The sequence below is a fragment of the Odocoileus virginianus genome, chromosome 1, assembly GCF_023699985.2.
Source record: "Odocoileus virginianus isolate 20LAN1187 ecotype Illinois chromosome 1, Ovbor_1.2, whole genome shotgun sequence".
Lineage (NCBI taxonomy): Eukaryota > Metazoa > Chordata > Mammalia > Artiodactyla > Cervidae > Odocoileus > Odocoileus virginianus.
The window spans coordinates 38,935,581-39,429,763 of record NC_069674.1 but is presented as its reverse complement, the minus strand read 5'-3'; the positions used below and the strand labels follow the sequence as shown (position 1 = coordinate 39,429,763).

The window sequence follows — 494,183 nt, the reverse complement described above, 5'->3', positions numbered from 1 at the left end:
CTGATCACTCCTCTCCATTTCCACATGACCACAACTACCATTCTCTCTTGTCTGGATTATTGTGATAGCTCCCTAACTAGGCTATCTGCTACCATCCCTCTTCCTCCTCAATTCCACATCGTTTATTTTTGAGGCAACCAGAGTGATCTTTTAAAAAATCTAAATTGGATCATGTCATTACTCAGAGTTTTGCTTCTGGCAATGATGAGTTAGTCTATGTGTGAGCAATTCTCTCACTGAGAAAGTTGGGAAAAAAATTTAAATCAGGTAGTCCTCTACTTGAAACATCAGAGAGTTTCAAAAGCAGCAAGAACTTGAACCACTGAGATCCTGACAAGAAAGGCAGCCCAGAATGGCACCCCTTTCCCATGAAGCATTTGATAATTCCAAAGCAATGACTGAAAGGGTGAGAAAATAAGCAGGGCTTTAGACATCTCATCAGGCTGGAGAGACAAAAAATTGGAGTTCAGGGATCTGCTAAGAAGAAGGAGCTGGTAGACACTCTAGACGTTCAGTTGGCACCCCAAAGTGCTACATCTTAGGAGTACTGGTAACGGGACAAGCTCACCTGAGGACAGAAGAACAGCCTCAAAACGCAATGGAAAATCCCCTCTGGAGGAAAACACCATCATCCAGGGTCAACATTATCTGTACAATATTTCATACACAATGTTGGGCACTTAATTTAAAAGGGGGACACACAAAAAGAATTCTCTTAGAAACTAACAGAAAAAGACAGAATAGAAAAACTAATACACAGGAAGAAGATGCAGATAATGAATTTTAAAGACATTTTAAATAATTGTGTTTAATATCTTCAAGAAATTAAATGACAAGCTAAAGAGTTTCAGCACAGAAGTGGGAAACTGAAAGAATAAAATGGGCTTTTTAGAATTGGGAGAAAAACCCACAAACTAAAACTATGACTGAATAGATGGGTTTAATAACAGATTCTATGAAGCTTAGCAACTTCACTTTCATTTTTCACTTTCATGCATTGGAGAAGGAAATGGCACCCACTCCAGTATTCTTGCCTGGAGAATCCCAGGGACGGGGGAGCCTGGTGGGCTGCCGTCTATGGGGTTGCAAAGAGTCCGACACGACTAAAGTGACTTAGCAGTAGCAGTAGTATGAAGTTTAAGAAAGAGTTAGTGAACCTGATTAGGGATCTTAATAGATAAAAAAAATATGCAAAATGAAACATGGAAGATAAGAGGAAATAATGTTCAGAAAAGAGACTAAAGCACATAAGGTACTATGTGTTAAAATGTTCTAACATACATTTAACTGAAGTATCAGAAAGAGAGGGGAGAAAGAGACATGTGCACCCCAATGTTCATCACAGCACTGTTTATAATAGCCAGGACATGGAAGCAACCTAGATGCCCAACAGCAGACGAATGGATGAGGAAGCTGTGGTACATATACACCATGGAATATTACTCAGCCATTAAAAAGAATTCATTTGAATCAGTTCTAATGAGACGGATGAAACTGGAACCCATTATACAGAGCGAAGTAAGCCAGAAAGATAAAGACCATTACAGTATACTAACACATATATATGGAATTTAGAAAGATGGTAACCATAACCCTATATGCAAAACAGAAAAAAAGACTCAGATGTATAGAACAGACTTGTGGACTCTGGGAGAAGGCGAGGGTGGGATGTTTCAAGAGAACAGCATTGAAACATGTATATTATCTAGGGTGAAACAGATCACCAGCCCAGGTTGGGTGCATGAGACAAGTGCTTGGGCCTGGTGCACTGGGAAGACCCAGAGGGATCGGGTGGAGAGGGAGGTGGGAGGGGGGGACTGGGATGGGGAATACACGTAAATCCATGGCTAATTCATTTCAATGTATAACAAAAACTACTGTAATGATGTAAAGTAATTAGCCTCAAATTAAAAAAAAAAAAAGAAAGAAAAGAAAAAAAAATTGCTCTAAAAATAAAGTCTACTAAAAAAGGCAAAAAAAAAAAAAAAAAAAAAAAGAAAAGAAAAGAAAATCATACCTAAACAGATCATAGTCAATTACTAAGAACTGAAGACAAAAATCTTGAGAAAAATAGAGAGAGGAGATATATATTATCTGCAAAAGAGCAACAGTAAGATCAAGGGCTTATTCTCAAACAATGGAAGATATCTGAAGCTATCTTCAGATATCTTCAAAATGCTAAAAGAAATTAGCTTCCAATCTAGATTTTATACTATCCAGTAAAGATGTTCTTCAAAACTGAAAGTAAAATACAGTCGTTTTTATAACAAACACTAAGATCATCAGCTGACCTACATTAAAGGAAATTTGAAAAGGAGTTCTTTACATAGCTGGAAAAATGATCCCAGATAAAACTGTCTGAAGGGAACTGTATATAACAATAAAAATGATGTCTTCTGAACTTAAATATTTATAGATACAGAATTAACATATATTCAATAATAGCACAGAAGAAGAGAGTGAGTAAATAGCACAAAAAAGAGATGGAATGAAAATATGCTGAAGTTCTAGCATGGAGTGGGAATTGATAAAAGTACCTGGCTTTAATAAATCAAGAATCCATATTACAATCTCTAGATTAGCAACGAAAATAATAGAAAAAGGATGAATAACAAATTAATGGCTGGGAGGAAATGGGATAATATAAAAACTCAAAAGATGTAAGAACAGAAAGCAAAGGATCATAAAGTAAGAACAGACAAATAGAAAACACATAGTAAGATGATATGTTTAAGTAAACAGAAGTTGTTTGTTTTTTAAAAACAGCAGTTACTGCAAATTTGAATGGAATTTGATATATCCTAGATTAAAAGACAAAGGTTGTAGACAGGATTAAAAAAATAATAGTTGTTTGTGCTTCAATAAGACACCTTAAATAAAAAGACACAGAAAGGTGGAAATTAAAAGGATAGAAAGATTTATGCCATATAAATAGTACTTAATAGAAAATTGGTGTAGTTATGCATATATTAGACAAAGTAGATTTTTAAAGCAAGAGGCATTACTAGAGGTAAAGAGCAACATTTCTTAATGATGAAAGAATCAATCCGTCAATAAGTTATAAAAATTCTAAATTTTTATGGTCTTAATAATATAGCCTTGAAATATACAAAGCAAAATGACAGTACTAAAAGGAGAAATAAATATAATTGGAACCTGAGATTTTTAACACACTCCTCTATATGATAGGACAAGCATATAAAAAATAAAGAAACATTTTTAGCAGTTTGAACAACACAATGAACAAACAACGTAATTGATGTAAGTAAAACACTGCAGGCTATACATCCTTTTGGTGCAAGGAGAACATTTATTATGTACTGGGTCATAAAGCACATTTCAACAATTTCGAAGGACTGAAGTTCTACAGAGTACGATGTTCTATGATCATAGTGGAATTAAGCAAGAGACCAAATGTTACTCATTGGTTTGGCATACAACTAAGACCACAACTGAAAGCTCTATAAAATCACAAATGCTTGGAAACCTCATTTATGGTGATAGAAATCAGAAGAGGGGTTGATTTCAGGGTGGAGGAGATTGAAAAGGAGCAAAACAAGACTTTCTGGGGTGATGAAATAGCCTATTTTTACTCTGGCTTGCATGGACATATGCATTATTTAAATTATACTTCATTTTTTATAAAAACTTCTGTTTTACAGAAATTTTCAAACCGATGGAAAAACATGGGCTCAAAAATATCAAGCAAAATTAATTTAAGCAATGTATAAAAATATACATCATATCAGAGTAGATTTATCCCAGGACAATTCAGGGTGTTTCACTCCATGTTCAGATTAGTGGATGAAAGAAATTTCATCAACTTAATGAATACTGGAAAATATTTTATAATATTCAATACCCATTCATGGTTAATTTTTTTTTTAGTTTAGCAACCTCAAATAAAAAGGAATATCCTAAACTTAATAAGACATGTCTCAAAACTTGCAGGAGCATTATAATTGAAGTCAGCGGTACAATGATGACACCTGCTCTTGTGACGCCTACTTTACGTTGCAGGAAAACCAGACTGGTTCTTGTTGGAAAAGGAAGAGTGAAAATGGTCAAGAAGGAAAAGGTAGCAGATTGTTGAATATAGACAGTTCAAGGACATTTCGAGAATACCCAGAAGAATCAACTGAAAAATAAGAAAATTAAAAATTAGAAAAAGGTGATTAAATATAATAAAAATAAATACCAGTTTTCATACATAAAAACAATATAAGGAATGAGGATAAAGGGGGAATTTTCTACTTGCAATAGAGAGAAAAATAAAGCATGCAGAAACAACTCTAACAAAAAAACATAAAGCATACATTTTACTTTATAGCTGTATAGAACATAATTATTCTAGGACACATAAAAGGAATACATAGCATGTTTTTCGATGAAGAGTTTAGATTCTATAATCAATCAACATATTTAACAAAATTCTAATAAATCACCTAATGATTTATTTTGGAATATATTAAAATTATCCTGAAGTTTATCACAAAGAATTTTCAAATGTGAATAGCTAGGAAAATTTTGGAAAAGAAGATTTGTAAGATGAGAATTGTTCTAATAGACACTAAAATATATTATGAAATAAGACAGCTCAGTATAATAGAATGCATAGTTTTGAGTTATTCTATATACAAAACTGAAACAGGTCCAAAATCTTCTAAATCATTAATTAAATTGATTATAAAATAAATTACTTAAATATAAAGGGACTAAAATCTGTAAATAAATTGTATATAACAATTAACTCATTTCTATAGGAAAAATAATTTCTAAAGCCATGTGAGAAAACCTCAAAGGAAACTATTTGACTACCTAAAAATTCTTAATTCTTGTATATATTTTATTTTATTTTATTTATTTATTTATTTATTTATTTTTTTTTAGCTAAGAGAAATATTTTATTTTATTTTTTTATTTTATTTTTTTTAATTTTAATTTTAATTTTAATTTTTTTATTAGTTGGAGGCTAATTACTTTACAGCATTGCAGTGGTTTTTGTCATACATTGAATTAGCCATGGATTTACATGTATTCCCCATCCCGGTCCCCCCTCCCACCTCCCTCTCCACCCCATCCCTCTGGGTCTTCCCAGTGCACCAGGCCCGAGCACTTGTCTCATGCATCCAACCTGGGCTGGTGATCTGTTTCACCCTAGATATACATGTTTCGATGCTGTTCTCTTGAAACATCCCACCCCCGCGTTCTCCCATAGAGTCCACAAGTCTGTTCTATACATCTGAGTCTCTTTTTCTTTTTTTGCATATAGGGTTATCGTTACCATCTTTCTAAATTCCATATATATGTGTTAGTATACTGTAATGGTCTTTATCTTTCTGGCTTACTTCGCTCTGTATAATGGGCTCCAGTTTCACCCATCTCATTAGAACTGATTCAAATGAATTCTTTTTAATGGCTGAGTAATATTCCATGGTGTATATGTACCACAGCTTCTTCATCCATTCATCTGCTGATGGGCATCTAGGTTGCTTCCATGTCCTGGCAATTATAAACAGTGCTGCGATGAACATTGGGGTGCACGTGTCTCTCTCGGATCTGGTTTCCTCAGTGTGTATGCCTAGAAGTGGTATTGCTGGGTCATATGGCAGTTCTATTTCCAGTTTTTTAAGTCTTGTATATATTTTAAAAATTATACACAAAACAAAAAGGCAGACAAACTGGGAAAAGTTTTACTGGCAAAAATGGAACCCCACTAGTCAATTTATATTTCTTTGATTTCTAGCAAATTTGAACATTTGATATGAGTTTATTAAATTTATCCACTTAGAACAGAAGTTACGCCCTATGTATATAAAGAACACATAAACCAATAAGCAGTATGGCAACACTATGTTAGAAAGAGGTCCAAGAAAATGAAAAGTAATTTTTAAAGGGATAAATACAATAAACTCATATCAGATGTTCAAATTTGCTAGAAATCAAAGACATATAAATTAACCAATGGGGATCAATTTTTGCCAGTAAATTAGCAAAAAATTTTAACATAATTCAATGCTCATCATTAGTGATAATGGACGGAAAGACAGAAGGAAAAAAACATAAATGTTTTTTATTTCTTTCTTTTGTTCTAATCTGTATTTTTCTAACCTTTCCAAGAACTCAGGTAGCACTTTCTACAGACTGTCTAAACTGATTCTGTTAATACTGGTATAAGATAGAGTCTGGCCTACCTGCTTTCTTATCAACCTGAGCTTACCTTTATCAAATTACATTCTAAATGTATAATTTTATATTTTCCTAGAGAGGACAGAGACTGTTTATTTCTGTATCTCAGTGTGTATAAAGTGAAACTCTGTAAATATTGATAAATAAATGTGGTTGAATTGAATATGCAACACTCTAAATATCTCTCTGTAGGAAATAAATAATGAAGTCCCTTGGACTGCAAGGAGATCCAACCAGTCCATCCTAAAGGAAATCAGTCCTGAATATTCATTGGAAGGACTGATGCTGAAGCTGAAACTCCAATACTTTGACCACCTGATGCCAAGAACTGACTCTTTGGGAAAGACCCTGATGCTGGGAAAGATTGAAGGCGGGAGGAGAAGGGGAAGACAGAGGTTGAGATGGTTGGATGGCATTATTGACTCAATGGACCTGAGTTTGAGCAAGCTCCGGGAGTTGGTGATGGACAGGGAAGCCTGATGTGCTGCAGTCCATGGGGTCGAAAAGAGTCGGACATGACTGAGCAACTGAACTGAACTGAATAACACTGCACTGTCTGGCAAGTCAGTTCAGTTCAGTCACTCAGTTGTGTCTGACTCTTTGCAACCCTATGGACTGCTGCATGCCAGGCTTCCCTGTCCATCACCAATGCCCTGAGCTTGCTCAAACTCAGGTCCATGGAGTCAGTGATGCCATCCAGCCATCTCATCCTCGGGCATCCCCTTCTCCTCCTTGCAATGACAATTCATTAATTATTTCCTACAGGGAGACATTTAGAGTGTTGCATATTCAATTCAACCACATTTATTTACCAATATTTATGGAGTTCCACTTCACACATACTGAGATACAGAAATAAATGGTCTCTGTCCTCTCTAGCAAAATAGAAAATTATATACTTAGAATGCAAACTGATAAAGCTGTCATGCAATGACAGCTATAAAAAAAGAATGATTCAAAATTGTTTCTCAGTTCAGTTCAGTTCAGTCACTCAGTCATGTCTGATTCTTTGTGACCCTATGAACCTCAGCAAGCCAGGCTAGGTCTCCCTGTCCATCACCAACTCCTGGAATCCACCCAAATCCATGTCCATTGGGTCAGTGATGCCATCTAACCATTTCATCCTCTGTTGTCCCCTTCTCCTCCTGCCCTCAATCTTTCCCAGCATCAGGGTCTTTACCAATGAGTCAACTCTTCCCATCAGGTGGCCAAAGTACTGGAGTTTCAGCTTCAACATCAGTCCTTCCAATGAACACCCAGGACTGATAGCCTTTAGGATGGACTGGTTGGATCTCCTTGCAGTCCAAGGGACTCTCAAGAGTCTTCTCCAACACCACAGTTCAAAAGCATCAATTCTTCGGCACTCAGCTTTCTTTCTAGTCCAACTCTCACATCCATACATGACCACTGGAAAAACCACAGCCTTGACTAGACAGACCTTTGTTGGCAAAGTAATGTCTCTGCTTTTTAATATGCTGCCTAGGTTGGTCATAACTTTCCTTCCAAGGAGTAAGCGTCTTTTAATTTCATGGCTGCAGTTACCATCTGCAGTGATTTTGGAGCCCAAAAAATAAAGTCAGCCACTGTTTCCACTGTTACCCCATCTATTCGCCATGAAGTGATGGGACCAGATGCCATGATCTTAGTTTTCTGAATGTTGAGTTTTACGCCAACTTTTTCACTTTCCTCTTTCACTTTCATCAAGAGGCTCTTTAGTTCCTCTTCACTTTCTGCTATAAGGGTGGTGTCATCTGCATATCTGAAGTTATTGATATTTCTCCTGGCAATCTTGATTCTAGCTTGTGCTTCATTCAGCCCAGCGTTTCTCATAATGTACTCTGCATATAAGTTAAATAAGTAGGGTGACAGTATACAGCTTTGATGCACTCCTTTTCCTATTTGGAGCCAGTCTGTTGTTCCATGTCCAGCCTAACTGTTGCTTCCTGACCTGCATTCAGATATACTGTATAGTATATTTTTTAAAGTTCATTGAAACAGGTGACGTTATTACACTCAAATAGTGATTCTTTTTGAGTTATCTATTGGTGAGTAATTTCCTTTTATATTTTGTATTTTCCAAATGTCTTTGGTTGGTTATATATTGATTCTACACTTAAGTGAAAAATTTTAAGTTTTGTTTTTAAAATAAATATTCCATAGTTGAGCCATCCAGACATGAAATATGGTTATTTTAAACAGAGTTCATACCTACCCGGATGCTCCCTGTCTTTCCATCTCCTGAGGAGGGATTAAGTCACATTCTCTTTCTTCTACTTCAAATTAAAGCTTGTTGTATGTCTAAACTTTGGTTATTTTTAAAATACCATAGCACTGCCTGGGAAATTACCTGTAGGTTATAGATCTAAGCTCTTTGAGGATGCATATGCCTTTGAGATCAACTTTTCAAATAAGTAAACTTTGACACCTCCTATCAAAGAAAGATTGACTTGTACTTCTCATGTGGGTGCCAAAATTATACAGCATTTGGGTCAAATGTATGACCATTTTTCAGTATTTAGTTTAGGAAGAATCACCTGACAGGATCATCACATCTCTTTTCCTTGGCCATTTAGCCTTTCTAAATAAGGTCGACATTTGAGAGGACAGTTGTTCTGCCAGAGTTATATAAATTATATAAGATAACTTTGGAGAGCAGATAAACTCACACACATTTGAGGATCTGAGAGATTTGAAAGTACATGGATCTGAGAGAACAGAAATGAAGCACAATGTCACAGTATCATTCAACAGCTGTTTGGTCAATGTTGTGGAGTCTAATGAAATCATTAGCTAGAGAAATTCCAGCTGAGCTAGTTCAAGTCCTAAAAGATGATGCTGTTAAAGTGCTGCATGCAATATGCCAGCAATTTGGAAAACTCAGCAGTTTTCTTGTCCACAGGACAGGAAAAGGTCAGTTTTCATTCCAATCTCAAAGAAAGGCAATCCCAAAGAATCTTCAAACTACTGCACAAATTGCACTCACCTCGCACTCTAGCAAAGTAATGCTCAAAATTCTCCAAGTGAGGTTTCAACAAAACGTGAACCGAGAACTTCCAGATGTTCAAGCTGTGTTTAGAAAAGGCAGAGGAACCGGAGATCAACGTTGATGGACGGCCAACATCCATTGTATCATAGAAAAAGCAAGAGTTCCAGAAAAACATCTACTTCTGCTTTATTGACTATTCCAAAGCCTTTAACTGTGTGGATCACAACAAACTTGGAAATTCTTCAAGAGATGGGAATATCAGACCACTTTATTTGCCTCCTGAGAAATCTGTATGCAGGTCAAGAAGCAACAGTGAGAACTGGACACTGAATAACCAAACTGGGAAAGGAGTACGTCAAGGCTGTATATTGTCACTGTTTATTTAACTTACATGCATCATGTGAAATGCCAGGCTGAATGAAGCAGAAGTTGGAATCAAGATTGCAGGGAGAAATATCAATAACCTCAGATATGCAGATAACACCACACTCATGATAGAAAGTCAAGAGGCACTAAACAGTGTCTTGACGAAAGTGAAAGAGGAGAGTGAAAAGCTGACTTAAAACTCAACATTCAAAAAACAAAGATCATGGCATCTGGCCCCATCACTTCATGGCAAATAGGAAGGGAAACAATGGAAACAGTGACGGACTTTATTTTTGGGGGGCTCCAAAATCACTGCAGATGGTGATTGCAGCCATGAAATTAAAAGATGCTTACTCCTTGGAAGGAAAGTTAATACCAACCTAGACAGCATATTAAAGAGCAGAGACATTACTTTACTGACAAAGGTCCATCTAGTTAAAGCTATGGTTTTCCAGTAGTCATGTATGGATGTGAGAGTTGGACTATAAAGAAAGCTGAGCACCGAAGAATTCATGCTTTTGAACTGTGGTGTTGGAGAAGACTCTTGAGAGTCCCTTGGACTGCAAGGAGATCCAACCAGTCCATACTAAAGGAGATTAGTCCTGGGTGCTCATTGGAAGAACTGATGCTGAAGCTGAAACTCCAATACTTTGACCACCTGATGCTAAGAACTGACTCCTTGGAAAAGACCCTGATTGTGGGAAAGATTGAAGGCAGGAGGAGAAGGGGAAGACAGAGGATGAGATGGTTGGATGGCATCATTGACTCGATGGACCTGAGTTTGAGCAAGCTCCTGGAGTTGTTGGCAGACAGGGAAGCCTAATGTGCTGCAGTCCATGGAGTCACAAAGAGGCAGATACGACTGAGCGACTGAATTGAAGTGAATTGAACATGCTTTGAAATATTGGTAAAGGTGCAAGTTAATTCCCAAATGAAAACTTTCTATATGACTTCTGAGGTGTTCGTTGATTAAGAAAATTAAACACCTTAGAATATGAAGAACATATGTATATGTATAACTGAATCACTTTGCTGTATAGCAGAAATAAACACATTATAAATCAACTATATTTCAATAAAGTAAAATAAAATAAACCTCTGAAAAATAAAATAGTTGGCCAATTGAAAAGAAAGAAAATTAAGCACCTTAATACATGTAGATAAGCTAATGAAAAGCAAAAGAAATATATTCATGAGCTGAATGAAATTGTCTGTAATTCTATGTTTTATAGTGTAAACTCTAAAAGGAACATGTCAGCTCAAGATAGAAGATGTGGATCCACTTCAGATTGATTGAAAATGTAATATAACTGGTATTTTACTGACTGCAATGTTTGGAGTTTTGAATTATTATTATTCTGCAAAACACATAATAGATTGATGGAAAGCTTTGAGCAAGAGGCAACAGCATCCTCAAAAGAGCCTCCACATCTCAGAAAGAATCAGAAGCATAGGAACCTAGATCCTGTCTCCTAACTTCTCCTTTAAACACTCATGAAGAAGATGCCTAGAGGTAATAACCGCATGAGCGCTAGAAAATAAAAGGAAAGAAAAAGACAATCATATAATGGACTCTAGGATTAGTTTCTACAATTTACAGTTCTGAGGTCTGAGGACACAGATTAGAAAACAAGATTAATTAGATTAATTAGCATGCTTACAAAATAATTTCTGATGATCTCCTCTTGGGAAATGAAAGTCAAGATCAGCCTTTTATAGTCTGCAAAGACTCTGGAAACACAGAGGTAATTGTTGTGAACTGGCTTGACATAGGAATGCTTTCATTCCTAAATTCTGTTTCCTATGCAGATAAGGTTGTTTAGCCAGAAATAACACTTATTAAATCCCTAAGGTATTCTAGGCAGTGTTTAAAAAAATTTACCTGTACTTTCTTGAGGCCTCAAGATACATCATCTTGCTCTGTAGATAAAAATATAATCCCAATAAAAATCCCAATGAATTATCTTGTGGATATTGACAAACTAACAGATTTAATGTTCATATGGAGAAGCAAAAGACTGTGAATAGCTAACGCAATATTGCAGGAAAGCAACAGTCAGAGGACTGACACTACCCAATTTTAAGACTTAAACTGTTAAAAGTGACAATAATCAAGATAGTGTGGTATTGGCGATATTAGCAATATGGTAGAGTGGAAGGTTCCCAGCCCACGTTTCCCAGGATCTAGGAAGGAGGCTGTGAGACCTCAGTGCAGCCCAGGTCTAAGCAGGACCACCTTGATAAGGCAGGCTGGTGCAGGCTGGCAGGCCTGGTGACTGAGGTCCCAGCTGCGAAGCAGAAGCAGCCCTGTCCCTCTGTGGACCTGGTTGTAACTTTCACTTATTCACCCTTCATTCATTTATTTGTCCTATCTTTATATAGTTCTGAGTTCCTGACCTATATTATTTTCCTTTCATCTAAAGTATCTCATTTAACATTTCTTTCACAGCAGTCTACCGGTGATAAATTCCCTGTTTTTCTGAGAATTTTTTTTCCTGCTTCATTTTTTTCCTTTTCTTTGACCTCACCCTGTGGCACGAGGGATCTTAGTTCCCCAGTGAGGGACTGAATCCGCATCTCCTGTGTTGGAAGGTGGAGTCTTAACCACTGGACCGCCAGAGAAGTCCCCCTCTCACTTTTGAAGGGTAACTTGCAGTGTACAGAATTCTAGGTTAGCGGATTTTTTTCTCTCAACACTTCAGACATTTCACTCCACTCTCTTAATTTTTGAGAAGTTGGACATAATTACTATCTTTGTTCCTCTATAGGTAAGGTGTCCCCCCACTCCTCCTAGGCTACAGGATCTTTTCTATCTTTGATTTTATGTAATTTCAAAATAATATGCCTAAGCATATTTTTTTCCCCTGCTTTGGTTCTCTGAACCTCCTGGATCTGTGGTTTGGACTGATATGAAATTAGGGGAAATTTGCAGTCATAGCTGTTTCACTTATGTCTTCTGTTGCTTTTTCCCTTCTCTTTCTGGTATTCCCATTTCATATACATTACATCTTTTTGAGTTGTCCCAAAGATCTTGGATATTGTTTAGTGTTTTATGGTCTTTGTTCTCTTTGTTTTTCAGTTTTCAGGGTTACTACTGAGAGATCCTCAATTTCAGAGATTCTTTCCTCAGCCATGTCTACTAATAAGCCCATAAACAGGCATTCCTCGTTCCTGTTACATTGTGTTTTATCTCTCTCAGCATTTCTTTCTCATTCTTAGGAATTCTACTCTCTTCTCACCCTGTCCATCTGTTCTTGTGTGTTGTCTACTTTATCCATAGACCCTTAGTATAATAATCATAGTTTTTTAAAATTCCCATTCTGGTAATTTCAACACCCTTGCTATGTCTGGTTCTAATGCTTACTTTGTCTCTTCAAATAGTGTTGCTGTTGTTTTCCTTTTGGTATGCCTAAAAATGTTTTTCTTGATGACAAGAAATGAGGTGCTGTGTAGAAGGAAGTGCTGTAAATGGGCCTTTAGTCACATGATGGTGTGGAGGGAGGGGAAGCATTCTACAGGCCCATGATCAGGTCTCAGTCTTTTATTGAGCCTTTGCCTCTGGACTGTGAACTTCACAAGTGTTGCTCAGTTTTTTTTCTCCCTCCTTAAGTGGGAGAGTATTACCAGAGTGTGCTGGAGTTTGGTGTTTCCCTTTTCTGAAGTCAGTTAGGCTCTGGTAATACCCCAACGTTAGGGTCTGTTTGGCTAGTTTCCCCTGTAGGCTGGACTTGTTAAAAAGAACCAAGTGCTCTGGCATGTTTCAAAATGGTTCCTTTCCACCCCCCACCCTGCCAGAAGCTTGAGGGTATTTTTCTCTGATAATTACTGTGGGAACCTGGTTAAACTCCTGGAAGGAAGTCTCACAAGATGGTGGGGACCTCCCTATGACTAAATCCTCCTGGAGTTTTTAACTCTCAGACTTGTTCACATTGAGTTTCCTTCTCCAGCACCGGCTTCTGTGGCAATTTCTGAGTCTTTGCTCTGATCAGTCACTACTCCCGTTATTTGCCCAATTGTCTTTCCAATCTTGGGGCCACAGTTGACTTCGTGTCTTTTTCTCTCTTATGGATCCAAGAAGCGTTGACTTTTCAGCCTGTCTTTGCCTTTTCTGAGTCATCAGGATGAAATGGTGACGTATAAACTCCTTACATGAGGAACTGGAAACTGAAAGTCTTATTAATTTTTTACAGCCTGTATGAATTCATTCATTTATTCAATAAAATATTCAGTGATTAATTAATTAATGAACTAAATGAATTCATTACATTGATATTTAGCCAGAACTGTTTCAGGCTTTGGTGCTATAAGGGTAAGCAAAAGAAGTTTTCCTGGAGCTTCCATTCTTATGGAGGAGATACAATAAACAGATAGAGATATAAGGTTGAGAGAAGTATGAAAAAAACATGAAACAAGAAAATGAAATTGGGAGAGATTGGGGACTGTGCTTCAGAAATGTTGAGCATAAAAGTCTCTCTGAGAAGATGACAGATGTGGAGAGACCTAATGGAGAGAGAAAGAGAAACTTGCAGACATGAAGGAGAAGAGCATTTCAAGCAGAGCAAATCATGACTGCAAAGGCTCTCAGGTGAAAACGTGTTTGGGTGTGTGGCTGGGAGAGAGAGGTAAGAGGTAAGCAAGGTAGCCAGAGGCATATCATGTAGGGATTTATATACTGATGAGAAACCATTGGAGGGCTTCAACTGGAGAGTGATGTGATCTAACACATGTTTTATAAGGCTTATTCTGGCTACAGTGTGGAGAATAGACTGTAGGGTGCTGAATTGGATCCAGAAAGGCCAGCTAGGAGACTATGACAATAATACAAAAGGGAAATCACTGTGGGCTGGACTAAGGGAGGTGACAATGGAAGTGGTGAAAAGAAATGGAAATTCTTTCCAGGTAGGTCCAGCTGGAATTGCTGGTGGATTAGATGAAGAGCTTGAGAGAAGGAATCCTTCTGCCGTTTCTCTGAGTCTTGGATCAGGTATGTATGTAATTCCATCATGAGAGGGGCTAATACTTTTGCCAAGGAACAGTGTTCTTGATGTGGCTTCCAGTTTGTTGTCACGGGTTTCAGTTCATCCCTGTGAGCTTCCTTTTCCTCCGTTGCTGCAGATCTGGCTTCTCTTCCTGATTCAGACCAACCATTGACTGTAAAAGCTTCCAGAGATTTATTTACCAGCTCTAAGACCTGTGTAAGGTCCATCCCTATAATAAAGTCCTTATTCTGTATCACTCAGAGTGACTGCTTCCCTGATTAAACCTTAACTGATACAGTTTGATCTGTTTATCAGCCCACTGAATAGAAATATTCATGAACCAGCTGGATATAAAATGTAAGAGATATTTTAGTGATATCCATGATTTGTGGCTATCTAGTCTTGTTTTAATTATCCTATAATAAATAACTTTTAAAACTATTGTCTTCTAATTGCATTGCATTGTGTTCGAAGAATGTAGGAGTATGACTTCTTTGGCATTCATTGAGTTGTTTGTAGTCTTTATTTAGGAACAGTCTTTTGTACTTGGGAAGAATGCATATTTTCTGGATAAAAGATTTTATGGGTATCCACACAATAGGTAGGATATGGATTATCCATAAAATCCTGAAGAACTCTTAAAAATGAAGAGAACAAAATTGCAGGTAAGTATTGTTGGGGAGTAAGAAGGTCATTACATATTTGTAAAATAAATAAGCCACCAAGGAGACCCAACTGTCATTAACTTACATATTCATAATACACAGACTCAAAATAAATGAAGCTTACTGAATTACAAATTCAAAGAATTTTGATTTATAAATTATTTCTAAAATGGACCAAAACAAATAATAATAGTTAACAAATCAAATCACATTTATGTGTGTGTGTATGTTTCTATACCAAGGAAACAAACTCTACTTCTTATAACAAAAACAGATTTGAATGACACTGAATAAGCACTTACACATCAACTTTTTGGGGCTCAGCATTCTCAGGGTAGAAGTTCAGAGTTCTTACCTCAACCTAATAGTTTAATCTACAAAATAAAAATCAACTGGGATTTCCCTGGTGGTCCAGTGGCTAAGACTCCTCACTCCCAACACAGGGGGCCCAGGTTCGACCCCTGATCAGAGAACTAGATCCCACGCGCTGCAACTAAGACCCAGCGCAACCAAATAAATAAATATTTTAAAAACATCAACTGAGCAATATTTGCTTTTATCATACAATTATGACAAAACTACATTTTATAAACGTATGAAAAATATAGATTCACTTAGTTTAGAAGCAGTATCTATCAAATATTGTGAGGTGATGCACATTTTCCTACAAGTTAAATGCTTAAAGAATTAAAAAAAAAAAAAACAGAAAAAGGCACAGTATTGTTCTTTTCTTACCTGGCTTCTCAAAGTTTATGATTTTCTGTCCTGATTTATATATTCTATACTTTCTCTGTCTGTCTGAACATTTAGAAGTAATTACTTAACACCTTTTAGATTGCAGTATCATTTTAAGTTCTCCTTGTTTGTTCTATCTGGCTGTGGAGTTCCTCACATTTTTTATATTTTGTTGTTGATGAGCTCATATAAATCTGCTGATTTCTCTTCTCACTTCAGCATCATTATTAATTCGAATTAAACAGTGGCCACATATTAAACAGTCCAGGCATAGTGGACTCACTCGAAAGGTTAAACTAAATTTTCAGTACTTGGTTTCAAAAGTTATCCCAGTAAAGAAAGGATACCTAATGATCTTTGAATTAGTTATCTATCGACATCATAATGATGTACAACAATCATAAAATGCCACTGGCATATAATCATGTCTCAGCTGGAGTTTGGCTGGGTGGCTTTCATGATCTTGGCTGAGTTTGCCCACATACTTGGGGACTGACTGGCTGTTGGTTGTCTCGCCTGGTCTCAGCTGTGCTCCCTGTGTCTCTTACTCTCCTCTTATACCAGGCATACACTCCTCAGGACAGGAGAGCAGCAAGAAAGAAAAAGAGAGGTCAAGCTCAATTCTGCAAGTGCTGTATAAGCCTCTGTTTGCAGTAAGCTGGCCGAAACAGGTGGGTTAGAATTTAGAATGCTTGGCTCCCTGCAGGAGGTGATAGCTGAGTTGTAGGTATAGTAAAGGCTGTGGCTATAAGTGAGGAATTGAGGCCATTTTATGATAATACTATAATCTTAGAAAACAGATACTCCCTATTGTACTGAATAAGCTTGAAAGAAGAGAAGCTTTTTTCATGGACAAATATAAAAGTTTGGGTAAAAGTCATGACCCAACTTTTAATACATTTAAAAAGTAATAAGTAGCACAATATTGTAAATCAACTATACTTCAATACAAAAAAGAAAATAGAAATTAGATAACTATAATGGCAAAATGAAAACTGTAATGTACATTCCTTGGAATAAAATGAAAAGAAATACAAGTTCTTGGGCATCCTGGGAGATGCCTAATGAGACAAGTTTTGACACTAGGAGGTTCTAGACACTTTAAAAAAATGTCTTTGTATCTATGTTCTCCCAGGTCTTCAAAATGAGAAGGTTTTAAGGCTGATTTACTCACTTCTAGGTCCTTCTCTGTTTACTGTTTCAGTAAAAACAACGTGTTTCCTTCTTGGTGATAAACTTAAGTCACTTTTCCCAATTTTATACATGCTCAAATCTTGTCTCAATTATAAACACATTTTTGTCTGTCTTTTCTCTCCAGCAGAAAACAGCCAATGGCTCCTGTTCACTTTCCCCATAGCATTTTGCTTATTTATTATCATTATTTTACAATGACATCACATCTTACACAAGAGTTGGGGTGGTGAGTGGGAGAGGGGCTGTACATATTAAAAACAGGGGCCAAATTTCAAACAAAGGGGAAGAATGCAGTGTCATAGGTTGGGCCATGGACTCCCTGAGGGCAAAGACTCCTGAGAACAGGGCCCAGGGTGTAACAAATATTTAAAAAATACTTAAAGGAATGAAGGCAATGGGTATGGGTGGCTGAGTACTTAGACTCGGAAGTCAGGCTCCTTGTTCAAATCTTGGCTATACATTTACTAGGATAATAATATGAAAAGCTAGGATATTATAGGATCCTATACTATAGCTAGGATAATATATGAAAAGTACCAGTTGGGTTTTTTTTTTAAGTAGTGAAAAATTTATTGTGATCCCAGTTATCTTCATAGTCCATTGATTAAACAAATACTATGATATTAATTTTCTTTAAAAAAAGTGGATATTTGATGTTTATTTAATTATTGGCCACATCTTGCAGCTTGTAGGATCTTAGTTCCCCAACCAGGGACTGAATTCAGGCCCTCAGCAACGAAACTACAGAGTCCTAACCACTGGACCACCAGGGAATTTTCTGTAATATTAATCATTGATTTGCTATATTAAGCTATTTTATTTTATATTATAGATAAGGTACTTCTATTTAAATACTGCAAAATGACCATAAAAATGTTTTAATGTTTACTTCTGTGAAAAGCAAAAACAATAAGTATTTAGCTGCAAGGGACCAATAGAATTTAATCACTCATTTTCATTAAAAAATTTTAAATTGAAATACAGTTGATTATATTAAACTATTTTAAATAGTAGTAATTTATAGGTAACAATTTTGTTTCTTCCATGATTATCATTGCAATTAAAAAGCTTTTAGTAAATTGATGGTGAATCACATGGTTCTAAATATGCTAGCCTTTATTTATTATTACTGTTACTGTTGGGACTGATGACAGCAATTAATGTGGCAGGAAGGAGGATGGTATAGATTGAATTGTGTCCTCCAAAGGAGCTGACTGGGGTCCTAACTTCAGGTACCTCAGAATATGACCTTATTTGGAGTTAGGGTCTTTATAAACGTAATCAAGTTTAAAAAATGAGATCACAGGGTGGGCTGTAAGCCAATATGGCTGGTGTCCTTATATAAAAGGAAAATTAAAACACAGACACACAGACACACACAAACACACAGAAGTGGAGAACATCACCCGAGGATGAAGGCAGAGATCTCCAAGCCAAGGAACACAAAGAGTGCCAGCAAACCACTGGAATCTGGAAGAGAGGGATGGGACAAAATCTCTCTCTCAGCCTCAGAAGCAACCACCCCACCATCACCTTGCTCTTGGACTTCTAACCATGTTTAAGCCGCTCGATTGTAATCCTGTTATAGTAGCCCCAGCAAACTCATATAGCAGGTGAATACTCTGGTTGTGGATTCCTGACATCCACTATGGTAGATTTTGGTTCTGTTTCTTCTATTTTCCTGGCAAATTTCTGAAGAGTTATGCTAGCTTCAGAAGCCCAGGACCCCAAGGGATATTTTGTGACAGGGCATAACTTCTGTTCCCAAGATAAAGCTTAGTGGCTTGAGCAGATCACCTCTCCTGGTCTCTATTCCTTGTTTCCAAGATAAACTAGACAGACGAAAGTATCTAAGTGTCTGTCCCCAGCTATAAACATGATTCCTACCGCACTGATAAAGGTGATCCTAACTTCCTGTAACTCCATTTATTCTGTTAGAGAAGAGTCCTCTATATTTAAACCACATCTTGAGTATAAGCTTTGTGTGTCAAGGTTTTTTTTTTGTTTTGTTTTTACAGTATATAATAATGAATTATCAGCACAGTGTATTGGAAAGGTATGGTCATAGAAATCAGGAGAGCTGAAATTTAATCTTGATTTCAGAATAATGGTAAGATTGAAACACAAAATAATATCATCTACCCCTCTTTGTCAATGATGGTCTAGGCTAATTTTTTTTCTTAAGAGAAAAGTTATTTTCAATTTGAATGAGTCTAACATAAACCCAGCATGGGTATAAAAACAATACGAGATCTCTCAGGTTTTTCCTTTTCTTAATTCTACCCATAATTTTTTCTAAGAATAAAACATATTTTCCTCAAAGAATAAATCAACTTCTGACCACCCAGTGAGAGTCACATGGTTTTCTTTTAGAAATTTGGAAGGAGATAAAAAGAGAACATCACTGTGGTATTGGGAGTCATGGTATATGCCACTGGACACAACATTTTTGTCTACAGCTAAACTTTGTCCTGGGGTCACACCAGGTGTCAGGCTGTGGCCTGAAGCTTTGGTAGAAGCATCTCAACAGGTAGGGAATCAACAAGCCAGTGGATGCCTGGTTCAACAGAAAGGTCACTCCTTAATTTCACTCTGTGTGCCATTCTAAATGGCATACACCAGGAATTTGTTACAAAACCTGCGCTTGTGAGCATATTATTATGCTTGTTTGATAAATAATTTTCCCAGGGGAGTACTTACCATAGCAGCTGGTAGTCTTCTGTGTTGTTTTATTGCCTATACTCAACGAGAGCAGAGGCATGATACAAACTTCTGTGCTTGACCCTAGCCTTCTGTTTGCAATAAGGAGCACACACAATGCCATACCAAAGTGTTTATTGACATTCCTTGAAGGTGGTAGGATGGAAGAGAAAGCTCGGCCTGAGTATTACGTGACATTTCTCTTGTCGATGGAAGCAAAATCAGCCCAAGAACAAGGACTTCTCCTGCTATTGTCTAGAACAAAGACTTGAACAAAATCATTATAGACATTTCTTTAGGTAAATTGGAAGCTGCAGGAAGTAGGCTAATGGAACAATATTTACTCTAAATACTACCTCTAGGCACCTTTTTTTTTTTTTTCTACTAGAACAAAGGGACTACATGTCACTAACAGGAAAATAACACGTTCTCTTTTGGACCTTATGATGGTTGGAACATCCATCCCAGACTTTGATGATATAGTATTGCAGTAGTTTTAAGAATGAACACTGAAGTACATAATAGTAATAATAATAATAAAGCACCACATTTGTTATGTAAAGTTCTAACTACTTTCATTTGAAAGTGTTTTACCTTGACTGGGAAAACATTTGTGGCAACTGAGAAATTTTCTGAACCCAAATTTGGGACACGTGATTTGACACATGGACTGATGGTGCCACAGATCTAACATCAGAACTGTTCTGGAAGGTCCAGCTTGTGGGCTGGTCATACAAATGCACTTACTGTTAAATGACATATGATCATGTGTTAGAAGAGAAAACGATCGAGATTCTGTATATTTAAAGCCTGCCAACAAATTGTATACCCCTTTGTCTTAATTTTCTCTTTGAATGACAATTGTGATGGTAGTAAAAAACTTTCACAACCACGGTCAACTTATAGACACAGGAATTACAAAGAAATCAGTAGCTTTATAGTACTTCTCTTGACTCTGCAGAGTCCATTTCTATTTTTAGATTATCATTTGCATATAATAGAATAAAATGGAATATACACAAAATTATTATAATACTTCATAGTATTTTCGAAGCATTTTTCAAATTGACACATAAGTGTTCTCTTATTTACTTTTTTTTGTCCCCCAATTAAAGGTAATATACTCTTACTAAAACTAGCTCTAAAAGATCTTGTTTTAGGGAAAGCGTGGTTCAAAAGTGATCAATTTTATAATGTGCCTCCATGGAGAAAATAAATACTTTAAAAATAAATTATACATGGTAACAAATGGGTGAGCTCTATCTTGCTCATTATGAATTATATGATTTGAGGTGGTTTGCACCTCCATATGGTAAAATTAAGAGCATAATTGAGTCATATAGCTGTTTTGTTATACATGTAATTACATATGTATATATATATTATGTTATACATATATTAAGTAAAGAAACATAATCTGGAACAAAGAGAAATAAAGATCTTTCCATAACAACTGTCTGTCGTCTTTGTCTTCCTTACTCAAGGAGTCTGTGCAAGGCTGTAAGGGAAACTGGGACCCTACTAAGCACACTTCACAGTCTTTCAGGGACTCTGACACCAGTATTTCTTTCTGAAATTTCATACTCTTATGAAATACTGTTCCAGTAATGCTTCTGGGATATATCTGAACCATGGCATTGCGCAGGGCAGTAGGAATAAGGAGAAATTAGTTGAAAACCATTCATGTCTAAGTTTTCTATCTATATATATCTTCTAGGATACCTTGTTCCTTCTGTACTGGGGAGAATAGACATCAGTTAATCTATTAACAGCTTAATTAGATATTTATGTAAATTGTGAAGATTCCTGGGAACAGGTTCCATTTTGGAACAGCTTTCTCTCTTGCCAAAGCCTAACATATGAGTCCTAAAAAAAAGAACTGAATGCTTGAATTAACAAGTATTTACATATATCTAACACCAAGTCCTAAAAATGAAAGATGCTCCCTTTACTAAAGATACTATTCTATATAGGATGGTGAAATGATTTGCATCATCCTTATGTCCTGATTTCATAAATAATAGCTCCACTGGAATCCATGACTTTTCAGATGCTGAGATGTGTCCTGAATTATACAGATCCCTTAGATTCTGCATTATGGAACTTACACATTCCATCATCCAATGTCAGTAAATATTCTTTGTAGACAACAACAGAAGGCCAGATTTCTGCAACATACATATTCCTTGATGGACCACAGGTACACAGCAGCAAGGGGTGCTGGGCATTCTAATTCCTACTAAAGGAATGTTTCCTTAAAGAGGGCAGGGAACACAACTGATGCATTGTCTGGACACAAACCCACATGAACACAAGACATGGTTTCAAATGAAGTTAACTTGCCCATGTTTCTCACATTTTCCCCTTGTTTAATATATATTGAAGGACAACAAAGTAACATTTCAACATTTCTTTTCCCAGTGAAGAAAAACACTTTCTTTTACAACATATTTCAGACGACATGGATAACAACATTAGAAAAATAGCAAATGACCATCATGTTTGGGTTTCTTCCAAACGTAATCAAGAGGTCAGGCTGTTTCTGGAGCCTGTAACTGTTCCTCTGAAACACCATGTTTACTGAGACATCTCTTTACTGAATGCTAAAGGAAACTGGATCCCTATTTGACACAAATCGGTGTGCCTTTGGGGGGATAGGTCTCTGCTCCAGGAGGATTGCTATGGAGGAAGGAGATGTATTATTTTGCCCTTGATCCCTAACAAGCACCATCGCTCTCTGCAGCTTCTGATTTAGTGTGGTCCCTGTGGACAATCATATGTGAAGGAATTTGAACACCATGGTGAAGAAAAACTGAAAAGTAAACATGAAAAATAAAAACACTATCAAAGTTGAAATAAAAGTCTGTTTGCCAAACAAGCAATTACTTGGCTTGAACAGAAGTCATGAGATTATCAGGACATTTTTTTTTTTCCTTTGGGAAAGAGACCTGTGATCAAACAAAGCAAAATAAAACTGTACAGAACCCAGGTATTCAGAGCAACTGAATATGCCTTCTAAATCGTCCTGATGTCCTTTCCCCCTTTCTCCTGTTTGCTTCAACACTTCTATACAACATCATGGGGGTAGAAGCCTCGTTGTTTATGCTACATAATGCGATCTCCTTCTTGGATGTGTGCACAAGTTTGTGCTTCTTGGGTGGTGGGTGTTCACAGGGGGTGTGTCCCCACCCCCAGACTTCTCTGAACTCAAGTCGAACCATAATCCCCACAACCATTGGGATGCCCTGCATTGCATCAGCAGGAGGTGTTTTTCTTGCTGTTATTATTGGTTGGAAAGTGTGATATTTGCACCATATGTCTAGGCTAGTTCCAGCTGATGGGGCCGATGACACATACAAATCATGAGTTGAATATATCAAAATTTCAGTTTAGCCACTGCTGTTTTTGGATGGATTGGATGCCCAGGGAAAAGTAGAATGGGAAGAAAAGAAAGAGTTGATCAGCTCCTATTCTGAAGTTGGTTGTTAGAAATTATAAAAAAAAAAAATGGTGGTTCTGCTCAGAAGACATGGGTGTAGAAAAGCTTGGAATGCTTAATGCTCAAATTTCCCCTTAAATCATAGAAATGGAAGTAAACATTTATTACCATTTGGTCAAGTGTAGCATAACTTGCATTCATATTTCATTGTTAGTAATGGAGGTATGTGGAGATATACACAGACCTTGAGACAGCTGTTTTTTTAAATATTGCATACAGGCTAGCAGTTCATTGAACGTAGAGGAGATAAGCCTGAAGGTTAGATCTTAGAAGAAGGCAATTCTTCATGCACAGCTCATCAATCCTGATTTGGTTTGAAAAGGAAAATCACAGAATACCAAAATCAAAGGAGACTTGATTCGGGGAAAGGGAAAGGATGATGTCACTGGCCAGGAAAATGTCAGGGAAGTTGCCAGTTTCTCATTCAAGTCCAAAGGTGCTGGTTTCTTCTACTGCCGTTAACAGCTTCTCATACAACATGGAGTACGAGGGATAAGGCGGGAGATCCAGGCGATTGAAGCATGTGTGTGCCCTGAATAGGGAAGAAAAGGCTGGTCAAGGTGTTTGTTTCACTGGTACAACTGGCGTGGCTTGTTCCGCAGTCAATCTGAGTCTGTGAGTCAAAAAGTGAACCAAAAGGGAGTGGACCTGTGTTTTAGCACCACCACGCACGCGCTGCAAAGAACCACAGCCTTCCAGATGCAAACAGAACAGTTACGGGACTAGAATACCTAGACCTGGGGGAGTCTGCATTTGGAAGCAAACCACACTATACTAGCACAGTACTAGCAAACCAGTGATGTTCTACAATTGAGAGATGAAGCCGGATGTGGTCAGTGAAGGAGGCAGAAAACATAATTAGTGTTAGAGTCATATTCCCAAGTCTTCCTGCCCGACTCTGATTTCTGGGCCTCTGTAAACTCTGTGCATTGACTTAGAGGTGCCAATGGACACCCTGGAACTGTGAGATCCAATGCTCCATCAAGGCAGGTGTGTCTTGGAGATAGTCTGACTCCTTTACAGTTCACAGTGGGGCTTGTGTAACCTGGAGCAAAGATGCTGCATTTCCAAGAACAGCTGCATTTGTGGGATACTCCTTCCTGGGGGCCAGCAGCATCCTAGAACCACTTGCCCTGGATTCTGCTTATTTTGTCATGTTCGTCATCCTACAGGCCCATCTCTGTGGGCCAGTGTCTGGCCTAGATGAAGAATGGCTTCCCCTGCCATGTGCCAATGTGTGGACCAGGACTTTACCCTGCTAATCAACTAAATTGGTGGTGGTGGTGGTGCTTTAGCTGCTAAGTCAGGTCTGATTCTTGTGACCCATGGACTGTAGCCCTCTGCCCAGGCTCCTCTGTCCATGGGATTTCCCAGGCAAGCATACTGGAGTGGGTAGCCATTCCCTTCTCCAGGGGATCTTCCCAACCCAGGGCTCGAACCTGGGTCTCCAACATTATAGGCAGATTCTTTACCAACTGAGCCACTAGGGAAGCCCAGCTAAGTTAAGAGGGACAGAAAAATGCCAAGAGTGCTTTTAAAACTGGCTGAATTCCAAAAGCCAGGGACAGGATACGGGCAGACAGCATCTTCTTGGTTTTCTTTATCTGGTCATTTTAACTATCACTCATGAGTGGAAGTAATACAGAAAAAGAATCATCTATTTAAAAAACAGTTGGGATCAGATTGATTCTATAAAAGTTAATTTCTGGGAATAAACTGAAACTTTAGCAAATGGAACCTCTTTAAGACCTAGTCTGAATAAGAGCTGCTCTCACTGCATTCATCCATAGCCTTGATTAGATCTTAGATATTGATACATCTCAGTCAGTAATCTAGAATGAATAAACATCATCCAATCATGATCGGATTCCACATTCCTAAGTCCTCATTACCCTCTATGTGGTCCTGACAGCATCAAGGACCTGAGCACATCATTCCCTGGGCACTGGACCCCGTGCTCTCAGGTGAGATGGGGCATGGAGGGAGCACAGAACCAGACTTTGGAAGACCTCTATTCTGATCGCAGTCCAGTCACTGACTAGTTTTACAGCCTTGGGAAAGTCAATGAATTTTTGTGGGCCTCAGTTTTCTCACTTGTAAAATGGGGTAATAATACATGCGTCGTGTGTACATCAGAGGGTTGGTGTGAGAAAAGAGTACACACAAGTGCCTTTCGTAAACCATGAATCATCATTTAAGCATCAGAGTTTCTTAATAACGCAAACACAGTTGCACTCATGATTTTAGGAACCATGTCCCCCTTGTGAGGACTTCAGACTCTTGGCTTTTTCCACCTGCCTGCTGGCAAATGAAATGTCCTCATCTCATATTTGTGCAGCTGACATTTTGGAACTCCATTGGATCTGATCAGTTGTGCTGGGTCAAACTGCACTCTGTTGGTATTATTTTGGGGTTCCAGCATTTTGAGATCATGCTGGATTTGGATTGTAATCCATCACAGTATTATCTGTGATACTTCTAATCCATGTCATCTACACAATTCATCTCCCTGTCTCCTCAATGTTTTCCAAGTTTTTTATCAAAATGTGAACCAAGATAGGGCTGAAGTCAGTCTTGCTTCTCTGCAGTAGAGACCATTTTAAGGTTGGTTCAGAGTAAATATTATAACAAAAAGGGGCAGCGTCACTACCCATGTAGCTGGCTGTATAGCCAGTTGTGAGGTCAGTTATTTAAGTTGTGTCTTTTTTGCTTTTTTTTCCCTTTTCTGGCTACACCACCTGGCTTTCAGGACCTTACTTTCCTGACCAGGGATCATGTCCCCTGCAGTGGAAGTGTGGAGTCTTAAGCACTAGAATGCTTAGAGAAGTCCCCATGTCTCCTTTTCATGTCATCTTCTTCCACTTCCCAACTACAGCTTCAGTCACCAGGCAGGTTCTTACTCTATCACTGCTAAATCTACTCTTTTCCAAATTTGTCAATAACCTCTTGATTCCCCCATCCAGAGGTGCATTCTCTATGCCCACCTCCCCAAGCTCATTGAAAGCATTTGACAGCTCTTCCTACAAACATCTCTCTCCCTTGACTTCTGGACAATTTCTCAGTGGCTGTCGGTTTCTCACAGGGACTCCCAATGGCTCCCTCATGCCTCCTTTGCAGCCCGTCAGCCTAGAGGGCAGGGCTTCAGGCACCACGGATACTTGGATCTTGATGACTTTTCACTAGGAGGGACTGTCCTGTGTCCTGTAGGTGTTTAGCAGCATCCTTGGCCTCTCCCTGACAGAGGCCAGAAGAACCCCCACTCAAAAACCAAAAATGTCTCCGGACATTGCTAAATGTCCCCTGGGGAGACAAAATCACCTTTCCTGCCTCCACCCTTGCAAACCATCGCTATAGAGTAAGCCAAAACCAGGTCTCCACCGACATCCTGGGCTTGGGCTCAGTTTACCCCTGCAGGGAAACATGTTCCTATTAGAATCTTAGTACAGTTCACCTGCCCCTGACTCACAATTCTGGTTTTCTTGTCCATGCTTGAAATGTAGCCCCCTAAGCTTTTGTCCTCTCCTTTACTCTATTTCCAAACTGCCTGTGCTGTGTCTACCCTGACCAGCTCCCAAGTCTTCTTTCCTTCCAAGCTTATCCTTTCCAAGTTTCACAGTGAGGAAACTCTCCCATCTCTTGGTCTGGCCTACAAGCCCTAGCGTTCTCAGCCCTCATGAGTGGAGACAGCCATTTTCCACCTGGCTGCATATTCTGGATCATTACTTTTCAATTTTTGATCAAAAATTTCTGCTCCCCTGAATCTCATGCTGTTTAGGTAAATTTTTTCTTCAAACTGCAGGTTTTGTTTGGCATTTTATTTTAACAAATAGGACAGGGTAGAAAATAGAGAGTACTGCCTATAGATAATAAGGATGAGGTACAGTGGTTCAGTGGTAAAGAATCTGCCTGCCAATGCAGGAGATGTGGGCTCAATCCCTGGGTCAGGAAGATCCCCTGGAGAAGGAAATGGCAACCCACTCCAGTATTCTTGCCTGAAAACCCCATGGACGGAGGAGCCTGATGGGTTACAGTCCAAGGGTTTGCAAAAGAGTCAGACATGACTTAATGACTAAACATCAACTGTTTTGAAGAACTAGTATTTCAGATACATACTCAGGAGTATGCCTGCTTTTACTAGGTTGGGACATAAAGGGACCCTCTCTCTGTGTGAAGCACGTTTGACCATCAGTGATCTAGATTTACCTTCCACACCTTCTGACCTCCTGAGGAACACATTTGTTAACATTTCTGGTAACTGGCTTAAATGTTTTCCACTTCAGATCTTCCCACCATACTGTGTAGTTTCTGAGTCCACATGGCTGACTGTTCAGAGCCCTGGCCTGCCAGCTCCTTGCCCTTAGCCCCAGTGACCATCTCACCCCGCCTATGCTCCAGTGACGGTGATTTATGAAGTTTCTTCACCAGGCTCTGTAAAACTATAAACCCTGCCGCAGAGTCTTTGTTCTAACTCCCACACACTCTAGAGGGCAAGGACTTGGACTGATGCACGGCTTTGTGTGACGCTATTTGGCTCCCTCATCTAGGAGGCCAGCTGCCTGTCTGGAGGGAAGATCTGAGGAGAAGGCAGCCTAGAATATCTCTCCTCAGAGTGCGGGCAGTGCACATGAGGCTCACAGTCTCTGGAGAGCCCTGGATCACCCCGTGGGTGCTTGGCTCTCCTGCTTGCCTGGGCTTTTGCCACCTGCCACATGGCCTGGCCAGGTCTTTCTGAACTACCATTCTAGGAATTCAGAGGCTATTTCTTTCTCTCCACCCTAGGTGACATTTTCCAGGTTCCTGAATCTTCAGAAGATACAAGAGACTAGTTGGGGGTTCATACTCAGAGGGTCATTTTCACTGTCCTCTTGGAGGCCTCTCAGCACTTCCTAGGGCCCTTTGGCCCAGGATGAAGACCCTGCTTCCCCCAGGAACCCTCTCTGGGGCTCAAGCGCAGCAACTTTTTTAGGGATGCCTTAGCCCAGATGTGCAGAGCCTGTTCAGAAGGTCAGTGTTGTTCTTGTTGCATAATGTCTGACTCTTTTGAGACCCCATAGACTGTAGCCTGTCAGACTCCTCCGTCCCTGGGATTTTCCAGGCAAGAGTACTAGAGTGGGCTGCCATTTCCTTTTCATAGGCTGATGCCCACTCTATTAGTTCTCTGTGTGTGTTGATAGGATTAATACAAATTTCAAAGCTTCCCAGAGCATATGTGTAATTAAACTCAATTTCTGACCTCAGTGACAAAAGCAACGACTTCTGTTTCCTAAATAATAGTACAGACTCCTCAATGGGGTCTTCTCTCTGTGGCCCACCAAACTTGCTCTCTCCACCATGTCCCCTGCAAATGTCATGTTAGACACCTTGTCTTCCATGCCTGCTTGGCGCTCCTTCCTGAACACAGCTGGCCTTCCCACCTCCAGGCCTTGCTCTTGCTGTTGCTCTAGCCTGGAATCCCCTCTGCCCTTCCTTGCCTCTCATGGCACATCTGAATGCCAGCTTCTCTGTGACATCTCCGGTCAATTCAGTCAGGATTAGGTCTCCATCCTACAACCTCTAGCATCCCTGCTTTTACTGTCTCTTTTTTGCTCGCCTCTGATTCCAACTGGGGTTGTAACTGCTCACCATCTGGTTCTGTTCCTCCCTAGACTCAGCCCCTCTGGGCAGGTGCATTGTGTAGCTCCCTTATCCCCGTCCACGTGCACACCAAGGTGCTCACTCTGGGAGTAGATATCACCAGATGTGACTCAAACTCACGTCTTTAAAGTAAAAGCAAAATGCTTCCAAAGAACCTCATACTTCAAACCTATCATTAAACTCAACAAATGGAAATCTTGCCTTCTGAGCCTGCTTTTCTTGCCAGACTTCATTTAGGAGGCTTAGCTGTCAGCAGAACCATGCAAATGAGCACTGAGGGTCTACTGATCTAACTGGGTGAAGACAGGGCTGAAAAGCACCCCAAGGCTTCAGGCTGTTATTAACCAGCTGGGCATGTGCCCTGTTTCCTGGGCCTCCTATGCGCATCATAAATTATCTCCAGGATGCTATAAAGTCTAGGAAAACTAGATAAAAATTATAGTTCAATAAATCCTGCCACAAAAGGGATTAGCAAAGCATCTCAGAAGCCAAGGAGAAACAGAGCTGAATTAAATATGAATCTTCTCTTACAATTAAAAAATATCACAGTAGAAGAGAGTAATGTGGATCGATCTTTTCTTCTATTTGCTGAGCGGGATTTATGACTTTAGTAGCTACACAGAAGCCTCTCTTTAGTGCTCCTTATTTCACTGAGCAGGAAAATATGCCATCCAAAGTGGCACAGAAAGCATGGAGGAAGTGTTGGGATGAAAATTCATAGCGCAGGGAAACGATGTTGTTAAACTGCCTGGAGCTCTAATGCTTCCTTCTCTGCATTATCGCACAATAATTTCTTTGATAGCTTACTGTATAGAAGCCACTGTAGAGACCCAAGATACATGTGGTTTTGTCTGCACATGTTTTAAAACATAGTGGAAAAACACAATATGTACACAACTCCCGGTGTATCAAGTGATATGCCCTAGTGAGACAGGCTGGGACCATTTATGTCAATACTTGCACCTGACGAACATCTCCTCAAGCAACAGAACACAAAGAAACTAAAAATAACTGCAATATGCACAGCTGGGGGGTAAATATGAACAATAAGATACAAAAAGGCCAAAACCCAATTGCCATTTCTGAGGTGCTAAGAGCAAAAGTGGGGGACAGCACACAGTACTACCAGGGGGTGGGCAGACCACCTAAGCCACCGCTCCAGCCTGACCCCACCCATCAGCCCCCACCCCCATGCCATTTAAGGGACCAGCTCACTCCCCCTGGTGGAGTGAGCAAAGGGACCTGTCACTTGTTCTCACTTCATGCTACAGCAGGAGCCTCTGCCTGAATTTCTCATCAGGTCTCTTTCTATAGATTTCTAGTCTCTTTCTATCATTTATATAGATTAAAGAGTCCAAGAACCTTGGTCAGTAACAACAAAAGGGCAGACTCAGTGCTGGAAGGGCCACTTTGGGCTTCAAGCCTCTGGGCATCCCCCTTCCCTCAGGCAAGACATTCCTCTTTAAATTAAATTGGGCCACATATGACTGACCCATGGACCATGAAACCAATAACCCCAATACCATCAGTCATCAAAAAATGACTAAGAGTATGACCTAAATGCATTTCCCTGAGACTTCTCTCCCACACCTTTCACTAATGACTCAGAACAATACACTGGGCAGCAGGAAAGAATTCCATCCCTACGGATGATCGCTCAAGCTCAAATAACACAGCATACTTGGCCTTCTTCAGCAGGTTTCCTGAAGGTGGGTGGGAGCTCCATACCTGGGGAGAGATGTAATTTTCCCCCATTTCTCTATGCAGAAACGCCGAAGCCCATTGCTTCCTCGCAGGGCTGCGAAGCCTTCGTAGGGCACACTTGATGTTCCTGTGACGAACTGCAGTAATCTGAGTCTCTGCTCGTTGTTGAAACGCTCCACTGCAGCCCAGAACCAGCGGATCACGAGATGCCCATCATGATAACCTAAGCGGAAGCAGGAGGGAGACGGAGAGGATGCGGGGGTTGGGGGGGAGATGAAATATACATCAGACGTGCTAAGAACTCAACAGCTGCTCTAGATCTGCTCATTTCTCTAGTGGTGGCCTTCAGGTAGGTCTGAAATAATTTGTGTAACTGAGTCAAGTTAGAAAACAAAAGTCAATTGAGAAAAGAGGCATTTTACAAAAAGGTTTTATGTTCTCAGGGATGTCCGCAGAGATGTCTGCTTTCTATTTAAACAACTGGGCCCCCAGGAGTCACTTTCCTGCCTGAGATAAATGTACACAACAAGTGGTGTGACCTGGCAGAGATGTTTGGGGTTCTGAAGGGACAAAACCCTCTATGATAGGATATTTCCTCATATTGTCTTTGTTCTGATGTCTTAGCTCTTGGTAACCATGTACTGTGGGAGCATCTAGGACTTAAGAAAGGTGAACGTCAATCTTGGTGAACGGAAGATGCTGGGCCCTCCCCGCAGCCCTTGGTGCCCTTAGAGCTTCTGTGCTCTGACCAGCCCTGGGCTGAGAGGAGTTGGGCCCAAGGAAGAAGTATGGGGCCCCACAGGAGACTACGTAAACCAGGCTTGGAGCAATCACTGAAGGAAAATGATAGACTGCAAGTGTACCAAGGACTCAAAGATGAAGAAGGAAGGCTGGGCTGGGGCAGAAAGAAGGACAGCTTCATCAAACGGAAGGTGTAACTCACCTCAGAGGTGTGAGTCAAGCATGTGAAGGCTTGTGTGAGTGGAGGAGGGGCTATAGTGATGAGAATGAACAATAAATATGCAGGGAACAGCAAACTGACTAGACCAGCAGAGAGCGGCTGCTGGTGAGGACTGAGGGACCTTACTGGGGGCTTAGAGGCCTTGATAGCTAGGCAGAGCCACTGTGACCTGATGCCTTAGGTTGGCGGCTTTTCTTCCAAGCTAGGAAGGGCCTAGCGGTTCCACAGAGGTTTCCTCCTACATGGCTGAGTGTATCGGGGAGACAAGAGGGGCTGAGATGGTGGGCTCCTGGCTCACCCTCTATCATTTTGTCTCTGCAATATTTTATGTGAGGAAAGGGTTTTGAGCGTAAAAAATCTTTCAAAGACCTCTTCTCTAAGGGATAAGGAGCCTGCTTGTTTTGTGGGTTGGTAAAGGGCTTGATGAAAAGAATGTTTCAGGAAGACTGGTTTGGCAGCGTGAAGGTGAAGCATTAGGAGGAGTTAGACATTGGATTTGGAGAGATGACAGAACTGTTACAACAAATCAGGATGGAGGCCAGGAGGGCTTCAGTTCTACAGGAGGCAGGACACACTTTCCTGGCAGCACGTGACCCAGCTCCAGAGCTGGCCCATGGTTGGCGGCGTTCCGTGCTACACACCTATGCTGAGTTACACCAGAGATGACCTGGGGCCGCCTGAAGGGAAGTCCAGGTTGGAAACGGAGGGTGGGGAGTTGGGGGGGAAGGCATGGACTAGAACCTACTCTGCACATGTACTGAAATAAGGCCAAGTTTTTTGTAGTCTTCAAAAGTGATATTATTTTATATTTATATTGTCACTACATACTCATCTCACACGCTAGTAAAGTAATGCTCAAAATTCTCCAAGCCAGGCTTCAGCAATACGTGAACCGTGAACTTCCAGATGTTCAAGCTGGATTTAGAAAAGGCAGAGGAACCAGAGATCAAATTGCCAACATCCGCTGGATCATCAAAAAAGCAAGAGAGTTCCAGAAAAACATCTATTTCTGCTTTATTGACTATGCCAAAGCCTTTGACTGTGTGGGTCACAATAAACTGTGGAAAATTCTGAAAGAGATGGGACTACCAGACCACCTGACCCGCCTCTTGAGAAATCTGTATGCAGGTAGGGAAGCAACAGTTAGAACTGGGCATGGAATAACAGACTGGTTCCAAATAGGAAAAGGAGTAGGTCAAAGCTGTATATTGTCACCATGCTTATTTAACTTATATGCAGAGTACATCATGAGAAACTCTGAGCTGAAGGAAGCACAAGCTAGAATCAAGACTGCCAGGAGAAATATCAATAACCTCAGATATGCAGATGACACCACCCTTATGGCAGAAAGCGAAGAAGAACTAAAGAGCCTCTTGATGAAAGTCAAAGAGGAAAGTGAAAAAGTTGGCTTAAAACTCAACATTCAGAAAACTAAGATCATGGCATCTGGTCCCATCACTTCATGGCAAATAGATGGGGAAACAGTAGAAACAGTGGCTGACTTTTATTTTTTGGGGCTCCAAAATCACTGCAGATGGTGACTGCAGCCATGAAATTAAAAGATGCTTACTCCTTGGAAGGAAAGTTAATACCAACCTAGACAGCATATTAAAAAGCAGAGACAGTACTTTGCCAACAAAGGTCCATCTAGTCAAGGCTATGGTTTTTCCAGTGGTCATGTATGGATGTGAGAGTTGGACTATAAAGAAAGCTGAGTGCCGAAGAATTAATGCTTTTGAACTGTGGTGTTGGAGAAGACTCGAGAGAGAGTCCCTTGGACTGCAGGGAGATCCAACCAGTCCATCCTAAAGGAGATCAGTCCTGAGTGTTCATTGGAAGGACTGATGTTAAAGGTGAAATTCTAATACTTTGGCCATGTGATGCGAAGAGCTGACTCATTGGAAAAGACCCTGATGCTAGGAGAGATTGAAGGCAGGAGGAGAAGGGGACGACCGAGGATGAGATGGTTGGATGGCATCACTGACTCAATGCACGTGAGTTTGGGTTAACTCCAGGAGTTGGTGACGGACAGGGAGACCTGGGGTGCTGTGGTCCATGGGTTCACAAAGAGTTGGACGTGATTGAGGGACTGAACTGAACATACAGAATATATATATATATATATATATATATATATATATATATATATACACATATATATATATACATATATATACATATATATATGAAGATTATTCATCCATAAAAAGGAATGAAACACTCAGTCATACTATAACACAAACAAACCTTACTAAGTGAAAGAAGCCAGACCCCAAAGGCCAAACAGTATAATTCTATTTATATGAAATATCCAGCATGGGTACATCCGCATAGACTGATGGCTGCTGGGGATGGGGAGTGGGGAGAGGAATGGCGAGCAACTGCTTCACAGGTCCTGGGTTCCCTTGGGGACAAAGAAAATGTTTTGGAACTAGTGAGAGGGGATGGTTGTACTACATCTACAATGCCCTAAATGCTGCTGCGCTGTTCCCTTTAAAATGGCTATTTTTTTTTTTTTTAAACTTTTTACTTTATATTGGAGGGTAGCCGATTAACAACACTGTGATAGTTTCAGGTGGATAAGTAAGGGACTCAGCCATACATATACATGTATACATTCTCCCTCAGACTCCCTTCCCATCCAGGCTGCCACATAACTGAGCAGAGTTTTCTGTGCTGTATAGTAGGTCCTTGTTGGTTACCCATTTGAAATATAGCAGAGTGTACATATTGATCCCAAACATTCTCACCATCTCTTCTCCCCATTCTTCCCCCCTGACAACCATAAATTCGTCCTCTGTGAGTCTGTTTCTTTTTTGTAAATAAGTTCATTTGTATTTCTTCTTAGGTCCCGCATATAAGGGATGTTATGTGATATTTCTCCTTCTCTGTCTGACTTACTTCACTCAGCATGACAATCTCTAGGTCTATCCATGTTGCTGCAAATGGCATTATTTCATTCTTTTTAATGGCTGAGTAATATTCCATTGTCTTTATGTAACACATCTTCTTTATCCATCTCACTGTTGATGGACGTCTAGGTTGGTTCCATGTCTTGGCTATTGTAAGCAGTGCTACAATGAACACTGAGGTGCTTGTATCTTTTTGGACCATGTTTTTCTCTGGGTATATGCCCAGGAGTAGAATTGCAGGATCATATGGTAACTCTATTTTTAGCTCTTTTAGGGCATCTCCATACTGTTTTTCATAGTGGCTATACCAATCTACATTCTCACCAACAATGTAGGAGGCTTCCCTTTCTCCACACCCTCTCCAGCATTTATTGTTTGTGGATTTAAAATGGTCAATTTTAACCATCTACTCAATATCTTATAATAACCTGTATTGGAGGAGGATGTGAAAATATATAATTTATATACATATGACTGAAAAACTTTGCTGCATACCTGAAACTAACAGAATATTGTAGATCAACTATATTTCAATAAAAATTAAAAAAAAAACAATAAAATGTAAGCTAGAAAAGAAATGGTTAATTTTCTTATGTCAATTTCAAATCATTCATGTTTTTTAAGAAGTGATGGACTGTGTCTGTGGGAGCTGAGCCATCACAAGTCCCGCTCGCTCACCTCCCCGGTACTCGGCGTTGTTCCGCCAGTCGGCCAGGTCAATCTCTGCCGTGCCAGCGATCACCAGCTCCAGCTCCCTGGCATCGAACACGGAGACCAGCCTTGAGTCCACCACCTGAAATCCAAATAAGCTTTAGCCTACAGACCCAGTGTTATCGAGAAGTTACATTCATCATTACCACTTCTGTGGGCTAAGCTGGGACGCTGACCACTGTTCACAACCTTTTCCCCCCTCCCAATGTGTTATCATGTTTAAGTTAAAAATCATGACATTTTGAAGCACAACGCTTTAATGAACTGGGAACTCAAAAAAGGTCCCCTGCTTTTCGTTACCTCTGATATTCCCTCTTGGAATGATGTTATGAACCAGATTGACTTGACTTTCTGCAGTCACATTTAAGTTTCCCAGTAACACTACATTTTAAAGGGAAAAAGTCCAATTTGCTTTGAAGTGATTCAGTAGCTATTAGTGCTATCACTTCACTTAAAAGGAATCCTTTCTTCCACATACAAACTAGGACTTGTTTCCTGGGAATGGACTTTATATATTAAAACAATTGTCTTTTTCTTCCCCTCTCCCCCTCACTTCTTCCCTCCCTCCTTCAAAGACCTGGGAGGACCTGCTTGATTAGAGGGTTCTGAGCTCTGGCTTTACATCTTGTTGCTGACTGTATGCGGTACCCTTGAACACCTGCAGCAGACACCGCCTGTAATCACACCGGTGGGCCAGCCAGTCACCCACTCCAGTCTCCAGCAGAGCAGCAAAGAACACCTTCAAACACCCAAGCCCTCGCTTCTAAACTGGAAAAATTTAACTGTCAAGTTTGGTAAACAGGAAGCCTAGCACCTGTCAGTGTCCTCTTTTCAAAAAAAAATTATTATTGATCTCTGATGCTTTTTTAAAAACTTTTTTATTGAATGACAGATTATTTAAATTCTACAGTGCTTTATAATTTTCAAAACTTTCACATGTGACTTCATGCCCCTTATTTCATAAGTTGCTGTCCTGATTTAGCACCTCTGCATGGATTATGTGGTACAAAGTGACACCACAGGCATATCTCCTTTGATTGTGTTCTGCTTTATCACACTCTGCAGATATCGAATTTTTCACAAATTGGTGGTTTGCAGCAACCCGAGGTCATGAGATGATGGGTTGTTTTTTTTAGTAATAAAGTATTTTAAAAATAAGGTATGTACACTGTTTTTTTAGACATAATACTGTGGCACACTTGGTAGACTACAGTCTAGTATAAGCATAACTTCTTTGCACTAAGAATCTAAACAACTGATGTGACTGCTTTACTGTGATAATGGCTTTATTGCTGAGGTCTGGAACTAAACCTGCAACATCTCAGAGATCTGCCTGTAAGAAAATAAAAAATGTAGCCAGAGTGGATAATTCCCTCCAGTTCCTTCACTTCATTCATTTTTATCTCACTGAATAAAAGAGGATGCAACACACACGCGTCTTGGCAGGACGGGCCACGTGTTTTCATGTATGGCTCAGCAGGGCCACGCTGATGCTGGTTTTGTGAGACCACAAGAGCTGGGTTTCCCAGAGAACTCTGACCCCTCTCCCAATACCCTTGGGGGTCCTCCCTGCATGCTGGTGGGTAGAGCTGAGCCCTCTTCCTGCCTCCTTCTCCCTCTCCCTTCTCCTAACAAGCTGCCTGCTGGGCCGTGTCTCACCTCGCAGAAGCCGCGGACCAGCGCCTCGGTCTGCGGCACCACGCCGCGCTCCACCCGCCACCTCACCATCCTCTCGATGTACTCCTTCTTGTTTTTCTCGGTGACCTGCGTGTTGGCGCCTCCAGATTTCAACTCCCTCTCCGTTACCTTGTGGGGAAACAAAGATCATGATGATTGTTGACTTGCTTTACCTTCCAGTGAAACAGATCAGTTTTAAGAGGATGAACTATTTGTAAAGAGTTCTCTTTACACGAGTTCAGCATCATTACCTTCTTGGTTCTTTCTCCTTTCCTGCAAGTTACTAGAAAGGCTCTGGTTGTTCTAAGTAGATACATCAGTACCTTAGAAAAGCTGCATTTTTGTTACATAAAGAGGAAGCATGTTTCTTAAACTTAAGAGGCATAACAGAAATAAAAGAAAAATGCCCCTGGTTACCCCTAAATGGACTAGAATATCCTTAACTATACCCAAGTCCTAATTACATAACATTCTTAACAAATAAATCTTCCCCACCAACAGCAGATCATTGGCAAAAAAGAAATGGAGGGTGGGAGAGTGGTTTTGCAGTAGGTATAACAGTGGTTGAAGGGTAACACCTCGACCTTGAGAAAGGAGAGAATGATGTTGCCACATAGTATGGAGATGCATGATTGTTAGGACAAGCTAACAAGAAAAGTTATGATCTATGCTTTACTGTTTTGAAAGGCAAGAAGGCAGGTAACATATTAGACACTGTGATCAAAAAGTGTTGGTGTTTGAAGGGGGAAGCATCAGTTATCTTAAATTTGCTTAAGGGGTTCGCCTCAGTGCTCAGAAAAGTGAGGCATAACTATACCTGTTATTGTTTTGTTGCTCAGTCATGTCCAACTCTTTTGCAACCCCGTGGACTGTAGCCCTCCAGGCTCCTCTGTCCATGAGATTCTCCAGGCAAAAATACTGGAGTGGGTTGCTATTTCCTTCTCCAGGGGATATTCCTGACCCAGGTATCGAGCCTGTGTCTCCTTCATTGACAAGCAAATTCTTTGCCACTGAGCCGCTAGGGAAGCCCATAGATGTACTTAGTTATTGATTAAAAATGCGTGTATATATTTGATACTCATGGGCAAAGTACCCAAACAAAATAGTTTATAGAAGTCTACTGATTACTTTCTTTGATCACTTGGGTGACTTAGGTAAATATGAAATATTGGTCAATTATAGCATAATAGTTACCACCCAAGATCCATATTTTTTGGAGCCTCTGGTTTTTACCTGCCCAGTTAGAGACTATTTCTTGACTCTAAGTATGTGATGTAACTAAATTCTGGCCAATAACGTACAAGTGAGGGTGTTGTATGGCACTTTCATGAGGGCTCTTTAAAGAGCAGGGCTGTTTCTCCTTTGTCCTGCTACTGCAGACATGGATGTGCTGGTTAGGGCGCCATATGCATCAAGGTTGTGGGTGCAGGGGGGCCATCGTAGGGATTGCAGCCTTGGGTTGCCTCCCTTCACATTTTTATGTAAGAGAAAAATAAACTGTTAATTTAAGCATGGTCATTGGATTTCTTCATTAACAGTTGAACTTAATCTTAACTAACACACCGAGGAAAAGCCTGTGGTGTCTTTCAGCTACATCCATCTGTCTGCTCTTCACTCTGTACTTGCCAACAGAAGGGCTGTGACTCAGTTTTCTAAAACCAAAATCATCACTCTTGGTGACTTCCTTTGAAAGGAAACAGGATCAGTTTAAGCTTAAACAGAAATACATTATTCTAGAACTATAACACATCCTTATTTTTATCACTGGGAATGTTTACAACTTTCTCTGAGTTGTTCAGTTCCTACCTTATACACACATGAAGGATTGCTCTTTTTATTTTCAATGTTATTTTTTCCTCTAATTTTAATGTATTTAGTCATTTGCAATTTACTTGATTTCTTTTGAGTAGATAGCATGTGTCCATGGGAAAAAAAAAATTCAAGTGCTGTAAAAAGCCATACAGTGAAAAACAAGTTTCTTTCCTGAAACAGTAGCATATTATACACACTGTTCATCATCATGGTCACATATACACCAAAGCTTTTTTTTTTTCATTAAAGATACACATTGGCCATTGTTTTATCCTGGTTTGTTGTTATTCAGTCGCTAAGTTGTGTCTGACTTTTTGCAACTCCGTGGACTGCAGCACACCAGGCTCCTCTGTCCTCCACCATCTCCTGGAGTTGGCTCAGATTCATGTCCATTGAGTCAGTGATGCTATCTAACCATCTCATCCTCTGCTGCCCCCTTCTCTTTACCAGCATCAGAGTTTTTTCCAATGGGTCGGCTCTTCACATCAGGTGGCCAAATTATTGGAGCTTCAGCTTCAGTCTTTCCAATGAATACTCAGGGTTGATTTCCTTCAGGATTATACCAGTTTAGACCTTATTCTTTTTTTGTTATTGTTATACTACCTGTCTTATTGTTTACAGTTTATACGTAAATGGATGGGCTGGGGTATCAGACCACATATCTTACTAGTCTACTATCTCATTGTATGAATGAATTATAATTTATTTCATCAGTGTTCTACTGCTGAACATTTAGATTGTTTCAGATTTTTTGTGGTGATCAACAATGCTGCAGTGAAGATTGCTATCCATGAGTCATTTCAATTAGATGTGAACCTATCTGTAGGTCAAATTTCTAGACGGAGATGCTGAGTCAAAGGCAGGTGCATTTAGAATGAGGATAGGTATCACAGGATGCCTTTCATAGACAGTGAAACAAACTTCTGCTTCCTTCCACCTACACTCTTGTTCAGAGTGCCTGTTTCTCTCCACCATCTCCAAAATAGAATACTGCTAAGCTTTCTGATTCTTGATGTTCTCATGACAGAAAACGGTATTTCATTCTATTTTAATTTATATTTTAAAAAAATTGTGAATGATGTTGAATATTTCCTTTCCAGGGAACTACCCATTTACATTCTTTGCTAATTTTCCACTGTGTTGTTGATCATTTCTTATTGATCTGCAGGATCTCTTCCTATATTGAAAGACAAAGACTTTTGTCTGTGCTATATGTTACAATGTAGCAAATATTACGTAATTTTTACTTTGTTTATGGTGTAGTTTTGACATGAGGTATTAAAAAAGTAATTTTAGTTGACTATGTCTATCTTTTATTTCATGACTTTGTCACATCTACAACAGCATTTCTTACTGTAACTTAAAAAGAAAAATTCTTTCATTTTCATCCTTTTATTGTTCTTTTAAGCCCTCAGCTTTTTCACCCAAGTGGAATTAATTTAAGCATAATGAGTTAGGTTTGGGATCTAACTTAAGTTTTTTAAGATGGGTACCCATTTGTCTTAATCTATTTTGTTAAATAATTGTGTTTTTTTGTTTGTTTGTTTGTTTTACAAATTAACCCTACTCTAGGGCAAATGTAAAGGATGGGCTAAAAGTAGTCATGCAGAAAAAATAGTGTACCTTACACATTCATCTAGTACATGGGGGAGGACAGTTAAGTGAATCAGATCTTCTTGAATATATTTAAATGCCCTCTCTAAAGATGTAAGAAAAAATAGTTTTTTCTCAAATGTGGAAAAGAGTATTCTTCAGAGGCATTTTTATGCAAGACAATGCATCAGAACACTGACATTTTCCAGGACCTGAACAAGATTCTTGATTGAGATGCAGGTGTTGGGTGGTCTGCAAGGTTCAGTGGGTAACTATCACCCACAGGTTCAGCACACTGCCCACAGTCATGAAGGTACTTATAAAGTATCCCAGCTTAATTCTTATAATATTCCATTACAAAAATTACACATGTCATAGGCTTTTGAATCTCTTGTAAATGATGTTCAAAAAACCTTAATTGTTAAATCTGCTCAGGTTATCAGGCTGGTCTGAAAAAACTATAAGCCAGATGATTCAATGTTATATAAACACTGGAAGAAAAAAAATGGGAAGCTTCTTTTATTAAATACTATTGTGATACATACATTTTGGAGGAGTAAATACCTAGATGCTAGTGATAAAAAGTATTGTAGTTGCACAAATAAGAGAAATATCTTACAGATATATTGCACACTTTACAAAAATGCTTTCTGATCCACTGTCACATTTGATTTTCAAAAAACACTCTAAACTAGATCCATGTCAAAACAAGAAAAAGAAGACATGAGTAACTTTATTTCATTAATTTTTTTTTAAGTTTGCAAATTCTTTATATTTCCAGATGTTGAGACAATATTTCTGAGAGCTGAGGTTATCTCTAGCGGTGAAACCAGAGCCAGCTATTAAGCAGCCAGAATGCTACAGTAATTGAATACATGACCATTTCTCTTTTAGCCCGTTCTTTGTTCTCTTCCAGAAGTTGTAGATGTCTATTTAGTTTGATTATTTGTCGTCTTAATGAAGCTGCATCTACAACTGTCATGTCTTCTGAAGTTCCTTCAATCATTGCATCTATATTTGAAATGCCATACCTGACATTGTTACGATGAGGATTAGAAGTGGAGGCAGGAGACCCACCACGCAACACAGGTATGGAGTCAGTTTTGACCACCTGTCCATTTTGGCGAACAGCATTTTCACTCATAGAGCGTTCTCTTTTTAGCCTGCCAACTACACGGATTTCTTCATTTTAAGGGGTTGGAGCAGGTCTTTCTAAATCCAGAAAATCTAGCGGCCTTTCACTCAGTGTAAGCACATGAGGTGGTGTTTTTAGAGCCAGGGGCTTAAAGGGAGTTGACTGTATAAGGTCAAGATCTGCTGGTCTTGAAAATGGAATGTCTTCATTATTTCCTGCTACCACAATTCTCTCTGGAACTTGCATAATCACACTACCATTTGAAACTCCTTGTTGAAATCCTTGTTCCAGGTCAGCATTTGGTGGTGCTACCTTTAATTTTTCCGGGACTCTCATTCGCTGACTAATACCTTCGGTGTACTCCATTTCATACTGAATTCGACTAATTTCCACCATCTCAGCAGAAGTGGGAGAAGGAAAGGCCGCCCCACTCACTAAATGTGTACCAATTACTGCTTGCTCTTTGGCATTATCTGCTTCTGTGCTTCATATTAAATCCATTAACTTGCCTCAGTACGCACGTGCTGGATTTAGAGCCACTTTTGTCCCCCTGGGCCCGCTGAAGGGTCCCCGGCGAGGGCCCATGAGTAACTTTAATAAAGGCTGCTGCTGCTGCTAAGTCACTTCAGCCGTGTCCGACTCTGTGCGACCCCATAGATGGCAGCCCACGAGGCCCCCCCATCCCTGGGATTCTCCAGGCAAGAACACTGGAGTGGGTTGCCATTTCTTTCTCCAATGCATGAAAGTGAAAAGTGAAAGTGAAGACGCTCAGTCATGTCCGACTCTTAGTGACCCCATGGACTGCAGCCTACCAGGCTCCTCCATCCATGAGATTTTCCAGGCAAGAGTACTGGTGTGGGTTTCCATTCTTCTCAAGACAGCAGTCCTCAAAGAATTGTATTTTGAATGAATGACAGTCCTTGCTTTTAAATACAAAATCCCATTACTATATGATCCAACAATCCCACTTCTGAGTTCAGTTCAGTTCAATCACTCAGTTGTGTCCAACTCTTTGTGACCCCATGAACTGCAGCATGCCAGGTCTCCCTGTCCGTCACCAACTCCTGCAGTTCACCCAAACCCATGTCCATTGAGTTGGTGATGCCATCCAACCATCTCATCCTCTGTCATCCCCTTCTCCTCCTGCCCTCAATCTTTCCCAGCATCAGGATCTTTTCAAATGAGTCAGCTCTTTGCATCAGGTGGCCAAAGTATTGGAGTTTCAGCTTCAACATCAGTCCTTCCAATGAACATCCAGGACCGATCTCCTTTAGGATGGACTGGTTGGATCTCCTTGCAATCCAAGGGACTCTCAAGAGTCTTCTCCAACACCACAGTTCAAAAGCATCAATTCTTCAGCACTCAGCTTTCTTTCTAGTCCAACTCTCACATCCATACATGACCACTGGAAAAACCATAGCCTTGACTAGATGGACCTTTGCTGACAAAGTAATGTCTCTGCTTTTTAATATGCTGTCTAGGTTGGTATTAACTTTCCTTCCAAGGAGTAAGCATCTTTTAATTTCACGGTTGCAGTCACCATCTGCAGTGATTTTGGAGCCCCAAAAAGTAAAGTCAGCCACTGTTTCTACTGTTTTCCCATCTATTTGCCATGAAGTGATGGGACCGGATGCTATGATCTTAGTTTTCGGAATGTTGAGTTTTAAGCCAACTTTTCCACTCTCCTCTTTCACTTTCATCAAGAGGCTCTTTAGTTCTTCTTCGCTTTCTGCCATAAGGGTGGTGTCATCTGCATATCTGAGGTTATTGATATTTCTTCCTGGAATCTTGATTCCAGTTTGTGCTTCCTCCAACCCAGCGTTTCTCATGATATACTCTGCATATAAGTTAAATAAGCAGGGTGACAATATAAAGCCTTGACGTACTCCTTTTCCTATTTGGAGCCAGTCTGTTGTTCCATGTTCAGTTCTAACTGTTCCTTCCTGACCTGCACACAGATTTCTCAGGGACTTGAACAGAGATTTGCACACCTATATTCATACCTGCATTATCCACAACACTCAAAAGGTGGAGGCAACCTAGGTGTCCATCAACTGATGAATGGCTAAACAAAATATGGTATTTACATGCTATGGAATATTATTCAGCCCTAGAAAAGAAGGCAATCCTGTCACATGCTAAAACATGGATAACCTTGAAGATACTATGCCAAGTGAAATAAGCCAATCACAAAAAGACAAACACTATGATTCCACTGAATATGAGATACTTAGAGTAGACAAGTTCTTGGAAAGAAAATGTGGGATGGTTCCAGGGACTGGGGAGAGGGGAAAATAGGGAGCTATTGTTTAATGGACGTGGTTTCAGTTTTGCAAAATGAAGACATTCTGGAGATGGGTTGTATAACACACAAATCTACTTAACAACACTGAATGAACTATAAACCTGGTTAGGATGGTAAATTTCATATCATGCAATTTTTCCACAATAAGACTCAAAATGTCTTTTCCAAGCCCCACATCTCACAAACCTGGCCAAAAACCTCTTCATTAACCGTGAACGTGAGGTCGAGGATGTCTGTGATATTGTTGTCCTTCATCCATTGCAAGCTCTGGTGGAATTCCTCATCTAGATATTCCAGGTCACTCAAATCACAGGGCCTGGGTGCATTCAAAGGGAGAAAGGCAAACAGATAGTTTCAGTAAACACCTGCTCAGACCTCATGCCAAAATATGGTTATACCACTCTTGGCTAAAGCAACACAGGTGTATGTTAGTGATTTGATACTTTTGAATACATCGATGAACCTTTAGTTCATTCAGTAATTGGAAAAGAAAGCATTAAAATGTTTAAAATAACAAACACAAAACAATTATTGACTCAGGGACTCTCCATGGCCATTGGAGAAGAGTATCATTTAAAAATAATCAAGTTATACATCAATTTTTTCTTTTATCTTATTCCACCTTCATTGAGATATAATTGACATACAGCACTGCATAAGTTTAGAATGTACAGCATACTGATTTACATACAAGGACAGATCAATTCTACTTAGTAGTTTCAGACAACGCTTGTAATGCTACTATAATTATTTATATAAGCTGATTTATATCTGGTACATGATGTCCTCTTATGCTTATATAAAACCTCCAAATGTCTTTTTATGGGACTAAAAGGTTTATGTGATAGCTAAGCACTCAGAAAAGCAAACCACCATAAACCTAACAGGAATGAGTAGGGAAAACAGGGACAAAAGGGCCAGAGGAGTCAGGGAGGTTGGTGCTTTTGGTCCTGCAGGCAGGGCTGGGGGGGACACTTACAGTCTCAGGAGCGCCTTATAGAAGGGTCTTGTGAAGAAAGCATCCAGAAGGTACTGATGGATTAGAGCCAGGCCTAGGATTCTACCACTGAACCTGAACCTAGAACACAGATAAGGCAGAACCATGTATTGTTAGTTGATGTGTTTCTTTGTAGTGTTCATCTTAAGCCACTTCAAAAACTTGCCAAGTGATGACACAAGAGAGGTATCCATTCTTTTTATTCTTTACCATGAACAATGTCTATGAACTTCGTATGTACTAAAGGAACATACCTCCTCAAGTAACCGAATAGAGTCATTTTACTGGAATCCTCTTTTCAGACCTGACTATATAAGGACCCAAGAGAAGAAAAGGGCTGGTGAAGGGGAATTCTGGGACCCTAGACAAACAGCCAGCATTGAACCTGAAGAGCTAAACCCAAGGATATGAAAAGTTCTTTGGACCATGCATTCTTACCCATTCAAGCATTCCATAGATACCACCCGAAGGTCTCATGTGTGCCTGACCCTATGCTGGAAGGTGGGGGAATTGAACATGACTCACACATGGCAATTATGCCCATGGTCAGAGAGGTGAAGTATGCGGAATCCCAGTGAGGTAAGTGGTCACGGCTTCATGACCTACATGGAGCCTACATGGCCACACACGAAGAACAAGGTCTCTGCTGGGAGGAACTGGTTGTATACACCTGGCCACCTCCAGATGTAAGGGTCTTCACTGATTTAAACCCTTATTTGAGCAAACATTTTTCTGGCAGTTTTTGCTGGCAATCTGCCTAGCTACATGCCGCAGCTCCTAAGAGCTTGGTCCCATTAGGAACAGGTCGCCCTGTTCCTAAATCAGCTTCCCTCTGTCTGGTCAAGCCCACTGGCTCCCTCACCCTGGGCTCTGGCCATCTCTGGTACCTATATCTAGAGACCTAAGGGGGTCTTTCCTGTCTCTTCCTATCTAACTAGATTTTCACCTCAACACAGTCTTAGCTGTGACTTTTCTAAGACCCTCTGTTGGAATTTCCAACTAACCCATCTCCACAATCTTTCATGATGCTCTTCTTAGACTAAAAAGACTTTGTACTCTGTAACTGCTATGAAAATGGTTTAAGTGAACAGATGATCAGATCCTGTAATAAGTGCAATCAAAAATAACACTTCAAATTGCCATCTTTAAAGTAGTCTATTCTTTTTGCATGAAAGTGAAGTTGCTCAGTTGTGTCTACCTCTTTGCAACCTTATGGACTGTAGCCCGCCAGGCTCCTCCATCCTTTTTGCATGAAATAACAAGCAAACATTACTGACTCTGGAGAGTTGAGAGGTGAGCAGAACCTCAGTACAGGTGGATGGGGGCACCGTGGATGGGGAGGCCCGTGGACCAGATGAACAGCTTACAGTCCTTGAGGCCAGGTTGTGCCATCAGTATTGCATCCCCTGGTGGTCTTTCCTGATATCCCAATATCTGACGGGTCCCCAACCTGGCGGCTACAGTTCTGCATCTAAAAGCACTGTTCACTCTTACCCCATGCAGGCTTACCCACTCTAATGGACTCTGAGGCATCACAACTGATGTTCCTAACATGATGTGGGGCTGTGGCCATGTGTGGGAGACGGCAACACCACCCAATGTGGGTAGAGAGCAAATGTCAACACAGAGGTGCCTGCCAAGAACCTGCCTCCCTTAGAGGTGGCTCCGGAAGGCCTAATAAAGAGAAATGGTAATCTCAGCAGGCAGAAAGTGTCCACAGAAGTGGAGCAGATAAATATATTACATGAAAATACTTTCAATTCAATGTTAAAAAATGGAAATCTCGATAACCTATAAATTCTCCAGCAAAATATACATTATTCTAATCTATTCAAGAAAAAGTAAGAACTTAAATAGACAAATAACCATAGTATAAACTAGAAAACTTTGAGGAAAAAGGACTATATCCTTATAGTTGGGGTATTTTCACCCCAAATATTTAAATAGCTCCAGAAACCAGAAAATGGTAGAAAACAATTCATCATTATGAGTTACCATAATCACAAAATACAATCTGGAAAAGAGCAAAGGAAAGAAAACTAAAGACACTGAACTCATACACTAAAAAGTCATAAGTAAAACACAAGAGAAAGTATCAGTCCACTCTCTGAATAATGCCAAATGATTTAGGATGCTTGATTCTAGGAAACTAAGGACAGTTTATTATTAGGCATTCCAGCATTGAAATTAATTTTAATATCAAAAGACAAAAATCATATGGCTTTTCCTTTCTTTTTTTGGGGGGGGGTTAGAAGCTGAAATTTGCTTGAAAAGATCCACCATTAATTTCCTTGAAGAAAAATAAAAATTTCATAGTAAACCAAGAGTAGGAGAACGTTTCCTTACATTATAAAGGATATTGATCTCAGCATCATATTTGACAATAAAGACATAGAAGGATGTTAGTTATCACCATTCTTCACAATATTCTATCAGTTCTAGTCACTGTAGTTTGATACAAGTGAAAAATGGGAAACAGATTAAAAATAACTTTTACGGAATGCCTATCAGACCAACACAGATCATGTTATCTCATTGATTCTTGCAACAACTCTATTTATGACTGTGGCTATCTTCATTCCACCAGAAATCACAGGTCAATAATTAGCACAGCAGAAGTGGTACAGTGAAGACAGATCCACATCTGTCTGATGCCAGACCAAGTCTTTTCCTTTGTGCCCATTTTGAGAAGCCACAGAGCAACACAATTAATTCTCTGGTCCAGGGGCTAGGCTGCCCATTGTGTGACCTTGTGCTAGCAGTTAACCACCTATTCTTCATTTCCTTTTCTGGAAAACAGCACTCTTCAAGTGATAACTATTATTATTTTATGTTGGCTTCCAACACCTCCTTGTGATTATTAGAAGGGGAATTTGTTATAAAGTTCTGGTGGTGTCTCAAGAAATCTAGGGTCAGGAATGTAGTTGAGCTCAGATACTGGGGTGACTCCACCCTCATCCAGAGTCTCCCTTTTGTTTCTCTCTGTGAACATCTGCTTCTTTCTTCTCTCCCACTGCCAACATTGCTAATGTTTTTCAGCTTGGAGTTCAAGCCTCTAGAGAGACCAACTGGACTTTCACTGAGCTAGGTTCAGATTTCCAGCATGATTCCCTGATTGTCCAACTCAGGTTGGATGCCCACCCTGGACCAAACCTGCAAGTAGGATCTGGTGAGGAGAGCTCAGAGCTGGGTGTCTTGCTCAGCACTTTACAGCCAGGATCACCAAGGCTTGCCTCTCCACCAGGAGCTGGGATCAGATGGAGGGAGGCAGATGGGGCTGTTTTTAGCAAAGGGGACTGCAACGCAGACCACCCATTGAGAACTGTTTATCTGCTTTGAATGGGGTTGGGCATAGATGGAATTTCTAAAGACTAAATTATATTGGTTTCACAGGCTGCTGGGGGCAACTAGTAGGTCCTCTATATTTTTTCATAGCTGTGCAAGCAATCTATGATAATGTGGTTTGGCTTTATATAAACACAGACAGGATGGCTTGCAGCCAGTCAAGTACATACAGTAAAATATATTCCAGAGCGATGAACTATGATCTGGGACATGTTTGTATAAGCACACTGCAGGGACTGTACAATTCAAATCCAAACAACAGCTTAGAAGGCAGAGATTGGAATGGCAAACCATTCCAGGTTGATGAATTGCCTTGACAATCTCATGAACAAGAAAACATCTAGGGCTTGCATATATCCTTTGTCTTAACCAGCCTGGACAACTACTTGCTGGGAAATTGATTGTGTCTGGTGTCAACACAGGTTGGTAATGTGTAGGAATTAGGAGATGGAAAGAAAGTCCTTTTCTTTCGACTTTAGATTGATTATTAGAGAAACTATCCAGATAATTTAAGCAAAAAATATCCCCAATGCTTTTGTTTTGATCTAAGTTACTAGGCACAAATGAAGAGTTCTAAGGATCAATGAAAGTGAGTCCCTACAGAAGGAGCAGCCTCCTCCTCCCCAGTGCATGGTGGGCATGTGTTACTTTATTTATCCAGGCCCCGGGGTCTCCAGTTCAAGAGCCCCCTTCCGCCGTCTGTGTGAACCTGCAGGGCCTTGGGCACCCCTTCCTCTCAGGGGACCCATGAGGGGTCTTCGCTGAGGCTGCAGGCCAGTCCTGCTCCTGGTGTGGTACCGCTCTTCCTTTGGCATGGGCTGCCATTCCTGAAGGCACGCTGAGCTCAGCACAGCCCAGGGATGGTTACTGAGCCCCCAGGCTGCTGCCCAAGACGTGCTCTTCCGAGCGGCCTGGGCTCACTTCTGCAGGGCTGGTAGGGAAGCAGCCCTTCTGTGTCTCCCTGCTCGGCTCAGAGGGGCCTCCCCGCGGAGTTGCTGGGTCCCTGAGGGTTTCACTGGGCCACTTCCTGTCCTTTCATCCTGAGGCTGAAAAAGTCACGGAAGGCTCAGGGGCAGCTACCCCCACGCAGTCACATCTGAACCTCAGTGCTGCTGGCCACTTGTGGGGTGGCTCTTCTGCTTCTCTCGGATCATATCACTTCTGAAACCCCAGATGTCCTGCTGGCAGTGTGCCTCCTGTTGCCCCCCCCCCCCCCACTTCCTAAGCATGTGGCATGTGCCCACAGAGTATGATTCCAGTGATGGGCACGATACCACTTCTCTGCACTGGACAGGCCTCAGCTCTCAGGTAAATCAGCAGATACATGCACATACGATGTGGAAGACATGAGGAGACAAGCCATGTCCCCCAACTGCAGGTCCCAGGCACGCCTAAATCCACATGCTAGCTATACCAGGCTGGGTCTCACTGGGACCGTCCCCTGGTACCAGATGGTGGGGCTCAGCCTTTCTTCCATTCTAACTACCTGAAGAATACGACGCCCTGGAGGGTCAGAAAGGAGGCCTCTCTCCATCAGTAATCCTCAAGGCAGGGGATGGAGGAAGAGTGTTCTCCTCCAGCTGCCTCTTGGTGTAACATGGAAACTCCCTAGGACATTCTGATTTGCCATGACCTTAGGGTGTGTTACTGACTTTTTTTCTATTTATTTACTGATCAGAGATGATTTCACAGAAACCCATTTGGACCTAAGACATCACAATTAGACGACTGTATAGCAAAATACCATGAACCTCATATTTAATAGGAAAAAACTCCTCTACCAATAGTCAGTCAAACATGGGTCTTGTGAGAAGGCCTGGTCTGTCTTCCTTCAGGGCAGGAACACAGGCAGCTCACAGCTTGATTTCTGAACCCAACCTCACCCACCCTGTGGTTTGCAGAAACATCTGTTGGACTAAGTTCTTTTCAAATCCTTGGTTTTCAATACACTGCAAGTTTTCATTTTTGGTAGCACCAATCCTTACCCTCTTGTCAAATAAAAATAATACAATTGGGTATTTTTTAGTACAAAGAAAAATATAAGCAACATAGACAATATCAATAAGAATGCATCAACTCCATCTCCTGAAGCAATATCCTTGACCCTGGTGGGCGCTTCTCCCGGAGTATCAGTGGTGACAACACACATGCTTTTGAAAATGGAGTCTCCTTCCCACTCTTGTTCCTCTAAAGCTTCCTCATTTTACACCACAGCCCAGCCTAGAGATCCTCACATATCTGCAAACACAAGTTTTCAACACCCAATTTAAATGAACTCCAAAGTATTTCATTTTTATGAAGGTCCTATGCTTGGTTTAGCCCTTCCCATTCTGATGGACGCCTAAGTGGTTTTCATCTTTACCCATCTGCTCACAGGTATTGAAGCAGGGACAGCACACAGCCAGTCAACTCTGGGACCACGGGAGAAACTTTGAAATGGGCAGATGTCACTCTTTAAGCAGTCTCATCAACACCTCACCAGACGTTTGGGAGATGAACTTGAGTTACCTCTGATGAAAGCAACTGCAGCCACTCTGAGCTTTCCTAACAACGCTGAGGGAGATCATGGCAGGAGATCTGAAAGCAACCAATGTTACTGGCAAGGGTTTATCTCACTTCCATCTGAGTTTTGTACACTGTACTGAGCGTTCAAAGGCAATGGAGTTTCACACATTTCTAGCACATCTTCTCACATGGCTTAAAAGGCCCAGCAAAGACATGACTCTCCACTTGAGTGAATTACTGTTGATTCATTACTCTTTGGGCAGTTTGCCAATAATCCAAGAAAAGCAGTGTGGTGGTGAGGACAAAGTTGAAAGTTCTGATGTCAGGCTGTCTTCGTTTAACACTTCTGACCTGTGTGACTTTGGGGAAGCTGCTTACCATCCCGAGCCTCAGTGTATGCATCTGCATAATGGGATCATAATAGCATCTACTGTATAGGGCAACTGCTGGAAGACTTCCCACTAGTAGAGTCAGCCTACCTGGGTATTCATTCAGAGACTGGCATGTCTGATCCCTTTCCCAGACTCAGGACCCGAGACTACACATCCAAGCCTGACTGAAGGACGAGAATATGGATTGGACCAGAGGACCAGTCTGCACATTCCTGCTGTTGCAGAGCTGCAAACTTTTGCTTTGTGCTTTTCAGTACAAACCTACTGAAAATTTTTGAAGCACCATTTGAAGTCTGCTCAATGAAGCTAATTGTTCACATTTCTAATATCTAGAGTAGGTCTCTATTCAGAAAGATGGACAGAAAGACCAAACTGCAGAGATTTGAGGTCACTGAGTCAATGGATGGATGTGATGAATGTTTTACCCCCAGAAGCTGAACTAGCAGGTCTCTCCCTCCCTTCCTCTCTCCTTCATCTGTCTCTCTAACAAAAATTTGTATGGAGACATGTTTTAGCAGGAGGTAGGATGTAATGATTTCACGGTGTACTTTTCAACTGATTGTTTAAATAACAGCAGTTTGCATAATGGCAAAGAATTCAGGATGTTTGGGAGAGGAATTTCTTGTTCACAGATCAGATTTATGGAAGGGGAAGTAGGATGGTTTGCCAAGTGAAGAAAGTAAAAGGCCTAATTACACAATAGTATAAATCAACTATACTTCAATAAAATTTTATAGAAATACCAAATTACTCTGGAAGGACATTTTGGATAGTGCAGCAAAACCTTTTTAAAAGGCTTCTTGTTAATCCTCTTATATGAAAGCGATGTAAAAATGGAATAACACCCTCAAAGCAGCTCCCAGGCAACGATTCAAATCTGAAACGTTCTGCTGTGGTCTTTCTAGTTTGAACCTCTGGCATTAATCTTGGCCCAATAACAATTATCCCACAGTGTCTCTAGGTTCCAGTGACCCTTTTAGGGTTTTCTTGAGCTGTAAGCTATCAATCTCTCTCTGCATGACTCAGCATCAGAGATACTTCCTGTACCAGCTTCAGCCTTGAAAGGCCCAAAGCTGGCCCCATCTCCTGGCCTTCCTGCCTGGAAAGGGCATCAGATAGTATAGGGTTGGCCAAACGGTTTGTTCGGGTTTTTCCATAAGATCTTCTGGAAAATCTGAATGAACTTTTGGACCAACTCAATGTATCAGGGAACTGTAAAGAGCTGGACACTTGGTGATAGCGTGCTGGGTTCTTGCTTCCCTTGAGGAAGGGCTGGGGGGCTGGGGCAGATACAAGAACAGCTGGCAGGACTCTGAGGTCTGCTCAAAAGCTGGCACACAGTCTGCAGACTTTGGTGGTCTCTTCCAAAGACCACAGCATCTTCTGGAGCGTAAAGAACTGTCAGAACCAGCATTGCACTGGCAAATCCCAGGGGCTCAAAAGTATTTTTTTGTCACTGAATGAAACCCTGAAAGGGCTGCTAAAACTGCCCCGGGCCTGAACGCCCCCTAGACACCATCACAATGGCCTGCCTCCCAAGCTATGACTCTGCAACTACACCCACACTGTGCACGGTCTACCTCCTGCAGACTGACGGCTGAGTTCGAGAAGGTTCTCTCCACAGCAGTCATGTTTTCCATCCCTGCTCCTTTTGGGTTCTTCCCCCATCCCTGGCAACAGACCAAGATTTGCAGGGGTTAAAGTCCTTTAAGAGATCCTGGAGGTTCTCAAAAGAACAGAGCCAGTTCCTCAACTGTAGCACAGTTGACATTGACTGCTCTGTGCCCTGCAGAGTGTTCACACAACCCCTGGCTTCTCCCATTAGATCCCAGTGCCATCCATCTCCTCAAAGCTGTGATCACCAAAACTGCCTCCAGATGTAGCCAGATGTCCGCTGGGGGGTATGGGGCAAAACCACCCTCTTCAGGGCAGGATATCCTAATAGGTGATCACAGTCACCTTTGTGACACATGGGCACCGCTTGCCTCTCCTGGGCTCTCTGAGGCAATGAAGGTCTCAACCCCAGGCTTTGTGCTCCACTCTGAGCAGTTTTAATCACTCCTACTTCACTGAACATCATTTTATTGATATTTTCTTTTTTTGATATTTTTATTTTTTGACATACTGCACAGCTTGAGGGATCTTAGTTCCCCAACCAGGGATGGAAGCAATGCCCGCTGCAGTGGAAGCATGGAGTCCTAACTGCTGCACCTTCAGGGAAGTCCCCCCAAATATCATTTTAGACTCTCATCTAGAACTTGGGTTTTAGGTATATGACTCTCTTGGGAAAAGGACAGGAGGGGAGGATAATTCCTCCCAAATGTACCAGATTGTGTCATCCTTTCTGAGGCAATGATGTCTGATCTGAGTGAGCCTCCAGGAGAAGGAGCACTACAAGCTAGTGGGAAACAATGCCTCGGGTGGGAACATGTATGGTTTGTCTGAATAATATAAAGAGGGCACAAGGGCTGGATGCCAGAGAGAGAAAGAGAGTTTAGGAGAACATGAATCTGGAGAGATCCCCCAGGCCACAGAACATGCAGGTTTGGGCAGGCATGGGAAGGACTGTGGAGTCCATCCAGAGTGTGACGGGAATCCACCAGAGGTTTCCTGTAGGGTCTATAGGATGAACTGACTGATGTTGGGAATGACCCACTGGATGCTGCATGAAGAGAGGTGAGGCTGGCCAAGCGTGGGAGAAGAGAGGCCAGTTTGGAGGCTCCTGAAATCATCCAGGTGGGGGGTGATGGCAATGTACACTAGGGTGGTGGGGGTGGAGGTGATGAGATCACTTTGGGGATATATTTTCACAACAGGGCCAAGAGGATGTGCTGATGGCGTGGATGAGAGATATGAGAAAAAGATGGGCACCAAAGACAGTCCATGGTGATGGGCCAGAGCAATTGTGCAGATGGTGGTGCCATTTACTGAGATGGGAAACACCAGAGAAGAGAAGGTTTAGAAGGGAAACTGGAGAGTTCTCTAATAGGTCTAAACTTAGACCTATTAAGTTTGTGATGCCTATTAAATATCGGGGTGGAGCTGTTGAGTGGGCAGTTTTACCAATTAGTCAAGATTTCTAGGAACAGGGCCAGGCTGTGGATGTTAATGTGGAGTAATTGACAGATAGAGATGGACGGAGCTACATGAATTCATGAAGTTGGAGGAGACCACCTTGGAAGTGCATGCAGATGGAGTGGTGGACCAAGGATTGAACCTTAAGCAATGAAACATCCAGGGATCTGGAAGATGAGGAGTGACGATAAAGTAAACTGAGCAGGAACAGGCGATGAGTGACGAGAAGAACCTAGGAGTGTGGAGACTGTTCAGGAAGGAGGCAGAGACTGACTGTCAAATGCCTCTGAGATCACATAATAGGAGGTCTGAGAGTCGCCCACTGGATTAGGCAACCTCGATGAGAGCAGGACAGGGGAAGAAAAGCTGGACAGAATGGCAGAAGAGAAAGCAGAGCAAGTCAGCACAGATAACTGTTCATAGGAATGCTTCTTTAAAGCGGAGCAGTGAACCAAAGTGATACGTGGAGGGTGTGACAGCAAAGGAGGCTTGGATTGCTTTTAAATGCATTTTTAATTTCAACAAATTTACTGAGTGCCTCCTATGTGCCAGGTGCATGCAAAGATATGAAGGCAAACGTTCATTCCAAAAAATGTACGTGTCAGGAAGGTGGAGAGAGCTTGCAATGCAGCATTTCATTACCATGTAACTAACATGTGCTATAGAAGAGTGCACAGAAAGTGTGCAAATCCAGAGAAGGGAGACTTAGCTGACTTGGGAGGGATTAAATCCAGGCAGGCTTCCCAGAGGAGTGATGACTGAGGCGAACTTTGAAGAATGAGTAGAAGTTAGTCTGCTTCAGACTAAAGCAGGGAAGGGCTTTCCAAGAAAAGATCATATGAAGAAAGAGGCAGGCACAGAACAGAATGTGTTTAGGACAGCAAGAAATTCACGATGACTAGAACAGAAGAGGGAGAAGGGGCAAGATTATGCTGAAGAAAGAGGAAGCAGGAGATCCTGGAAGGTCTTATTTTCCAGGCCAACCAGTTCAGCTTTTAAACTGTTAGAGAATGGGGACCTGCTGAAGGGCTTAAGCAAGGGAGTGATATGCTTGGTTTGGCATTTTAGAGAAATCTACCTGCAGCCATGTGAGGGATAGATTTGAAAATAGGACACATTGGAGGGCATTATAGTACATCCAGGTAATTGTGAGGAACATCTTGAAGGGAAAATTGATAAGACAAGAAGTTTTATTTGAGCAGAAAGAGAAGGATGACAGGAAGTGGCTCCTGGGAGAGATTAGATGTTAACTTGGAGGAGGATCAAGTGACGATGTTAAGTAAGAGTTTGAAACTCAACAGAGAAATCAGGATAAAAACACAGATTTAAAATTCATAGTTTGGACACGGAATAAAGTTTATAAAACAGCAAACTTTGATTCAACTGCTGTTTGTTGTTCAGTTGCTAAGTGATGTTTGATTCTTTGTGACCCCATGGAATGCAGCACACCAGGCTCCCCTGTTCTCGCTGTCTCCCAGAGTTTGCTCAGATTCATGTCCACTGAGTCAGTGAAGCTATCTAACCATCTCATCCTCTGTTGTCCTCTTCTCCTTTTGCCTGTAATATTTCCCAGGATCAGGGTCTTTTCCAATGAGTCAGTTCTTTACATCAGGTGATCAAAATGTTGGAACTTCAGCTTCAGCATCAGCCCTTCCAATTAATATTCAGGGCTGATTTCCTTTAGGATTGACTGGTTTGATCTCTACGTAGTCCAAGGGACTCTCTAGAGTCTTCTCCAACACCACAGTTCAAAAGCATCAATTCTTTGGGCCTCAGCCTTCTTTATGGTCCAACTCTCACATATGTACATGACTACTGGAAAAACTGTAGCTTTGTCTATACAGATCTTTGTTGGCAAAATAATCTCTCTGATTTTTAATATGCTGTCAAGATTTGTCATAGCTTTTCCTTCCAAGAACAAGCATCTTTTAATTTCATGGCTGCAGTCACTGTCCACAGTGATTTTGGAGCCCAAGAAAATAAAATCTGTCACTGTTTCCACTTTTCCCCCTTCTGTTCACCATGAAGTGATGGGACCGGATGCCATGATCTTTGTTTTTTGAATGTTGAGTTTTAAGCCTACTTTTTCACTCTTCTCTTTCACCTTCATCAAGAGACTCTTTAGTTCCTCTTCACTTTATGCCATTAGAGTGATATCATTTGCAAATCTGAGGTTGCAATTTCTCCTGGCAGTCTTGATTCCAGCTTGTGATTCACCCAGCTTGGCATTTTGCATGATGTCCTCTGCAGTATATTATGTAAAATTATGTCTTTCCATCTATATGTCTGTCTGTTCACTTGTCCATCCCTCTATCCATTTGTCCATCCATCCATTCATTCATCCATCCATCCAACTATCCATCCATCTCTCTAATAAAATAGCATGGAAGGACTTAAGTCAAAATATTAATAGCATTTATTTCTATGTGGAATATTTCCTCATGTCCATTAAGTTTTTTACAATGGATGCTGACTACTGATAAAGTTAGAAATATCTATTTACATATAATAGAGATAAAAGGAAAACTAGAAGATCTCGGTGTCTCAGGATCTAAGGGAGCAGACTTCCAGAGGCTTCCAGGTAGGAGTTCATATCTACTGCAGTGATGTTTCCATTAAGGTAGGGAGGGATAATAGTCCCCTAAGGTTGTGACCAGTGGGTGTCTACTGCTCAAAGAAAGAGCAATTTTGGTGCTGAATACTTAAGTCAGATTTTAGGAGGTGAAGTAGAAGGTGAGGGAGAGGAGCTGTAAGCAGGGGGAGAGGGTAAAGTATAAAGATGGAGAAGAAGGACAAAACTCTTGGAGCAGGGTGTGAAGGAGCTGGGGACAAATGAGTCCAGAGGCTCAGTGGTGGGATCTTCCTGGAACTGGAGGAGGGCAATGCAGGGACAGTGCTAGGGTTGGGGGGTATTTGTAACTGTGGTGGGAAATTGAGGTAGTCTTTCTCAATGCTTCCATGTCTGCAAGATCTGAAGTCATCTTCTCAAAGTGAAGGAATCTGGCTAGTTGAGGCTTTCAAGACAGGGAATGAAAGATGCATCAAAGGACTGGTGAGCTTTACTGTAGAACCTGCTGAGGTCACAGAGTATGATTTAGGATTGTACCATCTCTCAGGATCATCTCATTTGACCTGATACTAGAGGCGCAGGAAACAGCTCCGGCCCTGAATATGGAAGAGTGAGTTACATATTGATCCAAGGTGGCGTTTAGCCCATCAGATGGAGCGTAAGCACGGATGCAGGAGGCCTGGGGTGAAGGAAGCCATGCCAGATGGGCAGCGGATGGTGAGTCTGGGGTGCAAATGAACTTGGTGAGCAGCTGCGGTAAGGGGAGGAGGTGGGAACACTGGCTGTGGAATGATTGATGTACGGATTTTAGAGTTTTAGCTTCAGATATGGCACAGTTCTGGGTGATAATGAGCTTGGGAAGGCCATTGTGGGAGCAGGTGGCTGGAGTGGAATGTAGGTCAAGGCCACTGGAGTTAGGAAAGTTAGGTCTATTATTTTTTCTGTTGTTGTTAAATCGAAATTAATATATATTTGTTTTGTCCTTTTTTTTTTTAAACTTTAATTGATGTATAGTTGATTTACAATATTGTGTGTCAGGTGTATAGCACAGTGATTCAGTTACACATATATATGTATGTATGCATATATTCTCTTCCAGATTCTTCTTCCTTATAGGTTATTACATAATATTGACTATCGTTCCCTGTGCTATACAGTAGGAAGTTAGGTCTACTCTTTATACCTTTAATTCAGATGATATTTCAAGGAATGGATAAAGAATTGCCTTCCTCATGCCCTCTCAAACTGTTTAAATATTGCCTGATTTATGTTTGGCTTTCCTAGCTTCCCTGTGTGTGGAAACAGCTTTGCAAATTAGCTGAGAAAATCTGAAGTTTTCTTCATCTGTCATGAGAAAGACGCCAACACAAGATAATGACAGTTGCTAATTAGCAACTGAAATGAATATCTAGCCTTGGTCCCTGCCAAGTGCCCCCGTTAGTATCAGCCTTGTGGGAAGGCAAAGGAGTAAGACCAGAGCTGCTTGTTCCTCAAGGTGGCAATATGGTGGGCCAAACGGGTGACTCCCTCCCAGAGAAAGTTCGTCCAGAAGTAGATTGTGCAGATTATCTGTAGTGGGTTGAATGTGCCCCCAAAGATGTATCCATTTCCTCAACCCTGAACCTGTCAACATGACCTTATTTGGAAAAGGGGTCCTTGCAAATATAATGAAGGATCTCAAGCTGAGATCATCTTAGATTGTCCAGGTGGGCCTTAAATCCACTGACAGAGGTCCTTATAAGAGACAGAAGAGAAAATACAGAAGCAGAGACTGGAGTGGTGCTCCCATAAGCCAAGGAATGCTTGGAGCCAGCAGAAGCTGAATGAAGCCAGGAAGCACTCTCCCCTGGTGTCTTGAGAGGGAATAAGTCCTTGCTGACACTTTTACAAAATTTAAATTTATTAATTTATTTTTGGCTGTGCTGGGTCTTCATTGCTATGAGAGCTATTCTCTAGTTGTGGTGGCTTCTCTTGTTGCGGAGCATGGGCTGGAGGGCATGTGGGCTTCAGCAGCTGTGGCACATGGATTTAGTAGTTGTGGATCCTGGGCTCTAGAGCATAGGCTCAATAGTTGTAGCATGCGGGCCTTGTTGCTCCCCAGCATGTGGGGTCTTCCTGGACGAGGGATCAAACCCGTGTCTCCTGCGTTGGCAGGTGGGTTCTTTGCCATTGAGAAGCTAGGGAAGCCCCTTGCTGACACTTTGATTTTGGACTTCCAGAATGGAGAATATTCAGTTTGTGAAAATTTGCTGTGGCAACTCTGGGAAGGCAATATAGTGCCCAGTGCAGGGTACTATAAAGAGGATACCCCTCTTCCTTAGTCTCCTGGAATGATTATTAAACATATTATTGTGGAGTTTATAAGCTGAATCCCTAAAGTCATATATTTAATTTCATGCAGGAGGAGAATCTGATTTTCAATGAGACAAAGAGTTTGCTTCCATGCCCAGAATTACATTAAAAAATTGAACAAAACATGCTGCTTGCCTGGATAACTAAAACATTCTGAGATCTGCTATATCCTTATCCAACTGGGTAAAATAGGAAGGTAAAGGTTGAAAAGGCCTTGATTATCTGAGCTGCACAGCCCAGAGACTGAAGGAATAGTGGTGTCACTGTGCTCCAGGCAAAACTCACAGTGCCCTACTGACCCCTCAACTGTCATGCCATTCCCTTGTCTATGCTTCATTAAATAATGCACAGTATTACATGAAAACTGAATCAGGTTAAAAAGATAATCAACTGGATATAACCTAAGCAACTTTTAGGTTTTTCATCCATCCATCCATCCACTCAATATTTTAGCAAATCCATGAAGATGGTTTCAGTAAGCCATTTTTGAGGCACTGTCTAGTCGCTGGGGTCCTTAGAGTGCAACAGACAAACGCATACAGCCTAGTGACATCATGGCTCAAGAAACTATTAGGGTTACTGAACAACTACCTAAGTCTCAGCTAAAATGATATTTTGTACTTTCTACATGACTGGCAAAACAGTAATGGCTTGACAAATCACGTTCTCATGCTATACTGGAATAACTGGTGCAACCAGATACCAGGAATACTTGAAGCTATTTATGTAATTGGTTCTGAATTAATTGTATTGGTGAAGGAGAAGGATGGGAAGCATACACAATATAATAAATCAACATGATGTTGGAGCTTGCAACTATGTTCTATTCAGCTTTGTGGTTTTGAAGATTTATCAACTGATTATATTTCTTTATAAAATAGAATTAATTGATATTCTTTGAGATTAGAATATAAGGAGAAAGTCCCTAGAAGACTAGATAGTAGGGAAAGTCAATCTTGGAGTCCACGTTTGCTACTCATCATCTGAAAACTGGAAGCCCTTCTTGTCTTTTTGTGCCCACAGAGGTCCCAAAGCATCTGTCTGATCTGTCCCCAGCCTGTGCCTGAGGGTTTGTCTCCTAGATTATGTCACACATTTTCTTAGAAATCTAGAGTGATTTCCATATATCTTTCACATACATATTACTGATCGTTAGATTTACATGTCTCCATCAATTATGACCCTTCTCAGACCCTATGTCCATTTGGGTACTTTGTTCCAGTTCTCAGCTTGATTATGGTTGAACTTCTGTCTCTGGTCCACCTGTGCAAATGTTCCTTTCAACACTTTTCCCAGACAGCTTTACTATTCTCAATTTAGGAAATCCTTTCCAGGTGGTTGACACTGGCCCTGGCCCTCTAGTCATCCCAATATCTGTTGCAATCAAACTCTTCACCCTTCCCACTGTTCTGAATATATATATCCTTTAATGAAATTGAGGCTAAACAGAAAATAAACCTTTATATAACTTACATTTTAAAAACCTCTTCTGATAGAAAGTCTTTTGAAGATGAGATGTTGCTGATTCTGTTAATTCTATTTAAACAAGTAAGAAAATGAACACATCTCATGGAAAGTGCATCTTTCAGTGACTTATTCAATACTTTCAATATTTTAAATTTTTATACTTAGAGTCAAGCCTAATAATTTTTCAGCCTTGATATATTTTTTTTATTTATTTTTATTAGTTGGAGGCTAATTACTTTACAATATTGCAGTGGTTTTTGTCATACATTGACATGAATCAGCCATGGATTTACATGTATTCCCCATCCCGATCCCCCCTCCCACCTCCCTCTCCACCTGATCCCTCTGGGTCTTCCCAGTGCACCAGGCCCGAGCACTTGTCTCATGCATCCCACCTGGGCTGGTGATCTGTTTCACTATAGATAATATACATGCTTCGATGCTGTTCTCTTGAAACATCCCACCCTCGCTTTCTCCCACAGAGTCCAAAAGTCTGTTCTGTGCATCTGTGTCTCTTTTTCTGTTTTGCATGTAGGGTTATCATTACCATCTTTCTAAATTCCATATATATGTGTTAGTATACTGTAATGGTCTTTATCTTTCTGGCTTACTTCACTCTGTATAATGGGCTCCAGTTTCATCCATCTCATTAGAACTGATTCAAATGAATTCTTTTTAATGGCTGAGTAATATTCCATGGTGTATATGTACCACAGCTTCCTTATCCATTCGTCTGCTGATGGGCATCTAGGTTGCTTCCATGTCCTGTCTATTATAAACAGTGCTGCGATGAACATTGGGGTGCACGTGTCTTTCAGATCTGGTTTCCTCAGTGTGTATGCCTAGAAGTGGGACTGCTGGGTCATATGGCAGTTCTATTTCCAGTTTTTTAAGAAATCTCCACACTATTCTCCATAGCAGCTGTATTAGTTTGCATTCCCACCAACAGTGTAAGAGGGTTCCCTTTTCTCCACACCCTCTCCAGCATTTATTGCTTGTAGACTTTTGGATAGCAGCCATCCTGACTGGCGTGTAATGGTACCTCACTGTGGTTATGATTTGCATTTCTCTGATAATGAGTGATGTTGAGCATCTTTTCATGTGTTTGTTAGCCATCTGTATGTCTTCTTTGGAGAAATGTCTGTTTAGTTCTTTGGCCCATTTTTTGACTGGGTCATTTATTTTTCTGGAATTGAGCTGCAGGAGTTGCTTGTATATTTTTGAGATTAATCCTTTGTCTGTTGCTTCGTTTGCTATTATTTTCTCCCAATCTGAGGGCTGTCTTTTCACCTTGTTTATAGTTTCCTTTGTTGTGCAAAAGCTTTTAAGTTTCATTCGGTCCCATTTGTTTATTTTTGCTTTTATTTCCAATATTCTGGGAGGTGGGTCATAGAGGATCCTGCTGTGATTTATGTCAGAGAGTGTTTTGCCTATGTTCTCCTCTAGGAGTTTTATAGTTTCTGGTCTTACATTTAGATCTTTAATCCATTTTGAGTTTATTTTTGTGTATGGTATTAGAAAGTGTTCTAGTTTCATTCTTTTACAAGTGGTTGACCCGTTTTCCCAGAACCACTTGTTAAAGAGGTAGTCTTTTTTCCATTGTATATCCTTGCCTCCTTTGTCAAAGATAAGGTGTCCATAGGTTCGTGGATTTATCTCTGGGCTTTCTATTCTGTTCCATTGATCTATATTTCTGTCTTTGTGCCAGTAGCATACTGTCTTGATGACTGTGTTCAGCCTTGATGTTGACCACATATTGTATCTGTCCTCAGGCTTGTATTTTTACTAGAGACTACTTTCATTTCCTTTGTCCTCAAAGCAAATTTTTAAGATGGGTATCAAACATTTCCATTTATTTAATCAGGTCATAATGTATTCACAAAACAGGGTCTGAGTCACGTAATCAAAGCATAATTTTTAATTCCCATGCTACATGTTAGGATGCTAAAGTAAAGTAATGTAAACATTCTGGTCAAAGAGTAATTAACTTTGATTTTCTTGAAAGCTTTCCTCAGTTTAAATCCTAATAAACCAGGGACATTAGAAAAATAGGAAATGACATCTCCCATCTCAGTGCAGCACGGAAGCTTCTCCCATGCCTTCACCAGAGGTCACTTATACAAAGTGTGCTGTGACTTCTTTTCCAAAAATATAAGCATACAGGAGAGCTAATGGGGAAATCATAGCCTGAAAACCTAGATCTCCACAGTCTCTGCAGTGGGATCTTTTTTTTTTTTTTCCAATCCTTTCAATGTTAGGTCTACATGGCATGTCCTGGCCTCTCCACTTTTCTCTTCCCATCTTCAAATAAGGGATAATAATGTTCAATTTTGCTTACCTACCTGGAGGGAGAATTTTAGAAAAGAGTAATTTAATGTTAATAGTTTCTTTGAAGATGAAAAAGCCCTTCATAATTGCTAACTTCTATTATATTCTAAAAACCCATCTCAAAGATATTTCTCTTTCCTTATGCTCATAACTTTGATTAATTAAAAATAATTATGCTTTCTCAACCTCATTATTTGAGTGCATTAAATATGAGGTTCCCACACCATGCCTGTTTCCATGCTTTATCCAATATTACTGCCTTCCTTTTTGGATCTTCATGTTTTTTTGCTTCTCACATACTGGTAAATGAAGTGAAAATCTGTCATTTCTGCCTGGGGTGATTTCATGTCTTTGTGTGAAAACTGCACCAATATCTAGCTTTCTTTTTCTGACACTTTCTGGGTGGGGCAGGGGTTTGTGGGGCTCATGAAGCTGCCAGCAACTATGGCAATGTTTTCCCAAGGGTGGTGATCCTTCCTTTGGCATCAGGGTCCCTGAGAGCTTATTCAAATACAAGTGCCCAGAGATTAGACTCTTTGTGGGGTGGGTTCTGGGAATCTGCTTTTAAAACAAGTTCTGTGGTTACTGACTAAAGTTTGAGAACCACAGACTCCAAGTCCCTCATTCCTCCACCTTTTTTTTAAAAGATAGAAAAAAAAGTTCTGGGGAACTCCCTGGTGCTCCAGTGTTTAGGATTCCACACGGTCACTGCTGAGGGCACGGTTCAATCCCTGGTAGGAGAACTAAGATCTCACGAGCAAAAAAAAGGTCTCAGAGTCAGAAGTGAAGTTTTGCCTTAGGCATCAGTCAATGCATTCTATGCACGGGTACCACAGAAGGACGGAGTTCAGAAACCTATCTCTTCCAAAAGCAGTGGATGTGAAGTGCCCTGCTTGTCTTCCTCTCAGCCCAACGACCTGCATCCATGCCTTCTCCCGCTCCATTACATAGAACAGAGGTTCTTCCTTTTTTTCCTAAGCTAATTTCCTTCTTGTGTCACCAGCCTGTAAGCTGTGACACTTGCCAGGGGCTTCCCTCCAGTCCAGAGGAAGAAGGACTACCCAGGTTTCAGGGTTTCTCTTTTCACTTTTGCCATAGACCTCCTTCCCTCTTGGAGAAGGAAATGGCAACCCACTCCAGTATTTCTTGCCTGAAGAATCCCATGGACAGAGGAGCCTGGTGGGCTACAGTCCATGGGGTCACAAAGAGTCGGACTGACTGAGTGACTAAACACAATTCCCTTCCCTCCTGCCTCCCTGGGGCTCCTGTCCCATCAATTTCTGTCCTTTCTTATAATTCAAATCTTTCCCTCTCTTACATTGTTTCCTCAAAACCTTGGACCCCTTGAGCTGCCCCACCTAGCTGAGCTTCCAGAAAGAGCAGTGATCAGGCTATGGATGGCTAATACAAATGAAACCATGCAGAGCTCCCTTCAGAATGTGAGCACAGTACAAACGGGGGTGGGGGGACATGGTGCAGGTGGGAACAATAAGTTCATCCTTGCTCTGGAGCTGCTCTGGAGTTAGCCTTTGGGAAGTGGAGTCTTGATTCTTTGCAGTCCCCTCTACTTGCAGAACGACATTTCCCTGCTCCCATGACACACCCGTCGTGGTCTGCATTCCCTCTGCTGGGTGCACATTCCTGCACGCTGAGTTCAGGGTTTGGCCCTAAGCTAGTCTCCCATCTCCGCAGCTAATAGTGGGTTCGGCTCTGTCCTGGCATTCCTGCCAGTGGTTTGCTCTGTAATTGTTCCCTCCTCATCTGTGGGAAGACTGAGTTGTGGTACCTGTCCTCCCGCACATGCAGGCCTGCAGGGAGAGGCGGGGTGGCCTGCTGCTGGGCAGGTGACAGAACCACCTGCCTGAACACTCCTCGCCTCCAACCACCCAGAAAAGCCATGGGAATCCTGACTCCGGAAGGGCGTGACTTGGCGCCAAGTTTTGCTCCTGATTGAGTCCAGGAGGCAAATGATGAAAGCAAGTAAGCGAATCACTCCTAAAGAGCACTAATAAATAATTTCATTTCTATGAATTTCTAGAACATACAAAGAAAATAGGTGCTGAAAAGATTTATTCAGTGGTTTCATGGAGTTGAGAAGGGTCAAGGATAGACTGGGAAGGACCATGAGAAGATTTCTGAGGTGAGAGAAAAATTCTTTATCTTTACAGAGGTGCAGGATATAAATGTACATGTTGTTTAGTCACTAAGTTGTGTCTGACTCTTTGCAACCCCCATGGATTGTAGCTCACCAGGCTCCTTTGTCCGTAGAATTCTTCAGGCAAGAATACTGGAGTGGGTTGCCATTTCCTTCTCCAGGGGATCTTCCTGACCCAGGGATTGAACCTTGTCTCTTGCATTGCAGGTGGATCCTTTATTGTCCTAGCTACCAGGGAAGATGGAGTAAAGGGAGGGGGCTGGCAAAATGGGATGGAGAATGGAGACACCAGAGGTGGAGTGAGTGAGGTGGCAGTATAGTCATGTGACATTTCTAATACGCCAGAGGCTCACCATCCAGCACTGGGTCCTCAGAAATAGGAGGGAGCATTTAGGAATTCATGTCTAAGACAACTGCTTCTCTCTAAAACTTAGCTAAGTCGTTTGAACCAAATGAAATTTTAATTGCTAGGGATTTAAAAAAAATTACACACACATAATTTTTTTTTTTTTTTTTTTATACTTTGGAGATTAATCTTTTTTTTTTTAATTTTTTTATTTTTTAATTTTTTTATTTTATTTATTTATTTATTTATTTATTTTACTTTTTTATTAGTTGGAGGCTAATTACTTTACATCATTACAGTAGTTTTTGTTATACATTGATATGAATTAGCCATGGATTTACATGTACTCCCCATCCCAGTCCCCCCTCCCACCTCCCTCTCCACCCGATCCCTCTGGGTCTTCCCAGTGCCCAGGCCCGAGCACTTGTCTCATGTACCCAACCTGGGCTGATTATCCGTTTCACCCTAGATAATATACATGTTTCAATGCTGTTCTCCTGAAACATCCCACCCTCGCCTTCTCCCAGAGTCCACAAGTCTGTTCCATACATCTGAGTCTCTTTTTCTGTTTTGCATATAGGGTTATCGTTACCATCTTTCTAAAGTCCATATATATGTGTTAGTATACTGTAATGGTCTTTATCTTTATGGCTTACTTCGCTCTGTATGATGGGCTCCAGTTTCACCCATCTCATTAGAACTGATTCAAATGAATTCTTTTTAATGGCTGAGTAATATTCCATGGTGTATATGTACCACAGCTTCCTCATCCATTCGTCTGCTGATGGGCATCTGGGTTGCTTCCATGACCTGGCTATTATAAACAGTGCTGCGATGAACATTGGGCACACACATAATTTTTATATAAATTCATTAACATGCTCATGGATGCTTTTAAAAATTATAATTGGTTTTGTCTTCTTGAGCAGTCAGCTCCGTTGGCGGCTCTCTCCTCATCTCATCTCCTGGGACCCATGTTGACTAAGATGTATTCTTCCATCTTTTTCATCTAAATCATTTAATCATATTATTTGTTGCTGTTCAGTCACTCAGTCATGTCCAACTCTTTGTGACCCAATGGGCTGTAGCACGCCAGGCTTCCCTGCCCTTTACCATCTCCTAGAACTTGCTCAAACTCAGGTCCATTGAGTTGGTGATGCCATCCAACCATCTCATACTGTTGTCCCCTTCTCCTCCTGCCTTCAATCTTTCCCAGCATCAGGGTCTTTTCTGAGTTAGCTCTTCACATTGGGTGACCAAAGTATTGAAGTTTCAGTATCAGTCTTTCCAATGAATATTCAGGATAGATTTCCTTTAGGATTGACTAGTTTGATCTCCTTGCATTCCAAGGGACACTCAAGAGTCTTCTCCAACACCACAGTTCAGAAGTATCAATTCTTCGATACTTAGCCTTCTTTATGGTCCAACTCTCACATCCATACATGACTACTGGAAAAACCATAGCTTTGACTAGATGGACCTTTGTTGGCAAAGTAATGTCTCTGCGTTTTAAAATGCTGTCTAGGTTTGTCATAGCTTTTCTTCCAAGGAGCAAGTGTCTTTTAATTTCATGGCTGTAGTCACCATCTGCAGTGATTTTGGAGCCCAAGAAAATAAAATTTGTCACTGTTTCCGTTGTTTCCCCATCTATTTGCCATGAAGTGATGGAACTGGATGCCATGATATTCATTTTTTGAATGATGAGTTTTAAGCCAGCTTTTTCACCTTCCTCTTTCACTTTCATCAAGAGGCTCTTTAGTTCCTCTTCACTTTCTGGATAAGGGTGGTGTCATCTGCATATCTGAGGTTATTGATATTTCTCCCAGCAATCTTGATTCCAGCTTGTGCTTCATCCAGCCCAGCATTTTGCATGATGTACTCTGCATATAAGTTAAATAATCAGGTTGACAATATACAGCCTTGACATACTTCTTTCCCAATTTGGAACCAGTCTGTTGTTCCATGCCTGGTTCTAACTGTTGCTTCTTGACCTGCATATAGGTTTCTTAGGAGGCAGGTAAGGTGGTCTGGTAATTCCATCTCTTGAAGAATTTTCCAGTTTGTTGTGATCCACACAGTCAAAGGCTTTAGTGTAGTCAATGAAGCAGAAGTAGATGTTTTGCTGGAATTTTCTTGCTTTTCCTATGATCCAATGGATCATATACTAATTTATTTGTATTTACATATCTATCTATATTTATATACATACAGGTTTTTTGTCATTATTTTACAGTTTTTAAATTGTGTTGTTCATACTTTTTTGCTTTTCTTCCCTCAACAATATCTTAAAGAAATTCCCCTCCATCACCTGGTAAGATCTAACTCAGCCTTTTAACACCTCATGTCACTGTGCAGTGTGGAGCTGCTGTGATGAAGTTAACTGGTCTCTGCTGATAGATACTTGGGATGCTTCTACATTTGTGTCTTCACAAACAAGGCTGAAATAAACATCCTGGTATGTTTTGTTAGGGAAGATAGGATAGCTTTTAGAAGTTTACACTGGAGAACTATGTGCCTAGGTTGGATTCCTGTCTCTTCCATTTACCAGTTGTGTTACCCTGGGCAAGTACTGAACCTGTATGGGTATCAGTTTCCTAATTTATTAAATAGGGGGATCATAATAGCATGTGCAGCTCATGCAAAGCCTTTACAAAGAAACCTGGTCCATAATAAAGGCTCAATAAATATTAACTTTTATTATGAGTCCTTATAGCAGTGCTTTTATTTCTATGAGATAGAATCATGGGCCAAAGGGTATATGGGTTTAAAAGTTTTAGTATATATCATTGATTGTGATTTGAAAAAAAGGCTACCGAAAGTCATGTTTCTACTGGAAATGCAAGAGAATAATCTTTCACCCATATCCCCTTGAAAAGATACAATTCTTTTTAATTTTTGCTAATTTGATTATTATAAAGTGATACATCATTGTCATTTTATTTATCCATGGTAAAATTGAAATTCTTTTCATGGGTTTGTTGATTACTTGGATTTTTCTTCTCTGAACAGTTTTTTAAATTTTCTTTGCTGATTTTTTCTCGCATTGTTTCTCTTCTTTTCACATTAGAAGAGCTCTTTTAAATCTATATTACAGATTTTCAATCTCTGATTTTTCTGATTTACAAAGATTATTTTTCAAAATCAAAACTTACCTTTTGCCTTTGTGGTGTTTTTTTGCCATAAAAACTATTTTCATTTTTATACATTTAAATATATCTTTCTTTTCTTTTACAGATTCTAGGGTTCAAATCTTGACCGAAAAAGTCTCTACTCTTCAAAATTTCTCGTTTGTTTTCTATTTCCAAAAATGTTTATTCTAGAATATATAGAAAGTTCTCTAGAGTTTCTCGAAGAAATTTTACTGTCATATTTTTACATGTGCTTTAAACTAGAGAGGAATTTAACACCCCCTCCCCCCGCCCCGCCTTTTTTGTTTACACAGTCAGTTGTTTTGGCATCATTAACTGAGTAGTCCATTCTTTTCCAACTGAATTAAAGCGTAATCTTTGTCATATAAATCTCACACAACCTTAGGTCTTTTTCTGCATAATGCAAGTGTTGAAAAAGAGTGTTCTCTTTAATAGTTGTGAAAGCTTTACTAGAGGTTTCTTACAAGTTCTGAAGAAAGCTGGGTTAAGAAGCAGATACAGTCACAATCAGACATGCATATTTTATGGTGACTTCACAACTAATGTGTGCACTGAGCTTCTCCAGGGCATTGCTAGGAAGGCTGCTTAGATTCAGCCAGGGCTGGGACCAGGGAAGCTCTTGTAGGCGCCTACAAAGGAACACAGGGGCTGCTGCTGGGATGGCGTGGGGGTGGGGGAGCTTATCTGACCCATGACTCAAACGAACAAGACCCACTGAGCTATTCTTCCAGGAGGGGCCTTTGGGGGTTGAAGGGCCAGGACACATTCAGTGGAATCTCATGATACTGTGGTTTCTACCTACTAATTCAGGCTCTGCAGATGTAGCAAGGGATATTTAAAGTGTGTTATCCAGGACTTCTTAAGTTCCATAAAACTCTACAATTACACTTAATACCCACTTGGCCAAACTCTAAACATGCTCCAAGAGGCCTCCCTCCCGCCTCCACCTCCTCTTGCTAAAGACCTGAAAACAGATTTCTGCCACCCAGGTTGTGTCTGCTTGGAAAGGGAGAGGGCATGGCAGGGGCACAAGGACAGGGAGGAGCCTGCTTCACAGTTAGGAGAGGTTCTCGGAAATTCTGGCTTGAGAGGGCCCAGAATTTCTGGTTATAATATTGATAGGTTAAATTTGTCACCATCACTAACATGAAATGAACACTCGTATCTTCTGGTGGTTGCACAGAAACTGATTAAACAACATCAGATCTCTAACTCTAGCTTCTGGAAGTTCTTCTCACACTGACAATTACGTAAAGAATGACTCATATCACAACAATGTCTTAAAATGATACATTAACAAACAGTGCATGTTGACACTCTGGCACTCTTACTCAAAAGAGTTCACCTTTTTCAGTTGTTTAGTGCATCTTAGATTTGCTCTGGGAAAAGTGGTACTCAGAATCATTGAGACAGATAAAGAATTTTCAGTGGTGATTTCAGAGAGAACAATGAGTAGAAACTTAATTGACACTCAACAATGATCTCCATTTTTCTGAATCCCAAATATTCTGAACTAAAAATTGAAATGAGATTGAAACTCTCACAACCAAGGAGTTTGAATTGAGTATTATTCCTTCTATCCATCCATCGATCCACGTACCCACCCACCCCTCTACCCATTCATTCATCCTCCTACCCATCTATCCACCTACCCATTCATCCATTCATCCATCCATCCACCCACTCATCTACCCATCCATCCATCCACCCACCCATCCACTCATCTACTCATCCATTCATCCTCCCTTCTTCCCTCTCTCCCTCCTGTCCTTTGTTTCTTGTCTTCCTTCCACACATATTTATTGAGTGCAAAGTCTATAACTAGGAAAGCAAGACCTTGTTCTCTCAAATAAATAGTAAGGAGTTAGTAAATAATAAATAGTAAGACAAATAGTAAGGAGTTACAACTGTACAATATAAATCTAAAATACACTTTATTTCAGAGAGTGGTAAGTTCTGTCGATATAATGAGTCAAGAAGTTAAGCTGGAGAATTATAACTGGCTGGGCTGTTTTAAATTGAGTGCTCAGCTTATTATCAGAGAAATGCAAATCAAAACCACAATGAGGTACCATTACATGCCAGTCAGGATGGCTGCTATCCAAAAGTCTACAAGCAATAAATGCTGGAGAGGGTGTGGAGAAAAGGGAACCCTCTTACACTGTTGGTGAGAATGCAAATTAGTATAGCCACTATGAAAAACAGCGTGGACATTTCTTAAAAAGCTGGAAATAGAACTGCCATATGACCCAGCAATCCCACTTCTGGGCATACACACCGAGGAAACCAGATCTGAAAGAGACACGTGCACCCCAATGTTCATCGCAGCACTGTTTATAATAGCCAGGACATGGAAGCAACCCAGATGCCCATCAGCAGACGAATGGATGAGGAAGCTATGGTACATATACACCATGGAATATTACTCAGCCATTAAAAAGAATTCATTTGAATCAGTTCTAATGAGATGGATGAAACTGGAGCCCATTATACAGAGCGAAGTAAGCCAGAAAGATAAAGACCATTACAGTATACTAACACATATATATGGACTTTAGAAAGATGGTAACGATAACCCTATATGCAAAACAGAAAAAGAGACTCAGATGTATAGAATAGACTTGTGGACTCTGGGAGAAGGCGAGGGTGGGATGTTTCAAGAGAACAGCATTGAAACATGTATATTATCTAGGGTGAAACAGATAACCAGCCCAGGTTGGGTACATGAGACAAGTGCTCGGGCCTGGTGCACTGGGAAGACCCAGAGGGATCGGGTGGAGAGGGAGGTGGGAGGGGGGACTGGGATGGGGAATACATGTAAATCCATGGCTAATTCATTTCAATGTATGACAAAAACTACTGTAATGATGTAAAGTAATTAGCCTCCAACTAATTAAAAAAAAATACTAGCAAATGTAATAAAAAATAAATAAATAAATTGAGTGCTCAGGGAAGGCACTTAGAGGAGATGTTTCAGCTGAAACATGAATTTTTCCTATCCAGGCATAAAGATTTGAAAACACATGCATTGTGTACTATTCATAATTTATTAGACATAAAAGTAAGTTTGGAGCTTTCCACATTTACGCTTTTGTTTTTTATACCTCCATTCAAAATAGATGAGAACTTTTTACCTGGTATTTTTGTATGTATCATTTTATGCAAGTGGGACATTTAATACAATGAACACCCCTACTGCCTATGGTGGTGATGGTGGTTTAGTTGCTAAGTTGTGTCAGACTCTTGTGACCCCATGGACTGTAGCCTGCCAGGCTCCCTTGTCCATGGAATTCTCCAGGCAAGAATACTGGAGTGGGCTGCCATTTCCTTCTCCACCCACTGTCTATAGTCCATCACTAAATTTTGCTCATTTTTTCATTCTTCTGAAATAACTTTTCATTCCCACTGCTTTCACCCTAGTTTGATTCTTTATCCTATTTTCAAACAATTATTTCAAAGAACTGCCACTTAAATCCAACACCTCCAGTTTCCTCTCCAATCCATCTACTTATATCCAGAGTTAACTTTCTAGAATACAGACCTACTCAAGACATTCTTTCTCCTAAAAAACACACTGACATGTTCATGATAAAACCCAAACTCCCTAGATGCCATTAAATGCCCTTCCCTCTCTGGTGCAAGAAGCCTTTACAGCTTTTCTTTTCTCTGTTTTGCAGTCAAACACAACTGACATCTGTTTGTTCACCTGCCATCCCTCTGGGAATTTCGGGCCCTCTCCCTGGAAGTTTCGTTTCCCCACCTCTGCCAGCCAACTATTCTCACTCATTTTTAAAGCTCCTTATACCTGATAACTATGTAATGTGCTAAGTGCTATAATAGAAGTACAGATAGCATTTATCACATTGTATTGCAATTTGCCCAGAGGGGAAATAGAGGGGGCTAGAACCTGATACTGAAGTCAGGTTTTCTGGGTTCCAGCCCCAGCTTGGTCTGTGATTATCTCTGTGAGTTTGCTAATGTTTGCACCTTATTTTCTTCTATAGCCTGGGTTTATCCTATAGCCCTGGGTTATAGGGCTATTGGAAGTGTTTAGAATAGTGCTTGGCATGTTTAACAAATTTTCAATGAATGTTTTATTGTTTAGCTTTATATTCACTTCTGTATCTTGAGAGACATAAAATCAGCATATAATGATGATTAAAAGGATAAAAAGATCAGCATGAGTACCTCATTAATATGCAAATGGAAATCATAATCAAAGAATAAAGATAAGGAATTTGGAATATTACTTTAAGATTTCTGGGTCAAAGACACACACAGTGGACACATACAGTTAAGGAAGTGATAATATTTTTAGTGAATGAACTGAAAGTCCTGAATTGTAGAGGCTCTTTCAGATATTTTAATCCCTGTCCTGCACTCCTCATGGGTTTCCCACCATTTTCTGTCCCACTATGTGAACCTGGGGACAGGCCATTATTGCTGCAATAGTTGGCGATTCCTTGCCCTCTGGTCCATGGTTGGCTTGGCCAGTGGGACTGGTGGGTGGAAGAAGGACGCTGTGCTCTTTCCTGGCCTTTCTCTGCCTGACTTAGGGTGGGCAGGGCTGTGTCCACATATGATCACAGTTCCTATGGGAGGCCCAACGGGGTTCCAGCTCCACCTCCTCTCTCTTACTTGGCATGAATGTTAGCCTTGCACATTTTAACAGTGTCCTTATCAACTTGGAAATTCTGTGGTACAAATGTTGCTAGAGTTGCTCCAGGTTTTTGCTCAGAACCCATCAATTCCCACCTTTAGCAGGACTTAACATAAACCTTTAAGTTAGAGGGTCCAGAGATAAGAAAGATAGCTACAAATAAAAACACCAGCTGGGAACAAGATGGCAATGAATCTGACCTCCGACAGACCCTGAGTCTCATCAGACACTGATATTTACTATATTAGCATATTAAATGACACACCTACCCTTGATCATGACTGGACATTAAGTATCAAAAAAGGTTAGGGGTGTGGCATCATACTCCCTTGAAAAAGCCTTGCCCCTTCCCCAGTAGACTAAAGCATAGGTCTCCTCATCATTAGCCTCATTCCTTCTCCCTTTGTCTTTACTCCTAAAAATTAAATCCCTCTCATCTGGTGGGTAAGAAGTTGACCTGTGAATTTAGTCCTTGCTTCTCCATTCTTTGGTTATTGAATAAAGCTTGTGCTGTATCAATCTCAGCTTCAGTTTCCTTATTTGGCTGCTCTAACCAAAGGGAAGGGGAAAAAGAAACTTCCTTCCATGCCACTGCAGACAGCCTCTGGGACTAGGGCCAAAGCAGGGTCCATACAACCTAATTGGGTAATACAAATGCGTAATGAAACAATTATGGAAAGTCCTTTTAGGCTGAAGTTCAAAAAAATAGATTTTTTTTTCAGTTTACTTGTTATGTGTGTATAGAATCTTCACCATATTTATTCATGTTAGTATCTCTCAGCACTTCACTAGAACCAGAGGGAAGGAGGTAGAAACCCCATGGCTGATATGAGGCTTTTGATTTCCAGGCTGCATCCCAGCATATGCAAAGCCCACACACAGCAAGCAGGAAGCAGCGAATTTCCAGTAGCTACAGTCAGGGAGGAGCTAGCAGGGGAAGGACCTGGGGTCAGAGGCCTCTCTGCCCATCTCTGGGGTACTGCCTGGCCTGGAGGTGACTGACGGAGGCCCATAGTGCAGGCGCAGTGTGGGTAGGGTGACCTTGTGTCAGTAATAAGTAGAGTGTGGGCATCGGGCAGAGCTGAGTGCAAAGCTCCCAGGGGACATGTGCGTTTGTTGCTGACATTGTAAGGGAGTTACAACCACAGATGACAAATGAAAGTGTGACCTTTGAGCAATTAACAGCCCCTGGATTATATGAGCCCTCTGTCTTAATGGCCCTGGTACAAGGAAGTGGCTCATGTGGCTTGTGAGACAAGGCTTACTCATGTACCCAAACTTCAATGAAATACTCTTTGGAACACCTTAAGTGCCAGGCCTGTGCTAGAGTAAAATAAGACAGACTCATCTCTGCTTTCATGGCGCTTACTCTCTAGGCAGACGCAGACAAAACAGAGTGTGGGACACAGAAGAAGGCCAGTGAAAAGACAAAGGACTTGAATAATAATTTTAAAAATGACCCGTGCAAAGAGGCCTTTTCCAGCCACACCCAAGCAATGTTCCATCCAGGGTGATGTTTAATCCAGTAAAGCTGATCGATTTTGTCTCTGTTTGTTTCTGGCCTACAGGCCTGTCTGCCGAAGGAAGAGAGGGCAGGGGGCAGGAGTCACTTCTTTTCCAGGCAGACCCCTGTCCTGGCCCATCCTGTGTTAGGGACAATTTCCAGCTTTGTGAGGTCAAGGCTCTGACTGTGACGAGCCCTGTAACCTTTCGGTCTCTGTTTTCTTATGAGTGATGCGTTGGTCATAGTAAGTGTGGGCGAAGTGTCCTGGGGAGTGAGGGAGGGAAGAGGCCCAGGTGCCTATATCTGAGGTCAGCCACAGCGCCGCACACCCGGCCAACGGGTCAGCGCCACCTGGTCGGTCCAACGGATCTGAGAACTCAGGGTTCAGGTTTCCTCAGTGGCACCGTTCCACCCCTGCCCCCACTGTAGGAGTCACAGTGACAAAGCCTCAGGCAGGGGTCTCAGCACCCACTTGCTGCCCACACTTGATGCAAGGCCTGGAGTGACTTCATTCGGGTGTTGAACCTTCCTGGGTGCACTTTTGTTAAAATGGCCCAGCACTTGGGTGCCCTCACTTTTCTTGGTAAAACCCCGGCGTGCAGAATGGCTCACAGGAAAACATCCAGAAGGAATAACTGCAGCGCTACCATCTAGTTCAAATGCCCACAGCCCAGCAGGGCTTCCTTTTCAAAGTTAAAGCAGACTCAGCCCCAGTGGCTCAAGTTCTGTCCACTGGTTATGACCTCCTCCCTCCCCTAGGGCCCCTGAGGCACTAATGAAACACGAGTCCCACCCTGTGTGAGGGTCATGGTACAATCTGGGAGCAGTACTGGCTTTGCATTTAGGCTTTTCTGTCAGTCAGGGGCTTAGGAGACTGAGGCTCAGACTCAGAGCCTCAGAGCAGACAGGAGGTCCCAGATCACTTCATAACAACCCACCACTCAATGTGAACTCTCACCTGCCTGAGCTCTGTTCAGAGTGCTAGGTGCTCAGAAAGTTCCCTGCCATTTTGCTTCTGGGCTACACAGCAATATTTTCAATGTAGGAACAGCAGTGGGTGCAAGTCCTCAAGTCCTTTCCTTTGAAAAGACAGCAGGTGACTAGCCCTCTGGGCCAGACTTTTTCACACCTTTGATTTTTATAAAGGATCCATCCAGAGAACTTTGCTAATTCTTACATCTCTGTGGTTTCCTTCCTCCAGGTTCTCAGGTGTAATTGACACATTGACACCGCCTCATCCAGCTGGAGATGTGCGGGGACAAGAGCCAGCCTGAGAACAGGGTCTAGGCAGCTGGCAAGGCATCTGTTGAGGACACTCTCAAGTTGTAATGAGTTGGCCAGAAGGCCAGCGAGTCTCCTGTGCATTCGATCAGGCCTTTGTCTGTAGCCTTTCCTACGTCACTCCTGTGCTTGACTCCAAGGTTTCCTCCAGAACCCTCGGTCCCCTTCACATCACTTAAGTGAGGGCACTTAACCTCATGTACCTCTGTCACTATCCAAACACAGCTCCCGTGGTCATCTGACTGTTCTTCCTCCCCTGATGTCCTAAGCTCTGTCCTCGAAATCCTGTGCTCTGAATCCCTGGGGACCCCTTTTTATTGTCAGTACACTCCCTCCAGCTTCTGCCTTCTTGGACTGCCTTCTTCCCCACAAGCAGGTCTTCATTGGAGCACCTCCATCCCTGTCCTATTCCTCCCAAGCTGGGGCCCTCTGGCCACTCGTTCTCAGCTTCCCCCAGGGACCTGGGGCTCTGGCCATCCCGGACTCATCAGTATCCTCCACCTCTGTGAGCTCCCATCTCCTCCTCTCCTCCCTCCTCCTGAGCCAGTCTGCCTGTGTTGTTGTTGCTGTTCAGTTACTCAGTCGTGTCCGACTCTTTGTGACACCATGGACTGCAGCACGCCAGGCTTCCCTGTCCTTCACCAATTCCTGGAGCTTTCTCAAACTCATGTCCGCTGAGCCAGTGATGCCATCCAACCATCTCATCCTTTGTCAGCCCCTTCTCCTCCTGCCCTCAATCTTTCCCAGCATCAGGGTCTTTTCCAATGAGTCAGATCTTTGCATCAGGTGGCCAAAGTATTGGAGCTTCAGCTTTAGCATCAGTTCTTCCAATGAATATTCAGGATTGATTTCATTTAGGATGGACTAGTTGGATCTCCTTGCAGTCCAGGGGACTCTCAAGAGTCTTCTCCAACACCACAGCTCAAAAGCATCAATTCTTCAATGCTTAGCCTTCTTTACATCCAACTCTCACATCCATACATGACTACTATAAAAACATAGCTTTGACTATACAGACCTTTGTCAGCAATGTAATGTCTCTGCTTTTTAATATGCTGTCTATGTTTGTCATAGCTTTTCTTCCAAGGAGCAAGCGTCTTTTAATTTCATGACTGTGTTAGTGTTTCCCAATCTCAGTTTCCAGCCCAGATTTCCAGGGCAATAATCCAGGTATGCACTAACATACCCACCTGTATTTATAATGGAACCTGAAATTTCTACCTGTCAAAGAGTGAATTCCTCCTCTTTCCTCTAAATATCATCTATTTCATGTAATTCTCATCACAGTGAATGTCTCAACCCATCCCATGGTGCAACCAGAAACCTTGGGCTTATTCTGTATTTCTCTATCCCTCTCACCTCAATGGTCAAACAATAAAACAACTAGCTGAGTCTCCTCTCCCTCTGAGACATTCTTAAGGTTAGTTCCCTCCTTTCTCAGGCCCCACTTCTGCCTCAGTTTGGATTCTGTTTGTCCCTGTGACGTATCAACCGCTCTGGAGCTGGTCTCAGCTCTTTCCAGCCTTTCGTCCTCAAAATTTTCCCCATGTTACGGCAAGATTTACTTTTTAAAAACACAAACCAGTGACAGTATTCTCTTTATGGGATAAGACCATCTGCCTCTCTGTCTCCAGCCTCATTCCCACAATCCCAAAAGCCATTTTCTGTTCTGATCTGTCTACACTGCTTGCCAAAGGCTTCATTTCCTCTCGTACATTTCAATTCTTGTTTCTAATATTGGCTTCTCAAAACACTTTTCTCCTCTGCTCTGTTGAGTCTCCTACTCAACTATCAGTAAAGATTGGCACATATATCCACTCTTTTTCATAAAAAAAAATAGCAACAACATAAAAAAGATGGCACAATTATTCCCTTTTTATGAGATTCCCTGGTTTTATTCCTCACTGCACCATCCCCTGCCTTGGGTTGAATGAAACATTTTCCTTCATGATTTAATACAATTCCCAGGCTTGTCTATGTATCTCAGACTTACACACACATGTATTATGTATGTATAATTTGGCATTTAAGATACTATAGTGGAATTACAGATTTACTCATGTGCTCTCTCCCTTTGAGGGAAGAAATCTCGTTCACTTCATTTTTGTATTCTCCCAACACATAGCATGTACTTGATTTACAACTGTTCAGTTAACGAATGTATCCCCACAACACCCACCAAAGTCCTATATGCTGTAATATTTGTGAAAGTATTTCCTCAGTGATTGCTAACTCTAATTCATGACCTCTAAGACACCATCTTAAATTTCATGCACATAGACTGAGAGAATTGGGGAATTATATGAAGTATAATCTGCATACATTTGTAGCCTTTAAAAAATTATTTATTTATTTATTTATTTTTGGCTGTGCTGGGTCTGCATTGATGCGGGTGGGCTTTTTCTAGCTGTGAGTGGGGGCTACTCTCTAGTTGTGCTGTGTGCATTTCTCATTGTGGTGGCTTCTCTTGCTGCAAAACAATGAGCTCTGGGTGCGCAGGCTTCAGTAGTTGTAGCACATGAGCCCAGTAGCTGTGGTTTGTCGGCTCTAGAGCTCTTGGGCTTCAGTAGTTTTGTGCACAGGCTTAGTTGCCCTGAGGCATGTGGAATCTTCCCAGACCAAGGATCAAACCTGTGTGCCCTGCTTTAGCAGGAGGATTCTTAAGCACTGGACCCAGGGAAGTCCCACATATATTCTTGTTTCATGGGGGTATGGTACTCTCCACTGTCTGAGTGAACCCTACCTGAATGTGACTAAGTTAGAGCTGGTCTTCAATTCTTAGCCCTAAATCTTCTCTGTAATGACTTCCTGCTCTGCCCACACCATCAGCTGTGTTTCTGCCTCCCAAGCTACATCATCCACTTACTTGATAAGTTACATGAAAAGAAACAACCAAGGCAAAAAGCAACAAAAAGCAACAACATTTGCTTCTTAACTTGTGCCAAACACTTGAAGCACATGCCCTGAGCAGGCACATGTTGCTCAGCTCAAGAGCTGACTCATACAAATCAGTGAAGTTAGATCACTCCTTCACACCATACACAAAAATAAACTCAAAATGGCTTGAAGACTCAACTATAACACTTGACACTATAAAACTCCTAAAAGAGAGCATAGGCAAAACATTCTCTGACATAAATTGACCAATGTTTTCTTACGTCAGTCTCCCAAGGCAAGATAATTAAAAGGAAAAGTAAACAAATGGGACCTAATCAAACTTAACAAGCTTTTGCACAGCAAAGGAAACCATAAACAAAACAAAAGACAATCTACGGGTTAGGAGAAAATATTTGCAAATGATGTGGCTGATAAGGGCTTAATTTCCAAAATGTACAAACAGCTCATACAACTCAATAACAAAAAAGCAAACAATGCAATAAAAAAATGGGCAAAAGATCTAGAGAGACATTTCTCCAAGGAAGACATACAGATGGCCAGTAGGCACGTGAAAGGATGCTCAACACTGATAAATATCATAGAAATGCAAGTCAAAACTACAATGAGGTATCACCTTACACAGATCAGAATGGCTATCATTTAAAAGTCTACAAATAATAAATGCTGGAGGGAGTGTGGTGAAAAGGGAACCCTTCTACACTGTTGGTGGGAATGTAAGTTGATGCAACCACTATGGAGAACAGTATGGAGGTTCCTCAAAAATACTAAAAATAGAGTTACCATATGATTCAGCAACCCCACTCCTGGGCATATATCTGGACAAAAGTATAATTCAAAAAGACATATGTACCCTTATGTCCGAAAAGATACATGAATCCTTACGTTCATAGCCACACTATTTACAATCGGCATTACATGGAAACAACCTATGTCCATCAATAGATGAACGGATAAAGATGTGGTACACATACACAACGGAATACTACTCAACCACAAAAAGAAAGAAATAATGCCATTTGCAGCAACCTGGATGGACCTGGAGATGATCACACTAAATGAAGTAAGTCAGAAAGAGAAAGACAAATACCATATGATATCACTTAAATGGAGAATCTAAAATATGACACAAATGAACTTACCTTTGAAATAGAAACAGACTCAGACATAAAATAACAGACTTAATGGTTGCCAAGTGGGAGAGCAGGGGAGGAGGGATGGGTTGGGAAGTTGGGATTAGCAGATGCAAACTATTATATATAGAATGGATAAACAACAAGGTCTAACTATACTGCACAGGGAACTATATTCAATATCCTAAGATAAACCATAATGGAAAATAATATGAAAATATATATATATTATACATGTATATACATGTATAACTGAATCACTTTATTGTAAAGTAGACATTAACACAACATTTTAAATCAACTATACTTCAATACAATAAACTTGAAAAAATTAAAGAAAAAGAAGAACTCAGAGGTGAGAGTGTTTGGAGAGAGAAGTTATGGGCTGTAGCTGGCAGCCTTAGCAGAGGTGGGTTGTTCTGATACTATGAAATCAAATTATGGGGATTTGGGCTGTAAGCCCAGTGGTCAGGTGTTATCCCAGAAGCTCCCTTCACCAGCAGCCCCATGACACACCATCAGTAGGTTATGTCAGATAAGAACCATGTCAGCAGTTCCCAGGACTCATTTCCCTCCTGATGAAAGGAGCTCCTGCAGTGAAATCAGGGGTACTTTTCAAGTCACATGTGGGGGTGACAAAACAGGAAAGTGCATGCATCCTAGTTTTCCCATGCAGCTTTCTGGAAACTTCCACCCATACCTGAGGTATCTCAGCCACAGAAGTGCACAGAATTGACTGATACTGATCTTCTTACTCATTTCAGTAAGTGGTAATTGCCTCAAGATGAGAGGACCAAAGACATGTTGCACTTTTAAGTCAGAAGGATGATGAGAGATCATCTAACCCAAAAGCCTTATTTTAAAGCAAGATGCAGAAGCTGATGGGCACAGTGCAAAAGCCATCAGTCCAAGATCAGAGACTCTCAAATCCATGAGTACCTTCAGGAAGCCCTCCCTGGGAACGCTTAGGATTTTAGTAGAATTATCAACACTCAGGACCTATATCTACTTACCTCATTGTCTCCTCTGAAGAAAAACTGTAGTATCTTACATCAGTGTGAAGTTGATAGGAAATTTGCAGCATCTTTAGTGATTCATTTTGTATTCTGGGTGAAAACTAGCAGAGAACTTTGTTTCCGGTGCTTTGTCACTTACTCTCATCACCCCTCATGACGTTGGGCCACTGCTCCAAACACAATGGTCCTCAAGGAATACCACTGACTTCTGACTGAGAAAGACCAGAACTTTCCAACATGAGAAAGTGAAAATTCAAGCTCTTACCATTCAAGATGGTTTTCTACAAAGGCAGACATGGGGCTAATCTGCACGGTGTAGGTGTCGTTGGCAGAGTACTCGAAGAGTCCGTAGTAAGGGTTAAAGAGCTCCTGAGACAGAAGGAAGAAGAATTCTCTCGAAGGACCACTGTAATCCAGGCTGCAAAGGAAGCAGAGGCCCGGGAAGTTCATTACATGAGGGTGGTGGGGGACCTGTCTCTATGCGGGACCTGGCTTGCCTTTTCAGAGTCAGTGCCAGGAAAGTAGAGGGCAGCCTCTGCTCTTTACAATGGATCCCAAGGGAAGTATAATTTGCTGAAGAAAATGAGGATGCATGATTGGTTTGAGGATGATGTTCTTAAACATTTATGGTACTGTTCCTTAAACTTCTTCTTCAATCACATCACACCTATTGGATAAAACACACAGCTGGTCCTCAGCTGGACTTTGTCGTGGGAGACAGAAAAGAATTTCCTGGGATGGTGTATTGTGTGCATGCACATGAATTGAAAACACTTTCTGCTAAGTTCATCCTGCTATGCCCCCCTGGGTGGGCATGCTTTCCACAGTTGAGATGGTTTGCTATGAAATCACTGAAATTATATGAAAAATTTGGTAAATAGTCATACATGTGTTTCCCTGGTGGCTCAGTCATTAAAAAAATCCGCCTGCAGTGCCAAAGACCTGGGTTTGACCCCTGGGTTGGGAAGATCCCCTGGAGCAGGAAATGGCAGCCCACTTTAAGATTCTTGCCTGGTAAATCCCCTGTTAGAGGAGCCTGGCAGGCCACAGTCCATGCGGCTGGCAAGACTTAGCAACTCAACCACTACCATCACCAGCCACACGTGTGCACGCCTGGGGAGAGAGCTCTTTGATCAGATACTCAGAGGGCTGGGGACACCAAGGGGATACCTTTCAGGGTATATGCTGGAAAAGTAAAGATCTAGTAGCTTGGTCTATACTTTGGGCTTATACTTTGACCATGTGACCTCAGATTCTAGAACACACCAATCATCTTAAGCTTTTGGAGAACATGAAGTTCAAACATTGGCAACACCTGGAGAGAAAGGCCTCCTGGGAGGATATGATCAGCACCACCTTGGGGCAAAAGCTTAAAGTCACCCTGCTCCTTGAGGAAAATCACCCAAGACCCGGGGGCTCTGGTCTACCCACACTGAGGTGTCTACAAGAAAGTTCTGGTGGCTCACCCCTCCTCTCCAACAAAGGTGATGTAGAGCTTGTTTCGCTGGAGCTCCTTCCGGGAATAGGCCATCACCTGGTTGAAGGTTCCCTCCAACAGGTGGTCTCGACGAATGATGAGCCTAGAAATGAGAAGCCATGTGGGTGGGTAGTTGGGGCTTGGGCTCCAGTGTTCGGGAGTGTCCTAGGTGAGGTGTGGGGGCCCAGGCTGACGGTCTTACTCCCCAGACTCTTCATCAAGGTACAGATTCCAGCAGTTCGACTATGGACTTACTCTGTCACTCTTTTGAAAATGATAAAATATCCAGGATAACATGTACTAGTTTATAATGGGACACATTCCATCCATATTATACTATTGTCAGGATATATATATATATATATATATATATATATATTTTATCAATTCTAAAAAGAATCTCTTAAGCTGAATTCCTGAATTTGGGTTCAGCTTTTCAAGATGAAAATAGTAAACATATAGCGGGGAGAAACAACTTCTCACTTAGATCCCCAAATCAAAGCTTTTTGACTAGTGAGTAGTTAAAATTGTCCCAAAAATATGTAAAGGGAAACACAAGAATTTTTATTTAGTTCGAGATTCCTTGTTTTCTGAGAAGGCCTGCCATTGATTTTATACATGGTTTTGTCTGAAATCTACTGTTCTTCCTCTCTCTCCTTACCTTCTCTTCCTGCCCCCCTTCCAATTTCTTAACCTCTTTTCTTCTTTCCAACTTCCTAACTTTTTCTTTCCTCAATTCTATGACCATGACTGATGTCATACCATGGTATCTGATCTCCAGACGAATATTACCAAGTTATAGAGGAGAAAAGGATAGAAACATCTTCCAACTGAATTCGGTGCCAAGCTCAGTGGAGCTCAATTAAATCACTCACTTAATTTTCCCTGGACCCTGACCGAATCCTTTGGCTTCCAGTTTTCGGTAGAAATTGCGGAGCTTGGCCTCAAAGTCTCTCCTATAGGGTGAAGGGGCTCTTGCACTGGCTCTCTGTAAACCTGCAGAGAGAAGCACAAAGGCTGAAGGTCATTGCTTTTTACTGAAGAACAAATATGCAGAGAGCAATGGTAGTGGGAGGCCCAACCAGGGGCACAGTCCTAAGTCCTCGTATTTTTCTACTTCAAGAAGTTTCCCTATCACTCCCTCAGTCAGTTTGATAATAACCAGAAATAATATGATGCAGAGAAAAATAAATTCTGATGACAATAAATAGTTATATCTTCCACTCCATTTCAAATTGTATCTCTCTTCAAAATATCTAGATGAGCATATTTCTTGGCTTAATTGTACTTAAATATTCAAAAATGACATAAATGAAATTAGGCTCTTATAAGTTGCTATAAGTGAATGTAACTACAATGGAGCAACCAAGATTGTAATATATGTGTATATTATACTTCTCCAACTATATTGACCTTGATACTTATATAAACATACCTGTCCACTAGAGCACAGATTATTTAGGGGTTTATATTAGATTATCATGTACCATAAAAGCAAAATTATTAAGAACATTATTATTAATAATAATTCCTTACTCTTTATAGAAGAAGCTTTTGTATCACTTAGAATGCTTTGTAAATGCTTTATTATCTTTATATACCTTTCAATGAAAAAAGGACTGGAAAAAATAACATTCTTTTCTAAGTTTCCCAGATGGCTAGGATCACAATTTGCTCCTGCAACAACTAATGTTTAGTTTATGTTCCAGATATTGAATTTATAATCTGGAGAAGACTTACACCATCAAACTCACAGAAATGAGAATATAATTACAGGTTGAGATGATTGCTACCCATGAAGGAAGAGAACTCAGTTCTCTGAGATCACAGGACACTCTAGTCAAGTTCAGGAAGGCTTCCCTGGGAAACATGTAAAGAGTAAGTAGGCATGAATTAGACTGAGTGAGTTAGGAAAGGCTTCTGTTTAGCTAAGAGAAGAGATGAGCTGGGAGAAGATTCCAGGTGGAGCACCAGCATGGGCAAAGGTACTGAGGCAGGATGGAAAGCGGTGCTCCAGTTTATGTGGAGACAGGGAGTGAGGACCAGAATGATGAGAAACAAAGCTTGGGAGGTAGGCAGGAGGCAGGTCAAGTAGGATAAGGTATTCTCTTTTAAATGATTAAATGCTTTTGTTTAATGTTAAACACCACAGAAAGTTAGTGTGTAGGGGCCAAGATGATGTATCTGGAGTTATAGAAACCTCAGTCTTTCTGCAGTAGAGAGAGAAAACCAGAGAGGTCCAGAATGGATTCAGCCCACCTAAAGTGGACTAGGGTGGGGTCAGTGGAGATGAGAATAGAATAGATTGGAGATGTGTTTAGGAGGCAATGAACTGGATATAGGTAGTAAGTAAAGCTGAGTTTTAGACATTATAATGGAATGGACTTTGGTGACATTCACTGAGATGGGGACAAATGGAAGAAGCACAAACTTGGTCTTTGATGGTGGTAACTCTGAATATTTGATTGTAAAGAGACATAGTTTGAAAGAGAGGAGAATAAAACCTAGCACTGAGTCTTGAGGATGGTAGGAAGGGAAGGATGAGTCTGCAAAGGTGGCCAAAGACATAGATGAAATACCTACTGTGGTGTCACAGAAGTCAACTGAAGAGGTGACTTATGAGAAGGAACCAAGCCACCACTTGAAGAGGACAGTGTCTTTGCTGAAATGCCAGGTTTCAGAATGTAGGTAAAACTAGAATACAAGTCTGCAGGTGCAAGTATAAGTTTCTTCTAGCAGATTTCAGTGTATTTTATAAGATGACTTTCTCACTGCTGGTACTACCACTATGCCCATGGTCACTACTATGCATTTCTTTAATAATTTATGCTTCATGAGGTGTTTTGGTATGCATGAGTCACTATCTCTGTTGCCTCGGGTAAAAGTCATAAAGGTCGAGAAATGTGGGAATCGTAAAATTTAGCATCAAATATTTGGATTACACACTCTAAGATCCTGTGATCAAAGCTAGGAGAGTAAAGAATTAAGGGCTTTGATACATAAGTTGGATGATTGTTTGAGTTCATGGTATCAGTAAAGTCTGACACCAGACAGCTATTAGGAATGCTGATTCTTTAAAAAGAAAAAACTCACCCAAATAATTCTCATTTAGCAAGTAACTCTTTATACTCTCTTAGTTTTTCTAGTTGCAAGATGGTATCTTCACCATGTAATGATGTCAAAACCATACTCTAGTGCTGGAAGTTTGGACCAAAGTGTAGACACGCTGGGGCTTCCCAGGTGGCTCTGTGGTAAAGAACCCACCTGCCAATGCAGGAAACCTAAGAGACATGGGTTTGATCCCTGGGTCAGGAAGATCCCCTGAAGGAGGGCATGGCAACCCACTTCAGTATTCTTGTCTAGAGAATCTCTTGGACAGAGGAATCTGGCTGGCTACAGTCCATGAGGTTGCAAAGTCAGACACGACTTAGAATGCATGCACATAGACACATTATCAGACTGGGACCAAACATCATGAAGACACACAAGTCCCCTAAATGGGAATGCTCTGCTCTCTAGAAGTAAGTCATCCCATGCACACCAGAAACAACTGATTGTGCTGATGCTAGCTCTGACAAAGCTCCCAGTCCTCCTTTTCCCAAGCATGTCATCTTAGTTATGTTGTATGTCAGAGGGAGCACTCATGGAACATTTCCTCAACAATGCCACTGATACACTTGTGGAGGAAGGGATAACAAAGAGATACTGACTTAAAAACAGGTTTTAAGATTAGCAAAACTACCTCTGGGAGATAGTTCTGACTGACATGATGGGGGTACACCAAACAAAAAGGTATTCCAGTTTTAAGAACTGACTCCTTGGAAAAGATCCTGATGCTGGGAAAGATTGAAGGCAGAAGGAGAAGGGGACGACAGAGGACAAGATGGTTGGATGGCATCACCGACTCGATGGACATGAGTTTGAGTAAACTCTGGGTGTTGGTGATGGACAGGGAAGCCTGGCATGCTGCAGTCCATGAGGTCACAAAGAGTCAGACATGACTGAGAAACTGAACTGAACTGAGATATTCTAGACCTATGGCAGTATTGAGTGGCACCAGCTGAGTGAGACATCCCTTCTGGGGGATAGAGCATGTTGCTAAATTCGGTTTCTCTTCTCCATTTCCCCACTGGCTTCAAAAGCAAAGTTTGAAGTCTGACTCTAGAGGTTATGAGATAGGACATTACTAGAGTTTTCAAAACTAACTTCCTTTATGAAATTTTAAAGTTATAAAAATAAATTGAGTTTACCACAAACATCCATGACAACATGACACTGCAAATCAAGACAGTAGGGGAAAAATTTTCAATATCTGGATCTTGTTTGGGAGTATTAATTTGTCTTAAGTTAATTATCTTAATGAACCCAGGAAATAATAGCTTCTCTTTTCACTAAACAGTTCAATATACACTTCCTCATTTGGAATGGAAAATATCCACAAAGAGTATCATGAGTAAATTAATTCTAAGAAAACATCAGGGTAACGATTTCATATCATTTTTAAAAATTCTTAGACATCTTCATGGGGATATAAAGGTGGCCCCTAGTTAGTATGGAATCTAGCAACTCCTTTACAACTTAACAAAAAAAAACCCCCCTCAAATTGGTAACTAATAACATACTGATTCATAAGGCAGAATGTCCCAGAAAGAGCTCTTCCCTTTTAAATGCTTTGAGAATATGCTTTAGAACAAAACAGCAATTTAGAGCAGAGGCCCACAGACTTTGTTGGTAAAGAGCCAGATAGCAAATATTTTAGATGTGGGGGTCCTATGGTGTCTGTCACTACTATTCAGCTCTGCTGTTTGTAGCATGAAAGTTGATGCAAAAAATATACAAACATTCATGTCAATGTATGGCAAAAGCCACCACAATACTGTAAAGTAATTAGCCTCCAATTAAAATAAATAAATTAATTTAAATGAGAAAAATATATATAAACAGGTGTCTCTGGGTTCCAGTAAATCTTATTGATAGACAATGGAACATGAATTTCATTATAATTTTCACATCATGAAATATTAGTTCCACAATAAATGTTTCCAAGTCATTTAAAAATGCAAAACATGTAATAGCTTGGGGGGCATTACTAAAACAGGTGGCAATGTGTCAATACCCAACTTAGTGTGCGTATCATCAGAAAATTGAGAGGAAATAAGGAAGAGAGGGCAGCTTCTTCCAGTGGAAACACAGGTCACCACTAGCAGGAGACAGAGTGCCAGAACCTCAAGTTACCTGGGGAGTTCTGAGGTGAGGAGCAGGGTGAACAGCGGGGAGAGAAGCTGTACCCAGGGTGGAAGGCAGCCTGCAGGGGGACATAGGACATAATTTCTTCTTCAAAGAGACTGCAAAGTAAAAAAAAAAAAAATTAAGTTAGTTCTCTGTCCATGAGAGAATGTTCACGAATTAGTGTAAGAGCAATTACGATTCTCATGAGACAATAAAAGCACTTAGATTCACTTAGATGGGCACAGCCTCACATGTAAACTCTCCCTATTGTTTTAAACCCTAATTAGTCCTACAGCAAGGTCTCCATCAAGGACCACATGTAGCTTGTGATACCCCAGTCGTACGTGTAAAGAAGGAAATGAACAGCAGGTGTAAGGGCGGGTGCCCTACTTCAGTCGCAGCCACTAGAATCTTCTAGAACAAACAATGGGTGTTTTAGTCCAGGCTGTCATGGAGAACCACCCAGAGCAGTTTCTCCAGTTGCTTTTCCAGAATTGTTTCAGGCTCAGCCCCTTACCTCAGCAAAATGACTAGATCTGCATCACAGGATAACTTTTCAAGCCCATGATTACCCTCAGTCCGAATGTAATGGATTTTCTCCCTAGGATAAATGTGGGAAAGAAAATAAGAATTATGCACTGACATAAAAGCTAAGGAATGCGTCCCTTTCCGAACCCCTTACACCTTCAGTAGGGCTGAACAGTGATATTCTAGTGTCCAGAGTATTTTGAGATAGGTTAGGTTCGTATTATAGGTTCCCAGGATGCTCGTCTAGGAACTGTATTTCTCAGACTCACATGGGGACAGGAGCTGAGGAGCACAACACTGGTAGGTCCCTAGAGAGCCACACAGTTGGGAGTGGAGCTGGGAAGGGCCGCTGTGGGCTCATGGTGTTTTAGAAGCCATGGGAGGAAAGAGTGAGGGGACGTCTCTTGAGAAACCTGATGCCTGATGGAAAATGAATTAAGTCCATACTGAGTCCAGAGAAAGTCCAGCCCCAGAATATAGAAGAATCTCCCACATCAATCCAAGCACAGGCATCAATTTGTCTCTGTTTAATTACAACACATGCATTCTGACTTTTTTACAACCTTCAACTCCAATCTGGCAGTTATTCCAATAAGTCTATAGATAAATAGGATTTTTCCTTTCGATCAAATAAACTTTGTAATATGTTTTTCTAACATTCATATATTCAAAAATTTCAAACACTATGGCTAACAATCATCCCTTGTAATCATGCTTCAAAGAAGTTAGATGTTTTTTCTCTTTCTTGAAGAGATACAGCAGAAATCGGGAAGACTTAAGGATTGATATTTTATTAGTTTCACTTTTTTTGCTTAAATGTTTGAGATGCTTTTAGAGTCACATGTACTTGTAAGAAATTAATAAAGAGTGATCTGGTATACCTTTTAATCAGTTTCCTCTAATGGATGATTAAAAAAAGATTAATAAAAATACTGCAGATAAAACTTTTTCTCTCTCTGATTTTAATAATGTGAATCCAAATCTTCATCATAACTTGCTTGCTTTCAGGTAAAACTGTAATGAAATTGACCTTCTGGTGTGGGTATTTTTTAAGGAGATAAGAGAAACTTTTTGGCTTCGACAAAGATACATAAAATAGAATTACACAGAGAAACGCACTGTGGTCCAACCTGTCAGTGTAAATAGAGTACTGTTGTGGTAAATGTTATTTCCAAAACCCAGGGGTACTCATAGTAGCTTCTTGGACAGGGGATTTGGAAATTGGACCAGGTGAAAGCCCAGTCGGGCTGTGAGAACCACACCTCCTCCAGCAGCTGCTTCTCCTTCTGTGTCTCCGTGTCCTTGATTTCATGTGCCTGAGTGCTGTCCTCAAATCCTGGCGCCGCCTAACAGCCCTCTTGTCTGGAGGACTCTTGTGGACCCTGCTCCCCTGGCTTACTGACGTCAGTCCCATGAAGGACTGTCAAACTGATGTGTTCTCCCAATGGCAATGTCCCTGGGACAAGTCACTCTGCTGCCCCAAGGGACCCATATCTGGGTATGCCCCTGGTCTCTCTGCCTGGGGAAAATGGGAGAGAACATTTTAGGGGTCACTCTTTATTCCCAGGGTTCCTGGGGAAAAGAAGTCTGAAAAGAGTCAAGTCCATAAGGGCAGCAGGGTGCCCTCCTCAGCCAGGGGAAGCGGCACCCCCTGCAGTAGTCCTATCACTGCTCCCCACACTCAAACCACATCCACATGTGAGTTTTCTGAGAGTTTTGGTGGCTCTTCAGGCGTCATGACATCCTCTGTCATGTTTGTGAAAATCTCAGGCAGACCTACTAGTCTAAGGGGCCTCCAAGTGCCCCTGGGTCCAGCCCAAAGGCACTGGGGCCTAGGTGTGGGGAGATCTCTGATGGTGAGAATGCCATCTGCCTCTCCTGCTTGCATCCCATCAAGAAAACTCCAGTGCAAAGCTCCCATCAGAGCTCTGATCAGTAGAGCCACCTGCTTCTTTGACATCCTGACATCGTCATTTGTGGCCTCAAAACTCAATGTCTACAATGAAATCCTTGACACCCCTCCTTCATTATCTCTGAATTCTGATCATGTCCTCCGTGGCCCATAATACAATCTATAGCTATATATTTGGCTTAAAAATATCACAACTGTCTATCATTTGTCTTTCTCAATAGATTATAAAATCCCATGAGATCAATGTCTGTTTTGCTTCACTACTGGGTATGCAGCCCTAGTGCCATCCTGATTCAGAACACCTGCCCGATAAAAGCACTCGTTGAAGAAAGAATGGATGAATGAGGATGGCTATCATTGCATCTTCCCTCTTCCCGTGTGGTTTCCTTATGATTCACTTCTGTCTGCTGAACTCGGTTTTCTGAGAACTCATCCTCTATCATCTAACCCAGCGACTGGCTTTGTGAATCCAGGACAGTGGGTCCATGGCTCCCTGAGAATAGCAATGACCAAACAGGAATCATGGCCCCTCATGAGGACCACAGAGGAAGCAGTAAGTTCTTCCTTTGGTCAGAGTCATGGGGAGAGGAGGTTTTCCTTTTAACTCCTGGACCTTTAAAATCAAGTTAACTCACCCTCACACCACAGCTAGGGGCAGGCAAAGGCCCAGTCACAGTGAGTTGCGACCCGTTTTTTGGATCCTTGAAGCCTGACCCCTTGAAGAGCGGGCGCTTGCTCTCCTTTTGCCTTTTTGACTTCATGGCCAGTTTCTGATGTCACTTTGAGTTTTCAGTTTTTCAGGAGCTATTTGGGTTTCCAATCTGGACTCTACAGGTCCATCAGGGTCCATTAACTGTTTGAAATTATATGCAAAGATTCACATTTCTATGTTGGGAAGAGTCTATAAGAGCTTTCCTCAGATCCTCAGAAGCATCCTTAACCTTAAGAAGGATATTATTGTCTACATTAATTTCCAAGCTTTTTCCAATTCCAACATTGCCTAATTTCATGTCCCCCATATCTGGAAAAGTGTAACTGTGCAATTCCACACTGCAACAGAACCTTCAAGGTTTCTTAGATTTTGTTATAATGTGACAAAATCATATTGTGTTTACTATATAAATGCTGAAACTCTTCACTTCCCTTGGGAAATATACTCCAGGCTTTATTTTCAAAGAGGATTGTTTTTATTGTTTTTAAAATGATTTAAATGGGAGTCTAGTGCCTTTGGGGAGCTCACATTTCTCCCAAAAGCAAGCAGCGAATTCCTTACTTAGTGGTAGAATCAGTAGGGTAAAAAATGTTCAAGAGCAGTGATGTATCAGGAAGTTTTCAGGTTACAATGCCTCTGAAAATCCCTTGGAAATTCTCTTAAATTATTATGTAGTGTGAGTCAGACAGCAGCCCATGAATTGACCATATATGGCCCTGCCTTGCATGGCAGAGTAATAAAACTTGGGCAGAGTTGAAAATAAATGGAAGTCACACTCATTCAAGCTAAAGCTCTTTAGTTCAGTCTGAAAGTGATCATTGTTTCCTATCTTCAAAGTAGAGGGTCAGGCTCTGACAGGAGAGTGGTACAAAGACAAAGAAGATATAGATCCTGCCCTAAGGAGCTTATGGTATTGTAGGCAGACATCAGTAGTGGTAGAATACAAGCGATAAAGGAAAAATATCTTAGAGGTACAAAAACAAATGCTAGTAAAGCAAGGCAAAATAAATGCTAAAGTCTGCCTAGATCACTGAATCTTTGCATTTGATTTGAGCCTTTAAAATGGGCTGAGATGCCCTTAAGAGAAAAGCTATTCTAGGAAGGGTGGGGGTAGGAGAAAATACAGGCCCTTTGAGGGAGGTGGAAGAGACCAGAGGAAGGAAAAACTAGCCCACGATGGAGAGTTAGATTGGAGCCTGACTTAGGGGACTATGGAAATTGTGCTGAGAAATTTTGACTTTACTATATACACAACAGGAACCATGAGAAGTTTTTGTTTTTTGGCATTGTTTTGTTTGTATTGAGTGATGAAAATGGAAGTATTTGTTAATGCATTTTGAAATTCTGGAGAGAAAAGATGTAGGAGTGTCTCAACACAGTTCATCTAGTTCTTTAATTGCAAAGAATTCCACTCTTATGAGAGGGCTTACATCTTGCCTTAGCATGACCTCTGGTATAAGAAAGGTTCTGTCAAACCAGTGCCTTTTTGGAAAAGGAGCTCAGAGTTTCACAAGAAATCGAAGTGCTCCCCACAAAGAATTCCCCCCAAGGGCCCCATGTAAATAAGCCAATTTTATTAGTTGATGCATTTCTCACAAGTTCTCAAACTATGCCCAGATTTCCACCCACTCCCCCATGAAAACTAAGGTCTTATCGTAAAGGGGAGGAAGAAAAAACTGCAGAAGATCTACACGGACAGCCTCTTTTCACTTGTCTCTCAAACCCTCATGAAGTGGGCATGAGTCCCCAAATCACAAATCTGGCCTGAACTTCTCAGTGGCCTGGCTAGGGCAGCCACAGCAGGGTTAGGAAAAAGGCAGGGCCGATCAGGGCCCAGCGAGGGTAAGGGGCAGCAGCCCAGCCTGAAACAAGATCCGTGCTGGCCCCCTCAATGACGGTAAGGATAGAGTCACTTATCCACCACTGCCCCTCCACCTGCTGTCATGCGGCATGTTTCCTTGAGGACTAGATTCCAGAGAGGCTTCCAATGAGACAGGCCTGGGACCTGGGTCCCTTTGTGGCTGTGCTTCAGTGCTTGCCCCTGGACATACCTCTCTTTGAGCAACAGAATAGAATGTAACTGTGTGGGACTAGAAATAACTGTGTGTGGGGGCAGTTGGTACAAGTTCTGGACAAAAGATACAGAGGCCAAAAAACCCAGCTGCCACTTTTGAAGAGCCTGAAGCAAAAGTAGAGGGTTGGAAACAAAAGCTGGGCAACTGAGCATGCCCTCTGCACACAACTCCAAATAAAGGGAGGTGCAAAACACCCAAACCACCCCTCTGGACTGACCCCTGGATACACCCTCCCCTCCCCCACATAAGAAACCAGTTCACCATCCCCGCTCCCTCCACACCCAGTGGAGTGAGCAAGCAAGGTGACCTTTGGTTTCTTTTTGCTCCCCTCTGATGCAGCAGGTATCAAGACGACCTTGCCTGAATTTCTTGTCTGGCCTCTAGTCAATTTCTATTGATTGGGGAAGGCCAAGAACTGGTGGGTAACACTGAGCTGCTCTGAGGTTCTCCAGAAGAATGCCCTTGTGGCAGCTAGCCCTAAGGATACTCCATGGGAAACTTTATTGAAAGGCATGGGTGGTATGGGATCTAAGGAGGTAACGCTGTTTATAGTAGAGTGAAAGTGGGTATTTGCTAAGAGATTCGTGCAAGGTCCAGCAGAGAAATGGTGAAGATCCAAACATAGGCCATGCAGGGAGGAGAGAAAAGAAGGGTTGGGAGAAACTGAGGAGGTAAGTGTTTAGATGTGAAGCTGGAGAAAGAGGGAGGAGTTGAGATGGGCACTTGAGAGGATGGAGGCTCTAACTTATGTAGAGTGAAACCACAGGGAAAGTAGGTGTCAATGGGTGGTGATGGATAGGAAAGAACAATGAATGATCCATCCTGGCAGGATTAATAAAGATTTGAATAGCAAAGAGGTTATTTTGAGGTGTTGGTGACTCATTGAGGAGGTCGAAGTAGAGGATTACAGTTGTCCAGCAGAATCAAAAGACCTCCAGACGGGAGCAGGAGTCAGCGGGAGTCACTAGCTGCCCCCCTGCCCATGTTACCTGGTCCAGAGAAGCATCTCAGTGGAGCCCACATTGTGATCTGGTTTCAGCGAAGAAGAGACTGAGGGTAGAGGATTAAGTGATGCCTGCATCACTGGCACCTATGTGCTAGGGCAGGTTTTCAACTTGCAAGGGGACACAGTTAACCACTGTGCATCTCTAGCTTTTGAAATGCTGGGTAGTAAATGGAAGGAGACATATACTCTAATACCTCGGTGAGAATGTAGGATTTAACTTCAGAGGATAATTTTTTTTTTTTTTTCTAATCACTTTGGGTGGTTTTCCCTTCCAAATGAAGTGATTCAGAGTTTCAGAGACACTCATTCAAAAATGACCCTAATGAACAATAAGATTTAAGTAGTTAAAACACTTATGAAACTTTTTTGTTTGCTCGTTTATGAATATAGTCATCTAATATAAGTACACCTTTAAACAATTATATTCTTTAAATAAAGTAATTCATGCGGTGCTTTATATAAATAATCTTTGATGAAAGTTATTTTGCTCCTTTTCTGTGCTTCCCTCCAAATCAATGGAAACCATTTTAGCATCATGTGAATAATTGGTAAGCTGACATGATAGCTATCTCTGATTGCAATAGAACACCTGGATCCTTCATTGTAAGTATTTAGGTTATAATTTAAATGCACGAATAAAACACATCATAAGCGTCTGCCATCTCTCCACAGAGGTTGTTCCACCTGGAAAACCAGTGGGAGAGACCTGGAATTAGAGAGTGGTAGACAAGCCCCTACCTGAGTGTGTGGTTTCTTGCCAAGCTTGGCTGGCGCTCTTGCAGCATTTCAAAAATGTTTGGCTGGCGAAGAAATGCCACAATCTTGTCGTTATATGCTGAAACAGACAAAAGTGCAAGTTGTGGTTGAATCTCCAGCCCAGAGATGATTTCACTAATGATTGGAAAACGGCAGCTTGATACCAGGATTAATGGAGGAGAGTCTGAAGGGCAGGGAGCATACTCATCAAAATAATGTAAGCTCTTGGGCTTTTTTTTCTGTGACATAATAGCCTGGCTATTTTTAAATGATCAAACCCAAAGCGAACCAGATCTAAGTTAATTATCTTTAATATTGTAGGAATTTACCTTGGTGTTAACTCAACCCCCCCCCCCCACCAGGTGAACAGATTAAAGAGAATAAAATAGGTCTTTCATGAGTGGAGTTATACTCCATTCCTTCTAACTTCTCTTATAAAAAAAAAGAGCTATTATGGCAAATTCAAAGAAATCCTTTACTGAGCACTTGTACTTATGACTTCTGCCATTGGTTGAATTTCCCAATAGGGATAATGAAAACATCCAAATCCATGTAGACTCTCTCACCATCTTGATATAAGTGTTTTGGAATGAGGTAGCTGAAGTTAGAAATGGAGCCTCTTCTAGCTTATCCTCATACACACACACGGGAATAGAGGTCTAAATTAGAAACTGCATCTAAAAGCAACCACATCCATCACTTTATCTAAACTATGCTATCCGGGGACCCAGCTAACAAACCACTGAATAGAATAAAGAGGGAGGGGAATGAGGGTCTGGAAGAGGGGAGAGAAAAAGAAGTGAAGAGAGAAGGACATAGTGGAGGAAGGAAAGGCAAGAGGTGCAAGAGGAAGATGGGAATCAGGGGTAGGGGAGTAGACAATACTAGAAAGGAAACACAGAGTCCTGAATAGTAAAGGAGTCACAATAAGGAAAACAAGGTGTTGGCTATCCAGGGGTTCACAAGTGTGATACATACCCAGCGGCAACGACTCATGTTGGTGCTGGCTTCGAATAGCAGCTACTAGGCTGTGTCCTGGCCTGGCCCAGTAAAGAGGCTCCTCTGTTTCTAGAGACTTCAGAGGCCTAATTTCAAAATAAAATTGTAAGTGTTAAAAACCTCATCCATTTCGGATGATCTTTGGATACTAATTTTTCAAAATGAGTGGCAAAAAGGCCCTGACATAACCTAAATGAAAGGAGGAATGAAGCTATAATCCCAAAAGTGATGGAAAATTAGCATGTTCGAAAAAAATGTCTCAGTAGAATGGTTGGTGTTGTGGTTTTTAAGAAGGTGACTATGCCAAATGCCATGAATGTTCATCTCATTAATACATGCAATAGACTAAGAAATATTTATCATCAGAAATATGTTAAAGGGAATATTATCAGTAAAGTAGGTCTATGATCTTCATCTCTAAGAGGCAGCACTGAACTTCATAGCCAAATGTGGACTGGGCTGACTGTCTTAAACAGTGTTTATTATACTTGAAAGGCTATTCTTCGTTTAGCATCTTTTCTCCCATTCACTATACTGGTTACTCTTTACACAGTCTCATATCTTCACAAAATCTGGCAAGATAAGCATTATTAGCCCCAGTTTACAAATGGGGAATCTGAGGATCAGAGAAAATAAGTTTTTTTTCCAAAATTTTTAACTGTAAGAGATAGAACCAGGATACTAACTAACACTTGACTGTCAAGAATTGTTTTTCACTTCCCCATACTACTAGCCTGCATCCAGTATTTTGGTTTGGGTTGGACATTTTGACAAAACTTCATGGGACACAGAATTTGCTTAGCTTAAAACTGATATTTGTGATGATTAACTTTAATTTAGCTTGATTTTAAATTTTTATAAATTCCCTAGGTTCTAGAGCATGACAATGACTTTCTACCACGACTCCATATATATTTTGCTCCCGAAAGGACCCTTGCAGGGTAAGCTATTTGAATGGAGGCACCACAGATTTCCACACTGGAGTACATTCACCAGATATATGGCGATGAGTGTAGATGACTCACTCTATGTGACAAAGAAGTCAAAATAGGCTTTAAAATATTTAAGAATTTTGAAGATGACATTGGAAGATATTCATAAAGAGCTCAAATATCCTGACAAAAAGAAGTAAGAAAATTCTCCAAGACCAGAATTCACACACACAGAATTCAGGAGAGGTGATGAGCTCCTATGGCATAAACCCCGGAAAGGCCAGGTCCATCTAAAAGTGGTCACTTAAGACGAGGCCCTGTGTGATAATGCAGGTGGCAATCTTCAAGGCAGATTATGTAGGGCTTCCTAATTACAGAAATGGTAATTGCTGGTTTTCCTTTAGGTTCTACTTTCATATTTCACACAGACAAGAATAACATCTCTCAGATGAGATGTGCTACCAGTTCACTCTCTATGTGGCAGTCTTTGAGCTGCTCCTCTGGAATAAGGAAGGATGCAGATTCATCCTTTTCCTCTCCTGATCCTTCTTCTTGCCCTTGTGTCACTTAAGGGACAAGGGGAATAGATTTTGTGCCACTCGGGCTGACTTCTCACTTTGATGCCACCAGTACCCAGCTCTCTTCAGTGGGTGTAGCCAGCTACCGAGATTTAGATGCTGGAACTTCCATAACAGCACTTTCTGGTTAAACGGTTACAATGCAAAGTGATGAAAGAAAGATTTGCTGATGGCTGATATGCAATATTTAGTCTCATATTTCTCTCTTTCCATGAATTAATAAATATGTAAAGGCTTCCTGGGACTGAAATATCTCTTTTCCTTCCAGGGGGTTATGTCAGTCTGCTGTAATGTGTGTTGAAAATATTTGTGATACTATAAAGACAGGAATCTCAGAAACAGCTGAAGGCTATCTAAGAGATGAATTACAGAAAGAAATTGGGAAAACAGGGAGACCTGAGAATGGAACTCAAGAAGGCCTGGCTGTGCACTGAACTTTGCCTGGGGAAAAACAAGGCTTTGAAGCACGAAGAGGCTCACTTCTCTTCACGGGGGTCATAAGGAATTCATGTGTTGTAGAAATGCTTTAGGGAAAGATGGTTCTTGCTTTTAAGGTTACCTGCTTACTGCAAAACCAAGCCAGACTGAAAGACTGCAGAACCAGAGGAAGGTCAGCCACTCTGAAGGCAGATGACTGGCTGAGGGATACGTGGCACCGTGACTATGAGCGAGATGAAGGAAACGATACTGGGGAGCGGTGAGGCTTGTGGAGTCCTGAGCCGTGGCATCATCGGCCGAGGATAAATGAGGTGACTGTAGAGTGGTACTGGATGGACTCCAGATGAGAGAACTGGAGGATGATAGTGTTAAATAGAAATGTGCTTCTTTAACCAGGGGCCAGAAATTTACAGGGATGGAAACAATTTCAGGCAGAGCTAAAAAAGACTCTAATATTCTAAGATTTCATAGAACGTGGTATGTGCTGGAATCCTTGTGGTTCAGTTGTTCAGTTGCTAAGTTGTGTCTGACTCTTTGTGACCCCATGGACTGCAGCATGACCTAGGCTCTCCTGTCCTTTACTATCACTATCGCAAATGTGGCCCCAAAGTGGTAATAAATGGTCCATCGAGGGAAGCCTGCCACCAACTGAGTGACTAATGTGGATCTCACTGCAAACATGATGCTAACGTTTGCTTTCCTAACTACTTAAAATACCTAAAAGAATCTATTTTCCATTTAAAACTAAGATTATATGACTCCCCGAAATTCCCAGAATTTTACACTTTTGGGCACTTTTTGGGTCACTGAGTTTCTCAGGTAGGGGTGCATGTGTGTGCACACAAGAGAGGTACAGAAAGAGAGTGGGGAGGGGAGGAAGGGGGGAGGAAAGGAGGGGGAGGGGGGAAGGTGGGGAGGGAGGGGGAGAAGGAGAAAGAGGAGGGAGGAGACAGACAGGGCCAGGGGAGGGAGGGAGAAGACAGCCCCACGCGATTGCTTTTTAGATTTCTTTTCTTTTGATGTTGAGATAGCTTTAATCATAATTGCAAATACACAAACTTCAAACATTTAGCTCTCCAGACAAAACAGAATAGATATGCTCAGAAAATAGTTTCCAGCAACTGGAAAACAAGCTTCTCTTCTGTGTTACAATTTGGAAATGTAAACTGGTGTTTTTTAAAAATCTGTGATTGAAAACTGCAGGTTTTAGACTGAATTTGGGCTGGTCATCAGCTAATGCTGTCTCAAAAATGCTGGAGACCTGGTGATAAAAATTGCAAGTTCAGAGGAAAAGCCCAAGTGATGAATTTACGTTCATCTCTAGATTCTTTTCCTATTCTAAAAGTAGATCATTAACAAAGTTTGCAGAACTATACAGAAATAAGAGCGATCTATGAGGTTTTTCAACATGTTTCTAAAGGCAAAAAGTGGGCAACAAACAATGTACAAGAGAAAGGTTTGAATTAAATTATGGAAACACATAGAATAAAGTATAGAAATATTTTAATGGCATGGAAAATATCTACAATGTGCTATAATGGTAAAGGAAGATACAGAAGTATAGACAATACAATTCAACTGTTTTACTTCATTGTGTACCAGGAATTTTCTCCAGATGGACAGCTATACCAGCCTTTTGATTTCTTTTCCATCTGTGCCTATATTTTCTATACTCATTAGATACCATTTTTAATTCAAAAATGTACTTTCATAGGTTATCTGAATTTTACAAACTTCCAAACAAACTTGTGATAGGTTACATGGAATCAAGAGGAAAATTCCCAATTTTAAGAAGCAGTGCAAAAGTTACCATCCCCAAAGGCCAGCTTCCTGCATGATGGCCTCTGTCATTAGAGTTGATACAGTGACTTTTGTCATAAAAGCAGCTCACTGCAAAGTATGATTCACAGTGACTTCTGCTTTGAGAGTGAAAAGTCAATTTCTCTTTTCTGTCAGACTCCTGTCCTTTACTTGAGGCAATTACTGTTAAGCATTTTTATATGTACCCTTCCAGAAATGTTCTATGACTAATGACTTCTCTTACTTGACCAAGATAAGATGGTGAAAGAAACAAACATTATGTGGTCTTTACCCTTCCTTATTAATGGTAATTTACATTGCAAACTGCAGTACAAACAAGCAAAGCTGACCTCCAGTGATTTCCTTATTGATAGAAACATGGGATCTTGATCTGCTCTTTTCTACTTATCCATGTCCAATTCTGTCTGGACACTATGGAAGTGATAAAGCCTGTTTTGTTGGCCCTTAAATATATTTCAGATGGATGTGCCACTGTATTAAAATGCATGTGAAAGAGTCAAATCATGAGCTATACTACAGTAAAAATTAATTTAAAAGAAGGCAAAGAATGATCTTTTTATGCATAGAATCCTATATTCCTCATATTAACTGCTTTCAGGAAACTGCCTCAACAATTTTCAGGTAAGGTAAAGGCTAAAAAGACATTGAGCAGTGCCTCTTCTAATAACCTATTGTTTGGGTTTTGACAGGAATTTTTACCATCTAGGATCTTGACTTTGGAAACTGATTTTAATTCCATCCTTAAGTACAGTGGATAAAAAAATCAACCCCTGAACAACACTCAAGAAATGGCTCATGAAGGTGAACAGAAAATATTTATTCCCAAAGCTGAGGTCTAAGAAACATCTAGAGTGAATTCCCTATTGCCCATCAGAGGTGACACAGAAAAATCATGGATTATGGAAATACTTCATTGATATTCTTAAGTCTCATCTTTCCAACTGCTTAGCTGTCATTTCTAATTGGCTCTCCTGCTGTTTCCATCCTCATCATTGACTCATATAAAGTTACACCTGCAAGCCTCCCCACCTGGCTTTCCTGCTCATCTTATCTGGGACTGTGTGTCTAGCCTCACAGATGCTGAAAATCATAGAGCTGAAGAGGACTTTAGTGGCCATCCCAGTTCCCTTGTCTCTGTTTACAGATGGGGAAACTGAGACCATGGAAAGGGAAGGAAGGTACAATGACCCACAGCACCTCTGCAGAGAGGCCAGAGATGGGATTTCAATCTGCTGACCCAAGTCTTAAGTCTCCCTCCTCCACAACCCCCGACTTTCCTGAGGTTGTGCTGTTTCTTTGTTACCCCAACTTAGGGCCTCATCACCTATTTGGTCTGTGGCAGTGGCCTCTCATGGCCTTTCTCACATCCTCCTGTGCCACAATCCCATCTCTTCTTGGCTGTCACTGTCTCCTTTAAAAATATGAGTTTATACTGGACTGGAAGTTGAGAAATCTGAACTGCAGTTCTGAACTCCCTGGGTGACTTGAGTTCTTGATACTTTAGTTTACTTTATTGTGAAATATGATCATTAACCAGAGTGAAATTACCATCTAGGAGTGTTTGGAGATGCTTAAGGGAGATGCTTCTCTGGTAGCTCAGCAGGTAAAGAATACACCTGCAATGTGGGAGACCTGGGTTCAGTCCCTGGGTTGGGAAGATCTTCTGGAGGAGGACACGGCAACCCATTCCACTATTCTTGTCTGGAGAATCCCATGTACAGAGGAGCCTGGTGGGCTATAGTCCATGGGGTCACAAAAAGTCGGACACGACGGAGCGACTAAGCACAAGGGTATTTTGGTTTTTGTTTCTGTTGTCATAGTAACTGACACTCCTGAAATTTAATGAATGGGACCAGGAGAAAAGATCCTGCAATGACAAGGAAGGATCCTACACTTCAGAGAACTGTCCCCCTAAATTGCTAATAATCTTTCCCTTTTGTGAAACAGTGGGTGAACTGATCTCTAAAAGCCCATTTTAATATATAAATCATCATATTATTCTTCTCAAATTCATTCCAAGGACTTTTTATAAAAGTCCTAACTAACTCTTTCATGTGGCATTCAAAGCTTTCCAAATTTCGAAACAAAAACCAAGTGGAAACTTACTATTCTGGTCACACTGAACTATTTATTCCCTGTCTTTCTTAAGACCTTTCTCAACCCTATCTCGGCTCCTATCCTTCAGCTATGCTCTCTGCGGGGGCTGCTCTTTCTCTGCCTTTGTACTTGCTAGGTTTTACCGATTTCTCTAGGTCTAGGTCAAGCACCTTCTTTTAAAAGAAACCTTTTCTTGGCCTCCTTTGAACTTCTGTGGCATTTGTCCTAACATCTCTCTTGGCACTCAACCATACTTTAATTTCTTTTGTTACTTAACTCTGTGTATGTTTCTGGCCTGGCTTCAAAAATAGAATACACATTTCTCCAGGGCAGGGGTCGTATCTCACACATCTTTGCATTTCACAGTGCTCGTAGTAAACCCTGCACTTCATCAATATTTGTGAAACAAAATCATATTAGAGCAAATACAAGGAACATTTCCACCACCCGCCTCTCTCTGTTTTTACAGAGGTCTTCCTGACTCCTCACACCCTAGGCTGGGTTCTCACAGTAGGAAGAACCAGGTATTTGCTTTCATAGAGGCCGAGTTCCTGTTTACCCTGGTGTGCTGCCTCTGGATCAGGTATTCTCTGCCTCCCAGCTTCCCTCCTGGTTTTCCCTTGTGTCACTGCAAAGCTACCAGCAGAGAGAGGTTGGGCAGAGGGATGTCAGTGGCTAAAAAACCTGATGGACGGTCAACTGGAGAGTGAATGAATTAGGAAGTATACAGATGGCTGATGCCCTCTTCTCATCATGTTAGTCTATTTTGGCTGATGCAGATGGCACTTTGTTATTAACACTGATATTCAGTGTGACTGTGTTTGGGCTAGTCAATAACATTAAGGAAATGTTTTGGAACAGGTAAAGTGATGCTCATGATCTTAATCTTGTTCTTTCAACAGGAAGGTTTTAAAATGTATATTTTCAGGTTAAATTCATATACATGTAAAAGATTTATGTTTAGGAGTTTCATTGAGTATTTGACCATGGTGAATCTGAATCTGGCAGTACTGAGCTTCTTTTATCATATGCTATGATGCTCTATGTTAATACTGAAATTTACCTTAATAATATTAAAGAGCTTATACATTTAAAATAGATTAAAATGGCATATTCAAGGTGATACAGAGTTCTGAATTTATCCATTATCATATCAAGACAATACATCTTATGATTTCTGAAGTGTTATAAAAGGGAGAGGGACTATATGTGCTGAGTTGAGAAGTCAGGGCACGGCTTTCTGTAGTCTATGAATGTGTCAACTGCTGAGTGCCTGGAATCTGGAGGGTCCTGACACCCACATAACCCCTGGAGAGTGTATAATGCTCCCTCGTGCATGGTCACATACACATTTTATGTATATGCAGTAAGAGTTAACATGCTTTCAATAGCACCCTGAAATTATACTTAAGATGACTCCATGAAAGAAAAATTCAATTTATCACAGTGGCCTTAAACTGTGAGTGCCCCTGGTTAGAAATGGTTACATTTCTCAGTGTATACAGATGAGTGTCCTGAAGAACTAGTAAAGATTTTTTTTTTTTTTGTATACTAAGCTTTCATTAAAACAAGCTCTTCCCTTGAGACTTATGTTTGTTCTCTAGAGGCTGACAGGTGGATGGTTATTTTCTGCTTCTCCAGAGATGTCCACTGTGGTTCTCCCTCGAATGACTCTCTATGGGACCATATATATGTTTCTTTCTTTCTACAGCACCTTTTCCATTTTTTAAAAATCTCATTATAATCTAACTCTACAAGCTGTTTTATTGGAAACGGTCCTCAGAGCCTGTATCATCTGAGATCCTGGTGGTTTCTATGAAAAGAAGGTATAGATACTTGGGAAATGTCAGGACATAAAAAAGAGATTTGCTCATATTGTCAATAGAAAAAAAAGCTATGTTTTGAGTTTTGGTTCAAGAAGGGAGAACAGGAAAGGATATGGGATATAGAAAAAGGAATTCAGAAAGGCAAGGAACCTGATGCTTAAGAAAGGGGGCAGCCTTTCATGGCCCAGCAGAAGGTAATCAATCATGTTGAGTGAAAGAACATATAAACCAGGGAAGGGCAGATGCTAGGGTGGGAACAGAGTATTCATGTGGCCCAGTTCATTTCCCCCAGTTTTCAGTCCATGAATGCATTACTGAAGTCTTGTCCAAAATCTAGGGAGAGGGAGAAGTTTAAAAGCAGTTTTATGCTGCCTAGTAGTTCTACCACCATTTAAGAATTCACATGTGACCAGTGGGCTGAGGAAACACCATATCAGCCATAAGTATAGGGATGTCTTGATGCTGTATTTTCAGTTTTCTTTAAACTAGATGGATTTTTCAGTAATGTGACTGTGTAGGAAAAAAGGAAAGGCAGAAGGAAAGCAATCTGAGGATGGGTCCAGAACACGAAGTGGGTGCCTCGAGTCATCGTCCTCCCTACTAAAGAGCATATGGATTTGGCCCAGCCCCTGGGGGAAAAGGCAACTCTAGATCCTGGCCCCACCAGGACAGGCTGACCCTGTGGCCCTGTGAAAGGTAGGGCAGGGGCAGAGGAGGTGTTACCTCTCCAGCACTGTAACTTCGGAGCCTCTGGAGATGCTGGCGATGAGTCAGATGGTTGGGAAGACGACCGTTCTGAAGAGGGATTCGGGGGTCAATAAAAGTGGTAGCTCGACTGTTGTGGTCCACGAAGAAAGACTACAGACAGACCAGGAAAGAGCATACACATGAGAACCAGCCAAGTGAAGTGAGTGATACCCAGGAGCACTCCAGGGCTCAGTCATCAAGTTCATGTTTGCCCCCTCCTTTTCATCTATGCCCCTCCTGTTCACCATATTTAATGCTTCGAATGAATAAATTATCCTTTTAGATATATCCTCTGTGATTTTAACATGCAAATAATAATAACTTTGTCTCTCTTAGAGGGCTCTTTTATCTTCTGCCTCCTTTTTTTTGTAATACAAATGAGAACTTACAAAACAATGTTAAATAAGATAGGGAAGCTGCAATATTCTTGTTCTTTATTTTGATAGGTAAACTACTAGGGTCCAATTGTAAAGTGGACTGTGGTTCATTACATCAAAGAGTCTTTATTATGTCATGAAAACATTTCCCTTCCTGCTTTACTATGTTTTATTTTAAAAATCTAAATGTGTATTTATTTTTCATCAAGTACTTTTTGAGCATTTCTTAAAATGATCGCCTGTAATTCCTCCTATAAACTATTGTTTAAAATACTAGAGATACTAGATTTACTAGTAGTAAATGACTCATACATCTTTGGGAGAAAAATCTATTTAATTGTGTTTGGTCATTCTTTTATATTATGTCAAATTCAACTTCGTTTCTAATATAAACTTTTTGGAACTCAAGTGAATTTTGTCTATAGCTTTTTTTTTTTAAGAAAAATTTAGATTTCCCTAATTTTACTTGTAATTATCTGTGTATGTTTAGTTTTATGCAATTTAATAATGTGCAGGTTCATGTATCCATCACCACAGTCAGAATACTAAACAGTTCAGTCACTGTAAAGACCCTTCATGGTCCTTTAAAAGAAAAAAAAATTCAAGAATGCTATATAAATGGAATCATACAGTATATAATCTTTTGAGATTGACTTTTTTCACTCAATATAATTTCCTTGTGATTCATCCAATTTGTTACATGTATCAGCAGTTCATTCTTTTTTTTTACATTGTTGGTTAGTTTTCTATGGTACAGATGTATTAAATTTATGACAATAGTTTTTGCTTTTTGTCCAGTTTCATTGGCAAAGTTAAAATGGCTTCATAAAATGAATGATTTCCATTTATTCCTATGTTCCAGAGTAGAGCACAGAGTTATCTGGGACTGTGTAATGCATTCACTGATACATTTTCCTAATTATTCTGCAAGTCCATTAAATTTTTTGTATTTACCAAGTCAAATTACTCATTTCTTCTAGATTTTCTGTGGTATTATTTATTTAATTATATACATATCTTTTTTCCTTTTAAAAATTTTCCTGCACCTGTTAAACTTCATTTCTTGGTTTTATTTACTATTTTCCTGTAGTTCAGTTCAGTTGCTCAGTCGTGTCCAACTCTTTGCGACCCCATGGACTGCAGCATGCCAGGCTTCCCTGTCCATCACCAACTCCCAGAGCTTGCTCAAACTCATGCCCATTGAGTCAGCAATGCCATCCAACCATCTCATCCTCTGGCGTCCCCTTCTCCTCCTGCCTTCAATCTTTCCCAACATCAGAGTCTTTTCCAGTGAGTCAGTTCTTTGTATTAGGTGGTCAGAGTATTGGCATTTCAGCTTCAGCATCAGTCCTTTCACTGAATATTCAGGACTGATTTCCTTTAGGATTGAATGATTGGATCTCCTTGCTGTAGGGGACTCTCAAGAGTCTTCTCCAACACCACAGTTCAAAAACATCAATTTTTCGGCGCCTAGCTTTCTTTATGGTCCAACTCTCATATCCATAGGAAAAACCATAGTTTGACTAGACAGACCTTTGTTGGCAAAGTAATGTCTCTGCTTCTTAACATGCTGTCTAGGTTTGTCCTAGCTTTTCTTCCAAGGAGTAAGTGTCTTTTAATTTCATGGCTGCAGTCACCACCTGCAGTGATTTTGGAGTCCAAGAAAATAAAGTCTGTCACTGTTTCCATTGTTTCCCCATCTATTTAAAAATGAAAATTTTTCCTTAGTTTAATTTATTTCTCTTCGAGAACAACTCTTACATTATTTTCTAATTCATGCACTTTTATTATTTTAAAATAAATAATAAATACACTTCTGCTTTATTACTGCTGCTTTTTTATCTTCTCTAAGCTATCGATTTGAAAACTTTTTTTTATATTTATTTTTCTTGTTTGATAATACAAACCAGTGCTGCTAATCCTCTGAATATAGCCTCTCTGAATTCCATGTTTTATTAAGTATCACTCACTTGCATTTTCAATAATTTCTTAATGATTTATAAGGCTTAATTTTATTTAAAATCCAATAGTCTCACAGAGTATTGTTTTGAATTTTCAAATAGCAAAGATTTTGTTTTTAATGGTTGCTTTTAAACTCATTATTTAAAATTTGGCTTTATTGTCTGTGGCCATGGAATTTGAGTATTTTCTGCTTTTTTGCTTTCTTTGTGTTATAGAATGTTATCACTTAGAAAAATAGTCCATATGATCTTGAAAAGGAGTTATAAGATCCACTTTTTAAAAAAAATTGAGTTTATTTACAAGTATTTTATTCTTTTTGTTATGAGTTTAGATGGGATTAATTTTTTTGCTTTCTCTTTCTAATAGTGCACAGAAAAGCAACATATTCTACATATTAATCTTATATCCTAAAAATTTACTCAATTCACTTATTAGTTCTAATAGATGTTTGGTAGAGACTTTAGAGCTTTCTATATATACTATCATACCACCTGCTGGTATGATAGTGAGTTCTACTTTATTTTCTTCCAATTTTTGATGTTTTTAAATTTCTTTTTCTTATTTGATTATGGTGGCTAGAACTTATAAGACTATTGTAAATAGAAGTGGCAAGAGTGGGCATCTTGGTATGTTGTTTCTGGTCTTAGAGGAAAATATTTCAGCTCTTTATCACTGAGCATGATGTTGGCTATGGGTTTGTCATAAATGGCCTTTATTATGTTGGGATATGTTCCCTCTACACCAACTCTGATAAGAGTTTTTATCAGAAATGGATTTTTAAAATACTTGACAAAAAGATTTTGTCAAGTTCTTTCTCTGCATCTATTGAAATGATCATGTGCTTTTTTTCCTTCCTTTTGTTAATACGGTGTATCACATTGATTGATTTGTGGATGTTCAATCATCCTTGCATTTTCTGGAATGTATCTCCCTTGATCATGGTATATGATCCTTTTAAGCTATTGTTGAAATTTATTTTTTAATATTTTATTGAGCATTTTAATCTATATTCATCAGAGATACTGGCCTGTAATTTTCTTTCTCTTTTTTTGTAGTGTCTTTGGTCTTGGTATCAGGGTAATGGTAACCTTACAGAATGAATTTGGGAGTATTCTTGCCTCTTTAAATTTTTAGATTAAAATACCTAGGAATAAACTTAATCAAGGAAGTAAAAGACCTATAACTCTGAAAACTATAAAACACTGAAGGAGGAAATTGAAGATGATACAAACAAATGAAAAGATATCCCATGTTCATGGATTGGAAGAATTAATATTGTTAAAATTTCCATACTACTCAAAGCAATATACTGAGTCAATACAATCTCTTTCAAAATACCCATGACATTTTCCCCATAACTAGAATAAATAATTCTAAAATGTATGTGGAACCACAAAAGACTCAGAGTTGCCAAAACAATCTTGAAAAAGGAACAAATGTTTCCAAGCTCCCTGACTTCAGACTGTTCTACAAGCTACTCAAAACAGCATGGCAGTGGCACAAAAACAGACACACAGATCAATGGAACAGAAGTAAGAGCTCAGAAATGGACTCATGCACTTTGGTCAATTATTTATGACAAAGAAGACAAGAATATACAATGGAGAGGAAAGATAGTCTTTTCAATAAATGATGCTAGGAAAACTGGATCAGCTCAGTTCAGTCACTCAGTTGTGTCCGACTCTTTGCAACCCCATGAACTGCAGCACGCCAGGCCTCCCTGTCCATCACCAACTACCGAAGTCCACTCAAACTCATGTCCATCAAGTCAGTGATGCCATCCAGCCATCTCATTCTCTGTCATCCCCTTCTCCTCCTGCCCCCAATCCCTCCCAGCATGAGGGTCTTTTCCAATAAGTCAACTCTTCGCATGAGGTGGCCAAAGTATTGGAGTTTCAGCTTCAGCATCAGTCCTTCCAGTGAACACCCAGGACTGATCTCCTTTAGGATGGACTGGTTGGATCTCCTTGCAGTCCAAAGGACTCTCAAGAGTCTTCGCCAACACCACAGTTCAAAAGCATCAATTCTTCGCTCAGCTTTCTTCACAGTCCAACTCTCACATCTATACATGACCACTGGAATAACCATAGCCTTGACTAGATGGACCTTTGTTGACAAAGTAATGCCTCTGCTTTTTAATATGCTATCTAGGTTGATCATAACTTTCCTTCCAAGGAGTAAGCGTCTTTTAATTTCATGGCTGCAGTCACCATCGGCAGTGATTTTGGAGCCCAAAAAAATAAAGTCTGACATGGTTTCCCCATCTAGTTGCCATGAAGTGATGAAACCAGATGCCATGGTCTTAGTTTTCTGAATGTTGAGCTTTAAGTCAACTTTTTCACTCTCCTCTTTCACTTTCATCAAGAGACTTTTTAGTTCCTCTTCACTTTCTGCCATTAATTTATGACAAAGAAGACAAGAATATACAATGGAGAGGAAAAATAGTCTTTTCAATAAATGATGCTAGGAAAACTGGATATAGCTACTTGTAAAAAAATGAAATTAGATCATTCACTAACACTGTATATGAAAATCAGCTTAAAATGGATTAAAGACCTAAATGTAAGACCTAAAACAAACAAACAAAATTTTAGAAGAGAACATAGGCAGAACACTAACATAAATTGTAGAAATATTTTTTGGGGTCTGTCTTCCAAGGCAGAAGAAACAAAAGCAAAAATAAACAAATGGGACCTAGTTAAAAGCTTCTGCACAGCAAAGGAAACCATTGATAAAATAAAAAGATGCCTACTGAATGGGAGAAAATATTTGCAAATGATATGACTGATAAGAGCTTAATATCCAAAATATATAAATAGTTCATACAGCTCAATGTTAAAAAAAATAATCTGATTAAAAGATGGGCATAAGGCCTGAGGAGATATTTTTCCAAAGAAGATATACAGATGGTCAATAAGCACATGAAAAGATGCTCAACAGTGTTAATCACCAGAAAAGTGCAAGTCAAAACCATAATGAGACATGTCACCTCACTCCTGTCAGAATGGCTAATGTCAAAGAGTCTGTGCTGTGCTAGGTTGCTTCAGTTGTGTCAGACTCTTTGAGATTCCATGGATTGTAGCTCACCAGGCTTCTCTGTCCTTGGGATTTCCCAGGCAAGAATACCGGAGTGGACTGCCATTTCCTTCTCCACAAAAAGTCTACAAACAACAAACTACAGTGAGGATATGGAGAAAAGAGGACCCTAGTATATTGTTGATAGGAACATAAACTGGTGCAGCTATTGTGAAAACAGAATGGAGGTTCCTCAGAAAACTAAAAACAGAACAATCATATGATCCAGCAATTCCACTCCTGGGTATATATCCAAAGAAAACTGAAAATAGTAATTGAAAAGATACATGCACCCCAATGTTCACAGCAGCATTATTTACAATAGGTAAGATACAGAAACAACCCAAGTGTCTGTCAACAGATGAATGGATAAAGGAGATGTGGTACACACACACACAGAAACACACACACTCAGCCAAAAAAAGAGACATTCTGACATTTGCAACAACATGGATGGATATAGAGGTTATTACCCCTAGTGAGGTAAGTCAGATAGAGAAAAAAATACTGTTATATATGTGTTGTATGTTATCACTTATATGTGGAATCTAAAAAATAAAACGAATTAATGAATATAAGCAGAAATAGACTCTCAGACACAGAAAACAAATACACTTTTGTTTTGGTTGCCAGTGGTGATAAGGAAGGGGGGAGTGGCAAGATAGGGGAACAGGATTAAAAGATATAATCTACTATGTATAAAATGAATAATCAACAAGGATATATTGTATGACACAGAGAAATACAGCTGCTATTTTATGATAATGGTAGATGGAGTATAATCTATAAAAATACTGAATCACTATGTTGTATACCTGAAACTAATATTATATTTCAATTATACTTCAATTAAAAATAAATAAAAGTATATTTTTATTAAAAATCATAAAATCTGCCATTTTAATTATTTTTTAAATGCATAATTTAGAGGCATTAAGTGCATTCTCATTGTTGTGTGGTCATCACCACTATTCATTTCCTAAACTTTTTCACTTTCCAAAACTGAAACTATGGTCCCATTAAAAGAAATAACTCCTCATTCTCTCCTCCACCCTGCCCCCAAGTTCCCGGTAATCTCTATTCTACTTTCTGTTTCTATTAATATGACTATTTTCGATATCTCAGATAAAAATTGTATGCAATTAAGGTCAATATAAGCTTTATTTTAAATGAAAGAATTAATATATGTTCCATTAACAGGAAAGTATTCAAATCTTACTTTGTCTATTTAATCTATTGAACTAATGGATATAAAACATATTTTCCCACTTTCTGCATTTCCTCATTTCCTTTGCATTTCTTTTATTTTTCTTTACATAATATGTATCTTGTTCTTTGGCTCATAATGTATATATGAGTATTGTAATTTAATTGTGTCATTGATGAATATAAAATCTTTCTTTGACCTCACTTTAAGAATTTAGGTTTCAACTCTCCTTTCTATGATATTAATACACCAACTGATTTTTCTGTTATTGTTTTCATACTATATCAATATTTATTTTTTACTATTAAACATTCTAAATTATCTCTTAGGTATGTCTTTTTTAAAGCTGCATTTGTTTGGTATCAAATCTGACAGTAGCTCCTTTTGGTAAGGAGATACCATTCCCTATGCGGAGTTCTAAGTTTGTAAGGAGTAACAAGCTTATCCTATTTCCACTTGCTGCCACAACTGTTATGCTTGGCTTTACTGTTGTCATTTGAGTTTTAGTATCTAATTTTCTTTGCTTCCTTGTGGATTCTTTTGTGTGTTTTGATACAAACACTGTATTTTGTTTGATTTTATCTGTTGTAGGAATTCAAGAGGGAAAAATCTTGCTTTAAATGGTACAATGATTGCCTTTGTTTAAGTTTGTCAAGCAACTATATTTAGCCTTTGTTTTTCAAATTATCCATGTGACCTCCCCTCACACCCAACTAGGAACTTCGTACCACTTTCTTTGCCCTGCTCACCTACCCACTTTTTGTTTCCTCATCTTTTCTTTTTTCCAGTGATTTTCATTTATTTTTAGTAATAAATTTTTTTCTATCTCATACATGATTGAACACATATTTTGCTTTAAAATTAACAGTCACTATTGAAGAAACAATGGTTTATTTTTCTAATCAAATGACCAAGCTGCTGAATCTTAAGGCCTCAACAAGTGTTGCATCTTATTATTTTCATTGAACAATAAGACCTTCTATTTTGACTATTCCTGTATATATCAATGTTGTTTTTCCAATGGTTTCCATTTGCCAGTCTTTAACAGTTTCTCCAGTGGTTTCCATCTGCCAGGTTTAACATGGTGGCTACTACTTTCAGGGGATTCTATCAGGCAAACCCTCATTTCCAGTGCAATAGCTGTTGGCAATCTTTCATCAAAAGTCCATCCATTAGGACTTCTCTATCATGGCTGGCCAAGGAGTCCTCTTTTGGCAGCCAGGGCTTCATTCTGCTGAATATGATATTCCTGAAATCTCATAGATATTTGTTGAATCATTTTTAAATACTTCTGTAAGCAATGTTCTGAACAGGTGGTCTATTCAGGTTTTACTTCTTTTCTTGTAAAGTCTTTAACACAGTCCAAAAAGCAGGTTTCTATAAATTTACTGTAGGTCCCAAGAAATTCCTTAAAATGTTTTATCTGACTAGATTCTAGTATTTGTGCAGCCATATTCTTTTGGTACATTATTAGTCACCTTTTTTGATGCATGAGTTTCCTTTCTGTTCTGGAAAAGTAGTTGTCCAAACTTTCCTTGAATGTCTCCAGTAAGGCCTGATTTCTTACTTAAGGATAGGCTCTCGCATCTGACACCGTAAGAGGCTGGGGGACTGTGTTGCCAGTTGACTCTCTGTTTCCTCATCTTTTTAATTCTGGTCCAGGGATACTGATCCAAATTGTCCTTATACAAGTATTCCATTTTTATTATACATATTTTCCCATACTTTATTGAGCTTTTTCAATAAAAAGCATTATAATTTTAAAGCAATTATTTACATTTATATTTGTGCATTTGATTGATTTAAATACCTATCACCAAAGTTTTTTAATGCTATGATTTTCCCATTATTGATTTTCTCTTTTGTATCATTTGTGAGCCATCTGGAGAATGGCTTTGGTGTTTTCTTAGGGCAGGCAAAAGAGTAGGGTGAGCCTACTCTTTTGCGCATGAGGTTTTTCCCCTACTGTCTTCACACTTCAATAACAATTTTTTTCAGAAATAGGATTATTAAGCAGCAATCTTTCTCATCAATAACCTGTGGTCATTGTCCTGTGGATTTTGACAGTTCAGTTTTATGGATGGGAAGTTTGAGGTTTGTCTGATTTTTCATTCTTTTGTAAATGATTTTCACATTATTATGGCTGTATATTGATAAGATTTTTAAAATCTCAATTTAAAGACATTCCAGAGTAGCATTTATTTTAATTAATTTTACTGTAACTCAGTGAGTCCAATTAATCTGCCCATCTGAACAATCTGTTGTAGATCAAAGCTTTATTTTCAATATTTAATTAATTTAATATTTAGCTAATGTTTACTTATTGCTACTGTATCCATTGTTTTAATATCTTCTTCAAGAATATCTATAAGCCTTTCATCTAACAGAGACTTAGTGAGGGCCAGCTATGTGCCAGACACTATTCTAGGCCCTTAGAAGTTTCATCAATGAGCAACACAAAGACCACTGCTCTCAAAGAGCTTAAAATTCTGCCAGAGAAACAGACAAAACAGTACATAGAACAAACATGTAAACTATACAGTGGAGCACACAGGCAAGGGATCTTAAGGGAGTTTGTGATATTAAATTGGTTCTTGCTGAGAAGGTGAGATACCTTTTTTTTCTTTTTCTGGTTTCATATATTTTTTTCACTTTATCCTTCACTGGTTGCAAAATGGTACCTTCTCTGTGCTTTGGGGGCTGCTTCCATGTTCATATTCTATAACCAGGATTCGATTTTACATAGTGTCATTTCTCCTCTCTTTTATCCCTATGCTATTACATTTTCTTGTTCCATGAAATCTTAAACCATTTATCTAGCCCACATCCTTTTCTAGTTTTAAACTGTAGTAAGAACACTTGAGTTTTCCTTTCTAACAAATGTTAAAGTGTAAAAAATAAAAGAAAAAATTTAAAGTGCATAAAGTACAGTACTGTTAACTATAGGCACAATATTGGATAGCTGATCTCCAGAACTTATCTTGCCTAACTAAAACTTTATACCTGTTGAACAGAAACTCCCTACTTCCTCCTGCCCTCACCCCTCGGCAACCACCGTTTTACTGTTTCTATGAGTCTGACTGCTTTAGATCTCTCATATAAAAGGAATAATGCAGTCTTTGTCCTCCTGTGACTAGCTAATTTCATTTAACACAATGTCCTCCAGGTTCATCCATGTTGTAGTATATCAGAATCCTCTTCTTTTTTAAGGCTAAATAATACTCCTTCTTATGTATATACCACATTTTCTGTATCCACTCATCCATCAAGAGACATTTAGGTTGCTTCCATATCTTCGCTATTTGATTAAAGCTGCAAAACCGACAGTAGTACAGATATCTCTGAGATTTTGAGTTCAGTTTTTCGAATCAATACCCAGAGTAGGATTGCTAGATCCTACTCTGGTTCTGTTTCCTTACATCTGGTTTCCTGTGGCTTGTTTTCTATGTGTGGATTCTTCTTGCTCAATATAAGTCATGTGTTCTTGTGCCATTATGTAGCTGATAAACAGATATCTTTAGAATATTTATTTCTATTTTCTGAAGAAAATTATACTACAAGATATGCTTTTTCTCAAGATAAAGATTCTGTTTCCTTCATGAATCAGGTCTCCAGGGGCTTCTTATTCTTTTGTTGTTACATGTATATTGCTCAGTAGAGGCCACCTCCATCTCATGCCTGTCACTGACAGGCTGTCACCTGTCCCACCTCCTGAGCCCCACCGCCTCCCGGATGATGACCATCCTCCGCAGCTCAACCCTGGAGCCAGCTTGAGATTCACATGCAATCTCTGTTGATGCTGGGCTGAGGCTGTGTCCACCTTCCCCAGGTTTTCAAGATGGGAGGTGAGTCAGGTGCCATATTGTCTTCCTTGTGGGGCTGATGTGCCTTCAAAGGCACCAAACAGCCCAGCCCAGGCCTCCTCTTCCTACATGGTGCACCCTAAAAGTGAAGGCTGTTGACTCTGAATGGGTTGACAAAGGGAGAAGCACGTCGGCTGAGTGACAGACCAGAAGATGGTCTAGTGTTCTGGAACTGGCTCTGTTTCTCTTGCATAGAGAGCATGTTTCCCACACCATGTTTCACTGTCACTCTCCCAATGGAGGCCACATCTGGTAAATAAGGGGAGATTCTGTCTGTGGTGGGTTTTCCACTACACAAGGCACCCCCTGCCATCCCGGACTGCAGAGCTGGTCATAGAGATTCACTGTACTGGCGGACTTGCATCAGTTAGAGGACACAATCTTTCCTCCCATATTCCAGAGGGCTTGGGTACTGGCACATGGCAAAGTGTGGGAGAGGGGATTCTGGTTCCCGGGCACTGTGAAGCCTCATCAGCCGACTTGGGGAACTGTGTTTTGCATGGTCATAATCACAGAGGAAGAGAGCTGCATGACGCAGTTTCCTGTTGAAACACATGTTTGCTGGCAACACTCCTGATTCTTCTGATCCTAGAAGAGGGAAGGAGTCTCTCTACTAAAGTTTATAAAAGATTACACAGGGACAATTCCTCGGTAGCCTGTTTGACCTGTCCTATAAATACACTGAAGTGATTGATGTTCTCACTTTAGCTGACTCAGCTAGGCTTCTACAGCATCCCTGGGAAAGACCAGTTTTGGTTAATGCCACACAAAAGCAAAATGCAAGTCAGTAACACTGCATTGGCCCAATCACCCTGTTTTAATGGAACTGAAGGCTTATTAGGGAAATCACAATGAATAATTTAATAATGTCACTCCTATTTAACTAATAATTTCATCCTCTGAGAGGGAACTAAGGAGGCAAAACAATAGAAAGGTCATTGAATAGAATCTGGTTTCAAGTTCCAAATCTAAATTAAGAAATATGGAGCCTGTAGTTCTCAGTTGGGTGTGAAAGTGTCCCCCAACCCTCCTCCCCACCCAGGGGACACATAGCAACGTCACAACTTGCTGGAGGTTTTATGAGCATCGGTGGGCAGAAGTCAAGGACATTTGGAAACATTCTAAACATCAAAAGACAGAAATCCCGATGCGGAGAGTTACCCTCCCTTCCGCCTGGTGGCCAATAGTGTGTCTCAGGAACAGACTTTGATCTCCTCATCAACCTCCCTCGTCACCTGCTCATGGGTCTTCTGATGTAAGGCCCCAGCAGCAGTCACGCTCACCTTTCCCTGCTGGTCCGTTTTGATCTCCCAGCCCCGGGGCAATTCCAGCCGCGTGTCCGCGAACATGTTGATGAAATTCACCAGGTCTCGGTTGTGCTGGTAGCGTTCGAAGTTGCGTGCATCCCGCCGGACTTTGAGGATCATGTGCTTCAAGCAGGTGCTACTGGTGAAGACTCGGTAGGCACTCTGAGATGTGGTCCAGGCAGATGCGGAAGGGAGTGGGGATTAGGAGAAACACAGACCAAGCATACTTTGAGCACCTTAATAGGATGTGATATGGTTGCTACACAGGGATTTATTGGGAGCCTTGAGAAGGAGGCGTTGGAAGTAGAGATCATGCTCCAGAAGTAAATACCTGCCCAAGTGAACACACATGGACCTCTTTGCAATATGACTCTACCACCGCTCCAGCATCCAAGGACACTGTCCAACTCCCCTGCATCTCAAGCCCCTCCTTCCTCCCTCCCCAACCCACTCTGCCCCAGGCTGGTTCTGCTCCCCTGAATCTCCTTCTCACTCTCTGGGCATCTCCTTCCTCTCCTCCCTCTCCTCCCTGGTTCCTCCTCTGGCAGAATAGTGGAGTGGGTTTTATAGATGGATAAGAGGAGCAATCCCCTGGAGAATGGAAAGGCTACCCCTCCAGTATTCTGGCCTGGAGAATTCCATGGACTGTATAGTCCATGGGGTTGCAAAGAGTCGGACACAACTGAGCGACTTTCACTTTCACCACTTTCAAGAAGAGCAAGGATGAACCTGTGCTGTCAGAGGAGGAACCAGGGAGGAGAACTTGTAGGACCCAACCTCCTCAGGACTGCTCCCTGAGTGTCCAGAGCATCACGTGTGTTTCCAGTACACTCTGCTCCTCCCAGAGGACAGCCTTGTCCCGTCACGTTAGACTCATCTTTGCATGTCTGCTGCCCAACAAAATGGGGAGCTTCTGCTGATCAGGTGTCACCCTAATCTGTCTTTACATTAGCACCTAGATCCGTGCCTGAACCGCAGGAAACATGTGTCAAATGAAAAAAAAGCAATGACTGCAGTAATACCAGGATATCAAGGGGGCTTCCCAGGTGGACGTCCCTTGTAGCTCAGATGGTAAAAGCGTCTTCCTACAATGCGGGAGGCCCAGGTTCGATCCCTGGGTCGGGAAGATACCCTGGAGAAGGAAATGGCAACCTACTCCAGTATTCTTGCCTGGAAAATCCCTTGGACAGTGGAGCCTGGCGGGCTACAGTCCACGGGGTCTCAAATAGTTGGACATGACTGAGCGACTTCACTTCACTCTCAGGTGGCACTAGTGGTAAAGAACTGGCCTGCTAACACAGGAGACTTAAGACTTGGGTTCGATCCCTGAGTTAGGAAGATCCCCTGGAGGAGGGCATAGCAACCTACTCCAGTATTCTTGCTTAGAGAATCCCATAGACAGAGGAGCCTGGGAGGCTACAGTCAATGGGGTCACAAAGAGTCAGACACGACTGAAGCAACCTAGCATGCATGCATACCAATATCATGTCATTGCTTTCTTGATAATACCAAAAAAAAAAGAAAGAGAGAAAGCTAAATATGTAAAAATCACATTAAATTCATCATAAGCAGGTTATTTGATAAACTAATTATATGAAAAGGAAAACTATTTATCTATTTTAAACTTTCTTTCATGAAAGTGATTTTATAAAATGATTCAGGTTGAAGGGACTCTGTCAACTTCCTAATTTTGCCCCTTAAAAATTTTAGCTATAATAAAAACGCATCTTTGTTTCCAAATACTTTCACTGACATTAACCCATTTGAATCTAACAAAAACCCAAAGAAGATACAGCATTCCTAAATCAAGCTTTTCTCCTTTTGGAGAGACTCACAGAGAACAAAAAGGAACCATCTTTTTTCTCCTCTTCCCTGCCCCTACCCCTCACCCCACCCACTCCACTCCCTTGCCTGAGTTAAAATGCTATCCTCTTTAATCTATCCAATGACTTTGCAAAGTTGTGTTTCCGGTCTTGCCAGAAGCCAGGCCAGGCCCCCTCTATGTGTGGGAACACTCACATAATTGGCGTGCAGTACAGTGAAGAACTCAGGGTTGGTGATGAATTTGACCGCTGGAGACTGTAGCAGCAAGGTGATTTTTTGCGAATTCACTGGAGAAAGTGACCCATCTCTTCTCAGATCTGGAAGAAGTGAAACAAAGCAACTGAAGGCATTGGAAAAAGATCGTTTCAATTAGAGGACTTCCCTTTTGTGGCACTAGCAGCCTACAAGCCTTCACCAGAATTGCTGGAGAGGATTGTTGATTTGAATGGTGATCTGACCAGTGTCACAGTGATGGCAGGCGTGCTATCACTCTGTCTGTCAGTTGAGACTCATTATTTCCCAGAGTACTCCAGTGTAACTTCAGTTGGATCAAGCCCTTGAATAACTCGTCCCTTTTATCCCAATGAATTTTTCTTATTTTCTTTACAAGTTGCTCACTGTAGCTATGTCAGTTTGTTTGCAGAAAGGACCACAATCCTTCCTCTCCCTTCATCCCCATTACCATGAGACTTTGTAGCCTCTCCCCACGTTAAATCAAGCTGGCCTTGAGTTTTGCTTTAACCAACAAAATTTGCCAGAGGTTCTGAGCCAGGGTTTTGAGAGGCCTGTGGGTCCCCATTACTTTCTCTCCCTCATCAAGAGAACAGCCCGCATAAGATGCAAAGCCATGGGGAGCAGGGACAAGCCACCCTGGCTGAGGCCACTTCAGGCCAGCCAGCCTGCGGCTGATTCCACAGCTGACCAAGGAGACACGTGTGAGCCCAGTGCCCTGAGGAACCACCTGGCAGAGCTCAGCTCAGACTGCCCACCTGCAGAACTGGGGCAGGGGGTAGTTAATGCACGTCTGTGAGCTTCAGATACTAAGCTTTGGGATAATTTGTTACATAGCAAATGTCAACAGATCCAATACCAAACCCAAAAAGGAATTTTCTCTTCCTTTTCCCTCATATTTCCAATTATTCCACCACCTTAGCACATCTCTCTCAGTAGTGAAACAAAGGAATTAATAATAGAAAAACCTTAACTAGTCAGTTTAGTTAATATATCTGATAAAATGATTAGAATGGGGGCAATTAAAATTGTTGGTGGAACTATGTATGTGTATTTAAAAGATGGCATGAAAGAATCCACTCTTCTGCTTTTCAGAGAGAGCTGAGACCTGGCAGGATGCAAAACACATAGCCATTTGCTCAGACTGTACTATACCTGTCAATCTGCCATCATTTACCCAGTTTAAGAGATTTGGATTATCAGGATGTCGCCGTGATAATCTTATGCTATTACAGGTATAAAAAAATAAAAAATAGAAACCAATCTCTTCACAGAAAACAACTTTATGGTGACCAAAGGGGCAAGGAGCAGGGGAGGGCTAAATTACGAGTTTGGAATTAATCACTATATAGATGCTTCCCTGATAGCTCAGACAATAAAGAATCTGCCTGCAATGTGGGAGACCTGGGTTCGATCCCTGGGTTGGGAAGATCCCCTGGAGATGGGCATGGCAACCCACTCCAGTATTCTTGCTTGGAGAATTCCATGGACAGAGGAGCCTGGCCAGCTACAGTCCATAGGGTTGCAAAGAGTTCGACACAACTAAACACATATGTACTATAACATAACATAATATAATATAAAATAATATATAAGAGGGATCTACTGTATAGTACAGGGAATTATATTCAATATCTTACAACAGTCAGTAATGAAAAAGAATATGAAATATATGTGTGTAAAACTGAATCACTTTGCTCTACACCTGGAACTTACACAACATTGTAAGTCAACTATACTTCAGTTAAAAACAAAAAAGAAGCCAGTCTCAGGCTTTTTGAATATTTACATGTGAGTTCCACTCAGGCAGATTCAAAGAAATGAACACCAGACCCCCTAGTGGATGCTGATGGTATTTGGTAAAAAAATTTCCTGGGTGGTGGTGTATTTAAAATCGTAAGACCAACGGAAAACCTCTTTACCGCCAGGTTCCTCCCTCAGCGGGGACTGTATTGATACTTTATTCTAAATACAAACAAGTCTTATTCCTATTATTGTCACGTGGCTCCTTGGAAGGAGACTTTGAAATCTTACTGCATCTTCTACTTACAAGTGGAAAACATCCTTAGGACACCAATAAATAAATTTACACAAGAAATGATTAAGACACTGAAAAAATCACCTTGATGAACAAGTACAAGTTCTCTTCACTGTGAATCCACTTTCCCTTTACATTCCTGGTGAGACACTTCTGTCTGTTTTTACGCTGCTGGCGCCAAGCCTCTTTCTCTTCCTGGATTTTGCCCACCTCCCTGCTCTCCCTTATCCACCTTCCATCCCATGGGTATCCGCTGGCCATACCTAAGCTCGAAGATTCAGCCTCTGAGTCACTCCCGCCACCTCCTCCACCACCTCCTGCTGGAACTGGCTCACAAATTTGGCTACCAGAATCTTCTTCAGGCCTCTCTGTAGCAATGGTTCGCTGAATATTTTGATACCTTTGCATCAGAAAGTGAAAAGACAGGAGTTAACTTTGGTTTGTTGGCTTGTTGAGGGGCTGATGCTCTGAGTCATGTAAGTGGGGAAATCTGTAAAGAACTGTCTTAGATGTCAAGAAATGTCAGGAGAGAAGTGCTCAAAAATTTCCCAAGATACTTAAGACAATTTGCAAGACAAGTATTTCTAGGTGATTTGACTTCGTCTTGTTTTGCAAGCTATGATGTGTTTTAAGTATGGTGACTTAAAAAAAAATCAACACACAAAAAATTATTATAAAAAACAGCCTCTGCCCTGCATTAAATGAAATTGGACTGATTCTAAAATAATGGTGTGGGAAGGAACTTAAAAATATTACAATTAAGATATCAAATCACCTCTCTTTGATTGTGATAAGTCTACAAACTAAAAGTTCTACTCACTTGTTTTTATTTGACAGTTAACTGATATGACTAGGAAGGAGTGTGCAAAGTTATATACTAAAAGATGCAAACTAATATATATAGAATGGTTGAACAACAAGGGCCTACTGTATAGCAGGGGGAACTATATTCAATATCCTGTGATAAGCCATAATGAAAAAGTATATATATATATATATATATACACACACACACATATGTAGAGCTGAATCACTTTGCTATAAAGCAGAAATTAACATCATAAAACAACCATACTTCAATAAATAACATTTTTGAAAATTAAAAACAAAAACAAAACACTGGCAGACAAATAAATGCTTTCAGCTTATATGAAGGTTCCTTTGAGTTTTCTTCCCAAGTTGGAGAATTAGTCAGTAGGCCAGTCAGTCACCTAAGTGGGTACTTACTAAATATTCACTGACTCTTCCAATAGGGCCTGCACTATGCTAGACTTTCAGACCAAAGAGAAGACTGGAATATGATCTTACTCTCTGAACACTGACAGTCAGGACAGAGCAAAAAGGGGAAAGGCATGGAGACCATGATGTGAACATGATGCCCCACGTGTATGAGAGTTACGAACAGGGACAAGGAAACACCCAAGGCCCATATATTCTGAAGCCAGAGTATGGACTTATCAGGGAGCTTAGAGGGGAGGTACACAGAGGGAATAAAACATGCCAAAGACCTCACTTGAGAGAACTCTGAGAAGCTTGGGGGTGGCACCAGGATGTGGAGGCATTGGGCAGGGCCAGGGAACCAGCACAGTGGCAGAAAGTACCTAGCAGGTGCCCAGCACTGGTTGGAACATTGTTATCTAGGCCCAGAGTCTCCAACTTGAGCTACATCAGAATCACTTACAGGGCTGGTGAAAACAGGCTGCCAGGCTCCACTCCCAGAGTCTCTCTGACTCAGTAGGTCTGGGGATGGAGTGATGGGAGGCAAGAACATGCATTTCTAACCAGTTCCTAGGTGATGCAGTGGTTGCTGCTGGTCCAGGGATTGACTTTGAGAACTGCTGCCGTAGGGACTGGACAGCTGCTGAGAAAGAGGCAGATTCAGCTCTACACTGACCCCCACCTATGTGGAGTGCATGGGAGGAGACGAGCCTGGAGTCGGGGAGAGCAACTGAGAACTACCGCATTGGTCCAGGCTGGAGATGCTGAAGCCTGGACCCAGGCAGGCGTGGTGTATCATGCTGGTCTCTTAGGATGCTGCTAGGGGAGGGGAACACCCACATATTGTAGGGATACCAAGATCACCTACGCCTACCTACCTAAACCTTCCTGCCTGCCTAAACTACACCTGCCTAAACTAGACTATACCTAAAGTATACCTGCCTGCCTACACCTCACTGTGTTTTGTATGCAGGTGTCCAGCTGTCTTGTTCCTCTTTGCTTTGCTTCTTTCCTCCGTCCTGTGTGACCTTGACTTTGCCTGATGTCTCTCAGCCCACTTCGGCACAGGACAGGAATTCTGCCTCCCTTTTCCTCCTGGCACAGTAGGAATAAGAGAAGGGACTGAACTTAAGAGATCTTTAGCAGCCAAACTGTAATAACTTTATGTGCAGACTTAACAGGATTTGGAGCCTGGATATGGAAGCTGGAGAAGAGGAAAGGAGGGCTTCTGCTTAGAGCAGGTGGGTGGAGGCAGCAGCCATGAGGAAGACCAGGTGGGATGGACAGGTTGGCAGGAAGACTTTAGTGTGGATTTGGACAGGTTGACCTGGAGGTTCCAGAGGTCACACCAGTGACCATTGTCAGGGAAGCATTGCTATACAGGTCATGTACTCAGAGAAGAGATGTGGCAGTGGCGAAAGAAGTGTGAAGAGAAGGGGGACCAGCATCTGCGGAGCAGCAAGTAGCCAGTGCGATCCAAGGTAGGGGCACGGGAGATACTATCACATAGATGGGGTCTTCTGTGGTGGCATTCCAAAGACCAGTGACCTTTCTTTGACCTTTAAAGAGGAGTTCTGGGGACTTGCCTGGTGATCCAGTGGTTAAGACTCTTCCACTGCTGGGGGCAGGGGTTTAATCCCTGTTTGGGGAACAAAGATACTTCATGCTGTTTGGCCAAAAATAATACATAAATAAATTAAAAAGGAGTTTTGTTTTCTAGTGTGGTTTTCAGACTACCTGCCAGAGTGATAATCTGGGTGATTATTATAATTACAGAAACTGGAGCAAAATCGAACTCTGCATTTGTAATAAATCTTCAGATGGTATTATCTACATACTCAGTGGTCTGAGGTTTTATTTTATCTAAGGAATCTCAGCCACTCCCTCCTGACACCTGGCAGAATGATGGCTTTGCCTGCAGCTATTACTGGGAGGCATTCCTGAGGCCTGTTATGAGAAAATGTGGAAGGGCAGGAATGAGCAAAGACTCAGAGAGAGAGAAAGGCTTCTGTGTGTTTAGCCCCCACATGTCTGTGGCAGGGGGGATGTAGGGAAGGTGCAGGCTGTTTGTCTGTGATGTTCCTGAGTTCTTGCTGGGACTCAAGTAGTGCAGCCTTGGGCGGGGGTGGGGGTTACTCAGTGAGAAGCTGCCTAAGGGTGTAACCTTGACCTGGGGAGGAGTGGGGCCTGCCAAAGACCAAAGGCCCTGCTGTCAGAGGATCCCCTAAGTGGCTCAAGGCAGGCTGCATTTTCCAAAAGTGACTCAACTATATTTTTTAGTCCACAGGCTCCTCCAGAATCTTACCATTCTCCTGTTAATATTAAGAGGTGAATCAATGTCCCCTCCCCTTCAAGCTGGGAAGGTCTTGTGACTTCCTGGACCAATAGACAATAATGAAAGTGACAACTTGTGATGGAATACAGGAGCCACGCTGTGAGAAAGCCCAGGCAACATGCAAAGTCCACATGGAGGTGCTCTGGGTAACAGCCATAGCTGGGGTCCCAGCCAACAGCCGGTATCCCCCTCTAGATATGTGAGTCTCCAGCCCAGCTACCCTCTGACTGCAACCATGAGATATCCCGAGAAGGGCCTCACTGAACTCAGCCCACCACGATAACCATGAGAGAGAATGACGATGATGATGACAATGGTGCTAATAATCAATTATTGGTGTTTACACCTCTAAGTCTGGGGTGGTTTGTTCCTCAGCAACAGACATCTGGAACAGGGCTTAGACAAACCTCATGGTGTGGCCTCTCTTTTCCTTCACAAAGTGTAGTGACCACAGAAGAGAATTTTAATGAGTTAATACAACCTTACTTGATAAAAATGTCTGAAATTTCACAACCTGCTCCACATGTCCTTGGTTGGACCTGTGGTATCCCATACTTTACTAAGTCAGCAGCCTCAAAACCCAAGTGCCAGACCCCACCCCTGGCCTTTGCTGGAGAAGGGACAGTCCTGGAGAAGCAGGACACACAGCAACTCATGGAGGATCACCCAGCAAGGGCAGGGCTGTAGCCTCAGAGGCCCTCTTTGATCTGAAGATGAAAGAGGGGGTCGGAGAGCTGTTTCTCTTCTATTTCATCAGGAAGAGTCCTTCAATATCCCCCTCACCTTTTATTTTTTCAGTAAAAGGTTAAATATTTATATCGCATAGAGTTTATGGAAACTGATAAGAAAGTCAGCTGGAATGTCTAATTTGTAAATGGACACACAGATGAACACACACAAAACCAAACCAGAAGGAAAAAAAAAAACTCTTCAGGAGCTAAGCCAAAACAAATGAAACAAAAACCAAACAAACTAAGCTTATAGAACAGACAATTCTCACAGGAGGAGCTAAAATTGGTAAAAGAAGAGCTCATGGAAGCAGAAGTAGACCCTCCCTCCAAGAAGTGAAATGTAAGATGCACCAAAATGTAAGATGCCAGGAGAATTGTTTAAGTCAGTAAAAACCCACCAAAGGATGATAAGGAAGGGAGGGTACCATTGCTGGCAGAGTGAATCTGCAGAATCACTTTAAAAAATACTTAAACACTGATATCAAATACTGAAACCACAGAGATCTCCCTTGGCCTGCTGTTTTGGGAATATAACCCAAAGGAAACATGCTAAGACAATCCTAACATTTTACATGCCCTTGGGTCTTACAGAAAATAGTGATAAAAATAAATATCCAACAATATGACAAATTAACTAAATTACATTCATTCATTGGAACACTATTATTTAAGTGATAACTTTAAGATTATGTAGCAATATGAAAATGCTAATAATGTAGTAAGTGAAAAATGAATATAAAACTATATCATCATTTTAAATATACAGAAACTGTGCATATGGAACTTGAAAACTTGAAGACAGTTTAATCTTTTAAAAAAGCTAATCCTTGGGGTCTAAGATTATAAGATCTTTTTTTTTTTTTCATATTTAAGACTTCCATTTCTCCACAGTATAATTTTATCCAGATAACTAAAACATCAAACTTGAGTTGACTATTTAAAATCAGACTATGTATTTATATTTTTGGTTTGTTTGAGAAGTATTTGTTAAGAAGGAAGAGACAGTTCATTCAGGATATTCTGAAAGTGCAGGAATTAACTTGGGAAATTGTCCTGTACTGAGTCCTGGTAAACTCTGGCCCTATCCAGCCACTGGGAGGAGGGACACAGAAGAATAAGAAAGAAGGGGAGGCATGGTGCCCCATCAGTAACAGGGCTGCAGAGAAGGCAGCCGCTGGCTCCATGTGGAGGGCTCTGGGGAGGTTTCAGGGACCAGACAACACTAGGTTTGGATCTTTGTAGGATGGAGACAGGTGCCCGGAGGAAGGCAGGTAACGAGTAGCAGGAGCTCCCTTGCAGTCGGAGCATGAGGCAACGCCACCAAGGCCACTTGGGGAGTGGCTGAGGGCACGTGCTCACCGCATGCTACTTTGTCAACTCCTTATTTTGCAGTGCGCATCTCTTTGCACAAAACATTTGCCTTTCACAATCACCCTGCCAGAAGTAAAAAGAAACTCCTTCTTCCAACACTGAGAAGTATTTTCCATTTTGCTATGAGACAGTGACAGGTGTCAATTTCTCCTGATAACTGCAGGTTATCAAACAAATGCCCCCTATGTGTGGTCACGTCTGCAACGGATAAAAGACTGACAGTATACTTTGTGTGGCTGCTGTTATCAGGCCAAATCACTGAAAAATTTTAAGTGCTTGAAGGCAATAGGCTAAAATAAGCATTGAAGAGCCTGGATACTTATCTCAAGGTTATCTAAGTTTCCCTAGGTAGGATTTTTCACAAGAAATAAGCACTTTCTCAAATTGCTCGATTTCTTTATCTGTCCAAATGGATGCAGCAAATACAGCTTCCTGATCATCAAAGTCTGGCTTTTCTCAGCATGTTCAGCTCCACTGCAGGGCACAGGGCTTTATACACCAAAGCCTGCCCACTTCTCTAGAGACCTGGTTAAGGTTGGATTTGGTTTCATTTTTATATTATACAATCTGAACGTCATGAACAAACTTCCACGTATTTTTATGTCGTCGGTCAAGGTGTTTACTTCTGTTTCTGTTTTGTCTTAGCGTTTCAACCGGACCTTTCATAGATACAGCCTGATGGCGCTCTCCCTATTTCTTAGTCTGATAAATACTTTCAACTTATCCGTCTGGCAAGACAGACCTTGAGGCTATTTCTGCCTGTGGCATCTCTATGTAAAATGAGCTTGCTGTGTTCCCTGCATTTTTAGTTGCAATCACCATGAAAGGACACTCCCATGGCTTTTGGTACATTTATATACACTGTGTTCTTCCTTGTAATATGATTTCTTTCTGTGGGAATGACTAGAGAAATATGCTGCCAATGAAAATGCTTTATGGTTCTTAATGACACTTGGCTATTGATGGGGAAAAATGGAAAGCAAGTGTCTTCCAAATGCTCATGTGATAAAAGAATCCTCGTGATTTTCACCTAAAGCATCCTCCTCTGCCTACAACAGGGAGAAGGAAATGGTAACCCACTCCAGTATTCTTGACTTGAGAATTCTATGGACAGAGCAGTCCATGGGGTCACAAAGAGTCAGACACGACTGAGTGACTAACTCATGTTGTCTACAACAGCAGTAACTAGAAGTTCAACTTTTTTTTGTTTATTTTTAATAGTGTCAAATTGTCCATTTTTTTTCTGTAGTATAGAGTTAACTTTCAAAGGGTGTTTGTTATCCATAGCTGTGTCCCCCAAGTCTAATTATTTATTCTTTCTCGTCCCTCTCTACCTTTCTTCTTTACTTCACACTAGCAAGACATCAGGTGGATATAAATGAAGTTGAGCCTGCAGTTTGCATTCCTGGCTACTAAAAGTATCCCAGAGCCATTGCCCTGATCTTAAAGGAGTAAGATGTTGAGTATGATGCTCGTACTAGCTTACAAATAGGACAGATGCTATTGAGGGTTTCATTTGCTTGTTGAAAACAAAATGACATCTTTACATACTTACTAAAAACTAGTAAAGGGCCTATGTTTTAGACAAAACAATTCTCAAAAAGTATTTTTAAATATTTCATTTTCTATGATGAAAGCTGTTTAAGAATGTATATTTCTGAGTATGTAGCAATTATGGGACTGGAGTAGGCATGAATATAGCAATTTATGAGACAGCTTTTTCTCCAGGCAGCTTTTAGTATTCTGTTAAACCTATCCTTGGAATGTTTTCAAACTGTTTCCAAACTGTTTGTGTTCCAGACCTGTTTGAGAGTCTTATGACAGATATGAATGTCTCGCAGAAAAATGTGCATCCATGTATAATTTGCTTACAGTTTCTGAACAGTTCCCAGAACATTGACACCCTCAGTGAATACCTGGGTGGGGGGTGGTCCATGAGCCCCTGGCTAAGAACACCTGTGTTTGAGCCTGGGCCATCAAGGTGTACAGAGGACTCCCCATCTTTAAATGGCACTCAGGCTTAGCTGATGTCCTGCCGCTGAATTATAAATTTAGCTTTCCAAGTACTAACTATGACTTGGTTAATTACTTTGCAGTTTCCTCATACAGTCTGAGCAGAGAAGTCTAAGAGGGAATTCCATTAATCGCCCTTCCCCTTTCGTGGTTTCTAGGGGCTCACTGCATGCTGGTCACCCACCGCCTGTTGAGCTGCTCCATCTGCTGGATGGATCCAGACCTCCGCATCCCGTCGGGGGTGGCTGCTGCTGTGGGGCGCTGCCAGGTGGTCGTGCGATTCACGTGGTCCACATAAAAGACCCGCCCGTGGCTGTCAATGCGAGCTTCCCAGTCTAGCGCGTGACAAAAAGGCAAAAAGAAGAATCAAGGACAAACTACGGAGCCATGTGAAACAGATAAGCACTTCCAGGTCTTCTGCGGGTAGAACTCACTGCTGGTGACTCGCCGAAGACCAAGAACTGCCCAGAGCACCTGCATGACCTTTGAGGCATTGGCATGGAGTTGGTGTGCCAGGAAAGAGCCCATGGGACGCTGATTCTCTGCCGGACCATTTGAGACAGTAACTGGGGTTCCTCAGATATGACCTACGTTAAAATTCTAACAATTTCTAAAGACAAAGTCAAATACTTATTTCCCTCTTTAAAAAATTCCATCCTGTCAATTTTCTTGGCTACCAAGTGACAGCTGGAAGATTGGCAATGTCCTCCAGCGAAAGCTGACACTCTGATGCTGAAAAAAGTCCTTTCTTTGTTAAATCTGATGGAGGATGGCTGGTTAGGAGGGAATTACGGCTCCTCTTAAAACCAGGTTTGACCACAGTTCTAAAATACTGCATGTAGGTGCAGCTTCCTATAACCTCTAATACGTCACAGCCTTAACTGATCACCTCTTGAGAGAAAGAACGGAAAGATTTGACGCTTAGAAACTGAATTCAAACCATCCTCTGATAAGTTGTGAATTCATAGTTTATGTTCAACCTATTTGTGGCTGCCAAATATTTCTCAACCAAAACAAAATCAATCACGACTATTAACTAGCATCAAGATTTTTATGTATCTCTTTGTTGATAAATAACCATCCCAAACAGGAGAGGGAGCCCAAGATAAAGATAAATTCTTTACTTCTCAAATTTAAACAATAGCAACCAACTAAAAGGTGGGAAGCACAGATGATACAGTCCATGATATACGTCAGGGCCGGACTGGGGTGATAGGATGAAAAAAATCCTGAAAACCCGAGAGAGCTGGGAGTCACATGTACACACCTGAGCTTAACGAAGATGAGTTTAATGTCTGCTGTACGGAGATGGGCAAAGCTTTCAGAGTCCACATGTAAAAACGTGGTGGAAATAATAGCTTTATGATAAAGTTATGCTGAAAAATGAGTTACACTAAAGAAAAAAATGCAAAAATGACTGCAAATGAGGAAAACTATTCAGCCTTTTAAATGAGAAAAGCCATAGCTTTTGGGAGTAGGTCAGATATTTAACAATTCTGTTGAAAAAGTATCATTCAGGTAATGACATAGCAACTCTCAATTGTTTTTAAAATGAAAAAATATATTTGGTTTAGTTATGGTTTGATATGTGCATGGTTTATCTGTCTGTGAACATTATGGTTTATGTTTGACATTTACCTGAGGGACTGCCAAATAATGCCCGAGGAAATCTAAAATACCAGAAAATATCAAATTCAGCTTATAAGACAAATTGAAAAAAAATATAGTCAGGCTGTATAAATATATTCTAGAAGGTTTTGATTAAATTTAACTACTAAATGATTCAGTTGTCAACTGTTAGTTGAAAATGTTAATTAGCTCATTGATGGAATTGTGTATTTGTGTAACTACTGAGTAATTAATTGCAAGCCAAACATTAAAAAATTTCAGTGATTCCCAAACTAGCAGCTTGGGCTTTTTTTAAAAGAACCCAATATGACTGTCATCCAACAAAGAATGAGTGTTAACCTTTGAAGAGTATCATGCTACTTCATTCACTTGAACAAACACCTCCTTTTACTCATTATGAACTAGAGATCAGGCCAGGTCCTGAGGACACATCACTGACTAACACACATCCCTGCCCTCCAGGTGACCCATAGTAGAGGAAGGATTCCTTCAAAGGTAAGACTCCAGTCTCATGGATTCTCCAAGGAAAAGAACTGAAGTATGGTGCAATGATAATGATCATTTTTATGAGTTTCAGTATTTCCAAATCACTCACAGAAAAGAATGTCAAGCCAGACAGACAGGCCCTTTTGTTAATATATTAAACATGTGGAAGGCAGAGGGCTAATTAAACCTCTCATAATATTCAGAAAATAATAGCTAAGGATAATTAGAGATTATAAGTGGGTTTTCTGGGTTGCTTTGTAAAGAATTTACTTTCAAATACTGTATAAACCATATTGCATTAAGAGAAAATTTCTGAATGGAACTTCAGCCTCAGCATGTCCAATGCACTTGGCTTTGTGATACCAAAACAGACTCCTGAAAAGGATACCTTTATGGATGACCTTGGGATAGTAGTCATTCATGTGTGTCCATTCATTTGTGATAGAGAGATCTGTCATATATTATACTATATATTTTCCATGAAGTCTAAGAATAATGTAGAGCCTAATAATGTATCCTATTTTAATTATTATACTCATAAAACCTATAAATTTTACTTTCACATTAACAAGTGCAATATCACATTTATAGTCTGAGCCTTTCTCTTGAACTTCTGTCACATCTCACTGCCTTCTTGACATCAATACCTGGGTGACATTTCAATTATAACATGATCAAAACCAAATTTCAGCTCTTTTCCACCCAAACCTGCTTTATCTGCAGCCTTCCTTTTCTGTCTCAGGTTAAAACTTTTCAGGTCACTCTTGACCCTTCTCTTTATTTCATACATCATATCCAATCTTTCAGCAAACCTACCCACAAAATATCTGTCCAGGATTTACAGAACAGACTTTTGGACTCTGTGGGAGAAGGCGAGGGTGGGATGTTTTGAGAGAACAGCATCGAAACATGTATATTATCTAGGGTGAAACAGATCACCAGCCCAGGCTGGACGCATGAGACAAGTGCTGGGACCTGGTGCACTGGGAAGACCCAGAGGGATCGGGTGGAGGGGGATGTGGGAGAGGGGATCGGGATGGGGAATACATGTAAATCCATGGCTGATTCATGTCAATGTATGACAAAAACCACTACAATATTGTAAAGTAATTAGCCTCCAACTAATAAAAATAAATGGAAACAAAACTAAACAAAACAAAAATATCTGTCCAGAATCTGGCCACTTCTCTTCACCTCCTCTGCTCCCTGCTGGCCCAAGCCACCACTGTTTTTCACCCGCAAGAACCTTATACTGGGTCTCAGGCTTCTATTTTTTTTCCTCACAATTTAATGTCAACACAAAAAAATTGTTAAGTCCTAAGTCAGACAATGTCAAGTCTCTGCTCAGAAACCTACAATGTTCCCCTTTCATCCAGAGTAAAAGCCAAACCCTTAAGTGGTCTACAAGGTCCTATGTGAGTGATCTGGGCCCCTGACAGATCTCTTTACCTGCTGCTTCCTCACTTCCTAAATCTGCTTCAGACACACTGACCTTCTTGCTGTTTCTCAAGCCCACCAGGCAGGCTGTTCTATTTGCTCAGACAGTTTTTCCTTCCCAATACTTGGGTGGATAACTCTCTTACCACCTTTAAGTCTAGCTTCAAATGTTGCCTTGTCAATAAAGTGTACCCAACCACCCTATTTAAAATGGCAAATCAGCCATCAATATACACTCCGGATCCTCCTTCCCCTGTTCTGTCTTTGCTTTTTCACAGCACATAATACCTTCTAGTGTGCTGCATTATTTGTCATTTATTCATTTTATTCTTTATTATCTGTCTCTGTCTTTATTATCTGACTGTAAGCACCTTGAGGGCAGGGATCTTCACCTGTTTGCCTCACCTAGAACATTGCCTTGCACAGGATAAGTGTTTAATAAATAGTTATCCAATGAATAACTATCAGGGAAGAATTCGTCCATGTGCCATGTGAAATTATTTAAGAAAATTTAGCTGTTAGCTTCACTACCAACTTTTCTAATATTTCCCAGTGTTATATGGACAGAAAATTGAAACCTGTCTGGAAGAAATTTATTTTCATTATCAAAAGTAGCTTATATAAAGCAGTTCTTTAAAACAGAATATATTATACTCATTTACAATATCTGTATGTATAACTAGTTATTACTCTTGCATGGATTGAAGGTCAATTCATGTGCACACTCACAGATAGGTTTTTCGATGTGGAGAAAACATTCCTTTCTTGGAGAGAAAATGTTATAGAATTTTTCTAAGTCAGAAGTATCTCTAGTGACATTTATGGGATATCCATAAATCAATGTATAAAGAAAGAAATCAGGCATCACAGGTTTAAGGACATAATGCCTATCTTGGTCTCTTCCAACAAATATAGTGTTCCGTGAAATTGGTCCACACATTAAAAACACTGTTTTATCACTGATAAAATACAACTGAATAGGAGAAGAATGGTGTAAATGTTAAATATATCATATTGTCAAGAATATATGAATTAACGAGTAAGTCTTTCTTCTTTTAAAACTGTATTGGGTTAATGTAAGCACAGGCAAAAGAAAGTAAAAAAACATTGATTCCTTCCATCCTGGAAAGATTCTGCAGTTGTAAAATTTATCAAATTTTAAAGGTTATCTTTGCTTGAAAAATGAGTTGAAACCAAAATAGGGATGTTCTAGAATTGATGAACATATGTGATGCTAAGTGAATATATAATATCTGGGGTGTCAGTTCCTTCTTACAAACATAATAATGGAATATTATAAGGGCAAATTACATTGGGACAATATCTAGAGACTAATCCAAATCTAGCACTTAGCAGATGAAAAAATTAAAATTTTACAAATAAGAAAACTGAGTCTCTGACAGACTAAGTGATTTTCCCAAGTTCAAATAACCAGCTAGATAATTATTAATACACATTACAGTTACCAGGAGAATGTGATTGAATTCTACCCCTAAAGATGATGTTTTGCCTGGAAACCTCCAAGACCTGTAGAAAAAATTTGCAGCTGTCACATATGGGTACAATTTAGAGTAAGGAAAATGCAAGTTGAAATGTCTTATTATGCTTGAACCATAAATGGTCCCATGGAGAATAATAGGATTATCCCATCTTGAACTGAAAACTTTTAAATAGAAAATAGTAAAATTTGTGAAATAAGGGTCATGAACAGTTTGCAAGGACTAGTCAAGTCTTGTAAAGAAATGCTCTCCATTTCAGAAGTTGAGGGCTACTGAAAATACTGGGTTATCTATTTGAGATCACATCCTGAAACCATCTGACAAAAAAACCAACCAAACAATTTTTATGGTAGGCGCCATAATGGTTTTTGATCACACTGTAAGGTACAGAGTGGGGGAAGAGTTTGGATGTTTATATACAAAGTTCATACTGACCTGCTTAGATTTGATAGGAAGAATTAAGACATAGATTTTCAAAACTAAAGCTTACTTGGTGGAAGAGGCTCATCGATTGTTGGGTAGTGATGATGTTCAGGCCTCAAGGAAGGAAGCTGGCTTACTGGCTGGGAATTATGGAGTGTAGGACATTCACCTACGGACAAGATAGTCAAGATATTCAGATTCATTCATTGCTGTGGCAACGTCATCAAAAAAGCATGACTGTAAAACAAACTACTGCAAGAAAAAACCCCAAAGAGTGGGTAATCGATTTTTTGGTTGTCAGTTTGTGACATTCAGAACCATTCATGAATGAGTGAATAGAGGGAACTCTTTTTTTCTTTTTTGAACTCAAATAGTCAAACACTTAATGGTTCTGATTTGTACCATAACAGACCAACAGGTAGGACTGGGACCTGAATTTTCTTGAGGGGAAGGTGGCATCAGATAGGGACCTAGAAGAAAATAAGCAGAGCCTGAGATTAGCCCAGGAAAAGAAACAGGTCTGTTGGAGGGAAGAACAGCATTTATAAGGTCCCATAAATTTTGGGGACTGTGCAAAATGACAGCTCCTTTTTCAGATAGATTTCATTTGAGGGCTGCCAAGAGGCTATCTTTCAGATTTTGTGTTTGGAATGAGACTCTTAGCTGCTGCCATTTCAAGATGGGGTTAAGGAACTGATGGGCCAAGAAGGTAAATTCTTATTGTATGAAACCTAGGGCCTGGGGTGGGGAGCCAAGGACCTATGGGATCTCATGATTGTCTCAAATTATTCTGAGGAAGAAGAAGACAAATCAGGGTGTTCTGGAAAGAGAAAAGACGAGACGAAGGAAGTAGGTAAGAGGCAGGAAGACTGAGACAGGAGAACTTGAAACATGGAAGTAGGATAGAAGGAAGCAGAAAGACAGACATGGAGCAATTTTAGAAATAAACATATCCATAGAATGCATGGCCCAATTATGATAGACACAGCTAATGTTACTGTCAGGAAGACCTATGATGAACTGAACAGTGTTTTAAAATGGAGCTCCTATTTCATGATGTCTTCAGGTCTCAGTAACACTGCATGTGGAGGGGCCTCCAGCACCAACAGTTTGGGTCACATAATCAGGGTCAATTGCTCTTGATCTGTGAGGAGCTAGAAAAGTTCAGGCCATGAGCCAGCCCTTAGACTGGTAACCCCCATTGCACCCCATCCTGGATTTCTCACAATAGCCCCTATTGGCCAAAGGACAAAGGTCAGGCTTCTCCTTCTTTTGCCCTTCCATGGCTGATGCAAATACCAAGTGTCCCATTATTCCGTGGTCCAAAAGAGACGAACTGTGAAAACCAGTGGTTAAGATCTTTGTGGGAGCTCAAATTTCAAAAATATTTCTCAGAGTGTCCATACATGGAAAAGATGATTATTTCTTTTTGCTCTAGATCTATAGAACTGACTTAAAAACATAAGTAGAAATTAATTAGGAAGGAAATTAAGTGAATTTAGCCATTTAACAGCTTGAGCTAACTGGAAAACAAAAACAGAAACGTACTCAGGAACAAAGCATCCTTTTAAATATTAAATATATAACATCATTTCTTGTGCAAACTCTGGTGTGTGACTCACACCCCTGGGGTCCTCGGAGACTAAGTCAAGGAAGGTGCCCCTCCCTCATGCCAGCATACAGCTCCTTGCACACTAACTCCTGTTCCAAAGTTGGGCTCTGTGTTTAGTGGATATAACACTCATGTTCATATTTATATGTGCTTAATGTCAGAAACTGAAAAAAAAAAACAAAAGAGAGAAAAACAATGATACAGTTGTTATGTCACCGGCTGCTGTGTTTTAAATTTAGTTTGTTAAAAAAAAAAAAACAAGAGACTTACCTTGTTGTAATTAATTCAACCAATCAGGTTAATTACTCCTCCAAGCTAGTGGAAACATAATAGTGTTGCTTGCCGGGTTAATGGAGCTGACCCCACCTTCCCATGAACCCCAAGCAAATGCAATGATGTGACTGATGCATCTCAGCCAACGGGATGGAAGCAAGAGGAAGCAAGCCACTTCTGCTCTGCACGAGACCGCAGCTCTGCACCATCCCCCTCACCTCAAACACAAAGCAAGGGTCAGACCTGCTAGAACTTCTGAGAAGGAAACTTATTCCAATTTAAAAGGGAGCCTTGCTGCTCATCTATCTGGAAGAACCCTCACTCAGAGGCTGAGCACTTCATAGGAATCATCTCAATTAATCCTTCCAGTAACCCACATTTGCACCCAGTTTACACGTGAGGTTTGGAGCAGTTAGGTAACTTGGCTAAGGTGTCATGGCTGGGAAGTGGGGAGATTGAAGATAAACCCAGGGGAGCCTGATGCCAGGGTTGAGCTCATAATCACATTATTGTTGTTGCTCTTTAGTCGTTCAGTCGTGTCCGACTCTTTGTGACACCATTGACTGTAGCCGGCTGGGCTCCTCTGTCCATGGGATTTTCCAGGCAAGATTACTGGAGTGGATCGCCATTTCCTTCTCCAGGGGATGTTCCCAAGCCAGGGGTCGAACCCACCTCTTCTGTTTGGCAGCCAGATTCTTTACCCCTGAGCTACCTTGGAAGCTGCCCACAATCGCATTATGTTCCTTTTTTTTTTTTAATTTGATCTGAAGGTTTTTAAAAATCATTTTATTTTGAGGTTAAAAAAAGAGGCACATGTGGAGGGAAAAGAAACACAAAGTAGATGAAGAAGACATCCTCCACAAACTGCTGCAGACGCACCTGCATGGGTGTGAGTATAGCACGCCTTCCTCGGCTAACCTCAGGAAAGAATCTGCGATCTCCAAAGTCCCAGTGAGGGGAGAAGAGGGCACATGTGCATATAATCAGGCATACGTGTTTCTTTTGAGCGGGTGCTCTTGGAAGCACGGTGGTCAGTGGGGGACAGATCCGCCACTTTGACTTCATTAGCCAGGGGACTCCCTACCAAGGGAGAGAACTGGCTGTAGGAAGTCACGTGCCAGCATAGGTACAGCCTTCAGGAAATCAATAGTCCTTCCCAGGAATCCTTGTTTTGCCCCTAGTAATCACTATAGTGAAGCATATGTTCTTAACTTTTTTGGAGTTTACAGTCTGCAAAAAATTTCAGGAATCTAGAAATTTCTTTAGAAACATAGACTTCCACTCTGGCCCTGAAAAACTTCTTCATCCTTTTGGTAAAGGGGATGGGTTCCCCACTGCTGGACTGTTAGACCCTCAAAGGCATGGGCAATATCCTTTTTAAAATATCAATGTATACTGAGTCAAGTTTCAATTACCCATGTGTGGACTGTCTCCTATCATTGGAGACATGGGTCCAAATATAACCCATTGGCTACAACAGATTGACAGACTATAAATTCAGACTTGTAGCTATGTGGCTCTGGGGTAAAAATGGTTATTATACTTCTAAAGGTAAAAATGGTTTTTTTTTCTCTCTTAAAAAATGCCCCTTTGATGAGAAGAGTTGCTTTGGTTTTGCCTCTTGACCTACAAAGCTTAAAACGTGTAGTATCTGGACCTTTATGGAAAAAGTTTTCCCAACTTTGGTCTGAAGCATCTCTGGCAGCTCCCAGTTGTCCCCAAATTGCCTTATGATATACTTATTTTTAATTCTATTGTAATTATTGAGTGCCTTCCACACATAGCGTTTGACCTAGAACAAAGAAGAGACTCAAAACACCCCTATTAAACGAAGGGGTTGTCCACCCCATTCTCATACTCATGCGTGCTTTTCCACATTGTACGGTATGTCACTCTGGTTTGCAGTACGGCACTCTGGTTTCTTTGTTACCAGTTTTCTTGGGCTTCTCCTTACCCTATGTGCCACTTTCGCTCACCCCTTCTTTCTCCAAAATGTAGAATTGGGTACTTTTAAGTACTTAAAATTATTTCTTTTACACTCACGTACGTTCCTATAAAAATTTGCAGGTGCCAGGCATTTGCTTAGCAGACATAAAGGAGATATGAATTCTGGCCCTTGATGAGCTTACAATCTAGAGACAATACCACTGCATGTTGTTTGGAGGCTAATTCAAACAAATTAGAACAGCAAAATAGCAGAATCTATATTTTTTGCTTTTAGAACAGCTGAATTATTTCATATTATCATGTGACTTTTAAGTTATTTCCCTCAATGTCACTGTCACTTGACTGGCAGGTGGTTCCCAATTCTGGATTAGGAAATGCACGTTAACTTTATATATGCTTCTAGAGGCATGACTAAGAAGAAAGGTCTTTGGTTAGGACACAGAATACATTTTTAAACTAAAAAGGGCACCTGTTGGATTAGAATCTTACTGGAGACAAAGTGATTCACACATTCATGGTATCCTTCCTTTGCATTAGCCAAAATAGCTCCCCAATCCCACAAAACAACACAAAACAAAACCAACAACAATAACAGAATCAAGTAGACAGAAATCATGACACATATATGTAGGCTATACATATTCATATGTACACAAGTTAAATTCTAAAACAGGTAATATCAATGTTCTTCCACTTATATTAACATTTATTGCTAATCTTCGTAAGTTGTGGGAAGTCAGCAGATATTTACATATTACCCACTTAATGTTGATCATTTTCTGCTCATATCATTTGGTACTAGCTTTGATGCTCTTGCTGCTGTCAAGACTGGAGGGTAATATGTACCCTATCATCAGTGATTAGTTAGAACAGAGAAGCACACATACAAGTACACGCTCACATCCAACTAGTTGTCATTCCTGGGGAGTATCTGAGCGGTGGTGGGGTGTCAGCTACCCACAGTCTGGAATACTGACATACACATATACACATGCACACATAGAAGTACAGGACAGGCACACGTGGCCACCGCAGCAACCTTATTTGGGACTGATCCTCTCCCTCTCGGTTTTAAACCATGTTGGTGAGACCTGCGTCCCCCTCGTGGTGGTCCTATTCCCACTCTGATGGGGTGTGAGGTCTAACCTTCTCTCCGACTGCTCGGCCCTGCCACGGGGGACTCCAGACCTTCCACGGTTCTGGCCACGCTCCCATCGGGGGCGGCCAGCTCGTCTTGCCACGGCCCCGCGCCGTTCACCGACTCCGGGTCCAGCTCCGGGCTCTGCACGGAGTCGGGCACTGACTCGAAGGCGCTGTTCTCCTCCTCCTCGTCGTCCTGCGAGGAGAAGACCGTGCTCTCGGAGATCTTGGCGCTGTCCACAGAGGAGAAGCGTGTGTGGCTGGCGAACCTGCTGCCGTTGTAGCAGGACGGGCTGTAGCAGGAGGCGCTGTAGCAGGAGCTGCTGTAGCAGGAGGAGCTGTAGCAGGAGGGGCTGCAGCAGGAGGCGTCGCAGCAGCTGTGGTCCCCACCCTGCCGCGGGCTGGAGTCGCTCTCGCTCCCCGTGCTGGGGAGCGCGTCGCCATCCGGGGCCGAGCCGTTGGCCAAGCCCGAGTGGCCGAGGGGAGCCGTGCCTGGAGTGGCCCCCTCGGGGGCCTCTCCATCCTCTTCCAGGGGAGGAGGCTCCGCGGCTACCGTGTCCACCTCGCTGAGCGCATCCTTCTCCGAGGCATCCTTGAGGGTGGGCTCCTCCTCGGCGCCGTCGTCTTCGTCCGCGCTGCCGCCCTGCGCCGAGGGCAGGCTATGCAGCAGCGTGTGGATGCGGATGTAGTGGGTCCGCGGTGTCTCGGGCTCGCCGCAGGCGGACGCGATCACCGTCTCCAGCTCGGACACAGGCAGGGAGCACGGCCTGGTTTTCCTCTTCACCGACGCCCGGAGCTGCAGCCTGTCCTCCCCCTGCCCCAGGGCAGACACGCCCCCCTCTTCCTCCTCCACCTGCTCCTTCTCCTCCTCGTGCCCCCCAGCCCGGCTCTCTGTGGCCCCTTCCTCAGCCACCGGCTCCCCAGGGCTGCTCGGGGCTTGACTGTCCTCCAGCAGCCCCGGTAGGGCCGCCTCCTCTCCCAGGTCCAGGCGCTCGGCCAGTTCTTCTGCACTTAAGGCGGGCTCTGTGTCCTCTGGTCCAGGGGCCAGCAGCTCCCCAGCCCCCTCAGGCCCCACAGAGACTGTGCCATCATCTCCTGCCTCATCGGTGGTACCTGGCGCTGCCTCAACCAGACTGGTAAGCTCCAGGCTCTCGATCCCTGGAGGGCCCACAGTGCTGCCCTGGCTGGGCTGCTCAGGCTTTGGGGTCCCTGAGGGTTCTGATGCATCACAAGGGGGCTCCCCACAGCTGCTTGCCACCAGGTTATTCATGGGGCTGTCCTGAATTTCCGCAGACTCAGGCTCGGTACTCAGGGAAATCTCCTCATCATCTGTGGACAAGAAGAAAATGTCACTGCAGTGTTAGTCTACTCCCGAGGACGTGTGAGCATGTTAGGGATTTCTGCCTTAGGATATTGCATGGAGGGGTTGATGAGCGTTTCCCATGGACCAAAGCTCTGCTAAAGCCCATTCTGTAAGAAACGGTTCTCCTTATATTAAGGAAAATTTGCAGTCACGATGTATTTGAGAATTCTGTTTCAAGGGACTTCATTTTTTGGTCAAAATGCCCAAATCCTAGTGCTACCCCTGTTCTGGGCACAAAGTAGGTGCTCAGTAATGTCTGCTATACGGAAGACCTCAGAGATGAGAGGTGGGGTTTACAGGTCCTTGTTGGGTTCAGGCAGGGCTAATTATACTAGTTCAGAGTGTTTCCTATGGCTGAGTCCCCCAGTGTGGCAGAATGGGGTTCTGAGGCGACCAGAGAGAAGGAAAGGGTGCAACCACAGTCATTCAGTGGCTCAGACCGGAAGCCTCCCAACATCTGGAGAATATTGAAGTGGGAAAGTAAACCAGGTCTCTATACCAAGCACCCATTCACAGAGCAGCAACCATGGTTCACCTCTGCCTTCCCCTAGTAGCTCTACTGGATCCCTTCCAGATGTGGATTCCCATTTCAAACCCTTGTGCCATCCACTCATTGAAGAAAAACAATCTCTCTGGTGCACTGAAAAGCTATTCTTACTGCTACACTGAAGGAAGAATCAATTTTATTTTCAGGAAAGGCTGGATGTGAAAAGATGAAACAGTCAAGTGTTTCCTTACAATCTGCTTTGTAGATTGGGCACAGAAAAGCACAACTTTTGTTTGACGAGGGGGCAGTGATAAACTCCAGACCCTGATTCCCAAAAGCCTTATTAGCTTTACTGGCAACTCATAAATGTGTTGTTAATAAAGTTGTGGCAACTCACAATTCTCAGCATGATCTCTACCTGTGAGGGGGCTGCCAGAGAAGAGCTGGAGTGGGATTATGAGGCATCTTGTCAATCTTATTTGGAAATATGTTTTGGCTTGAAAAACTGAACATGGGATGATTCAAAAATTTTATGTCCAATTTACAATATTCATTTTTCCTGTGAGATTGTAAAAATCCACTGAGTAATCACAGCTTGACAATATGACATGTATCACATTTATTTATTCACTCATGTATGCAATGATTCAACATCTATTGGTTAAGTCCTGTGTGGGTGTGGGTGAGTGTAAATTGCTCAGTTGTGTTCGACTCTTTGGGACCCCATGGACTGTAGCCCACCAGGCTCCTCTATCCATGGAATTCTCCAGGCAAGAATACTGGAGTGGGTAGTCATTCCCTTCTCCAAGGGATCTTCCTACCCAGGGATTGAACCCGGGTCTCTCACATTGCAGGCAGATTCTTTACTCTCTGAGCCACCAGGCTATTGGGAGTAAAATGTTAAGTTAGACATGGCTCCATACCCATGTTGACCTCTTTGTCAATCCCCACTCCACTGTCTAACCCTCTACCTTTAGGTCACTGGAATGAAGAGGAGCTGTCAATCAAAGGAACAACAGGGACTTCCCTGGCAATTCAGTGGTTAGGGCTCCATGCTTCCACTGCAGGGGCCCGGGTTCAATCCCTGGTCAGGGAACTAAGATCCCATGAGTCATGTGGTACCACCAAAAAATAAAAATAAAAAGGAGGATAGCAACCTGGCTTGCAGAACAGATCACTGGCTTCTGGGCCTCAAATGGAGAAGACAGGTAGAGAACCACAAAACCTAGGACATGTCTGGAGAGAACCATGGTTATTATATTTTGGAGAAAGGAACCACTCTAAGACACTAGGCTAGGACAACACATGAAATACATGCCGAAATACCTGGGTGGATGGAGGAAGTGATCTCAAATCGGAATTGCAGCTGTCCACTCACATGATCTGTTGGAAGCCTACGGCCAAGGGTGTAGCTGACCACTCTGTCCCTAGAAGGAAATAAGCACCATCACAGATCAGGTAAATACCTGTTCTCCTAGAGACCACACACTATGCCAGCAGGTGAGGCACCTAAGCCAGGAAGGCCCTGATATTAGGAGGTGATGTCTGCTCAGGACCATACAAGATGGTCCTAAGGAAAAGATGGGAAAGTACATTTGCTCAATAGCAATGAAAACTTCAATAAAATCCTTATCGAATAATCTAAGCCAGGGATCAGTAAACTACAGTCCATGGGCCAAATCTGGCCCATCATTTGTTTCCATAATGCTATGGGCTTTTTACATTTTCAAATGGTTAGAAAAAGAGCAGGAGAAGAGTAGCATTTTGTGACATGTAACAGTGATACGAAATTCAAATTTGTCTCCACAAATAAAAGTTTTATTGGAATGCAGTCATGCTTATTAGTTTACTTCTTGTCTGGGCTGTTTTCATGCTACGGCTGCAGAGCTGAGTAGTTGGGACAGAAACCATATGGCCTACACAGCCTGAAATATTTACTATCTGGCCCCTTACAGAAAGTTTGCCAACTTGTGTTTTTAGAGAAAAGAAGAAGAAGAAGGAAAAAAAGACATGGATATCCTTTGCTTGCTTTTCCTGTGCAGGCTGACATTTTCCAAATAAACCCTTAATTATGGACAGGGCCGGCAGCAGATGCTTATACTTGTCTTGTAATAATCTAGCTAGCTAGTTACTTACTGCTATCTATCTATCTATGGAAGGATGTAATCCTGATTCCCAGAGACCCTGTGGACTGCTTCAGAGCGGGGCAAAGCAAGACTTGTGGACTGGGTCCACTGGCCTGTGACTTCCAATTACAGCAGCTCCAGGGTCCCACAGAGAGACTCTGAAACTCCACTGTGGACCCTGGCACCATTCCCTCTGCTCACCTAAGGCAATTTTTAATTACTAGGAAGACAATTATCCAGAGAGAAATCAATCTGATAGTTTGCTATTATAGTTTCATCAACAATGCGGATTCAGCAGAATACAAGATACCCTGCCTTGGCCTAAATAGGAAGAGTGACTACTCTGGGATATTCAGAAATGAACAAATCCACTCTATCCAGTAATAACAAAGACATATTCCAAAACCAATTGTTACTTAGATAATTACATATTCAGCCCACTCATTCATTTGTGACATTCAAATAAAAAGGTAAATCACTGGCTAATAGTGTTTCAATGTTTCTTCTTAGAAAACACAAGCACTGTGAAACAACATATATCCCAGGGGTCCACTGATTTAGCATTTCTCTTTGGTAAGCCCTGGTTTCATATTTGGAGTTCCTAGGAAGTCCATTAAATAAAGCATTACATGCAGGAAAATTAGAATGAGCTACAATATTGACAACGGCTTTGGTCAATATTATGAGGTAGGTCTACTACGACCATAAGAAAGAGATCCTGAACCCCAAACCTAGTTGGAATCAGAGGAGGCCTAAAGACAATATCAGACAGTGAGACCACTTTATCAACAAATATTTTGTGAGCCCCTGCAATGTAAAAAGTGCTGCAGGTAATGCATAGCATGTAATGCATACCTCTGTCTTTAAATAGCTTATACCCAGCTGGGGGCATGAGACTGGTAAAGAGTTCTTTATGTAAAGAGTTCCAGGCAGTGGTGATATTATATCACCACTGAGGTGAGGCAGGCAAGACTAGAGGACTTGAGGAGAGAGAGAGTAAAAGGCAGATGGCTGAGGACTGGGATGTTACAGGCAAAGGAATCGAGGGCATCTCCCGAGCAGCCTTTATTTTAAAAGGAATAAAGCTTGATATTTAAAAAATGAACAGTTTGGAATCATTTAGTCCCAATGTCCCATGGCCAGCTTTATGTTCTTTATGTATATTCTTGTTTTAGTGGAAAATGCAAACATCTTGTTTCACACACAACTGTAGCCTCGTAAATGTCAACTCTCTGCTATAACGTTCTGATTACATGTTCTTATATCATTCTAAGTATTGCACTGAGGCATATCCATGACCAGAATACCATATACAGCTCTACATGTTTTCAAATATAGCTGCTATTACCTGTAGAAATGCATATTATGTATAAGGATTTTTATCTGGTTAGAGGTTAATGAGAACCTTGAATATTATTTATTTATTTATTTTATTTTTTGACTGCACTGCATGGCATGCGGGATCTTAGTTCCCTGATCAGGGGTTGAACCTGGGCCCCCTGCATTGGGAGTATGAAATCTAAACCACTGGATCACCAGGAAAGTCCCAAGAACATTGAATGGACATGAATATAGAAGATACAAAATGCAGGTCATATACAACTAAACTATGTGAACAGCATAATTGTGGTTGTTTCATAAGGATTCACGCTTTTAAAATTGTACACATTTTATCTAGCGTTTTCTATAAATACTAGCATTTTGTAAGGCACTCTAGTCTAGTAACCCAGTATTTCATCTTTTTATGGAAATGTCACAAATGATTAAATCCTACACACAAGACAGGCATGTGAATGAAATGATATCCTTCGTGGTAAAACAAATTTTAATTTCTATCTGTACAGAAAAAAATGCTGCAGTAAGGCCTTCTTTCACTAGCATCTTAGGAATTTTTACTGTTGTGCATAAGTAACCAGAGGAAAACAAACAAGGGGAAAAAGAAGGGTCTGTTTAATAAAATATCATAGCTTGAACAACATAGTTAATGGGAGAAGCCAAGGAAATACAACACCAGTATTTCAGTTTGAGTCTCTATGACGCTGTATTGTTGCCTTTCTTGGGCCTGGCCTACTGGCTGATGCCTAGTGATACAGAGCTCTTGGTCAAGGTTTACCCTATGGCATGTCTTTCCAGGAGTCTTTGAACAGGCATTGATAGCTTTCCCAAAAAGCGCTTGATGATGGGGCGGCTCTTGGCAAACTTGTCCTTCACCTCAATTTCCAGCACATCAGTGGGCAAGGACACAAAGCTGAATTGCTGCAATGAAAAAACACATGACATCAATTAACTGTGAGGTGTGAAGGGTGGCCAATCCCCAGTCCATCTGCTTTGAATGATGTCATTGTCAAACACCCCAACAGCAATCTTTCTCTCTCTCTCTACTTGCCAGCCTAAGTATATCCACCTATCTCTATCTATCTCAAGGTTTTAGAAAGGCTGTGAACTCTGTTTATTTCAGAAGTTAATAATGGCCACAATGAGACACCTCCTCAGTGCTTAAGAATAAGGTTCTTTTCTTTCTTTTTTGACCATTTGGATTGTGGGATATTAGTTCTCTGACCAGGGATCAAACCTGTGCCCAGGGCCATGGAATCTTTGAGCCCTAATCACTGGACCGCAATGGAATTCCCTAAAAATAAGGTTATTCTCTGGCATTCAAATAATAAAATCAACCATAAAAGGAAAGAATGCTACCCAGGCCTCACCATACTCGACTGAAGTTGCCAACATAGCTTCAGAAAGAACAAGCAAAACTCACCTACAGTTAGGGAAATGTGCTTGGAATCAACACCATAACATTTTTTTTTTTTCATGATTATAATGGCAGAGATTTTTCTTCAGTTTGATCATACACTGCCTTCTGGTCAGTGGGAAGAGACAAGAACTCTCACTCGGTATTGATGGAAATGCACACTGATTTGACCCTTGGTAAGGGAACTGGTAATATTTCAGTTCAGTTCAGTCACTCAGTCATGCCTGACTCTTTGCGACACCATGGATTTCAGCATGCCAGGCTTCCCTGTCCATTACCAACTCCTGAAGCTTGCTCTAACTCATGTCCATCAAGTTGATGATGCCAGTCAACCATCACATGCTCTGTCATCCCCTTCTCCTCCTGCCTTCAATCTTTCCCAGCATCAGGCTCTTTTCCAATGAGTTAGTTCTTCACATCAGGTGGCCGAAGTGTGGGAGTTTCAGCTTCAGCATCAGTCCTTCCAATGAATATTCAAGACTGATTTCATTTAGGATGGACTGGTTGGATCTCCTTGCAGTCCAAGGGACTCTCAAGAGTCTTCTCCAACACCACAGTTCAAAACTATCAATTCTTCGGTGCTCAGCTTTCTTTATGGTCCAACTTTCACATCCATACATGACTACTTGAAAAACCATAGTTTTGACTATATGGACCTTTGTTGGCAAAGTAATGTCTCTGCTTTTATAATACACTGTTTAGGTTGGTCATAGCTTTTCTTCCAAGGAGCAAGTGTCTTTTAATTTCATGACTGCAGTCACCATCTGCATTGATTTTGGAGCCCACCAAAATAAAGTCTACCACTGTTCCCATTGTTTCCCCATTTATTTGCCATGAAGTGACTGAACTGGATGCCATGATCTTAGTTTTCTGAATGTTGAGTTTTAAGTCACATTTTTCACTTTCCTCTTTTACTTTCATCAAGAAGCTCTTTAGTTCTTTGCTTTCTGCACTAAGAGTGGTGTCATCTGTATATCTGAGGTTATTGATATTTCTCCCAGCAATCTTGATTCCAGTTTGTGCTTCATCCAGCCCAGCATTTTGCATGATGTACTCTGCATATAAGTTAAATAAGCAGGGTGACAATATATAACCTTGATGTACTCCTTTTCCTATTTGGAACCAGTCTGTTGTTCCATGATCAGTTCTAACTGTTGCTTCTTGACCTACATACAGATTTCTCAGGAGGCAGGTAAAGTGGTCTGGTATTCACATCTCTTTAAGAATTTTCTTCAGTGTGTTGTGATCCACACAGTCAAAGGCTTAGGTGTAGTCAATAAAGCAGAAGTAGATATTTTTCTAGAACTCTCTTGCTTTTTCGATGATCCAACAGATGTTGGCAATTTTATCTCTGACAAAAGGTTCCTCTGACTTTTAAAAATCCAGCTTGAACATCTGGAAGTTCACAGTTCACATACTGTTGAAGCCTGGCTTGGAGAATATTGAGCATTACTTTGCTACGTGTGAGATGAGTGTAACTGTGTGGTAGTTAGAACATTCTTTGGCATTGCCTTCCTTTGGGATTGGAATGAAAACTGACCTTTTCCAGTACTGTAGCCGCTCCTGAGTTTTCCAAATGTGCTGGCATATTGAGTGCAGCACTTTCACAGCATCATCTTTTAGGATTTGAAATAGTTCAGCTGGAATTCCATCACCTCCACTAGCTTTGTTTGTAGTGATGCTTCCTAAGGCCCACTTGACTTTGCATTCCAGGATGTCTGGCTCTAGATGAGTAATCAGACCATTGTGGTTATCTGGGTCATGAAGATCTTTTTTGTATAGTTTCTGTATGTATTCTTGCCACCTCTTCTTAATATCTTCTGCTTCTGTTAGGTCCATACCATTTCTGTCCTTTATTGTGCCCATCTTTTCATGAAATATTCCTGTGGTATCTCTAATTTTCTTGAAGAGATCACTAGTCTTTCCCATTCTATTGTTTTCCTTTATTTCTTTGCATTGATTACTGAGGAAGGCTTTTTTTTTTTAATCTCTCTGTGTGATTTTTCTGAACTCTGAATTCAAATGGTTTTATCTTTCATTTTCTCCTTTGTCTTTCACTTCTTTTCTCAGTTATTTGTAAGGACTCCTCAGAAAACCATTTTTTTTCTGCATTTCTTTTTCTTGGGGATGTTCTTGATCACTGCCTCCTGTATAATGTCATGAACCTCCATCCATAGTCCTTCAGGCACTCTGTCTATCAGATCTAATCCCTTGAATCTATTTGTCACTTTCGCTGTATAATCATAATGGATTTGATTTAGGTCATACCTGAATGGTCTAGTGGTTTTCCCTACTTTCTTCACTTTAAGTCTGACTTTTGCAATTAGGAGTTCATGATCTGAGCCACAGTCAGCTCCTGGTCTTAATTTTGCTGACTGTATAGAGCTTCTCCATCAATGGCTGCAAAGAATATAATCAATCTGACTTCAGTATTGACCATCTGGTGATGTCCAGTGAAAGAGCAGAGTGAAAAAGTTGGCTTAAAGCTCAACATTCAGAAAACTAAGATCATGGCATCCGGTCTCATCACCTCATGGCAAATAGATGGGGAAACAGTGGAAACAGTGGCTGACTTTATTTTTCTAGGCCCCAAAACCACTGCAGATGGTGATTGCACCCATGAAATGAAAAGACGCTTACTCCTTGGAAGAAAAGTTATGATCAACCTAGACAGCATGTTAAAAAGCAGAAACATTACTTTGCCAACAAAGGTCCATCTAGTCAAGGCTATGGTTTTTCCAGTGGCCATGTATGGATGTGAGAGTTGGGCCATGAAGAAAGCTGAGTGCTGAAGAACTGATGCTTTTGAACTGTGGTGTTAGAGAAGACTCTTGAGAGTCCCTTGGACTGCAAGGAGATCCAACCAGTCCATCCTAAAGGCGATCAGTCCTGGGTGTTCAATGGAAAGACTGATGTTGAAGCTGAAACTCCAATACTTGGCCACCTGATGCAAAGAGCTGACTCATTGGAAAAGACCCTGATGCTGGGAAAGATTGAGGGCAGGAGGAGAAGGGGACAACAGAGGATGAAATGGTTGGATGGCATCACCGACTGGATGGACATGGGTTTGGGTGGACTCTGGGAGTCGGTGGTGGACAGGGAGGCCTGGCGTGCTACAGTTCATGGGGTCTCAAAGAGTTGGACACAACTGAAAGATTGAACTGAACTGAACTGATGTCCATGTGTAGAGTCTTCTCTTGTGTTGTTTGAAGAGGGTGTTTGCTATTGCCAGTGCATTCTCTTGGCAAAACTCTGTTAGCCTTTGCCCTGCTTCATTTTGTTCTCCAAGGCCATATCTGCCTGTCACTCCAGGTATCTCTTGACTCCCTACTTTTGCATTCCAGTCCCCTATGATGAAAAGGACATCTTTTTTGGGTGTTAGTTCTAGAAGGTCTTGTAGGTCTTCACAGAACTGTTCAACTTCAGCTTCTTCAGCACTACTGGTTGGGGCAGAGACTTGGATTACTGTGATTTTGAATGGTTTGCCTTGGAAATGAACAGCGATCATTCTGTCATTTTTGAGATTGCATTCAAGTACTGCAGTTTGGACTCATTTGTCGACTCTGAGGGCTATTCCATTTCTTTTAAAGGATTCTTGCCCACAGTAGTAGATATAATGGTCATCTTGAGTTAAATTCGCCCATTCCAGTCCATTTTAGTTCATGATTCCTAAAATGTCAGTGTTCACTCTTGCCATCTCCTGTTTGACCACTTCCAATTTACCTTGATTCATGGACCTAACATTCCAGGTTCCTATGCAATATTGTTCTTTATAGCATCAGACTTTACTTTCATCACCAGTCACATCCACAACTGGGTGTTGTTTTCGCTTTGTCTTTGTCTCTTCATTCTTTCTGGTGTTATTTCTCCACTCTTCTCCTAAAGCATATTGGGCACCTACTGACCTGGGCCAGGAGTTCATCTTTCAGTGTCATATCTTTTTGCCTTTTCATACTATTCATGGGGTTCTCAAGGCAAGAATACAGAAGTAGTCTGCCATTGCCTTCTTCCGTGGACCACATTTTGTTAGAACTCTCCAGCATGACCAGTATGTCTTGGGTGGTCCTATGTGGCGTGTTTCATAGTTTCATTGACTTAGACAAGGCTGTGGTCCATGTTATCAGTTTGACTAGCTTTCTGTGATTGTGGTTTTCATTCTGTCTGCCCTCTGATGGATAAGGATAAGAGGCTTATGGAAGCTTCCTGGATGGAGAAACTGACTGTGGGGCAAACTGGGTCTTGTTCTGATGGAGGGGAAAATGCTCAGTAAATCTTTAATCCACTTTTCTGTTGATGGGCAGAGCTGTGATCCCTCCCTGTTGTTTGACCTGAGACCAAACTATGGTGGAGGTAATGAAGATAATGGCAACCTCCTTCAAAAGATCCCCTTCACACACTGCCACACTCAGTGCCCTTGACCCTGTAGCAGGCCACTGCCGACCCACACCTCTGCTAGAGACTCCTGGACACTCACAGGTAAGTCTGGGTCAGTCTCTTGTGGGGTCACTGCTCCTTTCTCCTGGGTCTTCGTGCAAACAAGGTTTTGTTTGTGCCCTCCAAGAATCTGTTTCCCCACTCCTGTGGAAGTTTTGTAATCAAATCCCACTGGCTGCTGAAGTCAAAGTCCCTGCGGGTTCTCAGTTCCTTTGCTAGATCCCAGGTTGGGAAATCTGTTGTGGTTCCTAGAACTTTCTTAATAGTGCAAAAATTTACTTGGTATAATTGTTCTGCAGTTTGTGGTAATATTTATTGGCATTTAAATTACAAATTCCCTTTAACCCAGAATTAGACTTCTAGGACTTTTCCTTCTGGATTAACTTGCATGAGTGTTCAAAATTATGTTTTTTATAAGGACATTCAATGAGCATTATTAACCATTATAAAAGGCTGGAAAAATGTAAAAAATATATAGCAATAGGAAGCCAGCTAAATGAAGGATGGTAAATCTTTGAAATGCAGAACTCTGCTGGCATTAAAAAGAAATAGGTAAATAAATATGCTCTGACATGAAATGACATGTGACAAATTAAGTGAAAAAAGGCAAGATGTGAAGAAAAATGTGGAGTGGGAACCCATTTGTACTCTGAATTGCAGAGAAAATGCCTTGAGGGTATGTGGGCTCCTGGGGGTGGGAGAGGGGGAGAAAGCAGATCTTTTTCATTCTATTCTACACTATTCATTTTTTATTCAGTATACTGTAAGACTTTTAAAATAAGAGCAGCAACAATTGAAGGAAGACTATGATCGTCAGAAGACGGATGTCTTGGCCAGCAAGTGTAGAAAAGGAGAAAGAGGTAAATGCTTTCATTGCCCAGTTCAGACTATCTGGGGTGGGGAAGGTCTTGATTACACATTACAGTATCCTTGATCAAGGGTTGTGAAACAGCTGAAACATATTTATTTTCTTCCATTCTGATTAATTCCTAACAGTAATCTTTTTTACTTTAGTTGAGTTTTAGTTTCAGACGTTAGATATTTGTATATCAGGTATGCCAATGTTAGTATCAGTCAGGATGGGCTGAGACCCAGTGCAGTAATGACCCAATTCCAAGTCTCAGTGACTTACAGCAGCAAAGTTTTGTTCCTTGCTCACACTGGCTCTGTGGCTGGCAAGGGAAATTGCTCATTAGTCACTCAGGGAGCCAGGCTGATGGAACGGACACCCTCTCAAACATCGCCAGCCACAGTGACAGAAGGAACGAGAACTCTGGAGGGTCTTTCTCTTGCAAATAAGTGCTCACTTTCAAACCCAAGTCGTCATCACAGCTAGACACACACCCCAGCCACCCACAGAGAATAGGAAGCGTGATGTTACCACTTGTCTGGGAGATACAGAGCAAAAATATTTGGCAAACAGCACTAATGACTTCCATGCCCGCCATGTGGTGCTTCTAATTTCCATTACAAATTAGTTTTAGTTAACATCTATATAATTCATATGATATCACTCATATGTGGAATCTAATTTTTTTTTAAAAAGTGATACAAATGAACTTATTTACAAAATAAGTCTGTTCTGAAACAGACTTACAGATATCAAAAACAAACTTATGGTTACCAAATAAGAAATGTATGGTGGGGGGAGGGAAGTATCAGGAGCTTGGAATGAACATACACACACTACTATACATAAGACAGATAACTAGATAACAGATAACCCTGGTTGTCCAGTGGAAAGGACTCAGTACTTTCATTTCTGTGGGCCCCAGGTTCAATCCCTGGTCATGGAACTAAATTGATCCCACATGTAGCATGGCCAAAAAAAAAAAAAAAAAAAGATAGATAACCAACAAGGACCTGTGGGAATTCTGTTCAATATGAGAAAAGAATATAAAAAAGAATGAATATATTTATAATTGAATCACTTTGCTGTACCACCTGAAACTAACACAACATTGTAACTATACTACAATAAAATTTAAAAAAAATTAACTAAAAAAAGCACCAAAAACATCTATATAATTCCCAAGAATCAATCATTTATGGCACTGACAAAACTGGACTTACAGAGACGCTAAGCTTGAGGATGAAGCTCAGGAATTGGATTCTCCTCCAAGCAGGCCTGACTGCATGAGCATCCAGGGCTCCCAACTATCTCATGTCCCAAAACTTCCATATCTTCTGCCCAGCAATTCTATTCTGAAGTGTACTATAATGGATCTCCTAATGCTCAACCATAGACTCAAGTGCATTGCAGTAGATGTAGATGATAGAATAGTTTATAATTTTCTAAATCACAATAATATATGATTATACTAAATATGCAATTACAATTATAACACATTAAATGACAAGATAGAAAATGTTTGTTTTCCAATGCTAAGTGACAAGAGCAGGAAACATATAACTCATGATCACAATAATGTGAGTAAAATGAATAGAAAAAAGACTGGAAAGAATCACAACAACTTTTAACAGCAGTTGCTTTACTGAGTAATATTTTGTCCCCCTACCATTTTTTCTCTGATAAGCATGAATTATTTTTATAATGAAAAGCATAATCGCTTTTTTAAAAACAAGAGTATTTCTGGCTCTAGTAGCCTACATGGGGCATGGAAGTCAGCTTACCAAGACATACTCTGAAACTTGGCAGCAAATACTGAGTTCTTTCCGCCCTTCACAAAGTCTTCCTTCTCAGCCTCTCTGCACATATCCACCCCTGCCTCAGTGGCATCAAACCTTCCCCACCATGCCCTTACTTCCATGCCATGGTTTACTGGAGTCTATATAAACCCTCAGCTAGGTTAGATCTTTATTTTAAATTGTTATTGGAGTATATTAACATGCAATATTGTGTTAGTTTCAGGTGTCCAGCAAAAGTGAATCAGTTATACCTATATCCATTCTTTTTCAGATTCTTTTCCCATATGGGTTATTACAGAACATTATATAGGTCACTTTATATTTTTAGTGTATTAACTGTTGGACAATTTTTAAATATAACTGTTTAGAATGTCTGTAAATAAATGGCTGCAGAGTTTTTAGAGAACCCTGCTTCTGACCTACACTAATGCAGCAATACTGCCTTCCCCTCTCCCCATAAATGGTCATTCTTGATTGTTCCCTTTAACCACTGAAGATCCTCTGGAGAAGGGAATGGCAATCCACTCCAGTATTCTTGCCTGGAGAATTCCATGGACAGAGAGCTTGGCAGGCTACAGTTCGTGGGGTTGCAAAGAGTTGAACATGACTGAGTGAATAACACATACACACACATACAGGTCAGGTTCTTTTAAGAACCAGTGAGCACCTCTAAAAATGTAAAAACCTGTCTATTCCTGAGCAAGTTACTTGTGCCTATGAGCCTGAGGCCAGGGTAATAAATTCTGTCTGACTGGTGACCTGGTTCCTTCTTTGAGCCCTTGAAGAACTTGTGGAGTGAGGTGGACTTGACTTTTTTTTTTCTAGATTTGCACATCTAAGTTCTTGACTCTTTTAGGCATGACCTCACTGAACCTTAGCTTCTTCAACTGTAGACTGGGAAAAGAAGGTTCAAGTCCTGTTAGATGAAACTGCATCCTTCCCTCTCTATATCCAGACTCTACCTACCTGCCTATCCTCTAGCATCTCCTTCTCCTTTGGACTCTCTAATTTTTGGACTTCTTTCAAATTTAGTACCTTATTTCATAAATGGTCAGGCCAGAAGGTAGACAGATCAGGTGAGACAACTGAGAGATGAGGAGGAATCCTGGCTGGCAAGGAGGAAAAGGCAGCACATATGTGGAAGGCTAAATGTTAGTAAGAGCTATGGCATGTGGGAAAGAAGAGGCCACAAGTTTCCAAGACTGGATTTGAAAGACTGATGGCATGTGGGAGGATTAACAGCTGGAGAGAGGGGCTGAGTGAGTGAATGTCCCAAAGCAATTAAGGCACAGAGTGATAGAAATAGGGGTTGGGTATGGAAAAATATTAGATTGTAAAGAGAGGCCTGGAGAGCTTGTGATGTTTTCACATGATCTTTTGTATAAGCACTGGAATGGATGACTGGGATGGAAATAAGGTCAATGAGATTGAGGAGGTTGAGGAAATAGGATGTCTGATAGGTCATTCATGTGGAAACTGATCATCCAGGACAATGGCTGGTCTTGGGTAGAAAGGGAAGATAGTGCCACAGATAGAAAGGACTAATTGTAGCCAAGTAACAAATGGGACCCACTACCGCCTTGATATAACCATGGCAATAAGGACATCAATGTGAGAAAGGATACCATAATCAAAAAGGAAGAAATAGTTGTGAGAAATTTCACGGACATATTCAGCATGATTTGGAAAGTATTTTCACTTACACATTTAGGTACAGGTAGGAGAAAAGAAGATCCCAGTCTGAGAGAGCAGAAGTACAGTTGATTCATTTATGTCCACTTACAAACTTATGGAAGTCAGGGAAAGGTTGAGAATTGAAAAGTGGTAGCAATGGTTAACTTGTTTTGGGTCATGTTACATTTGAAGAGGTAGGAGGATGCTGAGGAGTAGGGCTGGAATAATAACTTGAAGCCATGACTGGATGCCTGGTGATGCCGGGGAGGAGCGGTCCTAATTGTGTGAAATGGGTTATGATTTGCAGTTAAAGGGGCATCTAATTTTGCCTCTCTTCTCTTGTAGACATAAGAGGAAAATAAAATACCAACTCCATTCACAAGAGGCTGCCTGGTGCGTTCAGTCAACACTATTTCATTACTAATGAAAGTTAAAGGGACTAGGCTTGGTGCTTCCTGTGCAAAAGTTTTCAAAGGAGAAGGAAAGATGAAGGGAGTAAATGGAGCATGCAAACTGCAGCTACTCTTCCTTAGAACTATGCATGCTATATGACTTTCAATTCAGGCAGCACGATTCATGGAGTTTAAAAAATGAACTTAAAAATAGTGTTGCCTAAAGTCAACAAAAGACAGAAAAACAACTTCACTAGCAGAGCAACCACTGAATCAAGAGCAAGGTTTCTTTCTCTCTCTCACTAGCAACAGGGTTTCATATTAAGAGGTGATGCTCCTGGATTCTGGGTATTGGAGACCTGCCTCCAAGCAGTGTGCAGCCTGACTCTATTCTGGGAAAGATGTGCCAGAATCCTGCTGGGTATCGAGCCTTGTATCCGCAGGAAATCTAATTGCTTTGCATCATAAAGGCTGCTTTTATAAATTTGTGATCTTTTACTTCTTCCTTTGGGTTAATATACAAAATACATAAAGAACTCATAAAACTCAAAAACAAAAACCCAACCAATTAAACAACCAAAGGACCCGAATAGACATTTTTCCAAAGGCATGCAAATGACTACCAGGGACGTGAAAAGGTATTCTACATCACTAATCATCACAAAATGCAGAGGCACAAGTAGATATCACCTTGTGCCTGTTAAGATATGTGTTATTAAAAAAGATAAGCAATCGCAAATGCTGGTAAGGATATGGAGAAAATGTGATCCTTGTACATTGTTGGTGAGTATATAAACTGAAAGAAGCACTGTGGAAAACAGTATACAGGTTCCTTAAGAAATTAAAAGTGGAACTGTCATATGATTCAACAATCCTATTTCTGGGCATATATCCAAAGGAAAATCAATAACTTAAAGAGATAGCTGAATTACCATGTTCAGTGAAGCGTTATTTGTAATAGCCAATGTATGAAAACAACCTAAATGTCCACTGACAAATAGATAAAGGAGATGATATATACATGTGTGTGTATATAGTAGAATATTATACAGCCATAAAATAGAAGGAAATCCTGCCATTTGCAACAACATGGATGAACCTGGAGGGCATTATGTTAAGCAAAATGAGCCAAAGATAAATAGGGCATGACATATGTGGAATTAAAAAAACAAGAGTTGAATTCATAGAGTTGAATGGTAGTTGCCAGGGTCTGAGAGAGATAAGGGAAGTTGGGAGAGGCTGCTGGGGTAGAAACTTTCAGTTATAACTAAATCTTAGAATCTACTGTAGAATATGATGATTATAGTTAGCAATACTTTTGTATAATTGAAACTTTCTAAGAGAATAAAACTTAAGCATTCTCAGGTGAAAAAAAAGGTAAAAAAAATATGTGAAAGAGTATACAGGATGTTATGTGACCTCAGATTTGGCATTTCTGTGCTCATAGAAAATGTTAGGTCACCAAGTGATCCATACCTATAGAGATGGGCTAACATTTGAGGCCAGAACCCCTACTGTTCCCTTTACCATCTGGCAGCCCATAAATTGAGAAAATCTCTATCTCCCCCTTTCCCAGTCATAGTTCCCAACAATTGAGCCATTATCCCTGTAGAAAAAGATGAGGGAGTCCCCAGACACCTATTATGATTTCATTTCTCTTGAAGGTGTTGGAATGGGGGGAAGGGAGAAAAGAACAGGGTATGTCTCCTTTCACTCCCAGACCCTCAACCCACAGTCCTGGTCTATGGTGGATAGGAGGAAAAGAGATTTTAAACTGAGCATGAAACCAGACTAGATTGGATTATTTACAACTGAAAGTGATCAGAAAGTTATAGCATATGCCCAAGACATCTTTAAGAGATAGTTGAGCATGGCTGAATGCAGAGGCTGGAAGAAATTAACAAATAATTATGGCATCACACCACTGAATTGAGGCAACTCAATTAAGCAGACTGTCTATCTACCCATCTATCTATCTATAGTGTGTGGTTTGGCAGGCATATAAAATATCTGTTTCTCAAATATTTTCGTAGTTACTTTAGCTGGGTTGGAAACCTTACTGCTAACTCCATCATTATGGATCTACCATCTACTGTTCCACATTATGTGTGGGCTGCATAATTACCCCTTTCAATTACCCTGTAAGTCACTGGACTTGTGTGTATTTCTTCTGTATGTCTCTCTCACAGATATACTAAGTTATACTCATACCCACTAAGTGTCTCCCTTACATAAAATATTCTTTCAGCCAAAGTTGGATACAGTCTAAATGTTAACCATAAGCTTTTACAAAAATAAATAACATCTCAGAAAATGTGAGATTAGCTAATTAATCATGGAATTACTAAAATAATAATACTGTAATACATGAAATCAATAGCCTAAACACAGTAATTCAGTCATTACAAAATTTCAAATTAAAGTCATTGATAAAATGACAAGAACTCTATTGATTTTCCTTGATATTTTTAACTTAAAATGCTGTTGTTTATATTGACTTTTGTTTGCATTCCTTTATTAACTTTATTCTAGGCTAATTATCCCAAGTACTAAAAGAAGCTGAGAAAGATAAATCAATTAAAGCCTGATATAACTTGAGATTTTTCACTGGGCACAGTATTACTTCCTGCAATACAAGTCTGATGGAGAAAAAGATGGGGACCTACAAGCAGAGCCCCAGAAGAAAGGAATCAGTCAGAAATGGGCCTTGCTGAAGTGGAATTTCTGCTCAGTAAGTGAAGAGAGTCCAAAGAATTTGGCCATTTCTATTAATATGACTTAGTCCTTATTGGGTATTTCTTTTTGATTCTTTAAATGTGGCCAGTGTGTACAGATATGCCAAGGATGACTGCATACCATCTCTGAAATTCTGCGGATTTTTCTTCCACCTGCCTGCCTTTCCTGAGCCTTATTCCTAAACCCGTCTTAGACTAAACTGTTGTTGATTTCTATTTTTCTCAAGGCTACATTCTCAGAAATCCACTTTGATAGATTCTGCTTGACTCTAGCCTTATCTTTGATTTTTCCTATCAGCCAAAATATGATGTTGCTGCTGGTGTTGGTCTTTAGCTTAATAAATTTCAATCTATGAAAGAGACTACCCGATTCCAGCTCTGATTTGTAGTGTTTGCGTTTTTTCTTGCTGTTAATATGTACACCATGGCTGATCTCACTTCACTATGTGGAATCAGGAAGAGATGTACATGTTGGCTTCTGGGAGCCCACATGTGCTGGCTCCAGCACACCACTGGTCCCATGGATGGGTGTCCTAAGCCAACCCCTCATCCAGTTCACTCTATTTCTCCATGAGAAATTATGAGGCATTTAGTTCTACTGCTCCTCTCAAAACCTCAACTTCCATCTTATTTTTTTCAGAGGCTGCAAAATGATGCTAACAGACAAGTACAAGGAATACTTTAGCCAGTGGACACCAAATTGTCTGAGTCCTAGGTTTAGTGGATGAGCCTTGGGCATCACCTGGAAACCAGAGGCAGTACCACTGGAGTTTTTAAGTTGGTGTTCCATTCATGAGTCCCTTTTATTAGAGTTTAGCTAAAGAAAGAACTGATTTGGTGTTTAGATGATGGTTGCCTATATCAAAGAACTTCAAGAGTCTTTTTTTTAAACTACTGTCCTGGGCAGGACTGCTAGTTAGGGCTTCTTGCATTCTAGCCACTGGTGCCAGCTTTGCATTTTGAAGAATGCTTTTCTTCCATAAAAGTGAATATTTGGTTTATAATCTTTCTTACTTTGTCCAGGTCAAATGCAATTTAATTTCTGATTAAATTACTTAATTTTTAATCCATCAGGACTAAAGTTAATCTATTTTAAATCAATTAGTTTGGTTACAACTCATTAGGGCTGGCTTATTACAGTAATCACTAAGATATTGTGCTTACTTTGTGGGGATCAAGGGCTTCAGCCAGGCACCTGTATTTAAGTCTAGAGGGGATGTTTTTAACCTAAGCTGGTCTGCTTGCTCTACTCAATCAGGTTTTTGTAATTTCCCCACCCAGTAGGTCTCATTCTTACTTACTCATGATGATGTGGGGTTGACTGAACATGATAACTAGTAAATAATCAATTATTACTTGGTATATAAAAGAATACTCTTAAGCCTGACCCTTGTGAGTATATGCTCATGTATGACTTGAGTTGTCAGGGCAGTGGCTGGTGGCTTGGTTAACTGTAGGGAATGTCTTTGTTGTTGGTTTCTGACTCACAGTCAACCCCAGCACTAGAAGCTACCCTGCTCTACCTGTACTGTTTGATGTTCCTCTCACATGACAGAGCCCTCCTTTAAGTGCACTGTAGCTGGGGGTATTGAAGGGACCCAGTAGACCAAAGTGAGGCACAACTAATTACAGTTACATCTATACTTCTCCTTGTTCACCACCACTATTCCGGTCCAAGATTCATCGTCTCCCACTTAGCTTCTTCAACTGCTTCCTAACTGATGCCCTTTCTCCACCCATACCCCCACACCCCTCACATGTGTCAGTACTGTGAAAGTCTTATTTAACATCTCACCAGCATTAGATACTGATCTTCATTTTAGCCATTCTGGTGGATTTGCAGTGGTATCACACAGTACTTTCAATTTTTAGTCCTGGATAACTATTTAAGTTGAGCACCCTTTTAATGTATTTATTGGCATTTGGACATTCTCCTTTGTGAAGGGCCTGTTCAAGTCTTTGGTCCATTTTTCTGTTAATTTTGGTCCTTTTCATCTGGATTTGGAGGGATAGTCTGTGCATTTTAGATATCAATTCTTTGCTATCTAGATCTAGCTCAATATTTTTTGAGGTTTGCTTTCAATATAGAGTTTTGATGAACATTCTGAATTTTAATATCATCCAATGGATCAATTTTTTATTTATATGGTTAATGCTTTCTGTGCTCAACTTAAGAATTTTTTGGCTTCCACAAGATCATGAAGTATTCTCACATATTTTGTTATGAACTGGAAGCTTTATTGCTATCATTTCATATCTAGATTTATAATCTCTTTGGAATGAACTTTTGTGTATCTTGTGAGACTGCATTTAAGCTTCATTTGTTCTCTATATGGTCAGCAAACTGACCCAACACCAAGTTTTGAATAGGCCATCTTTCCTTATTGTATTGCAATATTACCACTATCATAAGACAATAACAGTATGCATGTGCATCTACTTCTGGGTTGTAATCTATTCAGTTAGCTACTTGTCTATTGGTGCCAATGTCATACTGTCTTTTTTTTGGAGGCACCATGAGGCATGTGGGATCTTAGTTTCCCAACCAGGAATCGAATCCATGCCCCCTGCAGTGGAATCTTCCTTGGACCACCTTCACAGAAGTCCTGAATGCCATACCATCTTAATTCCTATGGGTTTATATTTATCATGCCATCTTGTAATAGAAGTCCTTCTGTGTCTCTTCTTCTACCAGATCCTCTTGCCTCTTCTTGGTCTCTTTCATTTCTATATAGATTTTTAGAATTAGCTTGCCAGTTAATATTAAAAATATCTCTTACAATTTTGATTGATGTTTCATCAAATTTACAGATCTGAGGAAAAACTAACATCTTAACACTTTAATTTTCTAAGCCAACATATAATATCTATCCTTTTATTTAGTCTGCATTTAACTTCTCTTAGAAATACTGCAGTGTTCAATATAGAGATCATACATATTTTTGTTAGATTTAGTCCAAGGTATTTAATTTTTTTGATGCAATTCTAAATGGTATCTTTAAGTTGTTTAAAATTTCTATTTGCCTATAGAAATATAGCTTACATTGACTTTTATTTATTTAGTGACTTCACTAAATTCATATATTAATTTGAATAGTTTGTTGAGTCTTTTACACTGATACAAATGATACTTATACAACGTTATTTGAGAATAAGCATAGTCTTTCTTTCCAATTCTGATGGTCTTTTTCCTTATTGTATTGGCTAGGATATTGGCTGCTAATACAATATTAAATAGAAGTGGTTAAAGGGTTCGTCCTTGTCTTGTTCTCAATTTCAGGGAAATGTATTTCAATATTTTATCAAGTGTGATGTATGCTGTAGATTTTATTATCATTCTTCCTTTTTAAAATCAGATTGAAGAAGTTCACTTCTATTCTCTAGTTTTCTAAGAGCTGTTAAAAATCAGGAATGAATATCAAATTTTATTAATGACTTTTTCTGGATCTACTATAATAAACATAGTTTTCCTTATGCTGTCAATGTGGTGGCTCATATGGACTTTAAGCTTATACTTTAATAAAACATTTATAAAGAACAGAATACAGAAAACCATTGTTAAATAAAAATAATCCAAATATCCTAGAAAAATGTGAAAGAACTGTTTGTAATTGTTATATAGTTAAATTATGGACATTTGTTCACTGAAACAAGAGACTGGCATGGCATAAGTTCTCCTTATTCGGTGTCTTTGACCTGAATGTATCAATAGCTATAGTCACTCAACAGTGGTATTGAGCAGCTAAAACTCTAATACAAATTCTACCATCTTTCTGGCTGGAAGAACCAGGCAAAGGAGCTTGGGGCAACCAGCATTACCAGAGAATGAAAGAGGAACTCTAGGAAGAAGAGAGACAAATTTTGCTTATAAACCCGGCCCAAGTTTCTGGCCAATCCCAGAATCATAAAAGCAGAGGACAAATGAACTCAGCTTGCATTTAGGGCTTAAAGAACCAAACTGTGATCTAAGGTACTGCTTACCAAATGCATGACAGTGTGAGCTTAACCAGTGTGCATGAGCTTAACCAAATGCATGACAGTGTGAGCTGAATTCAATGTTTTTCTAAGCAACATAACAAAATGCACAACACTTTCTACATGGCATTTATAATATTCAAGGCATCATCCAGAATTACAGAGCGTATCATAAAATGTAATCTATCACAATTATTCAAAGTCAAGAGTTTATCTTATTCTCTAGCTGTTAATTCTAGCTGTTGTATATTTTAATAGTTTACACAAATGTATGATGATTTACATCCATCATTATAATATCATACAGAGAATTTCCACTTTCCCAAAAGCCCTTTGTGCTCTTCCTATTCATCTTTCTCCTCTATAAAATCCTGGAAACAACTGAACTTTTCACTCTCTCCATAGTTTTGTTCCTGTCTAGAATGTCATATAGTTGCAATTATACAGTCTGCCTTTTAAGACTGGCTTCTTCACTTAATATGCGTTTAAGGTTCCACCATGTCTTTTCATGGCTTGATAGCTCAAAATAACATTTCAATGTCTGGATGGACAATGGACAACCATTTCATACAAGTTTATCCATTCAACTGCTGAAGGACATATTGGTTGCTTCCAAATTTTGGCAATTATGAGAGTAAAGCTTCTATAAATATTCATGGGCAGGCTTTAATGTGGATGTAAATTTTCAAATCCTTTGGGTAAATACCAAGGAGCTTGATGGCTGGATCATATGGTACAAAAGTATGTTTAGTTTTCAAGAAATTGCCAAACTGTCTTCCAAAGTGGGTGTGCCATTTTTGCACTATTGCCAGCAATATATGAGAGTCCCTGTTGCTTCACATCCTCATCAGAATTTGGTGTTGTCAGTGTTCTAGATTTTGAGCATTCTAACAGGTGTGTAGTGGTATCTCATTATTGTTTTTGTTTGCATTTCTCTGATGACATATGATGTGGAGCATCTTTTCAAATGATTATTTGTCATCTGTCTGTTTTTTGGTAGTCTGTTGAGATCTTTGGCACATTTAAAAATTTGGATACTTTGTCTCTTATTGTTGAATTTTAACAGGTCTTTGTATATTTTGGATAACATGCCGTTATCAGATGTTTCTTATGTAAAAACTGTCTTCCAGTTTGTGGCTTTTCCTCTAATTCTATTGATACTGTCTTTCACAGAGCAGAAGTTTTCATTTTAATGAAGTCCAGCTTGTAAGTTATTTCTTTCACAAATTGTGTTTCTGATGTTGTATCTAAAAAGGCACCATTCTACCCAGGGCCACCTAGGTTTCCTCCTATTTTATTCTCTAGGAGTTTAATAGCTTTTCATTTTACACTAAAGTCTGTGATCCATATTGAGTTTATTTTGTGAAGAGTGTAAGGTCTATAACTAGATTCATTTTCTTTTTTTTTTTGCATCTGAATGTCAAGTTGTTTTGGCTCCATTTATTAAAGATATTTTCTATTTTCCATTATATTGCCTTTTGCTCCTTTGTCAAAGACCAGTTGACCATATGGGAGGTTATTTCTGGGCCCTCTATTCTGTTCCATTGATTTACTTGTATGTATGTACGTATGCATGCATCTATGCATTGGCAATACCACACTGTTTTGATTAGTGTAGCTTTACAGTTAAGGTTTGAAGTTGGGTGGCATCAGTTCTAAAAACTTGCTCTGCTCCTTCAATACTGTGTTGGCTATTATGGGTCTTTAGCCTTTCCATATAAACTTTAGAGTTAGTTTGTCAGCAAGTCATAGGAAGTCATAAAAATAACTTGCTAGGATTTTGATTGGGATTGCACTGAATCTATAGATCGGGTTGGGAAGAACAGACATCTTTATATCTTCCTATACATGAACATGGGCTATATCTGTTTATTTAGCTCTTCTTTGATTTCATTCTTCAGTTTTGTGGTTATAGAGATCTTGTATATATTTTGATAGGTTTATATCTAAGTATTTCATGTGTTTTTAATTTCAAGTTTCATTTGTTCACTGTTGGTATATATAAATGCAACTGACTTTCTATATTGGCTCTGTACCCTGCAATCATGTTATAATTAGTTATTAGTTCTAGAAGATTTTTGTTGATTCTTTTGGATTTTCTACATAGACAATTATATAATCTGTGAAAAAGTTTTAAGTCTTCCTTCCCAATCTATATACCTTTTATTTCTTTTTCTTGCTTTATTCCATTAGCAAGGATTTCCAGTACAATGTGAAAAAGAGAGGTGAGGGGTTACATTGTTGCCTTGTTCCCGCCCTTAGTGGGGGAAACCTTTGAGATTATCACCATTAGTATGCTGTCAACTATAGAACTTTAAAATTGTAGAGATTCTCTATCAAACTGAAAAAGATACTTGCTGCTGCTGCTAAGTCACCTCAGTTGTGTCTGACTCTATGCGACCCCAGAGACGGCAGCACACCAGGCTCCTCTATCCCTGGGATTCTCCAGGTAAGAACACTTAGGCCCACTAAAAAACTGAGATCTACTTATAGGACTGTAAACATCCCCTCACACCTTACCACCATATTACTAAAGTTCTATTTACTGCTGTTTCTTTTCTTTAGTATGTTGTATCTGGCTATTAAGAAAAAACTATAAGCCACATCAAAAAGCAAAAAAAAAAAAAAAAAAAAAAAAAAAATGAAGATACACACCAAGCAACAGAACCAGACATGGTAGGGATGTCATAAGTGCTAGACCAAGAATTTAGAACTGTGATTAATATAGGAAGAGCTCTAATGGACAACATGCAAGAATAAATGGGCAATGTGAGCAGAGAGATGAAAAACCTAAGAAAGAGCCAAAAAGAAAGGATAGAGATTTAAAAAAACACCATTACCAAAATGAAAAATGCTTTTGATGGGCTTATTTGTGGACTGGACACAGTTGAGGAAAAAAACCTGAGCTAGAGATATATTAGTAAAATTCTGACTCTCAAAAAACTGGGTAAAACAAACACTGAAAGGAATAGAACAAAACATCTAAGGACTGTGGGGCAACTACAATAGGAATAACATATATATAACGGGAATACCGGAAGGAGAAGAAAGAGAAAAAAGAACAGAAGAAATATAGAAAATTACAGTGATGAAAATTTGCCCAAGTTAATGTCAGACACTGAACTACAGATTTAGGAAGCTTGGGGAACACCAAGAAAGACAAATGTCAGAAAGTTACCACCAGGCATATTATTTTCAAACTACAGAAAATCAAATACAAAAAGTTCTGAAAGAAGCAAGAAGAAAAAACCCATCTTACTTACAGAGGGACAAAGATTAGAATCATATTTGTCTTCTCCTCACAAACAGAGGAAATGGCAACCCACTCCAGTACTCTTGCCTGGAAAATCCCATGGGCAGAAGAGCCTGGTAGGCTACAGTCCATGGGGTCCCAAAAAGCTGGACACAACTGAGCAACTTCACTTTCACAAACAAAGCAAACAAGGAGAGAATGGAATAAAATGTGAAAAGTGGCTGAGAGAAACACACACACACACACACACACACACACACAATCTAAAATTCTGTACCCTGCAAAATTTTCACTTCTGAAACGTGAACGTCTTAAGTGTTTCTCTATATTTTTCCACATTATGTGGGACAGGATGGCTACAGTGGGCTGAAGTTATTTCTCTTTTCCCAGGTCAGTTAGGTTCTGATAATACTTCAGCAGGTTAGGCTCTGGTTAAATAATTTCCTGAGTACAGGCCTTGCTAAGAGCAGAGGGCTCTGATGTACTTTGAAAATGCTTCCTTGTCCCCTCCCCTTGCTGGAAGCATGAGGGGAACTTTTTCTCTGATATTTACTGTGAGAACCTGGTCGAGCTCCTGGAGATAAATATTACAATGTTGTGGGGTCCACACTACAGCTGGATTCTTTTGGAGTTTTTAAACTGTCAGAATGGTGCATATTGGACCTTCAACAATTCATCACTGCTTCATGTGGTAGGCTTCTGCTCTGGTAAGTCATGACTCCCTGTATTTGGCAGTCTGTCTCTCTGATCTTGGGTACCACAGTTCACTCTGTGTCCTCCCCTCTCTTTTAAATCTAGGTTGATTTTTCAGTCTGTTTAGATTTTCACCTGTTAGGATGGACTGGCAACTTCTAAGCTTCTTACATGTGGAACCAGAAACTGGAAGTTGCTGAAACAATTTTTAAAATGAAGAACAAGGGCTTTGCTGGTGGCTCAGTGATAAAGAAAACACCTGCCAATGCAGGATACACAGTTTCAGTCCATGGCCCTGGGAGATCCCTCATTCCACAAAGCAACCAAGCCGGTGCATCAAAACTACTGAGCCTGTGTTCTAGAGTCCATGAACCACAACTACTAAAGCCCACATGCCCTAGAGCCCGTGCTCTGCAACAAGAGAAGCCACCACAATGAGAAGCCATCACACTACAACTAGAGAGTAAACCCTGCTCGCTGCAACTAGAGAAAAAGCCTGCACAAGAAAGACCCAGAAGAGCCAAATAAATAAATAAATAAATAAAATTATATATATACACACACACATATATATGTATATATATTAAAGAACAAAGTGGAAACACTTTTTCTACTGGTTTCAAGATTTACCAGAAAGGTACAGTAATCAAGCCATAGTCACAAGGATGAAAAGAAAGACAGATTGCTCAATGGTATGAAATAGAGATCCCAGAAACAGACCCACACATGTTTGTTCAACTGAAATATGACATGGGTACCAACATAGTACAGGAAGCAGGAAAGTCTTTTCAGCAAAAGGTGCTGGAACTACTCAACATCCATGTGGAAGAAATGAAGATCAATCTTTACTTCACACCATATACAAAAATTAACTGGAAATGGATCCAAGAAGCATATTTTAAAAAGTTAAAACTATAAAACTGAAAACTAACCAAACTGATCAGTTGGATCACAATCTTGGATCACAGCCTTGTCTAACTGAATGAAACTATGAGCCATGCTATGTAGGGCCACCCAAGATGGACAGGTCATGGTGGAGAGTTCTGACAAAAACGTGCTCACTGGAGAAGGGAATGGCAAACCTCTTCAGTATTCTTGTCTTGAGAACCCCAGGAACAGTATGAAAAGGCAAAAAGATAGGACACTGAAAGATGAACTCCCCAAGTTGGTAGGTGCCCAGTATATTACTGGAGAAGAGTGGAGAAATAGTTCCAGAAAGAAAGAAGAGGCTGAGCCAAAGCAGAAACAATGCCCAGCTGTGGATGTGACTGGTGATGGAAGTGAAATCCAATGCTGTAAAGAGCAATATTGCACAGGAACCTGGAATATTAAATCCATGAATCAAGATAAACTGGAAGTGGTCAAACAGGAGATGATGAGTGAACATCGACATTTTAGGAATCAGTGAATTAAAATGGGCCAGAATGGACAAATTTAACTCAGATGACCATTATATCTACTACAGCGGGCAAGAATTCCTTGGAAGAAATGGTGTAGCCCTTAGAGTCAACTAAAGAGTCTAAAATGCAGTACTTGGGCACAATCTCAAAAATGACAGAGTGATCTCTACTCACTTCCAAGGCAAACCATTCAAAATCACAGTAACCCAAGTCTATGCCCCAACCCATAATGCCAAAGAAGCTGATATTGAATGGTTCTATGATGATTTACAAGACCTGCTAGAACTAACACCCCAAAAAGATGTCCTTTTCATCATAGGAGACTTGAATACAAAAGTAGGAAGTCAAGGATACCTGGAATAACAGGCAATTTTGACCATGGAGTACAAAATGAAGCAGGGCAAAGGCTAAATAGAGTTTTGCCAAGAGAACACACTGGCCATAGCAAACACTCTCTTCCAACAACACAAGAGAAGACTCTACACATGGACATCACCAGATGGTCAACACAGAAATCAGACTGATTATATTCTTTGCTGACAAAGGTGGATAAGCTCTATACAGTCAGCAAAAACAAGACTGGTGGCTGACTGTGGCTTAGATTATGATCTCCTTACTGCCAAATTCAGATTTAAATTGAAGAAAGTAGGGAAAACCACTAGACCATTCAGGTATGAATTAAATCAAATCCCTTACAATTATACAGTGGAAGTGACAGATAGATTCAAGGGATTAGATCTGATAGACAGAGTGCCTGAAGAACTATGGATGGACGTTCGTAACACTGTACAGGAGGCAGTGACCAAAACCATCCCCATGAAAAAGAAATGCAAAAAGGCAAAATGGTTGTCTGAGGAGGTCTTACAAATGACTGAGAAAAAAAGAGAGGTGAGAGGCAAAGGAGAAAAGGAAAGATATACCCATCTGAATGCAGAGTTCCAAAGAATATAAGGAGAGAAAAGACAGCCTTCTTCAGTGATCAATGCAAAGAAATAGAAGAAAAAAATGGAATGGGAAAGACTAGAGATCTCTTCAAGAATATTAGAGATACCAAGGGAACACATCATGCAAAGATGGACACAATAAAGGACAGAAATGGTACGGACCTAACAGAAGCAGAAGATATTAAGAAGAGGTGGCAAGAATACACAGAAGAACTATGCAAAAAAGAGCATCATGACAAAGATAACCACGATGGTGTGATCACTCACCTAGAGCCAGACATCCTGGAATGCAAAGTCAAGTGGGCCTTAGGAAGCATCACTATGAACAAAGCTAGTGGAGGTGATGGAATTCCAGCTGAACTATTTCAAATCCTAAAAGATGATGCTGTGAAAGTGCGGCATTCAATATGCCAGCACATTTGGAAGACTCAGCAGTGGCCACAGGACTGAAAAAAGTCAGTTTTCATCCCAATCCCAAAGAAAGGCAATGTCAAAGAAGGTTTAAATTACCGCACAATTGCACTCATCTCACACGCTAGCAAAGTAATGCTCAAAATTCTCCAAGCCAGGCTTCAACAGTATGTGATCCATGAACTTTCAGATGTTCAAGCTGGATTTAGAAAAGGTAGAGGAACCAGAGATCAAAAAAGCGAACATCCATTGGATCACAGAAAAAGCAAGCGAATTCTAGAAAAACATCTACTTCTGCTTTAATGACTACGCCAATGCTTTTGACTGTGTAGAACACAACAAACTGTGGAAAATTCTTAAAGAGATGGGAATACCAGACCACCTTACCTGCCTCCTGAGAAATCTGTATGCAGGTCAAGAAGCAACAGTCAGAACGGGACATGGAACAATGACCTGGTTCAAAATTGGGAAAGGAATACGTTTAGGCTGTTTTTAAGTTATATGCAGAGTACATCATCCAAAAGGCCAGGCTGGATGAAACACAAGCTGGAATCAAGATTGCCAAGAGAAATATCAATAACCTCAGATATGCAGATGACACCACCCTTATGGCAGAAAGTGAAGAACTAAAGAGTCTCTTGATGAAAGTGAAAGAGGAGAGTGAAAAAGTTGGCATAAAACTCAATATTCATAAAACTAAGATCATGGCATCTGGTCCCATCACTTCGTGGCAAATAGATGTGGAAACAATGGAAACAGTGACAGACTTTATTTTTGGGGGGTTCCAAAATCACTGCAGATAATGACTGCAGCCATGAAATTAAAAGACACTTGTTCCTTGGAAGAAAAGTTATGACCAACCTAGACAGCATATTAAAAATCAGAGACATTACTTTACTGACAAAGTCCATATGGTCAAAGTTGTTGTTTTTTCAGTAGTCATGTATGGATGTGAGAGTTGGACCATAAAGAAACTGAATGCTGAAGAACTGATGCTTTTGAACAGGGGTGTTGGAGAAGACTCTTGAGAGTCCCTTGGACTGCAAGGAGATCCAACCAGTCAACCCTAAAGGAAATCAGTCCTGAATATTCATTGGAGGGACTAATGCTCAAGATGAAGCTCTAATGCTTTGGCCACGTGATGCAAAGAACTGACTCATTGGAAAAGACCCAGATGCTGGGAAAGATTGAAGGCAGGAGGAGAAGGGGATGACAGATGATGAGATGGTTGGATGGCATCCATGACTCGATAGACATGAGTTTGAGCAAGCTCTGGGAGTTGGTATTGGACAGGGAAGCCTGATGTGCTGCAGTCCATGGGGTCACAAAGAGTTGGACATGACTGAACGACTGAACAGAATGAAAATTATAGAACTCCTAGAAGAAAACTTAATAGTTATCCTTGTTAACTTGGGTAGATTTAGATAGAATGCAGAAAACATGAATCAAGAGAAAATTACCTGATAAACTGGGCATCATAAAAATATAAAACATTTCATCTTTAAAACATAGCATTAATAAAAATGCAAGCCATAGACTGGGAGAAAATATTTGTAAAATAGGTATGTGGCAAAGAACTTGAATCAGAATATATAAAGAACTCTCGAACCTAAGTTAGATATCTCCAAATAACTCTCAAAAGAAGATGTACAGATGGCCAATAAGCAGATGAAAAGATACTCAACATCATTAATCATCACAGAAATGCAAAGTAAAACCACATTAAGTTACCATTTAACATCTACTAGAATAGCTAAAATTAAGAAAGAATACCAAGTTTATGAGGACACAGAATAACTGGAACTCTCAAACACTACTGGTGGGAATATGAACTGGTGCAACCACACTGAAAACTTTTTGGCAGTTTTCACCCACTAAAAATGATCCAGCCAGTCCACTTCTAGGTATTTCTTGAGAGAAAGAAGACTTGTACGTGCATATTCATAGCAGCTTTGTTCACAATAATCAATATCTGGAAACAATCTGAATGTCTATCAGCAGGTAAGTGTATAAACAACATGTGGTGTAGCCATACAATTGCATGGTACTTGCAGCAAAAAGAACAAACTGGGCTTCCTTGGGGTCTCAGATGGTAAAGAGTCTGCCTTGCAATGCAGGAGATCAGAGTTCAGTCCCTGGGTTGGGAAGATTCCCTCGAGAAGTGAATGGCTACCCACTTCAGTACTTTTGCCTGGAGAATCCCATGGACAGAGGAGGCTAATGGACTACACTCCATGGGGACACAAGAGTTGGACATGACTGAGCGACTACCACATACATAAAATTGTCATAACTTAAACAGTTTTAAATAAATGAAGTTTTTTCACTTGTATGTAATGAATTGTATTTATGTAAGTTATTTCCTAATGAAGATAATAAAGATAAAAATAATCATGAAAGGAGGATTAAAGACCAAAAAAAAAAAAAAAAACCCCAAAACCCCTTATAATGCCAAACCCTGAATCTGTGCACTGCTTTTATATTTGCAGTTAGATACTTCACAAAAAAATTCTGATACTCACAATTACCAGTAACAGGACTATTTTTGTTGTTTTGTTAGATAATTAAATATTTACCATTATGGGAGATTTTAAGCACATTACCCATATGCAATTTTCCTAACTAGATATCATTTGGTACAATTGTAACACATGGTAGAGTGCATACAGCTTCATGACTCTGAACAAGAAATCAACAGCAGTGATCAGGAGATCTTTTTGAAATCCTATGTAGATATATATACCAGACACTGGAGGGAAGTTCATGAATTACAAATTATGTGAACTTCTGGTAATGGTGGCACACTCCTGTGAACAAGTTTTGAGTCTAATTGCTTCCTGGGTGATTTATAATTGTCAGATTTGTAAGAAGCCTAGTACAAATCATAACAGAGAGCACTAGTTACTCCCTTTCTTGTTCAGCTGGCGTTCAGCAAATGGTGGCAACACTCACTGGTGCCGGAGAAAAACTGCTACATCAATTGAGCTTTTAGTATTCTTAGAATAAACACACTTTGGTAAAGTATTAGCCTTTTTATGTTCCTGGATTCAATTAGCCATTGTTTTGTTTAGGATAATTGCACAGATTTTCATGAGAGTTTGGAATGTAATTTGCCTTTCTTGTATTGACCTTGTAAGACTTTGGTATCAAAGTTTTGTTGGTTGTATAAAACAAGTTTGCCTCATAAAACAAATTCCTTTTCTTTGGAAGAATTTGTACAAGATGATCGCTATTTCAATAAATGTCTGGGAGATTTCAACAGTGACAATTCTAGTCTTAGAAATTTCCTTGCGGAAGGGTTTTTAAATTACATACTCAAGTTCCTTAATAGACTATTCAGCATTTCTATTTATTGTTGTGTAAGTTTAGTAAGATATATTGCTCTAGGAATTTTCCATTCAAATTTATTAGCATAAACACTATAATATACACTTATTTTTAAATAAATATAAGAACACTGCATTTTGATTTTTGTTAATTTTCTATATTATGCATTTGTCTTCTAATTCAGTGATTTTTGCATTTGTCTTCATTATACTAGTATACTTCCCTCTTCTCTCTTTTTGTTTGATTTGCTCTTAATTTTGTAGCTTATTCATATGTGATCTCAGAACACTGATATTCAGCTCTTTTCTAATTAAGCTTCATCCTGCAAGTTTAGATATGTCCTATGCTCATTATTACTTAAATAATAAGTTCAAAATATTTTTAAAAATAGGTTTTGTTGTGATTTCTTCTTTGACTCATAGATTTTTAAGGAGTATTTTTTGCTTAATTTTCAAGGCAGTGGACATTTTATATTTATCTTTTTATTGTCTATGTCTAGCTTTTTAAGTTTGAAAACATATACAAAGTACTTAAAATCTATGTCTAAAAAACTCCAATAATAAGCCTCCTTGTGTCTGTTTTTATTGTTACTGAGTTTAAATTATTTTATTTAATTAGAGACTGACTGAGTTGTTTGAGCTGTCTTCAAGTTTTCTACCATAGGTTGACCCTGATCATATACTTATGGGCTTCCCTGGTAGCTCAGCTGGTAAAGAATATGCCTGCAATGCAGGAGACCCTGGTTCAATTCCTGGGTCAGAAAGATCCCCTGGAGAAGGGATAGGTGACCCTCTCCAGTATTCTTGGGCTTCACTAGTGGCCCAGTCAGTAGAGAATCCACCTGCAATGCGGGAGACCTGGGTTCGGTCCCTGGCTTGGGAAGATCCCTTGGAGGGAGGCATGGCAAGTATTCCATGTATTCCTATATTCCAATCTGCTCCAGTATTCCTGCCTGGAGAATCCCCATGACAGAGGTGCCTAGTGGGTCCCAGTTGCAAAGAATCAGACACAACTGAGCAACTGAGCACACACAGATCATATACTTAGCCAGCCAGAGTCCACCTAAGAATCTGGGGTTTTCTAGGTCATCTCCTCCTTGGAGGATCCAGAACTCCTAGTTTGTCTTTTCAGTACCATGAGATTACATCAAACTCCTTTTAAACCTTCAGTAGCTTTTTACCTAGCTTACTCCTCTTTTAAAAAGTATTAGCACCTATATGCAAGACAGAAAAAGAGACACAGATGTATAAGAACAGACTTTTGGACTCTATGGCAGAAGGCGAGGGTGGGATGATCTGAGAGAACAGCATTGAAACATGTATATTATCAAGTGTGAAATAGATCGCCAGTCCAGTTGGATGCATGAGACAAGTACTCAGGGCTGGTGCACTGGGATGACCCAGAGGGATGGGATGGGGAGGGAGGTGGGATGGGGGTCAGGATGGGGAACACATGTAAATTCATGGCTGATTCATGTCAATGTATGGCAAAAATCACTACAGTATTGTAAAGTAATTAGCTTCCAACTAATAAAAATAAAGGAAAAAAAAAAACCAACAAAGATTTAAAAAAAAGTACTAGCAGAAAGTTGGCTCACTTGCATTTCCTTTCTCTCCAGGATCTTAACCATATAAGTTCTAATTGTTTTAACCATTCTCATAGGTCATCACCACTTTTTAATTTTTGTCTTTTAATTGGCTTTTCTCATTGTTTTGTGTCAGTGTGTACATGAGAGCCAGAAGCACAATCAACTGCTTTCATCTCAGTCTCTTTATAATCTATTCCACACATTGTCTGCATAAAAGCAGGACAATCTTTATAAAATTTTAATCAGATGCTTCCTTCCTCCAGTGACTTCTTACCACATTTACAATAAAATCCCAATCACTTCCCTGCCTCTCTCTGACACTTCATCTTATACCCGACCCTATCCCTTCCACAATTGACATCCTCCTGTCACAGTGACCTTCCTGCTGTTTAGACATGCAAGCTTGTTACACCCAGGACTTCACACTGGCTGTTTCCTCTGTCTGAGATGCACATCCAACCAGTTCTTCATATGTCTGGCTTCTCAGTTCACATGACAGCAACTCAGAGAGGCCTTCCTGGAGCACAGAAATCTAAGGCAGCTCTACACCACCAGACACATCATATTATGAGATGGTGTTTCCTTCAGGTTGAAAAGAAAGAAAGTGAATGTGAAGTAGCTCAGTCATGTCCAACTCCTTGTGACCCCATGGACTATAGCTTACCGCACTCCTCTGTCCATGGGATTTTCCGGGCAAGAGTACTGGAGGGGGTTTGCCATTTTCTTCTCCAGAAGATCTTCCCGACCCAGGGATCAAACCCTGGTCTCCCAAGAGTACTGGAGGAGGTTGCCACTTCCTTCTCCAGAGGATCTTCCCGACCCAGGGATCAAACCCTGGTCTCCCAAGAGTACTGGAGGAGGTTGCCACTTCCTTCTCCAGAGGATCTTCCCGACCCAGGGATCACAGCCCTGGTCTCCCGCATTATAGGCAGACACTTTACCATCTGAGCACCAGGGAAGCCTTAATGTTCCTTGGCTTCTAATCCTCTAATCTTGTGACTAGACTGGAGCAGTAAGGGGATTAATTAACCCAGCTTTGCAAGTAGAAGCAGAGAGACGGTGGAGAAGAATATACACCAGTGCCCCAGGCCCAATTTTAATATCTGCTCAACCTGCTTGATATTTCTGAGACTCCACTTTTAGGAATTCCTTGTTTTATTTAGAGGTAGAACTATACTCTGTATATAAGCATGCTGAACAGATAACCCAAAACTCATTAGTTGCTGCTGTTTCTGTTTAACTTCTCTGTGAAGCTATAATCTTATAAATGCTCATTATATCCATCTTAGAAAGTAAACAGACCTAAAAATCAAGGAGAGTGTTCCCAGGGTGAAAAAAAGTTTCTAATTAGAGTAATAATAAAAAAAGAGGAGATAAATCAATCAACTTGGAAGTCTTCATTTTAATTTTTTTAGTTCGCATTAAATTTAATATCTATTTCTCTCCATTTTCCCTCATTTAAAAATTCTGATCCTAACTTTAATTTTTCTAAGATTTAGAAGGTTTTAATCAGCAAAAATATGTTTCAAGTTTGAACTTGCATAAATTTGAAAAAATCACATAAGACTTTAATGAAACATTAATCATAGAAATAAATTTAGCATTTAAACTACATGTTAAAGGGTATTCTTGCTCTTTACTGCAAGCAACATCAATTATTTCTCACTGAACATCGCTGGAATGTTAATCAGCAAATACAGAAAGTAGGACACTTGGTCCTCATTTACCTTCTTGCATAGAGATTTACTGACTTGCATAAATCCAGTAGGAGCAAGGAATCTTCATTTCACTCACCATGGGTTGCAATGTGAGACCCAGAAGCCAACATTAGTTTTCACTTGTAAGGAAATCAGGAAACCACGCAATGTGTGTGATTAAAGTAAACCCAGCCCAGCTGCCATCTCACGTCCGTTGCACACCACAAGCTACCCACGAGACATTTCTGACCTGCCCCCTAAGTGTCTGTGGATGCCTTGGTACCTCTGCATATGCACCTGGAATGCCCTCCCTCTCCCCCAAAATGTCCTACCACTTGTCAAGACCCAAGTCCAAGAGTGCACCCTCTGTGGGGTCTTCCCTCAGTGCTTTGCAGCATTCTGTTTACACTGTGATTGGGACATTTATTTCACTGTATTGTTTCCTTCCATGTGCCTGTGGGGTCTTATCTATCAATTGTTTCTGTGTCCTTCCTGCCACTTCAACTTCTATTACAGAGTAGATGCACAATAAACATTTCTTAAATGAATGATCAACCATGAGAACTTCACCCTGCTTTCCCCATATTAAAAAATTCATTTATCTTTCAAACTTATTCTCCAGAAGTAGGCATTCATATGATTAGCTGGAAAGAACAATTTAAGCTTTTGATAACTGATTTTGGCCTTATCACTCAATGCTGTCAATGTCAACTGATTTTTTCCACCTAAAATAAGAGGACATATAATGGTCATTCTGAGTATATGATACAAGTTGTAGATACTTTCTCCAGAATTTATTCACAACCACCTATGCACAAAACTGATCAATATCAGGCTCTGAACTGGTTCAAATTCTGGTTCTGTCATTTACCAGCTGTATGATCTTAGGAAAATCACTTAATTTCTCTGTGTCTTGAGTTCTTCATCTTTCAATGGGGATTACAATGGTACATATCTTAGAGGGTTGTTATGAGGATGAAATGAGTTAATTAAATAACATATTTAGAACATGGCTTGGCATAGTAAGCCTTATAGAAACTACCAGGATTAGGCTCTGGGAACTGGAGGTATCAAAATAAATTGGACAGGATTTCTTTCCTTGAGGAGCTCAAAGTCTTATGAAGACAGCTGTGCAAATAAAAGATACTCTGGTAGAAGTCTGGACAAAGGAGCAGAGGATGGAGCACTTTCCTTCCGAGGCCTAGGAGAGGGCACCAGGCAGGAGGTGGTATTTTAGTTGAGAATCTGTGTATAAGTGGGAGTCACTGGTTGCATTAGTTGAGGATGTACATTTTAGGCAGATGTAAGCAAAGACACAATTTATGTAGCCATGTGAAAGCAGCCACTGAGAGTAACTTTTGTACAGAGTCAGAGGTGAAAGGTGCAGGAAGTACAACTGAAGCACACTGCGGACACGATAAACCAGTTTATTCAGCACCCATGTTCACTGTCTCTTCCCCTGCCCTTCCTGCTGGAGGTGGGGAAGTGAAACATTAGATCTTTCCAAACAGGTGAGGTCCTGTGACAGTTAATAGGGCTTTTGCTGAAAAGGGCGTCTCCTACAGGATAAAAAGTGAAAGCCTTTCAAGAAGAAAGTTCCTTTTTTTTGTTTTGCTTTGTCCCTACCTGGAACTTGGGTTTGAGGCTGTCCGACAGGAAGAGGAGAGCCATCTGCTGAGGTATAGTAGGAATACCCAGAAAGTTCGGGTCCCTGGGGGCCGTGCTCAGTAGCTACACGGCCTGCACACCTCCCTCTGGACTCACTGTTTGTGAGAAATACCACAGCTGGCCAGGCTTTCTCTAGTTCAGAGCCAGAGGCATCCCTGGCTGACACAAGTGGTAAGCAGTGCTGGGTCACCGAAGGCCTCGGATGTTCTCCACTGGGGCTGAGACATCCACATTTGAGCGCTGGGCACTCTAGGCTCATTTAGGGGCTTTGAAAATACAGCTTTGCAGCACCACAAACCACACTGTTTTAAATCACAGCTCAGCCAGTTACTCTGCTGGTTAACTTGAGACAGCAAATGAAACAAGCTCCCTCTGAGCCTTGTGAGGGAGACATGTGGTAGAACTTATTTCAGGATGCAAACCTTTGCCACAGCATGCTGGAAAGACCCGAGTAGGTCAAGAGCAGAGGAAGAGTGAGAGTCTGCTATGTCCCTGCAGAGCAAAATAAATCTGAACTAAAGATTCAGAAATAGTTTCAGAACCTAAAGTGAATCTAGTTGACATTTTTAGCCAAAACATATTCTGATGGTGCTGGATTTTATAAATGCTCTTTGAGACTTATAATACCTTTATGACTAAAGGTCTTAGTACAAGCTGCTCTAAAGTTCTTCAGAAGAAAGAGGCTTTTTTCTTTTCATGTGCTATAAATTTCTGGGGCATCTTGTATTCCCAGGAATGCAGTGAGAAGTCCATAAATAACTGCCAAGAATAGCCAGGAATGTAGGAACAAATAATTTAAGATTCATGACTCCATGCGAGTGGCACTATGAGTGCTTTCAGTCTGTTGATAACCAAAGTAGTAAGAAGTTCAAATGCAACTCTATTTCCCTGATGGTCACCTTCTACAAAGTGTGTGCGGTGCTCAGACATGTCCTACTCTTTGTGACCCCATGGATTGTAGCCTACCGGGTTCCTCTATCCATGGAATTTTCCAGGCAAGAATATTGGAGTGGGTTGCCATTTCCAGCTTCAGGGGGTCTTCTCGAACCCAGACTCAAACCCAAGTCTCTTGGGTCTCCTATGTTGGCAGGTAGATTCTTTATCACTGTGCCACTTGGGAAGCCCCTATAAAGCCTAATTAAGCCTAGGAAGCAGAAAATGAAAAATCTTTGTCCCTAAATATCTATACTTTCTTGTCAAAAGGATGCTTGAAAGTTCTGCATCAGAGATGATCTACTTTGAAGAATAAAAGAAGACTCTTGCCCAAAGTGAGTGCCTAGGATCCATCAGCACCAGTCTGATAAGGAAAATCTGATGCTCAGATTGAGGATAACTGATTTCTCAAAGTTATACAACTAATAACTGGCCAAGCTGGGATTTGAACCAAGGTCTGTGTCACTGCAAAGCTATACTTTTAACTCCTACATTATATTGTGGCACTTTCATGTCCTAAGCCTCCCTGTTCCTTAAGCCATGCAGTTTGCAGATTATCCCCTCAAGCTAAAGAAGGGAGCTAGGCAGTCAGTGGGGGTGACAATTTCCTGCTAGTTCTCTCGGACAAGACTTAGTCACTGGGAGGCTGAGACAGATGAGGCCTTGTTGAGGAACCTCCTTGCTCCCAGCTGGCAGAGGAGACACATGTAGGGGAAGAAAATCACCGTCATCAGATGAAACAAACTATTCAAAGCTCCAGCAAGGTGCCCAGCACTGTGCAAACCAGGAAGATGGTGTGAACTATTTAAATCTATTTAAATTCATACCTATTTAAATCAAATAGTATGCAACCCCAGTGTTATTCTAGGGCTTGTTTTACCTGTCCCAGGAACCTGACAGTGTCAGAATCTTTGGAACTGGTCCAGATGGACACTGTTTAAATTTGTCACTCTCACTTAAGGAACCACATGTGTGGGAAGTGTGGGAGAATGCTTGGATCAAATGCATTTCTTCCTACTCCCACACAAAGGCAGAGAGAGGGTGTTCTGGTGCAGGCTCAGAATCAGATGAAGAGGCTATTACAGTTGTCCCCTCATTTGTTGGGGGACTGGTTCCAGTACCCACCAAGACATGGAAACAACTTAAATGCCCATCAACAGAGTAATGAATAAAGAAAATGTGTTACATGCATACAATATAGTACTACTCAGCCATAAAAAAGAATGAAATAATGCCATTTGCAGCAACATGGATGAATGAGCTTATCTACAAAACAGAAACAGAGTCATAGACATATAAAACAAATTTATGGTTACCAGGGGGTAAGGGCAGAGGAATAACCTGGGAGACTGGGATATACACACTACTATAAGTAAAACAGATAACTAATAAGGACTTACTGTTTACCACAGGGAACTCTATACTCAATACTCTAATGGCCTGTATGGAAAAAGAATCTAAAAAAGAGTGGATATATGTATAACTGATTCACTTTGCTATATTCTTGCTATATACTTGATTCACTTTGCTATAACACAGCAATGTAAACCAACTATACTCCAATAAAAATTAAAATAAATACAAAAAAACTACACTTCACCCACTTAAAAAAAAAATCCATAGGAGTTATAACCCAAAGAGAACATGGCCCCCTTCTAGGACCAAGAGAACCATGAACTTAGCAGAAGAGTTTGGGGCTCCAAGAAGGGAGGGAGTAGCACGTGAGCTTATGGTCAGTCACTTCGCTTTTTCACTTAAGCCCCTTTTTCAGGGCCTGGGAACTCACCTCGGCCTGCCAGATGGGGTTCACAGTGTTGCCAATGATTTTGGATCGCCTCTCCTGTCCGTGGTGGGGGAGGGCAGGAAAGATGCTGTGCTTTCCAGGCTGAATAGAAATCTTCAGGTAAGGGTCTGGGTTGAAAAACATCCCTTTCTTCAACCCCATGGCCTGGAAATCTATAAAATAGAGGATAGTTTAATTTTATGTGTTTTAGCAAGGCTAAAGACTATCTGCCCATGGAATTCTCCAGGCAAGAATACTGGAGCGGGTAGCCATTCCCTTCTCCAGGAGATCTTCCTGACTCAGGGATCGAACCCAGGTCTCCCGCACTGCAGGCAGATTCTTTACTCTCTGAGCCACCAGGGAAGGCCCGAAAGATTATAGTAGGTTTTATACAAGGAGAAGAGTCCATCTGAAACACGGAAAAGATTTTCAATCTTGAACCACCATTTTTCACCTCATACAAAATATGGACTGATGTGTCTCCAGAATCCATTACATGGAACGTTTACTGATGTATATTAAATTGGTTTGGTAAGAACTGCTTGTAATAAATCAATACTGGCATTGTGGTCACTATGCTTTTTAAGAGAGGACTGTTGACCCTTTCTGGTTCGGACTTCTGGTGCTCCTCAGGCAGGTTGGGATGAGGCTGAGGGTTACCTCAGGAGACCTGGGTGCACACTGAGGGAGGAAATCCATCTTGGAAAATTCAGTGGGTCTAGGTGAAAATTCTTCTTCAAAGTGGAGACAGAAAAACAAGGGCTCTAGTCTCACAGTAAATAGGGTCTTCACTGAGTAAGGAAAGAGAGAATTAGGAGAAAAAAGAGAAAGATGAAGATTAAAAGAGTGAAGAGTGGGGGCACTGGAGGAAAGAAAAAAATCATGGCCTCCATGGAGCTAATTTACCTCAGTGAGGAGAGTTCTGACGAGAGACCATGCTGTCAGGAGGAAAGGCTTTGAAAACTGAGCTGTTCCATGTAATTGAAAGTATCTGATCATGTATAATTTCATGCTGTGTGTATGGGGGAGAGAGAGGTGATAGCAGTTTATGGCTGTTCTGAGACAATCTGAAATCATCTTATATTTATTGGAAATAAATTCATAATACCAAAAATAAAATTAAAAATGTTGTATTATTAAAGTATTTTCCAAAAAATTGTTCATACTTATACATAAGCAAAAGAAACAGTTAAAAATACATTGGATTGATTCTCAAGTATGGTATAAGTTGTGAGGTGTTTGGAGGAATTTGTCACTGATGGAAAAAAGTACAGAAGTTCAGCTCAGTCATGTTCAACTCTTTGCGACCCCATGGACTGCAGCACTCCAGGATTCCCTGTCCATCACTAGCTCCTGGAGTTTGCTCAAACTCATGTCTATCAAGTCAGTGATGCCATCCAACCATATAAGTGAAATAAAAAGGTAAAAATACATTGGATTAATTCTCAAGTATGGTATAAGTTGTGAGGTGTTTGGAGGAATTTGTTACTGATGGAAAAAAGTACAGAAGCTTTCATGTGAATTTAGTTAAACTATACTTTGAATTGATTCAAGGCAATCTCTGTAACAAAACTGTTCTTCCACTCTTGCATTATAATATACTGCTGTAAGGTGGAATAAAGGTTAGAAAATACAAACATCAGAGAAACTTGCAAAACTCAGGTATCACCATAGAAATGTGTGACAGCCTGAGTCTTCTCTGCTGAGAAAGGTCTGTTTGTAGGGCTGATCTTTCGCTAGTGTCAGGGGGGTTCTCACATCTCAGAACTGATAAGAATTCATCTCATCTCTGTGCCCCAAGTGTTTGTGCTAACTACCTTGTTTACACTGAACACCTGCTTTCCTCTGGGAGTCTGGAATTTTGGTAGGTCCTAGGAGGAATTTGGCCACATGAGCAGCCCCCAGTGAAAACCTTGGGCTCTGAATCTTTATTGAGCTTCCTTGTTTCCCTGGTGGCTCAGAAGGTAAAGAGTCTGCCTGTAGTGTGGGAGACCTGGTTTTGATCCCTGGATCAGGACAATCCTCTGGAGAAGGGTATGGCAACCCACTCCAGTATTGTTGCCTGGAGAATTCCATAGACAGAGGAGCCTGGTGGGCTACAGTCCATGGGGTCGCAAAGAGTCAGACTAAAATGACTAATAAGTCAGACTGAGTGACTAAACAATTTTTGATATATAATAATTCATATTTTTATCATAACTTGTTCCTGGGGAAAATAAACCCAAGCTGTATAACTCCAGTGGGAGAGGACTCATGGAAATTTGAACCTGGTTTCTTCCAGACTTCATCCCAGGTAACTTTTTCCTTTGCAATTTTCTTTTTCTCTTTTTAATGTTTTATAGTCATGAGTATGACAATACTCGTGATCTGTCCTAGTGAATCATCATTTACTGGGGGGTGGTATTGGGGACAATGGCCGAGAATGTGGTAGACATATAGATTTATTCACCATAAAATAATATGACTATCATTGCCTTCATCACTTCCACCACTACTGCCGGCCATTTATTGATTAGTTACTAAATTCTGGGGACCATTCTATGCCCTTCAAATACATAATCTGATTTAATCTTAACCACAAACTCTACAAAGTAATTATTGTATCACTAGTTTTAGGAAGAAAATATAGAGGCTTGTGAGTTAAGTAACTTGACCAGGTTTTTACAGTTGGTCAATGTCAGAAATGAAATTTGAACCTGCCTCTTTGATTCCAAAGTCTGTGTGATACTACATTATTACAAAAATTTCAACTTTGGCATGGGTCAAATTCTTATGTATAAAAGGGTCTTTTGAAAAAATTCTCTTCCATCAAACAACTTGTCTAAATCTGCATAATATATATTTACCACATTTTTGATACCTGATAAGTCTAGTCATGCTTCATTGTTCTTGTTTTTTGTCCAAAAGAAAACATCTTTCTTTACCACTCATACATTTATTCTTCCAGATTAATCTTATTAATTTTTTAAAAAGCTGCCTCCAAAGAATTGGGATTTTGATCAGAATTGTATTAAATTTATAGATTAATTTTGGGAGAATGGGAAATTTATACTCAGGAGTATGTTTCTTCATATTTTCATGCCTCATTTCATGTCCTCCAGTGAGCTTTTATAGTTTAAGTTCAATTTGTATACTTATTAAAACATGTGTTTCACAGAGTAAAATGTTTGAAAACTGCTGTATTAAAGAGTTAATTGGGAGTTTAAAGAGTGCTTGGCTGGGAGTCAGTATATTCAGATTTTAGTTCTGAAACACTGCTGAACTTTATAACTTTAGAAAATGGATGTAACATTTTCAGGTCTCAATTTCTTCAACTCTGAGATTTTTGGCATGGATGTGTTTTATGATTTTCCAAAAGTAAATGGTACATTAATGGGAGAATATTTAATTTTCCTCCATTTTTCCTGTATTAGTTTTTTGTTCTGATGATAAACATGATACACACTTATAACATTTTTAAATACAGAAGGAAAATAAACAACTTAAAAATTATTTCAAATTGTACTGCCTAGTGGCAGCCATTGCTAGATTTTTTTCTTTATTGTCTTTCACTAATTTGCATAGTTGAGACCATACTGTATATACAAACATTTGTCCTAAATTTTTTCTTTTGCCTGGATTATATAATAAAATGTCTAGTCCCATGTCTTTTAGAACATTTTGTATACATAATTCTTAAGAGTATATGGTATTTTATTATTTGACTCTGTAGTAATTTTGAATGTTTAAATTGTCTCTAATACTTGTGGGGAAAACACCCTTCATTTGCATTTGTAATTTGTTGAGGTTGCAGGGTTAATTCTTTGAAAATTAAAGGGATAATAGTTACATAGGAAATTTATTACCACCAAGAAGTGGTAAAAACTGAATGTATAAACAGATTTGAAAAGTAAAACATTTGCATCAACAATCTTGCTTTGCCATGTCTACTGTATTCTTGAAATTTTCCATGATCTATGTTTCTGCTTATTTCTCATTTTATATCCTAAAAAGAAAAGCAGTTCAATTATATGCAGTATCTCCAGTTCTTGATTTTGTTTTTTATCTCTCTGTATACTGGAGTGGATATTCACATATTACTCTCCCATAAGATGCAAGGGTGCAGTTCTTTGAGCCCTTGCAAACCTGAGCATGTGTTTCTCTTGCCTTCTCACATAAATGACAATCTGGTAGGCACAGCAATCTTCAGCTAAAGCATGCTACCCTTAAAGCTCTGGAGCCTTTGCTTCATGATTTTAGAGTTCTGTATTACAAGACAAGTCTGAAATTAACATGAGGTTTATTCTTTTGTATCATGCTTTTTTCCACTCAGATGGCTGCTCTGTTTGCATTTGAAAATTTCGTTAAAAAAAAAAAAAAGCATTTGTCTAGACGTTGCTCTCTGCACATACTTTTTTTTTAGTACATGATAATCAAATTTAAAGATGCAAAATTATATCCAGCTCAAGAAATCTTTCTGCTATTATTATTTGTTCAGATCTCTTCATCAGAAACATCCATTATCTATGTATAGCTCTGTATTTGTCATCCATCTTTTTACTTCCTTATCTTTTTAAAGTCTGGCCCTTCTGTTTCTGATGAGAGAATCTCAAGTTGGTCTACCATATCATTGATTCTAATAATGTAGTGGTGAGTATGTTCTTCACTGCTTTATAAAATCTCTCAAAGCTCACTTTGAATTCTATGACTGTACCTTTCAGAATTTATTTTAAATCTCTCCTTGACTATAACAGACAGAAAAATGGTCTCACACAGATGACCATGACCTAATCCCTGGAACCTGTGAATATGTCACCTTACACAGTAGAAGGGACTTTGCAGACATGCTGAAGGATCTTTATTGAGATGGAGAGATCCAGTGTAATTATAAGGGTCCTTATAAAGTGGAAGGAGGAGGAGTAAAATGAGGAGAAAGTGATGTGACAGCAGAACCAGAGACTGGAGAGATACAGCTGTGAGCCAAAACATGCATAACAGACTTTAGAATCTGAAAGAGATGAGCATATTCTTCCTAGGAGATCCCAGAAGGGAACCAGCCCTGCCTGTTGACACCTTGATTTTCATCCCTTAAGATTCATTTTGGATTTCTGATCTCCAAAACTGTATGAATACGTGTGTGTTGTTTCAAGCCACTAACTTTATGGTAGTTTGTTACAGCAGCAATAGGAAACAAATTACACTTGACTTTCTTTTAGCTTCAAAGAACCTCAGAGACCTCCCTTATCATTTTTCTTCATCCTAGACTTTTTACTTGATAGATTCTGCACTTTCCTGTGTTTTATAGAGTGTACAAGCAGACAAGTGATATATCCTTTACTTCTCCTCAGTAGATACTTGTGACAAAATACTTCCTTTATCCTCTTGAGTGTTATATCCTTCAACTTTTTCTTTTTAAGGTAGAATCCATTATCCACACATTTTTTAAGTCCATGAGTAAGTTGTGTGTAGCCCTGGTATTGTCCATCTTTAGTTAGTTTGGTTGTACAATGGGCTGCTATTAGAATCCTCATCCCTACTTTTATACCTGGAGATGACTAGCATCTAGTTAACTTCTTTGATAATTTGTAGGTTTTGCTTAGTTAATAGATTTGATGACCTTTTTAGCTTTCTTTGAGGCATGGAATTTATCATGATAGCAGTATTTACTTTTCCTTGACAGTGAGTTAAACACATACATATTCAATTACAAAGTATTATATCTCCACTACCATTCCAGGCTTGCTTCTTTAGTTGCTCATTTTACACGTCCAGTCACATTTCATTGCTGGCAATTTTTGCCTTGAGATAACTGTAAGAAAAATGATATATTGGGGACCATAGGAAATGAACCAATCCTGATCCTTAGAAAGTAGCTTTTTGAATCAAACTGGTGATGGTAGTGGAGTGGTTTCATTTCCTCTGGTCAGTCTATGAGTCCAGGTCTGCATGGCAGAGCCAAAATGGGAACCAATGAATGGAGATTTTGTCTCTTTCCACAGTCCCATGCTGTCTATCCTGAATGGCATCCCTTATAGACTTTAGGATTTTAGGAAGCTCTGGCTAGTGAAAATTCTTTATTTCTCACAGACAGTAGTTTTCCTGGTTTCTACTGTTTCTGAAGGCTTACATAAATAATTGCTAGTTATCAAGCATTTCAATGGGGACATAAGAATAACAAATCAGGAGTTGTTAGTTTTCTGTCTTAGTAATACAAATTATTGAGTTTTTTAAAAAAAAAAAAAAAACTGACAGACACATTCTGTTGATGACAGTGGGCTTTTTTAAGACTTACTTTCTTTTAGAGTAGTTGTGGATTAATAGCAAAATCAAAAGGAAATACATAGATTTCCCCATATATTGCCTGCTCCATACATGCATAGCCCCCGACCCCCATTCACAACATCTCCTACTAGAGCGGTGCATTGGTTACAACTGATGAACCTAGATTGACACACCATCATCACAGTTGAGAGACACTTTACCTTTCTTCCCCAAATCCATAATTTACATTAGGATTCACTCTTGGCAGTATACATTCAATGGGCATTGACAAAGGCATTATCACATGTATCCATCATTACTCTCTCAGAGTATTTTCACTGCTCTAAAAGTCCTGTGCCCTACCTGTTCATCTCTCCTCCCCTCATCTCCTAGAATCACTGATGTTTCTATCATCTTCATAGTTTTACCTTTTCCAGAATGTGACATAGTTGGATTTACATAGTATGAAGACTTTCCAGATTGGCTTTTTTCAATGAGTAATACGCATTCAAGATTCCTCATGTCTTTTTTCATGGCTTGATAGCTCATTTCTTTTTAGCACTGAATAATATTCCATTATCTGAACGTACTACAGTTTATTTATCCATTCATCTACTGAAAGACCTCTTGATTGCTTCCAAGTTTTGGCAATCATAAATAAAGCTGCCATAGACATTTGTGTTAGGTTTTTGAATGGAACTTATTCCATTTGGGCAATTGCCAAGCAATGTGATCATGGGATCATGTAGTAAGAGTATGTTTAGTTTTGAAAGAAACTACCAAAATGCGTTTAAGAGTGTCTGTACCATTTACATTCCTACCAGCAATAAATGTGAGTTCCTTTTGCTCCACATCTTTGCCAGTATTTAGTGTTTTCAGTGTTCTGGATTTTGGTCATTCCAATAGGTACATAGTAGTATCTCATTTTAATTTGCATTTCCCTAATGACATCTGCTGGATCATTGAAAAAGCAAGAGAGTTCAGAAAAACATCTATTTCTGCTTTATTTACTATACCAAAGCCTTTGACTGTGTAGATCACAATAAACTATGGAAAATTCTGAAAGAGATGGGAATACCAGACTATCTGACCTGCCTCTTGAGAAATCTGTATGCAGGTCAGGAAACAACAGTTAGAATTGGACATGGAACAACAGACTGGTTCCAAATAGGAAAAGGAGGATGTCAAGGCTGTATATTGTCACCCTGCTTATTTAACTTATATGCAGAGTACATCATGAGAAACGCTGGGCTGGAGGAAGCACAAGCTGCAATCAGGATTGCTGGGAGAAATACCAATAACCTCAGATATGCAGATGACACCACCCTTATGGCAGAAAGTGAAGAAGAACTAAAGAACCTCTTGATGAAAGTGAAGGAGGAGAGTGAGAAAGTTGGCTTAAAGCTCAACATTCAGAAAACTAAGATCATGGCATCCGGTCCCATCACTTCATGGCAAATAGATGGGGAAACAGTGGAAACAGTGGCTGACTTTATTTTTTGGGGCTCCAAAATCACTGCAGATGGTTGACTGCAGCCATGAAATTAAAAATGCTTACTCCTTGGAAGGAAAGTTATGACCACCCTAGGTAGCATATTAAAAAGCAGAGACATTACATTGTCAACAAAGGTCTGTCTAGTCAAGGCTACGGTTTTGCCAGTGGTCATGTATGGATGTGAGAGTTGGACTGTGAAGAAAGCTGAGTGCCAAAGAATTGATGCTTTTGAACTGTGGTGTTGGAGAAGACTCTTGAGAGTCACTTGGACAGCAAGGAGATCCAACCAGTCCATCCTAAAGGAGATCAGTCCTGGGTGTTCATTGGAAGGACTGATGCTGAAGCTGAAACTCCAATACTTTGGCCACCTGATGCAAAGAGCTGACTCATTGGAAAAGACCCTGATGCTGGGAAAGATTGAGGCAGGAGAAGGGGACGACAGAGGATGAGATGGTTGGATGGCATCACCGACTCAATGGACATGGGATTGGGTGGACTCTGGGAGTTGGTGATGGACAGGGAGGCCTTGTGGGCTGCAGCTCATGGACTCACAAAGAGTTGGACACGACTGAGTGACTGAACTGAACTGAGTAACATATGATGTGGAGCACCTTTTCATATGAATATTTGCCATCAGTATAGCTTCTTTGGTGAGATATCTGATAAGATCAGAAGATCTCTGGCCCATTTTTCAATTGGGTTGTTTTCATATTGTTGAGTTTTAAGAGTTCTTTGTATATTTTGAATTAACTGTATTTTATCAGATGTGTCTTTCAAGTATTTTCTCTGAGTCTGTGGCTTGTCTTCTCATTTCCTTGACATTGTCTTGTGCAGAGAAGTTTTTTAACTTTAATGAAGTCCATCTTACGATTTTTTCTTTCATGCATTATGCCTTTGGTGTTGTATCTAAAAAAGCACTACCCTACCGAAGGTAATTTAGGCTTTCTCCTATGTTATCTTCTAGGAGTTTAATAGTTTTGTGGTTTACACTTAGGTCTGTGATCCATTTTCAGTTAATTTTTTAAAGCGCATAAAGGTCTGTGTCTAGATTCTTTTTTTTTTTTTGCATGTGGATGTCCAGCTGTTCCAGTACCACTTGTGGAAGGGACAATTTTGCTCAACTGTATTGCCTTTGCTCATCTTTTAAATACCAGCTGACTACATGGGGGACTATTTCTGGGTACTCTAGTCTATTCCACTTATCTATTTTTCTGTTGTTTTTTTTTTCCATAAGTACCACACTGTCTTGATTACTGCACTTTTATTGTTAGTCTTGAAGTTGGGAAGCATTGATCCTCCAATTTTGATATTCCCCTTCGATATTGTGTTGGCTGTTCTGGGTCTTTTGCCTTTCCTTATAAATTTTAGAAATCAAGTTGTCAGTTTTCACAAAATGACTTGATGGAGTTTTGGTTGGGACTGCACTGATTCTACAGATCAGTTTGGGAAGAACTGACATCCTTACTATTAAGTATTCCTATCCATGAACATGGAATATATCTCCATTTGTTTAGCTCTTTGATTTAATTCATTAGAGTTTTGCAGTTTTCCTTATACATAGCTTGTACATATTTTGTTAGATTTATACCTAAGTACTTCATTTGGGGAGGTGCTAAATATAAATAGATTTGTGCTTTTAATTTAAATTCCATTTCTTCATTGTGGTAGATAGGAAAGTGACTGACTTTTTGTACGTTAACCTTGTTATTATCACTTATCAGTGGATCTTTAGACACATGTTTGTTTTACTGGGGGCTCACTTAGACATGAAAAGCCCTAGTTGACTGTTCATCTTCCAAGGACACTCATGAACACTCATTCATTTCTTTGATCTCAGATCTCTGACATTAATGGCCTACAAACCATTTGTTGGTTTGACAATGAGCTAAAGCAACTGTTTTCAAACTAGGCTTGATAGAGTTCTAAAGCTTCATGCCTTTGTGTCTTTGCAAAGACCACTGTGAGGGAACAGGGCTCTGAACTTTCTATATCATTTTTGCTAGAGCAACTCAGTTTTTCTTTATATTTTTAATTTTGAAATTACTTTAGATTTAAAGAAGATTTAGCCAATTTCCCTACTAATATGTTCCAGAACTATGGTACATGATGAAAACTAAAAAAAATTAAATGACTCTTAACTAGATATGATTTAACAAAATTACAGACTTTATTTGGATTTCTCTGCTCTTTCCACAGATGCATTGTTTTGAGCAGTTCAGTTTCTATCTGTTTTGCCAACTGGATTTCATGTGAGATTTTATTTAGATAAAGGTCTGCTAGCTGCTTCTTGTTCCAGATTTTCCCTACCTCCACCTTCTAAGTTCTCAGTTACTGCTATTTAGCAATGGAGGACAATTACAACAGTAGCTTTTCATCACTTCATCTCATCTAAGGAACGCACCTAATCCTTACTGAACTCTCCAGAATACTTATGAGGTCAAGGAGAATTTTAAAATATATTTTAAAATTTTGTTTTACAGATGGAGAAATTGAGGCAAGAGGGTGAGTAACTTGTAGGTAAGAGTCAAACTGAAGACGTCTCCTGATTGCTGACTGACATTCTTATTTTCTCTGCAAAGGCCTTCGGATGAGCACAACATACCTGAGAGAGAAAAGCTGATCAGCCTCCGACTTCCTTGCCCTTGCACGGTCTCATCAGAACCAATGCTTTTAAAAATCTGTAAGAAGGAAAATGGGAGACAAGCAAAAGAAGCATTGAAATAGATACACTCCAATACAAGCATGCTTAATCAGTCATTTCTGTAACTACAGAATACAAACACAGAAGTACAATGATTTCATTAGGCTACTATCGATTAGCATAAGCTTTTAGCAACCTAATGTCTTTTCCAGTAATAGAATGGGAAATGCTAGTGAGGATGAAGGGATACTTCTCAAAGAAACGGAAATCAGCAAACAGAATTAGTGTAATATCAGAGGTCCTTTATAACTACCTATGTAAACAATGCCTTTTCATATTCAAATTTGCAAAAAGGTATTTATTAAAGCAGATCCTAAGGCAGTAAAATTGAGAGGTCAATAGATGTTTACTGTTGTAATTACAAAGTGTTTATATTAGCAAAGTATAGTTAAAACTGCCCTATCTCCATTTCTTCTGATCTGTACTACTATCTAGAGATTCCCAGGAAATTTTATTTGGGAGGAGCATGAGCATGACATTAAGAAGCTACTCTGAGGTCTCTTTATTTGACTGCCTTCCTGGGAAGTTTCAGAACACAGCTGTTACATGGGTATATCTTCACCTAGTGAGAGTCAAAGTCACTCAGTTGTGTCCGACTCTTTGCGACCCCATGGACTATACAGTCCATGGAATTCTCCAGGCCAGAATATCGGAGTGGGTAGCCTTTCCCTTCTCCAGGGGATCTTCCCAACCCAGGGATCGAACCCAGGTCTCCCACATTGCAGGCAGATTCTTTACCAGCTGAGCCACAAGAGAAGCCCATCTTCATCAAGTAGATATTTGCAAATCAGGTTGCTAAAATGTTTTATTTTCCATCATTGCTCAACATTGATCTGTTAATGGATTAATCAAAGCAGCTAGAGTTCTTGTTTCCATTCTCTTCTAGGCAAGTTTTACCCTGAAATGATTCTGAGTATATATTCAAAGGCAGAGTTACCTTTGCATATGTTACATATTTGGAGAAAATAATACAAAAAAAATCTGAATATAAAGCAAATCTCTACCAGGTCCACTTTTTAGAAGATAAGCTACACCAAAGAAGGGAAAAACAGAAAACTCAGTGACCTCTCACTCAAAGTCTCTTTGTTTCTAGGTTGTGTGGGCTTAATCTCTCTCTGCCTGTCAGTATTCTTGGCGCTGAAAGAGCTGTGATTGGATGTGACCATCAATTTGCTTTATTTGAGACTAAGAGTAATGACTGGGCATCACCAAGGCTCATAATTTCGGCCCAAGGAGAGTCCAAAATGATTATTAGAACACTTCTTTGTTAGGCAGGTGCCCCTGGCGGACTTCTATGATGGGCTGCAGCTCATGTGCCAATCTTCTCAGTATGTCTGCTGTTAGGTCCATGTACAAGATGCATCTCAGGGATGCTGGGCTGCCCAGCAGATGGAACCAATGCGGGTGATGTACGGAATGGGGTGAGTTGGGATACTGCTTGGTCTGAGGTATCAGCCCTCTTCACACTGAACGTCTTTCTCTTCACCTGGCTGACCCAGAGCCTCAGAGGTCAGCAAACACAGCAGATTGCAACCTCAGGCTGGACCACTCTTCTAGCTCTCAAAGTAGCCGGTATGAATGGGTTTAATCAGGATTCAAAATTTCTTCACGTTGAAGACTTTTCTTCATTTTCAAACCTACGTGGCAAGGGCCATGGGTGAAGTGGGCAGGCTGGCCACACCTCCCTCTGGTGCTGTACTTGTCTAGGTGGGACAATTACAACTGACTGCTCCTAATTCTAGTTTAAAGATGTCAACATCTAACTTGTTTCATCTCAGAATATAAATTCCTTGAGAGCACAACAGAAACTCTACTTTTAATAGAGCCTTGTAGATACAAGTCTAGAGTGTATGCATTCCAATTTATATTATTTACAAGATGTAGGATTAAGCTGCACATGTCTTCCTAGGCTAAATGAGCTTAAACATGCAATGATAACAAAGAATAGTATTCATTATTTCTTACTTACAGCATACATATTTTGATCCTCATATTTAAAGATTTTTCTGTTGGGTATTCAGGGTATTTATGAAAAGGTTCTTCATGTATATTGCATTGAAACAGGTATGCAGATAAAAAGATAATGTATATTTTTCAGAAGCTACCGAGCTCAGGAGGGAGATACACAGTTTAAATTCCACAAAATTCTCCCTAACTCTTGGCTTTTTGCTAACATTATTTATCAAGTCATCTCAGTGCCAGACTGATGATACAAGAGAGAGGCAGTAGTAGATGTGATAAACATTTCCCAGGATAAACGGTGTTTGGGAAAGTTGTACGTTCCAACTTTTTGTTCAAGATGAGCTCCAGAGGCTTGTCTGAAGTTAAGAAATCTATTGTACTCACAAAGAGACACTCTACCATTTACTGACTATGAAAATGGTATGGAAACCCAGCCAAAACAGTCTCACCCTACAACAACCTGAGACAGAGGGAGAACATCAGGGAATTGCTTTTCTTGTCTGGTCTACACATACCCTTGGCTTTTCAGTCTGTCTGATCCCCATCTGTTATTCCACCCACCAGGCACATGGTTGTGATGCTGCCTCTCAGACACAGTGCACGGTATCAGGGTTTATTTTGTACAGAAATTATCTCTGTACCTCCCAGCAGAAAATGCACGCTCAGCAGGGCTGCTAGCACACACAGTGGCCAGGCACTGAGACTTGGGAGGAGGGACCCTGGAAAGGACTCAGTCTAGGGGCACAGAGACAGCGTGGAGCGTGGTCCAGGATGCCACACTAGATACATGATAGAGTTCGCTTGATACATGATGGGAGTCCAGTGTTTTCAGCATGGTGCCGGGTGGGGCCAGGTGGGGCCCAAGTCATCAGATTAAGACTCACTGTCACCTTGTGTCACAGCAAACTGTGAATCCAGCTTTACGGGAGGACTGATGATAGACTCAGTGTTCCTGGTGGGCTGCCCCTGGGGAGGAGTATGCAGTTCCTTTCCTGACAACACTCCTCACGTGGCAGCTTGGAGCCACATCTGGAGTGAACAAGGCTGGGGAGAGCCCTACCAAAGAGGCAGAGGAGGTCCCAGGAAGCAGCGGAACCACCTTGATTCCTGCAGTCACAGTGCTCTGGCCTCCACCACCAGCCTAGCACTAGGGTCTGTGATGAACACAACAGAAAAAGGTATATGGCCCTGGGTTACTTATGGGCAAAACTGTGGACGCCTGCACAGCCAGTGCATAGGTTCACTGTGACCACAGAGCCGTGTGGGTTCAGTGTTCAGCCCCTTGGGGAATGAGGACACAAAAGAAATGGAACCTTATGAAACCCAACCCATAGGGCTTCCACTCCAACAGCTGGGGAGAGGCCCTTGCCCCCTGACAAGGCTGTGACAGCCATGGAGCAAAGAGGAGGCCCTGCCCAACATCCAGTGCAGGCTCTGGACACCAGACCAGCCATACCTACTACAACGGCCAGCAAACTGAGAAGATAGCCTTTGCACCAAAAATACTGGACTCGCACAATCTACATAAGGATGCTCCCACATAAAAAGAGCCCTTCAAGACCATAATAGATAACTTTCTCCTAAATTCACAGAGACAGAGAAATTTTAAAACTCCCAATTAAAAGAATAAGAAAAATCCCCTGAAAGAACAAAAAAATGAAATACCTCTTCAGGCTACCAGACCCCAAGTTCAAAAAGGAAGTAATAAAAATGCTGAAAGTGAAAGAAAGTGAAGTCGCTCAGTCGTGTCCGACTCTTTGCGACCCCATGGACTGCAGCCTAGTAGGCTCCTCCATCCATGGGATTTTCCAGGCAAGAGTACTGGAGTGGGGTGCCATTTCCTTCTCCAGGGGATCTTCCCGGCCCAGGGATAGAACCTGGGTCTCCTGCATTGCAGACAGATGCTTTTACCATCTGAGCCACCAGGGAAGCCCCTAAAGTGCTGAAGGAATTAATAAACATTATTACCGGCAGATCACTGTAACCATGAAACAGAAACCGTAAAGAGGAAACAACCAACATTAGATAACTCAACTGCCAAGGTAAAAACTGATCTAAAAGCAATGAGTAGTTTGCTAAATAATGCAGAATAATGAACAGGAAGACAGAATAATGGACATCACCCAATCAGAAGAGCAGACAGAAAGACACACCAAAAAACAAAAGCGACAAGCAAGATCTATGGGATAATATGAAGTGTGCCAACCTACACATAATAGGGCTTCCAGAAGGAGAAGAAAGAGAGAAGGGAATAGAAAATGTATTTGAGGAAATTATGGCTGAAAACTTCCCAAACCTAAAGAAGGAAACAGATACCCAGGTACAGGAACCTAAAAAACCCACACAAAGTCATATCATAATTAAAAAGACAAAAGTTAAATATGAAGAGAGGAGTCTAAGGACACCAAGAAGAAAAACAAAGAATATCATACTTAGTGAAGTAAGTCAGGCAGAGAATGACAAATATTATATGATATCATTTATATGTGAAAAATAAAAAACACAAAGTTATATATATTCAAAACAGAAACAGACTCACAGACACAGAAAATTTATGGTTAAAAAAGGATAAAGAGAGGGAGGAAAGGAATGAATTAGGAGTAAAGATTAACAGATAGAAATTATTATACGTAAAATACATAAGCAACAAGGATTTATTATTTAGGTCAGAGAACTACATTCAATATCTTATAATAACCTACAATGGAAAATAATCTGAAAAAATAACTGAGTCACTTTGTTGTATACCTGAAACTTACATAATATTGTAAATTAAATATACTTCAATAAAAGAAATTAGTTTATATCTACATAGATGAACATTGTTCATTACTAGAGTGAGATAATTTATCCATTTTTTTTTCCTTGTTACATAAGTGTTTGAGAGAAGTGTTTATACAGTAGGTGCAAAAGTAGTAACATCTTTTATTTACTTTAATCCTTTACAAGCTACATATAAGACAAAAACATAGTAATCAATCAATACAAATTAATTAAAATTGCCTCTCCATGCACAACTTCTTTAAATCTTCTTTTAGCGTTAATGAAAGCCAAGAATTGGAACTGCTGCTGCTGCGGCTGCTGCTAAGTCGCTTCAGTCGTGTCCGACTCTGTGCGACCCCACAGACGGCAGCCCACCAGGCTCCGCCGTCCCTGGGATTCTCCAGGCAAGAACACTGGAGTGGGCTGCCATTGCCTGCTCTGAAGAACTGGAACTACTAAGTTGCAAAAGCCTTTGTGACCTATCACTGCAGCCATTCACTTTCTCAACACGAGCACTGCTGTAGTCTTCTGAAGTGCCCACTTGGTTGCTCCCTAGATGCTTTTCCATCCTCTAGCCAATATACATAGTATGATCTAGAACAGATGAGACAAGACACATGCCTTTTCTTAACGACATACGAAAGAGGAAGGGTGGAAGGAGAAATTGGAAGAAAGAACCTACAGACCACTGGCAATTCTCAGGCAGATCAATTTCAGGAAAGTAAGCATGGAAACCAAGAACCTGAAATAATTGTTCTTGTTACCCCTGGGAATATTATCATGTACCCCCAGGGAAATATTTACCCCCTGTTGCAAGCAGTTGAGATAGATGAAAGGGTGATACCTGACTTGAGATAGAGCAATGCTAACTGCAGGTGGTTGAGAAGTACTTGAGAGACATGCCTAGATGAGGTGGCAATGATATTCAGAGTATATCTGTGAACTATTTAGCATTCCAAAGACTCCTAGAAATATTTAGTGATAAAAGCTGGATTTCTTGCAGTCAACATGATAGAATCCCAGAGTGCATGAACATGTAAATGAAATAGCATCTGAGTTTTAAATAAGAGGAAAAAGCTGTTCCTGCTATTCTCTCATGAACCAATCACACAAAAGCAACAAGAAGAAAAAGAAAAGGCAAACTCCATCCTTAATAAAACCACAAGATATTGATAACTCTGAACACAATATATGAAGTATGGCTACTATATGCACTGGAGGTAAAACTGGGGTATGGGAAGACATCAAGTCAAGATGCATGTGACTGCAAATGAGAAAAAAGGCAGCGTAAGCACCTTGGAATATATTGAAGAAATATGCAAAAGAAGGAAAACAAACCGAAAGGTATACCATATTCTTAAATAGAAAAACTCGAAAATGGTAACAATTTCAGTATGTCCTTAGTTAATCTATATCATTATGTGATCGCAGTGAAACTACCAATAGCATTTAAAATTGGCAAGGTAACTCAAATTCTCCTATGTGAGAAAGAAAAACCAAGAACAAACAAGATTCTATAATGAAAAGGGAAAATAATGAGGAAGAAATGCTGTGAAAGATACTTAACCATATTATGAAGCTAGTGTAATTAAAACAGTATGATGCTGGTACATGAATAGTCATAGCAACAAAATAGAAGTTACAGAAATAGACCCAAAAAAGTAGGAAATATATTAAAGGTGAATTTTCAAATCAGTGGAGAAAATGGGACATCGGGATAGTAAGTCTGGAAGATGGAGATGCATTTGGAGTAATGCCTCATATTATATAAGAGAAAAAAATTCCAAATTGATCAAATATTTAAATGTTAAAATCAAAATCCTAAAAGCATTGGGGGGAAAGATGGAAGAATATTTTTATGATCTCAAACCTGAAGAGTTTTTCCTGCCAGTGAAGAAAAACCCTGAAGTCACAAAAGAAAACACTGATAAGCTCAACTCTGTAAAAATAAAAACACATACTTGGAAAAGCCACCATATATCAAAAGATAAATGACAAACCTGGATAAGTATTTTCAACTCACATATTCAAAAGTCTAATTTCTTTCTTGTCTAAGAAACATAAACAACCAAAAGAAAACAAGTATGAACAAAGCATATCAAAAGACAGTTTATATTAATAGAAAGGAGAATCAACTCTAAAAATTAAGAACTATTTGACCTTGACTACAATAAGAAAAAATGCTAATCAATGCTGAGTTTTCACCTGTCACACTGGTAATAAGCAAAAAGCTTGAGAACTCACAGGGGTGATCTGCTCGGTTTTGAGCTGTCTTTTGACTCAGTTCCCACCCTTCTAAGCCCTGTGATGCTGGAGTGGAGAATGCTCACAGCATCTCTGCTTTGCCACCTGGTGCCTGCACAGGCTCTGCCAACAGGAGGTACCAGAGGGGAAGAGGAAGACGGAAAGAAGGAAAAGAGACTAGCTCTGCCCTCTCTGCTTCCTGTTCCGGTCCACATTACCCCAGCAACTGTTTTCACCTGGGGATTCCGTGCTTCACCACTGCAGCAGCTAAATCCAGTTGGTGGGGTTTTCCCAATACTCTTCCAACACTGAAAAGTCAGTCTGATCTTTCCCCTCTCAGTGAAGCAGCATCAATAACCTCAGAAGTCCGGTCTGGGTCCCCGGGGTCCCTCCTCTAAGCTTGCAGCACTGTTGAATAAAATCCTCCCCCAAAGAGGTCTGCATTTCAGTACTGTAAGGTCCTTTCTTTAAGCTTCTAAATTTTATTTCAATCTCTTCACTTACTCCTCCAGCCTTAGAGGCGGCAGCTTCTTTTTGCAATTACTACCTTACTGATACCTTGAAAGTGAAAGTGTTAGTCACTCAGTCGTGTCTAACTCTTTGCAACCACATGGACTGTTCATGGAGTTCTCCAGGCAAAAATACTGGAGTGGGTTCTTGTTTTAATTCTCTTAACAGATTTTTTAAATCTTTTTAACAATTATTCATATGAAACTCTAAGTAACTGGTATGGTATCCAACTTGCTCTTAACTGATACAGTGGCCAAAAGTGTGGAGACACAGGCAGTCTCACTCATTATTGAGAGGAGTGTTAATTGATACACACATATCCCCAAGAGAGCTGGTAAATGACCATTAATTTCATGTCTAGGAATTTATCACAAAATTACTCAGTTGTGTGTTAAATACTGTGTATAAAAGGAAATTTATTGCGGCTTTGTTTATATAGAGCAAAAGATTGGAGGGGAAATGAAAAGTTAATGGATAAGGGAATGCTAAATAAATTACAATGTATTCATTAGTGAAACACTTTGCTGCAATTAAATATATATATATATATATATAATTTATTTTTTAAAAAGCCAGATCTGTTGGTGGCCAGCAGAAGATTGTATAGGGTTATCAAGAAGGCTCCTGGAATTGAATTAAAACCTTTGGGATTAATTCACATGTATCTCTCCTACTCCCATTCTCATGTCCTCTTTACATCTGCTTTTTGAAGTTATAAATATGAACGCACATACTGTTGTAAAGCCCAAAAGTGAAATTCAGTAAAAAACAGAGTGACGATCAAGTCTTCATACCTTTGCAGGGGAACTTCTGTTTCAGAAGCATGAAGACACATGGTTCAGTTGACCAGCCTCGCTTCTCACTAGATCCCTACAACACCATTCAAATCCTAGCTTTCCTTTCACAATACCTCTGCATGAAGATGAGGCTGTTTGCTAAAAACACACATGTGTCTCAATTACCCCGTCATCTATGCTCTTTAACCTTTATGCTTCATCTTCCAGTCTCCAAGAACACAGAGGCTTCTCACACAGGTGTGATCTTATTCCCAGGGGTAGATAAGTGTGCCGGGGCAAAGGGTGCCTGTCCTGGAGCACCACTTCTACTCAGAATTTTGGGTAAATCTATTTTAAAAGCAAACATGAGGAAAGTTAAAGTTGAATACAAAATATAGATGCATTTTGAAGGTAAACAGGAGTTTTCAAAGAACTCTCTTGCATGTGAAAGACCACTCTGAGTTGTTTCTCCATGTGCCCCAGATCTGGGTTAACTTCCTTTGGTAAAATTGGGAGAAGCTCCCTATTAGCACACATGGCATTTCCAAAGGGGTGTGAACATGTTATGCTTGATTCTAACATGTTAACTCTGTTTACATAGCCACGATTACTCCCAAGTAATTATATAATGACTTCTTTGAGCCCAAATTGTTGATTAGCTTTGTGTTTAGTTACAGATCAATTAACCCATCAGTAACACCAGGGGATGAAATTCATGACTTTCATTGAGCCTTTATATATTCACCTGACCAAGATAACTTTAATTTTCCTATAAATAAAAAGTGCAGGACTCTATAGTTGATAATGTGAGTCTAAAAATCAGGTGCAAAATAGCATCACATTATAATTAATAAAATCTTTAAGTCATGGCATGTCAGTAACCAAGAGTATGGAATCAGTTATTCCATCTTAGATAAAAAATCAGTGGTTCCTGTGTTCAATATCTTTTGCGTCCAAGATAAAGTCTATTAAATAAGCTGATATGCCTTCAAGCGACCTTACAAAACAAAAATCACTCCAATCAAAAGCCTAAGTTCCATTTCTACCACCAAATCTCTGAAATGTTCCAATGAGCAACCAATAAGCAAACACACCTCAAAATGTTTACAGAGCACTTTGGAGAACATCTCCCTCATGGAATCCTCACAATATGATGACTAGGTGGTTAGACCTAGTTCATCTGAAGTCCTCCCACAGAAAGTCCTGTAATCTCAAAGAAAAAGCCATCTTTAGGGGCTAAAAGAATGAAACATAAAATTCCAACAGTCAACTGCACCCTCAGGCAATTTCCCCACCCTACAGGACACCTGTGATTGAAAGACTTAGAAGGCCCTTCCAAGGGGCAAGAAGACAAGTGACAGGGATGAGAGCTGATGGTGTGCCAAGCACAAAGCCAGTTCTTGTGGACACACTCTTAACAGATTGCAAATTAGACATTCTTCATGATCCTCATTGCAGTTAACAAACTTGAAAGCTGAGCTCAGATCAATGACTTCCCAAAATTCAAGTGGGAGGAATCTTGGGGTCATTTTTTCAGACCCAGCCTGGCTACTGGCTCTCTTTTGCTCATATTCGGTTCGCATTTGGTTCATATTCTTACTGCTCGTCTCTGCCTTCTGATCCTGCAGTCACCAAGTCAGCTTCCAGAGTCCTCACCCCTTATGCTTTCCTTATTGCCTTGAAGGCAAGATCCAGGCTTCCCAATTTCAGGGCTCTTCTGTCAATCACAATGGGGAAAAAGAGAGGGGTTGGAAAAATTAGGCATTTCTTCTAGCTTTCATTGTGTGAATTGGACACAGTGTGTTAATTAGAGATGATTTTCTTTATACTGACTACTTTTGGGGACAGATACTAACACTAGGAGCAGATCTGATTGAGGCGAAGGACTGCTATGTTTGAGAGGTAAGGCATTTGGCTTCCTAAAAAGGGTAAGAAATATTGGGAAGGAGGATGCTAGCTAGGAGTAATCAGATACCAGATTTTACCTGATGACTTTTAGATTCTTTAGCTATTCTTTTGAACACAGTTTCTTGCATCTACAGACTATTCTGAAAGTGGGCACATGACAAGTGCTATCAAATTCTCAAAAATGACTGAGTCATTCTGTTTGCTCTAGGGCAGAAGTTCGCTACCACGAGCTGCTTCAGAGTCACTACATGGCTTGATACAAGACAGACTGCTGGGCCCCACCATGGAAGGTCTAATTCTGTAGGCCTAGGGAAGGCCTGAGAGCCTGCACTTCAAGTTCCAGGTAAGGCTTTTGCTGCTGGGGGACCACACCTGGAGCAATATCAGTATCGAGGGTCTTCCTCTTTCAAATGGTAAAGGAAAGATGTCTAACTCTTATCTCAAAAACTGGCTTGATTCCAGTTCCAAGCCCTAGAAGTGGGTTCTGTAATGCCTTAGCCCCTGGAGCCCCACCTCCAGCATTCAAAGCTGTACCTTCTATTAAAGACAAACAATCCACTTTTCTGCAGATCTTACTTCCTTGTCTAGAGGACTGTCATCTAATCAGCTGGTCCCTCAATCTGCGAGGCCCCTTCACTCTACTCTGTGGGAAATCTGACAAAAGGCATCTGCTGGGGCACCAGTGAGTCTGCAGCCTGTATGGCCTAGTGACATAGTTTTTTGGCTCATACTATATTTGAGTTTTCAAAACATTAGTTTTCAACATATTTTTAAAAATCAGAAGGTTTACACAAAATGTGGGTTTCAGATTTTTAAAGGTATCAGAGTATCCAGCAGGGAGCAACTAAAGCTGAGAAACTGGCACCCTGTTGAGAAACACAGCATCTTCCTGGCCCTCCTCTCTGGGACTGCGTGCATCAATCCTAACACACTAGTGCTTTCCATTTTAGGGCTCAGCAATCAGGTTGTGGCTATCCACCAAAGCATCCTATTTGTAACTGGAAAGCTTTTTCTAGCCTGGCAGTGTTAAAATCAATGATTGGCCTTAAAATTCTTAAAATCACCTTAGATTTCATGAAATGTAATACTGACCTCACCTGGCTCTCTGGAAGCTTTTGAATTTTCAATCTTTGCTCTGGCATGTATGTATGTATGTAATAATTTTTACTTTTTTCTGTTTTATTAAAAATAGTTTATGAGATGAAATTCACATATGAAACTGATCATTTGATGAACAATACAGTGGCATTTAGCACATTCATTATCTAGTTTCTAAACATTTTAATAATTCAAAATAAGACTCTATATCCTATACACATCAAGCAGTTTAACCCCACTCTCCTCTCCCCCCATAGCCCCAGGAAATCTCTAATCTTCTTTCTGTCTCTGTGAATTTATATAGTCCAGATATTTCATATAAATGAAACCCTATATGGCCTTTTGTGAATGGGCTCTTTCACTTCGTATAATATGTGCATGTGTATTTATGTATGCATATATACATACATGGAATTGGGTCACATATTTAGGGAGGCTGACACATCCCAAGATCTGCAGTCAGCAAGCTGGAGACCCAAGAGAGCTAAGAGTGTAAGTTTTACTCCAAAAGCCTGCAACTTTACTGCATTAATTGGTTAGTCTGAACAGTTTTTTGGTGTAGTTTTTAAGGTTTTCCATACATTATAAGATCAATTCATTGCAAACAAGACGATTTTACTTCTTTCCAGTTTGTATGCTTCTAATTTCTCCTTTCTGCCTGGCTAGGACTTCCAGGCCTACGTCAGAGAGAGTTGGCGCACACCAGTAACAGAAGACAGAGCCTGACTTGGGCCCATAAGCAGCTGCAGTGCTGGAGGCTGTGGCCGTTAGCTGTGCGGTGCTGTGGCTGCACAGTCTCCCCCTGAGTGCGCGCACACAGCGCAGGCTGATGACAAGGTTTGGGCTGGTAGCATGCAGGGGCACAGCTGGAGGAGCTAGCCCCAAGTGTATGCGTGATGGTGATGGTCAGCCATGGGGTGTGGAGGATGGCATCTCGCACTTGTGCATCCTCAGAGGCCTGGGCTAGCTCTGTTGTGGTTTCCAGGCTCTGGCAGGGGCAGGGAGGGACTTAGGTAAGCTTGCATGAGCAAACAAGAATACCTGTGGGGCAAAAGCTGCTAAAATCTGCAGGAATTCCACCACAGCTGTGCTGGTCATTGGTTCCTTCTTCATTGGGAAAAGCTACTGGGTTTGCTTATATAGCTGGTCATTGTGAACCACAATCACTCCCACCTTATGGCAGCTATTGGTAGATCCTAATTTTCTTCCTTGTTCCTAGCTATTTTGACATTGGTGGTTTGGGTGCAGTGAAAAAGGTGTTTGGAGGTAAAGAAAAATATATTAACTGGAAATAAATATAATTCCAAATAGCTAATCTGTCTAAAGATGAGTTTACTCTATTTCCCAACTTTTTGTATATATGTGTGTGTGTATAATCCTCACAATACAGCATACAGAATAATTTATGTTCTGTATTATATGCATAAGACTTATCTCCCTAGTCTCCTTTTACGACCCTATGTTCCTTCTGTAACTGCAACTGTTTTGTGTGCTGACGCACTTACAGGTCATACTTTTACTAAAGTCAAATCTTTCCAGAGTATAATAAAAAGGCCAGGGGCACGGAAGTTGGACAGGGTGCCGCAAAAGTGCACAAGGGGAGAAATGCAGTTAGAGAGGGTGTCAGCAGCTGATGTGAGTGTTACAGGGAGAGGTTTGCCCACCATCATCACTCCTGAGGCCTTGGAAAGTCATGGGGGAACTTGGCATCCTCCGTCAACAAATTAATCTTTGACAACTGACTGATTCAATACTTCACAGTTGGAGGCATGACCAAGGCTTTCTCTGGAAGCTGAAGACTTTTGAACAGGATATCTCTGGATAGGAGGAAATGAAGCAGGGGAGGATAGGGAGAGGGTGGATGGGGAGGATGGGGAAGGATGGGGAAGGATGCCACAGGCAGAGGGAACTGCAGTAGGAAAGGCAAGGAGAAGCACACCAGCCTGATGTTTGGGGAGCCACAAGCCCTGCCACATCCCTGAGCTAGAATTTGGGGTGGCCATGAGGCTCTGCGGGAGACAGAAAAGCGGGCTGGTTTTGTCATGCTTTGTTGTTCAGTCACTTAGTTGTGTCTGACTCTTTGCGACCCCATGGACTGCAACACTCCAGGCTTCCCTGTCCTTCACCATCTCCCAGAGTTTGCTCAAACTCTTGTCCATTGAGTCAGTGATGCCATCCATCCAACCATCTCATCCTCTGCCACCCCTTTCTCCTCCTGCCCTCAATCTTTCCCAGCATCAGGTTTTTTCCAATGAGTCGGTTCTTCTCATCAGGTGGCCAAAGTACTGGGGCTTCAGCTTCAGCATCAGTCCCTCGAATAAATATTCAGGACTGATTTCCTTTATAATTGACTTGTTTGATCTCCTTGCTGTAAGGGACTCTCAAGAATCTTCTCAGCACCACAGTTCGAAAGCACCAGTTCTTCAGTGCTCAGCCTTCTTTATAGTCCAACTCTCACATCCATACATGACCACTGGAAAAATCATAGCTTTGACTGTACAGGCCTTTGTTGGTAAAATGATTCTGTTTTTTAATATGCTGTCTAGGTTTGTCATAGCTCTCCTTCCAAGGAGCAAGCATCTTTTAATTTCATGGCTGCAGTCACCATTGGCAGTGATTTTGAAGCCCAAGAAAATAAAGTCTGTCACTATCTCCATTGTTTCCCCGTCTATTTGCCATGAAATAATGGGACTGGATGCCATGATCTTAGTTTTCTGAATGTTGAGTTTTAAGTTAGCTTTTCATTCTCCTCTTTCACCTTCATCAAAATGCTCTTTAGTTCCTCTTCACTTTCTGCCATAAGGGTGGTCATCTGTATATCTAAAGTGACGGGAAGTGAAGTGAAAGTCGCTCAGTCCTGTCCGACTCTTAGCAACCCCATGGACCATACAGTTCGTGGGATTCTCCAGACCAGAATACTGAAGTGGGTAGCCGTTTCCTTCTCTAGAGGATCTTTTCAACCCAGGGATCAAACCCAGGTCTCCCACATTGCAGGCAGATTCTTTACCAGCTGAGCCACGAGGAAAGTCCCTGCATATCTGAGGTTATTGATATTTCTCGTGGCAATCTTGATTCCAGCTTGAGCTTCGTCCAGCTCATGTCATGTTTGGGATATTTTAATTAATTTTTGATGGCTATGAGGCTCAGCAGAGCAGCCAGGGATGGAACCCAGGACTCCCACACTGCAGGTGGATTCTTTACCAGCTGAGCCACTAGGGAAGCCTTATTATTTCAGTTCAGTTCAGCTCAGTTCAGCCACTCAGTTGTGTCCGACTCTTTGTGACCCCATGAATAGCAGCACGCCAGGCCTCCCTGTCCATCACCAACTCCCGGAGTTTACTCAAACTCATGTCCATCGAGTCGGTGATTCCCTTCATGCAGCCATGAAACAATTCTTGTTTCATGTTTCATGAAACAACATGAAACAATTTCATGCATGGCTGAATGAAACAATAGTGCAGCCTTAGAGCATGGTCCTGGTTCTGCCTCAAGGGATACTCATAACAAGATCTCTGAGCTCTTTACAGAATTAAAACCCTCAACAAATGGAAGATGTCAGCATTCTTCATTTTAGAAAAGACTACCTGAGGGCAGATTAATGGAACCAGAGAAGCTCATCAAGAGATTACTTGATACTAGATAAAAGGAGTGCAAGACCTGCGCATACCCTAATCTTAACAGCAGCCCCACCCTTGAACTATTACTCTGAAACTACTCACTAAATCCTCCTCGGTTGGAATACACAGTTTTTGAGGGGCAGGGGCCTACTGTGATCTGCTCTTCATGGCAAAGCAATAAAACTATTCTTTTCTACTTCATCCAAAACTCTGTCTCTGAAATTCAATCTGTCACTGGTGCACAGAGGCCAAATTTTTGTCATCAAGTCCATGGTGGGCCCCAGGCTGAGAAGCATGAATTTAGAAAGCACAACACGGAGGCAGAGAACTAATCTGGAGACAGCTGATCAGAGTTTTGACAATACGATTAGAAGGGCAGAGGGGAGAGGAGAGGCTTGTACCATTAGATAGTAAATGTATAGAACTTGGTGGCTGATTAGAAGAGGGTATTGAGCAAAAGAGAGGAGTTCCTTTGGCTGATCTCTTTGTTTGTACTCTATGAATTTAGAATTGCTTTCTTACAGACTGTTAAATTCCTCAAAATCACTGTCCTTCAGACCTAGGTTTTGTCATTTACCACTAGTAAGTCCAGCTAAGGATGGAAGAGTGACAAGAGTTTGGTCTCTGTATCTAAATCTATGTGGTTGAAGGAAAAAAAACCTGCCTTAATTCTACTTATTAAAAATAGCTATTAAATTAATGTATTGCACATGATAGTATATATATGTCAATAATACATTTTCAATTTGTCCTACCCTCCCCTTCCTCTGCTGTGTCCACAAGTCCATTCTCTACACCTGCATCTCTATTTTCCCCCTGTAAATAGGTTCATCAGTACTATTTTTCTGGATTCCATATATATGTGTTAATATATGATATCTGTGATGACCTAGAGGGGTGGGATGTGGATGAAGAGAGGAGCAAGAGAGAGGGGATATATATATATATATATATATACACACACATATATATATACACACAATTATGACTGATTTGCGTTGTTGTACAGCAGAAACCAACATAACATTGTAAAGCAATTATCCTCCAATTAAAGAAAAATAATTTACTGCAAAGCTTTGGGTAAATTACATCATAGGAAGTATGTCAGCTGCCTTTCCATCTGTGTCAGACAGTCTGATCAGTGGAAGACAAGGGCTGCATTTTGCACAGAGCTCTTTGCAGCCACCCACTCCCTCTGACTAAATAGAAAGGCAATGTGAGGGCTCACCTGGGGAGGGGTGTGCACGGCTCAGCTACAGGAGTGTGTGGTGAGACTGCGACAATATTTACTCCTTGAAAAATGAATGATGCTCCTGAAAAGATGCCTATAAACTGATTTTACTTTCATACAAACTATCTCCTCAATGACTTGCTTTAAAATTTCTAAGGTGTATTTTAAAATATAAAAATGTGTTTAGGTTCTAAGCAAAATGTGTGTGTCTCTCTAGGGCAATGTCTGCTGTCCCATGATATGGCACACAGATACTCATCTTCCATGAAAAACTAAGAGAAGCCTGCTTAGGTCCACAGATGCCCAGGTACTCTGCCACGTCAGGGCCCTCATACCCCCAAAGCAGCAACAGCTGCCCTCCCCTAGACACATTGTGGAGGTTCCTGCTCCTTATAACTTGCTGGATGATGTGATGAGTGGGTACCTCCCTTTACCTAATATCTGGAGGAGAGTTCTGACTCTTTCATTAAATATTGGTCAGCATCAAGAACCTCTTATCTCTCCTCTCTGCCTTTCCAGGGGCTGTGTGGGAAGCCTAGGCCCACTCTCTGGTTGCCTACATTGTGATCTTCTAAGACAACATCTCTAAGCAACAGACTCATTTGGGCACAAGAAGTAAACTGTAGTACTTCTGGCCTAGTTCTTTTCTCACAAAGATTTATTAAACTACAATCCACAGTTCAGCCACCATTTTGAACTATTCTCCATCCATCCCACAGGTACTGTTTATGGGACAGTGATTTCCTCTTAAAATACCCTGAATGAAAGGATTAAACTCATTCTTATAGGTACTAACTCATTATTTTTGGAGCTTTTAATTTTTCTGTATATTGTCCAAATATGCATTCAGCTTCTCTATATGATACTGATGCTGAAATCTATATATATTTGCAACCAGAGAGTTGGAGGAGACCCACAGAGAAACAGGATCTGCTCATAAGACTCATAATACCAATCAATTCTTACTATATCCTCACTACATGCTGGACCAGTGCTGAGAACATCCCTGGCATCATTTCATCTCATCCTCAGACAACCTTTTAATAGTCCAATGAAATAGGTCCTATTTTTATCATCCCTCTTTATTGCTGTAGATTCAGAAATGGAGCCTCCCTCAGAGAAGTTAAAGGCCACCAAGTTAAAAGGCCAAGCCAGGGCCTCGAACCATACCTATTGGGTACCAGTGTTTTATGGATGGCTTGCCACATGCCAGGTATTGTTCTAGCTGGTGCTGGGAACCAGCTCTGAATAGGACAGGCAAGTGCATCCTTGATCTTAGAGGTTATACTTTAATAGGGGGATCAGACACACAGAAATTGCACCATGAGCACCATGAGTGAAAACAAAGTAGGATGGAGCCTGGAGAGTGCCTGTGCGTGTGTGGAGACTCCTTTACATTGGGTGCTTACAGAGACCCCTGAGAAGGCGACGTTGAGAAAAATCCTAAATGAAAGATGGAGTAAGCCATTTCAACATCTGGGGGAAATGTTCCTCACATGAAGAGCAAAGGCCCTAAGAGCAGACTGGCTTGCTGAACGCAAGGGTGGGAAAGACAACCAGGGACACTAGAAATACACGGAAAAGGAGGGGGCAGCAGTAGGCGGGGGCAGGCCACCTAGGACTGGAAGGTTATGGAAAGAATGTTGCAGAGAAAAGCCACTTTTGAGCAGAAACATGACGTGATGAGCTGAGAAAGTTCCAACAGAGAGGAGAATTGCAGGAGACAGATACTAATCTCAGGATCAGAGTTTCTTAGAAGGCAAGATGAGCTAGGATCCTATGTATAAATTGACAGGTTGACCTGAGACAGTGGGAATGAGAAGGAACAGAGCTTGTGATCCTACGTTCAGGCAGGCTAGCACAGTGGGCTGTGTGAAGGGAAGCTGACTGGGGTCTGATGGCCTCCATTTTCTCAGCGAAAGAAAGCAGGTCATCATGGTGGAGAGGGAATAGGTGCTATAGATTTGAGGAAAAAGAAGAAAATATGAAATAGCCTTCTTTAAATGTGGGGAAAGTTGAGTGCTCCTTGGGAGTGCTAGTGGGCTCTTGAGATTTGTGGTTATAAAAATTCTTCTACTTCCTAGAACAAGGGTGGGCAAACTTGGGTTTAACCATGGTTGGACTTTACCAGATGAGAGTGACAAAGAGATGAATGGGTCAGCAATAAGGCTAAAGAGGGAGGTGAAACACATGTGTGATCATGTAGTTAAGATCAACAGACTTGGGGCAGGCCAGCGAGCTGCAAAGTGGGGAGATGATGGTCTAAGAGTGGTATACTGGGGTCTGAGAATTTGGAAGCGATGCAACCACTCGTGTTGGGAAGACCTAGACTAGAACCATGGGAGTCAATGGCTGAGGAAGGTTGGTCATAGGAACTGAGAGGCCAAAATGTGGGATAGATTGTCTCTTTAGTATGAATATGGAAGCCATCAAGAAATACAACAGAATTATCTCTTAGCTGCATTTTATAGTCCAATTATGGATAATGAGAACAGTGGTCACTGATTTTTGTTCATGCCTTTATTCAGGATTAAACTTGTAGAGGACAAAACTCAGGACCCATAACTACCACATCTGGACCTTAATTCTACATGAGTAATTCTGATGGTCAGGAGTAATAAATTCATTTCCTGGCATCTTTGTTTTACCGTTTAGGAAATACAGAGCAGTGGGGTATTTTCTCTAATATTTGGCAACAAACTCTTATTCAATGAATGAGAAAAGTGTTAGTCCCATTTTAATTTGCACAACCCAAGTAAGAAGAAAAAATATGAGAAAATGATATTATCCATAACTTTATTCCATTCTTTCCCTACATTATTCAAGAAAAGATTTTAAGAGTGGGAATTAAGTTACAAAGGAATAAGGCAAAAAATGCCAAATAACTGTTGGGGTTGGGTATGCCATTGGCTTTTCAGTTCAAAGTGTTTCAACAAGGCAAATTTGGGACATCTGAGGGCACAACGCAGAATCTTCCTAAGGCAGGTTATCTGAGAGAACTCTACCCATAAACCGCATGGTTGTTTCAGGTAATAAACTCTTTGACATGTTAGTCTCCCGGTTGAGAAAACCTACTTATTTTTCCTCACCAGTAGTCATTATGCCCTAAGAAAGCAAAATCACCTCATTTCGGCTAAGCCTTTAGAAAAAGGCAATTATAGAAACTTACAAATTGCTAGAAAGGGTCTCGGAAGAAAAGAGAATAATAGTTTCAAATAGATTAAGAAAAAAATATTAGGTTAATGTTGACAATTTTAAGCAAGCAATTCTTTTTTTTTTTTTTTTGTCATTTGAAAGTGTAACACACACAAACTATATAGTTGGCTGAAAAATTAAAGAGGCTCCCATGAAACTCAAGGAGTTCTTTAAAGTAACCCGGTAGTGGCTATGTGCACATGCATCTATTTGGGTGCACAAATACCTGAACCCATACACTGAAGTATTAGTGCCAAGATTATACTAACCTCCTCTGAAATGCAGTCCTCTTTAGGTTCTGACAGAGCAGCCATTTTCATCAAAGTTAGTTGCGGTCAAGAACGTGGGCAGGGAAACTGTCCACAACCCTGGGGGAGGTATAAGAAAGCTCTAAGGGTCAGACTCTGCTCTCAATCCTAACGCTGCCTGATAATTCTGACCTACCCTTGGCTGAGCACAGACAGAGCCTTTACAGCCTCACAGGCCGGAGGACTTCACTCATTTAAGGGCTTCTGCTCCCTCTGTTAAGAGCAACGCAGGCAAACTCCAAAGGAGAAAAAAGATTTATCTCTGTGATTAAGATGCAGGATCGGCTTCTGAGTTTTGGGACTCCTTAGTGAAAAAGCCCTGGAGAAAAACCCTAATCTAAAAGTGGGGGCCCTGTCTCCCTCCCCAGTCAGCCCAGTGGGCAACCTTAAATCCTGGGCTCAGTTCAGGTGGTTGAAAGGGGTCAGACCTAATGATCTACTAGACCCAAGATTAATTATTGTGAGGGGCGGGGGGAGCAACAAACCTTGGAGTAAGCACATTTGAGGGCTCGGCTCCTCAGGTCAGTCTTGCAGATCATGCATTTTGAACCAAAGAAATTAAAACAGTAGAGTTAATCTGCCTGTTAATCAACCTGAACTTTGCTTTCTGCATAAACCAAGAAAGGCAAACACCCTGACATCAGTTTGTTGTACAGGATAACCATGGAACTTTGATTATGTCTGAACAGAGGCCAGTGTAATGGAGGGCAGCCCTCTGGGTGGTGGAGGAGACCACCTGGGCCGTGCTTTTCTCTCTGGCCAGCATGTCAACCACTGTGGGCTGGGGGTTATTTTCCTGCTTGAAGTAGGGGAAAACCTGGACCCTCCTTGCCAATCCCAGGAATCTCTAACCTACTGGATGCTCAACACACTGCCTTCATTCACTCTGCTCATGGGTCAGATTTAATTTATTTACTTTCTCTCAGACTCTTTCCCTGGAGTGCTTTACCCAGAGTGTGACCTCTGAGTTGAACACACGAGTTGAAAGGTGCAAATCTGGAGTCAGCATCTTTATAATTTGAGCTTTCTTATCCCTCAGTGAAATGTTAAAAAAAAAAAAAAAGCAAACTTTTTATAGAAAGGCCATTTAGAATTTGAAAACCAGAATGTTTTTGGCTAGACTTTCATCAACCTGGCGGCCATTTATCGGGCACTTTCTGTGTAAAAGCCACAGTGCTGACTGGCTCTGAGGCCCGTGGAGCCCAGGGGCTGGCTGGCCACCCTCTCCCCAGGACACTTGTTAACCTTACTCCAAAAGCCACATCCAAGGCCAGGGGCAATCAAAAGCCCTTCTTTTTGACAAGTTCCTGAGGCTCTTTTGAGTGGTGGAATTACAAATGATATTTTCCTCTTTGTTTATAAGTATTTTCAAGGAAGGTATACTATTTGTGTATTTTTTAAATGTTAAAAATTTTGGTCCTCATTTATACTTAGTTTGGTCCTCATTCTAAAAATCTCTAGTGTTTCATGGTTAGTATTATAATGGATGAGTATAAAGTTGGTTTATTGGATTGTATATAAATGATCAAGTTCATGTAAATAAAAACAATATTTTTAACTGAATATATACATATGTGTATATATGCCTGCATGTGTGCTAAGCTGCTTCAGTTGTGTCTAATTCTTTGTGACCCTGTGAACTGTAGCCTACCAGGCTCCTCTGTCCATGGATTCTCCAGGCAAGAATACTGGAGTGGGTTGCCATGCCCTCCTCCCAGGGATCTTCCTGAACCAGGGACTGAACCAGTATCTCTTATGTCTCCTGCATTGGCAGCTGTTTGTTTTTTTTTTTTAAATACCACTAGAGCCACCTGGGAAGCGAGTGTGTGTGTGTGTGTGTGTGTGTGTGTGTGTGTGTGTAATCACAGTTAACAGATAGACAGATGGACTATTATTGCTGGAGCACAAGGACTGTGCAGCAGATGGCTCGGATAGACTTTGTCAAGTCAGCCCAAGGAGACAGTGGGTCTCTGTTATGGACTGACTTGTGTCCCCTCACCAAATTCATTTGTTTAAATCCTAACTCCCTGTATTTGGAAACTGTGCCTTTAGAGAGGTAATTAAGGTTAAATGAGGTCTTTAGAGTTGGGTCCTGATCCAATAGGACTGGTGTCCTTATAAGAACAAGAAGAGATGCCAAGGATTCAGGCATATAGAGAAAAGGCCATTTTTGTACACAATGAGAAGACAGTGGTCTGCAAGCCAAGAAGAGAGGCATCAAAAGAAACCAACCCTGTGAACACCTTGATTTGGACTTCCAGCCGTCACAACTGGGACGTGATAGAATGGCCATAGAGAAACAACTCTTCATAAGAGATCAGGACAGCACCAGCAATCCTCAGTTTAAAAATGGATACTCAGAGTTTATTGACAAGCTGATTTTGGAAAGATTGAATAGCACTTCCCTTTAGAAACAGTGAGCTTAAGTCCACAGACCAAATGCAATGGCAAAGTTAAAAAACTAAACTGAGTTCAGAAAGCAAAGGCTAGATTAAATTCAGCTCCACGACTACATAGCCAATGGTCACTTAACCAAAAAGACACTTCCCAACTGTCTCACCAATGTGCCATGAATCAATTAGAACAATACAAGTAAAGCATGGTACAGAATAATAAAGGCCAACAGTAGTTTAACTATCACAAAATCCAACTGCACTGACACAGATGTATAGAACAGACTTTTGGACTCTGTGGGAGAAGGCGAGGGTGGGATGTTTCAAGAGAGCAGCATCGAAACATGTATATTATCTAGGGTGAAACAGATCACCAGCCCAGGTTGGATGCATGAGACAAGTGCTAGGACCTGGTGCACTGGGAAGACCCAGAGGGATCGGGTGGAGAGGGAGGTGGGAGGGGGGATCGGGATGGGGAATACATGTAAATCCATGGCTAATTCATGTCAATGTATGACAAAAACCACTACAATATTGTAAAGAAATTAGCCTCCAACTAATAAAAATAAATGAAAAAAAGGCTGTCTTGCAAGAAAGTGCATCCTCCCTTCTGCCATAGGACTCATCACTGATGAGGCAGTGGGAAGACTACTCTCCACTCCTGGCATCACATGGGCTTGGAGGTCAGGCTCTCGGATTAAGAAAAGAAACAAAAGCTGTATGGAAAGTACATTAAAGTGTCAACCCAAGTGTCTACTGATTTATACAAGAAATCACTTGGGAGAAGATAACAGGACAGCGGGAACATGTCAGAATGTTTCCAGATGTCTGCATTTTAAGCATAAGCCACGGGAGCACACATGGAGTAGCGCGGCGGGGTCAGTGCTGACTCGGAAGCAGGCCAGCTCCTTAACCTGCCTGTCAAACAACCTGATGCTTCCTCTCCTCAGGCCTAAGCCCTTGTCCCTGATGCCACATCCCCTGGAAAGCCTAAGCCAGGTGACAAACTGATCTCATCTCAAAGAGGGCTTTCCTCAGTGTAACCTTAGGCAGTTTTCTGGGTACCTGGCACCTTGTATTTTTTTAGGCTTAGGTTGTATACCTCTCTGATGATGTCTACCACATTATGCATTAGTCTGAGGAGCAGGTTAAAGCTGGAGTCCCCAGTAGGCTGAGTTCAGAGAAGCCAAATGCCCCAGAGAGCTTCCTCCAAAAAAGACTTCCCCGAAGATAAGAATTCACTGGAATTCCAGGGCTGGACACACCCATAGCAGCCCACCTGAGCAGAAGGTGAGGAGTTCTCCTCTCCCATTCCAGCCTTGAGCCAGCAGGCCAGTCCCATCCTTGGGCAAGGCCCATCTTGGCTGAGGAATTCAGGGGCCTGGGAGAAGCTGCCCCATCACTTGACTCGCTGTGCTGTGGCGAAAACCGGCCAAGCCTGTCTGGAGGCTGAGTCAACTAGCCTCTGCCTTCAGCCTCTTCCTTCTCTGTTGTGTGTTCAAAGCCTTCTTGCTTTGTCCACCTCGATATTCAGCTCCAGTTTCACTGCTTCTATTCTGTTGCCCCTCCTGCCTGGACAATCGGCTCCCCTCTCTGGGGGTATGTCCTCAGATTATCACACTTAAGAGTTGTGACCCACCCCATAAAGTGACAGACATCACATATAAGTATACAGGGTGAGTGTAGGGAGAAGTGGTGGAGCCAGTGAACAGTGTAGCTGGTCCCTCCTCCTCTTCTCCCTGCCCCGCCTACTGTGTGTCCCCTCATGGGAAGCCCTGGAAAGCCCTGTCCACCCCCAGCCTCCTCCTGCCCCAGCCCAAGTCCAGTTCTGCTACACCTGTCAGGATGGAGGCAGACGGGCTCCTGGTTCTCAAGCCTGTTTGTCTTACTGCTCCCACTGAGGACTCAATGCAATCGTCCTTAGCACATGGAAGAAATGATTTGTGAAACAGCAAATGGTGTATTTTAGAGCTGAAGTTCTTTCTAAATCATTCTTATTTCTCATTCAATTTCTCTCTCTCTTTTTACATAGGGAAAAAAAACCTCAAATCTTTTTTTACTTACACCAGTAAGTAAAAGTGATAAACTACTTACAAAGTCCTCAGAGGTTTCTGTTCAACTTTCCCCAGTCAGTCATTTTTAATTTACATGAAAGGAAAGGGAACGCCATTTGTAAGATTTCAGTTAGCCTCATCTGATGAACTGAGAACAAAGGTAAGAAGCATCAACAAAGATAAAACCAGACTGTAATTTAGGAAAAGAGAGCATTTATCACCACAGTACTCAACAGAACCACCAAGTAGGAACAGACAGTGTGATTTAAATCTCCAATCTGCAGCTCGCTAAGTGTGTGACCCTAGGTATATTACTTAAATTCCTCAGGAAAATTATACTTTTCTCATTTATATAAAGAAAAGAAGAAAAGGACAAGAGATTCCAGTCTTTTCTAGGCCAATCATTTTATAATTCTATGACTAAACTCAGTCTAAACTTTAAATTCTATCCCAGAAATTTATCTTAAGCCTAAAAAATGTAAACAAACAGTAATTTAAATATTTAATATCAAGGAATTTTTAAAATGTATTCCTAAGAGATACTTTTATTCACTGCAATTACACATGCATGTTAAGTCACTTTAGGTGTGTCCGACTCTTTGTGACCCTACAAACTGTAGTCTGCCAGGCTTCTCTGTCCATGGGATTCTCCAGGCAAGAGTACTGGAGCGGGTTGCCATATCCTCCTCAAGGGGATCTTCCTGACCCAGGGATTGAACTTGCACCTCTTATGTCTCCTCTGTTGGCAGGTGGGTTCTTTATCACTAATGCCATCTGGGAAGCCCAGTTATGTGTGAATCTGTTAGAAACATCTGGTTATCTAATGAAGCCTGATATTTCTCTAACAAAAAGCAGGATGTATGCATTCTGATAAGTAAGTTTACTTGGGATCTCATTTTGCTGCGTGATTTTGAGATGTGTCTTCTCTAGATTAGATGTGTCTAATCTATCAATATATCTCCATATTTGTGTGGAGATTCCCCACCCTCAGCACACACACATTAAAACATAAGAACAGAATAGCAAAGTAAAGAAGCACCAGAGTTAGTTCTAAGAAAGTTAGTTCTAAGAGGACAAAAGAGGAGGATACAGGACTTACAGGAGCTGCCGAGTTTTTGACAGTGACACTGGGGGTGGTGGCTCGCAAGGCTCCACTCACTCCATGGTAGTATTTGAAGCAGATCTTAGTTTCAGCTGAAAGACAAAAATAAAATGGGACTGAGAAGTAGGGTGTAGCCCCGGAAGAAAAGGCCAGAGCTAGAGAGGACACCCCCAGGAACTGCCACCCAATTCTTCCCACCCAGGCTGCCACCCCTGACAGCCTCACTTCACTTGTGGCCACATGGTCCAACTTTTTTCTGAATGTGTGTTATCAAAATTTGTTTTGTTTTTAGTGTTTTTGAACCCAACGTAAACCTATCATTTAGACTTCTCAGCATTCATCCTATCCCATTAGAAGTTATTGTTTTCAAACCCTCAGTCTCAAGATTTTAGATGATTTGGTGATTATTGCCAGTCTGTTTCTTCTATAATTTTCTCTTATTGAATTCATTGTGATTAGTATCTTGGTAATTTGAAGGAAGACTTTGAGAAATTATTGAAATATACAGAAGAGAGGCATATTTTCTGATGATGATGACTAGATAATAATGTGGAAACTCCGTAACTTTTTGGCATTTTATTTTGTAGAGGACAAAATCTGTAGCCAACTTGAGTTTGGTTCATTGGAAGGTGACCTGCTTTTCCCAACTTACTGTTAATAGGGTTTTTTTCTTTTTAAATTTGAAAATTTTATTGGGCTTTGTCTTAGTCCCTTATATTAATTTTGTCTGGAACAACAAGAGGACTCTCCCAATTTGAGTTCTTGTTTCTCAAATCTGGGAATTTGTCTTCAATTACAATGTATTTAAAAATAATGTCTACAATTATCTTAGCATTTATTTTAATATGTTGATTAAGGAAGATATGGACAATGAATTAAGTATAAAAAACACTTTTAAGAGTGTGTTTTGCATACTTGAGTGTATAAACTTTATATAATAACACCTTTTGCTTTTTAAAGTAAATTATTAATAAAGCATGTTCAACCATTTAAGACCCTGATGCTAGGAAAGACTGAGGGCCAGAGGAGAAGGAGGTGACAGAGGATGAGACGGTTGGATGGCATCACCCACTCAATGGACATGAGTTTGAGCAAACTCTGGGAAACGGTAAAGTACAGGGAAGCCTGGTGTGTAGCAGCCCATGAGGTCACAAAGAGTCGGACACGATTTAGCGATTAAACATCAACCATCAATTCAAAGCTTTGTAGATAACATTCCTTGTTCTATGGAATCTGAATCAATTGTAACTTGAAAGTATTTTCCTCATCTTAGAAATCTGGGATTTTCCCTTAAAATTAATGCCTTTTTGAAAATTATTTTTAAATTCAAGTTTGTTCTCTAGGATAATGGAGCAAAAATTGATACTTATCTACCAACACTCATTCTCCCTTTCCTCCTTAATGACTGAATTTCAGTTTTATTTTGGGTAGTAATGCCTAGCTAAAGAATGTTTTGTAGTCTCCCTTGCAGATCACATTTATGCTGTTTGCCATTGTTATTTGGGGATTTCTAGTATATGTAGCTGAACCTAAACCTAGATGATATAGGAAAGTTTCTTTTAATATAACATATAAAGCATATGAGAATTGCAATATTCTTCCTTAGAAGATAGGACTACTTAAGGATTCTCCCTTTCTGTGGCCAAATTGCTTTCTACAAAGCACTGTATACTTCCACCAGAAAATATAACTCTGATCAACTCTTTAATCCTTGCTAACATTGAATATTATCAATTAAATATAAGCTTAAAATAGCATCTCATTTTTATTCTGTTTAAAGGTTTTTAATCAAATTTTAATTAGACATTTGTAGTTTTTTTTAATCCACTGAACTGCAGTTGTTAAATGTTTACCTTTTGTAGACATATTCTTACTTTACTTTAAAATATCAATATTTTAAATTTCCTTTCTTCTTCATTCTTGCAGTGCAGTGATTTTGCATATCTGTGATTGCCTTTTAAGCTCTTGGTGGACAATCTTATAACTTAGTTCCATATTCTCCAAGGCACCCCACAGAAGGTCTACACACAGAGATCTATAGGTCTACACATCCTGATAACAGAAAAACCTCAACAAACTTTTCGGCTAAGTCAGTATTATTGCTTTAGCCTGAGAGGCAGGTATTTTCTTGGGCTCCAAAATCACTGTGGATGGTGACTGCAACCATGAAATTAAAAGATGCTTACTCCTTGGAAGGAAAGAAATGACAAACCTAGACAGTGTATTAAAAGGCAGAGACTTTACTTTGCCTACAAAGGTCCATATAGTCAAAGCTATGGTTTTTCCAGTAGTCATGTATGGATGTGAGAGCTGGACAATAAAAAAGGCTGAGCACCAAAGAATTGATCCCTTCAAACTGTGGTGCTGGAGAAGACTCCTGAGAGTCCCTTGGACTATAAGGAGATCAAACCAGTCAATCCTAAAGGAAATCAGTCATTGGAAGGACTGATGCTGAAGCTCCAATATTTTGGCCACCTGACATGAAGAGTCAGCTCATTGTAAAAGACTCTAGTGCTGGAAAAGATTTGAAGCAGGAGAAGGGGACAACAGAGGATGAGATGGTTGGATGGCATCACTGAATCAATGGACATGAGTTTGAGCAAAATCCAGGAGATGGTGAAGGACAGGGAAGCCTGGTGTGCTGCAGTCCATGGGTTTGCAAAGAGTGGGACATGACTGAGTAACTGAACAACAATGACAAGGGATCATGGAGGCACCCTGAGCAGTGAACCAGGTAACCACAGTGAGTCACTATAGTTCAGAATATGAGTTACTCTGCCTGTAAATGCCAGAGATGGGCATGGAGGAGTCAAATGGCTTCACTTCAAGTTTAGTTGTGTGGAAGAAAATTTTATATAGCAGGTATCCTGGAAAGGCACTACTAGCTTTCCTTTCAAAGTAAATTATTCCAATGCTTTCACATAAAAAGGTCAGGGAAACTATATACAATCTTTTATTGAATCCTACTGCTAGGTGAGTGGGTCAGTTCATGTTGAGAGCCAAGAATTCATGGAAACCTTCAAAGTATTATGCTTATTTTCTGAAAAACTGCTGGCAATTTTTTTTTAAGATTCCAGTATTCAGCAACTTAATTTACTAATGGATTTTCCTTTTATTTAACCTAAATAACCCCTGCTGTTTAAAATGACTTCCTATTCAAACTTGAAAGAGATACTCAATTGTTTTTTTGGATGTGAGGGTTGGACCATAAAGAAGGCTGAGCACCAAAGAACTGATGCTTTTGAACTGTGGTGCTGAAGAAAATTCTTGAGAGTCCCTTGGACAGCAAGGAGATCAAAACAGTCAATCCTAAAGGGAATCAACCCTGAATACATATTGGAAGGACTGATGCTGAAGCTCCAATACTTTGGCCACCTGATGCAAAGATCTGGCTCACTGGAAAACAACCTGATGTTGAGAAAATTGAGGGCAGGAGAAGGAGGTGACAGAGGATGAGATTGTCGGACAGCATCATCAAGTCAATGGACATGGGTCTGAGCAAACTTCAGGAGAGAGTGAAGGACAGGGAAGCCTGGCGTGCTGCAGTCCATGGGGTTTCAAAGAGTCGGACGCAACTGAATGACTGAATAACAATTTGAGATGGGTTCTATAGAGAAGTTACCTACAATTGTTAAAACACATGAACAGTATCATATACAGATGATTTATGGTATGCTTTGTCTTGCAAAATTCCATGCTACTTTGGTGACAGTTACATTCAACTGGTCTGTTTGATTAGCCCCACACTGAATTTTTCCAGGAGAAGGAGACTAGGTACTATTTATCTTTATATTTCCAGTGACATGTAATGCAGCAATTCTCAAGAAATGCCTGTTGAAAAATGACTGATAACTATTGGTTTCATTTGACTGACTCCAGTGCCTTCCTTAACCCAAGAGCAGCTACAGTGCCCTCATTACCGAAATACCAGTTCACGTGCCCAACACACAGTAAAGCTAATCAGTACCAAAACATCAGGGTTTGGAGCAGACAAGGGTTTACTGAGGGCCATGCAAGAAGATGGTGACTTGTGCCTTAAAAACCCCAAACTCCCTGAAAGCTTTCAGCAAAGCCCTTTTCTAGGAAAGGTGAGGGAGGGGCATGGTGAGTTGTTACACACTTCTTGATGTCAGATCCTTTGCTCTTGAGATCAGGTCATGGTCATGTAACAGCGTCCCTGCAAACCTCCACCAAACAAATTCTCTGTTCTGACAAGAAAGGGAGGGGACTGCAGGCACAACTTTCACCTTCTGAGGTCCAGATCCTGGCTAAGAGGAGGCAGATCTCAGCTGGAGGCTCCCTCAGGGCCAGGTCCCCAGACTGTGCCAGCTGTCATCACTGAGGGAGCCAGGCGCCCAGAATGCATCTGGCCCTCAGGCTCCTCAGGCTGCCCAGATAGCCAGGGCCAAGTCCCACTGACTTCATACGCAGACTGCTACCGCCATTAGGTCAAAGAGATAAGGATGAGGGAGAGGTTCAGTACTGCCCCAAGGCTTGGACCAAGGCCAGTGGGCGGCCTTGGCCAGGGCTCTGGAGTTTTGCAGGACACAGCCCCTAGCCTGTTCCCTGAGCCCCTCAGTTCACCTGCTGATCCAAGGCTCCATCTCTTACCTCAATCCCCACCTTTTACCTCACTCTCCGCCTGATGACCACCAGTCCATCAACCGTTGGCTAAGTGAGCCACTAATGGCTGCTCACTGACAGCAGCTCCCTTTGGGGAGGGCCCTACTGCAGTTCCAACCAATGGCTGAGAGGGACTATTAATGGTCGCTCACTGACAATTGGGCTTCCCAGGTGGTTCAGTGGCAAAGAATCTGCCTGCAATGCAGGAGATGTGGGTTTGATCCCTGGGTTGGGAAGATCCCCTGGAGAAGGAAATGGCAACTCACTCCAGTTTTCTTGCCTGGGAAATCCCATGGACAGAGGAACCTGGCAGGCTCCAGTTCATGCGGTTGCGAAGAGTCAGACATGACTAAGCGACTAAACAACAACATTGAGAGCTGCTCACTTGGGGGAGGGGCCTGGCACAGAGCAATGATTGAGTGATCATTAGTGGTCTCGCACTAACTGTTGCCTGATAACAGGGTATGTGTGGAGGGGGTAACCACTGGCAGCAATAGCCATGGGTTAAGGTCTGTGTGCTGTTGTGCTCTATTACATTCTAGTGGTCCTAATGCTTCCTAGATAATTTCCTATGGCCTAACTTTTGAACTGTGGGGTTGGAGAAGACTCTTGAGAGTCCCTTGGACTGCAAGGAGATCCAACCAGTCCATCCTAAAGGCGATCAGTCCTGAGTGTTCATTGGAAGGACTGATTTTGAAGCTGAAACTCCAATACTTTGGCCACCTCATGCGAACAGCTGACTCATTTGAAAAGACCCTGATTCTGGGAAAGATTGAGGGCAGGAGGAGAAGGGGACAACGAGGATGAGATGGTTGGATAGCATCACCAACTCAATGGACATGGGTTTGGGTGGACTCTGAGAGTTGGTGATAGACAGGGAGGCTTGGTGTGCTGCAGTTCATGGGGTCGCAAAGAGTCAGACATGACTGAGCAACTGAACCGAACTGAAACTGACCATTACAGGACTTTTAGAACAGATTCAAGCATAAATACATTGTTACACTGTTGCTATTATTGCTGCCTCTGAGAAAAGTATCAAGGTGTAAAGGCCAAGAAATATTAGAAGGTTGTCAGTTGTTTTTTCAGATACTTCATCTAAGAGGGGTGAAGTTCTATCTTTCTGTGCTTTTCTAGTTAAAAATAACAATAATTTTAAAATCCCCTCAAGGTTTGAACACAAGGCATCTCTGTTATAACCGTTTTGTTGTTTATTTGATTCATTATGTATGGAGTAATAGAAGTCTAGGAAGGAAAAGGGATCTAAGGAAAGAGTAGGAATGTGCGATCAAATACATTCAAGTCCAATTCTTGACTTGCCCATCATTAACAGAATGAGTTATATAGACTCTCTGAGCCTTAGTCTTAATGTAGAATGGTGAGACCATTGCTAGCTTTGTATGCATTGTTTCATGTATGGCTGTTGTACAGAGCAAAGGAGAAATAATGTGTGAAACCTAGTATGTGCAAAGTAGCCAACATACATGTTGCCCTTCTTCACTGTATATTGATTTATGTTCAATAGGATTGTCATGTATAGTTGTTCAGGCATGTCCTACCTAAAGGTGTCTAATCAAGCAGTGAGTAGGGAGTCAAAATCCAGTCCATGCTACACTCAAAGGGTGTAGTTCTTACCCTTTCAGAGGAATATGACATCCTAAACTCTTACAGGTTAATGGTGGATGTGAAATTGATCACCTTATAACATTTTGGCTGTTTTTGCCTGGCATATGATTTACTTTCAGAGTTGGGCAGGAGGGACTAGCTCATCACAAAGCGGAATAAAACTGAAGTTCTACCTCTACAAATATGGACACTTACAACTATAGTTTTTATTGGGAGGCATGTATTTATAAAGTATAGACTTTCACTTATAGTATCACTTAAAGAAAGAAGAAAACTATTGCTTTTCTTCCGCTCTACTTTTTAGAGATTAGTAGGACTGGAGGAGGATGCAGCAACCCCCTCCAGTATTCTAGCCTGGAGAGAGGAGCCTGGCAGGCTACAGTCCACAGGGTAACAAAGAGCTGGGCAAGACTGAAGTGACACATGCAGGCCTGTTGTAGCACTTGAAACATCAGCATGCAATGATAGCAGTAGCCCTAGTATTTGTATAATGTTCAATTTAGTTTAAAATTTATAACAACTTGGTCTTAACAGTTAATTAGCTTTTAAAATGCACCAGACCATTCATTAGAAAATTATTTTCTAATTTGGCTCTCACAAAATCCCTATGAAGTAGAGGTAATTATTATTAACCCTTTTAAAACATGGCTTAATATAATGCTTGGCATATAACAAGACCTCAATAAATGTTATCTATCACTCCTGTTTACATTTAAGGAAAATGAGGCCAAAAACTGAGGTCACTTATACAAGGTCACACATGTAGTTCATGGCAGCTAGGATTTAAGAAACCATTAATTTTCATTTGGTGATTTGTCTTTAAAAATGTTTTTAATAACATAAGATTGTTGACCAGTTAGAAAAAGTGAAATTTCACTTCCAGCAATGATGTTCTAGGTAATTCAAAGAACATCTAGACAAGCTGGAAAAATATGGAAATAAATCTGCCTGAAGTAGGGTTGTCAGATAAAACACTAGATATCCACCTAAGTGTGAGTGTCAGATAAACAGAGAATAAGTTCTCAGTATAAGTCTCTTCCAATTATTACATGGGACAGAAACTATAAAAGTCATCCATTCTTTACCTCAAACTTTATTGGGAGTCCAATAAATTTTTTCCTCCTAAAAGTGGAAATCCTAACCTGAGGACATCGGAGACCTAGCAAGACAATGGTAAATTGAAGATAAGATACAGAGGAAGAAAACTTGGAGATGCGCCCAGGATTCGTGATTGCTGTATCCTTGTGGGGGGCTGTGTTGATTCCAGAAAAATGCACTGAGAGGCTGGAAGATGAAAAGAACTTCTGACAGACGTTCAGAGCTAAAAGGGAATAAAAACTTTAGAGTTCAGAGCCTGTTAAAGAGAAGGACTCTGGTAAGTCCTCATGATCCAAACTGGAACCCTGACTAGGAGAACAGACAGACTGTTGAGAAATATACCAGCCCTAGCCCCTCAAATCACCTCAGGTCTTAAAATTCAATTGAGGTTATTCTGAATTGCTAGATACAGCTCAGAAGGAAATGCAAATCCTCACAGGAGGAAAACAAATCATTTTAAGCCTCAAATTCTCTCTACAAGTTTTAGTTTACTGTCTAGTTTTCAATTAAAATTGATCAGGCACATGATGAGTATTTTTCTATTGGTTAAAAAAAAACACCAATAAAGACAGAAAGCACTATAAACAGATTCATGGGGTTTTCAGATATTGGAGTTACCATACACAGCTTTAATGATCATATACTTAATGCATTCAAAAAAAATAAAAGATAAGATTGAAAATATGTTCCAAAGAATGAAGTCTATGAAATAACCAAACAGAAAATTCTGGATCAATAAAACTACAATTTTGAAATAGTGTATTCAATGTTTAAACTCAGGTTTAAAGTAGGTTAAACAAAATACAAGAGAAAATTTAGGAAACTGGAGCATAGGTCATAAAAAAAAATCCAGAATGAGGTATGCATAGAAAAAGGATATAAAATATGGAATCAAATAAGAAACATATGAGAAACTAGGATATGGTCTAAAATGTCTGTAAACTAGAATCCAAAAAAAGAGAGGAGAGACATTGATGCTATACCTGGGGCTGATTCATGTCAATGTATGGCAAAAACCACCACAATACTGTAATTAGCCTCCAATTAAAATAGATTAATTTAAAAATTCTCTAAAAGTTATGAAAGATATCAAGCTATAGATACAAAAGCTTCCCTCATAGCTCAGTTAGTAAAGAATCCACCTGCAATGCAGGAGACCCTGGTTTGATTCCTGGGTCAGGAAGATCTGCTGGAGAAGGGATAGGCTATCCACTCCAGTATTCTTGGGCTTCCCTTGTGGCTCAGCTGGTAAAGAATCTGCCTGCGATGTGGGAGACCTGGGTTCAATCCCTGGGTTGGGAAGATGCCTTGGAGAAGGGAAAGTCTACCCACTCCAGTATTCTGGCCTGGAGAATTCCATGGACAGTGAAGTCCATGGGGTCACAAAAAGTTGGACACAACTGAGCGACCTTCACTTTCACTTTTCATAGATACAAAAAGCCCCATGAATCCAGAAAGACCACAGCATCCAGATATCACTGTAAAAGTTCGAAAAAGAAGAAAAAAAGATCACTTCATCAGCCAATGAAGAAAGCAGATTACCTTCACAGGAGCAACAGTCAGACTGACAGATGACTTCTCAATAGAAACTGAAATAAAGGGAGACTGAGGAATGACAGCTTCAAAGTGCTGAAACAAAATAGCTGTCAGTAGAGAAGTCTGCAACTGGTAAAAATATTCTTTAAGAATAAGGAGATTATTCCTATTGCTGTCTAAACATTGCACAGGTTGAAGCACCACAAATATTTGAACTTCATAACAAGGTTTTAGCTATCAGTATGTCACCACATCTGCAGTGCAGAAATGCCCAACTCTCATGAACGGAAGTGTGATCAATTGATGAACTACACAAACATATGGATTAGTGCATTAGCAGAATGTCTTCCATTGTGAATCACTTATTTGTGCAGAAGGAACCAAGTTATCTATGCAGTAACATTCTTTAGTGAGAAGAATGAACTTAAATCTACTAATATCTCATTCACAAAACAGACATGAGACAGATGTAAACCACATCCTCAAAATCCAGGAAAGGCAATTTTAACTTAAGCTATAATCACCAGGAAAGAATCAGTCTCAGTAGTTATTTAGAAGGAGTAATAGAAAGTACAATATCTTCAAATGCTCAAAAAGATCAAGAAGCAGTGGAATAAAGAGATATAAATTAAATTTTGAGTCTGAAGAACATTTAGCTTCAGTAAGAGGAAATAGCAAGAACAGTTCTTACAAAGAAATAATCAACACTAATGGTATAAAACCTGAGGTCTTCCCAGTCTATCTTACATGGCAATATGTTCACCTGTACTTGATTTATTTTAAAATATGACTTAAAGGGATTTTAATAAATGAGCAGCTTAGAGAAAGACATTTTTTATTAAAATAAAAGGAAGGGTGAAGGGCTATACTATACAATATACTATGTAATATACTATACAATATAGTATACTGTACTATACTAACGGAATTAATATACACTGACAAGGCATCTAGCATTGCAGATTCTACTACATGTGTAAAGATGTAACATTGAAAAGGTTATTTTAATTTAAAATTTATATTGCCTGTTGGATCTCTAAGAATTTTAAAGCCCTCAGGCAGTGGCCCCTCATTTTAGACTAACAACAACATGAAGCAGTTGTCTTTTACACACTCTTGTCCTGTTACATCTAATCTCAGAAATGTGCATCCAAGAACTCATTCCAAGGAAGAACATTATATCAGTGTATAAGCCATATTAAACTGTATGAAAAAACTTCATTCTCCTATAAACAGCTCTGAAAGACATGGTGTTTTTATTTGGTTCTCAGATGATACTTTTTAAGTAAAATTCTCATTAATCTATGACACAGAAAAAATCATCTTACTGTATTAGAAAATATGATGTTGATTTGTCAAAATTTTGTAATTTGGTAGAGATACAATCTTACTTGGACTTGTACTTCCAGAAATGATCTAGAATGCTGTATTACAGACTGATTATATTAATTTTGTACAAAATTTGAAAATAACTGAAGAAAATAAGGTGACAAATTTTGATTAAACCCAGAAGATGTTTGCATCTTTAAGCACTCCACATTTGCCCAACATAAAAATTGTCTTCTGATACAATCATGTTTCTCTAATAGATAAATTATGATTATTTGAATGAAAAAATGGTTAATTTTAACTTTTTTGAGTTAACTGCTATATCCTTTTTATAGGAAGAACTGTATATTATTTGACCAATTTCCTACTTAGCACAGTAGCATAAACCTTAAGTTAATGCTTTAAATATGGTGACACAGAAAATGTGGGAGAATGATTAAAAAAATCATTATGTGAAATGATACTATACAGAAATACTTATTTTGGGTATTAGAGGGCCAAATTCAAGCTAAAAAAAAATCATCCAATAAATGCCTTTTGTTTCCTATTTCAGGGCTGGTTATTCTCACCCCCTAGACAGTGCTTCTGTTCTCTGGGATCACTGCACATAGAGTGTTTGCTAAAAGGCAATTAGAGCCTTCCTTTCCCTGCCAGGATACAGTAATTGTAGCAGATCAATGCTTCTGCTGCTAACAAGATAAGCTGATTTTAAAACAGAATGGTCAAAGAACTGAAGAATAATGGAAGCAACAAGGACTACAAAATTCCAGATGGGAGAGTACTGGTGAGATGAGCTGATTACCTACAGCCCCTTTGCCCTGGTGGCAGGGAAGTCAGCAGAGTGACTGTGGCCATGTGGGGCCAGAGTGAAGAACTCTGGAGGCCTCAAGTACCCAGCTGATTTCCCCTCAGACATTTGCTGAATCCTGAAAACATCAGAAGAGTGAGCCAAAATCTTCTGTCTCTTGGTACTGAGGAGACCGTGTAAAATGGAAAAAGAGGATTACACAGCTGTAGGCACTCTTAGGAGTCTTCCCTCCTAGATGGAGTGGGCTGAGCAGGCTCTGAGCCTCCCTGGGGCATTCAGGGTCAGGTAGGGGTCCCAACAGATCCTCCAAGGACAAGTACAGACCACAAAGTCAAGTGCCTTCTCTGTCACATATTTTCGTCCCTAATCCTGGATTACTGGGGTGGGTCTCTGTATTTCAGTCCAACTGAAAGGGAGGGTCATGGCTGGTCAGATGGTGGAGGAGTGAGTTCCCTGAAATGGAGATAGGACACAAACCAGGAGGCTGTAGAATGACAGACAACATACTGAAGAGCTCCAGAAGGCAGAAAGGGCACGGGCCAGAAGCATGAAGGGCAAAGGCCATATGGAGACCCTTCCCCATATCCTGTGATGATGATGTATGTCTTGAGTCAGCTCTTGACTTTCCAGAGGTGTTCCAGAGGTCTTTCTGGGAAGTATGTCATTTTCTTAGGTACTAGTTAACTTTATGCAGATTAGTGGTGCCAAGGGGTGTGAGGACATACTGGGGCATAGGTCTGATGTATGAAGGTTAGGGTTTTTGAAAGCATGGAGGTGGAGGTGGAGGGAGGGATGCAATCTTTCAAATGAATCCTTTATAGTCAGGGGGAAGATTTTGAATATCACCTTTTAAAACTTGATGGATGTGAGAGAGCCACAGACTGTGGGTATTTTAGAAGATCTAACTGATGTACAGGTTCTATGATATTGGGGCATGAGATACAATGCAATTTCATGGTGAAGCAGGGCAGAATTCAAGCCCATGGCTATTCTGGAGGTTGGAAGGGGTACAGTAACCCTTTGGGCTAAAGGGATATACCCTTGACCATGCACAGATCTTAGCAATGGCAGTATGAGGCAGAATATAATTTCTGATATGTGGTCACCAGATATTCCTGTGAACTTAATAACAGGTCTGAAGTGCTACCAAATCCAGGGACACTGCTCACACAGAAGTCTATGGAAAAGGCTCTCCCGGAGTTATGTAACACAGACAACCATATTTTAATCTTGTGAATGAGCTGCACAGCAAGGTGAACTCCTCAGTGGTGGGCTTCCTTGGCAAGAAATACAGGAGAACATCCTAGTGGAAAAAGCTCTTCTTACTTCCTCTCAGGGTACCTCTCTTCCCCACCCCACCCTCGCCAACCCCTACCCATTTCCCTTGGAATCTAGGAGACATCATTCAAGTTTCTCCCAATTGGTTGCTCAGTTGGCACTAACTTGGTCAGCTGCAGATGTGCTGAATGACCATGGTTTTCTGTGGGGAGAATTTTACAGTCTTCGTAGGCTTCTGCACTCAAAAGCTTCAGTTCTGGGCCCCAGGAGAACCCACCCACCATTTTGTCTTCCTGGCACATCAGACGCGGTAATTCAAAGCACATATGAAAATGCCAGGCCATCTGGCATGCTGCATATGGAACTGGCTGCTGCGTTTCTCAGTTGCAGTTGATTTTGCTAAAAATTAATAAACAGAAACCTAAATTAAATAGAGTTGGGAGACCAGAAGAGGGAGCACTCATGCCCTGCGGTGAGAGCAGAGCCCAGTGGGAGAAAGAAAGACTCCTCTTCTTTTCTAGCAAGGATTCAGCCAATGAAAAGCCAGGAACTCTGTTTACTACAGCCCTCCCAACTTCCCTATCCTCTCTTAACAGTGGTCTCGTTCCCTTTCTGTGAGAGGACTTGCTAGTGGCTCATCGTGATTGCAGACCCTGAACCATGGTTGCAATTCTCTGCTAATCCTGAATAAAAGACCTTACCTGGAGCAATATCTGACAGTCTGTTTCAGGTCAACAATTCTGACCTGGGATACAGTACTTGGATGCTGGGTCCCTCTAAGGGATCCCTGATACCAAAAAAGCAGCCTTCACAGTAAGCAAGTTCCTTTCCTGAAAAAGGGACACTGCACTCCATTGGTGTGGGTTTCATGGGAAAAGAAATTTGCAGCTTTGGAGTCTACTGGGATTGTTGTCTCTTGGGAAAAAATCCATTTCTGAGTAGAGACATTGATCTTGACTATTTGGACAATTTGTGGAGGTCAACTGGGAAGAGTCAGCAGACATGAGATGCTCTGTCAGGGCAGGTTAGTGTCAGGGCTGTCAGAGAAGCAAGTGATGGATGAGGCATAGATGCCATCCTGTGAAACCAGGGGACTATCGAGGCAGGTTAACAGTGCTGTCTTTGTTCAGCTGGCAGAGGCTCCCTCTCTACTTGTCTAGCATCCATTTGACTTGCCTGAACTGGAAATTTCAGCATCTCTTTCTGGGTAGGTTCAGAGATGAGTCTATATCAGATGACCAACAACTGTCCTGGAGGAAAGTGTGTGGAGGTGGGAGAGGTGATAGAAGACCCTCCACACATCAAATTCAGGCTCTTGTTTGTATGGTACTTACTCTACTACTCACTCACTTCTACACTTCCTTTAGGTGCAGGAACCAGGCATTATGAAATTCTTTCCATCATGCCCTCAGTATAACTTCATGCCCACTGAGAGCTTGGACTATCCTGGAAGCTTTGCATTATCCTATGCTTCTAATGAAGGGTCTTAGGATACCTTTCCTGACCCCTTTGCTGAGTTCCAGGTTCCCTGTTGTCCAGTCTCAGCCGATATCAGTGGCACTCTAAGGATGTTCTTCTTGTTACCCTTCACATGGCCTCTGGGGACCTGCCAACAGAGGGCAATGCAGGGGCACCTGGCTGGAAACCTCACCTGAGGCCCAGCCAAGAGCTTGGCTGGAGCAGGAAGATGAAGACGGAAGGAAGTCTTCTCCATCTCCATGCTGGAGGGCCGGTTGGGTCTTCTTTCAAGGGTCCAGATCTTGTAAGAATTTGCTTTGTACTATTGTAAGGTCGGATACGACTGAGCGACTTCAGTTTCACTTTTCACTTTCATGCATCGGAGAAGGAAATGGCAGCCCCACTCCAGTGTTCTTGCCTGGAGAATGCCAGGGATGGCGGAGCCTGGTGGGCTGCCGTCTATGGGGTCGCACAGAGTCGGACACGACTGAAGCGACTTAGCAGCAGCAGCAGCATTGTAAGGTCACTGTGTCAGATACCCAGAACTTCCATTTAACTGGTCTTGATGTTTTAATGTGTTTTTACACTGAGTTTGCCTATATTTTTCTCCAATTTGGAAACTGACAGTGATTATGCTGTTAAAAAGGGTTAAGTCTAATTGTAGATTATTTTTACTATTTTTTTTTCTATGTTCCTATACTCTTTCTATTATTGTTTTTCCCTTCTATTATTGTTTGTTTTTGTTTTTAGGTTTTACATAGTCTATTCTTGCCCCTCTGAAAAGTGTTTCATATTTATTCTGTTCTTTACTATTTGTCTTTTCCTTTGTCAAAGGCTGAGTCAGACCTTAAAGGCTTAGCTTTCACTAGAAATTTGTATTCTTTGTTACAGAAAACTCATAGTGTAAAGTAAGTCTCTTTTCATCAGGGCTAACTATTCATGTAGAGAGAGAAAAAGAGACTGACAGATTTTAAATATAAGGAGTAGGAGTCCCATGAAAACGCTTTAAGTCTATGGGCTAAAATGGATAGATTTTATATAAAAATAGGAGTGTTTCCTGTATGTCCTTCTCTGGTAGAGGGTGAGGGTGCTGTCCTTTTCCCCAAGGAGGTGGGATGCATAAGATAAAATTCTCTGCTTATAGTATGAGTTCTCTGGTTTAGATTTTAGGCTCGTTGGCCTTGAGCAACCCGGGAGAGACTGACATTCATTCTGGCAAAGGTTAAAGACAATTAGCTCCTTTTTCCTTTTTGTCTGCCCTCTTCCCTCAGGTAACAGCTGTCACCAGCAATGGGCCAGATGCTGCAGACTCTGGGTTCGCCTGGAAAGAGGGAAACAGGGCTTAGGCTAGCAGCTGCCGCCATGGATTGAGGCATTGCTTGCATCTTCCAGATTTGGTGGGTTTTGCAGTGTTCTTGAGTACTATATCAACTCTGGAACTTGGGGCAATTGTGATGCATGAGATTTTGTGAGGGAGTCTGTACTTTTAACATAGTATTTGGATTCTGAATTCTTTCCTAGCTGAGCAAAGCTGGTATGGACAGTATAGCTGGCATTATTTGAAAATGGCCTTAGAGTTGACTGTCAGCCAAGACTGACCTGTCTTGGCTAATGTCAGAGAAGTCCTGAGGGTGACCTCTGAACTGGCCCCAGGCTGGTACGTGGTGACAGTGATAAGTGTCTTGGAAGGCACACACGGCATGTGGGCAGGATGTGGGCAGGATCTCCCTGCCCTCTGTGGGTCTCCATCCTCACAAAGAACCCTACAGCTGTGCATGACCAAAGACTTGGCTGAAAGGCTCAGGGGGTCAAAAGAGAGAGGTATAAGCTCAGAATGAAGTAGAAAAGGGGGAAATCCCCCTTCCCACTGTTCTTCTAGCTCCATTTCCCTACCCTCAATCAAGGGAAGAGGTGCTGCAGTGTTTAGTCAGATTTCTAGTGTGAACCAGGCTATGTTCACTAAAGAGCAGAGTTCTCTGCTTTGAAAGGTGGTGCCTCTCTGCCGCCTCCCTATTCCAAGAAGCTGGGTAGGTCAGTCGACTCTGTTCTCTTCGTGGTATCTTCCTGCCGTGTGTCTGACCAGGGGCCACTTGGCTTCCACTCTCCATCTCTGTTTCCCTGTCTCTATAGCGACAGCTCAGAGGCCCGAGGTAGGAAAGATGAGACATTATGGCTGTCACCTTTGAGCACAAGTCTTCTGCTTCCTGCACAGGTATTTTGAGCACTAGCTTCATTCATTCATTCATTAACTGAACAAATATTATATATTAATGCATGTATGTGGAATCTAGAAAAATGGTACAGATGACCAATTTGCAGGGCAGGAATACAGACAAAGACAGAGAGAATGGAGATGCAGGCACGGGGTGTGCGGAGAGGGGAGTAAGACAGATTGGGAGGTTAGGATTGTTACACACTGCTACCACTGCTGCTGTTTAGTCGCTAAGTCGTGTCCAACTCTTTTGAGACCCCAAAGGCATAGCCCACCAGGTTCTTCTGTCCATGGGATTCTCCAGGCAAGAATACTGGAGTGGGTAGCCGTTTTCTCCTCCAGGGGATTTTCCCGACCCAGGGATCGAACCCCATCTCCTACTTAGCAGGCACATTCTTTACCACTGAGCCTCCTCCAGGGACGCCCTTTACATGCACTACCAAGTGTAAAATAGATAGCTAGAGGAGACCTGCTATAAAAGCTCAGGAAGCTCAACTCCATACTCTGTGATAACCTAGATGGGTGAGATGGGTGTGGGTGGGAGGGAGGTTCAAGAGGAAGGAGATATATGTATACATATAGCTGATTTACTTCATCATACAGCAGAAACTAACAGAACATTGTAAAGCAATTATAGTCCAATTAAAAAACAAAAAACTATTTACTAAGCCCTCCAAATGGAGATGCTACCAGCAGTAATAACAAAAACAAACCTTAAAAAATGCTATCTTTGCCAAAATTATGGATGACATTTGATATTTTTCACATGTTTCTACAGGGAATAAGTAATATTTTTAAAAATGAGTACACAAATTGGATTCATACATACATAACAAGTACATTGACATGGAGGAGATTCTGAATTTATGTGGGAGGAAGTGGTTGAAATCTTGGATAGGCTCTGTCTTCTAGTTTGACTTTATAGCTTTTATGGTGGCGTCTATGGAGTGCCCCACTTGGAATCATCTGGAGGGGAGGAAAGCCATACATTAATCATCTAAACTTTCCTCCGTCTAGTCAAGGATTTGCTCAGTCCAGTGACAACTTGGTTCCCACTGTGATTCCCAAACAATTTCCCCGCCAACCACTCTGGGAGGCAAAGCCCCAGCATGGACTCCAACTTCAGAGTTCCGTCTAGTGTATTACCTAACATCCTACCCTCCGAAGGACCGGAACTCTACACTGAACCTCCACTTGAGTGGTGGGAGCCCTCTGGCCAACTTCAGTCTTATCAGGACATCATGGCGGCTAAAGAGCAGGTTTGGAGGTCAGACGATCTGGGTTCAAGTCTTGGCCCCACTACTTGCTCGTTACTTGTGACTCTTGGATCAACTGCATTATATTCCTATACCTCAGATTCCTTATCAGAAAAGGGAAAAATAACATCTGCCACCTAGCATTTTCATGAAGAATAAATGGAACAAGATGTCTGAGGCACGCAGCATGGTGCCATGCACACTGGGAAAGCTCAGCGATATTTAGCTGCTGCTGTTATTGTTCTTATTCCTCTATTCAGGACAACAGCCTTAATCCAAATGACAGCCCAGAGATGAGATCTTGTGAGCCTTGCACAGATTCCCCAGGGACAAGTACAGGCACCTTTCTGGGATGGCTGGAGTCACCCTGTGCCCATCTGCTGTGTCTAATTGGACATTATGGTAATGAGCTTGCCATGTCCTTCAGACACCTGGCTGCAGGTCCAGACACAGAGTCTTAGTTAGGTCAGTTTCCCTGCCTGCCCCACATACTCTCCTGCCAATCTGGCCTCTGTCTGCCCTGGTCTGCCACAGGCCTTTATGAGAAAGCTACTGTTCCTGTCTCAAGGAGATTTTAAAAATTTTTATTAGAGTATAGTTGCCTTACAGTGTTGTATTAGTTTATGTTGTACAGCAAGGTGAATCAGTCATACATATACAGATAGCCACTCTTTTATAGATTGCCTTTCCATTTAGATCACCACAGAGCATTGAGCAGAGTTCCCTGTGCTATACACTAGGTTCTCATTAGTTATCTATGTTATACATAGTGTCAATAGTGTATACATGTCAATCCCAATCTCCCAATTCATCCCACCCCTTTTCCGCCTCCTTGAGGTCCATATGTTTGTTCTCTACATCCGTGTCTGCTTCTGCTTTGTGCACAATATAGATTCAATTGCACCATTTTTCTAGATTGCACATATACGCATTAACATACAATATTCATTTTCCTCTTTCTGTCCTACTTCACTCTACTATGCTCTCCTTATCTTACTGAAACCCTCTCTGGAGGCAGAGATGTGGAGGGGTCTCTGCAGCCCTGGTTATTTCTAGATCCTTGTGTCTGTGATTTAAAGAGATGCATTCTGTGCATAGAGTGGCTTTGAGAGGGACAAAAAGAATCTGTTTTGTAGAGTTCTAATTTGACCCTACCATGTCTGTATAGTGAAAAATCACTCATGAGTTCTTCCTGTTTCTTCTCCTTTCCCTTCTGATTCAGAAAAGAGTCACTGTAGAATGGGAGTCACTATAGGATAGTCAACACAGAACATTTTTTCCTTCTCTCTCTTAGGTCCCCAGCCTGCCCACCCACACTTCTGATCGGAAGTCCATAGTAGGTCAAGGGCTTCTAGGGAAGTCTGGACTCCTTAACAGTTCTCTGCATCCTCTTCCTTCCAACTCCTCATGGACCTCAGTTCATCAAGCATCCCTTCTGTGTCCTGCATCTCCAGTATCCCCATAGATCCTCCCCTGGGGCTGATGAGCACAAGGAGATAAGGCTGGCTCAAATCCCAGCTCCACCACTTGCCACATCAGCTACTATGTCTCAGACTAAGTTTTGTCCTCAAATGCAATGGTGATAGCACTCACCTCATGGTACTCTTAGCAGCACAAAATAAAAGGCTATATTCAGACTATACCACAAGGTTACAATAATCAAAACAGTATGATACTGGCACAAAAACAGACTTATAGATCAATGGAATAGGATAGAAACCCGAGAAATAAACTCATGCTCCCATGGTCAGTTAATCTATGACAAAGGTGGTGAGAACATACAGTAGAGAAAGACAGTCTCTTCAGTAAGTGTTGCTGGGATAACTGGACAACTGCATGTCGAAGAATAAAATTGGAACATTCTCTAACATCATATATAAAAATAAACTCAAAATGGATTAAAGACCTAAATGGAAAATCAGATACTATAAAACCCCCCTAAAGGAAAACATAGGCAGAACACCAACGAAAATCACAGTAATATTTTTTTTGATCCATCTCCTAGGATAATGGAAACAAAAGCAAAAATAAATGGGACCTAATTAAAGTTAATTAGGTTGCACAACAAAGGAAACCATTGACAAAACAAATGGGGGAAATATTTGCAAATAATATGACTGAAAAAGGTAATATCTAACATATATAAACAGTTCATACATCTTTACATGAAAAAACCCCAAACAACTTATTTTAAAAATGAGCAGAAGAGAGGGAGGGAACATACGTATACCATTGGGCAATACATGTTGATGTATGGCAGAAACTCACACAATATTGTAAAGCAATTATCCTTCAATTAAAAATAAATAAAAATTTTAAAAAATGAGCAGAAGAATTGAAAAAAATAGACAGTAATTCAACAGACACATGCACCCCAATGGTCATAGCATCATTTCAACATAGAAGCCAGCACAGAGTCATAGAGCCTCCCAGGCCCAAGGGAAGGGGGCATGGACCTAGCCTCTTGATGAAAAGAATGTCAAAGAATTTGTGGTCATACTTAATCCTCCTGACTTGATGATCTCTCTTCCTCCACCTTCGACTCCTTCCTCCTCCTTCTCCTCTTTCTCAGAGCTTCACCTTCAACTTTCACCTCCCAAGCCTTCATGCCTTTGCAGGCGCTAGAATGAGCTCTCTACCACTTGGCCGCCAAAGCCAGTCCTTCCTTTCCACTGGCCAAGTCCACCCACTGGCTCCTTTTACCTGTGGGTGGTGATTAACCCTGGGCCCCAAAGCCAGGCTGGGTGGTCTCCTTCACTGATATAGGACACAGTAAGAAGTATGATTTTGTCCCCACTCCTGGAAAGTAAAAACCCTGGAGGGCAGGGACTGAGCCTTCACCTATAGATCAGAGTCCCTCGATACTAGTCCAGCCCACAGCATGCCTCCAGCACTGTAGGATTCAGGTTGAGGCTGTATGTGCTCTTACTGAAACTGCAACTCAAGTTAATCTAGAAAAGTCTCATTATGGGTTCCTAGGACCCTGGCCATTTATTTAAGAGCTTTCATCTCATTGGGAGAGTCTGACACATAACCAGTTAGAAGTCAGAACCATCTGTGTTGCTGCAAATCTGAACTGAATGATTTGATTGTATCTTTTTTAGCTGTTTCCTGTAACAATGTTTAGTCACTCTTTAATGGTCTGATATTTAATCTATGGACGGAAGATGAATTTTGATGCCTGTGGATGTCATGGACTATTTGGATGTGGTAAGAGATGACTGCATACAGTCTGGCTTCTCACCTTGGGTGGGCTAAGGATAAGCCTGTTATGTGTGTCCCCTCACTCCTACGTCCCATCTTCCCATATGGATCCCTCCCTGCACTACCATACTCCATTGCCTCACTGGCCCCTTTCAGTCTGAACTGCTGCACCTTTAGGTTGGCCTCTAGCAGCCCAGACATGATTAATGTATGAATATTTCCAACCATTTCACTCTGATCTCCTAAAGAGTGAGTGAGTGTGTTTTTGGTGGCCTGGGCTCCTTTTTCTACCACTTCAGAGGCTTCTCTCTAGTAAGACGACTTCATTTAGCTGTTTAAAGCAAAACATGTAGGGAACAAAGAAGGGAAGAAAACCAGCATGAGTTTGAGCCAAGCTTACAAAGTTCAGTGGGGGAGGGAACACCAGCGAAATTGTGTGGTTAAAGGACACAGGTGAAAGAGGAAATGCATTTTAGGAGTGTTGCTGTGAACTGCATATTCTTTTCTCAAGATTTAAGAAATACAAGTAAGGTCATAACCTATATTGAAATTACTTTATGATTGTGTAGGGTGCAATTTTGAGCATGGTTTCCCTTTAGGATAGTGTGAACCTGGATGAGCAATGGGGGTAGTTGTGATATAATAACTATAATGGGGGTATAATTCCATGGAATTATGTAATAAAAATCTAGCGCATGCATGCTCAGTCATGTTTGACTTTTTGTGACCCCCTGGACTGTAGCCTGCCATGCTCCTCTGTCCATGGAATCTTCTAGGGAAGAACACTGGAGTGGGTTGCCATTTCCTAGTCCAGGGGATCTTCCTGACCCAGAGATGGAACCTGCATCTCCTGCATTGGCAGCAGATTTTTTAACCACTGTGCCACCTGGGAAGCCCAAAAATGAGGTGGCATAATAATCAAATGCCCAGTATCATGCAAATACTTATGGAGCCACACTGCTTCTAAAGAACATCTGTGAAGCAGCAGGATCACCACAAGGTTATATAGACAGGGAGAAAGAAAGAAAGAAAGGTAGATGTGTCTTCTAGTTCTGCCTACAAAGAAGTAGACTTTCTTAGAGCCTATGATTCAAATATTTATTGAAATATGAAAGGAGACAGCTCCTTGGAAAGAAGAAAACAGTGACTGAAAATGGCAGCCCATAGTGCAGTTCTTAGCCATATCAGTTCTAAAAAATAGAGCAGCCTTAGTGGAAACACGTCCGGATTCAAATAAAAAGCTATACCAACATGTCATCTGAACCATCTGGATTGTTGACCTGGCAGGATCCCTGTGGCTAAACTGGGTAGATCAGGGAACCTTCTGGCTCCAGCAGGGCTTGTTCTGGCTCTTCTGTATTGCCGGCACTGGCCAGAAATGCTAACAAGGGGGAGTCAGCTGGTTCTTCTGGAGTCCTGCTTTTCCTTTGGTGTCCTTCAGTCCCCAACTCTGGCTGCAAAGGATTTCCCCAGAGGAAACCCTCAAAATAAGCCACTCAATTCACAGTTGTCAACAAGGACCACTATGTCCATTCCCCAAAGAGAAAAGCACCGCAACCTCTCATTCAGAGCTTCCTTACTAGACTGCCTACCTGGCTATACTAAACATGTGCCTGGCCCCCTCAGGTGTGCTTGCTCAGTCTTCATGGGCTCATTGTGGAGACTGTGCATTAACTTCATTTTATAGGAGAAGGGTAAAAATCTCAGAGAACAAGGGCCATTGAGCCCACAAGCCTCTCACTTGAAGCCACCTGCTGAAGGGTGGAGAGAGGAGGCAAACTCCACCCCTGACGTGTGTAAATTTCATCTCACCATGCTTAAGGGGTATTGCTAAAAACTTTGTTAATCAACTCTACTCAAATACAAAAAAAACTGAAAAAAACCCAAAAACCTCAGAGCAGGACTAGGTGTTTAGATTTCTATCATGTGTAATCAAGGAACACTGTGTTGTTGTTTTTTGTTTAATTTGGGAGGAGGAAATTATGAAAGAGGATTTGGAAGAGGATTTGGAAATGATGTTCTGAAAAGGGGTTTTGATGTTCACTCTTCTGACAAATGCAAAGAGTGATGAAATCAGAGCAAGCAGCAGTTAAGACGTGAATCTGAAAGCGAGTGCAGAGACAGAGAAGGCTGAATGTGAAGGTGTGAGCAGGAGGCAAGGCAGGACCTGGTGATTGGTGGTACTGAGGGGGAACAGGAAACTGCGGCAAAATAGAGCAGTCAAAAATGACTGCAGATTTCTAGTTTAGGCCTGGACAGCTGTGAGAAGGCAGCGATCATGACCATAATCGTGTGACTTGACCTAAAGATGGCTGGAGAAAGGAAGTCTCTTTGGGAAAAATTCTTTTGGCCATAATCAGTGGTCCTTCCAGGCCTACTATGCTGTTCTTCCTGTTACCCAAGGGAAGCGACAATGAACAGGGAGCTACATATAACTGGTCTGGGCCAGAGACCAAAACAAAGATACCTTCCCTGTAAAATCACCTCCTCTTGGCAAGGCAAGAAGGATTTCTGAAGGACTTCTTTTTTTTAAATTAATTTTTATTGGAATATAGTTGGTTACCAATGTTGTGTTAGTTTCTGCTGCATAGCAAGGTGAATCAATTATACACATACATATGTCCACTCTTCTTAAGATTCTTTTCCCATATACGTCATTATAGAGTATTGAGATGAGTTCCCTGTACTACACAATAGATTCCTATTAGTTGTCTATTTTATATATAGTAGTGTGTATATGTCGGGCTTCACTTGTGGCTCAGCTGGTAAAGAATCTGGCAATGCGGGAGACCTGGGTTTGATCCCTGGGTTGGGAAGATCTTCTGGAGAAGGAAAAGGCTACCCACTCCAGCATTCTGGCCAGGAGAATTCCATGCACTGTATATAGTCCATGGGGTCGAAAAGAGTCAGACACGTGAGCAAGTCAGTCCCCATCTCCCAATTTATCCCTCATCCCGCTTACTCCCCTGGTAACCATACATTTACTCTGGGAGCACATGGTCAACAAGGACTGTGAGCGCTCCTCCTGAAGGCTTGGGACTGGGCTGCCGAGCCAGATTGCACACATTAAAAAATAACATTTGAGGGACTTCCCCTGTGGTCCTCTTTGCAATGAAGAGGATGCAGGTTCCATCCCTGGTCTTGAACTAAGTTCCCATATGCTGTGGAGCAACTAAGCATGTATGCTGCAGCTACTGAAGCCTGTGAACTCCTGAGCCTGTATGCTACAACTAGAGACTGTGGGCCTTAATGAAAGATCCTGCATGATGCAACCAAGATCCCAGGTACTCAACAGGGTGAAATAACTAAAACATAATTTAAAATAACATTTGAGTTACTATAATAATACAACATTGTAAGATTTTGTCAGGATAGTTTTTGTTGTTCAGTTGCTCAGTTGTGTTAGACTCTTTGAGACCCTATGGTCTGTAGCACACCATGCTTCTCTGGCCTTCACCATCTCCTGGAGCTTGTTCAAACTCATTGAGTCGGTGATGCCATCCAACCATCTCATCCTCCGCTGTTCCCTTCTCCTCCTGCCTTCAATCTTTCCCAGCATCAGGTCTTTTCTAATGAGTCGGCTCTTCACATCAGGTGGCCAAAGTACTGGAGTTTCAGCTTCAGCATCAGTCCTTCCAATGAATATTCAGGGTTGATTTCCTTTAGAATTGACTGGTTTGATCTCTTCTCAGTCCAAGGGACTGTCAAGAGCCTTCCTCAACACCACAGTTCAAAGCATCAAACTTTTGGTGCTCAGCCTTCTTTATGGTCCAACTCTCACATCCATACATGACTAACAGAAAAACTACAGCTTTGACTAGATGGACCTTTGTTGGCAAAGTAATGTCTCTGCTTTTTAATATGCTGTCTAGGTTGGTCATAGCTTTTCTTCTAAGGAGTAAGCATCTTTTAATTTCATGGCTGCAGTCACCATCTGGAGTGATTTTGGAGTTCAAAAAAATAAAGTCTGTCACTGTTTCCATTGTTTCCCCATCTATTTGCCATGAAGTGATGGGACTGGATGCCATGATCTTAGTTTTTTTTAACGTTTTTCACTCTCTTCTTTCACTTTCATCAAGAAGCTGATCAGTTCTCTTTGCTTTCTGCCATAAGAGGGGTGTCATCTATCTGCATATCTGAAGTTACTGATATTTCTCCCAGCAATCTTGATTCCAGCTTGTGCTTCACCCAGCCCGGCATTCGCATGATGTACTCTGCATATAAGTTAAATAAGCAGGGTGACAATATACAACCTTGTCGTACTCTTTTCCCAATTTGGAACCAGTCTGTTGTTCCATGTCCAGTTCTAACTGTGCTTCTTGACCTGCATACAGGTTTCTCAGGAAGCAGGTAAAGCCATCCAGTATTCCCATCTCTTTAATAATTTTCCACAGTTTGTTGTGATCCACACAGTCAAAGTCTTTAGCATAATCAATAAAGAAGAAGTAGACACTTTCCTGGAATTCTCTTGCTTTTTTCTATGACCCAACTGATGCTGGCAGTTTGAACTCTGGTTCCTCTGCCTTTTCTAAACCCAGCTTGAACATCTGGAAGTTCTCGATTCATGTATTATTGAAGCCTGGCTTGAAGAATTTTGAGCATTACTTTGCTAGCGTGTGAGATGAGCGCAATTGTGTGGTAGTTTGAATACTCTTTGGCCTTGCCTTTCTTTGAGACTGGAATTAAAACTGACCTTTTCCAGCTCCATGGTCACTGCTGAGTTTTCCAAATTCGCTGGCATACTGAGTGTAGCACTTTCACAGCATCGTCTTTTAGGATTTGAAATAGCTCAATTGGAATTCCATCACCTCCACTAGCTTTGTTTACAGTGAGGCTTCCTGAGACCCACTTGACTTTGAACTCCAGGATGTCTGGCTCTAGGTGAGTTATCACATCATTGTGGTTATCTGGGTCATTATATTGAGTTAGACAAGGCTGTGGTTCATGTGATTAGATGGGTTAGTTTTCTGTGATTGTGGTTTTCAGACTGTCTGCCCTCCGATGGAGAAGGATAAGAGGCTTATGGAAGCTTCCTAATGGGACAGACTGGCTGAGGGGGAAACTGGATCTTGTTCTGATGGGCAGGGCCATGCTCAGTAAATCTTTAATACAATTTTCTGTTGATGGGTGGAGCTGTGTTCCCTCCCTGCTATTTGCCTGAGGCCAAACTATGATGGAGGTAATGAAGATAATGGTGACCTCCCTCAAAAGATCCCATGCATGAACCGCTACACTCAGTGCCCCCAACCCTGCAGCAGGCCACCACCGACCCACACCACCACCCGAGACTCCCGGACACCCACAGGCAAGTCCGGGACAGTCTCTTGAGGGGTCACTGCTCCTTTCTCCTGGGTCCTGGTGCACGGGGTTCTGTTGTGCCCTCCAAGAGCCTATTTCCCAGGGCTGTGTAAGTTCTGGCAGCGCTATGGTCGGGTTAATGGCGCCCTCCTCCAAGAGGGCTTATGCCATAGCCAAGTCTGCTGCACCCAGAGCCCGTCCCTGCGGCAGACCACCGCCGACCGGTACCTCCACAGGAGACGCTCAAACACAGTTCTGTCTCAGTCTCTGTGGGGTCCCTGCGTCCTGGTGCGCGCAAGCTTTGTTTGAGCCCTCTGAGCGTCTCTGGCAGGAACGGGGATTGATTCTAAATGTGAATTTGCCTCTCCTACCGTCTCGCTGGGGCTTCTCCTTTGCTCTTGGATGTGGGATATCTCCTCACAGCCGCTCCAGCGCCTACCGTCTTACTGGGGTTTCTCTGACTTTGGAGGTGGGGTATCTCCACAGGGCTGGTCCAGTAAAGCGCAGCCACCATTCCTGACCTTGGACGTGGGTTATCTCTTCACGGCTGTTTCAGCAGAGCATGGCCGCCGCTCCTGACCTTGGGCGTGGGGTATCTCCTCTCAGCTGCCCCAGTGCCGCGCAGCCACCGCTCGCCTTGGCTCATTTTATATAGTATAGCTATACTCATTATACTCATACAGCTCATTATATATAGTATATATAGGGTCACTATATATAGTATAACTTTTGTATAGTTCTTCTGTGTATTCTTGCCACCTCTTCTTAATATCTTCTGCTTGTGTTAGGTCCATACTGTTTCTCTCCTTTACTGAGCCCATCTTTGCATTAAATGTTCCCTTGGAATCTCTAATTTTCTTGAAGAGATCTCTAGTCTTTCCCATTCTATTGCTTTCCTCTATTTCCTTGTACTGATCAGTGAGGAAGGCTTTCTTATCTCTCTTTGCTATTCTTTGGAATTCTGCATTCAGATGGGTGCATCTTTCCTTTTCTCCTTTGCCTTTTGCTTCTCTCTTTTCTCAGCTATTTGTAAGGCCTTCTCAGACAACCATTTTGCCTTATTGCATTTCTTCTTCTTGGGGATGGTTCTGATCACTACCTCCTGTACAATGTTATGAACCTCTGTCCATAGTTCTTCAGGTGCTCTGTCAATCAGATCTAATCCCTTAAATCTATTTGTCACTTTCACTGTATAATCGTTAAGAGATTTGATTTAGGTCTTACCTAAACTCTTCCAACTTAAGTCTGACTTTTGCAATAAGGAGTTCATGATCTGAGCCACAGGATAGGTAAAGCTAAAATTTCACTAATTCTTTCTTTTGTCAGTGCTAAAATTTGCATCTTTTTAGTTCTCATATTACAACAATTATTACCATAGTCACACAGCTAGGTGCCCTCCAGGAATAAATTATGTCACAGAATAGGAAAGAAGTCAGGAGTTATCTTCTTTTGTATTTTATAATGCATTTAACTCCTTGGAGAGTCCAGAAAATATTTGTTTTGAATGTTTCTAATTTGTTAGTACTTTAAAAATCTGACTTAATCAGGCCTTCAAAATAACCACATAAATTAATGTTGTTGTTTAGTTGCTCAGTCATGTCTGATTCTTTAGCGACCCAAGAACTGTAGCCAACCAGACTCCTCTGTTCACGGGATTTCCCAGGCAAAAATACTGGCATGGGTTGCACTTTTCTCCTTCAGGGGATCTTCCTGACCCAGGGGTCAAACCCGAGTCTTCTTCATTGCAGGCGGATTCTTTACCATTGAGCCACCAGGGAAGCCCTACGTAACAGCTATTACCTAATTCTAAGCTGAATCACAACTCCAAAAGACATGTGTTATTAAAACAGATTCTAGGTAATCAGTGATATATCTCCACTCTCATAAAAGTAAACACTAAAAGGAAAAAATAAAGAGAAAAACGGACAAGACAAAGCTTTGTTATTTTATTATTCTAATTTAATTTCCAGGTAAAATGCCCTTCTGTTATACTTCAAGATTTAAAATCTAGCCAATTTTCAAAGTTTATAAAATTATTTTTATTTTAAGAACCAATAATTTGCCAATGAGATTAATGTGTTTATTACTACCTAGAGACTTCAAAGAGTCTTATTTTTGATTTGTAACAAAAACTTCTCTATCCTTCTGGATAATGGCTTGGGATTCCGCATTTTTATATGGCCTAGATTCTACATTTTTATATTATAACAAGAAGATCTTTGATTTGCATATGCTTTGATAGCCATATTAGAACATTTTGCACATCCAATGTCTTCCTGTTCCTTAATTTGGCACTTGTTCTATAAAACAATTTTGAAAATGCAAATTACTTTACATTAAAAATATAAATTCTTATGGCATATTTTATACAATCTTCAAGCACTGACTTCTAAAGCTATAATTTATTATTACATTTTAATTTATCTGATTTATGTGTGTGCCTGAGTGAATATTCCAATTATTTGCAAACTCAATTAAGCTTTGTCTTGATAAATTTTTATTTTTTGACAGATTATGCTACACTTGTGTAGAAAACTACATTCCTAGTATATTGTTCATTCATTTGATATATTTGCAAAATGGAAATTCATCCATTTTCCAAAAAGACTGAGATATTTTCAGTCCAGCAGGTATACTGGGAAGTGAGATCTTTCCAAGTTTGTACTTGAAAAAATGTCAGTTCCCTAAAGTGCTCAACGTTTAGTTATTTTGAATGGACATGGTAAGTCAAACATTTATTCCAGGACATTACAACTTCATCGAGTTTGAATACACTTTCACTCAATAATAATCATATTTTATATATTTTATAGAGATGATTTTAAAGTGTATCTTTATACAACTGATGAAGATAGTTATGTTGCATAGTTTGTTATTTGAACTGAACATGTAGGAAATGTTCTGTCACAGAAATCTTGGAGAATTGCTTTGAAAGGAATGGTACCAGTACTAAATTAATTTACACACAAATCCCTTTTCATATTGGTTCATGCAGAATGAAGATACAGTTATGAGATTTCATGTATCCTGAGACTTCATGTATCCTTAACACTTATTTCCTTGACTCTAAAAAGATAAAAAATTGCAAGTTGTGTTCATGTCTGATACTGTATTTAGACCTTAAATTATGTCTTCTCATTTAGTTAAAATTCAAAAGAAGAAAATGGGTGTGTCGTAAGAAAGGACTCTTCCACCAAACTTCCAGTGTAGACTAGGACCGTACAGTCAATGATGGTGTCTAACATTTATTATATGATATATTTCTAAGAGAAGGCAATGCATCACAGCAAAGAACAAAAGCAGCTGCATTCTGCTTCAGCTCGAGCAACAGGAATGGGAAAAGTACTCACGTTCCACAAAGTAAGAGCTGGCATCAATCTTCCAAATGATCTGGCCCCGATGAGAGCCATTCACTCCACGGTTCTTATAGTCCAGGAAGTTTTCCGACAAGACCTCATCTACATTCCCAGGAAAGGGAGAAAGCAGAGTAGAGGAACATATTAGCTAACAGAATTTTTAGAAAAAAATAAAAAATTTGCATTTCTTTGATAATGAGTGACGTTGAGCATCTTTTCATGTGTTTGTTAGCCATCTGTATGTCTTCTTTGGAGAAATGTCTGTTTAGATCTTTGGCCCACTTTTTGATTGGGTCATTTATTTTTCTGGCATTGAGCTGCAGGAGTTGCTTGTATATTTTTTGAGATTAATCCTTTGTCTGTTTCTTCATTTGCTATTATTTTCTCCCATTCTGAAGGCTGTCTTTTCACCTTGCTTATAGTTTCCTTTGTTGTACAAAAGCTTTTAAGTTTAATTAGGTCCCATTTGTTTATTTTTGCTTTTATTTCCAATATTCTGGGAGGTGGGTCATAGAGGATCTTGCTGTGATTTATGTCGGAAAATGTTTTGTCTATGTTCTCCTCTAGGAGTTTTATAGTTTCTGGTCTTACATTTAGATCTTAAATTACACGGCAGTCAGAATGGCTGCTATCCAAAAGTCTACAAGCAATAAATGCTGGAGAGGGTGTGGAGGAAAGGGAACCCTCTTACACTGTTGGTGGGAATGCAAACTAGTACAGCCACTATGGAAAACAGTGTGGAGATTCCTTAAAAAACTGGAAATAGAACTGCCATATGACCCAGCAATCCCACTCCTGGACATACACACTGAGGAAACCAGATCTGAAAGAGACATGTGCACCCCAATGTTCATTGCAGCACTGTTTATAATAGCCAGGACATGGAAGCAACCTAGATGCCCATCAGCAGATGAATGAATAAGAAAGCTGTGGTACATATATACAATGGAATATTACTCAGCCATTAAAAAGAATACATTTGAATCAATTCTAATGAGATGGATAAAACTGGATCCCATTATACAGAGTGAAGTAAGCCAGAAAGATAAACACCAATATAGTATACTAACGCATATATGTGGAATTTAGAAAGATGGTAACGATAACCCCACATGTAAGACAGAAAAAGAGACACAGATGTATAGAACAGACTTTTGTCCACATCAGTGGAAATACTCAAGTGGGTTGCCATTTTCTACTCCAGGGGATATTTGTGACCCAAGGATCGAACCTGTCCCTCTGATATTGGCAGGCAGATTCTTTGTCACATCTGGCTGGTTCTTGAATGCTTCAGAAACAGAGAAATCATTGCTTCTCTGGCAGTTCATTTCCCTTTTGAATAGTTCTTACATGTGTAGACTCTCAGTGCAAAAATCTTTCTCCTAATGCTTTCATTAACTGGTCCCTATTTGGGTCTGAGAATGAGGCATAAAGAAGACATCTAAGCACACTTATTATCTGGGGCCCAGTTCCCATGGGCTCCATCTTTTATCATCTCTTCTCCAATCTGGATACCCATCATCATCCAATACTTGGGACCCATCCATGAATTTATCCATCCATCTATCCATCCATCCATCCATTCTTCATGCAGTCATGTATTCATCTGTTCATTCAACAGATACTTATTGAGATCCACCCATCTGCCATGCTGGGAAAGTGCAGGGGCCATGGTGTTGAGCAAAACCTTTCTGAACTAAAACTTGCAAACAATTGAAGACACAGATTTTATACCAAGTAAAGAAATAAATGTATTATTACAGCTTGCAACAGGGGAGGGGAAGGAAAAGAACAGAGTGCTCTGACAAGAAGCTACAGGAAGGGAGGGCAACAGGAGGTTGAGGGACAGATGAGGGGTGAGAAAGCGCCACCAGGGTAGAGATGGAGGATGGAGTGAGGTCTCCATGTGGTGTCCAAGCCTGGAGCGGGCAGAGTCTGCTCGTGGAAGCACTGAGAGGAGCTGGGGGCGGGGGAGACTGTGCTTTTTCCCTCCTGCCCTTCCTCTGCTTGTCATACTGTAACCCATCAATGTCCTTCTTAAAGCTGGTGTCCAGAGAGCAAGGCAGCATCCTTGGAGAGGACAGATCCATAAAGATGTAACCAACTGCTTCTTCCTTGGTTCAAGACATTATGTTCTCAGCACAAAAACAGTAATATGAATTTCACCTTAATCTTTTATGGGGCCCTTGCAGTTTCCACTTTACCAGAAAGTAATCAGTGGAACTAAATGGATCTGGAGCTGTAAGAAATCCATGCTTTGAGACTGCAAATCCATCACAGTGGCTGGGGAAACAACCAGAACTCAGGGGTTTCCGAGAACAGACCCAGAACTTGGATTCTGCAGAGAGGGGCTAGGTCATGGTAGCTATTTTGGCAACTGAGGTTCACTCTGTGCATCTGGCCAGAATAGGGAAACAGGGATGAAGTGAAAAGAGAGCAGAGCTTGTGGCTAAGGGACCCAGCTCCAAGGACCTGTGTGTCATTTACCAATAGTGTCATTTCTACAGCTGCGGGTTCTCATCTGTAAGGGGGCAGGTGATGACTGGGGCCTCGCTGGGGAGGATTACATGAGCCCACCGGTAAACATGCCTGTGACCTAAGTCAACTGCACATTTTCAGCTGCCTCTTCCTTGGCAAAGACAATCAGGCAGAGCAGCATCATCTCTGCCTCATTAATAGCAGAAACTGTTTGTATCCCTTGGAAAATCACTTGTTTGCAAAATTTGTCTGTCTTTGTAATCACCGTGTATGCTCACAGCCCTGTTTGGGTTACTAAGATGATTGCATAATATGTCTTTTACAGTAATTGCCTCATTTCTGCAAAAAAAAAAAAAAAAAAATAGGCATAATATTTCCCTAGTTCCCTGGGTCTTCAGTACCTGGATAGAATTTGCCTCATTATGGCAATTCTCCAAGGAGAGGTATTTTCCTGAATTTATCCACTCTGATCACCAGAATAGTCACTTTAATAGTTATGGTCATGTATCCACATAGAATAACACCTAGAAAGCGAGTGATCCTTCATGCATTAGGTAAACATGTATTGAGTATTTGCTCCACTCACCGTGCTACACCCTTGGGATATACTGCTGAACAAGACAGAGCCTATGTTCTCAGGAAGTTCCTAATAGATTTGAGGAATTTTTTTTTTTTCAAGAACACAGGCAATTTCTTTAGAAGGCTGTGGGTATAAGAATGGGCTAAATATCGAACCACAAGGGAACAAGTGAAAAAAGGATGGGGGTGAGTAGGTGGGAAAATCAGAAAAGGCTGCAGAGAATGGTAACAACACACATTTTAAAGAGAGAAAGACACATTCCATTGTACAGATTAAACACATATTAAGAGATTGCCAGTTGATCCTGATGAGCATCCCATTCCCTTACAGTAACTGTAACACTTCATAGCAAGTACCACACAAGAGAAAGAAAAGTCTGTACCCTTGCCCAGACCATCTGTGCTGAGTGGTCAGCTCCCTTCCCCAAGGCATGTACTGCCAACTGTCAGAAGTTACTAGTCTTTGCTTGGGAATCCAGGTGTACTGTCAGGATCAGATGCAGGAAAACAGAATCAGACCAGATATTTTATGCAGTAAGGGACTTAATGCAGAGAATTAGGTGTTAGAAAGATCGAGGCACAGCCACAGCAACTGCCTCTCCACCTGCAGTAAGAGTGACTAGCCAGTGGCAAGCTGAGTAGGTTATTGCCACTACTACATGCTGCCTGCTGACACCCAGGAAGCGAGGGAGGGGATGCTAGGGCATTGTGACAGAAAAGCTTAATTTTTCAGAGTCATGCTTGTGGCAGCCACAGACTTAACATCAGGAGGAACCACCCAGCTCACTTCTGCCTTCCCAAAGATGCACAGGTGCATCTACATGAAGGGAGCAAATTTGCACCTGGAAAATGGTTGCACAGGAGCCTGGGGAATGTAACTTTTAGAGATCAGGGTCTACACTAGAGGAAGGCACTGGAGAATAGAAGAGGACTGGGATGGAGGAGGCCAAGCTATGCCCTCCACCACCACACTGAGGAATGGCAGCCTCCCTGGTTTCCTACAACCAACCGAGGTTCTTTTTTCTGCATCCTTTGTTGGGGTACAAATCTTTGTGGAAGTGTTTACTTGATTACAGGGATATCTACAGCTGCCTTGAGGCAAGTATTTAGACCATTACTAGCTACTTGAGCTTAGGCATTATATTTAATCCCTCTGTGTCCTTGTTTCCTCACTACAAAAGGAGGATAATATTAATTCCAACCTCAAAGTCCGCTGTGAGGAATAAATGAGCTAACAACAGAGGTAATGGTCTAAGAACAGTGTCAGGCATCTAATAAGCAGCTATTTGTATTTATAGTCTGGGCTAAAAATAGAGCCCTTTATGGCAAAGCTCCATGGTACTTAATGTGCAAAACCATTAATAATAGTCTGCAACATTAGCTTGTGAAAGTGAAGTTGCTCAGTCATGTCCGACTCTTTGCAACCCCATGGACTGTGTAGCCCACCAGGGTCCTCCGTCCATGGAATTTTCCAGGCAAGAATACTGGAGTGGGTTGCCATTTCCTTCTCCAGGGGATCTTCCCGACCCAGGGATCAAACCTGGGTCCTCCACATTGCAGGCAGACGCTTTACCATCTGAGCCACCAGGGAAGCCTCTGAAACATTAGTTTAGGCTAGTACTATTAAAATTTTTCTCATCACTCATTTTGTACAAAACATATAGAGGTATATTAGGTTTCTCAAAAAAAAAGACTGCATTTGCTGGTTGATACTTATTTCTTCTAGTATGAAGCATCATACCTCCTGCTCCACAATTTATTACAGAAAAAAGACCCTTGCAAGTTATTAAAATTTTGATCAGAAAGTTCCAGTGAAGCTTACAGAAAGAAGCACATCTAAGAAACAAGGACTGCATTTGTCTTCAAAATGCTTTGTCTTCCAAATGAAAACTGTAGCTATGCTTCTGACATTCTAATCTATAAAAGAAGAGTATATTATTGCTGTTAAGAACAGAATGGGCAAGGGAGCACAGAATAAAGGGAAGTTGATCTACTCCCTAAGCCTACCAGAAAAAATATAGCGTAGCTTCCATTTCCCCGAAGAACTCACATCTTCTGATAATCAACCTCGGAAAAGTCTCCAAGGTCCTCCCACCATCACTAGACTATGAGTTTACTAAATAGTAGGCCAGGAGGTCTGGGAGACTCTACTTGCCTTTCACACTACTAAGCGAAGGTTGTAGTTCTCTCCTCTCGTTCCAGGAAGGGAATCTGAGGATAAAGGATGGGGGAGGCCCTAAAAATAAATGCCACTCTTGTTTCCTGTAACTTTTTCCTCAGATTGTTTCTTTGAAACAGTATTCTAACTGGTTGTACCAAAATTGGGAAGCATTGCTTCAACTCTGTTTTGGCTGTGCCGTGTGGCATGTGGGATCTTAATTCCTCAACCATGGGTCAAACCCATGCTCCCTGCATTGTAAGCACAGAGTCTTGACCACTGGTCTTCAAGGGAAGTCCCCCCTTCAGCTCTTCTATATTCTAATAGATTGCCTGCTATAAAAAACTTAAAATATAAAGAATATAAAAAGAAAAACTTAAAAAATAAAACTCTATAAAAGAAAAAGTGCTTTAAGAGCTGATGTCCATAGGAAGCATTCTGGGAGTTTCTGTGTGCAGATGTCTAGTTAAAGAGACAATTTTGGCTTTCATCTTAAAACTTTACATTTTAAGTCTCAGCACATTAAATTTTTCTTAAGGGCAAGGACTGGGTTTCTGTACTTATTCTATAGCTTCCTATAACTGCTATTGTTTGGTTTTCACAGTGGAATATCTCATAGACAAATATTGAAGACAAGAAAGGGTTTCTTACTCAAGAAATATAAAAAATGCTGGGTTAAACCAAATAAAACATGTTGCTTACACAAAGCTTCTCAAACCTTTAATACATATTGTGAGTCTAAAGTGGGACAATGTAGGCAAATTTTTCCATTCTTATTGAACCCTAGAACTATGGCCTCATGGAATGATAACTGAGATACAGTGAAACTGATGTGTAGGATATGGGTGCTATTCATATGGCTTTTACATTTGGCCTTCATCCATCATTGCATTATCCTACTATGGTTTAGGCTTTTTGGTGAAAAAATGGATTAGGAAGCTGGAAAATCTGATTGAGAAACTCTTTTAGAAAAAGTTCAAGATATACAAGAAAGACTAATGGATACTGAGGATAAAAAGGACAGTGTTCACATCTGGAAAATGAAAGTCCTAGAAGACCAAAGGAATAGGAAAGCATGCTGGGTGAACTACTAGTCTACTGGAAGAGATATTCACAAAGTTAATAAAAAACCAGTGGTTGCAAACACAGTGGTCTAGACAGGGCTCTTCAATATGGTGGTCTAGACAGGGCTCCTCAACCTTGGCACTGGTGATATTTTCAGCTGGCTAACTCTGTTATCTTTATTGTAGCAGGGGATGTCCTGTGCTTTTTTTTTTTTTTGTCCTGTGCTTTATATCCTGTTTTGTATCATCCTTGGATTCTACCTTGCAGATGCCAGAAACACCCCCTACAATGTGACATCCCAAAATGTCTTCAGATATTACCAAATGTCCACTGGAGGCAAAATTACCCTTGACTGAGACTTACTGGTTTATGATTAAAAGAGTAACCATAAGAGCACTAAAAACGCATAACTTCACAATCAACAGATCTAATGGGAAGAAGAAAAGAAGAATCCAAGAAACAGACTATACAGTAAAGTACCTGAAGATGGCAAAAACAAGTCCTAATAGAACAGTAAGTGTAATAAATGTAAATACGCTATTCTAGCAACTTAAAGGTCAAGACACCTTGAGTTCAGAATAAAAAAGCACACAGAAAGAGCTACACTTAAAAAAAAAAAGATAAAGATTACAAATAAAGAAAAGAAAAAGATCAAGAAAATATGAAGCAGAAGAAAACTGAGAGACTAGCAGCCTTAATAGTTTAAAAAAATAAAAAGCAAAATTCAAGACAAAGAATAGCACAGCGGACAGAGGCATATCTGTAACAATAACCTATAAGAAATTGTAGAGTAAATAGATGTAAACATCATGAAAATCCATGCACTTAGTAATCAGCATGAAATCCACAAAATATAAAACTTACAGAAGCAAAGGCAGAGATACAGCAGCCAAAATTAAAACAAAAAATTTTTGTGACCGATTTTGACATACTTGACTCAAAAAATGGAAGAGATAGAAAATAGAATATACAACAGGTAACTGAATTTATGTGCACGTGTGCCTAGTTGCTCAGTTGTGTCCGACTTTTTGTGACCCCATTGATTGTAGCACACCCAGCTCCTCTGTCCATGGAATTTTCCAGGCAAGTATACTGGAGCAAGTTGCCATTTCCTACTCTAGGGGATCTTCCTAATCCAGGCATTGAACCCATGTCTCTTGTGTATCCTGCATTAGCAGGTGTTTTCTTTACCACCATGTTACCTGGGAAGACCAACTGAATTTATATAACTGAAGTTAAATATACATATGTACACACGAGAGAGAGAAAGAATTCTTGCTTTGTGAGGTACCCTATGAACTGAAACATGTACATGTTAATATTGTGTCCTTATTTTACAATATTTATAAACATTGAGCATGGATAGGTCACAGAAGAAGCCCTCAAAAATTAGAAAAAATCAGTTTGATCCAGGCCATAATCTCTAACCTCACACAGATAAAGCGACCAAAAGGTATGGAAGAGAATATATGTCCTCAGGCACCAGTCTATGGAGATGCTTCAAAGATGCCATTTTAGGAAATTTTTAGTCTTAATTTCACTCTGAGTTCAGTCAGTTCAGTTCAGTCACTCAGTTGTGTCTGACTCTTTGCGACCCCATAGACTGCAGCACGCCAGGCTTTCCTGTCCATCACCAACTCCTGGAGCTTGCTCAAACTCATGTCCATCAAGTTGGTGATGCCATCCAACCATCTCATCTTCTGTTGTCTCCTTCTCCTGCCTTCAATCTGAGTTATCATCTCTTAATTTGTTGAAATGTAAATGCATGAATATACTTTAGTTTCATCATGACTTCAAGTATTGAGCAGATTCTGGCATGGTATAAGGCTAGCATGGTATATAACATGATATAAAAATGATAAGATTTATTAAAATGCTAAGTTAATAAGATTGCTCAGTCGTGTCCAACTCTTTGCAACCCCATGGACTGTAGCCTACCAGGCTCCTCTGTCTACGAAATTCTCCAGGCGAGAATACTGGAGTGGATAGTCATTCCCTTCTCCAGGGGATCTTCCCAACTCAGGGATCGAACCCAGGTTTCCTGCATTGCAGGCAGATTCTTTACCATCTTAGCCACCAGGAAGCCCCAAGTTAATAAGAAGGTTAGTTTTGCAAATTATAAGCATATTATGCCTAATTTACCTATTCAATTATATTTTCATAATGGTAATTGCATACTTATTTCATATCTCAGCAGTTTTAATAAGGGTTCCTTCCAACAGAGTCAAAGGAATGGCTATTTTTAGAAATTGATCATTCTAAAGAGGGTTTTAAGATACTCAGCTTTTTAACATACTGGAATGTAAAATGAAGAGGTGGAAGATGCTTGAATCTATCCACTCTAATTAACTTAGCATTCTAATGGTTAGAGGTTTTAACAGTATCCTTCAGTTGATGTATCCTAATCCAAATATACACTACTGTTTCCTCAGTGTGAAGAAGCCATAGGAATTGCTGAATCTTTAACCCTAAGTATAGGACTCACAAACAATTAGCTTTCACTTGTCAAAGTCATTACTGAATGAATGACTGTGAAACTATTTCCTGGAATCGTGATGAAAACTGTATCTGCCTCTATGACCAAATCATAAGCTTCTACCCATTTAATGACAATGAAAGTCTCTTTCCAGGTTCCTCTGGGTTTAGTAAGACATTTTTACATTCTATAATGTACAACTGAAACAACTGAGCACGTGTTTAACAACCATGGCTAGGCTCAATGAATCCTGGGAATTAGAGTAATTTACCATGATGCATCCAAGAGACTAGAGCTACCTGACAAGTTAAATCAAGATGCAATTTAATGATCAACAGGCAGTAAGTGCACAGCATCTCATCAATTCCATTCAATGATCCTGAGAAGAAAGTTATGTTTTTTCTCCATAGGCAGATCAAGCTGACACTGAAACCCCATATCTTTCCCCATTCTGTGTCATAGGGGAGAGAATCCTTCATCACACTCTTGAGATCAGGAACCACCCCATAAATGAGGGCAACCAAATGTGATTTCATGGTGAAAGTAACAGTAATGCTACTATTATTGTGTTATGGCTGGCTTCCTGGCTAAAGACAGCATTAATGACTTGCTGATGGCATCAGTCAACAGGGCCACATGTCCCCTTCCAAATCCAGATATCTCACTTACTTTGGCAGAGGAAAAGTCACATTTGTCTGGAGAGCTCTGGAGGTCAGAGTTGAGAGCACCACAAACCTGGCCTCACATGGACAATTAGATTACCCACTGATGTGGAATGGCCCATATGTGAAGTTGCCCCCAAATGTCCCAAGATGTCTCCATGGTCAGCGCTGGGTCTGCCGCCAGGGTAGGCAGCTGTGTGGCCTTGGGAACCACTAACCTGGCACTTCCTCAATTGTGGAATGACAGATTAGATGAAATCACTTGAGCTCTATGATTTGCTCTTTGGCAAGGCACCGTGAATCTGGCAGATGAGTTACTAAGGACTCACAAATAATGAACTTTTAAGATTCACAGATAATTTTGGATATGGAAGTTGTTTTTGAAATGCTATGCCACTGAAAGTGTTGGCATTTTGCATTAAATCACTTCACAGTTATATATGTGTTCTACTGTGGGAAGAACAAACTGTCAAACTGAGATTCTCAAGAGGATGCACTGTGTTTACTTTTGTCTCAGTCGAAATGTCATGTTAACACCAGATTCTGTTCATTCATGGAGTTGCAGGACACTTGATACTGCTGACTCTTCCTTCCTCAAACACCCTCTCTCATCTTCTAGGATGTGGTTGCCAAGTTCTTGTCCTACCTCTCCATCGAACCTCCACCTTCTTTTTGAGTTCCTCCTCTGCCTCCCTCTCTTTTCTGATAGGGACCTTCTGACGCTTTATTTCTACATACAGTCCATGAGTGAATTCTTCCACTCTCAGGGACAACTACCCCAGATCTACACCTCAGCCTTGATCTAGGTCTGAGCTCCAGATTCTTTCATCTCTTCCCATGGATGAAGGTTTCCACCTCTCCTCTGCCATGCTCCTACTCCAACTATTCCTTGACTTGAGAAATAAATGCCACTGACACCACTACAGGAAGGTACAGCTGTGAAGAGCTGATTCAAAATCAGATTTGAGTTCATCCACTTCATTAGGATGGACCCAAATGTGTTCTTTTTTATAGCTGAGTAATATTCCATTGTATATATGTACCACAATTTCTGTATCCATTCATCTGCTGATGGCTATCTAGGTTGCTTCCATGTCCGAGCTATTTTAAGTAGTGTTGTAGTGAACACTGGGGTACATGTGTCTCTTTCAATTATGGTTTTCTCAGTGTATATATTCAGCAGTGGGATTGTTGGGTAATATAGTAGTTCTAGGGCTTCTCAGAATGGTGCTAGTGGTAAAGAACCTGTCTGTCAATGCAGGAGGTGTAAGAGATGCGGGTTTGATCCCTGGGTCAGGAAGATTTCCTGGAGGAGGGCATTGCAACCCACTCAGTATTCATGCCTGGAGAACAGACAGAGGACACTGGTGGGCTACGGTTCATAGGGTTGCAAAGAGTTGGACACAACTGAAGTGACTTAGAATGCACATATGCATGGTAGTTCTATTCCTAGTTTTTTAAGAAGTCTCCATACTGTTCTCCATAGTGACTATATCAATTTATAAACAGGGAGCTCAATCCACTGTTCTGTGACAACCTAGAGGGGTGGGATAGGGTGGGAGTTGGGAGGGGGGTTCAGGAGGGATGGGACAAATATATAGCTGTGGCTGATTTGTCTTCATGTATGGCAGAGACCAACACAATATTGTAAAGTAATTGTCTTCCAATAATTGCATTTTGTTCTATACTTCTCAATACTGTACAATTACAATCTTTGATAATTATTAGTTACTCAAGAGGGCTTCCCTCATAGTGCAGTCAGTAAAGAATCTGCCTGCAAAGCAGGAGACCCGGCTTCGATTCCTGGGTCAGGAAGATCCTCTGGAGAAGTAAATGGCAACCCACTCCAGTACTCTTGCCTAGAAAATCCCATGGGCAGAGGAGCCTAGAAGGCCCTAGTCCATGGGGTTGCAAGGGTCGAACATGACTTAGCAACTAAACCAGTTACTTAAGAACAATTAAAAAAAAAAAAAACAGATCTGGGGCCAACAACCTAATTGTCTAAGGTGTTAAACAAGTAACCATTATAATTAAAGTAGAGATGGGCAGAAAGAATGCGGCTAAACTGAAGGGTGCAAGCTAGTCTAAATGGAAAAGTTAATCCTTTACTGCAGCCCACTAGAGCCCTGTGGAAACACTCAAAACGAAAAAAGATCATGGCATCCAGTCCCACCACTTCTGGTCAAATAGATGGGGAAACAATGGAAACAGTGACAGACTTTATTTTCTTGGGCTCCAAAATCACTGCAGATGGTAACTGCAGCCATGAAATTAAAAGACACTTGCTCCTTGGAAGAAAAGCTATGTCTAACCTAGACAGCACATTAAAAAGCAGAGACATTACTTTGCCAATAAAGGTCCGTATAGTCAAAGCTATGGTTCCTCCCATAGGCATGTATGGATGTGAGAGTTGGACCATAAAGAAAGCTGAGTGCTGAAGAATTGATGCTTTGAACTGTGGTGTTGGAGAAGACTCTTGAGAGTCCCTTGGACAGCAAGGAAATCCAATCAGTCAATCCTAAAGGAAATAAACCCTGAATATTCATTGGAAGGACTGATGCTGAAGCTGAAGCTCCAATACTTTGGCCACCTCATGTGAAGAGCTGACTCATTGGAAAAGACCTTGATTCTGGGAAAAATTGAAGGCAGAAGGAGAAGGGGATGACAGAGGATGAGATGGTTGGATGGCATCATTGCCTAGATGGACATGAGTTTGAGCAAGCTCCGGGAGTTGGTGATGGACTGGGAAGCCTGGAGTGCTACAGTCCATGGGGTCACAAAGAGTCAGACATGACTGAGTGACTGAACTAAACTGAATGTTGAAAACTAAACTGAAATTACTACACATATATGTGCATACCTTGGTTGCATATATTGTATTGCTCTGGACTTATAAACAAATGGATTTAAAAACAGGGCTTCCCTAGTGGCTCAGATGGTAAAGAATCTGCCTGCAATGCAAGAGAGCTGGGTACGATCCCTGCATCAGGAAGATCCCCTGGAGAAGGAAATCATTCTCCACTCTAGTATTCTTGCCTGGAGAATTCCATGTACAGAGGAGCCTGGCAGGCTACAGTCCACGGGGTCACAAAGAGTCTGACATGACTGAGTGAATGACACTTTCACTTTAAAATCGAGCTTTTCATATTCACTCACTCATAAGTAGAAGAGCAAATGTATAGTTGCAATGGTGATGACATTCGTGTTCAGCTACATCCTGCCCTGCTATCTCCCAATTCTCTGCCACTGAATAGAAGTGGGAAGTGATGCCTACGTGTGTGGTCTTCTGTGTGTTAGAATGTGGCCTATAACACATTCGGTTGTGAATTGTGCACTTGAATGAAATGATCCCGTTTACTGAAACAGTAAAGCATCCTTTAAAGTGAATTACGCATTACAGACTTGTTGAACGCCTGAACTACCGTGCTCCGACCTTTATTTCCACACGAAGCGCTGCTCCACTCACCGATGAGGTACATGCCGATCCAGTCCCCAGCGTCCACCTCCTCCTTGATGTCCCAGTGGATCACCAGGTCCTGGGAGTGCCCTATGGAGTAGTAGGAACTGCTGACCATGAGTGTGGAGCGGCTGTCCGAGGTGACCAGGTCGGTGTCGCTGGTGGAGCGGGGGATAGTGACGGCACCATGGGGGCCAGTCCTGACGGCCACACTGTGGTACTGGCCTGGGTTGTAGCTGTGGCGGAGCGGCTCCTTGCACCGGCGTCGATTCTGGGAGTTTCTAGATGGAGATGCCATGGCGGCCAGGCCTAAGAACCTGTTCTGGTACAGATTCTGTGGGGGCAAACAGACAGTCAGTAGGGGCGGGAGATGCTGGCTCCATAGTCAGTCATCGTCTTCACAGGGAAGGGAGGATGGGTTGGGGGCAGCCAGCAGGGAGAGAGAAGCCCTTTTAGGAAGATTTGAAACAGACACAGAGCATTTTCTTCCAGGCCAAAGTGGTAGCTCTGAGTTCAGGTGGGGAAGGCAAGAATGAAATACACACTCACCAAGGGGCCATGCCTTTCCTTGCTCTGCTGGGGTCTCTGCCTCCCTCAGCTCCCTCCAGCCTGCTTGGTATCAGAAGGCCAGGAATGTCTACAGAATGACCTGGCGGTGTGACTGCCCCCAGAATGCCATCTCTTGAGTTCTCTGGCATAAATTCAATTGGACCCAATTTTACCCTTCTTTATGGTAAATGATGGTTATTATCGTGGCACATTTTAGTGATGTCTGCAGCATTCGAGACCCTACACACAGCCCAGAATCATTGGCAGTCTCTGCTGGAGGAGGCAGTTACTGTCTTTCATTTTCAACTCTCATTCTACAGCAGGTCACTGTACCACCTGAAATGCCTATTAAGGATCTCAGATACCCTAGTAATCTTCAAAGACTGCAGTTTTCACTAAAACCCAACCTCAGAAGACCGTGTCTCCCTTAGAGCTAATACCGTAGAAAATATTGTATCTGCTGAGAAAAAAAAATGCATTTTTTTTTTAATTGTTTACAACTCGGAGCACTTCAAACTAGCTGAGCTGATACAGACCAATAACATGACTGTTTTGCTACAGATGGCTTTGGAAACAGGGGGAAAGGGCATTCTGTAGAACTGGAATGAGGGATTCTTTTTTGAAACGAGCAGCGGTGATTTTTATTTCATCAAAGTGTACTACAATTGGGATTTAAATGTACATTTTGGGGGTTCCTGCCTATAAAAGAACCTGCTGTTATACAACTAATAGCACTTTTGTTTTTAAGAAGAGAAGATTAAGGTCTTAAAATATGTTACATCATGCAGTTTAGATCCCAGGACTGTAACTTATTATACACATCCATCAAATGCGAGTTATTGAGTTTCTGTTAACCAGCCAGGAGAACCAGACTCGGCACCAGTCTACTCTTGAGATGATTTAAGTCTATTTAGCAGTAATTTGGGTCATACTTTTTCCATCTTGGAAGATCAGGGCACTTGTAAAAAGTCTATTAACCTGATTAAGCACAGTGTTGGTATTTGGAATATTGGGCCTTAATGGCCATATGTCAGGCCTATTTATTCATCATCTGAGTCTCTTGTTGGGACTTTTTCTAGCCCCACTGGTGGTAACCATGGAATTACTATTGGCAGAGAAGCCAGGCTTCAGAAAGCATCTTATCACACTATTGGTACCATATGTCTTTTTTTTTTCTTTCTAATGCTTTCCACTGCAACAGTATGAAAATAGATGGACCACAGTGTTGCCTGGAAACCAGTCCACTTCTCAGGAACACAGGCACAGCCTTGAGCTCAGGAACGGCTTGTGAACAGCCCACCTCGCAGGCACCCTGGCTCTTCCAGACAGTTCCAAGAGGACCACAGGAACCTGATCATTGTTCAGGGAACTTCGCTCAGAGACCCAAAATAAGGAAGCCTCCAAAATAAGGAAGGCTGCTGCTGGTGTGTAACCTTTCTTCCATTCACATGCACTTTATGTGCACCAATAGAATCTTACCGTGTTATCATGGAGATTTAAACAAACTGAGAGAGTAGCACCGACATATTCACTGCCATGTGTGAAGTAGAGTGAGAAGCGGCCGTGTGACACAGGGAGCTCAGTATGAGGCTCTGTGATGACAGAGAGGGTGGGATGGGGGGCTGGGAGGGAGGTCCAAGAAGAAGGGGACATATGTATACATACAGCTGATTCATTCTGTTGTTCAGCAGAAACTAACACAACATTGTAAAGTAATTACAGTCTAATAAAAAAAAAACCAAAACACAAAATGACTACTTGGAATTAAATGACATAATCAAGTGTATAAATATGAGTGAGACCAAACGACGGACAATTCTGGAGCATCACCTTTCAGTTTCCAAGCTGTGTATCCCTGGACTACTTACTTGATCTCTCTAAGTCCTCTGCTTACTCGTCTGTAAATGGGTTGCTGTCAAAATGTAATGAGATAAATGCAAACCAAGCTCTTACTATAGTAAGTGCTCACTAAATAAAAATCTACTACTGAAACACTACTAGTATTGTTTTAGTAAGAAAGCACCACTGAAACGGAGGTCCCGGGCAGTGGGTGAGCCTCTTGTACTGGTCAAGGGTCCCCACATGTGTCCTCAGAGCCTCACACTTAAAAGTCATTCAACAGCAGACCTTCAGCTCATTCCTAATTATGACCTTCCAGGTTTCCTCTTACAAAACTGACACTGCAAACAGTGAACGGGCCAGCATGTTCGGAAAGGTGTCCTAGCTACCAGCCTTTGGATAAGTCTTCCTTTTGCTTCGTGGGTAAAACAAACAAACAAACAAAACAAAAAAACTTCTGTTCATTTGTCAGGTTACTGCTTGAATGGAATATTTTTTTGCATTCATGTTGAGGCTGAGAGATTTTTATCTATGTCGTGTCAGGGCTCAAGGTAGATTATAGAGTGCTTTGCTTTCATTGAAGACTTCTGCTGTGATATTTTTTATTAGAGTTCCCGGGAAACCAGGCAAGTCTCCTGACACTGTCAAATTATACCAGTTTACACCATCCACATGGTGGGAACAAAAGCATAGAAAGAAACGTTAGTCAAGGAAGATGTTTCTCATTAATTTATTAGATTGGAATTAATGGCATTTTCCTGGAATTAGAAGGACAGCTTCAATGCTGCTCTTTGAAGACTACACTCCCTCACCTCACCCCAGCTTTGTCCACATCCTCCTCACTCATGCCTGTAGGAAGGATTTATAGTCTGCTTTGAGGTTATGCTCCAGCACCAGCTCTGCTTTAACCTCTCCTTATATCCTTCCCCATTTCCAAGAGAGAGGGGCTTTCTATTCTGTGATCCCATAGGAATCTCATTTTCCCTGAAAGGATTCTCACTGTATTATCACTAGTTGACCTGTGTTGTGCCCTAAGCTATGAAGTTCCTGAGGCCAGTGTTTACCGCTCTTAGTATCTCCTGGAACTTCTGTGACATCTGGCGCGCACACACACACAAAAGGGCTAAAAACTTTAGTAGTATTTATTTTACTCAATGAAGTTCCTTCTTGTTCCACAAAGAGCTTAAAATGACTAATATATAAAATACAGATAGATGTGATGTTAGTAGTAGATGGTGCAGGGAATGAAAAAAATAGAGACAGTTACGTAGGAAGAAGGCTAATATCAGACTCTACACCATCATTTCCTAAACAGGTGTTTTTGTTAAAGACTCACATAGCTGCTTCTAGAATAGAGAAGGTAGATGGCTGATTTCCAACATGTCATTTCTCTGTGGCCATGTTCCCCCAAGACTTTCACACGTGTTCTAGTTTAAACTATAGATGCATCCGGCTAGAAGACGCAGTTTAATCACTCTCTGCTCACATCTGAATTGTGGGAGAGAGATGAGCATCTGTCCTGTTTTTAAATAGCCCTGGATAAAAGACCACTCTTTCCCTAACAGCAATTCCAATATTTATAACCTCACAATTCTTTTTCATCTCTAAGGCAAATCTTTCCCTTCTTTCTCCTAGTTCCTTCACTCAAAAGATGCAGAGAAGTTAACCATATTACTAACTGTATCCCAGTTTTTTTTCCCATTCCATCAAGTAATTCAAATGTCACTTATCTTCTCTTACATTGTTGATAGGCAATAGACACTGATAAGAAAACCATAGAATATTAGTAACAATTTCAGTTACACTGCAATTTTCTAATTATTCGTTCAGTAACATTGTAATTTTCTAATTATAGCCCTAGTTGTGGGCTATGCTAAGCATATATTTTAATTGACCCTTGAAAATGAGGCCCAATGAGTGAGCACTAAAAACAATCTGATCACATCATGTCCTGCTTCATAGGGAGTGTGATTCCATCTGTTGGCTTATTTCCCATTTGTCACAGATCTAACAATGGTATTTACTTGTTTTGCGTTCTGACTTAAATAATTCATCATTGTTGAAATGTTTTGAATTAAGTTATATTCTTCAGTTATTTTTTTAAATCTTGGGATAGGCCGTGTGTGTTTAATCTGTTTAGTGTGCATTGTAGAACAATAGCAAAAACAAAACCTTCCAGGAGGAGATAGAATCTTAAAAGCAAAAAACATCACTTCTAGGGAAGGAACAAGTTACTATGTACATCTTTTTTTGGTTTTTTAAAGAACATAGGGAGACAAAAGGTTTGGCTGAGTCAATTTCTAACTGACAGAGTCATTAATAGCTTTGCTGTTTTGGAATATAAAGCTGTGAGTGAGTGCTATCTCAAAAATGAAAAGAAAGTGGACAAAAGACATCTAGAATAGAGAAAGTGATTCTTAATAAATGCCTCTACACTCAGAAATAAAAAACTGTGACTGGAAAACACAGGCCCTGAAGGAAACTTCATTAGAGTATACAAGTTGAGGTTATAGAAACTGGCATTATTTAGCAGGAAGAAAGAACATGAGAGTTTTTTGAGTTCATGAACAGATTTGATTTTGAGCAAGTAGATGCCTGAAGCTTTTTTATCCTATCCTCAGCCCTTGTTATGCCATCAGGCGGGTAATGGAACTCAAAAAAATTATATAACATTTCTTTCTGCAGTGGATTTGAGAAAATTTACAGCAAAAGAAATGTAGATGGAAATAGGGAAATATAAGCCAGATAGAAACAGGGGAGTAGCAATAAGAAAGGATAATAATATTAGGAGCATTTACTCTATGGTTGGAACTTGGTACATTATCTCATTAAAACCCTAGCAAGTATCACTCTTTCCATGTTGGTGAGAAACCCAGCTCAGATATTTAATAATTAACAAACAATGCCAAAGTCACACCTCGTGCAGCAGGAAGTAGAGATTTGAGCCATTCTAAGAGGAGAGCGAAAAAGCTGGCTTAAAGCTCAACATTCGAGGGTCTTCGAGCTGGTCCTTAGCCTGGGCGGTGCCGCCCGCTCCTCTCCGTTCCGCCCCCGCTTGTCGCTGGCGGGTGCGGGCGTCTGGGGTGCTTTTCTGCTGGGAGTTGCTTTTAGGCAATGAAAACTACAAACAAATAGCAATGTGTGTTCTTTACCATATAAGCATGGATGATCGCTTTAAATCAATGTTTGCATATACTGACTGCATACCACAGTTAATGAAGATGCTCTTCGAGTGTTCAGATGAACGAATTGACTTGGAACTCATTTCTTTCTGCATTAATCTTGCTGCTAACAAAAGGAATGTACAGCTTATCTGTGAAGAAAACGGGCTGAAGATGCTCATGAAGAGGGCTCTGAAGTTCAAGGATCCATTGCTGATGAAAATGATTAGGAACATTTCCCAGCATGATGGACCAACTAAAAATTTATTTATTGATTATGTTGGGGACCTTGCTGCTCAGATCTCTAATGATGAAGAGGAGGAGTTTGTGATTGAATGTTTAGGAACTCTTGCAAATTTGACCATTCCAGACTTAGACTGGGAATTGGTTCTTAAGGAGTATAAGCTGGTTCCATACCTCAAGGATAAACTAAAACCAGGTGCTGCAGAAGATGACCTTGTTTTAGAAGTGGTTATAATGATTGGAACTGTATCTGTGGATGACTCTTGTGCTGCATTGCTAGCCAAATCTGGGATAATCCCTGCACTCATTGAGTTGCTAAATGCTCAACAAGAAGATGATGAATTTGTGTGTCAGATAATTTATGTCTTCTACCAAATGGTTTTCCATCAAGCCACAAGAGATGTCATAATCAAGGAAACACAGGCTCCAGCATATCTCATAGATCTGATGCATGATAAAAATAATGAAATCCGAAAAGTCTGTGATAATACATTAGATATTATAGCGGAATATGATGAAGAATGGGCCAAGAAAATTCAGAGTGAGAAGTTTCGCTGGCATAACTCTCAGTGGCTGGAGATGGTAGAAAGTTGTTAGATGGATGAAAGTGAGCAGTACTTGTATGGTGATGATCGAATTGAGCCATACATCCATGAGGGAGATATTCTCGAGAGACCTGACCTTTTCTACAGCTCAGATGGATTAGTTGCCTCTGAAGGAGCCATGAGTCCAGATTTCTTCAATGATTATCACCTTCAAAATGGAGATGTAGTTGGGCAGCATTCATTTGCTGGCAGCCTTGGAATGGATGGCTTTGGCCAGTCTGTCGGCATTCTTGGACGCCCTGCCACGGCTTATGGATTCCGCCCTGATGAACCTTACTACTATGGCTGTGGGTCTCGGTAAAGTCATCCCTCTCCCTGTGTGCTTCCAGTTGAGAAGGCATCTGTGTGGGTTGGGTTAACTTTGAATCTTGGCCTAATAATGCATGTTGATACTATTTGCAGGTCTGTGTCTCTTTTTAATATTCCCTGTTGTTAGCTGCAGGTTAACTTCAACCCCTTCTGTCCTATGTTAAGTACAGTTTATGCTTGACCCTGTTCACTCATCAAACCACATCTCAATGCTGAGTAACATTTACCATGAGACTCAAAAGTGAATGCTGAAAAGCACCTAGACTGGAAAACAAACACTGCATTATGTACATTAATTGACTAATTTAATTTCTATTAAAAAGAAGCATAAAGTACAAATGAATTGGCCAAAAAAAAAAAAAAAAAAAGCTCAACATTCCACCCTCGCCTTCTCCCATAGAGTCAATCTGAGAGAATAGCATTGAAACATGTATATTATCAAGTGTGAAACAGATCGCCAGTCCAGGTTGGATGCATGAGACAAGTGCTCAGGGCTGGTGCACTGGGATGACCCAGAGGGATGGGATGGGGAGGGAAGTGGGAGGGGGGTTCAGGATGGGGAACACATATAAATCCATGGCTGATTCATGTCAATGTATGGCAAAACCCACTACAATATTATAAAGAAATTAGCCTCCAACTAGTAAAAATAAATGAAAAAAAAGCTCAACATTCAGAAAACTAAGATCATGGCATCTGGTCCCATCACTTTATGGGAAAAAGATGGGGAAACACTGGAAACAGTGTCAGACTTTATTTTTTGGGCTCCAAAATCACCACAGATGGTGATTGCAGCCATGAAATTAAAAGACACTTAGTCCTTGGAAGGAAAGTTATGACCAACTTAGACAACATATTAAAAAGCAGAGACATTACTTTGCCAACAAAGGTCCGTCTAGTCAAGGCTATGATTTTTCCAGTGGTCATGTATGGATGTGAGAGTTGGACTATAAAGAAAGCTGAGTGCCGAAGAATTGATGCTTTTGAACTGTGGTGTTGGAGAAGACTCTTGAGAGTCCCTTGGACAGCAAGGAGATCCAACCAGTCCATCCTAAAGGAGATCAGTCCTGGGTGTTCATTGGAAGGACTGATGCTGAAGCTGAAACTCCAGTACTTTGGCCACCTGATGCGAAGAGTTGACTCATTGGAAAAGACCCTGATGCTGGGAGGGATTGGGGGCAGGAGGAGAAAGGGGACGACAGAGGATGAGATGGCTGGATGGCATCACCAACTTGATGGACATGAGTTTGAGTAAACTCTGGGAGTTGCTGATAGATAGGGAGGCCTGGCGTGTTGTGATTCATGGGGTCGCAAAGAGTCGGACACAGACTGAGCAACTAAACTAAGCTGAACTGATGTGACTATGAGGAGGGCAAACCACAGCCAAACCTGAAGGAAATCAACCCTGAATATTCACTGAAAGGACTGTTGCTGAAGTTGAAGCTCCAATACTTTGGCCACCTGATGTGAAGAGCCAACTCACTGGAAAAGGCCCCAATGCTGGGAAAGATCGAAGGCAAAAGAAGAGGTGAGCGGCAGAGGATGAGATGGTTAGATAGCAACACCGATGCAATGGACATGAATTTGAGCAAACTCTGGCAGATAATGGAGGATAGAGGAGGCTGGCATGCTGTAGTCCATGGAATCACAAAGAATTAGACACAACTTAGCAACTGAACAACACCAATGTGATTATAAGTGGGCACTTTGATCACTCAGAAGCACTCTCTCCAAATTATAACATGGGAAGATATAGTTGCGGTAATTGAGACTTAGATTCTCCTCTGAGATTCTTGGCAGTCAAAATGATAAAGGAAAATTTAATTCTCACAATCAGAATATGGGAATAATTTTTTCCCTCTAAGTTATAAGATGCTTCATATTCAGCTTTATGTAGGAAACACTGCATGATGTGGTAAACAATATCTTAAAAGAATATATTTTCTTAAAATCACAAATGTAGTGGCAGATTGTGAGAGAGTCATTTCCTAGGCAGGCTGATAAGAAGTCTAGGGGTCCCCAAGGAGAGAGGGGTCTGGAATTCTCAAGAAGGAAGAAAGGACAAACTTTTTTCCCCCCTCTACATTCCTTAGGATTATATAACAATAATGTATCCTGCATGAGGACAGTCTCTGGAAAAAAACCTTCTGGCTAATCCTATTATCTTAAAATGTAAATCATGGGAATAGGTCTAGTGAGATCTTTACAACCTCCAGACATTCTTTTGATTCACTGTAATAACTAATTAGAGAGTATATAATTCCATTGCTAACACTAGCAAGGGGGTACTCTTTGTGCCCACTTCTGATGCGTATGTCAGAAGCTTTCTCTATCTCCTTTATACTGTAATAAAACTTTATTACACAAAAGCTCTGAGCTATCAAGCCTCGTCTCTGGCCCTGGATTGAATTCTTCTCCTCCAGAGGCCAAGAATCCCGGTGTCTTTTCATGGTTCAGCAACAACCTTTCAATTGCTTGCACAAGTCTTTGATGAAAGCTGAGGTCATAATACAGAGCATATTAAGGGCTGAATGGATGGGTTCTGCTATGTGCTTTGACCACATTCAGAAGTCCCCTTGGCTTATTGCACTCCTGAGGCCCCAACCTCTTGCTCTCAACTTGGTGTCTGTTCTTAATCCTCCATCTCACTCTCTGGCCTTGATGCTGATAAAATAAAATTTCATATATTGAGGTATGAGGAAATCAATCTGGCTTGTACATGAGTTAACTTAAATTTCATGCTAACCAGAACAGCCTGTTTGTGGCCTATAAAACATACATTGTACATCTGCTTTAATTATTAAAGAAAAGTGTTCACTGACCAGAAATAAAGAATGTCTATCTTAAAAGTAAAGATTAAATGCCTTCCTTCCTGGGATGCCATTGCTGGTACTCTTTCCATTATGACTCCCTTCCCAGGTGCTAAGGTCATACTGACTGGCTATGTACGTGCTGGTCTGTTTTTCTGGACACTTTGAAGGAATGTACCCCTGACTTGTTTGGTGTTCTTTGCTCTGACGAGACAGAAAACCATGCCTAAAGCCATGCTTCTCCAGAGCAGTTCCTCAGAGTTGTCTGAGAGGCTGTCCTCAGTTTGGCTCAAATAAAATTCTTTTCCATTCCTATTATAGACGGTTTATTATTTTCCTTGATAATGAGAGTAAACCAGAGCCTTACAGACATGTTCTCTCTGCAACTATCTTGTTAACTTACTTCCTATTAGTGTCCCTCTACTAGGATGTAGGGGTTTCCCTTGTGGCTCAGCTGGTAAAGAATCCACCTGCAATGAGGGGGACCTGGGTTCGATCCCTGAGTTGGGAAGATCCCCTGGAGAAGGGAAAGGCTACCCACTGCAGTATTCTGGCCTGGAGAATTCCATGGACTGTATAGTCCATGGGGTCGCAAATAGTTGGACACGACTGAGCGACTTTCACTTTCAACTCACTCACTAGGATGTAGGCACCAAGACAATGTGGCCCCTGCCCAGCTTCTTTAGGTCTGCATTTCCAACTAAGGTAGTGCTGGGTAAGGATGCAGTGGATGCTCAGTGAATGAATGAATGAATGAATGGGCACATGGGTGACGAAACCTGGGACACACCTGCCTCCTCTGTCTTGAAGCCATGATGTGATGCTCTCTTCCCTGCTCTCAGGAACTCAACTCAGTGGCCTTTTGTCTCAAGCACACAACTTTGCGCCCATAATCCCCCGGATTATTGATTCTCAAATGACACTGGTCAGAAGGAAGGCTTGAGAATGAGACAATACTGCCCCCGGGGAGGTCCCTTCTTCCATTTCATATCCCAAGACCTGAGTCCTGCTGGTACATTCCTGCCTCTGCTGTTGTGAGTGAGGCTGTGGGACAGAGGCGGGTGTGAGGCGCTGAGGTGGCCCTGACCCCACCAGATGGCTGGGCGTGTCTGAGGAGGAAGAGTGGGAGGTGGCTGCGATAGCATCATCTTTGTCCAGCTCTTCAGCAGCTGGGCACCAGTCCCTGAAACTGTGCCTCCGAAATGTTTTTAGCCTTAAAGCCATGTGTTGAAAACTCCATCTTTTGTGCTGGCCATTGTACAGAAAAATATCACAGAGTTACATAAACTAAATTGTGTGGGCTCTTCTCTTGAAAGAAGAAATAGAATCCCACATGTTGTCGGCTGAAAGGGAACACAAGGCAGAGAAGATTTTAATAAGCAAGTCAAGCCAAGCCAGGGAATATCCACATAGGAAGTTGGGATTTTAACTGGTTAAAATGACAGTCAACCCATTCTTTTAGGAACATGTAAAGCCTTATTACTGACAATGAAGTCCAACAAGACACTGATTAGAGTTAACAGTCCCATCCCCACTTCTCTGGGACCCCACTGACTGGGGAAGAAAGGGTTTGTTTGTCGGACAGATGCCTTCTCTCTGCTTGTGCCTAAGATAGGTGACTGGGATGCCCTGCCATGCTTTGTTGGGTGTGTGCCCTTCACTGCTTCAGTCAAGTCTGGAATTTCTTGATGAAGCTCTGTGTCTCTATGGAGGTTTATGTTTGGAGGCATTCAAGAACCAAGCTGTCAAAATCTGGGCGGTTTGTATGAGTGAAACAGTGGATGGGGAGAAAGGAAGTTAGGAGATGGTTTGGGGAAGGGTGGGAAGCTTCCTGTGTTGTTTGCAAGAAATCCCTGATTTCTAGTGCTTCATTCTGTTCTATGTTGAAGAGAAAGGTCATTGAAAGTGGTATTCCTGTGTGTGTGTGTGTGTGTGTGTGTGAACAGAGAGAGACAGACAAATGACAGAGACAGAACATGAATGGTCATGTCCAGATACAAAAAACATTCCTGTCTTTCCCTTTTCAATGTTAAATAGGTCTTTTTCTTCCTCAGGAGGGTCCCATACTAACAGATGTTGGTAAAGCTCCTTCTTCACCTATTGATGCTTGCAGGAGAAAACCAAATGCTTTATCTCTCAGAACCACAGTGATCAGGCCAGGTTGGGCCATCCAAGCTCCCAGAGACCCTGTTGACCCCTCGGGAGGCCCCTGGTGGAAGTGTAGGGGAGCAGAATGCTTGCACGCCTGATCTTCTCAGCATCCAGCACTAGGCAGCCACGAGGAACATCCTGACTCTGCATCTCTGCTCCTGACTCCACAGGCAGCTGAGCCATTGACATGTGTGACGGTGTCTCTCCATCACACACGTACCCAGGGCTCTTGCTTGGCTGCAGTCCTCTCTCCCAAATCTGGCTATAAGACTGAGTCACCCAGACCCCCCAGAGTGAGTTGTGGGAGGTCCTGTCCTCCCCACTAGGAAGCAGAGGTCCCCAGAAGGGCAGCAGCCACTCCTGACCACAGCAGGTGAGTGACAGAGCCACGAGGGAACCCAGGGCCTTCCTCTCTCAGGAGGGACATCAGGCTTAGTGGAAAATGTGAGGAGGCTTCCCTCTTATTTTCATGATCCTGATTAGATGTGGCAGCTAACAGGCAACACAGCCAGGCAATGAATACAGATGTAAGAAGGACATTTCAGTAGGGTTTCAAACGAGGGGCTAAGTTTGCACACATACTGGAGTTAATACTCCGAAGTAAGTGATTACCATGAGGCTTTGGAGTGCTGTATAGATACTCTCTTTTAAAATCTTCCACCCCTGGAAGGTTGGACCTGGCCAGTTGGGTGGATTTTTCAGTAAACTCTGCTCTTGGTTTTCTTCTTCTTTCCTTGATCCCAAAGACTGTTTATTGAGTCATGACTATATGCTAAAAGCTGTGTTCAGTATTGAGAATGGAGATGAGATGAGATGAAAGAGATAAATGAAACAGTACTCCTCTCCTCCAAGAGTTTTGCACAGGAGGCAGACATTTAAGCAGTCAACTATGACACAATGACAAGGGAGCGGTGGGAAGGGACCCCCATGGAAGGGAGATGGATGCTGGGAAGGACTTTCCAGGTGGGGGACAGTGAAACTGCCTTTGGAAGGAGCAGTAGGAACATCTGGTGACAAGGACAGGGACCAGGCAAGGACAGGGAACTGCAATCCAGGCAGAAGGAACTCAGTGTGTAAAGACACAGCTTTGCAGAAAAGCCTGGCGTGCTTCTAGATTCAGCAGAGCTTCTCCCAGGCACTGGCCAGAGAGTCAGGCGGCACGGCTGGAAGAGTGGCAGGCAGGTCTCCATGCCACACCAAGACAAACAACCTCCTCCCTCGGAGGATGGTGAGCCACAGGAGAGATTTGATCTAGGAAATAATACAATTTGCTCAACTTAGAAGCATCATTCTATAGCAATGAGGAGGAGAGCAAGAAGACTGCTGTGTCTGGAGGAGCCTGTGTTACAGCAGCTCTGAAAGTCAAGTCCACATGGATGGAGAAGCTCCACCAGTCAGACCAGACGGTCCCTGAAGTCTAAACCCTCAGTGTCATCTGCAAAGCAGGTGCTGAATTGCACTGTGAGAGGAGGAGAGGGAAATGAACAAGGTACATCCTGGGTCTTTGAGGGGATGTGTAAATGAAGAGCAATCTGAAGGCATGGCTATGGAGACCACAGAGGTATCCCGTGTGGCCTGCTTCTACTAGGATCTCACATGCATCCCAGAACACAGGAGTGTCAGGTACCATGTGGTGCATCCTACAACACATGGTACTTGTACCTAATTTTATTGTTGGAAAACACTGCATCGTTTAGCAGCATGTGCTCCAGAATAATTTTCTCGTCAGAACTAATCAAGAGAAGTACATTTCAAGATTTTTTCACTCTTCATTTGCAAAGCTTGCCCAACACACCAATACAGAGCAAATTAGACTTTCTGGAACATATTGTATTTGCAATCTTTGGGCTGGCTACTAACTTGTGGTAAGAAAGATGCATAAGGAATAATTTCAGTACAGGGTGACAAATAAATTTAGAAGGATCAAAGAACAGGACAAGAACTATTTGTTTTGTCTAATGAGGAAGGAAATTAAGACTTCAGGGAGAAGGGGAGAAGGTTTAATTTAGGCAAAAGAAACATATACAAAGGCATGAGTGCTTTAAAGACTGCCCACGCATATTCAGGGGATAGGAAGAAGACCTGTGTGTCACAGGCAGGATGCTTGGGGCAGGAACATTGGGGAAGGATGGAGCTGAAGTAGATACAAGACTGACTTAAAGGCCAAATGCACCAAGGTAAGAAGAGGGATGTTTCTTTTGGGGAGAGTGAGCCCTTCTGGAGATAGGAGAAGATACAGTAGTGGGCTCATCTCCACTGTGCTTTCACAAATGTTGTGAAATGCTACTGAACAACTTCCTTCAGGAGTAACTTGACAGAAGTCTCTGCCAAGCTATTAAGGGAAGTTACCAGAAGGGTGGATGGACGTTGTACAGCTGTCACCTCAGGGGTATGGGAGATAGTCCGCACTGCTTTTTCAGATCACCTGTCAGGACTCTGATAGGAAGGCACCATCTTGGACTTTAGCTCTAACTAAGGAGCCAATCATTAGGGCCGTGAACCTAGTCATGGCTGCCTATCATCAGGACACAGAGGAACAGAACCAGAAGCAGTATTTTGCTTCTCTTATCAACATGCCTGGGAAGAACACATCCAGAGCTGATATAAGCCCAATTGTTAATAATCGTGGTGATGGAGAAGACTCTTGAGAGTCCCTTGGAGTGCAAGGAGATCAAATCAGTCAAATTAACCCTGAATATTCATTGGAAGAACTGATGCTGAAGCTGAAGCTCCAATACTTGGGCCATCTGATGTTAGGAGCTGACACATTGGAAAAGACCCTGTTGCTGGGAAAGACTGAGGGCAGGAGGAGAAGGGGGTGGCAGAAGATGAGATGGTTGGATAGTATCACTGACTCATGAGTTTGAGCAAATTCTGGGAGATGGTGAGGGCCAGGGAAGCCTGGCATGTTACAGTTCATGGGGTTGCAAAGAGTCAGACATGACTTAGCAACTGAACAACAACAATAAAACCACTTTTGGAAGACAACTTAGAGCAGAAATGAACAGTAAACTATTTATGATTTGGCAATATAAGTGAAACACATCTGGTTTCTCTCTCTGTTTCATATCCATCCTCTGCCTCTCTTGAGAGGCAGAGACCAGTTCACATCCTGGGTGATATGTTCCTTCCCAATTTCTTTCCTGTCATCCTTGTGGTCACTTCTAAGATATTTCTCACCTGTGGTACTCATCTGTCACTCATTCTGTTACCCACTGCACACTGCACCATCTCAGCCCCCACGCTATAAGAGTAAGGCCAGCAGAGATGGTTTAAATTAAGAGTTATCTTTGGAAGAAGAAGGAAATAAGAAAGACCCAGGACTATTAAAAAAGAATGAGGCCTATCTTCAGTGATTTAGGATAAAATGATTGGGACAGCTGAAGTGAGAGGAAGGAAAATCAACCAGTGGAGAAAAGAAATGTAGCGACTACCATGTAAACACACTCACATCACACTTGCTACTGAAATTCTTGAATAGACTTTACAGAAAAAGTCACTTCTGACACTAATCAGTCACATTGATTAATTTTTTTGATTGTTCTAAGCTGCCTCAACTGAGGCATATAGGGAAGAGCTGTAGTCTGATGGGGTTTAGAGGATTTTTCATTTTACAGGGTAGAAAAAGGGGATGGTTTTCTCATAGTTGTATTTTTTGTTTGTATGCCTGGGACTGTCACCAGAGCTTGTCTGTGATCTACAAAAGCTACAGCTGCCACAGTGAAATGACAAATCCCAGGGCTTATCCCACTGATTCCTGACCACGGGGAAATCTTTGCTCAATAGTACGGTATGGGTTTACATAAAATTTAATACAAGTTAATTTGATTCTCTGTAGCCATCCCCAGGAGGCAAACTAGATGATTATCAATTGACTAAAACAGTTTTCACTCTGAAGCTGATGCCTAGAAGTTTTGAGTCTCAATGATAGAGTAATATATTCAGGGCCCTCACTGCCACTTCAATTACTCACAAGAAAAGCCTCCTATACTCAGACAAATAGAAATTCAGAAGTCAACAATCTAGATATTTCAGCTTTTTTTTTTTCATTTGAGGCTGGAATTAATTATTCAGATAACATCTCTAATTTTTCATTTTACCGTGTAGGCAGAAAACATCAGAGATGAAAGTTTTGTATCCTTCCAGGGATGTGGGAGAAGCAGACACAGCCTTCACTTGGTGGGGTGGCAGCAACAGGCAGTCTGTCATCTGCCTGGGTTGCCCTTCAAACTGCTAGTGAAGCTTTTGTGCAAAGACCCAAGAGACAGCAGAATTAAAAGGAAAATGAGAAAATGAAGTAATTCAGGTTTCTGAAAGGCTGTTCAAGATGAAACATTAGTTCTGAGGAAGCAAGAGGCACAGGTACGTGCTAATGAGTCTTAAGTGCATATACTTTCAAGATGTTAGTTTTATTCTTTGCAGACAATCAGTCTCATCCACACTAGTCCCGGGAAGATGACAGACTCCAATTTGGTAGCTTAATTATGACCTACAGTCAGAGGCCAGCATTTCACTCTTGCTTTAATAAAATTATCCCAAGGTCGTTAAAGCCACATGTCAGAATGGCTTTAAAGTGCTAAGAGTGCTTTTCCCAGACAAACTTCATTTATTTAGTCATTAAGTCAACCAACGCACATGTCAAATACTGGAATATGAATTAGAGTACAAGCTATGGTTTATATCTGCCCTGGAAAACCAGGTCACACTCATATTAAAAACTAGCAACAGTCCAAGATAGTGTATGGAATATTTCATACTCAACTGCCAAAGTAAGAGTTACTGAGAAGAATACAAATTCAGGGCTGGAGTCGGGTGGGTATTCCTGACAAGAAGGATGGTATGTACCCAACCAGGATATAAAGGGTCTAGGACACGCACTTTAAGTCTTACCCAATTTGGGTTTTCTTAGAAAAACACTGCATTACTACTTTCTAATGACCCTATTTTTTCCAGAAAAACATCTATTTCTGCTTTATTTACTATGCCAAAGACTTTGACTGTGTGAATCACAATAAACTGTGGAAGATTCTGAAAGAGATGGGAATACCAGACCACCTGACCTGCCTCTTGAGAAACCTGTATGCAGGTCAGGAAGCAACAGTTAGAACTGGACATGGAACAACAGACTGGTTCCAAATAGGAAAAGGAGGATGTCAAGGCTGTATATTGTCACCCTGCTTATTTAACTTATATGCAGAGTACATCATGAGAAACACTGGGCTGGATGAAGCACAAGCTGGAATCAAGATTGCCGGGAGAAATATCAATAACCTCAGATATGCAGATGACACCACCCTTATGGCAGAAAGTGAAGAAGAACTAAAGAGCCTCTTGATGAAAGTGAAAGAGGAGAGTGAAAAAGCTGGCTTAAAGCTCAACATTCAGAAAACTAAGATCATGGCATCCAGTCCCATCACCTCATGGCAAATAGATGGGGAGACAGTGTAAACAGTGGCTGACTTTACTTTTTTGGGCTCCAAAGTCACTGCAGATGGTGACAGCCATGAAATTAAAAGACGCTTGCTCCTTGGAAGGAAAGTTATGACCAACCTAGGTAGAATATTAAAAAGCAGAGATATTACTTTGTCAACAAAGGTCTATCTGGTCAAGGCTATGGTTTTTCCAGTGGTCATGTATGGATGTGAGAGTTGGACTGTGAAGAAAGCTGAGTGCCAAAGAATTGATGCTTTTGAACTGTGGTGTTGGAGAAGACTCTTGAGGGTCCCTTGGACTGCAAGGATATCTAACCAGTCCATCCTAAAGGAGATCAGTCCTGGGTGTTCATTGGTAGGACTGATATTGAAGCTGAAACTCCAATACTTTGATCACCTGATGCAAAGAGCTGACTCATTGGAAAAGACCCTGATGCTGGGAAAAATTGAGGGCAGGAGGAGAAGGGGACAACAGAGGATGAGATGGTTGGATGGCATCACTGACTCAACGGACATGGGTTTGGGTGGACTCCGGGAGTTGGTGATGGGACAGGGAGGCCTGGCATGCTGCAGTTCATGGGGTGGCAAAGAGCCTGACACGACTGAACGACTGAACTGAACTGAATGACTCTATTTTATATGTGCTTCAATGGACATATTTTTAAACTGGATTAAAAAACAACAACACACAACTGTATATTTGGGGGCTTTTTTTGGTCATGCCATGCAGCATGTGGGATGTTAATTCCCCAACCAGGGATTGAACCCATGCCTCCTGCAGTGCAAGTGTGGAGCCTTAACCACTGGACCACCAACAGGGAAGTCTCTCAATGGACATATTATCAACACACTGAAGAAGGATGCCCAAAGCCAAACCCCATGCAGCTCCTCGTGTAGCTAAGAAAACACTTCCCCCATCTTGAGATACCATCAAAATCTGGGTAGCAATTTTCATTTTTACCTATGCAGGGGAGGAGGTATGAGAAGGATCCTTGCTGGGACTGGTAATGATTGGAAAGCCTTGCAAACCATTTTGGTGAATGGCTCCTTCTGAGTATACCTGAACCGTTTGTCCTCTTGGCCACCTCTGCAGCACTATCCCTAGAGCATACCGGCCACACACAACAAAAAGGCTAGTTCCACACAGCCTCTGCTTCACATGACGCAAACACCGTCTGAAAGATGATGAAAAGCAATCTCTATAATTAACATGGTTCCATCTGCCCATTAGGAAGTGTCAGAAATAAATAAACAAAAGTTATTGTGGCATTTTGGCAAGGACTTAAATACCAGGACTGCACTGTGCCCTTGCTTCAGTTGTATATAATTCAATTCTCTTTAACAACGTCCACTGAATATGTAGTCTGGTTAGTCTGTGCTAGCTGTTTGAGACATGGCCCCTGGACTCAAGTCAAGACAACTGAGGCAGAAAAAGCTGACTGTCTGAGCAAAATTAAAAATAAAACAAATGACCCACCTTTGTGGAGATTCTGATTCAGCAGACTGGGATGGGGTTCAGGTAGCAGTATTTTAATCCCCCCAGAAGCATTCATCACTATCTCTAATGGGTGGTGATCACAGAAAGCTGCAAAGAGGAGCTGGCTATTGGCATATTTTAGCAACAACTGTGCATTAAGTGCCTTGAAGGCATGGGTCAAACTTGGTGAAGCAAAGGATGGAGAAGGAGGCAGTTGCCAGCCAGAAGCAGAGCTACTGAGGCTGCCAAGCACACCCTGAGGGCTGCAGTGTCTTGAAAGGTGCCAGGAAGAACCTTGGAATAGTTTGTTCCTAAATGGATTCACCAGCTTTAGTTCACATCTGGCCTCATTCCTTGACCTAGAGTGGTCAGAGGGGCCACAAACCTTAGCTGTCAAGTGAAAGTAACATGGAAAAGTTCACTTTGGACCTGACAGCACCAGTGGTGGATGAGAGCAGAGACTGTCTCCAGCAGTTCTTTCTAGCTGAAACTGCCCCATGGTGTCAATGGCTGTGCTGCTGACCTCAAATTCAAACATGTGGGTGTGTCTTGCAAGGACCACAACACCTCGCCCTTGCCACTGGGCAGACATGACCACAGCCTTTCCTGGGCATCAAGGAAAGCTGAGTCACATTCTGCAAATTCCAAGCACTTGAGGAAGTTCTGAGTTTGGACTTTTGAGTATAAAAAAGATACATGCTGGGACTTAACCCTGGCGATCCAGTGGTTAAGACTCCATCTTCCAATACAAGGGGTGTGTAATCGATCCTTAGTGGAGGAACTAAGGTCCTACATGCAACGGGATGTGGCAAAAAAAAATTTTTTTTAAAGATGCATGTTAAAAGTTCGAAAAATACACAAAAATTAAAAATTAAATTATGTTTAAATTTAAATAAAAAAAATTTTAAATTCATGCCCTCTCAACTTTGCCATACAGAGAATACCAGAATGGTCACTTGCCAATATGTCCTTCCTTTTCTATTTAGGCATTTTGTTAGATAGTTGAGAATACACATTTTTGCATTCTGCTTTTTACATTTAGCTGTTACAATACATAAGAATTGCCCTTTCTTATTAAAAATACATCATGTAAATTTTAAAGTTAGAATATTTAAACATATATTTATAATAACCATCACGCTAATTCTAGTTTTAGAAATTTAGATTGCTCTAATGACAGGATGAGATGGTTGGATGGCATCACTGACTCAATGGACATGAGTTTGGATAAACTCCAGGAGCTGGTGATGGACAGGGAGGCCTAGAGGCATGGGGTCGAAAAGAGTCGGACACGACTGAGCGACTGAACTGAACTGAATTTTTCTCCATTATAAGTAATGCTATTAAGCTGGCATGACCACGTATCAGTGAAAATGTTCAAGTCAAAAGCATTATTTCATATATAGATTTGAGATTTTAAAAATACGTAAAAACAATATGTATGTATATGTAGAGCTGATTCATTTTGCTATACAGTAGAAACTAACACAACATGGTAAAACAACTGTACTCCAATAAAAATTAATTTAAAAAACCAATATGGTGATGTCACAGATGCCATTAATATTTAAAACTGATTTAGTGAATCTCCTTTTGTTTGTCTGGTATGAATAGGCTTGCTATCACTTTGTTTCTCTCTCACTGAAGTGATGTAGAAACTATTGATTGAGATGGAGAGATGCAGAAACTATTGACTGTGGGCTATGAGATGGAGAGATAATTGAATGGAAACAAAGGTTGACCTGGAAGTCTTTAGAGAGGCTGGAAAATGCGTGTGTAACATAGACATCCTCCTCCACCAATCATCCAGGCTCCCTCTTGCCTCTGGCCGCCTCTCTGTCCTCTGGTCTTCCCTGCATTCTATGGAAAGCCTCACCTCCAAGAAGGGGCTGATCCAGGTGCTGTGCCTGTGTGGTCCTCAGTCAATCCTGCTGCCTGCACCCAAGATGGCAGAACAAGGGAACATCCTTCCCAGTTAGTATAAAGGCTAGGTATTGGGGGAAAATGCTTCTGAAGTCAAACTGACTTGGGCCTAAATACTCTTCCACCTGCTGTGTGATCCTAAACAAAACACTGGCCCTCTCCAAGAATATCGGAGTGGGTAGTCATTTCCCTCTCTAGGGAATATTCCCGACCCAGGGATTGAACCCGGGTCTCCTGCATTGCAGGCAGATTCCTTTCCATCTGAGCCACATGGGAAGACCCTCCAAACTTCAGTGGATTCAACAAAATAAGACTTGACCTCCTCCTCCTTTGACTGGTTGCTACCGCCAAAGCTGGACTGGGATGGGGATTAAATAGCCAGGTGTTAGCAAAGTGAAGAACCTGCATTGGCTTAGCCTTACATAAGGCTGCTTCCCGCAGGACTGGAAGGAGCTAGTTTTACAGCAACAGTGGCAGCCAACCCCTGAGGATTTCTCTGAGTCACTTCACTTCTCTCTGCCCAGAAATGCTCTCTCAGAAACATCCTCCCTCCCACCACCCACTTGCAAGCCCCAGAAAGGCTGGTTGTAGGACTGCTGCCGTTGTCTTGAAGGTTTTCCCTTTTGCGGTCTTGTGGTCACCTGTGCAGATGTCCATGTTGCTTTCAAAGAGAGATGACGGAAATGTGGAAAGTAGCCAAGCATCTGAGGACACGGGAGATGCAGCAGTACGTTTTGGCCAGCTGGCACCAAGAGACTTCTCCTTTAATGTATGTTAGACTTTTTCCCTCTGGGTTTAAAGTTGGGTTATATAATGCACTTAAAGTTGTTCCTAATTTAGAGGAACAAAATCTCACTGCCACACCAGAGAATTCATTTTAGTTCTGGAGAGTGCCCTGAAGCATGTGATGCTCAAGATTGAGGACCAGACTTTGGGAAGGTGCAGATGCCGGCAATATAGCATTTTTGATACAAACTTCCCAAGTTTACCTTGTACTAACAGAGGAGTTGAGCTGAATGCAGAGCAACCACAACTCCCTGGGAGATGTTTCCTGCATCCATGGTAAAGTCAGAGAAGAGCAGAGGGCGGCATGAAGAGGGCTGGGAGGAGGAGGGTGTGGTCCAAGATTAGCCACCGGCCCAGCCCTGTACTGCGGGCAGTAAGAGGACTGCGGGCAGTGCCCTGAGCGCCCTCTGAGGCTCTGGACCCCGAAGCTTGGTCCTTAGTGGGGACCTTTGGTGATGCAGCCCGAAATCCAACTTGCTTCTATTCTGCTGTGACCTCGTGACTTGGTTATTAGTTGGGCTTTGGTTGTTCCAGGAACTTATCTTCACCTTGGCTCCCTGTGACTGTGGCTGGTTCCCTGGGACCACATGATATGGCGGAAAGAGCACCTGCTTTGGATCAGGACACCCCTATGCAAAGCGGTGGCTGTATCAGTGACTAGTGATGCAGTCATAAGTCAGCTATGCTCAGCCAGAAAGACCTGATGTCTCCTTCCTCTGAGCTTCAGTTTCATCAGCTGGATAACTACCCCAGATTGTTGTAAGAATTGAAGAGAACTGAGGTGAGGTAACGGGCCCAGGTGGGCTCTTGGCAATGGTACATGTTCAGTTCAATAGCTCAGTTGTGTCTGACTCTTTGCGACCCCATGGACTGCAGCACTCCAGGCTTCCCTGTCCATCACCACTCCCAGAACTTACTCAAACTCATGTCCATCAAGTCGGTGATACCATCCAACCATCTCATCCTCTGTTGTCCCCTTTTCCTCCCACCTTCAATCTTTCCTAGCATCAGGGTTTTTTCAAATGAGTCAGTTCTTCGCATCAGGTGGCCAAAGTATTAAAGTTTCAGCTTCACTATTGAGTATTCTCACATCTTATCTTGATGGAAACCTCATGTCTCTCCTTTATCCTCTGAAACTGGGTCCCTGCCTTGTCCTGTCATTTTATTTGGACAGGAAACTCCCCTGCAGTTCAGTCCAACCATCAGCTCTCAGGTCTCTACCATGTCAACACCCAGTCTCCCCAAATGCTGCATCCAAGACTCCCTCTGCTGCCTGGTACACTGGATACTCCTTGTTGGGTCTCACGGACACTCTGCTGGCAGGGACCTGCCACTTGTCAGTATGGGCTCTGGACATTACGACCATCCCACCCACTTCTCCTGTGCCACCTGTGGGCCAGGCAAATCCTGTACACAGCTGACCCACCAACAGGTTTAATAACTGTCTCCAGGTCCTCTTTCTCTTCCATTCTAGACCTCCTAGCAAGTGAGAACATCAGGGAAACCTAAGAAAGGGGCCAGAATGCCCACCTTGTTGGGTGGTGCTACCATTTAGACAGGAACAGCATTAGCAAGTCCTAGGAGCCTGCACTCTATTCCTTGGTTGGACAGTATTTGCTGAATGCCTGCTACCAGCCATCACTGTTGTGGACAATGGGACAAACCAGTGAACTAAAGAGACCACTAAAAACTAAAGAGATTGAAGCTTGCATCCAATCAGGCCCAGCACACCGGAATACTGACCTAATTGGAAGGCGAGGATAAGGCAGGAGAGGCAGGCTGGGACCGGGTTTGGGAGCCTTAAATGTGGGCAGAGGAGGTTTATCTTTGGAATTTACTATCCCAGATAGGAAGAACACGCCATTATACATTCTCCAGGAAGGGTGGGTGGTAATGGGATGACACAAACTTCTAGAAAAACAACTCTGATAGAAGAGGTGGGTTAATAATAATAGCAAGTTTTTGAATAACATTTGTCAAATTATAAGAGGCTTCCTCAGCTGTCATACCACATAATCCTCATAGTGGCAGTGGCCAGAGAGACAGACCATAGTCCCCATCAGAGGAGAAGCTGGGCTTTGATGTGGGACTTGCCTGGGGTCCCAAAGACAAAGAGCAGCAAAGTGGAGCTTTGGATCTCACGCTTGTAACTCATAGACTTCTAGTCTGTGCATTTCCTTTCCCAGCAAAAATGTTATTTACTCCAAATACATATTTTCTCTTCAAGAATAAGATTTGGAAAACTTTATTATAATGTCCCCAGAAAAAATATCAAGCAAGAGAAATACTATCAGAATTCCCTGTTGTTGTTGTTTTTTTTTCCAATTTCATATGGGCACCCTGTTCCTCCCTCCCTGCTCTGCCCACCAAATTCTGAGAGTGTCACCTCAACACATCTAGTTTTCAGGAGATTTGTGACTCTAGCATCTATCAGCCTTTGCTACAGTCTGTCTACTAATCTTGCTCCTCCCCTCATTAACAAAAGCAGTCCTGGTGGTTCAAGAGAAACTCTAGGAGAAGATGTTAAACCCTAAGAGAAAGATTTTAATATAACACTTCTCATGACATGGGAAGAGTGTCCCCACTGGTAACATGAGCAAAATCATATGACTAATGCTGGTGGGTTTCCCCTTCCAACCAGCTGCATCTCCACGAATATCTAACAGCTTTTCAAACACAGCAAATCTAAACAAGGTCTGATCAACCCAGCCCCTGGTCTGCTCTTCCCCATCTCAGGAGATAGTGACTCAACTATCCCAGGTGCTCAGTCTGTACATATGCAGACATCCTTACCTCTCCTGCTCACACCTCAGATCAACTCGGCCTAAACCCAACAATGCTCGCTTCAAAGTAGACCCTGCCTCTGACAACTTCTCACCCACTCTCACTATGGTCCTAACTTCAGCTGCCAGAGTCTCCTCCAGACTGATGGGTCTCTCTCCCTCCACTGATATTCTATTTCCCACTCAACAGCCAGAGCAATCTTTAAAAAATATAAATTGTATGCATGCCACCCTGCCAAGCCCTCCATAGTCTCCTTCTCACACAGTCTAAATGCAAAACCTCTAAGACCTCCCTGATCCATCCTCCTGCCCCGCTTCCCTGACCTCAGCACCCATCTTCCTCCCCCTCCTCCCTCTGCTCCAGCAGCCACAACCTCGTGACCATTCCTCCAGTCCACCGATCAAAGTGCGGCCACAGGGCCTCTGCCCCTTGTGCGCCGTTGGCCAGGGTGCTCTTCCTCCAGGGGAAGAAGGTGCTCTTCCTAGCCTCTCCATCTCCCTTCCCTCAGGCCTCTGTTCCAGTATCACTCATCCCTTACTCATCTACTCAGCCCTAATTGCCCTGAAGCAAGTAGCATTCTTTTCTCACTTCACTTTCCCCTGCACTCTTCATAGCACTTGGCACCAGTGACCAACAAATATGCATCTATTTGTTCATTGTCCATCTTCTTCCATTATAAGGCACATTTCCTGAGAGTCAGGACTGTTTTGGTCACTACTGTATCTCCCTGAAGCCTGGGACACAAGAAATCACTCAATAACTTTTGAGTGAGTGCATAAAGGAGTTTCGTTACTGCCAACGTGGTTGTAAATCCTTTGCAGATCTATTGATTTTCCCATTTAATTAGTATGGAGACCTTAAAGGACCACCCAGGGAAGTTCAGGGTGCTTCACGGCAGGCATTTTGGAGCATCATGGAACTTCCTGAACCCTATCCATCGCTTTCTGACTGTAAACACAGAGTTAAATGGTGTGATTCTAGGTGAGAGATACTTCTTTTAGGGGTGGCAGTCTGGATTCCTACTAGATACAAAACATTTTAAGAGTGGCAAACAGAAACTGTGTATCTGCCAACAGGAGAAGTTGCAAAAAAATAATAGTGACAGTTTTTGAGAGTTTACAATTTGTCAGCATTTTTGTGAAATATTCTTTTAAATAATTTTAAATATAATGAAATACATAAATTTATAAATAATATAAATATAAAATAAAACTGACTTCACTTTCTCCAGGGTATAAACTGAGCTATGATAAACTAAATAATCAGTAGAAAGGAAGCAAGATCAGAGAATGCCAAAGCCATGCTTCCTGCTGTGCCACACTCTTCAGAGGGCCCAACCTAGCTGCAGACTAAAGGGGGGCATCCTAAGGGCTCCCCATCACTGCAGGATAGGTCAGTCTTGGCAGCATCAACACTGGGCTTCACATTTTATGCTGCACTCAGCCCCAGTGCAGCTTGTTTGGACTATGCTGATGTCTCATCCTATCTCTGTTCAATTTGCCTCTCCACCTGCCTTCCATGATCCCTCAACCCTCAGGGTTCACCCCTGGAACGAAGGACAATGATGTACTTGCCCCTAGTCTGTCCTTTTGCTTTTGGACACAGGTTCAAGACCTCTGTGATCCCATCTCTGCGCTCTCTCATTTATTTGTAAGGCGTAAGCATAGGCTAAGAGACTTCTGCCCAGTACTCCATTTAGACCACTGACCTTTGCTCAACTTGGGTTCCTGATACAGCCTTCAGTATGACCTATTCTTCCACGTCTAAGCATTTTCCTGGGAGTATAGAGATTAAAGCTTGCTGCTATTTGCTTTTCTTCCCCTCAGACCACTCTGAGTGGTAATTTTTGTGACTCTGAGCAACTTCATTCCTGACTGAACTCCCATAAGTAGTTAGAATCCAAGCAGCATATGATTCAAGAACTTCAGGAATTCCCACTGATCTTTCAGTGCTGGTTCTTGATTCTCCAGTCCACTGGTCATTGCTCAGGACCTTGGTAGCCCAAGGCAGGAGGAGAAGGGAACGACAGAGGATGAGGTGGTTGGATGGCATCACTAACTCAATGGACATGAGTTTGAGCAAGCTCTGGGAGATGGTGAAGGACAAGGAAGCCTGGCATGCTGTAGTCTATCGGGTCACAAAGACTGAACAAGAAGTAGTTCATGACTGGTTCCCACCACCAGGGATTCGGACTTAATTGGCTGGTAGTGTGGCCTGGGGGCTTCCCTGGTGGCACTAATGGTAAAGAGCCCACCTACCAATGCAAGACACATAAAGGGCGCTCGCTCCCTGGGCTGGGAAGATCCCCTGGAGGACGGCACGGCAGCCCCCTCCAGTATTCTTGCCTAGAGAATCCCATGGACAGAGGAAACTTGCAGGCTACAATCCATAGTGTCGCAAAGAACTGGACACAACTGAAGCGACTTGGCACACACATGGCCTGGGCATCCCAGTTTTTCAAAGCTCCCCAGGTAAGACCCTGATTCAGTTTGTCTAGCATCTAATACCAGGAAGCTCTCACAATGACCTATTTCCCTTTCCTAACCCCCCACCCCCTGCCTTTGCCTTGAAGGCTCAAGGAATTAATTATGCTATGTCTATAAATATTTTCCTAGCAATTCCCAGTTATTGGTAAGGCTTGCTCTTTTTAAAAAGAGCCAGCTCATTTTATAACAAAAGTTATACTAAGTTCATATAACTTGGTTTAATAAATTTAAGTAAAAATTAGAGACTTAAAACAAGAAGAAAAATTCATATACAAAGCAGACATATGAGAGTAAAACACAAAAATGAATACAATCAGAGGTCTTTAAGAGTCTGAATGATAAACCCTGCTAATGGCTTTGCTCTACCACTTGCTAGATTTGTAATCTATAACCTCCTCAATTTCCTCATCTGTAACATCAAAATGTAAATACTATGACTTTACAGGTGGGAAGACAATGGAATAGTGCTTGTGAATTTATCTCATAAAGTTATCGTTCTATCCAGAATAGAGTGAAAATTATTTCAGATCCTTAGGGAAACAGTCCTCACACTTCTTACAATGAGATGACCTGTGACTAGCAGAGCCTACAGACCCTAAAGAAAGGCTCCAAGTCTTGGGACTCTGCTTTAGAGAAGTCGCTAATCTCAAACACAAGACAGCCCCTTCTGCTGGGGACCCCAGACCCCAGAGACACACTCCCCTCCTGTACTTCCCTCGTCTTTTACTCAAAGGGCAGCCACTGTGTCTGAGCACCAGGAAGGGGTGGGTGGTTGTTCTACTGCTGACCTAGAAGTAGCCTCTACTTTGGGGAGGATTTGAACAGAGCAGTGGTCAGATAAAAGGAAAAGACTTCATTAACTTGTCAAATGTGTCTCTCAAAAAGCATAAATAAAATAGATTATTGCACAATAAAGTGCCCTTTTCCAGAAAAGTTGAGCTCTTCTATCCTTGTTCCAATTCAGGGTCGTGGAGGTCTCAGGACCTTGTAGGTTAGAGGCTGTGGGACATTCATATTATTAAACAATACTTATTACTCTTAAATTGGTATTCCTGTAGCTCTAAATATTTTGGTTTCAAGATTGCTTTACACTCTCAAATATTATTGAGGAACTAAAAGGATTTTTATTTATATGGGTTTTACCTATCAATATCTGTCATATTAGAAATGAAATTGACACTGAAAAATATTTAAGTATACATATTAACTCATTAAAAACAATAATAACACACTTATATTAACATGGATAACATTTTACGCAAAATAATCATATTATCTCACATGGACTGAAATGAAGACCCAGAGAGAGGGTTCTGGCTTTCTCATTTGCTAGAATGCTCATGACTGGTTGCACCATCTCCCAAAAGACTTCTGAGTATGCTCTTATACGACTTAATTTCTGAAACGTGTCTCCTTGTACTTCCAGTCACTATGAACTATAATTCACCAATGAAAGAGAAAGCACGGGTGGGCTCTGCTGCACTGGTGTCAGCTAGATCTGTGCCCTGGGCATTCGTGTGTGCATGAGTAATGAAAGGATTCCTGGTCCTGGCCCAGTATCTGGGGTAGACTCATGGCAGGAGCCAGACTTCTCGCACTCACCACTCCCTTTCTGTATCTGATGCACTCCCATCTCTCTCTGATCTTACCTTCTGCATCCCAGATGGGCTCTGCACACCCAGTGGAGGGAGTGCTGGTGATCCCTGACCACAGGAAAGTGTCCAGTGAGCAGTCACTGTGACTATCACCCAGCTGCTGAGTTTACATAGCTGAACACAACAGGTGTGGCCCTGTCCTCAGACAGCTTGCAGTTTAGGCAAGACAGTCAAGGAAAGAAACATACACAAAAAAATATCCTTAAGAATTGCAGGGACTTCCCTGGTGGTCAGTGGTTAAAACCCTGTATCCACAATGCATGGGGCCTGGGTTTGATCCCCGGTCAGGGAACTAAGATCCCACATACTACAACTGAGAGTTCATATGTTGCAAATAAGACCCAGTGCAGCCAAATAAATAAAAATACTTTAAAAAAATAATTGCAATATGCCACGAAGGAGAAAGATCAGCTGCACTAAGAGGCTCAAGACAAGGGTTACCTTGAAGATAGTGGCAGAGACCACTCCGCAGAGGTGATACGTTATCTGAGACTTGAGAGCAAATGAGCCAAGTGAACCAAGAAGGAGATGCTTTCCTAGGCAGAAGCAGAGCACAGTTGAAGGCTCTGAGATGGGAACTGGAAATGTATAATTTCTTCTTATACATTAAGTAGAAATTTAAAATGAAAGAAAGAAAAGAGTGGCAATACAAAAGCCCAAGACTGTCCTGCTATTCAAAATGAGCTCATGAAAATGAACCTTAGTTCACTATCACAGCATCCCCTTGGCTGGAAAGAAAGTGACCTTATTTATAACTCAAATCAAATACTTGTCCCTTGAGCCCACCCTAAAGGTTGCATATGAGATAAATGAGTAGGAAATTGTAGCCTAGATCCAACTCAAAGGAATAATATTTGCATTTACACCCGTGTCTTTGTTCTTAATCACCAACAGCCATTGGATTTATTCATTCATGCAACCGCTTTTATTTGTACCTGTTGTGCTAGGCATGCTAGATAAAGCATCAAATAATAGACAAACACCTCCGCCCTCAGAGAGCTTAAATACTAAAGGGGAAGAGACTGTAAGTAAGACAATTAAATACACTACAGACTGTATTTGAAAGGGATAAGGGCTGTGGAGAAAGACAAGAAGGAAAAGGTGTTAGGGAGTGGGGGTGGCTTCAGTTTTACATGGGGTGGTCAGGGAAGACCTCCTAGAGGTGGTGTCTGAGGAGGAGAGGAAGGAAACATGCTGCCTGGACATCAGGGGAAAGAGCATCTGGCACAGAGGGGAGACCAAAGAAGAAATCCCCAGGCAGGAGTGCCTAGAGTGCAAGAGGGACAGACAGCAGAAGGCCCATGTGGCTGGAGCACAGTGACCAAGGAAAAGGGACTGGATCATGTAGGGCCTCCTCGGCCATTGAACCGGCTCTGGAGCCATGGGAGGCTCCACCAGAGAAGTGACATGCTCCAGATTAGGTTGGAAGAGGCATATGATGGTGGACCTGTTGCCATATGTGCCAACGGTGGACGCAGGTATGGCAGTTAGAAGCTGCTATAGTAATCAGGGGAGAAAAGCTGATGGCCAGAGTGGGTAGCTGTGGACATACTGATAAATAACATATTTTTGAGGACAGAGGTTTGGATATGAGGTGGAGAGAAAGAATGAGGCAAGGATGACGCTCTAGATTTTGGCATGAGAAACAGGAAGGACAGAATGTGCCATCAGCTGACACCAGGGTGATGATGAGCGGAGGGGGTGAGTGAGCAGATGAGGATGTTGGCTGGACAACTTAAACCTAAACAGAACTTAAAGGTATGTATTAGGCATCGTACTGGAGATCTCAAGCAGGAGTTGAATTCAAGCTTAGAGTTAGGGGAAAGGTCTGCAATGGACATATAAATGCGGGAGCCACTAGACTACAAATGTTTTTCATGAGTGGATGAGACCACAAAGCAGGAGGTGTGTGTATAGATAGGATGAAGGGGCCAAGCTGTGCGCCCTGAGGCAGCCCACAGTTCAGGGTATCGGAGGAGTCAGGGTAAAAGGTCAAGATGTAATCAGTAAATTAAGAAAAAATCCAGGAAGGGATGTTATCCTGGAAGCTTAGAGAGCAGACTTTTATGGAAGGTGATGTCAAGCATGTCAAGTGTAGGAAGGTGAGAACTGAAAGCTGACCGATGAATTTTCCAAAGTAGGGGCCAATGGTGACTAATGAGAGCTCAAGTTAAGGATGCTTGAGCAGAGAACTGGAGGGGAACTGGAGACAGTCCAGACCCCTGACTGAGGAAGTTCTGCCATGAGGAGGAGGAGGAGATGGGTGGGAGACGCAAGGGGCATTGGTGATGAGATGAGATGTGGAGGAGAGAGCTGAGAGCGAAATCACAGAGAGGGAGTGGGTGCTGCGTGGTGCTGTCAGTAGGAGGTGGAGGGTGGGGTCTGGTGCACAAGTGGTTTAGAGAGAGGCATGGGTAGTTTTTCCACCATACAAGGCAGGGAAGTTTTTCTGATCCTTTCAGTTGTCTCAAGAAAGCGAGTTCTGGGTCGTCTATCATCTGAATAGGAGGATGGGAAGGAGATGACGGAAATTTATTCATCATCACATTTTAATTAATTAATGGCTTGGATTTTCTTTTACAAATATAAAATCGGTTCCTATATTATATACAGAAAGAAGATGGATAAGATAGAAGAGGAGGAGAAGAAAGAGCCCAGAGCATCCTGAGAGCCCAAGAGTTTCTGGTGGACACAGAGAAGAGTAACTGATGTCTTCTGAGACAAAGAGAACCTGACAAAGCAGGATAAGCGATATCGGTGCTTCGGCTGAACAAACTTTCTATTCTGAGGGCTAAGTGCATTCTGTGTGTCTCAGGTTAGTTGACTGCACTTTAGGAAAAGCAAAACAGAAAAGAGAACACCAGAGCATGTGCCAAAGATAGGAATCACTCCTCAGGAGACAGCAAAGCTGAGCTAATTCTGCATATACTATCAAATATTAATTGGCTTCAGTTTGAAGCCTACTTCAAATGTGGAATAAGTACGTCAGTGGATAGGCATGTTCTTGGGAGAGTTTCCGACATTCCCACATGTTCCCCACATTCTTGGCCTGATCCCATAAGACTACGTTTGGCTTAAGGCACCTAGCTGTATAAAAATAAATAGTATGACCTAACCACCCAACCACATTTTATTGGGATTCATAATTGATGATGACATAAAGATGATGGAATTCTCCTTAGTATAGGAGAAAGGGCTACTTATCACAACCTTTAAAAAATAATCAGGTGAATTTCTGCTTGCATTTTATTTCGAATAGCATGTGATAACATAGAATTTTTTTTAAAAATTTAACATCTACTTAAATTCTATAAGCCACTATGTGAGATGATTAAATTTTTAAAATCAATGACACACTGGGATCAGCATCACTGGGGTCTCTAGGCACTTGCTGAGACAGAAGGGGAGTTCTCTGGGGGAGCCACATGTACCAGGATTTATGAGTCCTGATGTGGAAATCAATGTCGCTGACCTGTAGACACTTCTAAGAACAGGCCAGGCGGGCAGTCAGTCTGTCAGATTGATCCCAAACCAACTGTCCACCACATGGTTTTTATGTAACACGATTTCCCACTGTTTCTGCTATCTTTACAGACAAAAAGATAAATAAAGGGTCACTTCTCACCACAGGGCCTCCATCAGCTGGAACTAGAGTGGGCCCTTTGACATGGGCTGTTCTGCACAATCAATTCTTGAAAACTGCCTTTGCTTCCTCCCAGCACCAGTATCAAATGCCATTCACTACAATAGCTCTCAATTTATGAAACAATTGTAACGACAAAAATCCACTAAGGAAATTCAATAGAAGCCGACACCACAAAAATGCTATAAATCACTAGAGGAAACAGCTCCATGGATCAATTAGCAGAATATTGGCAAAAATGCTGCAAAGCATTTGACTGAATAAGTGTAAAGCCGCCTATCTAGTGAAAGAACAATGACTAGATCTGCTGCAGGAGGGTGGCATGGTGTGTGTGTGTGTGTGTGTGTGTGTGTGTGTGTGTGTGTGAGGGAGGGAGAGAGTGAGGGACCACAGAGACTGTGGGTAATCAGTAGGGATGAACTAATTACCAGGCTGCAAGGCAACTCCATCATTTGGGCAGATGCTTCTTGCATCTACATTACTTCCTCCTCTTGCCTTTTCAAAAATTTAACACTACTTTTTCCATATTGACAGTCTTTATGTAAAAAAAAAAATGCTAGTTATAAATTTACAATAAACAAAAGCAAACAGAGAGAAACAAAAAACTACCTCAAGTCCCATCACCCCAAGGTAAGCACTAATGATACATCAGAAATTTCCTTCCCAACTATTTTCAGTGCAAGCCTAAGTGCTTTTTAAGCCAAAAATATTGTGCTACAGGGACTTCCCTGGTGGTACAGTGGTTAAGGCTTCCTCTTCCAATGCAGCAGGTGCAGGTTCAATAACGGATAAGGGGGCTAAGATTCTACAGTGTAAAACAGAAGCAACTTTGTAACAAATTCAATAAAGACTTTTTAAACGGTCCACATTAAAAAAAATCTTTAAAAAATTATTATGCTGCCTATAGCAATAATAGTGTGCTAGACTTCTATGTCATGTCAGGAACAATTTTTATTTTATTAAATCTTTTTTTTTTTTAATGTTTTGGCCAAACCAAGAGGTATGCTGAGAATCTTAATTGCCTGACCAGGGATCAAACCTGTGTCCCTGCAGTGGAAGACTGGCGTACCAACCGCTGGACCACCAGGGAAGTGTCTTATTAAATATTCTTAGGAGGTCTGTTTTATAAAGGTTATATATTATTATCATTTCATATTATGTTACTTTCAGTACTTTAAGTAATCTTTTTGTTGGATTCTGTAAGATATTTCTAATTTTTCACTATTGTAAATACACAGCAAATAAACAACTAATGCTTATTCTTTGTGCCAGTATCTGTCCTGTTTAGTTATTCTCTGAAGATTCAGCATAGTCTTGATGTGACCTGCCAAACAGCCAGCTAAAGCACAGGAACTCGGCTCACATACACTTCCTCTGCATTTTTTGAGGGCCCGACCCAGTACATCTTCAGTGGCATTGAGTAGTATTGTTTAAAATGTTCAGTTTGGTAGGCAAAATGGCAGAGTATTTTTTCATTAATTCGTGTTTTGTTTCTTAGTAAGGCTAAATATATTCTCGCTGGTTTAATAATCTTTCACATGTATGACTCACACCCATCACAGTGTCTGGGACATCATTGGTGCTGGATAAATATATATCAGATGCATAATCAATGGGGAGATGACTGATGTCTTTCCTATTTTTGAAATAGGATTTTTCTGCTTTTCTTATTATCACAAACCACTTTTTACTACTTCTCTCCTATATTTAGGATGTAAAAGTGAAAGTCACTCAGTCGTGTCCAACTCTGCAACTCCATGGACTATACAGCCCATGGAATTCTTCAGGCCAGAATACTGGAGTGGGTAGTCTTTCCCTTCTCCAGAGGATCTTCCCAACCCAGGGATTGAACCCAGGTCTCCCACATTGCAGGTGAATTCTTTACCAGCTGAGCCACAAGGGAAGCCCAAGAATACTGGAATGGGTAGCCTACCCCTTCTCCAGGGGGTCTTCCCAACCCAGCAATCAAACCAAGGTCTCCTGTATTGCAGGTGGATTCTTTACCAACTGAAGTATCAGGGGATATTCATCCCTTTTAATAAATATGACAAAATTTATCAATATGTACTTGTTTTTTCACTTTTGTGTTTTTTTCCAAGTTATAGAGAGTTTAAAATTTTATATTGGAAAATATTTGGATTTCTTTTCCATTGTTATCATTGCTACTTTATGCTTGAAATCACACACTCTTTCCAACTCAAGACAATATTCATCCATATTTTCTGTTGACTTATGATGTCACATTTAAATTTAACTCAAATCTACTAGGGACTGGTGAATGGCTAAAGGAAGAAAAGTATATTTAGGGTCTTTCAAAGTGGTTAATTTGTTGTGTAATATGTTTCATACTCAGATTTGTTTCCACTACTATTATTTACAAATTTTTATTAGGGTCAGTTTCTGGGCTATATATATGGTTCTTATTGACGTGTGGGTCAATTTCTGGGCTATATATATGGTTCCACTGGTCTTCCATTATATGACTATAGTAAAACCACACCATCTCAATTACTTTATAACATATTAATGTTAAACTGAACAAGTACACTTCTTTCCCCCAAGTTTCTTGGTTATGTTGTTCCATTTATTCTTCTAGATAATTTCTGGACTTGTTTAATGAAATACATACCACTTTTTTGTGTTATATTCACATTAATCTATCTCCTTTAGACTTTAGATTTTAAGCCAACCTGTATAAATGGAAACTGAAAGTTACGGTGAAAAACTAAGTTACAGAAATCTCATGTTTCCACCCCAGCCAACTGGCAAGCTCTAATATATCTCAATCTCATGTCCCTTAGTGAGATTTTATATTTTTCTTCAGAATTTCCACATACTTCTTTTTAAAGCTATCTCTTCAGTTCAGTTCAGTTCAGTCGCTCAGTCGTGCCCAACTCTTTGCGACCCCATGAATCACAACACGCCAGGCCTCCTTGTCCATCACCAACTCCCGGAGTCTACCCAAACCATGTCCATCAAGTCAGTGATGCCATCCAGCCATCTCATCCTCTGTCATCTCCTTCTCCTCCTGCCCCCAGTCCTTCCCAGCATTAGGGTCTTTTCCAATGAGTCAACTCTTCGCATGAGGTGGCCAAAGTATTGGAGTTTCAACTTCAACATCAGTCCTTCCAATGAACACCCAGGACTGATCTCCTTTAGAATGGACTGGTTGGATCTCCTTGCAGTCCAAGGGACTCTCAAGAGTCTTCTCCAACACCACAGTTCAAAAACATCAATTCTTCGGCACTCAGCTTTCTTTACAGTCCAATTCTCACATCCATACATGACTACTGGAAAAACCATAGCCTTGACTGGATGGACCTTTGTTGACAAAGTAATGTCTCTGCTTTTAAATATGCTGTCTAGGTTGGTCATAAATTTCCTTCCAAGGAGTAAGCATCTTTTAATTTTATGGCTGCAATCACCATCTGCAGTGATTTTGGAGTCCCCCAAAAATAAAGTCTGACACTGTTTCCACTGTTTCCCCATCTATTTGCCATGAGGTGATGGGACCAGATGTCATGATCTTAGTTTTCTGAATGTTGAGCTTTAAGCCAACTTTTTCACTCTCCTCCTTCTCTTTCATCAAGAGGCTTTTTAGTTTCTTCACTTTCTGCCATAAGGGTGGTGTCATCTGCATATCTGAGGTTATTGATATTTCTCCCAGAAATCTTGATTCCAGCTTGTGCTTCTTCCAGCCCAGTGTTTCTCATGATGTACTCTGCATATAAGTTAAACAGGCAGGGTGACAATATACAGAATTAATGTACTCCTTTTCCTATTTGGAACCAGTCTGTTGTTCCATGTCCAGTTCTAACTGTTGCTTCCTGACCTGCATACAGGTTACTAGGTACTTTATAAATAGAATTTTCTTTCCCTCACAGTTTCCAATTTGATATTCCTGATTTAGATGAAATCTGTTGATATCTATTATGCTGATTTTGTGTCCTGCCACATATTACTTCATTTTTATCATTTACTTTTAAAAAAAAATTTATTTATTTTTTATTAGTTGGAGGCTAATTATGTCACAATATTGTAGTGGTTTTGTCATACATTGACATGAATCAGCCATGGATATACATGTATTCCCCATCCCGATCCCCCCTCCCACCTCCCTCTCCACCCGATCCCTCTGGGTCTTCCCAGTGCACCAGGCCCGAGCACTTGTCTCATGTACCCAACCTGGGCTGGTGATCTGTTTCACCCTAGATAATATACATGTTTCGATGCTGTTCTCTTGAAACATCCCACCCTCGCCTTCTCCCACAGAGTTCAAAAGTCTGTTCTATACATCTGTGTCTCTTTTTCTGTTTTGCATATAGGGTTATCGTTACCATCTTTCTAAATTCCATATATATGTGTTAGTATACTGTAATGGTCTTTATCTTTCTGGCTTACTTCGCTCTGTATAATGGGCTCCAGTTTCATACATCTCATTAGAACTGATTCAAATGAATTCTTTTTAATGGCTGAGTAATATTCCATGGTGTATATGTACCACAGCTTCCTTATCCATTCGTCTGCTGATGGGCATCTAGGTTGCTGCCATGTCCTGGCTATGATAAACGGTGCTGCGATGAACATTGGGGTGCACATGTCTCTTTCAGATCTGGTTTCCTCGGTGTGTATGCCCAGAAGTGGGATTGCTGGGTCATATGGCAGCTCTATTTCCAGTTTTTTAAGAAATCTCCACACTGTTTTCCATAGCGGCTGTACTAGTTTGCATTCCCACCAACAGTGTAAGAGGGTTCCCTTTTCTCCACACCCTCTCCAGCATTTATTGCTTGTAGACTTTTGGATAGCAGCCATCCTGACTGGCATGTAATGGTACCTCATTGTGGTTTTGATTTGCATTTCTCTGATAATGAGTGATGTTGAGCATCTTTTCATGTGTTTTTTAGCCATCTGTATGTCTTCCTTGGAGAAATGTCTGTTTAGTTCTTTGGCCCATTTTTTGATTGGGTCATTTATTTTTCTGGAGTTGAGCTGCAGGAGTTGCTTGTATATTTTTGAGATTAATCCTTTGTCTGTTGCTTCATTTGCTATTATTTTCTCCTAATCTGAGGGCTGTCTTTTCACCTTGCTTATAGTTTCCTTTGTTGTGCAAAAGCTTTTAAGTTTCATTAGGTCCCATTTGTTTATTTTTGCTTTTGTTTCTAATATTCTGGGATGTGGATCATAGAGGATCCTGCTGTGATTTATGTCAGAGAGTGTTTTGCCTATGTTCTCCTCTAGGAGTTTTATAGTTTCTGGTCTTACATTTAGATCTTTAATCCATTTTGAGTTTATTTTTGTGTATGGTGTTAGAAAGTGTTCTAGTTTCATTCTTTTACAGGTGGTTGACCAGTTTTCCCAACACCACTTGTTGAAGAGGTTGTCTTTTTTCCATTGTATATCCTTGCCTCCTTTGTCGAAGATAAGGTTACTTAATTTTTAAATTCTAATAATATTTCAGTTGAATCACTGCAGATTTTTAGTTCAACAACTGGACATCTTCAAATGTGATCTTAGATTTCTTCTTTTTTATTTTTATGGCATGCCTCTCTTTTTGAAAAAATACTTAATTTTTAAAAATCATATATTTGCCTGCACTAGGTCTCAGTTGTAGGACACAGAATCTTCCATCTTAGCTGCAGCATGTGGGATCTAGTCCCTGACTAGGGATCGAACCCAGGCCCCCTGCACTGGGAGCGGGGAGTTTTAGCCACTAGGGGTGATGGATTTCTTCTAATATCTATGCTTCTTTTGGTAGATTTTTAGTCAGCCTCCTAAGATGGCTCCTGGAGATCCCCACCTCCTGGTGTTCACATCATTATGAAGTTCCCTCCCCTCCCCTTCCCCCCAGTCAGAGCTAGTTTGTGTGACCGAGAGAATATGGTAGGAACAAGGACGTGTGACCTCTCAGGCTAAGTCATAAAGGCACTGCAGCTTCCACCCGGTCTCCCAGCTCACCTGCTCGAGGGGAAGGCAGCAGCCATGCTGTGATGATGCACCGTGTGAGTACTGTGCATCTCAATTTTTGAGCAGGATAATCCTTCATTGTGGGGGCTGTCCCAGGCACTGTAGGGCTCCTGGCATTTACATACCAGATGTCAGTAGCAGTCACCCATTGTGAAAACCAAAACATGCCTTCAAACATTGCTAGTCATCCCCTGGGCTATCCACCCGCTGTCCCCCTGCCGAGAATCACTGCTTTGTTCTCTCAGCTACATTAGACCAGCTGTGTGTTGTCAGACAGCTTAGATTTTGAGCTCACTTATAAGTGCTTGAGAAATGCCCCAGTGTTCTATGTACTGGTTAGTCTTTAGATTCATAGCATTCATGATGGCTGATCTTGCCCTTTCTATTTTTTTTAGCTCTCCAAGTATCTTCTCTAGTTTCATCCACTCCTGTAATGAAATTGTCTTCCCAACCCAAATATGTTCCAAATGTCTACTTCTTGGAACCCTAAAACACTGTGTGCCGTAGGGAAGTGCCAGGAGAGAGCAGCAAGTGGGTGTCCAGGTCTGGAGTCTCAGACGGGGCCTCCTGGAGGATATGGCACCCACAGCAAGATGGGGGGCTATTTGTAAGGCCTCTTCAGACAACCATTTTGACTTTTTGCAATTCTCTTTCTTGGGGATGGTTTTGATCACTGCCTCCTGTACAGGGTCATGAACCTCTGTCCATTAGTTCTTCATTCCTGGTACAGGGCAACTAAAACGCTTGGAATTTCCTGCTTGATGGGAGTGCTCTTATTATTTACAATAAGCCCCACCCCTCCCTTCAACCATACCTGAATTTATGCTAATGAAGTAACTCTCAGTGGACCCCTTCAGGATGAGGGCTGGTCAGCCAGAAAATCCAAAGATGTGATTAAAGAGTTGAAAGTTTCAAATTGCAGTGAGGTGAGAGGGGCTGGAGTTGACCAGTGATTCAATCACTTATGTCTACATAATGAAGACTCCATGAAAACCCCTCAATGAAGGAGGGAATGTATGTATGCATACAGCTGACTTACTTTGCTGTAAAGCAGAAACTAACATAACACTGTAAAGCAACTATGCTCCAATTAAGAAAAAAAAACCACCCTAAATGGCAGTGTTTAAAGGAACTTCCAAGTCGATGAATACACCCACAAGCCAGGATGGTGGTGCACCCCAATTCCACAGAGACCAAGGCTTCTATGCCTAGAGACTTTCAGAACCTCATCCTATGTACCTCTGGATGTCCACTTTATATCCTTTATGATAAACTGTAGTAACAGCTACAGTGTTTTCTGGAGTTCTGTAAGTCATTCTATCAAATCATCAAATTCCAGGAGAAGAAGTTGTGGGAATCACAAAATTTACACTTGACTTGGCAGAATTTATAGTTGGTCTGCTGTAGGGTAGCCTGGGAACCCCATTTGCCAGTGGGGTTTAAGGTGGGGGCAGTGAGGTGGGACTGAGTCCTTAAGTTGTAGAGTCTACATTTCTCTAGGAGTTAGTGTTGAATTGAATTGAACTTTTGGACACCCAGTTGCTATCGGAGAATTGGAGAACTGGTATAGGAAAAGTACATGTTCAGTGTCAGATTTTGTGTTAGAATAAAAGACAGTGTGTTTTAATCTTATTAGTGTGAATTTATAAGATTGCCATTTCTGTAGGTCAAAGTAGGATATTAGCAATTATGTGCATTTCAACACATGTTATCTGATATTAGGGTTTCTATCTCATGTGCTTCCTGTCCATGATAAAATCTGTGCCCTTCTCCAAATACGTCTTCCCTCAGCTGTCCAGGCACATGGTAGGATGTCATTTCTGGTCCCCTTGTGCTTAGGAGGGCCACTGGACCAATAACCATGCAGCAAGTTTACCACTTTCATGTTGAGGTGTTTAAATGACTCTGCAGAACCTTTCTGAGCTCTCCCTCCCTCTGAGGTGGCAGGTGGCAACACTGGAGACGGTGGCTGTCTATCACCCAGGAGCTATAGTGACTACCGTGTGCAGAGCAGAATCATGGACTAGTAACTGAGTGAGCAAACGTAATATTTGTTGAAGTCACTGAGATTTGGAGGGGTTGTTTGTTACCACAAGTAACCTCACTTACTTTCTGTCCACTTTGTTTTCCCAGTTTCTTTATTATATGAACTATATAATTTTGCTTTTATGTGCTCATGCTTTCATGGTAAATAAGAAAAAATGGAGGGATGAATTTAATATACTAAGTCATTTAGTCTAATTACCTTTATAAATTTCATGAAGGGAAAGCAGACACTAGATACATTCATTTCTTAATAATAGTAAATATTTCTTACTGAAGACAGATGTCCTAAGAAAAGCAAAGAGCAAAGTTGTAAGATTTATGCATTTTATCATGTCTTTGTATTTTATGAATGGTTAACAATGAAATGAAATACAAAGTATAGAGAAATATGAGCTTAAACTTTAAAAAATATAATACTAGAAAGAATAAAATAAATCCTAGAGCCTCTTTATCTTCCTCCTTTCCCTGCCTTCCACCCTCCCTCCTTCCCTAGTATTTCCTCCTATGTTTTCATTATTGGTAACAGAGTTCAAAGTATTTTAGCAATAGATAATGTGCTCTATAATACTAGTCCTGACAATAATATTTGCAATTTTCTATAACTCTTTCTGTTTATTAGTAAATTAATGAAAATCCACACCTGTTTGTCTCTTTGAAGAGGCAGAGATCTTTTTGTTTTTAGATGCTTTAGTGAAATTGTAATTTCCTCTCTGAGGGAAAAACTAATTTTTCTCTCTTTAGAATGTAGAAATTAAATTGTATTGTTTTCTCTTTGTTACATAGGTAAGTAGTACCAGGACAAACAGATGAGAAAAGTTATTCAACATCCTACCAGTCCTCAATAACCACCCCTGTCCTTTGGGTATCTAGTCTTTTAAGTGCAACTTATGCACTAAAAGACTTTTGCAGGTTTTGGGTAACCTGCTTTTTTCAGCAAACATAGAATGTGACCGTGGGGGTGATTCCCTCTAGCCAAGGTCAAACTGTGTAAGAGGCTGAACTGGAGGGCGTGGATGTGAATGTCTGGCAGGAGGAACTGGGGGGTGGGGAGGTGGGGAGAAGGTCAATGTAAACTATAAGCAAAGATATTGGTCCTGCTTATTTCCCAGGGCTGGAAGCAGTTACTTATCCAGTCTTTTTGCTCTACTTAAGAGAAGCTGTGCAGAGGAAACAAAGCAGGAAATCACATTTTTAACTATAAAGTAATTTTTTTAAATAGTCTGTTTCCCTTTAGAATGCATGTTAACCTCATTACTAGACTGACAACTCTTTGGAGAAGAAAACAAGGTCTTGTATTTTCATAATGTACTTCTGATAAAACAACTGCTAACTAATTATACAACTGATCTTTGGACAACATGGATTTGAACTGTGCATGCCCACTTATACGTGGATTTTGTTTAATAGTAAGTATTATTGTATTCCATGATCCATGGTCAGAGGAATCCCAGGTGGGGAACTGTGGACACAGAGGAACCTAACTGTAGATGTGGAGGAACCTTCAGAAATAGAGAGCTAACTACAAGTTTTTGACTGCACCCCAACCTCCATATTGTTCAAGGGTCAAGTATATATTCATTTGGAGACATCATAACATAGGAAACAGGACCCCACAAAGACTGAGTCTGAAGTCCACCTGAGTCTCCTCCACCTCAGTAGTTATGGGTTCCTGGAAAAGGTCCATGACATATCCAAGTCTATTTTCACATGGATGAAATGATGATATCGATACCTTGTTGATTGCAGTGAATGTTAAATCACATAAAATAAAATAGGTGATGTGTAGATATTATTCAATGACTGACAGCTATTCTTTTCTAACTTTCTTGTAGCTCCAAACATTTATGAATTTCTTAGATTTGTAGATTTTTACTGGTTAATTTGTCTAGGCAAGGAATAAGCAAATAACACTGAAAAATAAAAATCTGCCAGTTACTTGTTACAAGACAGAAGCACTAGTGATGGGCCCCTCACCATCACAATAAAGATATAGTTGATATGACCCAAACTCATTAAATCTGAGTATTAATTTGCCAACAGCCACTTGTTTAAAAAAAAAAAAAAGCATAGCCCTGGCATGGAAGAAAACACTTTCTGCCTGCTGGTGTGGTTATCCCTCCTGTTTAACTGAAGGTTTCAAGTAATTGGGGTGGAAGTTGTAACCTGTGCCACATATTCCAAGAGTCATGGAGCTGTCAGGTCCTGAAGCCCCATGAGAACCAGCCAGGACACAAGGGGTTAAACTGCCTTGCATGTGGGGCAGAGCTTTCAAGGGTCACTAGAGGGCAGCAAACAGGTGCAGACCAACAACTGTGTAACAGAAGCCATTCAAGTAAAGGCTGCTCCTTCGGCCCCACCCAGAGACCACACCTGGGATGCTATGCAGAGCCCAGCAGCAAAGTTGGTACTCCAGACAAAAGGTTTTTAAGGAGAAAAGGCAATTTCATCTACATCCAAGACAATCTACCCTCTCAATGCCAATAACCCTCAAATATTCATCTCTAGCCCAAACCTCTCTTCTGAGTTCTCTGCCTATATATCCACACGAATGTCTCTGTCTCCTGAAATTTATCATCTTTATGTTTTCCCACAGACAAGTTGGTGTAATCGTCAGGAACATATTCTTGCGAGTCAGACCGTCACCTCTTTTCATGTTCAACGATACCACCCAGGTCCTCGCCACCATCATTTCTCACTGCAATCACTCCTACGCGCCCCTATTCTCCTCTCAGCTACACCTGTGTGCTTCTACTTTATCCAGAGTTTAAAGAGTTTTTCATAACACAAATCTGTTTAAATGATCCCTGCTACTTAAAATTCTTTGAAATTTTTACCTTTTTCTTACAAAACAGAAGTCCATATTGTAACCTGTAATAGCTAGTCTGGCTCCTATCTTTCGCTTGATATCTGTGTTCCACCTACTTTGAACCTTTCAGTTTTACCATGTAGCAAGTTGCCTCTTGCCACAGGAATTTTGCATATACCTGGAACATCTTTTCTACTCTTTGCCTACTTAACATCTCATCCTTCAGCTCTTAGCTCAGATGATACTTTCTTGAGGAAGCCTTTTCTGATCCCTTCACTAGGTCATACCCTTTGTTATTTGCCTTATATCATGGTACAGTCTTCCTCCATACAACCTTTCCCAACTTAAGATCTCTTTTCATTGCCTTCTGACTTTATTCTTGATACAAATTCAGCCATGATATTTTTGGTCATTGCTCTCCCATGTGTAATGTCATTTTTCTCCTGTGGATGCTTGCATGATATTTTCCTCTATCTTTGGTTTTCAGAAATTTGACTGTGATGTGCTTAGGTTCCTTTACAATTTGGAGTTCATTGAAATCTTGGATTTGTAGATTGAAATTTTCCCATAGTATCTGAAAATTTCCAGGTGTTACTTCTTCAAATATATGTTCTGGCCCATTTTTTCTCTTTCTTTTGCAATTTGGGATTCCAAATACATGTATGTTAGGCCACTTGACAGGTAATTGATGATCCATAAAGTGTCTCACAATAGTTTTCTCTGACTTTTAGTTTGAACAACACTTCCTAACCAGTCTTCAGTTTCACTGATCTTTTCTGTCACAGTTTCTAGTCTTCTGTTAGGCCCACTGCTACAGACTGAATGTTGTGTTCCCCAAAATTCATATGCTAAAAAGCGGTCCTCAGTAGGATAGTATTAAATGGGGCCTTTGGGAGGCAATTAGATCATAAGGGTGGAGTTCTCATAAATGAAATTAGTGCCTTTACAAAAGAGGCCCCAGAGAGATTTCTCATTCTTTCTACCATATGTGGTTACCACCATATACGGTAAAACATGGCTGCCTATGAACCAGGAAGTGGGCCCTCACAGAACATCAAATCTGACCATGTCTTGGTCTTGAACTTCCCAGCCTCCAAAACTGTGAGTCATATATTTCTGTTGTTTATAAGGCACTCATTCTATGGGATTTTGTTGTAGCAGCCCAAACAGACTAAAATATCCATCTAATCTATTTCAGGTAATTTTACTCTAGAATTTCTATGTGGTTCTTTTTCTTATGGTTCCCATTTCTCTGCTAAAATTCTTCATCTACTCATCCACTGTAGCCATCTTTTTCAGAAAATACCTGAATGTATTCACAATGGATGTTTTAAAATCCTTCTCTTTAGTTCTCATATCTGGTTCATCTATGGACCTGCTTCTACCGATAGATTTTTTTTTGTTGATTTATCACATTTCCTTGCGTTCCTGCATGTTTTGTAATCTTCTAAATTATCTCAAACATTATTCATATAAAAACAATGGAACTATTTTTTGATTTGTTTTCTCACTAGAGTACTCTTTCCTAATGATCACTTGCTCATTTTACTAAGAGTTGAGCTGGCTTAAATCTGGACTGCATCTCCCATGGCTAGATGCATGGATTTTCTATCCCAGCTTGCACCCTACAGAAGCCACTCTCTACCCTCAACAATTAACTGCTGCCTAGTTCACAAACTTTGCCTCTGCTAGTTCCAACACACATGCACACACAAATCTTTTTGCCAACAAGTTAGACTAATGCCAATGACAAGTCTACGAGCATAGGTTGTTTAACAAGCAAGTAGGATATTTTCAATCACACTTGACTCCTATTAGACAAATGGAGTGTTTCTAGATTTTCTGGGCCAACACATCAAAAAAAGCCTGAGTCTGAACTGCCTGTCTATATTCCTATTCAATTATGCTAGTTTAGTCCTGTTTTTGAGCTATTCCTGGCTGAGGTTTACCTGAAAATAAAGTCTATAATTAGTCTCAGTATCTGTATGCTCTCTGAGATTCATATTAAAATGCTATACTAGAAAAGACATGGGATTTGGAGTTAAATGAGCCTGAGTTTGAATGCTAGCCCCATGACCGTTTATAGCCATGATCCTGGCATCTTATTAAGTTTTCTGAGAACCAGTTTTGTTACTCACAGATGGAGAAGACAATATCTGCCTCATAGGATTGTGAGGACTAATGAGCATTTAATAACTAATGAGCACTGAATGAAATCTTGCAATATGACAGGTATTAGTGCTTCATCCGTGTTATCTCATTTAAATGTCACAGTGTTCTTTGTAGTTCATACTGTTATTATTATTCTCATGGTGATATGAAAAAACTGAGTTTTAAAGAGACAAAGTCATTTGCCTCAGTCATGTAAGTCAGTAGTGGTAAAACAAGGATATAAACCTAAAAAATCTGAAGAAAGAGCCTATAGCTATATTTATTCACCATGTTTAAATTCCTAGAACTTACTGACCTTCAACATAGTGTTTTTACTATTAATAATTAATATCATTAAAATTAATAATGCAAATCAAGTAAATCTTCATTTAGTTGGCTTGGTCTAGATGACCATGTTTTAGATGTCTTGTTTTCCCACCAACTTACCACTAGAGGTTTGTTGCTAAGCCCCTCTCAGAGTTAGAACTCTGACCTGGATGCCATACCTCTTGCTCAGGGCTCTAACCTGCCCTGCTAATATCGGCCTCCTTACCCATAAGGCAGAGTCCTGCTCAATTGCTTAGAAGAACATTCCCAGAGTGTATCCAAGGACTCATGTTAGTAGATGATACGTTTAAAAAATGCCATACAAATGCTGCATTTCTGAATCTCCCTCTCATCACACACCAAACATTCTGAGAGCCCCTTCAGCTAAGAGATCAGATAAAGTTTGTTTGACCTAGGGTTGTCCAGGTCTCCCCATTTATGTGAACACAGAAGCCTTTTATGGACAATTACTGATACCTCATCTTGGAGTGTTAATATATATATATATGTCTTCATGTAAACATCTGTGTCCTGTTCCCTTAGATGCTCCACAGCCCTTAAAGCAGAAATCAGTTAAGGCTCACAGATTGCACAAATGATAGAAAGAGTAAGCAAATATCTAGTAGTCATCATTGTAACACAAATTGTTACTTGGGAAGGAGAAAAGAGTAGACACTTTTCCTTTTAGTTTCCTGACTCCTCTATCAGTTATACTAAAATGTTTAGACTAAGGTTGAAAGGGAAAGTGTTAGTCCCTCAGTGTCTGACTCTTTGCAACCCCATGGACTGTAGCCCACTGGGCTCCTCTGTCTATGGATTTCTCCGGGCAAGAATACTGCAGTGTGTTGCCATTTTCTCTTCTTGACCCAGGGATCAAACCCAGGTCTCCTGCGTTACAGGCAGATTATTTACCATCTGAGCCACCAGCCCACCAGACTCCGGTTGAAATGAAGCATAAATGGAACCAAATAAGTGATTGACGATACATTTTCTATACACATTTCTTTCCTTTTTGTGGGGGTGGAGAAGGGAATATATATTATCTATATACAGTTCTTTTCTTTTTGGGCCACACAGAGAAGGGAGATAAAGAGGAGAATAATCTTCCTAGGAAATGTTGCTTTTAGTGCAGTGTCTCTTACTGAACTAATCACTCTCTTGGTAGACATTAGGCTAATGTATTCCTTATTAATTATTCCAGTATTTCACTGTGATATTATTAATAAGGGGGAATGACTTTGGTGCTCATCTTTTACTCTAGTATATTCTTACTAGGTTTGAACTGCAATTCTTCCTTTTTACAGTGCTCTGTAGGTCTCTTACTCCACACATAGCTTTATGACACAGTAAACTCACCCTTCACATTCACCATTTTGAGTAGCATAATAAAGCAAATAAAGTCATTACTCTTTTTCTTGAAAACCCTTGAAATATTGATGAGGGCCTACTATGTTATGGACCTAGAGTGTGCAAGAACTTGAAGAGTAATTTTCCAGAGAAAAGAGTAAAAATCTATCTATCTAATAATTGGGGCTGATATGCAAGGTAAGGAGGAGTACACTTTGAAAATTAAAAAGATGGTTCTAGAAAAGACCAGCTAAAAAGTACTGGCTTGTCTTATTTTTATACCTCTTCATATTAAATAATGAGGTCATATTTTCTTGGTAGCAGGTGACATCAATTTTTAGAATAAGGAAGACAAATTGTCCTCTTTTACCTAATCAGTCGATTAGGTAAACATGAACATACAGTTCATGTTTCCATGTCCAAGTAAGCATCCTTTCCTCAAGGATACTTCCTAAATCCCAGTCCAGATAAAGCTCCCCCCTTACCCATGCTCAAAGAGCTATGTTCTTCACCTTCATAATATCTATATTGGCTACGATTTGAATGGGTTTCTCCTTTCACTGGAGTGAAAGCCTGGAAAGTCACGGCTGGCTTTGCTCACCATTTTATCACCTGCACTTAGCACAGCATCTGGTCCAGAGTAAACATGCCACAAATATTTATGAATAAACAATATGTTAAACAGAATATATTTATGGAATAAATCTTGCTATAGGCAATGGTGACTGAAGTTCTCAAAACAACGTAGTGTAGTATCTGGAACAGTACTTGATTCCTTAATGGTTTTTATTTCCAATCTTTTTCCTTGGAGGTAGGATTCCATATGAGGAATCAAAACAAATGGCTTAGCAACTTGGATCCCATTGGGCACACATTCAGCATTCAGATGCCCTAATTTTTAACAATATAGAGCTGGGATTCTAATTGTTAATTGATTGTATTGATTCAGTAGGACACTGTGCTTCCCATTCCTGACTTGTAATTGGACTTTTCCATACATGTCTGCAATAAAGAAGAAGGAAGTGGGTTACTGAATGGGGTGCACAGAGATGATATAGAGCAGCCCACTGAGGAAAGCGGTCCCAGAGAAAGTAACTCAATACCTTCGTTCTAGTAACACCTCGGGGTCTTAGGGGTATAAGTGACTGGTGGAGGCAAATTTAAACAGCTAAAAGTTATAATTGGTTGTGTGGTTTTCAAGGAAGTAGAGAGTGACTGTTTCTGGCAGAGGGAGGACCAGTGTCAAAGGAGGAGAGAAATGATGAGCTAATGCAAGTAGAGCTGACAAGGACCTGGCTCCTCACACGCGTTCACGCAGCATGTTTCCAGGCCGCTGGAGGTCTGAACCTTTGCTGAAGACAACGGTGGAGAGGCAAGGAAGTTTTCTTTGAGTTCCTGTGAATATGATGTCAGCAGACTGCATCCTGACTTAATGCTAATATGTGCGCTTTTTAGTATATTCTGTTGAACTCTTTGCCATAAGTTTCCAGTGAGAGTGTTTGAGAGAATTCATGAAAAGGAGCAGATACAGGTGCTACAATATAAGATCGGTGGACCATGTCATATTTTCTTCTAACAAATACCTAAATTGTGTTATTCTTCACTTAAGTAAGACTATGCTATTTTACCCTGAGTGGTCATTGGTTCTCTTGTGAAAGAAGGATCCTCTATGACTGGTCTCTTCAGGTTTGAAAAGATCTGAACATAAGATGAAATTGGAGACTGACTCAGGAAACAAAGATATTTCCCAGACAATTGTTAATCTAACCTGTGGAGACTTATTAACAGTCAATCAAGATTTTCCTGGAAAATCCCCCTTAATATGAGCTTTTGGTTGAAAGACAGAAGTTTTTCTCCATAGATCCTGGGCCCAAAGACCTGAGCCCTATTCCAGGTTGTTCAGTGGGCAGCTCTAAGGGAGTCCCTTGCTTTTCTCAGTCTGTTTCCTCAGTTATCAAATGAGGGTAATTTCCTGGGATAGCTCTGGCCACCTCTTAAGACTGGAGGGAATGTTGTGGATTTTAAAGCACTTGGAAAATTGAAAGTACTGAACAAATGTAAAACAGCATTATTATAAGTGTGGAGTAAAGCTTGATGCAGAACTACTAGCAGTTATAGTAAAATAATCATATTTAATCTGGCAATTTATGTTAATAGGCCTCTATACAGAGGCCTGGCTTTCCTGGTAGCTCAGCTGGTAAAGAATCCACTTGCAATGCAGGAGGCCCAGGTTTGATTCCTGGGTCAGGAAGATCCTCTGGAGAAGGGAAAGTCTACCCACTCCAGTATTCTGGCCTGGAGAATTCCATGCACTGTATAGTCCAGGCAGTCACAAAGAGTCGGACACGACTGAGTGGCTTTCACTTCCACTTTCACTTTATACAGAGGCCCATTATAAATTAAAGCTAATAAAGAATGTAGGTTTGTGTATATCCAATTGATGTGTAAATGGAGCTTGCATCATTATCATCATCACTGTTACCACCACCACCTTCATTATCATGAGCAGCACCATCATCATTGTAACCATCACTGTTGATGTTGAGCAACTACTATGTTTCAGGCATGAGACAGGACCTTTCCCTTCATATTACCCTTAAATCCACAAGACTGTTTCGTTGTTATCCTCATTTGAGAACAAAGGGATTATGATAGGGACAGAGTAAAGGGACAAAGTAGGTGATTAAATAGTTAATCCCACTAGAGGATTGTAAGTAGAAAAAGTATGAGAGACCCCTGTAAGTTAATGATTACTCAAAAAAGTTTGCTTAACCACAAAACCAAACAGGCTTGCTTAGCAACAAAACCATGCAACAGAAGCATGAGGCATGCTCCAAAACAATAAAACAGTGGTGGCATGAGGCCCATATCCTGCCTTGTGAACCCAGTAAGTTAGGACATGCTCTCTGCACATATGAAAAACAATAATTTGTGGACCTATCCTGACCATGTAGGGACAAAAAAACTCCACTGCCCAACCTGGAGGAGAAGTCAATGAAGAAAGCATGACATCCACTCAAGAATGATAAAGGTATTCTCCCCCTCCCCACTTTCCCTTTGATTATAAAACTGTAGCCCCGTAAGTTCTCAGGGCATGGCACCTTCTTGCCCACCCGCTTGTAAGCCTCACAAGCACCCTATTCTAATAAATCACGTGTCACTTTGCTTCTCACTAAATTCTTTCTCACTGAGACATAAAGGACTGCAGCTCTCCAGCGCTCCCTGGAATGTCACATAGCGGTTTCAGTTAGAAGCTCCATGAAGCTGCCAGTGCTTCCCAAACTCACTCAGATATCAAAGTCACCTGACGGTTTTTAAAACATGCAGATGCCTCGGTCTCACAAAAAACCTAAAGCGGGGACTCTATTGATGATCCAGAGCAGTTGTAAATTTATTTCCCAGCTCTACAGATGGTTATTTTGAGCAGGTGGATTTGTGAATGTCTGGGTTGAGCAATTTCCGCAAGGTCACAAAGCTGGGAGCAAAGCTGGACCCTAACCAGAACAGGTCCCTGATGCCCATGTCAGTGCTTAACCACTTTTCTGTCTTGCCTGCCTGGAAATAGCAATCTATTTAATTTAACAGCTGTCTTTTAATGACTTTAATTGGATTTTCCACATCCTACCTCCACTATTACACTATACTGCAAGATTACTTTTCCCATAATGATCATTTAGATGTTTCAGATGAATGACTTAGTTCCCAAGGATACTTTACACTGTGGCCAACTGTTAATAATATGCTGGCATTTACCTGAATATAATAACTACCAAAAAGTAAGATCACAAAATGTGAGGGTCTGTGTTTAGGGAACTCAAAACCAGTGATGAGAGAATATCCATTCAGGGTTGAAGGAGTTTTTTTTTTTTACAAGGGGCTGTGAGTCAAAGTGGATGGGGCCAATGGCTGTGGGGAAAGTATATGCTTTATCTACTTGAAGGTCTATGTGAATTTCCCAGGAATCTTATTAAAAAGCATATATTAATTTAGCATTTCTGGAGTGGGCTTGACAGTTTACATTTCTAAGCTCCCAGCTGATGCTAAAGCTACTGGGGATCCTAGACAACCGTAGCCATAGAATGGCCATGAGATCCACCTTCAGAAGAATGAGCACAGCCCTGATGAGTGAGGATCAGACTGCCCCCTAGCAATGGGAATATTGGGGGGGGGGGGGGCAAAAGGTTGCAGAGGACAGTCGGAGGTATGCTTCTGACAGGAGAAAAAGACAGATGGGAGGCACTGCCCAGTAAAGCTCTATTATCCATTATGGAGCAGGGAAAGGTTACTTGTTTAAGTAAATTTAAACACTGATTAGAGAGCTTACAAACATATGGTTATTATAGTTACATACGTTTGGAAATATTCTGTGTAAGTGAGTGAATTTTAGGTCAACACTGATTGACCAGCTGGGACAAGAAGGAGGGTGCTGCTGAACATTGAATTTCTTGGGAGGATACCATGAGCCAAGGATCCCATGGCACGTGCCCTGTCTAGCTCAGGGGACACAGACTTGCAATCACTGTGGTCATACCCCTACCTGTCAGTTGATGAATGGCATGGTATTGTGAAAAGTCAAACAGAAATGAAGTAAATAGTAATTGGTACATGTGCTTTAGCTAATATATTTTGTTCTTCATGTCAGGGGAAGATTTGGTTGATGGATTTGTCTAAGGGACAAAGGATGAAATAACTAGAGAATGGGCTTTCATTTTAATTAGGTGGAACTGTAATGAAATTATAACTCTAAGAACATCTGAGTTATTTAGAACCTGTAACTATCCAGAATGAAAATATACTAGGTGTTGTGAACTGCATTGAGTCTCCTGCTCTTCTGGGTCATATGAAAGCAATCTGGGACTGCAAAAGGACAGGGTTCATTCTTCAACTAGATGGCTTCTCCAACCTAGCCTGGGATTGTGAAAGTTTGGCAGCACCTTGACAGCGCCTTATAGCTAGCAGAGAGAGTTGAGCCTACATAAAGTGATTGAAGGGGAAGAAAGGAGGAGAAAACTCCATGGGCCCATCTAGTTAGGAAGGGTTCTGATACAGGAAACATCACAGCCCTGAACTTGTGAAGGGCTGGCACCAAAATATGCTGGAACCATGGCTGCCTTTAGAGGCCAATAGTGGGAATAATGACAATCAGAAAGTCCTAACAGGGACCACATTCAGTTCTTGCCACCTACTGCCAAGCAGAACTGGAGCTCAGGCCTGCAAGAACTTTTGCTTTTTTTCCCAAAAGAAACCAAGATTTTTCTGTGAAATTGCCTATTTTTTTTTTTTTACAGGTCATCAGCAAAATCATATCCAAACAAAAGCCACTGGCAGCTAAATAAAATAACATCTTTAGGGAGTGTAGAGATGGTAGTAACCATGGGACTTTATTTTTATGCAGGTTCAGAAACAGCATGGGTTTTCAGAGACTGAACTCAGAAGTGGGATGCAGCAGCAGAGAAGGTGAACATGGTGTTCCCAGGCTCTCTCTTCCCCACACATCCTCACCCTGCTCTCTTTCTTCTTCAGTTCAGTTCAGTCGCTCAGTCGTGTCCGACTCTTTGCGACCCCATGAATCGCAGCATGCCAGGCCCCCCTGTCCATCACCAACTCACAGAGTTTACTCAAACTCATGTCCATCGAGTCGGTGATGCCATCCAGCCATCTTATCCTCTGTCATCCCCTTCTCCTCCTGCCCCCAATCCCTCCCAGCATCAGGGTCTTTTCCAATGAGTCAACTCTTTCTTCTTAGCCCCCCTCCATTCCTGACAACATGTTATAAACTTATTTGGGATGTTCACCTTCTGACAAGCCCCTCCCCTCAACCAGAATGAATTCTTCATAAGGGCAGGGGCTTGTCTGTCTTCTCTTGGTTGTCTCTTCCACACATCGGCCATTATCTGGTTCATAGCAGGTGCGTAATTAATAGGTGCCCAGTGAATAATAAATGACTGATCCATGCCTTGATCTGAAACATCAAAGCCAGGATGAGCTTGTGTTATAGGACCCTTATGCCAGAGTCTGATGTCCAATTTCTAACAGTTCTCAAGGTTGCTTTGGGTAACTCAGGATAATTCCTATCCAAAAATTTGAAGGAGAATAAAATAAATCCTAAATCCTGCTTCTACTTTGCTAAAAAAATCTGCAAGAGAGAAAGGCAAATACACATCCACTCGTGGTGTATGTTTAGCTGTGATCATGAAAATCCTGACTTCTTATTTGAAGCCGTGTAAAACAAGAACTTTCATTTAGAAAGCAGAGCTGAGTAAACAGACCCAGAACCCATATCTGCTGACACACGGTGCTGTACGGAGAGTGTAGCAGGACATCAGCAATGCTGCGTTCTCTAAGAATTCTGCACACAAATGGGCATGAGGGGATAAAAAGCAACGCTGGGGAACTTCTAGTTCTTGCTGAAAAAAGAAAATTCCGGCTCTAAATCTAGCACTACCCAGCAAGAAGGGCATCTCCTCTGTGGCTGCAAATAAAGCTGGCACTCCTTTGCCCAAACAAAACCACTTATCATACACTACTTCGAATAAGCAAAGCTCCAAACAGCTAGCCACACATGCATGTTTTTGCCACCTGCTGTCTGCACAAAATAGCTATGCCATGTGCATGCCCTAGTTTAAACCAATCTTTGAATTTCACACAAAAGCATCCTCCCTCTACCAAGCTCCCTTCCTAAAGTTGAGTCCACAAAAGGATAGAAATACATTTCCTGTTAAATGAGGGAAAAAAAAGAAAGATGTTTAAAGGACAGTCCAGACCTTTCATAAAAGCACTTACTTTGAAAGAACAGGACAGACAGATTATGTATTCAAAACAAGACACCTTCCATAGAGCAGGCGGATAAGTTGTTCACTGTCCCAGCCTTGCTCTGGGCTTGCAGCTCCGGTCCTGCTGGGGGTAGTTAACAGGAACGGTTGAGCCTGCGTGGCCTGGTCCTCCGGGGCTGCTGCATCAGGATGACGCTCAGAACTATCATTGGGGCAGGCTGTGAGCAAGTCAGCAGGGCAGTCCTACCTCTGTGCTGAGGCTGCTGCTTTCTGATGGGAAAATACTGGTGGCAGAGCTCTCCCCTCAGGCTCAGGCAGACCCAAGGCACCCAGATGGCCCTAGTTCAAGGTTAGGGGAGCACCCATCACCTCTTGGGCAGGGGCAAGCAGACCCTGAAGAAGACATCCCTTGTCAGGTCAGACCCCTTCCAGACTCACTCAAGACTACTGGTCTCCTTGACATAGTTCCTTGACTCTGCCAAGGGCATGACTCAGCTCACCCGTTAGCAATGTGGATCACAATATTTCTCTCTCCCAGTCCAGGAGGACTGAGTTCAAGGCAGTGACTGGAGAAAGGCTAGAGGGGAGACCATGGTGGTCCCCAGCTTGGTGAAGTCGAAAGCTTGTGGCTTCATATGCAGGGAGATTTAGCTACAGTAGTCACTGCAGTACCGTGGCTTAGGACTCTAGAAACTGAAGACTATTTGGTGGGGGAGAAGAAGGAGAATAAAGAGGAGGGGAGGGAGAGGGGAGGAGGAGCGGGAGGAAGAAGGGAAAGAAGAGAATAGGAGGAGGAGGAAGAGGATAGCAGTCAGCTTTTTAATTGAGTTTCCAAATCAATAAGTGTAGAGAATTAATGGTATGCTGACTTTCTATTGGTGTCAGGATGACAAATTGCAGGGTGGAATTGAGGCTTCTGATGACATTTTCCATTTATGCCTGGATGACACTGTAATTGAAAAGCCAGACAGAGCTATAGTGGAAATTTAGGGAAGCCAGCTGTGGGTTTCAGACACCCAAGGATTCACACCTCTGTTTTCTAATTCATTCTAGACACGGAACTCACCCCTGTGGACACAAAGGGATGGGGATAAGGTATAGGAAGTCTTGGGACCACTTTCAGTTTGAAATATGTAACAAGAACACAAAATGTCAGGGAGCCACAGCATTCCTTTATCATATAGTCTGGGGTCAAGAAGAAGCAACAGACCAGGAACACTCCATAACTTAACAGAAGTTGTGAGCAGACACGGGTCTATGGGGTGTGCAGTCAGGAACAGACAGGAAGCTGAGTGGAGCTGAGTCTGGGACACCCCGGGGCCCTGCCATCTCTGGGAGATCCTGGGCACAGTCTCTCTGGGGCTCACTTTCTGCGTGAGAAGTTTTGAGATCCCTGGACTCTTAAAGGCCTATTCCTCTAAGTCTCTTCACCTAGCACACGCCCTGACCCAGAGAGAAACCTAATAAGCCATAGTTTGCTCTCTGTTTCTTCCAGTCCCCTCCCTCCCACTACATTAGGCTGTGAATTCCGGCAAAGGATCACATTTTAGCACTATCTCCCTGTCTCCAGCTGCTTCTGATCAAATTCTGAAAAGCCCAGAAAAACTGATTTTCTGAAGTCCCTGGAAGGTGTGGCAGATGAGCTGCTCAGAGAGCCCTTTAAGAAAGGACACCACTGCACAGCGTCTGGGAGGGTGCCTGCCAACAACTGCCAGCTCCTTCGGGCCCGCTTCAGCCTTTGTGATGTGGTCTTCTGAGGGTGCTCTGAGCAACATGAGGGTACCAAGGCCTGGTTGACCACACCCAATACGGGCATCTCAAAACAGGCAGGCATTGCTCCTGAGAGCGCACTGGTCTGGAAGAGACTGTCAGGCTGCAGTCCAGCCCGATTCTTCTTCCTCTTCTCTTCCAGGCTTTACTTTTCTTGTGAACAACCAGCGTCTATGTCCTCAGGGACCCACCAAACACAGAGATGCTAATCATTGTAACACACAAGCCGTAAGGTTTGTTTGTTTTTCCAAAATGGAGCTTTGAAAGGTTTCAGGAAACCTATCTCTGAGCAAGAAGCCCCTCTCTGTAGCATAAAGATCTGTCATGTAGATTCCTTCTCCATTCTCTTGTTCACAAACACTTAGTTCCCACCAGTTGTAGTGGTTCTTAGCCAGGGGTGCCTATTAGACCTTCTTAACAGTTAGTAATGCTGCAGATTCATTTTGCAACATGGTGGATCTTCTTGGAACATATTAGGAAGGTGTAGAAAACCTTGGGATTATTTTTGATTTTGAGGATTTAATCAAAAAAGGCAAAAGTTATGGGGCCAGAAGATTTCCTTTATTCTATAGAGTTAGGGACAGGAAGTTTTACAGTGATCTGCCGTGGAAACTGGGAATAAAGCAGCTGATTTTGTCCCCTCGGGTTTCCAGTGTCACGCAAGAGGTTGTGGTTATGATTGCATTTCATGAACTATGTCCCTTGAGAGAGTCAGCTGTGATTGTTGTTTTCTCTTCCTTGTTAATCAGGGAGAGCTCACTCATACAAATGTCAGGGGAGGATGCTCGACTACAGTGTTTCCTGGATCACTGAATAAAATCCCCTGAGATGATGTGTGTGCCCACTTAACTGTGCTACTAGATTCAGAGAGTTTTATTTCAAGGAACAGTTTGTATCTGAAAATGCACAGGAGCTGAGATTCCCTAGGATGGGGAAGTCCCCACTTTGCAAGGACGTTAGTCTTGGAAAGAGAAAGGGGGGGACCTTCTACCAAAATGTTAAATGCACCCAAAGGAACTACTGGATATGATAAAAAGGCTTCTCAGTATATCTTTACAGTCAAAGAGAAAATTCAGAAGTCCCAGGGGGGTATAAGCAGATGAGAGGGCCATGCATTGGGAAAAACGTTCTCTTAGCAAAAGTCAAGTGTTCCCCAAATGGGTAAGACTAGGAGTGGCAGTAACTGGGTGAACTTCGAGAAACCAACTCTGACAGTACAACTGACTGGCATGTGCCATAAGAAAAGGACATGTAAAGTCACCACACTCTGACTGCCCCTGGACATTTAGCAGCACACAAGCAGGTCCCAATTTAATGCTTCCTGAATATAACATGCAAAATGTTCATTCTCTAAATGCATTCCTCAAAACTCACTCATGAAGAGAGCAACCCTCTGGGTGCTCTGGAAGTGGTGCCCTGGGGTGGGATGGAAGAGAAAGGCTGAGCATGAGGCCTGCTCATCCTCCTGCAGGCTGGGCACCACCGGGACACTTAAGGAATATCCCTACGCATTCTTATCCTCGCTGAATGGTTATTTCAGAGATTAGCTGAATCCGCACGTGGATATGCTTAGTACATTTGTGAAGCGCTGAGCAGATGTAAGCTTTTATTATTTTTAAACAAAAGCCTCATTTCAAGATTGGCTGAGTGCATGCTCCCAGAGCAGCACCAGGGCCCATGGACAAGGATGCTAGCTCAGAAAGGCTAGATGCATTTGAATCCCTGCTCCTCACATACTCACTGGGAGACTTAGAGCAGTGACTGAGCCCTCTATGGCCCAGTTCTCTAGTACATCAATGGTCGTACCTACCTCTTCAGATTGTCATAAGTGTAGAGGAACTCACACAAGAAAAGTATGCAACACAAATGCTGATACACTGTGCATATGTGCATATGAGTAAATATGAGCTGTGATTTTTATAAACCAGGGCTGCTCCCACAAGTTGTAAAACTGTGCAATCCTAGCAGCAGAGGACTTGGAGGGAAGTTTGAAGGTCTCTGGAAAAAGGATCCCTTGGGAGAGCCACCAGCTGCTTGAGGCCCACTGCAAAGAGCTGGTAACCTCCCAGTGGCTGGTTCCACTCAGAATCAGCAGGAATAATCATTGCTCTGGTCTCCAGGCATGTTTATCTGTGCCCATATCAACTACAAAGTATTTACCCACACCCCAGCAGAGCTCTGAGCTGTCATTTCAGAAGGAGCATCAGAGAGTGTTCGCTTTCAGGTACAAATTCACTTGTGACAACCGTACATTCACATCACACAAGAAGAACGCGACATGCAAAGAACATCATCTCAAAATGGAGCACAGTCAAATTTGGGGTGAGGGGGAGATGCAGGCAGTGGGGCAGGGGTGGGTGATGGATCTCAAATGTCAGGGCTGCACTGGAGAGAATTCCTGGGCTGGGGCAACCACAAAGGGCTCCGGGCTGAGGCACATTCCATTATGAGTGGAGTGGTTTATAATGGAATGACATGGATGGGTTCTTATAATCAGAAAAACACACTGACCTTCACACTACACAGGTGCAGCAGCATAATGACCCACCACGTGTATGCGCATCAATTCCTGGGGAAAGTCCAATGAGGTTAACTCAGCGTGTATCCCAAGCAAACAGAATCAGTGACATTCCCCCCATGAAGAACGCTGTGCCCCATCCCCACCAAGAGACCTGGTTTGGGCAACTGACACATACAAGGAAAGATTACATGAGGCTCATACTCATTTTTTCAGTTTTCTTATGTGGACTATTTTTTTTAAGTCTTTACTGAATTCATTCCAATACTGCTTCTTTTTAATGTTTTGGTTTTTTGTCTGCAAGACCTGTGGGATCTTAGCTCCCCAACCAGGGATCGAACCCATATCCCTTGCATTGAAATGTGAAGGCTTAACCACTGGACTGCCAGGCAAGTCCCAGATCATACTCATTTTGGAGAAAAAAAAAATGGACCAGTTATAGCAAGCAGCATTATTTTATGCTGGATTTTTAAAGTTTAAGGGGTAAGAATTCAAGGGGTGAGAATCTTTCAGGAAACAAAGATTTGGCGTGGGAGTCCTGCAGGGAGGGAGAGTTCTGTTCCTCCCAGCCATCTGAGGAAACTATCTACAAGCATCCTCAGATATGCTCCACTTGTAAAATCCTCGCAACCACAAAGCAACCAGATCTATAGTTAAACTGCTGAAAATGTCACTGACTTATCTCGGCATCTTCACTCACTCAGACATTTACTCAGACGTGAAAGGCTCAAGAGGAAGCCCCATTCCCTTGCAGCGTATCACCCCAAATGGTAGCCATGCACCACACCATCACTGCTTTAAATAGAGAAACCATGTCAACAATTAGAATTTGAACGGAGAGATGCCAGGCATAGGAAAACTGTGGCTGATATTCTATGAGGGTCTTCTTAATCTGGGTATCACTTTGGTTCACTAGTTTTTGGTCTTCATTTTCTATACTCATATTCCTCTGAAGGGAAAGTTGTGGTGAGAGTAACCGGTATGGTCTTATTTCAGAAGAAAGCAGTATGGGATGTCAGCTTTCCAAAATCCTAGTGAAACCTGAAGTGTTGCTGACAAATGTGTTCGTGCAAGAAGCGAATCGAAAGCTTGCACTCTGGGTGCATGGATTATCTTCCCATCCCTGGGCCAAGCAGATTTGAATAGGAATGGGAGTTCAGCCTGCATGTCCTAAGATCCTGCTCTGTGCCAAGCTCAGGCTGAGTGCTCCTCAGCTCTACAGGAGCGAGGCCCCTCTCCTGGACATGACCACTCCTTAGGCTGACCCAGCTCAGTTCCATCTGCAAGCCTCCCCATGTTGGAGGTCCCCAGACTATCCTATAGTTACACGAAGGCTCATATTCCAACCGAAGGACTTGATTACTCTCTGAAAACTGACAACATCCACATTTCTTTGACAGCTTAGCACTCTCATCTGAAGTTCAAACCTAGCATCCACTGGAATTTCTCAGAGCCCCCCAAACACAGTGCAAAGGAGTTATCTATCCTCAGCCCTGACTCTGTAAGTCTTCCTCACCTACCAGATCTCCCATGGGGGAACTTGGGTGTCCACCTCTGGTTCTTTTTCTCCCCAAGCCCACCCTCTGCATCCAACCAAGTGACCAATTCATTCACTCCTTCCTCTTAGCTGTTCTAGATATCTGTTTCTCACCATTTCCACCTCTTCCATCATGGTCCAAGCCTCCCTATCCTCCTGAATCTCAGTTGATCCTAAATGGTCTGCATCCCCACCTCAAAGACCTGCTCTGCAACAGGCAGAATGCTTCTCAAAAAGGGAACATCTGACCAGTTATGTTACTTTCTTGCTTTAGTGACCTCACACTTCTTTTAGGCTAAAGTTCTAAACACCAGTTTGAGACTTCTTTGGATAAACAGGCCAAATGGATCTGACCCTGCATCTCTCCCCACCACAAATGACATCCCCACTCCTGCTGGCCACTCAGAGAGTTTCACAGCCTTCCAAGGCACTTGCTTTTCCTTTCCTAGAAGCTGCAGTATGATGTTCCCTCATCTAAAACATGCTTCCCTCAGCCCTTTGTTCTCCACAGCCTTTAGTGCTCGGTCATTCTGGGACCAACCCCTGCCCACCTCTAGCCAGAACAGATGTCCCTAGAACAGAACTCTCTATTTATTTCAGTAGTTTTGAAAATAATTTTAAAGAACTATGTACATCATTTGTATATTGAGTGTCTTGCAGAGTTGATCCAGCGTCCTCAGGGCTGAGGCAGTACAAGGAGTGTTCCCTATATGTAATAAGAATTGGACAAATGAATGAACAAATGATCGGGGACTGTCTTTACCCTTGAACTCACAGTCTAGACTTTAGAAGATGTGAAAGGAGCCTTTTGTTGCATCTGCCCTAAGCCAAATTCTTGTTCAATTAATCAAACACACACACATTAGAAGAGATGGCAGAACAGAAAAAACAAAACAAGACATTCAAATTAGATGTTTTTAGTACTTAGCCTGGGGATACTGGAGTATTTCACTTTACAGTTTACTGTAAATTATTTTCTTACAGTTTACTGTTTAACTGCAAAACTTGACTTTGTCAAAGAAGGAGGTGAGCAGAAGTGGAGACTTTAGAAACAAAGTAAATGAGACAAAAAAGGATCCATCCCTTGATCCCCAAATCCCATGCCACCTTTTCAAAGAGACAGAATCCTTTTCCATGAGAATAAGCTGCAGCTGAAGGACATTAAGGAATGAAATGGGCACCAAGTGACCTGTCTACATGAAAGTAACCACATATGTCTCTACCCTCTGCTTTCAGACTAAGTTTCACAGATCCACAGCGTCTCTTCTTGAGAATGAGTGCAAAGAATTCAAGCACAGGAAACCCTGTAAGAAATGACAGTTGACAGTATTAGGGATCCGCAAAGTTGTACCTTGTAAATAACCTGAGGTTACACAATTTTTTCTTCAAAGGCACCCATGATTTAGAGGCAGCTTTAACCACTTCTTCTATTGCTCTCCAAGGGCTGTAACCCATGGGGAACACTCTTGGAGCCCAGGGCACAGGGCTGCAGGAAAGTCTAGTGAGAAGGACAACTCCGAAGACCCCGGCACCAGTGCCTACAGTAGAAGCCGGAGGGCATGGGCAGCATAGCAAGGACAGTATCTGACAAGCTGTTCCTTCATTGGTCCCTGTGTCAGCTCTCCAAGCTCCTGGCATCTACTCTGTTCAGTAGAGGTGTTGTTGTTCAGTTGCTAAGTCATGCCTGACTCTGCAACCCCATGGACTACAGCACTCCAGGCTCCTCTGTCCTCCACTAGCTCCCGGAATTTGCTCAAATTCATGTCCACTGAGTCAGTGATGCTATCTAACCATTTCATCCTCTGCAGCCCCCTTTACCTTCTGCCCTCAATCTTTCCCAGCATCAGGGTCTTTGCAAATGAATCAGCTCTTCACATCGAATGGCCAAAGTACTAGAGCTTCAGCATCAGTCCTTCCAATGAATATTCATGGTAATTTCCTTTAGGATTAACTGGTTTGGTCTCCTTGCTGTCCAGAGGACTCTCAAGAGTCTTCTCCAGCACCATAGCTTGAAAGTGTCAAATCTTCAGTCCTCAGTCTTCTTTATGGTCCAACTCTCACATCCATACATGGCTACTGGAAAAATCATAGCTTTGACTATACAGACCTTTGTCAGCAAAGCAATGTCTTTGCTTTATAATACACTGACTAGGTTTGCTATAGCTTTCCTTCCAAGGAGTAAGTGTTTTTTAGTTTCATGGCTGCAGTTACCACCTGCAGTGACTTTGGAGTCCAAGAAAATAAAATCTGTTACTGCTTCCACTTCTTCCCCTTCTCTTTGCCATGAAGTGATGGGAACAGATGCTGTGATCTTAGGGTTTTGAATGTTGAGTTTCAAGCCAGCTTTTTTCACTCTCCTCTTTCACCATCATCAAGAGGTCCAGTTCTTCACTTTCGGCCCTTAGAGTGGTAGTCATCTGCATATCTGAGGTTGTTGATATTTCTCCAGGCAATCTTGATTCCTGGTTGTGATTCATTCAGCCTAGCATTTCACATGATGTACTTTGCATATAAGTTAAGATAAGTAGGATGACAATATACAGCCTTGTCATACTCTTTTCCCAATTTTGAACCAGTTCATTGTTCTATGTCCAGTTCTTTCTGTTGCTTCTTGACTCGTATACAGGTTTCTCAGGAGACAGGTAAGGTGGTCTGGTACTCCCATGTCTTTAAGAATTTTCCAGTTTGTTGTGATCTACACAGTCAAAGACTCTAGTGTAACCAATGAAGTGCATCCACTCTAGCACCCTGTTAAAATATCTCCAACAGTGCCCTTCTAATGGTCAAGGCTGAAAGGTGGCAAAAACTGTGAAATATGGGAAGGAGGGGACACTGTGTCACTGCTATTATCACATGGGTAGAAGTCACCATCATTAAAAATCAAATAAGCCAGACAAGATATTATTCCAGGACCAATATTAACCCTGCTGTAATCACAATGCTGCTGCTGCTGCTAAGTCACTTCAGTCGTGTCCGACTCTGTGAGACCCCACAGACGGCAGCCCACCAGGCTCCCCTGTCCCTGGGATTCTCCAGGCAAGAACACTGGAGTGGGTTGCCATTTCCTTCTCCAATGCATGAAAGTGAAAAGTGAAAGGGAAGTTGCTCAGTCGTGTCTGACTCTTAGTGACCCTATGGACTGCAGCCTACCAGGCTCCTCTGTCCAGGGGATTCTCCAGGCAAGAGTACTGGAGTGGGTTGCCACTGCCTTCTCCACTAATCACAATGAGCTATGATTAAAAGCCCAATGCAGAAAGCATGACACTGGCCTTCAGGTCACAGGTGATTTATTGTGTGCTAAAATAAATTTAGTTTGGTTTTCCTCATGTTTCCAATCAGTCTGTATTTGATAAGTGGAGATTATTGAGGCAGAATGGATAAAAGTGAGCACAAGATGACAGAATTTTAAAACAGCTTTGGAATTATAGAGTGTACATTTGCTATCTAAAAAGCCAAGCCATGCAGATAATACAATGAAAAGTCACTCAAAATCTCACCCCTGAAGAAAGCCAGAGATTCTGGTTGGCAGTGGGCTCCTCAATTCTAAGGAGCTATTGGAGCAAAGTCTAAGCAAGATGCCACCTCCTGGGTGGTCAGGTCCCCGCAGGTCCCACTGGCCTGAAGGTGGGTATCATGGGAAAGGAGGCCCAGAGTTGCTGGTGTTCAAAGGAGGTTTGTACTACTGAAAGAGAATTTATACTGCCTTTAAGTGGATGTATCTCATATCCTGGTCAGCTACTACAATTATCCCACCATCATGACTATCAGTCATCTTAAGTTGTCCTCAGTATGGATGATTGACATCTAGGATCTGCTGAAATCTGAAGAGGGATGCCAAGTTGTAGGGACATTTAAATATATACAGTTTTCACTTCAGGAGCCCCAAGCCCTCAAGAAAATCTAATACCCTTTTTTTTTTGTCAAGTAAAAGTCACTCAGTCGTGTCAGATTCTTTGCGATTCCATGGAATATACAGTCCATGGAATTCTCTAGACCAGAATACTGGAGTGGGTAGCTGTCCCCTTCTCCAGGGGATCTTTCTAACCTAGGGATTGAGCCCAGGTCTCCCACATTGCGGGCAGATTCTATACCAGCTGAACCACCAGAGAAGCCCAAGAATAATGGAGTGGGTAGCCTACCCCTTCTCCAGCGGATCTTCCTGACCCAGAAATCGAACCAGGGTCTCCTGCATTAGCAGGCAGATTCTTTACCAGCTGAGCTACCCGGGAAGCCACCAGGAAACCATTCCTTTGCTCACATGAAAACACTCTCTCTCAGAGTCTACCATTAAGTATTTGTTGATTGAGTGATCCAGCAGATCAATGGAGGAAGGAATAACCTGCCTATGCATTCCCACACCTGAAAGAAACTTCCAATACACTGCCCCAGACCTCCTGGAAAGGACAAATTAAATTCATTTGTACATGTTTTGAATGAGACTTTTTAAAAAGTTATTTCTACTTACAGACCAGAAAAATTACATTTGCTAATTTAATAGAACGACTCTTGTTGGGAAATCCCAAGAACAAGCAGTTTCACTAGACTGTCCCCTCCTATTGGGATCACAGAAAAGGATTCATCAGCTGACGGCAATGAGGATAGGATGCTGAAACAAAGGGCTGTTTGGTCCTATTTTCAACTTAAAAAAGAAAACACACAAACTTTTGATTTTATATTGGAGTATAGCCAGTTAACAATGTTGTGACAGTTGTCAGCAGAGGGACTTAACTACACATACACATGTATCCACTCTCCCCTCCCATCCAGACTGCCACATAACACTGAGCAGAGTTTCCTGCTACACAGTAGGACCTTGATGGTTATCCATATTAAGTATAACAGAGCATACATGTCAATCCCAAACTCCCTATCTCTTCCTCCCATTCTTCTCTCCCGGCAACCATAAGTTCATTCTCTATGAGTCTGTTTCTGTTTCATAAATAAGTTCAATTGTACCATTTTAGATTCCACATATAAGGGATGTCCTATGATATTTCTCCTTCTCTGCCTGACTTACTTCACTCAGCATGACAATTTTGAGGTCCAACTTTGTGACCATAAACCCATTATTAGCACTACTGTTTTTTTTTTTTTTGTTTGTTTGTTTTACCATCTGACTAGTTTTGTTTCCTCCCAAGCTCATCTCTTTCAGTCCCTTGTCTGGATTCCAGTTAAATTCTCAGGAGATGTAAGATTTACTATCAAATAACCTTAAGGGTGGGCGCCCCAGGTGGCGCTAGTGGTAAAGACCCTGCCTGCCGATGCAAGACACATGAGATGCAGGATCAGTTCCTGGGTTGGGAGGATCACCTGGAGGAGGGCATGGCAACCCACTCCAGTATTCTTGCCTGGGAATCCCACGGACTGAGGGGCCTGAGGGGTTACAGATCACAGGGTCGCACAGAGTTTAACAAAACTGACGTGACTTAGCATGTATGTGATGTTAAGGGCATATTATCATAGAATTTATTCCCCTGGGAGGAGATCTTTTCATGAACCAATACATCATTTTTAGTCATTAGTGAAGTGAAGTGAAATCACTCAGTTGTATCTGACTCTTTGCAACCCCATGGACTGTAGCCTACCAGGCTCCTCTGTCTATGGGGTTCTCCAGGCAAGAATACTGGAGTGGGTTGCCATTTCCTTCTCCAGGGGATCTTCCCAACCCAGGGATCAAACCTGGGTCTCCTGCATTGCAGGCAGACGCTTTACCCTCTGAACCACCAGGGAAGCCCTAGGCACTGTCAAAAGAGGGAAGAGTGGGTGGTTCCCCAATGGCTGGGATGATCCTCCCACTCATTAGCATATGAAGTCACTCACAAAACCTAACCAGACCACATTCCATGGCCTGAGCCCTCGCCCTCTGCAATAGCCCAAACCCTGAAGCATGGCTTCTCTCTGAATCCTAACAAATCCACCTCTTACTTTTTGGCTGGGCTCGAGTCCTGGGAAAGAGCTGAAGGACAGGAGGAAAAAGCAGTGGGAAAAACGTGCCAAGGAATCCCCTTCATAGCCTGCCGGAAAATTTGCTAAATATCTGACCTGTGCTCACAGTTTTCACTGGCCTGATTCTTGGCACAGAGAAGAGTAAGGACAGAAGTACCCTCACAGGCTTGGGTCACAGCTACTGGGGGCCAGCAGACAGTGCCTTTGGGACATACCGAAGAGTAGCCTCTCCAGAGTCCCTCAATTGCACCCACTGCCGCACGCCTGTTTTTAGTCATTAATGACTTACAGTCAATTTCTTGGCCCCTCTATTCTTTTTTCTTTTTTTGATGTGGACCATTTTTAAAGTCTTTATTGAATTTGCTACAATATTACTTCTGTTTTATGTTTTGGGTTTTTTGGCCTGAGCTATATGTAACCTTAGCTCTCTGACCACGGACTGAACCTGCATCGTCTGTGTTGGAAGGAGAAGTCTTAACCACTGTCCTGAAAGGAAGTGCCCCCCTGCCACCCCATTCCTCTCTTAAAGGAAAAAAAGAAAAGAAAAGGCTCTGACAAACAGTCCAGGCTTTACTTGAAGAGCATGGACTTGGCATTGCCAGTGAGTTATTCATTTTCTTAATACTCATCTTATTTTAACATGTTTTAAATTTTCATGTATTCATATATTTCTCCAGTTCTGCAGCATACTCCTGACTAAATCTCTACTACTAATAATGCATTATTAGTATCAGGACTTCCCATTTGACATTTTCTTCCCAACCTAATGCTCATGCTGGTCCTAAGGAAGACAGTTTCCGAAGATGTCCAGCTTGCCCTCCGAGGGGCAGTTTCAACTTCATGACCAGGCGGCATAAATGGAGGTACAGCCTCCTCCTTCTAGTATCTTATTCCTCAGACCCCAACTCTGAGCAGCAGAGGGGCAGTGCTAGGATAAGGAGCAAAGCTGAGTCCTACATCCAAGGTAGTGAGGGCAGGGTTGGGGCATTCCCCAGCCAGTCCTTCTCTAGGGTTAGTGTTCATGACCAAGATCTAGGCCTCTCCCCTCCAATCCCCGCCTTCCCAGAGCTGTGAGTTCCTCCTGCTCAGCTCGGGCCTTCTGCTCTTCCCTGCCCTTTATGCTGCATCGTAGGAAGTCTACGATGGGGAAACACTTAGAATAGAACTCCATACTTGACTGACTCCACAACAAAGCTGTCGTATAAGAATAATAGCTGATCCCAGGATGTTTTCATTAAAAACAGATTTTAGTGACAGACTATCAAAACATTTTCCTTGTACCAAAAGCAGTATGATGATGAGACAGAATTATGCAAAACATATGGGTTTAACTCTGCCCTCAGCAACTAGGAGCTTGTTTGCACTGGATTCAGTAGCTCAGTTAACTTACCCATCATGGGTGTACAAATAGACTTTGTCCTGTTCAGTGCTTTTCATGTTCCAAGTGGCAGAAGAAAAACAAAATGACTGGTGAACTGCATTCCTGCCTCTATTTTCAAAGTCTGTCACCAGTTTCCTTTGAGAGGTGGGGTTTGCTTGTACCCTGAGGCAGTCAGAGAGGTGCCTATAGCAATCAGGCTCAGAGTCACTCAACATGTACTGACCATTCATCACTTTAGCACTGGAAAACACAGTGATACTACAAAAGCTAACATCTAACACTAACGTGGGCTTCCCAGGTGGTGCTAGTGGTAAAGAACCTGCCTGCCGATGCGGAAGATATGACAGACGTGGGTTCGATCCCTGGGCTGGGAAGACACTCTGGAGGAGGAAATGGAAACCCACTCCAGTATTCTTGCCTGGAGAATCTGATGGACAGAGAAGCCTGGTGGGCTACAGTCCATAGGGTCACAGAGTTGGACACGACTGAAGCGACTTAGCATGCACAGCATTTATATAGTTTCCTACATGCCAGGCATCATTTGAAGCACTTTATATATAGTAACTCACTAAGTCCTCACAATGACCCCACAAGGCAGTGTTAGTATTGTCTACATTTTACAGATGAGGAAACTGAGGCAGAGGCAGGTTATGCTATGTGCTCATCACCACCCAAAGAGTAAGGTGCAGAGCCAGGATTCAGAGCCAGGCACTGGGGATTTCTGGCCATGCTCCCCACCCAACATTCAATAGAAGTCAACACTAACTTTCAATTGCCACTTTCTAGAACATAAACATCACATGGATATTGTTGGTTGGATTAAATTGAACTAACAAATGAATGTGAGAAAGTTTTTGCATTAAGTTATCCCATCCAGGAGCATGATCTGTTTCTCTATTATTAAATTCCCAATTAATATTCATCGCTTTCTTCATGTAGGTTACACAAAGTTTGTATCCATGTTTTCTTTCTTAAGAATTTGAGATGTTTCTAAAATTATCATGGGATTAGACCAAAGGATACCTTCCCTACTATGCATTTTTAAAGAATGCTGGCCCTCTACTTCCCTTTCTTGTCTTTCAGAATCTTTTTATAAGCTTAGTATCCCATCCTCAGATATTGAAACCACATGTAAGTCCCTGGGTCTCTGTCCTTTGAAGTAATGGTTTTTGCTTTAGACTCGCAAATCTCCCCTCAGTCTCAAAAGGCTGACTCAAGAGTTAATGATAAGGAAATGTGAAGACGGAGGAAAAAAGAAAAATTCTTGATGGGCAAGGAAACTGGTAATAATTTAGACTATCAATCAGCCACGTAGCAGAGTTACTGAACTTCCAGTTCCCTGAAAGATACAGATTCCCAAGTTGTTTTTATTTATTTATTTTTTTTTAGAGAGAAATATTTTTATTTATTTTTTCACTAGGTACCTTCTCTTTCTTTCTTTCTTTTTTAAAATTTTTATTTATTTATTTATTTATTTTGTTTTTTGTCATACATTGAAATGAATTAGCCATGGATTTACATGTATTCCCCATCCTGGTCCCCCCTCCCACCTCCCTCTCCACCAAGTTGTTTTTAGAGGAAGCAGATTCCCCGCCAGACGAATACCACTGACTGCAGGCATGTAGACCCCAGACTGGTTGAAACCAGAAGATGAGTGATGTTTGAAATTCCACCTTGATGCCCACCAATCTGAGAACAGTGTACAAGCTGGTCATGCACCCTCAGCCCTTCCCTCCCACTGCCTTTAAAACCTTTGTCTCCTTACCAGTACCCTGGAGCTGGGCTTAGGATGTTAGTCCACCATCTTCCCAGGTTGCTGGTCTCCTGATAAAGCAATTTTTTCTTTTTCCACCAACACTTGTCTCTTAAATACTAGCTTTTCGAGTGGTGAGCAGCTGATCTTGAGTATGATATTGGCCCTGTCTGGTTATATAGTATTATCGTGTTTTATTATCATGTCTTATCAAGTATTAACATGTTTACTGATCTGGAGTCGACCAACAGGGAGGGCAGAATTGCACCCATACCCTTCTGTAGGGAGGGCTCAAATCCCCTTCCCCTGCAGGAACAGGGCTTGAGCAGGGGCAGTGGTTGTCTGTGGGGCCTCCAGTCTAGGGAGGAGCCTGGGGGATGGGATCCACCTCTTCCTGTAATGTTTCAAGGGACAGACCTCTGCACTCCCTTGGGCAAGGCTCTGCCTAGCTCCAGGTGAGCAGTCTCCCTGCCCAGGTCTTCCGAGGCAAGCATGCTGTGGCTGGGCCTTGCAGGGACAAGTGTGGCCCAGACTTGGGTCTGGACCATGCATCTGGCAGGGGGTTGGCCCTGGAGATGAGGCAAATGCTAGTGAACCATAGACTGCAACCTCTGGCTATGGAGCTCATGTTTGAGGGAGAGAACAACAAAAGAACACAATAAATAAGATACACATTAGATGGTAGGATATTTTAAGAAGAAATAATGAGAAATGAAGTGCTAAGATGTAGGTGGGAAGGGACATTTTAGACTGGGTTTCTCAAAAATGAAGAGTCTTTAAGTAAATAACAGAAGGAAGACAAGGAAGTGTCCAGTGAGATGTCTGGGGAAGGAATATTTCAGGCAAAGGAAACAGCAAGTGCAAAGGTCCTGAGATAGAGAGTGTTTGGCTCTTCAGAGAAACAGCAAGGAAGTCAATGTGGCCAGAGCAAAAAGAAGAGAGGGGAAAACAGCAGGAAAGAGTTGAATATGTGATTAAGGGCTAGCTGGTGGTAAGTTTCCTAGGACTCTCGTAGCCACACAGAGTGAGGTGCGGAGTGACTAAAGAGCTCTGAGGAGGGAGCGACACCACCTGGCTGGCCATGAGCAGGGTGTCTCTGGCTGCTGGTTCAAGAACACTGAAGAAAGGGCAAGGGAGGAAATTGCAAAATTTTATAAGAATCCAGGCAAGATGTAAAGACAGCATAAACAGGGTAAGGACAGAGGAGATGGTGAGAATTTGATAAGGACTGTGGCTGGAGGAAGGCTGTTACTGGAGAGGCTGTATTGCACTGGATTTATAATGCCTTTAACGAACCTTGTGTTTGTCTAGCACAAGCTACAGGCTGAGAAGGCATGCTTGTTCATCTTTACTTGCTCATCAGACTCCACATTAAAGAGTTTCTCAGACATTGAAAAACAAACAATAGCAGCTTTTCTTTGAATATGTAGTCCATTAAAGATAAAAAATCCGTGGGCATACACTGACCCAGATACCTGACTGTGTGTAGCCAGCTCTTGTCTTTTCCACAATAGCATCTCAAAAGTCCTGGGGGCTAAAATGTAAAGAAATCATTTGATAATAAGGTATTATAATAAGGACTTATGAGGCAAGAAAAATGATAATATCCAAGTTATGGTTTCTTTAGTAACTGTTCTGTTTCCAGAATGATGATGTTCAAAGACATAAAAAGTTTCCAGATGTAATATCAAACACCGTAACATCAACCAGCTGGGCAGGGAGAAGGAGTGTTAGATTTCGGATCTGGTCTTGGTATATTGGCCAGAGGGAACCATTTGCCCACCGAGAACAGTGAACCAAAGGGGACTCACTTCCACAACTCTGAAAGCTCAGGTCTGCTAAAACTAAGCAACAAAAGTTAGAAAGCTAAAATGCACAAGGGCCAGGAAAAATGCTTTATGAACATTTTCATGTTTCTGAGGTTTCTGAGCAAAGAGCACTGGCACCTAGGCTGAAAGGATTTTTTGGTGGCCACTCCAAGGATAGAGACCTCTGGAAAGATATAGTGGTATATCCTTTGGAGACATCTGTTTATGTGCCAGAGGTTGTAAATACATAGCCTTCTGTCTCCTCTCCCTAGAGAAGATTTCTTTATATTCCACCTTTACATTATAAAGGTCACTCTCTCTAGAGGGGAAGAGACCCAGATGTGCCTCCAGCTCCTGTATAAGCCCTGATAGTCATAACTTCAGGGTTCCTCTCCTGTGGCACAAACCCCTGTATGTACAGGGAATATTTGGCTCTCATCACTTCACCCCATGGGAAACTGGGAAGTGATGATGAGATTGCTATGGTAATCAGTCTGTTTTCTGATCTGGAAGCCTCATGTTTTCTGTCACAATAAATAAATACACGTAGACGTGTAACTTAACAATAAAAGGAGAGCTGGCTGTGACAGTAGGACTATTCACTATTACATGGCACATTTTCATCATAATCCAGACATCAGTCATTCCATTCTCTTCAGGGGCATTATGCATCCCTCCCATCATGGGACTTGCCTGTAGTGCCTATGAGAAGAGTATATACCCCCACCTCACAGACTTTGGACTTGCCCATATGATATGCTTTGGCCAGCTTTTATATGCAGAAAAATATAATGTTTACTTCTGAGCATCATGGGCCTTTTAAGAGACATCATGAGTTTACACCAACCCTCTTGCTCTTGCTGCCCCTTCCCCAAGAACAGTGTTCTAGTTCTAGACTGCGCTGTGCCTTCAGCCGACACTTCAGAAGACACACACAGCACGTCTGAACTCAACCCATAAAGTGAAGGCGAGCTGTGGTTGACCAACAACCTAAACGTGGTATGAGTGAGAAATAAACCTTTGTGGAGGAACTCATTGAGATCCTGTACATGTTTGTTCATGGCCCAAGCAGCAAAAGAAAGTTGTGTGGCTATGTGCTTCTCGACAAAACCAGCAAATCAGACTAATGCAGTACACTCCTAGCTTCCATTTCTACCCCTCTTCTAAACTGAACCTCACTGCTCAGTTGGAGGTGATTCATCCTGATTCTTCTATGCCAACCAGCACTTGGTATTTCCCTAAACTGACCTGCTTTGAAAGAAAAGCCTTATATTTCATGAGCCAGGGAGAGATTTCAGTACAAATATAGACTTGCCAGGAGGCAATAATCTGAGGCATCTTTCTTTTCTACTGTGCCCCAATTTTGTGTTAGTCACTCAGTTATATCCAATTCTTTGTGACCCGATGGGCTGTAGCCCACCAGGCTCCTCTGTCCATGGAATTCTTCAGGCAAGAATACTGGAGAGGGTTGCCATTCCTTTCTCTAGGGAATCTTCCTGAGTCAAAGATCAAACCTGGGTCTCCTGCAATGCAAGCAGATTCTTTACCAACTGAGCCACCACGGAAGCCCATGTCCCATTTAAACCATCCCAAACAACCAAGTCCTCTACTTTTTCTTTTTTATATCTACTGGTTTTTCTCTTTCACTGAAATTCCAAACTCTTTATAGTCATTTCTTCCTCAGTTACTGTCAACTCCCAGGTCACATTTCTTCCAGTAGTCGTCAGGTCAGGACCCCTAGGATATCTCCTTCTCCATGGTTCCCACAAGGAAACATTCTCAGCTCATAAGAGGAAGACTGGACTCAATTCTGCAGCTGCAATGCTGTGTTGCTGCTATGCGCTCCTAGTTAAATTCTTATATTTCACCAGGTTTTTATGTCAAAGCATAGAAAACCAGGGTAAGTAAACCTCTAGCACCACCCAAGGGCTACTTCTCCTCCTTGAATCTGCTGTCTTGAGTCCTTTTCAATCTCTTAGCTGGCAGACAGCAAGTCTGAATTAGGGCCCTAACTCCATAACAATATTGGAGTTTAACAGAATTAAACTGGGTCCTCCTGGAGGCATTTACACTTCAGAGTGAAGAGCAGTTCTCACATCGTGGCAGCTGGAACAGGGAGGGAGCGAGTGGGAGGAGACCTGCCAGGGGAGGTTAGCATCTGGTCTCTTTTCACTGTCTACCATGGCCAGGAGGGGCTTCTGACAAAATAGAGTCAGAGTGTGTTAGAGACTGCTCATGTCAAGCCAAAGAGCTTAAAGGATCTCAGATCTACAGTCTTAATGGAATAGGTCACTGCTTCATTTTCCCTATCCAAAATTCAATAGTTTAAGGGGTTTGGGGGCAAGACTTCAATGTGATTTTAGTGGTGGGATGCTGAGCCAAGTGCACTAGCACATTCTGGTGTAAATCAGTTCTAGGAATTCATGTGGGCAGGGACCACACAGATGCTTTTAGATGGGTAAATACCGCCCCCGGGTCCACCCCCCCCCCACCGTCCCCAACACACACACACACACACACACACACAGAGTTGCATTGAAAGGGTTGTGACAGGAGAGACAGATGATTCCTGGTTATGGAATAGACAGATGAGCAGAGGGACGTAGAGGAGCCCAAGTTCAACTCATCCCGCCGTTTCTGGATCTGGGATCTCGATCAAGTTACTTAACCTTTCTAAATGATAGTTAATTTACTTATACATGAGGACTGTAATTGTAACCACTCCACAGCCCTGTCAACAGGTATAGGTGGAAAGATAGAGACAAAAGTCTTACTAGCACTAGAATACACGGCACTATTGTTTAATAGGACAGAGAGAACTCGGTGAGAAAAAAGTCGGTCAGGTGTAAGAGGTAAGGAGCCTCTATACTACAGCTGGGTCCTAATGATATATTAACCCTTGGCTGAGAAGGCAAACACCTGGCCACTTTCTGTTCAAACTTTTGGAAAAGTTATAAGAATATTACAAGGAATTCTCCAAATATTAGTATTTTGCTATATTTATATTTCCTTTCTCTCTATAATTTTTATAAACACACACACATATGTGTGCATATCTAATTTTTTCTGAACTACTCAAAAGTAATCTGGGAACTTCCCTGGCAGCCCAGTGGTTAAGCCTCCACACTTTCAATCTCCAATCAGGGAACTAACATTCCACATGCCACACAGCAGAAATAAATAAATAAATAAAAATTAAAAGCCACTTCTTTAAAAAAAAGAAATCTGCAGACAGGATGTAACTTTACTCCTAAAAACTTTGGTGTGTATTGCCTAAAAATAAGAAATTCCCTTAAATAACTACAGGACAATTATAAAAAATAGGAAATTGACATGGACATAGTTCTATTATCTAATCTACAGACCTTATTCAGAGTTCATTATTTTTGTCAATAATGTCCCTCATGGCAAAAGAAAATTCAGGATCCCAGATCATGTGTTAACATTCATTTGCCTTTCTCTGTCTTTCATGACACTGATAGTTTTCCAGGGTACAGGCTGGGGATTTTGGAGAATGGCCCTCACTTTGAGTTTGTCTGATGTTTCCTTGTGATCTGAATTCAGGTTAAGCACTTTGGCCGGAAATACCATGAAAGGCATGCTTGCTCTGTGTACCGCAGCGGATGCAGATGCTGTCTAGTTTCATTTCTTGTGATGTCAACTGTGATAGGTGATCTCTGCTAGATTTCTCCACTGTAAAATTACTACGTTATCCTTTGTAATTGTAAGTATCTCAGGGAGAGATACTTTGAGATTATGTTAATACATTATTACTCCTTAAACTTTCACCTACTTCCTGTAGTATCCATTAATTATTTTTGCCTGAATCAGTTATTGTTTTGATGGTCCCAGTCTCTTTCTTAACAGATGTTTTGAATTTTGTCTTTTGAGGAATGTCTTCTATGGTAATGTATTTTATAATGAGTCTCATTAATGCCACTATGTTATAAATCATCTTTATACAGTAAAAACTGAGCTCCTGTCTAGTGTCAGCTGGTTGAAAAGACTTCATTTTGAGGAAGATGAGAACAATCCACACTGGAAATGCAGTTTATCTGCCAGAAAAGAAATAAGAATTCAATTCCTCTTGAGTTTAAATTACAGCCATTTCACATGTGCTTTCAACACAATATTGTTACTTCTTCCTTTTTAAGAAATTATACAAGTCATTTTTATTGTGGAAAATTTGAATGCTATAAAAAGCAGAAAATACAAGGAAAAAAGACCCCCATGATCCTGAATTTAACACCACTAACCAATTTGGTATATTCTTTGCACTCATGTTTTCCCTTTTAAGACATACAGTCTATATCATTTTATATCCTAATTTTTCAACAAAATATAAGCATTTCCAATGCTGTTCAGATTTTTTCATATATAAATCTTAATGGATAACTTTGATAAACATACTATAACTTAGTTCCTTGTCCTCTATTTTGGACACTTAGGTGGTTTTTATATTTCTGCTGCTTAATAATGATGGGACAAACATTTTGCATGCACAAAAAAAATCTTTTCTGCATTTTGCTTTATTCCTGCAGGAAAAACTATACCCTGAGTGTGTGTAGCTGAGTTAAAGTCCATGGATACGTATTGGCGTGTGGCCTTAAAAAAGGTGTCTCCAACTGATAGGCCAGCTAACAAGTTATGTGAGTGCTATTTGTCCACACACACTCACCAAGACTGGGTGTCCTCATGGTTCTACCTCCTGATGGCATTTTCAGCCTTCTCTTACCATTTTTATGGCTCCTGTCTGAACTTGCTCTTTGAGTGCTCATCTACTGAAGCTAGTTATTACTTTTAACTTAAGAATGTAAGTTCTGTGCACCCTAAAACATTCAGCTTTTGTACAACCTCTGTGTTGCAAATATTATCCAGGGAATTATTTACTTTTTAATTTTGTGTATTCAGATATTAATGAAGACTTCCAATTTCAAGTAGTCAAAACTCTTCTTTCTGATTCTTTCTAATGTTTTAACCTTAGAAGGCCTCCCTTTCCCTCCCTACTGCCCACAAGCAGCATGTTATGACACTACTGTGAAGAAAATCTCAGCTCTTTGTAACTTATATGGGAGCATGTGAATCACATCCCTCTTCCTTGCTGATACCCATTGCTCCTTATCATGTATCACATTTGCCATGTGTTAGAATCTACTGAGTTATGCAGTTTCATGGACCCATTGCTTTGTCTGGAGTTGAGACCACATTTTATTTATTACTGAAGCTTTAAATTAAGGAAATGCTCACCTCACTTCATTCTTCCTCTTTTACCCACATAAAATGTACCTCTCCTGGCCTATTGATTCTTTCAGAATAGTTTAGAATAATTTTATTAATTTAAATTAAATTTTAATTAAAAGAAAAATTGAGTATATTTTAATTACAACATTGTGACCTGTACGTGGATTAACATGAAACAGATCAACAACTTTACAATATTTAGTTTTCTCATGAAAGAATATGGGGTGTTGGTAGATTAAACAAGTCTTTTGTGTTTCTCAGTAAAATTTTGGAGTTTTATTGATGTACTCTCTTTGATTTTTATAAGTATATATGGATATTTTATGTTTTATTATCACTATGAAGGTACATGCTCAGTTGCTTGGTAGCGTCCGACTCTTTTTGACCCCATGTAGCCCTTCAAGCTCCTCCTCTTGGAATTTTTCCAAGCAAGATTACTAGAGTGGATTGCTATTTTCTCCTCCAGGGAATCTTCCCAACCCAGGGAATGAACCCACATCTCCTTCATTGTTATGTGTATTCTTTACCAGGAGGCTTTTACAAATGACTTTTTAATTCTATATTCTGAATAGTAACTTTGTAAACTGTCTTAATAATTCAATTAACTAGCTATTTCTCTTATATTTTACAGGTTTACAATCATATCCCTAGAAGTAATTATCATTTTGTTGTCAATTTTGTAGTAGCATCAGAACTTTTGCTCTATATCTTACTTCATTAGCCAGAAACTCAAAATCAATGCTAAATAATCACTAGAAATGGTGGTCAATAAACTTTATATTGTTGACAGTGATAGGAATGTATTTAACATAAAATAGAACCATAGGCCATTCATTTGAAATAGACATTAAGTTCAATCTTGTAACATCTAGATGAATATATTTTTAATGTCATTTTGTTATAAAGAAGAGCAATTATGGTCCTCAAACATAAAACGTGATCATAGGCAGTTTTCATGACACTGTTTCATGGCTGTGGCAGCCATGAAAACATAGCTCTCAGATCTCTGACAGCTAGAGGTGGAACCCATGACCTTCACACTATCTCAAGGCCTCACCTCTATAGGTGGCTCCCACCAAAGGCTGAGTATGGTAGGGATGCCCAGGCAGGCCCATTCCTGGGAGAGGAAAGGTGCCCCTGATGAGTGACACTGAGAATCACATTGTACCTGTGAGGCTCGCTCAATCTTGCCTTCCAGACCACCCCCTCCACACACACACCAGGCCCAGTCCCCCTGGCTCCTCCCACCTTGGCACCTGCTGCTCAGAGGACCCAGAGTAACACAGACACAAATTGTTTTGATCTGTTTTGGTCCATGCAGAGTATATTCAAGCTTTCAGAGCTTTCAGCTGAGTGACAATGTTATTTTGAAATCTATTACTTCGGTGAGATTAAAAAAAAAAGTCAACAGCACTTGGGGAATGAATTAACAGGGACAAGTATAAAGGCATTTGCAATGTACAAGCCCTTTCCTGAAGGGAAAAGGCTCACTATCACAGCATCAGAGTCAGGGCAGGCATGCAAGTCCTCATAGGACAACAAATGTCAAACAACAGAAATCCTAGAGAGTTGAAGTGACATGAGCAAAGTTACAATAATAACAAAAACAGAACCAGGGTCAGTGCTTATAGCTTTTTAATTTTTATTCCAAACTCTTTCCACTTTAACTGTCATGTTCCCTAAATCCACACAAACCATGCTATTTATATTATTTGATTTACAAAGAAAAATATGCCATTTAGTGGCATTTTGACTTTTTATATCAGCATCTAAGAATAACTTTAAAATGAAAAGCAGAGGTGTATTCTACTGGTAATTATTGAATCCCATGTGTATTCTGTATTTTTCAAAAATATTTATATTTCTTTTTCGGCTGGGCTAACTCTCAGTTATAGCATGCAAACTCTCAGTTGTGGCATATAGGATCTAGTTCCCCAAACTGGGATCGAATGCAGGCCCCCTGCATTGGGAGCACAGAGTCTTAGCCACTGTACCACTAGGGGAGTCCCATGTATTCTGTATTGATCTCACAGAAAATTGACAGAATTTTCTATTATTACACATGGCTTTTAACTAACCTTTTTGGTAGCATGAATGATTTCACATTAGTAAGAAAAAAAGTTCTTCATGCTCTAGAAATAACAATTTTATATTTGGAATATTTACCTATATTAACATATAGCTTTCAATTTCCAGTTTAATCATTCCAGAATTCCTCATTAATGCATATTCCAAAATGTATTTATCTAGTCTCCTTTCAACAAGCATTTAGCTTGCTCCTTTTTTTCTCTTTTGCTATTACAAGCAACGTCACTTTCTTACCTGCAACTCATTATGCATATGTATGAGAGGTTCCTGAGAATATACATGGGTATGGGTTCATTTGAACAGGAAGACAACTCATCCACATTTTGGCAGGTGGAGCCCTGGTGCTCACCAAAGGGGCAGAACCAGTTTATTCTCCCATCATCTGGGTAGCTCCCATATTCCTATAGTCTTGCCAAACTTGCTCTGTCAGCCTTCTTTGTTTTTAATGGGATGGATGTGAAACAGCATATCATTGTAAGTTTAATTTCTCATATTACTGGTGCTTATGACTTATTCCCCATTTGTGACTCTGGGTATTAAAAATAGGCCCATTACCCTCTAAAGTCTCTTTTGTATGCCTTGGTCATCCTTACTTCACTGCCAGGCCCCAGACAAAGCTGTAGCTTCTCAGCAGTTGACCTTCATTCTCCCTCATCCTCCTGCACTTTCACTAGAGGTATTTACCTGCCATCAACATAATCATGTTATTTCTTTGCTTAAAACACTAAGTCTGTCATTGCCTTAGAGTAAAATCCAAATGTGCCAGTACTGAAAACTCACCCTCCACAGGCTGGCCTCACCTCTTTTTCCTTTCAGGATTATTCCAGCCACTCCTGCGCATATCCTGCTGTCCAGTGATTCCAGAAACACTTCTTATCCATGTACCTTGTCACATGGTGCTGTCCCTGGCTCATAGATGCATGACTAGTGTCTTACTGACCCATGTCACTGGTGTTGGGTCTGGTAAATACTGGGTGACCCACACATGATATTTTACATGGGGCTCAGTCTTCTTTAGAACAGCAAATACTTCCATTCATTCGTTTTGTGTGCCTTTTCTACATGCTAGGAATACAAACGTGAATCAAATAGTGGAAAATCATTTTTTTTCCATCATCATGGCACTTACATTCTAGAGTGAGAAGACAGTTAATGAACAAAACTGGAGTTATCTAGTATTTTAAGAAGTGATGTGAGCTCTGGGGAAGAGGCAAGCATAGACATGAAATAGGGACTGTGGTAGCAGCAGGGTTAGGGGTGCTGTGATAGGGCTGAATCCTAGAAGGAGCGATGGAAGAAAATAAATGGAAAGGAAGGAGGGAGGGATACAGGTGACTGTCTAGGGGCCACGCTTTCCAGGCAAGTCATGGCAAGAGCAAAAGCCCAGAGGAGGAAGCTCCAGCTCATTGTGCTGGAAGAAAGCTGGAGCAGAGACTGGGGAGGAAGGTCGGAGACACGAGGGAGGCAGGGAGGCATTCAGGCAGCTCATGAACCAGTAAGGACTCTGACTTGGCTCCTAAGAGACAGGAAGCCATGGAAGGGATTTGAGCAGAGAAGTGGTAATGGGCTCCCTCAGAGTGTGGTGCTATGAACACCTTGAAGGTGACCAAGAGGAACAGAAAGGAGACAAACTAGGAGACTTGGCAATAATTCCACTCAGAAATCTTGATGGTTTGAACTAGGATGGTAGTGAAAAGTTGCTGGATTCTAGACATGCCTTGAAGACAGAAGCCAAGTGTCAGCTGCTGGACTGGACATACAGAATGAAAGCAAGAGACAGATGACTCCACTTTTTGACTTGAGCAAACTGTAAGGATGGATCTGCCATGAACTGAGATGGAGAAGGGAGTGGAACAGGGTTTGAGAGGAAAAACAAGAATTCCAGTTTGGACATTTTATGTTTGAAAATGTTTATTAGACATCCAGGTAGACCAATAAAAACAAGTCTGGCATTCAGCAGGGAGGCATGAAATGGGAATAAAACTTTGCAAGTCAGCAGTACATAGGTGAAACTGAAAGTCCTAAGAAAAGATGGGATCACAGGGGTGGTGAGTGGAGAGAAGAGAGGAAGTCAAGGCTAGAGCCCAAGGGCACCTCTATGAGTACAGGGGAAGGAGGAAGAACCTGCAAAGGAGACACAGAAGTCAAGGTGGCCATGAAGGTCTTTCCATGGCTATGGGAAGATAAAGTAAAGGTCACAGACCTCACAAAGATCAGGTTTCCAGATTAATTTTATAAACTGAAGCATCTGTGCAAGCTGCCCCCTACTGAAGTTGGCTTTTTGTAGAAGAAAAACAATTTCTCCAGATTCTAATTCAGGAATAGCAGCAGAAAAAAATAGTTATTAAAAGATTTGACCCCAGAAAGAGGCACTGTAGTTTTCTTGTGCTGTTCTTCAAACCACTTTAACCATCCTCTTCAAAGTCCACATTAGGAAAATAGCTGATTTTATACTAAACATGCCCCCAGTGCAAACACTCTTACAAAAAGCATCATCCAGACATAAATGTACCATAATTTTATAAGACATGTGAGATATAGAGATGGAATCAGACTTTATCGGAAAGAAAGGTGATTTGGTTCACAATGGTGGCATCTGATTTCTGATAGGAACAGAATAAAGAGACAAAGTAGGGGATTAAATATAGCTAATTTCACTAGGGGATTGTGAGTAGAAAAAAAATGGGCGACCCTAGTAAGTTAATGATCACTCAAGAAAGCAGGTTTGCTTAATCACAAAACCAAGCAGGCTTGCTTAGCAACAAAACCATGCAGCAGAAGCATGAGACACGGCCCAGAACAATGAAACAATGGTGGCATGAGACTCACAACCTGCCCAGTGAGCTCAGTAAGGGAATGATCTCTAGGACATGCTCTCTGCACACAAAAATAATTTATGGAAAGGTGCTCACAGTACAGAGAACTGAAACAACATTTACAGTCCTGGCTTGACCATGTAGAGACAAGAAAACTCCTCTGCCCAACCTGGAGGAGGAACTGATGATGGAAGCATGATGTCTATTCAAGAATTTTTCCTCTGATTATAAAAATGTAGCCCACTAAGTACATGACATAGCACCCTCTTATTCTACTGTGTATACGCCTCACAAGCGTCCTATTCTAATGAATCACTTATCACTGCCTCGCACTAAATTCTTTCTGCACTAAAGGATAAAGGATCAGAGCTCTTATGAGTCCTCTGAAACACCATCAGAGTCCCCTGAAACGCCACCTAACAGTTTCATTCCCAGAGCAAAAAAAACCCAGATTGTCCAAACGGATCAAGACTGCTTCCTTCTAACTTACAATACTCTATCCTACTGGTTTTCCTGGGGAACTTTGAAAAATACTGAATTTCCCACAGACTTAACAGGCAGACTCTGATTCCATAGGTCTGGGGGAGGCCTGAGAATCCGCATTACTATAACCTCCCAGATGAGGACACTATCTGGTCCAAGGACCACATTTCAAACAGCAAGGATCTATACTCCATAATCATCTCTACAAAAGTTATTTGACATCACCATGTATGATAATAAAATGCAGTCAACCAGACTATTAAAAGCTAGTTCTCCAGACATTGCATGTAGCAAATATTTACTGAACATTTATTATGCATGAGGCTTGATGTGAGAGGCTTCAAGAAACACAGAGATTAAGGCAATTAAAAAGTCACAGTTCTGACCAGTGAGCAAGGACCAACAGACCTCAACTCAGGTATCTTCTTTGATTGACCTGTATGTACATCATCCTTGGCCTACAGAGATCAAAATACAAAATGACCTGAATACTCAGCACCAGAAACCAAAGACTCTCCCTAATCCTCTAATGTGGTACCAGGTACCATCTCAGACCTTGTTGTATGTGTCTCTTCTTTGGGCTGGTTCTGATTTGTATCCATTGCTGTAATAAAACTGCAATTTTAAAGACAGAACTTTCCTGTGTTCTGAGTCATGCTGGAGAATTACTGAACTGGAAGGTAATAAGAACTCCCGAATTTGTAGCCTGTTGGTCAGAAGAGTAAGTGACCTCGGGGCCCCAGAAGTGCAGGACCTGGGGCTTGTGGTAGTGGTGTATGGAGGACTTAACCTCTGAAGTGTGGCCCAGCGCCAGGTAGTTGGTGCCAGAGTCTGCCTCAGTTTCCTGAGCAGTGCTGCCCTGGAGGGCTGCCTGACTGACTGATGCTGTATCAATGTCCTCTGCCCAGAAGAATCTTTCCCTCTACACCTCCCAACCCTCCTGGGGGTTTGCTCCCAACTAATGAACATGACACTTTCTTCACCTTTAACTTTGCTCATCAAGTACCATCAATCCAGAGAATGACTAAGGCTTCAACAGTCCATCAGTAAAATGCCCATGAATATAAATACAGACCAAGTTCAGGCTTGCCATGCCTCCCAGGACACTGAGATGTATGAAATATGTCACAGGCACAAGCAGCCAGGCTTTCGTCTGAGCCCAGCCACACCCCCGTCCCACCTCCTCTTTCTCCACTCCAACATGTCAGTTCCCAGGTGCTTCTAGGATAAGGCCATCCACCAAGGCATACTATATTGAATCACTGTCATTTTCAAATCCATGATACATCTTACCCTGTTGTTGCGAAAATAACCTGAGCTCTAGAGAAGTTAAGGGCAAGTTCTCAAGGTGACCCAGCACTGCCGCATGAGAAAGAAGAACGAGGACCTCCTGGCTTCTCTCACTGTTCTCTCAGATCATGTTGCTGCTCAGAAACAAGAATTCAATCCGTGATCTAAAATAAGTTGAATGGTCCAGCATTGTGATATTGATTTTTTAAGTTAAAAATACAAGATGAACTATCAGTTTTCACCTACAAAATTCTGTTCTAAAAGCTTCACAATCCTTTTTGACATGGACTTTGTTGGGCCATTTTCATGGGCCTTTTCCAAAGTGGAGGATAAAACTTCTAGGACTTGGTTGTGCTCTGCCCCTCTGCCGCTTGACCACCACACAAGCCTCCCTGCCTTTCCTTCCAGCTCAAACTTTCCTCTTCTGAAAACTTCTTCCTTCACTTCTCAAGAGCAAATATTATAATCCAGGTTTGCCCTAGATAACAGCACTCCTGTGCCAATGCAGAGATGGATGTGGCAACTGCTGGAGCTAATTGGCTAGACAGTGACCAACAAGAGATCCTTTCCTGCTGATTCCGAGACACTTGAGTGGTAGATTTTATTTCCATGAGATCATCCAAACCTCAGGCCATGTAAAGACATGGACAAGTAAAGGAATACAGTTCAGAAAGAAAACTGGAGAGAAACCTAAGCCCCTTTGAATTTTGGAAATGAGTCTGTCTGTCATATCATTTTACAATACTGCTTCTTCTCTACTTCTTTTGTCATCATTTAAATAGGTTCACGTCCTTGCAAGCAATGATTCTAGAGGGAATAAGACATACCTTCCTCTCTAGGATGCTGAGATTCACCCACAAATGGAAAGAAGCTGCAATAGATCTAATTTGATATAGACACTCAACCATAATCCAATGCCCACCCTATTTAACAGAACTCATGCATTTTAAACTAGGAAGAAACGTTTCTTATTTCTTATCCGCATTCCTAGGGAGGGACTTCATTTATCTGGAGCCAAGAATAAATTTCACAAATCTGAGACTCAATTATGATTTATAGTACTGGATTCATGATCAGAATTTAAGCATAAATTGCCTATGAAGCAAAATATGGAGAAAAGATAAAAGAGAGTCTCAAATTTTTCTAGCAGATTTTAAGATTTCATTTTATTAGATCAGGTGCCAGTTTGGTAGTATAATTGGTCATAAGCTGTTGTCATTAAACATGTGTGGTCTAGGGGTGGGACACAAGACAGTGTGAAGTCGCTCAGTCGTGTCCGACTCTTTGCAACCCCGTGGACTGTAGCCCACCAGGCTCCTCCGTCCATGGGATTCTCCAGGCAAGAACACTGGAGTGGATTGCCATTTTCTTCTCTAGGGGATCTTCCCAACCCAGGGATCAAACTCAGGTCCCCCACACTGCGGGCAGACACGCTAACCTCTGAGCTACCAGGGAAGCCCCAAAAGGTGCCACAATGGACTCTAATTCCACTTATGATTAGATCTTGAGTAGTATTCCCTTGAGAGCTAGTCCAAAGATCTTTCAGTCCAGGAATGCTTTAAGGATGTGACAAATGTGTAACGTTTGTCATTCTGCTAAAAGCAAGCAGGACGTGTGCTGAGATCTTGGCTTCTGGGCTGACAGAACATCTGGAGAGCAGTATCGGGCAATGTCTTCAGCTTATTACGGCCCAGGAAACAGAAAAAGGCAATAGTGCTGTTGACTAAGCTGGATGGGCTGCTTGCTGCCATAGCCGAGATCTTTCAGGTTTCAAAAACCTGTTTCATCTCACCATACTCAAATTTCATCTCATAAAACCAAGATTGCAGAAAGTGACAGTCAGATTCATCCATGCGTCTTCCAAGTCTGCTCTCTGATTCAGAGGGCCTGAGTCTACTCCCATAAAACACTGGGAAAACATTTCTCCTTCATGGGGGTCAGGCATTCAAAGAACTACAGTGGTTTCTTCCTGACCCCTTCCTCTGCATGAATCTCCCATACCATCCCTACAAGTCCTCTTGAGTCAGCAAAGACCAGCAAGATAAGGAGGAACACTTTAAAGATCATTATAATCAAAGAGGAGATTTTAATTTTCCAATATACATGGACCATTTACAGAAAGTATTATACAAGGATCATAAACAAACACTGGATAAATTACAAAATTTAGCACAAAGATGGATGACATTTTCTACACTGCGTGCTTAGTCACATCAGTCATTTCCGACTGTCTGCGACCCATGGACCATGGCCCACCAGGCTCCTCTGTCCTTGGGATTCTCCAGGCAAGAATACTGGAGTGGGTTGCCATTTCCTTCTCCAGTGATAAAGTATGAAGTGAGTGAAATGAAGTCGCTCAGTCGTGTCTGACTCTTTGCGACCCCATGGACTGTAGCCTACCAGGCTCCTCCATCCATGGGATTTTCCAGGCAAGAGTACTGGAGTGGGTTGCCTTCTCCTTCTCCAGAAACTATACTAGATATTAATAATCTAAATTTTAATTTTAAGAATAACTCAACCAATTTAAAACTAAGGACCCAAATAGCTTTTTGGTGAGAAACTAATTTTAAATTATAATTACAGACTTTGGAAATTAATGACAATGAAAAGGAACACAAACATAATTGTTTTCAAGAGGAGAATCTGCAGCATAAATAGAACCGCCAGTCAGTCAGCACTCACTGGTTCAGCCATCTGACTGTTAAGATATGAGAACACTTTTGAGTGGGTTGGTGAATAGTGCCATTGCCCTGAGATTACCAATCCTCCAATTCAGAATGGTCTATTCCTATACAGGACTGGTAATTAAATACGGCATAGTTTAATTATTTTTGTGATTAAAAAAAAAGTAAAACAATGAACTGAGCATTTACTCATCACATTTTTAAAAATTAGGGGCAAAAAAAAATAAAAGGGAGAAAAGTCAACCCAAAGAGAGCAGAAAGGATGAACTGAGGAGGACCACCAATGTGAGGAATATTCTGTCTGCTTCTCTGGTCCCATCTCCTCTTCCTGACCCAGGGGAGGCACTAATGTTCTCTCGCACCTTCTGTGGTCCCGTTGAGTTTAGCCAACTGTGAGCACAGCAGAAGCAGAAGGGAGGGGGAAGTGAGAGGCTAAACGGTGTCCCTTAGGCCCTCACTGACTGAGGCCCCAGGCCCCTCAGCAGACCCTCTCCACTGGGCTCTGAATTCAGAACTGCTTCTCCTTCCAGATTAGCTCCCATGCTCAACCAGCCGTGGAGCGGTTTTCTTCAGTCCCTTTGCTAAACTCTCCTCAAACTAACCGCTTGAGTTTGCCATCATTTCCTGATGGGGCTCTGATGATGCACTAACAAAAATAACAGAATAATACAAAGGAAGATGTAGGGAGGAAAATTAAACAGCCCAACTTCAAGTTGGTATAGTGTTTTGAATATACATTATTCAGGAAATATACTTGAATATATTATTTCGGGAATACATTATTTATTTATGATATCTAGACTTTTAGATAGCTTTCTTTTATTCTTTAAAAGCTGTTACCCCTATCAGGGGTATAATCTCCTTTCATATCACTCATCTTGTTTGTCTGCTTCATTCTCCTTAATTATATATATATGTATATAAAATATATTTAGAAAAACTAAAAAACTTAAATATATATATGAAAAATTGAAAATGCTAACCAAATAAATACATGTGTATGCATATATATGTATGTATTATACACACATACAAGCATACACAAACAGAAAAGAAAAATCAGAGGGAAAAAACAAGCAATGTTAATAATATGAAAGCAGATTATAGTTATCACTATTGACAGAAAAAGTGGTTTTAAATGATTTTTTAAAAGGTATATAAAGGGCTAGTAAAATAAATTCTAAACTCTTATGAAAACATTAATTTTTATGAAAATATAACTTCTGTTCTAACATAAAGACTTTTCTTCTACGATAAATAATCCTGAGACTGGTAAATATGGAAAAAATTCAAAACAACTTAAAAGTATTTTTGTTCACCAGAAAATCATTTCATAAACTCAAAGAATTAACAATTATTGTAAAATTTCTCTAATTCAGGAGGTACAAGGTAGTTTCCTAAAACAATAGTTATGTCATGTCCCTTCTTTAAAAATTAGAGTCTGTGCATTCTTAAGGAAAATGATAAAAATTTTAAATCAAGATACAGAAAATGAATCCAGAAATATGTGTAAAGAAAAATAATCCATTAACAGAGGGGAATTTAGCTCTTTTACCCAAGTGGTGTGCTAATAAACTAGCTTTCTGGAGTGGCATGTGGTCTTGGCTGATTTCTGGACTGTAAATTCGCCAATTATGTTGATTTCAAGTTCAGTTCAGTTCAGTCGCTCAGTCATATCCAACTCTTTGCGACCCCATGGACCACAGCATGCCAGGCCTCCCTGTACATCACCAACTCCCACAGTTTACTCAAATTCATGTCCATTGAGCTGGTGATGACATTCAACCATCTCATCCTCTGGCATCCCCTTCTCCTCCTGTCTTCAAACTTTCCTAGCATCAGGTTCTTTTCAAATGAGTTAGTTACTCACATCAGGTGGCCAAAGTATTGAGTTTCAGCTTTGGTATTAGTCCTTCCAATGAATATTCAGGACTGATTTCCTTAGGATGGACTGATTGGATCTCCTTGCAGTCCAAGGGACTCTCAAGAGTCTTCTCCAACACCACAATTCAAAAGCATCCATTCTTCAGCGCTCAGCTTTCTTTATAAGTCCAACTCTCACATCCATACATGACTACTGGAAAAAGCATAGCTTTGACTAGAAGGAACTTTGTTGGCAAAGTAATGTCTCTGCCTTATAATATGCTGTCTAGGGTGGTAAGTAACTTTCCTTCCAAGGAGCAAGAGTCTTTTAATTTCATGGCTGCAGTCACCATCTGCAGTGATTTTGGAGCCCCCAAAAAATAAAGTCTGTCACTGTTTCCACTGTTTCCCCATCTATTTGCCATGAAGTGATGGGACCAGATCTTAATTTTCTGAATGTTGAGCTTTAAACCAACTTTCTCACTCTCCTCTTTCACTTTCATCAAGAGGCTCTTTAGTTCCTCTTTACTTTCTGCCATAAGGGTGGTGTTGTCTGCATATATGAGGTTATTGATATTTCTCCCAGCAATCTTGATTCCAGCTTGTGCTTCCTCCAGCCCAGCATTTCTCATGATGTACTCTGCATATAAGTTAAATAAACAGGGTGACAATATGCAGCCTTATGTATTCCTTTCCCGATTTGAAACCAGTCTGTTGTTCCATGTCCAGTTCTAACTGTCATTGCTTGACCTGCAAACAGATTTCTCAGGAGGCAGGTCAGGTGGTCTGGTATTCCCATCTCATTAAGAATTTTCCACAGCTTGTTATGATCCACACAGTCAAAGGCTTTGGCATAGTCAATAAAGCAGAAGTAGATGCTTTTCTGGAACTCTCTTGCTTTTTTGATGATCCAGCAGATGTTGGCAATTTGATCTCTGGTTCCTCTGCCTTTTCTAAATCCAGCTTGAACATCTGGAAGTTCATGGTTCACATACTGTTGAAACCTGGCTTGGAGAAATTTGAGCATTAATTTCCTAGCATGTGAGATGAGTACAATTGTGTGGTAGTTTGAGCATTGGTTGGCATTAGATTAGAAATGAAAACTGACCTTTGGGATTAGAATGAAAACTGACCTTTTCCAGTCCTGTGGCCACTGCTGAGTTTTCAAATTTGCTGGCATACTGAGTGCAGTACTTTCACAGCATCATCTTTCAGGATTTGAAATAGCTCAAGTGGAATTCCATCACCTCCACTAGCTTTGTTCATCATGATGCTTCCTAAGGCCCACTTGACTTTGCACTACAGGATGTCTGACTTTAGGTGAGTGATCATACCATTGTGATTATCTGGGTCATGAAGATTTTTTTTGGATAGTTCTGTGTATTCTTGCCACCTTTTCTTAATATCTTCTCTTCTGTTAGGTCCATACCATTTCTGTTCTTTATTGTGCCCATCTTTGCATGAAAAGTTCCCTTGGTATCTCTAATTTTCCTGAAGAGATCTCTTGTCTTTCCCATTCTATTGTTTTCTTCTATTTCTTTGCATTGATCAATGAGGAAGGCTTTCTTATTTCTCCTTGCTATTCTTTGGAACTCTGCATTCAAATGGGTATATCTTTCCTTTTCTCTCTGTCTATCAGATCTAATCCCTTAAGTCTATTTGTCACTTCCACTGTACAGTAATAAGGGATTTGATTTAGGTCATGCCCGAATGGTCTAGTGATTTTCCCTACTTTCTTCAATTTAAGTCTGAATTTGGCAATAAGGTGTTCATGATCTGAGCCACAGTCAGCTCCCGGTCTTGTTTTTGCTGACTGTCTAGAGCTTCTTCATCTTTGGCTGCAAAGAATATAATCAATCTGATTTTGGTACTGACCATCTGGTGATGTCCATGTGTAGAGTCTTCTCTTGTGTCATTGGAAGAGGGTGTTTGCTATGACCAGGGCGTTCTCTTGGCAAAACTCTATTAGCCTTTGCCCTGTTTCATTCTGCACTCCAAGGTCAAATTTGCCTGTTGCTTCAGATTTCAAGTTATTAATGTTTTAAAACCAGGCCCCCCAAATGCCTGAAAAAGTAGCAATTATTTCTTGTGAGCCATTGTCTGAGCAAATGGTTTTCAGGACCCACTGCTCTTCCATGTGGCAATACCCCCTCTAGGGAAGTAAACTGAAGATTCACTTCCAGAATATGAAAACACAGGTGCATGAGGGTGTCCACTGCAGTCTTACTATAATTACAAAACACTGAAAACTATCTAAATGATCATGCATAAGATGCTGCTTAATAAACTTTATACAGTACACACCTTAATAGGCACCTTCAGTTTCCCTAAAGGGTCCTACTCTCTATTCCTCATCATCCACTTAGGTTGACTACTCCCTATGTTTTTCTAGTCCCAGGTTAGTTATCGGTGACTCTGGGAAGTTTTCACTTACATACTGGCTGAGATATGTGCTATATACTTATCATGTTTATCATTACAATAACATAACCATGCGAGAGTTATTTCTGTGTGGGCTTTATTATAAATCTTTTGCTTTCTTTAAACATTCTGATCACATAACCACTAACTACATCTTTTTAAAACTATGTAAAAAAATAAAATAAAATAAAAATTATGTAATCTTCCCAGGGTCACAAGGATGGTTCAATATATGCAAATCAATCAATGTAATGCATCACTTCAACAAAGTACAAAAACCACAAATCATCTCAATAGATGCAGTAAAAGCACTTGATAAAATTCACCATCCATTTCCTTACACCAACAAGGAAATATGAGAAAGGGAATGTAAGCAAACAATCCCTTTTAAAATGGCATCAAAAATACTAAGGAATAAACCTTACCAGAACTATAAAACATTAATAAAGGAAATTGAAGATGATGAAAATAAAGTTATCTCATGTTCTTGAATTGGAAGAATTAATATTGTTAAAAATGGCCATACTACACAAAGCAACATACAGATTTAATGAGATCCCATGATGTTTTTCACAAAACTAGAACAAATAATCCTAAAATCTATATGGAACCGTAAGAGACCCAGAATTGTCAAAGTAACCCTTAGGAAAAAGAACAAAGTGGACGGCAGACTTCAGACAATACTACAAAGCTGCAGTAATCAAAACAGCATGACACTGGCCGAAAACACATGGACCAATGAGGCAGAACAGAGAGTAGAAACAAACCCACACACCTTCAGACAGTTAACCTTTCCAAGGAAGCAAGAATATACGATGGAGAAAAGACAGTCTTCAGCAAGTGTTGTCAGAAAATTTGGACAGCCACATGTACATCAAAGACATTAGAACACACCCTAACACCATATATAAACTAAACTCAAAATGGCTTAAATATTTAAATATAAGGCATGACACCATAAAACTCTGAAAAGAGAACATAGGCAAGACATTCTCTGACATAAGTCATACTAATGTTTTCTTAATTCAGTCTCCTGAAGCAATAGAAATAAAAGCAAAAATGAATAAATGGGACCTAATCAAACTTACAAGCTTCTGTACATCAAAGGAAACCATAAACAAAAAGACAGCAAAAATACTCAGAGAAAATATTTCAAATGATGAGACCTACAAAGGCTTAATTTCCAAAATACACAAACAGCTCATGTAACTCAATAACAAAAAAAACAGAACCACCCAATCAAAAAATGGGCAGATGACCTAAATAGACATTTCTTCAGAGAATACATACAGACGGCCAATAGGCACATGAAAAGATGCTCAACATCACTGATTATTAGAGAAATACAAGTCAAAAATACAATGAGGTACCACCTCACACCAACCTAAATGGCCATCATTAACAAATTTACAAATAATAAATATAGGAGAGGGTATGGAGTAAAGAGAACCCTCTTACACTGTTGGGAATGTTAATTGGTGCAGCCATTATGGAAAACAGTATGAAGATTCCTCAAAAACCTAAAAATAGAGTTGCCACATGATCCAGCAATCCCACTTCTGAGCACACACCCAGCCAAACCTTAGTTCAGAAGGACACATGCACCCCTAAGTCCACAGAAGCACTTATTTACAACAGCCAACACACAGAAGCATCCTAAATGTCCAACAACAGATGAATGGATAAAGAGGATGGGGTATATATAAATATACAATGGAATATTACTTAGCCATAAAAGAGAATGAAATAATGCGTTTTGCAGCAACACAAATGGACCTAGAGATTATCATATTAAGCACAGTAAGTCAGAAAGAGAAAGTCAAATACCATACGATATCACTTAAATGTGGAATCTAAAATTTGACACAAAGGAACTTACCAATGAACTCATGGACTTACAGACTCATGGACTTATAGAACAGCCTTGTGGTTGCCAAGGTGTAAGGGTGGGGAAGGATTGGGAGTCTGGGATTAACTGATCCAAACTAGTATAATTAGGATAGATAAACAACAAGGTCTTACTGTATAGCACAGGAAACTATATCCAATATCCTGTGATAACCCATAATGGAGAGAATGTGAAAAACAATATAAATATGCATGACTGAGTTGCTTTGCTGCACAGCAGAAGTTAGCACAAATTTGGCCTTGGCCTTCCAAAAAGATGGCAGAGTAGAAGTGAAGAAGTGAAGAGTAGAAGGATGTGCACTAATCTTCTCCTGCGAGAACACCAAGATCACCACTAGTTGCTGAACAACCATCGATAGGAGAATCTTGTTCTCCTATCTCCATTTTGATAGAATGTACCTACCAAAAGAAGATGCCCTGCATACAAGGGCAAAGGAGAAGCCCCAACAAGATGGTAGGAGGGACAAAATCACCTCTAGAATCAAACCTCAGACTTCCCAGAGATAATTAGAGGGTGCAAACAAAATCTTGTGTGCACCAGGACCCAGGGAAAGGAGCAGTGACCTCCCCACAAGAAACTGAGTCAGACATGCCTCTGAGTCTTTCCCGAGGAGGTGCGGGTCAGCAGTGATCGGCTGCGGGGACAGGGGCTCTGTCTAAGCAGGCCTGGGGGGTGCAGCATGTGGCATACGTCCACTTGGAGGAGGTCGCCATAGTGCCACTGCAGAGCCAGCAGGCAGACAACCCCCAAACTGGAGAAAACTCACACCACGAAAGTTATCCTCCCTGTTGCAAAAGTTTTAGGGCCCACAACAGATTTCCCAACCTGGAGATCCAGCAAAAGGACTGAGAACCCCCAGGGAAACAGACTCTTGGAGGGCACAACAAAAACTTGTGTGCACAGGACCCAGGAGGAAGCAGCAGTGACAACACAAGAGGCTGACGCAGTCTTGCCTGTGAGTGTCCAGGAGTCTCTGGCAGAGGTGTGGGTTGACAGCAGCCTGCCACAGGGTCAGGGGCACTGACTACAACAGTCCTGGAAGCTGCAGTGTGCTGGCATAAGTATTTTTGAAGGAGGTCACCACTACTGCCAAAACCCCTACCATAGTTTGGCCTCAGGCCAAACTCCACCCACCAGCAGAAAACTGGATTAAAGATTTACTGAGCATAGCTCCGCCCACCAGAGCAGAGCAAGACCCAGTTTGACCCACAGCTAGTCTCTCCCACTTGGATGCAGTCTCAAAAATGACAGAAAGATCTCTGTTCATTTCTAAGACAAACCATTCAATATCATAGTAATCCAAGTTGATGCCCTGACCAGTAATGCTGAAGAAGCTGAAGTTAAATGATTCTACGAAGACCTACAAGACCTTCTAGAACTAACAGCCAAAAAATATGTCCTTTTCATTATCAGGGATGGGAATACAAAAGTAGGAAGTCAAGAGATACCAAGAGTAACAGGCAAATTTGGCCTTGGAGTACAAAATGAAGCAGGGCAAAGACTAACAGAGTGTTGCCAAAAGAACGCACTGGTCATAGCAAACACCCTCTTGCAAAAACACAAGAGGAAACTCTACACATGGACATTATCAGATGGTCAATACCAAAATCAGATTGATTATGTTCTTTGCAGCTAAAGGAAGAGAAGTTGAAAAACAGACAGCAAAAGCAAGACCAGGAGCTGACTGTGGCTCAGATCATGAACACCTTATTGCCAAATTCAGACTTAAATTGAAGAAAGTAGGGAAAATCACTAGACCATTCAGGCATGACCTAAATCAAATCCCTTATGACTATACAGTGGAAGTGACAAATAGACCCAAGGGATTAGAACTGATGCACAGAGTGCCTGAAGAACTATGGACAGAGGTTCATGACATTGTACCAGAGGCAGTGACCAAGAGCACATCCAAGAAAAAGAAATGCAAAAAGGCAAAATGGTTGTCTGAGGAGGCCTTACAGATAACTGAGAAAAGAAGAGAAGCTAAAGGCAAAGGAGAAAAGAAAAAATATACCCATTTGAAGGGAGAGTTCCAAAGAACAGCAAAGAGAAATAAGACAGCCTTCCTCAGTGATCAATGCAAAGAAACAGAGGAAAACAATAGAATGGGAAAGACTAGAGATCTCTTCAAGAAAATTAGAGCTACCAAGGGAACATTTCATGCAAAGATAGGCACAATAAAGGACAGAAATGGTATGGACTTAACAGAAGAGATTAAGTAGAGGTGGCAAGAATATACAGAAGAACTATCCAAAAAAGATCTTCATGACCCAGATAATCACAATGGTATGATCACTCACCTAGAGCCAGATATCCTGGAATGCGAGTCGAATGGGCCTTAGAGAAACAAAGCTAGTGGAGGTGATGGAATTCCAGTTGAGCTATTTCAAATCCTAAAAGATGATGCCGTGAAAGTGCTGCACATAATATGTCAGCAAATTTGAAAAACTCAGCAGTAGCCACAGGACTGGAAAAGGTCAGTTTTCATTCCAATCCCGAAGAAAGGCAATGCCAAACAATGTTCAAACTACTACACAACTGCACTCATCTCACATGCTAGGAAAGTAATGCTCAAAATTCCCCAAGCCAGGTTTCAACAGTATGTGAACCATGAACTTCCCGATGTTCAAACTGGATTTAGAAAAAGCAGAGGAGACAGAGATCAAATTGCCAACATCCATTGAATCATCGAAAAAGCAAGAGAGTTCCAGAAAAACATCTATTTCTTCTTTATTGACTATGCAAAAGCCTTTGACTGTGTGGATCATAACAAACTGTGGAAAATTCTTAATGATATGGGAATACCAGATCACCTGACCTGCCTCCTGAGAAGCCTGTACACAGGCCAAGAAGCAACAGTTAGAACTGGACATGGAACAACAAACTGGTTCCAAATGGGGAAATATGTGGCAAGGCTGCATATTGTCACCCTGTTTATTTAACTGATATGCAGAATACATCATGTGAAATGCCGCGCTGGATGAAGCACAAACTGGAATCAAGATTGCCGTGAGAAGTATCAATAACCTCGGAAAAAGGTGGCTTAAAACTCAACATTCAGAAAGCAAAGATCATGCATCCGGTCCCAGCACTTTATGGCCAATAGTGGGGGAAACAATGGAAATAGTGAAAGACTATTTTCTGGGGCTCCAAAATCAATGCAGATGGTGACTACAGCCAAGAATTTAAAAGACATTTGCTCCTTGTAAGAAAATCTATGACAAACCTAGACAGCATGTTAAAAAGCAGAGACATTACTTTGTCAACAAAGGTCCATCTAGTCAAAGCTACGGTTTTTCCAGTAGTCATGTATGGATATGAGAATTGGGCCATAAAGTAGGCTGATTGCTGAAGAACTGATGCTTTTGAGCTGTGGGGTTGAAGACTTTTGAGAGTCCCTTGGACTTCAAGGAAATCAAACCAGTGAATCCTAAATGAAATCCTGAATATTCATTAGAAGGACTGATGCTAAAGCTCCAGTACTTTGGTTACCTGATGTGAAGAGCATGACTCATTAGAAAAGACTGTGATGCTGGGAATGACTGAAGGCAGGAGGAGAAGGGGATGACAGAGGATGAGATGGTAGGATGGCATCACTGATTCAATGGACATGAGTTTGAGCAAGCTCCAGGAGGTGGTGAAGGACAGGGAAGCCTGGTGTGCTGCAGTCCATGGGGTCACAGAGTCGGACATGATTAACTGACTGAACAACAATAACAACAAGAAGTTAACACAACAGTGTAAATCAATTATAACTCCATAAAATTTAAAAAACTAATCATGAGGACATTTTTAGGATGAAATAGATAATTTTTCATCAAAATTTAAATTACAAAGGATATTATAGCTGATATCTTAGTTGTTGATATTTGAGAAAAATGGCTACATCCCTCTTTTAAATGTATCCAGCAGGCTCTAACATACTCATTTGATGCTTATAACATACAGACAATTTACACTTTTGTTAATCCCATTCCAATTTCCTGAAATAATTTAATCCTAATGCTATATATTTATGATATAAACATTTATTAATTATGCTTTCCTGGAACAAAGCATATATATATATGTATGTATATACATTACATACATTTACATTTAATTTAAAAATTCCTATGATCTTCAGCTCTGTTAAATAATTTCTTCCCGGTTGGGTGATCAATTATCATTGTTAAAATTAATGTAAATTGGTACAGCCACTATGGGGTTTCTGGGGTGGCTCACAGGTAAAGAATCCACCTGCCAGTACAAGAGATGAAAGAGACTAGGGTTCAATCCCTGGCTAGGGAAGATCCCCTGGAAAAGGAAATGGCAACCCACTCCTGTATTCATGCCTAGAAAATTCCATGGACAGAGAGGACTCTGGTGAGCTAGTCTATGGGGTCGCAAAAGAGTCAGACACAGCAGCACAGCACAGCATAGCCATTATGGAGAACAGTATGGATGTTCCTTAAAAAACTAAAAACAGAACTACCATATGACCCAACAGTTGCACTCCTAGGCATATACCCAGAGAAAACCATAATTTAAAAAGATACATGCACCCCAGTTTTCATTGCAGCACTATTTACTATAGCCAGGACATGGAAGCAACCTAAATGTCCCTCAATGGAGGAACAGATACAGAAGGTGTTGTACATGTATACAATGGAATATTCAGTTCAGTTCAGTTCAGTTCAGTCACTCAGTCATGTCTGACTCTTTGTGACTCCATGGACCACAGCACGCCAGGCTTCCCTGTCCATCACCAACTCCAGGAGTTTATCCTAACTCATGACCATTGAGTCGGTGATGCCATCCAACCATTTCATCCTCTGTTTTCCCCTTCTCCTCCTACCTTCAATCTTCCCCAGCATCAGGCTTTTCAAATGAGTCAGTTTTTCGCATCAGGGGGCCAAAGTATCGGAGTCAGCTTCAGCATCAGTTCTTCCAATGAACACTCAGGACTGATCTCCTTTAGAATGGACTGGTTGGATCTCTTTGCAGTCCAAGGGACTCTCAAGAGTCTTCTCCAACACCACAGTTCAAAAGCATCAATTTTTCGGCACTCAGCTTTCTTTATAGTCCAACTCTCACATCTATACATGACTACTGGAAAAACCATAGCCTTGATTAGATGGACCTTTGTTGGCAAAGTAATGTCTTTGCTTGTTAATATACTAAGTTGGTCATAACTTTCCTTCCAAGGAGTAAGCATCTTTTAATTTCAGGGCTGCAGGCATCATCTGCAGTGATTTTGGAGCCCCCCAAAATAAAGTCAGTCACTGTTTCCACTGTTCCCCCATCTATTTGCCATGAATTGATGGGTGCTGGGAAAGACTGAGGGCAGGAGGAGAAGGGTACGACAGAGGATGAGATGGTTGGATGGCATCACTGACTCAGTGGACATGGGTTTGGGTAGACTTGGGGAGTTGGTGATGGACAGGGAGGCCTGGCATCCTGTGGTTCATGGGGTCACAAAGAGTCGGACATGACTGAGTGACTGAACTGAACTGATGGTATCAGATACCATAGTCTTAGTTTTCTGAATGCTGAGCTTTAAGTATTACTCAACCATAAAAAGAGCAAAATAATACCATTTGCAGCAACATGGATGGATCTGGAGATTGTCATTACTAAGTGAGGTTAGACACAAAAAGACAAGTATCATATGATAGCTCTTATATGTAGAATCTACAAAAAGGGTACAAATGAACTTATCTACAAAACAGAAGTAGAGTCACAGATGGAGAAAGCAAACTTATAATTACTAAGGGATAAGGAGGGGAGGGATAAATTGGGAGATTGTGATTGACATATACATACTGCTATATATAAAATAGATAACTACTAGGGACCTACTGTATAGCACAGGAAACTCCACTCAGTGCTCTGTAATGGCCTATATGGGATAACAATCTTAAAAAAAAAGTGTATATAAGTATACGTATAACTGATTCATTTTTCTGTACACCTAAACTAACATAGCATTGTAAATCAACTATATTACAATAAAAATTTTAAAAAAGAAAGCATGCTTCTAACAAACAATAATAAGATATAGTTTTGACCCAAATAAATGTAATACAAAGTGATTTTAAAAATTACTGACATTAAAACATTATTAGAAATGCATCTCTCAATCATACATATAGGGTCATTTCAAGTAACTCATGTATTTGTGACTAGTATGACATTGCTAGAATGATTTAGGCTTCCAAGTTAATGCAATTTCCTTTAAAAATTATTATTACTATGGACTTAAGGAATAATGTATATTAGTAATATAAATAGATATGAGCAGAAATGATTTTATTATAGCAATATCACACAAGTCTTTGAACTACTTCCAAGTTTTATACTCTAAGTCCCATCAGCATTCCTCTTCAAAATTATTTTTAATGATCATACGCCAACAACTCAATTAGTTCCTGCTTCAGTTTGACGAAAGTAAAAAACTGAAGAACATTTGACTTGGAAAAGATTTGTTCAGTGTCATTCAGTTTCTGGGAAGTATACAAAAAGATTTACCAAGATTTATCAGGTAATCAAGATTACACTTTCACTTAGAGGTATATCAATTAACTCATGAAAAGTTGGGGAAATTTATATATTATTAACGTCATTGCACTTTTACCAGTAAATATTTTTAATAAAATTATTTTATATCAGCATATGTTTTAAGTATGCCTTTGTCATAATCCTGGAGCTACAGATCTGATCATTTCTATTTACAGAAAATATCTACTATATAATATAAATGGTAAAGTCAGTTCTCTTTATCAAACCAATTATCCAAATTAGACTTTTTGATTCAAAAAAAGTCTGACCTCATTCTAAAATTTGAAACTAATGTGCTAGTGCACATTTCAAAGAGTATTATAAATATGACTAGAAATAAAGTGAAAGATGCAACTTTAACGTTAGATTACTAAAAATTCCAGTAAGATCAAAATGATAATAAATCTAATACTTGTCCTTTTTATAGTAACTTATATAAACAAGATAATAAATCATTCTCATTACTTACTTTGTTCTAGTGAAATGTAATTTGCAGCTAAAATTACCAGTTATTTGAGAAGAGAAGAGCATGATAATAGCTTTTGCATTCCTTCTATAATTGTGTGTATATGATTTGCTTCGGAAGGACAATTAAATGAATCTCATGTATTATAAAACTCCAAAATAACTCCAATAATTTCATTAGATGTAGTTATTAAAATTTTAAAAAGTGAAAAGAATACAATGCTAAAAATAATCAACCTAGCAGCTAGATACATTAAAATTTGATTTTTATTAATTGTAGTAGGAAGAAAATAGTAAACATTTCATAATATGAAAAACAATTATAAAGAAATAATTTATGATATGATTTGAAAAACTAGGATTTGCCTGCCTTAATTAAACAACATACTGCTAATCTGCAAGAAGCCAGGTAAAAGTTATACTGAGGAATTTTATTTAATAGCCTTGAAAATGCTGGTCATTCCAGGAAACCTCTGGAATCAACAGTCCTTGTGGTGAGAACTGAGGACAAATGTGAAGAAGTGCTTACATTTAAATACGGGTAAGCTTGTTTTTTTTTTTTTTTTTTTATTGCAGGTCTTTATTAGTGGCCACCTTTTATTGGTGGCTCAGATTCTACACGCAGATTCTTTACCATCTGAGCAAGAAGGAAGTCCTCCACTACATCACCTTAAATGGAGAAGCCATGGGCCTCTGGACATCAGATCACCTATCTTAAAACACTACTCCTGGTTCTCCCCTGTGACTCTGTGATATTACTTACTCCTTAAAGTGTGAAAGTGATAGTCACTCAGTCATGTCCGACTGTGACCCTATGGACTGTAGCCCGCCAGGCTCCTCTGTCCATGGGATTCTCCAGGCAAGAGTACTGGAGTGGGTTACCATGCCCTCCTCCAGGGGATCTTCTCAATCCAGGGATTGAACCCAGGCCTCCCACATTGCAGGCAGATTCTTCACCATCTGAGCCGCCAGTGAAGCCCTAATTACTCCTTACTCTCCTGGAAACCCAGTCTCATTTTACTTTGACTTCTTCTCATAAGTATTCAAACACATTGGCTCCTCTCCTATGTTCCTCTCACCCTGATAATTAGTTTATTCTCTTCCTTGCTCAGCAGACTTGTAGAAAGACATACTCTGGGTTTCATTCCTCCACGTCTCTCTCAAAATTTTGCCAGTTGTATCCTGGTTGCAAACCCACCCTCCAACTGAAACTTCTCTCACAGAGGAAAAAAAAAATGAGGTGGGGGCTCCTTCTTGCTAATTCCAATCAGTAACAGGCAGAAGAGACAGGGAGAAGTTCCCTCACAAATATTACAAGGCTTCACAGAGCAGACAGGAGAGCCGACATATCCCTGAGAAAGAAAAACACGTCAGCCTGAAATAGAGAACTGGAATCCAGAAGGAGCTGCTCTGGAAGCAAAGTGATGCCTCTTGTGTCTGCAGAACGTCACACACCCACGGTCACTGGCTGAGGACATCTGTCTGGGAGGGGGAATCCGCTTCTGGGCCACAGGAGTGACAGGGAAGCATCCATCTTCAGAGGGCCAATGGGCGCAATGCCATCCAGAAACCATTCATCACCATAGGATCGTAGGCAAGTTTATCAAGAAGGCACGGTGGCTTTGATGTCAATGTTATGCTAGCTTCATAAAACTACTTGAGACTGCATGAAACAGGGCCAGTTGAGCTGACTTGAAAGTTCCCTGCCTCCCACTCATGATGCTTTCCTACCTGCTTCAAATATAGCTGGCCTTTGAATAACATAGGTTTGAACAGCCCAGGCCCACTTAAATGTAAACTTTTTCCAATAGTAAATATTACAACTTGACACAGTCCTCACTGGTTGAATCTTTGGATGCTGAACCATGGATATGGAAGGCCACCTATATGTTATATGTGAATTTTTGACTGTGTAGAGTGAACCCTCTAACTCTTGAGTTAAGTCACTTGTCATGTTAAGTCATGTAAGTGTCCTGTTAAGTTGCTTCAGTCCTGTCTGACTCTTTGTGATCTCATGGACTATAACCTGCAGGGCTCCTCTGTCCGTGGGATTCTCCAGGTAAGAATACTGGAGTAGGTTGCCATGCCTTCTTCCAGGGGATCTTCCCAACCCAGAGACTGAATCTGCATTTCTTGTGTCTCCTGCATTGACAGGTGGGTTCTTTACCACTAGTGCCAACTGGGAAGTTCTTGTTCAAGGGTCAACTGTACACTAAAATGTCAAATAAGGGATGCTATTCTGTGTCTATGTCCAAGTAAAATGTCAAATAAGGGATGCTATTCTGTGTCTATGTCCAAATTCAATACCAAAAGAGATGTTAAGAATGAAGAGAAAACTAAAAGCCAGAGCAGTTTGGCTAAAGCTGAAGCCAAAGGTAGGCACAGATGTTTCAGAGCTGGATGCAAAGGAAAGCACAGGTGATTCGGAGCTGGATGCTGGTCTTAACCCTGGGGAAAATGGCTTTTGATGAGTCAAGACCCCCAGTTCCATGCCAGAAGCTGGAAGCCATGGAGAGCTGACTTGTGCTTAAGTAGAGAAGAAACACCAGCCCAGGGAAATAGAAGCAACAAAGAGGCCAAGAGTGATGGGAATCATGTAAGAGAAACATGCCCCAGACCTAACCCACCAACAGACATGGGCTGTCAAAAATTACTATACAGGTGATCAAAAATTAACACACACAGCCAAAAACTACCATTAAAAAATCACCCTGAACCAGGGAATGGCATGTGGTCTGGATAATAAACGTGATTATCCCGCTGAGACACAGTGGTGGCCCAGAAACATGGTATGCTCCGTCAGAGACAGTCATCAGGTTAAAAAAAAAGGGGGGGGGGGGGTGGCGCAAGACTTTAAACCTAAAACCAGAAGGAGCATAACAATCTGAGAGAACCTCTAATTTGGTTAACATGAAAAACCACAGGCTCCAAACGACATCACTGGGGCTCGCTGATAGCACACCTAGATTTAACACCTTACCTAAACTGCAGTTTCAGCTTTCCCCAGAAATGTACTCTTAATCGACCAGTTTGGAATCTTCTGGTCAGCACCAATGAGATAAGCTACCAGGTGGGCCCTGTCCATCCCCCAGAGGAAGAGAAGGGTTTCTGCATGATAAAAGATGATCTGGCCCCACAAAGCCCTTCCTTTCCCTTTGCTAATGACTACCTTACCCCACCTTCCTGTCCGTAAACCATCTTCCATTCTGTACCCCTCCACAGCTGCTATATGGGATACTGTCAGTTATTAAATAAAATCAAGTAGATCTTCAAATATATTTAAATTTTGTTTTTTAACAGCTCGATGGTAGGATCAAGACTGAATCAGACTGAATCAAGGCACAGTGCCCTTAAATCCCACCTCAAGTACACTGTCTTTCTTGCTATTTCCAAGGGCTATTGGTGAGTTTCTCTCAGTTGATCTCTGCTCATTTTGCATTCAAGCATTAGATTGAATCGATTTTTAGACCACAATTTCCTTGAGTGGAAAACTCTAGGCCTTAATTCTGCCCCCAGATTCCATGTTGGGAATTGCTATAGTTCCCTTGTTGGGAATCCTTCTTCCAAATTCCAGGTCATTGGGAACTCTTGGTGGCAGCTGCAGATCTCCATTTGTTTGGAATCAGTCTTCAGTCCCCATACTTTGAGGTTTGCTGATTCAACTGGTTATTTTATGTTTAACAACTGGGCCCTGGAAGTTGCATATATCTAACAAGAGGGCAAGATTTTACTAAAAACCTACATTTACAATGGTCATCTTGGGAAATGTTTCAATTAAACAGGATTGTTTATCTAAGAAATGTACTTGAGAGCAAGGAATCCCAAACTAGACAAATAGAATGGGATGCCTGCTTTAATTGGTATGCAGAGGCTTACAAAAGCCTTCAAATTTCCAAAATGGCTTCATTAAAAGACTCATTACAAAAGGCTGATGAAAAATGAAAGATGCAAAAGGTAGCTAATACGACAGAAGATAGGACTGATACGACTGTGGCTCCTTCCCCTTCCTTTTCATCAGAGTATGCACATTTTACTAATTCTCTGTCTGAACTATCTTTCCACTTCAAAGACACTATTAGACAGTTGGCATTTAAAACAAAAAACTACCTGAGGTTACAGACAAATCTCCTCATGTATTTTTCACACCTTGGTCAAAGACTGAACTAAGAGCACAGTTAAAGAATTTCCTAGGACTTCCCTGGCAGCCCAGTAGCTAAGACTTCACCGTCCCAATGCAGGGGGACCACGTTCCACCCCTGGTCAGGGAACTAGATCCCATATGCCACAAGTAAGAGTTCACAATGAAGATCAAAGATCTCAAGTGCCACAGCTAAGACCCAGAGCAGCCAAATAAATAAATACAAATAAATTTTAAAAAAGAGCTTCCTAAACTTAGGGAGGAACCCCCAAAATTTTTGAAGAATTTAGAGTTGTTATCAGGGCTTATGAGCCTAGGTTGCCAGATCTTTATCAACTTGTGCACATGCTGGTAGGACCTGGGGAAGTCCCCATATACAATGAATGCAGAAAGCAAGATGGCAAGACCAGGAGAATAATATTCGAGATTCTCAACTGGAAAGGGCTCAAAAAATAGCAAGTAACTTTTATAAGCTATTCTTAGAGTCTTCCCTGCCTGCACTGACCATCTATTATTCAAACATGCAAACAAACAAAAAAAGATGAATCTGACCGACTTTAAAAGTCCCTTGGAAGCCCTCTGCTTTTGGCATCCTGGGTTCCAAAAAAATAAATAAGGTTACCCAGGCTGCTCTAGATACCCTCCTTATAAATGGATTGTCTCCTGAGATTAGGAGATCAATAAAAAGGCAGAAAATAGGATGGGAGGCTGGGCCTGACAAAGCTCGTGACTACATTTGAGCATTTTTAAAGGACCCTGGAGCAAGATTGTAAACAAAAATCCACCAGGCTAACAGCTCTACAGCTAAAACAGATACCAAAGTCAGAGACCCAAAATAACACTCAGGCCTCCTTCACTGCATCCCCCAGGGGCCATCATCAAAACACTGGTCCAAAGATCGATGTCTCAATTGCAATCAACTGGGTCACTGGAAAAGAGCCTGTCCTCAAAGGTCCTATGCAAACTCCTCTTAAATGCCCTCATATCTACCTCCATGTGGGCCCCTTCCACAGTTGACAGGGCTCTGAGGGGATCTCTGGGAAACTATTACCAGTAATCTCCTTAAATAGCCAAGGGGAAATCAAAATTAAAATTAATCAGACACTGTGTCAAATTCTAGTTGTGATACTGGAACTACGCTTTCCACCCCACCCTCAGAGAACAACAAAATACAACAAATCTCTGAAAGTAAAAAGACGGTTTCCATACTGGGGGTATCTAATAACTTTAAGACAGAATTTTTATCTCAACCAATACAAATGACTTTGGGATTTTTTAGTAAAAATAAATCCTTCTTACTATGTGAAATAGCCCCAGACAATCTATTAGGCAAAGGTCTCCTGTCTAAATTAAAAGGACTGATGTGTTTTACCTTCAAAGGAGACCTCACTTTAGAATTCCCTTGACCAACTTGAACCTGCTCTTTTATATTCCTTGCTGTCTGTCCCTGATGTAGAAGAAGGATTTCAACAAAAGTCCCCTGATTTAGTTGAGGTGGCTAAAACTTTGTGTGCTATTTATAACACTGATATTGGGAGAGTAAAAAATTCAGAACCTACATCTGAAAGGATACATGCACCCCAGTGTTCACTGCAGCACTGTTTACAATAACCAAGATACAGAAGCAACACAAATAAATGTCCATCAACAGAGAAACAGACAAAGAAGATGTGGCACATATATATACAATGGAGTATTACTTGGCCATAAAAAGAATGAAATGCCATTTGTAGGAACATGGATGGATCTAGATATTATCATCCTAAGTGAAGTAAATCAGACAGAGAGAGATAAATACCATATGATATTGCTTACATGCCAAATCTTTTTAAAATGGTACAAATAAGCTTATCTACAAAACAGAAACAGACTCACAGAGAATGAACTTATGGTTACTGGGGGTAAGGGTCGGGGGAGAAATAGTAAGGGAATTAGGGATTGACATGTACGCACTGCTATATTTAAAACAGAAAACCAACAATACCTACTGTATAGCACAGGGAATTCAGCTCAATATTATATAACAACCTAAAAGGGAAAACAATTAGAAAAGAAATACATGTATGTATATAAATATAACTTAATCACTTTGCTATGCACCTGAAAGTAACACAATTGTTAATCAACAATGCTCCAGTATAAAATAAAAACTTTTTTAAAAATTGCAGAACCTATATTCACATATATAAGACTGAACTCTTCCTCAATTATCTCAATATCTGTTAAAGCCACATAAGGCCTCATACCCACCCACAGTGTAAAAGACAACCACTCGGGGACTAATCATTACCTGCACCAGTCCCTGTAACACACTGATCTTGCTAGTCCAGAAACCTGATAGATAGGAATGGAGATTTGACCAGAAACTGAGAGCTATTAATAAGATAATTATGCCCCCACTTTCTAGTTGTTCCAAACCTGGAGACCCTTCTATCACAAGCTCTGCCTGACTCAAAAGGGTTCACTGCTGTAAAACTTTGTTCAGCCTTTTGGGGCATCCCTGTAGAACCCAATACTTAATATCTATTTGCCTTTACTTGGAAGGATTGACAATACACCTAGACACTCATGCCTCAGTCACTCACTGAGGCCCCTTCTTGTTTCTCCCGTGTGCTCTTCTAAGATGTAAGCACCCTCCAGTCCCTGGGAAATCAGCCTTTATACAATTTGTAGACAACCCTATGCTGTGCTCAGTAACCCAAAAGGAGTCCAGAAAAGATTCCATTTATTTAATGCAACAGTTAGCTGTAAAAGAACACTAAGTCTTTAAGGAAAAATTATTATTCTCTCTAGACACTGTTTATTACCTAGGTCATCATCTAAGTGCTAAAGAAATCCAGCTATCTCTAAAAAGAACTGTATCAACCCAAGAATGTCCTAGCCCCATATCTAGTGACAGCCTCATGGATTTCCAGGTCTGGATGGTTATTGCAGAATATGGGTTCCTAATTCTTCTTTATAGTTTCCTGTTAGCTTCTATGAACTTACTAAAGTTTCAGCCCCTGTACCCTTCCCTTAGGAAGATAAACACGAGCAGACTTTTATAAGACTAAAACAAGCACTCCAAGAACCACCTCCTTCAGGGCTACCCAACTATTCAAAACCTTTATTTGTGGATGAAAGAGATACCCAAGCCCTGGGAATGCCCATGCAAGAGCATGGTGATAAAGATGGCAATAAACTTAGGCCTGTTGCCTATTACAGCGTTCTGCTTGGTTCAGTGGCTCATGCCTATTCCAGCTGTCTTAAGACTATCTAAGGATATTGCTACAACTGCAAATTTAGGAGAAGTCTCAGTAGAACAATTCCCAGGAAATGACATTTATTTTCAAATTCTTTATGTTGTCCAAAGTCTTAACTCTGAATTGACTCAACTTTTCTCCAAAAGCAGATCAACCTCCTATGAGACCCTGCTGCTTTCACCTTCTAATCTGTACCTTCAACATTGCAACATTCCTAAATCCTGCTATGTTACAACTTCTGCCTGGTAAAAGGCAAGCCCCATGACTGCAAGGTAATAAGATTCCATTCTGTGACACTACATCCTGACTTACAAGACACCCTTTAGCCAATCCTGATTTAATCTTGTTTACTATATGGGTCATATTGTAGAAATAAAAAAGGGAATTTTCAAGCTGGTTATGCTATTACTACCCAATATTACCTACTCAGAAGGGGAAATTTCCCACAAGTTAAATCAACCCCACAAGCAAAACTGCATGCCCTTACCCAAGCCATACCAGTTATCAGAAGACAAATTGTTCAGATTTATACTGACAGCTGACACGTCTTTGGGGTTGTCTATGATTTAGTGATGTTACGGAAACAAAGACATTTTTCTTATGTCCTCTGGGACCCCAATCAAAAATGAAAAACATGTAAACAGACTTTCTTACTGCTATTCTTTTACTTTTTGAAATTGCTGTCATCAAAATTGAGGCTCAGACTAAAAGGGCTGCATCCGAGTGTCAGGGAAATGCCCTGGCGGACTTTCATGCAAAGAGATAGGAGCAACAGAGTCTATAAAGATTGCAGCACATGTGGATGAAGCTGACATTTTTTGCTTCTGAAAAGAATGGCCCCTCATTGCCAGACTTTAGCTGTCCTAATGTCCTTGTTACGTGGAAACAATCAGATAAATTGTTACTGAATCAGTGAAATTAAGGCAGGTACACAATGACTGCAAATTAAATAATTAGTTGGGGGCTATGGGAAACCCAAGACAGCTACTTGGATTTTCCCAACTTCCTGCAAATCCTATTTTGCCATCTTTCATCTGCCATGGTGCATTTAGGATGACTCAAGGTGGCATAGTGTTAAAGAATCCACCTGCCAATGCAGCAGATGTGGGTTCGATCCCTGGCTTGGGAAGATTCCCTGGAGGAGGAAATGGCAACCCACTTCAGTATTCTTTTTTTTTAATTAATTAATTTAATTGGAGGCTAATTACAATATTCTAGTGGTTTTTGCCATACATTGACATGAATCAGCCATGGGTGTACATGTGGAGAATCCCATGGACAGAGGATCCTAGTGGGCTATGGTCCATGGATGGGTTCACAAAGAGTTGGACATGAAAAGCACATAGCACACACAAATTATAAACAGACACCAGTGGTGAGATGTTCATAAAATTGCAAAGACAGTTTACCAGCAACATCTGACCTGTTGGGTCTGTAACCCTGGAAAAACTGTTTTTGTCCCCAGATCTCCTCCCTCTGGGCCCTTTGAGCACCTGCAGCTGAACTTCATTCAACTGACACTCAGGATGGGTTGTCAATTATGTTCTTATTATTGTATGTATGTTTCTTGGATGGGTTGAAGCCTTCCTCTGCCACAAGGATGATGCCCTCGTGGTAGCAAAGAAATTGTTAGAACACACCATAACTAAAGAGGACTCCACCTGACACTTGGTCCTGCACAAAGTTGGAGGCCTCCAAGTACAACTGACTAGGAGAAGCAGCAGCTGACACTGAGGTAGCCTGCTTCCACCCATGATGACAGATCAAGACTTTATACTTCAGTTTTAGCATGAAACTCATTTTCTTTCCTTTCTTTACTTTGGCATTGACCTGGAAAACTAACAACATCATCCATATCTCTGAGGCACGCTCAGGGGGATAGCCTCTGGAATTTATAACAACTTTTTACTACCGGTGAGGATAAAGTCTAACTGACTCCTGACTTGAATGGGAAGATACAACAAATTTTTGTGAATGAATCCATCCATATTTGTGGAAATGATCTGTGCCCTAACAAGCCATTGTCTATATGGTTATCATTATCCTTGGGCCTATGAATGCCTAAATAACTGTCACATAACTAGACAATGCCTCTCAGGTTATCTAACTATGCCCCACCCTGTTCTAGAAAGGACCTACCAAGAGGTGTTCACTAGTCAGGTGTCACCTCCTTTGACAGGACCGTGTTTCCCCGATTAGGAATGAATACAAATGAGAACGTGATCTTGATTCTTTTTTTTTCCATTTATTTTTATTAGTTGAAGGCTAATTACTTTACAATATTGTAGTGACTTTTGCCATACATTGACATGAATCGTGATCTTGATTCTTAACTCTTGACAGACAGTATTGCAAAATCCACAGCTACAACATAAGCTGCCCAGCAAAAATCACTGGACTCTGGCCAAAGCTGTTCTTAATAATAGGGGAGCCTGCTCTATCTGGATTAGCACACCTGGGGAAACTGAAACAATTATACACGATCACTCAGCAAGCCACCTGGCTTGAAAAGGAGACTCCTTCAAAATGGTCTTTCTTTGACTGGTTTGGTCTTGGGGACTGTGGTTTTGAAGTTATTCTGTATGGGAACAAAATTTCCACACCAAAATGTCTCTTTGGTGTATGGATTATTTCAAGCTAAAAACAAGGCCCAAAAGACTCAAGAAGAACCCTTCCCCCCAAATGCCTAAAAGAATGCAGATGGAGGACCTATTCCCGGAAGGGAGCTATTTTTGTAGATATCTACAGTACAGACTAGGTGTGTGACAAGAGGGAACCCAGCAAAGTCTGTCAAACTCCTATGTGTCCCACTGTCTCTGCATGGCCCAGCAAATACTTTTTTTTTTTAAAACCAAACATTTGCTTTTCATTTCCATGTCAATTGCCTCTTTCCCCTTTGAGGTTCCCAGCTACCCCAACATGCTCTTCAGTCTTTACCTGAAGGTGGAATTTAAGGTGAGGGTTTCAGCTGTTTTGGTGAGGTATCCAGTTTTCTTGCATTTTTCCCACGTACACATATTGTTAAACTTTTGCTTAATTTTCCCTTGTTAACCTATCTCATGTCAGTTTAACTCTTAGACCATCCAGAAGAATCAAAAAAGAGAGGTAAATTACCCTTCTTATTAAAATCATAATAATCCTCCTGCTGCATTATTTTATTTCAAAACCTTTAAATGTATGTTTGCAGCTGCTAACCATCAAGCAAATATCTCCATAAGACTGGAACATCAGAAAAACAACAGAGAGAATGACTGTCAAAGATTGTGAACCTGAAACTGTAACCAGTGAATATTATAGAAATTAAGCAAAAAACATGACCTCTGGGTACCTCGAAGATCAACAACTCTGCAAGAACCTTAGCTGAGAGTGGCACTAATGTCTTAAATTTTGATCATATCCTTCAGGTTGAAAGTTTTGTTCAAAGAGGGGAACTGTTAAAGAGAAAAACCACAGGCCTAAAACGTAATCACTTGTGCTAAAACCCATAATACTAAACCTAAATTTAATACCTAACCTAACTGTAGTTTTGACTTGCCTCAGAAATGTAATCTTAATCAGCAGTTGGATTTTCTGGTTAACACCAATGAGGTAACCTGCCATGGGGGCCTTCTCCATCCCCCAGAGGAAGAAGAGGATGTCTGTATGATAAAACCTTTGCAATTCCCTTCCCTTAAAAAAGAGATGACCTGGCCCCAAATAACATTCTCTTTTCTTTTGCTAACAATTCACTTGCCCCATCCTCTTTCCATAAAGTTTCCCATTTTTAACCCCTCCTTGGAGTGTCCTCTGTTTGCTAGGCGGAATGTTGCCCAATTCATGAATCACTAAATAAATCCAACTATATTTTCAAATTTACTTGGTTGAATATTGTTTTTTAACAAATGATGTATGTCACCTTAAATTGTTCAAAGAGACAAAGAAAGGCACGCATCATAAGACAACAACACGATCCTACTGAAAAAGAACAAGCTGATTTGCCAAAGAGGCAAACAAAGTCTACGTATGAAATATCTAGTCACGAAAACAGATAAATCAACACACAGGCTGAAGAGAACTCAGAGAATTAGCCTATCAGAAGATAGATATGAGAAAATCACTCAGAAAGCAGAAGTAAGAAGCAAAGATATGGAAAATTGGGTTTAAATAATAGTGAATAAGAATGAAAAATGTCCACCATGTATTAACAGGAGTTCCAAAAACAGACTAAAAACAGGAGAGGGGTGACGTCTGAAGGGAAGACAGTTGAGAGGTGTCCACACGTGAAGAGCAATGTAATCCCTCAGATTTGCAGCAGCACAGTGAGTCTCCATCAGCATAAGGCAGTGGTCCCCAACCTTTTTGGCACCAGGCACTGGTTTCATGCAAGACAATTTTTCCATGGACCAGGGCCTGGAGGGTGGGGGGAGTGGTTTCAGGATGATTCAAGTGCATAATATCTATTGTGCACTTTATTTCTATTATTATTACATCAGCTTTTCTTCAGATCATCAGGCATTAGATCCCAGAGGTTGGGGACCCTTGGTACAAGGTAATCTACAGAATATACAAAGAAAAAATCACCAAAAGGAAAAAGAAAGACTCTCTAAAGTACAAATTAGACAAAAGCACATTATTTCCCTAAGCAACAAAAGACTCCAGAAGACAATGTAATAAAATATTCAAAGTGCCAAGGAAAAATAGAGCAGCTAGCCTAGAATTATATACTTAGCAAGTCTAATTCAAGAGCAAGGGTTAACTTTCAGCTATAACAAAGACTGAGAGCATTTCCCACTCTAAATAGTTTACAGATTATCCCAGCACACAGGATATTGAATCTAGAAGTGAACTGGATTTAAGACACCATATGAATCAAAGAAATTGGCAAACACTTTGGTTCATCTAAATGCGAAATGACTGTAAAAATAATGATAAATGACCAGAATTGGAAGTTCATGAAAAGAAGGAAATAAAAGCAGTGCCAAATATGGGAGACAAGGGAGGGGGAGCTGGGCATTTTAAAGCTTTTGTGTTGTTACAGGACAATGGAGAGATTAATGAGTTTTAGTGTTTGTAAAGTGAACTATGCCTCTTAAAAATGCAACGTTAACCAATAAAAGAACTGAAACAAAACACATTACTTCCTGGGAGGGGGATAAAACCATAAAGAAAAAGTGAGTGATTCAATAGCAAGAAGAAGGAAGGAAGACACACAACAAGCATGGCAGGCTTTTTCTTCCAGCCCTCCCTTTGCACCGTGTCCTCCTCCCCTTTGCCTACCTCCCCTTGTTTAGGGAAGTGCTGATGCCTCCTGAAGACTCCTGCGTCTCTGCTGCAGCCTGGCTGATGTGTCCCTGGTATCTTGTTTCCAGAGCTCCTTTCCATTCCCACCAGAACCTTTAAATCTTTTCCATTAAGTGTTCCTGGCAGAGTCTCATCTAGATGTATTAGTCTGTGTATTTCCTGTGTTTTCTAATGTGTTCCCCCCCACTGCAAAGGGGAAAAGAAGACAGGAAGGAGGCCCAGCTGTAGGTGTCAGATGATGTCTGCTTATAAAGATTTTAGTCCCTAAGAAGGATGTCCTGGATGGGAAAGTAAATAAAAACTTTCTCCCTGTAGGACCAAAGGACAGGATGAAAGGAAGTTGGGGCTGAGCTCTGCTCAGTATATGCATCCACCATCCAGCAATTTTTGATCACAAACAGTCCAACAGACTTACTCTCCCCCAAATAAGAATGAGGGAGTTATATATCATGGGTGGGGATAAGATAGGAGGAAACTTGCTCACTGACCAAGATGGAACTACAGAGAACCAACTGGGAATTTTTTTTACCATCTAAAGTAGCTGTGGTCATAGGATTCTTGCATGCAGTTCTGTAGGCTGTGCATTGCACAACTCATGGGTAGGTAGTCTTCACAAACACTATGAAGTAAATGGCACCTCTAGAGTTGTGCAGTGTACAATTTGCACACCCTTCCTGGCACTGACATGATCAGCCTTGTTTTAATTGGCTGTATCCTGACAAAGACTCTTCTTAACCAAACTTTAGTTATTACGTTCCTAAACCTAGTTCTCCACTTGGACTCAACCTTGGCCTATAAGAAGTGTAATAACACCCAGCACAATTTTATTCACTCCCCCCACATCCTCTCCCACACACAAACACTAAGAGATCTGAGCAAACACTAGCACAGTTCCTATCAGCTCAAGGTTATGTTTCTATGATGATGCTCCCTGAGAAAACTCAATGCTGCAGAAAGAATTAACTGTTTGTTCTAGCCTAAAGCACTTACTTAGAAAGTTTGCTATTATAAACCTTTTCCCTGCCTCTTCTAGATTTAAATCTTCTACCACACATAAATGCTTCCTGGAGGTCCTAGAAGCCACCTCTGAGATGCAGACACCAGGAAGATACTCCTGTCTCCCAGTTTCTGTGGGAGAGCAAGACCCTAACTTCTATGAGTGCCTTGCTCCTATTTGCAAAACTACCTCAAGCCCTAAAGATATGAGAAGGTTATTTCTCCTCCAGAAAACATCAATGAACAAACCCAGGGAGCCTAATCATCAGCCTAATCCCCCTGAACATCCTTATTACCTTTCCTTAAGCAGTCCCAGGTTTCAAAGGTCTTCTTCCTTTTGTTTTGGCAGAACTGAGTTAAGGTTACACTGCAGTCTCCCTCCCCTACTGCAGTCTCACTGAGTAAAATCTGTCTTACTGCTTTTAACTAGTGGCCACCTTTGTTTTTCTTTGACAGCCCCAGCTGGGCTATAAGTTCCATCAGGGCAAGGTTATGCCTATCTTGTACAGTTGGTTATCACAAGAGTCAAGGTACTCAATAAATATTTGTATAATGAATAAGTGAGTGTAAGGTTTTTTTCTGTTGTCTTGGGATTCTGATAATGCCTTGCTCCCTTTAACTGCCATCTTGAAAACAATATAGTTCTGGACAAACTGATCCACAAAGAAAATGAGTTAGGGTTTCTTAAACAAAATTGACTGCAAATTTAATTTTTAAAAAATGGAGTGATCTCACTGCTTTAGATGACTTGTTTATTCAATAAACTATGCATGATTGATGCAAAATAGTCTTTAGTTTCAAGCCTTCATCAGATTTCTTCATCATAAGAATGAACTTACACAATGACAGAACAACAAAATCTGCTGCTTTGACACCTACTATTGAAGCAAGCAAAAATATTTATTGTGGTGCAAGGATAGGTAAAGTTTTTCTAAACATAATTTGCCAAGAAATGCAGGAATTATTCATACCCTGAGTTAAATAGCCCCATCAGTATTCTTGTTAAACAAAATTTCGTTTGCAATTACTTCAAAATAAATCCTTTGAGTAAGGCAAAGAGATTTTTTTATAATTCAATTTTTGTTTTTTTCAGCAATACACAGCTCAAATTATGAATACAAGCTATTACTACCTGAGAGTCAGATATTAAATACATATAACTTAATAAAGTAGGGGTAATTTCCTAAAGATTTTAACATTAAAATATACCAACTCTTGTAATACCGTGGAGCAATGCATAGTACATTACTGATGACCACATAGTCACCCATTTGAAAAGTAATATGACTTTATTTTTGCAAGCAACAAAAAATTTCTTGTCTAAAAAAGTCTAGTAATCTACCTCCTGGGGATTTATCCTTATAAAGCAACCCAGAAGAAAGAAAAGAATCAGCCTAGAGTAAGGCTGTCACTTCATGTTCTCGGTCTTCAAAATGGATTTGCAGACACTTCCCCTTTCACCAGTGCACACTTTTCCACATTCCAAAAATACTCAAGGTATATCTGTCCCTCATCATGAATCTTATCCGAAGTTTTTTTTTTCAATCAAGGTGCTTTTGGCAAAGTTTTATAATAATTTTTGTTAAGGGTAAAGCACGGAAACACAAGGTCAGAAATGAGCATTTCAGCTCATAGTGCCAGGCTCAGTCATAAGATATACTATCGAATGGGAAGACTAACTGGTAATGAAGACCCCTTCCTCTTCTTTTTCCCAACTGATGGCAAGTAGCACATGGCTCCTGAGGGAGACTCCCACAAGAGCAAAGCAAACAGTATTGTACAAAATATTGGTGGTAGAGGGCTTTATTTCATCAACAAGAGATGAATGGCAAAGCTCAGGGTCTTATCTATGTAATTATCATAGAAGGAGAATTCAGAAGTGAGATGGCTGTCTCAGCAACATGTGTTAACACACACTGTGAATCTAAAAAAAAAAAAAAAAAATAGAAAAATAAATTTTTCTGACACAGAGTAAATCTGGTTTGACTAATTGATTTGTACATTTGGTTAAAAGTGACTATTTCACCAATTAAATGACATTGGGACGAAGGAGGCAGGGTGCAACCGTTAAAAGAGTGACATAACCATTAAAAATAGCACAGGGAATTAATGTTGTTGTTGTTATTGTTTAGTCACCCAGTCATGTCCCACTCTTTCTGATCCCAAGGACTGCAATACGCCAGGTCTCTCTGTTCCGCACCTCCTGAAGTTTGCCCAAGTTCATGGAACTAATGGGACTTGACAAAACCAGTTAGAACCTCCTAAGCCCAAGATGGTGGGAGACTTGACTTCCTGTAGACCTTCAGTCTCATCAAATGCTGACGGTGACACTTGAGCATCTAAATGACGCATGCACAGGCACTATGACAGTACCAAGACTGAGCCTAAGAGGTCAAAATTGGGCAGTGACCCAGTTCCTGGAGATCCCCACCGCTTCCCCAAAGCAGTTGGAATAATCCTCCCACTTGTTAGCCTAAGAAACTACCCAGCCCCTCAAAACTAACCACCCCCACACCTCAGGGCCACTCTCATTTTCCGAGCCTACCCCATGCCCTGAAGCCGCCTCTCTCACCTTCTGAGAAGGCCTACCCTCTGTCTTCGGAGTATGTATCTCTCTAAATAAACCTGCTTTCACTGTACTATGTTTCACTCTTGAATTCTTTTCCTGCCCAAAGCCAAAGACTCTCACTCCATGGGCTGTCCCAGGGACTCACTCGAGACCTGAGACTTGACCGTCCTCCCATATGTCATTTTCCCTAGAACAACATAAGTGAGCTAAAATTGGCAACTCTGAAGTTTGAGAAAAACATTAAAAATGTAGGATTAAAAAATACTGTATCACACTATCAGAGGCACATTAAGTTCAAAATACTTCAATCCCACGTTTTCTAACTATGTAGATCAAATCACTTCAGAAGGTGCCTCTGAAGTGAGTGACAGGGATAACTAATACTCATTTAGGAAAGCCTTGTTACACATTCCAGAAACAGGGGAAATAAATGACTCTGATGACTGGGCCGATCCAGTCCTTTTAAAAGTCAGTTGGTTTCCATACCTTTAGAAACAAATAGAAGGAGAACCTAATCCAGTTATCAGATATCAGAACCACCACTATATATAAATAGATAACTAAGAAGAACCTACTGTATCATACAAGGAACTCTACTCAATACTCTATAATGACATATATGGGAAAAGAACTTGAATAAGAATGGATATATGTATAACTGATTCACTCTGCTGTACACTTGAGACTAACACAACATTGTAAACCAACTATATTCAAATAAATTTCTTTTAAAAATAATTTTTGTGATTTTTTTGCCATGGACCCTAGAAGGAGTTTTAAAAAACTGAGTGACATCAAGTGACTTTTCTATTTCATTCACAGATTATTATTATAACCATGTCTCCACAACTGAACAGAATTAAAACTGAAAATTGTTCTGACTTCTAAATACGGAATTTTAAAATAATACACAGGGTTGATACTAAATACTGTCTTAGTCTAGCAGTAAATAATATTCATCCATGAGTAGATGAACATGTGAGGGATAAATGCCCCTTCCTACTCACTACGAGATACAGTTCTAATAAAATTTTATATTTTTCTTGCTAAAGACTTATATTTATGTTGTGATCTATTGTGTACTAATCATAATTGTAACAATATAAAGACTCAGATATTTTTAACGCATAGAAAAACTTAAATGTTCACAAGGAATTAAAAAACTTAATTCCTACTCATGTACATAGTTTTGTTCAACAATATATGACACAATGATGAATAAGAGTTGCTTGCATAATAATATATTTATATTAGAATAAAATTCAATGAAGTCACTGAAATTAGAACTATTAGTTCCAGGGGACAAAATGTAATGCAAATGTCCAACTGTTAAAGGAAAGCTTTACAAATATTTTATAAATCATGCTGGTGACTACTGAAGTACTACAATATTTAGATTCCACTGGGTATATATTTTAAAAATAAAGAGTTTTGTTGTAAAATCTCAATACTAAAATAAGAAATGATATGGTGGCTCAGCTGGTAAAGAGTCCGCCTGCAGTGCGGGAGACCTGGGTTAGATCCCTGGGTTGGGATGAACCCTGGAGGAGGGCATGGCAACCCACTCTAGTATTCTTGCCTGGAGAATCCCCATGGACAGAGGAGCCTGGAGGTCTACCAGCCATCGGGTTGCAAAGAGTCAGACACAACTGAGTGACTAAGCACAGCACAGCATACTTTGCAACTGTTTATAGACTTAGTAAAGAACATTTTTTGAATGTCAACTTAAAAGTGCATAAAGGTATACTTTTTAAAAAATTATTTTAGGGAGGATTTGTGTGAAAGAGTTTGAAGATCATTATTGTAGTGACTATCTGGAGAGAGATAGACAGTGTAGGCTGAAAAAAATCTGTGAGCCAAAGGGGGCGATAAGGACAGGCAGGCATGACAGAATATTCCAAATATTCGAAGAGAATCACAGAGGATGGGCCCTGAGTGATAGGCAGTTTAGCTTCTCTGGAGAAAGGAGTAGAGAGAGGAAGTATGGAATGAAGGCCTAGAGAATTCTGAGCATTGAGGCAGAATGTTTGGACTTCGTCCTACAGACACTATGAAGCCATTTAGGGCTTTGGACTTGGGAAAGGAAAGCATGTAGCATTATTGAACAAACACCAAATGGCACACGGTTAGAACCTTTAGAGAGACAATACACAGTTGGGTCTTCATAATAAGAATAATGGAAAAGTATGGTTCCATTTTACAATTGTCTGTGGTTTCAAGTGATCTTGCAAGGTTTTATGTGTGTGTGTGTGTGTGTGTGTGTGTGTGTGTATTGAGGGCCAGAGGCAGAGCCATGAAGATGTGGGTTTTTCTGCTCAGACTGCACAAGACAGTGACTAGGGTCAAGGGTAAGTCTCATGGACAATGAGACCCATGCCTGCACTTGGAAGAACCCCACTCTGTTAACAAACCTTGAAATTCTGAATAATTTTTTCACAAGGTATGCCACATTTTCATGTCTCACTGGGCCTCGCAAATTATGGAGCCAGTCCTGAAAGGGGATGCCCTGATAATAGCGTCCCCACTGCCCCATCCTGTCCCATCATCTCCCTATAACCACCAGCCCTGATGATGAGCATGTGTCCCACTGGTTTTTTCACTGGGCAGAGCCTTACATAGATTTAGGAGATCGGGAAAGGGCTCAGGGCTGGGGAAGACATGAGAGAAGACTCATACCAACCACCCTGGTCATGACCCCTCTGCCCTCTCTGCAGGGTCACTGCCCACAGCTGTCCAGATGGCCATGTACACCTTTAGAGGAGCCATTCACTCAGCAGATATCACAGCTTTGTAGCATTATTAGTACTCAGTTCAGTTCAGCCATTCAGTTGTGTCCGACTCTTTGCGACCCCATGGACTGCAGCACACCAGGCTTCCCTGTCCATCACCAACTCCTGCAGCTTGCTCAAACTCATGTCCAAGTTGGTGATGCCATCCAACCATCTCATCCTCTGTCAACCCCTTCTTCTCCTTCAATCTCCTGCCTTCAATCTTTCGCAGCATCAGGGTCTTTTCAAATGAGTCAGCTTTTTGCATCAGGTGGCCGAAGTATTGGAGTTTCAGCTTCAGCATCAGTCCTTCCAATGAATATTCAGGACTGATTTCCTTTAGGATTGACTGGTTTGATCTCTTTGCAGTCCAAGGGACTCTCAAGAGTCTTCTCCAACACCCCTGTTCAAAAGTATCAATTCTTTGGCGCTCAGCTTTCTTTATAGTCTAACTCTCACAACCATACATGACTACTGGAAAAACCATAGCTTTCACTAGACGAACCTTTGTTGGCAAAGTAATATCTCTGCTTTTTAATATGCTGCCTAGGTCGGTCATAGCTTTTCTTCCAAGGAGCAAGTGTCTTTTAACTTCATGGTTGCACTACTGCCCTTCTGCGAATGCCAGGAGAGAGTTCTGAGGAAGCAGTACCTTTCTCTAATTCGTATGAGGTCATTATACAGAAAATGTGTTTGAGGAGGAGGGAGCTTTTTGCTTTCCTCTCACTTAATGAGTGCCTCCCATGGTAAGACAGTGAGCCTCGCTGATACCCCCAAGAGAAAAAAATAATTCTGCTTTTTTCTTTCTTCCTTTCTCTTCCTTCCTAATTTCCTTGAATGTACACAGAATAAGAAAAATAAATATTTTTCTAACAGTTGTACTTTTGACTATATCACTTATAGAAAGGTATACTAGGACCAGGGAGGGGATGTCTTTATGTTCCAATTAATAATACATTTTCCTCTTGTTTAAGAATTAACTGGACTATGCGAATGGGTTCAAGACAGATGAACCTGTCCTCAAAATAGCTCACTGGTATCCTGTAATGAGGCTTCCCATGTGTCTCAGTGGTAAGGAATCCACCTGCCAAGCAGGAGACACAGGTTTGATCTCTGGGTCAGAAGATCTCCTGTAGAAGGAAATGGAAACCCACTTCTGCATTCTTGCCTGGGAAATCCCTACAGACAGAGGAGCCTGGCAGGCTACAGTCCACAGGATTGCAAGAGTCGGACACAACTTAGCAACTAAACAACAACAACAATCCTATAATGAATGAGGGCTTTTATGAAATGAACATACAGACACATGAACATGCACATACACATGCTTGAAAAACAGACAGCTCAAGTGGAGAGGAAAAATAAAACTCTTGTATGTAATTTAATTTTTTTCTTATCACAAACTATTCTTTATGGGTTTTAAAACCACCAAGGGCTTAAATTTTCAGTAAACAAAGGTACGCAGTTTAAAACTCAATTAAAAACCAACAGAAGCTACTTATTAGCTAATATGTACGGTGAAAGAAGCTGCTGAACCCACACTCCTAGCATCTCAGTCTGAGTCCAGTCACATCTCTGACTCAGGATGGCTCTGACCCTGGAGCAGGCAGCGGCATCTCTGAGGGTGTTGAATCAAGGAGGAAGGGGATTCCATGCACAAACAATTACCTTCTGAGAGTCAGAGCCAAAGAGCTGGGAAGTGTGACAGCCCCAGCCTTGGACAGCACAAACACTGAGTTAGGTCGTCACTCAGAGGCTGGCTGTCACCAAAGTGCAGTCACTCCCTGCAAAGCGAAACAGCTGAGTGAGAGCAACCCTATCCGTGCCCTAGAGACTTAATGAAATGACTGTCCTAGAAACAGTAAGAGACACTTGGGTCAAGATAAAATCAAACATGATTACCAGGAGGGAAGGGGGGGGGGTAAACTCGGAGACTAGAATTGACACATCCACACAACTGTATGTAAGATAGAGAACTATTATTAACAAGAACCTTTTGTATGGCACAGGGGACTCTACTCGGTACTCTGCAATCACCTGTGTGAGAAAAGAATCAAGAATGTATACATGTATATGTACGACTGATCCTCTTTGCCATACACCTAAAACGGAACTCTGCAAATCAACTATATTCCAATAAAAAATTAATTTAAAAAACATAAAATTGGGGGAACAGACATCCTAGTTTTTGAATTAAAATAACAAAAAATTTAAAATACCAAAAAAACTGAAATCCCACAAAATGTCAAAATTAAGAACAAACAAAAAGGACTATCTTCTAAGAGGATCAGGGAGGAAGGAAGACAGTCAGCCATGTCATTAGAAAGGATTTCCATTAATCATAACACTGATGGTTCCAGCCTGAGAAGCAACTCATCCCACGAGATTTGCCCTCTGAAGGACCTGGCTCCACCCAGGAACCCTGGGTTCAAGCACCAAGTACATCAGCAGCCCAGCCAGTCTTTCCTAATGGAGGTGCCTTTCTGTGTGTGATCAAGTTGAGTGTTCTGTTAGGAAACATGGTGGAAGGTAACACAGCACACCCTGGACTGTTCAACTTTCTCATGTAAAGCACAGAACACAGCCATGCTGTTTCGGAAGACCCAAGTTAACTATCCCCCTTATAAGCCTGTACCCCAGGAACAATCACCATATCATTAACGATTCTTTTTCTTTCAAGATATGTGGAATTAGTGATAGGTGACAGTTACCTATAGCTTTCAAGTCAGTTTTACCATCTAGGTGTCCCTCTGTCTAGAAAACAAATTATACCTGTTGCAACAGCAACGGGAATACAGTGATTTACAAATTCCTGTGGGAAAAAAAAATCTCTTTCTCATCAAACAATAGGCTTGACTCCTCTTTCAGTGTCTCCTTCAGACCAGACTTTCTCAGAACCTGCCTCACAGGAGCTAGCAGAGGGCTTGATGTTAGCTGCCACAGCCCACCTTTTTGGCTCATGGAAAGTAGTAATAGGTTAAAACACCACCTCCACTCCTGTTGAGGCATTTGCTTGGCTGCACCCACAGAGCTGGGTTGCCACAAGGAATTAAAAAGAGGGGAGCTAATCAAGGAATGACTATGGTGGCTACTCCATTTCTTCTAAGGGATTCCTGCCCACAGTAGTAGATATAATGATCATCTGATTAAATTCACCCATTCCAGTCCATTTTAGTTCACTGATTCCTAGAATGTCGACATTCACTCTTGCCATCTCCTGTTTGACCACTTCCAATTTGCCTTGATTAATGGACCTAACGTTCCAGGTTCCTATGCAATATTGCTCTTCACAGCACTGGACCTTGCTTCTATCCTCAGTCCCATCCACAACTGGGTTTTGTTTTTGCTTTGGCTCCATCCCTTCATTCTTTCTGGAGTTATTTCTCCACTGATCTCCAGTACCATATTGGGCACCTACCGACCTGGGGAGTTCCTCTTTCAATATCCTATCATTTTGCCTTCTCATACTGTTCATGGGGTTCTCAAGGCAAGAATACTGAAGTGGTTTGCCATTCCCTTCTCCAGTGGACCACATTCTGTCAGAAACCTAGATAGTATATTAAAAAGCAGAGACATTACTTTGTCAATAAAGGTCTGTCTGGTCAAGGCTATGGTTTTTCCAGTGGTCATGTATGGATGTGAGAGGTGGACTGTGAAGAAAGCTGAGCACCGAAAAATTGATGCTTTTGAACTACGGTGTTGGAGAAGACTCTTGAGAGGCCCTTGGACTGCAAGGATATCCAACCAGTCCATCCTGAAGGAGATAAGTCCTGGGTGTTCATTGGAAGGACTGATGCTGAAGCTGAAACTCTAATATTTTGGCCACCTCATGTGAAGAGTTGACCCGTTGGAAAAGACCCTGATGCTGGGAGGGTTTGGGGGCAGGAGGAGAAGGGGACGACAGAGGATGAGATGGCTGGATGGCATCACCGACTCGATGGGCATGGTTTTGAGTAAACTCCGCGAGTTTGTGATGGACAGGGAGGCCTGGAGTGCTGTGATTCATGGGGTCACAAAGAGTTGGACATGACTGAGCGACTGAACTGAACTGAATCAAGGAAAGTGTTTCATATACTACTTCTGATTGGAGAATGACAGAGTACCCCAAATTCTTTTTTTTCCCCCAAATTCTTAAAGACAGAAAATCTCATGTTAGGTCAGCATTTAACACAAGATTAAATTCCCAATAAATGCAGAAATTAGACTATATCCTCAACCCAACCTTTCAAGCTTTAGGAAACATGGGTATACAAGCAGAAACAACCCTAATGGAATCTAATTTTTCCATATCTCTAAAGCCTTAAAAATGTTAGTTCTTTTCAAATAGTTGTCCTACCACCATTCTTCATAAATAGTATGAGAGGAAAAAGCCTTATGCATAAATCCATTCAGGCAGGGCTACATACATTATAGAAAACCCGAAACACTCAATAAATCTGAAAAGAAGGACGTGATTCACTGAGTTACAAACTCTTAGATCTTTCTGCACCATTAAATGAATTAATGGTAGGAAGATGTATATGTTGTATGTTGTAATATCTAGGGGAAAGTCAAAATACAGAAAAAAATGTAAAATCTTAACAGCTGAGGAAAGATGCCTACTAAAATAAGACTAAAAAAATACAGCACGCCAAAATGTTGCCATTGATTACCACAAGGTGGTGGTATCAAGGATGATTTTCATTTCTTTTTTTATACTTTTCTGTATTTTCCAATTTCTTAAAATGAATAATGTACAATCAGGAGAATTAGTTGAAGAACTTCTTTAAAAAGAATCTTCAGTAATGTACCATTTGTTAAAGCAGCAGCAATTTTAGGTTAAGCCATCAAAAATGCATTTTTCTCATTGTATTTTCCCATCAGTCCTCTGCATTATATGAATCTGCTGTATCTTTTGAGACTATTCAACTCAGCTAAAGAGACAAGAAAAGCAAATAAAACGATGACACGCATAAGCAATATAAGGCATAGGAAGTGACTCAGCAAGTGGCTTGTGAGCCACTGGATAGACTCAGTACAGGTTAAGTATAGATGATGAATAAGCAAGTGGCCTTCGAGGCATGGACAAAAATCATAGCATGTGCTATATACTGACAGTAAGTTAGAAACCCATAATGCTAAAAATACATAGAAAATGGAATATATTGTTCCATTATTGTTCAAGTTCATTCGGGTTTTTCTGTAAGACCTTATGGAAAAACCCAGATGAACTTTTTGGCACAAACGTAAATGTTAGTCAAAGCTAGGAATGGATGGACAGACAGAGTCAAGAGCCGACAGCTAGGTCACCCCTGACATCAATCACCCATTTCCCACCTCCTCCCCCTCCTCCAGTCTTGCTGGTAGGTACTTGCATGGAGGTCCTACTCAGCATGCACATGGAAAGGGAAATGTTTTCCTCCAGTCTGGTCTCAAGAAGAATAGGAGATTGGGATCAACATATATACACTATTGATACTATGTATAAAACAGATAATTAATAAAAACATACTGTAAGGCTCAGAGAACTCTACTCAGAGCTCCATGGTGACCTAAATAGGAAGAAACTCCAAAGAAAGAGGGGATATAATGTAGCTGATTCACTTTGCCTTAGAGTAGAAACTAACACAACATTGTAAAGCAATTCTACTCCAATAAAAATTTACAAAAATAAAGAATGATACTTGACATAGACTCTAGTTTGAGATTTAATGTTAATTTACCCAGGGAACCTATCAGCAGTCAAAAACCAAGACTGGACCCAGATCAGGAATAAATAAATAGTTTGTGTAGAATACTCCTTTACAAACTTAATGGAATTAAACAAGGTAGAGCAGAGTTTAGAATATGGAGGGTAAGAATTGTGGGGAAAGGATGTGCGTACAGACGAGTTTATCTGTAAACCATGAGACTGCCCCAGTTGGGATGGCTGGTAGAGGGGCCATTTCTCAGTTTATCCTACAGCTACAAGCTCTTTGGTCCTTGGACAGATTCTAGAAGATGAGGACCTGAAATTATTCTTGTTGTAAATACATCACTGACTAACTGGATACTTTATGAGAAATAATTCTCAACCCATGATTCCCCCACACTAATATATTTCATTGTCATTATTCTTTTGAAAATCACTCAAGCTTATCAGGATTTAATCATACCATGAAGAAATTCTCCCTCCCCTTTCCCTGTAAAATACATTTCCTCACCAATGACCATGGTTGAGTGAAGGCAATATCAGAGTGAAGAGGATTATTTACTTTGAATCCACTTAGCTCAGCTGCTTCTCTCCCCAGAATAATTCTGAAGTGTTGAATATCTACCACAGTTAATAATCGTCCCTGCATTAGAAAACAAAGCACTACACAAAAAAACACCAAGGTTCAAGATATGCTGCAGGTCTGCTATCACATTCTATATAAAAGGTATCCAGGAAACTTGGCAATGAGGTAGCCTTGGCTGGAATTTTCAGATGCTTCTGCTTGGAGCCTGGTTAATTGTGAAAAGTGTTAGTGACTTTCACTGGTAAATAGAAATGGAATTTTGCCTGCCATGTCAGTAAACCAAGGATGTCACAATCATCAGCAGTTGCAGCGTTCCAACAGGAGACAATGAGACCTGAAAGAACTCACGGAGGAAACGAAGACCCGCCGTGGAGCAGCTTGAGACAGCAGCCATTCCCCAAGGTGAGCCCTGAGGAACTCAGGGTGTGAAAACAAAGGATACCGGCCCTTGATGGTAGCTGAGGTGCGGGTGCATATCAAGGGAATGATTTCAGTGAGTCCAGACTCTACTATCTTCCCATATACAGAAAACTGCTCACTTGGGATATGTGGTTTTCTTTAATTAACAATAATCTTTTGACATTCAGGCTACCTGTCCATTGTTGCAAAACTTTTATATAATCTGGTTCCCCACCTTGCCTTCTTGGAATTCTTTCAGGGTTTCTCGAGATGCTGCCTCCAGGGTCTGAAGTCCTAAAAATTCCTGTAATATGGAACTAGCCTTGTAAAACCACACACTCCATGTAATATGGAACTAGCCTTCTTCTCCAATATAACTGTCAGTGGGAAAAGTGCTTTGAGTAGGGAATTACTTAAAAACAATAAAAAAGCACCAGAAACTTGCACTCCTAACCGCGAATGTCTGCTTTTGCAAATTGGGTCAAGGTCTTTTCTTTGACTATTTCTCCAGAGTGGGGTTCACACAACCTTTGTGACACAGGTTGCAACTCTGAGCAACTCTGTTGCAATGCTCATGCAACTTCTGAGGGGGACAGAGTAAAGGGACAAAGTAGGTAATTAAATAGTTAATCCTACTAGGGAACTGTAAGTAGAAAAAATCTGGAAGACCTCGGTAAGTTAATGATCACTTTAGGAAACAGGTTCGCTTAACCACAAAACCAAGCAGGCTTGCTTAGCAACCAGCCATGCAGCACAAGAATGAGTTATGCCCCAAAACAATAAAACACTGGTGGCATGAGACCCACATCCTGCCCAGGGAGCTTAGTAAGTTAATGACCCTTAGGACACACTCTCTGCACACACAAAAAACAATAATTTATGGAAAGGTGACATTTCAAAGTGAAAGAACCTCATTGTACTGAAACCTGAAATAATTTTTCCATAGTGCCAATGACATTCCAGTTTGACCATGGAGGGACAAGAAAACTCCCCTGCCTACACTGAGGAAGAAATGATGATGGAAGCATGATATAATCTACCCAAAAGTGAGGAAGAAAGTGGTCTTCTCTCCTCCCCTTTTCCTTTGATTATAAAACTATAGTCCACTAAGTTCTTGCTGCAGCACTCTCTCGCTAGCCCTCTTCTAAGCCTCACAAGCATCCTACTCTAATAAATCACTTCTTATCTATCAATTTGTCTCTTGCTGAATTCTTTCTGTGCTGAGACATAAAGGATTGGTGCTCTTCTGAGTTCCCCAAAACACAACCTAATGGTTTCACTTCCATGCATGCTCCCCACGTCCAGCTTCCTTAAAGTGGGGCAAGATTGTAGAAAACATCAAACACAAGCAGAGCAACCTGAAAGCCATATCCTTCTGGATTTTAATGAAGTTCCAATTAGCTTTTGTAACTGTCTCAGAATTTTCTTTTAACAGGGTCATCTGTGGACTAGCAGTATCACCATCAACTGAGAGCTAGTTGGAAATGCAAGGTCTCAGGCCCCATCCAGGCCTGCAGAATCAGATCTGCCTTCTAACACCATCTCTGGGTGATTTGTATGTATATTAAAATCTGATTAGCACTGATGTAGCCTTTACATATGTCAGTGGCAGTTTTTAAAGGAATCTATCCATGCTTCTTTCTGCCCTCATATTTTATAATATTATGTACTATTTAACTGAATTATGTAATTATAACAAATAAGCATAACTGGCATAAGCAAGTTTGGGAGAATATACAACTGACTCTTTGGAAGCATTTAACTCAACCAGTGGGAGGGGACATGAGTGGTGTGGTTAGCTGAGGGCTCATCACACTGTGGGCACCATTCCAGATGTTTGACAGAGGAGACAATTTTTATTAATTCCAAGAGTAGTTTAAAGGTAGACAGTTTAAAACCACCAGTACTGGGACTTCCCAATGGTTCAGTGGTTAAGACTTTGCTCTTCCAACACAGAAGGCACAGGTTCCATCGCTGGTTAGGGAACTAAGATCCTACATGCCACATAGTGCGGTCAATAAAAATAAATAAATAAAAGCACCAGTTTCGTTATTCAGTCGCTAAGTTGTGTCTGACTCTTTGCGACCCCCCATAAACTGCAGCACGCCAAACTTCCCTGTTCTTCACTATCTCCCAGAGTTTGCTCAAATTCATGTCTATTGAGTTGGTAACACTATCTAACTGTCTCCTTCTCTGCCACCCCCTTCTCCTTTTGCAAGTACTGCCAGCACCAATACTGACATTGTAATTACTATTCACTAATGTATTTTTGCTGGAGAAGAAAATGGCAACCCACTCCAGTGTTCTTGCCTGGAGAATCCCAGGGATGGGGGAGACTGGTGGGCTGCCATCTATGGGGTCGCACAGAGTTGGACACGACTAGAAGTGACTTAGCAGCAGCAGCAATGTATTTTTGCAAGTTGTTTTTAACCCTAATGACACCATAGGAGGGTACTTGAGGTAGACATTGTGTCTTTGCCAAGCATCTCCAATTCTCCAGCTTCCAGATACCTGCCAAGATGGCTCTGTCTGGCTCACCTGTGGCTGGGGGCAGGAGGCTCCTGGGGTCAATGAGTTGTGAGGACTAACACATGTCATTTCCAGCAAGAGCATATAAATAATGTTTAGCGTGAAACCCTCCACAGAACTCTCTTTCCCTTTGGTCAAGAGACCAGCAGCATCAAAAGGACTCAGCAAGCAAGGAGACACCACTGACATTCTGAGACTCTGGGGTTTACTGCAGCAGAACATAGTCCATTCTGATCAAGACAGTATTCTTTCCCTGAGTGTATAGTTACCTGCAATTTGGTGACTGGGATGGTTAACTATGTGTCAACTTGATTGGGCTAAGGGATGCCCATATCACTGGTAAAGCACTGTTTCTGGGTGATATCTGTAAAGGTGTTTCTGGAGGAGACCAGCATTTGAATCAGCAGCCTGAGTAAAGACATCTGCCCACACCAAAGGGGTTGGGCATAAGCCAACCCTTGGGTCTCTGTATAGAACAAAGAGGAAGAGAAGGGTGAATTCTTGCTCTCTCTGAGATGACTTTCATCTTCTCTTGCCCTCACACATTGGAGTTCCTTGTTCTCAGGCCCTCAGATTTGGGCTGAATCACACCACTGGCTTTCAGATGGCAGATTGCATAACAGAAGTTCTCAGCCTCCTTAACTGTGTGAGCCAAATCCCATAATAAATCTCCCCTTACATCTATCTATATATAGCCTATTGGTTCTGTCTCTCTGGAGAACCCTGACTACATTACAGAATTTAGACAATAAAAGGTGTGGAACATGACAAATAATAAAACTTCAATGATTCAAATAAGTGTTTGACAAAGGGAGGATATTTATTGGCCTACAAATGTTTAAATCTGTGACTCTCTACGGTTAAATAGGATGAAATGGAGGGTGGTGGTATTGGGAGAATCTGTTTAATCCACTAAGGAGATTCTAAAGTCAGACACAAAGACAGAAAAGAAGAAACATTTCAATTACTATAGTTTATAGCATGGACTATGCTCTCCATGCTTACTGCCTATGATTAAAAAAAACAACCTTATAGTAAAAATAAAAGGTAGTTAAATCCTATATTAAAGAAATGTGAAATCTAAAAATGTGCCAAATAAAAAGCAAGTGACTGAGAAGTTAAAGGCACAAAGAACCCAATAAAGAGAATAATAGAAATGATTAATATGTAAGGTAAAAATAAATTTAAGACTTTAAATGTTATGTTATTGTAACTGAGCAGGACCCTGTGGGTACCTCTGTCAAGTTCACAGTTAATCTCCTTTTATCTGAACCTTTATTCCTTTTATTGTTAAAAAGTTGTTCTCCAAGATGAGCCTCAGAGAAAGCTGTTGCCAAGAAGGATTCCAAGGGGTCTTGGACGGGGAGGCAAGCCTCCCCCATATCCTCTGAAGCCTCCTCTCTGAAATACTTTGTTGGTCAGTCGCTCAGTCATGTCTGACTCATGGACTGCAGCGTGCCAGGCTTCTGTGTCCTTCACCATCTCCCAGATCTTGCTCAAACTCACGTCCATTGAGTTGGTGATGCCATCCAACTATCTCTCCCTCTGTCATCCCCTTCTCCTTCTGCCTTCAGTCTTTCGCAGCATCAGGGTCTTTTCCAATGAGTCAGTTCTTCACATCAGGTGGCCAAAACTATTGGAGCTTCAGCATCAGTGCTTCCAATGAATATTCAGGATTGTTTTCCTTTAGGATTGACTGGTTAGATCTCCTTGCTGTCCAACAGACTTTCAAGAGTCTTCTCCAACACCACAGTTCAAAAACATAAATTCTTTGGCGTTCAGCCTTCTTTATGGTCCAACTCTCACATCCATACATGACTAGAAAAACCATAGCTTTTACTAGACATACCTTTGTTGGCAAAGTAATATCTCTGCTTTATAATATGTTGTCTAGGGTGGTCATGGCTTTTCTTCCAAGGAGCAAGCATCTTTTAATTTCATGACTGCAGTTACCATCTGCAGTGATTTTGGAGCCCAAGAAAATAAAGTCTCTCACTGTTTCCATTGTTTCCCCGTCTATTTGCCACTGAAGTACCTAGATAATAATGTACATTTCCTGAGCTGTTTTGCAGATGTAAAAAACCTCCCCTCTCCAACAAATGGAAGATATTAATTACTTGATGACCAGAAGTACATAGCCCCAGGCCTTCTGGACCCCAAGGAATGATAATGTTAACCTCTGTGACACCACCTGGGACCTCACCGTCAGCCAGCACAGGAGAACTGAACTGCCACATGGCTCGCAGTCGAGGATTTTATGGTAATGTGATTAGTTTCCAGGTTGTCTTTGGTCAATCATTCTGACTCAGGGTCCTTCCTGGTGGCACACGCATTGCTCAGCCAAGATGGATGCCAGTAAGGATTCTGGGAGGTGGGAGGACATGTGGCATCTCCTTTTGACCTTTCCTGAACTCTTCTGGTTGGTGGAGGTTCATTAGTTCTATGTTCCTTCCTGGGACCTTCTGTCATAAAATAACTCATGCAAATAGTTACTATGGTGCCTGGCCCAGGTGGGCAGTTTCAGTCAGTGTGCTTCCCTGTCTTTCCTATAAAGTGTGTGGCACAATGCTGAAATGGCAGCAGGTGGAATCTTTACTTAGTTTATAGACAAGACACGGCTGTTTTGTGTCTGTGCCTGCTCGCTAAGTCATGTCTAACTCTGCAACCCTATGGACTGTAGCCCACCAGGCTCCTCTGTCCACGGGATTCACCAGGTAAGAATACTGGAGTAGGTTGCCATTTCCTTCTCTAGGTAATCTTTACCACCCAAGGATATGGCCAGACTTGGTCAAAGACTTCTTTTGTCCTAACATACTACTCTTTAGTGTTGCTATGTATAAGAGGGACAAAGTAGGTGATTAAATAGTTAATCCAGCTAGGTGACTGTAAGTAGAAAAAATATGAAAGACCCCTGTAAGGTAATGATTATTCAAGAGAGCAGGTTTGCTTAACCACAAAACCAAGCAGGCTTGCTTAGCAACAAAACCATATAGCAGAAGCACGAGACAGGCCCCAAAACAATAAAACAACGGGGGCATGAGACCCACATCCTGCCCAGTGAGCTCAGCAAGTTAATGATCCTGAGGACATGCTCTCTGCACACATAAAAAACAATAATTTGTGAACCCAGCTTGACCATGAAGGGAGAAAACTCCCATGCTCAACCTGGAGGAGGAGCTGATGATGAAAGCATGACGTCTACTTAAGAAAGTCAAAGAAGTTCTCTTCCCCCTCCCCATTTTTCCTTTGATTACAAAACTGTAGCCCAGCAGGTTTTCAGGGCACAGCACCCCCTTGCCCACCTACTTGTAGACCTCACAAGTGTCCTGTTCTAACGAATCACTTCTTATCACTTTGCCTCTTGCCGAATTCTTTTCTGTGCTGAGACATAAAGGACTATGGTACTGGAGCTCTTTAGAACCCCCCAAACAACACCCAACAGTTTCAGTTGTGGGGAAACCATAGCTCCTACTCACCTCGAAATGTCTAAATAATGCCATAATTACCAGAGACCTGAGAATTGTCATAAGAACATGTTTAGTTAAATTGGGTCAGTTTGCAACAGTTAAAACATAAAATAGTTCTAAGTTTCAAATCAAGAAAGTAGGCTAATAGAGATAAACAAGGAAAGCATAAGAAGTTAAAAATAAATCCAATCATTAAAAGATTATAATAGTTAAAATAGAAAAAGAAAAGTACAAATGAAAACTCTGAATTCAAGCATAAAATCAACAAATGTTTCAGATAAACAACATTAATGAATAATATTAGTGACAAAAGTCACAAACAAGTCTTTAGGATGAATAAAAATAACAGTGTTGAGAAATGAAATATTTCCTGCCATATCAGTAAACAAGAATGTCACAGTCATCAGTAACTGCAGCCCTCCAAAGTAAGCTGTTGAGACTTGATGGGAACTCAGGAAGGAAAAGAATACCTGCCATACAGCAACTATCAGACTATAGCCACTCCCTACAGTGAGCCCTGGGAAAACTCAGGGTGGGAAAACTCAGGATACTGATCCTAGATAACTGAGGTGTATATATCAAAGGAATGATTTCAGGGAGCCCAGACTCTTGCAACTTTCCATACTTAGAAAAGTGCTAAATTCCTTAATTTTGGGTATCTGGTTTTCTTTTAAAAAATCACCTTTTCATATTGTGACTACCTACCCTTTGTTGCAAAACTTCTATATAACCTGCACCCCCCCGCCCCCGCCCACTCACCACCTCAGAGTAGTTCTCTAAGGGTTACCAGAGATGCTGCTCCCAGGTTTAAGTCCTAAAAATTCCCACTGAATAAAACACAACTCCCAACTTTTAGGTTGTGAGTATTTTTTTAAGTCCATAATGTCTATAAAAACAACAACAAAAAACACAATGAACTAAAAACAAAACACAATGAGCTATTAAAAATTACATAAAAATTGTAAAATTTGAAAGCATAAATTAGAATAACAAAATGAACTGACATTATCTAAAGCTATGGTATGTGGCAGTTGGAAATACGTTCATAAATTCTTTCACGCTCCCTTGACAAGGTGTAGCTTAATTTCTCTTTCTTTGAGTGGGCTGACCGTTGTGACTCACTTCTAATGAACAGCATGAAGCTGAAGTGATGATGTGTGACTTCGGCCCTGGTCATGGAAATACTCAGGGCCTCCAGCCTTGTTTGTCCGGGATCTCTGGCTCTGGCAGAAGCAGCGGCCATATTGTGAGGATACCCAAGCAGCCCTATGGAAAGGTCTGCCCAGCAAGGGAAGCAGCCCTGTGATGATGAGTCATCTCAGAAGCAGCTCTTCCGGGACCAGCCAGGGCTTCAGATACTGCAGCCTTGACCTGACATCTCTACTGCAACCTCATGAGGAACTGAGCCAGAACCTCTCATCTAAGCCTCTCTCAGACATCCGACGCTCAGAAACTGGATGAGAAGACAGGTATTTATTTTAAGTTACTAAATTTTAGGTTATATGTAAAGCAGAAATAGATAATGAATACAAACTGTTAGACCTATTTTTAAAATAAGCAAATACATCATCTATAGACATTAGAAAGTAGTCAAACAAAGTGTATTCTAACAGGACCCTCTCATTCAAGACAGTGAATCTCAAAGCATGAAATTCCCAGAGGAGCTCTCTGAGGATGATCTTACTGTTGATCTTACTCTCAGAGAAGCCCTGGCAACTGTCCCTTATCCAGGACCTACCAATCAGAGTAGGCCCATCCTGTTCTGCAAACATGTGAAGACTCAATATAGAACCTAACTCATATGCCATTCTGGATTACTGAAGCCAGATCACACTGGCTTAAGAGAGAAGACTGTTAAATTTTCAGGAATTCTGCATGTCAGTTGTTAACTAAAATCATGAAATCATTATGAAAAAGTAAATTACATAAAATTAAATCAGCTATATTAAAGAAATAGGTAATAAATACTGAATATTCATCACATCCTAATTATTTTACTACTTTATGCCATTAGCTAGCTTGTGTGTACTGAGTCTATATGGTAGAAATTCTGACTAAGTCCAACACTGTGCACTTCTCCCCAGCTGCTTGTCCAGTGGGATCATACTGGTAGCTGAAATCAGCCATGATGGGAGAATTTACACTCTGGGAATTGGTAAATGCTACAAACCAGGACTTTGTTTTTTTTTTTTAATTGTCTATTCTTTTTTTTTTAAGTGTTTTTTTTTTTAATTGAAGGCTAATTGCTTTACAGAATTTTGCTGTTTTCTGTCAAACCTCAATACGAATCATCCATAGCTATATATACATCCCCTCCTTTTGAAACTCCATCCCATATCCCTCCCCAGCCCACCTCTCTAGGTTGACACAGAGCCCCTGTTTGAGTTTCCTGAGCCACACAATAAATTCCCATTAGCTGTCTATTGTACATATGGTAATGTAAGTTTCCATGTTACTCAGATTCGTGTACTTTTTATTTTGAAAACCCAATATGCGTTCTTCTTTCTCTCTCTGATATCTGCAATCATGTTTTCGAAAACTGAATGGTAACCCAAGGTACTGTAAGACTGGGAGTCCCTTCCTTGCAAATACCAGTGACCTTTGTCAGGACATAGTCCCTTGATTCAGATCATATGACTCAGTGCTTGGCCTGCTTATTAGAAACCCCCACTCTTTGGAGATTGTCCTCCAGTAAGAACTACTAGATGTCTATTGTTATAGTCTGTACATAGCGTCTTTTGCCCATCACGAGACTTTCATTATACATATAGTCTGGTTTAGTCTCCTATCCCAACTCAGTGCCTCACACTCTCACATGAAAAGTCCTTGTTTTAGTATTTCTTTGTTCACCAGAGTTAATGGGTAGTTGTGATTATGTCCAGAGATATGATGCTGTTGGTTAATTGTCTATTCTTTAGAAAATAATGGTGAAGACATTACTAATGCACATTGAAGTGTGTCATTTCTATACTGGCTACATTTTAATAGCACGAATTCCCCCAGTATTCAAAAAGATTTACCCAATTCACCTTGGAAGAATGAATGAGGGTCTAACATGTATCTTCATTGTTTCACTTTTGTCTTTCTAGTTAAAGTAAATGAAAACATCAAACAATACTCATTCATCTGTCAGTTGTAACCACAGGTTGACTATGGATACAAAAAAAATTGGCGAAAATAAACATAAACATGCTATGAAAATCAAACTTTATAGAACTGACATAAAAGACTGTATGTTTTACTGTTTGTAATATGCATGCTACACATCCTTTATATCAGTAAAATTTTCAAAAAATGTTTCATTTTTATAAGAACATATTTAATTCTAGAAGAACAGTCAGGTTTTAAACACTTACTAGCATACCACTGACACTAACTCATGCTGACTACAATATGTAAATTATTTTCCTTAATAAACCAACACTGTGTGGCAGGGACTGTGCTGAGGGGCAGGGATGTTCGGGTATTTCTGTTTGGTGTCAGTAGCAGGAGTGCATGAACAAGGCAGGAGAACTAGGTATCTAGTCTCCAGCCTGATGGATCTACAGGATCCATCCACATCTGCAAGACGGAGAGCTTGTGACAGAAGCTATTTTCATAGGGGAAAGGTTTAGGAGGTTAGTTTTACTGCGACCTCAACTGCAACTGAAGCAGTGAGGTCAAGTATAAATGACAGGTGAGATCACACACAAATACCACAACTTACACCCTTTGCTTCACAACCCAGCTCCTACCCTTCCAAGGCACGGAGCCTGGTAGATGCTTGATAAATATTTGGCAAAAACCTGCGTTAAAATAAAGATGCAGTGAGAGTTGCTTTCACTTTACAACTGAAAACTGTACACAACTGACAGGGACTTCTTATAGGCACTTCAGGGATGTCTGGAGAGGTACCCTTGACAGTTACAGCCAAAGTTAGTCTTAAATGACTGAAAAATATACAAAAAAGAAGACTGTTCTTGGTGCAAATGAGCCTAAGTTCATTTGGATACTCAAAACTGTTGGACTTTTTGGATGGCCTCTAACCAAAAGAGGGGACGGACCTGGAGGGCTTGTACCAGGGGCCACAGTGCAGTGGCAGGAAGCTCCTTTCAGTTAGAAGCAAATGCTCACCACCCACAAGGTCACACAGACATACAGCTGTTCTGCACACTGCTCATGTCCCCAGGCTTTGGTTCTATTACCCTTTGCTGGTAAAGGTGCCTGTAACACTTTCTAGGTCAAGTTGGACCTTCACTCACTTCATAAATGAAAAACTACCCCCAACATCCCTTGTGCTAATTAGTATACCTTTTAGGATTGATCTGGATGGTGATAAATAAAGTTCAGCCATGCTCTGGCTAATGAATTCTCGGTTAGGTGCTTTTATAGAACTCCAAAGCTTCTGACTAAGAAAATTTGGTTGTTACCTAGCTTCTCCAAGATACTAATAAGGGAATCATAGCCTTCACTGCAGTATTTAATATGAACAATATACAATACCAAATATATTAAAACCAAACTTCTTTGGTATTCATCTGTTCTTAAAACTGGAAATATCATTTTTGCATTTGTATATATTTAGTCTCTTAGCCAAACAAACAAACAAAAAAGCATATATAATAACCTCCAGTTTTCATTCCCTTGTGGCTCAGCTAGTAAAGAATCCACCTGTAATGCGGGAGACCTGGGTTTGATCCCTTGGTTTGGAAGATCCCTTGGAGATGGGAAAGGCCACCCACTCCAGTATTCTGGCATGGAGAATTCCATGGACTATATAGTCCATGGGGTCGCAAAGAGTCAGACATGACTGAGTGACTTTCACTTTATGTCAGTCTTCATTTTAATGACTGAACATAACCACATTAAGAGGTTCAGGTACTAATAAAATGTAAAAAATGTTCAATTTGAATACCACACCTAGGCTGTCACACACAAGGAACTTCTATGGAAACAAGGTATAACTCAAGCTAAGGCTGGCATTAATATTGTACTCGGAGCTCTAAGACAGGGAGTAAGACATGATGTTACAATCTCCTTTGCTCTCACTGCAGTAGATTTCAGCTTCACTTCTGATGTCTCACCAATAATACAATTTGATTCAAACTGGAGCCCTTGGGTGGAGCTGTCAGCCACTGTCTCCAGCATCCTAGGATGGCTATTTTTCATTTATTATTTCCTGGGGAAAGAAAGAATTTCTCTTGAATGTCAACAATTTTGATGGTTTCTCACTGCAGGAGAAAAGTGGATGAATTATTCTAGAGAAAATGCTTTCTTTTATCTTGGTGATATTTGTGAAAGGCCTGGCACTTGCAAGAAAGTGGTTGCTATTTTCTGGGGCTTTATCCTCTAGACAATATTATGTTCAGACTTTCATTAATTTAAGCCAGGTATTATCCTCCAGGAAGAAGATAATTTTCAGGAATAGTTCTGAAAACACCAGCTTTTCAGTTGAGCTTTCCACTTCACTGTGTCCTGTCTAAACAATGCACAAAGGACCTTTCTAAGACTTTTCTGAGTGGCCCAGGACAAGGCTGGGGCACAGTGATGCAGCAGTTCAAAGCATGAGCTCCCTATGGCTGTGTGGACCAAGAATGTCACCTGCCATATCAGTAAACAGAGGATGCTGCAGCCATCAGGCCACCAGCCATTGCAGCTGCCCCTGACGGGATTCAGGAGGAGAAAAACAGGATACTGGTCAGGGATAGCTGAGGTGCATACCAAAGGAATGACCTCAAAGAGCCCAAACTCTTGCATCTTCCCATACCTAGAAAAGTGCTAAATTCACTAACTTGTGATGCCAGGTTTTTCTTTAATTAATGGTAATCCTTTGATATTTGACTTTCTGTTTTTCAGTTGCAAAAACTCCATTTATCCTGGCTCCTCCCTTACCTGTCTGGAGCAATCCCATAGTGCTATCTGAGAGGCTGCCTCCTGGGCTGAAGCTCCCAGAAAGCCACCAGATAAAACCCAACCCTCAGCTTTGACGCCGTGCTTTGCTTCTGCAGTCAACAGCTGTACAATCTCCAACTGTGGGAAGCAGGGCACCTCTTCGTTACCCCGGTGAGCCTTCACATTCTCGCTTTTAAATGTGGTGCAAGAGAAGCCACATCAAAGGACTACTGTGAGGATTAGATGAGGTAGATCTTTAGAGTGACTGGTGAACCATAAATACCAAGCAGCTATTCAGTAAACAGAAACTATTAAATAAACCACTCATCAACTGATTCACTGTGCTGTATAGAAGAAAATAACATTGTAAACCAATTATACTCCAATAAAAATTTTTTAAAAAATACAACTTCCAGTTGAGTACTTCTATGTACAAGAAGGCTTTTGGCTATGTCCCTCGGGACAATAAGACAAGAATCTTGACCACAGGGAGCAAGGGAGGTATGACAGGTATAAAAGTCACACAAAGTACGGAGTGGCCAAGACCAAAGAAAAAGAAGAATAAAATGTTACCAGTACTAATGAGAGGAAGAGAGTGCCTCCTGCAGGAGGAAGTAGTGGGAAGATCCAAGAAGACTTCAAGGAGATGAATAGGCAGAGAGTAGAGCAGTGGGGAGACAGAAGCAACAGTGCCAGTGTCGGTGCCAGGCAGTATGCTAAGCTCCACGCTTGCACTGATGAGTTTAATTCCCCGAAGATTTGCTATGCTGTTTGCTCAGTCGCTAAGCCATGTCCGACCCCTTGCAGTCCCATGGGCTGGGCCCTCCAGGCTGCTCTGTCTGTGGGGTTTCCCAGGCGGGACTATCAGGGTGGGTTGCCACTGCCTTCTCCAGGGGATCTTCCCAACCCTGAGATGGAACCCATGTCTCCTGTGTCTCCTGCATTGGCAGGCAGATTGTTTACCCACACAGCCACCAAGATTTCCTGAGGTTGAGGCAATTATTTTCACATTGTACTGTTCTTAATCACTCAGTCATGTCTGACTCTTTGCAACACCATGGACTGCAGTCTGCCAGGCTCCTCTGTCCATGGGATTTTCCAGGCAAAAATACTGGAGTAGGTAGCCTTTTCCTACTCCAGAGGCTCTTCCTGACCCAGGGATCGGACCCATATCTCTTGTGTCTCCTGCATTAGCAGGCGGATTCTTTAGCCTTTTCCTACTCCAGAGGATCTTCCTGACCCAGGGAGCGGACCCATGTCTCTTATGTCTCCTGCATTAGCAGGCGGATTCTTTACTACTGTGCCACCTGAGAAGCCCAATAAGGATGAAATTGAGACTCAGTGTGATTAAGTTACTTGCCTGGAATCACATAGCTGACACAAGGCAAATGCCATGGCTGGAGCTTGGGACTGTCTGACTCTGCAATACACAGGGAATACAAGGATGAGTGGTTCACCCTGGCCGGATGACGGCACACAGAGCATGGCTGGGAGGAATATACTGAACAACGTGCTTAGGGACCAGCCCAGCCCCAACTGCTGTTTGAATCAGCTGCAAAAAATCATTAGGTAGTGGAAAGCACAGGGAATTTTTGAAATGAGAAGTAACATGATCAGAACTAAAAACTGGCAGAATAATTGTGAAAATCCTCATCACCTATGGACTAGAGAACCAAGTCCTGGGGCTTGGTTCTGCCAAATTCTCTGAGCCATTAAACTTCTTTGGGTGTCATTTACTACAGAAGCCAAGCCACTCAACACTAAATCATAAAAGAGTAGTATTAACTTCTTCAGGACTCAAGAGTTCAGTTTTCTACAGGAGTAATTCCCAACATTTTAACTATCATGGAAAAATGTTCATATGCAAATCACCAGGATATTTGCATACAATTTTAGGAAACTTTGAACCCTAAACCGCTAAAGAAGTGGTTCTCAAACTTCAATGTACAGCAAAGGAGAGCCAGAAGAGCTTGTTTAAAATGCAAATTCCCAACGAGAGGTCCCCAGACCCCAGAAGAAGAATCCCTATTATAGAGCATCACAGACACACACTGAAAAAGGGTCCCAAGATACAAAATTACTTTGTTTCTTCACAGCCCCCTATTACAACTCCAGTATATAATTCCTCTGACTGTAGCCTGTCTCTTTCCTAAAAAAAAAAAAAAAAATATGGCAGAGCAAAAAGAGACATTTAAGTCTCCCAACAGTCTCCCCACAAAGCACTGTGCCCATAATAATGGACTCCAGAATTGAAACTGAGGTGCAAAAGGTTCACCATCATTTATCAGTAAGTGCCCATTTTGCCACTCTGTCTGCAATTACCATCTCTATCAGGTAATCCATTTTTCCTCCTCAAGGAGTACTTGCAAAATAGGTAAACATCATGCCAAGAAAATACTATGTGGCTCCGAGAAAAATTATCTAAAAGGTCACTCAAACGTGAGCAGGCCATTAGCCACTGTGAATATTAAGAGGTAATGTGCTCTGGCGCAGTAAGGAAAAAGATAAAACTTGAGACATAATTAGATATTGAAAAGGCAGCAGAACTCAGAGACTGTTCAAAGAAGGTATGACTATCAAAAACCATTCATGATAAGTTGAACTTATAAAATGGGTAGTTTATGGAAAAGAAATGAATAAAATGCCACCCCAGTGCCCCCATGAGTTCTTCATAAAAGGGCATAAGAGCATAAAAAAGGCTTCATGCTCTTCCCAAAATAATGCATCTAACACCAAGGAGGAGACCTGGCAAATGTTAGGAGATTTACTCTGCTTGCCTTCAAATCAGTAGCATTTTGGAAGTGATTTGTTATGTTTACAAACGGCCTTTCATCTGAAAATTTACAACCTACAAGGCAAAGAAATCCCCTACCTCCTTGAATAGGTATCAACTAGCACTGATAAGACTATTTTGTTACTGAAACTCGGTTTTTAACATTCCAGAAGAAATTTTAATTTTAAAAATGGGAATGTTAACACTAAAATGCTTTAAAGCCTCCTGTACATTTGGAAATTTTTCTAATAAAACATTGGGGTAATGATATCAGGAAATCAGGAGGATGGGCAAGGGGAGCATGTGTAGCTGTGTAATGAAGCAAGACCCTCTAAAGGCCTTCCCAGGACAGACCTCCCAGTGTCTTCCAGCTGCCTTTTGCCTGTAGAAAAACTTGAACCAAAAAATAAGCTTGATCAGAGAACTGAGAAAATGCAGAAGCAAAGGCAAGCAATCACACCAGACAAAACAACAATAGTTCAGTCATTAGGCAAAATCAAGGACCTTTAGTTCCTTCCCCAGGGCTCTAGATAATATTCTAACACATGTCCTTTGTGTTTGCAGATACTGAAAACCCCATCTGGTGAAACCAGTTAACTACACGATGACCATGTAGTTAACAATACCAATATATAGTTTTTGGAGCTCCAAAATCACTGCAGATGGTGACTGCAGCCATGAAATTTAAAGATGCTTGTTCCTTGGAAGAAAAGTTATGACCAACCTAGACAGCATACTAAAACTTTGCCAACAAAGGTCCATTTAGTCAAAGCTTTGGTTTTTCCAGTAGTCATGTATGGCTGTGAGAGTTGGACTATAAAGAAAGCTGAGTGCTGAAAAATTGATGCTTTTGAACTGTGGTGTTGGAGAAGACTCTTGAGAGTCCCTTGGACTGCAAGGAGATCCAACCAGTCCATCCTAAAGGAAATCAGTCCTGAATATTCATTGGAAGGACTGATGCTGAAGCTGAAGTTGAAGCTTCAATATTTTGGCCACCTGATGTGACGAACTGACTCATTGGAAAAGACCCTGATGCTGGGAAAGATTGAAGGCAGGAGGAGAAGGGGACGACAGAGGATGAGATGGCTGGATGGCATCACTGACTCAGTGGACCTGAGTTTGAGTAAGCTCTGGGAGTTGGTGATGGACAGGGAAGTCTGGTGTGCTGCAGTCCATGGGGTTGCAAAGAGTCAGACACAACAGAACTGAACTGAACATGATGACCAAACTGTAGCTATGATATAAGCTGCTTCACCTTACACAATTCCTAGAACTGGTCTCAAGAAAATGCAAATACACTGACCCTGGAACTGAAGGTTATCTGTACTTAAAACAATTAAGATGACATTGATGAGACCACTGCACAACTAATTTCAAGGTGACCGTCAGAGCTGACTATGCTGTTCTGCACATAACCCCCTCCCTCTGCATATACACTTCCTGAACTCCCTTTTAAAAGCTCTTGTCCCCTAATCAACAGTAGGGAGTCAACTTGTGTACATGAGTCTACCTTCTCCCCAGGTTGCTGGTTTCCTGAATAAAGGAAACTTTCCTTTCCTATGAACGCATGTCTCTCAAGTATTGGCTTTCAAGCAGAAGCAACCAAACCTGAGTTTGGTAACAGTTTCAGTGTTCTAATTCTTAAGTTGTGAGATGGATTTATTTCATTAATATAACTCATCATTTACATATATATAAAATACTTCTTTTTACTAAATATTATATAATAAAAAATTTAAACAGAGCAACATGAGATGATCACAGGAAATTAAGTGTATTTCATTGGAGTTGCTTTGAGAGTAGAGCAAATGTCAACCATTTCAAGTCATTCTATTTTCCTTACTATCTATGGTCAGCCCAGAAGAGACACTTTGACAGTGTTCCCCATGTATCAACCAATTGGTTGAAATAAAACTTTTGTGCATTCAGGAATACGGAAACAAAATTCTTTAGAGGTGTTTTTGTTATTGTGAGCTGAATATCTGTTTCATGAGCAAAAAGACTGAGGACTTATTCCAGCACCAAAGAAGCAAGAGCCCTGATTCGAGACTGGATTGCAGAGTTATTTCTTGGTCCAGTCTGACACTGGAGAAGATTGAGGAAGCAGAGCAGGAACTAGGGATCACCTCTCAGTCATGTCAAAATGTCAAAAATATACAGAGCAAAGACACAGTTTGGAGTGAGGAACAGAACAGTTTCACAAGCTAAGGAAAAGAGAGTGTTTGGGGACTGGGATAGGAGGGGGCACTGCTCTGAGACCATCTATACATTATGCAGGAAACCCAAATTGATTCCATTTCAGCTTCTTTTAAAAAGAGATTTCCATGGATCCTTCAGTGGCAAAGACGATGCCTTAGACACTGACTGTGCCAGGTACTAGGATACAAACCCCCTCCCTAAGCAGGAGGACATTTGTGTCATCTTTACAATCCTACTTCAAATTCCACTTGATGGGATTCTTTTAAAGTAACAGGGAATTAGGTAGCTGGTCCTGGCTATACTGTGAGTCAACCACACCCTGGGTAACTCTTACCAGAGTGTTTTCCTGATACATGGTTAGGAGTGGACATCCTCTCGAAGGCAAATATGGTCCCTAGTACCAAAAGAGTGACAATCCAATCAGGACTTTACATCTGACTGTCCACAAGTAGACTAGTTTCTTCTCCTTGAGTTCCAAGATTTACTGCTTTCTTCACTAAAGAAAGAACCTCTGCTCCATGCCTCATTTACCACCAACCTGAGGACCACTCTGAGGTGGCCCAGGTATGGCTGGAATGTTCTCATGGTGGTCATTTACATCTGAAATCTAGGGTTTGCTGTCTTTATTTTTTCCCCAGATAACCCTAGTTTCAGATGAAATTTTACAAAAAAAAAAAAAAAACTGAAACATATAAAACAGAAAACCAGGGACCCTTCGGTTGTAAGGGCTGGGAGGTCTGAACTCTCCCTTAGAATCTGAGACTTTTGCGAATATAGATTACAAGCCACTACCTTGAAAGGAATCAGGGTTAGGAAACCGAAACAGTGGGTGCTTCAAGGCCCAGTTATGGATTTAACAAGAGCAAAGAGTCCAGGTTGAAATGGTCTAGTGGCGTCTTCCAGCTGCTCTTATGTTCCATCCTCAGTTAAAAGGCATCCCTTTAACTGTTCACATGGCTTTTACAGAGTCTCTTCATGCTGTGACTGGTGACTGCTTACAATGCAACTGAGAAAATAACAGTATTTCCCAACATCATGTATCCCTTTAAGCCTCATATAACGAGGGCAGCTTTCTAATTGTCACGTTGGTTCCCTATAGGGATCTGTGCCAATTAGGAAGATTCTGAGTTCTGGGTGAGTGGAATAGGATAAGAAGGGCTGAGCCCTAAGCATCTCATGTCTCTTTTGATTATTTTCCTCAAACCTAAAACATGTTTATAAAAGTAACATTGAACCTTAATGAACACCTTATATTCAAGTACCTATAATAACAGCTTAATTAATAATAAGTGTAATTTGACCCTGCCTATAAGTGTGTATATATGTGTTTGATTTCAAACACAGGCATATATGAAAAGATTTATTCATAAAAAATCCGAAAAGTCTCTAAAGCCCATAGTGAAAATACTAAAGGCTGTAGGTTTTTTATTTTTCATATAAAATGGATATGAGTAACACTCAGTAACTGTAAAAATCCTGTATCTGCTCAAATATTCAACTCATCAGACTTTAAGGCTCACAGCACACAAGTAACATTAATCTCAAAAGCTGTCAGATGAAATACCCCAAAAGCATTTTACTTTTATTATCTATAAGAGCCATCTTCCTGGAAACGATTTCCTGAAATGTAGCTGACAACAGGAAGAAGGGGAAGAGATTTTGAAGAAGACTATTAAACACTTTCAAGTCATCCAGCCTCTAGGCCTGGATGATCCATAAGTCCTAATAAATAATAGTTTATTATTCACAGGTAATTCTTACAATTTCAGAACTGGAGATTTTTCTAGGATAGGAACTACATAAAGCTCCCTCCATTGCCCTTCCACTGTTTCTCATACTTCTATTGTAGTCCATTGTGTTGACTTATATTTTATGATACTGCCATTTCCCACTAGGTTGTTTGACTGGGGCTCATAAGTGCACTCTCCATGGGGTCTGGCTGGTGCACAGTGGATTTACTGAAAGCATAATGCTTAAATTTTAAATGTTCACTCAAACTTGTGCATGAGCTAAAGAATTATGATTTGAAAAATGAGACCAGAATCTAAACATCTGTGTGTGTGTGTGTGCACGCACGCATGCGTGTGACTAATGACTTTGAGCAGCTCAACACTGACTGAATTACCTTTCTCATCACTCAGGATAGCTTTGGAACTCCTTGGTTATAGAGTCATAATTTTCATCCCACACAAGAAGGTCGAAGTGAGCGTGAATGTAAACCAAGCTTTCAGGTTATTACTGTCAGGTATCACTTTTTCAAAGTTAAAGTGAAAAAAGAAAAAAAAAGTGAAAAAAGTGAAAGTTGCTCAGTCATATCCAACTCTTTGTGACCCCATGGACTATACAGCCCATGGAATTCTCCAGACCAGAATACTGGAGTGGGTGGCCTTTCCCTTCTCCAGGGGATCTTCCCAACCCAGGGATCAAACCCAAGTCTCCTGCATTGCAGGTGGATTCTTTGTTCCCTTTGCTGCCGAATCTTTTGCAGGAATATTCTTCTTTCCTCTCTGTGTGTAAAAGGACCTTTGCCCCCCACATGCACTGACCCAGCCCTATTTTAAGCTGAACCCACTGTCTGATTTCTTTGGGATCCACATACTTGCTCTGTCCCCACTGACACCATGATCAGTGAAACAACTTTCATTTCTGCTGTTGGCTGCTGGTATCTGCTCAATAGCTTCTTCCCCACCCTGCTCTCACTCCCCATCCAGCCTCTAGGCCTGGATGATCCACGACTTAACACCTTCTCTTCCCTTTGGACAAACCACACACAATCCATAATACTGCTGACAAGTTCCCCCACCATCATTCTGACTTTGTTTTCCAGCTCTCTGATCTCTGCCTGTGCCCTCTCCCTTGAGGAGCTATCCACAAGCTATAATCTTATGGTGACTGACCCCATCTTTTGGCTTAAATTGGTTTGTGTGGGTTTCTGTTACAAGCAAATCCCTAATGCATATATGACTAGAAAGCAAGTATATCCACCGGAATGACAGTCTATACAGTGGTGCTGATGATGCTCAGACAAAACAACTTACTTCCTCTCTGCACTTGCACAGCTGTGAGCTACCCTGGAGGGTCAAAACCCACTGAGCCTTGGAAAGTGTAGAGTTGCCCTTACTTGGGTGTGGGGAGTATATTTACGGGACAAAGATTTAAAAAAAGCAGTAAATATAATTTTGCCAAGGAATATACAACAGCTGTCATTTTAGGGAATAGCAAAGTACTGTATATAAAACTTAAGTCCATTATTTTTTTTTCTTTCAGAAGTGGAACTGGGCTGAGTGGGATGCTTATGTTCTTTTTCTGGGGCTTTACCTAGACCAGTGGTTCTCACTGAAGGGATGGGTGTGTCACCCAAGGGAGATCTGCCCATGTCAGGAGACGTTTTTGGTTGTCTCAAATTGGAGGAGAAGGCAAGGGCAACCCACTCCAGTACTCTTGCCTGGAAAATTCTATGGACGGAGGAGCCTGGTGGGCTGCAGTCCATGGGGTCGCAAAGAATTGGACACGACTGAGTGACTTCACTTTCACTTTTCACTTTCATGCATTGGAGAAGGAAATGGCAACCCACTCCAGTGTTCTTTCCTGGAAAATCCCAGGGATGGGGGAGCCTGGTGGGCTGCTGTCTATGGGGTCGCACAGAGTCGGACACGACTGAAGCGACTTAGCAGGAGCAGCGTGGAACTGAGCAGGACCCTACGGGACATTTCTGGGACAGACTCTTGTATGTCCTCTGCCTGCCTCTTGTTTGTAGAAAAGTTTTAGTCTCCCAGGCCTCCCCTGAGTCACAAAAGGCTGGCTCAAAAATTAATTATTGAAACATATGAATATGTAGTAACAAAAAATAGCAGACAGGCCAGAATAACTCATAACAATTTAAACAGTAAATCAGCCATATGGCAGTCACACGATTTTTAATTCCTCCCTGAAGGACACAGATAATAGTGTCTGATTCACATTCCTAAGTTGTTTTTACAGATACTATTATAAAACCCCCATCAGATGGAAGAAGTTAATTACATGATGACCATGAACACATATCCCTCAGACCAACTGGAGCCTGAAAACTGATAATGTTAACCCCTGTGACACCCCTTACCTCACCATGAACCAATCAGACAACTGTGCACAAACTTATCACACACCCTGCAACTTCCCTCCCTCATCTTACTTTTAAAAACTCTTCCCAGAAATCTGTCAGGGAGTTTTGTCTTTTGAACATTAATTGCCCGGACTCCTTGCTTGGTGCTTGCAATAAACAAGCATTTTCCTTCACCACAACCCCATGTCAGTAGATTGCTTTTACTGCACAGTTAAGCAGACCCAATGTTTGGTTTGGTAACAGATAGAAGCCAGGGACACTGCTGAATATCCTACATTGCATGGGACAGCCTCCAACAACATAGAAATGCCTAGTCTAAAATAAATAATAGTCTTCCTCTTGAGAAATCCTGCTCTAGACACTATATTTCCCCCTCTAAACTAGCATTGCCTTTATTTCCAGATTTCATCTCACTCACCATCAAAATGTGATGGAAAGATAAAGAATTGGTAATGTAATTTTTCTGCTGTGAAAGTAAAAATGATTCCTTGTTATTATCCAATAACACAAAATGAGGAGAGATAATGATTTATTAATTTTAAATAGACAAGAAATGCATGAACACATTCTCCTAGTAAGACAATTTAAACATTACAGATAAAAATAGAGTTTCCCTAGCAACCAGCCCCCTTTGCCCTCAGAAATAACCATTTCAGTTTATTCTCAGTTTGGTTTGTATTTTTCCGTAGTGATAACACAAATTTCCTGCCCTCCTTAAATTGTTTATTTCAGCAATTTGGTGGTAGTCAAATAATATCTGTTGTTGTTTAACTTGCATTTTGCTAATTGTAGGTGAAATTGCATACGTTACTTGATTATTTTTATTTCCTCTAAAAATTGCCTGTTCCTTTCCTTTGCTAATTTGTATCACTAGATACAGACTTATCCCTTATCTCTATTCATTAGCACATAAATACTATGACAATTATATCCGTATATACTGCAAGTAGTTTCTCCCAGATCTGCTTCCTCTTTATTTTATTTTTGTTAGGCTCTCTTCAACAGAAGCTTTCAATATTAAGTCAAATTTGCCAAGTGTTTCTCTTAAAGGTATAATTTTGTTTTTTTTGTTGTTGTTTAAGAAGGTCTTCCCAACTAGGTAATTTCCAATACTGCCTCCCAACTCTAAAATTCATTCTTTTAGAATGCAGGCCTTCTATTATTCAAACAGCTCCTATAATGCGGGGGTTTACGATGCAAGACCCAGCCACCCCTAAGATACCTGCACGGGAGTTTCAAGCTCACCAAGCCACAAGCCAAATCATTAACCTCCCTTCTCCCAAATGGCTGCTCCCCTGAGGCCCAAATCATAGGACAGTCTTGACCCTTTCCTCTCTCCATTCCCACTTTATTTATAGTAATTTGCATTTATGCAGCAACAACATCATTTGTCACACTTCTTACAGTCCCATAAAAATGAGTAGTATTTGGACAGTAATAATATAACAAGGTAGGAATCCTGCTACCATCTCTCCCAGCTTTTACTCATATAAGGAAATGAGAAAAAATGACAAACATTAACTAATTGGATGCTTCTAATATGATAGACTTACATGTACCACAACATATTACTTGGGTTAACATCAAATTTTCATATAAAGTTTGTGCTGTTGTCATCCTTTGCCTTCCACATCCTTTTCACAGTCAGTGATTTCTATGTTCTCTGGATAGACAAACTCAACATAATTATATTTTAAATGTTCAGAGACAGAGAAATTGATATTTAGCTACACTACTTGACTTTCCTAAGACCTAGAAGCTCAGTAAGAAAAAGCCAAATCCCATACCCTTTAATTAAGCTAAAGCCTTATATAGACATGTCTGATGGAAATGAACAGGCATACAAGCTCATGGCAGAAAAGAATATAAGACCCCAAGATAAAATCATTACAAGTTGCAAATTAGAAAGACAGGACTTCACAAGAGTGCTTGGATGTTAGAAAGACCTAGTTAAGTGTCCCTGTTACAGGGAAGAACACAATCTGACTCTGACTCCATGCTGGATCTGTTTCTTTAACTGATGCTTCCCATTGCTTTTGTTCACTAAAAGGATACTGTCTATACATAATAGCCTGCCTCAGGGAACCCTGCTCCTCTGCCTGAATATTCTACAAGAAAGAAGAAATCAACACATCTCCTCCCTGAGGCTGGCCATTTCAGGAGATATTTATAAAACTTAGGACCTGTTTACTTCTCACCTCCTCCCCTTCTCTGCTCAATGGCATCTAGACCTCCCCAAAAATGATTATTTTGAGACATCAGTCTGCCATTTTCTTGGTCTTCTGGCTTTCCAAATAAAGTCACATTCCTTGCCTAAACTCCTCATCTCTGATTCACTAGCCTGTTACTCAGCGAGGAGAACAAGTTTTGACTACATACATTCTCATCTTTTCATGTAAATCTTTCTAAAATAGATTTACATAAAGCTGCTATTTGAAACAAAGAATTAACTGATTTTTGAGTGGGGTTTCAGTAACTTTGACGTGCTTTTGCTCTGATAATGATCTGTAACTCCTCAGCATAACAGAAAAGGTTCTGATAGCCTTGCCACTGCCCACCTGCCCAAGCTGATCTCAGGCCACCATAATTTTATCCCCACCTCCAGCTAAACTAAGCCACATGCAGGACTCCAAATAGACCCTACTCTCTCTATCTGGAATCCTCCTGGGCTACTTCTACCTACCTCCTCAGCTCAGGCTTCAGTCCCAGGAACCTACCCTCTCTCCCCAACAAGTCTGAGCTAAGTGCCCCCTGAGCAGCACACCAAGGTCCTTATGCTCACCTCTACTTGACACACAACACACTGTTCAATAATTGCATGTTCCCTCATCTGAAGCTTCGATAGGCTGGACACGTAATTGTGTTTTGGCTTAGACTCTTCCCTTGTTCCATGAACACGTATGGATATATCTTTGTGCAGTGCAAACTGTTAAGATCCTGGAGGCACCAGGCAAGAGTGAAAGGGTCCAACCCTTGCTCTCAAGACATGCACACAATTCTACAAATAAAAATAAGCTAGTTAGAAATTGACAAAGGCCCAAAGAGCAATATAGACCACATGGTAAGTAGATTCAAAGAAAGAAAGGGGGTGGGAGTGGGGGAATGCTCTGGAGTGTGGCTGTCTGGTTTAAATTCCAGTTACAACATTTCTTTTCTAATGAGTCACCCGATCTCTCTAAGACAACGTTTTTACCTTTAAAAAGAGATGGGGAATGAGCACAACAGTGCCTGTTTCTGAAGAATATTTTAAGAATCAAATGAAATAGACTTAGAGAGTGAGTCAAAAAGAGAAAAACAAATATTGTATAGTAACACATATAAGTGGAATCTAGAAAAATGATATGAATGACCTCATTTGCAAAGCAGAAATAGAGACAGATGTAGAGAGCAAACATGTGGACACCAAGGGGGAAGGGACTGGGAGGAACTGAGAGTCTGGGTCTGACATGTATACACTATTGATACCACGTATAAAACAGACACATAACAAGGACATGTTGTTTAGCAGAGAACTCCACTTAATGCACTGTGGGGACCTGACCGGGAAGGAAGTCCAAAAGGAGGGGATATGTGTGTACATAGCTGATTTGTTTTGCTATACAGTAGAAACTAAATAAATAGAAGCTAAATATTATAGCTGATTATAAAGCAGCTATACTCCAATAAAAATTAATTTTTAAAAAAGAATTAAATGAGCTAATGCTAGCAACACTCAGCACAGTGCTCGCCATAAGGAGAAGGATAAAAAATATTATTAGAGAAAGTGCATATGAACTAGGACTTAAATGATAGAAAGCACCTAGATGTATAAAAGGAAATTTTGAAAGATTGTATTTTTACAATCTTTTACATAAGCACACATCCTTCTTTTTAAACTGTATTCCTTCACTCTACCTAAACATATTCTTATTGAAACCTGCCTACCCATGCTCTCATTCCTTCCCCTTATAGGTGCTGCTCTATATTTCCCCAGGACCCTCTAGAATCTGATTATCAGAATCTATGCCAATCTCTATTCCCATCTGTGGTGGATTGAATCATGTACCCCCCAAATTTATGTCTATTTGGAACCTCACATTGAGACCTTATTTGGAAATAGGGTCTTAGTAGATGAATTAACTAAGGATCTCCAGATGAAATCAACCTGGATCTACAGTGGCTTCTTAATCCAGTAGTTACTATCCTTCGGGAAACAGCCCAGAGACCCATATGAAGACAGAAGCAGAGACTGGAATGATGCTGCCATAAACCAAGGAATGCCTAGGGGCCCCAGAAGCTGGACAATACAGAAGGATTCGTCCCTAAAGCCTTTGAAGGGAGCATGGTCCTACCCACACCTTGAAAATATTTCTGGCTTCCAGAGCTGTGAGAGAATAAATTCCTGTTGTTTTAAGACACTGAATTTGTTATAGAAGCCCTAGGAAACTAACCCACCATCCTATCAGAATGTGATCCCATAATCTTTCTGAAACACCCCTCTCTGATCATGCCTCTTGCCTGCCTAGCATTCTTTAGTGGCTGCCCAGAATCTCTGGCATTCCTATCGAGACATTTCTGAGTTCTGCAGGTGCTCCTGTCATCACTCTTGACCAGACATGCTTCTCTGTTGTCTTTCCTGGCCCCACTGCCCAGCCTGACATCTGATTACATCTCTAGTCTTCTCTAAGATCAAGAAGTCTGGGTATATATCTGAAGAAAATGAAAACATACATGCACTCCAATGTTCATAACAGTATGATTTACAATAGCTAAGACATGGAAGCAACCTCAAAGAAGGCAATGGCACCCCACTCCAGAACTCTTGCCTGGAAAATCCCATGGACAGGGGAGCCTGGTAGGCTGAAGTCCATGGGGTTGCTAAGAGTCTGACATGACTGAGCAACTTCACTTTCACTTTTCACTTTCATGCATTGGAGAAGGAAATGGCAACCAACTCCACTGTTCTTGCCTGGAGAATCCCAGGGATGGGGGAGCCTGGTGGGCTGCCATCTATGGGGTCGCGCAGAGTTGGACATGACTGAAGTGACTTAGCAGCAGCAGGAAGCAACCTAAGCATCCATCAACAGACGAATGGATAAAGAAGCTGTGATATATACTGTATGTATATAAGGTATAAACATATAACAGAATACTGCTAGACATAAAAGAATGAAATTTTCCCATCTGCAACAACATGGATGGACGTGGAAGGTACAATGCTTAGAGAAGTAAGAAATAAGACAGACAAATACTCTATGTTATCACTTGTATGTGGAATCTAAAAAATAAAATGAATTAATATAATAAAATATAACAAAAAAGAAGTAGACTCACAGATATGAAGAACAAACTAGTGGTTACCAATGGGGAGACAGAAGAGCAGAAGGGCAAAATAAGGGATTAAGAGATGCAAATAAAATATCAGTTGATAAGCTACAAGGATATATTGTATAGAACAGGGAATATAGCCAATATTTTGTAATAACTTTAAGTACAATCTATAAAAAGTATTGAACCACTATGCTGTACACATGTAACTAATATTGTAAATCAACAATACTTCAATTTAAAAAAAGAATTCAAATGAACACCTTCACTCAACAACCATAATGACTACAGAATGATTAAGGTACTTTCTCTCAAGTAACTTATCATCTATAATAAACTGCAAAATGTAATCTGAAACATAATATACAATCTGCAATGTGAATTAAACAATTATTAGCATATTTTGGCAAAGTGAAAATGTTTTTCTTTTAAATTGTCATCCTTGCTAAAAGTATCAATAATAATAAAGATTTGGCTCGGGGTCAACTTCTCCAGGCAACCCTTCTTCACCCACCTTTGACTTGCAGTTTGAGTAGGTATTTCTTTCACATTAGATAAAGCTGTATCTTGGGCAGCCTGGAGCTTAACACTTAGCATATTAAAATCATCTGATTCCTCATCAATCTTCGCCAGAATGTAAGGCCTGAAACTGTGTCTCTTTTATCTTTGTGACCCAGTGACTGTACCCGTGCTTTGAACCATGTAGGTACTCATAAACAGTGGTTGAAAAACTGAGTGAATAGATGAATGGGCAAGGAGTTAGAAGGGAAGACTCATTTTGGAACCCAGAATTTCAACACGTGCCAGTGGCTTATAACATGGTTTCTTACCTCTGACACAACTGATTGATAGACATAGCCTCTAACTTACTGGTCTGAATATACAGCTCATAGTATGTTTTCATAACTGCTGACATGATTGACTGACAGGGAAATCACCACCAAAAAAAGTTCAGTAAACAAACTAGATTTACATTTGTCTGTGGATTAAAAACCCCAAAGAAATGCAAAAAAAATTCTATACAGGAAATCCACATCCCTTTCAAATGAACAAAGAGCAAAAATAAAAACACTCTGATGTTCTCAAAGTGATCTAAATATCACAGAATAAACCTCTTACACCTTTATGGATAACTGAGTTGGATGAATAACCTGTGATGAGTGAAAGAAGGCTGGATGTCAGAAGATGCTTTGATCATTTACACACATACACACACATCCTCAAAAGCACAGTTTCCTTGACACTGTTTTCTAATTTTGTAACCTCATGATACATATATGTTAATATAATTTACACAGAATGCACTAAAATTAGAAATTTAATGTAAGTTGCTACCAATGTGCTTTGAAAATCTCCAACTGTGGATAAACAAGTCTCTGAAAACAGAACAAGGGAAAAAAATGTATATACACACACAAAGATATACATACATACATATACATACACGACAAACATCACCAACAATTCAGCAGTAACTGTAGGCACACTTGAAATACAATATGTGTCAGTGAAAAATTAAAATCTTTCATTTTTATTTTCCATTATTTTCATTATCTAGGGACTGAGAGTGAAACTAAAGTCGCTCAGTCGTGTCCGACTCTTTGTGACCCCATGGACTGTAGCCTACCAGGTTCCTCTGTCCATGGGATTTTCCAGGCAAGAATACTGGAGTGGGTTGCCATTTCCTTCTCCAGGAGATCTTCCCGACCCAGGGCTTGAACCAGGGTTTCCCACATTGTAGGCAGACGCTTTACCATCTAAGCCACCAGGGAAGTCTGAGAAGCCCTCAGCATTAAAGTCAAACTTCAAAATAGACTAATTTATGGTATTCCTCTAAAAATGGAAAGATTCTGAAGCAGGCACATGGTTAAAAACAAAGACAGGTGTATTCCCAGCTCACAGATGGGAAGGGGCTCGGCCTTTCTTCTGCTCCCAACCAGAACTCCTCACTCCTAAGACACCCCCAATAATGAGTTCTTACTGTGATGACCAGCAGCCTGCATGACAGCATCCTAAGTAAAGCCCTGGGTCAAGTGCTGCTCCATGCTCACATCTTTGATTTTGTAAAGAAGAGTCTGCACCTGCCCCCTAACTCCACTGCACAGTACTGAGCTTTCTTCTCCCTTCTCCTCCTCCACTGCATCTTCTCCACCTTCCATGCCAGGCTCCGTCAAGGTCATGGCCACATGCACGGGGGAGAGGCTGGGGACTGGCTCCCCCTTTGTGCAAAGGGAAACAGAAACATGTCTCACTGCTCAGAAACGGGCTTACACCTGGTGTTGTTCTTATACCTTTTATTAGATAGCTTCACTCTTTTTTCTAAAGTAACTGAGGCATAAACATAATAAAAATAAATAATAAATAATGAGTGACAATGAAGCAGCCGTTCTTCCTCCTTCACCGTCTCCCTGTCTCCAGCCCACGCAGATAAGATGCCCACCTGACAGCCCAGCCTGGTCCATGGCTTCCCTTTCAGGAAGGGAAAGGAAACCCAGAGCATATGCGTGTCCGGGGTGGGCAGAAGGGAGGGCACAGCAAGCTCAGAGATGGCTGGCCAGTGGCCTTGACCTTCAGATGGGAAGTTCAGAGCTCAGGCATGGTGGGTTAGGGATGCAGACTCCATCTTCTGACTCTTCCCCGCACCTCCCTCCAGATGAGGGAGAGAGGCAGCAGACAGACCACCCTCCCATCTGTGCACACTCCTGTCCACACATGCTGCACAATCCTCCCCCAAGATGGTATCTGTTTGGCATCCCCAAACTAATGACAAATCTGATGGCCTCTGCATTCTTTCTCCAATAGCTTGGCAAAGGAGGGGAACTGTCCTGGAAAATCAGCTGGGCTTGTTTTCTACTTTTTGTTTTTAAACTAAAAGCCTTTCCAAGGGCCAGGACACAGGAGAAGGCTTTGCGATTGCTCTCCACCTCATCTGGGCCACCCCATTCCTAGTCTACTCCTCCCCCTGCCTTTGCCTGGCAGGTCCCAGGAGAGGCTGGATGGCTTCTGTTACTGAGCTGAGCAGAACCGGTTACCCACCCAGGCCTCGGAATCCAACAAGTGGGACTCTCCCACCTACTGCTCATGTGACCTTAGGCAAGTTCCTTCACTTCTCTAAGAGTCATTTTCTTCACCTATAAAATGACCCTAATAATAGTGCCCTTCTCACAGACCTGAATTAGCTGAAGTGTTGCTGGTAAAGTGAGTTGCAACAGTGCCTAGCATATAACAAATGCTCCATAAGTTATAGCTGTTATTGTTATCCCATTCTTATTAGAGTAATATGGCATCTTTCTTTGTAGGGACAACTAACTCAGTAGTGGACTTCCCTGGTGGCTCAGAGGTAAAGAATCTGCCTGAAAACGCAGGAGACATGGGTTCAATCCCTGGGTCAGGAAGATCCCCTGAAGAAGGAAACGGTAACCCACTCCAGTATTCTTGCCTGGGAAATTCCATGGACGGAGGGGCCTGGCAGGCTCAATCCATGGGGTCCCAAAAGAGTAGGGCACAACTTAGTGAGTAAACAACAGCTCAGTAGTAAGTGGCATCCCCAGGGTCACCAATGAAGTGTTACTCAGTTTCCTTCTCTGCCTACAAGATCTCCTGGCTTACTGCCTGTAATGGCATGAATGGTGGCCCCCATGGTGGGGATATGTCCACATCCAAATTCATGGGGACTCTGAGTGTGTCCATATTTGTGGAAAGTGTGCAGGTGTAATTAATTAAGTTATGGGTCTTGAGATGAGAAGAACATTCTGGATTATCCAAGTGGGCCATAATCCAATGACAAGTGTCCTTAGAAGAGATGCATGGAAATGAGACAGAGGGAAGAGGAGGAGACAGAGATAGGACCCATGTAGCAACCAGGTGAGGAACTCCTCGAGTCACCAGAAGTGAGAAGAGGCCAGGAACTTACTCTCCCCAGAGATTTGGGAGGGCACACAGCTCTGGAACCCCTTGACTTCAGACTTTTGGCCTCCAGACCTTGAGAATAAATTTCTGTCATTTACACCACCAAGTTTATGGTCATTTGTTATGGCAGCCCCAGGAAGCCAATATACTGATAAATACATTTTTTAAATTATCTTAGGTTTATTTTTTACCTTTTAAAATTTTAATGTGTTTTGCAAAACAAAATGAAGCAAACAGAAACTAGCAAAAAGCAATTCAACACAGAGGTAAATATCTTAATCAATAAATCTTGATATTCACTGAAATGGACATCCAACTGTTTGGGGTGTTTAATAATGTGGAATCATTTTTCTCCTTGCATCATTTATGAAAAAGGAGATCACAGAGCAAGTGACAGATGCTTCTATCATATTTGCATATTAAATAAAGACAAATGGGCTCTGAAAGGAACAAGCAGATGAAGGGCAGCAGCATTTCCCAAGGAATTATCAGGAGATGGATGGTAGCTGCACTCATCATTAAGAGGACACATATGCATGCAAGCAACATGACAAACGAACTCTGTAAAGAAATGAATAAAGGGAACTAGGTCAAGGATAAAAATGAAAGGAAAAATTAAAAACATAAGCTTAATCAGCCAGGAATAACAGAAACACTGGATCTTAGTGACACAGGGACCTCACCTGCCAAGAAAATGAAGGTAGTAATTATCTCCACAATGCCTACTGACAGCTGATCTCCAGCCAATGCTTGAATACTTCTATGAATGGGGCCCTTACTACCTCATGAGTCTGCATTATCTGAAAGCTTTCTTTGAAATAGTTTTTTTAGCCAAAACAAGATAAAAAGATATCTCCTTGCATCATTTATTTACTGGTGATGGTTCTGATTTAAGAACTTTACAAACTTTTACATTAGTTCATTGAACAGATGGTGACCAGGCCTATGAACCAAACATTGTAATAACCAAGGATCTAGAGGCTTCCGAGCCAGTCACACTGGGTGAGGCAGGTAGGGAGCAGATGGGTACATTGCACTATTGCCCACACAGTTATGACAGGCTATCTGAGGAGGGGAAGCCAGCCTGAAGGAGGAAATTAACATAGAGAGCTTTCTGTAAGAGCTGATCAATTAGTTGAGTCCTTAAAGTTAAATCTCAGTCTGATGAGGGGTGTGTGTGTGTCTGTATGTGTGTATAAAATGAAGGACTTCTCTGGTGCGAAAGGGTGCAGAATTTCATTCATTTAGTTAAATATTTTTGAGCTCACTTAAAATGTGCTATTTTCAAAGGTGAGGATACACAGAAAAGGAAATAAATAAAACACCCAAGCCTCATGCAGCTTTCATTCTGGTGGAGGACACAGAAAATAGTTGGTGACAGGGCCAAAAAACAAAATAATTAGAAAAACATATAGTCTATCAAGTGATGGACAAGCAGGAAAAGGGGCCATGGAGTATCTGGGTGGAGAGGCTGATCATAAATAGGACGTGCTTTAAAAAATAAATAACTAGGATGTGCTTAGCTGGGCAGAGTGAACCAGGGAGAAGCCTAAGGAAAAACATGTGCCAACTATTCTCACCTCCAAGCACCCAGGTTAGCCCTCAGCCCATCTAACAATATCTGGCCAGTCTTCTCTCCATCAGCTCTTGTCATTTTCAGGCTAAGTCTAAAACATTATTGACATGAATTCCATTAAACAGAATAAAGAGAAAATAATTGCATCAATAGCATTAAAAAAACAAAACAAAATAAGGTAATCTAAAAAAGCAGTATCATAGAAACCAGTAAGTAACAGCACTTTTTGGAAAAGTGACATTTTATCAAATTATTTTATCACTCTTCCTTCCTGATTCTCACTCTCTATCAGTTAGGACACACAGCTCCACATGGACCTGGCAAGAGAGACCCCTGCCCTGGGCCCTGAGCTTTCAAAGGCCCCACCAGCCCCTCCAGCCTTGCATCACTCCCTACCCTGGGGATCCAGGGGAAACACACACCTGGAGCCCACATCCCCTCAAGAAAGTTGGTGATTCAGAAGGATAATTAAGCTATACAAATGAGGGAGAGATAAGTTACAAAAACTAAATAAGGCAAATCAATTCAATAAGGTAACTAAAATAAAAGAAATCAATGGACAAAAGGGCTGTACTATATATAGGCCAAAATAGGTGAAGAGCTGAAACTCATGAAAGGAAGAATTTGCTCTTGAGTGAAATTTGACACAATTTTACTGGCCTGAGATGAGACAAAGTAACATGTTCTTTGGAAGGAGTAAGTCATTATAGTTGCTAAAGATGTTTAGTGGTGGGGGAGGAGGGAGAGACAAAATTAATGAGATGCATTAAAAGCATTTAAAATGTTAGTAAAATTAAAAGTGGGACAAGGGCCAATAGACCCATGGAACAAAAAGAAATTCTAAGAGCAAACCTTAATACACTGTTAAATGTATTAACTGTAATCGATAAAAATGGCATTTTCAAATGATGGAGCATGAATCAATTACCCAACAAGTGGTTCCAGGACATCTATGAAGGGAAAACTATCGTATCAAGATAAAGTCTAAATAAACAGAACATTTCTAATCAACTATATTTCAATAAATTTTTTAAAGGTCTAACACTGAAACACAAAAAGAAATTAATGAAAGTATTAATTAAAAAACAGAGGGGCTTCCCTAGTGGCTCAGTGGTTAAAAAATAAAACCAGCCTGCTAGTGCAGGCGACAGGCTCGATCTCTGATCCAGGAGGATCCCACATGCTGTGGAGCAGCTAAGCCCGTTTGCTAAAATTATTGAGTCTATGCCCTACAGCCTATGCTCCATGACAAAAGAAGCCACCACAATGAGAAGCTTGCCAACCACAACTAGAGTAGCTACCTAGAGTAGACTACCTAGTAGCTGGTTAGAGTAGCTAACTAGAGTAGCTCACTTCCTACAGCCAGCTAAAAGCCCAAGCAGCAATGAAGACCCAGCACAGCCAAAAATAAATAAATAAATAAAATTATTTTTTAAAAAGCCACAGAGAGAGTTACATCCAGTTGGGGGTAAACATGACTTTTGTTTTCTAACTATAAGGCTAAAACCCAGCACCATAATGTGAAGAGTTGAGAAGTCTGACTATAGAAGGAAAAAATTCTTTGTCTGAAAAATAATCATAGAAATTTAAAGGCAAACAAGAAATCGGGTGAAATATTGAAAACATGTATAAAAGACAAAGGTTGGTATTCTTTACAAATAAAGAGTACCTGAAATTATAAAACAACAAATTGATGTGTAGAAAAATGGGCAAAGGTCATGAAGATGCCACCAGTAAGAGTAGATTCACAAAAGTATATGCAAAACTGTTTAATCTCAGTTCAGTTCAGTCACTCAGTCGTGTCCGACTCTTTGCGACCCCATGGACTGCAGCACGCCAGGCCTCCCGGTCCATCACCAACTCCCAGAGTTTGCTCAGACTCATGTCCATTGAGTCAGTGATGCCATCCAGCCATCTTATCCTCTGTCATCCTCTTCTCCCCCTGCCTTCAATCTTTCCCAGCATCAAGGTCTTTTCAAATGAGTCAGTTCTTCGCATCAGGTGGCCAAAGTTTTGGAGTTTTAGCTTCAGCATCAGTCCTTTCAATGTTTAATCTCACTGCTTACAAAAATAGCTTAAAGTAAAACAACAGGTTCATTTTCTCATCTATCAACTGGCAGGGATTTTAATGAATGATAAAGTACTGTATTTGCAAAGTTACATGGAAATGTTGACTTTTAATATTGTATATTTTGGTACAATTATAAATTTATAAAAAGCTTCTGATGGCCAATCTGGCAATAAAGGCCAAAAAAATGTGCATACACATGGACGCAAGCTCTACCTTTAGGAAAATTTTTGAAGGAAACTAATTTTAGTGTAATTTAGCTAAAAGGATATAAATGTCAGAGTTAGTTGATAAAGGAAAATGGATGCAAACTGTCAGATTCACACAATGGAACAAATGTTTAGTGCAATGGTTCTCAAAGTGTGGTCCCTGCAAGCATCATCTGATGACATAAAAAATACAAGTTCTCTGGCTCTTCCCAGACCTAGTGAATTGCTTATACTTGTTATGCCAGCAATCCTTGCTTTAAGAAACATCCCAAGTGATTTTGATGCATGCACACTGCAGTCTGAGAACCTCTTGAGTGTGTAAATCAAGGGTTCTAGGAAAAACTAGATAAGACATTCATATTGGGGAGTTTGAAAACTTTTTTAAAGGAACCATTTACAAAAGTAAACTAACCATAAGGGGTGGTGCTGAAACTGGTAACAGTAGGGCTGCATTTTATGCCTAAAAGTGAAAGTGTTAGTCTCCCAGTAGAGTCCAATTCATATGATCCCATGAATTGTAGCCTGCCAGGCTCCTCTGTCCATGGGATCCTCCAGGCAAGAACACTGGATTGAGTAGCTGTTCCCCTTTCCAGGGGACCTTCCTGATCTAGGGATTGAACCTGGGTCTCCTGCACTGCAGGCAGATCCTTTACCATTTGAGTCGCCAGGGAAGCCCTAGAGGGGATATAACTAGATCCAGAAAGAGGTAGCTGTGTGGAAGTGACTGTGACCTGGGTTGGGGACTCAGCAACCCCCCCAGTGACCCCATAAGGAGGTAGTAGTTATAAAAAAAAACCAAAAACCTGCTTTTGTTGCCTTCCCCTCACTGATCTCATGCTGGAGGTCCCCACTGGATGATCCCAGAGGGCAGGGGAGCCCACTGGTGTGGGCCATTTGAGCCAGTCCTTAGGCCCAGGCAGGATGAAAAGGTAGAGAAGGGCCGAAGGGGCAACTGAAAACATGCCACACATGCAGCCATAGAAAAGGACTGTGTGGAATATTCATGTGTAAGGTGTTTGTGAAATAAATTTTTGAAAAGCAGACTATGATCTCCTTTTCATTAAAAAATATATATACATATATACATATACATATTTTGTGAACACACACAAAGACATAAAAAATGCTTTAAGGACATTTATCAAAATATTAATAGTAGTTATTTCCAGATCTTGAGATAAGTTACCTTGATTGTTTTGTTTCCCTGCTACTTGATTTCTTTTATTTGCTATATTTTCTAAAAGTTCCATTAATATAATAAACACGTAAGAAAAAAAGTTAAGGCACTCAAAATCATGAATTAAAGAATCTCAAAGAACACTGGAAAACCAATATATCTTTCTAATATCTGACTTAATTATTGTTTATGAATGATAATCACCCATATGGATAAAAATTTATTGCCTTTTAACTTTAAGAAATGTTATAAACAACATGACTATAGAAAAAGAAAATCCAATGAATAACACTATGAATTAGTACTGTTTAATAAACAGTTCTTGAGTGATTACTATATAAGCACAGAACGATTGTTGACTTAATCAATGCTCACAAGAAGCTTCAAAGATGGGAGCTTTACTTCTAGACTATAGACAAGAAAACTAAAAGTCTTATACATGAGAGTTACTAGCCTAAGACTTCACCTCTTAACAGTTGGGGGACAAGAACTCAGATCAGAAAAAGACCAAAATCTGTGCTCTATATATTTGTGGATGAGAATGAATTTGATTTTGAAGAGAATATATTAATTCTACCCCTATAAAAGTAAACCCTGGGACAGAGCAATTCACTGCATAATTTCATGCAGTCATTAATTAGCTTAAGAGTAAAGCAATGGCTTCATGTCAATGTGAATCAAAATTATTACTTTAATGGTCCACACAAAGAAAATGTATACAGTGTATATCAAAATGAAAACAGTTCAATTTTTTCTTACTCTAGTCTTAATACAGCCAGAGGAATGAATCTGCTATTAAAATATCATCTGAGTATTTGATATTAATAGAAGCTACTGATAAGAATGTGTTTTCAACTAGGAAGTTATGAATTTAAAGATTTTTAATTCTGAACTGATTGGTTCAAGATTGAGAAAGGAGTACAACAGGGCTGTCTGCTGTCATCCTGTTTGTTTAATTTTTATGCTGAGCACATCATGAGAAATGCTGGATAAGTTACAAGCTGGAATCAAGACAGCTGGGAGAAACATCAACAACCTCAGATATGCAGTTGATACCACTCTAATGGCAGAAAGCAAAGAGCAACTGAAGAGCCTCTTGCTGAGGCTGAAGGAGAATGAAAGAGCCAGCTTAAAACTAAATACTAAAAAAGCTTAGATTATGGCATCTGGCCCCATTACTTCATGGCAAATAGAGGGGAAAAGGTGGAAGTGGTGACAGATTTCCTCTTCTTGGGCTCTAAAATCACTGGGGATGGTGACTGCAGCCATGAAATCAGAAAACGTTTGCTTCTTGGCAGGAAAGCTATGACAAACCTAGACGGTGTGTTGAAAAGCAGAGACAATGATCCATGTAGTCACGGCTGTGGTCTTCACAGCAGTCACATAGTTGTGAGAGCTGGACCATAAAGAAGGCAGAGCACCAAAGAATTGATGCCTTCAAACTGTCATGCTGAAGAAGAAGACTGACAGTCCTGTGGACAGCAGGGAGATCAAATCAGTCAATCTTAAGGGAAATCAACCCTGAATACTCATTGGAAGGACTGACACTGAAGCTGAAACTCCAGTATTTTGGCCACCTGATCCAAATGGCTAACTCATTGGAAAAGTCGCTGGTACTGGGAAAGATTGAGGGCAGAAGGAGAAGAGGGCATCAGAGGATGAGATGGCTGGATGGTATCATCAATGCAATGGACACAAACTTGTGCAAACTTTGGGTGATGGTGAGGGGTAGGGAGGCCTGGTGTGCCGCAATCCATGGGGTCGCAAAGAGTCAGACATGACTGGGTGACTGAACAACAACAATTCAAGACACTGTACCTAAAGCAACACCTCCCACAACTTTTAATCTATCTTGCAAATGTATTTATTGTGCTTATATAGGCTGATTGGTATGTTTTTGTGCATCTGCCTGTCCTATTTGAAGGTAAACTTCTCTGAAATAAAGATGCATATCTTACTAGTATGGGCTTCAACTATGGCTAGCACAATGCCCTTTGCCTATGTATGTATACATCAGTTGTGAATGAATGTGTATCACTGAGGATAGGCTAAATTACACTGTGGGAACAAATCACAACCCCAGGTCTCACTGGCTAAATCCAACCAAAGTGCCTTTTCTAAATCACATTACATGCCAAATGTGGGTTGGCAAGGGAGGTCTGTTTATTAGAAACAGACACTGGTGGTAGCCTCAGAGTGAAACATGCTTTCTTAAACACTTCTGTGTGGAAAGAGAATGCGGTGAATAGCCTCCTAAATTCACCCTAGATAGAGCACAGATCACTTCCACTCACATCCCACTGGCCAGTGTAAATCACATGACCAAACCTAATTTCCACAGGCAGGGAAGTACAAACCTATCCCACTCAAGGCAGATGGAGAGCCAGAGGTATCTGATGACTGTATTAAAGTCTGTCACAAAAGGTTTTAAGAATGAACCATGATGTTGTTAGTTACTTGTTAATACATCTCCTCACTGGTGACGGTTTACAATGTCAGTTTATCTTTTTTGGTACTAACAGAACCAAACACAGAAATAGACAAGTTTTATATACCTCACTGACATTACAGTTGTATCACTGCTGAAATATCTGTTACTTTTATTTCATCATCCATGGAAAATTCATATTTATTATAAATTTTATTCCCTAGTTTCATCTTCCCATATCTTTCCATAGGTATCTTTCCAAAGACAGAAGAAATAACCATTGATTATTAATGGCCAATAAAAAAGATGAGAGAAGAAAGAATGGCTTGCGGGCATCCCTTAATTCATTCACTTAATTCAGTGAACATCTATCCAGACCTGATCTTGCCCAGGTACCTGAGAGACACTGGGGGTATGAGAATGACTAAGCCTCAGGGTCTGGCTTCAGGCTGAAGGGAGGTACACCAAAATGTTAAGTGTTGGAATGAATAATTTCATCTTTACATGATAGTTTTCCATGTATTAGACTTTTGATATCATGTATTTCTAACTTTGCTAAAAAGTAATTTTAAAAAACTTCTCTAATCATCTATCCTTTTCATCAGAGCTCAGAATTGGTATAATTTACTTTCCCTAATTAAATGTTCTTAGGTACTTATCTGCAGCTGCTAATTTTCTTCTTGTCTAGCTGTCATACAGTTTATTTTGGATTTATTGTTTTAAACACTTAAACAAGAAAGCGACAAATGAAATGTTGCTTCTTGCCAGTTCAAGTGACTTCATCCATGAATAAAAGCCTTTATCAAGCAGATGCCTTTTCTACTCATTCATAAATTTATCACACCTGTGTGATGACAGTGGGCACACAAGGATGGAAGGAGCTATCTAGGCACAGCAAGCTGGTGACCGCAAGGGTTTCTACCAAGTCCATTTCATAAAACAGGTGTTTGCTGTATTCCATGATAAATGCCTGGCAATTTCTATTATCTTGGAGTAAATAAAATTATCACACATAAACAGCAAAACATTAATTTACTACTCAATGACTATAGGAATACATACCAAATAAATCTATCAATCAGCATATATAAATTGATCTTCACATGTTTAAATAACATATTTACAATTCTTTGGCAAAAGTAAAAGTTAATTTCCATAAAATGGCATGGTCATTTTTGATAAACTTAGATTCTTATAACATAGAATTGTTTTCCTTGTACTCTAATTTTACCCTATACTTTCTAAGTGTTCTTCTTTACATGTGTTTTATACAAAAAATGTCTCTGAGTTCTAAAGCTTTTTTGATCTCCAAAGTCCTCTTGGCTCTTCCCGTTTCCAGTTGCCATGGACCCTAATCTCCGTGGTGTGTTCTTTATTGTTTATTTTAAACAATTTTATGTTTTTGAGGACATTTGAAAGAGCTGTTAAATTTGACTGCAATATAGTGCATCTTCACAAGGACATTTATAGTGATATGTACTTCCATACTTTCTAGAACTTTCCTGTATGTCATCTCATTAGGTAAAGTGAAGCACAGGTTTGTTAATTTGAAGGTTATGTTACTAGTTAGTCAGGCACCTGAGGGGCTGTTAGGTAACATGGATGTACTGCATGGTTTGAAAGCAAAAGGCAGGCTCACTAAGGACTTCCAGCCACAGTCTCGGGTTTGCAGTCTATACTCCTTAGAAGGACATGCAAAATCCAAACCCCAGACCCAGAGTGGTGGAAGGTGTGACAGGCTGGGGCCTGGAACCCTTTGTTTCTTGCTTGCACTTGGACACGTCTCCTCCAGCAACAGAATATAAAGAAACTAAAAGGGACTAAAAGTAACTGTGTACACGCACCAGTTGGGACAAATTATGAACAAGATACAAAGAGACCGAAAACCCAGCTGCCACTTCTGAGACGTCCAAAGCAAAAGCTCTGCATGTGATTCTTGCACACAGCACCACCAAGGGGGTGAGCAGACCACCCAAGCCACCCCTCAGTTGGACCCATGTATTGGCCCCTATCTTCACTCCATTTAAGAGACAAGCTCAACACCCTCTCACATTAGGAAGCAAGCAAGGGCACCTGTTTCTGTTTGTGCTGCAAACAGAGTCCCGGCAAAGCCTTGCCTGAATTTTTTATCTGATCTCTTTCCAGTTTCTACTGATTAAGGAGTCCAAGAATCCTGGTCAGGGACAGGTCCACTCATGTGGATTCAGAGGTGTTCTAGTGTTCCAGTTCTGAGGTTAAATATCTTCTTTCTATATTTCAAAGTTTAAATAATATTAAAAAGATAACTCCTAACAATTTCACAAAATATTGTTTCACTATGTAAGAAACATTACTCTGCAAAAATACATCTGAGACCCTACCAATGACAGCAGCTGTGAGAGAATAGATACCTTTGGAAGAACCATGACCTGACCTTTATGGAGCCTCAGTTAAGAAACACCCCAGCGCAGCTTAACACTTTTACCTGCCTGTACTCAAATGGAGAGCTTTCTGGAAATTTCATCATTATAATGCAAATCCAAGAATTGCTTTAAAAAATGCAACCAAGATGGATATTCAAGTAAAGCTAATCCTCCAAAGAGAAACTGCTTTTCAATAACAATCAAAAAACACAACATATTAAACATAAACTTCCCATTTACTGTAACAACAAAAAATGTAGAGTAGGTGCACATGGACCTGGAAGTATATTATGTTAATAAAATAGTAAATAATAATTATTGCTTTTTATCTCAATTCTGTATGCTTTTCACACACGCTCCTTCTAATTCTCACAACAGCTCCACCAGGTCGCTGTTATGTCCCACTGGGACCAGCAGAAAATGAGGTCAGGACAATTGAGTAAACTGTCAGATGACACAGCTCTCAGCAGAGACAGGTCAGGAACCTTGGTCCTTCTTCAAAGCCTCTTCAGAGTCTTTTCACTCCCTACCATCCTTTGATCAGCACGACCCATACAGAGAAAACTGTAAGATGCTGCGGAGGACACTTGAACTGAATGTAGGTTCATCAGTGTTCCCAGAAAGGAAAACTGGATAGTAAAAACATCTTTTTTTCTCAAAATAATGTACAGATTTAAAATCCCAATGAGACTTTCCTCTGTGGCGGATAGCTTTTTTGTGGAAACGTTGCCCCTAAGTTCATCGATATGCATAAACAGGGAATGAAGGCACTGTCTTAGCTCTGCCCCTTTCTTCCAAGATGATGAGAAGGCAGTAGAAGACTTAAAAGCCATAAAGCTGTAAGAATATATAAGAGATAATAAGCCGTAAGAATATATAAGAGATAATAACAGTGAATGAGAGATAATCCACACTTTTTTTTTTTTGAACAATGGATGGTATGGAGATGTGATTTAAACTAAAAGGCAAGAAGCAAAGAACGAACCCAAAGAAAAGGCAATCAGCAGGAAAAAAGCCAATTCACATCACAGAATCAAAAACAGTTCCAGAACTGAAAGGGAGAGACCAACAGGGGGACAAAAATAGGAGAAAGTGTATAAGGAAATTTGGTCTCTTCCCCGACTGCATCAATAGTTTATTCTCAGAGGAAATTTTTGAAAAGAAGCTCTAAATTTCGAGGCACCAGACACACAGGAGGGGAGAGGTGCATTGCTGAACTAAAGGATGCTGACGCCTACCTGTCCCAGCTCCCAGAACTCTGACAGTCAATTCTGTCTCACAGGAGGAAGTCTGGAGGCTTCCTCTCTGGGAGAAAATGACCAGGTCAAGGGAAACAGCTACATATGGGAGAATTAGAGGGGGTCTTCCAATGAAGTGAAGTCCACCAATTGATGGACTAAGCCTTATTCTTAAATATGACCAGATGGCCAAGTATGATCAGATATTTAAACCAGAGAAACACAGAGATCAAAACAAATAGGTAGGTTAAAAAAATTTGGAAGAAACACATCAAAGAGCAGAAGAAAACTAACAACATCGGGGAAAAAAAGATAATGCATGACTTTACATCAGAGAATTGGTCCATAAAACAAGAATCAGAGTCTATGAAAATAACAATAAAGAATAATCTAAAGCTCTCCAAAAAGTAAATATTAAATATTTGCCTCTCCACTATATAATTTTTAAAAATCACTTGGAACCTCAGTTCCAGATTGTAATTATGATGTTAATTTATGTGTCCTATTTAAGGATTTTTTTGTTCACAGTTGTATTAAAATTCCACAAATATACGTTTCAAAACACATTTTGGCTTATCAATGAAATTACCAGTTTCAGTGCTTATAACTGTTTCTTGCATGCACTTTCCCTTTCATTGGTTCAACATTCCGATGGATTTTAATGAATATTTTTTCCAGAAACAGTGCCACTGACAGACTATTTCTTAAGTACTGACATGTCACAAGCTGTATTTCTTTTGTGCTGTATAAATCCTGGTTTGTCTCTATGCAGTACTCTAGGCCCACAATCCTGGTGAACCTTCTTTTGTCATCAGACAGTATGGCAAATTGACAACACTGCTGGTCTCTTCCATTTAAAAAAATTTAAGTGTTTATAGGATTCTTCTCTTTACCCATGAAATTAAAACACTGTTAGGATACATATATGTGCCTGTCTTTTTCAGTACCCTACAGAGGCTTGGGAAGACTTTTTCAGCAGAAACCTCAGATCTTTCTTTAGTGCAGATAAATTCTCTTTTATGTATCTTTAAATATTACCACTTCTCCATCTGCTCTATGTTAGAGTGGATGAGGGGAATAAACATACGTCAGATACACTAAGTCTATCCTCTCACTTATCTTTTATAATTCTTATTTATTTATATTTTCATTCTACGTTCTGTGAACGTTCCTCAAATTAGTTTCAAAATTCCCACTTCAATTTTTAGCAGTGTTTAATTGGTATTTGTTGCCAATATTGGTAGAACTCTCAGCAACCAAATTTTCAATTTCCTTTTTCATAGCTGTCTACTTTTTTAGCACAATATCCCCCTCAACTTTCCTTGAGGTTGCTAGTTGGGGTGTGTTTAAATGTCTCTTCTGTTTCAATTAATTCTATTTTATGTGTTTTCTCTGAACACTCCATATCCCACCAATCTGCCCTTCTATTTCCTTTTGGATAACCTCAGTTAAAATTTCTTATTATTTGCTCATATGTATCAAATGAAAGTATAAATCATTCTATGTGCCAAACACTGTACTAAATAATATAAACTTTGTCCTATAAACACCCCAAATCTAAGATAAATGTTATCCTCCCTGAGTGTCACCTGGAGGTGAAAAGATATAGGATTCTGTGGTGAGTCAGGAATTCTGTTCAAACTACTGAGATCTTTCAGTCCCTCAACCCCACTCCTTCAGCCTCTGCTTGGAAACATGGGGACATTTGTGCAGTCAGAGCTGGGAGTGCTCAGAGAAAGTCTGGGAAGAGCCCAAGAAACATATTTTCTTTTTCTTTTCTGTACATTTATTTTTTAAATTTTTTTTAAACTTTTTGGACATGCAGCAAGCATGTGGGAATCTTAGTTTTGTGCATGGAGATGGAACCCTCATTCCCTGCAGTGGAAGCACAGTCCTACCCACTGGACTGGCAGGTAAGTCCCTCTCTGCATTTATCGTGCACATGCAGTCACTGGAGACCTCTTGAATTCTGCCCAGGTGGGAGTCAGCCAGGGTCCACACCCAGTTACCTAGCCAGATGGTCATCAAGTGAAGCTGGGAGAGAGACTACAGAGGTCCTGGGAGATGCTCAGGGAGAAGTATCAAAGTCCTTCATCTCCAATCCCACCCTCCCAACCTCAGTGGCTCAAGGCCACGATTTTGAGGGGTTGCCCAAGACACCCATCTTCTCAGGATTCTCGGCTTTGCCTATACTGGGCTGAGGATCAAAAGCCACTGACCGATTTCTTGATCATTCTGCTCTCATCTTTAAAATGTTGGTTCAATGACGAACTCTTCCATGTTAAAAATAAATCTATCTGAAATCAATCGTTAATATTTTAAAGCAGTGTTGCAGACAATGTAACTTAAAGCTTAGGTCCTGAACTCAAATAACCCCGGTTTAAATCCTGGCATCACAAATTATTCTGTGAACTTGAGTGAGCTATTTTACTTCTCTAAATATTTCCTTTCCTGTAAATTCACAATAAGAGGGTTATTAGGAAGAATAATGAGATGAGGCATTTAAAGCATTTAGCACAGTGCCTGGTTTGCAGTAAACAAAATAAATGTTTGTTATCATTATTTTTTACTCTAAAAATCTCCAGAGTCAGTAATGTTACCAAGATACCTAAAATTGCCACAATGATTTCAAACTGAGTTCTGGGGTGGGGTGGGGAGGCAGCAAAAAGAAGTATAAACCATAAAAATAAAGAACAAAATCATCATCATTCATAAATGATGTGATATATAAAGTCTACTATATGTGCATTGTGTATATAAAAATGTCTGAAAAAAGTTTTGAAGAACAGATATGTAGATTTGTTTATGTTTTTACTTTTTAAATACTTGAGACTTTGAAAAGTTGCAAAAACAGAACAGAGTTCCAGTGTATTTTCCAAGTATTCCCTACTGTTAACATCTTACATTATTACCATGATGTACTTGTCAAACTCAGTATTTATGCAACACTATAAACTGGAGATTTTATTAGCACATTTTACTGTCCTTTTTCTGTTCCAAGATCCAAACTAAGACCACCATCAACACTGTATTTCTCATGTCTCCTTGGCTCTTCTGCTGCTGCTGCTGCTGCTGCTAAGTTGCTTCAGTCGTGTCCGACTCTGTGCGACCCCACAGACGGCAGCCCACCAGGCTCCTCCGTCCCTGGGATTCTCCAGGTGAGAACACTGGAGTGGGTTGCCATTTCCTTCTCCAATGCATGAAAGTGAAAAGTGAAAGTGAAGTCGCTCAGTCATGTCCGACTCTTCGCGACCCCTTGGACTGCAGCCTACCAGGCTCCTCCATCCATGGGATTTTCCAAGCAAGAGTACTGGAGTGTGTTGCCATTGCCTTCACCAATGCATGCATGCATGCTAGGTCGCTTCATTTGTGTCCGACTTGGTGCCACCCCATGGACAGCAGCCCACCAGGCTCCTCTGTCCATGGGATTCTCTAGGCAAGAATACTGGAGTGGGTTGCCATGGTCTCCTCTAATCTGTAGCAATTCTTCAACATCCCCTTGCCTTTCATGACCTTGATACTTTTACAGAATTCTTGTCAGTTATCTCCTGGTGCTGGGAGGGATTGGGGGCAGGAGGAGAAGGGGATGACAGGATGAGATAGTTGGATGGCATCACCGACTCAATGGACATGAGTCTGGGTAAACTCCGGGAGTTGGTGATGGACAGGGAGGCCTGGTGTGCTGCAATTCATGGGGTCGCAAAGAGTTGGACACGACTGAGTGACTGAGCTGAACTGATCTTGTAGAATATCCCTCAATTTGCATCTAATACTTTCTCATGATTAGACTGAGATTCTGTGTTTTGCATAAGTATACTCATTAGTGATGTGTGACTCTCAGTGCATCCTATGTCTTACTAGTGGTGATATCAACTTTGATCACTTGGTTAAGGTGAAGTCGGCTATAAACTTGTCAGGTAGTTAGAACAGAAGAGAGAGTCCAAGATGGCGGAATCACTCAGCAGGTTTAAAAAAAAAAAAAAAAAAAAGGCCCATGAAAGGGGAGGTGGAGGACCAGAGTGAGAACCCCTGGCAAGAGAACATGCCCAAAGCACACCCCTTTCCCTGACTGGTCCTAGCTGCAACTAACAGTCTAAAAAGAGAAGTGTAGGAAACTCTGTGTGCTTCTTTGGCAGTCCTTTCCCTGATTGTGTTAGGTGTGAACTGCTTGCTTCCTGCTTGAGGACTAGCTTGTCCTTACAAACAGTACCTGCTTAATAAGTACTGCATGTTGTTGCTACAAGTGGTCTGTGGTTTCAAATCTTTGCTTCTACCAGACACAAAGAGAGAGGAGAGAAGGAAACCAACAAACTTACCTTTTCCCTCTGTGATCAATAAATCCTTGGGGGAAACGCTTCGATATTATGTAAACATCCTGTTCCTCTTCACACTTTTATGGTCTAATTTCAGCATCTATCCACAGATCTCACCTGAAACAACTGTTATTGGGGTTTTACAATGGTAATTTTCTATGTCCTTAATTTCTTCAATATTTACCAACTGGAATTGTTATGCAAGGAAGGGCTATCCCTACATGTTTGACACCCTCTGAGTTTCAGAGCCAGAGGAGACTTAGGATCTTCTGAGACCTCAGATGCCAGCAGCTTTAACATCATCTGAGTGCTTGTTAGAAATGCAGAATCTCAGGCCCCACTGGGACCTACTGGATCAGAATCTGCCTTTTAACAAGATTGAGTAATTCATGTGCTTTGAAACTCATTCACATTTATTAAGGTGCTTGACAACTGAGGTCCTACTTGGAGTTAGCAGAGTCAGCCAACACTCGTTTTCTGACTCTCAATTCATGCTCCTCTTCTAACTTGGTTGATCCATTCCCAAAGGAAATACAAAGCACACAGGCTTTGAATTTGAAACTGAATTTAAATATTTAACACTGTTTATCTGCCTATCTGCGATTCATGGGGTCGCAAAGAGTCAGACACGACTAAGCGACTGAACTGTACTGAACTGATCTGCCTATCTACCAATCCATTTTTAGGCAAGTAAGTTAACCTCTGTGAACTTCACTTTCCACATCTTTAAATTGATGGAAATATTAAATTAGGAATAATAGGGGAGACAAGATAACATCTGGGGAGCACCTGGCATATGACATGTGACTGACAAACAGATGTGTGTGCTGATGTGGCCCAGCTGTTGGGAGTGCTATCCACACTCAACTTCAGTGGTGCCTTCAGCCCTTCCAGGGTCAGTCTCTGTGGTAGAGAGCTGCCTCATTCAAGGTCATGACATCCAGTGGTTACCCATATCCAAAGACAGGTATATAAAGGCCCGATCATTCTTGTCCCACAGAACAACCCTGACAACCACTTCAGCTCCAGAGGCACTCTTGACTAAACATCCTAAATATTTCATAGTCCATTGCTAGGACTCAAATTGCCATACAATACAAAATAGGTTCTTGAGAATCAGGAACAACTATTATGTGAAAGAGGAGAGTGAAAAAATTGGCTTAAAGCTCAACATTCAGAAAACAAAGATCATGGCATCCAGTCCCATCACTTCATGGCAAATAGATGGAGAAACAGTGGAAACAGTGGCAGACTTTATTTTTTGGGTTCCAAAATCACTGCAGATGGTGACTGCAGCCATGACATTAAAAGACGCTTACTCCTTGGAAGGAAAGTTATGACCAACCTAGATAGCATATTAAAAAGCAGAGACATTACTTTGCCAACAAAGGTCCATCTAGTCAAGGCTATAGTTTTTCCAGTGGTCATGTATGGATGTGAGAGTTGGACTATAAAGAAAGCTGAGTGCCAAAGAATCGATGCTTTTGAACTGTGGTGTTGGAGAAGACTCTTGAGAGTCCCTTGGACAGCAAGGAGATCCAACCAGTCCATCCTAAAGGAAATCAGTCCTGAATGTTCATTGGAAGGACTGATGTTGAAGCTGAAACTCCAATGCTTCAGCCATCTGATGTGAATAGCTGACTCATTGGAAAAGACCCTGATGCTGGGAAAGATTGAAGGCAGGAGGAGAAGGGGAAGACAGAGGATGAGATGGTTGGATGGCATCACCGACTCAATGGACATGAGTTTGAGTAAACTCTGGGAGTTGGTGTTGGACAGGGAGGCCTGTCCATCAGGTTGCAAAGAGTCAGACACGACTGAGCGACTGAACTGAACTGCTATGCCTTGGGGATAACCTTTGCCTATTGTCCATAACACTAAATGCAAATTGATCCAAATTGTATTAAAAACCTATAATGCATCTGGCACGGTGCTAGTTATAGAAATGCAGAGAGCGCACAGGAAAACACTGCTTGCTGTTAAATAGAGAAGACTAAAACAAGATGGTACAATCAACCAAAACACTATTTTGGCAAAAGTACTGTGGGCATTGGTTAGTCTAATCGCAATCCAAATATCCCTATAGAATCCTGATACAGCTTCATCAAGGACCATCCACCACTGGAGAACCCTAGAGTCAGGAGGTAGAGGGTAACCACTCACTTTCTAACAAAAAAATGAAGACACCACTGGATTTTAAATTAAAGAAGTTCATTGTTTCCTGAACAACTCTTTGCTTACCCTTGATTTAAAAAAAGTCCAGAAATAAGTCAGCAAGTTATTGGACATCCAAGTCACAAAGAATGTGAAACCGAGCTGTATAGCCCTGCTTTTAAAAGTACTTTTAAAAGTTTCTCTGTACTTTCAACAGCTCCACATGACAAAAGGAAAACTACACTGTGCTTCTGTTGCAAATGAATGTACCTGAAGTTCAAAATGAGACTCTATGTCACTCTCAACAGGCAGAAATCATCTCGATTATTTACTCTGATGAAAGATCTTTTAGCCTGAAATGTTGTTACAATACACACACACACACACATAACATTCCTACATGATTAAATCTGCATTACCATGAGAAATGGTTAATTTCATTTCAATCCCAAAGAAAGGCAATGCCAAAGAATGCTCAAACTACTGCACAATTGCACTCATCTCACACACTAGTAAAGTAATGCTCAAAATTCTCCAAGCCAGGCTTCAGCAACTTGTGAACCGTGAACTTCTAGATGTTCAAGATGGTTCTAGAAAAGGCAGAGGAACAAGAGATCAAATTGCCAACAATCGCTGGATCACCAAAAAAGCAAAAGAGTTCCAGAAAAACACCTATTTCCGCTTTATTGACTATGCCAAAGCCTTTGACTGTGTGGATCACAATAAACTGTGGAAAATTCTGAAAGAGATGGGAATACCAGACCACCTGATCTGCTTCTTGAGAAACCTGTACACAGGTCAGGAAGCAACAGTTAGAACTGGACATGGAACAAACAGACTGGTTCCAAATAGGAAAAGGAGTACATGAAGGCTGTATATTGTCACCCTGCTTATTTAACTTATATGCAGAGTACATCATTAGAAATGCTGGGCTGGAGGAAGCACAAGCTGGAAATCAAGATTGCTGGAAGAAATATCAATAACCTCAGATATGCAGATGACACCACCCTTACGGCAGAAAGTGAAGAAACTAAAGAGCCTCTTGATGAAAGTGAAAGAGGAGAGTGAAAAGGCTGGCTTAAAGCTCAACATTCAGAAAACAAAGATCATGGCATCTGGTCCCATCACTTCATGGGAAATAGATGGGGAAACAATGTAAACAGTGGCTGACTTTATTTTTTTGGGCTCCAAAATCACTGCAGATGGTGACTGCAGCCATGACTTACTTACAAGTAAGCCTTGACTTACTCCCTGGAAGGAAAGTTATGACCAACCTAGATAGCATATTAAAAAGCAGAGACATTACTTTGTCAACAAAAGTCCATCTAGTCAAGGCTATGGTTTTTCCAGTAGTCATGTATGGATGTGAGAGTTGGACTAGAAAGAAAGCTGAGCGCTGAAGAATCGATGCTTTTGAACTGTGGTGTTGGAGAAGACTCTTGAGAGTCCCTTGGACTGCAAGGAGATCCAACCAGTCCATCCTAAAGGACATCAGTCCTAGGTGTTCACTGGTAGGACTGATGTTGATGCTGAAACTCCAATACTTCAGCCATCTGTTGCGAAGAGCTGACTCATTTGAAAAGACCCTGATGTTAGGAAAGATTGAGGTCAGGAGGAGAAGGGAACAACAGAGGATGAGATGGTTGGATGGCATCACCGACTCAGTGGACATGGGTTTGGATGGACTCTAGGATTTGGTGATGGACAGGGAGGCCTGGCGTGCTGTGGTTCATGGGGTTGCAGAGTCAGACACGACTGAGCGACTGAACTGAACTGAACTGAACCATGAGAAAAATCAGAACAGGCATATTAATATGTTCGTCTGGGCACTACCTATTATTCTGGAGTTCTGGCTTTGAAAGCTTAGTAAAGCTTTTCTTGGATGATAGACAACTTTAATGGTCTTTCACGAAAAATTTTAAAAGTACAAAATTTCCATTACCCACTGCTGGCCAGAGGCAAGTTCCTCAAGGGGTACACAATTGTACTAGCACATCAAGAAGCCTTAAAATAGTCTTTAGAAGCAATAAGCCCCCGCCCAGAGTGCCAAATAACCCAGTTCTGTGTCCCAATTTGATCTGACCATCTTTATGATCAACTCATGTTCTCTCCCTTGGTTTCCCCCCCCCAGTGTGTAGACATGGCGCTTGGTCAGTGCCCTGCCACTGAGGGCTGCTGATCAGTCCCACCTGTCTTCCTGTTTTAAAAACAAGTGGAGTGACCATACCCACAGGAACTGGTCCATTACATGCCCCCTATTTCTCTGCTTCAGAAGCTTCTCTTTGAAAACACCAAGTTCTGCTCTACAACTGCCAGGTGAATGTACTCCCAGAGGTTCAGAGTGGCTGCTGCAATGATGCTGGAGCCATTTGGTGGTGGTGGTGTTGTCACTGAGTTGTGTCCAAGTCTCACGACCCCATGGACTGTAGCCCACAAGGCTCCTCTTAGTTTCTAGGTCCATATATAAATACTCCATTCCCCAATTTTTTCCACCGGTTTAATGATTATTTAATTATTTATTAATTAACATTTTACACATTGTCTTATGGCCAAAAATGAGCTTCCCAGGTGTTAGTGGTAAAGAACTCGTCTGCCAATGCAGGAGACATAAGAAACATGGATTTGACCCCTTGGTTGGAAGATCCCCCTAATGATGACATAAACACATATGATCCAGTGGTTCTCAACGAAGGGGCAATTTTGCTCTCCAAGGAACATCTGGAAATACCTGGAGAAATTTTTGCTTGTTACAACCAGGGGTGGGTGGGGCTGCTACCAGTGGACAGAAGTCAGGAATACTGCTAAACATCCAACAAACTAGAGGGCACATCCCCACAGAACAGGCTCATGAAGTCCATGATGTCAGTGATGTCAAGGTAGAGAAACCCAAAATCCAACATTGTAAAACCCGAATGGAAAAGGAAATAAGGACAAAGCAAAATTTGGCAGCAGGATGGTAAAATTCAGTCAGAAGCTTGCAAGTATTTTGCTGTATTGGGACCACAGATTTGGTTCTGAGCTTCCTATCAGCCAAACCAAAGAGGGAAATACCATGTGATCAGTAAAATAAAAATGATTCACAAACCACCCTCGGGAAGTTTCTGCTGGCTCACAAGACTGATAAGAATTCTTCCTAAGGCAAGCAGAAAAGAAATACAGAGTGGTGATGGAGAGAACTCCATCTTCAAGTCACCAAACAATGAATCCAAGCATGTTTCAGTGAGGCTAGCTCTCATAGCAGCCCCTAGTGCAAGGATGAAACAAAATTCAACTCAAGACAAAGGATGAAAACCAGAAGACCTGAGTTAACTTCTGCTTAGTTTTATTTTGCTCTGTTCTTCCCTGGGGGTAACAGTGTTGGCTATGATACTGACCAGGGTTCTTGGCCTTCCCCAAATCAACAGAAATTGACTAGAGATCAGACAAGAAATTCAGGCAAGGTTTTACTGGGGCTACTGCTCCAGCTGCAGAAGGGATGGAAAACAAATAACAGGCTCCCTTGCTTGCTCCCCAAAGTGGAAGGATAAGCTGGGATGAGAGTAGGGGTGTGCCCAGGGGTCAGGTCAGAAGGGTGGCTTAGGTGTTCTGCCCAATTCTTTGGGGTGTTGAGTGCAGGGGCCATGTGCAGTACTCTGCTTTTGCTCCCAGTATCTAGTTTTTGCTCCTGGTTCTTCAGAAGTGGTAGTTTGGGGTTTTTTGGTCTTTTTTTATCTTTCAGTACAGAATTTGCCAAAACTGCTGCATGCAAGCAGCTATTTTTAGTCCAATACGGTTTCTTTGTATTTTGTTGTTCCAGGAGACATTTGCCTAGATACAAGCATTGCAGCACTGTAGCAGAGGGTCCCAGGTCGGTTTCAGATAGACCATAGATCTTTCATACATCTATGTTTGGTGTGTTCTCTTTCTCACAGTCACACCTTGATAATGCTTGAGCAACAGAGTTTGAAGTTATAATGTGTCAATAATTTAGAACAGACTTTTCCATTAAGGGATTTCCAGAGCAGTCAACTGAAAGAGCTCCCAATGGCTAAAAGGAGATGAGACACCCACGAAAGGAAGATATGCATCCGCTGCATTTAGAAACTGTTCACTAAGATATAAGAAAAAAGGAAGGAACAAACAATTGATTTTATCAGTGACACATTCTCCAGTGTCCCTTGAGATTAGATTGAGTTCACAGTTTAACCCACAATCCCATCAGTCCATATCTCAAGAATTAAAGACCTCCCCCCAAAAAAAATTACTTTAAAAGTGTAAAATGAATCCTATTGAGGATAAACTAGTAATTTATTTTGGAAAAATGTAAAATACCTACTTTATGCCATGTACAAAAATAAAGCTCATATAAAGATTCAAATGTTAAAAAATAAAGCCAAGAAATAAAAGGACGTATGTGCAGATTATTTATGTCTAAATTCATGTCATCCATCCATCTATTCTTAGAAAGAAGGCACTTCTTGCAAACCAAGTAAGTAGTAAGTAAAATATTGGTAATTTTATTAAATAAGATGGAATTGCATGGGTATTGAACATCAAAAAATGCCATAAAACCAAAGGCCCGGATTTTAGTGTCTAATTTCATTGTCCAAAAAAAGAAACTAAAACCAAGCACTGAAACTGAAACTTGGGCACAGAGCCTTTCTGTGTCCCTAGTTTCTTGTTTGAAGGGAACAGGTTTCAGCCTCCATGACAATCCCCCCCATCAGTTCCAAAGGACAGGTTCAAACAGTAGCTACTCAGGAAAGGGAGAAGACGAAGAGACAAGGAAGGAGCAGTCAAGAACCAATTGTGCAGCCTTTAGACAGGATCCTGGTTTTGCCTCAAGGAATACACATAATAGTATCTTTGAGTTCTTCAAGAGATGGGAATGCCAGACCACCTGACCTGCCTCTTGAGAAACCTGTATGTAGGTCAGGAAGCAACAGTTAGAACTGGACATGGAACAACAGACTGGTTCCAAATAGGAAAAGGAGTACGTCAAGGCTGTCTATTGTCACCCTGCTTATTTAACTTCTATGCAGAGTACATCATGAGAAACGCTGGGCTGGAGGAAGCACAAGCTGGCATCAAGATTGCCGGAAGAAATATCAATAATCTCAGATATGCAGATGACACCACCCTTATGGCAGAAAGTGAAGAGGAACTAAAAAGCCTCTTGATGAAAGTGAAAGAGGAGAGTGAAAAAGTTGGCTTAAAGCTCAACATTCAGAAAACAAAGATCATGGCATCTGTTCCCATCACTTCATGGGAAACAGATGGGGAAACAGTGGAAACAGTGTCAGACTTTATTTTGGGGGGCTCCAAAATCACTGCAGATGGTGACTGCAGCCATGACATTAAAAGACACTTACTCCCTAGAAGGAAAGTTATGATCAACCTAGATAGCATATTAAAAAGCAGAGACATTACTTTGCCAACAAAGGTCCATCTGGTCAAGGCTATGGTTTTTCCAGTGGTCATGTATGGATGTGAGAGTTGGACTGTGAAGAAAGCTGAGCACCAAAAAATTGACACTTTTGAACTATGGTGCTGGAGGAAGACTCTTGAGAGTCCCTTGGACTGCAAGGAGATCCAATCAGTCCATCCTAAAGGAGATCAGTCCAGGGTGTTCATTGGAAGGACTGATGCTGAAACTGAAACTCCGGTACTTTGGCCACCTCATGCAAAGAGTTAACTCATTTGAAAAGACCCTGATGTTAGGAAAGATTGAGGGCAGGAGGAGAAGAGGATGACAGAGGATGAGATGGTTGGATGGAATCACCGACTCGGTGGACATAGGTTTGAGTGGACTCTAGGAGTTGGTGATGGACAGGGAAGCCTGGCGTGCTGCAATTCATGGGGTCGCAAAGAATCGGACATGACTGAGCAACTGAACTGAACTGCACAGAACTCAGATGGTAAAGAATCTACCTGCAGTAGATCCAGGTTTGATCCCTGGTTGGTGAGAGAGTTAATTATTAGGTAGGTTGATAAGGAGTCCCTCCAGGAGGAGAAAGGGGTCTGGGGCTCCTGAGGAGGAGGAAAGGGACAAACATTTTTTTCTACATTGCTTTGTCTTAGTCACATAAGATGTTTTTTCTTAAACTCTGAGTTGTTATGACAATAATCTTCAAGACTAACTTTCCTTAAGCCCAGAGCTGACTACACAACAGAACTACTATCTTGCTCAAGGGTATGTTTTTTCCTTAAGTTCTGTACTAATGATTATATAATAACAATATATCTTGCTTGAGGACATGTTTCTCCTTCTTAACAGGAAACTTCTGACTAATCTCCTTATCTTAAGACTTATGTTGTAAGAGTGGGTCTGGTAAGCCCTTTCTATTGTTAGTTTTAAGGTGTATGTTGTGGGAATTGGCCTGGTAAAAGTATATAAGGCCTTGATAAGACTCATCAGGAGACCAACCGAGAGCTGATCAAAGAAACACACACACCCTGATCCTTATCTGACTCCCCTAGCGGCTCAGATGGTAAAGCCTCTGCCTACCATGTGGGAGACCCGGGTTCGATCCCTGGGTCGGGAAGATCTCCTGGAGAAGGAAACAGCAACCCACTCCAGTACTCTTGCCTGGAAAATTCCATGGACAGAGGAGCCTGGTAGGCTGTAGTCCATGGGGTCACAAAGAGTCACGACTGGGCGACTTCACTTCTTCTTCTTCTGATCCTTATCAGCAACCCTTCCCTTGAACCATTGCTATAAAACTCCTCACCAAATCCCCTGGGGTGGGGACACACAGTTTTGAGTGCATTAGCCCACTGTGTCCCCCTTTGCCTGGTAAAGCAATAAAGCTATTTTCTACTTCACTCTAATCTCTGTTTCCAAGATTCAATGTGGCACCAGTGCACAGAGGCCAAGTTTCAGCAAATTTCAGAGCTCCGTGGGAAAATGGCTGATTCTAGGACTGAAACAAGAAAGATTTAAGACAAACCTGGGTATCTTTTTTAGTGCTAGGAAGTAAGAAAGTACTCAAAAAAAAAAAAAAGAAAAGAAAAGAAAACCCAAACAATGATGGGCTTGTCAAAAGGACACAGGAGTCAACTGAAAGAGTTCCCAATAGCCAAAGCTGGGATAATGTGAGAAACAAAATAATGTATTGCTGGAATATAACTTGAAGTATAAAATATTCATGAGTCCATGCTGACATAAATAAATGATTGAATAAACTAATGTAGAGGAGAAGGGACAAATCTATGGAGAAGAATTCTAAATAATTTATGTAGGTACTCTGCCCCTAAGGAAGTCAAGCATACTCCCCACTCCTTGCCTGTGAGCTGTAAATAATGACTTCCTTCCAAAAAGCACTGTGTGGAAAGGGGAAAAAAGAGGAACTTTACAGTGGAGAAACCTGGCAAGCACTACCTGTGGCAGATGATCAAGGTCAACTTCAACAGTGACAAACTAGTCACACTGATAGCATGTACCTTTGATATGATGTGATGAGAATAGTGCTTTACCTCCACCTCAAAACACACAACCCAGGCTAATAATCATGAGGAGAATGTCTAGACAGAGGGACACACTACAAATACTTGACCAGTCCTCTTCAAAACCACCAAGGTCATCAAATCAAAACCAAGAAAAGCCTGAGATATTGTCAGAGCCTATGTCACAGGCAATCCTAAAGGAAATCAGTCCTGAATATTCATTGGAAGGACTGATGCTAAAGCTGAAACTCCAATACTTTGGCCACCTGATGCAAAGAACTGACTCATTTAAAAAGACCCTGATGCTGGGAAAGATTGAAGGTGAGAGGAGAAGGGGATGACAGAGGATGAGATGGTTGGATGGCATCACCGACTCAATAGACGTGTTTGAGTAAACTCCGGGAGCTGGTGATGTATAGGGAAGCTTGGCGTGCTGCAGTCCATGGGGTCACAAAGAGTCAGACATGACTTAGCGACTGAACTAACTGATGTCACGGGAAGAAGACTTAAGGACTGAATGTAACCTTGAGTAGGACCCTGTGGGGCTCCTGGACACAGAAATTCTTCTGCATCCCCCTTTCTTGCTGGTAGAGAACAGGCTCCAGCCCCCATGACTTTCCTTGAGTTCCAAATGGCATATTTGAACAGTTTCTAATCAGGGAAAGGAAGGGGTGCAGAGACAAGGAAGGAGCAGCCAAGAAACAATAGGGTAGCCTTGGAGCAGGGTCCTGGCTCTGCCTCAAGGGATACAGACTACAAAATCTTTGAGCTTTTCTGCAGAAATAAAACCTCCCAACAAATGGAGGATGTTACCATTCTTCATTCCAGAAAAGACGACCTGAGGTCAGATTAAAGGAACCAGGAAAGTTCATCAGAAGACCCACCTGAGACCACATTAAGAGTGCAGGCTCTGCACACATCCTAATCCTTATCAGCAACCCCACCCTTGAACCAGTTGGGACACACAGTTTTGAGAGTCATGTGCCTGCTGTGTCTCCCTTTGCCTGGCAAAAGCTATTCTTTTCTATTTCACCCAAAACTCTGTCTCTGAGATTTAATTCGGCACCAGTACACACAGTCTGAGTTTTTGGCATCAGGGACTTCCTTTAAAAAAAAAAAGAAGGACGAGCCACACACCATACATACGTAGCCCTAGGACGACGGTGCCTTCTCAGAGTTAATGAGAGTGAGTAAACTGGCCCTCAGAGTGTCCTGGAGCACTTCTAACGACAGAAGGTCTCCACGTGTCCCTTATGTGCCCCTCTTCTACTCTGTAGATTAACCAGGCTTGCAAGGCAAGGTTGTGAAGACCTAGTCAGAAAGGGAGTAGAGGTCTACAATATTTAAATTAATGAGTTGTCCTTTAATTAGACAACTGGGAAAATTTTTAAATTCCTAATTTTTAAAATTCAGAAGCATCTTCTTTGAGTTATAAAGTGACAAAAAAACAAAAACTTCCAAACAGAACTGAGCCAGCCCAGGACCAATCACCACACTCAGCCAAACACTTCATCTCCCAAATTCATGTATGTTTTGAGATGTGTGTGTGTGTGCATGTGTGTTTTAAGCTACAGAAATTTTTCAGAAAGATATAAATTTCCTGAGAAATAATGGTCACCTTTTCAAATTCTGATTCACATGTCCAATCAGTTAGCAGGTCATTGTTTTTTGGGTGTGTAGGGGTGAGTGAGGATGTGTGTGCTTGGGTGCATTAATAGCTCTTTTCAAATTAGGAACTAGAAAATAAACCTCAAGGTGCAGTAGATAAAAATCTTTATCAGCAGGTAAAAGGTGAAACCCATGACAAGCTTCAGAGCTCTTCAGAGAGCACCAAGTCTCCCACTGAATCTGACACTTTCTCCTCTTCTCAGCCTGTGTCCAAGAAGCTCCAGAACAACTGAGTGTAGGTTAATTTGAGGGTAGAAAGAGCACTTGCTAGTAATAGTGAACAATTACTAATACTTATTAAAGGGCCAGTCACAGTGTTAATCATATTACATGTATTTTCTCATTTAAGCCAATAATAACACTAGGACGTGAGTGCCAGAATCATTCCAATTTTACAGAGGAAGAAACAAGTTTTAAAATTTTCCAAAGGCCCACGGCTATAAATGGATGCAGAGTTCATGCTCTTGACCTCCCTTCACGTTCGTCCACTTGAACAGCTGCTTCACAGCCCTGCACTTCCTAACTGTACTGAGAGGTGTGTGACCTGACAGAGAGTCTGAGGCAACCGGGAGGGGCAAGAGAGCCACAGAGAAGCAGAAAGTCCAAGACCAGGTCACGCATCCTAAGATCACTGGAGAAGTGTGTGGCTGCCGAGGGGGGAGAGAGAGTGGGCAGTCATGTCCCAGGTGGCGACAAGTCAGCACCATCCAAGGTGATGATGGGGGAAGCGAAGCCTTTCCTCAAGTCCTACACTTCCCACTGACTGCTCTGAAGGGGCTGAAGTGTGGAATTTTAAAAATAATAAAAATGAACCTATATACAAACCAGTAGCAGATTCACAGACATAGAAAACAAACTTACGATTACCAAAGGGGAAAGGGGCAGAAAGGGCTAAACTAGCAACTTGGGATTAACAGATACATGCTACTATACACAGAACTGATAAACAACAAGGTCCTACTGTATAGCACAGGGAAACATATTCAATACCATGTAACAGCCTATACTGTAAAATAACCTGAAAAAACATATATATACATACATATATATATATATATATATATATACATATATATATATATATATATAACTAAATTGCTTTGCTGTATCCCTGAAACTAACACAATATTGCAAATTAACTATACTTAAATAAAAGAAATGAGTTTTTATATACATAGATGAAGGTTTTGCATTAACTAAAGTGAGACAATTTATCATCAATTTTACACTTTAAGTATTTGACAACTGTTCATATATAGAAGTAGGTACAAATGCAAGGATCTTTATTATACTAACATCCTTTATTTTCTTTAACTCTTTACAAGCTACATACAAAACAAAAACATAGCAATCATCAACAAAATTAATTTAAATAGCCTATTTTAAGTCTTTTTTCAGCTTTAATGAAAGCCAAGAATTGGAATCAATCACTGCAGCCATTCACTTTCCCAAAAAGCCCTAGCATTCTCATGTGCCCCCTTGCTGCCTAGAAGCTTTTCCACCCTCAAGTCAATGCACACAGTAAGATTTAGGATAGGTGAGACCCAAGCTTCTCATTAATAATGTGTGTATGAGGAAGAGTGGAAGGAGAGTTGGAAGAGAGAACCTACAGACCATTGGTATATTTTCAGGATGATCAATTTCAGGAAAGCAAACATATGGAAACTGAGAATCTAGAATCATTGTTCCTGTTACTGCTTGGAATGCCATTATACCCAGGGAAATATTTAGCTCAAGTTGAAAATACTTGGTCTTGAGATAGAGCAATGCTAACTGCAGATGGTTGAGAAGTACATGAGAGACAGATGCCTAGCTGAGGTGGCAATGAAGTTCAGAGTATATTTGTGGAACTATTTATCATTCTAGACATTCCCAGAAATATTTGATGACAAATGCTGGGTTTCTTGCAGTCAATGGGATGGATTTCCAGTGTATTTGACCATGTAAATGAAATAGCATGTTCTCAAATAGAAAAACTCAACAGTTTCAGCACTTTCTTAATCTATATTGTTATATGATCTCAGTGAAACTACCAATAGACTTTAAAATTAGACAAGTTGACCCTCATGTTCCTATGGGAGAAAGAAAAATCAAGAACAAACATGATTCTAAAGGGGAAACTAATGAGGAAGAAATGCTGTTGGAGATATTGAACCATAATATGAAGCTAGAGAAATTAAAGCAGTGTGGTGCTAGTACCTGAACAGCCATAGCAATACAACAAGATTAGAAAGTTTAGAAATAGACCAAAAATATGTTTTAACCATACAAGAATTATAATAAAGGGGAATTTTCAAATTGATGGAGAAAATATGGATTGTTCACTAAATGGTGAACATCTGGATGGTAAATCAGGAAGAAGGAAACAGGTGGGAATTAGTATCTCATCATAATCGGAATAATTCCAAATTGATCAAATATTTAAATTTTAAAACCAAAGCCATTATAGAAATAGGAAAAAAAATGGAAGAACATTTTTTATCATCTCAAAGTTGGAAAGGCCTTTCTACAGGTGAACAAAAACCCTGAAGTCACAAAAGAAAATGCTGATAAAACTCAACATTATGAAAATAAAAATGCATACGTGGAAAAGCCACCATATATCAAAGGTTAAGTGACAAACCAGGAAAAGTATTTCCAAATATATTCAAAAGTCTAATTTCTTTCACGCATAAGAAATAAAAATGATACCAAAGGAAAACAAGATTGAACAAAGGATATCAAAAGACAGTTCACAGAAAGGAAAACCAATTTTAAAAGTTAAAAGGTATTCAACCTCAACCCTGTAAGAAAAAATGCTAACCAAAACTACAAGTTCTGCATTTTCACCTGTCACATGAGCAAGGAGGGAAAAGTCTGCAAAGTCACCATTGTGCTCTGCCAGTTTTTGAGTTGTCTTCTGACTCCATTTCCTCTAGTCTAAGCTCTGTGATGCTAAAGCTGGAGCTGTTCCCTTCATTTCTACTTTGCAGCCTATGGCGCACCCAGGTTCTGCCTATAGGAGGTACCAGACTGGAAGATAGAAGCTAAAAGAGGAAGAAGGAACTAGCTCCACCCTTCTGCTTCCTGTTCTGGGTCCATATTACCCTAGCAATTGTTTTCACCTGTAGCATCAGCGCTTCACCACTGCAACAGCTGAATCCAGTTTGTGGTTTTTCCAATACTTGAAGACTCAGCCTGACCTTTCCCCCCCTCAGTGAACCATCAATAACCAATTAGTGCTCCCTCCTGGGAAGTCTAGTCCAGGCCCACTGGGTCCCTCCTTCAAGCTCACAGCACCAACAGAACAAAATCCTCCTCAAAAGAGGTCCATATTTCAATACTGTGAGGTCCCTCCTCTAAGCTGAAACACTGAATGTTAGAGAAAAGAAAACAAGGCAATAATAACATAGGAAAGCAGGAATGCCTACAGAAGAAATGGGTTTTCCCAGTATGATCTGTCCAAAGGTCTAACATGCCAGTTTTAACACACATACGCTATGAAGAGGGTCTTTTGAGCACTTCTGAGCCAAACTAGAAGCTAAAGCTCCAACTTGGATTTGCAACAGCCTAGGCTGAGGTTTGACCCTGTGCTCTCCGTTACACATTATTTCTGAAAGATACTCTTCTAAGAAAAAGAGCCTCATGCCAGGTACTTCCGGAACGTCGATCTAGTCCCCACTGGGGTCACCTCACTGGGCCCCTCCCAGGGGCACAATCCCTGGCAGAGCCCGCATGAGGCTGCCAAAAGTACTGAGAAGTCCTGCAGCATAGAAACCTGTTTCTTTTTGTTCATACTGCCTTTTATTGATCTTAGAAATCTCCCTCCCCAGCCCCATCTTTTACCCTTGAATAAGCTCTGCTTTTATCCTAAAGCAGTTTTATGGGAAGTACTTTGGAAAATGCTGTCCTAACAATGGGTCACTTGGTCTAAGAGAGAGGATAGTCTTTTACTAACGGACAGACCACTGTCTGAATTGTCCGATTTACTTAAAAGCAAATGTTACAGACATAAATCAGGAAGACAATGCTTCTGTGGGAGTGGTAAATATATCCTGTGCCTGTCTGCATGCTAAACTGCTTCAGTCATGTCCCACTCTTTTCAACCCTATGGACTGTGGCCTGCCAGGCTCCTCTGTCCATGGGATTCTCCAGGTAACACTGGCATGGGTTGTCATGCCCATCTCCAGGGGATCTTCCCAACCAGGGATCAAACCCATGTCTCTGGCACTGGCAGATTTTTTAACCACTAGCACCACCTTGGAAACCCAAATATATCCTATAGGCAGGTATATATGCAGAGAGAAAAGTTAGGCATCCTATAGCAGCAATTCAGGAGGGAGAAACATGGGGGAAAGGACATGATAGATGAAATCCACCAAAGTGACCCTAAACTCCTCCCTTCTAGAAGAAAGCCACCTGGGCCTTTGTGATTAATTTACAAAGTGCATCTGTGTTAAGAACCAAAACTAAAACAACAACAAAACCCACAAACAAAAAGCAGCAACAAAAACTCAGAGATATGTGGAGGTTTTATTTGGTTGGGGGGTTTTCTCTTCCCTGGCCCTGACATGCAGCATGTGGGATCCTAGTTCTCCAACTAGGGTTCCATCCAGTGCTTCCTGCAGTAGAAGTGCAGAGTCTTAACCACTGGACTACCAGGGAAGTCCCCAGAAATTTGTGTTTTTAATAAAGAGATATACAATTTTCAGCACAGATTCAACCATTGATGACATGTGCCAAGAAAGCATAAAACATAAAATGATGACTTCACATTTCAAAAGTTCCTGTACAACTGGGTTTTACCAACCTGAGCAGCACAGTTTCAGCTGCAGAGGAGAAGAACATCTTCTTACGTTACCTTCCAAAGTCGGATGGTTATTATTCTGACTTACAGCTGGTGGGGGGGGGGGGGGTCTATTTATTGCACATTCTTTTTAGGTATAGCACAAATAAGATACACAAAAGTGATGTGAAAGAGTGAAAGTTGCTCAGTCGTGTCCAACTCTTTGCAACCCCATGAACTGTAGCCTGGAATTCTCCAGGCAAGAATACTGGAATGAATACCGTTCCCTTCTCCAGGAGATCTTCCCAACCCAGGGATTGAACCCAGGTTTCCCACATTGCAGGTGGATTCTTTAACAATTGAGCCACCAGGGAAGCCCAGGAATACTGGAGAGGGTAGCCTATCCCTTCTCCAGGGGATCTTCCTGACCCAGGGATCAAGCCAGGGCCTCTTGCATTGCAGGCAGATTCTCTACCAGCTGAGCTACCAGGGAAGCCCCAGAGTCATACACAAATCCACAGAAATAATTTCTAAATATGTATGTCTCTCTTATCCGGTTTATAATGACCAGAATCATTTTTTTTTTTTAAAGTATCGGTCAGTCCAATCTGACAACTGAATTTGAGCTGGGTCTCTGAATAGGAGTAAGGTCTAATTTGGTGATAAAGAATGCAGAAAACATTCCACTAGAAAAATAAATCAAAGTAAAATCTAAGAGCTGATGACAAGTACAAGAGGGATGTATGGAATACATACATAACGAGACAAATATTCATTTCATTTTTTTAAAGTATTTATTTTGGACAGCAGTGGCAAGTAACACTTGGTGGATAAGTGGAAATCAACTAGGAAAGGTCTCTGAGCCAGATGCCACAGGTCAAAGAGAGGAGACAGCACTTCCTCTGCAAAGAAGTAGCATCACTGAGGTTCTGCCTAACAAAAGATCAACCTGAAATTCATCTACCTGTTGAGGGGGAGCGGTGAAGAGACATGAGGAAGGAGATGAACAGAAATGCTCCTCTGGTGATTCAGACATGAAGTAATTAAATCCTGCACAATAGTGGCAGCAATGAGAATGGAAAGGATGGAAAGTGAAATTCTGAAACAATCTCAATGGCATGCAGAAGGTGATACTTCTTGTGTCTGGGGCTTAGTTACAACATGTTGACTTGGACATGGGTCAAGTATTAAGGGTTAGGAAAATTACAATGTTATTATAAGGAGGTCATAAATTTGGCTTTAGACGTATTAAACTTGAAGCGATAAGAGGATTTCTGGGACAAAATGCCTTGAAATCTTAGTGGGATCAGACTGAGGTCAGGACAATCCTGGGCTGGATTTGGCTACCACCAAAACAGAGGTGAGTGTAGACTTTCATTGAGGGTAATGGTCCTGAAAGTACAGCCCTGGAAATTGAGGACACTGACCAATGTTTTCAGCTCCCTGCAGAAATATCTCTTAGTGGCAGTGTAGATAAGCTGGATTACAAAACTGTGATCTGCTAAGGGGTAACTTTGAAGAAAAGAGGGGAGTGAGAGGGGGCTTCCACCTGTAGCATACCGTCCCATTTCAGAAATGAAGCAAGGGCCACACCCTACCAGGGAACCTGTCTGCCTCCTCCAACACTGGAGGAACTGTCTCCTTGGGTCACCTGTTTTTACTGGCGCCCTTTGCTGAGTGCTCTCTTTGTACGTCTTTGGGGAGGTGAGGTCGCCTCCCCATAGTTTACCCAGCTGAGGAATCATCATTAGGCAGGTGAGCTCTAACTTGGAGAAAAATCTAACTTGCTTGGAAAAAGCATTCCAAGCAGGTAAAAGCATCATAAATAAAATCTAACAGTTGAGGATAAGTATAGCATGGACATGAAGAAGCTATAATGAGGTGAGCATTCATTTTGGAGAGCAGTGGGAAGTAACACTGGGTGGATTTTGGCTATAGGGGGTCTCTGAACCTGCTATCACAGGTCATAGGAAGAAAACAGCAGTTCCTCAACAAGGGAGTGTAATCAAGCATGACCCTACGGGGCCTTTCAAGGACAGACAGACAGCTTCAATTCCCCATGTCCTTTTACCTGCCTCTTTGTAGAAAAGTCTGTCTCCCAAGACTCCCCGGAATCTCAAAAGGCTGTCTCAAGAGTTAATGATAAGAAAATGTGAAGATGTAGAAACTTGTTAGAAACTGGTTACATTTTAGACTATAAACCAACCGCAAAGCAGAGTCACTGAATTTCTAGTTCCATGAAAGATACAGATAAAGGTATGACACACACTCCCAAATTGTTTTTACAGAAAACAGATCCCGCGCCAGATGAAAGCTGCTGACCACAATCACGTAGATGCAGGCTGGTTGAAACTGGAAGATGAGCAACGCTTGAAACTTTGCCTTGATGCCAACCAATCTGAGAATCGTGCGTGAGCTAGCTATGAACCCTGTAGCCCCCCTCCCTTGGGTTGTCTTAAAACCCTTGTCTCTTAACCAGAAACTTGGAGATGGTCTTAGGACATCAGTCCACCGTTTCCCCAGGTTGCTGACCTCCTGAACAAAAAAACCTTCCCCACTGACACTTTTCTCCCAAGTGTTGGCCTTTGAATGACAGGCAGCTGAATTGGGCTTCAGTATCAGCCTCATCTGGTTACAGGAGTAGCATCACCAAGGCTCCGCCCTGGGATGGGAATCAGCATCTCTTAGGGAGAGGACAAGCCCTTCAAGAACAAACTCCTTGCCAGTGACTGGAGAACCATATACAGCAACTCTGGGAAGCTACTTGTTCAAAGTAAGCCCCATCAGATAAGCCCCAATACATAAACACCAAGAAGGCACTAAAATCTGGATGGAACAGGTATCTCAGCATGCCTGGTTAAGAATGGGACTCTTCTAATTCTGCCAGAACTCACACAGAACCAAGGAGAACAGACAGGAACATAGACCTCTGTGTAAATATCATTTGGTAAACACCAGCCTGGATGGTTCTAGTGTCCAAAGGTGAGTAAACTGGAAAAAAAAAAAGTGTAAAACAGGATATAAGAAGAGTAGGACTATAAAGATTGAGAGAAAAGCAAACTTTGACAGGAGTTACAGCAAACAACTTAGTGACTAAACAACAACAATGGCAGCAAACAAAAGGAAAGTCTAGGGTATATTTTGGGGGCTTCCCTGATGGTTCAGATGGTAAAGAATCTGCCTACAATGTGGGAGACCCAGGTTCCATCCCTGAGTCGGGAAGATCCCCTGGAAAAGGGAATGACAGCCCACTCCAGTATTTTTGCCTGGAGAATTCTATGGATAGGTGCTACAAACCATGGGGTCACAAAGAGTCAGAGATGACTAAGCAATTAACTGAAGCAATTAACTGAGCAATTTCACTTTTCAGAGTGTATTTTGCATTTTGAATAAATGTCATAAAGCACAAAATACTTTTTGAGACAAGAAGAGAAATGAGGCGAAAATGAACTGAAGAAACTTAATTTTAGAGGAAACTTAAAATTTAGAGATAAGAAGAAACTGAATGAAATCCAAGTTGAAAAAACAAAAATATAGTAGGAAAAACTAAAAGTCAATAATAGAAATATGTGAACTTCCTTAGCAGTCCAGGGGTTAAGACTTCACATTTCAAATGCAGGGGCTGTGGATGTGATCCCTGGTAGAGGAACTAAGATCCCACATGCTACATGGCAAGGCCAAAAAATAAATATATAAAATAAAAAGGGAGTAAGGACTATAGTAGTAATAATAGAAATAGAAATAGAAATGCAGTACTCTGGAAATTCAAATTAGAGATGTAGAAAAGAAATAAAAAGCTCTCTAAGAAAACAAAAAAGTGTTAGTTGCTCAGTTGTGCCCGGCCCTTTGCGACCCCATGGACTGCAGCCCGCCAGGCTCCTCTGTCCATGGGATTCTCCAGGCAAGAATACTGTAGAGGGTAGGCATTCGCTTCTCCAGGGGATCTTCCCAGCTCAGGGAAGCAAAAGAGAGGGTCAAAAGAGAAAGCAATGTGTGGGATGATCTGAGAGAATAGCATTGAAACATGTATATTATCAAGTGTGAAACAGATCACCAGTTCAGGTTTGATGCATGAGACAAGTGCTCAGGGCTGGTGCACTGGGAAGACCCAGAGGGATGGGGTGGGGAGGGAGGTGGGAGGGTGGATCGGGATGGGGAACACATGTAAATCCATGGCTGATTCATATCAATGTATGGCAAAAACCACTACAATACTGTAAAGTAATTAGCCTCCAACTAAATAAATAAATGAAAAAAAAAAGATGATAACCATATACAGCTTACCTTTAGGGAATGAAGTATTTGTTTATCACAGAAGGATTTTTGTTCAAAGACATTGACCAAAACAAGCCATGAATGGTGCTTTAGCAAAGAGGCAAACTTATTTTTCCCTCCTATAACAAGAAGTATAGAAATGACAGATCTGGGTTGGGTAGGGCAGCTACCCTCCCAGGAACTCAGACTTTTTTAGCACTTGCTCTACCATCTTTAGTGTGTTACTTTCTTTCCCAGCTTAAAATACGGCTGCCAGCATTCCAGCCATCATAACCACATTCCAGATTGTATATGGAGGAAGAGGAGAGCAAATGCAGCATGCCAGATGAGTCAGCTCCCCTTAAAGAGCTTTCCGAGAAGCCCCCACCCAATGACTTCCAAATATATCTCAATGGACTCAAGTATGACATATGACTACCTTTTGCAATGAAGACTGGGAAATAGAGCTTTTAAACTAAGACCATTCCAAAATTAAATCAGAGTTCTATGAGTAAGGAAAAAGGAGAGAGGAGATATTGGTTGACAAATAACAGCCTATAACAAAATTCCTGAATAAATGACAAAGGAGCAGAGCCAAGTCACAAAAATATACAGATGAAAATTGTCCTGTGCTGACTTCGGTTACAAATCAGAAGATTTTGACATGTTTCCAGTAAAGTCCAATCAAAACAACAGCAATAAAAAACCTACATTCTTAAATATCTTGATGAAATATTCTAATTCTAATTTATTAATCCTAAAAGTATACAAGCAAGAATTTAAAAAAATATATTATCTACAAAGAATTTAAATTTAGGCTATCCTCAAACTTATCCATGATCTTCAAAAGTAAATGATCACAAAATAATAACAAGAGTCTTGAGGCAAAAATTACTACACAAAAATGATAGTCACAGTCCAAAAGCTACTTATAAAAGTAAGAGAAAAATATCCTGCAGAAATAAAAGAACTCAGAAAACAGCTACTTAAAACCTTGCTTAAACATATTTTCCTTCCAAATCTATGAATAAGAAACTCATTCTTTTCATGTTTAAGAATACATTTATTCTAGATAGACCTAGAGGTTATCATATGAAATGAAGTCAGTGAGACCTAGAGGTTATAGCAAGTGAAAGACAAATATGATATCAGTTATATGTGGACTCTAAAATGATATAAATGAACTTATTTACAAAACAGAAACAGACTCACAGCATAGAAAACAAACTTATGGTTACCAAAGGGGGGAGGGGGTGGGGAAGGAACAGTTTAGGAGTTTGGGATTAGCAGATACAGACAACTATCTATAGAAGAGATAAACAGTACAGATATCCCTGTACTCATAGCACAGGGAAATGTATTCAATGTCCTGTAATAAACCATAAGGAAAAAGAATATGAGAAAGAATATACGTGTGTGTGTGTGTGTGTGTGTGTGTGTGTGTATGAATAAATTTATTGTAAAATTTCAGAATGGGAAATGTGGGCTATAACAGACCATAATTTGAGTGAACTTGAACACTGGGTAAAGAATAACTGCAGGAGACACAGGAGACTTGGGTTCGATTCCTGGGTTGGGAAGGTACCCTTGACAAGGAAATGGTAACCCACTCCAGTATTCTTGCCTGGAAAATCCTAGGGACAGAGGAGCCTGGCAGGCTACAGTCCATGGGGTCACAAAGAGTTGGACATGACTGAGCACTCACTCACTTATTGAACATAGTAGAGAAGTCTTGCAACCAGTTGTGTTTTCCAAGGACAGACACAGCAGAACCTTCTACCCTACATGTAACAGTGTATGGCTCCATGTTGAGAATTCTTAGAGCAAATCTGGGCTCAGCAGGAAAGGATGACTGGCTTAGAATTACTAACATGACAAGATAGAAATAAACAAATTAGCTTTTTATCCAAGATAGCATAAAGAGAAAAGCAAAAGAGACTCACAAATATTAAAAATAATTATATAAAAATAATTAATTCACATTATTAAAAATAGACACACAGATGAAAACATTAGCTATAAAAAAATTGCTAAATAAAATGAATGCCACCACTAGTTCTTGGGTTAAAAAATAAAATAGACAAATTTCTAACCAATCTTACTTTAAAAAGAAAATGAGGAACAGAGGGAGAGAAGACAGTGAGAGGAGGGTAAGAGAGGGAGGGAGGGAAATATAAAATTTAAGAAACCCAAAGGAAGTAAGACCACAGATAAGGAGGCAACTTAAAACTTACAAAAGACAATGGTTTGACTTTTGTCAAACAGATAATTTGTTAGGAAAAGAACTTATTTATCTCAAGTGGAAGTAGAAACTCTAACTGTAACCAAGCAGGACCCTATGAGATTTTCCCATAATGGACCTCACCCCCAATGTCCTCCATCTGCCACTTCTCTGTAGAAGAACTTTATTTTCCTAGGCCATCCCTAGATTCCAAAGGGTAACTTTAATTAGAGAAGTGAGAAAATGCATAAAGAAAGGAAACCAGTCAAGTAAGACAAAATAATAACAGTTGAGCCACTAAACAAAGACAAAGACTTCAGTTCCTGCTCAGGGGCTCAGGGTTCCTCCTCAGAAACGGCAAGGACCTAACAGAAGCAGAAGATATTAAGAAGAGGTGGCAAGAATACACAGAAGAACTATACAAAAAAGGTCTTAATGACCCAGATAACCATGATGGTGTGATCACTCACCTAGAGCCAGACATCCTGGAATGGAAGTCAAGTGGGCTTTAGAAAGCATCACTACAAACAAAGCTAGTGGAGGTGATGGAATTCCAGCTGAGCTATTTCAAATCCTAAAAGATGATGATGTGCCAGTGCTGCACTCAATATGCCAGCAAATTTGGAAAAGTCAGCAGTGGCCACCGGACTGGAAAAGGTCAGTTTTCATTCCAATCTCAAAGAAAGGCAATGCCAAGGAATGTTCAAACTACTGTGCAATTGTGCTCATTTCACATACTAGCAAAGTAATGCTCAAAATCCTTCAAGCTAGGCTCCAACAGTATGTGAACCAAGAACTTCCAGATGTACAAGCCAGATTTAGAAAAGGCAGAGGGACCAGAGATCAAATTGCCAACATCTGTTGGATCACAGAAAAAGCAAGGAATTCCAAAAAAAAATCTACCTCTGCTTCATTGACTACACTAAAGCCTTTGACTGTGTAGATCACAACAAACTGTGGAAAATTCTTAGAGATGGGAATACCAGGCCACATTACCTGTCCCCTTTATGCAGGACAATAAGCAACAGTTAGAACTGGACATGGAACAATGGACTGGTTGAAAATTGGGAAAGGAGTATGTCAAGGCTGTATACTGTCACCCTGCTTATCTAACTTCTATGTGGAGTACATCATGTGAAATGCCAGGCTGAATGCCTCACAAGCTGGAATCAAGACTGCCAAGAGAAATATTAACAACCTCAGATATGCAGATGACAGCACCCTATGGCAGAAAGCAAAGAAGAACTAAAGAGCCTCTTGATAAGGGTGAAAGAGGAGAGTGAAAGGGGGACTTAAAACTCAACATTCCAAAAACTAAGACAATGGCGTACGGTCCCATCACTCCATGGCAAATAGATGGGGAAAAAGTGGAAATAGTGGCAGGTTTTATTTTCTTGGGGTCCAAAATCACTGCAGATGGTAACTGCAGCCATGAAATTAAAAGATGCTTGCAGCTTGGAAGAAAAGCTATGACAAACCTAGGCAGCATATTAAAAAGCAGAGACACCAACTTACCGACAAAGGTCCATATAGTCAAAGCTATGGTTTTTCCAGTAGTCATGTACGGTTGTGAGAGTTAGACTATAAAGAATGCTGAGTGCCAAAAAATTGATGCTTTTTAATTGTGGTGATGGAGAAGACCTTTAAGAATCCCTTGGACAGAGTTGTAGATAAAATGTCATGTCTTATGTGTCCTGGTTCTTACATCTTCCTACCTCCCTATATCAAGCATGATATAAGGGCTTTCATGGCAAATTTTATTTTAACTGTTTCTATGGTTACTGGAAATGTTGGATTTAGTTTCTAAAACCATGTTTTAAGTAGCTACAGGAGCTATAGATTTGAATCTGATGTTGCATTAGTCTTTTCAGTTATCTTCTACCTCCTGTATTTTCTACTGTAATAATGTAATTTAAGGCCTTCCACAATGAACAGTTCACTTTATTCCCTGGGTTTTCTATATAAACAGTTTACAAGATATGATTTGGTTAAAAATAATTTGTTATATAAAAATTCTGTTTGCAAATTAAACTGTAAAATATTAAAAAAAAAAAGAATCCCTTGGACAGCAATGAGATCCAACCAGTCAATCCTAAAGGAAATCAACCCTGAATGTTCACTGCAAGGACTGATACTGAAGCTAAAGCTCCAATTCCTTGGCCACCTGATGGAAGAGCCAACTTATTGGAAAAGACCTTAATACTGGGAAAGATGAGGGCAGGAGAAGCGGGGACGACAGAGGACGAGATAGTTGGATAGCATCACTGACTCAATGGACATGAGTTTGGGCCAGCTCCAGGAGATAGTGACGGACAGGGAAACGTGGCATGCTGCAGTCCATGGAGTTGCAGAGTCAGACATGAGTCAGCAACTGAACAACAACATGGGCTACAGATAATATTCGAAGCCATGTCCTTTGGGCTGTTTTGCAGATACTGAAATCCCCACCAGATGGAAAAAGTTAACTGTATGCTTCCCACAGGCAATTAGACCCCAGATTTGTTGGAAGCAGAAGGCTGAAGATGCTGACTTCCAATTACCTCACCACCAAGCAACCAGAATGTCCACAGGCTGATCATACATCACCCCTCCCCCAACTTTGTCTTTAAAAACTTATCCGTGAAAGCCTTGGGGAATCTGGGCCTTTTAAGCTCCAGCTATCTGTACTCTTTGCTTGCTACCCTGCAATAAACACTGCATGTTCCTTCACCACAGCCCAGCTGTCAGATGACTGGCTTTACCGTGCACAGGCAAGCAGACCCAAGCTTGGTTCAGCAACATAAATAGTGCCATAGCCATGAGTTGAATGAATTAACTTATCAGATTGACCCTGAAAAACGGCCTAAAGCCCAAGGAGATTTTACAGATAAAGCTTGCTGAATTCTAGGTAATAATAATCCTGACATCATTACAGTTTTCAAGGGAACTTAACAGTTTCCTGATTCACTTTCATAAATTTCAAATACATAGTATAATAAAGATGCAAACCAATCCCATTCATTCATCTATATTTAGTTTATATAGTATACTATATATATACATATAATACAGTAAACATATTTATTACATGTATGTATATATAAAACTGAGCATACAGAATCAGTGCAGAATTAAAAAAATAATAAACAATGTTTGAGTTTAGTGCATTTGAAGATAACAAAGATAGTTTAATTACTAGGAAACCTATTAATGTAATTGATCATTTCATTAGGTTAAAGGAGAAAACATACTGGTTAATTCAGCAAATTCCCCCTTTAATTCAATGTTTATAACATAATTCTAAACTAGGAATAGAATAACACTTTTTTTTAAAAAACTGAAATAAACAGCCTATACTATCTAATAGTGGAAAATTAAATCCAATTTAATTAAGGACAAGGGCAAGATAAGACCTCCTTCTACCACTATTACTTCATATTGCTCTGGTTTTAGCCAATTTTATAAACAATTCCCACCCACAACCAGAGAGAAAGAAAGGAAAGAAGGGATGGAGGGAAGAAAGGGTAGAAACTTAAGACATGTAACCACTCAGTTTCTTGCGTTAGAAACAACATAAAAGCTCCCCCTGGCCAAAACTGGGTTAATTTGAACATCAAAAAGAATCACAACTGTAATTGATTATATCACACTGAGTCAATAAAAATCTATAAGGACACAGTTCAGTTCAGTTCAGTCGCTCAGTCATGTTCAACTCTTTGCAACCCCATGGACTGCAGCACACCAGGCCTCCCTGTCCATCACCAACTCCTGGAGTTTACTCAAACTCATGTCCATTGAGTCAGTAACGCCATCCAACCATCTCATCCTCTGTCATCCCCTTCTCCTCCTGCCTTCAATCTTTCCCAGCATCTGGGTCTTTTCCAATGAGTCAGTTCTTCACATTAGGTGGCCAAAGTATTGGAATTTTAGCTTCACCATCAGTCCTTCCAATGAATATTCAGGACTGATTTGCTTTAGGATGGACTGGTTGGATCTCCTTGCAATCCAAGGGACTCTCAAGAGTCTTCTCCAACACCACAGTTCAAAAGCATCAATTCTTTGGTGGTTAGTTTTCTTTATAGTCCAACTCTCACATCCATACATGACTACTGGAAAAACCATAGCTGTGACTAGACAGACCTTAGTTGGTAAAGTAATGCCTCTGCTTTTTATATGTTGTCTAGAGTTGGTCATAGCTTTTCTTCCAAGGAGCAAGCATCTTTTAATTGTATTGCTTCAGTCACCATCTGCAGTGATTTTGGAGCCCAAAAAAATAAAGTCTGTCACTGTTTCCATTGTTTTCCCATCTATTTGCCCTGAAGGGATGGGACTGGATGCCATGATCTCAGTTTTCGGAATGTTGAGTTTTATGCCAACTTTTTCACTCTCCTCTTTCACTTTCAAGAGGCTCTTTAGTTCTTTTTCACTTTCTGCCATAAGGGTGGTGTTATCTGCATATCTGAGGTTATTGATATTTCTCCCAGGATTCTTGATTCCAGATTGTGCTTCATCTAGCCTGGCATTTCACAAGATGTACTCTGCATAGAAGTTAAATAAGCAGGGTGACAATATAGGTGTCAAATTAGCCTTGACATACTCCTTCCCGATTTGGAACCAGTCTATTGTTCCATGTCCAGCTCTAACTAATGCTTCTTGACGATTAGGACACAGTGATTCCTCTCGAAAGAAGAGAGCAGAAAAACAGAGAAAGCTCTTTTCACAGAAGAATGGCAGCTGATAAACATGGAAGGAATTAGATCATTGGAAAGTCACGGATTTGCAGTTCCCAAGGATAACAGATTCTGAGAAGGAAACAATGGATGATAAAACAATTAAGTGACAGGTTACTGGGAAATAGAAATTTGTCCCTGTTATTAATTGTGAAGACAAATTGTACCTGTAGATGGAGACACCACCTTAACAGGCAAGTCACATAAATAAAATTAAGACATAACAATCTCAAATATCTGTATCTTAATATCTATAATAATATATAAAGATTCATACAAATTGGAAAAAGAAGCACTAAAACCTTGCCTGGGAAAGAGGTATTGGCAAAATATAGGTGAAAAGAATTAACAGAAACAGCCTCGCTGCTCCTTTGTACCTTCACTGGAAATGGATAGGATTGCATCTACCCGAGTATCAAGAAACCCAGCAACAGAGGCTTCATTAATCTGAGGTATTTTTCCCACGAGCATCCACCTTTCCCCGTACCTGCCATTCCCAGCCTGCAGCTTCCGGTGCTTGGTTCCAACCTTGCTAGAAGAAGTGGAAGGGCAAAGGGCAAGAGACTTGTGCCCACCCAGCCTGTCCTTTCTTATCCAGGAAACATCTTTCCCAGAAGTCATTCTCAGAGGAGTCACTTGGTCACAACTACCTACAAAGAGTCAGCCTCCAGGATCCCTCTTCCCGTGACAAAAGAACAAAAACAGACTGGATAAAGCATAGTACTTGGTACTGAATATTTGGAGGCTGGCACCCTCACAGGCTGTTAGCATGTGTTGTTACAACTTTTCTGAACATTGACTCTTAGGGGTGTCTGAGGAACCTCAATGAATCTCTAGATTCATTAGTTCTGCTCTGGGGAATGAGTTCTATGGAAATAATGTGAAATGCAGTCAATGGTTTATGTATATTGATATTCATTAATGCAATATTTCTAATAGGCACCTCTCCCCAGAATAAAAACAAAAGAATAAAATTAACTTCAATGCCCAGGAATGGTTGGATGGTTGAAAATACAGGGTTGGTTGTCAGATAGCCTACCTTATAAGTTGGCCAAGTCACAGAAACACTTCATGTCTCATTTGTAAAATTAATATTTCCCACATAAGCACTTAAAAGGATTAAATAAAATTTTGTATTTAAAATATACCTCAAATACCACAATAAAAATTAATGCATAATATGGGGCTTCCCAGATGATTCAGTGGGTAAAGAATCTGCCTGCAATGCAGGAGACTCAGATTCGATCCCTGGGTCAGAAAGATCCCCTGAAGGAGGGCATGCCAACCCACTCCAGTATTCTTGTTTGGAGAATCCCATGGACAGAGGATTCTGGTGGGCTACAGTCCATAGAGTCGCAAAGAGTTGGACACAACTGAAGTGACCAAGCACACAGCCACGCAAATACATAATATGGGGATTATCCCATACTATAACTTCCCAGTCCAATGGTTGGGACTCTGTCCTTTCACTGCCAACATCCCTGGAATTGGGGAACTACAATCCTGCAAGCCGGACAGCTAAATATATATATAGCATAATAGATATATACTTGGAGTATTACAGAGATTATTATATAGCTGATTAAAATAACATAGAAATAGAATATTAAAAGTTGTACATCAAGAAAATGCATGTTGTTAAACAAGAAATTGTGTTTCTAGTGTGATTTTAATTTTATAATGAATATATGAATTAAAATACACTACAAAGCCAATGGTTACTTCATCTGGTCACTGCAGTTGGGTTGTTACTTTATCCTTTGCACATGTTTTTTTTTTTTTCAGATTATCTATCTGGTATAATTATTTTCATATAGATCAGAGGTCAATAAACTTTCTTAAAGGGCCAGTTAGTAAATATTTTAGACTTTTCAGGTCTTTGTCTCCACTACTTGGCTCTGCTGTAAAGAAAATAGCCATAGAGAACATGTAAATGATGGCTGTGACTGTGTTCTAATAAAAAAACTGTACAAAAACTGGAGGCAAGTCAGCCCTAGTCTGTAGACGCTTGCTTTAGATAATGATACATATATGCTGTATTTAAAAGAAAACAAAAATTTTAAGTGGTACAGCCAAAAGCTGAGAAAAGATGAATTTTCCTAGTGGTGGGTGGGGATGCAGAAGGTGAAGAAGGCTTGTGCAGTGCTTTATGGATAGGAGAGAACAGTCATTAGAGGGGAAGACAGAAAGGAATCCCTTGGTAGAAGAAGGAATCGAACTGATGGGGTTTTATTTGAAAAAGAAAGAGTGAGGGCAAGCTACATACACATAATTTTCATCTCACTGGATTTGCCCTGAAAGCTTCTGACCCATTTCCCAGGGCATATTGAGGCAGTGGGAGGCTCCCAGGATGACTGCAAAGCCAGTTAGAGAACAACCAAGGAGCCACGGAAACTGCCAGTACCCCAGGCCTCTAGCCAGCATCCCAACACAGGGCTCAGTGACCTGCACTCAGTGGCATCCTGGCACACTAGTACCTCATTCCTCTTAAATGATTCTGAGTTAACAGAAAATTTTTATTATTGAACCAAAATTCTCTGCCCACTAGTTTTTGTTCCAGACTTGGAACAAGTACCTCTGCCACCTTTCAGATTTTAAGTATTTGAAGCTATGATCATGGTCCTTTCTTTCCATCTTAGTAATCCTCAAAGCACAGTTTTCCTAGATCAGAAGTTACAAGCTAGATGTTTACAGTTTTGCCTGGTTGAGCCCACTGAGTATTATAAAATCATTAGATTGAATTAGTAAAAAAATAATCTTAAAATTATAGAATTTCTCTTCAATATCTAGCATTTTGGTTTTCTTGGAAAAATCAGATGAATTAGCAACATTGGATCACCATCCCAGTGTCAACACTAGCTTGAAGCTGACTAACGGCCAGCACTGTAATCAAGCAGGATCCTTTGGGGTCTTCCCTCTTATTCTCTGCTTTAGCTCTTCTCTGAAGTACTATAGAATAGATAACTATCTGATGCACATTTCCTGAGTTGTTTCGAAGATGTGAAAACCCCCCACCAAATGGAAGCTTTAGGATGGACTGGTTGGGTCCCCCTGCAGTCCAAGGGACTCTCAAGAGTCTTCTCCAACACCACAATTCAAAAGCATCAATTCTTCGGCTCTCAGCTTTCTTTATAGTCCAACTCTCACATCCATACACGACTACTGGAAAAACCACAGCCTTGACTAGACGGACCCTTGTTGGCAAAGTAATGTCTCTGCTTTTTAATATACTGTCTAGGTTGGTCATCACTTTTCTTCCAAGGAGCAAGCATCTTTTAATTGCATGGCTGGAGTCATCATCTGCAGTGATTTTGGAGCCCAAGGGAAATCAGTCCTGAAAGTACATTGGAAGGACTGATGTTGAAGCTGAAACTCCAATACTTTGGCCCTCTGATGTGAAGAGCTGACTAATTTGAAAAGATCCTGATGCTGGGAAAGATTGAAGGCAGGAGGAGAAGGGGACGACAAAGGATGAGATGGTTGGATGACATCACTGACTCAATGGACATGAGTCTGAGTAAACTCCAGGAGTTGGTGATGGACAGGGAGGCCTGGCGTGTTGCAGTCCACGGGGTTGCAAAGAGTCGGACACAACTGAGCGACTGAACTGAACTCAACTGAACGATCAATAGTGGATGACAATGAGCATATAGCCCCAGGCTTCCTGGAGCCTAAGAACTGATAATGTTAACCTCTCCCACACTATCCTATTCCATCACCATCAGCCAATCACAGAACTGTGCACAAGCTGACCTCCTACCTTGTGATCCCCTTCCCACACCCGGCTTTTAAAAATGCCTTGCAGAAATACTCTGGGGAGCATGGGGCTTTTTAGGGCAAGGCCCTGCAATAAACCTTTCTCTGCTGCAAACTCCAACATTTCTGTTTGTTTGGCCTCACTGTGCATTGGGCATGAGAACTTACCCTAGCAGCATTAGTTCCCGGTACAGTCCTCTCACCTGCCTCCAACCCTGAAACCCACACCTGCCTGGACCCCAAAGATACCCACATTTCCTGCCCTGCCCTAAACGAACTAGCAAAGGAGCTGCGGAGCACTGAGCCATGAGCCCAGCTTCCCACCCCAGGTTTAACAACTGTGATGCTGGGAGACGGTAGTTTTGTCACATGGAATATTAGGGGGTTAAGTGGGACGTGGCTGAGGTTCCTTCCCCAGCCAGCATTCTATGAATCTATAAATGGCTTAGCTAATTTTCAAATCTCACTGAGCTCATTGCCTGAAAAATGCCTGAAGTCATGAGTTGAACCTGCTAATAACACTTTGAAAAAAAAAAATAGATTTGAAAAATAAAATATCTGGATCCCACAAAAGCCATTTGCAAATTCATAATAAGATGAGCCAAATGTAAAAAACAAAATCATTCACCCTCTTTTGCCTCTAAAATGAAATTTCAAAGGTGAGAATTCTAACAATGAAGAAAAAATTCCTACCCCAAAGCTTAATGTTTCTATAAAAATAGCTCATCAATGACATTATTCAGCAGAGATAAATGAACCCTGGAAAAAGAGAGGGGTCCTGATCACAGAACTACAGTGAAAGTGAGCTTGACACTTCTTCCACCCAATTCCTACCCTCCCCAATCACTCCCATACCTAGAGATACCAAGGTAGGTTTTGTTGTTGTTGCTGTTCAGTTGCTAAGCTGAGTTTGATTGTGTGACCCCAAAGACTGTGGGCAGCTAGGCTCCTCTGTCCATGGGATTCTCCAGGCAAGAATACTGGAGTTTCCTTCTCCCACGGATCTTCCCTACCCAGGGATCGAACCCAAGGTTCCTTCATTGGCAGGTGAATTCTTTACCCCTGAGCCACCTGGGATAGATTTATTTCTCTTGCCATAAATCCTTAACTTTATCTAGCTGAGAAGATTCATTCAATGCTTTCTCCAAGAAACTAAAAAATATGCTAGGTTAGCACGATCTATACCATTTAACCTGGAGCAAGACACAGATCCCTAGAAAGAAGGGTTTGGCCTTTGGTCTTCTTGCCTCCTCTCCCCTCTTGATCAGAATTCCACCCCATCTGAACAGCTATGGCATCACTATTTCACAGCATAAGGCAGCCAAGCAGGCTGGGGCCTGATGTCCAGGGTAGTCTGTGAATTTCAGACACTTTTGTGCACCAAGCCAGGCCATTCATTTCACCTGCTCTTGGGAGCCTCTGTGTCCTGAGCAGGTGGCAAGTCTGATTTTTTTTTTTTTAAGTGCTTCTTGCTCTAGAAGATTCTCTGGATCAGTGGAAAAAAGATTTGTGGCAAAACTTCAAGTCACGAGGAGCATGTTCCTATAGAAGTGAGCTCTCGCGTAACAGACTTAGTGCCTTGACCCTAAGGTGCCTAAGATCTAGGATAGCAAAATTCGATTTTGATAAAATTAAGCTTAATTGAAGAATATCACAGTAAGTAAGTTCTGAGTCCCTGACAAGGATGATGTCTGTTTAATGAACAGGAAGCAACACTGTAAATTTGAGGACCTCACTCTAAGAATGTGGCTATGTATCTATTCACCATAGTAACAGTCACCAACCAACTGTAGGGTATGTAATAGATTCTCCATTAATAGTGTGAAAAATAAAATTATCACTCTTTAAAGGGCACAACTTTTTCAGTTTGTCTCTCAAACTAGATGTTTCTCCACTGCAGGGACTTAACTCTGCTTTGTCTTTTGCACATTTTCATCTTAAGCTGTAAGCAGACTTTTGTCTGGATGGAGAAAGCTCACATGACATAAAGATTTGTCATAAAATAAAAACTCAAGAAATGTCTTTTGAGGGAATAAGTAATTGAAAATTACTTGAAAACAGTTAATAAGGATTTTAAAATATATATGCATATATTTCTATATCTTAAATATATTTCTATGTATTTGCATATAGAAATGTGCATATACATACATACAATGCATTTTTAAAGTTTGGTTTGTGGTCCAACAGTCCCCTGGTCAAATTTCTTGTTAGAAGTCTGAAAGCCTCCTTAATACTCACTATGCATATGGTGATATTTTTTCCTCTATTCTGGGAAAAAGAGGAAAATAACAACTTGTGATCTTCAACTATTTCTCTCAAGGATGTCACATCATGATGTGAATGCATGTTTCTAAGAAAAATAAATTTTACTCGCTTGCAACAAAAAGGTGGCAAATGCTCACAAAGTTCCTGTGGCAATATCTCACCAAAAATCATGCTTGGTTGCCACTGAAAGTTCAGTTAAGATGGGAGCAGCATCGCCAATAAGACCCCTGTTTAAATTAGGAGTGGATAACTTCATTGCCAATTATTTCTCTCATTGCAGTGGTTCTGTGACAGAGAACCTCTCATTGTTTCAAGCAGACACCAGGTTTAAGCAAGATCCCCGAGAGTAGCCCACCAAGAAGTCCAGATTTGCTCAGGTATCCACATTTGCAAAATGAATGGACCACATAAGCAGAAAGAGAACCCAGTGTAGGAACATATACATGTTGTCTCCTGAGCAGTTACTGCGTTCCATTACTGAGCACTGTTCTTGGCACCTAGGAGAATTAGTGAACAAAGCAGATAGAAATTCCTCTCCTGTGAAGTTCACCTCTCCCATCTTTCTATCAATACTTACTGTTATGATACCCAATTCATGGATGCACACATTGCGCATAATGCTGCTCTAGAAGCAATAAAATACAGACTGGGCTTCCCTGATGGCTCAGTGGTGAAGAATCTGCCTGCCAATGTAGGAGGTACCTGGTTTGATCCCTGATCTGGGAGGATCCCACATGCCTTGGAGCAGCTAAACAACTACTGAGCCTGCGCTCTGGATCCCAGGAGTCACAACTACAAGACTACTTGCCACAACTATTGAAGTCTGAGTGCCCTAGAGCCTATGCTTCCCAACAAGAAAAACTACTGCAATGAGAACCCTGCTCACTGCAACTAGAGAAAAGTCCTCGAAGCAAGGAAGACCCAGAACAGCCAGAAATAAATAAATAAAATTATAAAAATAAATAAAATACAGACCTTCTTACATCATTCATTTAACACTCAGTATGCTACCTCCAGTGGCCAATACTGGAAAAAATGTCAAAATAAGGATACAAAAATAAGGGTGACACAGTCATTAACCTTGAAGAGTCATCTTTTAGAGGGGAGGCTGAAAGGTAGGAGCATTAGTAACACACACACAATGATGCTCATTACACAGAAGCTCAGTGGGGGAGGGTCATATCTATCGGGAAATGGAGTAATGGCTTCTGTTAAAAGCTGAGATTTAGGATACATCTTAAAAATGGGCAGATTTATAGAAGGGTAGAGAATCTAAGAGTAGAAAAAGTATGTATGGAAAAAGTACATAATTATAGGAAAGCACAGAGGATGTTTGGAGAAATGGGGGGAAAATTGGGGGACAGACATTTGTCTGTCCTGAGGTCAGGGGGTATATATCAGGCATAGAGCAGGCCACAGCCCATAGACCAATGAGGCCAGCCTGGGTAGCTGGCTCTTAGTTGCATAGAATTTGGCAGTTCACAGGGTGCTGAACACAGGAGTGACAGGCTCACACTGAAGATGACAAAGTCATGTGGCCCAGAGAAGACAGAGACAGGAGGGCAGAGAGCAGTTTTATAAAGTCCTGGCAACAACAGGAACAACACAGAAGGGACCTTGTGAACAATACAGATTCAACAATAACTAAGTGACCGGCAGCTGCTTGTTTTGGGTGCTGAGGAGGAAGCAAAGACAAGTTGGAGCTCCGTCAGAGAGTGCCAGCCAGGATAAATGACAGGAGACCCCATACCAACCAAATGCCCAGCAACCCCCACCTTGAAGAGAGGGGAAAACAGTTAGGGAAAAGAAAAGGAGTGTTCTCAGAGGATCCAGACACCTAAAAATACCATCCAAACTCCAACCCAGCGGATCATAAAGAGATTTGCATCCTATAAAGAGAGTCCACTATCTTCTAGGCATGGTTCCAGACACTGGCAAAGAGATGGGTCCTTGGTCTAAGTTCATAAGTTAGAAGGGGAGATGGACAGTAGACACATAAGTTAAAAAGACATGTACAACAAAGCAGGTGGTCCCAAGGGGTGTAAGAATAGAGGGCAAGTTGATGGAAGAGAGCACAGTGTAAACAGGTGGTCAGGGAAAGCCTTTCGGAAAGTTTGCTGTTTCGTTAACACAGGGGCCTAGCTCAGGGAACTGGCAGACATCTCCCAGGTTGAAGGAACAGCATGAGAGATGAGAATGTGCCGCACGTATTCTAGGAAGAACGAGGAGATGGGGGACTGGGACCCGGTGTGCAGGACAAGGAGACAGTGAGGCAGGAGCTGGAGGCCCAGTTATGTAGCACCTTGGAGTCCAAGAAGTAAAAGTGAAAGTCACTCAGTCATGTCTGACTCTTTGCAACCCCATGGACTATACATACAGTCCATGGAATTCTCAAGGCCAGAATACTGGAGTGGGTAGCCTTTCCCTCCTCTGGGGGATCTTCCCAACAAAGGGATTGAACGCAGGTCTCCTGCATTGCAGGTGGATTCTTTACCAGCTGAGCCACAAGGGAAGCCCAAGAATACTGGAGTGGGTAGCCTATCCTTCTCCAGCAGATCTTCCCGACCCAGGAATTGAACCTGTGTCTCCTGCATTGCAGGCAGATTCTTTACCAATGGAGCTATCAGGGATGCTAAGAAAGGGGTCTGAATTTCATTGCAAGCAGAGTGGAACCATTGGGGGATTGTAGGCAAAGAAATACAGTAAGTCCCCTACATACAATTGAGATCCACTCCAAGAGTGCATTTGTAAGTCCAATTTGTTTGTAAGTCCAACAAATTTAGCCTAGGCACTCAATTAACACAACTGGCTGTATGACACATCACTGCTGTACTGTCCGTCACTGCTGCTTTTATGCTTGCTGCCGGACATCCTGAGCTTGAAATAAAGATACTGTACTCTATAAGGTGCTGTACAGTGAAGTACATGAAAGCACAACCATTGCAGAGGATGCATGCATGTGGCAATGTATGCCAGACACGTTAACTCACTGATGTAACTGGACATGTGAACACATGCTCTCATCTTTGAAAGTATGCAACTTGAAGGTTCATATGCAGGGGACTTACTGAAACAGGATTTGTGATTGCTGCGTGTTGTGCTTATGCTACATGCCAGCACCTAAAACAATGCCTCACACCTAGCAGATATTTAGTCTGTATCATTTGGACTGCTGTAAGAGATTTGGACAAGAAATGCAGGAAACTGGTTAGTGGTCAAGTGCAAACGGCAAGTGATCATGGCAGATTAGATAGGAGTAGTGGTGCTGGATGGAGCAGGTGAAGCAAAGGAAGAGTTGACTTGCTGAAAGCTAGACTGGAGTCAGAGAGAGAGAGAAATCAGGAATTCAAAGGCATCTGGCCTGAGCAACTGGAAAGAGTTGTCCCTTACAGAGATCCCTCCCAGGGCGGGGAGGGTGTAAGCAGGTTTGGGGCGTGAAAATCCAGAGTTGTGTTTTGCACCTGTAGATTTAACTTTAGTGTGGCATTCAAGGGGTGGTGCTGCTGGTGGCACATGTAAGTCTGGCATTCTGGGAATGAGTCAGGACTGGAGAAATAAACTTGAGATCATCAGCAAGAAGGCAGTATTGAGACTGAAGGAAGGAATACATAGGTAAGAACAGACCTGACAGCCAGGACCTTCCTGGAGAATTCCATCACGTAGGGGTCAAAAATAAGTACGTCAGCAGGGATAAAAGCTCAGGGGCCATCAAGAGAGCCTAAGAAAGCAGACCCAAGGAGACAGTTAAAAAAAAAAAAAAAAAACCTACCAGGAGAATCCAGAATCCTAGAAGCCAGGGGCATGAGAAAGAGGGAATGGTCCTGAGTGTGAGATGTTGTTGGGAGACCAGAACACTGGGATGGAGAACTGACCACCCAGGAGTACAGGGCAAAGAGCACTGGTGATCATCATGGGAAGAATAGAAGGAAGGGGACAGAAGCCTGGATGGGATGCTGTCGAGAGAGGCCAAGAGAGAGCTGAGGCCAGGGCACCAGAGAGCCTCAAAGGAACTGACAGTGCTCTGGTCTCATGCTGCATGGCGGTATTTGTTTCTGATTCATAATCTACATATGTGCTAAACGCGTCATCTGTCTGAATCAAATACTACAAATTAAAATATGTCTTTACAGGCTAAGAAAGAGAGTGAAGAAACCCAGTGTAGAAAACTTTTTCAAGCTGTGTCATAGAAGAGGAAAGAGACCATCCATGGTGGGGAGAATGGAGTCAGGAAGGATCTATAAAATGTGATATGGTAACAGCACACTTGTGTGCCAACTGCGTCTGTAACTACCGTCCCCTTTACCTGCAGGTGCTGTGTCTGGCTATGGACAGAGGCGGCACCGAGGGGTGGGGTAAGGGGAGAAAATGCCAGCAAAAGCCTCAACTTTTTTTTTCTCAACTTTGAAAAACTCACTTCCACAAAAATGTGATTGGAATAGAAGGGGAAATTTGTTTGTTAAGTAGTTTTAAGTTCTAATGGCAAAGGGGGATTTCCCTGGTGGTCCAGTGGCTAAGGCTCTGCGCTCCCAATGCAGGGGGCCCAGGTTCAAACCCAGGTTGGAGAACTAGATCCCACAAGCAGCATCTGAGTCTGCGTGTCACAACTAAAGATCCCATGTGCTGCAATGAAAATCAAAGATCCCACGGCAACTAAGACCTGGCGCAGCCAAATAAATAAATATAAATATTTTAAAAAGTTTTGATGGCAAAGGGCATTAGGGATAACAGTAAGGAAAAAGAAAATTCCTTTTAAGGATAAAAACCTATTGATTGTGTCCTGCAGTTTTTTGGCTGATCAATGGATTATAGGAAGGAAGATGACAAATGGCTGGTGGGTACATTAGCTCTGGTCCTGACAGTAAGCAAGCCAGGTCTAATGTATCTCCCCGTGGTTTTTCCCTTTAACCTGAATCTCTGAGTTCCAACATGTAGGACTGAGATTTCTGTTTCTGAAACTGCTGTGACTTAAACCCCCGAAAGCAAAAGCAGGAAACGTTTGTGCAAGTTAAATGGGTGGCAATTTAAGGACAAAGTGATTGAATTACAATCCCTGGCCGTGGATGTGAATTTTGGTCTTTTTTTTTTCTTTTCTTTCACACTCATGATATTTCCCTGACATCTGTGCAATACAAATAGATCTAGAAAGTGTGAAAGGGAAAATCTGCTCTACTAAATATATAAAAGGGACCCCGCATGAAGTCTCCATGATAGCATTCGTCATCACAGGCCCAGATGGCATCCTTTCCCAGATCTCCCCACCTTCCCCCACCCCAAATATCAGTTTAAGTTCCATCCATTGAATTTGCTCCAAAATACTGCAGTGCAATGGATGCCTGGTAACACCAGGAGAGCCCATGTGTACCAGGAACTCTCATTTTTCAGTCCTCTGTGTGCATCAAACTTGGGGCCAATAAATCAGGAGACGCACCCTGTGAGCAGCACACATCACTTATTGCCATGGAATCCAGATGCTTTCTCCAGTGACCTGGGAGCTCAGTGGTCCCTGTGACACCTTGCCAATGAGGGATGACATTACTGTCATCCCACGCTGGCTACTTATCATTTTCCCTACAGTTCTCAAGTCACAGAACATGACAGCCACTTACCAATACCCACACATCCAAACATTATGGGATGAGATATATATTGGTTTGGCCAAAAAGTTTGTTTCGGTTTTCCCATGCCATCTTGCAGGAAAACCCAAACAAACTTTTTGGCCAAACCAATAAATTTCCTATCTAGGACTTGGTTTCTTCAAGTATTTAAGGAGGCTTTAAGACACAAATGTCAGTGGTCAGAAAGTCTGTGAGACATAAATGTGCACCGTAAGCAAAATCAGCAGGTGAGCTGGTTTGCCTCTATCCATCTTTGCATCTTCCCTTGAGAAGCAATGCTCATGAAAAAAGAAGAGGCTGAGACAAGGAGGAAAGTTATGAGGCTCTGACACCTGTATTTGGTGGGGTAGAGTGGGAGTGGGTGGGCAATGCTACTACAGGCATGCTTTATGGATGTGACAGGAGGTCAGTGTAGTTAAAAAGAAGAGGCAAAAACAAACAAAAGAGCGAAATGAGAAGCAGACAGAAATGGAAAGGTACATTTTTATGAATCTTAGGAAATACTTTTGAGTGTAAGAGTTACTCAGCTGGAAGACACACTCAATGACCAAACTAAAAATGCTTCATAGTAGCTCTTGGAACCTCTGACCATTAAACCCTAAAACTCTAAACATCTGACCCACTGCCCTCCTCACTGGGATCAGAAACTGCCACAAACTTTTCCCTTCAATATAATAAATTCAGTTTTACAAATAAGAAAGAATCACTTTATTTATAGAGAACAGTGTTAACAGAGGACTTAAAGGGATTATTAGATAACCCAGAGACTGACCCACATGGCCGTAAGTATTTCTACTCTCTGTATTGCGAAGTTAAATTCTCATTAATAATTTTCACTCTTCAACTGGTAAAATCGCATAAACCAAGAAAAACAATCACAGAATCATGCCGTTAATCCTTTGGGATTACTTGCTTCAACTTCCTCCTTTTAAGGAAGAAGAAACTTAACCTCAGAGAGGAAAAATGATTTGATAAACACCCCCCTGAACATTTCACACCGTGTTCTCTATAAGTCCATGAACAGCAAACATACCCAGGACTGGACTATAGAAATGGTACGTGGGCACTGAAATTCTGGATTTCCTAACCATAAACTGTGCTGTTTTCTAGGATGGACAGGAAGGAAATGATGGGAGAGAAGCAGGGGTCTCTCTGTTGGGAGATCCCATCAGGGTCAGAGGGGCAGGAAAGAGGGTTACCTGTGGGCTAACTGCTGGCTTGTTTCAGAAGCTCAGCTGATGGTGGTTAAAACTGATTTGAACAATGGGTCTGGTCAGTGATTTTCCCTGGATGAGTCTGTCATCCCAGCAAGCTCTGGGTGGTGAGAAGGAGGTGGAAAGAAGGAGGGCTGAGGCTGCTCCCCTTTCTAAGTGCAGGTAAGGGCGCACATGTTTGCTTCTAAGGCCACAGCTAGGACAGGGCAGTGATCACCTCGATTTTGTCAACACGGACAATCCAGATCATCCAAGTGAAAAATAAAGAATCCAAACCTGCAGGATCTGAACTTGCAGTCTACATGGGTGGGGCTGGAGCTTCTCTCTGCCTGGATTTGAGTCCCAGCTCACTGGTTCCCTTTAGCGTCTTACATAACCTCTCTGATTTGCCCATCTGACTGATGGAGGGAAGGATTCCCACCTACCTCCTGCCTAAACAAGTAGAGGGCTTTTTTTCTGACCTGAGGTCCACAGTCAATATTCCTGAGAACACCATGTTCAGGACACCGTGTTGAGGTGTCTGAGAGATGAGACAAAAGAAGCTAGCAATGCCCTTGTCCTCAAGCAACTCTCACCAGGAGTGAGGCGGGGGCTGCGCCCATTCACAGCTCGTGTAACTGCAATATGATGAGCGCTGCCTTGGCGGCATGGACAAAAAGGCTGTGGGAAAACAAGACGGGCAGTGGCTCATTATGCTTGCCAGGTATTGTTATTCCAGGATGTTATTTTGATTGTAATTAAAAAAAAAAAACAAAACAAAACGCACTGCTAGGGAAAATTGTGTGGATCAGCATAAATCAATAAACAAATATCCCAACTATCCCTAAACTGTAAAAATTACTATAAGAACTTGAAAACACTTTGCTTGCCTGTTTAGAATAATTGTTGCCTTATTTTTATAACAGGCAACAGTCCTAGCAAGTTTTATGAGCAGTACCAAATACGATCGGAGAAAGTGGCAGGCTACTAACAACTGCTACCTAGAATTAAACAGTTATTCCGAGTCTTTCATTAAGAGCAAACAAACAAAATCAATCATTGGAAATCAGCTACAAAAGAGAGGGCGGGAATTGCTAATTAAGCCACAACAAGGAGAAAAATCTGTTATCCAGTTAATCCAACATTCTTCTCTATCCCCCACCCCTATTAAATCTCTTGATATAGTGGAAAGAAGATGACCTGTTTGAGTTGTTGGCTAATTTCTTTTATGGGAAATACGTAGATGCTGGGGTTAAAAACAATATAGGTGTAAAAATAAACCATAAATTCTATCAATCCCTGGTTTGTGCATATGGTTTGGGGCTATAATTAGCCTTGCTAAATTTAGTAACTTTTCTTACTTCTCCACCATTATCACACAACACTGGAACTGGATAGGACAGAAATCAGCTAGTCCAACTTACATTACAGGTAAGGAAGGAGATGCCTGAGACTTGCCTTCCCGTGGTCACATCTGGCCTTTTAGCATTTCCCATAATAGCAGTAATACTGAAATAGTACCATAGAAGGTAAATCTTAAAGCAGTCTTTTAAAACACCCCTCTTTCAAAGCCAGAAGTGTGAGAGGAACCAGGTGATGCTACGTACACACATCGCAGCAGCTGCAGTCCCTCAACACTGATGCGGTGATAGGCTGTTTCAGCTCAGAATGTGGTCTCCTTATCCAGTCAATAACGTCACAATCTGAACAAACTTAGGCAATTCGCCTTTATGCAATAACTACCCCAGACAAAAACAACAGTCATTCCACAGAGCTGCCAACTTGTACTAGCCTGGGATCCCAGAATTAAGTCAGAACACAGTTTATTAAGCATAACACTCTGAAGTCCAATATGCCTGAAGGTAGGTCTAGGAATTAAAACAGTGCTATATTGTCCCAATGGCACACTCCGGCGGAGGTAGCAAGCAGAGGAAGGGGGCAACAGGGAATTCTACACATTCTATTTCTCTACCAAACAGGCACACACACCATACCAGGGTAGACATGTGGGCTCTAATCCCTTCTTAGTGGAAAACACACATTTTCAAAATGAATCCCCGATCTAGAACGAATTACCGTAATAGCCACAGCCGGAGCGAGTCCGCTGAGGAGAAACGCAGATCTGGCCACCTGCTTTGAGACGCCTTGGACCACGACACTGCCAGGGTCTTTAAAGGCTGGCCTTTTCGGGTAGGGCATCTGCCCTCCTAAATCGCCTCAAGATTCCAGGAAAAGAGAGAAGATGCCTCTCTTAGTCTTTGAACTATGCTGCTCTTCCTGTATCCATCTCTGCTGAACACAGTCTTATCTTTTCAAAGAGAAAAAAAGATAAAAACAAGAGGAGAATTGCACCACTGCAGATCCCAAGAGAAGTAAGCACAAAACTACAGCAACGTCAAATAATATCTTCAGCAACTAGGAAAATCCCCACATGCTGTCTGGTGTCAGCCCAATGCAGACTGGGGCGCGCTGTGCCCGGAATCACAGGAAGCCGGGCAGCTCTGCAGCCTGTGTCCCTGCCAGCTCCCCCCACGCGCTGAAATTCTCCAGGAAGAACTTATGATGCCCAGCTTCTGTATGCAAGACAGGCAGGCAGACCACGCACCCAACACACCGCGACTCGGCCAAGGGGCCTCGACATCAAAGAGGCAGGGCCATCAGAAGACACGGGAGGAACGGGGTTTGAGCCCTCGGATTTTGCTGCATTGTCACGAACCAGGAATGTAGGGGTAGGAGCAACTGCACCTCCAGCCAGAAATGGACCGGACGCGTTTTTCCCGGCGGCGCCCTCCCCGCCCGTGTGCAGGTCGCAATACGGTAGGCGACATGACGGGCTGCTCCCGCTAAAACTCGGGTGGCAGGCCCGGCAAAGCAGCCTGGGACAGGGAGTCGCTGAAGCAGCACCCACATCGCGCATCCTCCCCGCCTGCCACCACCCAGGGGAGCAAGGGCCGCACCTGCCACGCTCCCCCTGAGCGAGCACGAGCAAGCGCTTGCGGGGCTGCGGGCGCTCGCTGGCTAACCCTGGGCATTGCTTGGGACACAATTGTCTAAAAGGGAGCCCGAGGCAAACCCAAATCCAGAGCTCTAGTTCACAAGGGGTGGGTGTGGGCTGGTAACGGGGATTACGTAGGTCTCTCCGCCCCCTCCCCTGATACCTCCTCACCACTGGGAGGGCGCCGGGGGCCGGGGGAGGCGCCACGAACCCGCTTGGGGGCTTCTTTGTTTCTCTCTGTGCCCGGCAGGAGGGCCCGGTGTGCCAGTTGTACCCAAACCGGGGTCGCCACCCGGGGATGCCTGCCCGGCCCGGGTGGCGGCGCGCCCCAGGCTGACAATTGAACCTCGCGGGAGAAGCAAGAGGGTGGGGAGGAGGGTGGATCCCGGACCCTGGGGAGGGAGGGCGCTGACGGGGCCTCCGGAGCGACGGGGAAGCCACCCAGAGGAGGGCGGGGGAAGGGGCGGTAGGCAGAGTCCCCGCCCGGAGCCCGCTTACCTTGGCAGCTCCGGCCTGGGCACAGATCATGCTCCCATCAGCGCGCAGGTTAGAGACGGGGGGCGCACGTGCCCTGCATGGTGCGCCGGCCACCGGGGACCTGCCGGGGTGGGGAAGGGGGGGTGACCGCGGCACCCACCCGCTCTCGTAACGCTCCGGGTGCCGGGGGAGAGCGGCGGCCACGGCCGCGGCGGACGGGCGCGTGCGATTTGATGAGTGTGTGCGCTAGGAGAGGGCCCGCTGGGTCAGAGACGCACTGTATTCCTGCTCCAACAACCGCGCCTCATGCGCGGTAACGCAGCGCACTTCATCGCTTTATCCTCCCGCCCGCATCCCCTCCCTCCCTGCCTGCTCCTCTGTGGGTACCAGACTCCGGAACCAACCACAAGCCGGGCTTGCTCTCATTAACGCTGCCCCGCCCTGCAGCCTCCGCGCACCCCCCTCCCCCGCCCCTGCCGTAAATATATATTGATTCTTGTTACCGCCGGCCCCATCCTTCCACCATTCGGCACGCGCACTGGGCATATCCAGCCCCAACACCAGCCCTTTTGTGTGTGTGCAAACAGTCGTTCAGAAAGGTGCCCCAGCGGGTACCCTATGACAGGTGTTCTTGGCCTCGTTCTTACACACTTTCCTGTTATGTATCATTGTGAGCACTCACACCTCTCTGGGCACCTTCTTGTATTCGCACCGCAAACACACAAAACAAACATGGTAATTACAAATGCAAAGGATGAAAATAGCCCTCTTCCCGAGAAAATCTATTGTTGGGCAAGACTAGCTTTCAAACTGGGTTTTACATCGAACTGAACGCAGTCAGAATGCTGAACTAGAAGGACATAATCTCCAGATTCTGACTTTCTGAACCAACTGCATTCTTCACAAAGCTTTTTTATTTCTCCCATTCCCAGCCCAGCATCGTTTACATTAGATATTGTTCACATCCTGAGAAGTTATCTTCTTTCTTTTCTTCCTGTAAACTGAATGCAATCCTCCCTAAACTAAAGGCAGGCCCTGACTCCAGACTCCTGACTGAACACCAGAGGACAGAGTCCCAAGTCCCAGACTGTGTGATGGGCTGCTTCTCACTGACTAAACTCTTGGTTTTGAGTTCTCTCTCACAGCCAGAACTTTCCAGAATTGGAAGCCTTGGAAGATAACGAAGGCATCTTCACCAGCTGTCCCCCTTTCTCCAAGGAGACATGCACATTGTTATCAGGACTTGACTTTCCTCATTCCCCTGGGGATGTGGGTGCCAGGCCTCCCCCTTCCCTGACAGATAGCCCCTCTCTTTGCCTGTTGCCCTTAGATCTCCCAATCAGATGAGATAAAAGCTGATCACTTTTCAAATCTCAGCTGAGATCCATGCAGAAAGCTGGGCACACCTTACCCAAAAGACTTTTACAGTTCAATTATTATCAACTCCTAGGTGAAGAAAACCCTCCAAGAACAAACTAATGCAGGCTGCAGCAGTAAACAGCAGTATCAACCAACTGTGTGATGTTTCCAACCAGGGGCTTACATAAAAGCAAGAACTCTGCACAAACCAGCATCCATGATTTCTAACTTAACACAGGATCACCAAACCACAATAAAGGATAATCCCTTTAATTAATAAAACAGTCAATATTTCATAATAACCATAAAGCAAAAGTAACCTTTAAAAATTATATAATTTTTTTTTAAAGAAGAGAGAACCAATGACAAGATTTTGGAGAAAACCAGTAAACCATTCTTCCCAAATTAAAAAAAGGATAAAAATAAAAATAAAAAAGGATAATTCTTTGCCTCCACTAATTGCCAGGATGTTCACCTCATTGTTTTCTGTGATGAAGCATCAACTTGGTTCAGAGATCCTTCTCTCTGTTCTCTCTGTCAAGGAGATAAATTGACAAGTCAACATCTCTCATAAAAGTTATTGATGCAACAATCCTGAGATGTGCTTTATTTTCCTCCGAAGAGTTTCTTTTCTTATACTGAAGGCAAAACTACACAAAGTTTCCCATTTTCACATGTTGAATAGATAAAGCCCTTGTCAAGCACCTTCTACATGCCAAGTGCAGTGGCAGCATACACACTCTTGTATTTTGTTCTGTTTATCTCTCATTTCACATGACCTCGTTTATTTCTCATGGTCTGGGAATAGCATCATCTTACATTACAGAAGTGAAAAACAAGGCTACACAGGGCTCTATAATTTCCTTATCATCTCACTTTCCCAAGAAAACCTCAAATCTAAAGTAAACTGACATCAGCTACCCTCATCTTAAAGTGAGGCATATTTGGTAGAGAAACCTCAAGACCTGCCATGGATTTTAAAATCATCCATTTATTAGTCACATTTACCAAGTCTCTAATACACTCCAAAAACTGTTAAAATACAAAAATAATGTCACAATCCCAATGTCCCCAACAATACTAATATTACATAATGGCGTAAGATGATGTGGGTATTTGGAGAAGTATATACATACACTGTGTACTATCATGATGCTGGTGCAACCTTGTGTTTCCATCTTTTGTAACTCAGGGTCTGGCAGAATGCAGGGAGGGGCTGGCATGCCTGCCCATCTCAGGCTACATGCAGGGAAAGACAAGCAAACAGAGCAAATGGTGCCCACAATGCTGAGGAAGCTATGACTTGGGGTGACCAGGGGCTTCACCTTACGGAACAGACCTACATCATAATGTCAGAAGTAAAAACGTGGTAAAGGACCGTATTGTTGGAGTTGTACTCATGCTCCCAAGTCTGACACAGTCTATCTCTGCAGGACTAACTCTAGCCAATGATATAAAATTAGCATTTGGAGACTCCTCTGGTCCAAAGGCTTAGGATAGTAATTCAGAAGGCAGGTTTCTGACTTGGTCAGCTGAGCAAGTTCCCAGAGAAAGCAGACCTTTTCTGATGAGGGGGAAAGGATATTAATTTTGAAGGGTGAGTATACCTGCACATGACTGGAAAGTGTCAGTGGCCGTCTTGACAGTTAAGAAAATCTTGGGTTGATTTAGGACAGGGAGGTCAAGCAGAGGCTGAGATTACATGAAGGAACACAGAACTTTTCTCATGTAAATTTATTCACTCACTCAAACATTTTTAAAATATGATAATTTCTGGAGATATTAAAGAAGATGGAATCTCTGACTTAATGGAGATCAGAGTTAAGAGTATTAAAATCTCTAATTAAGCCAGTTGTTGTTCAGTTGCTAAGTCATGTCTGACTCTTTGCAACTCCATAGACTGTAGTGTGCCAGGCTTCCCTGTCCTTCACTATCTCCTGGAGTTTGTTCAAACTCATGTCCATTGAGTTGGTGATGCCATCCAACTATCTCATCCTCTGTTACCCCCTTCTCCTGACAATCTTTCGAGCATCAGGGTCTTCACCATTGAGCTGGTTCTTCTAATGAGTCGGCTCTTCACATCAGGTGGCCAAAAGATTGTAGCTTCAGCGTCAGTCCTTCCAATGAATATTCAGGGTTGATTTCCTTTAGGATTGACTGGTTTGATATCTTTGCTGTCCAAGGAATTCTCAAGAGTCTTCTTCAGCACCACAATTCGAAAGCATCTTCAGCATTCAGCCTTCTTTATGGTCCAACTCTCACATCTGCCATGGCCACTGGAAAAACCATAGCTTTGATAATACAGACCTTTGTGGGCAAAGTGCTGTCTTTGCTTTTTAATATGCTGTCTAGGTTGTCATAGATTTTCTTTCAAGGAGCAAGCGTCTTTTAATTTTGTGGCTGCATTCACCATTAAACCAGTTAGTACTATATATTTGACAGATGAAGTGATGGATCACATGGAGGGCCATCAAGGCCCCAGTCCAGACCCAAGTGAAGGGGATGAGGCTAAAGTTCTGGCAGAACACTTCTTGGAATCAATGGTGTCCAACTTGAGTATTAAAGAATCAGTAGGAGTTGGCAGTGAAGGAAGGCAGGGTATCCCAGATGAATGTGGCAAGGTCAGAAGATAGGTAGAAACATTTGTAGTATATTCAAGAAACTTTCTGCCTGATTGAAATGCAGACAGTTGTGCAGGTATAGTAGAACTTTTTTGTGATTTCAATTTGCATTTTCTTAATGCCTAGTGAGGATGAGCATCCACATAATGTTTATTTTCCATTTTGGTGAAATGTTTATTTAAAACTTTTGCCCACTTTTAAATGGATTATTTCCTTCCATATTTTGACTTTTGAAAGTACTTTGTCCTTTCTAGATACAAGTTGTCAGACTTGTGACCTCTAAATATTTCCTTCCAGGGAAATGGCATGCCTTTTCATTCTCTTGGTAGTATTTTTCACAGAGCAAAGATTCTAAGGTTGATGGAGTTAAACTGATCAACTTTTTTCTTTGATGAAGCAAGCTTTTAGCATCATACCTAAAAACTCTTTGAGTAACTCAAGTTTACAAAGAGTTTATGTTTTGTTCTACAATTTTACACTTAGGTCTTTGGTCCATTATTTGTTTATTTTTATGGTGAAGTCATGGGGTTTTTTGTGTGTGTTTTTTACATAAAATGTTCAATTATTTCAGCATTATTTATTGAAAGGACTACCTTTTCTTGATTGAATTGCCTTTAAAAATTTTCAAGAATGACCAAATTTGTATTGATCTCTTTCTGGAATCTCTATTCTATACCACTGATCTATCTATCCTTTTGCCAATACTGCACTATCTTATACAGACTTATACTGTCTTAAAATCAGATAGTGTGGGTCTTCCAATTTTGTTCTTCTTTTCAAAATGTTTTGGCTATTCTCAATTCTGTGCTTTATTATCATACAAATGTATTCATGTGTTATAAATTTTAGACTCAGTTTGTCAGTATCTACAAAAAAAATTTCTGCTAGGGTCTTGATTGTGATTGTTAAATTTATAGATCGATTTCAGAAAAACTGATATTTTAATGATCTCCTCACTTCTTAGACTATTCTAATCCATAAAATTAATATATTTCTGAATTTACTTAGGTTCTTTGGTTTCATCAGAATTTGAAGTTTTCAGCACTCAGAATCTACACATATTCTGTTACCAAAGCATTTCTTATTTGGTACTACTGTAAAAGGTGTTCATTTTAATTTTGAATTTCACCTTGTATTAAAATATATCTGGGATTTATTTTAATCAGTTAGGGACATGGAAATATGCAGAGACAAAACTGATTTTCACAGAAGTTTATACTCACAGATCCCTAGAAACAAGAGCCATGAGAAGCCACATAGGGAAGCGCAGGGGCACAAGTGCAAGGGGAGGGAGCAGCCCAGAGAGAGCTTCTGTTTGGTTCTTTGCAGGAAAGTGTAGAGGAATCAGAGCAGGCAAAGTTAAACAAATTTAGGATTTGACAGTGTGAATAATTTCAGTGGACTCTGGGATAGGGGGAGTGAGTTGCTCTGTACTTGGTCCAGCAGTGACTCGGAGCAGGAAAGATACTGGCTTGATGTGTGAGTGTTAGACATAGGCGACCACTGAGAGTTTGGACTCAGAATTGGTTTGTATATGAAAGATGTGCTCATAGGAAAGTTGTTTTCTGCCTCTATAAATTAGCTAGCCCTGGGAGGAGCAATCTCTCCCCTACAGTCCCCTACGGTGTCAAGATATCATGAAATATAGAAAATAGAAAACATGATTAACACAGACTTGTTCATTGCTAGAATGGAGAAAAATAGGAGTTTTGGGGGGATATAGTTACCTTGTATCCTGTGATTTTGCTAAACTCATTTATTAGTTCAAGGAGCTTTTGTGTAGATCTCTTGGAATTTTCAATGTAGACAATTATGTTGTCTGTGAATTGAGTAAGTTTTGTCTTTTTCAATCTGTATGCCTCTTGTTTGTTTGTATTCTCTCACTGGCTATTTTTCTATTTCTTTTTTTTTCTATTTATTGAGTATATTTTAATGTCATTAATTAATTCAATATTTACTCTTTGCTGAGCTTCATTTTAAAGATGAATAATACTTAGAGAGCATACAAATTTGTGGTCAAGTTAAATATTTAAGTACAATATGATGTAAGTGCCAAGATGGAGGTGTGCTGTCTATGATCTGAGAAAGCTTGCTAATTATGGCCAGGCAAATTGGAGGCTTCCACTAAGAAGGCTTTAAAAGAAGAACAAGAGTTTGTTGAATGAACAAAAGGGGAAGTGCATCCTAAGAAGAAAGAATAGCATAGGGACTGAAGGAAGAATGTACTTGAAAACTGGTACATTTGAATAGTTCAAATTAACTGGAAAAAAGGGAGAGTTCAGCCAGGGATAACTGGAAAGAAAGACTGGGGACTCATTGTAAAAGGCCAAACATTCCCTGTTCCAGATCTTAGAATTAAGTCTGTAAGTAATGGAGAACCATGAAGATTTTAAAGTCTAGAAGTCAAATAACAAAATTTGTAATCTGAATATGCTCCTGCTCAGTCATGTCCGACTCTTTGCAACCCTGTGGACTGTAGCCTCTGTTCATGGGATTTCTCAGGCAAGAATACTGGAGTGGGTTGCCATTTCCTGCTCCAGGGGATCTTCCCAACCCAGGGATCAAACCTGCGTCTCCTACATTGGCAGGCGGATTCTTTACCACTGTGCCACCTGGGAATCCTCACTGTGACTTCAAGTTTATGATGTTTTGATAACAGAAGTGTCAGGTTAGAATGGCAGTTGACTGATTTGCCCTCACCCACCTTTCCATCAAAATGCTTATTAAAGGGACTTCCCTGGTGATCTGGAGGCTTCCCTGGTGGCTCAGAGAGTAAAGAATCTGCCCACAATGTGGGAGACCTGGGTTCGATCCCTGGGCTGGGAAGATCCCCTGGAGAAGGCAATGGCAACCCACTCCAGTATTCTTGCCTGGAGAATTCCATGGACACAGGAGCCTGGTAGGCTACAGTCATGGGATTGCAAAGAGTTGGACACAACTGAGCTACTTTCATTTCCCTGGTTCAGTGGCTAAGACTCTGCATTGCCAGTACAGGGCACACAGGTTCAGTCCCTGGTCAGGGAACTAGATCACACATGCCGTAACTGGGAGTTTGCATGCTGCAACAAAAAACAGATTCCACATGCTGCAAATAAGACCCAGAGCAGCTAAATATATATTCATTTAAAACTTATTAAAGAGCACAAAGTGGCAGGCCATTATGAAGTATGAATGTTTATCAACAATTTATCATGCTCCAGAAGGATTTTTCACTAATGAAAGCATGGATTAGGCACTGAAACACAGCCAAACAGAAAAAAACAAAACCAAATATCACTGGGTTCCCTGTCCGCAGAAGTGTAACATCTCTATTTAGGAAAAGAGGATAGTGGTGAAGAGTATGGATTTTCAAATGATATGGTTTAAAAAAAAATGATTCTATGGACTTCCCTTGGTAGTCCAGTGTTTAAAACTCTGCACTTGCAATGCAGGGGATGTGAGTTTGATTCCTGGTCCTACATGCTGTGTGGCGCAGCCAAAAAACAATTTTTTAAATGTGATTTTACCATTTACCTGTTCCGAGTTCTTAAAATTATTTACATTAAATTTTCCTTTATGTATAAACTTGAGTTATTTCTATTATTTACCTTAAATACTGTTAGGGTTATGCTTCAGTTCAGTTCAGTCACTCAGTAGTGTCCAACTCTTTGCAACCCCATGGACTGCAGCACGCCAGGCTTCCCTATCCATCACCAACTCCCAGAGCTTACTCAAACTCATGTCCATTGAGTCAGTGATGCCATCCAACCATCTCATCCTCTGTCGTCCCCTTCTCCTCCTGCCCTCAATCTTTCCCAGTATCAGGGTCTTTTCAAATGAGTCAGCTCTTCGCATCAGGTGGTCAAGGTATCAGAGTTTCGGCTTCAACATCAGTCCTTCCAATGAATATTCAGGACTGATTTCCTTTAGGATGGATGGTTAGATATCCTTGCAGTCCAAGGCACTCTCAAGAGTCTTCTCCAACACCACAGTTCAAAAGCATCAGTTCTTTGGCACTCAGCTATGTTTATAGTCCAACTCTCACATCAACACGACTACTGGAAAAACCATAGCTTTGACTAGATGGACCTTTGTTGGCAAAGGAATGTCTCTACTTTTTAATACACTGTCTAGGTTGGTCATAACTTTTCTTCCAAGGAGCAAACATGGCTTGCTTTCATGGCTGCAGTCACCATCTACATTGATTTTGGAGCCCCCCAAAATAAAGCCTGCCATTGTTTCCATTGTTTCCCCATCTATTTGCCACAAAGTGATGGGACCAGATGCCATGATCTTAGTTTTCTGAATGTTGAGTTTTAAGCCAACTTTTTCACTCTCCTCTTTTTCATCAAGAAGCTCTTTAATTCTTCTTTGCTTTCTGCTGTAAGTGTGGTGTCATCTGCATATCTGAGGTTATTGATATTTCTCCCAGCAATCTTGATTCCAGCTTGTGCCTCATCCAGCCCAGTGTTTCTCATGATTGGTTATGCTTAGGGAATATAATCTGCTTGTCCTCTGTGGAATTTATGCCACCCCCCGCCATTACCTGTATCATTTTTTATTTTGTTTTTGTTTTCTCACTGTTTTAAGAATCAAGAGAGACAGACTTTCAAGGGAAAGATCTCAGACTAAATCTAGCCCTTCATGATATGACATATCAATTACACAGTGTCCTTCTTTAAACTCAAGTCTACTTAATAAAAGAAAAATTCAAGAAGAAAAAAGTTGTTGGGGTTCTGTGGGATAACAAATGTGAAGTTCATAGCATTGTGCTTAATATACAGCAGCATTTAATATTCCTTAGCTTGTTCAACTAATAATGTTCTTAACATCCATTTGAAGATTCCAGCATGCTGTAATGCATATGGCTAAATTTAAAAGTGTTTGCACAAAAGTTAGATATTCAAAATTTGTAAAGAGATTTTTTTTTAAAAAATATTTTTAATGTGTACAAGAGAAAAATGGGACAAAGGACATTCAAAAGCTTTGGCCAATGATTTAAAATTAAAAAGAATGCGTGAAAGATATTTAAAGCAGCCCTGTGACTCAAGTATGTGCAAATTAAATTGAGAGACCATTTTCACTAATTAAGTTGCACCTAAAAAATACACATTGAAGACAATTGCTAGTTAGGGTACAGTGCATTTCTGCTGGTGAGAAAGTAAATCATTCAACTTATCTGAAGTGCAATTTGTCACTTGTTTCATGGATCTTTAAACAACTCATGTGCCTAAATGTAGCAGTATCAGATAGTTATTGCTGCCTAACAAACATTCCAAGACTTACTAGATTAAAATCACAACCATATATTATTTCTCATGAGTCTGTAAACTGGCTATAAATTGCTGATCTAGGCCCGACTAAAGTTGATCTCAGCTAGGCTCACTTACGTGGACAGTTAACAGGTTTCCTGAGAACTGGCTAATCTTCAATGACTTCATCTGGGACAACTTGGCTCTCTTTCAAGTGATCCCTCATCCTCTCACAAATTAGTCCAGGCTTATTCTCATAGCAGTGGCTGGGGCCAAAGAGACAGGGCAGAATTACATGAAACCTCTGAAGTCTAGGCTCAGGATGGGCACATTATAACTTCCACAATATTCCTTTGACCATAGCCCATCACAAGGCCAGCCCAGGCACAAAGAGTAGGGAAACAGAGCCCACACCATTTGGGAAGAAACCATAGGGTATCACTGTAAAGAATATACATACAAAAAAACATTGAGAATTGAGGCCCCAAAAGTGACAGTTTTGAGAAATAAGATACACTGGCCAAAATCTTGGCAGGACTTGAACAATTACATCTTTGATATGAAGGACTGAGAATTACACTCCTGGACTATTCATCACAAGCTCCATCTCTAGCATAGATCATATGACACCAAGTAAAGTCAGATCAAACTCTGAACCCTCCCTACTTTTCCTGCAATCTTCAGAGCTAGCTAAGGAAAGGTTTGCAACTGCCTTTTCCCGCCTGAATGCATCTATTTCACAGAATAGTCATAACAGAATAGAAGAGCCAGCCATTGATGTATGACTCTGCAGAATGCTTATTTATCCACGATAAAGGCTTTATGAATTAAAGTCAAGCCAGAACAAGTTGTGGAAGCAGTGGATGCTTTAATAGGAGTACAGACTTAAATCAGCCAGTTCAAAAAACTGCGAACTGAGTCTCTAACGTGGTTAAGCAACCTGAGCTGTCAAAGGGCGCATACACTTTACCACAATCCTGTAGACTCAGGTGACCTGCAAGATTCTGAACATTAAGGAGAGACTGAATTAAAAGACACTTACTCCTTGGAAGTAAAGTTATGATCAACCTAGACAGCATATTAAAAAGCAGAGACATTACTTTGTCAACAAAGGTCCATCTAGTCAAGGCTATGGTTTTTCCAGTAGTCAATGAGAGTTGGACTATAAAGAAAGATGAGTGCCAAAAAATTGATGCTTTTGAACTGTGGTGTTGGAGAAGACTCTTGAGAGTCCCTTGGACTGCAAGGAGATCCAACCAGTTCATCCTAAAGGAGATCAGTCCTGGGTGTTCACTGGAAAGACTTGATGTTGAAGCTGAAACTCCAATACTTTGGCCACCTGATGCAAAGAGCTGACTCATCTGAAAAGACCCTGATGCTGGGAAAGATTGAGGGCAGGATGAAAAGGGAACAACAGAGGATGAGATGGTTGGATAGCATCACCAACGTGATGGACATGAGTTTGGGTAAACTCCGGGAGCTGGTGATAGACAGGGAGGCCTGGCATGCTGTGGTTCAATGGGTCACAAAGGGTCAGACACAACTGAGCGACTGAACTGAACTGAACTGAACTCATATTTGACTTTCAGATCTATATCCTGAAACCATCACATGAATAGTGACAAGGAAAAGAATGTTCTAGCTGCCCTGTGTCTACTGAAACTGGATAACTCTCTGGCCATCTGAAGATTCACAAAACAAACAAACCAAAAACAAAAGGATTTATACAGCAAACAATCTGAAAACAAAAATGGGAGTTCTGAAAGTATACTTGAATTAAAGAAAGAGAGAATATTGTTCCTAGAAATTAAAGAGCAGATCTATAAAATGACTTTCTATTGAAAAAATAGTTTTAAAATTTAGAAGGTATTTCCTAGGCGCCTTCATGAAGTTGACAAAGGAAATAAGAAGAGGAAAAAAAATTGATGCAAGTAGAGATGTAAAAAGGAGAGTAAGAAACAATAAAATTGCAAGCAAACTTCAAATGCAAGTGCAGGTTAAAAATTCATATTGGAGACTAAAATGGGAGAAAACACTACAGGAAAAAAGAGCCTGATGTAATAATGTAAAGGATAACCCTGAAAAAAGTGTCAAATTCTAGATGAAATGACAATGGAATAAATGAGAAAAAAAGGAAAACTATATATAGAGCAGGTGAAGGAGCACCACACTTAAAACTGTTATGTGTTCCTTGGGAGAATGGCAGTAAACTTGAACCAAAAAATCAAAAACCTTACAGAAACGATCTTTCCCAGGATGAAGTAATCCTCGTGTCTAGAAATCTACAGGATTCTTCACATTCAAAAGAAGAAAAATTCTACACCTAAGTATGTGCTAAATTTTAAATTATCAACAATACAAAATGAATACAAGTTGCCAGATTCAAAATATAAGTAAAACAAAAGAATGAATAAAGTCTGGCTGGACCCAGATTTTTACTCTGTGACATCAAATGTTAAAACACAATGAAAGAGCATTGAGGAGCGCAAAATATTTTGTAAGTAAAAATTCTCTATCTTTTCAAGTTATTCACATGTAAAAGTGGCAGATGATATCTCAAGATATAACACTCATGTACCACCCCTCCCCCAATTCCCATTAGACATACATCAAGGCAGCAAGGTGTAAGTGAAAAGGAAGAAATATAGGATGACCCATAAGCACTGAAACAAAATAATTATGTAGAGTTTGGTGTGACTTTGGTAGACAGAGTTACATCAAATGCAAAAACGTCTTTTCAATCCTCTTATTGAAATAGATCTTAAAGAAAAAAAACACAATAAAATAATAATTATGTGATGGTAAATTAGGTTGATAAAGACAAGAAAACTGTTATCAGGTAGGAGATAATGGTGTACCATATTTCCTGTCCTGATTCTGGTAACTGAAAAAAGATTAAGTTATAGGTAATCAAAAATTTTTTGACCAATTATAGTAAAATTTAAAATAGGGATTCATTCAACTACTTAAATGTAGACTTTAAAACATCACTTTTAATATATAAATAGTTGAATTTAAAACAAAGTTTCAATTATTTCTTCAATTCAGAAGGTAGAAGCAAACAGTTAACAGGCCATATTTTTAGTAGCATAAAGCAATTGACAGAGTTGAGGTCAAGCACACTGTTTTGGGCTGATAGAAGTTACCCCATTGAAAAATAGATATGCTCAATTTCCCTATTAAAATTCTTCATAAACAGAATACAACAGACTAAATCACACATATAAATTATATATGCATATATTAAAAGCCTCAAAATGCTAACATAAAGAAATGAAAAATGAACAGTAGACAAATTAGAATAAGCAAGTGAATACATTAAGATAGCATTTGCAACCCTGTTAAAAGACAAAATTCAAGCTTTAAAAATACCAACAAAGCTGCAGGATAGAAAATCAATACACAGAAATCACTTGCATTTCTATACACTAACAATGAAAAATCAGAGAAATTAAGGAATCAACCCCAATCACCACTGCAACAAAAAGAATTAAATATCTAGGAATAAATTTACCTAAGGAGACAAAAGAACTGTACACAGAAAATTATAAGACACTAGTGAAAGAAACCAAAGATGACATAAACAGGTGGAGAGATATTCCATGTTCCTGGGTAGGAAGAATCAATATTGTGAAAATGACTATACTATCAAATGCAATCTACAGATTCAATGTGATCCCTATCAAATTACCAATGGCATTTTTCACAGAAATAGAATAAAAAATTTCACAATTCATATGGAAACACAAAAGACCCCAATAGCCAATGCAGTCTTGAGAAAGAAGAATGGAGCTGGAGGAATCAACCTTCCTGACTTCAGATTACACTACAAAGCATCAACACAGTATGGTACTGGCACAAAAACAGAAATATAGACCAATGGAACAAGATAGAAACCCAAGAAATAAATCCATGAACCTATGGGTACCTTATTTTTGACAGAGGAGGCAAGAATATACAATGGGGCAAAAACAGCCTCACAAATAAATGGTGCTGGGAAAAATGGACAGCTACATGTAAAAGAATGAAATTAGAATGCTTCCTAACACCACACACAGGTATAAACTCAAAATGGATTAAAGACTTAAATGTAAGACCAGAAACTATAAAACTCTTAGAGGAAAACATATGTGGAACACTTGATGACACAAATCAAAGCAAGATCCTCAATGGCCCATGTCCCAGAGTAACAGAAATGAAAACAAAAGTAAACAAGTGGGACCTGATTAAACTTAAAAGATTTTGCACAGCAAAGAAAACTACAAGCAAGGTGAAAAGACAACCCTCAGAATGGGAGAAAATAATAGCAAATGAAACAACTGACAAAGGATTAATTTCCAAAATATACAAGTAGCTCATACAACTCAATGCCAGAAAAACAAACAACCCAATCAAAAAATGGGAAAAAGACTTAAACAGACATGTCTCCAAAGAAGACATACAGATGGCTAACAAACACATGAAAAGATGCTCAACACTGCTCATTATTAGAGAAATGCGAATCAAAACTACAGTGAGATATCACCTCACACTGGTCAGAATGGGCATCATCAAAAAGTCTACAAACAACAAATGCTGGAGAGGGTGTGGAGAAAAGGGAACACTCTTGCATTGTGGGTGGGAATATAAATTAATACAGCCTATGGAAGACAGTATGGAGATTTCTTAAAAAACTAGGAATAAAACCACCATATGACCCAGAAATCCCACTTCTAGCCATATGCCCTGAGGAAACCAAAACTGAAAAAGACACATGTATTCCATTGTTCATTGCAGCACTATTTACAATAGCCAGAACATGGAAGCAACCTAGATGTCCATCGACAGATGAATGGATAAAGAAGTTGTGGTACATATACACAATGGAATATTACTCAGCCATAAAAAGGAATGGAGTCAGTTCTGATGAGGTGGATGAATCTAGAACCTATTATACAGAGTGAAGTGAGTCAGAAAGTGTAATATCATATAAATATCACATAAATACCATATTCTAACACATATATATGGAATCTAGAAGAATGGTACTGAACAACTTATTTACAGGGCAGCAATGGAGAAGCAGACATAGAGAATAGACTTATGGACGTGGGGAGAGGGGAGGAGAGGGTGAGATGTATGGAAAGAGTAACATGGAAACTTACATCACCATATGTAAAATAGATAGCCAATGGGAATTTGCTGTACAGCTCAGGAAACTCAAACAGGGGCTCTGTATCAACCTAGAGGGGTGGGATGGGGAGGGAGATGGGAGGGAGGTTCAAAAGGGAGGGGGTATATGTATACCTATGGCTGATTCATGTTGAGGTTTGACAGAAAACAACAAAATTCTATAAAGCAATTATCCTTCAATAAAAACAAAAATTAAAAAAAAAAAAAGAGTAGGGGCCAAAGAAGCATTCTCTTTGATGATGCTAAGTGTGATATGTGTGTCTAGAATGCAGTTACAGATAACATATTGGCAAATAAAGTAAATTATTTCTTAGTTAAAAAAAATACCAACAAAGCAAAAAATGCATAATGAATAATTTTCTGTTGATATTAAATATCTATGAGAAGTTTTAAAAGTCATGGGACTTCCCTGGTGGTCCAGTGGTTAAGACACCATGCTTCCAATACAGGGGGTATGGGTTCAATGCCTGGTCAGGGAACTAAGATCCCACATGCCATGTAGTGCAACCAAAAAAAAATTTTTTTTATTTTTAAATTAAAAAAAGTCAAAATGCGGAGAATAGCCTTATATCAAAATGTTAGTAAATGTTAAATACATTTGTTCCTAATATCTTTTCAAGGAGAGTTTAGCATGCCTCAACCAGTCAATGTCAGATGGACCACGAAAATTTAAAGTACATATGGTTAGAATAATAAAAAAACTCAATTAGGAGACATATAGCAAATGTTTCAAAAATCACACAGATGTGCTTTGTTTAACTAGCCATGCAATATTTATAAAAATGGATTACATACAAAGCTACAAAGTAAACCTCCAGAACATCTAAAGTAAGATATTTGATATTCCACATATATTAATACATTTGCATTCCCTCACATTTACCTCCATAAAATAAATATTCTCTGGTTATTTCTTCCTAGATCTTAACTGCAAAAGCTCAGATCTTGCTAGCATACATTAGACAGGTCCTCAATTTCTTCAATGTGAAACCTATCTCCTTCTGGAATACAGATAGTAATCATCAGTACTTGACCCTCATTTATCTGGATGGAGACAAGGACAAAAGATGAAGGATATGCAACATCTTTTAGGCTCTTGTGTCAGGTGAACCTTTGCAAGACCTGAAGGAAGCACCTCTCTTCCAACAAGGAAGAGAAAGTGGCAGGCCTGGGACTTTCATATCAATCAACCAAATATCCCGTCACCAGGTCCAAGGGTCCCACTGTTTTCTTATCAGAAATCTGACACAGGTGACCTATCAAGGATCCTCTGCAATATTGTCTTACAATAAGATCCTAGGTCCAATTTTCAGTGGTGCCTGCCAGTAGCTGAAAGACCTAAGGCTTCTCAAAACCCTGTCATAGAGAACTCTTGTTTTGGAAGTGTGCTGTAAGCAGATAGTTTGTTAAAGAATTCCAAAGTAGCAACTTCCCTGGTGGTCCAGTGGTTAAGCGGTTAAAGACTGTGCTTCCAATGCAAGAGGCATGGGTTCAATCCCTGCTTGGGTAACTAAGCTCCTACATGCTGTACAGTTTAAAAAAAAAAAAAAAATATATATATATATATATATATATATATATATATATATATCACTCCTGTTTACCTACAAAGAGAGGGTTATAAATTTGTTTTGCTTTATTGCAAACTGTGTGTATGTTTAAGTTGCTTCAGTCATGTCTGACTCTTTGTGACCCTGTGGACTGTAGCATACCAGAATCTGTGGGATTCTCCAGGCAAGAATACTGGAATGGATTGCTATGCTCTCTTCCAAGGGATCTTCCAGACCCAGGGATTGAACTCACGTCTCTTATGTCTCCTGCATTGGCAGGCAGGTTTTTACCATTAGCACCACCTGTGTGCATCCAAAAAGGTACCCATCATTTTTCACTGCCCTAATCTACACCCAAATCAGTTCAATCATAAAGGAAATCAACGTTGAATATTCACTGGAAAGTCTGTTGCTGAAGCTGAAGCTCCAGTACTTTGACCACCTGATGTGAAGAGCTGAAACTCAATGGAAAAGACTGTCTGATGCTGGGAAAGCCTGAAGGCAGAGGGAGAACAGGGCAGCGGAGGATGAGATGGTTGATAGCATCATCGAGTCTCCTTGCAGTGCAGGAGAACTGGGTTGGATCTCTAGGTTGGAAAGATCCCCAGAGAAGGGAATGGCTACCCACTCCAGTATTCTTGTCTGGAGAGTTCCATGGATAGAGGAGACTGGTCAGTTACAGTCTTTGGGGTTGCAAAGAGTTGGACACGACTTCGTGACTGCACAACAACAATAAAATCTTCACCTAAATATTCAATGTCTTGTGACCTAGATGTCACCTGGAATCTTTCTTCACTATCATCCTTGATTATCTTCATAATTGGCTCCGACTCTAATTCCACACTCTGTGAAAGTCCAAAGCCTTTTCAGTTCAGTCACTCAGTCGTGTCCGACTTTGCAATCCCATGGACTGCAGTATGCCAGGCTTCCCTGTCCATCACCAACTCCTGGAGCTTGCTCAAACTCATATCCATCGAGTCAGTGATGCCATTCAACCATCTCATCCTCTGTCATCCCCTTCTCCTCCTGCCTTTAATTTTTCCCAGCATCAGGGTCTTTTCCAATTAGTCAGTTCTTTGCAGAACTTTTTCATAAAAAGCCTTTTCAAGAGTTCTTCAAATTACTGGTACTCTTGTATCCTCATATTTGTCTCTGGCCATGTACAACTTTTTCCATGTGTTTTCATAATGCAATTTGTTAACACAGATGTGATGCTGTTCTTCACATACTCCAAAAGGAAAAAGAGAGAGAGAAAGGTTAAAAAAAAACTACTCACAAAATTATTTCTGGCTGTTAGGAGTAGGTTGTGTGCGTGTGTTGCGTGGGGCAGGTGGGGGCGAGTTGGGGAGATGACACTGAAAACATTTCCTGAATCAACATTTAATGGTCTTGTTGTTAAAATTCGTTTTGGGCATCCTGTCACAGGAGTTTTGCCCCATCTCACTGACTCTTCTCATTCCTCTATTTCTTACTTCCTCCCACTCAGATTGCCTTAGAAACTGAAACAGTTTTTCTCCTCACCTTTGTAGACAGCAATACAGCTTTTTGCTAACTCTTACTGTCAAACTTGCCCACACAAACCATTCAGCTAAGCCCAAAGGACTGCTATTGAACTTGTAACATTTGTTATCAACTATAGACCATAAATATTAAAAAATTTTTTCTCTTACACTTTTCCTGATTTTGTGACTTCTTGCTATCTTTCAGTAGTCCCAGAGATGTAGCCCTTAAGTACAGTCTGTCAATTCTTTTATGAAGTTGTAAGAATTCTCTTCTAAAGTCAAGGTTTATTCATCCCAAAGTAAAAACTTCTCAAATTCTACTATACTGTATCACTTTGCATGCATGCTAAGTCACTTCAGTTGTGTCCGACTCTTTGCGACTCTCTGGACTGTAGCCCACCATTTTCCTCTGTCCATGGGATTTCCTAGGCAAGAATACTGGAGCGGGTTGCTATTCCCTTCTCCAGGGGATCTTCCTGGCTGAGGGATTGAATCTGGGTCTCTGCTACTGTGGGCAGATCTTTATTGTCTGAGCCACAAGGGAAGCCCCCACTGTATGACATAGCCCTAAAGCCCAGATTGTTCTTTTTCCAATTATTTCCAGCGAAGCAGCTCATGTGTATTTGAGTATGTTTTTTAACCTTTCTCTCAGTTTCCTTCATTAGAAACTGAGAATAATAACGATGTCCTCAGCAAAAGTCTATGATAATGATTAAAAAAATAAATACACTTAGCACTGTATCTACCTAGCACAAACAAGTGTTCAATGTATGCTAATCATTTTTATCTTCATTATACTTTTCATATATGGACCCAAGAGTCTTCTTGATCCTATAAAGTAAAGGAGGATAATGTTACTGATGTCAGTGAAGGGGTGGACCGGAGCCATTTGAAAATCTTACTGCAGAATTAAAACAGAGTTCCCTACAAAGTCCCGTTTTTGTTCCTAATATCTGACTCCATACATAATTTAATATCTCTCTAGTGACAGACTAGCAAAACAGATGAACTCCTATGTTTTCTGCACATATGTGTATACTTACATACATACAATGTATAAAAGAGAAGCCTAGATAGGGGATCAGAGAGATTTGGGAGAATATCCACGTGACATCTTTTCTGGCCATGTCTCAAAAACATCCAGATTTCCGAGCTTCCTCTTGGACGTAAAGCCCATCTGTGACAATCTGGTTTCTCTGCATATTGAAGAGCACATTTTCTCTCCTGGGGAATAGTGGGAGCATACATTGCCAACGTGCTGGCAGAGTCTGCCTGGGAAGCCACGCTCCTCTTTTTCTTTGGCTCTCAGAAGTGACTTATAGTCAACAGTTGCCTTCGTCAAGTGGAGAAGACAAGCAATGTGTCTTAAATAGCACTCTTATAATTAGAAATATGCACACAAAGATTAATTTTGGAATCTATGCTTTTTTTTTCCCTGAAGAGCATAATTTCCTAAAATCTGGGGGGAAAAGTTTATGTTCTCACTACCTTTTTGAAAAAATAAGTCTCAAGAAGCCTTCTTGTTCCCTCAAATTTCATCTTGCAACCTGAATTGTTTTAAGTTAAGTATGAATGCAAAATGCAAATAGTAAGAAAAACTGGGCAAATTTTTGGTCACCCATACAATGGAGAAATCCATATTTAAAGAATAACTACAAATCAATGAGAAAAAGGAGTGATCTATTAAAGAAAAAAATAATCTAATTATGAAAGAATTGCAAGTGACTAAAGAATATGAAAAATGTTCACCTTACTAGTAATCTAAAATAATAAAATTTAAGAATAACATTTTGCCTAAGATATTTGCTGATACTAATGATGTGGTAAAAAGAAAAATACTTGATTTTGCTGATGGGAGTAGTAAATTGACACTCTCCCTGGTGAGTCAGATGGTAAAAAATCTGCCTGCAATGCAGGAGACCTGGATTCTATACCTGGGTCAGGAAGATTCCCTGGATAAGGGAATGGCTACCCATTCCAGTATTTTTGCCTGGAGAATTCTATGGAAAGAGGAGCCTGATGGGCTATAGTCCATGGGGTTGCAAAGAGTCAGGCATGACTGAGTAAATAATACTTTCATTTTTTTCACTTTCTTAATAGCATAGAATAGGAGGATAAGTTGGTTCAGATTTTGTAGAAGGCAAACTGACAACATGTTCAAAGTTTTATCCTTTGATTTCCAAATTTCCCTTGTAGGAAACATACCTAAGAAATATTTAACTACTTATCTCTGGTGATGCTTAATGGAGTATTTTTTGTAATAAAAAATGATAAACAAAGTCAATATCCAAAAGAGTAAACTTGTTAAAAGTAATATGGCACATTCTTAAAATGGACTACTGTGCAAACGTTGAAAATGATAACTTAGATTATGTATGGTATGAAAAAATATTTGTGACATTTTTAAGGGACGATAAAGGTGAGAAAGCCATCTTCCTAGTTAAGCTTCTTCTTTTCTTAACACGATTCAAATCTTCAGCACTCTTCAAATACCCTATCCTACACACTTTCTTCAACCACAGGGAAAATTCTCAACTCTTGAACAGGAAAGAATATGCCAGACAGGTCCTCTCTCCAGTTCTATCTTGACACCTACAGTTTCCTGACTTATACCCACAGCTGTTTAACTCTCTCTCATGACAATGGAAGAGGCCCCCCTAATTCTAGCCTTAAGCTCATCCTGCCCCCCCACCGAGCTTTTGGTAGCTGTCTGCCCACATGTAATGTATAAGGGACAAGGCAAAGTTCAAATGGAAACTCAAATGTGTGTGTCTAAACATTTTAGTCATAAATCAAGATAACTCTTACGTAAAATATGTTCCCATCCTTCTGATGAACAAATATGCCTCCCTGAGGAACTGAGAAGCAAGTTGGAATTAAATTCTGGGACATTCTGAACCAGACTGGGGAGACACTCTCAAGCCTGCTCCCCTTCTCTGCCCACTTCAGGCTGTGCCCCACACTCTGAAGGGCACTTAGACGCAGTTCAAGTTCTATGCAGCCTTCACGACAGCTACCTTGAAACCCCTTCTGGCTTAGACGTGACACATGCCTGCTATGTGCCCATCTGAGGGAGGAAAGATTCTGAAAAAAAGGCACGTGGACCCCAGAGGGAGGCTTCAGATGAGCCCTGAGCGAGCACCACACAGACACAACCCCTTGGTCCACAGACTCTGCCTGCCCTTGGGGGAGGAGAACCATCAGAGGAGAACCAGCGCAGCCCCCAGATCTGCTCTCTGTCTTCTCCAGTCATGACCCGACGACCTTAGCTGTTTGGTGGAGAGAGGTCACCCTGCTGAGTGGTTCTACTTCCTGATTTGAATACGAGGCTTGTGATTTTTGCTTAAAGAACAAATAAAAATGTGATCATTTCACAAGTGATATGTCTTATTTCATATGCTTTGAACACTTCTATCTTATTTATAGAAGGAAATTTACTCTACACAAAATTCCATCTCCCCAGTGAACTTTTTGGAATTGTCACTCACTTGTATGAATCTCTTAAAAAAGAATCCCTCCTATTTATAGCTTTTTAGTGAGTATTTTATTCTTGGACTCTTTCTTTTTAAAAATTTTATTACTTTAAATAGAGGATAATTATTTTAGTTGGAGGATAACTGCTTTACAATGCTGTGCTGGTTTCTTCTGTACACCAACGTGATCTCTCCTGAAGGTGAGATCATTTAATGTTGAAGGCCTTGAACTCAAAATGTAGGGGGTGACTGAATAAAAAGTTAGATCATTTGTTAGGAAGTAATCAAAGCACAGAGGAACCTGCCCATCGTGCAGGTGACTGTCTGGAAGAAGCAGATTCAGGAATAACTTTTTTTTTCTTCTACAGTGTAATTTTGAGAAGAAATGCTGCTGCTTGCTGGTGCCTTGTTTGCCCAAAAAATATTTAACTCATAGAAAAAATATCTGGGAACTCACAATGTGTTCCAGAAGTATCTTTCAACAGAGCAATGCAAGGTTGTCAAGACAAGTGGTAACAGATATGAATGAGTTAATGTGGTATTTAAGCAAGTTAGAATTAGAAAGTGAGGATGGATTCTTAGTGGCTACATATCTCTTCAATCGATTTAATAAATACATCTGCAGAATTTTTAAAAAAGGATGTTTTATCCAGCAGTCCTATTGTTAACCTTAGGACTTTCCAATTCCTAGCTTTCTGATCATCTTTTTTTTTTTTTTTTCAATTTGGGAATTAGAATACAGCATTGTCCTGATGGACTAATGCACGTCACTATGACCTGGCAGACAAAACTGGTCACGTTTCCACCCTAGCAATTTTATGAATTGGTCTCAGGTTACAAATACTCTGAGCACCCAAGATATCCTGGGAGTCTGAGTGGTGTGAGCCTGTGTCTCCATGTTTCTATGGTAACTCCAACACACATAATAAGCCAAGGGATCATAAATAAATCAGTCTACTATGTTCTTAATTTCCTTATGAAAAACTCCAGGTGATGAGGTGTGTGCATGTATGTATTTTAACCGCAAGCCAAGCTTCAGATAAAAGTGTGAATTATATATATAATATACATGCCACACACACAGAAAAAGTGTGTATATTCTACAAGAATCCCACATGTATGTATTATACTGTACGCACGTAAAAAGAGGCACTAACTTCATAAAATGCTGAAAGCTATTCAGGCTATCTCTTCACCCAACAGTAAACCGGGAGAAAGTAAAGTACGTGAGAAAAAGCACAGGATCAAATCAGCAGATGCAGGTTTAAAACTAGCTCAGAGATTTTTCTGGTGTTTGGTATTTTGGAAATCTGTGTTCTCTAATGACCACTTTCATATAAGGGTATTTCCAGTGTCAAGGTGGAGGTAGTATTTATAATTCTCCAACATATGATAGAATGGGAAACCAGATGTTACCTGCATACAAGGCTTTAAGTCCCTGGGTGAAATCTGTCCTGAGCCACAGAGTAAGGCGGAAGCCGGTGCTGACGCTGAAGAAATGCAGCTGAAATCCTGGTAACTAGCATCCTTGGGCCTGTTGTTCCTCCTGACAGCTCCGGGGTGTCTCAACGCTTCCCAAGAGACCACAGCTGAGGCCTGAGTCCTTTACCTGCAGAGTAGCCTCGAGGCTTTGCACTCCCGCCCCAAGTCGACTTCCAGCCCCTTCACCCGGCCCCGCCAGCAGGAAATCTCCTTTGAACAACATGGGGGCCGCCTGCGGGCCAGGTCCTGGTCCTGGCAGGCGGACTGTGGGCTCCCAGGGAAAGCAAACAGGAGCCCAAAGGATGCTCCCAAGGCTTGGGGTGTGTAGGGCAGCAAGCGTGGATCTGGTGGAGGCAAGTAGCAGAGGATGCCAGGGTCGCGCTGGTTGATGCCAGCACCTCAGAAAACCAGAACCGCAGAATCCACTGGGGGTACCTCGGCATGAACCACACTCTCGCGAGGAAGCCGGCCGCAAGGGCTCTTGGGAGATCACAGCCCCACCCCCACCCCGCCTCTCTGTTTTAATATCTTTTTTTTTAAGATTTTTTTGATGTAGATAATTTTTAAAGTCTTTATTGCATTTGTTATATAATATTGTTTCTGTTTTATGTTCTGAGGTTCTTTTGGATGCAAGGCATGTGGGATCTTAGCTCCCCCACCAGGGATCAAATTCACACCCCCTGCATTGAAAGGTGAAGTCTTACCCACTTGACCACCAGGGATATCCTTCTTTGGCTCTCTAATGTACTATAAATATTTTCCCAGTTTATCGTTTGTATTTGCATAGTTTTATATATAATCATTAACATCTTATGTACATTTCTACATATCTTTTTGTTTTTGCAGTGTTGTGCATTAAGGGTTATATGTCAAATCGCTTTCCATGCCTCTTCCTCCTCCCCCAGGGTTATGTGTTCTAGTTTTCTTCATGGACTTTAAATCATCCCACATCTATATTTAATTATCTGATTTACTGGTGTTTATTTTTACAATACTCTATGAAATAGTATCCAACCTTTTCTTCCAGAACTTAACCAGATGTTATAACTTAATCTGTTGATAAATTGCTTTTCTACTTTCTTTAATTATTTTCTATTAAAGTATAACACACAAAGAGACTGCATAAATCATAAAAATGCAGTTCAATGAGTTATCACTAAGTGAACACATTTATGAAAATACCCCAATAGCTCAAGAAACAGAACACTGCCAGCACCTAGGACGCTGCCAGACTTTTTCTCAGTCACTGTGTTTCTTCCCCACCAAAGGTTACTGCTCTATGTACAGATGAATCCATATATTCTCTTATGATGTGCCTTCTTTCACTTCAAGTTATACTTGTGAAATTCAAGTTTTGCTAATGTATATTTTGTTGTATAGTATTTTACTATTTGAATATTTCACAATTTATCTCTTCTACCATTGGTGGACATTTGGGTTGTTTCCAACTTTGGGCTAGATTGCTACTGTAAACATTCTTGTACATTTTTTAAAATATATGTATATATATATACAAGTTTCTGTTAAGTATACATGTACATAAGGATGGAATTGCTGGACCATATCATAAAATTTTGCCAGTTTTAAGGTGATATACAAATTGCATTACTTTCAGCATGATAATTTCAGGTATTCAGTATCTTCAGCAGTATTTATTATTGTTACTGTTTTTAATCTTAGCTCTGTTGTTGAATGTATTAACTTATTTAGCTATAGTTTTCACTTATTTTATGACTAATAAAGTTGAGAACACTTTCATAGATGTATTGGCCGTTGGATATCATTTTTTGTAAAGTGTATGTTTAATTCTATTGCCCACTGTTTCAGTGGATTCCGTGTCATTTTCTTATTGGTTTATTGGAACTTGTATGCATTCTGGAAAAAAATTCCTTTGAGTTTATGTATATATATGTCACAATATCTTAGTATATTCTGTGACAGTTTTTTTTTAACCCTTTTTATGTTTCCTAGGTCTGATGTGACAAACTACCATAGACTTGGTGGCTTGAAACAGCAGATTTTTTTTCTCTCTCACAGTTCTGAAGGCCATAAGTCCAAAGTCAAAGTGCAGGCAAGGTGGATTCCTTCTGAAGATTCTGAGGAAGAATCTATTCCATGCCTCTCTCCTAGTTTCTGGTGACTCCAGGTGTTCTTTGCTTTCTTTGACTTTCCTTGTAGACATATCACTTCAATATCTGACTCCATATTAACATTGTGGTGGTTTAATCGCTAAGTCGAGTCCAACTCTTGCAATCCCATGGATTGTAGCCTGCCAGGCTCCTCTGTCCATGGGATTCTCCAGCCAGGAATACTGGAGTGGGTTGCCATTCCCTCTTCCAGGGGATCTTCCCAACCCAGGGAGCAAACCCAGGTCTCCTGCATTGCAGGCCGATTCTTTACTGACTGAGCTATGAGGGCTATTAACATTATCCCTTATGTAACTGTCTCTGTCTCTACAAAGTGCTCTCTTCTGTGCCTCCATGTCTGTTCCTCGTCTTCTTTATTTCCCATCATTGGACTCTGGGCCCACCCTAATCCACGATGATCCCATCCTAAAATCTTCAAATCAATCACATCTTTGCCATGTAAGGTTAGTTAATATTCATGGGTTCCAGGTGATCTGAATTTGAAAATATACAATTAAACAACTACATTCTCATAATTGTATTTTTTCCCTCGTGGTTGGCTCCTTTACGCATCCCTTTAAAGAAGTCTTTTCCTCCTCTTTTACTCTTACCATCATGAAGATATTCTCTTATGTTATATTCTAGAGACGCTAACGCATTTAGATATACCATCCATCAGTAGTTAATAGTTGTGCAAGGTAAAGCAAAGTGTCAAATTTCACTCCACTCCAAACAGATGTTTAACTGACTAAGGAACACTTTATTAAACAGACCATTCTTTTTGCACTGTTCTGTAGTATCAGTCATAAATTAATGCCAATTAAGTGCTCTTTCTGGACATTTCTGAAAGATTTGTCCGTTGGTCAGTCCTTAGATCATTCCCACACTATCTTAATTACTGTAGATTTATATGTCCTGATATCCAATAGTGGAAGGTCTCTTTCTTTTTCAAGATTGTCATGATTATAGGTGGTTCCTTCCATTTCCATGTAAATTACAAAATCATCTTATTTTGCTTTTCTCAAAATGCTTGAATTTTGATTGGGGTTGCATTGAATCTTACATCAGTTTTAGGGTACACTGAAATTTTTACCATGTTGGAAGTGTATATTCTTCCCTTTTAAGTCTTTATTATCCTCAACAATGTTTTAGATACTGTGAAGGACTTTTGAATACCTTTTGTTATGTTTATTCCTATGTATCAGATGTTTTGATATCATTTTAATGGCATATTTTAAAATGTTGCCAATTTCTAATTGTCTCTGTAGATATTCT

The 494,183-nt window shown here is 41.0% G+C and overlaps 1 protein-coding gene, 1 long non-coding RNA gene and 3 pseudogenes across 2 annotated transcripts; 2 read left to right on the top strand and 3 right to left on the bottom strand.

The window, feature by feature from the left end:
- Positions 1-19,932: 19,932 nt before the first annotated feature.
- On the bottom strand, positions 19,933-467,127 carry HECW1 (HECT, C2 and WW domain containing E3 ubiquitin protein ligase 1). Its single transcript, XM_070466974.1, is given in 29 exon segments — positions 19,933-23,845; positions 30,676-30,874; positions 35,203-35,317; positions 36,895-37,041; positions 43,944-44,073; positions 44,737-44,835; positions 81,192-81,344; positions 82,393-82,506; positions 83,279-83,399; positions 87,639-87,748; positions 88,150-88,233; positions 94,604-94,700; positions 95,600-95,666; positions 95,668-95,706; positions 104,036-104,170; positions 115,827-116,012; positions 117,870-117,991; positions 120,207-120,343; positions 127,796-127,946; positions 133,153-133,254; positions 138,064-139,386; positions 141,234-141,334; positions 144,147-144,289; positions 178,345-178,514; positions 188,679-188,754; positions 213,936-214,030; positions 243,012-243,119; positions 255,902-256,226; positions 466,997-467,127. Coding segments are annotated over 29 exon segments (4,884 nt in total). The 5' UTR covers positions 467,120-467,127; the 3' UTR covers positions 19,933-23,733.
- LOC110143820 (mitochondrial fission factor pseudogene) lies at positions 41,078-42,030 on the bottom strand (annotated as a pseudogene).
- On the bottom strand, positions 110,450-112,702 carry LOC139035968 (mitochondrial import inner membrane translocase subunit Tim9 pseudogene; annotated as a pseudogene).
- LOC110134817 (kinesin-associated protein 3 pseudogene) lies at positions 260,194-262,937 on the top strand (annotated as a pseudogene).
- On the top strand, positions 379,229-380,906 carry LOC110134813 (uncharacterized). The gene is made up of 3 exons (XR_011488620.1): positions 379,229-379,324; positions 380,268-380,367; positions 380,757-380,906. It is a non-coding gene; the product is annotated as an uncharacterized lncRNA (long non-coding RNA).
- Positions 467,128-494,183: the final 27,056 nt, after the last annotated feature.